At 35.6% G+C, this 557,145-nt stretch overlaps 22 protein-coding genes and 2 long non-coding RNA genes across 31 annotated transcripts; 12 read left to right on the plus strand and 12 right to left on the minus strand.

Annotated features, from left to right (window-relative positions):
- Nucleotides 1-1,492: 1,492 nt before the first annotated feature.
- On the minus strand, nucleotides 1,493-70,204 carry LOC100366814 (histone demethylase UTY-like). Of its 3 annotated transcripts, XM_085499045.1 has the most exons (26): nucleotides 69,902-70,204; nucleotides 69,739-69,805; nucleotides 40,661-40,775; nucleotides 38,879-38,928; nucleotides 35,293-35,351; nucleotides 19,211-19,386; nucleotides 18,822-18,856; nucleotides 18,077-18,170; nucleotides 17,666-17,891; nucleotides 16,369-16,500; nucleotides 16,155-16,277; nucleotides 15,132-15,225; nucleotides 14,346-14,540; nucleotides 13,260-14,115; nucleotides 12,307-12,893; nucleotides 11,688-11,963; nucleotides 9,274-9,450; nucleotides 8,471-8,605; nucleotides 8,074-8,183; nucleotides 7,523-7,606; nucleotides 6,761-7,024; nucleotides 6,203-6,347; nucleotides 5,684-5,868; nucleotides 4,810-4,936; nucleotides 4,403-4,573; nucleotides 1,493-4,003 (listed from the first exon to the last, which is right to left on the minus strand). In XM_085499045.1, exons 1-26 carry the CDS (start codon nucleotides 69,979-69,981, stop codon nucleotides 3,974-3,976), a joined length of 4,593 nt encoding a protein of 1,530 aa, XP_085355171.1. In that variant the 5' UTR covers nucleotides 69,982-70,204; the 3' UTR covers nucleotides 1,493-3,973. The 3 variants fall into 3 exon arrangements, with proteins under 3 accessions (XP_085355171.1, XP_077866338.2, XP_085355163.1); XM_078010212.2 differs by having other exon boundaries at nucleotides 12,307-14,115; XM_085499037.1 differs by lacking the exons at nucleotides 1,493-4,003; nucleotides 4,403-4,573; nucleotides 4,810-4,936 and having other exon boundaries at nucleotides 5,584-5,868; nucleotides 12,307-14,115.
- Nucleotides 70,205-70,578: 374 nt separating this feature from the next.
- Nucleotides 70,579-79,410, plus strand: LOC102800545 (FUN14 domain-containing protein 1-like). The gene is made up of 5 exons (XM_085499054.1): nucleotides 70,579-70,687; nucleotides 73,100-73,226; nucleotides 77,604-77,679; nucleotides 78,949-79,086; nucleotides 79,287-79,410. Exons 1-5 carry the CDS (start codon nucleotides 70,663-70,665, stop codon nucleotides 79,362-79,364), a joined length of 444 nt encoding a protein of 147 aa, XP_085355180.1. The 5' UTR covers nucleotides 70,579-70,662; the 3' UTR covers nucleotides 79,365-79,410.
- A 2,395-nt stretch (nucleotides 79,411-81,805) lies between these two features.
- LOC146750372 (cx9C motif-containing protein 4-like) lies at nucleotides 81,806-86,710 on the minus strand. The gene is made up of 2 exons (XM_085500895.1): nucleotides 86,525-86,710; nucleotides 81,806-83,184 (listed from the first exon to the last, which is right to left on the minus strand). Exons 1-2 carry the CDS (start codon nucleotides 86,595-86,597, stop codon nucleotides 83,045-83,047), a joined length of 213 nt encoding a protein of 70 aa, XP_085357021.1. The 5' UTR covers nucleotides 86,598-86,710; the 3' UTR covers nucleotides 81,806-83,044.
- Nucleotides 86,711-87,012: 302 nt separating this feature from the next.
- Nucleotides 87,013-93,884, plus strand: LOC100377378 (EF-hand domain-containing family member C2-like). The gene is made up of 11 exons (XM_002735816.4): nucleotides 87,013-87,191; nucleotides 87,894-88,233; nucleotides 88,749-88,972; nucleotides 89,086-89,445; nucleotides 89,681-89,819; nucleotides 90,041-90,206; nucleotides 90,323-90,465; nucleotides 90,688-90,884; nucleotides 91,003-91,136; nucleotides 91,420-91,710; nucleotides 93,192-93,884. Exons 1-11 carry the CDS (start codon nucleotides 87,150-87,152, stop codon nucleotides 93,397-93,399), a joined length of 2,244 nt encoding a protein of 747 aa, XP_002735862.1. The 5' UTR covers nucleotides 87,013-87,149; the 3' UTR covers nucleotides 93,400-93,884.
- Nucleotides 93,885-96,684: 2,800 nt separating this feature from the next.
- Nucleotides 96,685-107,197, plus strand: LOC100366664 (EF-hand domain-containing family member C2-like). The gene is made up of 10 exons (XM_085499073.1): nucleotides 96,685-96,924; nucleotides 101,441-101,777; nucleotides 101,984-102,207; nucleotides 102,486-102,842; nucleotides 103,216-103,354; nucleotides 103,933-104,232; nucleotides 105,118-105,314; nucleotides 105,504-105,637; nucleotides 106,085-106,375; nucleotides 106,886-107,197. The coding sequence occupies exons 1-10, from the start codon at nucleotides 96,823-96,825 to the stop codon at nucleotides 107,052-107,054; spliced, it is 2,250 nt and encodes a 749-aa protein (XP_085355199.1). The 5' UTR covers nucleotides 96,685-96,822; the 3' UTR covers nucleotides 107,055-107,197.
- Nucleotides 107,198-110,807: 3,610 nt separating this feature from the next.
- On the plus strand, nucleotides 110,808-136,941 carry LOC102802745 (myosin-VIIa-like). The gene is made up of 14 exons (XM_006817893.3): nucleotides 110,808-110,970; nucleotides 129,688-129,927; nucleotides 130,072-130,123; nucleotides 130,796-130,941; nucleotides 131,522-131,669; nucleotides 131,999-132,260; nucleotides 132,666-132,780; nucleotides 133,091-133,177; nucleotides 133,401-133,501; nucleotides 134,116-134,234; nucleotides 134,547-134,613; nucleotides 135,023-135,139; nucleotides 135,817-136,020; nucleotides 136,486-136,941. The coding sequence occupies exons 2-14, from the start codon at nucleotides 129,738-129,740 to the stop codon at nucleotides 136,567-136,569; spliced, it is 1,692 nt and encodes a 563-aa protein (XP_006817956.2). The 5' UTR covers nucleotides 110,808-110,970; nucleotides 129,688-129,737; the 3' UTR covers nucleotides 136,570-136,941.
- Nucleotides 136,942-137,038: 97 nt separating this feature from the next.
- LOC102802627 (uncharacterized) lies at nucleotides 137,039-172,377 on the minus strand. Its single transcript, XM_085499082.1, has 18 exons — nucleotides 172,295-172,377; nucleotides 168,938-169,071; nucleotides 164,276-164,358; nucleotides 163,982-164,142; nucleotides 162,964-163,141; nucleotides 161,422-161,576; nucleotides 158,245-158,341; nucleotides 156,498-156,672; nucleotides 152,835-152,964; nucleotides 151,934-152,006; nucleotides 149,286-149,356; nucleotides 148,254-148,383; nucleotides 147,355-147,455; nucleotides 146,828-146,992; nucleotides 140,744-140,925; nucleotides 139,514-139,714; nucleotides 138,599-138,845; nucleotides 137,039-138,071 (listed from the first exon to the last, which is right to left on the minus strand). Exons 2-18 carry the CDS (start codon nucleotides 169,031-169,033, stop codon nucleotides 137,998-138,000), a joined length of 2,319 nt encoding a protein of 772 aa, XP_085355208.1. The 5' UTR covers nucleotides 169,034-169,071; nucleotides 172,295-172,377; the 3' UTR covers nucleotides 137,039-137,997.
- A 256-nt stretch (nucleotides 172,378-172,633) lies between these two features.
- On the plus strand, nucleotides 172,634-217,749 carry LOC100366514 (myosin-VIIa-like). The gene is made up of 43 exons (XM_085499104.1): nucleotides 172,634-172,752; nucleotides 175,351-175,422; nucleotides 181,649-181,762; nucleotides 186,466-186,618; nucleotides 187,098-187,282; nucleotides 188,355-188,476; nucleotides 189,696-189,838; nucleotides 190,243-190,356; nucleotides 190,717-190,947; nucleotides 191,212-191,547; nucleotides 192,615-192,746; nucleotides 193,072-193,207; nucleotides 193,884-194,128; nucleotides 194,605-194,666; nucleotides 195,834-196,017; nucleotides 196,554-196,733; nucleotides 196,851-196,946; nucleotides 199,560-199,682; nucleotides 199,931-200,038; nucleotides 200,830-201,030; nucleotides 201,435-201,644; nucleotides 201,960-202,043; nucleotides 202,298-202,393; nucleotides 204,993-205,204; nucleotides 205,431-205,548; nucleotides 205,669-205,971; nucleotides 206,118-206,345; nucleotides 206,812-206,982; nucleotides 207,379-207,623; nucleotides 208,061-208,230; nucleotides 208,544-208,731; nucleotides 208,961-209,091; nucleotides 209,817-209,971; nucleotides 210,817-210,970; nucleotides 211,089-211,347; nucleotides 211,865-211,979; nucleotides 212,283-212,369; nucleotides 213,150-213,256; nucleotides 213,484-213,602; nucleotides 213,742-213,808; nucleotides 214,276-214,392; nucleotides 215,053-215,256; nucleotides 215,868-217,749. Exons 2-43 carry the CDS (start codon nucleotides 175,405-175,407, stop codon nucleotides 215,952-215,954), a joined length of 6,510 nt encoding a protein of 2,169 aa, XP_085355230.1. The 5' UTR covers nucleotides 172,634-172,752; nucleotides 175,351-175,404; the 3' UTR covers nucleotides 215,955-217,749.
- A 10,675-nt stretch (nucleotides 217,750-228,424) lies between these two features.
- On the minus strand, nucleotides 228,425-251,431 carry LOC102810313 (anosmin-1-like). Of its 3 annotated transcripts, none has more exons than XM_078010205.2 (15): nucleotides 251,202-251,431; nucleotides 246,982-247,029; nucleotides 243,828-243,887; nucleotides 242,433-242,646; nucleotides 241,747-241,931; nucleotides 240,748-240,877; nucleotides 240,267-240,472; nucleotides 239,773-239,917; nucleotides 239,459-239,596; nucleotides 238,383-238,477; nucleotides 237,088-237,135; nucleotides 235,248-235,419; nucleotides 234,195-234,427; nucleotides 232,675-232,816; nucleotides 228,425-232,358 (listed from the first exon to the last, which is right to left on the minus strand). In XM_078010205.2, the coding sequence occupies exons 1-15, from the start codon at nucleotides 251,400-251,402 to the stop codon at nucleotides 232,150-232,152; spliced, it is 2,226 nt and encodes a 741-aa protein (XP_077866331.2). In that variant the 5' UTR covers nucleotides 251,403-251,431; the 3' UTR covers nucleotides 228,425-232,149. The 3 variants fall into 3 exon arrangements, with proteins under 3 accessions (XP_077866331.2, XP_085355249.1, XP_085355243.1); XM_085499123.1 differs by lacking the exon at nucleotides 251,202-251,431 and adding an exon at nucleotides 247,820-247,929; XM_085499117.1 differs by lacking the exon at nucleotides 237,088-237,135.
- An 11,687-nt stretch (nucleotides 251,432-263,118) lies between these two features.
- On the plus strand, nucleotides 263,119-274,545 carry LOC102802274 (uncharacterized). The gene is made up of 13 exons (XM_085499130.1): nucleotides 263,119-263,226; nucleotides 264,526-264,568; nucleotides 264,783-264,836; nucleotides 265,317-265,426; nucleotides 265,761-265,928; nucleotides 266,525-266,708; nucleotides 268,291-268,374; nucleotides 269,720-269,757; nucleotides 270,006-270,237; nucleotides 270,616-270,688; nucleotides 272,317-272,365; nucleotides 272,713-272,803; nucleotides 273,348-274,545. The coding sequence occupies exons 2-13, from the start codon at nucleotides 264,536-264,538 to the stop codon at nucleotides 273,522-273,524; spliced, it is 1,293 nt and encodes a 430-aa protein (XP_085355256.1). The 5' UTR covers nucleotides 263,119-263,226; nucleotides 264,526-264,535; the 3' UTR covers nucleotides 273,525-274,545.
- A 505-nt stretch (nucleotides 274,546-275,050) lies between these two features.
- On the minus strand, nucleotides 275,051-301,492 carry LOC102802151 (protein O-mannosyl-transferase TMTC4-like). Its single transcript, XM_085499137.1, has 15 exons — nucleotides 301,433-301,492; nucleotides 299,693-300,102; nucleotides 298,955-299,168; nucleotides 294,593-294,680; nucleotides 293,610-293,695; nucleotides 292,954-293,199; nucleotides 291,970-292,169; nucleotides 283,235-283,409; nucleotides 282,913-283,044; nucleotides 282,565-282,644; nucleotides 279,959-280,066; nucleotides 278,922-279,096; nucleotides 276,701-276,815; nucleotides 275,853-275,971; nucleotides 275,051-275,706 (listed from the first exon to the last, which is right to left on the minus strand). The coding sequence occupies exons 2-15, from the start codon at nucleotides 300,025-300,027 to the stop codon at nucleotides 275,503-275,505; spliced, it is 2,277 nt and encodes a 758-aa protein (XP_085355263.1). The 5' UTR covers nucleotides 300,028-300,102; nucleotides 301,433-301,492; the 3' UTR covers nucleotides 275,051-275,502.
- A 3,988-nt stretch (nucleotides 301,493-305,480) lies between these two features.
- On the plus strand, nucleotides 305,481-310,661 carry LOC144356625 (uncharacterized). 2 transcript variants are annotated; one of them, XR_014929872.1, is made up of 3 exons: nucleotides 305,481-305,565; nucleotides 309,938-310,091; nucleotides 310,238-310,661. It is a non-coding gene; the product is annotated as an uncharacterized LOC144356625 (long non-coding RNA). The 2 variants fall into 2 exon arrangements; XR_013421473.2 differs by lacking the exon at nucleotides 305,481-305,565 and adding an exon at nucleotides 307,931-308,020.
- Nucleotides 310,662-351,348: 40,687 nt separating this feature from the next.
- On the plus strand, nucleotides 351,349-357,143 carry LOC100379019 (uncharacterized). The gene is made up of 6 exons (XM_002735828.4): nucleotides 351,349-351,477; nucleotides 353,305-353,400; nucleotides 353,774-353,947; nucleotides 354,559-354,715; nucleotides 356,732-356,773; nucleotides 356,964-357,143. Exons 1-6 carry the CDS (start codon nucleotides 351,436-351,438, stop codon nucleotides 356,999-357,001), a joined length of 549 nt encoding a protein of 182 aa, XP_002735874.1. The 5' UTR covers nucleotides 351,349-351,435; the 3' UTR covers nucleotides 357,002-357,143.
- A 7,253-nt stretch (nucleotides 357,144-364,396) lies between these two features.
- LOC144354088 (uncharacterized) lies at nucleotides 364,397-365,181 on the minus strand. Its single transcript, XR_013420942.2, has 2 exons — nucleotides 365,121-365,181; nucleotides 364,397-364,463 (listed from the first exon to the last, which is right to left on the minus strand). It is a non-coding gene; the product is annotated as an uncharacterized LOC144354088 (long non-coding RNA).
- A 15,372-nt stretch (nucleotides 365,182-380,553) lies between these two features.
- On the minus strand, nucleotides 380,554-390,798 carry LOC100378870 (6-pyruvoyl tetrahydrobiopterin synthase-like). Its single transcript, XM_085499153.1, has 5 exons — nucleotides 390,590-390,798; nucleotides 388,558-388,637; nucleotides 382,677-382,699; nucleotides 382,104-382,160; nucleotides 380,554-381,201 (listed from the first exon to the last, which is right to left on the minus strand). The coding sequence occupies exons 1-5, from the start codon at nucleotides 390,700-390,702 to the stop codon at nucleotides 381,007-381,009; spliced, it is 468 nt and encodes a 155-aa protein (XP_085355279.1). The 5' UTR covers nucleotides 390,703-390,798; the 3' UTR covers nucleotides 380,554-381,006.
- Nucleotides 390,799-398,820: 8,022 nt separating this feature from the next.
- LOC100378721 (programmed cell death protein 10-like) lies at nucleotides 398,821-416,359 on the minus strand. Of its 3 annotated transcripts, none has more exons than XM_078010209.2 (5): nucleotides 416,004-416,359; nucleotides 412,998-413,172; nucleotides 408,706-408,832; nucleotides 407,947-408,037; nucleotides 398,821-401,878 (listed from the first exon to the last, which is right to left on the minus strand). In XM_078010209.2, exons 1-5 carry the CDS (start codon nucleotides 416,082-416,084, stop codon nucleotides 401,711-401,713), a joined length of 642 nt encoding a protein of 213 aa, XP_077866335.1. In that variant the 5' UTR covers nucleotides 416,085-416,359; the 3' UTR covers nucleotides 398,821-401,710. The 3 variants fall into 3 exon arrangements, with proteins under 3 accessions (XP_077866335.1, XP_077866334.1, XP_077866336.1); XM_078010208.2 differs by having other exon boundaries at nucleotides 398,821-401,881; XM_078010210.2 differs by lacking the exon at nucleotides 398,821-401,878 and adding an exon at nucleotides 403,398-405,531.
- A 5,900-nt stretch (nucleotides 416,360-422,259) lies between these two features.
- Nucleotides 422,260-437,966, plus strand: LOC100378574 (tripartite motif-containing protein 2-like). The gene is made up of 2 exons (XM_085499184.1): nucleotides 422,260-422,460; nucleotides 432,229-437,966. Exon 2 carries the CDS (start codon nucleotides 432,239-432,241, stop codon nucleotides 434,561-434,563), a length of 2,325 nt encoding a protein of 774 aa, XP_085355310.1. The 5' UTR covers nucleotides 422,260-422,460; nucleotides 432,229-432,238; the 3' UTR covers nucleotides 434,564-437,966.
- A 38,290-nt stretch (nucleotides 437,967-476,256) lies between these two features.
- Nucleotides 476,257-479,030, plus strand: LOC100377195 (mesenchyme-specific cell surface glycoprotein-like). The gene is made up of 7 exons (XM_002739422.4): nucleotides 476,257-476,335; nucleotides 476,413-476,527; nucleotides 476,902-477,078; nucleotides 477,169-477,234; nucleotides 477,700-477,953; nucleotides 478,521-478,735; nucleotides 478,838-479,030. The coding sequence occupies exons 1-7, from the start codon at nucleotides 476,291-476,293 to the stop codon at nucleotides 478,935-478,937; spliced, it is 972 nt and encodes a 323-aa protein (XP_002739468.2). The 5' UTR covers nucleotides 476,257-476,290; the 3' UTR covers nucleotides 478,938-479,030.
- Nucleotides 479,031-483,550: 4,520 nt separating this feature from the next.
- On the minus strand, nucleotides 483,551-488,525 carry LOC100377343 (mesenchyme-specific cell surface glycoprotein-like). Its single transcript, XM_085496472.1, has 10 exons — nucleotides 488,324-488,525; nucleotides 487,960-488,181; nucleotides 487,521-487,728; nucleotides 486,777-486,918; nucleotides 486,576-486,690; nucleotides 485,856-486,032; nucleotides 485,697-485,762; nucleotides 484,239-484,492; nucleotides 483,753-483,967; nucleotides 483,551-483,650 (listed from the first exon to the last, which is right to left on the minus strand). Exons 1-10 carry the CDS (start codon nucleotides 488,523-488,525, stop codon nucleotides 483,551-483,553), a joined length of 1,701 nt encoding a protein of 566 aa, XP_085352598.1.
- Nucleotides 488,526-496,098: 7,573 nt separating this feature from the next.
- Nucleotides 496,099-500,592, minus strand: LOC144360559 (perlucin-like). The gene is made up of 5 exons (XM_078013233.2): nucleotides 500,502-500,592; nucleotides 498,467-498,530; nucleotides 497,726-498,065; nucleotides 497,295-497,365; nucleotides 496,099-496,435 (listed from the first exon to the last, which is right to left on the minus strand). Exons 1-5 carry the CDS (start codon nucleotides 500,568-500,570, stop codon nucleotides 496,389-496,391), a joined length of 591 nt encoding a protein of 196 aa, XP_077869359.1. The 5' UTR covers nucleotides 500,571-500,592; the 3' UTR covers nucleotides 496,099-496,388.
- Nucleotides 500,593-511,973: 11,381 nt separating this feature from the next.
- LOC102805781 (uncharacterized) lies at nucleotides 511,974-515,716 on the minus strand. The gene is made up of 3 exons (XM_006822330.2): nucleotides 515,579-515,716; nucleotides 515,120-515,210; nucleotides 511,974-514,050 (listed from the first exon to the last, which is right to left on the minus strand). Exon 3 carries the CDS (start codon nucleotides 514,027-514,029, stop codon nucleotides 512,134-512,136), a length of 1,896 nt encoding a protein of 631 aa, XP_006822393.2. The 5' UTR covers nucleotides 514,030-514,050; nucleotides 515,120-515,210; nucleotides 515,579-515,716; the 3' UTR covers nucleotides 511,974-512,133.
- A 6,024-nt stretch (nucleotides 515,717-521,740) lies between these two features.
- LOC102805906 (carbohydrate sulfotransferase 11-like) lies at nucleotides 521,741-524,874 on the minus strand. The gene is made up of 4 exons (XM_078013234.2): nucleotides 524,799-524,874; nucleotides 523,718-523,886; nucleotides 523,090-523,163; nucleotides 521,741-522,626 (listed from the first exon to the last, which is right to left on the minus strand). The coding sequence occupies exons 2-4, from the start codon at nucleotides 523,827-523,829 to the stop codon at nucleotides 521,814-521,816; spliced, it is 999 nt and encodes a 332-aa protein (XP_077869360.1). The 5' UTR covers nucleotides 523,830-523,886; nucleotides 524,799-524,874; the 3' UTR covers nucleotides 521,741-521,813.
- An 8,846-nt stretch (nucleotides 524,875-533,720) lies between these two features.
- LOC146750373 (carbohydrate sulfotransferase 11-like) lies at nucleotides 533,721-541,315 on the plus strand. Its single transcript, XM_085500943.1, has 4 exons — nucleotides 533,721-533,784; nucleotides 537,947-538,074; nucleotides 538,340-538,419; nucleotides 538,564-541,315. Exons 2-4 carry the CDS (start codon nucleotides 537,966-537,968, stop codon nucleotides 539,395-539,397), a joined length of 1,023 nt encoding a protein of 340 aa, XP_085357069.1. The 5' UTR covers nucleotides 533,721-533,784; nucleotides 537,947-537,965; the 3' UTR covers nucleotides 539,398-541,315.
- A 3,935-nt stretch (nucleotides 541,316-545,250) lies between these two features.
- LOC102806019 (uncharacterized) lies at nucleotides 545,251-546,411 on the plus strand. The gene has a single exon (XM_006822332.1). The coding sequence runs from the start codon at nucleotides 545,251-545,253 to the stop codon at nucleotides 546,409-546,411; it is 1,161 nt and encodes a 386-aa protein (XP_006822395.1).
- Nucleotides 546,412-557,145: the final 10,734 nt, after the last annotated feature.

The following is a 557,145-nucleotide window of genomic DNA, read 5'->3' on the forward strand; positions in this document are numbered from 1 at the left end:
TTCTGGAAGCTGATCTTGCAATTTGGTACATACAATCACAGTTAATTCTTCCAGTAACCATGATAGAATGAACATGGAAACTTTATGCAAACCATTTTCAGCACCTATCTGATTTCATTTCATGAACAGATTTTTTTTTTCTGTTTAGATACTAAATGGCCAACCCAATAATAGCCTAAAAACCTACATTTTATTTTGATAGAGCATTATTTCTAAGTTGTGCTGGGTGATTCTGTTTAAACCGAGAAAATGGGCAACACCTGTGAGGCACAACATTATTTTTCGAAATTGTTCATTTTTGCCTATAATTATTAGATTTGGTACAGATGCAATACTATTTTACAAAGAAGCCATTTTGTCCTTTTTCACACATTTTGGCTTTAGGTCCAAACTTTGTTCACAGAAAATTGTGTTGCAGCACATCAAACAAAAGTTGATTTGTGTTACAATCAAATCCAAGATAGTCAACTGTCGGCCATTTAGTTTGATGACATTTTTGCACAATTCTGCTTATATCAAATTCTTGCTGCACAGACAATTGTAATTCTAGCACATCAACGAAATTTGGTCTGCATCACAATCCAATTAGATTGTAGACTTTGCAGCCATTTAAAAAAAATGCACTAAAGCGCACATTTTTTTTTTTAAGACATGCTTAGGTTGAATTGTATTAAACTCGATATGTTGGATGCCTGATTTTTTTTTTTTTCATTTTGACTCAAATGGCCGACTGGTAGCCATTTTGTTTTGGTTTTGCATATCTAAAGTAATTTCTCAGACATGCTTTGACCAATTTGGTTCAAACTTTCTCAAAAAGGAGCATATAAATGCCGCTATTTCATTTGTTCTATATAAAAATAGACTTGCAACTACTTTGTGTGACAAATGCAGTTTCCAAGCCGAATCCCCGACAGATCTAATTAAACTCAAAAAAGCCCAAATAAAGTTGCTCCATATTGTATCATGTCTGTCGTAATAGGTAGTAAAGATGTCTTGTGAGGGCAGTCATACTACCAGCAAATACCAACACACCACTGACGTAACAGACCATAATACTAACCACACCAACTTCAATTGCTTTCTCCTGGAATTTCATGAAATTGTTTTTTGCACAATCAAGTCTTTTTTTAGGAATGTCTGGTGTTTAGCTCATAAGAGATTCTCTTTGAAAAAATACGGGGACTGTCTTTTTAATGACTTGTTTTCAAAAATATTAACATGCTTACATTCCAAACTACTTTTTATAGGTCACAACCACAAACTCTCACAAATTTGAGCGGCAATTTCTGTGAAAACCAATTATTTCTTAATCCGAAAAAGGGGGGGGGGGGCAGTTAAGGTTGCTCAGTCATGTTGTATATACAACACAGTTTATATAAAATAGTACACTTTTTAATGTATTATAGCAGTCAGAATATGAAGAGAGTTTCATTTGTACTGTGCGACCCATAAACACAAGCACATTGGTAAGATTGATAACAATGGCAGCAAGTTATTGTCATGGCAATAAATATTTATTTATAAATAAGATACAATATAGAATCCAGCAAGATAACGTTCTTCAGTATTAACTTTTTTAATAATGTTTTCCTGTATAATGTATACAACCAAAAGTATCATTTCAATAATTCACAGAAAAAAAAAAAGGAAAAAAAAAAGAAATAGCCCAATTGCTATTGACATGCCAAGGTTATTGGTTTTAATTCTGTACATAACACAAAGGATAGCTGGACTAATTCAAAATGCAGAAATTCTTCACTAGTCTAAATCTTGAAGGGAAAAAATCCAGACACCTTATGTGCAAGCAAAATGAAAAAGAAAAAAAATATTTCTCTGAAAACTTTTTATGCTGACATGAACTGAAAACATCTGACAAAACAAACTTAGTATAAAATTCAACTAATTTTCTTTCAAGTTGAAACTTGTAATGTAAAAATGTACAAAGTTTTTTTTTTTGTTTTTTTGTAAACCTTTTAATTTTTGTTATGGAAAAAAGTTCTCTAAATAATTAAATGATTTACAAGTTTTCAAGAAAATGTAAACTACAGACATTTTTGTTGTAACACAATATTTTTGTGCTGAATTCAAAGATTTTGTTTTTACACAAATTCAAGATATGCAAGAAAAGTGGCATTCACCGGTGGAATTTCCCATCATGCACTTGTTCAAGTACAAGAAAAGCAATATTCACTAGTAAAATATTCTATCACACACTTCTCCCTATTTATAAGCAGCAATTCATTTGCTCATGAACATGTAACTCAACTATATGAACCAGAAGAAACAGCAGCTGTACAAAAGCACGCACTATACAACGTAACCACAGTTAGCCAAGGCACAAATAATTCCAATATATTTTTCTCTGACAAATCTTACTTGGACTGGCACAGAAAAGAAATACAAATTTCCACGGAGACACACACAGATGACAGACAGAGCAAAATAAGAAATTTGTTTCAAGCCTCTTTTATGTAAGTACGCAGTACCTAAAGCTACAGCTAACTAACTCTGCACGAATGGTGGTCAGAAAATAACACTGGTGTATTCTTCTACCTTAACACCTGGGGTGAAGGATCGAAAATGCTCTCTTCAATACTGTAGTTCTCCACATTTTACAACATCACCAAATCGTTATTTGCATCATTATTTTGTTTTTTTCAGTTATTCAATCTACTTCTGAATAAGAGGTGCAATAATATCTCTCATTTGGGTTGAAGACGCAAATAGCACATGTTGCTAAGAGTCGAGCAACCAGCACCTGAATTTAAGACTCTGCTTAAAACGATTACAACACAAACAATATCTGCACACTCCATATTATAGTCAGATAGGTAGAAAAGGACGAGTTAGATTGAAAGCAGATTGATTGATAAATACATCATATCATTTTAACCAGTCCGGTATCTGTTACTGTGACAAAATAGTTTTCACTAATTAAACCAGCAATAGTCAGCTGATTAGCCAACGATACACAGCTGTATTGCAAGGAGTGCCTTTAAATTGACACACAATCTACTGGCTTCCTGAAAGCAACACTGCTTGCAACACTGCTGTATTGTCTGCCAGTTAGTTGATGATATTGTGAGCTTAGGTGTATGGAAACAAACTTGCAGCCACAATACATATTGTTTTCGTGTGATAACATTACAGATTATAGCAGGTGGTACAGCGAGAAACAAAAAACATGGCTAGAAAGGGCAGTGCCCATTTATGATGAATGTATCATAAAACACAAAGAAAGCTTACAGCACATCACCTAGCCAAATTTACACAGTGAGCACTATATATTTTATATGAAGGCCTTCTTTGAGATTTGTCTTTGACATTTTAAACAATTGACAAGCAGCACATTACAAAGAAATAAGGGTGAAAAGGGCCAGGGTACAACTTGTTATCAGACATACAGATGCATAGTATGTCTTGGAAGATTTCAGGTCACAAAGAATCGTCTTATTCCCTAAAGAAGGAAGCTGATCGATATCACACCAATATTCAAGTGGTGTATTCCAAATTGTTACTGTCTACCAAGATGTAAGTCTCACAAACCCAGCGTCTGTTGCCAAACATGCATCTTAGAGGTACATCACTGATGAAGTGTTGGATCGAATTTATGCAACAGCTTTATTGCATAATATGGACAACTGTTTGGCAGCTTTTTAGCATTCAATGTCGTCCCGGGAAATTAATAATTTACAGGTTAAAAATATATAGAACGTTCGTAACGACATGCCAAGTATAACGTATTACACTTATAGAAAGAAAAAAGTTTGAATGTACCAATGCAGCAGTGAGAGATGGATGCAGCAGCAGCAACAACAACAACAACAACAAGCTGGACCGATCAGTTCCTTTACTATATCTAAACTTGCACTGTGCAAATTACTCACGCTTACTAATAGAAACGTCAAACTAGGAAGTAAATATTTTGCAGGTTTTCTTGAATATAATTACTCTTCTGAGAGTAGCATCCATGTCATGATGAATTTTGGAGACTCTGAGAAGGCTGTGAAAAAAAGAATTTAATCTTGATGTTAGAAAGGACATTCCATACATAGTACAGGAGCATGCATACAACTTTAAAAATCACCACTGAGCATCATCTGTTAATGTTTATAACTTCACAGTTTACAAGCATTGCACATGTATGCAGATGTTGAAATATGCAACAGAAACAAGTTAATTCATTACCGTAAAATCTGTATTAGAAGCAGCATCACTAATAGAAGTCGCACCCATTTTTTTTGAGCAATTGAGAACCAAAAATTCACCATTTCTCATATGTGTAGATGCTCTAATAGAAGCCGCATCTCCTCTGTTGCGTTGTACCATTTTAATAGAAGCCGCTGCTTCTAATACAGATTTTACAGTCCTCCACGGAAGATGGCAGGAGCAATATACATACCTCTACTTGGAGGGTGAAGTTGTCGTAAATCGCACACAGGTCTTCTGTCTTGCACTGCTCTAAAATAACAAAACCCTCAAGGTTATAGCTAGCTTTACGAGCACACGACTCGCAGTGCACTTCGTATTTCTTGTCTTTCTCCGTTGTAAATAAGATATCAAACACTTCCACCTGCAAGTAAACATACAAATGGATCAGTTAAGACAAGTAACCATCACCAAACCCTTCTCCTTTGGTTGATTAGTGTTATCCAGGGACTGAAGAAGAGCAATCAAGTTTGAGAGACGTGCTAACAATTAATGATTATGTTTGGTTACATTACACAACTAAAATAGACCCTGCACAACAGAGGCAAGTTCTCAGTACAATACCGGTGCTTCTAACTAATGGCTATATTTAATACTTACTTCACAGTCTGCACAATAATGCGCTGCTTCATTCTTACTCCTTCCCTGCCAATGGATTTCAAGTCCCTGTTGTTTCAACCTTTCGCGTGTCAGTATTATTTGCTTTAATGTACGTAGTAGACAATACCTGCATGGACAAAGAGACGTTGTTGCATTATGTGTCACACAAATTTTGAAGATCGTGACAACAAATTAACGTGTCAAGCTTACACGGATTATATAACAGTGCAAAGCACGAGTGTCTGCAGGAATACAGTTGAAAAAGTTGATTAATAGTCACTTACACACACGAGTTGTGAAAAACATGGTGCAGTAAAGGCTCTCAAATACACCCACAGATTATTTCATTAAAAAAATGTTAAGAGAGTTTTACTGGTTTGTTATTAAGGTTGTACTCAGAGCATTCATGAGAGTAGTTATTATGGTCTTGCTACTATTATGCTATGAAATTACATTACATATTTTTTAAAGAAAAACAAGAGTATAGACTTTTTTGAATGGCCATCTTAAGTAACTTGGACTTCACAGCATTATTTTTTTTTTGATAGATTTGCATACTTTCTACAAAGCCCTATTGAAACGCCTCTGTTGTGTGATTAAAAATACAACTAAATCTGTCGATTCTACATAATATCATGAAAAATGAATGTATTTATTTTCACCCCCCCCAAAAAAAACTCATTTGTTGAAATTATTAATCTATTAATTCACATGCAAAAAAAACACGTAATTTCCATTTGTATCGTAATAATTAACACTCTTGAACAAGTATTTATTTTACTACTGAGAAATAATACACCTATATGGAAAGGGGTTTGATGTCCACAGCAATTACTATAACTGACTGTATGATACATTCTCTGAGACAACTTACTTGAGCATTTCATACAATTTGACATCAGATACTTTGATATTACGCGCCATATTCCATGAGAGGTGAATAACAGGTACAATTGACTTTACACTCTGTAGTTTATTCCATTCAAACCTTTCAATAGCCAGTCTGTAGGAATAGTTTGTCAGTGGTCCCACATTCCACGCTATATTATTGCACCAACCCTGCCAAAATAACACAAGAAATCAATCATTGAAAGCAGCCCTGGGAGAGATTTCCGCAAAATCAATGAGAAGTAGATTCGCGAGTAGCACAGGATATCTAAACTGCAGAAACTGCTAACTGACAACTATGAATACCATAGCACTGATCAGATGCTAAATATGTATGTGGATATTGTCAATGATTATTGGGAAACAGCGACATGGATTATAACATGGATCACCCTGACGTTATTGTATTCAAGTATACAAAACTACACCTCAGGGCCTAAGGTGGTGCCTAGCTTTGGGGCAAGAAGGAGATACACTCATGTACTGAGAGGAAAGTGTGACTCACCACTGCCTGTACCCAATGTACAGTCCCTGCATTTATCCAGACGAGGTCACCAGGCCTCTGTATAAATCTATACACTGGTATGTTTTCTTCATAAAGGTCTTCTAACACAGGCCACCACGATCCTATTAAGTAGTTCACCCCGTGCCTACAGAGTGATATGGATATTGATAAGTTAGCAGACAAAATTAGTTTCTATTTTCAATCTGTGTGACATATGACACTTTGGGTGAAAAGCATCTCTTCAATTACAACAATGTTGACAATGTCATGCTGACCTAGATATCATAAGAGATGCATGCACACCGTAAAACCTTTACTGTGACTTGAAAAATCTAATAAAAAATTATGCAGTGATCCTCCACTACAAAATTCACCTGCTTGAATATTTTATTTGAAAATATCTAGTCACATGTACTTTATCGCCAAGAAAAACCTTGATAAACATTGCCAGTGATTGTGTCACTGCTTGCATAGTCAGTCTAATTCATATGAAATATTTCCTAAATTATTGTGAATGTTTTTTTATCGTCGCCTATGTTTCAGGAAATAACTACTTACTTTACACAGAAATTATGAATAACTCCCCAGTATGGTTCAGGAACTGCAAACCATTCACAGTCTCCAGGTCCTATATTCATATTGACTGAACAAAAATTGTTGTTCTCTTGGTGCCCGGGCGTCCTACTTCCAGGGACCTTCATATACAGCTGAACTGAATTCATTCCAAGTATGACATGACCAACGTGACTCAGCATATTCCCAGCTGACACCACCCGCGTAAACGCTGGCAGTTTGGTCAACTCCTCAAGTTGGGGTTTCCATCTATCAAAAAACAAACAATTATTAAGTCTTTAAAACCGCTGCTGCACTCAGTGATGCTACAGAGTCACTAGGAAGTAACAATGCACCTTGTGTCCATTACCGATACCCCACCACCTGCACCACACAAACCATATCCACAAAACTTGACAACTTCTAATAACCATTTTCAATTGTGCCAATGGTTCAAAATATGGCTATTACATCAACTATAATCTTTTAAACCTATTCCAGTTTCAAAGCAAATGCTGAAGACTAGTGATATCCAAGACAGAAAATATTGCCTTCTATGTTTTTAGCCTTTAATTCAATCTCAATGCCAACTATCATTTTTTTCTCTCCAAAAGATATGATCACGAATATAGACAATAAGGTAAACTTTTAACACTCAAATTGTTGATAGAATTACTACAATATTAAAACTTTATTTTAAAAGCAAGACAATGTATTGGAAATTGAAAGAAATCTCCAACACAACTCGTTCAGACTGAAGTTACTTACTTCTTATCATCAGACAAATCCACATTGGTGCCAAACTTTAGCAGTTTAAATTGTCTGCCACTTGATGATTTCTTCTTTAAACCACTGTCAACAGAAAAGCAAAGGCACATGAGGGGGGATCATGGGATTATTAAGTAGGCTCACGACAAACAACTTTTGTTGCACCTTCAAGTCCCTTCCTTGTGAATGCAAGTTTGCAAGTGCAAACAAAATATGTAGAAATATGATTTCACTTAAACTTCAATAACATTTGATGGGGAAGTATGCCTGCAATGTTTCAGTGAGACTTATGTGACCATAATGAGATGCATTAGTCTCAATCAGCTTTCAGTTGTCATGTTTCAAACTAGGCATTTCAAAACTGATATTATTTTGCAAGACAGGCACTGCCTCCTTAAATCAACTTTGAACCCCCACCCCAAAAGATTATGTGCTTTTTTAATTATTATCAACCATCAATTATTGTGAAACGATAAACAATTTTCCCGGGAAAGCTACTTCATATATAAAATACAAATGGATGAAACAATAGAATAGAGAGTGATGCTTACCTTTTTGAAGTGGTTGAAGACCCTGAGTCGCTATCGTTTGGATCCATGTGCTGCTGTTGCATTTGCATTTGTTGTGCATGTTTACTCTTCGAACTCTTCTCAGCTTCTTCCTACAAGTAAGATATACACCGATAAGAAACCCTCCTTTTTTAATACTTCCTATGCACCACTACAACCCTAGCTGCTCATATGGGGTTAAGTGCGAAACATTGCATTGACCAGATTCTCATTCACTCCAGAAAAGAAAAAGGTAAAAGGCTAGTCAAACTCTCCGACAGTCAGTCTGTAGTGATAAACATTCTATTTCAAAACTTCCTCCATGACAGGAGAAAATAAGAAACAATGTTCAAGTACTTGTGCAGTTTAACTCGTATCAAATTTAAACGCCAATACTTACCCTAAGAGACTCTTGGAAAGATGATGCTTGATGCTGAGCGTATTTTGCTATCGTTGTGAATGATCTACTGCTTTCATACCTCCAGATCTTCTTCAAACCTTGTGCATCCCAATTCTCATCTGATGGTTGTTGTCTCTGTTTTTTTTTTAAAAAAAAAATGAATATGCATTTATGCCTAATCAAGTACATAGTTCTCATTTAATAGATGCCTGTTTAAAATTTATGTTGGAGAGAGCGCCCTCAAGTGTCAATAGGTAGTACATTAGCCCCTTTATAAAATATTACTGTAAAAAAACCAATAAAATTCATGTGGTATCCTGTAACAATAGGAAAAGGGTTGGGTATTCAGAATTGCACATTTTTTTTCATTTGATCCAATGTCTTTCAAATGGACTAAGCAGACCTAATCAGCATAACCACAACACTTCAACTCGCAGTCTGAACTAATTCTTGTACACACAAGTCAGATTCAGTTTCCAGCTGTAGACACAAGAAACCAATATCAGGTAGACATCAGAACATGTACAACAAGAAAATCAACTGAAAAATCAAGCTTTAAAGCAGGGTTCTGTCTGCCTGTTATTTTATGACCGACCATTTTTATTTCCTGCTTATAATTCTGCTGAAAAAATGTCTCAAAGTTGTCTTGATATTTTGTGCTGACTGATAATCATTAAATGGCATTTAAAATATAACTGCTTTATGTTTAGGGGCTTAGAGCAATAAACAGCAGCAACCTTTGTAAAGTCATAGTGTGAGACATGGGCACGCAAGTCAATCCCTGTACAACGTACTTGACCTACCTGTGTTCGAACTTCTACAGTGTGATCAGCGTTGGCTTCCACTAGAGTCTTTGTGGAAAATAAACCAAGATCTAGCCTCAGAGCAGCAGCTAGTCCACGAACCACGGTTATTGGCTGACTGGGTGAAATACAGTACTGTTGTAAAGCAGTAGAGAAGGCATCTTTTTTGCTTTCGACCTGAATGGAATAGAGTACATGTAGGTATCAGCGAAAGAATAGACACAATCTAACTGAGGTTATCTGCAAGCATCAAACTGATACTGAACTATGACATTCTACTCAAATTAATATACAAAAATATTTGACACAGCACTTTTTCGGATTTACAACAATATTAAAACAAAATCTTAACATTAGGTTGAGTCTGAACAGTGAAATAGTCTTCTTAAAGCAAATTAAATCCTTGAAATACACTTACACATAAAGTAGGCCAAGGTCATCAAACAGAGCAAAGAAACATTTCTTTTTTAAATATATATGCATATAATCTCGTTTTAAAAGCAGCTAATCTATCCAAATCTATTTCGTTAGTGTCTTAAAGCGCGGCTCCGCAATCCCAGGAATTGCACCAATGCATCATGGGAAATGTAATTTGCATGGTCCGCCCAGTTGTTTACTTGGTACACAGCTGTTATCATTTCAACTGAAGGCGTTAACTCCGTAAGCTAACATCATGCATTACGCTATTATCTGATTTGAAAGGACTTGCTGAATCCCGTTGTTCGACGTTCACTGGGCCTACGCACTCTTTTGAAAGCCGTTTTCTGTGTTTGTTTCGCTCGTGGTCGACTGTAAAGCACAATTTCTGTAAATGGCGTTACGGCATTGTAAGGTTCTCTCTGAATTGAGCTCATGCCTTTGCTTTCTTGATATTGTACTAATATGTTACAAGTGCGACCTTTTTATACAATGTATTTATTCATTCACTCGTACGTTACGAGTGCGACGTATTCATACTACGTACTGTGCTATGTTGCCCTTTTCAGGGCCAACAAATATTCCAAAAAGAGAACTACCGTATTGTCAAATACTTGCATCATGAAATAACTGTAGTTTATTTGAATGACCTACACAATGTAGTTGTCGTACAACGTTTGCCATAATATGTCTTGTCGGCTCGGCAATAATGACGTTATGCAACGTCAAAAAAACAAAAATAAAAAAAACTTTATTATACGTATACGGCTGTGCGGCACGGGTCCGACGCCAAATATACATAAATATATGCGCGGCTCATACTAATACGTGACAAAAAGGGCTAAATATTTCACTGCAGGGACATGTTTCAGGGAACATTATAATTTTTTGTGAGACCTTTCAATTTATTTATTTCGAGAACGAAGAGAAATTTGAGAAGCATACTCGACATATTGTAGGGGACGTATTTGGGACTCCCTCGACTCTTTTCATCGATATCAGCCCTGTAACCGCGAATGTCTTTCTTTGCACACACACACTACAGAAATTATTGGTATGTTTACGCAAAGTCCCTCCCCTCTCGCGCACACCCCAGCTCGTGCGATTCGCACTCGCTCGGATCGGACCGCTTCGTGGAGCGCCGACGATGTCCCCTGAGATGAACGGACGGACAAACAGCTCACAGCATATCATTTCTTATTAGCTCCACGATATCACTTACATGATCAACTCCATAATTACATAAGCATACCTAGAGATTGAACAAATAACTCGGGATTAACACCTTACATTTGCATAAACCCATGACTGACAGCCAGTTTGAGCAGTCAAAACGACTGTTTGAATCATGCTTTTCCGTCGCTTTTACGCGGAAATCGCACTGACATCGCACCAAACTCGTAAATTAACATCGCAGTTGTATCGCGGACATATTCATGTTTGTGTACAACATGAAAATAAAGCACCACAGGCGTTAAGATTGCCGAAAAGAGTGATTTTGCAGAGCACCCCAAAGAGATGTTTCACGCTTGAGTGTCATTTGCATACTGAAAAGTGGCGGCCATCTTTCCTTTTATACACCCAGACCCGCGGTTTAATGACAAGTCACTAAGATTTCTTGAACATTGGCATAGACATGTATACGAAAGCTAGACAAGTATACGATAGAAATCACATCACTTGAATGTTTCTGGCAGAGTTCTATCAACTGGAGTTGGTCTGAGAATCTCTCTGTTGGAAGCAATCTAAGAATATAGGGCCAATGTCTGGTGAAGGAGATAGCACAAAGCAGTGTGGTGTCATTGAAATATGACCACATCAATTACTTGCACATGTATATCAAGAAAGTAGGACACATCACTTGAGATTTCAAGAGGACATGGTACATGTATTGCAGTAAATGTGGCAGCCACATTAAAGATTTTTCCCAGTGAACCCTGACCATCAAAACATGATAAATAGAGCAATAACACATCAAATAGTAATCAATTACTTACATAAACAGTTGGAGTTGGTGGGTTGAGTTTATCTTTTGGTAGGGGTGGGTAGGGCGCCGGTGGGGGTGTTGGCGGCGGCATTTTATCCTGAAGAATACTGCTGCTGGTAAGTCCGTTTTTTCCCACTCGGCTGCACACAGCCAGAATTTCTTTTGAACACGAGTGAATAGAAAGTGATCCCGGCGAGGATGAAGGTGCCGACGATATCATGTCCATGTAACTGCTTCTCGCATTGCTATTCTTGGTGTTACTGTTATTTGTGTTCACTGACAATGCCTGCAGTTGTAATATTTTTTTTTGTATTAGTAATAAATATACATGTGTGATAATTCATCTGTATACAATCAGCCCCTAGTTTGAGGCCTCCTACGCTGTAAATACAAGTTGAGAATTTAAATCTTTACAAACACTACATAAATTATAGAAAATATATAAGCATTTTTACAAATGTAGAGAGAAGCAAGCATACAATCACATCAACACACTCGCATGCAGTATGAATAAGAATATGAAATCCCAAATTGAGAGCAACTACTGCAGTTACACATAAAACAATGTACAGAAATACACATAGTATGGAACAGATAAGTTCGCAAAAGAAATGAAACACAATACTCACCTTTTCACTTAGTTTTGCTTCCATAGTACTGATAAGTCCTGCAACTGAAGTTTCCTGATGCTGTGGTTTAGTGTCACACATGGACAACCTCTGTGATATTGTGCTCGACTGTGACCTTCCCGGCGATCCAATCACATTCAATGGAGAAGAATTGATAGTATTTACAGCAGTGTTAGATCCAGGAAGGAGGGTGTGAGACACTCCCAAGTCCTTTGTCACTGTACCATGCGACAGTGTACTGAGCAGAGTCCTAGAGCTCTCTTTCATACCTGCATGGCTAAGGAATGTTTCAAAACTTGGGGTGGAGAATGTACTTTGTTGCACGGACGTTGAAAACGTGCTAATTCCGGCAGATGCCGGTTGGGGTATATTGCCACTGGAGTTGATAGTCATAATACTGGGAATACATTTCCGTGTTAAGCCCTGATCCGTTGGACTCCGTAAGGCAGCATTCAGCATAGGGCTTTGCTTGTCCGTGTATTGACCTCCCTTGATAGCAGAACTCTGTTCTCCTTGAGCCAGCTGGGCCAGCATACTATCCGCTATCGCTTGTGGAGACATCAGGTTCCTGGATGGTAAGACTCCACCTGGAATTTGAGCATTCAGTTCAGCAACTTTCTGAGACATTTCTGAACTCTGAGGAGCAGTCACATTAGGTGCAACAAAGTCACCAGCCATTGCACTTTGAAAACCCATCCCACTGGGGAACACTTGGACGGGATTTGTGGCAACAGGGGGAGTAGGCATACTTCTTGGCACACCAACTATTGATGATGGTGGACTGCTCATGCCCTGAGTAACGTTTGTGTTTTGATTTATTAAATTCACCACTTGGTTATTAGAAACATTGGCCTGAGGTAGAGTGGTATTTGTTTTTCTTTGCTGGGCTTGGTAAGGCATGTTTGGTGCCTGCGAAGCCAATTGACTTACATCAACATTGGGTACACGCTCACCTTGCATAGAGGGTGCTCTCACAAAAGATGCGTTCATATTATTACACGGCTGCAAATTGCCAGCAGCTGACACCATCTGAGCATTAGATCCTTGTAACTGGGTCACAGACGCCAGACTGGAGTTCACATTTACAGCACTAGTCACAGGGTAGAGTAACCTGTTACCTGATGTAATCACAGACATATTTCCCGTCCTTGTACTCACCGCCACAGACGAGGAGGGTGAAAACGAAGGACTCAGCAATGGACTGGTTGTTGGAGTTGGAAAATTCTGCTGCGGAGACGGCATTGAATTCACAGAATTTGGAATCACGCTTAAGTTTGGCAGAGTTTGTTGTCCCGGCATTGATGCTTGAGACATTATTGCCGGTAGAGTTTGCATTATTGTTCCTGACAAAACATTTGATGGAATGTTTGCCTGCATATTGGATAAACTTGTACTTGTATTCACAGACATAACAGTACTTCCAGGCACACTCTGCTGCTGCATTATATTTCCTGGCAATCGCAGCATATTTGCAGTTTGCAAAGTTCCAGTCATACTATTTCCTATAATTGAATGCTGTTGTTGTTGCTGCTGCTGCTGCTGCTGCTGCTGCTGTTGTTGGGGAGATAATCCCTGCGTGGGTATACTTCCTTGCGGCGGTAATTTCATTTGGTTCTGCTGTATCCAGCAATGATGCTCCAACTGCTGTAGCACCATTTGTTGTCCCGCATCTAATTTTTGTCTATTTTGCTGCAGAGTTTTTAGAAGTTGTAGCTGCTGAGGCGTGAGGTAAAACGGTGTTGACATGGGTGTGAAGCCTTGAGGAGGCTGCATGTTCCAAGTTTGTGGCGGCGAAGTTGGCGTGGAAGACTGAAAGATAAAAAAAAATGTTGTTTGCTTATTAACAGATAGTATCTACTGGGGGAAAAAACTAATACACAAAAACAAAATCAGACGACATTTTAGAATACAAATCTGGCATTTAAATTAAATTACCATAACAACAAAATATCAAGTAACGTGTAGATTTCGACATTGCAGGTTCAATCAGTACAACAGCTACATCACCCACAAAGTATATCAAATGACAGTCCACTTACCCGTCTTTTAGTTGAGTTTCTTGGGCGTTTTGATGAGCTAGTCTCCTCTTCTTGCGTCTGTGCCGGCAGAGTTTGCACTGTCATGCAGTTAGGGGGACTTGGTCCCATAAACTGATTTTGAAGACTGTTCAAATTTTGCAGATTGTTTGCCATTGGACCAGGCAGCTGTCCTTTCATCTGGCCAATTGGCTTTTCCTATTTAATTAACAAAGCCAAAATGTTAATCATATTCAAGGTACAAGCATATACTGATGCAAAGATTATTACAGCATTTGAAAAACTACCGTATTACAGTTGTCATTAACTTTAAATGTGCGGTAAACGAACCACAAACTTTCACAAATTTGAAGGCCTTCAGTAGTACTCCACATAATAATAGGTAGATCTAAAATTCAGATCTTCAACACTGGTCAGGTTTCACAACTGCTACTGTAAAGTACTTTATTTACATTTAGAATTTATTTTTGCTACTATTGATAAAGTGCTGAAACAGTGAAAATAAAATACAGCAAAATATTTTACATTCAACTCATCAAGAAAGCTGTTACTGTAAAATAATTTATTTTAGCTGGAATTAATTTTTGCTGAAAAGACTTTTTGGGTGTTTTGTATGGAATATATTTTCACTGATTTTTGCCAAGTTGAATGTAATATAAAGGAAAAATGGTAAATAAAGTATTTTACAGTAAAGTAAAAGCCAAAACAAGTTTTACAGTATCAGACTAGAGACCTAGACACTGAGGGCACAGTCTCTGCAACTACAGTGATAATTGCTTGATTACAAACCTGAATATCCGTTCCAACAGTCCCTTGGCGCGATGTCAGTTCTGCTGGGATGGGAAGACTCCAGGCCTCCTCTATGCTCGGCAACATTTTGGGTCTAGAAAAAAGTGAAACATGGCTACAGGATATCCATACTACAAATGACTATTAAATTCTTGATTTGTAAACAGAACAGTAAAAAAAACACAAGGTCGGTATAATGACCATGAAGTAACTCGGTTGCCTGGCTAACTCTGTGAACTTTGGTTAAATCAATAACAGCTTATTTACATTTGAATTCACTACCACATCGTCAAAGAACTAACTTGTTTGAAACTAACACTACACTTAAATCCAATGTTAATCAGTATTCAGTTGTTAAACTCGGCAAGAATTAATTAGGATCCTGATAGGGTGAAATTCATTTACCATCGTAACTCGTAGCTAATCAGTTTCCAACTGTTTTTGACACCAGAGGTATGCACACATTAGTAAATAAGACATTGTGATCTCTCTTGAAGACTTAAATGATGATAGTCTTCACATTTGGTTGTAAAAACAATTAAATTATTGGCTCTATTTGCAGCTCATGCCCTTATGTAAATTACAGTGGTGTTACTGAGGTTAAAATATAAAAATATTTTAATAATTCACAACACAAAAGCCATTTTTGATTTCTGTGTGCTTCTATTAGATGTGCAGCATATACGATACTATACCAGTCATGCACAATGCATCTTATTTGCATAATAATGTGGCCCAAGTCAAGATTCTCTTTGAAAGAAACTTTATTTTTTTTTCTGTCATTGATTATTCATGACACAAGCGATTGAGTAGTAAAAACGGCAAATAACCGGGTTACACCTTCATGACTTACGTTGACATGTACGTTAGATCGTAAAACTTCAGTTTTAATTGCATTGTTGCTACTGATAAACATGTTGATTTTTTTCATGTGTCAATTAGCCAGGTCTACGTGGAATGAGCTGTTCCATCATGTTTTTTGCACCAGCACCACAAAATTCAAAGCCACTTATTCATACTTACTTGTTTTGTAGATTGGCTGGCGTTAAAGTATTCATTTGCGATTGTAATACTTTGATTCGTGACAAAAGAGAAACTGAACAATTTTTATTTTTTGAAGCGTTGATGTAGCAAGTTAAAGCGTCCCTGCAAAGAAAAAAAAAAATTTTTTTTAATCAGCCTGTAATTTTTTTAAACAATGAAACAAAGTATTTGTTAAGGTTGCAATAAAACTAACCTGGGCTGATTGCAAGCTTCGTATAAAATGCCTAAGTCAGTCCAAGCTGCAACATGTGACCTATCCAATTGTACTGCACATATATATGCTTGCAATGCATCCATAGGCTGGTTCTGCTGCTGATACAGCACACTAAGGGAAAACAAGAATCAGTATTCGTGTCATTCAAACAATATAAATCAATTAGTTCCCAGGTGCTGGTTTTAGTCCCCCCCCTTACTACCAATCACTTGGCAGGTAAACTCAGTGAGAAATACATGCATCAAAATACTTTCATTGTGATATTTAGTATTCTAAGACTCAAAGCAATGTTCAGCAACAAATCACACACTTAATTTGTAGAGAGATACAGAGCAAAAAGCCAGAGATTTTAAATTGCCTATAGCCAATCACGCACCCTATATAAAAATATTCACATCATATACATTAAAACTGCAAGCCATGTTTTAACAAATTCAATCGAATATTGTAATGGGTGTTTTTTCGTAACACGGTGAACCCCAAAAAATATCAGTGCCTAGATACTGTAAACTACTTAATGACATAAAAGCATACATTATCACACAGCGTACCCTTGCATAGCATGGATCATTTTTTTTTTTTACGTTTTGTGCAAATACCGATACCCGCGTAATGTGGATATCGCCTTGTAATGAATGATATAAAATAAATTTAATGGATAACATCACATCATGTGTGAAAAAAATTTCTTTTGGTCTTGAAAAATGTAGTTCTTGGCACATTGTTTCATAGTCTATAATTTGAAAGGCAATCTACTATTTTTCCTCCACGAGTTAGTGCAATAATTTTTATTTTATTTCACATATGACAATGTACGGGAAAAAAAAACAATGGCCAATCTTATGCCGAAATAAAAGAAAAACTTCTAAATACTGTTTAATACTACTCAAAGCAGCGATTGACAAACATCTTTTTTATTCATTTACTTGAAAATTAACGTGGAAACAAACAAATCTGAAACTTTCGCCCTGACATACCTTGTTTTTTATTGACCAAGTTTTATCATACAACACTCAGTTTATAGATCGCTCTATACCAAGTTTTAGTTAGTGGAACCAAAATTCCTGATTGCGATTCAATGGCAAAAAGTTGTTGAAAACTCAACCACAAACATACAACGGAAATGCTTGACAACATTCTGACACAGAAGTCTAGCAAATACACCAAATGTTGCATTTATTACACAATGCATATTACATCACCAGTCAAAGGACGACAAAGAAAATAATGCAACAACACAGATTTAACTAATATTTATTGAGATATTGTTACTTACCCTATAGAGCACCATGTGTCAGCGCTGGCCTCCGACTTATCAATGGAATGTCTATAAGATACAAAGGCATCATGTACCTTTCCAACACTAGAATAGCACCTTCCAAGAAAATACCACGACTGTCCGCTGTTAGGATCAGCTTCTATTGCCTTCAATAGACATTGGATTGCATACGTCTCTCGTATCGTTTTTTCACCTAACAGTTCCGAAGTGTGATGTAACCAACCTGGGGATGTAAAGGTTAAAGGCCATATGAGAATCCTACAAGGTCAAACAAGCTGTCTCTCTGAGACATGACAGTGATGAAAGACGTGCCATTTATAGACAAGATTATCGACAGACAATTAGATGTACTGCATTTGCGTAATTACTTTTTTTCTTTCTTAATTTAGAATATTACTTCAGACTTACCAAGTTGTCTCAAAGTATTTGCTTTTAAAACATCTGTAAGTGTACTGCTTTCTAACAACTGCTCGTACGACTCTTTTGCTGCAATATGCTTCCCCTGAAATCAAACCAGCAATGTCTTACGTGAATAACCCATTTTCAAACATTGTCAAATTTACTAAAGCTAAATCTTGTAATATTGTAACTGGAGGGAAGTGTGAGAGATGAGAAATCATCAATGTTTTATTCTCAGCCATCCATCCATCAATAAACACAATTTTTGTTGGTTTTGTAGCACTAATACCAAATTACCAGACATAGAATATAGTAAGAACCATCTGGAATATTGCTTGAAAGCTGATGTGTACAACTTGTAGTTGTTGATTAACATGCACTTTCAATGGAGTTGAGCTTCTAATAAAGCAAATACAGTACACGGGAGAGTCATGAAGACAGACACAATATTGTGAATGTCACTCCTATGTGATAAGCCTGTAACATTCATAGCATACTGTGGAATACTTTATTTTCACTGGAATTAATTTTCGCTGAAAAAGCTTTTGGGCCGTTTTGCTTGGAATTTATTTTCACTGATTTTTGACGAGTTTAATGTGAAATATAGGAAAAAAAGTTTATTCGCTGGATTTTATTTTCACGGAATCATCCCTTCAGCGAAAATAGCGAAAATAAAGTATTCTACAGTATTGAGAACTTGTTATAAAGTCAACATTAATGAGAAAATGGCGAGTTGAGAAACCATATTACTTGCCTGAATTTCATATAAATGTGCTATGTGGAATTTAACTGAAAACAAAAATACAGAGGCACAAATTATTCACAGGTAAATTAATGAAGACAGACAGACAGGCAGGCAGGCAGGCATACATTATCTAAAGTTACTGCATAAAGTATTAGCCATGCCCAAATAAAGAATCACAAGTTCCAAGCACAGCACGAGAGTATTACACTCCTACAAATAACGAAAGGTTCCCTTCCAATCGATAATATAATTCTCATTACATTAACACTTAATACTTGTTTCTGCATACTATGACCAACAAGATTTATCGATTTCACATTCATATCAAGAAACTTGTTTTTTTTACCACAGTTTGTTAATACTACTCCATAGACATAATGGCTAGCAACAATACTCACTCTCTAACTTAGACAAGGAACACGGACTTGAATCTATCAGAGCTAACTGGAAATGCTTTAAACTTGATTCATAATCGGAATTAACTTTGAACATCAACCCCAGCCGAAGATGAATTTCATTGGCACGACTGAAGCCGGGATCGGTGTAAAGAACTTGTTGAAAAACACGGATTGCCCTGAAAAAAAAAATAAAAAATATCAGTCGATGAACTTTACACCCATATATAATAAATAAACCATTTACAGCTTATACTTGCACAACTCTTCTACATACCTGGGCTGCTAGGTCTGAAAATTCAGACATTCCACACATTAAATAAATAATGTACACCCATGTAAATTCATTCAATGTGTAGTAGGTGAAGCCGAGATAGCTATTGTTTTCCTGGATGCCAAGCTTGGGTTTCATTGTTGTACAATTTTGCATAACAATGCATTCATGGAGACAACTGAGCATGCTCCATGACCTCTTGTATTATAATTGTTGTTCTTTTCTCTCCACCCACATTCAAGAGTGTGAATTGCATAGCATTCTTGAAGTTTAAAATTACACAATGAGAAATATCAAGCCCCTTTCATTTGAAACAGAATAACCCTTAGAGACAAGTTTTAAAAAAGAAGTAAAAAGCAAGCTTGGTACCCAACACCAATAATAATAGCAACAGAACAAATTCTGCTTTACCCAAGTACAACAAAGGCGCCCTATTCCCCTTGCACAGAAAATAATGCCACAGTGGAAATGGCCTAGGCAGTAACTTTCTATTAAGCAATCGTGGTGTAATTATTTACTAGGAAATATCTGACACTGGGGTATTTTTAAACTTATAATAAACTTTATCAAGGACAAAACCAAATGTCAGTCACGCCTTTTACAATGGATTGTTTTTATTCATGTGCCACATGTTTTAAATATATACATGAGGGAAGCATACAGTTGCATATAGGCACAATCAGTGACGAATCACCACTAGACATGGGTCAATTACATTTATGTACATTATGTGAAGGTGTGAGAATTTGAAATCAGGACTTTATATCACACATGGATTTTAAACTAACATCTCAAAGTAACAGTAATTAATATAATTCCTGATAATAATTTAGGAATGCTGTGTAAAACCAACCACCAATATCTTGAAATATTAGCCTATTTTGCAATAGTCAGCCATGATGTTAAAAAGGTCAATAAGGTCAATCATAAAAGTACAGTATTCAACTAGGGGTCTGAAGTATAATAAAAGAAGCAAAGAGTTTGATAAAAAAAAAAAAAAAAAAGGACACTACATGTTATCTGGAACTGAAACTAAAAAAATCACGGATATAAACATTAAATGCTATTTAGGAAATAAGTAAAACCAACAGAAAGATTACACAATAACTAATACCATATGTCAAAGAATGTAAAGTACAGGATTACATGTAAATCACAAAATGAATTATGAAATGAATCAATGGGAAGTACATGTACAAGTTCAGTACAGTGAATTACCAAAGAAGATGACACTCTTTACCTGTTTGTAAGAGTTGTAAAACAATCTTATAACCAAGCATCCATCATATACATAGCTAATGCACAACTGTTTAAACTACTACTAGTAGTAGTAGTAGCTGATTTGATTACCCACAGTTGAGTTGGGAGGTCAACCATGAAGTCCACACAACCCACTGAAGTAATCAGTTCAGTGTACTTGAATGCCAGGCTTTGTTCATCACTAACCCATTCATGCAGCCAGACAAAAGACAAGTTCACTCAGAATATACAGCTAGAATACATCAAATTAAAGACATCCATACATACAGTCACTCTGACTGAATGATTGTGATAAAACACTGACGAGAACATCATTTGATGAAAACTGAACTGTAAGGGATGACATATACTACACATCCGGTGAGTGAAATCACTGTACAAAGAAACACATGTGCACATGGCAAGGACACACAACTGCTAATGTTAAAACTTATTCAGGAATGTCAAAGAGTGAGCTAATTAAAAACACTGGAAATCAATTGAATCAGTAAATAGAAACACCGATACATACCTATTACTGGAAATCTACACAAAGACAGCACGCTGTATTACCAAGGGGGAATTAGAGTTAGAGACAAAGGCCAGTCCTTGATGGCTTGATGAGTGGGTGTTTGTATGCAAATTAGATACTACCACTTGGTAATGATCATCCACCCACCTACACATTCACACTGAAGCCACTTCACGCCGAATTTTACACCTTGTTGTTACCATGTACAAGGATGAGATACAAGATAGCCAGATTCAAGTGCAGCAGTGTGTACATGTACAAACCGCTGCCATATAAACAACAAGCACTTGTCACAAACAATGGGTGTTGTGAAACCCTAACAAATCCCAAGGATGCAAAGTAATGTGTATTTATAACGATATGATGTGCTATTTCTTGGAAACAGTACATACAGGTGTTCGGTGGAATTATTTGTTGTATAGCAGATTATTGCAATGAAAACCACAAGGATTTTGTCATCGACTCGATATTGCCATGAATGTTGTAAGATTACAACAACTGATTACCAACTTTCTCAATGACAAAATCTTGGTAGTTTTCATTGTAAAAATATTATACATAAATGCGTGCATCAACAATAGGGCAAATACACTAGTTCTACCAATGGTAATATCAATATAATCTCTACTGTTGCTCGATTTAACTAAAATTAAACAGCATAGAAATGTAGAAAGGATTGTCAAATTTTATTTTTCTATTTCATCACATTATTTTTCTAACTATATATATATATATATATATATATACAGTCAGTGTACACCTCAATGACACTATCCTAATGTAATTATATTACTACTATGAGAGATAAGCCTCGTTTCGCCCTCAATCTGTGAAGTCACAACAGCAAAAATGAAGTATTTTTACCTAATGTAATGAACCGCCCTGCTGCCAAAAACCAAACGCACAAAAAAAATATCTCTACATTTTTCACCGCACAGACCAAATGTACTACGGGCAAGTCCTAAACAGGATGTTGGTTTTATATCTAATCAAAGCTATAAATACCAAATCTTTGCACAAATATACTTAAAAAAAAGTTCGCCAGTAAAACATTTGCAAGCATAAAGCATGCCACATGCAAGCTGGTACTTTGTAACTTTATACAAGTCCTCTGTTGACCCTGATCTACATACCAGTTACCAAAGCAACACAAAGGAAACAAACAATAAATGTGAACAGACTTAATTCCCTCTCAACATGAACATGTGTTTCATGTTTAAAATTGCAGCAGGTTGTGCGGTAGAACAGCAGATAAGCTTTTGCAGAATGTTGAATATAATTTTCAACAGCTTGCAGAAATAGGATCTTGATGTCACATGTTACCCACAATGCAATACACTTCCTGGGGGTCTGATCAGATCATGATTGAGAAGGGAATATATCAACATTTGTGCAAGTGCTCCTATAATATTTTATTTCAAATCACAGTACAGTAATGATAATTTGATTTTTTTTTTCGTGTTAATTCAACAAAATAAGCCAAAAAAGTTGCAGACAAAGAACAAAATTATCAAGCTTGTACAGCATGCATCATAGATAAGGTAATCAGTTGTGTATGTAATAAGCTTTTAATAAACTCAAAAGTGGATATTTAGAACCATGATGAGAATTTAAAGTTGAAGGGGGGGGGGGGAACTCAACACATTGATCACACAACACTACAATATTATTTTGCACATATTTAGAATTAACAGGGTCAGGTTCATCACACGCATGGTTTTATGTAATCTGCTGATTTTGTATTGGTCAAATACAACATGTTGTATGCAAATTTTACACTAAGGTACAGTGAATGGAACAGAGCATTACTCCTAGGCAATGGTGGAGTGAAGTACAGCGAGTGGAAAAGAGGATCGTCCCTAGGCATTGATGGAGTGAAGTACAGCGAGTGGAACAGAGGATCGTCCCTAGGCATTGGTGGAGTGAAGTACAGCGAGTGGAACAGAGGACCGCCTTGTAGGTGTTGGTGGAGTGAGGTACAGTGAGTGAACAGAGGATCGCCCCTCGACATTGGTGGAGTGAGGTACAGCGAGTGGAACAGAGGATCGCCCTCAAGAAGTTAGTGGAACAGGGTACAGCGAGTGAACAGAGGATCGCCTCTCGACATTGGTGGAGTGAGGTACAGTGACTAGAACAGATCATCACCTCCAGGCATTGGTGGAGTGAGGTGGAGTGAGGTACAGCGAGTGGAACAGAGGATCACCTCTAGGCATTGGTGGAGTGAGGTACAGCGAGTGGAACAGAGGATCCTCTCTGCATGTTCAAACCAACCCTCTTGTCAACTAGCCTTGAATACGACACCATAATAAATATTTACGCATTCTACATTAAACTGACAATGCTACAGACAAACTGAAATTTTTCCATGTTTATAGTGCTTTATTCTAACTGACATTTAAGTTAGTGTTAAAATGTTAGTGAGTGTGTTGTACGTTTATTTTTTAAAGATCTGTGGTGAGTTATGTGCTAAATAACAAGCAGCCTGTTGGTTGAGATAGCTTCGCTGTTAGCAATGCACATTTCAATTAAGAACTGAAGATATCATCACAAAATGAACAAATCTGAGAGAGATACACATGTAGTATCTATATATGTAATATCAAAGCAATCAGACTTGTGGTTTTTAACAAGATGTCGAAAATATCACTTTTTACCAAAAACGAAAAAAATATTTACCAAAATTAGAGAATTTGACATGAAATGAACAAATCTGAGAAAGAACCATCCAAGGTAATTGCAAATTAAATTTGAAAACATTCTGATTTGCAGTTTTGAAGCAGAAGTTGAAATTGTAAAGTTGACAACAACGACTGACAACGTTTTACCAAAAATGACAAAAATATTCATCAAAATTAGAGAATTGAAGATATTAGAAATGAACACCAAGTATCAAAGTATCATTCAGGCTTGTAGTTTTCAAAAAGAAGTCAAAAAAGTAAAAACATTGACACAGACGACGACGAACAATCACTCCTATGATAAGCTCTGCTCGACAGCGGAGCTAAAACAAATTTTTTTCATTTTTCTTTAATCCATTTCACCAATGGAGATATCAAGTGAAGGTAAAGCACAATAAAATATATTATATAATTTATTTCTTTAATTTTAGTGGATTAAATGGTTATTTAAATTCACTGGTTTGTGAGAAGATAATACATTATCCTGCCAATTTGCATATTCACTATATTTAATTTAGCTATCAGAGAATTAAGCGAATAATTAAGCCCTGTGCAGTATATAGAATTAGGGAGACAGAATGTACGACATCCTATTCTACTGTACTGGTAATAAATTCACAAGACTTTTTTTCCCAGCATCCTTTACAAAAGACCAATCCACTATTTCCACAGGGGTCAATAATACTTAGGCAAAGTTTTCTTTTCATGAAGCCATAGTAAAATACTCAAAAAATCAGCAAAAATACCAGAAATTACATAATCTTCTAGCAATGCAATAGATTGGGATAACATGCCCACGAAGACATTAATAGCCTGTCACCCCTCTCCATATAATGGAATGGTCCATATTTGCTAGATGCAAGCAGTTGTCTATATGGCTGCAATACAAAAGGCAGGAACAACAATGCTATGAAAATGGTGGGTCAGCCATTGAAACGGGGAACCATTGCATGAAATGATAAAACTGAATATTAACAGACGGTAGTATTTACAGTTTTATCAACGAACCCTCCACACAACAATGGGATATCAGGGAAATCAGCAATAAGGAAATCAGGATTGTGAAAATAGGTAGTACAGAAATGAATGAAATTAAGAATATCATCTTGGGTGTGTTATATATATATATATATATTTGGAGTAAAGATTCAAATGACAAGATCAAGTCTTCCTGTACACAGACATGGCAGAACAAAAAGACGAGAGAATAAAAAGAAAAAAAAAAGAACAAAATACGACAAAAAACATAAAATAGAGAAGTAGAGGGGGAAAAAATATTTATAAAAACAGGTTGACCTCCGGTCTGATAATTGTATGAAAGAAAAGCCAGTGCCGAGGTCACATGCCAGCTATCAAGTGCAAACAATAGGGGTCAAGTTAGTTGACTAGATTACAGGAATTCCCCAAACAGTGAAACACTAGCATAGTAGGAGTGGGAAAGCCGGCATACAACACTGACATGCTAACACAGATTACAGCAACAAGAAAAACGGAGAAAAATGGGGGAAAATAAGCAGAGGAGAATCCTCTCCTCCAAGCTGAAGCTTGCATATAAATGTATTACTGTGCACAAGGGAAACACTGCCAAATGTATTCAAACAATTCACGCAATGCATTAGTCTAGCTACCGTGTAGTCTGACACTTACCTCCACAAGAGGAGACTGGATTCTTTTTTTTTATAGCTATCCGACTAGCTAGCTGGCTGGCTGGCTGGCTGGCAAGCAATGTTAATTATTATGAATGTACTTTTTTTTTTAATGGTATGTCCTGAATCCACATAGTGCTACAATCAAACTCTCTTCACATGCAAATAAGGTGACCCAATTTACAGATGCTGTAGCAGTTCTCCTGGAAAACAACACCAGCCTTGAACCAAAGAATTTTTTTTTTAAAAGGTCCACAGCCAAATGCGTCTCTAGTGTGTGTAATTCCACAGCCCCTGCCTGCCTGCCTGCCTTTGCCAGTACAATACATTGATACCAGTTTATGCATGCATAATTAGGTGGATGCCCACATTCGGCAAGAGGGGTGGGCATAGCAAACAGACAGGTCACATTCCCACAATTAGCGCCCATTATTCACTGCATGCCGCCAATCACCAAGCAACAAAGCAGTGGGTCAACACGTACCCATATTACATTGATTAGTGCCTGTAGTTCGCTACAAAAATGTGAAAAGATGACCTTCTCTGTGGCGAATGGGGGGAGGAGGTTGTAAAGTGATTGGCAATACTATTACTACATGGTAAATCTAAGCACGGCCTACTCGGGACATTCACATAAAACATTTTCAATGAACTCAAGTAACTGAGGAGAGTTGGCTGACGTGCAGCATGTGGCTACCAAACTTATTTGCATAATCTAGCCTTCACCTGGCTAGCCTTGTCCCATTTTTGAACAAGCCGGTCATGCTTGTGATTTTTATCTTGAACCATGGGAATGCAACAAACATTTACAATTTTAATAGAATAGTTAGGAAGAATTTTCAAATTGCATACAAGCAAATATTTTTTTTTTTTTTTTACTCAGTGAAATATCTCAATTTAGGGGCTAGTTCGCACTAAAATATAATATTGTAAGTGTTGCCGTTTCCAGATATAACGTGGATGTTTCAATTTTCAGTAGTTCACTGCTGCCTCGTCACCAGAGCAGTACATATTGCCATGGTGATAGACATCTTGAAGAGAAACAACCAATTTCCAACTTGTAATTCAGGACATAGTTGAATGTTATTTATTAAATTAAGCCCCTGATTGCAAGAACTGGGTGGGGCAGCGACAAGGTCAGATAAGTTATTTTTACTACAAAATACACAGGCCAGAAGTAGGTTTGCAAATGTCTTGTTTACACATGTGGGTTACCATGGCAGCATCTCCATCTCTTGTGTACAACTGCGAAAGTTCAATGTCCGTGACTAAAAAACCATCGAAGTAAAAATTGCAAGCGCAGACATGAGAAGTCACATTCATATTTCACATTCAGTGTAGGATGAAACGACAATTTTACACACATGACATTGTTACTTTGCGCTATAATTCATCTTGGCATGCCCACTAACAGAATGGAACAATCCATTGGAGGGGCCCAAAGCCTGCAGGGTCAAAGAAACATAAACACACATTATGGGATAGATTCCAGTAATAGTTTGGACTAGACGAAAGCTAGACAATTCACAGGCGATGCAACACTGTAGCATTATGAAATGAATCTAGGGCGTTTACGATATTGGCCAACTGCCAGATATGTTAGTTCCTTTAGCCTCGATTTCGCACAGAGGTATTCTCCCATACTCGAATCATCAGCGTCAATTGATAGTATCGCTATAAATATCAAAAGGCTGCAAATAACATCTTCGGCTATCATTCTCAGAAAACAAATTGGATAGTGCATGGAATACAATTTTTGACATAGACATTGGTACTTCATCTCCATAGTGGTGACAAAATCAAACGGAACATCGCTGTCAGAGCTACGTTAAAATGTTGCGTAGTAGTTATAGTGCATTTATATAACACCGTATCAAAACATGGTTATTCTTGTAAACTATCCACCTGAAATACACTTAAATACACTTTATTTTCCATGAAAACAGCTACAATTTCAATGTAATTTTCCCCTTGTCTAAAAATGAAACAAAAATCAACCAGTACACACAGATTTCACTTCAATGCTCTATCAGACCTTTCAATTCATGCCGTTTTTTTTATGTTTTTTTTTCAGCTTGAGATGCTAGTTACCTGCCAGTTTTATTTTATTTTCAGCAAGACTCAACTTTCGAATTTGTGTTACAAATATTTGTATTCTTAAAAGGCTCAAAAACAGTGAAATTACGACATAATTTACTGCTGTTATTAAAACAGCTGCATCAGATGACCTGTGTGACAATTTATTGTTGCTATGGGATACAACACGTAACTGTCAGAGCATTGACTAACTTAGGGGGTCCAAAACAAATGCCAGCCAAGCGCACAGGAGGTTTTAGTGGTAGCAACACATGCCAAAGAACAAAATGTATTGTTATGATATACTTGATCTGCTATGAGTGTGAACAATTTTTCTAGTTAGGAAAAAAAATTAATATATAAAATTGAGGGGCGGGGGATTTTTTACTAATTACTAACAGATGGAGATGTAGATAAAAAAAAAAAAGGTTTGAAAGCTATTTATTTTAAGCATGTGACAAAAGAAATTTAATTCATGCTGCAGTGGAAAACTTCATTCAACCACGATTGCAAAAATTAAATTTGACTTCTAGTATTGTCATATGTTGAGGGAAAAAAATTGCTAATGATATTTCCCAACAATATCTAATCTTGTTGCATACACCAGGACGAGTAGGCATCTAAAAATAGCAAGGGTCAGACCGCCGACCTTCTAATGACCTCGTGCCTGCAACAGTGCACGTACCATCTGCATGCAATGCACCAGGGCCAGTACAATGACGATTTACTACACGCATTATACGTACATACTGAAATATTGATACTCAGCTGTGATGTCATTTTTTCAAATTACACGAGACATGTATGTGTTCAATAAATTTTAAATCTCAAATTGACAAGCAGGCATTGAGATTTCAACAAAAGGCAAACAAACGGGTTAGCCACCGAATAAAATAAATTGGGCTCAGTGAAATCACTCCAACACGCACAAAAAAATGTTAATATGTTAGTATGAGCTGTGAACATGTAGCTAGCTGTGCATACAAAAAAATTATTCGGAAATGTCAATCATACACTGGCGACAGACAGATTTTCAATACCTAACCTAGACTAAGCCACTAAAGGAACAATGAAATTTACACACAGATATTACAACACAATTCTATAATTCTGGAAGCCATTCTGGACAGCTATCTACGCATACATGATAACAGTAACTAATTCACATCAAATTTTACAATATATCTTACAAATTTAAAAAAAAAGGAGGAGTAAGGATAAGTTGAGTTGCTTTAAAAAAAAAAAAAAAATAAAAAAAATAAAGGTAATGTTGAGAGACAAGGTCACTTGTGTCACAGGAATGGCTATTAATAGTATCTCTCTTGCCTTGACCCCTATGACTCATGAGGACAGACAGACACATAGTAAGGGAATTACAATTCAATTTGAAGGGGGTGATTTGAAAAATATTATCGAACAAAAAATGAAGGGAAAAAAAACGCAGGACACTATAGGTAAAGCTGCAAATAAGCCTAAAAAAAAAAACCTCAAACCTTGGTGCCTGTATGTTATACATGTGTATGGTGGCACCAACAAGTACAGACAAACCAAAATACAGAAGAGAATTGCACAGCTAACATCGATGTAACATACTGCTTTTAAAAAGGTGACAACCACATAAGGATAATATTTAACATGTGCAGAACACTTTTCAGAGGGTTTAAAAAAAAAAAAATTAAGACTCTGCTGTTAATTTCATACAATTTTCTCTTTCGCATTTAATTAAGAATACAAGAACACTGCAAATTGTTATTATTGCAAATTAGTGCACGCCTTTCAAAGGGTTGACAAATTGAGACAACAATTGAATATATATAACCATGCCAAAAAAAAAAAAAAATAGTTATCATAGAATGTATTTAAAAATATATACCAGTATATATATATCCCTAGATATATTTCTGTCAGTTATCTCTTTTCAAGAATTATTCACTTCGTTCATTCAGGTAGGTAAAATTGATGTGCACATGTTTTATTGTTCGTACTCGCTAGAGAATATTAAAACAACCACCTGATAGTCTGTGTTGAAAAGAAAGTAACAACAAAAATGGTATTTACCTTATCTGAAGGAAATAGTCAGATGTGCACCTAATGCCGTTATACAGGCGTGCTTATCAGGACATATAAACACATCACGAGTAGAACAAATGCGATTTCCCAGTAATATTTCCCATTTCTTATAAGACAGATTAAACCATTGCAAGGTCAAAACAAATGAATTATATATAGCCAGCCTGATTAAACGTCGGGTCAATATCACCAACTTTCATTCATTTAGACCTAGGGGGAAGGGGCATGATGAAAATCCTTGACACCTACAGATCTGAAACATGGTTTTTTTATTTCTTTCTTTCAAGGTCTCGTTATTCAAAAATTCTGGCTTAGATCCAAATCAGCATGGCAACACAACACTACTATACATTCATTGAAAGAAGCATGTCATTTAGCAAAGAAGTACAATTTGGACATGTTTTAAATATACTACGGTTGATGTTCAACCACGACAAAATGTAAGAATTAGGGGAGGGAGGGGGGGTCAGTACATTAGTCATTAAAGCAGTTAACAATATTCTAAATATTGGCATTTTGAAAACTAAACAAATTCCAATTCTGTCTGCACTGTATAATTTTACTTAGTTTTCAAAAACAAATCTAAAAATACTTAAATGAAATATTAAAAGTGGAATGATTAAGTTTCCAATTTTTTACATGTTTAAAGTCAAATGTATGGAGCCCTCTAGTGTTGAGTGATGCAAAGAGAAAAATATGCACGGTACACTTCTTTCTACAGAAACAATTTTAGAATTGTATGCATTCCATCCAGCACAAATACAACATTACACTTGAAGCAAAAAATCATCTGTATTTTGTGATGTTGGAACATACATGCCTATGGCCAATAGATGTCAACAGCTTTAAAAAAAGAGACAGTTCATAATTCTAGATAATCAAAGTAAATCAAAACAATCAGTATTTCTAGGCAAATGTTTTCGTTCTTTGTACCTGAATGTTATTAATTACTTCATTTTAGCTGATAATAAAAAATGAGTTGACACGTAATTCAGTTTCCATAACCCCAGTGAATTAATCTACAAGATTTTTTCTATATATTTTTTTTACATTTTTCAGAGAGCATTACGCTTGAAATACTCTTACTTCATTAAAATTGATCATCATCAAATTTATGAAGCACTTTTAATATTAAGTGTTGAATCCTAAAATGTTTTTGTACCACTACAACGCAATAACTTTTGTTTGTCCTGTTTTTACCTTCAATTTCACGCATAACGCAGGGTATCGGAATGAACAGAAAATGGTCCAGTGAGATCATTACCTCAACAAATTTTTGTATTTTGAATAATTTAACTATCTAAAATGAAATTGAAAAAATCTGGAAATTAGTACTGTTGAATTTTTAAAAGTCTTCAGTACAATCCATGGAGAACAGAAAAGTTAGAAAAGCAATGCACGTCCCGGCACAAGTGTGATAATAATTACCGGTACTAGGAATTCTCAGTAACTCGTCTATAGAAGGTTTTATATTATGAACATTGCATCACAGACATGTTTTATTAAATTCATTTTATTAGGTATCAACTTGCGTTTATAACTTAAAGATTCCCAGGAAAATAACAGTTTATATGAGAAAATATAGTTCCAATTTCAAATTCTCAGTCAAGGCCTGGGTAGTAAAAATTGTGTTCCTAAAATTACTGGTACCGGTATGTTTTTTAATTAAATATATTGTCAACCAATATTCCATACATTTTGATAAGTTAATGTGTTCCAGTGACGTGTAAAAGTAGACAACATAAGGTTGGACAGAGATAAAAATTTAACAAAAAAAAAAATTGAAATACCACATTTGTACAATGTCAGATTTGACTACTCCTGTGATGGCTGAACTGACAATTTATTACATTTTCTTTCGTCATTCTGTGCAAAACTGTACTGTGTGGTTTGTACTGTAAGACACAATGTGAGTTGACCCTGGAAGTTGGAAGTTGGAAAGTTTTGTGTTTAGTGCCGAATCTAACAGACATGCTGCATTCAAGTACCTGGAATTTTGTGACTGTAGCCATCAGTGAGACGGTGGATGGTGTTAAGACAGAAATTTTACATTAACATTTTTTACACATGTTGAATAATAGAGGGCAGGCTATTGATAGTTACATCAACAGAATGTATCTCATGTGAACCCACAAATAATATACAGTCAAACCTGTGTTAACAACCACCTGTGCAGAGCGGCCACCTGCTCATAGCGACCACCTTAGTACAGTCCCTTCGCAATTTACACGTTAAAGACACTGGATATAGCGACCACCTGTCTAACGCGACCAGCGACCACCCTATTGTAGACCTATTCACACTTTACCCTTTGTATAACGACCACCAACATTTCCATCAGACGGTCTCATCAAAAAGACAATAACTACTTGCGAATCGCTAACAGGAAAGTGGCCATATGTTATGTTCAGATTACCGAGTACGCAATCTTTCGGGCTAATAGACAGAGGTGACCTTCGCAACTTAGTTTGTGAAGTTGCGAAAAAGTAAAAAAAAAAGTTGAATATCATCTGAATGTAACGTCTGGAGACTGGAAAGATTTTGACAACAAATTAAAACAGTTTCATTCAAAGTTTGAAATGAAAAACTAGCTTGTTTCCGATCATTACTATACTATTGATTCCCAGCCGGCCAGAGGCACTTCTGTGGACTGTCTCACACATGAATAGCAAATTCCTCCCGTTTCGAAAACAAAGAAAAATTAACCATTTTTTTTAAATGAGGGATGTTTTATTTACCTTGTCGACATAAAATATCCAAACAAAATAATAAAACAACCGTTTATTTCGTTTTCATCGCGGGATTGCAAAATCTGACCTATTTTGTTGATCATTATAAATTATGCTAATGAAGCTGGCGCATGGGCAAACCGGGGGTCATCTCAGGGTTATTCTCAACGAAAGATGTTTTCTATTTTGATCTTTTTTTTTTTTTATAAAAGGTAATATCAATAATTCGCAATCGAGAAAATTCGTTTTGTTTGGGCAGTTTTGACACGTCGATGCTTGCAACAAATAACTGTAAAATTGCGTGTACGATCATAGTGTTTCTTTCCGGTTCGCTTGACTTTCTGATTCAACACCGAGAGTTAGAGCAATCGTTATGAATTTGGTAAATTTTGTTTATTACCAATGCTTCTTCATTATTAATGCTTGTTTGTTTGTTTTTTCAAACACGGCAACTTTGCCTGTGCATTTTGTCACAGTGTACAATCGACAATACTAACGAGACTGATTACCGCCTGTGATGGAATATGTGTAAGAGACTGGGGAATAAAACTGCATGGCGAGAGTGTGAGTGTGAGTGTGAAAGACCAAGCTGAGACGCTAATGCGGCCGATCGTTGACAATCGTTCTTATGCATTAAATACACCAATTAATCTGTGGGCAGAATCACTTGGTTTCAGTGAATTTACATGATATAATTTGTAGTAAAAAAGTAAAGCTGTGTAATTATCCAGATGAAAATGAGTGACTTTTATTAAAAAAGACCTATTCATTGTACAATGTGTAGGTTTGTTTTTATGTTTTGCTTATGATCTCCTTTAAAATTCCCGCCCTAATGATTCATGATTGAATGAATAAATTAGGCCACCTCCATATAAAGACCACCTGTCTATAAAGGACAGTTTGGCTCAGTCTACTGACTGTCCTTTATAGACAGGTTTGACTGTATACAAGCTGAGCCTCAGAGGATGAGACAGTTTTACTACTGTATGAAGATGCAATGCAAGGTTCTTCATGAGCCAGAGCATAGATTTGTTACAAGAAAAAAAAATAACTCAAAACCATATTATACCATACCATACCATATCATACAGACACATTCGTGTTATCTCAGATAAAGCTGTACCATACAGACACATCTATGTCATCTCAGATACCAAGCTATACCAAGTCCCTGAAACTTGTCTCTGATCTCAACAATAACCCCAATCTTGTCAGTCCCATGTACTTATAAGGGTTATAACAATCAACCATCAAAGTGGAAATTTTGACAATGAGATTTCCTTGTATGCAGACCCACTCTAGATACATACAAATATACTTGGATTCACACTTTGTATTATACCGTACCATACTTCCCCGAGTATAAGCCCAGGGGGATGAGCATGTAAAATCGAGAAAATACGTTGCACAGACGAAGTTTTCCTGATTATTGACTGAGTAATTTTTTCTATGCAATGTGGAAGTGAATTACTGCGATGTTAAAATAAGATCTGTTAACACTGATTTCTACAAAAAAAACTGATTTTTCCCCCATAAAAGCTGTTGATTTGCAATTTTCAAAAGCTAAACTGAGGGAAGAGGAAGTATTTAAACCTTTCACAGTCACCAACAAGTCGTGTCGAAGAATAGTTTACACGTTCACACCTCATTCATGATAGTCTCAATGGACACGATTATTTTCGGCAAAGTAAAACAATGTTCTCTGAACAGGTTTCACGACTTGACGATCATATTTTGGAGTTTCGAAAACTACTACTCAAAAGAAATATGGATTACTTCAATATTGCAACATCGGGGTTCACCCTATTCAACAGAATAGAAAAGGTGCGAACTATGTTCCGTACAATCACCCGCCATGCATTAATGCGAGTTTTCTCCTAAAAGCAGGAACCACTACTGTACTCATGATTATTATCCAATGAAATACACTTTTTACATGCATATTTTAATAAATGTCGTCGACACCCGGTAAAAACACTCTGGGCATATAATTTAAACCTGTTAAATGTCTAAAAACAGAGGGGGTGGGATTATACTCAGGGAGGGGCTTATGCTTGGGGAAGTACGGTATGTAAAAAACCTCAAACAAACTATCATGATGAACAATGATGAAATCAGTCGGTGTGACAACAAATCTGGAAATATTAGAGTACTCATCAACTAATTTAATAATTTGATTGCAGGATTCTGTTGCATAAGATTTCACATGAACTGCATAAAATCCAAAACCCTTATGAAGATTTCAGGTGTCTATGAGGTAGGTTTTCTGCAAATCAGAATCAGTAGGAATGCAATTTTACAAAACCACTGACTACATTGATGTGGCGAATACTGCTATTTTGTAATGCTACACAAAATTCATGATTGCATCATTATAGCCTCTCATGTAATTCTTGTTTATCGTAAAAGTGGAGGCTTGTGGAAATCAATAAATATGCAACTTGATTTGTTTTACTTCTCTGTATTTAAAACAATTCCCACCCTCCAAAAAAAATTGAGAAAATCTGTGGTTGGGGCTTGATTTAGCATAAGCCCCTTTAAGAATCAGGTTTTTTTTTTCAATAGATATCACTGTGCAATAAAAAACATTTCAAGATACACATTTGCAAGATATCATAGCAGGTAAGCAACAAGAGCTGGTGGGCTGCAGAAACAGTCACATTGGTTGTACATTCATTCATCATTTAAAATCCAGCGGAGCTCTCTCAAAAAAAGTGAAACATGAGTAGATGTTAAAACATTTTACAAGCTCTGCATTCAATGTAGGACAAGTAGAGTCTCCATCCAGCAATGATATGCTCATTCCATCAAACAAATAAAAAACAAACAAATGTTACTTACCATTGAAAGGCATTGTAGTGAAAGTAGACAATACCAAGACCATACAGAAATGGCGCGTCCTGCAGAGTGAATCAAACGACTTGAATATTATAACTGCATGATAACTAATCACTGGCAATAGCTGATATTTTCAAATACATGTGCTTGTCTACAACCTGCTTATCCTGAGTTCAGTAAGCATGGGGCTGTTCAATCGAACATGCAAGAATCAGATTGTATAGTATTGGTGATGTTCAATGAATGGTAAATACACACACATGGCGAAATTGGATGGGGCTTCTATTGAAGATGTGCTTCTGATAGAACAAATATGGTATTTATAATAATAACATGCAAATTGTTAGAAAACAAATTTATGTTTGAAGAACAGTTTACTTTTCACCAAGCCCCCGCCCACACACCTTCATTTCAACTCAAATATATTCAGTTCGTACGACAAATGTCATTTTTGCCCGAGTATTACAGAGATTGGCAAAAAGCATAGTAGGCCCTTTAAACCATGTTATAAAATAAATCAATCACGTTTTAAGACTAGCAGCGACAAATGGATCACTATGGTTACCCTTATGCAACGACTTAGCGAATGAAAATTCCCCCTCCTTTCTCAGGAAGCTCTGATGAAATGACATGTTCCATCCATTAGTGATTTTGACTTGATTTGAAATCACAAGACTTTGAAGGCGCAGATGTATCGGTAAAATTTACAGTGTGTGACAACTTTGATCAAAATCATTGGCTACTCATGTGTTTTTGACATTTTAGTGCAGTGACTACATTTTGCGTTAAAATCTGTCTCAATCATTTTCGTACAAGTCAACAGTATAGAGACTTTGTGTTCCCTTTCAATGTGTTTTATGAGAAAAATTTGCGTAATAAGCAAAAATTACATTTTAGTTGTGGTTCTCAAAATTCACAATGAAACAATCACGTTTCAGCATTAAAAACCCACTAAAATATCAATTGTTGAAAGCACCTTGAGATCAACAAGTCTTGACAATGCTGTGTCCTTGTGTTGTTTTTACTGTGAATTTGTGTTCTGTCACATGTCTACATAATCTGTATGTCAATTTCAAAGCAGTGGAAGTGCAAATGTAGTAGGTATAATCACACATAGAGAAACGAGCATGGACACCAAATAAAAAAAAAATGGTGTTTATCAATATTGGCAATGAACTGTGTATTACCTATATGTGATGAATGAAATTGAGCAAAACATTGTTGTTAACGATAAAAAAACATTATTTTCACCCTATATTTTGACATTTTTACCTAAAAAAAAATCCAAATGTGCATGATTCATGAAAACAAAAAAACCTGCTGTGCTGCTGCACATTACATGAAACAATTCGTCCAACAAATGTTGTTCAAATCAGCTAATGTGTTTTGGAGTTATGTGAAACGGATAAAACCAAATCCACGAAGTCTCGTAAGGAAACATTTGCAATGACTGCAATTGAGCAGCATTCCCACTTTGCAAATCTGTAAAGTACTAGTGTTCTCCACAAACAAAATTTGAAGAGGGATGCTAATTTAAGTATAATTAGCATATCTAATTTGCATATAATTAGCATACCAATAAAACACTTCAAAGAAAATTCTTAGCACTTTTATATTTACATCAACTTTGACAGATGAAGAATATCCATTTTATTCTCTGTAATGGAACAAGTTGTGAAATTTTAGCCTTTCATTAATTTCTTTTAAATTTCTCTCGAGTATTTTCATTTTCATAAGTTTTATAAATGCACTGACATATTGTAATAGTTGAAAAACTCAAGTAATAAGAAAAATATTTTCACATAACAAAATTACCATTTAAAAGAAAAAAATCGAATCCGATGACTGTAAATAAATTGATTATTATGTTGATTGCATTATGGGTACTGAGGACAAAGGTCAGATACCAGGTCATCCATGTTGTTTCTGTGTGTACCGTATGTTTTGTTTCTTTTGATGATTTTTTTTTACTTTTCGCCAATAAAAGGCAAGTAACAAGCAGTTGGACCAATAAATTGTTGTTGGTTATTCTGTTCTTAAGTATCTAAGCTAATTCAGGAATGATGAGGGAACTCTCCTATTGCGTAATTAACGCAATGCTTGTGACAATCACTTTACGTATTTAGCCATTGTTTTTTGTTTATTTATTCAGCCAGTTTTTCCCCAGACATTAAATTCGTTGTTACCTATGCCACTATCTGTCTCTTGGTTCTTTGTTTTATCGCCTGTCAATTAATAAGAGGTCTCTCAATAACATCATCGGGACATCTTCTGGGACTTGTGAAACAGCTGTTCACCGAAAACAAAGGAGGGCGCTGAAGATAAATAGAGGGGCGGTACAAATTGAAGAGGGGCGCTACAAATTGAAGAGGGGCGCAAATAAATTAAAGAGCGCTGCGCCCCTCTTAAACCTCTCGTGGAGAACACTGAGTACTATATCCTGACGAATATATACACGATCAAATATTGATATTGTTGGTGGTGAATCAGAAAATGTATATTTATGAATACATTTATATATGAATTTATTAAGCAGGCCTAAATTAGCAAGCATTTTGCAGTTCACAGTCCCTGTTGTGTACATAGGTTTAAAGACCGATGTAGAATATCCCAGCAGAGTGAAAACTTGCATATCATAGTAGGAAACGCATGTGATATGCATGTGACAACAAATGATATTACATTTACAGCAAGAAAAACAAATGTCAACAGCATTGCGCGATATTAATATAAAGATTCCTAGTCATAACCCCAAAAATGGCCAAAGCACATACTTTATTTGTGTTCAATCTCAAAACTATACACATTTAAAGAAGATTAGCTTCTAGTCCTTGGCATACATGTAGTGAGCATTTTTTACATTGCTATTTTATAGCTTATAGAATTGCACATAGGTGCAAAAACCATATGATGTTGTAGGACCTGAGTAACCTGATAGATGGATCAAGTCGGCCATCTTGAGTAGACTTTTACAAATCAATTTTAAAGTAATTTGGATAGATCTTATTCAGGACATGTCCAAATACCTTATTTTAGTGTTTTTTTAACAACTAAAATCATCAGCAGTTGGTTTGATGAAAAAACATTATCGTATATGTGCATGTATGCATGTTTATAAAGTTTGGAGCAATTGCTCAAAGCAAGTACAAGATATATGTCAAAAATGGCCACCAATCAACCATTTTGGGTTCAATTAACAAATCAAAGTGGCATGCATCAACTCGCCATAATGATTAATCCTTCCAGATAAATGAAAAATAATTGAATAAGTAATGAATAGTCGCCTACATGTATGTGCTAACAGTCAACACTGATTGCAACAATTAGGGAGCAGTTTTGAAGAAAAAAACAGCGCCACCACTGGTCAGTATTTTGATTTTGAAACAAATACACTGATTTATCAAGGATTTGTCAGCGAAATGAACAAGTTCCATTGTGAATATTTCAACAGCAAAGTTAAAACCTAGGAAATTATAGATATATTTAGCATAGTTATACAAGATTAGAATCTGAGCAAGTAGATATGCACACACAGATGGGAAACTAATACTTTTTAAAAGAAATGCAACAAAAAGGAATGAGGACTTACCTTCCAATGGTCTTCCTGTTTACTAAAAAATTTTTGATAGCCTGATAAGGCTGATATAAAGGGGGAAAAAAGAAATAACTGGTTAGAATAGACATGCATCCATGATGTGTTTTCAGAATGCATATGCAAAATAAAAAAAAGCTAGCTGTGAGTCTCGTCTTTGTAATTGTATTTTAGTTTTAGTAAGTTTATGGGTGGACCTAAAACTATTCTCTGTATTGATTGAATCCTACCGTTAAAGTCCTATTATAAACCGCGGTTTATATTACAATGTATCAATTTAAAAATTGGGATCAAAAGCTCAAGTTCGGGGTGCGGTTTCTATTACGTACATATTGCAATCACTAAATGGGCGTGGTCATTTTTTGTCCACAACACATGCACAAAACAAACAATACACCGTACAATCTCTTGAATAGGCGTCGGGGAAGAGTGAAAGGCCTTATTTTGGTTCTAAAATAGACATTACGAAATGTTGAAAAATTACAGTCAATCAAAAAAAAATTCCACATGATACAAAAAATACTCAGTATTTTTAATGTAATATGCATTTATTATTTAAATTTTCTTGGTAACGAAAAGTATATTCTAACAGAAGTTTCAAATAAAAACACGAATGCACTGCTTAGTAGCAAATGATCACATAACGGTAGCTCGATCCGGCCATGCTGCGGGTCACAAGTGAATAACTTACTTGTTTTCGAAGTGTTGATATTGGTGATTATTATTTAGTAGTGATTACAATAACGCACGAAAAATAAATTCGTTGAATTTTTATAAAATGCAAGTAAAATTCAACTTAGTTTCCCCGTAAGCGAATGATTTCAGTCACATGTGAACAGCCGATACGATATCCAGCATGTTTTTGAATGCTCACGTGACGTATTATTGACCGGATAGGTCAAGTCGCTAATTAACCAATCAAAATGCTGGATGGTGCCCCACGTGTCTAAATTACATAGCTCATTTGAATATGTTAATGACAGTTCAGCGACCTCATGGTGAACGCAACACGGAAGAGATTTACCGATAATGTAGCGCGATCTTTTGCCTTTGATTTCCATGGGAAAACGGCATGATTTTTTTTTTAAATCAAGAAATTATTTGTTTTCGAAAGATAAATTATTCTTCAATGCTCAGTTTAACACTTTTACGGTGATAAAAGCTCAGTGTCTAAAACTTACGAAACACAGACGTATTCAGAAAGAGTATTGACAGAGGTCGCCGCCAGAACAAAAGCAGTTTCATTGCCTGTCTGACCGCCTGTGGTCTGACATCTTATCACCGCTGAACAATAAATAGGTGTGAATATTTTTAGGCATGTTGTCGAAACAAATGAATAGGATTAGGAACAATGCCGTTTTGGAACAGCTGGTTGAAACAATGAAGTCAGTCACGGTCTTGTTGAATTGGGGGTGCGGTTAGTAATAGGTACTTTTCAAGTTTTCAATTTTTGTTAAGAACTCTTTAACCCCGAAGCCGGAATTGGGGGTGCGGTTACTATTACGTATGCGGTTTATATTAGGACTTTAACGGTAACATCTATAACAACAAATTTATCAGTAAATAAATGACTAAATTACCATCACAAAGACTAAAGAAGAGCTATGGACCCTCAGCTAGAATAGAGCACGAATGCTCTGGCACAGTGAGACTAAACATTACCACAGAACTACAACTGCAGTAGGAATAGCTGAACAAAATAACTTTTCTCCAAACTTGCTGCATCTACTGATAGTTAAATCTACGAACAAAGAGAAGAAGAATAGATATCATACTTACATTTTGCATAGTCTTCCAGTAAAAGATGAAGATGTCCCAAATGACAGTACACTCGTGCTTCAACATCTTCACAGTCTTTTTTCTCTTTCACCTGTTCTTCGTAGAAAGCGATTCCCTAATGAATAAGCATCATACAAATACTGAATAAATACACGCAAGCACACGTTGAAGGCAGCCCAGTAATCACAGGTGTACAACAATTTGCTTCATTGTCCTCCACAAAACGAGAATTAAATTAGTTTAAAAAATGTAATTGTCAAACCAATCAATGACTAAGAAAGTAGCCAGTGGTTGATACCAGAAAGAAGTTAGAAAGCATTTACTCATTTTAACCAGCTACAACTAAATACTACCGTAAAATCTGTATTAGAAGCCGCATCCCTAATAGAAGTCGCACCCATTCTTTTTGAATAATTTAGAATAAAAAATTCATCATTTCTCATATGTGTACATGCTCTAATAGAAGCCGCATCCCCTCTGTTGCATTGTACCATTTTAATAGAAGCCGCGGCTTCTAATACAGATTTTACAGTACTCAGGCGAGACAACTTTTCTTCAAATTTGTGAAATGATTATTGTAATGTTAGCAGCACTCAGGAAAAATAAAATGTACAATTGAGATGTTCACTCAGTTTGACAACCATTATAAGTAATTGACACCAGGAAAACGGAATAATTAGTGATGGCGACAAACGTCTGGAGCTACAGTACAAGAGTGATTTCACCCTCCTTACTTAATATTGTCATTTTCTGATCAATCAAAAATGTCCTCCACTCATAATTCTGGCTTTGCCCAGCATGACAGTCAAGCATGCAACGAAATTATTCAACATGCACTTTATCAAATCACAAAGCTGATTTGTTACAGTAACGTTTTTCTCTGCAGTTATTTGTTGATAAGTTTGAAAAGACGAACCACAACTACAGTTGCTGGCAGATTGGTTTTTGTTTTACTGTAAAAATAAGGGGCAATGGAAGTAATCACAAAATCAGCTTGCCATGTCCTTGATTGAAAAAGCAAAACAACACAAACAAGTTTCCTAATGGTAGTTTCAGAGACAATCAAAGAATGGCTGACAATGTTTGGTGTTGTTTCATGTGACTAACTACTCTTCAAGCTATCATCACTGCAGGCAACTTCATTTAAAAACTGGCCTAAAGGGCTAGAAGTGTACATTTTGAAGTTCAGAACCACGAAATACAGTTAAAACATACATCCTCGCCTTAATGCTTTGACCAATTCAAAACTGAAAGGCAGTTCATGACACGCTAACATTTTGTATTAGTGAATATACTACTTCACAATTTATTGTAGAAGACTTTATTTTGTATATATTTAGAATTCCTTAAAATAATAATATAAAACTTTTTCAATTAACCAGGCAAAATCATTTTTGATGACATTTTTTTGATATCCTAATGGTATGAACGTGTTAAGATGAAATAGATCTCTGAATTCAACTCAACCTTCAATATACATGACCTCATAAATATTTAATGCAATAGTTCTTCTGAAGACTGACAGGGGATTTTGTGTTGATCATCAGTACTTGAACCTTCAAAGCAGCCTTGTTTTTGTGCACTTCGAGGATACAGAGTGTCCCTGCACTATTTCAAGTAAGATGACAAGACAATTTTAATTAAATTATTCTTGATAACAGGTGTCTTATCAACTTCAAACTTCAAGCAGTAGATCACTACACCGATTCTCTCAAAACTACTAAGTAATTGGCCAAAATGGAACTGAGTTTACCCATGGATGGGTAGACATTACCACTGCCACATTTGTAATTTATTGGGAGAGAAATGATTTCAATGTAAGAATTTCATTTTCAGAGTCAATGAAAGGCATATTGTACTGGCTCAATTTGAAGTGCATGTCTAATTTAAACTTGTATAAACCAGCAAATACATTACAATAGGACTCATTTTGACCTAAGACATTCCATTCCTGTCATTTACTAAAGTACAAGAAAATACGGTATTCATTGCTCATTTCATGAGAAGATATGAAAACTGAATTTTTTTTATCTAGTTTTGATTGTCACAATAATTGTCTGCTTTAACGTAGCACCGTTTTATATATCTATTTATAGATGAATCATTTCACCATCAAATTTGTAAATCATCATTCAAAATTGCTATTTGGCTAAGAATAGCTACATAAATAGTTTTTTTTTGTTAGGAAAAAAACAGCGTCTGTTTTTGTAAATACACAGGTATGTGTATGCTGGTTTTCATAATGCATTGATATTACCCTTTGGAATAGCCATAATTTTTTAAAATTCATACATGGCATGCCCTAACCAACCAATTTTTTTATTTTACAATTTAAAACACTCTAAAACCAAACGAACATTGACCCAACATGCTTGGAAAATGGAAGGTGCAATGCACCAAACAAATACAAGCATGACGTTTTTACATTATTTTTTTTTGGAAGGTCTGTGGTACTCCTGTGATAATCACATCATATGTCTCTTATGCAGGTAGCATAAAATATGCAACTAGGGCCTCTGACTAATAAAAAAACAAGCAGCCTGTCGGCGAGATAGCTCTGCTGTTAGCAATGCACATTTCAAATAAAGAATGATATCATCTGAAAATGAATAATATGTACAGTATCAGAGCAATGGGACTTGCGGTTTTCAACAAGAAGTCAAAAATATAATTTTTTACCAAAAATGATAAAAATGTTCACTAAAATTAGAGAATTGAAGATATCATGATGAAATGAACAAATCTGAGAAAGGTCTACCCAAGGTACATATACACCATGTATCAAGGCATTCAGGCTTGTAGTTTTCAAGAAGAAGACGAAAAAGTAAAACATTGACACGGACGGCGACGGACAATCACTCATATGATAAGCTCCGCTCGACAAAGTCGACAGCGGAGCTAAAAAAAAGTCCAAATCTGTCTTACTACTTTAAAACCATCAACGAGGAATGCATCTTATATTTTCAATGAAAATATAATTCAGGAATGATCAACAAATATTTATAATTGATATCACAGTGAGTTAGACATCAAAGTGTTTAGATTTTCATTTTAGTTCAGCCAGGGGCTCTTGAGAACAAGATTTGACACTGACGAATGGATGGACAATGGACAGACAAACATCTACACCACATTATCTCTTGATGCACACACATGAGCCAAAAATAGAAAATACAATTATTCATGTCAAATGAACAATCTGCAAGCAACACATCCCAAGTACTTCTGGTAATACAATTTCAATGACAGTATGTCCCCCACAAAGATATGAAGTCGGGAGTTGAAAAGTTGATGGATGACAATAGCAAGAGTCTGAGTGGCTCCTCTGTCATCTTCAATGACAGAAGAGTAAAAAAAAAATATACAAATATATCAATTAATGAAGAAATCCTGATGCCGTTGAACCTGTCCCACGTCAAAAAACTAATTATATTTTTCAATTACATACATGTATAGTGAATCTTTTCATCATTGATGTTTCAAGTAATCTGTAATAAACTTTAATTGAACTCTCGTTTACAGTGACAGTCAGTCAGCGAGGAATTGAAGGTAAAACTAGCAATATGCATACTGGAAAATATTCTTATATCAGTTTGCATCACATTGCTTTATTTAGATAAAGAGATCAATTTCAATTCCATTCCATGCTTTCGAGTCGAAAGTATGCCTTTTTATAACCTCTGACTACATTTAGATATCACAACTTTGATTCCAGGCATATTAATTTTGATCTTGTGTTGGTTAAGTCGTATTGAACTTGATTGTAGCAATTACCGATGACGACAACTGTACCAGAAAATGGATGTAGAGAGCTCCAGTTTTGACTGCCAACATTGACATTGCGCCTTATATTTTGATTTTGATCTGTGCATGTAATATTGACTCATTCTTTGTTAATTTGGTATCAAATGGAAATAATTTCCAATTGGATGCAGCTCTTAATAAAATATATTACAGGTTTCTTCAGTGATAGGTAGGAAAAGTTTACGTTTATATGGGATTGCAACTGGTGTAAAATATGCAAGACTTTTTATTTCACAGCAAGTATAGTAAAAATGTATACGGAGGTTTATTTGATGAAAATTGACTTATCATTGACTTGGTATTTAATGTGCTACCAAGATAATAGCATCAGCCTCTCCCCCTCAACTGCAACAAATGTGCGAGGGCGCTGTGAAACAAAGAGAGGAGTCAACTTGTGGAAGGGCCATAGACCTTAGAAAAGTTTTTTTAAGGTCTATAGGATGTCCACCAACAAACTAACACCAAACATCGCTCTTCTGAAGACAGAATATGTGTTATTTATGGTTCTGAAATCAATTGATGGGGAAATGTGTCAATAGTCGATTGAATGAACACTGTAAAACCATTCACTCGCATCATTTGAAAGTAATTAGGAAATATGTTTACTTAGCATATAGAAAGACTTTAGGGATATGCCTTCCATTTGTTGTTCCATATGTCTTCCACTTTTCTGAAAATTGCAAAACACTATTTCTTGTCACTGGCAAATTGTAATAAAAATTGTGTGCACTGTGTGTGTGATTTTTGACCAATTCTCAATTCAATATGTCCACCACAGTATGGCTTGAAGTTGCACTCCTACTTCTATTTTCTAAATCTATGAGGTATAATCCACTGATCAATATAGAGACCATCAAATGTTGAGATTGTCAATAAGACATAAATGTACATTCAAGTGGGACTCTCACTGTCTATTGCGGTTATTTGAAGACACACTTTGTTTCACACTAAACTGGTCAACAAATTTAACAAGTGTTTCTGCTTTTTAAACTGATGTCGGCGTGAGCATTGGAAAGCCTAAATAGATTTTGATTGTATACGGTATACAGCGCCACCAGTGGCTGTTCCCGGCTTCTAGAATGCCAGAAATGCTTTATTTTGGTGAATTTTTAACATCAAATTGTCCACCATTTAACCAGCTTGAATCAGATCATGAAACAAAATAATATGCGTATATATCCCAAGATCCACGTTTTTGGACTATATTACAAAATCGATATTTGATGTGAACCATTTTCCATTAGAATGAGTCTGAGACACACATACACACAAATCTTGACTCCATATCGCTGTTAAGTCCATCAGCCATGAATTTATAGGATGATTATTTAAATTATTACATTTACAGCCATTTTGAACCAGATCTGAAAAACAAAATGATCTGCATCAAGGTTCCATAATGTCCTTTGTACATTTGTAATGAGTTTGCAGAATTTGTCCAAAAAACAAGATCTAGAATAGCACAAAAATAGCTTCCATTTGACCATGTTAACGTTTGAAAGTAATCATTCCAGGCATGTTTCAGCTGTTGAGACACGCACACTCATTTACCTTAGAACAAACAGGGAGTACTGTAAAATCTGTATTAGAAACCGCGGCTTCTATTAAAATGGTACAATCCAATAGAGGGGGTGCGGCTTCTATTAGAACATCTACACATATGAGAAATGATGATTTTTTGGCTCCCAATTGTTTAAAAAGAATGGGTGCGACTTCTATTAGGGATGCGGCTTCTAATACAGATTTTACGGTAATACTAACAATATTGAAGTTGAACTCAAAAACATTAATTATAATTTTGAGCTCAAAATTACATTCTCTGTTCCTATATTGCTTAGTGGAGGCAACACAATCTCTTGTAATTTCATTTCTATTAACAAATTTATTGTGCAATTAGGGTTATACACAATGTAGAATGGTCACAGCTTTTGTTTGCATTAACAAACAAATAATTGCATATTATTATTATTAATAACATTTATGTTTAATTAAAATCTAACATCTAATATTCGCAGAATACAGGACTCAAAATTAAAAAAAAATTAACTGGTTGTTTTGTGGGATAATTAGATTTGGAAAATGATTGCCCACTGATAAAAAAAAAGGTTGTCCATTCATTATGATGCAAAAAATCATAGCCAGAAAGCTAACAAGACAGGATCACAAATGATATGGCAAATAGTGCCATCACAGTTCAATAACACACTGAAATCTCACAGAGCACAATTTGAATAAGATAGCACGCTCTATGTTCAATCACTAACCCACTGAAATCTCACAAAAGGCGAGATTTGAATGAAGTTTCAATACGGCATTGTTATTTTTCAGAAGGAAATCATTATTACTGTACTGACATTCTCATGAAAAAACGTATCGTTATTTTTCAGCAAAAATAATAGGCGCTAATATTGAAACAGGAAAAATCAGTGTTCTCTCCAGGTCTTTTAGGAGTATAGGGTCCGATACAGTTTACCTCAAGCTGGGCCGTTCCCGATCCATTTCAATGAACATTTTGTCTTATGTGGGCTATTGTTTTGCAAGGATGAATAAGTAATTAGCGCCAGGCATTGCCTGTTTTAGCAGTACTGACGAACAATACGTTTGAAATGATCGATCCTAGACAGTTATCTGGATACTAGTATTCACCAGTGGGTTAGCCCTGCGTACAGTGCTGTGTGTACGGGACGCGTTCGGTTGATAGATGTCCCCCACCACAGGGATATCTATCAACCAAACACGTCCCTGTACAAACAGCACTGTACGCAGGGCTACTGGCGGGTCCGCCAATCCTTCGGCTTACTTTCAATATAGATGGAAAACCAATGACTTTTTTAGTATCGATCCAGACATTGTAAGTGATTCACGACTATTGGGTTAAAAAATTATTTACGATCATTCAAAATATGGTGGGCATGGCTATCCGTTCAACCCAGTACTGACCTTTATCGCTGTTGCGACACCAAGAGCAGGGAAACGGATGGCTGAATCCCCGCGTCTAGCGGTTTCGATTCAAAGTGGCTACACTTAATCCATGGATAAGGCAAACGCCCAACAGCAACGGCAAGGAAGTTTGTCAGTTTTATTCAAGATATAAATTTTACACATTAGAGCTACACAATGTGACAGAAAGCCTTCCATGTGACCTTATATTTGTAAACAATCTATTAGCATACGACTCCCAGTGTCCTCGAGCAGACAGTAATGTTTCACATTCATTTTTGCATGGTTCCCATCTTTCTCAAATAAAACAAAGCAGTTGATTTCTATTTTATTAATATCTAATCTTGTTTGCTATTTGAAAACAAAATATGCACTAATTTAAATAATTAGTAAATAGATTTTGATTTTTACTGAACGAGGACAAGGGAGACAAAATGGCGTCAGTTTCGTTTTGGGTCGATCACAATCTTCGGTTTGTATCAAAAGCACATCTCACAAATGAGGTATTTTTTTCGAACAATAATTTGATAGCAACTAAACAAATTTCAATTGTTGGCATGTGTAAGGGCTCGACCACTTACAGTACAGTTCAAAACTCGCTTACCAAAATGTTAGCCTGGCGTTAACGCAAGTCAACGTGATGTTAGCTTTGTGTTAACGCAGTTGTAACACACGCTAACGAGTGGGTAACATGCCACGGCGTTAACATATTCAGCGTTAATTGCCATGCAGTTGTTTCTATTGTTCGTATTCAAATTAGTTTTAAAGTGTTCTATAAAAACAGAACGGAGGCTTACAATTGTATCTCGACGGATTCCGGTGATTTTGTATGTCGCGTTTGTGTTGCCAAAGCCAGGAAAGTTTAATTCAAGATCCGTGAAAAATTTGAAAGATGTGTACTATACTGAACACATTCTACCAGTATTATTCTAAGCTGGAGCACCGCTTTAAAATAAACCCAGCACATATTTTTAGCATTCTTGAATCGATGTTGCGTCGTGTTGTTTTATCTAGACGATTCTCAGTATCAAGCTAAAACATGGGGCCCAGGGGCACCGGAGTCCTTTGGAATTAAGTAGAACTTTGGTCTGGTAATTGATACAAATTAGTTATGCATGGTTTGACCAAAATCTTATCAGAATTTGCATGTTCCATATTATCAGACTTGTTTCATCTGAATATGATGATCGCTTCTTGAGATATCATTTGAACAAGTTTCCCACACAGACAGACCGAGCGCTCATTCTGTGCACATTGCTGACATAAGCTCCCCTTTGTGCAGAGCACAACTGGAGCGAAAAATTACAACTGATTTAAACATTAAAATATTTATTAACCTTTCTTTTGTCCAAATTACAATACATTTATTCAACTCAACTTTTTTAACAAAGTACAAGGCAGGATGGCTACAGGTATTTTAACAAAAGTCTGTTTGTTTTTTTAAACAAGTCATTGAAAATGACACAGTCCCCGTTAAGTTCTCTTTGTGCTCGTCATATTAAAGCGGAGGGGTTGTTGCGAGCGTGTCCTTGAAACTTGAGTTCCAAGTGGCGTATACAACAGATTGTTTATTTACATCAAAACACGTGTTTCGTGTCATAGTAATATGGCCAAAATAAAAACAGCCGTTATTCAGCCATCTTTGATCTGATTATGAAACACACTGATATGTATGATGTATGTGCCAAATACGAATGAAAATGGTACATAAATTGTGGAAATATAGTAGTAAGGCCAAAAAGTCAGATGGCTGTCAATCGGCCATCCTTGACCAGATTTTGAAACAAATTGTCATGGATATGCATCCTAACATGTATAAAGTACATGTATGTGCCAAATTTGAATGAAAACTGACAGAGCACGTCCAAGATACCGCATAAAAAAACAAAAACAAGATGCCTGCCAGTCGACCATCTTTGATCCATCATGGACATGTATCCTAACATGTATAATCTATGTACCAAGTTTGAATGACAACTGACAAAGCATGTCCAAAATACAACATTTTCAAAAAACAAGATGGCTGCCAGTCGGCCATTTTGAATCGAATCGCTAAACCACTGCATGTGCATATGTCCCACATAAGGTACTAGGCACATGCAAAGAATGAACGGAATCGGTCCACAGGATTCTGAAATATGACGTTGGATAGACTGACGCAGGGACAGACGGACACACGAACGGACGGTCGGACAGACTCAGGAACTCATGGACGGTCGGGGACATGTATCCTAACATGTATGATCTATGTAGTAAATTTGAATGAAAACTGACTAAGCATGTCCAAAATACGACATTTTCAAAAAACAAGATGGCTGCCAGTCAGCCATCTTTGATCCAATTGTGAAATAAATCATCATGGACATGTATCCTAACATGTATAATCTATGTACCAAGTTTGAATGAAAACTGACAAAGCATGTCCAAAATACAACATTTTCAAAAAACAAGATGGCTGTCAGTCGGCTATTTTGAATCGAATCGCTAAACCACTGCATGTGCATATGTCCCACATAAGGTACTAGGCACATGCAAAGAATGAACGGAATCGGTCCACAGGGTTCTGAAATATGACGTTGGATAGACTGACGCACGGACGGACGGACGGACACACGGACGGACGGACACACGGACGGTCGAACGGACAGACTCAGGAACTCACGGACGGTCGGGGACATGTATCCTAACATGTATGATCTATGTACTAAATTTGAATGAAAACTGACAAAGCATGTCCAAAATACGACATTTTCAAAAAACAAGATGGCTGCCAGTCGGCCATCTTTGATCCAATTGTGAAATAAATCATCATGGACATGTATCCTAACATGTATAATCTATGTACCAAGTTTGAATGAAAACTGACAAAGCATGTCCAAAATACAACATTTTCAAAAAACAAGATGGCTGCCAGTCGGCCATTTTGAATCGAATCGCTAAACCACTGCATGTGCATATGTCCCACATAAAGTACTAGGCACATGCAAAGAATGAACGGAATCGGTCCAAGGGACTCTGAGATATGACTCCGGACGGACGGACGGACGGACGGACGGACGCACGGAGACCGAATTATAAGTCCCCGTTTTCGGACTTCGTCCGAACGGGGACTAATAACAGTTGACTTAACCTTTTTATAGCAATGCTTTATTTTTCTCTTAAAACATTTATTCAACTAAACTTTTTTAACAAAGTAGAAGGCAATGCAGCTAACATTTATTCAACTCAACTTTTTTAACAAAGTAGAAGGCAAGGCTGCTAACATTTATTCAACTAACTTTTTTTTGATAAAGTAGGTGGTAAGACGGCTACACACAAAATAGACTATTTTAACTTGTCGACAATCACGTTTCGTGTACTTCAAGAGTTCAGTGAGTAGTCTGTCATGACATCACATGCGATGAATGGTGGCTGGATGGAGCTGTTTTCCGAAAAGAAATGAAATTTCCCCCTCCCTGGCATTACAGCCAAAACAAGGTCAGCTTGGACGTTCAGTTGCGAGACGTATAAAAAAACGCAGCCAGTGATACATTTCGAAAATAAAAATACAAAATAAACGCAATCAGAGGGGCCGACCACGCGCGTTGCAAATAAATAGAACGCGTTGTGACAAAGTCTCCCCAGCCTCTTTCACTCACGCAATATACTTATGCTATTTCCCAACGCATTTATATTGACGAAAAACACCACCAAAAAAATGTAAATCAGGCTTGTAATTACTAGTAACTCAACTCGAACGCAATAGTCATCACTGTAAAAGTGGATAAATTCAAACCAGCCAGCTCATGACCAGAGACGTCCAGTCGTCTTCGTTGATAATTCGCCAATTCACCATAATCGTGGTGGTAAACTGTTTAGCTGATTTTTCAAAAGATGGATATTCAATTCATTTTTCGTCTTAGCCTTGTCTTTTCCTCTTAAACGTCGTAGTCCGCTTCATTGAATGTTTAGTTTGATAATTGATAAACATATATTCAGTGTGAGACTGTTGCTTTCAAGTTGTGTTAATGCAAAGATGATTTAAACTTGTCCTTTCCGTTGTCAACGTATTCAATATACGGAAATAGCATGTGTGTGCGTTTGCGTGAGTGAAAGATGCAGGTGAGATTTCTCGTCGAAACGCGTACTATTTATTTCCAACGCGCGTGGTCGGCGCCTTTGATTGCGTTTATTTTGTTCTTTCGTTCACGAAATCTATCGCTGGCACCGTTTATTTTGTGATGTCTCACAACTGAATGTCCAAGCTGACTTTGATTTGGCTGTATTTAATAAAGTACATTAGTCTTTACAACTTTTGGATATATATCAACATAATGCTATCGTCGACGCTCGAGTTCGTTTTTTTCTTCAAAATGTTTAATTTGAAAACGACAAGTTGACAACATCGAGTCGCGTTTCGATCGATTTTTAGGATTCACGGGGCCAAGGAAACAATGTCAGTACCTACCGATGATGTTGAATAATATTGTTGTGTTTACCCACTGACATGATTGACCGCATTAGGATTTCGTGTGCTTCGCACAGACCATGAAGCTAAAAAAAAACTCCAGGCACAGACCACCCACGCTCAGGTGAAGCGAACGGTACTCGTTGAAATATATGCCTAGCCATGTGTACGCTACCCTACAGTTTTTAGCGGCCGGAACATTTACACAGGGCTGTGAAATGTCATACTGTTAGTACCGGTTTAATATTCTCTCAGTGAAACCCCGTAAAACATGTCAGTACCTTCCGATGATGTTGAATAATAGGTTTGCGCTCAGACACGACTAACATGATTGACCGCGATTTCACACGATTTCATGTGCATTCGCACAGACCATCCACGCTCAAGCGATGCGACGGTAATCAGTGCAATGTCGCACTATCAGCACCGGTTTAATATTTTCTCAGTGACACGCGTTAAAACATACTTATCTTCTAAATGCACTCCATGATGCAAGACACCCGGGATACGCTAGGAGTTATTACTAGCATTGTATCGAGGTTAACCTTGAACACACGTTCCTGTACCTCGTGTATTTATTCCATCATGATTCGATGAATAGCCGTATGTGATTCATAGCTCTCTTGTCGCCGCCCGACTTTTTTATTGCTCGACGGTATTAGTCGGCCCCAGAGGCGACTGACAAGATACAAAACCATACTACGAATATAAATAATCAAAGAAAGCTTAGAAAGAACTCCCATGTGCTGAGAGTATTGGAGACACATTAAATATAATTCGAAATTACTTAGCTGAAAACTAATTATGCAAATCAGAAAATTAATATGACCAGATTTGAGTGTAAAACTAATGAGGTCTGCGCAATGTAACAGAAAATCTATGTCTCCAAGTTTAATTGAAATGTGATTAGAACCAAAAAATTATGAATTATTATGCTTATTAGGGAATTAATATGAACAGATTTTTACCCCAAACTAATTAGGTTTGTACATTGTCCTAGAGCATCTTTGTACTAAGTTTCAATGAAATGGAATAATTAGTACCGTGAAAACTCCAAAATTTCGACCCCTCTAAAAATTCGGCCGCCTATTTATTTGCCGGGTTTCGGTGTTTTATTTACCTCCAAATTTTCGACTCCACTAAAAATTGCCGACTCATTCTTATTCGAAAATTGCGACCAGTTTTAGTTTTCCCCCAAACGAAAAAAAACACGATGTGAGCGTTCAAACGGGACCTTCCTCGAAGGCATGAATCCGGGTTTCTGATTGACTGAGAGATTTTTATTTTATTGGTAACGAAAATATATTCTAAATAAACCAAGTTTCAAATAAAAACGAACACAAAAATCTCGGCATGCTGCGTTTCTGAATTGTTGATTATTACTGTACTCAGTAGTGATTATAATAATGTACACAAAATAAATTTGTTGAATGGTTATGAAATACAAATAAAAGTCAACTTAGTTTCATCGTAAGCGAATGATTCCGGTCTCGTATAAACGTTTGATGCTGTAGGATATCTGCCATGTTCTCTTAGGTCAAATAGGTCAAATCGCTAATTAACCAATCAAAAAGCTGGATGATGCCAACGTGTTCAAATTACCATAGCTTATTTAAATATGTTAATGTTATTGAACGCAATGCGAAAGAGATTGATGTTGTAGTACGATATTTTGGCTTGGATTTTGATGCGAAAACGGCATGATTTTTTTTAAATAAAAAAATTAGTTGTTTTTAAAAAATAAACTGGTCATCTGAAGAATAATTTAACATTGTTCACAGTGATAACAGCTCATTCTCGAAAGGAAGCTTACCCGCTCACGCTAGTCACGATAAAAATCATACACGTGTACTCTTGAATAGACAGACGTCAATGACTACGGTAAAACTTAGACTCTATTTTAGCCGGCAGGATTGATTGAAATGTCCGAAAAATGACGCCAAAATACACCTTAAAAGTCCCATTTTATTTTCTTAAATCCCATTTTATTTTTTAATCCAAGGGCGAATTTACGGCAGAATTTGGTCCCTCAAATAAGGGACACGTGAGCTTTGATTCTAACCGGATACATTGCACTGGGTCGGGGAGATAGTTTGCTAAACTTCCATGTATCTTTTGTCCAATGGGTACCTGTACTTCGAACATTCGCAAGTTTTCCTAGGTAGTGCGAGACAGCTTTGTCTTTTGACCTATTAGTTTTGTGCTGACCTCTTCTCCGCGTCTTGATGTTTTGTTTTGCTTGTCATAATACTCACTGATTGATGACTTTGTTTAGATTTTGAGTTACAACTCGGCCACGACCTTTGCTTTTACCGTGAAACATGAGGAAGTTTACGTCAATTGACGGACATTGCATTTTTTAAAAACTAATGAAGCACACTGTCTATCATCCCCATTTTTTTTTGCTGATTTCTATTCTGAAAAATTCGACCGTCCGAAAATGCACCTTAATTTTGACTCTAAAAACACGTCACATTTCTAACACCAATTATTTAAAACCGCTCGAAATTTTGGAGTTTTTACGGTACTTTAGATATCAGTGTGAAAGCTTAAAATTGGTTAATTATGCAAATTAGGTAATTAATATGTACAGATTTTAACCCACAATTATTCAGGTCTGTCTATTGTCCTACAGCATCCATGTACATTCATTGATATGTGATGTATAGTACCTGAGATATCAGTGTGAAAGTTGGTTAATTATGCAAATTAGGTGATTAATATGCACAAATATTTACCGGAAACTAATTGGGTCTGCATAATTCTAGATTCATTGAAATGTGATGATTAGTACTTTAGATATCAGTAGAAAAGCTGAAAATTAATTATGCAAATTAGGTAATTAATATGCACAATTATTTACCCTAAAACTAATCAGGTCTCTGCATAGTCCTAAAGGATCTATGTACCAAGTTTCATTGAAATGCGATGATTAGTACTTGAGATACCCGTGGAAAAGCTGAAAATTAATTAATTATGCAAATTAGGTGATTAATATGCACAAATATTTATCGAAAACAATTAATCTCTGCATAGTCCTTGAGTATGTAAGTACCAAGTTTCATTGAAATGTAATGCTAACTACTTATATCAAATGCTGAAAATTAATTAATTATGCAAATTAGGTAATTAATATGTACTGATATTACCATAAAAACTATCAGGTCTGTGCAGTGTCGTATGACATCTATGTACCAAGTTTCATTGAAATGTGATGATTAGTACTTGAGATATCAGTGGAAAAACCGAAAATTGACTAATCATTATGCAAATTAGGTAATTAGTATCCACGGATTATTACCAAAAACTAATCAAAACCTAGCATTAGTTCAGAGCATCTATGTACCAAGTTTCATCAAAATCCAATGAGTGGTTGTTTAGATATCAGTGGAACAGTCATGGAACCACTAAAAAATAGCTAATTATCATGCAAATTAGGTAATTAATATGCACGGATTTTTACCAAAAATTAATCAAATCTGCGCATATGTTCAGAGCATCTATGTACCAAGTTTCATCAAAATCCAATGAGTGGTTCTTTAGATATCAGTGGAACAGTCATAGAACAGCTAAAAATTAGCTAATTATCATGCAAATTAGGTAATTAACGAGCATGGATTTTTACCAAAACCTAATCAAATCTGCGCATTGGCCCAGAGCATCTATGCACCAAGTTTCATCAAAAACCGATGTATGGTTCTTGAGATAGCAGTGGAACAGTCGGACACACATACACACACACATACACACATACACACACACATACAGACACACTAACTGCAAAGACTCCCATTTTGTGCTTCGCACATGGGAGTCAAAAATGTAAAAATCAGTTGTCAGTCGTACAAAAGAGCTATGGAACCGCAGCTATGAATATAGCCACTGGTTGTTGCCTGTCAGTGCCTAGTTCGTGCAATAAAACAGCGCAGCAAGTGTTCAATTCGTCCAATAACACACACTACTTTATTAAGACAGCGCCCATGTAATCACAAATACACATCAGGCATTGTATTCTATCAAAACAATTGTTATACTGTAATTTTCAGTGCGAAATTTGAAACATCGAATCACACTGCCATATCGTCGAATGGTCGTTTTATGCGTAACTGCGCATGCGTAATAAATTCAAATTAGTACTATTTAATCTATCATTAAACGAATAATTTATGCGATAAACTATCACAACATACATGAACACATCAAATAATATACATTCTTTATTATGAAACTACAATTTGATAAGAGAAGTGTGTATCAGGAAAAATAACACAAAATGTTTACTATGCAAATTGTGCCACTCACCATGTATGGTAATTGGACAGAGATTACCTACACTAGAAAAGCCTGATTTTGGGGGGTTTTTGGGCCAAAAAGTAATTTTAAAATGATTCAAGCCAAATAAAAAAAAAATGCCCTGGAGATATTCACACAAGCTATCATGATGCCAAGTTTCAGAAAAATAGACTGAAGGGTTTTTGAGATATCTTTGTCTACAGCACACGGACTACGGACTACGGCTTACAGATTGTGATAGCATTAGTCCGTTGGACCGTTGGTCCAAAGGACTAAAAACTGTGTTTTACACATTGTAAGGCAACGAACGGGTGAATAAATTAGGCCATTGGACGCGCAATTGTGGCTTTCAAATAACACAAGCTTGGGTCAGTGAACTTTCAAAAGACGCAAATCTGAGCCAGGGACAAAGTCGAGAAGCTCTCCAGTCATATCCAACCACAAGATTAATTATGCCCGTTGTTTTGTAATTAATATGTACTATTAAGAACGTGCCATTTTTTGGCAAAATGTTATGTTGTGTATAAAATTAAGTTTACCGAAGGTCAATGCGACCAAGTTTTCACGTATTCAAGGCCATAAAAGTGCCGTAAAATACAACCATACAGGTAAGAATCATCTTCTAAACATTCGTTATGGAGCTCAGAGATGAGAACAAGAAATCTTAGACTAAGTTAAAACTGATACCCGCCCATGGCCAAAAAGGTGGAATACGCATCATAACAAGTTGGATGACAATGACACAAATTGCCAATATTTACACCAAGGTAACACAGAAACATTGCCCCTCACGTACATTTCCAACATTTGCCTACCAGTGTGCGTAAGTTGTATGTGGGCCACTGTCCGATGATCGTAAAACTGTGAATACCGTAAAAACCCGCAAATAAGCGCCACCCTCAATTAAGAGCCACTCAGTGAAAATTTGTTACATTTGACCCTCCATTAAGAGCCACCAAGAGTTGAGTGGTTTTGTCAATAAGAACCCTGAAATAAGCGCCAGCCGCCCGGTTGTTTACAATCAGGCAGACACAAGCTTGTTGTGCCTCACTTCCACCCTGCATTGTTTATTGCACCACAGAAGGTGTGAGACAAATAAAGATTATTCCCATAACTTGCCTGACGTCCTGTGTAATTGAGAACGGAAGAATGATAGACGAAAGAAATGCACTGAGAGCGTGAATGTGACTGTCAACTTGTCCATTTTATATTTCTGACCACACAATCAACCAATTCACAAACTATTCAGTAGTAACTACTAGTATGTTTTTTGCCGAAACACCGAAGGACACGTTGAGATATTCATTGTCAATGTTGTCTTTATAACCAAGTAAAGAACGTCACGATTTTAGAACGCCTTTATCGGAAAATCGGAGGTATCGAAAATACATTCTCACAGACGGACCGGAACAGGAAGTCAGCAGAAAACAAAAGATTTTTTCCTTAGCGTGGGGGAAAACAGAGATGTTAATCCGGTCCTGGCAACGTTTGAGGGATCGTGACGTAGCTCCGACTGTGAGAATGTAATGATTACGCAGCCCACTCTCGCTGATCGTGATTTTGGGTTATTTTTTGCATTTCATTTGAGACGTTCGTTTTGGGGTGATTCGAGACAAAATCTTCAGGGAAGTAACAAAATAACTGGCATTAGTTTGGAGAGGACTCTCTTGCCGAAAATAATCAAAATTGAAGTCGAATGGATTAGTTCCACAAACTTGCGCGATCAACTCGTCTTACAGCAAAGTGAAGTCTACGTGACCCGCCTGACCCAAATATTTAAATTAGCTATTTGTGAGAATTGAAAATAATCTGAACTTGTACCAATCAGAAAATGCCTTGTAACAGGCCTGGGCTTTCGTGAATGATTTCGTCTCTCCGATTGGTCACAGGAAATTATTTTTAATACATGTAATTGTTACTTTCTCGGTATCGTTTCGTATTTGGTTATATAGGGGTGGGGCTATAGTTTGACCCTGTTTGCGATGACTGTGAAGTACGTGAATATCATTAACATATCATTATAAGCTGGCTTGATTATGAAACAGGAAATATAAACCAAAGCTGTACTGTCAGACGTCTAGCACAATTAAAACAATGCCCAAGTACCCAAGCTGTAAAAATCTATAGAAAAACGTGTTTTTATTTATTGTTTTTGCCATAAATACAAGTGATTGGGCATCATTTTCTTCATTCGTTCCATGCTTGCTTTGCAAGTATGTCTTCTCCTGTCGCTGCTGGTCAGATCAATTCTATCCGAAACTATTTTATATCGTCACCAAATCAACCACCACGCCAGCCACAGCCACCCAAGTTATTCCCAGTTTTCAAGAAAAAAGTTTGCCGTACAAAACTTGGTAAACAATTGTACAACGGAAGTACAAGTGATTCGAGTGTAGGGTCAGACACTGAAAGTGCTACCAAATCCGACTTCAGGCATCGCTACGCATTGTCAGTAAAATGTGACTTCAGGCATCGCTACACATTATCGATGAAACGACGAATCGTCGTATTTATTTGACATTTGTTATTCCCATAACAGTATTTTTACAGAATAAATTAATTGCAATGATACATCATTAATAATTACTTGTCTGTTTTGGTTGTGTGTGTGTTTGCCTATCCCCTTCGCTATTTCACAATGAAAAAGTTTGATGACCCTGGTTTAAGAGCCACTGGCTACAAAGTTGTCAAAATGTTACCTCAAATAAGCACCACCCAGAAATGAAAGTGTTACAAAGTGGCTCTTATTTGAGGGTTTTTACGGTATTGGACACTATTGCCTCACAAAACTGAATAATCATTGCTGACCAACATGAATCGCATATATTTTCATAGACGATCATTTAGTATTCCACCGAAAACAACACACACATGTACACAAAAACAATAAAATTACAAATAGATTACGAGTTGTTTCAGGGGAGAGTAGGAAATCAAACGAGCGGTGGACCGCTCGCCGGTCTACTGCATTTTATGCAAATTTGTGCATAGATTCCACAACGCTGGCTGACCGCGGTCGTCTGCAGAATGCTCGCACAGCAATTCACACTTATTGTTAAGACCATTAATGAACACAAAAAACTGGGAAATTAAAAGGATCACAAAGTTCCAATGAAAAATTATCTATTTGCCTGCGCCTTAGAATTAAATCACAAAGCGATCCAGAAAGACGCTGTAGAGATCAACATAAAATAATAGTAAGTCTGAGGTTTGTGAAAGGCTTCTTTTACTGAACACAAATCAAAGGTGTTATTGTCAAACTGAATTGATATATCCAAGAAACTAATGATTACCGAATTTGTACAAAAATCGTACAATTTGTACATCTTCACGTTAGTCAGTATTTTACTGAATCGCGTATGAACTAAATGCACACATTTTTGGCAACGACGTAAGCAAAAAATGATACTTAGTATGTTGAACTGTATCATTCTAAACAACCATGTTGCAATGTGACTACGTCATTTTTTTATATAATTGAATCTAGATCAAAATGACATAAATACGTAGTTTTATTTGTTATTAAAACTGTAAAACGTTAGCGCAAATTCTAGTCTTTTCGACTAGCTTTGTTACACACGCAACACAGAACACTATTGTTCTCCTAATTTGCATGCAAACAAAGCTATCGAAGTTAATGAGCTGCTTGCGTTAACGCAAAGCTAACCTGCATGAACGAGGCTTTGGCATGGTCCTAACGTGATCTTAACATGGCGTTAACGTAATTCAACACGTTAGGTAAGCAAGTTTTGAGCTGTACTGTACTATCAAGGGCAATCAAACCGCAATGTTTTTATTTCCTTTTCTGGGTACTAGCATGTTGTACAGACTTTGTAGTTGTACGAAATTTAATTAATTTCACTATTTTGATGTTTTGGGCACAGGGTTCTCCCCAGAAAATATGCATAGCGCTGCGGCTAATTTGCATAATATTTTGCATATCATTTACATATCTTTCCTTCATTGATTAACAGAAATTATTTACAATTATGAATATTAGTGAGCTCAGTCACAGTGCAAATATTTTTTTTAATGGAATCAACACATTATGTTTCACAATTTAGAAGAGTTTGAAACATTCTCGAAATACAAATGCTGCAGATTAAAAACAAACACAAATAAATTATTGTTGCAATTTAATTGTATTGTAAAACGTTGAATGAAACGCATTCAAAACGTTAAGCCAGATTTATGCTCACGAATCTCATAATTTTATTCACTTCAAAAACATTCTCCTTCAAAAAATCGATCACGTAATTAATTGGCATTTATTATTCGTACCATCAACTTCTAAAACGTTTAATGAGCGAACAAATAAAGCTTCAAAACGATGATCAAAGTTACGACGTGACATAACTTACTTGACCATGTTATACACCAGTTATAGCAACAATTCTTCAAAAAATGTTACTTCTTTTTTTTTTGATATGAAATGCGAGTAAAATCCGACTTATTTTTATCAGGAGCGATTATTTTTGATCACTCGATCGCTTCAGTAAAAAACAGACAAGCCATGATGTTTGTGAAACATAAGCATGTGTCCTTTGACCAGGTGGGTCAAGAATGCCATTAACCAATAAAAATGCCGCATGGTAATGTCGGTAGAATCCGAAGTTTTCCGAATGGTAGTGATCATAAAAATTACATTGCGGAAGTGAAGCGATGTCGTAGCACGATGTGTTGGCATCGATTTCAATTGAAAACTGCATGATGGCTTTCGAAAGAGGTGATTTGCAATTTTTAAAAGGTAAAATAGGTCTTGAAAGAAGAGTTTTTACATGATTCGTGATAACAGTTCAAATGTATTTTACCAAATCACGCAATAAACACGTTTTTTTCTTGAGTAGCGTGAACTGATCGTGAACTCCGCTTTGACCATGTTATATCGAGGTGGAATTGACTTTGACAGAATTTTAGCCTTCAATCTAAAGACTGTGTATCGCAGAAAGTATTTACTTACAAACAAAGAGGTGCTAATTTCACAAATTTGACTAGCCGCTATGTATCGTGCGACTAGGTCTATTGTTTACAAATTATAATCCACGACTGGCAGGATGCGTGTCGGCCAGTACGTAATTATAATAACAATCAGACAACAGTCGTGGTCGGAAGCGTTTCCGTGGAGGTCACTAATTTTGAGTGACGGTCGAGGCCGACCGGCGTGGCGAACAAAGCCTTTGGACATCTGATATTGGCATGTCAAATATGAAATCAAGCGCCGAGGTGGGAACACATAGCTCCGAGGTCCCAAGTGAAACGCCGAGATTCACAAGTATAGCACCGCGGACCTCGGCGCTAAAAAGCCCTGGAAAGAACCCTGGGGCATATTCACTGTGTTTTATTTTCACGAATTTGTCAAGGAAACAATCTGTTTAATTGTTATTTTACATGTTCGCGAAGATTTAATTTAGCAAATTTTACTTGTCAGCGAAAATAGCCAAATAAAAACCCAGTGAATAATTACATTAACAATATTCAAGCATGCAATAATTTGGACGTATGGACGCATAATGTTCTTGATTAAACTATCGACTGTCAAATAAGCTATTGATTTAATGAATTTGTTTTTAAACATAATTCTATTTTGTTAATATATAATCATGATAACCATGATTTAATTAACCTGAAACTTCATTACAGTTGTCTTTATTACATAAATGTGATGTATATGTGAATTCATACCCTCGTCCCTGATTAGTATAATAGATATGGTAATTAAATTTGCATATTCTTGATTATGCTAATTCAATTGTTATGTAAATTATCCAAACTGTTAAAAATAATCCTGGGGAGAACACTGAAAATGTATTTTATTTTCATAGTCATACTTTATTTTCATGATGGACTTTTTACTTGAGGTTGTCTCATGCTAAATATGGTGAGCTGCAAGAATACAAAGTGTGAATTACACAAAAACTGTTACATTTAATTCCATAACATTCACTATGACCTGTATTGAGGTCAATGACATTTACAGTACTAGTATTACAGAGTCAGTTTGACCATAACAGCCCATGCTGCATCTACAGACATTTTTACAGTGGCGCAAGATAAAAGCCGGGGTTAGCGCTTTACGAGTTGGACAAGTGAACAGACTGTGACTGCAAAGAACCAAGCATGTGAGTCAGCCATGAATCATAACTTGTTTCAGAGACGTTCCTAGTATCATTAAATCAATATGTCCTTGAATGAATATTTCTCAAAAGCATGCCCAAGCATATTCTCATTTTTAGTTTCAAGACATCAAAGTTGTTCTCTTTTAGGAATATATAAATATTAAAATATTTTTACTACAGCTGTAGCAACTTGCTATTCAAACAGCTGATACAATATGATACAATTTAGCCTAACTTTTCAGACATGCAACCATTTCCCAAACACTGACCTTACTATTGTTATTATGTGTCAACGCTCCTCAGTGATGTGACAGGCGCAGAGCTGGTTCAATATTCAGGTCAGTATAATTGCACTAACGTGTGTGACATGTAAAATAGTTCAAATACGATAGTGGGAAATACATGTGGGAAATATTTTAATATTATCAAAGACAGAACAGGAAGTGGTCAAAAGAAGACAAAGAATTTTAGTATAGGGGAAAGTTTGTTAGCAGCAGGAAAGTAAAGACATTAATTCAAAAAAGCATTATGTTTTCAAAAGCATTAGGCTAGAGAGCCTAATAATCAATGTAGTGAAATTTGTTAAGCAATACACATTTTATTGTTATTGACTCTCTAGCCTCTTACCAAAGGAGTTTTAGTTAGAGGATTTGTGCTAAGTTCTGATGCTTGATTTAGAAAGCAGGAGACCAAAACGTTGCACTTATAAATACAAAGTATCCCACTGAGCAAACCAAGGAAACCCTGTCATGCAAGTAAATTGAGCACACTAGCAGGGCTTAAACTTGCAGTTTCAAGGTCAAGTACAACACAGTCAGTGATATAAGTTTGAATTTGAACGGTAAAGGCGTAAATTATGTTAATTATCACTTGGGACGATTCTCTGCATTTGGGCTTCCAACATATGACATCTATTGAGAAAATGCTAAATCTTTGCAGTGTTGCAGCGGAAAAATTGCGTACACTATTGGCCAATTTGCATAACAATATAGTACATCGATGACCTGTATTGTATTCATTGTTATGATGAATTGGTTCTATTGTTTATCCAAATTTAAACCCTACTCAATAATGCTCTGGAGAGAACCCTGCCTTCTACCCGGAAGTCAGTAGAAGACAAGGAATTTTTTGTTATTTTGTTGCATGGGGAAAAACAAAGGTGACAATAATAAAAAACATTGTTTGTTGTAGTGTATGATTGGTCAGGGCAACATTTGTGGGATCATGACATTGCTCAGTCTTTGAAAAATGACAGTTTCATTTTCTGAGCGAGTATATTTCTTGGTCATCAGTAGTTTGTTTCTCGCTTAAACCTGGGTCAAGTTTATATGTACATGCCTTAAACATCACAACACATGATGGGTTACTGATTTACTTTACAAAAGTAATTTGATTCAGAATGGCCAACTGGAATAACAAAGCTTATCTGTATTACGTCATTAAGCTTCAGCCCTCAAAACAAAAACATTCAACTTGTCCAAAATACAGAACAAAAGCATAAATATGTACGGATGAGAAAATACAAGGCCACATTTGCATGATAATATTGAATGGATCAATTCCTACAACCTACAAAATGGCTTAGATGACCCAAGAAATACATTTATTGATTTCTTGTTGTCACTGTCAGACAGCAATTATAGACTTAATGATAAACAAATCTGATAAGGTACAATCAACTATTCAGGGTTCTCCCCAGCAGACAGAGAGTGCTGGATGGTATGAATATTCATGAGCTAATTAATATGCATGAATAATTAATATTCAAACTACAGGGAATGAGTATTTGTTTTCAATAGGAGTCAAAATATGTAATGATATTTATTATACAGTATGGAAGATTACAACACAACACAGGATAAATAATACACAAACAAATCATCTTTGAAGACATGATGGATAATAAATTGAAGGCACAAAACAGTTGCAATATAAAATCATAATACTATTTGTCGATGTTAAATCGTTTTTTGAAAATTAATGCTTTAAAGTCAGCCAAAATAAAATAATGTTTCAAATAAAGTACTATAACTTATATTTGTATTTTTGTTTTGAGAAAAATCAATAGCTACTGGAAATTTAATGTTTGTATTTTTTGTTTATTTGAACGTGGCAATATAAAATTTATGTTGTCGTAATATACTGGTTCATTAAAAAACTTGCATGAATGTTTTTTTTTTTGGAAATTGAAATGTCCTCGAGTATACACAGTCATGTCTTGTCTTTGTTCCGAATTTGAACAAAAGCAATCAATCAACATGGCCACTGGTTGGCCATTTTGAATAAATTCACAAAATATGTGCGACGTTCAAACTGGAGTTGAATGAAATTGACCCAGGCATACCTGAGAACGGTTGACATATTCAAATGTTGATTTTAGTAGTGTGTTATAAAAAAGGCTGCCAGTGGTCAAATGTCCACAAAATGAGGTGCAAAGGTAAATTTTTAATTGTGAGATGTTTTTAGTGAGTGGAGCGAATACTGTCAAGTAAACACATTCTAGTTTTTTCAACAAGTTTGTACCAAATACCACTCCACTACCATTCACAGTAAGTTCTTACAAGACAATTGAGTGATAAATTTAAATTGTAAATTTTTGAAAATATTACAAGAATAACATGAGAAAAACACTTCAGGATCCCGGTTTATGAAAATCTTCGCAACCTTGGTGATAAGTTATTCTACACCCTCACAAGTTTACTATGTTTTGTTAACTCAATTTGGATCACTATTCATTATGAATATTATTATCACCATTGACAAACACGGTAGAGGACAAGGCTAGTACAATAACTTCAATAGAGAAAAGGCACAGGTCGGATGAGAAATGTCTCGATTATGCACAGCTCATATTCATCGACATTCGTAGTGGTGTTAAAAAGTGAATAAAGTAAAGGTAATTTCTGTATTAATGAACAATGGACAAAAAGCATCAACTACAAATCAGGTACATACTAGACCTCTGACCAACAGTTGCATCTAGGCTCGTCTCTAACAAACAGACAGCTATTGTTTACAGGCTGACCTCAGTAGAAACTAGGTCAAATGAAATTTCACCACTGAGACAGTCATTAGTTTCAAGGCTGTTCTGATATTCAGCATGGAGCTGACAATGACAATGGAGTTTTTAATATTACAAGTATGAAACAGTCTCTTAGTTTCAATAATCCACAATCTTTTGAAACAGAGTAAAAAACAATAATTAAAAAACATGTACCAAACAAGCCATTTAAAGATAACACTTCAGCAAGGAACACCATATATATTTCCTGATCTGGCGGGTTAAAAACCTAAGCAATTTAAATTGCCATTGAGCCAACACATTTATTACATCTCCAAAAACATAGCCATGATTGTGGCAACATGGCTGACATGCACACACAAGTGATGAATCACGGCTGAGGTCAATGACCTAGATCTCGACAAGCAGTGCCACTTGGGTGTAAATCTGTTGCAAACAGATAGCTTATACCCGCATTTGTATACACCTCAGGGCTTGAAATGAAACAAATCATCTGTGAAACCTGGCCGGGCTAACAGATTGGGAAGCTACAAATCCAGTCCATTGTTATATACTGAGTTTAGTTTAATAAAAGTGTGAACACAAATATTTTCCGTATCTGTAGCTTTGTGGTAGCTATCACCCATAGCTTTGAAGACAATCAGTTTATTTAAAAAAAAAATTTTTTTTTTAATTTGTAGTAGTCAAGTTGGGGTACAAATATAATGGCAGAGGATTATTGGTTGTCTATGAGGACATTGGGCTGTCAATGTTGAGCCCTGAATAGTAGGCTTAATTATGAGGGTTCAAAGAAAGGTCACAACTTTTCAGTGTAAATAATGTAATAACAGACCTGTTGTTTTATAATAAAACATATCTTATGGAGTTAAAACTCTAGACTTAAGGAGGAACAAGCTGAATTATATGTTACGTTCATTATACTTTCCCTATTATGAGTTCATATCATCAGAATAGCGAAAATGAAAACAAAAATAGGGACACCGGATGATTTTTTGAGATCCCAGAGAGTCCAAAATATCACGGAAAATGATCAAAATTATCATTTTTACACTTGTTTCTATGGCAAGATTATTGAGTCATATCGCAAAATTTTGCTTGATGACCTGAGTTGAAAAGTCATATACTTTTTGAAATCATTTAAAACAAGCCATGCATGGCACAGTCCCCGTTAGTTATAAAATTTAAGATATATAGTTTTATTTATAGTAATATAGCTGGAATATAACCATGTCAGGAATATGATTTTTTAACATTAAAATGTTATGCATAGCACAGTCCCCGTTAGTTATCAAATTTAAGATATATAGTTTTATTTATAGTTATATAGCTGGAATATAACCATGTCAGGAATATGATTTTTTAACATTAAAATGATTGACATTTGTATCTGATCGTCAAACAAGTACTTGTCCATATTGAGAGATATTGCTCTGGAACAGCATTCAAAATCAGCCATTTTGAATACATGTATATATATAACATGATGTATAACGAATATATAAAATTTGAATATATAATCAGTCAAAGCATTTAAGAGATGTGGCTCTAGAAGCTCATAAAAACAAAATGGCCACCAGTCAGCCATTTTGAATCCAATCTGAAAAATAAAATGACGTGCACAGGAACCCGTAATGTCTAATGTATGTACCAAGTTCGAACGAAATCCATCCATAAATGCCAGAAATGCTTGATATTTGATGATTTTTGAGCACAAAAATGACCACCATTTGGCCATTTTGAATAGGATCGTCAAACCAATATATCTGTTTATCTATGACATGATGTATGATGAATATTTACAATTTGAAGATAATCAGTCAAAACAAGTCGGAGATATGGGTCTAGAAGCCTATTCATTAAAACAAAATGACCGCCAGACAGCCAGTTTGAATCCGATCTGAAAAATAAATGATGTGCATCAGGAACCTGTAATGTCTAATATATGTACCAAGTTTGAACAAAATCCATCTGTAAACAGCTGAAAAATTATTTTTAGCACAAAAATGGCCGCCATTCGGCCATCTTGAATCTGATCGTGAAACAAATTGACGTGCATATGTATAATATCATGTATGATGTATGTGTGAAGTTTGATTGTGATTGGTCCAGGCATTTCTAAGATACAGGTCCAGACGCACGCACAGACGCACGGAGGTCAAAACATAAGTCCCCGTTTTCAGACTGCGTCTGAACGGGGACTAAAAATTGTCATAATTTAGCGATTTTACAGGGAGATACTAGTTCTCAATTATATACATTATCTCCCATAATACATTACATATTTGTGCAGTAACATGCTCGATAGTCCAAAATTTGAATTTGATTCAAACTGCACGACTTGAGTTGACCATAGATCAAAAGTTAGAGAACCAGAATATCTCAAGCGAAAAACTTAACGACAACTGCAACCGTTTATTAGCCGAATGGTACAGCGCTGATGTTCAATTTTACCAACTTGTTAGAGTAGTTAGTATTGATTGGATTTTGGTGAAGATATTGGAAAGCAAGAAAAAATAAATCTAAATGTTGACTCTTATGAAATTACTCATTCAGGAAACAAGACTATCCATCGTTTCCCCCACTATTTAAAAAAAAACAGCCTAGAATAATTGAATCGAGATGGTACTCTGTCCTCAGGACCTATTGTTACAGCAACACAATACAGGTAAACAACTATGGACTGACACTATAACAGTCAGAAGATTGGGTTAGAAAGTAGGTCATGTTTAGGTCATATCAGAAACTATGCCATTATTGGTTAAACAAAATGTATATCCTACACCTGCTCAAAATCAGGGAGATTTCTTTGAATCCATAGCCAAATTAGGGTCTCAATTGCCAGGTGTACCCTCGGTATAAAGAACTTTCCTTCGAACAGTCCAACAGTCTGTGCATTTTTAGGAGCCTAACAAATTCCATGCTCTAATATTCTGAGGGTGGGTTTTACCAATGTTTGAGAAGAAATCTCATCAATAATTTTTTTGCATACAGGATTTTTTTAAGCTAATTAGTACAAAATTCAAAACTTATGCAAATGTCTTTCAGTTGGTGATAATCACTACGTTGGAGAAGTAGTGCCTTTTTGTTATAACAGACTGTTTTCAAAACAAGATGTATAACTGAACTTTCTATGTAAATTTTAATCAAATAGGGTAAAGAAGTTCAATAACATTTTTGACTAACAATACAATATGGAAAACAAAACACATCAAAAGGTCTGAGTTAGTTTGCAGCAAAATACGACTTGAGGATTTGGAATTCAGTGGGAAAAACACGACAATCAAACAGAGCACCTGATAACAACAAAGCAGATCATCACAAACCGATGACATACAACAGGTCTTCAAACAGAAAAATTATATGAAAACCCACAAAAACCATCAGCCCCAGTGAGTGATGCCAATAGGGGGGGAGGTTGTGTTCAGTGTAAACCACTGTAATCTTACGAATGCTTTAGATAAAATATGTTTCATCTTATTTCTTCGAATTTCTGAACATTGTTACACTGATAAATCTATGGTAACTTGGGTAAGTCCATTACCAGAGCAATTATCTCAGATAATATTAGCATTTCTATGTCATATGTACACAACATGGGGGTTGGGACTCACAAACAAATACAAATCTTGGGGAGGGGGTTATACAAGGTTAGTTAGCAACAGCACTCCATGCACCTGTTCAACAAATTTTATTCTTGGTCAAGCAGAGTTTTCTATGGGACTTCGAAGGGCGTGACATGGCTAAAACATCAGTCTTTACAAATTACATGACATTCTTGTTGAGATCCGAGGCGACTCAACGTCAGTTCCGGGAAATGCAGTGTTTCATATGGGCATAAGATCGCCAGTTTGAAATTTGATTGACCTTACAAGGTCAATAACAACAATAACCAACGGTAAACAAAAACAATAGAGTTTTGCTAGTTAATCATGTTTCGCTCGTTGTGTGTGGTTTCGCCAGCACATCAATCACAAGCATTTGTAGATGATCATCGCGGCCCGTGATCGAAACAGTCTATATCTGCTTCTTTGTATACCGAATTATAACTATGTCATTAATCATAATGAGTGGAATTTACCACACAAATCAATAATTGTGGATGTAAACGGCCCTGTTTTATACAAAGACTGCTACCAATATTCGCGAGCGCAAGCCCGCCATCTTGGATTAATTTCACGTTCGGTCCGAGCATGGTGCTGTAACGTTTGGACCAAACAAACTTTCCCAACTCCCATTACAAACAAAAGTAGACCAAATTCCCAGCAAATGTAACCATTGCAAATATTGAATATAATAACACTAAATTTCAGTCCTACTGAAAATTGTAACCACTATCCATGTGAGACGGGAAATTTTGTTATTTGTGACAGAATTATTCTTTGTGTGTGTATTGAGAACCCCATTCACCGAGCCTGCGTACGTACTGCAGATCCACAATAATCAACCGAAAACCTACCTTCTCAATGAGCGCTCTTTTCTCTGTTCCATCATCGCCGTTCAGGTTAAGAAATCCAAACAGTCGACTGTAAAGGAAATGGAGATAATTACGGTGATGAAAGTACCGGCTAAGCAAAATCAATACAGATACAACGGTCAAAATTTTTGGAGACTGTTTTCACCTATCATACTCGGCTATCAAGTCTTTTTCCTGTGCGCTGAAGCTTGACTTCTCGTCTCCCTGCAACTGCCCGTTCGCCATTTTTGCAACGCATTTAGCCCAGGATAACGGAGATCAAAGAGTAAACTCCAAGCCTTGAGCTCATTGTGTAGAATTGCGTTAGATATTCTGTCGTAAATCCGCGTAAACTCGTGGGTCCACAAGAAAAGTTGGTAGGATGACACGAGCCACCTCACGCTGTACAACTCTATTGCCCTGAAATCCAACCAATCAGGGACCTCCTAGGCATTCACATGACCAACCCAACTTTCGCGCAGAAATTTCAGTTCCGAGTTGCGCAGATTACCAAAACATTCATTGTTTGGGCTTCCTTGTGTTCTAATGTGTGACCACCATACTTATCTTATGCATTGTTGCATAATAAACAAAGGGCAGACCCAGAGCACGTGTTTCCCAAACTCCAAGTCAAAGCAATACCCGAAATATGCATCGAAAAATGTCAGGGTCAAAGCTTGTGCTGTCCAATCATCAAACACAGAATTTATCACATGATTTCGTGTTTGTCTTTAGCTTGACAGTAAAATGTATACTTCAATCAATCTTTATTTGCCGCCAAATTGTGACATGTTTGTTGATCGTTATCTCAATCGCGTTTTTGCGCGTTCGTTTCGTTTTGAATGGGTAGACTACAAATCAAGACTTGAAGTTGTCGGGGGTTTACCTTGACCACGTAGCTTAGCAGAAAAAAAACGCGTTTCCAAAATGGCGGATGGTGATTCAGAACCAGGTTTGTTTCCGTTAAATTTGGCCTATGGGAAATGGAACGTTGCGTTTTCACACACGCAATACATTTTTTCTCGTTCTTGAAGAGTTGTCGTACTACCAACAAATTATGTACATGCACTAGCGTGAGCATCGATTAAAGTAACGGCTAATGTACGAAGTTCAACTACAGTCCATCTAGAGACTGTTGTTCAACGCCTTGCGGTCAGTGCGTGTGTGTTTCGGGGGGTGTATAGTTTTAAGTGAAATGAACTTTTAAAAAAATAGAAGTGGTTTATGGTAAATTCTTTTTATATTTTGAAATAGATTCAAGTACAAATGATATGCTGTAATTTGGTATATGCCATTTTGTAATGTCATTTATGAATTAAAGAGCTGTAGTCGTCGCGCCACGCATGCGCGAGTTATATGGGTCTCATATAAACAAAGATGGCGATTTTGACAGTTGTGCAGATCAACGAATACAAACTGAGACGTTTCCAAGCTTTAATTAGGTACTTTTTATGTGATTGAAAAGTATCAAAGAAGTCCTCTGCGATATTCAGTGCAAGTCATGCCCAAGTCAAACCTCATACTTGTGATTTCCATTTGAAGACCGTATTGGATCGTGGGAAAATCAATGTTTATGAACATAAATCTTGCACATGCACAGCACGACAACCACTGCGCTTTAAGGAGACTCAAGCCGAATTGAAGACCTTGCCCTCATCAAAAAAAAAAACAGCACATAAAACAGATTAAATTTTGATAGCATGCACAAATGATATAAAAACATTCTCAACCTTTACTGCGTTACTTCACTGTGACATTTGTTTCAATTATAAATGCATGCTGCTATTTTAGTTTATGCTCACTTTTGTCTAAATGGAACATTTTCATAAAGAATTAATAACATTACGTAATGCTTGGTCAGCACTATAGACAGTTGTGATTGCGATTTACACTCTGTATATGAATACATCCGTAGCAGTTTACAATCCACTCAAAAATGAAGATGTGTAGATTTCAGTAATAAATGGACGACCAGAACAATGGGTCACGTGACCAAGAGTGCTATTATTAGAAAGTAGTGACTTTTATTTGGTTTTCACCAAGACCACCCTACAAATATGCATTGCCGATTGCCATACAATATTCAAGCTCACCTCACAACAATGAACTGAGCTGTACTACACACAGCTTGATCTTAAGTTTATTTCCTCAAATACACAATAGTGTATATTTAGATATAATTAGATACAAAATCTCTCCACTTGAATAATCCAATTGTATGTATATGTATGTATATAGACAGGGTATGAAATCACACAATTTGGACATCGCCAAATTGGGATGAACGTTATTTGAACTTCCTTTCAACCATATTAAATATAATATAAAACATTTTATGGATTCAAGGATGCGAAATCTGTCAAATATTTGAAGACTGTTTGTCAATAAAGCCATTCTGGTAGTTGCAGTAAAAAGCTCTTGATTTCAATTTATACCAATTTATTGAATCAATAACAGATTTCAAGTAAAGAGAATACTGTAAACCACATTTCACGAGGTAGTAAAAATGTTGGTTGCAGTGAAAATTTCACTGTGTTACTAAAAGACGTGGTGACAGCAACTTTCACAAAATGTTTTATCTAGCATCACTAATTAAATGGTTTAAATCCATTTCATTCATTCGTTTGGTTACGTCATTTACATAATCATATGCGCTGCTAATTCAACAAATAACCAGCACAATTTGGTTCAATGTCACTGATGTCTAATTCTAAAAAAAAATATATTTTACTGTTTATATATGAGTTGTTGATTGAAGGGAAACTCAATGCTGCAATTATTTGTGTGTACATCATTTACATATATATGAATATTGTATATCATGCACATAAGTACAGTACCATACTCATCATAATTACCATATTTGCTCTACTGTAAAATACTTTATATTAGCCGGAATTAATTTTCACTGATTTTTGATGAGTTAAATGAAAAATATACGAAATATATACGCTGGATTTTATTTTCACTGAAGCATTCCTTCAGCAAAAATAACGAAAATGAATTCCAAGCAAAAAAAAATAAAGTATTTTGCAGTATTAGATGCTCATAGAACATAAAACAAAAAATCGCATTTGTTGTGTACTGAATCATTAAAATAATACGGTACTTAAATTGACCATAGAAACATCTCTGTAATTTACGGATAAATAATTTCAAAATTGTTACATACATAATTTGTATTTATTTTGATACTGTTTTTGGACAGCCAATTAGTGATCCTAATGGTGGACCTCCATCATGACCAGATGTTCAACTGTTTGTCAGGTTCTCGACAGCCAATCATTGATTATAATGGTAGACATCCATTATTACCTGTTTTAGAGACCTGGTGTGTTCACCATGTTTTTACTTTCCATTTCAGATGATGAACATTTTGAAATAATTGATTTAACCAGGGAAAGAAGAAATGAAATTATTGAAAAGGTCTTAGGAGATGTGACAACAAAGGGTGCCATGACACAGTTAGCAATTGGAGGTAGCACTGGATGGTATGTAAGGATAGTATTATGCTGTGGTGTTATTGCAGTGATTCCATTTGATTGTATGCACCATTTTACACTTTGGTTCACTAATATCACACTGGATGGTATGTAAGGATAGTATTATACTCTGGTGTCATTGCAGTGATTCCATTTGATTGTATGCACCATTTTACACTTTGGTTCACTAATATCACACTGGATGGTATGTAAGGATAGTATTATACTCTGGTGTCATTGCAGTGATTCCATTTGATTGTATGCACCATTTTACACTTTGGTTCACTAATATCACACTGGATGGTATGTAAGGATAGTACCGGTATTATACTCTGGTGTCATTGCAGTGATTCCATTTGATTGTATGCACCATTTTACACTTTGGTTCACTAATATCACACTGGATGGTATGTAGGGATAGTATTATACTCTGGTGTTATTGCAGTGATTCCATTTGATTGTATGTACCATTTTACACTTTGGTTCACTAATATCACACTGGATGGTATGTAGGGATAGTATTATACTCTGGTGTTATTGCAGTGATTCCATTTGATTGTATGTACCATTTTACACTTTGGTTCACTAATATCACACTGGATGGTATGTAGGGATAGTATTATACTCTGGTGTTATTGCAGTGATTCCATTTGATTGTATGCACCATTTTATACTTTGGTTCACTAATATCACACTGGATGGTATGTAAGGATAGTATTATACTCTGGTGTCATTGCAGTGATTCCATTTGATTGTATGCACCATTTTACACTTTGTTTCACTAATATCACACTGGATGGTATGTAGGGATAGTATTATACTCTGGTGTTATTGCAGTGATTCCATTTGATTGTATGTACCATTTTTAGTCCCCGTTCGGACGCAGTCCGAAAACGGGGACTTATGTTTTGCCCTGTGTGCGTCCGTCCGTCCGTGCGTCCGTGATCACCTTTATCTCGAACATGCATGGACCGATTAAGTTCAAACTTCACTCATACATCACACATTATATGGGACATATGCACATGCATTTTTTTCATGATCCGATTAACGATAGCCGAATAGCGGCCATTTTAAGGCCGAAAATGCATCAAAATCGCACATTTTCACCATTCCGGACCCGGATCTCAGTTATGCATGGACGGATTTTGTTCAAATTTGGTACATACATTAAACATAATAGGACCTTGATGCACGTCATTTTTTTTTTTGGATCGGGTTCGAAATGGCCGACTGGCGGCCATTTTGTTTTAAAGAATTCAGTTCTGGATCCGTATCTGAGACATGCTTGGATTGATCGAGTTCAAACTTCACACACACAAGGTACATCATGTCACAAATATGTATGTGCATTTGTTTCATGATCTCATTAACGATAGCCAAATGGCGGCCGCTTTAAGGCCGAAAATACATTGAAATCACACATTTTCACCATTCCGGACCCGGATCTCAGTTATGCATGGACGGATTTCATTCAAATTTGGTACATACATTAAACATAATAGGACCTTGATGCACGTCATTTTTTTTTTCGGATCAATTCGAAATAGCCGACTGGCGGCCATTTTGTTTTAAAGAATTCAGTTCTGGATCCGTATCCGAGACATGTCTGGATTGATCAAGTTCAAACTTCACACACACAAGGTACATCATGTCACAAATACGTATGTGCATTTGTTTCATGATCTCATTAACGATAGCCAAATGGGGGCCGCTTTAAGGCCAAAAATGCATTGAAATCGCACATTTTCACCATTCCGGACCCGTATCTCAGTTATGTATGGATGGATTTTGTTCAAATTTGGTACATACATTAAACATAATAGGACCTTGATGCACGTCTTTTTTTTTTTTCGGATCAAGTTCGAAATGGCCGACTGGCGGCCATTTTGTTAAAGAATTCAGTTCTGGATCCGTATCCAAGACATGTCTGGATTGATCAAGTTCAAACTTCACACACACATGGTACATCATGTCACAAATAGATATGTGCATTTGTTTCATGATCTGCTTAACAATAGCGGAATGATGGCCATTTTAAGGCCGAAAATGCATCAAAATCACGTATTTTCACAATTCCAGAACCGGATCTCAGTCATGCATGGATGGATTTTGTTCAGATTTAGCACAATGTGTTGTACATATGCAGGTGCATTTCGGTCATGATCTGCTTTGAATGTATCTGTCACTCAAATATGAACGGAACGGGGACGTGTCATTGACAATGACTTGTACACTTTGTTTCACTAATATCACACTGGATGGTATGTAAGGATAGTATTATACTCTGGTGTCATTGCAGTGATTCCATTCGATTGTATGACCCATTTTATACTTTGGTTCACTAATATCACACTGGATGGTATGTAAGGATAGTATTATACTCTGGTGTCATGGCAGTGATTCCATTTGCTGGTATGCACCATTTTACACTTTGTTTCACTAATATCACACTGGATGGTATGTAAGGATAGTATTATACTCTGGTGTTATTGCAGTGATTCCATTCGATTGTATGCACCATTTTACACTTTGGTTCACTAATATCACACTGGATGGTATGTAAGGATAGTATTATACTCTGGTGTCATTGCAGTGATTCCATTTGCTGGTATGCACCATTTTACACTTTGGTTCACTAATATCACACTGGATGGTATGTAAGGATAGTATTATACTCTGGTGTCATTGCAGTGATTCCATTTGCTGGTATGCACCATTTTACACTTTGGTTCACTAATATCACACTGGATGGTATGTAAGGATAGTATTATACTCTGGTGTCATTGCAGTGATTCCATTCGATTGTATGCACCATTTTACACTTTGGTTCACTAATATCACACTGGATGGTATGTAGGGATAGTATTATACTCTGGTGTTATTGCAGTGATTCCATTTGATTGTATGTACCATTTTACACTTTGGTTCACTAATATCACACTGGATGGTATGTAGGGATAGTATTATACTCTGGTGTTATTGCAGTGATTCCATTCGATTGTATGCACCATTTTACACTTTGGTTCACTAATATCACACTGGATGGTATGTAGGGATAGTATTATACTCTGGTGTTATTGCAGTGATTCCATTTGATTGTATGTACCATTTTACACTTTGGTTCACTAATATCACACTGGATGGTATGTAAGGATAGTATTATACTCTGGTGTTATTGCAGTGATTCCATTTGATTGTATGCACCATTTTACACTTTGGTTCACTAATATCACACTGGATGGTATGTAAGGATAGTATTATACTCTGGTGTTATTACAGTGATTCCATTTGATGGTATGCACCATTTTACACTTTGGTTCACTAATATCACACTGGATGGTATGTAAGGATAGTATTATACTCTGGTGTTATTGCAGTGATTCCATTCGATTGTATGCACCATTTTACACTTTGGTTCACTAATATCACACTGGATGGTATGTAAGGATAGTATTATACTCTGGTGTTATTGCAGTAATTCCATTTGCTGGTATGCACCATTTTACACTTTGGTTCACTAATATCACACTGGATGGTATGTAAGGATAGTATTATACTCTGGTGTCATTGCAGTGATTCCATTTGCTGGTATGCACCATTTTACACTTTGGTTCACTAATATCACACTGGATGGTATGTAAGGATAGTATTATACTCTGGTGTTATTGCAGTGATTCCATTCGATTGTATGCACCATTTTACACTTTGGTTCACTAATATCACACTGGATGGTATGTAGGGATAGTATTATACTCTGGTGTTATTGCAGTGATTCCATTCGATTGTATGCACCATTTTACACTTTGGTTCACTAATATCACACTGGATGGTATGTAGGGATAGTACCGGGGGTATTATACTCTGGTGTCATTGCAGTGATTCCATTCGATTGTATGCACCATTTTACACTTTGGTTTACTGATATCATCCTTGGTTGAACCAGGCAACTGTGATATGCTGATTAAAACAACCAAAATACCTCCAGACATTAGAGGCAGTGGTGAGACAACTTGACTTCTGGTCTGACCCTTGATTGACCATGTCCCAATCAGTATTGCCACACTGAAAAACAAATAAGGAAGATGTGTAATCACACTTATCTCTCAAAAAATTGCGGATATCTATTGTATATACCTATTTAATAAATGTAATATGACATTTTACATATTACCATTCAGACATCCATAAAAACAAATTGCTGCTATCTCATCATAAAAATATTATTATATTACTGTGCGAATAAGCTGATTTCATTTTACAATTTTCTGGGAGTAGGCACCATTTAGTACTTTCTATCGAATCTATATGGAATTGAGCATATCCTAACCCTGTGCATCAAATCCTTGAATGCGGTCTCTTAAGACTGTTTTACTACTATTTCAGGTTTGTTGGTTATGTATTTCAAAAGGTCGGTAGGGCAGCAGCAACTGCCGTTGGAGGAGGTCTAATTATAATGCGTGTAAGTAAACGTCACGAACGGCATTGCTTCTGCTTATGGATTGCAGTGCTCACATTTTTGAGCTGCAGGTTATTATTTTTTTGTGTGTAGTACACCCAACAAATCATGCCAAGATAGCGTACAATCAGCTTCTGGCAGTTGTAGAAGTCTATAACGTAATTGTACAAATATTATTAAAAAATGGGCACAAAAATGTGTATGGTGCAGATAAATAACCTGTCATATAAGCGTTTCTAAAGGTGATGTTAATGAAGGGGTTATACGGAAATTTCCTTTTTTAACCTAGCATTAAAAATAAATGTTATCGTTGTTTTTTGTCTATCTTAGTCAGCAATCTTTGATTGTCTGAATATGAGGAGAATATGTCAGTATTCGTCGTTAATCTAAATCTTATCTTTATGATTCTTTTATGGATCAGAACACAATTCTAGATCGGTAACCTAGGGGGTCTAACTATTTGAATATGGCAGAACATGGATGTGTAAAGTTGCTGTTTAAGTTTTCACAAATTTGATGGACACTTGAAAAAATATCCCATAATTCAACTGATTGCACATAAACAGATTATACACTTCTAAGTAGATCTTTAAAATGAGCAAGACCAACGATGCAATGGGACGACAGTGTAATAGTTTAATTGATACGACCTCACTATTTAATTCAAATCATTTCTTGAACCGAATGATCTTTATTTACAAGTAACACACAGGTTTTTACGAGGTCATTACTAACAGTTGAGTTGTGCGAACCAGCTCAAACTTAATTTACCAGTAATTCAGTGTTGTCACAATGAGTTAAATATGTGGGGCAGAATTGTTCCATCAATTCAGAAAATATGAGATGATTACCAACCAATGTGGGAGTTTTTTGTTCTCCTGATAGTGTCCTCAATGAATGTTCATGTCTGTTGTAAAATGACATGATATCGTAATAATGTCTAACATGAAAACAGGGTTGTTATATTCAATTTCAATTCTACATTAATAAATTTATACTTGTATTTTCATACATTTTTGTGAAACATTTTGTCTCTTGAGGGTAAAAACCTGGGGTAAAAATTTAAACCATGATGAAAATATTGATTAGTGCATTTCCTCATTTGAAATTGCTGCTACACTTAACAGTGTTAAACCAATTGGCATTTCAGTGATTGGAATTCTTCTGGTACTTTCCCTCTTCATCAAATTAAGTAAAGAACAGCCAAAATGTGCATACCCTCAATGTTTTCATGTTCATAGGTTTGTTTTCTTTTTTTCCATCATATATTAGGTTGCTCACTATGGAGGGTATATAAAAATTGATTGGAGGAAAGTAGAGAAAGATGTTGATAAAGCCCAGCGAAAGTTGACAAAGAACGCCAGGAAATTACAAAACGAGTATCCCGAGATGAATGGATACCTGCTGAAGGTAATGTAATGATTAGTGCATTCTTCATCACTGATATGAGTATTTGGTCTGTCAATTGCGCAAATAACCATGCACGTCAAATTTCATTGTATCCAGCAACAAATTGATGTACAATGGATTCACTTTTGGAGAATTTTGAAATTTGATGCAGCTGTTATTATTTATGGTATCCTATTATATTTTTTCATTTTTTTTTTCAGTTGAAGCAACTCTGTCAACAAAATGTGATGTTAACAAGCGGTTTTATTGGTGGTTTTTTATTGGGTATGGCATTTTAATATGCAATCATGGTGGCAAAAGCAGCTCTTCAGAAAAAATGAAAAACATTTTTATTTATTACACATAGATTCAGACAGTTTTCTTTTAATTATCACTTCCTTGCTTACAAGACATTCACAGTCGTCAGTCGTTCAGCTCTCGATATAATCCTAGCAGGATCAGCAAAGATGTTTGAGAAACACCAAATCAATAAGCAGATTGAGAATATCCATAACCAACCTAATGATGATTTGTTGTTAAATTATGATAATAATAATGATGATGATATCTCCTGATATCTATGTTTGATAGATGCATTCAAAGTATATATATTGTACATTTAACACAGTGAAAAGCACCACAGTTGTTTCGCCACGTCAAAGTTTCTGACTGGTTTGCTACGCATGTCACAAGATCATTACGTGACTTGTGAGATCGAGTCAGTACATACATTACTTTTTCATAATTAGTTGATAACTTTGCCTTTTGTTATACAGCAGTCTATATGATTGGTTAAAATAAATTGAATACACAATAAATGCATTTTCTATTAATACTGAAAGTACCCCTTAGAATTTATTTGGAGTCTCCTGTTGATTTCACCCAAAATGTAATGACCTATGAAATGTGCATATCAAACCAGTCAGCAACTTATGAATATGAATGAAATAATATGGCAGTTAAAGTAAATTGTGGCTTGTTTTACATTTAAAATCAGTAATGTGTGAAGTGTAGAATGCCTAGTAGCAATAGAACATGTGAGTGGTTTTATAGACAGTGTAAACTGGTTAAATTTTTTTATTTTAGTTCTTCCATATTGCATGTGTGTTCTCATGTGAAATCTTGCTTGTTTATTAATTAGCAAATTTTAACATTGCAACATTATGCATGTTTAGGGACGACGTCATAGGATGGATGTCGGATAAAAAACTTATTTACTTTAGTTTGGGGGTGGGGGGTTTTGACCTCAAAAAGTTTCCATCCTACAAAAACGATTTTATTTTTTAATGAAGTCAAAACAATCTTGGAGTATTTGTAGTTCGTTTTTTTTCTATCCAATCATGGACAGAAATAACCGAAAAAAGAAAAAAGGGTTTGGTTCAAGTGTAAATCTGTGCATCAAATGAGGTGCATTTGTAAAATCTTTTTACACCCACCCAACAACCAACTGCTATGCAATACTACTGTCCGATTATCAATTTGTTTTTAATGGTGTATGTAGTCTGACGCCATGACTAATATTTATCAATTAAGTTTCAGTGGGGGGTAGGGGGGTTTGGAAAAAAACTAAAGGAATTAGGTTTTTTATCCGACATCGATCTTTTGACGTCGTCCCTTAAGGGCCAATAATGAATGACAGTGAATGTCTGTTTTTCTTAAGAACAAATTTACAAACTTCATTAAAACAAGTTCCAGAAGAATACTAGTATAACTTGAATTGTTAGCAACTCATGCATAATGTTTAAACAATCTCTTTAAAAACAGAAGCCAAGATTTCCATTATTTTAGATTTACTCAGTGTGCAATACAACACTAATGTGCTGCTATTTCTGTTTGAGTTGAGCAGTGTTGGAGTATGTGGAAAAATAAAAATGATGAAGACGAAATAAAGAGTAGTCAAGATTTTTTGACCGCCCGCCCCCTCTATCCACCGACTGACCAATCTGGAAACTAAATTGATACTAACTAAAATGAACTTGATGATTACGGTATCTAATTTTCACACTTGGTGCTAATTTTCTGCCAATTTTGTTGAACATATATAGTTGTTATAGCTTGAAGAAAAGTGATTTATAACATACTTGTTTGTAATCAAATAAATCGTCCATCATATGTAACTACAGTTGTAGAATGTTCTTTTACATCACCCTCGTTGTACACGAGATAGAAGCTATGACAAATTGCAATATATTCATTGCATTCTCTGACAGAACAAATCAATAGGTGGTATATACAGGATAAACTTCATACTCTTTATTGGATTTGAGGGTTGCTCATTTGTTTGTGGATTTCAATTGCACCATTGGTCAGTTTTGGGGTTCATAATTTTGCTTAGTATCTTATAAAAATCACAAGGTATTGCATATACATGCATTTTTTACTGCATAGCAATTTCAATCGAGAATGGCACAGATGTTGGAGAGTATGTCTTTGTATGAAATTGCAGCTGTGAATAACTCTTGCTCTTCTCCAATTCCAAGGCTTGCAGTGAAAATTGCAAAGTGTGGTGAATTTACAATCTATGTGAAAAACAATAGCATTTAACAAGAAGTATAATCAGTTTACCAGCACATTCTTTATATGAATGAATACCAAGCATAGCAGTTTACAATCTGTACCTACCATATAAACCGAAATCTTGTCATAGAGGGCGCTGTTCCATTCTCATCACATGTATTACGGTACCAGTAGCATTCCCTTGTGTATAATATTGTTTGGTAAATGAATGGATATAACCATATAAGGAAAAAAAAACTTCTCAAAGCATATAATTTATTCACTCCAGTGTTTTGTTTCAATACAAACACATTTAGTTGGACTACAGGGTTATTCATTTCGACAGAAGATGGTACCTGGTAGTGAAAAAAAATCTGCTCAAGAAATATTTTGAATATTCTACGGAGAAAATTACAAAACAAATATGCTTATAAAAAAATCCTAAGACAGGAAAAAAATTATAGATCATGCAAAAAAAAAAGATAGCTCAAAATTAAGTAAAGAAATAAAAAATTGTGTTCTATCATCAATCATCCACACACACGCCCAGAGTTTTCCAACCCATGAATACAGAGAATTTTTTAATAACAAATCACTATAGGTTACATTGCCATGAACAAATTTCAAATTCTCATTATCAGTACTTGTAAACAAAATAAATCTATACAGGCTTAGTTTAGTTCATCTATTTTATGAATTTGTTTAATAATTTCAATGATGTGATCATGAAAAAATAACAGAGGAGTTCTTCTTGTCCATTTATGTTGTTGTTTACTTCTACATTTTCAAAATGTAGCAAAGTCAGATTGTTTTCACATTTACCAGACAAGTTAAATTCATGACACAGATCTTTGAAGTGATTATTTTGACTTACACTACCGGTACTGGTAGTACATGTATATATAATATCTTTTATTATTAACTTTACAAAAAAAAGAATTCTGATTTCTTCAATTTTTAACAGACAGATCCATTCAGGTGGTATATTTGACTGCTTTATAAATGAAAACAAACGCCACAACTGCAATGTATATCAGCCAATATATTGCTTGACATTAATTGTACATGACTGGTACATGATATTATCCCAGAGGTAGTGACCTATATTACACAAGTACAGACATCCAAGGCAACCTGTGGTAATTGTAGGCTACTCACGAGGAGTACATAATCAAAATTTTCACATTCTTCTGAGGTTCGATATTAAATCATTTTCATTGCTTGAGAATGCAGTATCATCTACATAAGCAGTCAGTGGAAAGACCAAGTGTTTCTAGTTCTACCACATCTTCTGACAACATTCTAAGCAAAAAAGTGATTAAAGATTGTACAATTTGAATGTGTCATTGATCTGATACTGGATGATTCCTTAAATCTAAAACTTTCTTCATTACAATGATTTTCACAGTACCAGTATATCACAAGAGATGGTCTCGGAGTTTAATCAAAGTGGACTTCTTAGTAGGAAAGTTTCCCCATGTCATCACGAATGTTTGGATATGAACTTTGGATCTGCTTTTAGAAACCCGGAACAACACACAGACTGCTCATTTGCATGCCGCTGACAGCACTTCATCAGTTGATCTATGAAGTCTTTACATGCTTCTTCATTGTAATTTTTGGCTAGAGGAATAAATGATAAAACAAGTTAGCATCTTATAAAGAAAAGAAAGTTGTTAAATTCTTGTGACAAACATAGAATAATAATCACTGGTTATGTCAGGATTATTAAAGATTTACATTCAAAGCCTACCGCAGAATTATGTTTATCATGTACATTGTACAATCATAGAGTTACAGACAATATGACTGTGCTACTATAAGTGTAATAAAGATTTCTTCTTCAAAAAAAAAACATTGCCAAAGATATTAAACGCAACCTTACTGGAAAGTTATTCTGAAGATAAAACAATTGTAAGGCAATCTATCTCTCTTGAAGCTACTCTCTCAATTGCACCAAATGACAGTGAAAATGCTAGCATGCTGAATGACTACTTTAATTAAGTGTTCACAAGTCATTACCCACCATCCCTGTATCAAAGATCTTACATTAGTCCTTTATACAATATGTACTCTAATGTGGAGTCCATTAAAATGAAGCTACCGGTAATCAAACGCTATATACATTCATATTTCCAGGCTCTGATAATATGCATCAAAGGGAAAACTGTACTGTTCTAGCACAATCTCTTTTTTTTTATATTCAGTAAATCATTTGAGGGTATTTTCATGGTCATGTATATTAGATGATGGGGGTACCTGGTGGATACGGATTTCATGAAAGCATTCAACATGGTTCCCCATGAATGGTACATTCTCATGTACCGCCCGCCCGCCTCCCAGTATTTCTAATAAACTGACATTTAATGGATTTTTATTGGATATTTCGGATCTTTTAGACATTTACGTTTTGGATACTACACCAATCGTCTACCTTGGAGATTTTAACATTCATTTTAATAAGCCAGACAATCGTGACACCTGCAGATTTCTGGAACTTTTAAAAATGCATGATTTAGTGCAGCTAGTAGACAAACCTACCCATCGTTCTGGTAACATTTTGGATTTAATTATTACCCGTGAGAATATTGTGTTATCATTGGAAGTGAACCAGGTCGCAGCAATCTCTGATCACTATCCCATTTTCTTCAGTTTGTCAAATCATTATGATAATACATCAAATCGTACCAAAATTACTTATCGCAGCATCAAGAACTTTGATAGGGATAATTTCGCATCTGATTTACACGAATCTGGGTGTACGAGAACAGTTGACCAGGTAGATTCTACAGCTAAGTTACGTATTTTCAACACTGCTGTATCGGAAACGCTTGACAAACATGCCCCCATGAAGGAGAAGACTGTTCACATTCGTGTGGCCGAGCCGTGGATAAATGCTGATATTTACCACACTCGCACTGAACGCCGTAAAGCTGAACGAACGTGGCAGCGAACTGGTTTAACTGTCCATCGCCAAATCTACAAATCTAAACGAAATAAAGTTAATGATCTTATTGAAGTATTACGTAGGAGTTATTTCGCTGATAAGATCGCGGATTGTAATGGTGACCAAAGGAAACTGTTTTCCATCGTAAATGGTCTTCTAGGCTCGACAAATAATTTGAATGCGTTGCCGATTCACGATAACAAAATAAATTTAGCGAATCGTTTTAGTATGTTTTTCGTGGATAAGATTAAGAAAATCAATAAATCTAAATTTATTGAATGGAAACCGTTTTAACGAACTGCACAAGTTCTCTGGTGATGAAATGGAATGTTTTGAACCAGCCACGGAGGATGAAATAATTAAAATTATTAAAAAAAACGTTGTTTTAGGGCCATTATTGTTCCCAATGTACATGCGTCCATTGGGCGAGTTATTGCGATGTCACGGCGAAAAATATCATTTTTACGCCGAAGACATACAGATTTATTTATCGGTTTCTGAAGATGATCAAATTCGCGCATGGGTGATACTTCAAACATGTATTCAAGATGTTAGCGATTGGATGTCTTGTATTTCCTACTTTTGAATGTGTCGAAAACTGAATTTGTCATCTCGGAGTTTCTCACAAGACTCGTGTCCTTTGTCTAGTATCACAATTGGTGAAGAATTGGTTAGTGCTTCATCAAGTGCTAGAAACTTAGGTGTCTTGTTTGATTCGCAGCTATCTATGGAAACACACATTTCTACTATTTGTAGATCTGGATATTCCCATCTAAGAAATATTAATCGTATTCGTAAATCATTATCCCAATCTGATACTGAAAAGTTGGTACATGCTTTCATATCTTCTCGCTTAGACAGCTGTAATTCATTATTGTCTGGTCTCCCTGTAACTAAGATAAAACCTCTTATTCGTGTACAAAATGCAGCAGCACGCCTTGTCACTCGTGCTCGAAAATATGACCACATTACAGACATTTTTCTTAAACTTCATTGGTTACTAGTTGTACAAATAATCAATTTCAAATTACTTTTACTAGTGTATAAATCTTTGGATGGTTTGCCCCAAATTATCTATGTGAATTAATCAAATTTTATGTACCGAGTCGTAGTTTAAGATCTGAATTGAAGTATCTTATTAAAACTCGCCAGATGCGTAGTAAAAAGTCCAAGGTGTTATACAAAGACCGTGCTTTTGAAAATTTAGGTCCTAAACTTTTTAATGAATTACCTCTGTCTGTTCGTTCTAGTCCTTCAGTAGACATTTTTAAATCCAGACTGAAAACGCACTTATTTAAATGTGCTTTTAATATTTGACTGATTGTTTATTGTATCAGCGCCTTTGATCTTCATATGTTGGAATTGTTACGCTTAATTAAATAAAGTTATTATTTTTATTATTATGAATCCCTTTTGGGTAAACTTATTATGGCATCAGAGGGAGGCTTCTCGAGAACAATGAATTACTGTGAATGGTGAAGCATCATAGTGGAGAAGGGTCAAAACTGGAATGCTTCAGGGGACCAATCTTATTGGTCCTACAGTCATCATAGCTTGAAAGGTGACATGATACATGTGTACAAGTGTATTAACAATTATATCAAAATCTCCAATTCATTAGGCAGAAGTGTTGCAAGGAGGAACAGTGGGAATAACCTTGCCAGAAGTGGTTGTGAAAGTGTATCAATGAAAGCCATTAAATTGCTACTATAGAAGTAGTCCTGGATTGTGTACGACTTGTACTATACATTAATATATTCTGCTTTGCACTTACAGTGTGATTTTGGAGTATTAATTTTTGGACTCATATTTTTGCAGACAATGACACACTACATGTGTAATTTAGAGTGGTGAAATGAGTGACGTGTTGACCAATGTTCCATTATTTCAAAATGTCAAGAATTATAAAACCATTATAATATCGCCTATTACTTCCATGCATGATGACGCAAGTATAAATTCAAAATAATACTTATTTTTATTTGTTCATTTTATTTTAGACACATGTACACTCACCTTTTAAGCACTTTTGAATTTCACAAGCGTATTTTTGACATGGTTCAACATTTTTTTTCTGCACTCTTGACATATTTATAAATTAAGAGAGGCTACAGAGCTCGTCAACACTGTCATCGTGCGTATGGCCAGACATTCACCGGCAACATGCCCACCTGATCAGCAGATGTCAGCTGACAGTCACGGAAATTATAAACATGTGGAGTAACGAAATAAAAAACAAACTAAGTTATTTACTTCCGGTGTTGCTACGTTATGGCAGTTTACGTAGAATGGTTAGAATTCTGAATACGCGTAGCGAAATAGTTCCAAGATGCTTGAATTTCTAATTTCACCAGAAATTAAATTACCGATCTTTACCACCTTATCAACATTCTGTAGTAAAAATACAATTTTCCGTGCGCATTGCTCATTTTGTGTTATGATTATTTCGTCGCACAATTCCTTTTTGCGGATGGATATTGACGTGATTTCTCTCTGCTAGCAACCGAGTCAACATCACCGTGAGTGCAGTTCGCATAACAACTGGTCAGTTGCGAACGTAGCTGTGTGGACTTTTCATATCATTCGTAACACAGCACAGTTTATTGTATATTTCATATATATAATAGCCAAGTCAGCAAAGATGTCTTTGCCATTTCTGCCAGGGAATTCATTCGATCGTACTGTAAGTATGAAAATTGTTTCTGATCTCTTCAAACTCTAGAAAATGCATGGTCAAAACATGTCCTTTATCATGAAACTTTAAAATACGTTACACACTGTATTATAATACGGCAATGAAATTATAGGTGTTCCTAATATAGTTATTAACGGCCTGTGACTCGTATCTCGATATTATATCTGGGAACAGTTTCTCAAATCCTGTTCAATTCCAACAACAGTATGACTATCTCCAAACGCATGAATAAAGCTCTAAGGCACGCATTAAACTCCACCTCATCCGGCCCCTGCACAACAAATGCAAACGCAGTATTAATATGCACAGTTAGTCAGAGATGAGAGCGAAAATATTACCTATTAAAACTGTTGTATCCTTAGCTTGATAAGGCCTCCTTAAATTTGCATTGGTGTTTTAATGTGTTATTAATTTATTTCTGAGGAACAACGAATCATGTAGATAACATGTCTCTTTTTACCCTCATCAAGTTCATGATTATATGATGAAAGGTAAACACTGGATTGGCTTTAATTTTGCTGTTAATTTGGTTATATAAAAATAGCAATTAAAAGCTGTAATAGTTCTTAAAACAGTAATTGTACATTAAATTTTATAGTAGAATTGCATTGGTAATGTACATGTAACGGTTCTGATGTCAGCTACATTGAAGTTACTCTTACAGTCAGAATATTTTTATTTATATTTCAGCTTGGAAAAGGAAAATTTCATAAATCCCACCACTTTGATCACTGTAACGATGTGTCGTTGTTGGTCGGCGAGCACAAACCTGGTATTGGCGGCAAAAGACTTTTAGGACAAAAGTCTAAGCCAAGACACAGCAATATCCCGAGAGGTGAAGGGAACGCAGCTCCAGCATGGGTAGCCTTTGACCGTCAAGTGCTCTGCTTTGATGCCTACTTCCAAGAAGCTGTCCATGAGAAGCGTGAGGAGCAGTTCCGAATCCGGAATTGTAAGATCTACTTTTATCTGGAGGATGATTCCGTTCAAGTTACTGAACCTCAAGTGAAGAATAGTGGTGTTCCACAAGGTGAGAGATTAGATCTCAGTAGTGTAACTAAAAAGAAGTTTGGAATTTAGTGGTTGCTACATCAGGGTATAGGAATAACATTTTGTAAACTTTCAAAGGGCAACCTGCATGTTTACAATACAAATTCACCATTTTTAGTATGAAACCGAATTCTCGGCATCAAATCGCATATTCACTATCATCTGTAATATACTGTAAACCGATTTAATTTAACAATAGACAAAAGTCATGATATTTGTAGCTGTGAAAATTTCACTCGTGCCTTACAAAACAGGTTGAGACTTTTGCAAAAACTTGGTCTTCACGAACGTCATGAAATAATCAAATCATGCAAATTTCTAGCAGCAAAATGTACAGGGTTTACATTAGAAAACACTCGCCCCTTCCTCTTCTATGCGAAACTGACACTATCACATGCATGCAGGTCGCCTAACAACAAATCGGCTGTTTTATTTTAATTAGGTCACATGTCATTGAATATTTATTGAAGTGATTATCTTATTGGATTGTTACAGGAACCCTGATTCGTCGCCATCGCATCCCACTGCCACCTCCTAATGATGATGAATTCTACACCATTGAGAACTTTAATGTTGGCAAAGAAATCACCTTGTATTCACGTACATTCAAAATTACCAACTGTGATCAATTCACATATAACTTCCTCCGTAAACTTGGAGTGCGGGTAAATCTTCCAGAAGATACTCCAAGTGATCCATATACTAATCACAGGAAAAATGTGAGTATATATAGACGTGTTCAGCTGAAATGGTGTATTCGTAATCCTAATTGATATCAGCATTTGTAGAGTTTTCATAATTACAACCAGATGTCTATTTTTCTGTTTTTCAGATGGATGAAACTCAACAACCGCTCCGTCCATATGAGAAAGTAGACACCCTGAAGCAGTTCTTGGACCATGATCGTCATGTTCTGCGTTTCTTCTGCTATTGGGATGACAGTGATAACATGTTTGGAGATTCACGCGAGATGGTCTTGCATTATTTTCTGGCTGACGACACTATCGAGATCCGTGAAGTCATTCCAGCAAACTCTGGACGTGATGCTGCACCTATGTTTCTACGACGAGCACGCTTACCTAAGACTGCACCCGAGTCTCTGCGACAACCCGGTGAAAACACTGGTCGCACCGTACTCAACGTATTTGGACCCATGGGCCATGGTGGACGCTACATCCTTGATAGTCTCAAGGTATTTACAATTCTAAAACTGCTGTCCAAATCGATACCATTTTTGTTGAGGTTTGAATGTATTCTACATTCTTTGTTTTGTGAAGTCATCAAAAGCAGTTACCTTGATGCCCAACCAGTTTGTCATTCCTTGCATTATTTCTATATGCTAAGCTCTCTCAGAAGTTTAACCCCTGCTGTATATATTGTTTGAGACAAATGTTATAATCAACATATTTTTTATTTCAACCTCTCAGACTGGCGCAGTAATCACCGATTACTACACTGACAGAGATCTTCAGATTGGTTCTATCGTTAATGTGTGGGGAAGGAAGTTTGTACTCTGTGATTGTGACAATTTCACAAAAGAATACTACAGAACAAAATTCGGACTAAGTGAGTGTTCAATCTGTTTCACTTTCAGTAAAATTGGTCTAAACCTTGGATCATCAGAGTCTAAGTTCTCAAATTATGTTTTCCATTTTTGACTGTAATGATTTATTTTATAGTTGGGTTATGCACATAATCTAGACATCAATTCACAGGTTACTATAGCGACTGTCACTCCCAGGAAGCTAGGCTAGACTTCTAATATTTAACATTCTCATTTTTTTTAGCCGACTTTTCTGCACTCCAATACAAAGGCGATAAGCCGGGCAGATACGAAAAGCAATGGCCACCTTACAATGGTTTTGGATCTGAGGAAGATTCACTGTGTTCATGTATGGGATTATTACCCAAGCCACCACGCAGAGATTTCATCAAATTTATGGAGAAAGACAGGTAAAAATTAACTCCAAATATGTATATTTAATCTCTTGTAGCAAGTAGCAGATTTTGAAATTCAGAATTTCCTGATGTTCAATTGACGTTGTTTTCTTGTCGCATCTTTTGTATAGACATGGATTAGATAGTAATGTTCTGCGGTTTGTTGCCCGTCTTGATACGACTAAACCAATTGATATAGACAGACGATTCATCATCTCCTACTTCCTGTCAGATGATAGTATTGCTGTCTTCGAACCACCGCAGAGAAACTCTGGTAAGACTGTCATAATTGTTGCTTAAGTCTTTCACTCAGAAAATACTGTCATACACAACCAGGCTTCTGGTCACAGGTGCACACCGACACACATATTGAAAATGACAATACCAGACTATACAGCTTACAGCCAAGTACATCCAATTCAGATACCAATCACTCAATTCTAGAGACTAAATCTACTAGCAACTAAGTGGTTTTCTTTATTTCCATCTCCTCCAGGTATAATTGGTGGTAAGTTCCTAGAGAGAGGGCGGATTAAGAAACCAAACCAGCCTCGGTTCAGTACCAAATTATCAGAGTATTTTATGGCTACTGATCTGTACGTTGGCAGCCGTGTTGATTTCAACTGTCACATTTTCATCTTGACTGACGCCGATGAGTATGCATACCGCTATATGGAGAAACACGCACAGGAGGTAATGACATGCATCTGTTTTATTCTGATCTTGAAACAAAGTAACTTGTCAGATATAGCTGAATCATGTGTTGTATGGTGAGCAATTCGTTTCTAATAATAACTTATTTTGATTTCAGTTCCAAGTGGCTGATATTAATGCTATTCTGAAGAGATTAAAGGATGTGGGACAGGCCAATGTGGAGCAAATTGCTGATTTCTTCAAGAGAAATGACCCAGACAGTTTGGGAAAAATACGCTATGAACAGTTCAGGTAATTAACAGGTCACTCTCTAATATTCTCAGTATGGAATTTAACAAGGATGAGTTTCTTGAAGGTCAATGCGTTGTTTTGGATTTGTTACATCATCTTCAGCTGAGGAAATTTACAATATTTCATCTTCAGACTTCGATGCAAGATGGTAGATCAAATTAATTGAAATTAGTTAACAAATTGAATTGAGAATTGATTTACTAATGCTTTTGGTAGCAAACAAAAACATCCCAAATTCATTGTGTACAAATAATAATGAATGTTTTTCCCCCCCCCCCCACAGAACCTTGCTACAACAAATAGCTTCTAGCAGACTAACAGAGCATTCGATCGTTACAATTGCCCGTTACTTTAGTGATCGTCAGGAGGATAGGATAGACATTACAGTGCTGGCTTCTATTGCCCAAGAACAACTACGTAAAAACAACTTTGAGAATTTTGCCAAGTTGATTGAGAGTTTTACACATCACGATACTGATGCCTCTGGTTACATTGACCCAGAGCAAGTGCGTAGTGTGTGCCATGCATTCCATGTGCCGCTACCTGATGACCTTCTAAGAACTATAATATCGAGGTAAGTGTGAGTTCTGAATGGGATATGATCATGTGGTTGACTTCAGTCTGCACAATGAGTATAGTACAAACATATGCACTTGCATGTGTGTATAATTTTCAAACTAAACCAAGTTTAGCACTGGCAATTCTGTAAACTGTTAAATTGTCACTAGAATTGTTTTGAAGTTAATAATTTGACAAGTTTCACAAGAACCTAATTTTACTATGACTCATTGTCTAAAAAAAGTCCTGTAGTGAACAAGAACTGAAAGGCCTGAAAAAAAAAGGTATTGCAACACTTAGAACTGTCATCATTTTGTTTGTTACAGGACGATGTTCTATGTAGGTCTCAATACTATATACATTTTTATACTAATATGTATTATATGTATACTTCAAATGCTCTATGTTTTAAATGTATTGTTTATACAAAATGTTACTGCTTTTGAATATACTCTGCCACAATGACCACTGTTCATATCAACATATGCTTCTGTCATGGGAAACATGGAAGTCCTGTTGAAAGATACTCTCTCCACATGTTATTTGATGTTGGTTTTGCGTTCTATTTTCAATTCTATGCATGTTAATTCACTGCATGGAAGGTACTAACGGAAGGAGCCACGACGCTATTGTTATAGCTTTACCCCATGATCGTTTGTCATTGTTTGTTCACAAACATTGGTTCTCGTTAGCTCTTAACACCTTCGTACAATGGGTTACGATAATCTCGAGCATTCAGGGCATGTTCGGAAGCGATAGACGAACCTCACATGTACAATACTGAAAATGGCATCTAGTTTGAATGCTGTTGTTTCCGGAGATTTTGGCGAACTTTAATTGGCAGATATAACATCGATTGAAGAAGAACTGATGAAATATCGTGAATCTTTTTGTATTTGTAATGGTGATGAGACTTAATCAATAATTGCCTGTGACAATAACCATTGCATTATTCAATGGTACCATTGTCATTGCGTTGGTTTGTTGCCCGAAACTACAGTTTACAGTTGCTAATAATTAAAACATGTGAAATACGTGAAGTCAAACGTTCATCTGTTGAAATGCCAGCTGCGAAATACGTATTTTGACCTTTCGCACCTAAACAAACAGAGTACGCATGTGTGATGACCATAGTTTCATAATGCGCATACATTTTATGGTCACATTTAAAAATCGGCAAGGTTATGTCATATTCCGCTAACTCGTTACTTGTGTAAACAATCGCAAACTAGCATCGACATCAAGGATAAGCTAGACAATGTCCTCATCAGGATTAACTTGGGTTGAAACAAAAGAAAATAAGCCTGTAAAGAAGCTTGAGTGGCCACCTGAGAGGCGTCGTGGCTCCTTCCGTTACTACCTTCCATGTTCACTGTGACAGAAACAGTCACTGAGTGATCTAAAAAATAACTGAAATACCACTTCACACTTCAGTGGATTTAATGTTTTAATTTAATGTTTAATAATCATATTGTTTTATTTTTGTTATGTTCACAGAGGGGAAATGAACGAACAAGGCCAGGTGAATTATTCTAGTTTCATAAAGATGTTGAACTGGCGAGAGAACCCAATCACGAACGTACAATACACCCAGCCACCTATGACCTTAGACCAAAGCTGGTCCGGAAACAGCCCTAGCGAAGGTGTCCAGTTTGTCAACTATGTTGCTTTAATGCAGGAACTGTTTGGAGCATCACGAGAATAGATAGAAAATATTAAGATAGAATATGTGGAATATTATACAACTATGAAACATGTTTTTGGAGTGATAGTAACAAGAACAACAACAACAACTTTTGTGGATATACTGTACAAACAAGTTATAATATTTTCTATGTATTAAAATTTGAAGACATTATTTAAAAAAAATAAAATTTTCCATTTATCAAGAAGGCCTCTTTTTATAATTAATTCTGTTGCATACATATCTAGCAGTGTTTAAAAGTCAGAACATTTAACTTTGAAAGTTGCTATTGTTTATTTTTGTGGGCCAGCTGTGTGCAACTTCACTGTTAATACTATTTTGTAGATGAGTATTTTTTTTACTGTAAATTGTTTTTAGAATGAGAATTGGAGCAAGATTGATTGTAAATATGTTGATTTTTTATCTTAAACCCTCAATCCATGTGTACTGTAACTGATATTGTTATTATGCAAATAAATAATTTGCTTATATAATATTTATAGCAACATTTGTTGTAATATTTTCAATTTACCTTGTCATGATTGGTTTGCCCCTATCGCTGAGTTTAACCGACTCTAATGTTTGTGACACTTGTGAGAGCCGGATTTGTCCGACATTGTTCAGTTGGCTGATCTTGATCAGTATAGTTGTTTCATTCATAGCCTAACATGTAGGCTTTAGTGGTGCCCTCACAGGCTGAACGGCATCAGATCCCCACAAAAGCCTGACAGAATAGTGTATGTCTCGTTGGCAAGATCAATACTGCAAATTCGCAAAGTTCACGCCTTCTTTGTGTTGGCTTTGGAGCACCATGGAAGGCGCATCTCGCATGACATTTTTCAGGCTCATAACATTCATTGCCTATTGAAATTGTGCATTAAAAATAAATAAAAGACTCTGACTTTTCACACAAGATCTGCTGATTTAAAATTCACTTCATACTTTACACATAAATAAGATTAACTGCTCAAAGAATGCATATTTGATGATCTGACCAGAGATGAATGAAAGATCTCATCCTTGGATATGTATTCTTATATTTGAGACTATTATGAGACCAATATGTACAAACCTAATTAAATATGCAGGGATTTTTTTAAACAAGGGAACAGGTCCTCTGGCAACCATAAAATTCTGATTGACCAGGGATCACATGTGGCCACAGTCTTCAAATGTGACCTATCTTATAGTAATTTTGGCCCAAGGGAAGCAATAGAATGCTCTATTTAGAATTATCAGAAACTCCACACCCTGGTAGGGAGAACCCTATCTTACCCACTTGGTGGCCCCGCTGAATTGCAGTGCTCCCTCTTGCAGTTTTTTTCTAGAAAAAACCCTGTATATATACATGTGCATCATTATGTTTCTATGATCAAAAAAAAAGATGACCAATGTACTGGAAAGCTTTTGACGTGGAAACCTTAAGGGCGACTCTTTGAAATTTGTTTCCCAAAATATTTTGTGTGGCGCCCTCTAGTGTTAAGTATCTAGTCGCAGAACGAGCGTGAGATTAAAGTAGATTTAAATCAAACACTCAGATCTACGGGAAGGATAAACTAAATCCTGTGAATTCCACCTAAGCGTTTGAAGTACATAAACAAAGTAAACAATTATTAATGTTGTTGACGAGTTATCCACTATGTATATTAGAGAAGATAATACACACACACAGGTTACTAATGTAAATCATGACTAAATTATGTACAGGTCTTCTATAAATTATGTCTGACTATAGTTTCAAAAAATGCATTCTGATGTAGCTGTGCTCTGAATTGTCATTTCCTTTGCCTGCCTGCCCATGGAATACGTTATATCTCCCTCTAGTGGTAACACCCGCTCCAAATTTTTCGATTTCGTTTAATACTTTCCCTGGTGACATCACATGAGCAGAAGTGTTTTACATATTTTTGGCCGAAATACATAAGTTAGAGTTAGCCATTATAAAATTGTGACCAATTGAACCATTTGAAACCCATACCCCAATCATAGGTGTCATTCGTAAACGAGAGTACTAACTAATTATTTACTAATTAATTAAGGCAATTATAATAAACGTTCTTTCTCATAACGGCGCGTATTGAAGTTTGTGTAGACTCGGTTACAGTCTCTTGCCGCTGACTGCCCTGGGCACCCTTCGAGCCCGGCGCTTGCTGTGTCCCGCAGTAATATGATATCATCCAGGGATAGACAGCGTAACTTATATACATGCATAACACTCGTGCTTTAGTAATACGTAAACGATACGAGTTAAACGTATTGCTGTCGCCGGGGGGTTTAAATATACCAGTCATAATATGCATACATATTATGAAGTAATTTGAATAGTGCGATTACTACCAGTCAGATCTGACTTACTGGAACCACTTGAGCGACTTACCGAACTCAAGTATACATATCCGTCTAACGATTATCTAAGATCCCGTATACGATTCGTCATAAAAAATGCAGAGTCGGTGTCCGAGGTTTAGGAAATAAACGAGTTCTACCATTGTCAAAAAATACATATTTAGTAATCATAATATTACACCCTAATCTATACTTAGTGTATGTTGGTTTATAATTAAAAACATTTCAGTATATTCGATAAATCAGATGTCAGGTTAAATGACGTTCGAAATTGTTGAAAGCAGCATGGTAACCAACTATCTTTATTAGCAAATAGTATAAGGTCATCGTTCTAAAAAATGTAACACCTTGACCTGACATTGACCAGAGCATGTGTAGTAAATTCTTCGTCTCTATGTCGTCCAACATACACTGCAATACGCTTATAACCATGGTTACTAGAAGAAATGTTTTCTGCACATTTATTTTCACTGAGATTTCAATCTTCATGAGCCGTATCTTCATCGCATTATATAGCATGCAACTCAATATAACCAGGGTCCTTCAAATGTGAGGGTTACACCGATTTGCAGTAGATTATCTCAGAACACATTCAGCGTAAATTCAAATATTCCCTGTATACGTGTTTCAATTTCACAGTATGTCGACCGTCTTCGGTGTGTGCCTGCCATCCATCGCGCTCACGAATAAAAAGAAAACTCACTTCAGAAAAGCGTTTAATAATGGAGACCCATAGGTCAGGTTACTGTGCACCAATCAAACAGCTCGTTACATGATGTCACAACAACGACGTCAATTCGTACATTGGTTATCATTGTGCAGTGCTGTACAGTGTAGTTAAAAAAAGACAGCACTGTTCAGTGTTTACAAAGGTGTAGCCAACCCCATTATGCTCACCTGTGATAAAACGCAGCGCCTTAAATTGACGCCGTTTCTATATATTTGAATATGAATGTTATATTGATCGCAGTGGTATCGTAGACGTCGTCGTACCGACAACAACAACCGCGACACTCTCCTCGGCAATACAGTAAGCGTATAAAACGGAAATATGAACATAATCGATAGGATTAACGGGATCTAAAATCGGCGGACAATATGCTCGGTCGTCTAGACGGAGAGGGTGACGAGGCAGAAGTGAGCAAGTCTTTGCCACCACCCTTTCTTCCCGGGTACCCCCACCCCTACATTACACCACGTGTAAGTATAGATATATATTAATGTTGATATTAATACTACATTATACTGAGCCGCGTTTGGGAACATACATAATGACATATGTAGAATCAGAGACACGATATTATATTATTGTATCGATCAAAAGCGTTCTGAAAACTGTTTTAAAATAGACAAACACCAGGGAGTTATTATACATATGACAGTACGCGTGATTACCGTCGTTAAGCTTTTTTTTTTATATATTTTCGCCGAATATTATGCGTTCCGTCGCTATGTTCGCTATACCATTATTTAGTCATAACAAACCTCTTACAATACTAAACACCGCTATGCAAACTATCGGGATTCACTGTGTCAATAGAACTCGCTCGGTAAAGCATATGGTGTCATTTAAATTGTCAGCAGGTATGAAAAAGATCGCCTTGGACATGAAACAGTTATGTCAGCGCAGTGAACAGTGTTTTTTTTAAATAGAGAGTGGATGCAGTGATATTATATACGCATGGCTTCCAATGGACAAAGTTACACATAGTACGTGTTTTGTACCAAGCAATAATGCCAAATAGAACGCTAGTCGGAGTGTACTAACCCCAGCACATACGCTAGTTGTACGCAATGCCATCGTGTTTTGTTGTGCTCCCATGTCAATTAAAACACTATATATTGTACGATGGCATCACGTGGATACGGGTATCTCTTGTGAAATATAAACGTCTGTAATCTCAAGTGTTTGTTTGATAATTTATATTGCCTCTAAAAACAAATACTCTTTTCTTACGTCGCATTCTACAGTAACTAATAACAACCTATCGTGTATAATTTAAAACTAATTATTTAAAATTAATTTTAAACAATAATTTAAATTGAAACAACTGAATAAATTGTAACAAAAAATAAAATTTCAGGTCGTGAAATTTAACACAGTTTGGTAATTCAACAATGAAATCTCTCGTTACACTATTAACAACGAAGGCAAGTATTGTACATTGTGCCGACCTATTTGGGGTACCACGGAACTCAGCTAACTAATCGCCCTGTACACTCTAGACTAACCTGTCGAATCATTTTTTTCAAAATACCGTGAAACGATGTTAAATTATCTGTCTAAATGGCACGGTAATGGTGTTTGTCATTGAATGCCCGTTGCTATGGAAATACTGCGGAGAAACATTGCACGGTGTGGTGGCGCGTGTTCATAGAATATGACCTCGATCAGAAAACAGTCACTGACCGTGTTTAATGTTAAGCGGAAAATTATCACCCCATTTCCCTTTCCGGTGAATGAACCGTGACGTTTCTTTCGTTTATTCAAAACGAGTATAATTTGACTTGTCTGGTAATGCGCAGTGGTACCGTGATTGTTGGATCGTTGAATAAACCACCAGGTAAATATTAGACGCACTTGATCGTCGACCCTCATAACTAAAAGTTATATTGTTGCCGCGGCAACGCAGTAGACTTTTAACCAAATTGCGTTGGGCACTTAGCATGATTCATTGCGTCGGTGGTAGTAGTTTCCATGGCAACAGGGAGGATATTGTGCAAGTATTCGGGAAATTGACAATAATGGACATGTGTGTTTCGCTGATATAATGGACGGGACTCCATGGCAACCATTCTTACAAATAAAGGTTCAGATTCAAAACGAAGGTCAGAATGTGGGTCCATTTATTGAATAGCACCCAAACTCAGTTGACTTCCCGTATTTCAGCATACGTTGGTACATAGCCATATCATTCATTTAATTCGTATTCATGGCAGCGAGTAGCTGCTTTCGGCGATGGAATTTAATACAACGAGAAGCAATACACGTGTCCGGTGTACCGTGTTTGCGTTATCGCCATGGTGACCGCACACATTTAATTTAAATATAGGGATTCCAGAATTACATTACTACAAGTTCATGATCGCCCACGGCATCGTGAAAAAGTCAAGATTATCATTCACTGTAAGCCTGAAATGAATCATGCCTACACCGACTGATCCACTCTCTCGCGCCGTGACACATATGCCCCAGGCCGAGCAGACTGAATAATTCTCGTCATTGTCACAGTGTACATCGCTATATGCCCTCTTCATGCATACAGTGTAGTGATTGGCAGTTCAACTATATTTTTCCACAATTCTACGTGTCCCTATTGAAATAAAAGCTTAATTAAAAGGCATGACAATATAATGTTTTATTTGTGACCAGTTCAACGCCACATTAATTGGCCAGTGTATGAAATATACACGATGGCTTCACGACATTGTGTGTTCATTTCATGGGTGTACTCCATAAATTATAGCACAGTGAAAATCAATATACAGCTGATAATAAAGTATGCCTAGTCCTCGAGGTGTCGCCATGGCTATTTGGATTAAGTTTGTCTAGAATGTTGTCATATTATCCAAAATCTTTTTATTAAATCGCCAAGCGTATAATCACTGACAGTATAACTTGTTAACATTCAACTTTGAATGAACGTGTTGGTATGCAACACCCGTCGCAGTACGTGTAGATAAACTTGAAAAATCCTTCCCGAGTGGATGTTCACATATACATGTATATCTTATTGTGGTTGTTATGGCAACTCTCATTTTGGTGAAACGCGCAGTTCGCGCAGATTATGATAGCTACAAACATACGGATAATATCCCAGGGCTTGAAAGATCGATTTCAAAATTCATTCTGAAAATATATGAAATATATTTTTGTTTTACTTCCTGTCTGTCAATTTACTCCGTCTATACTAAGTATGAGGTTAAAGCGCGGTGGTCGTCGCGGAGCGCGTGTTCGGAATTCATGTAAACAAACAATGTTGTGTACGTCGCTATGAGTCCCATATCGAACAGAACGCGACGAGACGACCACCACCCTTTAAAACGAGGCTGATCGTACAGTATTGTCGAACTTCGACTCTGATCAGGTGCTTTGTTCTAGCAAGCATTTTCATTTGTGTTTTCGACTGGATATGAATGTAAGCACGGGACAGAGAAAAAGGGATGGGAAAAGGGACAGCTAACGAAATGCAATCAAGATATTCGATGTACGAGATTATAGTAAATATAATTTATACCAGTAATTGGATAGAAATAGGGTAACAAATAGTACAGTGCTGTCTCAGTGAGTGTAACAATGACATCTTTGTGCACCGTTTTTGAAATAGGTTAGAAAACAATAATACTGCACTGTCAATATTGATCAGTGGTATTGCGTTCATAAATATTTCTTTTTTAGATATTCTGAATTCTAAATGGCGACGAACTACACATCAAAACAAAGCTGTGTAATTGAACTGCATTGCTGACATTCATATACTAATACCTAATGACACAGCGCTTCGTCGCACGAAGGCGCAAATTATTGGCAAGGTTGTAATGTTATTTCGTACTTTCTCTGGAGCAGTGAATGTTCCACGGCTTCAACACAATGGGAAAACAAATGTTCTGAAACAACCGGTTCAATGTATATTAGGAGTCGCTTATTTAAAAGTGAGTCGTTTTCTGAGCGACGGAGTCTTAAAAGCGTTTTTTTTCTGTCTGGAAAGGGGTCCACATCTCGCACATTCAGTCTGTACTAAGGGGTATCCTACCCCAGCTTCCTCCGTCCATTTCTCTGCTTCGCTACTGCTCATTATGTGCTATATCCAAGCGAACTATAGAACGGATTCGATTTTATACAGATAGGATTTGTGAGACTCGATTGGCGATGAAACCGATCGATATTTTGTTGAGAGTCGGCAAGGGGTATTTTCGTAAGCTGTAATCAATTGTTTGTTTGTTTTTCGTAATAACGTAATTTAAATAAATAAAAAAACGTAAATTCGTGGACATGGAGAAGGTGTAAAATGTAATCAATTATTTTATTTGTTCGTAATTTGTACAAAGATTTTATTTTTTGCAAGTGTATAAAGCATTTTCCACATTAAATGTCGTAATTCTTACGCAATTCCCAATTTTGTTTCTTAAACACAAATTTTGAAAAATGTAAAATGGAATTTGCTTTATTTGTAAAGTGTAAAAACCTATTTTTTACTGTAAATGGAACTTTTATTTTATTTCCTGTAAAAAAGTAAAATGCCTTTTTATTTCTCGTAACCTGTACCAGCTACCAGGTCTTTGTTAACTTCCGATAACTTATGCAAATAAGGGCGTTTGAATCACATGAATACATACTTTACTCATTAAAAATGTTACCAATCAACACGCTATGTCCAATCTCGAAGCGCAGACAAAATTGTATAGCAAAGGTACTGAAGTATATTTCAGTAGCGAAGCGAAGAAACAGGCGGAGGATACAGGGATAGGAGTATCCGTATTCGCATGTTGACCGTTTCGGAAGAAGTAGGGATCACACTGACAGGGTAGTGTAACCTGGAAAAAAATCGCAACTTTATGCATAATTTATAAACCTGCACTTTGGATTCATATATATTCTCTCAATGATAGGAGGACTGTGTCTCATTGTGTCCGTTCTTCGTAACACATCAAGTTGATACTTAACACGTGAATGTTGAGACGAAATTACCGGTTGTTTGTTTGTTTGTCTTTGTAGTTACTTGGCAGGGACAATTATCGACGATCTCAGCACTTCGATTACGTTCAGAGTGTTCCACAATGGGTGGGTTCAAGAAAGCCAGGAATCGGCGGCGATCACATTCCCGGCCAGCTACCGCGTTCGCGTCATTCCCGACTACCAATGACCAACCGCACTGGTCCAAGATGGGCGGCTTTTGATAAACAAGTATTGTGCTTTGATGCCTATTTCAAGGAAGCAGTGTTTCTTTCACACGAACAATACAGAATAAGAAAATGTAAAATAAAGTTTTTCCTGGCTGACGATTCCATAGTGGTCGTGGAACCAGAAACGCGCAACAGCGGCATGCCACAGGGTAAGAATTCACACTACCTCCTATCTCCACACATCTAAAAAAACAAAGTTATAATTTGAGTCTGTAATGTGATGGCGACCTTGCCTTTTCGAGAGTCCCGATGTTTTACATTAAATCTACAATCTACAGTCGTAAAGCTGTATAGCTTCCATCAAAATGACGTAATGATATGTTGACACATTGTTTCTATAATATGATTGTGACAGGTAAATTTTTGAAAAGACACCGTATACAGAAACCGCCCCCACACAACGATGAGTACTACATGGCAGAAGATTTCAATATCGGGATTGACATAACGTTGTATGACCGAACATTCCACATCACAGGATGTGACGCATTCACAAGACAATTTTTTGACAAAATGGAAAGAAAACTGAATTCACCAGAGGCGACACCCTATGACCCTTACCAGGAATGGAGAGATAACGTAAGTTTTGTTTCCCGTAGAGCTAGTATAGTTTACTTGTGGGTATTTTTAGAATTTGATTTTTACTCTGGGCTATGATTTATAGTATGCAAGAAGCGTTATTTTAATGGTGATTTTGAAAAAAAAAATCGCTTGACGAAATATAAACATTTGCATATGACTTGACTTACGTACTATTTTTTGAAAGCGCACGAATACTGTACTATGAAAAACGCGACTAGTTTTTCTATTGGTTGATTCTAAACCTTTCATTTTACGTGTCTGCTGTTTCTTTTTAGGAGATGGACTCTCCTCGTTCACGCCGTCCGTATGAGAGCACGGACAGTCTGAAGCAATTTTTGGATCACGACGGACAGGTTTTGCGGTTCTACTGCTATTGGGACGACAGAGAATCGTTGTACGGAGACAAACGTAACATGATAATGCACTACTATTTGGCCGACGATACAATAGAAATACGGGAAGTATTACCTCCTAACTCCGGCAGGGAGTTGATAGGACGTGTTTTCTTACACCGATCGAAGGTTTCGAAGCCAAGGGGTAGTTTCTTACCTCAGATCAGCAATAATAACAATCTTTTACTCAATGTGCTGGGAAGCGGGAAACAACAACGGCTGATGTTAGATAGATCTGACGTGAGTATACTAATGACACGTGTATATAGTAACTGATGCTATCGACACTAATGATAACATTGGCAATACTGCATTGTTTTTCTCATTAACAAGGAGTTGGGTAATATTATTAATGAACTCCATATTTATACATATGCCTATTGAACAATATGTTTGCCGAAATTTGATTTACTTTTATGTGGATGATGACACTAGAATTTATTTGTCCATTTATTTGTTATTGCTGACGTGCAGTAAGTCTCATTATCCGATGACGACGGAAATGACATATTATTTGCTGTGGTCAGAACTAAGAGTGCTTAGCGACTTGCGAAGGGATGATGAGATGCGTGAATAGTGAATGTTTTTTTCTCCCGGATCGTTATACTTTTAGCCTGGTCCACACTTCACGGATAAGTACACCGCCAAAGATTTGAAGATCGGGGAGACCATCAACGTCTGGGGAAGGAAGTTTACCATTTACGACTGTGACAAATTCACCAAGGAATATTTACAAACTCAGTTGGGAACCAGTGAGTCATTTGTGTTCTGTTTTGCTGTGATCCAATCTCTTACTTCATCCAACCTTGTTTTGGGTAGTTTTTAGTTGTCTGTTTTTAGTTTCGTTTGCAGTGCTGTTGATCGTACCATCATCACAATGCTTCCATTCCTTCATCTCAAACATCCATCACTCCCACGCCGTGTGCAGTCTCGTACTACTGTTATTTCTTTCTTTTAAAAATTAATAAAAAAATCCATTTCCGCCTAAATGTGTACATAACAATATTGAGATGTTTATACCACACAAACGTCATATGTGTAGCCGTAAAACAAATTGAAAATAAAAACGTACAGCAGAATCTATTTTTTTACTGATGTATGTGTCGCAGATACCTCGGTTGTATGTTACACACTTCCATGTGTTCTGTCATCACTACAGGCTCTCTTAGCCTTGTACCTGTGCGTGTACTTGTTTTCGTTGGGACTTTGTCGGTAATTCCCAATGAAAATATCACCTCTAAAACAGCCATGTACACAGGGCTAAGACTTCTCATATTTTACCTGTACAAATTCTGTCATGTGTGTTTCTGCTCTGTATCCATCCTTCTAGCTGATATCCAACCTATCAAAGCAGGCACACCGAAGACGCCCTCTGCGTCCAGCAGCTTCCCACCGTATAATGGTTATGGTTCGGAAGATGATTCTTTGGCAAATTGCTATCCATCTAAATTGGAGCCAAGGCGGCCAGTCAAAAGTTACGTAAAGTTTGTGGACAAGGAGAAAGATGTCTTGCGATTCAACGCCAAACTCATTTCTACCGAGCCGACCAACTTGGATAGAAAATTCATCGTCTCGTTTTATTTGAGTGACGATACACTGAGTGTGTTTGAACCGCCAAGTAGAAACTCGGGTAAGACTGATTCGGATTGGCCTTAGGTATTGTGCCCTCACCGATGAGATACTACAGTAAATTAGACCTAACCGGTGAGGGTGCAAAATTAATTGACATTGTCAGATGTGAGTTGCATGTACAAGACGACTACCCCTTCCGTGTGTTTTTTTCAGAATCTGCAAATTATTTACAATCTTTAAGTGAGAAAAAAATCCATAAATTTTAATTTTGTGAATGTGTTCATTGCCATCCCTTTGCAGTAGAATGATTACAATTCCTATATTTGGTTATAGCTTGTTTATATTTATCGTATATTTCATAAGGTGAAATCAACCTTATGAATTTTAGCAAAAAAAAAAACAACAACAAATTTACGTGATGAAATGACGAACTGATACATTTAGAAGTAGTACTGAGCTGGACTTCCTTTATGGGACATTCATCTCCTGATATGATACTGTTCAATATTTTTAATAATTGATTTTTTTTAATTATTTAATGTTGTTATGTGACATTTTCTTATATGGGAAGTTTAATATACCTGTAGGATATTTATTTATGTTATTTAAAGAGTGCAGTATGAGCTACATCAACTGTTAACGTTGCGTAATTCACAAGGTCCCCGAACACGTGATTTACATAATACATTATTCACAGAAGAAATCTATGTACGTTCACATTTGAACGGTCGGTGGTATTTATCATCAAGAAATTTACAATATTCATGATTGAGTGTGGATATCCACTGAACGACATGAAAAAGTCCCCCGATCGATGTTACATTTGAACTTGACCTATGTCACATTTGAACTTGACCGATTTCACATTTGAACTTGACCGATGTCACATTTGAACTTGAGGATATATAACATGCTTACAAATAGTGTCATACGTACATTGCAGGATTTATTACCGGGAGATTCTTAGAGAGAACTCGAGTGAAGAAACCCAACCAACCAATGTTTAACACCAAGAAAGAAGAATACTACGAACCACAAGACATGTTTGTAGGAAGTCACGTGAAATTCAACTTTCACGAATTCTACTTGAGCGACGCCGACGAATTTACCCTCAATTATATGGAAAAACATTCAGACGAGGTAAGATTCGAATTCATAAATTGGAGGACGCAAGACGCTTGGATATGTGCATTACAAAAATGAGCGGTAAGACTACGGTGTGTGACACCGGTCGGGGCTCTCCAACCTATTCCCGTTCACCGTCATTGGTCCGCTCCAATATTTTTCACCTAATAATCATTTGTCTTGTGCGTTCTTCTCTCCTAACAGTTCCCCTTCTCGAACATCAATAAGATCAAGACAAAACTGAAGCAGGTGGCATCAACTAACGTTGAAGAGGTCAAAAAGTTCTTTACAAAATATGATTATAAACAATCTGGCAAAGTGCCGTTTGAATTGTTTAGGTGAGGTACACAGTTTCGATCACACTCATTCGTGCATGCCCGTGCAAGCTGTCGTCATGTCTGTCATATTACAAAATAAATCAGAATTCAAAACATAAATGGATATTACAGGCAATAATATATATGTAATGTTTAATTTATATTTATATTTATATTTCATTACAATAGACCGTCGGATTTTATGTAAAGCAGTCGCTACGACATACTGTAGACACTTTGGCAACTTTCTGGCTAGCGAGGGCGCTAGCACAACCGGTGTATGATATCCGTGCGCTGCGTTTATTTCAGGCGCATACATGAAGAAGGCAAAACCTGCACATACAAATAATGTATTTTACACGCGTTGTAAACGTCGTATGGGACCCATATCGAACACGGCGCACTGCCAGTGTGACGACTTAATTTAATTGCTTTAAATTAATGGCAGAATTCTATTTCATTAAACAGGAGCTTACTAATCAAAGTTTCCGGCGACGAACTAACGGAACATGAGATTTTAACCGTGGCCCGGCATCATCGCATTCAAGAGAAGGTGGAAGTCAGTCTAGAAGCGATACAGTCAGAGGCTCATGACTTATTACGAAAGAACAACTTTGATGGCTTCAGAAAATTAGAAACACTTTGTTATCACCGAGACGTAGATCGGAAGGGTTGGCTGTATCCCGAGCAGGTTCGAAGTGTATGCCATTCGTTGAAGATGCCACTCACAGACGATACTTTAAATGAACTATGGGCAAGGTAAATTTACCGTTTGTATACAGTAGATAACGCCCCCAGCGACGGCAAGATTCTGTAACGTACATACTAGCAATTGCCCGCCTGAGTCGGATAAATGGGTGCATGAGACACCGTGGTTTGATTTGTAGATGTCTGTGTTATATTACAAATGACGAACGATTTCATAATCGAACAGGGCTGCCTATTACAACGACATTACTTACAGCCTTCTTGTAATTTCTACATCACAGAATGGTGCCGTCGCTAGAGGGCGCCTTCCATTGGAAAAATAATTGCGTCCCCGTAACTCCATTGTTTGGCCGATACTGTTAGCATTTGCCTTTCTAGATGTTTATTATATTTTGCCTCAAGTTCCTGGTTACTAGTATATTTCAGATACTTTACTACAATTTTTTGAGAGATATTAAAGGCATGAGTTCAGAGATGGTGGCATAATATACTAGTACATTGTACATCTATTTGGGAGGGTTCAAAGTTCAAAAGTTAACTCAATAATTTCATTTTTTACAGGTTGCAGAAAGATCAGTTCGGTAGGATTAATTACTACGATTTCAATAAACTGGTCAACTGGCGCGAGTTTCCTGTACCAGGCCCAACAAAGTTAGAACAGCAGCAGAAGAAACGCCAATTCACCTATGTCGATTACAAGGCCCTGATGCACGAGCTATACGGGCAATGATCAGTTCAATATTCACACTGGTTTGATGTACTCCGCTGTAACACGACATTCCAAAAATGAAAATAAATAAATAAAAATAAAAACGTTTTAAAAGAAATGGGTAAAATTGGGAAACGAAATTTATGCAGATTGGTGAAGCAAATTGTTGTTATTTTTTCATCCCAGTTACCCACATTTGAAAAAAAACCGTCTACCACTCTAAGAAACAAAGATTACAGAAAATCGCGACAAGATTCAAAATATAAAGTGACGGTTTTCTTTTAAATCCGTTGTTTAAGATTTTATATGTTGTAAATATTTCGGTTGGAGAATGTCACGTCAAACGATTAAGGAGTTCAATTATAATAACAAAATTTATACATTATCATTTACACATGCAGCATTTTGGATAATTAATACACACATAAACCACTTATATATATTTACTAAAACACTGTATAGCTTCTACGGCGTTGAATTAATAATATGTAAAAATCTGAAATAGACACTAGTAGTTTTTTATACTTCAAAAAGATGGAAAAATTCATTGACATTTTTGAAAATAAATGTTTTATTCATTTGTTTTACCGTACGAAGTTGTATATAGTGTATTATACTTTTTTTTATCAGAATGTAAATTTAGTAGATTTGCGTCCAAAATTAAAAGTCGAATTGTCGCAAATAACTTTAAATCTCCGCTCAATTAGAGTGTATTTTATAATTACGCTCACAATATTTCGTTGATACAAATTGTTACAATGTAATCTATACAATGCATATTATTTTTGTAAAATGTTGTATATATATATATATAGATTATTAAATTGTATACTTAATCGTTGGTTTAGTGAATGTGAAACAGCATGGTCTCCCAAAACATGTTTTAGAAGAAGAAATTAATGGAGTGAAGCCTATATATACATCCATGTATGTGTTGTATTGTATTGTATTTCATTAAGTTACAATTCACAAAGCTTCGACCTTAAACATTCCAAGTCCTCTGTGGCTTCTATTTGTCGCCAAACTGTTGATTCGATTTATATTATGTAGTTCAGCAACTTGAATTGTACAAGTACTGAATTGAGTTAATATTTCTTAAAGTTCCTTCGCGTTTGCCAAATTTCAGCTTATGTTATAGACATATTTTAGGAAAAACAGATTGTAATTTTGTATCAAATTAGAAACAACTCAATAACTTTAATAAAAAAAAAAGGTTGGGATTGTGAACATTATTGTTATTATATTGTGTCGAATAATATAACACCAACGTCTGTTGAGTAATGCATATATTCAGTAATTGGCAAACACGCCACTGTATATTGGAAAGCATGTTTTTTCAATAAGTTCTTTTTGATATATGTTCGACCAGCATGAAATAACAGAATATTATACCGCGAGACGATGCGAGAATAATATTTAAATTTTTTGTAAAGACATTGCTTTTTGGGGGAAATTATGTTATAACGCCATGTTCAGATTGAAGTGGCAATACAGTTTAACGAAAGTATATAGATCTTGTTTTATTTTGCGAAGAGATTGCTTATTGCTATACAGATACAGCCGTTTGTGTTAGATTCAAAATTTGTGTCGCTGCAAAATTTTGAAGTAACGTAAGGTAACAATGTGAAATAACTTGAGAAAACCTCCCAGCAATGCTGAACAACACAACTTTCTGGCTTGCTACTACGCGCCGATTCGCGTAGTACGCGTATAGAGGGCGCAAGTTCACACTTACGACTCTCAAGCGTCAATTATTTTTTTAAATCAACTTTTACAAGAGGGTCGTATCCCTATCAATGGGCATGGGGACTGATTGATTCGTTTTACAAAACAATGTCTAAAGGTATAAATCAAAGTTGAAACATTCAGACGGGAGTTGACACCATTGAATTGCAGGGGCATTAATTAACCCTTTGTCAACTATATATATACCATTGATTGAATTGACTTGTGTTGCATTGCATTGCCTTCTGATGGAATGACAAGCTGGTTTTAGAAAGAAATACGCCACAGTTGATATTTTTTTTATTTTCGTAACAATTATTTGCTTCTCCTTCAAAGACAGGCTTGAAAGACAGACACAAAACCACGTATTCGATCACATGTTATTAGAATCACAGATTTTTTTCAGATGCGAATTATGTGTTCAACAGGGTAGTATACTATCACCACTTCTCTTCACTTTGTTTATGCAGGGGTTCACATAGAGCGATGTGGGGTTGTTTTATCTGATTTTTGCTGACAATCTGGTACTCTTCAACTCAGCCGTGGTGGGTTTACGCGCGATGTTTTCCAAACAATCTGAGCAATCATGCTAAGGTTAAAAGTTAACCCTGGCAAACCTAAAATTGTCGTATTTAGGCATGGCGACAGACTCAAGTTATATTAAAATTGTTTGCTTAGTGAAAAAAAAAAATGCTGTTTTATTTTACAAGTATCTCAGTATAATACTGTCTAGTTAAGGTTTATGGACTAAGTCAATCATGCAACCAAGACTTCATTTGTATTAAACATGTAACACAGCAACATTTTGTAGCTGCATGCTTAGTAACATTTAGTAACTTTGCATGGTAGTGAGATTTGAGGATTTCACAAAGAAGAACACATAAATGAAACCGTAGGCATGAAATTTCGTCGCTTTGTTATTAAAGGTATACGTACCTTTACCTGAAATATACATCAATGTACAGCAATATGCCAATACCTGCCAATTATCGTTTGAATCTTGAATTTAATATTATGTCAAAATATTACTATTTCCTATATACCTCCATGGTTCATCCAAGAAGTGGGTTGTTCTATATTGCTCTTAAACCAGTTTAAGCAACGCTGTTTATTGACCAAGAAAACTAAATTTAACTTGGCAGGCAAATCTAAATTTATTTCTAAAACTTATCTCTAACATGAACATCACCTTGAGCTGAACTAGTATTACAATAAATGCTAAAAATTAAGACAAGCTCTGTGTCATCTAAGAATTTCAGCACATACTTCAGCTTATCGAATCTGATACACGCCGAAATTATAGAACTACTAGTATTTTCCTCCGTAGCCCCAATAGGACGAATTCCGCCTTTTTTATTATTTGACCAATATGCGGAAATCTTAGAATACATTGCTACATTGCCAGATACTGTTAAAATCCGTCTTACGTCAAATTTATCATGTTATTGCACGTTCACTGGTATTGGTCTACTTATCCAAATTCATTTTCTTTGACATTAAATAAAGTTTATAGGAGGAAAAACAGTTACTGCACTGTAACCAGGCACGGACTGGGACCAAAAACGGCCCTTGACTTTGTTGCTAATAGGCCCAGGCAAAAAACGGGGGATGGGAAGATGGTAATAGTGCTATAGTAGTATATTGTCTTTTATAACATAACCCACACACATGAACTATTTATGATTGCTTATTCACGAACTCAAGAACACTAATATTCAAGAACGACTAAACATCGCTTGTATCTCCTAAACAAAAATGAACATCTAGACATTGTCTTTATACAATTATTGTCTCTATAGAGGGACTGTGCTTTATACAGCCATATTACAGACACTTCTATGCTTGCATTTTAAAGAGGAAAAAAATCAATACCACTGTTATTTGTAACTGACTTTGCCAACAATAATTACACTGAGCAGTCATTCTGAATGTTGGCTATTAAAATTTGGAACAATTAGTGCTGTGGCCCGACGGCCGTAAACCGGACGGCCGTTCTGGACGTTTTAGAGGGCGTTGTTATATCCAAATCGAGGTCGAAGAATTTATGCGCGAAATTTGCATGTGCAGCTGACCTCAACATTTCTGTTGTTGTTTTTGGTGGCCTTGATTCTGTGACGACCGAAAACAGTGACAACAAAACACCAAACTTTTTTCATGTCTTGTTTTTTGACACTGGCATCTACGTATCGTGTCTAACAATCTTGTATTGCAGGTAAGTTTTGTAAAATTACCTTCCACGGCATGGTAACATAGTACGTGTCCGGGGACAGTCCCACTCCATGAAACTTTTAGCTGACGATCGTTTCAGCCTCTACCTGGTCTCGGTGTTGCATTGATGCCAATAATGCTTATGTCACTTACACATTTAAATTCATATTTAAATCTTATCAAAAAACAAGATATGTGTAATTGAAATCAATTTGACGTTATTAGAATCAGCTAATACTGTGAAAATACTTGTCATGTTTTTATAATTGATTTAATTAATGGAAAAGTTAATGATACATTTTAGTTTTTTTAAATTGTATCCTACAAATAATGGAAATATTCTCCATTCTCTTTCCAATGACACAGAAATAGTTTTATGCATAGCAAACTTATTTATAATATATTATTTGGTATATTGCTGTGCAGTGCCCATTATTCAAATGTGACGGCAAACAATTTTGTATGGGGGGCGAGATCTGCTCACCATCCCTCCCACCGAAAATTTTGAAATCTAGACCCTCTGAAATGCTATTTCCTGCATTTTGAGGGGCAAGACAGGCATTTCTCTCCAACTGTGTCGCATCAACACAAATACATAAAGGCTTTCAGTTTGATTTGGGGGGGGGCGACGCCCCCAACATTTTTTTGAGGTTGTGAACATCCCTATGCCCCGATGCCGCCGCCAATGTTATTGAAATGTTATGTTCTCATTGGTTGATCGATACCATGTGCTGACCTGTTATCAGACTTATTAACTTGGCCATTCCAACATTTTTATAAATCATTTAAACAACATACAACAACAAGCGTCATCCAGTTTATTCATTCTCAAGATACATATTGAAAATTATAATTACCTGTGTATTTGAAGTACTGTAAAATACTTTATTTTCGCTTGTAATTAATTTTCGCTGTTTTCGCTGAAGGGATGATTCAGTGAAAATAAAATCCAGCGAATATACGATTTTTCCTATATTTTACATTGAACTCATCAAAAATCAGTGAAAATAAATTCCATACAAAACACCCAAAAAGTCTTTCAGCGAAAATTAATTCCAGCTAAAATAGAGTATTTTACAATAAATTGGCTCCACACTGCCTATTATTGTTTGACAACGGGACTCAACTGGGATGTTCAATCAAAATAACAGATGCTTTATTCCGCACTTCGCCGTCCTTTCGTGTTACCATAATGCAATGATGAGAAGCGTGCTGTACTTTATTCCATAATTAATATTTTCCTTAGAGTTCCTTAATATCTTCAGTAGTTTATCACTACCCCACTGTTATATATTATTAATAAAATCCTATAAAGTCTGGCATTTATAACTACTATAAGATTGGCAGTAGTAGACTTCAATCCAAAAGGAGTCTACTTAGAGATAGTGAATAAAACAAGACATCAGATCACATGCGTGACTTTGCAATTTAAAAACCAGTAGCCCCACTACCTATTTTCTAAAGCTTTATACAGTCAAACAATTGTTTGTTTAGATTGTGCTGTAGCCTGCAGTTAAAGACAAATTTATACTGTCATTACAATTGTAAAAGACTGGCAACAAATAATAAATTGTTACAGATGCAATTATTAGACAGTTGCCAAGTACTGATCACTTTATTGTAATGTTTGATGTTTCAGTGAATAAATGTAATGACCACAATAACACTTGACAAACAAAATACCTTGGCGTACTGAGGTAAAGAGAAGGTAAAACTGAATGGTTGTTTGCTTTCAAGCTACAAAATACGGCATTGTGAAATGTACACCTTTCAACCTTTGACCTCAATGCAATGAATGTTTCTGACACTGAATGGCTTATTACCAAACGCTTCAGCGTGGTATTGAGAATTTGTTTTCAGGGTTGGGTGATACCAAGGTGGAAATGGATGCACATATGGGGTTAATTCCTGGAATTGCAATAGAGAGGGCTCAGGCCAAAGTACAATATTTAGTGTTTTCATGTTTCGTCTGATATTTCTATGGTATTCTGCTGCTGTAACTAATACAAGATTTGTTCTGAAATTCAGTGTATTGTGTGCACTCAAGGGTTATTCGTTTTTTGCTGAAAACACCCCTATTTTTTAATGGCAGATTCGAACTAGGTTCACTCCCACTGGGAAATATGCATTGTCGCTTGAATGAGAGCTAATTAAACACATTTATCAGACCGGCGAAAGAGTATGTAACAGCCAATTGTAACAGCCTATCACGTGATTTTACTCAGAATGTCAACATGGAAAGAGGCTATTCCATTTTACGCAGGAATAATTGGGAGTAGAATATGTGAGGGATTATATAAACAGATGTGTATACTGAAAAGTAACATCTATCCTTCTTTTGCATCGCTGAGCATTTCTTTTTTAGTATACTGGTTTAAAAATGCTAAATTTGCATGATTTGCGATGTTTTTTTTTATTGAAACGCCCCTAATAGTTGAATTCCGGGTTCGAAGGATAATGTAACAGCACACTACGTGGTTCGTTTGAATACAATGGTGAAGGTTTGGCGCGATAGGGCACCGTCCGATCTCGATGGAATGTTTCGAATCAGTCATATGTAGTTTAAATTAAGTTAAAAATTTTCCTCCACAGAATTGTGCATTGGCAAACATGCCGTCACAACTGCGGTACTCCACTGACGGAGTGACTTTCGTCTACAGCGGTCGTTGATGAGCTGCACTCTACAACTTCGCTTGTGATGTTGCTTGTGGATTAAATGAATCTTGATTTCCGGTAAAAATGTCGCTCATTTGGCGTTGGTAATCTTTATTTGGAACTGGGTAACGTCGCCAGCAGAAACCTCCTGGTACTTTGATGTTGATGTTGATGGTCTATGATAAAGCTCAGTCAACATACATCAAGTTCTCTCAATCGTAGTATTCCATGTGGTGTACAGCTAATATGCCAAAAATGTTGCTGAACGATATCTTACCAGTGCGCAACGTAGCTAAAATAAAAGGCATGATCATTTGAACACTGTTATTACAAGACTGGTAGGAGGTAATAAATTCGGGGCGAAAGTATTCAAAAAACAGATTTTGGCTGTTGCCATGGTAGTGGTGGGTCAGGATTGTTTTTCCAATTAGTGATGGTACGACCTACCTGTCAAGTATGAACAAAATCAACCAAGCCAAAAAAAAAAATCACAGAAGAGTTAGTTAAAAAGCCATACCTGGTGAGAAGTTACTCTAAATTTGGGGTCAACTTTCTCAATGATGAAAAAAGATATCGAAAATTCAAATAGTAACTTTGTGCCCAGACTCAAGCCGAGTACAATGAGCTATGTCTGAGGTGTTGTATCCTAAATTTGTAGGAGATACATTTAGCTTGAAGCTATCAAAAAATCAGTTTTTTTACTGTTGCTATGGCAACGGTGGACCAACATTTTTTTCCTAATGACTAGGGTGAAGGTGTGACCTACCTGCCATGTTTGAGTGAAATTGGCCAAGCCAAAAAATCACAGAGCTAATGCGTGAAAACACTGGAAATCACACACACAAATGATTTGAGGGGCAATCTTAGTGGAGCGGATCGCCAATACCATGTTCATTAGCATATTGACTGTGAAAATACCGAAAACATTATTGCATGGGTGATATGCAAATTAGTTTTAGTCAAAATAAGTGACTGCCTAGAAGTACCATTACTGTTGTTCAAATTTTATTTCACTCGGCAAGTATATTCATGTACCCCAAGGGTAAAATATCGCACTTCTAAACATTGTTTATTTCTGCGATGTTTTGAAAACGCTACTCTTGAAAGGACTACATATGGGGTGTGGAAATACCGATTTCATAGACAAATCAAAATAAACTGCAGTACATATGTAATAATGTGGTATACTTCATTTTTACTGAAAACATTTTTCTCCTGAAATAAATTCCAGTGAAAATGCCATTTACCTCATACTCTATTGAGACACAGCACAGGGAAAAATCGGATTCACATGTAATGCTTGAAAACGTTTCAGCGAAAATAAATTAAGTGAAATTCTATGTGACTTCATAAGAGTTGGAAATGAACAAATTATATGACACCCGACCCTACCACTCCATACACAATGTAAACTACATTGTATACCCCCGAAAACATCCTTTCACTCACGCTTATTATCGTGTTTCACCAGTGCATTCTATTTGACTTCAGAAGAAATTGAAATAAACAAATTATATGACAACGAACTTAATTATAATTTCAGCCTCTAGTTCAGCACTGATTAAATAAACAACCTCGTCTTTATTCCTCAGCTCCTGAAAGCAAGGTTATTTGTAGTTATGTTGGCGATCGCCGCTGTGTCTGCGGAAGTACTGTGGGAGATTGCATGATAGGAGTGAAAGGTCTTTTGATCAATAAAATAATTTTAGAAAAGTGAAATAAAGGTTGGTTTTAAATATTAAATTTCATGGAATCTGGATGAAATAAAAGAAATTGAACTGGTATGAAAAGGAGGTAAATGTAGCCAGAATGCAAGGTCAGATTCCGGGGGCCAAAATACGTCACAATGCAACCATCATTGCGGCTGCAAAGTGTCAACAACTATGGATGCGGAAAAGTCTTGTTTTTCAGTTTGCTTGAATAGCCGGGGAAAAAATGTATGCCAATTCTGTGTTTCAGTAACAGTATTTGCTGCTTTTTTGTGCAATGAAAATTAATACACGAAATGCTGTCAAAGAACATTTCCTTCTAGTAAACAAAATAACCCTGGGACGTTTATTAGTCTAGTAGGAAATAGGGGTCCCCATGCACCCCAATGATATATTTTTTTAACTTATATTTTTTGAATCCTCAGGATGTCTAGTACAGGAATTTTGATGTTCCCATTGCCAAATTTTGTCCCATGACGTCACTAGGTGGCCATTTTGACGGCCATCTTGGATTTTTACAGAAAACAATAATCGGTACAACTATTGAACTAGTCATCCTACAGAAACAAACAAATACATTTTTCCATTTAATTTGGACATGGGGAATTCAATGAGAATGTTATTTGTATGATTTAAAAAATAAATAAAATCATTTAAACCTGCAATAACTATTTCAAACTGTGTATAATTTTCAATAAAATGTCCGCATATATTCAACCTGACCAGTAACAATGATAAACATGTCATTTAAATATATGCATATCTGATTCACACATTTCACTGTCACGCAATCTAATGCGATCCACGTGTAGAGTGCACGTATGTGCATGCATCGATGTACACAAGTATTATCGCGCAGGCATCGATGCACACATGAATTATCGCACACCCAGGCTGTGAAATGACGATTTTGTGCGTCCAAAGTTCAGTGAGTTTTTGTTGAAATAAGGCATGTTTGTGTTCTTAGTACATTAGTTTTCCAATTTTGGCGTAATAAACCTTTCCATTTATTTAAAGTGGTATAATTTTGCATTGTCAACCAAGGCGATCATAGCCTCTTTCATTGGGTCAACAAAACTGAATAGTCACCTCTATTGCAGTAACCATGTGTATATCCAATTTGTTTCTGTAATACAGAGGATATTTTTTTAGGATTCACACTACCTATTAATCCACAGGCACACAACAAGTCTGGTGCTGGTTGTGATAAAATCAGGTAATAGATTGGACTGTATTACCAAATTAGTAACATTTATACCAAATTGCATGGTATTTCAAAGCAATATTTTTTTCTGTCTTCAGAGTTTGGTGTGGTGTAAAACATATAGTAATCGGTGGTGGTGCTTGTGAACTAAACAATCTTAGCTAGTATAGAACAATAGTGTAGTGGTAGACAAACATGCCTAAATCAAGTAAGCGTAAGAGAGATAATGGTAGTGTGTTTAAAGATGTACACAAGCGTCCTCATGTAAGATGCATTTTGCATTTCATCATGGATATTTCACACCATTTAGTAAAATTAAAGGATCTGCAACAGACAAGCTAGCTCAGCTGCATGATATTCGTGACAAACGACTTTGTGAACCCAGAGATTCAAGAAATAGAATGGATGATATATGCAGTAACATCACAGAGGCGGCTACCAAAACTTCACTAAAAACAAAGATCGTCTGAAGAGTTCTAATATGCCATCACGTTCTCCCCGAAAACCATCTTCTGTCATGTACATGTTCCCTCCAGAATGTATCTTTTGTGGAAAGCAGGAAGTTAAAGTATCAGGAAAAACTGAGCGGTGTAGTAAATTCCCTGTATTTAAGGACAAGAGTGGAACCCTCTTTGAACCAACCTGGAAACAGATAGAGTCTAGAGCACTAGAAGTGGGGAATATCCATCTCCATCGGATGGTACAAGACGAAGACCTGTTTACACGAGAGGCAAATTTCCACCAGTCATGTTGCAAGTCTTCAATTTGCAGTTTGTTAATCACATGCGTGATAAATCCCAATCCTCTAGCTATGTGTACAACGCAGAGCAAGGTCTCATCGCTGATGCTCATCTTAAGGCTTTCAATACTGTACTTGTGCAGCTAACATCACTGTGTCTTCTTTACATACAAGAGTTTGAAAAACATGGGTTTGCTAATCCAGCTTATAGTAGTGAGAAGCTAAAGGCTTGTCTTGAGAACCATGACATTCATACATCAATCGCCTTTGCAAAGGTCAATCCAGGTGACAAAGGCTATATCACCTATAACCTGGTGTACAGTACCAACATGTCTGTTGCAGATGCAGTGACATATGCATATAAGCTTGGATCAAAAGACAAGTACCATGTAGTGGCCGGGCTTCTTTGTACTAAAATCAATCAAGCATTCAATCAGTCACAACCACTTCCTTGGCCTCCTACAGCAGATGATCTTGAGTTGCACTAACCAGACGCACTTCTTCCCGCTGAGTTAGTCAAGTTTCTTAATATCTCTGGTGATGCTGACATGGGTATATGTGAGAAGACTAGACGTATAGTGCTTTCAATTGGCCAGGTATGTAATATTAAATCTGACACGTCTTAGTAATAATGTTCTCCATAATTTTATAATAGTTTTGTGTCATTCCAGTTTCTCTTATTTTTTTTTGCAGGATATCTGTCGAGCTGTAACAAAAGGAGAGTGGAATTATCAAAACACTTCCTTCTTCATACGACACATGTACCGCAGTAGACAGCTCACTACTATTCTCAACAGACTAGGTCACTGTGAGACATATGACTTCAGCTTGGAACTTGAGACTGCACTAACTCATGCTATTGATGAGGTTTCCAGTTCGCTCACTCCAAAAATAATCACTGGTGAAGGGAGTGATATGTTTCATCTTGAGTGGAACAACATGAACAAAATAACAACAAACATGCATGGCCCTAATGTCGTAAACAGTGCTGGTGGAATCATGATACAGGAGGTGAAACCAGGATTAGATGTAACCAGCCAAGATCGAATACTTCCTCTACTTCAATGAAGCAAGATACGCTCATAGAAGGTTGACACTCCTGAAACACTGATACCAATCCACATCTATAGTCGAGTGAGACCAAAATTTCCTGATGGAGCTGTGTTTACTCAACCCATGGTAAATAAAGAAGTGTACTTGAAGTGTATTCAAGAGTATCGAACCTGGTTATTTGCATGGGTTGTTGGAAGCAGTGGAGAAAAACAACTCATTCCAGAATTTGGTGGTTTTATATCAGCAACTGGGTCAAGCCTTCCAAAAAGTCAACCATCGATTACTTCACCCCAATTAATCAACCCTTCACCGAGTACTCTGTCATTAAGGAGCTGCTAAAGAGGTCTGAGGAGGCTACCATGGAGGTGGGGCAGGAGTATGTCCTCAACACATTCGACCTTAGAGGTTGCATGAAGGCACTACCACTAATTTGGAAGTTTCCAGATAAATACAAGATACACATTGTCACAATAGGGCCGTTCCACACTGGGATGAATTACATGGGCATGGTAACTGGTCGCAAGTGTAGACGCTCAGGATACTTTGAAATACTAATTGGAGCTGAACTCATCACAAGTGGCTGCCTGGTTAGTGTGTTGAAAGGGAAGGCATACGCTTAAGCTCTCTTTTGTCTGAAAACTGTCAGTGAAGTCATGGAACGATTGTTGATTGAGCAATTCATTGAAGAAGAAGAAATTGAGATAACCAATCCTGCAGTTCTACTCAATCTTGTCCAGTCATGTAGTCGTGAGACCCTCAACCTTGCTTTGCAGGACCCCTCTACTCTCACCGTCCTTGAGAAGTATGTTGCCTATGAAGACAAAGTACGTACAGGCCACCTTGGCAAGACAGCAATCTTTTGGCTTAGTGTGATAGACCATGCACGTCTTATTCTAATGCTGCAGTATTCTGTGAAAACTAACAACTTGGCTCTCTCTGCTAGGGGAGGATGAAAAGCTGACAAATAAATCAAAAGTGGATCTTTCCAGTAGGGACGATCTTGTTCCACATGTTGCATGTGTAAATTATCGGCTTGCCATCTTCAAGTGAGCTGACAAGTCTTTCTACTGGTCCCCCAAACCATATGATCCAGGACAGGGCTGGGCGAAGAATGAGAAAGATATCTTGGAGCCATTGTGGTCATGTGGTCCGATCCTCCCTTCTTCTCTAATTGACTTGCTGGTGAAAACTGTAGATGACGATCAGGAAGAAGAAGAAGAGGAGCAAGAGATTGATTATGAAGATTTTTTAAGTGATGACGACTAAATGATGACATTACCAAAACCTGTAGCGAAAAAAAATATATCATTTTTCTGTCAACTTTTATGTCAACTGAACTACGCTTTTGTACTTTTCACTAACTTTAGTTTACAGATATACTGGTGAATAAATATTGTTTTGTATGCATAATATTGTGTACTTATTTTTACTACTTATGCTAATTGACCAAAAAAGATATCTTGGCTTTTGGGCATTTATACTGCTTCAATATTAAAAATAATATTCTCCTTGTCCCCATGTCCAAATTATATGGATAAATGCATTTGTTTGTCTCTCTGGGATGTTTGGTTCAAAAGTTCTACCGATCATTGATTTCTGTAAAACAAATCCAAGATGGCTTCCAAAATGGCCGCCTAGTGACGTCATGGGACAAAATTTTGCAATGGGAACGTAAAAATTCGTATACTAGACAACCTGACGATTCCAAAAATATAAGTTAAAAAAATATATCATTCGGGTGCATGGGGACCCATATTTCCTACTCGACTATATCTTGAGAAATTGAGAAGACGAAAATCTCTTGGGACAGTCGTTGTTGTGAAACAATGGACATACTTCTCCAGGGTATCAATGGTAGTTTTGATTATTAGAAGAGGGAAACTGCTGCTTTATGGAAGAGCAAATTTCAATGTCATTGGCCACAGTAATTCTAAATCGATGTTGGTTTTAATTGGTGTTACCTGGTGTAGAAGTAATAACATTACGATGTTTTCGAGTTTAATAGTAAATTATTAATATTAAGAAATTAATAGTAAATGGTAGACTCCCTTATGAATAACATCAACCAGTCTAACCTGGTTGACAACAATGAAATTCTAACAGCAAGGCAAATAGGACAAATTAATAAAAATATACAAACATCATTTATATCAACTTGGAAAAGTGAATTACAAAACGACAATCAATCAAAACAAAATGAAACATACAAAGAATTTTAAAAAACAATTTTGCTTTTGAAACCTACCTTGTTACCCTGCAAAATATTGAGATGCGCGAAAATTTAAATAACTCCGCCTCAGTGACCATAACTTGAAAACTGAGACTGACAGACACAACGGAATACCCCTTGCTAATAGATTATGTAATCTTTGTGATCAGAATCAAGTAGAAGATGAGTATCACCTAATGATGTCATGCAAAAGTTATACCCCCGATAGAAATGTCTTATTTGAAATGGCAAAAACCAAAATTTGTCATCAAAGACACAATTCATAGCCTTGCTAAACAACAGTGGTCTAACACTCCCTGTAGCAAGGTGCCTAACGAAGTGTTTTGAAATAAGACAACAGTTTTCTTTCCCAGTTAAGTTTTGCATTTTTTCTATCATTGTATAATAATTTAGTCTTAATATTTTCTTTCTCTGTTACAGTAATGTATTAGCTTAGTTTTTTGTATGTTTTTATTTTTATTTATTTTATGTATTTAATTTTTTTAACCTTTTATTCTTTCTTAAACATTTGTAGCCATTGCCGATCCCTCCCGGGAATGCGTTAGTGTTAATAAATAAATTAATATTATTTAATTAATGACCCCGCACATTAATGATTGGCCTTGGATAGTTGAAGAGATTTTTAAATGGGCGACTCGATAGAAGTATTCGCCGTGACTCAAGACTTTTCATTCGGGTTTTATAACGCTTACATGTTACTGTCAGGAAGGTTTAATGTCTTGTTTGTATTTGCACAAATGTGAAAGAGGGGTTTATTGTCAAAATGTACTAGTATATGGGTGGTTGTATGCATATTGAACTATACAAAATTTGAATTATGTCACCAAACTGTACGTTTTGACGACTCGTATGCAATTGTAAGAGTATTTCTGATATACTCGAAGTGAATCTCACTTATAAATGTTATGGTTTGGTTAATAATTTCCTGGAAACTGTACAGAAAATCACAGACTTTCATTATTTTTTGTTCGTAGTTTTTCTAAATTTAAGTTTTTATTGTTCATAATTATTTACAGCAATAACACTTTTTTGTTGTTGTGAAACCATTTCCAGTTATTATGATTGTGTACATGACAGCTTTACCCCCACACAATAAGACAGGATGATATGTACGAATATGTGCGAGTATGTTTCATGGGTTAATAGGCCACTTTCTTATATCCCACAATGTTTGGTAATTCTTACTAACTACTATTTCGCAAAATTTGCGTAGCCTTGCTTCTACTTCCATATTGTCCTTAATAGTGAAGGTTAATGCAGATATATTGTAAATTACACAGAGGTAACACTACAACACATTTCCCTTTACATTCCCTGGTATTACACAACAGCCTTTGTGCTGAGGCAGTTATGGTTCATAGCCATCACCAGTTCTCTTGTATAAGTTGTGTTCATGTTACACGAAGTACAGGCTAAGATTTAGGCTTATCTGGCATATTTGCATTTCGGCTAGACTCAATTGCGTCCACACACAGGGAGGGCCAGTCATTAGCACGGGTTAAGGGGCACCATCAGTCGGTGATCTTTGTCAAGCCGCTATTTACGAACGAAAAATGGATGACACACGCGAGGTTCTATTTCTGCTGCTGACATGTTTCGTTCAAATTTTGAAGCGACGTGCACAGGAACGCGAGAAAAGATGGACCCAACTTATTTGGATGCACAGAAACAGTATACAATGGCATAACAGAATACAGAGTTTTATTAATGTATGTCGTAGACAGCGAACCAAATTTATTTTGTCTACGATTGGAGCTGCTGTACGCTCTACTACAGCGACCCGATCAGTGTAGAAGCGTGTACACTGAGCTCGGTTGCCATTTTGGGAATGAGAAAGTTGGATATATTTGATCACACCCAAAGGTCGCTGCAGAGGGCGCTTAGCCCTGGGCTAAGCATTCGCGCACACTTTGTTAGCCCATGCTAAGGGTCTAGACCGCGTCTAAAATTCGGATCAGATTTAACCTGTACTTAGTATTCCTTAGCCTGTGCTAAGCGTTCATGCACGTTCGCTTAGCACAGGCTAAGGAATTTGACCTCTTAGCCCGTGCTAAGGAGCTGTGTGTGAACACAACTATAATTTTTTTATAAGGACCTTTTATAAGTAGAATAGCATGTGTCACATATTTCACCAATCTGAGTTGCATCTTATTTTAGAACAGTATATAATAGTTTTTAAATTATAAAGTCAAAATGTCAAACACATGTTACAGGATCTGACTGTATTTATTTATATTTTTCTCACAGTTGGTTTTTGTTCATTTCAACATTGCTATAATGTTATTTGAGAAATGGCACTGCAATGGTGAACAACTTCCGGTTGTGCCTCATTTTTGTTATCTGGGTATTACTTTTTCGAATAATGGTCACTGGTTTATATCCCAAAAAGTGATTGCCGAGCAGGCGAGTAAAGCAATATTTGCTTTAAATAAGATACTAGCAAAATACAGTGATATTGATGTACAAATGTATTTAAAGATTTTTGACTGTAAAATTTTACCAATATTGATGCATGGCAGTGAAGTTTGGGATTTTGACAAAGGGGTAAATATTGAGGAAACACATCGCAAGTTTTGTAAATTTATTTCAAATTTGCTTACAACCACAGCAAATCCTGTAATTTATGGAGAATTAGGTAGACTACCACTAATCCATTTGCGTTACATACGTATTATTAAATTTTGGTTGAAAATTTTAAAAATGCAAACACAGCGTTATGTTTACCAATGTTACCTTTTCCAGTATAAAGAAGCGGAAAACAACCGTAAATGTTGGGCTTTCCAAATCAAAGAACTACTATTTTCGCACGGTTTGGTTAAACCAAGGCGTGGAAGATAACTGTTCATTTTTGTCTCTATTCACCAAAGAGTTCATGATATGTATAAACAAACTTGGTTTACAGATCTCAACAATTATCCTAAACTTGATAAATACAGAGATTTTAAGATTGATTTTAAGATTGATTTTGGACATCATCCCACAACCTTCGGGTTGAATCTGATCGTAAACTAAACATACCGAGAAATATGAGAATCTGTAAATTATGTAATTTAGGGTTGGTTGAGGATGAATACCATTTTTGCCTTGTATGTCCACGTTATGTAAATCTTAGAAAAAAATATTTACCTATATTTTATCTGTCAAATCAGACTTACGAAAAATTTCTTTGTTTAATGCAGTTTGACAACTTATCTGTACTTCAGATTTTGAAATGTGTATTCTACGCTTCTAAACACAGAGTCAATCTACTTAACCAGTTGTGACTAGTAGATTTAAAAATTATTTAAAGGAATCCCTCTGTATGTATTTTTCTATTTTTGACTCCCATGTGCGAAGCACAAAATGGGAGTCTTTGCAGTTAGTGTGTCTGTATGTGTGTGTGTATGTGTGTATGTGTGTATGTGTGTATGTGTGTATGTGTGTATGTGTGTATGTGTGTGTGTGTGTATGTGTGTCCGACTGTTCCACTGCTATCTCAAGAACCATACATCGGTTTTTGATGAAACTTGGTGCATAGATGCTCTGGGCCAATGCGCAGATTTGATTAGGTTTTGGTAAAAATCCATGCTCGTTAATTACCTAATTTGCATGATAATTAGTTAATTTTTAGCTGTTCTATGACTGTTCCACTGATATCTAAAGAACCACTCATTGGATTTTGATGAAACTTGGTACATAGATGCTCTGAACATATGCGCAGATTTGATTAATTTTTGGTAAAAATCCGTGCATATTAATTACCTAATTTGCATGATAATTAGCTATTTTTTAGTGGTTCCATGACTGTTCCACTGATATCTAAACAACCACTCATTGGATTTTGATGAAACTTGGTACATAGATGCTCTGAACTAATGCTAGGTTTTGATTAGTTTTTGGTAATAATCCGTGGATACTAATTACCTAATTTGCATAATGATTAGTCAATTTTTGGTTTTTCCACTGATATCTCAAGTACTAATCATCACATTTCAATGAAACTTGGTACATAGATGTCATACGACACTGCACAGACCTGATAGTTTTTATGGTAATATCAGTACATATTAATTACCTAATTTGCATAATTAATTAATTTTCAGCATTTGATATAAGTAGTTAGCATTACATTTCAATGAAACTTGGTACTTACATACTCAAGGACTATGCAGAGATTGATTGTTTTCGATAAATATTTGTGCATATTAATCACCTAATTTGCATAATTAGTTAATTTTCAGCTTTTCCACAGGTATCTCAAGTACTAATCATCGCATTTCAATGAAACTTGGTACATAGATCCTTTAGGACTATGCAAAGACCTGATTAGTTTTAGGGTAAATAATTGTGCATATTAATTACCTAATTTGCATAATTAATTTTCAGCTTTTCTACTGATATCTAAAGTACTAATCATCACATTTCAATGAATCTAGAATTATGCAGACCCAATTAGTTTCCGGTAAATATTTGTGCATATTAATCACCTAATTTGCATAATTAACCAACTTTCACACTGATATCTCAGGTACTATACATCACATATCAATGAATGTACATGGATGCTGTAGGACAATAGACAGACCTGAATAATTGTGGGTTAAAATCTGTACATATTAATTACCTAATTTGCATAATTAACCAATTTTAAGCTTTCACACTGATATCTAAAGTACCGTAAAAACTCCAAAATTTCGACCGGTTTTAAATAATTGGTGTTCGATATGTGACGTGTTTTTATAGTCAAAATTAAGGTGCATTTTCGGACGGTCGAATTTTTCAGAATAGAAATCAGCAAATGAAAAAATGGGGATGATAGACAGTGTGCTTCATTAGTTTTTAAAAAATGCAATGTCCGTCAATTGATGTAAACTTCCTCATGTTTCACGGTAAAAGCAAAGGTCGTGGCCGAGTTGTAACTCAAAATCTAAACAAAGTCATCAATCAGTGAGTATTATGACAAGCAAAACAAAACATCAAGACGCGGAGAAGAGGTCAGCACAAAACTAATAGGTCAAAAGACAAAGCTGTCTCGCACTACCTAGAAAAACTTGCGAATGTTCGAAGTACAGGTACCCATTGGACAAAAGATGCATGGAAGTTTAGCAAACTATCTCCCCGACCCAGTGCAATGTATCCGGTTAGAATCAAAGCTCACGTGTCCCTTATTTGAGGGACCAAATTCTGCTGTAAATTCGCCCTTGGATTAAAAAATAAAATGGGATTTAAGAAAATAAAATGGGACTTTTAAGGTGTATTTTGGCGTCATTTTTCGGACATTTCAATCAATCCTGCCGGCTAAAATAGAGTCTAAGTTTTACCGTAGTCATTGACGTTTGTCTATTCAAGAGTACACGTGTATGATTTTTATCGTGACTAGCGTGAGCGGGTAAGCTTCCTTTCGAGAATGAGCTGTTATCACTGTGAACAATGTTAAATTATTCTTCAGATGACCAGTTTATTTTTTAAAAACAACTAATTTTTTTATTTAAAAAAAATCATGCCATTTTCGCATCAAAATCCAAGCCAAAATATCGTACTACAACACCAATCTCTTCCGCATTGCGTTCAATAACATTAACATATTTAAATAAGCTATGGTAATTTGAACACGTTGGCATCATCCAGCTTTTTGATTGGTTAATTGGCGATTTGACCTATTTGACCTAAGAGAACATGGCGGATATCCTACAGCATCAAACGTTTATACGAGACCGGAATCATTCGCTTACGATGAAACTAAGTTGACTTTTATTTGTATTTCATAACCATTCAACAAATTTATTTTGTGTACATTATTATAATCACTACTGAGTACAGTAATAATCAACAATTCAGAAACGCAGCATGCCGAGATTTTTGTGTTCGTTTTTATTTCAAACTTCGTTTATTTAGAATATATTTTCGTTACCAATAAAATAAAAATCTCTCAGTCAATCAGAAACCCGGATTCATGCCTTCGAGGAAGGTCCCGTTTGAACGCTCACATCGTGTTTTTTTTTCGTTTGGGGGAAAACTAAAACTGGTCGCAATTTTCGAATAAGAATGAGTCGGCAATTTTTAGTGGAGTCGAAAATTTGTAGGTAAATAAAACACAGAAACCGGCAAATAAATAGGCGGCCGAATTTTTAGAGGGGTCGAAATTTTGGAGTTTTCACGGTACTAATTATTCCATTTCAATGAAACTTAGTATAAAGATGCTCTAGGACAATGTACAAACCTAATTAGTTTGGGGTAAAAATCTGTTCATATTAATTCCCTAATAAGCATAATAATTCATAATTTTTTGGTTCTAATCACATTTCAATTAAACTTGGAGACATAGATTTTCTGTTACATTGCGCAGACCTCATTAGTTTTACACTCAAATCTGGTCATATTAATTTTCTGATTTGCATAATTAGTTTTCAGCTAAGTAATTTCGAATTATATTTAATGTGTCTCCAATACTCTCAGCACATGGGAGTTCTTTCTAAGCTTTCTTTGATTTGATTTATTGTACCATAGGCCTGAGGCCATTGTACTGAATAAAATTCATATCATATAATGTTATTATATACATGTTGCATACAGTCTAGTATTCTGAATATTCAACTTTATTGAACTGCAGAAAATTGATCAAATTATTTTGAAATGCTGAACTGTCTATTCACAGCAATAAATCACAGCAAACAGTCTTCTCAAAATATGGATGTGATCTTTCAAGTCCTTTATCAATTTGTATAAATATACCTATAGCATTAGGCTGTTTTAATACACCTTAGGTTAAAGGGTCATTCATTTTATAAATATTTATTGATATATTAGATGTGTCTTGTATATGTGTAATTTGTAGTTTCTTTAACTTTAAAAAGTATTTGGGATATATTCCAATCAATTCATTTGTCTTGAGAACAAGTTCTCATTTACAGATTATAATAACATAACTATAATATAAGCTCTACGTTCACCACAAAAAGTATTTGATAATGATAAATATTCTGTGTCAGAAATAAACCTAGAACAACATTTCCCTCACCAGATACGTACAATTATTTTACCAGACTCATTGAATCAAGTGGTTGTAAGATTACCAGCAGTTCTGTTATCACTCATCATCAGCATCACGTTCAGACAATATTGTTAGCAGGGTTTTTTCTAAACTGGGGAACAGGGGTGCGGCGCCCTGATACTCTCAGCTGCCCTCTTACCGAATTGCCAATTGCACTTTCAAGTCATAAATGTATTTCTTGAGCCGTGTACTTCCGTGCTGCCGTACAACATGAAATCTTTCTCAAATTTATTTTTCTCCGTAAAAACTTCCCAGCAACACCAGCTGACAATGTGTCTGGACACCAAATACACTAAAATTACTCCAAAAATATTTCAATGGCAATAGATACATCGTTAAAACAGTGCAGAAACTTTCCAATATGGCGTTTCGAGATCGATCACCTGTGTTTGCTCCCTCTTGTTCATTTTTTTTAGAAAAACCCTTGAATGGAATTATTACAACCATTTTACAAAATTGCTCTATTTATCCGTTATTAGTTGTATTTAACCAAGTATCAGACACTGTTATACCTTAGCTATATGCAGATCCACTCAAAATATACAGGGCAAGTCGTGTTTAGTTTAACTATGTTTTTGTTCAGATGCTTGAACTTCTCTAACACTGTGCCATGAATTTGTAGAATATTTGCAATTACTTACAATGAAGTTGAGCAAAATAAGGAAAATGTGTTCACTGGTGGTTTTGCTCTGACGTATTACCTGCTAAAAATTTCCACTGATAGCCAAAGTGAATGAGGAAAACAGCATCAGGATATGTGTTAAGAATTACAAATATTAATGCTAATAACATCTGTTTGTCAGTGGTTGCTTATCTCCAGTCAGCCAGAGGGAAGGAGAGTGTTGATGATTATTGTGTAAACTATTCTTGGCAATTAGCCCAGAGTAACTATTAAATAACAACACATAGATCACCAGGTATGTCCTCAAGCCATGATACTAAAAGGAGACAGTTCTGCAAGGTTTTTAGTCTTTTGTGTGTACTGTTTTTAGAAATGCATCTCTAATATTAATCTGTAATAATTTTATTGTATACTAGATCATAAAAAAACGCATCTTATTGTGATGCACATCTGTCGAGTACATGTACCACTACAAATTTAACAAAACATGATGTAAGTGATTGTATCATGTAAAAAAATAAGAAAATTAAAATTATGTTCAAATGTGTAATTCCTGCAAATTGTATTCAAAATAAGCTCTCTATATTCATCACAAGTTTGATGACTCACTTGTTGAAAAATGGATAATATGTGGTTATTCGAGGATACCATAAAGTATGCACGAAGACAGTACTGCAGAAGTATCGGCGTACTGTCTAAGTGCATACTTTACGGTATCCTTGTAATAACCTTATATTATACATCTTTTGCTCTCAATGATACATCATGGGAATGACGCAAATCAAAACGTTTAGAACAAAATCAGCGAACTTCTTTGTGTGGAGTCTGGTCAAACCCTGGTGGCAGCCATGTTTGTTTTTATTATTAGATCATTCCATCATTCCATATTTGGAATTCTTATTTCCTAATATGGTAGGATGAAAATACCCTGTAAAATACCGCAAAATTACGGCACGCTGTAACTTATGGTGTTGATAATGCATAGTATTTTACCCTTAGAAGTTGTGTATATATCTTGCAAGCAGTTATACCTCCCAGTGTAACATGGAAATAACACAGATCCTATAAAGGCACCAACTTGAATATAACCTATTGTGAACCCTGTAATGTGATTTAGTTGGAATGTACTCTACCTGAGGTGAAACATGGAGCTACATTGTGTTTATATAACTCGTTGACCTTATCTATTGTTATACTACTGTGCTTGGATGAACACGTTTATACGAGGATCATTCAGTTGTCTCTTAACTCACTTTTATGTCATTGGAAACATAAGCGTAAAAAGTTACTACTGAATCAGATCTTAAAATATATATGTGAGCAATACGCAAGGTTTGAGAAAAACAAAAGTAGCATTGTTTATGCCCTCCTTGGAATTTACTTTCTGTTGTGTATATTTGTGTGGAATGCACTTTTCAAATGTTTCTATCAGCAACCAGAAATAAGATTATAGACACTGGGGATCTCTTATTTTCGCAGCCGCCCTTGACAAACAGACATCATTGAGGTGAATACAATAGGGTCAGCCGATGATGGCTGCTACTATTAATGAAGATATGGCGGCCACAATAGAAAAGAATGTGGCAACAATGGATGAACTTGGTATTGATAGCGACGAAGAACACAGCCAGGATGCTAACTGGAATAGTGGCAAGAAAATGGACCAATGGGAAGACATCGATTTAACTCAGAAAGAAGTCTCGATGGATAGAAAGCCATGTAAAATATAACTTTTGATATTTGCTAACTTTAAATTTCCTGCTTTAATTATTATTGAAAAATAATATTTTTTAAGATATTACAGATAATGTTTATGTTCACATCTATTAATTTTTTTTTTATTATTGTGGTATTATGACACAGTTCAGCTTGGAGAGCTGCACACATTGAAAGACTTTGCCAGGAAGCAATTCAGGTGAGCTTGGAGCATATATGTTTTACACTTTTCGTCATGAGAATATTTTTTTAATGTGATACCATGTAAGCTTGACATCTACCACTAATCTCTCGTTATGATGTTTTACAAATTTTATCAACAAATTAACTATTCATTTCATAAGGCCCAGAAAAAAAATTTGGTCATCCTTATATTTATACTTGCAGATATTTATTTTATGATTGTCTCAATAGTCTGTGCTTTTATTTTTCCTTTTTCAACCAAAACCAAAAATTCTGTGACACATACATTTTTAACTGACATGCATAATGACCAGAAACACAAACATATCTTTTCAAGAACTTGATGGTTGTATTTTAGTGGAAAGTCGCCATTTTGATACTATTATATTAAACACTTTCCCCATAGGTTTCTATGGCAGAGATATTATGCAATATCTCAAAATCTAGCCTGGTGACATAGGCTGAAACAATCATATATTTTTAATGATGGAGTACTGGGTTTTAAAAAGTTTCAAAAATGCATATTTTTCTTCAACATTGTGTTGTATGGAATTCTAAAAATAGCAATTTTCAAAAAATATCAGGACATGTTTCTCAAAAACACACAAAATAATGCTATTTCATGGTATTTGATAATGAACGACAATGTTTGCAGTTTATGTATCTTCTATTGGTTGGTTATTTACAGACCCCTGGGTAAGAAAGGCAAGTTATGGAAACAGCAGGACGAAGAAAATTTATGGAGTTTTAGCCAAGAGAATTTAAAAGAACCCTTGTTGAAGAAATCACTGATCAATCAAGACCTGGCAAAACTGGCTGTTACTAGTTTCACCAATATCCTTTCTTGTTGTGGGACACATTATACAATGGAATCAACACAGACTTATCAACAAATTTAAGAAATGATTTTTTTAAGGTAGAATGCTACACATAAACAAAAAATGTTGTCATTTTTACATAATTGATATTTCATCTCATGAGGATGAAGAAAATGGAATAGAAATATGGGGTCACTGTATTCAGTTCATAAAAAAAACGATGTACAAAATGAAGTGAAATAGCATGTTTTTTCTGTTATATATCTCTAAATATCGCAAAGTTTGCTCAGTGATATATGGTGAAAACAAAATATATAGAAGTGTTTTACAAGGTACTTTTTAAAGTCTAAAGTATTCAAAAATTGACAATATTTTTAGCTGGTTTTTATCGAGGAAATTCGCTTTCATTGTGGTCTATGGCATGATAATTCACATAAGGAATTAATTAATATTCATATAAAAAATTCTTATTAGAAATTTTAATTTTCTTAAGATAGAAAGGTAAATATACTATCATCAGTTAAAATTGTCAATCTCACTTTCAATTCAACTCACAATGCTCACATTTGCAAGTAAATATTTCCTTATAATTTCACTGATATTAAAATATATGAATGAAGTGAGAAAGACTAAAGCCTGTACAGATGTGACAGATCAGATATTTAGACCAGCTATTGTATATGAACCACTGCGGGATGAAACTTATTGTCAAATTATCAAACAACTCACCAATAACCAGGACAGGTAAATAAAAATCACAGTATAATTCAGATTAATGTTTTTCATATTTTTTTTCCAAAACTCTTTAATCAAGAATTTGCAAGATGTAAAAGTTCAGTAAAATTTGCAAAAATATTAACATATTAAATCAAATTTGAACAGTATAGGCACAGAATATGAACATATTAATTTTTATTTAAAGTGTCCACATTGCATTTAATGTGTTTACAAGTGTTCATGTGTATTTAATTTATTCACATTTGATTAACATGTTCAAATCATGTGTCACATGTCCCTGTTATAACGTGTACAAAGCAGTGTTATAATTATCCTTATTGTGATATTGTTCACAGAGCGTATGAGGAAAGATGCTGGGAGCTAATGTGGTTAGTGACAGGGCTCTTTGTCTGCAGCCAAGGACTACTGCCGGAAGTTATAAAGTTCCTACAATCAAGACATAAAATTGATGCCGCTTCACAGAGTTATCGTCGATTGCAGATGACATTACAAAATGGAAACCGCAAACAGCCACCACATATCTATGAGATTGAAGCAGTGCAAAATAAAAGAGACGAAATTTTACACGAGGTGCTCTTCCCAAATGGCCATATTGAGGTATGAACAAACCTGCCTATCTGATTAATCTGTGTAGTCAATATCTGGGACTATGTTATGTCATATGTGGAAGGACACATTAAGATACCTTCTAGTTAATGTGATTAGGCCTTTGCCTACGTGGGTGTACTGATACTATGTAATGCTGTTAATTTATGTTAATTTATGTTAATTTATGCTGTTAGTTTTAAAAGTGAAGTTCATTGGTTAGGTTTCACAGTTTATAGTGTGTTATTTTTTGTGTGTGAAATAAACAATTATATGAAATAAATAAACTTGCACAATGATTAAAAATCAACTGGACCCATAATAATGCCTTTTGCGGATGAACATCGTCAGTATTGTGTTCCATGGTCACCTTTGACCTATCATTGATCAAAACTCAAATTTTGTTTTATGTTACAGTTTTTCACTGTCAGTTCTTGTACAAAAGTTATTGATATGCATCAGAACATCGTGGGCAAGTTGAAACTGGTCTGTAAAGAGGGACTAAGTCTATTTATAAAATTTTCTGACAAAGGTATAATTATATTTTTTGCGAATTATTGGTAAAACATAACAGATCTTTAATTTTGTGTATTGTAGTCTTGGATAGTAATTGGCTGGCTTGATGGCAAATTAACTCACTGGTTTGCAAATCTTTCTCTTAATCTTTGTAATTTTTCATGAATTCTTGGTCCCAGATAGTTGGAATACTTATTTTATATGCATTGATTTGAGTGATGAGAAGATGTTTATAAAAATTATTATAAAAACTGATAAAAGTTTAAAAAGTATTTTCTATTCACTTTATTCCCTGATTGATTCGAGTGATCTACTTTTTCTCGCAGTGCTCAGTTGTCCCGACAATGAGTTCTTTTTCGACTTTATACGGACCGCTATGGATTGGAACAGAGCCATGAATCCCAAAGATGCAGGTTTGTGAAATAAACTGTAAATCCAATCCAATTTGGCGACACACTGATGAAAATATTCTGCATTCACTCATGGAATAATGTTTAGGTCGTTGAATTGTAGATTATATATTATTTTCAAATTCTTTCATTTTGATTTTGTATATATTTTTTATTTAAAAAAGATGAAAGTACATTTAAAACACCATTATAAGATAAGTACAAATACTTTGTTTCTGTTTAATAGGCAAATTTGGCAGTTATCAGATCTATTTTATGAGAAAGTTGTGGCTGAATGTTGTCCCTGGTAAAGATGTAAATGCGGACTACATCTTTCATTATCATCAGGTAAGTAGCTACAGGGTTTGCACCACAATTAGAATCTGAGGCGATACATCACATACCCAAGGCCAAAATAAAAGTTGGCATAAATTATATTTTTTTTTATTAGTTACCTGTGTCATCATAGTATCCAATCACTTTAAATGTCATCAAACTGGCACTGAATTAACCAAAATTGTGTTGGCAGTATTTACGCAGATAGTATGGGTTAAATTCTGACGCAGAATCAACGACGATTGTATTGGCAGTATTTATACAGATTGTATGGGTCTAAATTCTATGTGACATCGCATAAATGTATTTGACTATGTTGAACCTTAATTACCTTACATCCAATCAATAGAGATATATTGATTGCTACTCCTGGACATTACTTAACGTTTGTCTCAATTATCAATTAATGTCCATGAGTTTCAATCAATCAATCTCTATCAATTATATGGTATGGCTTCACTGTGTAAAATGTCAAATTATCACCACAGTAAATTTCTAAAATATACCAATAATATTGCTAGAATTTTTATCAATAAATCTGCATCAGTTTTTTGAAATATGGGATACTCTTATTTATTAATTCATGATTTCTTCAATTTTGCCAATGGTTTTTAACTTTCCATCAGGAACTACCCAAATTACTTAAAGGCTACCATAAATGCACAAAGAAAGAAGCAAGTGATTTGGCAGCTTTACAGTACAGAGTTAGATATGGTGATAATAAAGCAGCATTTCAAAGTTTGCAGTAAGTATTTTTTCAATTACATTTTAAATGTCTTGTCTTTCAGCCTTTCGCAGTTTTATAATTCTAATAGTTCAAAATATCTTTTTTGTAATGCAGATTGGATGAAAAGTTGCATGTCTGTCATGATTGTTGTTTGTCTGCATCTTGCTAAATTTTCTTATCGCCATGATGTGAACATAAAGTTTTTTTCATTTCAAACTTGCATATATTTTAAATTCTTTTTCATGTGTTTAGTGACAGCTGATGATTGGAAATAATTGACACCTTGATGTACATTTTCAAAAAATGTCCCACCGTTTTATTTGTTCATAGTAACAATGTGAATGAATACATACCACAAGATATCATTGCACAACAGAATGCAGAATGCTGGAGAAAGGTAATTATAGCTAATGCTAAACCAAACATTTTACTGTATTCATCCACAGTCCCTGTCAATCAGTCATTTAAAAGGTTGGAGCTGTCACCTGCGCATGCGTCGGATGGCCATAGCTGTCATTGTTTACAAACAAGCTTCTACCCATGAGCCTTTGCGTTATTAGCATGTGTTGTTATCGTCGCTTGGGACTCAATTCCCGCATGTGCGCAGGTGCTACCCTCTAATATATGTGTATATACAGCTCTATGCTTCGATCATGTATACAGTGCCATAACCAAGTCACGGTATATAACCATGACAATTTTTTGACCACTCACTGCTGAATTGAAATCGATTTTCTGTTTGCACTATTAATTGTCATAACTATATTACGAGGCATATTTCCTTCGATTGACCAAATATTTTACAGGATATTGAGTCTGCTTACGATGGTCAGAAGACAATGACGCGAGTACAAGCCAAGGTTGCTTTCATGAAAATTATTTATAAATGGCCAACTTATGGATCAGTCTTCTTCGAAGTCAAAGTAAATATTTGAATATTGAGCAATTTCTGATTTTCTTTGTGGTCGAAATGTTATTTAGTTTGTTTTTAAAATCACAACTTGACAGAACTAGTGAAGTTAGATAGTTAATAGCAATACCGGGTAAATGCAGAAAATGATACAAATATGTAGGAAGGCAAGTGTATGGTTAAATCATCATGCCAGTATTGATTTTATAGTCTAAAATAGGGTTTACCAAATTTTGTTATCCTTTACTTGGGGGTTACAGATTCAAGCTAGTGTTCCAGTCTTTCTTTGAAAAGGTTCCTATAGTTTCATTCACTGTATCCTCCAATTTGTTAATACAGGGGAGAACAACACTCTATGTAGTAATTTACAGTCTTGGATTTGTGATGCGTACAGTACCTGACTACTGGGGGTGGGGTGGGGGGTTACGGTATACAGTTTCAGAGCTGCAACTTGGCCAAAACAAAATTGAATTACCGGGGTACAACATAAAATACATGACATACCTTGCGACAACCATTATGATTACTGTAAATGCATAGTACTCGTTGTTTCCCCGTTTTACAGTACGAACAAGGTAGATGGTTCTCTCAATACACATTATGAACCAAATAACGCAATTTATTGACATATTGGTTAAATAATTATTTGTGTTCATTTAATATCTCATTTTACTCTTTATTCCCCTTCAGCAAACTTCACAGTCACAGCTGCCGGAAGTGTTGCTAGTAGCCATCAACAAACGTGGAGTTATTCTTTACAATATCAAGACCAAAGCAATGCTGTCCAGTTATCCCTTCTCCCGAATATCAACTTGGAGTAGTGGTCATAATTTCTTTCACATTACGTTTGGAAATCTTGTGAAAGGGATGAAAATGTCTTGCAGTACGCCACTGGTAAGTTTCTCGAAAAAATAATGTGTAAAATCATGTGTGCATTTTCTTGTATGTAAGCTCTATAATGTAGTGTTATCAGTTTGGTTCAAAACAAAAAATTAACCTTTTCACTTTCTCGCCCAAATTTTTCTGCACTTTTTTTTCCATGTTCTTCAATATTTCTGGAAATGAACCCTAATTTTGAAGCCAACAGACAAAATTTGAGCCAGTTTTCATTTTTTACTCAACAAATTTTGCTATTTTTGTCCCAATCTTCTGAAGGAAAGTGCGGACTATAAATGAGAATATTTTGTGATGAAAAGAGGAAATCAGAGGTGAAAAGGTTCAGCAAAAGAATTCTGCTGTCAGACGTTTTGACAAGTTTATATTTGATTCCCTGAACTTGGATCTTTAATTGTAACATACACTTGGTTTTAATTGGCGGTCGGCAATTGTAATATACCTTCCAATCATTTTGTATTGCAGGGTTACAGAATGGATGATCTGATTACATCATATATAAGTCATCAAATGAAGAAAGATGGAAGAGCATGGCCTCATCGTAGATAAAAATGGTTGATTGTTACAAATTGATGACTCATGATTGTACAAATGTCACTTGTGAGTTCTGAGTGCTTTTAATAAATAATATTTTTTTATTACATTGTACCCTATAAACATATGATACAACCACTATACTACCTTTGTGCATTCTAATCATATTATTTAACTATATCAATTGAGGTCTGAGTGTATACAAAATGGTGATGTATCTGGTCAGAGTGCTCCACAAAATGGCTTTTTTATTATTTGCAATTATAAATAAAAACAATACAATGCATTCAATATGATCCGGTTTTAGAATATGTACTTATTGTTTGTATGACAAATTTTTAACCAAAGAACACTCATTTATTTTTGAATAAACAACCTATATTCGGAGTATGTTTGATTTCATTGTGACATACAATTGGATGTGACATGTATCAACCTGTGTACACCATAGTGCTAGTGTAATAATCACACATACTCAACTGACTTGATTATAAACAATTTATTATATTGCTTGTACCAATGGCAATCACTGCGAGATATACATTCTAAATGGAAGCAAGGTTGGTAAATATATCTATTATAGCATTGTTGGGAAAAAGGAAGAATTCTCAATAAGTGGAGTTTATATTCATAAGATTTTAAATTCGCCAAAGCTTAGAGCTCCAGTGTGCTGAAGGGTATTGGAGGCACGAGATACAGTAAATATTTACGAGAAACCGATCAGTTGACCCCTACCACTCAGAAAGCAATCTGACCTACGATATTAAAGTCCATAATAGCAGAAGGTATAATACTATATCAAGAGCTAAAAATTTACTATTATGCACAAATTTCAGCTAAGAACTATGGATTATCCTTGGGTAACTACCGATAGTAACATTGAGATACATGATTGCCTAATTACAAAATTTATAAAGATTCAATATTATATATACAGATAATCTCAGAGCACCAATGAAATTGAAATCTGTTAAGCAGTTATCGAGATATCAGGAATAGCTTACAATTTAAGCTTTGTAAATCTCAAAAACAATCAAGCTGCACTACATAATAAATGATTTTAAAATAGAATACATCCCCAGAAATATTTTGATCATCATTGTTTTCAGCATATGCATTAGAACATTAGAAAAATGTACTAATTAAATATAAATTATTACAATAGTAGGCATACTGAAATTGATGGGTTCCTCAATGTGAGCAACACGTTATCCACTGGTATATAAGTAGCCAATTACACAGCAACCATTTGCCTGGGTAAATATTTTTGGTAGACATTCTGACACATGTATGAACCTGACATTCAGTCATTACACAAAATATTATTGATAAAGGATTTCTATTATATAAAATTAGTTTATCATTAAACTAATCTGAGATTAAAAAAAAAAAATTACAATTTTTGGTGGGAGTTTCTTAGTACCTAGAAGTACTACATCAAGGTCAGCTTGTTTTTCTGTTTAGTGCTGTCTCCAATAGAGGCAAATAATGTGGATGCAGGTGAGTTTCATCAAGATCTACAGATAAATGATAAAAACAATACAATAGTATGAAGGAATTGCATTCTGGGTACAATGTAAACTATATGTACAAGGTAATTCAAATTATCACAATTTGATGATTGGCTTCCGTTAAAACTATATGGCTTTAATTTATGCCATTTCTTACAAAATCTAGATGCAAAAATGACAGGGCTCTGTGACTGTTTCTGTCATAATACTGTAAAATAATTTATTTTAACTCAAAATAATTTTCACTGAAAGTACTTTTGGGTGTTTTGTATGGAATTTATTTTCACTGATTTGATGAGGTTGAATGTAAAATATAGGAAAAAATGTATATTCGCTGAATTTTATTTTCACTGAATCATTCCTTCAGCGAAAATTAATCCCAAGCGAAAATAAAGTATTCTACAGTAGCCATAGAAACTAATAGGCTGGTTAACCCAAGCTGGTCCTCCACAGTGACTTGAGAAATATGGGTGTGTGATATGAATTAACAGAAATGCTATGGTAATAACCATCCCAACTCCCAATATACTCACAATATTGCGGATCTAAGCATCTATCGCTGCCAACCAACAAGTCATCTACAAAATCCAACCAAGTCATCCCATCAGTTTGCTCGACAGCTTCTTTTAACATTGCATTGAACTTGATCACAATTTGTCTGGTGATATCCATCACTGGATTGACGGGATGTATAAACACCTTCAGGCGCTTCAGGCTTTTTAGTTTCTTAACCACAGTCAGGTAGATCTCAATAACTTTATTGATGCCTTCCTCAAGACTCTGAATTATCAGAAGAAATAACATCAATTTAAAGGTTTAAGTGTCGCATGATACTTTGGTCTGGGTAAGTCATCAAATCTGCCATATTTCTCATCCTAAAGCAGTTTACAAACTCAATATCTTTTACTGTTTCCTCTAACGATTCAACTCTAAATGTCCTCATCACTGATGAGTACATGCTTCTAACCACATCAATTATTATTACCAATGCTGATGATAAAACCAAACATCCATGCGAATACAAATAGGTGGTATTATCCCTCATAAATTCCAGTTACATTGACTGGTTAATAACTGTTCATGTGATGCATCTCATTTATCAAAAACATCCATGGACGAGGAAATCAGCCGACGACGACAACAACATCATGTATGACAAAGCAAACAGTTTGCTATGGATGTAAATTTAATAATATTATTTTAACAAATTGCCCTGAAAAAGCTTCTTTATATAGTGCGCGTGGAATAGAAACTCAGCATACATGTGAAGAAAGGAAGGTAACAAAGAATAGAACAAACCAAACTGAGTGACTTTATTTTTGTACCTATTAATGTACAAGTATTACAGTGAGATTACAGTAGTACATCCAACGAACTGTCTGGATTTACTGGTCGATATTTGTCTCAGCCTAGGCCAATGAGAGGTCATACCTATGTCGTTTACTTACATCGTATTTGCATTTATCAACAGCATATATAATGCCCTCCCTGCAGTCTATCTCTCCCAGGTTGAATATCACGGTAGACTTCTTGGGAACACGTTTCATTATGGTGAAGAAGTTTTCTTTTGGATAGAACATGCCTTCCGGTCTTAGATGCCATATTTTACATCCCGTGGCAAGCATTGGATGGATAAAATGAGTAGAACCCTGTAATATATTAACGGTTATTATTACACATCTAGCACCAAAAACAACATAATTTACTATTCCGTAAAAAGATGTAACTTCATTCTTTCTTTCCAATGAACATTTTTTTCCTGTTATATAGGGTAAACCATGACAACAACATGGAATGTGTTTGGGACTATTGATGTTGTATTCGAACACTGTCTATTGTTTACATTTCACACAGAAGCATGTGATAGAGTCCCGCCACTGAGTGCAATTGTTCCCATAATGCAAATCGTTTGTCATTTTTTGGATGTTCTCTCTTCTTAAATTATTAATACAAGTAGAGAAAGGATGTATAAAAAAGTATGCACTCTGGCAGTGCGGGAATGCATTGACATTCATGACAAAACAGTCGATATGATCACCCATACTGCCTTCATGCATACTTTGCAGTACTCTCCCAACAAGAACTAGGCATACATCCCTTGTGAAAGCACCAACCACACATCATTGGCGGTATATATAAAGTCCTGACTACATCTGTCTAGACATACAATGTACACACATATGAATGAAAATGGTCCAAAAGCCTTGGAGATATAGTTGTATGGTCAATTAGAATGGGGACTAATAACTTTATTGCTTACTTGTATTTGGTTATAGCAAAAAGTGATATTTTATGAAATGTGATAGAATTTACGTGAGTAAATAAATGATATTAGTTCAAGAACCTCTCTGTTATACATATGTATTCAGCTCAATTTAAAATAATGTTAAAGTAAATTAAATATATGATTAGATTTTTACCGTCTTTCATCTTTGATGAAATTTTGAATTTATTAAAGAATGTTTTTCTTTCAGGATCATATTTCTAACAAGATAATAGAAAATCACATCTTCAATTAAATTTGTCATTACATCTTTGGCATATTCGTCTTTTTGGTTGTGTGTGTCTACCTTTTTCTTTCCACATTGTGATAGCTAATTCAAAATTTTGTATACCATTTTTGTATTTAATTCAAATATGTCTAACTTGTATTCTGTTTTAAATCTTACCTATCTTACCTTATATTGTATGCTTCGCCACGCCGGGGTTAAACAATGACTATCTGATGCGAAATAGATGAATTTTGGTGACGCTGGCACAGGATTGATATCGATAGTCATCAGTCGACTTATTGTCACATAATAAGCTGCTTCATTACGTATCAATGTCTTGTGTAAATCTCTATCTTTGTAACAAGGATCTGTCAAGTTAAAATAAAAACATTTTTTTACATGTAACACATAATTTGGTTGACATTTGTAGATTTTTGTGTTTTATTTTCTGATTATTTGTTTACAGGGATTTTACAGTAAAATGGTTTCGTTGAAGGAAATACAGCACCTTCGATTTAATCAAAGAAAGCCTAGAAAGAACTCTCGGCTGCTGATGGTATTGGAGGCATTTAAAAATATAACTGCAAGCAATGATCTGGGGGGTTCCAAGTACCTATGGTTTAACAATTATAAATATTTAATGAAATGATGACTTGATATTTTGGTCATACATGTATATCTTGACAAAAGTATAGCAGCAGTTGTATGTCCCTATCAGCAACAGTATTTATGTCATATTGATTTCAACTCAAACTAATCAGATTTGCTCATTATCCCAAGGCATTTATGTACCACATTTCATCAAAATCCTTTGAATGGTACTTGAAAAACAAGTGAAAATGCTTAAAATGTGCTAACCAATATGCAAATTAGATTATTAATATGCATGGATTTTAATCCAATACTTATCAGATTTGTGCATTGTCCTATGACATCTTTGTACCAAGTTTCATTGTAAAGTGATGATTACTACTGGAGATATCAGTGGAAAAGCTGAAAATTGACTAAGGGGTGATCTCATATTCAAACATTTGGGTCAAACCTACGAAAACCCAAACCGCCCGAACAAAACCTAGTTTTGCAGTTTGGAAGTTTGAACAATAGATAGTGCGGTTCAGGACGACCGCACGAATTTGCATAAAAACTGCAGTTCGAACCGATCTCATTCACACCTCATTCAAGCTGTTGTTTATTTTTAGGATTGACAGAGTTTACATTGCTTTTTGAAGACTAGATAGTTGTCTTTAAAATGTGTCAATTTATTGGTGTACAGTAGTCATTTTACCATGTGCCTTGCCTAAAAAAACACTCTTTTATATATCGGTGAACAGCGTGCTGAATAAATTGTTTTGTTTTGATAAACTGTTATGTTCAAGTCGCAAATTGAGCAGAGGACGTAAATCAGACTTTTCATTGGGCTGGACAATTGATATGTGTCTCTGACAGCTAATAAGTATCAAAAGACGAACATTTGTTGATACAAAGTTGCACTTGAGACTTACGCTACTGTGTTCAAGCATGGACGTACGTCCATGGTTCAAGCCTTTACTACTGTTGTGCGGCATCGCAAAATCCGGAAAAACAAATGCAGCGTACGCCATGAAAATTTATTTCGATTTGCTGCACATTGGTTATTTGCAGTTTTTCTTATTCAATTTCCAGTGACATGAAGTATCAAAACAGAAAATTAAATTAACGGGATTCACGCTGATTATTTACGGCTATTCATCTGCAGACGAGACTGCTTATAAAAAACGAACACTGACCTCTGAAAATACCTTATTCAGAGAGTGCCTTGTACCTAAGACCGTCGCCCAAGGTGACACAGTGCACGTTGCGATATCGCAGGGGAATTTCTGATTGAGGTAACCAAGATGGCTGCGTTGAGTGCATGACTTTCTGCGGTGTTTAAAACAACACCTTGCTGCCTACTTTGCCAACAGTCCCTCAAGGCACTGTGCTTCGATGTATTTTCTAAAATAATCATTTATTTTTAACTAACAGGGGGTTCGAAATGTGTGCATTTTGTCACAGAAAAGTAAGATATCGGCAGCGGTAAATACCCGTAATTTCCCCGCAATGCTGTCAGCTAACAATGCTACGGTGATCATAGCGCCGGAGTCGTAGCATTAGCCCCAACTTTAGTTTTGACACAGTGATAGAGGGACTGTGGTTTTCAGATGCCTTCATAGAAAACAATGTTGCCATTATCGATTTAAAACTTTCATCATATTTTGATAACTCGCAGTCTCACAGACTTTACAAACTTAACCAAAAAATGTGTTCTATGAATTTATGAACTGACATGGACACAAAACTGACCGTACTTGTTGCAGACAAAATGTACCAGTTCGCTCCATGGATAAACATATTTTACTGACTATGCCAAATATATAACGTAAGTAATTTATCCTAAGAAGCTGCTCATTCAAATTCTAGTGCATCTTTTCCCTGTTCTGTTTCAAACATTAATTTACCATATATATCACAATAGAGAGGGTTTATGGTATCACTTGATTCACATTTAATGACAAAATATAACAAACCATCACGTCTGTAATTAATTCCAGATAAATTGAATAACAATAACAATTGTATTGACTTGTACCAAAATGTAAGTTGTTGTCGCTCCAGACTCATGATCAGTAGACCCAAGTAAAAATCCTACCTTAGGCTGAACATCAAAAGGTCAACCCCTACCCTGGGTGAGTGTGCCACAGACTCAATGGGAAGGCCAATTCCACTGGCCGAGATTCATTCACTAACGAATGCGACTTTGGGGGAACCTTTGTTAAGGTCCGCAGGTGCTTGTGTTCGACCGAGCCTGGTTGACGCCAGGATAGCGCATTAAAATTGCCATTTGACAGAGAGATGGCCACACAGCCCTGTCATGTAGTCCCAAACATGAATATGACTTCTGTGGCAAAATGCACTATGTGTCAGCACTAGCACATGCAATTTGCACATACAAAAAAAAAAAGTCAGGAGAGACAACGGTGACATTCAATGTCCAGAACTGTCACCTGGCACAAAAATATTTTTAAAAAAAAAAAAAAAAAAAGTTGTGGGAAACTGATTATTATTACCAATCACAGAAATAAATGAATATAATTTTCATCACACTTATAAATGACATGATGTAAATAGATTTGTGAAACAAATGCAAGTTTGTTTTTATTAGCATTTACATGTACAAGACTTGCAAAGAAAAAAAAAATCGCTGCTGTAATTCTTAACACTTCAAAATATAACACTCAGTATGAACATGGAGCTTCATAGTATACATCTTATTTTTTTTCCTACTGAAACCAGGCTGAAACAGTATTGTAAGAAAAACCTAGGTTTACCCTAGGTCTGTCTTCTTTGTTCTCTGTTGTTTGTTTTCAGTGGGGGCGTTAATGGGCAGTTAATCCGGTGGTTAGGTTCAAACCTACTACTAATTTGCATATTGTAGGTCTAGTAGGTCTGAATAGGGCAGGCCGGGTTAACCCAGGTTTGACCCAGGTGTTTGAATATGAGATCACCCCTAATCATTATGCAAATTAGGTAATTATTATGAATAGTTTTTACCCAAAACTATGTACCAAGTTTCATTGAAATGTAATGATTAGTACTTGAAATATTAGATGAAAAGCCGAAAATTTACTAATTATGTAAATTAGGTAATTAATATGCATGGACATTAATCCAAAACTTATCTGGTCTGTGCATTGTCCTATGACATCTATGTACCAAGTTTCATTGTAATGTGATGATGAGAACTTATGCAAATTTGGTAACTAATATCATTGGATTTTTACCCCAAAATCATCTATGCACCAAGATTCATCAGAATGCAATGAGTGGTTCTTTAGATATCAGTGGAACAGTCATGGTAAACAGCTAAAAATCAGCTAACTATCATGCAAAATAGGTGATTAATATGCACGGATTTTAACAACAACCTAATCAAATCTGCACATTAGCCCAGAGCATCTATGCATCAAGTTTCCAACTAACAGATGGTTCTTGAGATATCAGCGGAACAGACTGACACACACACATACATACAGACACACTAACTGCAAAGACTCCGATTATGTGTTTCGCACACGGGAGTCAACAATAAAATCAAGTAAAATCTTGACAATAATTGTTTGAATCAAATACTACCGGGGTATCAGTCATTATCCATGATATACACTTGAGACGAGATCCATAATAATGACCAATGTGTACAAGGCTGTCAGCCAGCAATTTTGGATTTGGTGGTGACAAATATGAATGTGAGCTTGTCGGATATGATGTCTGATGAAGTTTGAACTTGATTGGTTCAGGCACGTGGGAGATGCATTATTTAAACATAGTTGAACTCTGGTGACCTTGCCCTTTGTTATATAATATAATTCCCTTTAACATAGTTTGTTTCAATATAAATATACATTGTCATAATTAATTTTGAATACAAAAAAGTTTTGGGGTTGAACTAACAGATGTAAATATCTTACAAAAACATTGGTGCCTTATTTGTTTAATTATTTTAAGGGGCATAATTTCCAGCTTTATTCAAAGTAATTCAGATATTTTAGTATAAAAACATGCCTCATTGCAAAAAAAAAGTGCTGCATTTAGACGTGAATAGATTCATAAAACGTGCAAGATAACAGAAAATCTTAGCTGGCTTTTGTCCAAGTATTTTGTACAGGTGTCTGTCAAAAATTAATGATTCACTGAGACAAATATGAACTGCCTCATTGTGTGACTACTGTATTATATGAAAAGTAAAAAAAAAAAACACCCTTTATGAATAGCTATCATGTTGCAAGCTCTGCTTTAAATAGTTAGTTGGTGTCCAGTGGAGGGAGAAGTCAACAGTACTGTTGCCTCCTGAGAACCTACATCTTCAAACACTGCAATCTTTGTTTGAAGTGAGTTTTTAAACTAGTATTATAAAAACTATCATTCTGTTCTAATAGCTGAAACATATTCCTGTGAGTTTTCATTTGTCGAATGAACTGTTTGTCAAATACAGAATACATATATTTTAGAACAATTTTCTTTTTAAAATGTGGATGAAATGTTTTGTTTTTTATGTATTTTTTATGTATTGTTTTTGATTTGATAACTTTGAACTAAACAGATTTTCTATTAGCTTCAGATCTTGATCAAAGTTTGGCACCCAGTTCATAGGAGTGCCTATATTGATTTTCTGACATCTTGTTTTCTGTAAAGATTTATTGGTAGGTTTGCAAATGTGTATCAGACTGTGCAATCTCTCCATGAGTTGGTTTTGAAACCCAGTAAGGGATTCTGAGATACATTACCAAGGATATTATTACAAGATAAATCATTTGCTTCATTGAACACATACAACAATGCATATTTCCACTGAGATCAGTGACCTTTGATGTGTATCACCAGTGATCAGTCAAGTAGAAACAGTCGAAATATTTTATCAGTTTTTCTCAATTTTTGCATGATATTTTCATACAGGACATCTGTTGTTCAAACTCAGGGAAAACTTTATACTGATGAACAAGGTGACCAAGTTTGATGAAGTTTGGAATAGAATTAGTAAAGTTATCATGCACACAATAACAATTATTAACGACAACGACGACGACGACGACAACGCCGGACAAAATCTTTCCCTTAATATACCTTTCCCTTCCATCTTTGATGGTACGGGCAAGGTAAAAACATGTAATTGTATTACAGAGTCCCCATTAATTATCAAGTTTAAGGAATATAGTTTGGACATTAATGGTCATGATATGTCGAAGATATAGATTCACAACTGCATTGGTTAAAGCAAAATGGCTGCCAGTCAGCCACTTGGAATCTTTTCTGAAAAACAGAATATGTGCATCAAGGTTCCATAATGTCCAATGCATGTACAAAGTTTGAACAAAATCCACCCATACATGATCAAGAGTGGCAGAAATGCTGGTGTACGTGTAAAGTTTGAACTTGATAGTCAAAGCATGTGTAAGAGATGTCTGGATACGAATGGAAGTCAATCCATAAGTCCCTATTATGAACACAGTACTAATGTAGGACTAAATTATTCATGGTTTTCTGGACGTATCGTATACAAGTAATATTTTGAGAAAACACACAATACCTTTTTCTGACTAATTTTATATATGCGTATATTTATGCAATAACCCCCTGCCGAAGGCGGGTATACCACAAGATATTGCACAATTTACGACATATATGCACGAGTCACAGGTAAGTGCATATATGGAGTGAATTGTGCAAAAATAAGTGGTATACCACTTAACTTACCTAATAATCTCGTCATACCACGTAAAACAGAGAGCGATCCTTTCATAAATAATACTTTGACAACTGTGAATAATATTGCTAGATAATAGAGTTCATCGTTTGTGTACGGTCTATCTTTTGGATGCTGTATGGTAATGACAATACCTGCCATCCCTGGAGAGGTGTCTGTAAAGAGGACAGGAGACCGGGTTTAGAATTTGACATTTTGTCCAATACATAGGCCTGAACACTCTAAAACAATATTTTATAAGTATGCTCTCAGTAACGAACCAATTAATAAAAGATATAAGGCAAGATAGTTCAGTGTCATATGCTGTACATTAATTCTCATGTAACGTCCTGTTCATTGTGGAGTTCATTTTGGCGAGACCAAAATGGAAGAATTCAGTTTTCTCAACTTGAAAATTAGTGCTTCAGGTGTAATGCAAATCCAAATATATATATGGCCAGTCACTGAAAACGTCAGTACATGAAAGACTCCACCCACAGCAATAGACAGGCCAGCCTCGTCAATATTTTTTACTTACCATTTAGATAAATATTTGACTCTACGCACTCCATCAACGGGATGAACCTGAAACAGTCTACTCCAGCAATGCTGATTTCACGGTTATTTTTTAAAAAATTCCTGCAAGTGAATTTACATTGAAATTGTTATTTCTTTATTGCCGAAGTACATTATTATTATTATATAAATTCAAAAATAAATAAATACACGTTATGCACTTCAATACAGAAATAAAATGTACGGGTAAATGTTAATACAATGAAAAATACGATGAAAATTAATACACTTTATATACTTCATATGAAAGAAAATGCAAATGTAAGTGTACAATGCAAATGTAAGTGTACAATGCAAATGTAAAATGACAGGAAAGTAGGAATTAACACAAATAGTGCTAGTCAAATCTACTGTCCAATATAGAAATGAATAATATACATATTAATACAAATGTAAGTAAAAGCAGGCTGCATTTCCAGATACAAGAAAACTCTCATGAGCAATGGGAGAAAAAGTTTGCCTGAAAAATATTCATAATTCTTTAAGCAGAAAAAAGCAGTTTGGCTGAACACGGTTATTTTAAAAGTTTGGTTATTATCTGAAACAACTATTGTGTGAATTCTGAACTGCAGAAAGCTCCTTGTTTTTGAGAAGACAAAAATAAATAGCAATTCACCACTGTAAGTTTTTACCATTCCATGCATTGCATTTCAGCTGTTGAAATGTGACACAAATTACATTTGCCATGTTTGTTTAGTGCAAATCAATATTTTCCAGTACTACAATTTCAAAGTTGTACATTCATTTTGCATATTCCTATTTTTTTTTCAACAATAAATCATAATCTATAACTTGTCTTTAACAATAAATAATGTTCTAGGAAATAGTATGGAGGTTTAGAGAAGTTCAAGTTCAACTCACAGGGCCAAATCAAAGGCCTCTTGATGCTTGCTCTGGATTTCATACAAGTGCATTAAGTTCAATAATGGTTTTGGACTGTCTCCTTTCAGCTTCACAGCTCTCTCCATCACCACGGCAGATTCTGCAATAGCTGAAAAAGTATACTGTTTGTCATATCGTTTTGTACGTCTAAACATCAACATTGCCAGCTGACTCATTTGCTGTGAACGTCTGGCGTGTATGGTCAAGACCCCGGTAGTTTAGATCAAATGTCCTGAGAGACATCGTTTTGTTAAATGAGGGCAGAGTTACATACATTCATTCTGAGAGAGGATTTTCTGTAGTCTAGAAACAGGTAACTTTCAAATATCCTCGGAATGAATTAGGCGATCATATTATGTTTTATGATCACAGCAACAACTCTTTTTTTGGACAGAATAAGTTCCAATCAGATAACGATCCAGACACACAACAAATCACTAGCTGAGCTGGCAATATTACTACATGTATTTTGGTATAAAAAAAAACAAGTTGGCAATGACAATAACACTATATAATAATAAACACCAATGTATCTTACCGGTAATTGCAGTGTCATACATTTTTTTTTTCATCTCAGTATCCTTCTACAGTTTTGAAGAATGGTTTTGATTCAGGCCGGTTTGGTTTCAAATACAAGAAATGTCAGAGTAAAAACAGGAAGGATTTATTTAAGTTATCAAAGAACTGGTTGATAAGAGCTAGCTTTCATATTCAGAAGTGAAAGCATTCCATTATTGGTTTCTGCTGACATTAAATAATACGTGCATGTGTAATCAGTAATTAAATAAACGACATGCGGGCAAGGTAAACTTAGTAAATGACCAGCTGGTTGTGATTCAGCCATGTATAACACTTCTTTTCAAACATGCACAGTCTAGCTAAAATGCTACCAATTTAACATCACAGTGCGCTGGCATTTAATAATGACCACTATTTGAGTACGCAACACCCACTGATGTAAATGATTTAATAATGCCAAGTGAGTCATTATAGGTCTTTGATGGAACCTACCTCCATTGTCTCTCAACAAGTTTGCTAAAAAAGTCTGCGCTGCTACTGAATCCCAAGTTTCCTGTAACTCACTGTGAAGTAAATGTACAATACAATGTTTTATATATCATAACAAATGGAATTAATACAATGATATCATTATTTAGTGATTAATTACCATGGAGTTAGTATAGCACATACTGTATTTTCTTTTCTATGTAGCGTAGACCCTCACATATTACTGTGAAAAACATTATTTTAGCTGGAATTAATTTTCGTGTTTTGGGTGTTTTGTATGGAATTTATTTTCACTGATTTTTGGTGAGTTGAATGTAAAATATAGGGAAAAAAGTATATTCACTGGATTTAATTTTCTCTGAATCATTACTTCAGCGAAAATAGCGAAAATTAATTACAAGCAAAAATAAAGTATTTTACAGTAAGACAGAATTCTATCATTAAAATATGCCATATTTTTAATGTTATTGCAGACAATACATGCAACTGTTGAATTACATACGCTTCTAATATAGCAAATGAAGTATGGTGAATACATTGTTCTTAGAAGTTGCACCCTCGAATCAGAATCACTTCTGTAATGTAAATGGGTATAAGGCAGAAGATTTGCTATATTCAAAACGATTATGTCTATTTGATTGATACATGTATTGTTTACAACTATCTATGTCATTTTGACCTCATAGCTGTACACTTTTGATGGAGGGGCAAATTATACTAATATGAGGCAAGATTTACGCAATCAATGACTCTCAATGTATTTAAAACCATCATAGACTCTTATAAGTGGCTATCTAAACAAGGCCTGGTGATTGAGTAGACTTAAAATCCCACAACCAGTAGCGGTAAAATTCCAAGGCTTGAATTAAAATGCATTTTTTTAATGGGCGACTTCATGGGCGTGAAGTCTTGGTGCTGCTTTAATTAGGGCATTCACTTCGGTAACAGTGGGAAATTTGGTTAGAAAACAAAGGGCTGAAGGGATAATGATATGCTAATGAGATGCATGACACTCGATTGCAACTTTGTTGCAATTCTAAGCGCACTTTCGGATTTTTACACACAGACAAACTTGTTCACAAACAAAAATTCACACTGTACAACATACTACACAATAAATATATGTAATATCGCCAAATAAATTTGTACGCATTTGCAGATTACAGTACCATATAATCTCTTGAATAGACGTCACTCTAATTCCTTAGTACAGGTACCTTCCATGTTCTAATTTAGACAACGGGGGAGAGTTCAAAGCCTTAATTTCGAAATAGGAGTACGTCACGAAATATTGAAAAATTACAGTCAATCAAAAAAAAAAAAACTGTTCACGTGATAACAAAAAAATTCTCTTAATTTTCTTAATTTTGTTGATAATGAAATGTATATTCAAAAAGAATTTTCAAATAAAAACAAACAAGAATGCATTGCTTAGTAGCAAATGATCATGGTAACGGCATTGCAATCCGGCCAGTCATGCTGCGTTTCACAAGTGAATTACTTACTTGTTTTCGAAGTGTTACAATTGATGATTATTACTCAGTAGTGATTACAATAACGTACAAAAAATTAATTTCTTGAATTGTTATAAAATGCATGTAAAATTCAACTTAGTTTCACCGCAAGCAAAAGATTTCGATCACATGTAAACACTCGATCCGATACGATATCCGCCATGTTTGTTCAAGCACATTTGTGACTTGAAACTGTTCTTTGACTCGATACTAGTAGGTCAAGTCGCTAATTAACCAATCAAAATGCTGGATGGTGCCATTTAAATACTGGTATATTAATGACAGTTCAGCGACTTCATGGTGAAAGCAACATGGAAGAGATTTACCGTTGTTGTAGTGCGATCATTTGGCTTTGATTTTGATGGGAAAACGACTTGAATTTTTTTTTATATCAAGAAATTATAGTTGTTTTCAAAAAAAAAAGCTGAGCATTGAAGAAGAATTAAACACTTTTTACAATGATAACAGCTCATTGTTGAAATGCAGTTTATCCATTCAGGCTGCCCACAATAAACATTGTACCCTTGAATAGGCATCAATGACAATGGAAAACCTAAATTAGACTCAAATCTAGGCATCAGGAAAGATTGAAATGTTCGAAAACTGATGCCTTAATTCAAAATTAAATGGTACATCTTTTTCTGAACTATTTGGTTGCTGTTTAGTTTGTGAAAGTTTGGTGTGCGTCTTGTATTGCAGGGTTTTCCTGGGATCAAAACTTGTCAATTTTGACAAGAAACAATGTCTCAAAACGAATACGATACGAATACGATTTTTACGGTAGTGTTAAAATTTGAGGAGGAAACACACATACAGTTTTTCAATCTGATATATTTCCTATACAGTAATAAAAGGCACAATCAGTGAGTAAAATGAGAACGAAACATACAATAACAATATTAAAATCAACAGACAGACAGACAGACAGACAGACAGACAGACAGATAGACAGATAGATAGACAGATAGACAGATAGATAGACACGCATACAGACAGACAGACAGACAGACACGCATACAGACATACAGACAGACACGCATACAGACAGACAGACAGACAGACAGACAGACAGACAGACAGACAGACAGACAGACAGACAGACAGACAGACAGACAGACAGTGCTTAGGCATGCTCACCTCTGTAAGTGTTTTATACCATTTGGTGGTTGTAAGATTTTGACTAAATTTATGACTGCATCTTTATCTTTACCTATAGAATGAGAGAATTCAAACCACCATCTACATTTACCATATTACACTATATAAACATGTATGGATTACATTGAGATTAGATTGGATTAGATAAGATTAGATGCTGAGATTATTATATTGTACATTAGAAAAAAAGAATATACAAAAAAAACACTAATAAAAACAAACCAAGGTGCACCAATCAACTCCACCATGTTTTCATATACGCAGACTGAGTGAATGTCACAACCACTGACGTCAAATACGTCTGTGAAATGTATGGTATTTGCAACTACAAAGTACTAGTAGAATTAGTAGAAATGGTGTTTGAAAGTCCCGAAGTATCACTTTAGGTTTGTGATCTAGTAGCCACTTTCTATTCCTCTATTTGACATACAAGTGAAGAAAAAATATGTTATTACTCACAAATTGTAAGTACTAGCTGGTACTACTTCTCTAAACTTCGACCGTTTTGAATAAAAATACTTGTACTTTCTAGTCACAAACCACCACCTTTCACTTGTACAAACTTCTACACACTGAAAGCATGCACTTTTCTCCACACGCTCACTATCAAATATAATAACCTCCCTAAAGAGACTAGAAAACATAGACGCCACATTTACTGTGCTACAGAGTGAAATATGTGGACAAACACTCCCCTGCATTTAGATACACACAAAGAACATGAACAAACATATATTGTTTGCAATCTCTAAACCAACAGTTGTAGCGAAAAGTGTTTTTTTGCACACAGTTACACCACATGATCATGTGACTGAGTCAAATATATAATACAGAATCTACCCCCTAATGAACGTGATAGTGAGATGACACCAAAGCATACCTCTTGTCTGTGCGAGTACCTTCAACACCATAGTGACGGCTTCCTTGTGGTCAGCTTGCGATTTACGATGGATCATCAAGGCATACTCTAATAAGGCTTTGTGATGTTCACAACTTGTTTTCACCACAGCCTACATGATGCAAAAAAAAAGCAAAAAAAAAACAATGATATTTTCTGCCCTGTATGTAATTCTGTTTTACTGTAGTTTTATTTATCGTTGGTAAGATTATTCAACACATCATGGGGTACTCATGAAACCATACATCTACAGTACATGCAGGTACCAATCACGATACATGCCAAAGTAATAACAATTCAAAATCAAAGAAAGCTTAGAAAGAACTCCCATGTGCTGAGAGTATTGGAGACACATTAAATATAATTCAAAATTACTTAGCTGAAAACTAATTATGCAAATCAGAAAATTAATATGACCAGATTTGAGTGTAAAACTAATGAGGTCTGCGCAATGTAACAGAAAATCTATGTCTCCAAGTTTAATTGAAATGTGATTAGAACCAAAAAATTATGAATTATTATGCTTATTAGGGAATTAATATGAACAGATTTTTACCCCAAACTAATTAGGTTTGTACATTGTCCTAGAGCATCTTTGTACTAAGTTTCATTGAAATGGAATAATTAGTACCGTGAAAACTCCAAAACTTCGACCCCTCTAAAAATTCGACCGCCTATTTATTTGCCGGGTTTCGGTGTTTTATTTACCTCCAAATTTTCGACTCCACTAAAAATTGCCGACTCATTCTTATTCGAAAATTGCGACCAGTTTTAGTTTTCCCTCAAACGAAAAAAAACACGATGTGAGCGTTCAAACGGGACCTTCCTCGAAGGCATGAATCCGGGTTTCTGATTGACTGAGAGATTTTTATTTTATTGGTAACGAAAATATATTCTAAATAAACGAAGTTTCAAATAAAAACGAACACAAAAATCTCGGCATGCTGCGTTTCTGAATTGTTGATTATTACTGTACTCAGTAGTGATTATAATAATATACACAAAATAAATTTGTTGAATGGTTATGAAATACAAATAAAAGTCAACTTAGTTTCATCGTAAGCGAATGATTCCGGTCTCGTATAAACGTTTGATGCTGTAGGATATCCGCCATGTTCTCTTAGGTCAAATAGGTCAAATCGCTAATTAACCAATCAAAAAGCTGGATGACGCCAACGTGTTCAAATTACCATAGCTTATTTAAATATGTTAATGTTAAAGAACGCAATGCGGAAGAGATTGATGTTGTAGTACGATATTTTGGCTTGGATTTTGATGCGAAAACGGCATGATTTTTTTTAAATAAAAAAATTAGTTGTTTTTAAAAAATAAACTGGTCATCTGAAGAATAATTTAACATTGTTCACAGTGATAACAGCTCATTCTCGAAAGGAAGCTTACCCGCTCATGCTAGTCACGATAAAAATCATACACGTGTACTCTTGAATAGACAGACGTCAATGACTACGGTAAAACTTAGACTCTATTTTAGCCGGCAGGATTGATTGAAATGTCCGAAAAATGACGCCAAAATACACCTTAAAAGTCCCATTTTATTTTCTTAAATCCCATTTTATTTTTTAATCCAGGGGCGAATTTACGGCAGAATTTGGTCCCTCAAATAAGGGACACGTGAGCTTTGATTCTAACCGGATACATTGCACTGGGTCGGGGAGATCGTTTGCTAAACTTCCATGTATCTTTGTCCAATGGGTACCTGTACTTCGAACATTCGCAAGTTTTCCTAGGTCGTGCGAGACAGCTTTGTCTTTTGACCTATTAGTTTTGTGCTGACCTCTTCTCGCGTCTTGATGTTTTGTTTTGCTTGTCATAATACTGATTGATGACTTTGTTTAGATTTTGAGTTACAACTCGGCCACGACCTTTGCTTTTACCGTGAAACATGAGGAAGTTTACGTCAATTGACGGACATTGCATTTTTTAAAAACTAATGAAGCACACTGTCTATCATCCCCATTTTTTCATTTGCTGATTTCTATTCTGAAAAATTCGACCGTCCGAAAATGCACCTTAATTTTGACTCTAAAAACACGTCACATTTCTAACACCAATTATTTAAAACCGGTCGAAATTTTGGAGTTTTTACGGTACTTTTAGATATCAGTGTGAAAGCTTAAAATTGGTTAATTATGCAAATTAGGTAATTAATATGTACAGATTTTAACCCACAATTATTCAGGTCTGTCTATTGTCCTACAGCATCCATGTACATTCATTGATATGTGATGTATAGTACCTGAGATATCAGTGTGAAAGTTGGTTAATTATGCAAATTAGGTGATTAATATGCACAAATATTTACCGGAAACTAATTGGGTCTGCATAATTCTAGATTCATTGAAATGTGATGATTAGTACTTTAGATATCAGTAGAAAAGCTGAAAATTAATTATGCAAATTAGGTAATTAATATGCACAATTATTTACCCTAAAACTAATCAGGTCTCTGCATAGTCCTAAAGAATCTATGTACCAAGTTTCATTGAAATGCGATGATTAGTACTTGAGATACCCATGGAAAAGCTGAAAATTAACTAATTATGCAAATTAGGTGATTAATATGCACAAATATTTATCGAAAACAATCAATCTCTGCATAGTCCTTGAGTATGTAAGTACCAAGTTTCATTGAAATGTAATGCTAACTACTTATATCAAATGCTGAAAATTAATTATGCAAATTAGGTAATTAATATGTACTGATATTACCATAAAAACTATCAGTACTGTGCAGTGTCGTATGACATCTATGTACCAAGTTTCATTGAAATGTGATGATTAGTACTTGAGATATCAGTGGAAAAACCGAAAATTGACTAATCATTATGCAAATTAGGTAATTAGTATCCACGGATTATTACCAAAAACTAATCAAAACCTAGCATTAGTTCAGAGCATCTATGTACCAAGTTTCATCAAAATCCAATGAGTGGTTGTTTAGATATCAGTGGAACAGTCATGGAACCACTAAAAAATAGCTAATTATCATGCAAATTAGGTAATTAATATGCACGAATTTTTACCAAAAATTAATCAAATCTGCGCATATGTTCAGAGCATCTATGTACCAAGTTTCATCAAAATCCAATGAGTGGTTCTTTAGATATCAGTGGAACAGTCATAGAACAGCTAAAAATTAGCTAATTATCATGCAAATTAGGTAATTAACGAGCATGGATTTTTACCAAAACCTAATCAAATCTGCGCATATGTTCAGAGCATCTATGCACCAAGTTTCATCAAAATCCAATGAGTGGTTCTTTAGATATCAGTGGAACAGTCATAGAACAGCTAAAAATTAGCTAATTATCATACAAATTAGGTAATTAACAAGCATGGATTTTTACCAAAACCTAATCAAATCTGCGCATTGGCCCAGAGCATCTATGCACCAAGTTTCATCAAAAACCGATGTATGGTTCTTGAGATAGCAGTGGAACAGTCGGACACACACACACACATACACACACACATACACACATACATACACACATACACACATACAGACACACTAACTGCAAAGACTCCCATTTTGTGCTTCGCACATGGGAGTCAAAAAGTGATGCCCACACGAACCATGAAGACTATTGCCATAAATTAATGCAATCACATCTTAGTACCTACTTTTAATAATTGCTGAGCTTCTAGATTTTCACCAAGCACGAAATAACATTTGACCATGTACACTTGGATGTTTAGAAATGTCACTTTCTTCAAAGACCCTTTTTGGCGAATACAGGTATCAAACAAACCCAACGCTTCCTTAGCCTCTTTCAGCTTCAGTAAACAGATGGCCAGCCTGCAAACAATGGGACAATTTTTTTTTTTTGAGCATTTTTTTATTTCATGCATTTCACATGTCACAAAATCTTTTATTTTTCGCCAACAATATTTTGTATAAAATGTCATATGGTATATGGATCTATTGCAACATCACATGAGTAATTGAATAATTCCTGATAATTTATTCATTGGATCTTATATGGGCATGACACCGTAAAGAGCCTATATTTTGTGGTACTCTCATGAAAACCTTATTATTATACGGTATCATTTCCAGTGTGTAGAAATATTTTAGTGATATACCGGTATAACAACTCGAAATCCACTAAAATCATGCCTGTGCAACACTTTGCAATCAGTGATTCTATTTCAGTCATGCGCTACGTTATTGATATACCCGATGTATACTGGAGAGAGTGTTTTAATGTGATGCAAATTTGACACATATTTTTCAAACTAAGGAAGACGCTTGAATACATCCGTAGCACTTTCAAAAATGTGCGTAGTGTTTCACTGATGTAGGAATTTTATTATCTCTGGTGTTCAAAATAATACAATGAGGTGATTCACAAAATACCAGTATTTACCCGGTATGTCCGAATGCACCACACAGCGAAGGTATTGTTTGAGGTGCAAAAAGTCAAGGACAATAAATAATCAAGAACGTAAATTCTATTACTGTGTGTTGAACATTTTCTGGTCGTTGCTTCATTCAATTCAACTGCACAAATACGTACAAGTTTTTATAGCGTTAATGAATGCATAAGAGAGCAGTTACAGCTCTGATCGAGTAAGAAACGAGCGCTCAGAATTTGCGTCAGAGGAGTATGTGCATGAGTATTGGGTGCATTCGATTAAGCAAATATGGCACTGACAATGCCTGGAGGTAAACTAGGTAGTGCTATTTTAGCCGACTTTTATTTCCAGTGTCTTAATGTATAATAATAAGGCTGTTAACAAAATACCAGAATTTAGGTTCTCGTACATCGTACCCTTCAGCATCAAAGCTCTGCGATTATTTACTTTGTATTTTCAAAGATCAGGCAGAGAGGTCAAACAGAGGACGATAACACAAGTACATGTACAAATTTTTTTAGTGATCAGGGCCATAGGTTACAGAGCTAGGCATATATAATAATATGAGGTTATTACGAGGATACCTCAAAGTATGCACAAAGACAGTACAGCAGCAGTATCGTCCGACGCGCAGTGCAGTTCCATGCAATGGCGTACTGTCTGATTATACATCTTTTCCTTCAAAGAATACATCATGGGAATGCCGAAATCCAAAAAAGAATCTGCAAACTTCTTTGTGTGAAGTTGGATCAAACCCTGGTGGCAGCCATGTTTGTTTTTATTATTAGAGGATGCTCACAGGCGTAATCATTCCATATTTGAAATTTGCATTTCCTTATATGGTAGGATGAAAATACCGTGTAAAATACTGCAAAATTATGGCACACTGTAATCTATGCCATTACGGTGACAGATGTATAATAATATTCAATATGCGATTATTATAACTTTATCACTGAAAATCCTAAACAACAATCACGATTCATACTTCCGGAGATGCATGGAAACTTACAGTTTACTAATTTTGTAGTCGGTGGGATAATACTTCTTGGCTTCCCTTATGTAAATCAATGCTTTTTCAGGACGGTCTCCTCTAGTATACACACGATCTGTAAGAATCACATGTATTAATCTATGCGATATATATAAAATGAAGATCTTAATTGCAAGAATTGAAGTAATCACTTTAATTACGAGATGTTTACAAAATCACAAGATAAACCTACATTCTTAGAAATACTAATACAAATGAGTGATTTTGAGAAAGATCTGGTTATAGTGATTGTCTCAGGCTGTATTACGAATGTCGTTGCTTATTTACATTTATCTTATGTATTATGTGCATCACATGTTTTTTGAATACGACGAGAATCTATTCGCACAATCAAAACATTTCCTAGTGTCCGCAGTGTTCTGTGATACCATTGGTTAGAAATGTACTTGATTGACATGCACACGGATTAAGATTCTCACCTCATATCGCAATACATAGATATCAAAGTTGTATATTTTTTTTTTTACAGCACTCATGGTAATGTGACTTATTGTTCCTAACGCACGTTTATTCCCACACAAATCCAAAATTCTTGGTTTCTTTTAAGCAGATTGTAACCCACTACATACACCGCTATTGTAAAACAGACCATGCACTTTAGCTATGACGGTGCAGCTGTAGTTGACAAGTAGATAAATTTTTTTCTAAAATATTGTCTTTGAGTATATGGAGTCAGAAAATTTTAACTTTTTCCTATATTAGTAAAAATAAACCAAAGTGATGATTCAGCAACAAGCATAATATTTGCCAGTCTTCTCACGCAACATGAATTCTATCACCTATCACCTAATTTATATATCACCTGATCTCACTGTATGCCATGATTTTTCTTTTACACAAACACTATAATTTACCTGTCTCTCTTCAATAGACACTGAACATTTTCTGTAACTTTCTGTAATCTTGGATGTGCACATTGGCAAACTAACTGTGACAGAATACAACTCTGACTCACTCCAACAGTTGACTTGCTTCAATGTCAACAAATAAGAAAACAGTGATCCAAACTATTTTCACAAGGTACAACAGAGTACAACTCGTATATGAATGAATACATGATAAAGCCCACACTCCTGAAGCTTTGGGGTATGGCAAAAGTTTGCAACAACATGGTAGTGGTGTACAGAATCACAAAAACTTGAACAATACAATAAACAAAATCATGAAAGCATAGTCACTCTTTGACAGTCTTAACACTAATATTGTTATAACCATCCAAGTTGTACAGTGAATATTAGAAACTTGAATACCTTAAACTGATAATTGAATATTCATATAATACTGGTTCCCTGCATTCGATTATGTTATATTATTGAGCCTGTCCTGTTCATGAGATTGTAAACATACTACATGTATAATAGGATCAACAACTCATATTTTTAATGATTTATGGAAATCAACTGCAAATGAAAATAAGAGTTGGCAGAGCCATCTCGATGCTGGGAAAATAAGAGTTTTAAAGGTGTGTTGGTGTGTTTTGGAGCCATGAATTGGCGAACAGACAGAAAAGCAATGTCAAAGACTTTGACTTTGTTTTAATGAAAACTTGAAGTATACATGAGGTTATGTATTATTTATTTATTTTGGAAACTCAATTTTTAACTGAAGGAATTAAACTAAATTAAATAATCATGTTAGAAATGACTACTGTTCCACTCCGAACGTTTAATTGTACTTAGCATATGTTACTATGACAATCAACCAATTCGAGAAAAACAGTCAACAATGACTAAACGCATGGTCACAGCCAAATCGCTGTTTAATTGAAATAAAAAAAAAATCAAAGAAAACAGAAACTCTAAAACAGAAAGTGAAACACGAGCGATGTAGTTGAACAGGCATTACAGCAACCATGTTTGTTTCACCTCAATCAATACAGTATTACCCACGATGCACTATTCCCATAAGCGTGGGTATGTGGAAGTTCATAGTCAAGCGTACTGCGGTCAAGAACAAGGTAAGATATTACGTGACGAGACCATCCCGATTTGCCGATGATTTCCAGGTTCAGGTGCGTTTCATACAAGAAGATTGATACGAACTACCCCGCCGAGTGTAGTACCGGTAGATATAACCCTGATGGCAATAGGAAGTTCGAAGGAAGCTAATACAGTTGATTTACAACAGACGAAGTAAATGGAAATCACTTTTCAGTCCTGTTGAGGCACAAACGTATTTAAATGAGAGACGATGGCAACTCCACGTTGTGGCAGATTTAATACACACTACTACAGTTCGACTAAAGTTTACAAACACCACGGTCAGTCATACAAAGTCCCCCAAATTCAAAAGGGTTTTTTAACTGCACCGGGGAACACGAGACGAACAATTGTGCATACTTAGATGACGACTCCCCGCTAAACGCAGCGTGAAAATGGCAATTTAAAATTTCCGGGGCAGATTTACATAATACTACAGTTCGATAACATGGCCAGTCACATAAAATCCATCAAAAGGGAGCTGCAAGTCGTATAATGCCAAAACAGTACCATGATTTCACAACTTTCGAAATACGTTCGCTTTTATCGATGTCCACTGCACACCAGTAAATGTCTTCTCGTTTGCAAGAACACAAAGAATAAACTATTACAAATTTGAGTGATGGTATAACAAAATAACTCATCATTTGTAAATTCAATCCATCGAAAAAGTATAAAAAACATTTTTATAAACAATTTTTAATTATATAAATACATTTTGAAAAGAAACAAGATTCATAAATATAAATCTATTTGAATACATTCTCACTACAAATTACACAATACTTATTTTCTAATGAAGTTTCTTCACAGCACAAACTATTGGAATCATGCACACGTGTGAGTACTTCGGTGACACATTTTATAGCTACGCCCAAAATATTCCATCTTTTATTATGCAACTGTGACCACATGACATCATTCTGTTAACATCCACACATTTTCATAAAATCTCCATGCACTTTTTGACCTTTCATAAGTACAATACACTACAATTTACTCCAGAAAAACAATTTTCTTGGTACATTCCTACATTCTTGCATATTAAATGACGGGTTCAGACACATTCCAAGCTGAACAATTTTCTTGGACTAATAACAAAGCTGGTCAATCCTTTCCCAGCAATAAACAGTGCATCACACTCTTCCATACTTACACATGCCAAGGAGTGCCTCTCTGTGTTTTTTATTGTCCTGGAGAATGATCTCAAAGATTTCCTTGGCTTTTCTACAATTACTTTCAGCAAGAAACCTTGTGGCTTTTTTCATAGGTTCACAGCCACAATCTGGCTCAATCTGTTTAGTTTCAATACTGGAATATAAAACAAAGCAAAATTAGTAGAACTCAGGAGAAACACAATAGACAATATGGTGACAGTACTGGTCAGTAGGTCTGGCTTCAATCAGGATGATTAGTTTTGGTTTTACTGTATGTAAGTATATTGATCAAATTGGTGATGTTTTTGTCGAAATGATGGATTTTACAAATAAAATCTCCAAAAATCATGTTGATTTTAGACATACGAATATATGGTAACAAATTTCGTGAATGACTTTTTACTGGAATAAGGAATGACCATTGGCAATTCATCCATTTTAACTCCTCTACTTGTAAGTTATGACAAAAATACCTGCTCGACTAGAAATGCAATCTACATTACAACACCATTTTGAACATTAAAAGTGAACAACCAACACAATTTACATCATTATCTCACTTCCACCTAATTATGAAATGCATTCTCATGAATATTTATAAGCAATGGTTGTCCCAATAGAATTATACCAGTCACTGCTGCATGATTCCAGTAGGAACACCACCATTGTATGTACCATATGTAGCAGATACCCTCACGTAAATTACACAGATTTGTCAATGGTTAAAATACAGCCATTATTACATAATGGGTTTTATATTGGCTTCTATTGGAGATACGCTTCTGAAAGCGCAAATACGGTATTACCGGTACACTATCATACCAATAATTCACAAAATGATGACTGTCAAGATGTTGAATGAAAGAATAAATGAAGCAGATTTGAATAACAAACAGTCTGCAGTTATAAACTGATTTAAAATATTGTTTTTGGTTTTTTTAAAAGATGACTAGCATGTGATGGTAACAGAATGAAAGGTAATATTCAAAATGTACGTCATCTGTTTTAGTCAAAACCAAAGGGATTTGGTGAAAAAGTTAACTACTGTAGAATACTTTATTTCAGCTAGGATTAATTTTCGCTAAAAAGACTTTTTGAGTGTTTTGTATGGAATTTATTTTTCCTGATTTTTGACAAGTTGAATGTAAAATATAGGAAAAAGGTATATTCCTGGATTTTATTCACTGAATTATTCCTTCATTGAAAATTAATTCCAATCGAAATTAAAGTATTTTACAGTATGTTGCTGTAGAACATACTGGTACATAACTTGTGCTGTTGGATAAACAAACCAGTGCATCAATAAACTTTCAATCTCATCATTTTTAGTGCAACCTATAGCACATTTCTAAACATTTTTTTTTTTAATTTTGACCAAATAGACATAGTTTTCCATTTTTTATATGTTTTACTTGATAAAAATGTTGACATGTTGATAAAATATTTAAAAAAAAAGGTAAAAAAAAAATAATTTTAGGAAAAAGTACAAAAGTTGACTTTTGAAATTCTGTGGGTTACAATAAAGGTAAATCTGAACTCACCAGAATGCTTTCAATTCAGGTTTATATATGATCTCTATTTTAAACTCTGGTTCTTCTTTATCACACTTCAAATATTCTTCTTCGTCACTATTATAACTGGAAACAAATGTTTCAATACCACGATGAATTCCTCCTTTCTTCTTTTTCTTTTTATTGTTAACTTCCTGGTTAGTTTTTGCTGTATATAAATTAGAATAAATTACAACATCGCTAAATACGAGTTGTATTTGATAGTTATTAGGGGAATTAAAAACTAAAGCTGACCCTCCATCCCATCTAAAATATTTATAAGACTCAAACAAACCTATGCAAAGCAACTAACGATGACATGTGTTAACGAAAATGGCCTCATAAAAAGTGTTAAACGGGAGTAGAAATTCTGGCTAAGTGATGTATTGTCACACTTTGTATTAATCCAGTGACAATTTAATAGCGTATTTATCTAGTAGCCAAAATTCTGGCTAAGTGATGTATTGTCACTTTGTATTAATCCAGTGACAATTTAATAGCGTATTTATCTAGTAGCCAAAATTCTGGCTAAGTGATGTATTGTCACTTTGTATTAATCCAGTGACAATTTAATAGCGTATTTATCTAGTAGCGAAATGAACAAATTTAAAATCCAATGAATAGTTAAGCCTTCTATCATATCACGTTATTCAAATAGTGCCGCTGATTTGGCGTAAGCTACAAAAACATGCAAACCTGAAGAAAAAAATTATTGATCTAATTTTCCCTAATTACCTCATCAATTACCTTTATCAGTGAAAATATAGTATATATTCTACAGTAATAGTAATAATAACAACTACTAGTTATTGCTGATGATTTGGTATCAAAGCAGTTACTACTGTTTCAGTTTTATTAATCAGAATAAATTGACGCTTTTTTCATAAACAGCGCCCTGTAGAAGCAACAGTCAACGCTTTGTTTCATAAACCTGTGGCCATTGAGACTGAAAAAAAATTTCCAAAAAATTTTTGTAGGTCTTTCATTAAACAAGTAACACAGTACTTACGAGCAGCAACAGATGTTGGCTTCTCTTTCGGTTTCACAATTGGTGTCTTCTCTGTTGCCTTCTTCTCAAGAAGCTGTTCTTCATTTTCATCATTGACGTGAACAAATACATCTGATTTGTCTTTGAGTATATGAATGGAGTCAGAAAATTTTAACTTTTTTCTATATTTGTGAAAATAAACCAAAGTGATGATTCAGCAACAAGCAAAATATTTACCTGTCTTCTCACGCAACATAAATTCTATCACCGTATACCATGATTTTTTCTTTCACACAAATACTTTGAATAATTTACCTGTCTCTCGTTGCAAGAAATACATCTTCCTGTAACAGTAATCTGACATCACCATGTCTCTTGTTGTAAGAACCACAGAATAGCTTTAAATAAAATATAGTAGAACAACAGTGTCATTGTTAACATTCATATTAATGTGAGGGAAGAAAGGAAGGGCTGAGCTCCTGAGACGATGAAAATGAACTTACAAACCAGGATTAACCTAAGATAGTAACCTCATGATACAGTTTTGACCAAATAAGGACATTAACTGACAAGGTTTTATAGCAATATATAGTTTTCAGTGACAGATGCGGATGGGCAATAATATATAAATCGTTTGATAAATTCAAAACCTGGCCCATTTGCAGCTTGGTGAAGCATTGGTAAAAAAAACACTTTCAAGTTATTTATCAATGTTTCAAAAATGTAGTATGATAATTTAGGAGTCATTTTTAGAACATTTCAATCTTTTTGGACACGAGTTTAAGTCAAGCTTTTCATAGTAGCTGACGATTATGTTTGATCTAAATTTGTGTTTAGCCTGAATGGGCAATCTCCAGTGACAATGAGCTGTTATGAAACAAACATGGCGGATATCATTTTGCATTTTTGCCAAAATATTTTTTATATCTTGCAACCTCCCTGTGATGACTATTGTGAGTAGGCAATAATATACCGGTATATGCATTCATATCTGCGTTATGTTCGATAAGGACCTTATGCAACATTTGTAAACCACATTTTCTGCTTATGTGAAATTATGTGCTGAACAATGAATGTACGGTAACATCCAGCGACCAATACTGTGAAGACATTAAAGGGGAACTAAATAGAGCCTATTTATCAAGTCATGTATATTAATTATAAATTTGAAAAAAATAATAAAAACAAGCAGCCTATCGGCTGAGATAGCTCCGCTGTTAGCAATGCACATTTCAATTAAAGAACTGAAGACATCATTAGAAAATGAACAATATGAATAGTATCAAAGCAATCGGACTTACAGATTTTAACAAGAAGTCGAAAATATCACTTTTTACCAAAAATTACAAAAATATTCACCAAAATAAATTAATTAGAGAATTGAAGACATCATCACAAAACAAACAAATCTGAGAGAGATCCACATGTAGTACCTATATATGTAATATCAAAGCAATCGGACTTACAGTTTTCAACAAGAAGTCGAAAATATCACTTTTTACCAAAAATGACAAAAATATTCACCAAAATTAGAGAATTGAAGATATCATCACAAAATGAACAAATCTGAGAGAGGTCCACATGTAGTACCTATAAATGTAATATCAAAGCAATCGGACTTGCGGTTTTTAACAAGAAGTCAAAAATATCACTTTTTACCAAAAATGACAAAAATATTCACCAAAATTAGAGAATTGAAGATATCACAAAATACACAAATCTGAGAGAGGTCCACATGTAGTACCTATATATGTAGTATCAAAGCAATTGGACTTGCGGTTTTTAACAAGAAGTCGAAAATATCACTTTTCACCAAAAAATGACAAAAATATTCACCAAAAATAGAGAATTAAAGATATCATTACAAAATGAACAAATCTGAGAGAGGTCCACATGTAGTACCTATATTTGTAATATCAAAGCATTTGCACTTGCGGTTTTTTACAAGAAGTCGAAAATATCAGTTTTTACCAAAAATGACAAAAATATTCACCAAAATTAGAGAATTAAAGATATCATTACAAAATGAACAAATCTGAGAGAGGTCCACATGTAGTACCTATATATGTAATATCAAAGCAATTGCACTTGCGGTTTTTAACAAGAAGTCGAAAATATCAGTTTTTGCCAAAAATGACAAAAATATTCACCAAAATTAGAGAATTGAAGATATCATCACGAAATGAACAAATCTGAGAGAGGTCCACATGTAGTACCTATATATGTAATATCAAAGCAATTGCACTTGCGGTTTTTAACAAGAAGTCGAAAATATCAGTTTTTACCAAAAATGACAAAAATATTCACCAAAATTAGAGAATTAAAGATATCAACATGAAATGAACAAACCTAAGAGAGGTCTACCCAAGGTACATATACACCAAGTATCAAAGCATTTAGGCTTGTAGTTTTCCAGAAGAAGTCGAAAAAGTAAAACATTGACACGGACGACAACGACGGACGACGACGACGGACAATCACTCATATGATAAGCTCCGCTCGACAAAGTCGACAGCGGAGCTAAAAAATGATTATATTCAGAGTTATGATGATTTAAATATGAGAAATCATAAACCTGCAAAGGACTTCTGTTTGCGCCATCTTGCCATAAAAAACGCCCTCATGAGGTATAAACAGGAAAGGTATTACAAAGCATGTGACGAAATAGTATCTGATTAAATATAAGCAAATTAGGGAGCCATAGTTGGCTGGACTGGTGAATTGACTTCTAGTCTAGGTTGTTTCGACATTTACATTAATGTTTAATATTTACAGGCATATCAACATACAAACATTATGGATGTGCGATTGATCGAGACAGGCATTTTGTTTTGTTTTTTGTCTAACTGTCTAACAAATGCTGTTTCCAGTACTGCACTGTGCGGCGTGCAAATTATTTAAAGTATGGATGCTGGAGTATGCAATCTTGAGTTCGTAGGGTGGTGGTGGTGGAAACATTTTCGTCCATGTATTCACAGGGCTGCACTGGCAAATCATGGGAAAATTGTCACAGGAACACCAAGCAGATTGTTCACAGACTTCCGTTGAATTTGAAATAAAACTATCATCCGAACGAGGGGCATCATCAACGATATACTCTCATTACTCACACTGGACTGATCTGAATCTTCACAGTATACCGTACTTCCCTGATCATAAGCCCGGAGGCATGAACACGTAAGGGAAAAGTAAGGGATGAGCAACTCAGAAAGGATGATTTTGTTTTGGGGTTAAACACTGTAACCATCTTGCAAACAACGAAAAATTGTCCAAAAAAATTATTCGTTCACCACGTCGGGCTCGGGAGAATAATACTTATTTTTGAAAAAAAAATGCGTCACTGATTTGAATGACACTTACAATGAAGAAACAAACATGTTCATAAAAAACACACACATTTTATTACAATACGATTTACATACCGTCTGAATTTACGGTGAAATAATGGGTAGGGTCTGTGAGGAAACAGTGGACGAAGACATTTATCATTATCTTCGTTTTGGTATGTTTTTGATCGTACGCAAACTCTCGACGCATAGCAATTTTCCACCATGAGGTTTTTCAGCACGATCTGACCTGGAACAACTTCCTTCGACCTAACAGGTCATGTCTTTCATTAACCAAACAAAATGATGTGTCGTAATGATGAAATTTTCTGATTTTTAACGCAATGCGGAAGTGAATTATTGCAATGTTAAAATGCGATCTGTAGCACTGATTGCAACGAAAAAATGATGATTTTTTCCTTAAAAACTGGCGATTCGCAATTTCCGAAATATAAATGACGGTTAAAGGTAACCGTGGGTAAACTGAGTGTGGAGGAAGAATTTAAACACCCTTTCTCGGTCGTCAACATGTCTCATCGTTCAAACCCTAGGCCTTTCATGATAGTCTCAAAGTAAACCATGCCCAATAACCAGGTACACGACTTAACGATCACATTTTTGGCTTTTCGAAAGCTACTACTCAAAGAAATATGGAAATACTCCAGTATTGCAACATCGGGGTTCATCCTGAGTAAATGACAGAATAGAAAGGATGCGAACCACGTTGTGTACGTTCGCCATGCACTCTGAAATTAATGCGAGTTTTCTCATAAAAGCACGAACCAAACTACCATGCCAATCACGATTATTATGAAATGAAACACACCTTTTACACGCATATTTTAAAGAATATCGTCGACGCCCAGTAAAAACACTCTGAGCTTATAATCGTGAATGCTCTCAACTCGATAAATACCAAGTAAAAATATAGGGATGGGCTTCATACTCGGGAGGGGCTTACGATCGGGGAAGTACGGTACTTTAACGCAATTGGGCTTTCACTCTCAGAATAATGTGATTCAAACTCATAAGGCTCTAACTCAAGTTTTAAAAAGCACATTGTGCATATAAAAGTTGAGTTTATACTAGTAGTACACAATGCTTGGCAGCATGAACGGCTATGTACAATGGAGAATACGAATGCGATCAGATACTAAAACGTCATTGCTTTGAAAAACACCCGGCTGTTAAATATGTCCGTTCGTTATTTATTCCCCTCCATAAATGGCCTCCATGGTGTTTAATTGCAAGCACTTCAAATGCCCTATCCAAGCTACAGTTATAATTAAAACAAAATTAAACCACTGCAATATTATTTTGAATACAGTTTAGAATATACACAACTATAAATTAGGGCCGCATTTAGGTTCGCTTTAACCTCTTCACCACCTGTTCTCTTTTTTCATCACAAATTCACAAAATAGTCTCGTTTATAGTCTGCACATTCTTTCAGAAGATTGGAACAAAAAGAGCCAAATTTTTTTAGTAAAAACTAAAAATTGACTCAGATTTTGTCTGTTGGGTCCAAAATTAGAAATATTTTTAGAAATATTGGAGAATATAAAAAAAGAAAAGCAGAAAAATGTGGGCGTGAAAGTCTGGTGCTGAAAAGGTTAATAATGTTTCAGTTTAATATTTCAAACTCACTGACCCGTATCATATCTTGTACTTTACCCTCTTGATCGTCTTCCCACTTCACAACCATGGTGAACTCAGGTACTGATTCAAAGTGTAAATAAAACTTCATTCTGCTGTCATGTAAGAGCAGGTACCTTCTCTATGTTCCTAAAAGATAAAATGTCAAAGTTGAAGAATCTGAAAAATATAATGATGAGATGAACAGAACGGGCACCAAAATAAACTCCTCATTGCAACATTCCTTGGAATATTATTAGTTGTAATTGACAGGGGCAGTTTAAATTTGAAATGAAATTGTATGCTTGTTATCAAGTAATAATTCACTGTATTTTAACCTATTTAACCTTTTCACCACTGGACTTTCTTGCCCAAATTTGTCTGCACTTTTTTTTAATATTCTTCAATATTTCTGGAAAAGAACCACAATTTTAGAGCCAACAGACGAAATTTAAGTAAATTTTTAGTTTTTACTCAAACAAATTTGGCTATTTTTGTCCCAATCTTTGAAGGAGAGTGCAGACTATAAACAGGAATATTTTGTGAATTTGTGATGAAAAGAGAGAACCGGTGGTGGTGTAATATTTTAATTTCAATATAAATAGTATTGTTTGTGAAACACGTAGAAATAGCTGCATGCAATTTTAGCGAATTTGACTCAATGTACGGTAAAAATTAGCAGAATCTTAATTTAGCTAAAGTGCCAATAATCTCAATGTGAGAATATACTTTCTGTTAAATTAGCGACATTTTGAATTAGCTAAATTATAAAATTAACATGCTAGCTGAAAAGATATTTGAATTTGTGTAGTTTTTATTGCAGTCTACTTACATATTGTTTACAATTACTGGCAGTTCTGAAAGTGTATACAGCATAAGATTTCATTATTTAATACTGTGGAATACTTTATTTTTGCTGGTATTAATTTTCGCTGAAAAGGCTTTTTGGGCGTTTTGCTTTGAATTTATTTTCACTGATTTTTCATGAGTTTAATGTGAAATATAGGGAAAAAAGTATATTCGCTGGATTTTATTTTCACGGAATCATCCCTTCAGCGAAAATAGCGAAAATAAATTCCAAGCGAAAATAAAGTATTCTACAGTAGTATTTTTACCACCCAACACCCCTCACAAAAATGGTTGTGTCCAGGAGTGATATAGCTAACTTGTTAGGTTGAAAGTGATTTGATAAAATCAAAACAAACATCGCTAGAAAAGAATGTTCCAAGGTACATTGCAATGTTGCAAGGAAAATTAATGGGGTGTGGTTTTCATGATGAATGTATTAATTATTTTTGTTGACACCCATTGTAACAATATACTGTGGAATACTTTATTTTCGCTGGAATTAATTTTCGCTGAAAAGGCTTTTTGGGCGTTCTTTATGGAATTTATTTTCACTGATTTTTGATGAGTTGAATGTGAAATATAGGAAAAAAAGTATATTCGCTGGATTTTATTTTCACTGAATCATCCCTTCAGCGAAAATAGCGAAAATAAATTCCAAACGAAAATAAAGTATTCTACAGTACTATCGGTACTTAATGGAGTTACATCCGAGAGACAATGACGAAATTCTACCGTAGAACAGCCATATTGTTTAAACAAGTGTGGAACTCTGGTGGTAATATGAATTGTTGAAAAATATGAAAGTTTGCATGAAATCTTCATTTCATTATAGATTGTGAAAAATGAAACTCTCCATCATACACGGATCAGCAAAATTCAGTTAAGAAGTCTCATTAGCATTGCTGACAACATATCCTAAAGTTCATGTAATTCTAGGTTCTAGGTTTTATCTACACAGATGTGTAAATGTGATTCTGTGAACATTTTTATGATGCAATTACATATATTTCAGCATTATTGCAAAAATTCTTTCAACGAGGATACATATTTAATGCGATATCTGTCAGTTTTCAACACATCTAACATATGAAACATGTATTAAAGCGCGGTAGTCGTCGTGCTGCGCATGTTCGACATTTGTGTTGATAAACATTGATTTTCCCACAATCCAATGCGCTCTTCAAATGGAAATCACAAGTATGAGGTTTGACCTGGGCGCGACTTGCACTGATTACCGCCGGTGACTCCTACGATATCTTCCAATCACATGAAAATACCTAATTAAAGCTTGGAAACGTGTCAGTTCGTACTCGTTGATCTGGCAACAGTCAAAGTCGCCATCTTTGTATATATGAGACCCATATATCTTGCACATGCGCAGCGCAACGACTACCGCGCTTTAATAAGTGAAAATAACACAACACATCAAAAATACATTTTTCAAGAAGATACGAAATAACTGCTTTTGCTGTTGAAGTAATGATCAAGTAAAGCATTTAGAACTTGATAAAGAAATTGGCGGTTTCACACAAGAGCGAGACATAGATTTTAATCCAGCACCACCACAGTCAGCCGGCATCGGTGTCGCTGGGTGTATATGGTAGAGGGAAGTTGTGCAACCAAATTTGCCGAGTTCGCAGTTTTTGGACAATAAAAAAATAACTAAGGCAAAACTCACGGTTTTTCAGCATTTTTGTAATAAAGACATTATTCTCTATCAATATTCCGCCCAAAACAGGAACATTTCTACTAATTTTTGTGTTTTTTGGACGTTTTTCGAAAAACCTGCGATTAGGCTGCGAAAGTAGAACATTCCGGAGGGGGTGAAAGGAAAGAGCATTGCCAGGCGATGGACGCGGGGCTCTATGGCAACGACCGCAAACGTATCGTGTCCAGCCATTGGATGGCCACATAGAGGTCAAAATACGCGTTCTATTTTTGCGCGTTAAATTTGGCTCTTCCGTTTCACCCCCTCTGGAATGTTCTACTTTCGCAGCCTAATCGCAGGTTTTTTGAAAAACGTCGAAAAAACACAAGAATTAGTCCAAATGTTCCTGTTTTTGCCTTAGTTATTTTTTTATTGGTGAAAAACTGCGAACTCGGCAAATTTGGTTGCACAACTTCCCTTTATCATATACACCCAGCGACACCGATGCCAGCTGACTGTGAGCACCACATAGTGAAATTGTCATGATATTGACTTAGAGGGAGTGTGACAATATTTACTTTCAATTTGTATTCTGTTTATTGTTGGTACTGTATCTCAAACGATGTACGATTTTCTTGTTTGTCGTTCATACACATAAGTCAAAGTACTTCTGCGATTTGGTAACCCTAAAGTTGACTGTCCCTTCCCCCTCCCCCCTCCCCATTTAATATTGTGGGCACTGGTCGTCATGTCCCGTCTAGCACCGATATCGAATCGATGGTGAGTTGATAATCAACCAGCAAAGTAACAATAACACGCACGAAAAAAACGACATATGTTTTCAACCAATGAAGTTTACTTTCGAAAAACACGCACCTGTAATTATTGACTGGTCGACTTGAACTTGTTTCCTAACTTTCTTTCACATTCGGCCATCATTACTAAGACTTATGGGTAATGCTGGTTTTCATGATATTCCATTATTTTTAGGGTGACATATTTTGCTCTTTTTGCGGTTTCAAATAATGGAAGCTTGTCAATACAGACTGTGAGCTCCAAATGACTTGCCCCGATATTAAAATTGAATATTCCCATTTATGGTACCATTTCACTGTGATTTGTTTTATAACGTACGTAGTCGATTAAACAATACTGTACTCATCTTCCCGCGACTTTTCTCAGATAATGGTTAGGTCCAAAATGACATCATCATGACCCTCAACAGCGTTCACCATTTTGGGTGTGCCGGTCGAAATTGAATGCCTTCGTCACTGGCATAACTCATGAATTTCCGCTTAAGTCCTACACGGATGATATTTGCTTCCCCACATACGGTAAGTATCGAATTGTACTAATATCTGTTGACGTGTTAATGGAGGAAAACAACAACGCGATGGTCCCACTACAGGACTGCCTTGCTAAACGCAAATAACTTAGATCGGATCACGCACATGCATATATCCGGCAGGTGTTGGCTTGGTATTGCAAAATTGTTTGTACTGCCATCCAGTCACATTTTAGACCAGTTTCTCGATTTTCGAGATATAGTGGATCGAAAAGTAGCATATCATTAAATGAATCTAGGTCAGACGATAGCATTTCGAGACCGATAATTAAATAGTAGTTTATTTTAAAAAAATATTCATATATGGTATGTGTATATGATACATTAAATTCCTTTCTTTTTGTGTACGAGTATACCGTTTCCGCTCACCTGAGACTACCGTTGGCTGACAATTGAAATATTACGATATGATCACGCCGCACTCGTTAAAGCTTCATCGTCCCTTCCAAATATTGTTAGCACCACCCCCCCCCCCCAAAAAAAAACACAAGATACACAGTTTCACAAAGTATTTTTTTTGGCTTTCCCTTTCTATGTATGATAAGAAAACAACTTTTCCCACACTTAGTTCGAACATTTTCTTGTCCTAGTCTGCGAAAGCTTTTCTTCCAGTTTTCAACCACCTGTTTACAGAAAGTTTAGACTTAAAGCGCGATGGTCGTCGCGCAGCGTGTGTTAGAATTTCATGTAAATAAACAATGTTATTTTACACGTGTCGCTATGAGTCCAATATCGAACAGGACGCGGCGCGACGACTGTCACCCTTCAATATTCCTGCACGTTTAACGTATTTAACATAGTAATTTGTAAACTATACAAACTGATAGAATTGAAGTTAATCATTATGAAAATCTAAATTTATCCACTGTGGAACTTAACCCCCAGGTGCTTAATTAATGAATGCCTTGGAAGAGTATGAGTATATGAGGCTACCCACAATTAATACAGTCTAACAATATTACCTGTGACTACAACTGATGTTATGTTTTGATTTGTGCCCATTTTCTTTTCTGATCTTGTTCGTTATCTACGTTTTAATTTATGATAACTTATTAATATATTGGCAAATATATTGTAAAACATCACACTATGGAGGGCGATTGTTATTATACCAGTATGATTTCTGTAAAGCCCTCCTCATTTTAATTGTACATGTCCTTCTACAGAGCTTGTCAATAAGAATATTCTTATAGCCCGGAACAAGAAAAATTGCCATTTAGACAGCTGAATAGTAACAGACCATAGAAAATATATTGGCAACAATTTTGGACAAGCGAGTTTAAAACTAATGTCAAGCTCTGCTTCCAGATAACTATAAATGTTCTGAAGAGGGGCATAAACAATTAAATTGGAAAGGGGCTGGAGGGTAAGTGGTGAGGGCCTCAAGGAGCTCCTTTATTTTTTATTCTCAGTTACTGATAGGTGGAGGCATTACAGTTGATTCAAATCGATAATATTGATAAAACCCATGAGGCTTATCTTTCATGACACCGCCCCTTTGTTTATCATACTGATCAGGAAAAATGTATAGGACAGCAGACAGCTATCAGCTGTTTACTAAAGACAAGACATGTTGATATATTATTTCTAGGGCGTCTACTTTCTTTTTAGTTGACAAGGAAGGTCATCAGAAATCATAGATAATCTGGTGCTGTTCTGTCTTCTAATCTATGATATTCAATTGTATTGAAGAATTAATTATCAGGGGTGAGGGTGTTAAATAAAGTTTCATTGCTAGAAAATCAGCTGTCAACTCTTCAGATATGGCTGCTTTAAGTTGTTACCGATACATATTTTGACAAAGCTAGAGTTCAAATTATATTTGGGTTCCCTATCGGCTAATTGGAGTATTGAACATCTTAGTTATAAGAGTTCCCAAAAATGAACATCCAAATAGTCTACAAAACTGTCCAAGTACCTTCAATACCGTACACAATTATGCTTATATCCAAACTTTAATGCAACTCATATTTTTAGAATGTAGAAGAATAGTAGTATTAGTACCAGTAGTTTATTAAATTGTACCTTTTATAAAACTATTTTGAAACTGTAAAATAAAGAGTTTTTCAACATTATGATTATATTTTCATCTACAACTTATTTGGGGGGGGGGGCTAATATATTGACCCTGACCTGAAAAATGCTGGTATGTAGGGTCCATACCTGACTTGCATGAAGTACCGGGGTAATGTAATTTAAGTTGCCATAGTGCCTACAGGTGATGTTTATATGGATACTCTGTTGGCAGTTGTGTTAACCGGGGTATAATTTCCTCTATATCTTCTTTCAAGTTATATACCATGTATTGTTTGTTTCGGTGAATGAACTGAAATAAGTGCATACATGCGATGCAGTTTTATTCATGAAAAGATTATGGGTTATTAAAAACCTATTTGAAGTACTGATACATTTTAAAATGGTGATTTTTTGGGGGAATTGAAATTAAGGTTGACAATTAACTGGGTGTTGCCACAACTCAGTCGTACATACACACACCTTTTAAGTAATTCCACTTATGTTAGTCATGTGTGTGTGCGTGAAGCATGACATTTGACCTGAATCTTGTGACATTTTTTTTTTCTTGCAGAATTGCGTGTAAGAACGCCAAGATCTGTGGTACGAACTCTTCACAAATACAACCATGGTTATCCTAACAAAGGTAATGTTAATACAAACCTATTTTTTGTTATAATAGAATTGTAGAATTTTAGTGACAACCATCAAGCTAAACGAACTTTGTCTGTTACACCTTTTTTGTGTATGAATGAAATATGGACGTCCACATGCTCAACAATTTATTTGCGTTCTCCAACTAAACTCCAAAATAAAATAAGTAAGGCTGCGGGTCCCAGCTTTTGAATTTGAAGATGTTTCTTGGATAATTTGTAGAAATGCTTATTTTTTTTTTTTTTGACACTCCTCTGGATGTGCACTTTGTATCTATTAGCTTGATAGTTGTTTATCTTGCATGACCCACTGTGTCCTTTACCTGGCACGGTATCCCTGCTGTGTAGTTACTACGAGTTCCTTCCACCGAGTACGTGGTTTAACACGCTGCATACTGTAAACGCCTTCTCAAATAGCCTTAAATAAAAGGTGACATCATCTGGCGATATGGTTAATACAATATATATACTGTAGAATACTTTATTTTCACTTGGAATTAATTTTGCTGAAGGGATGATTCTGTGAAAATAAAATCCAGCGAATATACTTTTTTCCTATATTTCACATTCAACTCGTCAAAAATCAGTGAAAATATTTTCCATACAAAACGCGCAAAAAGCCTTTTAAGGAAAAATATATTTCAGCTAAAATAAAGTATTTCACAGTACTTGTAGAAAACCTTTTAATGGGTCAAAACAAATTTATGAATAACGTACAGTACTGTCTGCAAGCAACTTAACATTTAAGCTGGCTTGAATCTAGCTTAGTGTGTTTTCAAAATTGCTATATATCTAAGTTATAATTTGCCTAAATATGTCTCATTAGTAATGTAGGTAAAATACGACAAAGAATAAGTTGAAATTATTGTTATTGACATTAATACTCACTTTTAAAAAGTAAAGCCACCAGCTCTACTTGAACTTGTCACTCTGAAAGTGCCTAATTTCAAGGTCAAATCTGCTGAACTTCTGAACTTTATTTGAAATTCTGAAGACAGTATTGAATGTTGAAAGCCACCAATTGTATTCAGTAGGCTCAGAAGCAATGGCCTTCATGCCCTACACAAATTCCTGCATATACATGTATGACAGCACGAGATCAAATTCCTATAATCTTTAAATAATCAAAATGTACTGGACCAGATGTGACATGCTTACCAATATTTCACACAAGGTTATAAAATTTTATTAGTTTTAAACCATTGCTCAATTTTTAGGGGTTAAATGCAAGGATGATGTCATTCATAATGTTAGTATTGAGCCATGCAGGTATACCAGCAGGCTGGACTGGTGGTGGTATTCATACACCTGTATTTGTAAGACACAGCAACATTTTAGTGTCAGCCACCGGGGCAACAAAGCATGACGAGATCTTGTGTACTGTGGAATACTTCATTTTCGCTGGAATTAACTTTCACTGAAAAGGCTTTTTGGGCGTTTTGTGTGGAATTTATTTTCACTGATTTTTGATGAGTTTAATGTGAAGTATAGGAAAAAAAGTATATTCGCTGGATTTTATTTTCACGGAAACATCCCTTCAGCGAAAATAGCGAAAATAAATTCCAAGCGAAAATAAAGTATTCTACAGTATTTTAAATTCTCACGATGTAGGACAGTTGTGTGTATAGTGTCTTGGCTTTGTAATTTACTTCTGAGCGAGTTATGTGACTAATTCTGCTTTGTTTCCCTATGATTCATTTGGGTCAATTATTGTTATGCAAATGAAGCAAACAATGAGGCAGCCATGTTTGAATTTGAGAAAGGCCGTACCGGGTTGTAGTACAGGCGGGGCAGTATCAATGTTTTGAGATCTTCTGTATCAGTAGTCTGACAATTGTGTACCCTTTGCCAGTCTGATAAAACAAGATTTGGAATGAATATATTCTTTCAAGCTTGCTGATAATTGTGTGAAGCCCTGACTTTACAAGTGTTGAGCAGAGCCCGGCAACACCCTCCAAAGCATACATGAACCAATCATTAGTTTCCCTTTTGTACTTGCTCACTTATAATGTGAACATTTACATGTTGGTTCAACTCTATATATTACAATGTCTTGGTTGTAATTTATCTACGCTTTGTTTATTCATAAGTAAGTGAGTTGTGCCTGTTTAACAAGTACCATAATACTGTAAATGCGTTAATTATTCACTGGGTTTTAATTTCGCTATTTTCGCTGATAAGTAAAACCTGCTAAATTAAATCAATGTGAACATGTAAATAACAATAAAACTCATTGTTTCCTTGACAAATTTGTGAAATTAAAACACAGTGAATATGCTCGAAAAATAAAAATAGTGAAATTATATGTCAGTGAAAATAAATGGTTTCACAGTATTGCCTTCTGATACAGTAACACATGTGTTTAAAATGTCAGTCTTTATGCAATTAACACAATGCTAGGTGACGACTTTAGTACTTTATCATAGTAATGCCCTGTTTAAACCATTTACTTTATTCGAACACTTTTAATGTGGAGCCAAAAGTTATTTCAGTTGTCTTCCATATTTCTTTGTCCTACTGCCTAACCTAAGAGATTTCTGCTAGTATACAGTGTAGCTGCTCTTGTGTTTTTGTGTCTTAACTTTAATGTACTGTGTTCTCATTTAAAGGGGTCCTTGAAAATCGAATAAATTGTCACAATAAAACTATTATTAGTATTCAACAGAGCAGCTGAACTGAACACAACGTTCAATCCTTTCCACAGGTTGTTTGATAAAAAAAATAGTTAAACATGTATAAAAGTTTTTAATTTACAAAAAAATAAAACTGACTTTCAACTCCTATTACTGGATGTAATGAAATTCTTATTTTTTGGCATGACTACCATACATTGCATAACAGTTTTTTCCTATAGATTGGCACTAGACCGGCACTCTAATTTACAAATCAACAAGTTAGCATTTTTTTTTACTGTAATTTGATTTATACTTCATAGAATTAATGGGAAAATAAAACTGACTTTCAACTCCTATTACTGGATGTAATGAAATTCTTATTTTTTGGCATGACTACCATACATCGCATAACAGTTTTTTCCTATAGATTGGCACTAGACCGGCACTCTAATTTACAAATCAACAAGTTAGCAATTTTTTTTACTGTAATTTGATTTATACTTCATAGAATTAATGGGAAAATAAAACTGACTTTCAACTTCTATTACTGGATGTAATAAAATTCTTATTTTTTGGCATGACTACCAGTTTTTTCCTCTTAAAAGTATCTATGCAAATTGCAAATAATAATCTAGTGCTTCAGTTTTGTTCATTTCGTGATAATTTCTGCAGTAGTATATTTTTGTGCGAATTTTTTTTCTGGTAAAAACTGCCCATTAGGCCAGACCTTGTTTCTAGAGTTTTTATAAGGAAATTTTTTTGAGGAGGGCGAAAAAAAAAAAAAATTTTAATTCTTTTTTTCCATTAGATTTGTGTGATTCTCAAAGAATTGTGAGTGAGATCATTGATCAGAGAAGAAATGAAATAAAATGTTATTCCATGTATAACCTTGTTTCTCATCTGCGCGAGACTTCAGTACTTTGATCATGATACTCCCACGAAAATGTAACTTGGATTTGTTATGCGGCGGGCGGAAAAAAATGAAGATAAAAATATTTTTTTTCTCGCAATTTTTTGCACTTGTAAGTCGGTGGGCGCTAGAAATTACACTGAAATAAAATTTTATTTTTATTTCGTTTTCGACTACTGTTCATTCGGCGAGTTCGCGAAACAAGGGATAATGAAAGTCTGGCCTTATGACTAATTAATGAGAACTATTATCAAGATGGCTTTGATTTGACCTGTGTTGCTGCCTTGTAGTGAAAATATCTACAATATTTATTTTATCTTTTTTAGAATTTTTTTTCTAATTTTCAGTCAGAAATGCTATTTTTGTTTTTAAACTGTTTCAGTTCTGACCATTCTATAGTGTGCCTTGAAAAACTGTAATTTACTTTAATTCTTCCTCTATTTGAAATTTGAATGAACGATTCAGAATGTGGTCATTTCCTGTTAGGTGGTTAATTATTAAATTGCAATCCATGTTCTTTGTGTAATTAAAAAAAAAAAAGGTATTTTTGTTCAGTTAAAACAAGATTCTACCATGCTGTCCTAGGAGGTTGTGTGTTTGGCCAAAATGATTTAGCATCTATAGTCAAACATGAAAGAAATTGACAGTAGAATTTATCCTCGCTATACTCTAAAAGATCGTAAATCATTGAGAGTCGACAGCATTGAACATTAATGTTGACATGTCAACGTGCAATAATAGGTCATTAATACATAAATTTTACATATTTATGTGTCCCTTGAATGGTGGTAAATGTTAGTTTTGTGGATGATTGTTGTCATGACAACCATAATATACATGGACATGCATAAGTTCATTTTCTAAAATAAAAACATTTTAAAAATAGATGTTAAATACTCGTGTGTTTTTTTGTCGAGATCTCAATTAATAACTTACTGCCAATTCTGATGATTTAATGTACTCTATTTTATCAGTAATGGAGATCATATTAGAGTACTGTAATATTTTGTGTGTGCGTCACAAATTACAAAGTAAAGTATTGTATGCTCTGTGATTACGTCATTGTACTGTAAAAAGGTGATCCATTATGCATGCATTGGTCTCAGGCTTAATGGTTTCAAAAATATGTTTGATCGACTGTCAATGGATTTTGTGGTATTCAGTTTTCCGTGGATCAGAAACTGGTTGCTTGATGCGTTATATGACGTTTTATAGATTGGCACTAAACTGGCACTCTAATTTAGAAATTAACAAGTTAGCAATTTTTTTTAATGTAATTTTCACTATTTTTTTTATTTAATGTCATTTAAGAAAACGAAAACCCAGTAAACTGTTCATTCTTGGCAATGAAATTTTATAATTTTCATCTTGAATTTGACTTGCAAAATTAAAGCTGTTTCTTCTATAGTATTCCGTTGTTATAAAAATGAAACTTATTCATCTACGATACCGGTACCAGTATTAAAGCAGCAGTCGTCATGTGCATAATGTAAATCTTTGATTAGGAATATTTCTTGTATTTTCCAAGGTTGTATATACTGTATTTTTTGATTCATTCTAAGACAAAGACAAATTTTGGTTTATCTGTGCTTCTAATAGAACAAATATGGTATATAAAATGTGTATTAGGTAAATTTATTATTAGTGCAAAAAATGTGATTATGCACATTATTGTGATGATTTCCTTAGCTTTATCCCTGCTCCATGATTATTAATAAGTGACAGCAGAGCTGGTAACAATATTTTATTGTTCTATGAATTAGCCGAGGCTATGCTATTCCTGGAAAAACAGTGCATTGTCAACCCTTGCTATTAAAATTTGAAATAAAAGTATGCACTAAGGCTATTTACAGGTTGTGTATGTCATGTAATTTTGTTTTGAATCTTATTATGATTGTTTGCGTAATGGCCCTACTTTGTGTGCTAAATTTAGATCATGTCTTATCGGTTACGAGATGTTATGCAAAGTTTATGTGAATGTGGTGCCAACTCACAATTTGACACATGTGATAATGTGAATCAAGAAAATTGAGGTCGATTCGAAAGATGGAATTTGTTGGAAAAGCCTCAGTGACGACAACGAATTGCTATTTTCTCCAATTGTAAGCAGTGATTTTGTTCATGAAATTATTGCAATAGGTTGGAAAGTTTTCAAGAGTTGAGTACCAGCAATTATTTGTTTTGGGATGTTTAGATCTAGGTTGTTACAGCACTGGCCAACATGATGTGGTTAATGTATGCATCATTCTGGTATGATGATTTGTTAGAAAAAAGTGTGCATTCAGAACTTAGAATAAATGCCTGTCTCATTTTTAAACTGCACACAAACATTGTAAATCTATCAAGATACTCGTAATAAAAACAAGGTGTAGACAAAAACTGTGATTTTATGTTGTGACATCACAAGACGTGCACCATGTTTATCTCAACTGTACAGAGATGATAATTTGTCGGCAACTTCCTGTCTCTATTTTAGGATCGGTTTCCAACCAATAAATCAAAATAAAATTATGCAAAAATAAATTTGCATTAATTATGGCACAATTTTAACCAGTAACCTTTATTTTAAATCTGGCCACTTATTTTTTTTTTTTTTTTTATGGCAACCTCTGAAAAAAATATATATATTGGCTTCTACTTCAACCTTTGTAGAATTGTAAGTTTTACATTGTCTTAATTTTTTAATATTTACAGGGAGACTATGTGTGGTTGAATGATCCAAGAAGTGGGTCTGATCATGTTCCCATTGGTGCTAAAGTGAAAATTGCTGACTCTGGGCAGTTGCAACTACAAGATGATGAAGGAAAGGTAACTATTATGGATGTTGTCTTTTTTTAGCTCCGCTGTCGACTTTGTCGAGCGGAGCTTATCATATGAGTGATTGTCCGTCGTCGTCGTCCGTTGTCCGTGTCAATGTTTTACTTTTTCGACTTCTTCTTGAAAACTACAAGCCTGAATGCTTTGATACTTGGTGTATATGTACCTTGGGTAGACCTCTCTCAGATTTGTTCATTTCATGATGATATCTTCAATTTTCTAATTTTGGTGAATATTTTTGTCATTTTTAGTAAAAAGTGATATTTTCGACTTCTTGTTGAAAACCGCAAGTGCAATTGCTTTGATATTACATATATAGGTACTACATGTGGACCTCTCTCAGATTTGTTCATTTTGTAATGATATCTTTAATTCTCTAATTTTGGTGAATATTTTTGTCATTTTTGGTAAAAAGTGATATTTTCGACTTCTTGTTGAAAACCGCAAGTCCAATTGCTTTGATATTACATATATAGGTACTACATGTCGACCTCTCTCAGATTTGTTCATTTTGTAATGATATCTTCAATTCTCTAATTTTGGTGAATATTTTTGTAATTTTTGGTAAAAAGTGATATTTTCGACTTCTTGTTGAAAACCGCAAGTCCAATTGCTTTGATATTACATATATAGGTACTACATGTGGACCTCTCTCAGATTTGTTCATTTTGTAATGATATCTTTAATTCTCTAATTTTGGTGAATATTTTTGTAATTTTTGGTAAAAAGTGATATTTTCGACTTCTTGTTGAAAACCGCAAGTCCAATTGCTTTGATATTACATATATAGGTACTACATGTCGACCTCTCTCAGATTTGTTCATTTTGTAATGATATCTTTAATTCTCTAATTTTGGTGAATATTTTTGTCATTTTTGGTAAAAAGTGATATTTTCGACTTCTTGTTAAAAACCGCAAGTCCAATTGCTTTGATATTACATATATAGGTACTACATGTGGACCTCTCTCAGATTTGTTCATTTTGTAATGATATCTTTAATTCTCTAATTTTGGTGAATATTTTTGTAATTTTTGGTAAAAAGTGATATTTTCGACTTCTTGTTGAAAACCGCAAGTCCAATTGCTTTGATATTACATATATAGGTACTACATGTCGACCTCTCTCAGATTTGTTCATTTTGTAATGATATCTTCAATTCTCTAATTTTGGTGAATATTTTTGTAATTTTTGGTAAAAAGTGATATTTTCGACTTCTTGTTGAAAACCGCAAGTCCAATTGCTTTGATATTACATATATAGGTACTACATGTGGACCTCTCTCAGATTTGTTCATTTTGTAATGATATCTTTAATTCTCTAATTTTGGTGAATATTTTTGTAATTTTTGGTAAAAAGTGATATTTTCGACTTCTTGTTGAAAACCGCAAGTCCAATTGCTTTGATATTACATATATAGGTACTACATGTGGACCTCTCTCAGATTTGTTCATTTTGTAATGATATCTTTAATTCTCTAATTTTGGTGAATATTTTTGTAATTTTTGGTAAAAAGTGATATTTTCGACTTCTTGTTGAAAACCGCAAGTCCAATTGCTTTGATATTACATATATAGGTACTACATGTGAACCTCTCTCAGATTTGTTCATTTTGTAATGATATCTTTAATTCTCTAATTTTGGTGAATATTTTTGTCATTTTTGGTAAAAAGTGATATTTTCGACTTCTTGTTGAAAACCGCAAGTCCAATTGCTTTGATATTACATATATAGGTACTACATGTCGACCTCTCTCAGATTTGTTCATTTTGTAATGATATCTTCAATTCTCTAATTTTGGTGAATATTTTTGTAATTTTTGGTAAAAAGTGATATTTTCGACTTCTTGTTGAAAACCGCAAGTCCAATTGCTTTGATATTACATATATAGGTACTACATGTGGACCTCTCTCAGATTTGTTCATTTTGTAATGATATCTTTAATTCTCTAATTTTGGTGAATATTTTTGTAATTTTTGGTAAAAAGTGATATTTTCGACTTCTTGTTGAAAACCGCAAGTCCAATTGCTTTGATATTACATATATAGGTACTAGATGTGGACCTCTCTCAGATTTGTTCATTTTGTAATGATATCTTTAATTCTCTAATTTTGGTGAATATTTTTGTAATTTTTGGTAAAAAGTGATATTTTCGACTTCTTGTTGAAAACCGCAAGTCCAATTGCTTTGATATTACATATATAGGTACTACATGTGGACCTCTCTCAGATTTGTTCATATTGTAATGATATCTTTAATTCTCTAATTTTGGTGAATATTTTTGTAATTTTTGGTAAAAAGTGATATTTTCGACTTCTTGTTGAAAACCGCAAGTCCAATTGCTTTGATATTACATATATAGGTACTACATGTCGACCTCTCTCAGATTTGTTCATTTTGTAATGATATCTTCAATTCTCTAATTTTGGTGAATATTTTTGTAATTTTTGGTAAAAAGTGATATTTTCGACTTCTTGTTGAAAACCGCAAGTCCAATTGCTTTGATATTACATATATAGGTACTACATGTGGACCTCTCTCAGATTTGTTCATTTTGTAATGATATCTTTAATTCTCTAATTTCGGTGAATATTTTTGTAATTTTTGGTAAAAAGTGATATTTTCGACTTCTTGTTGAAAACCGCAAGTCCAATTGCTTTGATATATTATACATATAGGTACTACATGTGGACCTCTCTCAGATTTGTTCATTTTCTAATGATATCTTCTGTTCTTTAATTGCCATGTGCATTGCTAACAGCGGAGCTATCTCAGCCGACAGGCTGCTTGTTTTGGATTGCGAGTACCATTGAGAAGGATCTTTACAAATCTGTGTATTGTATTGTGTAGTCTCTATTTGTGACTGTCTTCCTATGGTAATTGCAACACTGTTCAAAAGTTAATACAAGTAAAAGGAATTAACTACAATATTTGTAGTGGGGGGGGTTAACTAAAATTTTTGAATAAATTATTACATGTATAACAATATTTTCATATCGAGAATACTGGACTAGATGTACTTTTTGTAACCATGATTATCTCCTTACTGGCCAACACTGTTTGTAAGATTCAGAGAGGTTTCAAGGACGTAATAATGAAGTTTTATTACACCGTAATGGAATAACAAATTAATTTTTGGTTGAAATTAATAAAAGAAAAGTAACAAGTAAAATAACATACGATCACACAGTACAAATTAATGCAGTTTGTATTTTTTCAAAACACACTTTCAAATACCATACCACATGTTTAATTAGTTAAGAATGGTTAGTAATAATACTGTTAATAAACTTATTAGTCCCCGTTCGGACGCAGTCCGAAAAACGGGGACTTATGTTTTGACCTCTGTGTGTCCGTGCGTGCGTCTGTACGTGCGTCCGGACCTGTATCTTAGAAATGCCTGGACCAATCACAATCAAACTTCACACATGCATCATACATGATATTATACATATGCACGTCAATTTGTTTCACGATCTGATTCAAAATGGCCGAATGGCGGCCATTTTGGTGTTAAAAATCATAAAAATCAAGCATTTCTCCGCTGTTTTCAGATGGATTTTGTTCAAACTTGGTATATACATTAGACATTATGGGACCTTGATGCAAATAATTTTGTTTTTCAGATTAGATTCCAAATGGCCGACTGGCTGCCATTTTGTTTTAATGAATGTGGTTCTTGTGTCATATGTCTGACTTGTTTTGACTGATTATGTTCAAATTTTTAATATTCATTATACATCATGTCATAGATATACAGATATATTGGTTTGACGATCCTTTTCAAAGTGGCCAAATGGTGGCTATTTTTGTGCTAAAAAAATCATCAAATATCAAGCATTTCTGGCATTTATGGATGGATTTTGTTCAAACTTATAACATACATTGGACATTACAAGTTCCTGATGCACGTCATTTTATTTTTCAGATTGGATTCAAAATGGCTGACTGGCGGCCATTTTGTTTTAATGATTGGGCTTCTAGAGCCATATCTTTTAAATGCTTTGACTGATTATATTCAAATTTTATATATTCGTCATACATCATGTTATATATATATACATGTATTCAAAATGGCTGATTCTTAATGTTGTTCCAGAGCAATATCTCTCAATATGGACAAGTACTTGTTTGACGATCAGATACAAATGTCAATCATTTTAATGTTAAAAAATCATATTCCTGACATGGTTATATTCCAGCTATATTACTATAAACAAAACTATATATCTTAAATTTGATAACTAACGGGGACTGTGCCATGCATGGCTTGTTGATAATAAACTTAGTGGAATTTCTTTGGTAAATTCAACGTACATACATGTAGTATCCCTTTCATCCGTGTAATACTATTGTCTGTCTGCATCAATGAGATAGTGGTTCATGTAGATTCAAGATAACAATCCCTGTATGGTTATTTATAACTATTAATATCGTTTTGGTAATTAATTAAATTTGTCATGCTCTGATTGAGGATCAGGGTCCCGTAAATGGATGTACTGGAAATAAATAAATTATGTATAACCATTTATTTTCACTGGAATTTAATTTCAATATTTTGATGTTTTAAGCTTATTTCACAGGGTTTTTTTAGTTCACAAACTATACAGAAAAAACAAAAAGTTCTTTGTTATTTCACATGTTCATGTGGATTTAATTTACTACTTGGATATTAATTGCATCTTTATTACTTAAGGATCATTGGTTGTCCAGCGGCAATGCTCGTAACTTAAAGACTATGCATTTAACGTCCATAGAGGGCGTAGAAGACATGATTCGACTGGGAGATCTTCATGAAGCTGGTATTCTGAGGAATCTACTTGTCAGATATAACGAAAATTTTATATATGTGAGTATTTTCTGATTTTGCACCATTTGTGATATTGTTCGGTACATCAGTTTTTTTTGTCTTGTTTAATTATATGGGGTTGAATTGGTTCAAGTGGTGCCATTAAGCTTTGTTTAAAATGCCAGTAATGATCACTTCTTGTTAACTGGTTGTTGAATTACAGAAATCAGTATTTTGCTGTATTAGTAGCGCATGCATTTGCATAAATTACAGAAGTGCTTCTATGTTCGTATTCGGCCATATTTGAATGAACCTGTATGGAGTAAATGCATTTCTTTATGAACATGTGCTTTTTTTGGAGATGCACTTTTACGAATGAAAACGTCATTGTCTCGATATCAAATAACAGAATCAAATGCATGTCTTTTAATTTATTCATTCAAAAGCTTGTAATATAGGAACAAATTGTTTCATTTCGTAGAATTTAATCGCATGTGTGCCCACTGGTTTTGAACTCATCGTTTCATTTTTTATTGCAGACATACACCGGTGCCATCTTAGTTGCCGTCAATCCATATCAAATACTTCCCATCTATACAAGAGAACAAATCACTCAGTATCGAGATAAAAAGATTGGAGAACTACCTCCGCATATATTTGCAATTGCTGACAATTCTTACAATCGTATGTTGAGGGAGAAACAAGATCAGTGTGTTATAATCAGGTATGTTCTTTTAATCTAGGGTTAAAGAGCCACAGTCTGCATTTAATCCTTGTCATACTGACCTTTGTAGTATACCAATGGGGTTAAAGTTTCATGCTATGTGTATGCATATGTGAACAGTGCTTGACCTACAGCTGGTTTCTTGCTTGATTTTTTTTACATGCTATTTGCATGATATTGACATTCTATATACATCCTACATCTTACTTACATCCTATCTGCTTGTTTATTTGCATGCTATTTATATTCTATTAACATTCTATATACATTTTACTTGCATGTTTATTTGCATGCTATTTGCATGCAATTTACATTCTATATACATTCTATGCATATATACATCTATATACATTGCATGCTTATTTGCATGCTTATTTGCGTGCTATTTACATGCTATTTACATTCTATATACATTCTACTTGCATGCTAATTTGCATGCTATTTACATTCTATTTACATTCTATTTACATTTTATATACATTCTACTTGCATGCTTATTTGCATGCTATTTATATTCTATTTACATTCTATATACATTCTACTTGCATGCTAATTTGCATGCTATTTATATTCTATTTACATTCTATATACATTCTACTTGCATGCTATTTACATTCTTGTATGCTATTCACATACAATTTACATCTCCATACCACATGACATATTGTTTGTTTATTCCTTTGGTACTACAATGGTAATTTTAGCTGAGTATTACATGGATTTAAAATAAGAAAAATAACAACATATTTAACCTTATGGAATATGTAAAACTTAACAAGTCTATACTATGGTGTAAATGTTGACAATTTATTTCCACTAGTATCCAAATCAACCAAAAATGATTTGGAATTTATGATGTAAAAGTAGACTGGAGTTCAATAAATTTAATACTAATCTGTCAATCACTTGTAATTATACATTCAACGAAAAAGCATTAAATCTAAAAAAAAAAAATAATAACCGTGAAAAAAGTTCTTTATAAAATGCAATATATACCAATATATACCAACCACATTCATACAGTAACACATGTCGGTTCCAGTGTTCTAAGTGAACTGTTGTTGTATTTCAGTGGTGAAAGTGGGGCTGGGAAAACAGAGAGCACAAAACTAATTTTACAGTTCCTAGCAGCAGTCAGCGGCCAGCATTCTTGGATTGAACAGCAAATATTGGAAGCTAATCCAATCATGGAGGGTAAGAGTCACTAAAAACTGTTTACTTCATGTGTATCTGTACATGCTGTGAATGAATACCTGTATGTTTTACCTTTGTTAAAGCTGTTCTGCCTAAACGTAACAGTGCCCTCTAGCAAATACTTGGGTGCTCTGTGCATGTTGTTTTTCAGCCTGTGTATGTAAATCTAAAACCTAGGGTGTATCCTGATTGATGTATTATCATCGTATTTCTGTTTTGATGAAATATAAAGAATTTTTACAAGATCATATGATCCCAGAACATCACAACCGTAAACTGATGATACTCTTGAACAAAATTTTATTACAATATTTGAGCTTGGTGAAGGAAAATTTTCTATTTCAATCTCTGGGACATAACAGCACCCTCTAGCAAATTTGAGAACATTATGCCCTCTTAACAATTTAATTTGGCAAATACCACCATATCATTTTCTCACTATCAGAACACAAAACAGGTCACAAGAACCTGTAATGCAAAAATGTGATGTAAATAAATATCAAATTGAAATCATCACCTTTAATCATGGCCATCTTGTTTTACATTGTCTGCCATCTTGTTTTACATTGTCGGCCATCTTGTTTTACATTGTCGGCCATCTTGTTTTACATTGTCGGCCATCTTGTTTTACATTGTCGGCCATCTTGTTTTACATTGTCGGCCATCTTGTTTTACATTGTCGGCCATCTTGTTTTACATTGTCGGCCATCTTCATTTGCACTGTCGGCCATCTTCATTTGCACTGTCGGCCATCTTCATTTGCACTGTCGGCCATCTTCATTTGCACTGTCGGCCATCTTCATTTGCACTGTCGGCCATCTTCATTTGCACTGTCGGCCATCTTCATTTGCACTGTCGGCCATCTTCATTTGCACTGTCGGCCATCTTCATTTGCACTGTCGGCCATCTTCATTTGCATTGTCGGCCATCTTCATTTGCATTGTCGGCCATCTTCATTTACATTGTCGGCGATCTTCATTTACATTGTCGGCCATCTTGATTTACATTGTTGGCCATCTTGATTTACATTGTCGGCCATCTTGATTTACATTGTCGGCCATCTTGATTTACATTGTCAGCCATCTTGATTTACATTGTCGGCCATCTTGATTTACATTGTCAGCCATCTTGTTTTACATTGTCAGTCATCTTCATTAACATAGTCAGTCATCTTGCTTACACGGTTGGCCATCTTGGTTTTTTTTTTTCACTTCTGCAGCATTTGGTAATGCAAAAACACTTCGTAATGATAACTCAAGTCGTTTTGGTAAATACATTGATATCCACTTTAGTGACAGAGGCATTATTGAAGGAGCTAAGATTGAGCAATATCTCTTGGAAAAATCCCGCATAGTGGGTCCGGTAAGTTCAGAAATTTCCAGTACTGATTATCAATAAAATCAAGTGTTAAAGATGTGCAACATTGGGATTCACAGAGACCATGGAGGCAATTAAATGTTCTACCTGAATGCCCTGGAAAGTAATCAAATGATTCACTCAATCTAAGACATTTAGAAATTTTGTTTTTGAAATTAGGTGCCTTCAAAATATGCCTTTGATTATCTATTTTGAACATTTTCTCCCATTAAATTTTGTTCAGCATTTGTATTTCTTTGTTACTTTCAGACCAAATAGACATAATTTCATTTTTTTTAAATGAATACTGAAATAATTATTCTGTTATTTTTTGTGCTCAAAAGATTAATGACCGTAACAAATTGCCATTTTACATGCTGTGATCCTTTATTGTTAATTTTCTGCTTCAGGCAAAGGATGAAAGAAATTACCATATATTCTACTGTATGTTGATCGGTCTGACAGCGGCTGAAATGAAAGAGTTGAACCTAAAGGATGCCTCATATTATAATTACCTCACTTGTGTAAGTATGCATCCCAGAATGCATTGCATAATTTTTCTGGGAAGGTTTGTATAGATATTTAATTTCTATGCAAACAATGGGACCCACATTGCATCTGTCACATGGAACCCACATTGCATTTGTTGCATGGACCCACATGCAACCCACATTGCATTTGTTGCATGGGACCCACATTTCTCCACCTGTAATTTCTCAGTGCTCATTGGACATCATTATGGTTGTAAACTAATTAGTAATTCCTGGATCCAAATAGACAATTCCAGTTAGAGCTTTTAAATAACTATGATAACCCCAATGATAAAATTGCTCAAGTAAGCGATGTTTCCATGACAACTGATTGATTTAATTGATTCTCTGTAGGGAAATTGTTTGACGTGTGAAGGACGAGACGACAAGAAGGAGTTTGCAGATATCAGATCAGCTATGAAAGTCTTGACATTCTCGGAGCAGGAACAATGGAATATTTTCAAGTTGCTGTCCAGCGTTTTACATCTCGGCAACATAGACTACGAGGCATATGAAGCCAAAAATTTGGACTCCACCCATATTACAAATGTCAACACTGTCCACAGCATAGCAAAGCTTCTTGAGGTATTGGCATTGTTTTTTTCAAAGTCATTGAATGTTAATGTATAGAATGACCAACTGAAACAACATGTACGTTAACGCTGATGACATGAGCGACAAAAGTACAATAACTAAAAACATGTGTTGATAAATACTGTTTACCCAATGCTAGGAGATGAAGCTTGATCTATATTTAATTTGCATGAAACCAAGACTAAACCAAGTATCTTGTTGTGTTATATACAAATAAAACGTATGTTTTTAATAAAATATTTCTGTTCATTGCAGGTGAATTCAAAAGCATTATCAGATGCCCTGACATCACGGTCCACATTCGCCCAGGGAGAGACCATCGTGTCGCCAATGAATGTACAGCAGTCAACAGATGTGCGAGACGCTTTTGTTAAAGGAATTTACGGCCGTATGTTTGTTTGGATTGTTAAGAAGATAAACGATGCGATTTTCAAGCCGTGTGATAACAAACATAACCGACTTAACATAGGTGTACTGGATATATTCGGTTTTGAAAACTTTGGCCAGAATAGCTTTGAGCAGTTGTGCATAAACTATGCCAACGAAAACCTCCAGCAGTTTTTTGTCAGACATATTTTTAAATTAGAACAGGTAAGCTTTTGCTTTTTCTAATTATGTGACTTTCTTTTTAAGAAATGAAATTTAATCATAATTCATATAAGGTTGACATGCCCCAGAAAATATAGAAAAAATAAATCATGTTTTGCATTAAAATCAAAAGATGTAATACTGTAAAATGACTAATTTGGATCTAAATTTCACTGATTTACCATTTCAGGCATATTCAGTGGGTTTTAAATTCATGGTTTTATCATTTAGGTAATGTGTTCTATGCTAAATTTTACATAATCACTGGGTTTTAATTTAGTGCATTTTCCAGTCAGCGAAATAAGCAAAATTAAAACCCAGTGAATAATTAATCCTTTTACAGTATCCAGTTTGTCAGGACCAATCCTCATCTGTTAACCTTTAACCTCCCTGAACAGTCAATTTCTGTCACCTGTCGGGAAAATAAATCCACACAATTTTGTTTTTCAAAAATGTTATTCTTAGACTGCGTTGGCAACGACAGCCAATGCTAACTGAAATCTAACGTGGCTAATGTTTATATTTTTATAGCCACATTAACCTTTTAAAATTAGGGATTACAACCATAATGCAGTATATAGCACAATGCATGATGTATAAAGTAATAACTACTATAAAGCAGGATGTATAGTAAAGGATTTTTAACATGCATAACAAAACTGTGCAAAATGATAACTTTGTGTGGCAAATAACATTAAAAAAAAACTCGTTTTTACAGTGGCTAATGATTGTCATAACCCCAGGGTTAACATTTTTATCACCAGTTTCCTTTTTTCATCACTGTTTATAGTCTGTTTATACCTGCAGAAGATTTGGACAAAAATAGCAAAATAAATTTTGAGTAAAACTGAAAGTTGTTTCAAATTTTGTCTTTTGGCTCCAAAATTAGGGTTTATTTCCAGAAATATTGAAGAATATTAGAAAAAAGTGTCGAAAAATTGGGGCAAGAAAGTCCGGTGGTGAAAAGGTTAAATCGGCTTGACCCAGTAGCCAATCACAACAAAAACATTCTTAAATGTAATTTCCAGACTTGCATAGAAATTTAAATAATGTTGTGTTTCTGTTGACAGCAAGAGTACGACCGTGAAGGCATCAAATGGCAGCATATCAAATTTGTTGATAATCAAGAAACTTTAGACTTATTGGCATCAAAACCAATGAATATTATAGCATTAATTGATGAAGAAAGTAAATTCCCAAAGGTGAGAATCAAGAAAGTACTTTGTCGGCATTGCCATCTTTATACGACATTGCAGTCTTTGTACGACATTGCAGTCTTTGTACGACATTGCCGTCTTTGTACGACATTGTCGTCTTTGTACAACATTGCCGTCTTTGTGCGGCATTGCCGTCTTTGTGTGGCATTGTCGTCTTTGTACAACGTTGCCATCTTTGTACAACATTGCTGTCTTAATGTAATAGTGGGGTTGTTCATTTTTACCTGGCTAGGTGGCTTTACTGACAATTCCAACCACTCTAGGTGGTATTGTCATATTTTTTCTCACAGAGTTTTGATTCTATCTCCAGGGTACTGACAAAACAATGTTGAGTAAACTGATAAATCAACATGGCAGACATCCACATTTTATCAAAGCAAAATCTGCTGTAAGTAGCACCTTTGGGATCAATCATTTTGCTGGACCAGTGTCATATGAATCAAGAGGTGGGTATACATGTATTGTAAAGAGTCATAAACTAACAAGTTTGTTCGGGATCTGTGGCTTGATAGGTGATTTTTTTTTTTTTTACTGCAAGACATTGTGTAATACATGGAAGCTAGCGCAGACCAACCGCCAAACTAAAATTAATTGATTTGATTTTCAACTTGAATTTCTTTTTTCCCATAGTTCAATGTTGAAAGTCAATCTAGCAATATGTCATTGAGATGCCCTTACTTCATTAAATTTGACCCTTATCAAATGCATATAGCATATTATTAAGCGTGGAAATAAATCCCAAAATGTCTTCGCATTTGATGAATTCTTTGGCTTGGTACTTCATATCAGAAATTATAAATAGTATTCAATTTCTTGTACATACATATATGCCTGTTCTGCAGTGTCTTACATGTTAACGTGGAAGGGTCGTCACCTGCGCATGCGTGGGAATTGAGTCCCAAGCGACGATAACATGCGCTAAAAACGCAAATGCTCATGCATAGGTGCTTGTTTGTAAACAGTGACACGCTATGGCCATCTGACGCATGCGCAGGTGATGACTCCCCTGCTTTAAGTGACAATGGGCTAAATTTGCTCAGTTTATTAACTTCACCAAAATTATTTAAAAATATTGGTTATTTGAGAATGCATTAAACATTACATGTCCACTCATCTTAACAGGCTTCTTGGAGAAGAATAGGGATACATTCAACACAGACTTGCTACATTTGGTAGCTACGAGTAAAAGTCAATTTCTACTTAAACTGTTTGAATATGAAATCACTATGAGTGCCGACACAAGGAAGAAGTCCCCCACGCTGGGAGCACAGTTTAAAAAGTCTCTGGATAAACTCATGACTACTCTCAGTACATGTCAGCCATTTTTTGTCCGGTGTATTAAACCAAATGAGTTCAAGAGGCCAAACGTAAGTAAAACTTGCTAGCCGTCATCAAAAGTATCTTCTTACAGTTGCAGCTATATCTCATGGTGAACGTTATCGAATATATACGATTTCTTTTAATTATAGTGCAAGTGATGGAGTGTAGTGTAGTGTATCATCAGAAATGAATACAAAAATTCGCTTCCAAATTATGGAGACCTTTCATGTATGTGAAGATCGGGTTTAGTTTGTGCTTTTGTTGTCACTGTGTACATAAATTTTCACCATAGCTACTTGTGAAATATCTATTATATTCCATTAATAACCAACTTTAAAACTGTTTAATATATAATTAGGATATTAAAATTCTTATAAATTATTATGCATTTAAAAATAAGTTTGCTGCTGTTTTCATGTGTAAAAGGGATAGACATTCCCTAATATCCTTTATCGATATTCCACTGTTTACATGTTGTGTTGAGTTGTGTTCACTCGTTGTTTATTGCTATTTGTTTATATAGATGTTTGAACGAGAGTTGGTAGCTCGTCAGTTACGCTACTCTGGTATGATGGAGACGATCAAGTGAGTCTCTCTCAAATATGAATTTCAAAAACACTAACAGTTTTTCTACTTCATGCTGAGATCACTCATCTTGGCACTCACTCATGTTGCCATGACACCATTTTGTGGAGTTATCTAATCAGTAACCAGCATTTGAATTACCCGATGTATCTGAACACAAGTAATTTATTCTGGTAACCTGGGTAACGCACAATTTGATGTCCCATTTCTTTGTTACGCCCTAACCCTCTTGTCGCAGTGTCACTTGTAAATTACATGACTAAATATTAAAAATACTAAATAAAAAAGGGATCTGAACTAACATGCTCAATTTCAAGGGTTGATTAAACTAAGGGCAAGCAACTTGAAAATCAATGCCGATTAAACTTCAACTTTCTCTTCTACTTTATAATTACTGTAGATATTCTTTTCAATTCGGCACATAATTATAGAAATTTCTCGCCTCTAATTTAGTTAATCATGTAATAACTGTTATAAATCCAAGTTGTTATGCATGACTGAATTACCCAGGGTGAACTAAGAACATTCTCCCTCTCATCACTATCCCATCATGCTCTTCATTGCATGCATACATGACTGCTATCATTGACGGGGGATATGTTGTACAAAGTTTGAAACGGATATAAATCTCCAATTGAAGTGAATAAACAAAGATGGTGACATGGTAAAAGACAAAATTTTCAAGATTTTTATGCTCTTCAAATTATAAACATGGAAAAAAGAAATGTACACATGGCTACATACGTACGTCAGATAACCTTGTCCACAGTGTCATATTGGATGAGAAGGTTCTATGGCAAGATAATGTGAACGATGCAAAGCCAAATACATTATCGTGTCTAAAACTTTCTTCAAATCCAATATGACGCCTTTGAGGAGATTCATTATTATTGCTATAAATCACCACCATCAGAATTTTGTTTTTAATTAAATTTGGGGGCTTTTTTCATCAAAATCAGTGTATACTTGCAAATAGAGGTCTTGAATGTACATTATCATGTACATGTAATAACGTAAAACTATGATGTTAAAAAATATTCACATCCATCATCTCAAAGCTAAACTCTGTCAGTGTGGTCAGTTTGAGTGCACTCGTCTCCAAATAGTTGGTAGACAAACTGTTCTGGTGATGGAGTGTTCAGGGTTTGGAGTTTCTCTGCCTTGTAGGATTCGACGCGCTGGTTACCCAATCAGACATGCCTTCCGAGACTTTGTTGATCGCTACAGGATGTTAGTTCCTGGAATAATGCCATCACAGAAAGAGGACTGTAAACAGGCTTCTGCCAAAATATGTAAAGCTGTACTAACTACACAGGATTGGCAGATCGGTTTTCACAAAGTATTTCTCAAGGTAAGGTGTCTGGCAACTTTTCATACTTTCATAAATTGAGTTTCGTATTACATTATACTTATTTTCATTATACTGATATTTTGTAGAACTTTATATGGAGTTGTTGTTTCCCATGTGTAAATCTGTTACTATGTCCTTTAGATAATGTAATTATCTGCTCCACATGATTGGTGCTTATATCTGCACATTGCCACATGCAAATCATTTAAATATTCACATGCATGGCATAATTCCCTCATATAAATACCCCATGTAAATCTCATTCCACATGATTGCTGTTTACATCCACATTGCCACATGCAAATCATTTAAATATTCACATGCATGGCATAATTCTTCATATAAATACCACATGCAAGTCTCACTCCACATGATTGCAGCTTACATCCACACACCACCACATGTAAGTCACTCTTATCAACAGGAGCATATGTAAATCACATTCAATCCAAAAGCAAGTCTAACAAAAAACCATCATTGTATCAAGCTATTGTAGTATTTATTTCCTGTGAACATTTGCGTTGAATTATTTTCAGGATGCACATGATTTGATTTTGGAAACTGTGAGGGATAAAGCGTTGTCTGCCAAGATCATCATCATTCAGAAAGTTGTCAGGGGATGGCATTATAGAAGGAAATTCTTGAAAATGAAGAGAGACTCGGTCACAATACAGAAATTCTGGCGTGGATATGCCCAGAAAAAGAGATACCTTGCGGTGAGTAGAACTGGGATATTACTCTAATGGTTGCGTTCACTGTCACCTCTATGCAACTGACCTTGTAGTTCCATACTGTGTATTTTATTGTAATTCGCTTCTTTTTTCTATTCTTAGATGAGACGTGGATACTTGAGATTTCAGGCTTTGGTTAGAGCAAGGAAATTATCCTATCAGTATCAGTTTGTGAGAACAAGAGTTATAAATCTGCAGGTGAGGATCTTTGCATTGGATTTTTAGTTCTGGCTTTGACGCAGTGCAACAACTCCTTGGAAGTTAAGTCACCATCCGTGGCCATTTTGTTTTATTATTAGTGACCTCGACTATTTCTTGAACACTCAATTGGTATATTGATAAAGCATGGCAGGATGTATTTGCACATCAATTTGTCTTTGGACTTGTTGAAACTTGCTTGACTTGATTCTCAAAAAAGACTATCTGTCAATACCGCTTTCTGCGGTGTACGTGAAATGAAGATTGTGCATTTGATTGATCAACTGAGCTATGATGATTTTCATGTCATAATGATAATGTTGAAATATTGTATTTTGATCTGAGGTTCTGAGCTCAGGATGTGATTTTGTAGAAGTTTTTTATTTTAGTCTTATTTTATGTAGTGTCTCTAATTTCATGCCTCAAATGAATCCTACTGTAAACCTCTGTAATTTCACAAGAGTCAGTAAAAATCGCAAAATTTTGTGAAGTTTGGCTTCAGGAATGCCAGATTTTTACAGTGCTGAGTATTGCACCAGGTCCTTACAGTGCCAGATACTGTAACAGATCTTCACAGTGCCAGATACTGTAACAGATCTTCACAGTGCCAGATACTGTACCAGATAGTGTAACAGATCCTCATAGTGCCAGATACTGTTGCAGATTTTTACTGTGCCGGGTATTGTACCAGATCTTTACTGTGCCGGGTATTGTACCAGATCTTTACTGTGCCGGGTATTGTACCAGATCTTGAATGTGCTAGGTATTGTGCCAGATCTTGACTGTGCTGGATACCACACCAGGTCATTATTGTACTAGACAGGGTGTTAGCCAGCCACCAGTCCACCCACCAAACGTTTTTCTGTTTTTGACTCCTATGTGCGAAGCACAAAATGGGAGTATTTGCAGTTAGTGTGTCTGTATGTATGTGTGTATGTGTGTCCGACTGTTCCACTGCTATCTCAAGAACCATACATCGGTTTTTGATGAAACTTGGTGCATAGATGCTCTGGGCCAATGCACAGATTTGATTAGGTTTTGGTAAAAATCCATGCTCGTTAATTACCTAATTTGCATGATAATTAGCTAATTTTTAGCTGTTCCACTGATATCTAAAGAACCACTCATTGGATTTTGATGAAACTTGGTACATAGATCTGCTCTGAACATATGCGCAGATTTGATTAGTCTTTGGTAAAAATCCGTGCATATTAATTACCTAATTTGCATGATAATTAGCTGATTTTTAGCTGTTCCATGATTGTTCCACTGATATCTAAACAACCACTCATTGGATTTTGATGAAACTTGGTACATAGATTTTCTGAACTAATGCTAGGTTTTGATTAGTTTTTGGTAATAATCTGTGGATACTAATTACCTAATTTGCATAATGATTAGTCAATTTTCGGTTTTTCCACTGATATCTCAAGTACTAATCATCACATTTCAATGAAACTTGATACATAGATGTCATATGACACTGCACAGACCTGATAGTTTTTATGGTAATATCAGTACATATAATTACCTAATTTGCATAATTAATTAATTTTCGGCTTTTGATATAAGTAGTGAGCATTACATTTCAATGAAACTTGGTACTTATTTGTGCATATTAATCACCTAATTTGCATAATTAGTTAATTTTCAGCTTTTCCACGGGTATCTCAAGTACTAATCAGCGCATTTCAATGAAACTTGGTACATAGATCCTGTAGGACTATGCAGAGACCTGATTAGTTTCAGGGTAAATAATTGTGCATATTAATTACCTAATTTGCATAATTAATTTTCAGCTTTTCTACTGATATCTAAAGTACTAATCATCACATTTCAATGAATCTAGAATTATGCAGAGACCCAATTAGTTTTTGGTAAATATTTGTGCATATTAATCACCTAATTTGCATAATTAAACAATTTCCAACTTTCACACTGATGTCTCAGGTACTAATCATCACATATCAATGAATGTTTATACATGGATGCTGTAGGACAATAGACAGACCTGGATAATTGTGGGTTAAAATCTGTACATATTAATTACCCAATTTGCATAAATAACCAATTTTAAGCTTTCACACTGATATCTAAAGTACTAATTTCCATTTTAATGAAACTTAGTACAAAGATGCTCTAGGACAATGTACAAACCTAATTAGTTTGGGGTAAAACTCTGTTCATATTATTTCCCTAATTAGCATAATAATTCATAATTTTTGGGTTCTAATCACATTTCAATTAAACTTGGTACATAGAGTTTTTGTTACATTGCGCAGACCTCATTAGTTTTACAATCAAATCTGTTCATGTTAATTTTCTGATTTGCATAATTAGTTTTCAGCTAAGTAATTTCAAATTATATTTAATGTGTCTCCAATACTCTCAGCACATGGGAGTTCTTTCTAAGCTTTCTTTGATTCCCTGTTGTTCTTTTATAATTTTACCAAAATATATCCAAAACCATCTACATTTTCATGAAGTTGAATTGTTTTGGACTGGTAGTTGCAAATTCCTGACTAATAGCCTGGTACTAGATCAGATTCATTTGTTCATTTACTTGCACTCATCAATTTAAAAAAACAATAAAATACTTTTTTATTACGTCAGAGATGTTGCCGTGGTTTCCTATCACGCCGAGATGTAGCACGTAAGAAGTGGGCAATTGTAAGCATCCAGGCTGGTTTTCGTATGGTTTTAGCTCGTAAGAAGTACAGGAAACTTCGCATTGAGGTTTGTGATATTTACTGCATTATATTAAATTTTGTTTTACTTATATCCAAATATCATGCAACTTCCGTAATTAAAGTAACAAGAATATCTTTTAAAACTTATCGAATGACCACCTTCATGAACAATTTACTATAAATATGAAGTTTTAAGTTCCATAAAAATTAAACAAAAGATTATTATTTTGTTTATCTCAGATAGTAAACGATTCAAAAGGATATCATGTATTTTCAATATCTTTTTTTTTTCAGCATCGCAGACGTATGGAGGCTGAGAGAATCCGTAAAGAAGAGGAGGCTCGACTGAAGAAGGCACTTGGGGTCAAAAAAGCAAAAGTAGAAGCAGAAAGAATTATGCAGGTGTGGTACATTTTTATTCAAGACGTGATCTTATTTGTACTGGTGCCGGATTCGGCTGATAGATCGCCTTGGCGATCACATAGAGGATTTGATTTTTTTTTTAGAAAAGTGTGGACTTTAAGATCGCCTGGGCGATGTTATTACAAAGCCCATCTTGTCTGGAAAATTAACCCTGTGCTTATAAAATTGGATAAAAAACAATGGCGACGATCAGACCACCCATAATGTTTTATTCTTTGTCTGTATCGCAAGAAATGGACGAACTAAAATGTCTCCTGTGTTTGAAGTGCAACATGATTATTAAAAAAACAGAGTTAAGCGGTCATCTATAAAAATAATCTTGCACACATACTCTTGTATTGAGATGTTTTTTGTCAAAAAAAAGACGTTGCCTTTCAGTTAACTCTTCGTGTCCTTGGTATTTGTGACACTGAAGATTTTTTTAACAAATGATAAGTAACTATATCGATTTGCATCAAGCTAGGTAGCCCGAATTTAAATATCAGTGCGTGAACTCTTGAGGTCATTGCCCATTACCGCACGTAGTTCAAAAATGTGGTTATTAGACTTGAATATTGGTGACATGAATAATGCGTTCAAAGTGCGCTACCCATGGGGAGGGGGGGTATCGGTCGAATCCGGTATTTACTTTTCGCCCATAAGGGAACATTGGGTTTCATTCTAAAGTTGATCTTTCAGTTGAAAAAAAAAATTGAACTTAAGAACTATCCCTCAGTTGGTGTGCATTATGACATTAACTGACCTATTTTTTACTCATTTTTTAATTATAGCAAAAAATTCTGGAAATGAAACGGGAAGAGGCTGATGTAGAGGCACGAGAGAAACAGGAAAGACAAGCTAAAGTGGCCGCCATTGCTGCGATTGAAGAAAGGCGCGATAAAGTGGTTGACGACTCACAAGTTGTAGAGGAAGTCTTTGGATTCCTACCAGATCAAGGACTTCAAGATGGGCCGGGACCTAGAGGTTTTGAAGTGAGTTGTTTTGTTTTCGATTAGACATAAAAATTACCATTTTTCTGTGGGTTGTGAATTTCATTAAGATGACTTCAGACAAATTACCTATATGTGTAAGGGTATCTCAGTTTGTCTTTATTTGGATAAAATTAATGAACTCTGTGACGAGTAGATAACTGCCAAAAATTAGACCCCAATAATTTGTGCAGACAAATTGTCGGTGCTTCCATATGTAGTAACTTTGATTTGGAATAAATACTTCTGAAATGTGACAATACAGATTGTCATCATGGGAATATATATCATGAATGCCAAGGAAGCTAAACTAGTTTTAACAAAAGCCTAGTAATTTATGGTCAGTTTACATGTGTAATTCCTTAATAAAGGGCCAAACAGTAATAATAATAATAATCTTCTTCAAGGATTTTGAGGTTTCTCGTGCCGAGGCTATCAGGAGGGGACTTGATGATCCAACCATGAGACTGCCTGTACCGGCCGCCGAAGAAGACATCTCTGATTATAAATTTGCAAAGTTTGCTGCCACATACTTTCAAGGAAATGCAACTGCATCCTATATCAGGCGCCCGCTGAAGCAGCCTTTGTTGGATTGGAAGACTGAACAGGATAAAATGGTAGGTAATGCAGAGCACCATCTCTGTGTACAATGGTATATTGATGCTTTGTTTGTTTGATTGATTGATCAACTGAGCTATGATGATTTTCATGTCATAATGATAATGTTGAAATCTTGTATTTTGATCTGAGGTTCTGAGCTCAGGATGTGATCTAAATAATGCCACTGAACCCATACCGTAAATAATCTTGCTCTTTACCCCCACTCCCAAGGCTATACAATTTAAGTACATTTGAAAAGTAGAAAAATATTCCTTGAATTGATTTCAATCACCTAATCTAAAAATCTTTTTTTTTTATCTGTATATCTCCAGGCCTCCCTTGCTGTTTGGATTATGATTTTAAGATTCATGGGAGATCTCCCTGAACCTAAGTACCTCACAAACATGGGTGAGAGGGTAAGTAAACATTTCTTTACTTTTTCAATTTGACAACAAATAGTATATATCGTTTTGTCTCAATCACATACAACATTTCCATGATGCTTGCGAGGGGAAAATTCAAAAGTCAATGCGATGTGACGCTCCTATTTTAAATTGACGTTGATAAAATATTTACTGCTGCAATTTTTTTATTTTATTAAAATTCTGGAAAATTTGTTTGGTATCGTAATTTTTGTCAGTAACTATAATCATTAATGCTTTCATTTCAGGGTGGAAGGTCGGTTATGTCAAAAATATACGACACATTCGGAAGAACCCGAGGCAAGAAAGAATTGGAAAGCTTGAACTTAGGTGACGATGAGATTGTGAGTATTATAGCTATTTTCCTCCACTGAAATATCTTTGCATCGAATGAAATCTGCCATTTTGTATGCTTTTTGACTCCCATGTGCGAAGCACAAAATGGGAGTCTTTGCAGTTAGTGTGTCTGTATGTGTGTGTGTGTCCGACTGTTTCACTGCTATCTCAAGAACCATACATCGGTTTTTGATGAAACTTGGTGCATAGATGCTCTGGGCCAATGCACAGATTTGATTAGGTTTTGGTAAAAATCCATGCTCGTTAATTACCTAATTTGCATGATAATTAGCTAATTTTTAGCTGTTCTATGACTGTTCCACTGATATCTAAAGAACCACTCATTGGATTTTGATGAAACTTGGTACATAGATCTGCTCTGAACATATGCGCAGATTTGATTAGTTTTTGGTAAAAATCTGTGCATATTAATTACCTCATTTTCATGATAATTAGCTAATTTTTAGCTGTTCTATGACTGTTCCACTGATATCTAAAGAACCACTCATTGGATTTTGATGAAACTTGGTACATAGATGCTCTGAACTAATGCTAGGTTTTGATTAGTTTTTGGTAATAATCCGTGGATACTAATTACCTAATTTGCATAATGATTCGTCAATTTTCGGTTTTTCCACTATCTCAAGTACTAATCATCACATTTCATTGAAACTTGGTACATAGATGTCATATGACACTGCACAGACCTGATAGTTTTTATGGTAATATCAGTACATATAATTACCTAATTTGCATAATTAATTAATTTTCAGCTTTTGATACAAGTAGTGAGCATTACATTTCAATGAAACTTGGTACTTACATCCTCAAGGACTATGCAGAGATTGATTGTTTGGGATAAATATTTGTGCATATTAATCACCTAATTTGCATAATTAGTTAATTTTCAGCTTTTCCGCGGGTATCTCAAGTACTAATCATCGCATTTCAATGAAACTTGGTACATAGATCTTTTAGGACTATGCAGAGACCCGATTAGTTTCAGGGTAAATAATTGTGCATATTAATTACCTAATTTGCATAATTAATTTTCAGCTTTTCTACTGATATCTAAAGTACTAATCATCACATTTCAATGAATCTAGAATTATGCAGAGACCCAATTAGTTTTTTGGTAAATATTTGTGCATATTAATCACCTAATTTGCATAATTAACCAATTTCCAACTTTCACACTGATATCTCAGGTACTAATCATCACATATCAATGAATGTTTATACATGGGTGCTGTAGGACAATAGACAAACCTGGATAATTGTGGGTTAAAATCTGTACATATTAATTACCCAATTTGCATAATTAACCAATTTTAAGCTTTCACACTGATATCTAAAGTACTAATTTCCATTTTAATGAAACTTAGTACAAAGATGCTCAAGGACAATGTACAAACCTAATTAGTTTGGGGTAAAACTCTGTTCATATTATTTCCCTAATTAGCATAATAATTCATAATTTTTTGGTTCTAATCACATTTCAATTAAACTTGGTACATAGAGTTTTTGTTACATTGCGCAGACCTCATTAGTTTTACAATCAAATCTGTTCATGTTAATTTTCTAATTTGCATAATTAGTTTTCAGCTAAGTAATTTCAAATTATATTTAATGTGTCTCCAATACTCTCAGCACATGGTAGTTCTTTCTAAGTTTTCTTTGATTTTAAAAGCATGTTATGACTAAATGATGCTAGACTTTGTCCGAATTAATGATGATTTACAGTTTTTTTTCTAAACCGGGGAACAGTGGCACAGCGCATTGCAGATTGAACTTTTTTTAAGTCATAAATATATTTTTTTGAGTCGTGCACTGTGTTGCCGTACAACATGAAATCTTTCTCAAATTATTTTTCTTCGTGAAAACTTCCCAGTAACACCAGCTGACAATGTGTCTGGACATCAAATACACTAAAATTACAATGGTGATAGATACACTGTTAAAACGGCACCTTCTGATATGGCGTTTCCAGGTCGATCCGCTTGTGTGTGCTTCCTACTTGTTCATTTTTTCTAGAAAACCCCCTGATATGCTTACATTTAATTAAGAGATAAGCTGTGTATTATGGGATATATTTTGTTTGTGTCATTTGTCGTATAAGTAGTATATGCCTTATATCAAATGTAACCATATTTGATAAGAAGCAAGTCAGGGGATTTGTTTGTCAAAAACACCCACCCAATTCTCCACCAATTATCCTGTCCTTTTTTAACCGTTATATAAGATTTCAGAGCATTCGTTGTGACTGCGTCCAAATGAATATGGAATATTGTGTTAAGCATGTTTCAAAGTGGGATTCTGAGCAATGCTGTGTGTTGTGATTATTAGGTATTCCGGAAAAAAAAAAGACGCAACTCCTGAACACTGTAATTGCTGGTTCTAATTTCACTACATATGATGAAAACTTCAAATAAGTTTTAACAGATAATACAGCTTTAGCAGCAGATAATCCTAAAATACAAAAATATCAAGTTGAAGAGTTATGTGCCTTTAAATTTGGTCAGTTCATCGATGTTGTAAATTTAATCTGTATTTCTGTTTACAGAGTTAATTCCTCATACTGTCTTATATAATCATTCTTTTTCTCAGATGAATGCAAAAGGAAAGAATAGCGTCAGAAAGAAGCTGATATCTTTGACTCTGAAGAAGAAATCCAAACTAACGGAGGAAGTTTATCAAAAGTTACAAGATGGGGAACCAAACGAGTACGGTGGTAACTCCATGTTAATGGACAGGCCGACATCAAATTTAGAAAAATTGCATTTTATCATTGGGCATGGAATCCTTCGACAAGAGTTAAGGTATTAAAAACTGTATAAAAAACTTCAAAATAATTATAATGGATATGATGATTGACAGTAGTGGTATTTATGAACTACAGCAATGCTGTATACCATGATAGTAATTGTACTTCACTGATCCATGCTTTTTACTGTAAGGTGACTACTGGTACCTATGTGGGTAGGGTTGGACATACTTTTAAGGTATGACTTGCCACTGTAATAAATGTTTTTTGTTGTATTTTAGGGATGAGATTTACTGCCAGATATGCAAACAGTTGACCCAGAATCCTTCAAAGAGCAGTCATGCGAGAGGCTGGATATTATTGTCACTGTGTGTTGGGTGCTTTGCACCATCTGATATGGTAAGTCCTATTTATACTTAAAACACACAGAGGAAAATTGGAAAATTATGCAGTGGTAAAAACTCTACTCTGTTTAAGTTAACTTTTAATTCAGTATCTATTGTGATTGTTTTTTGTTAGTTTGTGAAATACCTGAGGTGTTTCATCAGTGAGGGACCACCTGGTTACGCTCCTTATTGTGAGGAGAGATTACGGAGAACGTTTGCGAATGGTACTCGTAACCAGCCGCCAAGCTGGTTGGAATTACAGGCAACCAAGTCCAAGAAACCTTTAATGCTTCCCATAACATTCATGGATGGAACCACAAAGACGCTGTTGGCGGATTCAGCTACGACAGCACGTGAACTTTGCAGTCAGCTTGCTGATAAGATTGGACTCAAAGATCAGTTTGGATTCTCCCTTTATGTTGCTCTCTTTGATAAGGTAATATGCTTCACTGTTTCTTTATTTTGTTGAATTATTGTCTTATTTCACAGAATATGCAAACTGAATTTCAGCTTCTTGTCTTTTCAACATTGAAAAAATTCACCACCCACCGGGATTCATTGAACTTATCTGTTGTCTCTTAGGTATCATCTCTCGGTAGCGGTAGTGACCATGTGATGGACGCCATCTCACAGTGCGAACAGTACGCTAAAGAACAAGGGGCTCAAGAACGCAATGCTCCCTGGCGTTTGTTCTTCCGTAAAGAAATCTTTGCACCCTGGCATGATCCGAGCGAGGACCCTGTCGGTACTAATCTAATCTACCAGCAAGTTGTGAGAGGAATAAAGTTTGGAGAGTACAGATGTGAAAAGGTAAGAGGAACATGCGAGTAGCATGCACTAATTTTACCATGGATTCAGAGTGTGTCATCTTGTTTATTTTGGAGATATCAAAATATGTGTTAACCACATTGGCAATGATTTTCATTAATTGAATGTCAGTAATTCAATCTTTATCTTTTACAAGATATTAGCAAGCAATACTTTGGGAAAATAATTTCTTTGTGCTGCTTAGTTAATGTTTAGAGAATTAGAAATATAAAGCGACTTGATAAAAACTCACTTTGGTAACTTTCTAGCAGTGAAGTTCCAGATTTACAATATTGCTAACGGTTATTTTAAACTGTTTTGGCATCTTGGGAAATTGTGAGCAGATGAAGGCGCAACTTCAAAATGAAATGCAAGGACCAATCAAAGTACCAGTAGTATGTATGATATCGTGAATTACTCTTTGCTACATGTGAGAAAATAAATATATCCATATTACCTTGTTATACAGGATACTGATTTGGCAGCTATCGCTGCACAGCAGTACTATGTTGAGTACGGAAGTGATATGGTTTACGATCGAGTCATTGGATTATTGCCGTCGTACATACCTGACAGCTCTATGACTGGTTCAAAAACTATAGAACGTTGGGCTCAAATGGTGGTCGCTGAACATAACAGGGTAGGTTTTGAGAGTAGGGTTAAAACTTGCCTCTAACATAGTCAATCATGAAAATATAGAGAAGAATTGCACACTTTGAATGAAAATTCAACAAAAACATTATTTTGATGATAAAAATAATGTGTTTGTGGGAGGGACCAATCATATTTTTCTACCATTACCATTGATGTTGTGGTATACTTGAAATGAAATGAAATGATACTCGTCTTTTCGTTGATTTCTTATTATGTATTAAAATTCAGGTTGGTTTTAATGATTTTAAATTGTCGATAAGAGTGAGAACAGGGGACTTTTTATGACGCTAATGATATTATGATCATCACTGACCGTCACTGAGACTTTCCTATATATAGTCCATAGGTCCATTATAAATGTACATATTTTTCTTGTTCTTAGAGTTACTATGTAAAAGAACGTGTTGACAAACTGAAAGTGAAGGAAGATGTCGTCAACTATGCACGTTTTAAATGGCCACTGCTCTTCTCAAGATTCTACGAAGCATATAAATTCTCAGGACCCAGTCTACCTAAAAACGATGTCATTATCGCAGTCAATTGGACCGGTGTTTATGTCGTGGATGACCAAGAGCAAGTTTTGTTAGAACTCTCGTTTCCGGAAATCACCCAAGTGTCCAGCAGCAGGTAGGGAATTCAGTAGAATCTTGTTAAATTTTGCAGTGACAACTTTCACAATGTATGTTGGATTTGTCGAGTCCAGATTTATCTGCAGCACAGTTCTTAACTGATATTAATTTTGGTTTTATACTTAAAAACACAAATTTGTTGACTGCCTCCAGCAACACCAATATTAATACATTGGCAGCTGTTAGATGTTCTCAGCATCATTCACTTCTGTATAAAGACTGATGAACTTGTTCAAGTTTCTTAACATGCTAGCTTGTGGAGAAACAAGTTTACTACAGTAACTCTGCCCTGCGTAAAATTTGGCATACTGGGAATCTTCTGACTGGTTTAATGGGGGCCGTATTGTACTGATTGAGTGCATGAAACAGACTTGGCTACCGTTGCCATGTACAATCAGTGATCAAAAGCTTATTTCACCTGGTCTTATTTTATAGGACCGGAAAGTTACATGGACAGAGCTTTACTTTACTTACTGTTAAAGGCGATGAGTACACTTTTACTTCTTCCAACGCAGAGGATATTAGAGATTTAGTCGTTGGCTTTCTTGAAGGGCTGAAAAGAAAATCGCGGTTTGTTGTGGCTTTGCAGGATAACCCTAGTCAAGGTAAAAATATTGCATGTTGTTTTTCTGTATGCAGCTTTAATTTTGTAAAAGGATGCATTTTCATCAGTTTGGCAAGTTTAAAAATCGGCGCACATTTTACTAGGATCCTTAAAACAGGGAGTTGTTATATTCCGTGAAGTTACGAATACTCTTTAGTTTGTCCATACACAATGTAACCTACAATATACAAATCTTGCAGCTTTTTATCTGGATATAAATATATCTTGCGTATTTCAACAATTAATGATTGAATCACATGAGGATGACATACAGGGATTATTTGCACCAAACAAGTATATGTTTATCTCTGTAGGTGACGGGTCATCGTTTTTGAGTTTCAAAAAGGGTGATTTGATTGTATTGGAACAAGAGAATGGGGATGCGGTTATGAACAGTGGATGGTGTTACGGTGAGAACGAGAGGACTAAACAGAAGGGAGACTTCCCCGCAGAGTGTGTGTATGTGTTGCCGTCGATTACGAAGCCACCTCCAGAAATTGTGGTAAGATGAAACAGTCAATTTTGTGTATTTGGGTAGATTGCGTATGATTCAGTGAGCCGCTCTCTAGTCGTATTTGATACAAAAATAAATCGGTGAACTCCAAACTCCGAAGAAAGTTCATTTTCTATGGTAGTCAGATTTACCTATGGTGATTGGCCATCACAATTGATGGCAGATTTGTACATGTACATTCTTCTTCAATCATTTAAAACGTCTGTTCTCGTTTCAGGCATTGTTCACCCTTCAACCCAATGAAATGACAGATCGAATGATGAGTGCGACAGAGGTCGCAATGCAGCAAGACACTCAGCCGCTCGAAAAACCGCACACTCTGGAACAATATTCAATTGACCATTTCAGGTAATGGCCTGTAGATGGCGCTTTATCTCGTCAGAACTCACAGCAGTTTAATGCATAATGGATATGATGATTGACAGTAGTGGTATTTATGAACTGCAGCTATGCTGTATACCATGATAGTAATTGTACTTTACTGATCCATGCTTTTCACTGTAAGGGGGAAACGTGTGTCTTATATATGGTTGGCCACCAGTAAAGGGGGGGGGGTGAGCCATAATGTTATTTTAACTTTTCTTTAAATTGATCTAAATAGTTAGGTAAGTAATGACAAATTAAGCAGTCACTGTGTTAACACTCGTTTGTAGTTTATAACCATTTGAGTGTCATTATTTTTTCCACAAACAAAATTTTGCAAATTTTGTTTTTGTTTTTTCGATCATTGTTTTTAATCATTGTGAACCAAATGAACATAAAATTCTGTTTGCTACAGATTTTGATAAAAAAAAATTGGAAACAAATCTCTCAAAATCATGTGACTTTATTTTGTGAGAAGTGATAAAAGTCTGAATGTTTGATTTGTATTATTCTCACAAAATAAACCTCTACTTGTCTCACTTGTATTTGGTGATTCGGACAGTCTTGTTGTATATTGGCAATATTGTTAAAGTCAATATTATGAATAGTTTACATTCATATGCAAGACAAGTCTGAATAGGAAATTACATTGAATATTAGGAACAAATATTGTCAACAGAACTGAAATGTTTAATTATTTTTGCCTTCAGAACCCCTCCTAAAAAGACATTGACAGCGACGTTGTCCAAGAAAAGAGGAAAGGATACACTCTGGAGCTACACGAAAGAACCAATCAGGCAGCCGTTATTGAAAAAATTAACGAGCAATGATGAATTGTCGCAAGAGGCCATCTTGGCGTTCTTAGATATCCTTTATAGAATTATGTGAAGCAATGGTGTTTAGAGGGAAACATTGACAGGTTACTGCAATAGACTTTTTATCTTCTCATAAGCTGGGAAGAAGGGACGCTTTATTCGAGTTAGAAAGCAATGGATATGATGGTTGACAGTAGTGGTATTTATGAACTGCAGCAATGCTGTATATCATGATAGTAATTGTACTTTACTGATCCATGTGCTTTGAGTTCCCGGATTGTCAAATCTCTGTTATAGAAAGACCGCAGGCAGGCATATGAGCAACCTGTGTATAAAAACCGCCTTGGTAATGTGACCAACCTTTTCAGCAATATTTTTGCAGTTTTGTCTTTGTTTAGGGACAAAAACAATAATTAGCTATTTGTTTATAAAACAATTTCCAATTTACCGGTAATCAAGTCAAACTCAATTGATTTTGATCAACTCAAATGTGTATTTGGTACAACATAATTGTCATTTTCTGAACAAAACATGTGTGTTGCTGATTCATCAAAAAAAATAATTTAACATCCATATGAAGACCAACTGTTTATTAATACCATTTTAATGAATTCTCATGGGTGATTCAATACACAGGTTTGACCGTATTACTGAGACAGTGTCAATTCTGCACGTTAATCATGAGACTTTTTACCTCAATATATTCCTAACTGTCTTTTTTGCAATGTACATTTTGTTCTGCTACATCTGTGCATGAATGAAATACGGTAATACATTACAAATGATTTGTAAACTTTGATGATGACAATACCATGCTGAATCTTGTATAGTAACATTTCTTTCATTACCAGAAGTTTATTATCACAATGTGTCTTCTCTTTAACTCGTTTCTTACCTATCATGAAGTATATGGGTGATTATCCATCAAAAAGAAGTCGTCATGGTAACGATTTGTCGGATCAGATTTTTGAGGCCGCACTCAAGCATGAGCCATTGCGTGATGAGATATACTGTCAAATCGTCAAACAGCTTACCGGAAACAGGATAAGGTAACATTAAAAATATCACCATTCATTTGATTCATTTCGTCAGTTAAAATTGAAAGCAAAAAAAGACAGCATGGTAAAATGTCTAAAATAAAAATCTGTTGTTTTTTTTCTTAATTAGGTTAAGTGAAGAGAAAGGCTGGGATTTAATGTGGTTGGTGACTGGTATTTTTGCATGCAGTCAGTCATTGCTTCCAGAAATCACTAAATTTCTCCGATCAAAGCGGCATCATCTGGCTCCAGACTGTTTCCATAGATTACAGAAAACAATCAGGAATGGACAAAGAAAGTATCCCCCGCATCTAGTGGAAGTGGAAGCTATCCAGCATAAAACAACGCAGATATTCCACAAAGTCTATTTCCCAGATGACACAGACGAGGTAATGTTAAAAACAAAAAACTGTTTCATTAAAAAGTTTGTTTGAGCAATGGATATGATGATTGACAGTAGTGGTATTTATGAACTACAGCAATGCCTGTATACCATGATAGTAATTGTACTTTACTGATCCATGCTTTTATCAGAACGCTGGCACTGAGTAATTATTTATCATGTCATGATAAAGATAAAATTAACATGTCGAGTTTAATGAATACAGTACTATGTTTGTGTTGATCTTAAATTTTTTTTTTCAGTTCTTCCTATACATGAGAGGAATTTTGATTCTTTGAAAAATGCGAAATCAGTTTTCAATGTCTCTCTACTTTCTTGTGGCCACAATGTCTGCATCTTTGTGAATGACACTCGCCCAATCCATCACCACCTTCCCCGAAACCAACGCCCTCCCTCTGTTGGGTTTAATAGTCCAAGCATTTCATTAGAGAGAATTCATCAGACTCGGTAGAATATTTGAATCAGATGATAAAATAAAAGTTTCTATCTTTCGTCATTGTTAGGCTTTTGAAGTGGATTCAGGTACTAGAGCTAAAGACTTCTGTATGAACATTGCACAGAGATTACGACTCAAATCATCAGAAGGTTTCAGTCTGTTTGTGAAGATAGCTGACAAAGGTAAGAATGTTTTCCACATTGATGGTCGTCAGTTTCAGTGGAATGTGGTAATTTGGGGTTTCTCCAATGTTTAAACATGTGGTCGATAAATTCCATTGCAGAGGCAGCTTTTTAACATACAGGTGTTTAAGAATTTTGTAACGTGTAATTTACAAGTCCTTTATGTAGTATGTTCATATTTGATCCAGTGTGTGTACTGCAAAACTACAATATGGTAACACCCATTTCTGTGTGTCATTTCTGTGTTTAAACTCGTTGTTGTGAAATATAAATACGCCATTATTTTGATTGCTTGCCTTACAGTTATAAGTGTACCTGAGGGTGACTTCTTCTTTGATTTTGTGAGGCATTTGACTGACTGGATCAGGAAAGCAAGGCCAAGTAGAGAAGGTAGGTAGTTTTGTAATCATTATGTGAAGCAAGTGTAAGTGATGTTATTTCAATAATAATCTATTTGACTAATATATCAACATGTTCACAATGGTGATTTCATTGATTTATGTATGGCCTTTTACCTTTGTACATGTTATGAATATCTTTTGTGTTTTAATATTCAATGATTATTTTCAATTCCATACTTTTGGCTAATAATGGAAATATCCCATATACATGAACAGTTCTTAATGACATGCTAGGGCCGATCACTTTAAAAAATAACACACAAATCATACACCTTGGGAGGCGTGTTCATTTGTTTCACAATCTGATTCAGGATGGCTTAAAATTCATCGAAATCAAGCATTTCTGCCATTCCGGAAACCGATCTCAGTTGTGCATTGACAGATTTTTTTAAAAATTGGTATACACATTGAACATTATGTCATTCTGTTTTTCAGATCAAATTCAAAATGTCTGACTAGCGGGCAGTTGGTTTTTATTATATTATATCTGACATGACCATTCATGTTCAAACTTTATAGATTTCTCAAACTTTATAACTCACGAGGACTATGTAATGCAATTATTTCTGTCTTATGAAACAGGAAGTTTGATCCATGCTGGGAGTTTTAAAACCTGGACTTCATTTTAATAAAAGAAAGTGTTCAAGAACTAAAATAAAATGTTACATTTGTTTTGCAATTACCGTAGTTTGAATATCCAAGTTACCTATGCATACTAAATTAAAGTACAATGTTTTGAGTATGATTGTTATGATAATTGTTTTGTTAGGTACGATACCCGTGTTAACATACCAAGTATTCTTTATGAAGAAACTCTGGAGCAATACTGTCCCCGGCAAGGATCCTAACGCTGATTGTATATTCCACTACCATCAGGTAAGCCTTCAGTTTCTATAAACGACAGCCCTATGGCCGTACGTTGACATTATGATTATGACTTATGTGTGTATTATGTTTGCCCACTCACAAATTTTGAGACACTGAGCAATGGTCAATTGTACATAATGCTGAAAAACTAAAATCTATCCTTTCGGAGGAAATTCACTCAGGAGTGTTAGTTTAGGCTTAACAATGTTGATTTCTCATTTCTTACATTATTGCAGGAGCTTCCAAAGTTATTGAGAGGTTACCATAAATGCAGCAAAGAAGAAGCGTGTCAGATAGCTGCGTTACAGTATCGTGTCAGATTCGGCGATGATAAATCAGAATTTCAAAACATACCGTATGTTAACTTTGTTATATTATTATATTTGCATGAGTACTGTCATTATGACATGGAAGCATATCTTGCTACTTCACTGTCAAGCATGTTAAAAAAAAAAATTCTGTCATTTTCTAATTTTGATATCGTAACATTACAGGAAAATGTTACGTGAACTGCTTCCCGCAGATCTCGTCAAAGCGCAGTCACCAGATGATTGGAAGCGGGTAAGTTAATTTTAAGAATATCTTGCGATGGTTTTGACAGAAATGATAATATTGGGGGGGGGTGGAGGCCTTTATTTAAACATACATTGGTTTGACTGTACGTTTACATGAAGGCTTGTATATTGAGGGAACAGTGTTAGTTTATGTCGATGTCAGTCAGATTGACCCTGTCTTACACAAGAACCTCAAATTATATTGCCCTAGATTTGTAACCCAAAATAGTATATCGTTCATTTCTGTCATAGTGAAGCAGAATTTATTCAGCTTTTGATTTCTTACCCACCAAGATGGAACATCAGCTTGTGTTAGAACATCATTAGAACGTTAGATTGAGTAGGGAAAACTTGTATTCCCTATTTGAGTTTAACATCACCTGACCTGACTTGATCTGACCTGTAGCCTTGACCTATAAATCGATTTGGCTATTTGTTCACTTACGATAATCTCCATCTGTATATACATTTCAGAACATCATAGCAGCGTACAACAAACATTCCGGCAAAACGCGAGACGAAGCGAAGATAGCCTTCCTGAAAATCCTCTACAGATGGCCAACCTTTGGATCAGCTTTCTTTGAAGTCCGAGTAAGTCTTCTATTATTCTTTGACTGCCTCTCACTTTGCCTTATGAATAATTTGCTCTCGTTTTTTTTCTCACATCGATTAAATTTCTGTTCTGATGATTTTCTTTTCTAATTTGCTTCTCTGGCATCTGCCGCGCCATGTCTTGGTGTTGCGCAGGCTGTAAGTATGATTTCACGTCTTTGCTTGCAGCCCACTGCAGGATTCAATCTTCGACTACTATTGCATTCCTTCCTTTGTGTTCTTCTCGGTACACCCTCTTTCCTACTTTGCTTTATAAACTTGTATATGTCAAGGTAAATGACGTATCTGCCGGTTAATACCTTAATGTCTTCCTGAAACTCTGAATGGGTGTGGAGTTTAAGATTTTGAAAGCCTCTGGCTGCAACTTTCAATGATAGTCGCGTAACCATGTCAATGTTATTAACCCAGCTTGAGCAGAAGTCTCTAAAATTATATTTAAATGATGTATGCTGACGTGCACATATCAACGTTGAAACATCCCGAGAATTTTTACAACCCGATCGGCATTCACCTGAACTAAATTTAGTCTGTATGTTCAGAGCAAATTCCATTATAAAAAGTTACAAATGATTGTTCTATCTGATTTCCAGTTAAGGTTTTTGACCTCTTGCTTATTTACTTCTATAATATCATTCACAGCAAACTACGGAACCAAACTTCCCGGAAATCTTACTGATTGCCATTAATAAACTCGGTGTCAACTTGATTGATCCAAGATCAAAGGACACACTGGCAACTTATCCTTTCACTAAGATATCAAACTGGAGCAGTGGAAACACTTATTTCCATATGACAATAGGAAATCTGGTCCGTGGTAGCAAACTTCTCTGTGAAACCTCACTGGTAAGTACCTAAGGCTGGTATCAGCTGATCTTCTTTAGTTAGCCCACTGCTTTCTTTGATATCCACGTTGTGCCATATGTTTGAAAGTAGTGAAACACCTGGTCAAATTACTCATGTTCATGATTTTTAACTCCGCTGTTGACTTCATCGAGCGAGTTAATTATATTACTTATTGTCCGACTTAATCATCTTCAGTGTCTACGTATTAATTTTTCGACTTCTTCTTGAAAATCGCAACTCTTTGCAAATTACATGGCTTTGATACTAATGTTGATACTAATGTTCCTACAGTGTTTGATACAGGGGGACACCGATAGGGTACCTTGTCATTTGCAATCATATAGCTGCAGTTGTTGAAATTTATCAACACTGTAATCCCACAGAATAATTTACAATGCCTATTTCTGAATAAAAAAAAAAATAGAATATTTGAACATGTTACCTGCTGTTGCTGGGTTTTTTTCTCTATTTATTCTGGCTTTCCGTGGAGTCTCTCAGAAGACAATGTATTATGAATACATACATTGGAGAAGTGTACTTCATAAATGGTAATTCCCGATAACCCTGTGTAACCATAGTGATGATTTGTATCCGTCTTGTCTTTTCCTTAGGGTTACAAAATGGATGACTTATTAACATCGTACATCAGTCTGATGCTGACTACAATGAATAAACAGCGGACATTGCGTCAGAAATAAGCACTTTCTTTTTTAAGGAATGGAATGATATTTTTTTTTACGTAAAAAGTACAACATACCAAAAATGGCATTTGTCTGAGAGGTTGTACTGGTGATAAATGATAACAACAACCAGTATTGTATTTGTAAATTCTCAGTTTTGTTTCTCACATAGAGCTAAATATTTATCTATTATTGTGTATACAATTTTTAATCTTTTTTGGCTTTCTGAATCCAGTTTTGTCGTGTCACTTGCTGGATACACCTTTACAAGTCTGGTAATGAGAAGTTGTCTGGCACCTTGTCTGGACCAAATTATTGGCCTCTTCATTCTACGATAGATCTATATTCTGCCTATCAATCATTCATTAATCACTAATTAGAGTTCATATCAATCATAAACAAGAGGATTTATTTTTCTTTAGTAAGATTAGGTCTGTTTCATGTGTGCTCATTGGGGGCAACTGTTTTGGCTGAAATGATAAAATTGGAACAAGGACTTGACAAGAAAATGTACGAAAAATAATAATGAATGTTAAATCATGTTTGTCCTTTTTCTTCAGAGTAACAGTAAGATAAAAAAAATAATAAGTTCAATGGGGCCCGCCAGGTCAGAAGTCATGCCAGTCATTTTTCACATGACACAGATTTATGCTTTTTAAAAATAATTACTTCATTTTCTTGTGATCAGTATTTGTATATTTGGTATGATAAAATATAAATTGACTTTTATAAACATTGAAAAAAAATATTTAGTTAAGCAGGTATTAATTTATTCAAAGCTTTGTATATCTATTTTGCAAATATATTCAAGATTATGTTAATATATTTAGCGGGTTGAGGGTGCCTGTCATTGGTGTGGTGTGTATTCATCTAGCAATAATTTTAGCCCACTTAAGTATGAGTAGATTTTACCTTGTTCCAGTAATATTTTTATCGGCATTCATATTACATTGCAAATGGGGGTTTTATTGTTTGTGTTTAATTCCGCAACATTCCGTACAAAGCATTGAACTTGAACCTCAAGCTTCGCTGCACCATTGCTGATAGCTTGTGTGGTGTAGTGATCTCAACTCATAGATTGTATTTATGTGTGTTTTGCATATTCTTTATTCAATGTTTTACCCTCCTCCCCATCTTCACTGTATCTTCTTCCTTCCCGACACTGTCTTCATAATGCCAGTACCAAACTATTGTATACTATGGTGTCACTGCCACTGATCATGCACGTCTCCATGGTTACAGTGTCTTACACAATTACATGTATCATTAGAATATTAATTATTTTTGTATCTAAACTTTAAAAAAAAGAAAATTAAAAACTGTACATTTCATAACATGTTATATAATCATGAATTGTGTGACAAGTGGTGTTAGCAAATCATAAACCGCCAATTCATTAGAATTTGTCTCCCTAAGTAAGTAAATAAATGTGACCAATCATTTGTAAGCTGATGGGAAGGTATAATTTTTGTTTCCATATTCTCATTTTTTTGGCAGTTGATTATTGTATCACTTGAAAATTACAAAATTCAATAACATTCCTTGCCTCAGTGCTGTGTTCCTGGTGTAATTAGGAAATGAATATTTAAATAATGTAACATTTCAACGTTGCAGTCTCCAGGGAATCTATGACTGTGATTACCCTCCCTGTTGGTATGTCCTTCTGTTTATTTCTCTTGTCAGGAAAATATTGGGGTGAAAATAACTGTATTTACAATTTAGCTTTCCATTTGATAACATTTTGGTTTCATGTTTTCTTTTTTGCTAGACAAAACTTATATTTGCGAAATAATAAACCATTTTACCACAGAAACTGCTCTTTTGTTTCTATCTCTTGTATTGCTCTGTTTCAATGATTGTTTTTTATAGTCCAAGTGAAGTAAAAAAAAAATTATCTTTTTGATATTTATGGTTTGGTAGTGAGACCTTAAAATGGCCACCTGTAGCTCTATTCTGTTTTGTATGACATTCATTGCCAATAAGATTCAAACTTTATCAACAACATTTTTTCATTTACAGCCATGGACCAAATTTATGTTCCTATAGTGTGTTGTACAAGGCCTGCAAATAGCGTAGAATCATTTTTTTTCCCTGGATCTCCAATAACAAATTGGACAAATTTATTGTGTGCAAAGATAAATGTTGAGGGGTGGGGGTGAGTTACTGATTGTAAATTGATTCGGCTTGGGGTTTTTCCAAGGCAACTTAGGGTAGCTTGTTAATTTGACTTCTCGTTCTTGCATTCTTTTAGTTTACAAGATGTCTGTCTGGAATTCAGCCAACTTGCTGCACCTACTGCCTGAGATGAAAATCCTCTTTCTTCGAAAATCTGCTCAACACACTCTATGGTGTGAATCGTAAAGCACATGCTGAAACAAGGCCAGTGCTTGTCCGAGAGTTTAGCACCTTCATAAAGCAATGCTTCTGTACTTAGCTGATCTTAAATTGTGTTAAAGGGCGGTTGTCGTTGCGGCCACGTATGTGCGAGATATGGGTCTCATATAAACAAAGATGGCGATTTTGAATGTCGCGCACAACTAGTACAAACTGAGATGTTACCAAGCTTTAATTAAATATATTGTTTTGGTGTTTAGAAAGTATCAATGGAGTCACTGGCTGTCATTACTGCAAGTGGCGCCCAGGGCAAAATTTGTACATCATTAGAAAAGTGCATTGGATTGTCGGAAAATCAATGTTTACACAATTGTCACACATGCACCCTTTAAATGCGGATCCAATATTTGCCACCATAGAGGGTGCTTTCTTGCACATATTTGCCACCATAGAGGGCTTTTTTATGCACATGTTTTCCACCATCCTTGGGGGCGGTCATCCGGGCATTTTCACCGCCTGGCAACCCGCGGCGGTGAAAACAAAGGCCCAAAACTCGAAGAAAACTGTACTTTGGGATGATTGTTGAGACTCCTCTGAACAGTGTAACAAGATTAGCCCTACGTGTGTAACATATATAAATTTGGTTGTTTGGGATTACTTCAAAGTTGAGTTTGTGTTGTTTTCTCGAATTTTCACCGGCGTTCCACAGCAGCGCGCACAGAGCCTGTAGAAATGCATGTACAGTGGTGCGCGTCGTAGCAAGTGGAACGTCTTGCTTGTGACGTAGCACCGCCCCCGAGGATAAGGGGTTTTTCTCGCACATGTTTTCCACCACAGAAGGCGCTATCTTACACATATTTGCCACCATAGAGGGAGTTTTCTTACACATGTTTGCCACCATACAGGGTGTTTTCCACAGTCAGCTGGCGCACCGTGATAATAAAATAAATACGAGATTTACTATATGGGGGCCGCCATCTTGAATGACGCATAAAACTAAACAAGAGACAAGTTGTGAAACGCGTTTTTCGGATTCCTACAAATCAGGTGTTTTCTTACACATGTGTTCTCACCATAAGAGGGTCTTTGAAATACGATGTTAAGTACTTGAGATATTGATGGAAAGCTGAGAATTTACTTTTTATTATGCAAACTCGGTAATTATTATGCACAGATTGTATTCTAAACTCAACAGGTCTGTGCATTGTCTTAGAGCATCCGTGTAAGTTTCACTGAAATGTGATGATTAGTACTTGAGATATTAGTGGGAAAACTGAAAATCATTGTGCATATTAGTTGATTAATATGCACAGATTTTTTATTCAAAACTAATCACGTTTATGCATAGCCTGAGAGCATCTATGTTTCATTGAAATGTAAAAAGTATTTGAAATATCAGCGGAAAATCCAAAAATGTATTAAATATGCAAGTTAGGTAATTAATATGCATGGTTTTTAACGATACTATGCATGATTTTTTAGTGATCGGAAGTGCGCATTGTTCATGAGCATCTATATACCAAGTTTCATAAAAACGAACATATCAGTGGAACAAGTTTGTATATACATGTATCCAGTCTCTTTTTGTTCTCGTAACATCACAGGGAGCCCAGGAACTATAATCAACTGTAGTACGCAGTCTCAATGAGCGGGGGGGGGGGGTATCGGCTGGTATCTAGTGTAAGAAATAGACAAGGGATGAAGGCTCCAGCCAGCTAACATTTTTTAAACTCGAGAAAACAGACGAACAAAACTGAATGAAAAATAAAATCTAAAAAAAATACCAAGTTGAAGAATATTAGTTGCTCCTTCAAATTTCGCCAAAGCCTTGCCTACATTTTACATACAACTGTGCCGTGCGTTCGGGCAAACCGTTCGGAATTCCTAAATGGAGTCAATTTGTGTAGTTTTCTTGATTTATTCCGCAGATATCAGTAAAATGTAGGTAAGGCTTTGGCGAAATTTGAAGGAGCAACTATTATTCTTCAACCTGGTATTTTTTTTAGATTTAATTTTTCATTCTTTTCGTCTGTTTTTTCGAGTTTAAAAAATGTGAGCTGGCTGGAGCCTTCATCCCTTGTCTATTTCTTACACTAGATACCAGCCGATACCCCCCCCCCCTCCCCCGCTCATAGAGACTGCGTACTACAGTTGATTATAGTTCCTGGGCTCCCTGTGGTAACATTAGCAATGCAAATACACACACAGACGCAGTAACTGCAAAAACTTCCATTGTGTCTCAGTCTCTCAACTGTGATTGTGTGATTCGCACATGAGAGTCAATAAAACAGGATCTACATAGCGCGTTAGGTCTATATAACTCGGCCATAGGCGATAAGAAGCGAAGTACATGTGCTCGGTATTAGCCTAACCCCACCTGGTCGGTAGAGGGCTCTGTCGTCGGTACCATCGGGCTAAAGAGGATTTATTTTGAGCAGGATATATGTCTGGCGAATAAAACCCATTTGTATAGATAATCTATTATATATTTACAACAGTATTCTAGGGGACTGATATACACTAAACTTGTTAGTATGCCATTATTTTCAATTTGATTTCCATTACAGGTTTCTGTAAATGCGTAGCTCGTGGCTAGACGCTCTGCAAATACCGCCCTTGTGCAGATAACATTTTGTTCTGCTTTTAAAGAAAACATTTTCCCGGTACTGCTACCTTGCGCTGATTAGTGCCGTTCGGTCTGAATCCGAAAGGGGGACTTATGTTTTGGGTTTCGTCGGTCCGTGCATCCATCCGCCTGTCATCATTTCTCGGACATGCCCGGTGCCGATGTTGTTCATCACCGATGAAATGCATTAGATGCAGACAAAATTACGACATCTCCAAACATCATATTGACTCGCACTAAAATTGATCGTTCATACCAGTGCTGTGTCATGCAATGCGATATTGAAGGCTGAAAGATGCCCCACAAAAATGAATGCTGCCACAGTCCTTCTATATAATGCGGGCTCAGAATGGCGTCTTCTAATTCGATACAAATGAAACAAAATGTGAATTCGCTACGCAATTTCAGACTTGTTGACGTCATTGACACGGTTCAGTTAATGGTTTACTTCTTCGCTGCTCCGTCAAAACTTATAAATATTATTGCACTGAGTGTTACATGTATCGGTTTTGTAACATTGTAGACGCACCTCAGACTGTGTGACGCCAAAATGGACAAACATCGGAGACATCTAGGTCGTTGCCTCGCCATGTTACAAAAGAGCGCAAGAGCATTCTGAAAACGTTTTCAAACGGAAAAACATATGCAAAGATTCGTCAAAAGAAAAATATAATTGTCCACAAAAAATGACAAAAATTGCTACATATTGAGTTTCAAGACAATGGCTTGTAGCTGATACAAAAAGAGCAAGTAATTATAATAAAAATAACCTAAACTAAAGTATTCCTGTTATTGTCATGAGGTCCACCCGAGGTTGCTGATATGTATTCTATGAACGCCATCATTGTTCAAACATTATAATGTATGGTTGTTTTTTATATTTTGTTTTGACAAGTTTTGACCAAATGTACGTAACTTAGCAAGATCTTCATCAACAAGTGGGTTTTTAATTTGAGAAGGGTGACTAAAGGTGACTTTCGGCGCTCAAGGTGTTAATTATGTAAGTACTAATAATGAATAAATGTCGGTGATTTAAATGACACCTGCTTTTTATTAAAGTTGTAATGTTTATCAATCTGTTGACATTATTAGAGTCTAGCATTTCCCGAAAGTTTTGATGATTTATTACACAGACAGTGACGTTCATCTGCTCTGACAGTAAAGAATATACAACTAAAATTCCAAGATTTGAAGCTCAATTGTGTCAATATCTCATGGTATTTTCACGCTAGACGCATGACAATCGAACTTTGTATGAATCTTATACCCATGAACGATATAACTAAGTCTGACATTATTTGGATACAAAATACTCAAGTTATTAACACCGCGAACAACAACAACAGCAAAACTGCCGACAGACATTTTCCAAAGACCTTTGCTCTTCATATTAATAACACGGGCGAGGGTGGAAATGGCAGGAATGGGTTTGTTGTGTCGAGGGTAAAGTAGTGTTGTGTATATGTCTGTTGTTTCTTTCTTGACTGTATTGTCGATTGCTGTCGGTCGTTTGTTCTGTTTTTTGGGCTTGTAAGTTTCCACACATGCCACGTGACTGTATTTCATAATATTGTGTAGATCATTTCTACTTTGTGTGCTGTTTTCCTTTATGTTCTTTGGTCGTGGATGATGTAATGCCAATGTATGATTATTGTGATTCAAATGCAATGTTCTATAAACACAAATGTTATAATCACTTCCCACCCAAGGTATAACAATCTCGCCCATTTCTTGAGAATGTCTAGCATGGTTATTACATTTCTCTATCGCGACATTATAGCCGTAACTGTGTACTTCGCCCTCACCGACCGACTAGAACGAAAACTACGCCCATTGGCGAAGGCGCTGTAACATACCCGGCACATGTAAGTACGGTTACATGTAATGGAGAGAACCGTGCACCTACGGTTTCAGGCGACCGAAACTCGTACATAAGATCTATGTGAAACCCAGGAATCGTTTAAGGGTATTTAAATGCACTCATTTAGTGGTTTGGTGTTTTATTTTGAGTCTTGTATTTAAATATGCAATTTAAAGAAGCGTGTCATTTAGGGCACAGTCACGGTATTCAAAGGAAAGGTCTCATTTAGACACATACTATGGTTTAGGGTATCCAGCGGGTTACATTTGGGCGTTTTCTTTGTAGGGTGTTAACACTGAGAGTACCAGACCATGTTTTGTGTGATTTATTCATACTCACACACCGGGAGAAATACAGGAAAAACATGTGTACCTGTATTCGCCAATCTGTCGCCTCATAAATTGTGGAAACGCATTGCGTGAATTAACTTGAAACAGATAAGGGTGCACATGATATTAAATGTGGAAGGGGGTAGAAGAATCAGCTTCAATTTAGTATATTTAAAAAAAGTTGGCGAATCCTTTAAAACGTGTCATTGAAATACGTATATAACTTTATATTGAAAAAGATAATGTAAACGAAAATATCTGGGTACATGTGTACGTGAAACATTTCCCCACGATTTTTAATTGTCACGAACCCTGTTTCAAATGAAAATTCCTTATCCAAAAACGCACACCATTGACAAAACCACCAGAACCTTAATAGAAAGTACTATTTTTTCTTTTGGTTATTCAGTGGTTGAAAAATGATATCACCGCAATCCAATATATACACGTCGGCAAAACCCACTACGCTGTCATAAGGTGACGCACATAACGATAAATCAGCCCTTTGCTCAAATGCTTGTCCTGTTTCTATGAGACAATGTGTATTCAGGTGGCATTCGTGACGTCACATTAACGCACCCATGAAAATAGGGACGGGCCAATGTTAATGTTAAGCGGAATATAAGTTTTAAAATTAGACAAACAACTCAAGGAATATGACTCGATTTTCACAATACGAGATTTGGATCTAATAATTTAGTGTTTTCACTTGTGATTACATCCCTGGGTGATATTTTTGATCTGAAAAACCTAAAACTGAGTACATGTACACGACGATCGTTTAGGAATGTCGTCAACTGTTCAACACTCACGGAATTTGCGTAGTTGGCTGTTTGGTAGTTTGTCGCATTGTTCTGCCATTATCGGAAGAACATTTTAACGGAAAGCTTCAGCGAGAAAATCATACATAAAAACTTCCACGTGGAATGCTCGTGGCAATAGAATAGACTGAGACATTTCTGAAATGTACCACGTCACATTTTGTCACGAAATAGTTGTCATTTTTGGGGCGTCGTGGGGGTCACGGTGTACAATATATCAGATCGTACGCGACACCCCATTCCCACCTAACCCGCCGCCTAAAAGTACACGTATACGAAAGATTCGTTATCGAATATTATTGATAAATTGTATAATGGTCTGGTTACATACCACCATGTACAAATGGGAAAACAAACAACTTGATACGATGGAATTCGTATACTGTATTGATATATAACAAATGCATGTTATTTAGTAGGCTACTTGGGTGGGCTGTCCATTTATAACGTGTTTGCACAGAGAGCGCTTCAGTCCAATCATACAGACTGATCACCGGTAAATCACGTAATCACGCAAGAACAAGACAAAATCTGACAGCGCAACAAAGACGTAAACTGTTTGTTCAGCGATAATCACCGTAATCATGTCACTGTATCAAAGCCAGGTTGTGCGACTGCGCAGTGTAGAAGTTCGTGATCGTACGCTAGGCAACAATGTAATTCCTAAAACCAATCCTCACGGACACCGTGTTTTGTATTTCAAGGATGAGTGTGACTAGTTTAATAATAACTAGTAGTGAAACCTGATCAAGTGTGCACGACAGCGGAATAAAATAATTACGAAATCGGAAAATAATAATACACATATTGACACTAGTCCAAGAACAACAACTAGTACATTTTCAAACAAGGAAAGCTGCTTTTGTTTCGAGCGTGCTATGTAATTTGCATGGCTGTACATAAATAATGAAAAAGGTAATTTGGCTTTGGCGGGTAAAATCTTCATCTGATGTACTATAAATAACATTTTACTGTTTATTATTTTCTTTATTGAAGCATGCTTTCAAAGTTGACATAGCATATACATACGTCTGGTAATTGCTACTGAATAAATGGACAACTTTACAACTTTCTTGAGGGGATTTACATGATACATTTCAACAATTCACGCCACTTCTTGATGTGAGAGTTCAGCTTGTTCCTCCCTGCATGGAGGCACTATTATATTCTGTTGGAAGTATTCAGCAACCCTTTTATAAGATAAGCAATGAAGTTTAATTTTACTTCTATATCTACACTGATATATATATACTTCTTTGCCACCATGTTAAGAAGTTTAGCAGGCACGAGCAGTATTCGCCAAAAACAAATTCAGGATCGGGAAATATATGTACTAGATTTAATTTATTTCCCTATAGCATGAAGAATAATTCTCAAAGGAAAGCTTTCTTGAACAAATGGGTTTTTGGCGCTAGTTTTATATCATTTTGCAGCACATGTAAGTCGCTCGATAAACGCACGTGGACCAGCAACTGAGAACGACCTATCACCGAAAGTTGTTTAAGGATGTAGTAGAGGTTATTGCTATTGCAATTGCATAGCACATTTCTGAAGTAACATATTCACTGTGCAAATAGAGAGGTGTTATTTTCGAAGAAACCAAAATAAGGCCACAAAAATGATGTTCGCGGAATTCAGAGATACTATAAAAGGTTTGAATTTAGTTTCCAGTTCGTCTACTGTTGCGTGACCTAGATTTTTACCTCATAACACTTTTTAAAAACATCGTCAACGTTGTTTTGAAATATGGTACCCTGTTTCAGAGTTCACATAGGGGAGAGTTGTGTCATATTTTCTAAAGTCAAAGTGGTAGACAAACTATTTTTGCCAGATTTCATTAGCAGCTATCAGAGAATACCTATGCCAAAAATCACCATCGTGGAGCAGCTGGGAGTCGAGATCAACTCTCTAGACTAACCCCACATACCGATGTTTACTTAAGCATGAAAAATCACAAAAAATATAAAACATACTGTATCTCAGATTTATTCAGAATGTATTACCCTCCTAAACCATCTCTACAATTGTTTTTTCTAGTTAAATGCATGCTTCATATATTCGTATAAGAGAATATGGAAAAAAGTAAATTTGATATTTTCAAAGAAAAAAAACTCTACTACATCCTTAAATTAGATTTGCGTATGATCAAAGTTAGCTGGAAATCACGAAATCATTGTTTTTTTCATGATTTATTCTGTTTATTTATTTCCTCAGTAATTAATATCAAGAAATTGTGGCGCTTTTATATCTTTGCATTTGTTGACATAGTGCGGTGAAGTAAATTACACCATGTTGTCCAGAAGGACTTGTCGCTGGAGTTACAAGAATTTGCACGAAAACAGTAATAAAACATTACAAGTATCTCAGAAAAAATGATTTCATTATTGCACAATCTTTGCAAACTTATTTTTTAGTCTGAACAATTTCCTTTTTTGTTGTCGATACTGTAATACTTAAAAAACACTCGGGGGAACAGCACACGGCACGGGGCCGACAGTTTTGTTATCGTTCTCATAGGTTATCGTAGGATAGGTCGTCATTCTCTCCTAATATCGCGTGTTTGGTGGTCTGGCGGGAATGTACTCTAAGTTCTACTGCTGAGCACCGTCCCTCGGTGTTGAGGGACGGTGTACTGAGTGAGCAGTCTGCATCGAACCACAGTGTGGAGAGACTGTGATCGAACTAACAGCGGGTTCCATGATGCGAGGTAAAAAAACACATGATTCACGAACTTGAACCTGGGTATGTCCTCGACCTCGAATAATTGTCGTCGTCAAAGATTAGGCTCCCTTTCAGATAACATTGTAATTTCATTATTTTATCACTGTGCCAGTGAGCTTGTCGCGATTGTCTACTAGTAGAGGAATTAATAAGAAAAAAATGCTTTTCTTTCATTAAATATTTTTTTTTTATTTTGAAATACCTGTTAAACAAAATTTCCACCAACTTTTCGAATTACCGGTACATTCGTACAGTGAACTTGGCACCTTCGAATATTGTGTGCTGCCCTCAACCAAGATGCCGGGTTATATATATAAAATCGATACTGCAACAGTTTTACTTCTTGCGCTAGTGTTATTACCTCCGCTAAACAGTTCATGTTTTTATACCGGCGTTAGAGCGTATGCTTGAGTAAGATCACTCAAATAGTTGAGAACCAATTCTCTTGCCCTTGCAACCAGAAATAATTCGATTACATTATAGAGAGATCTGACTCCGTAAGTTGTCTTGATATGATGAGGAATCTGTCGAAATATCACTGTTTCCCATACCAAATTTGTAGAGTGCATTTGCCAATTTTTCGTACCGAGTACTCCCAGTGTGATTACATGTGCTAGATACCCCCTCCACGTCAAATGGTCCATCCCTTAAGATAAAGATTGCTTATTCAGAACAGTGTGATTCGAGACATTTTTAGATTTTAATGATGCAATGCTTTTTACGTTTTGAAAGCTAAATAGATAAAATGAAGACATACAAACATGTTTATAGACACTGCGCAGATTTGAATGCGCATCCGGCATCAGCTGGCATTTCAGTGATTGGACGTGCCGCAGATAACAATGCATCAGAAAACGTCAGAGTAAGAGAGAGCTAAGTTTACGTTTCACAAAAGAACCGAGACGACAATAAAAATCAAATCAAATATATGGATTTATTGCTTTCACTGCTTCTCCACCAATCAGATTTATTGTTTTCACAGCCTCTCCACCAATCAGATAGCTTCATTGCATAAAATACTAAATGTCCCGCGGTTCCGATTCCGACTAGTGCCCTTTCATATGGCCAAGTTACCCCCCCCCCCCCGCCAATGATTTCTTCCAAAAAAATTTTATGTAGAAAACTGTAATATTACGATAAAACCCTGGGCAAGTTTTGCTGTACTTAAAGAAACCACCATGGCCCATTTGAACTCTGACCTCGTATACATACATTCTTTAGAGCTACTATAAACCATAGACCCTCTACTGGAGGGGTCTATGTATAAACGAAATGAATCGTGATCATCGTGATACTCCCAAAATAGCATCCACCTGCTACAATTTCAATATGCAAATATTTCTTTTATAGCATAGTTCATTTGAAAATAGGGGTGTACCAAACTCGTATAGGATTGTTGAGAAGATTTTTTGAATGCCTTTAAAATTGAAACTTTCCCCAAAATGTACATTTATAGATAGGTCAGGAGATTTTACACCAGATAAAACCCTTTACCTGGACTTTTCAAAGATGTAAAGTCCTCCGACTGCATTCTCAACATTTTATTTTGGGCTGAACTTCATATACTATGAGAGTACTTGGATTTTTCCTATAATCAAGAAATTATCCCACAGTACTTATATATAAATGAATCACAAGATGTACATTCACAAATTTGCAGTCAGTCCCCCACTCTGCCTCTTTTTTTATTTGCTAATCTGGTTAGCAAGTTTGCAACACTGAAAATATAAATAGAGAAATGCAATTCAGAATCACACAACTATTTGAGCTAATGAACAAAACACAAGATGACAACATTTATCCAAAACAACTTAAATTTGTTTTAATATTCAGAACAAGTTTACAAGCATTGGGGACAAAAAAATACAGGGCAATAGATTTTTATAATAAATGATAAATGTGTGTAAAATAAATATGAAATATAGAAAGATAGAATTATTTGTTTATTTAGAGACACTGACAGGTATGTACTCAACGCAATGAAGTTCATTATATGCAATTTGCATCAATATATTCAAACGTGCAAGTGCCATAATCTAACCAGTATTTTCAGAAATCTTCCTACAAATTATATTTCTACGCAGAACTACTATTCACCACCAATATTCTTTAGCCGTGCGAGGACGTGGTTCATGAAATCAAATATGGAACAGCTGGTTTTGTTCAATTGACGCAATTCATATAGAATTTCACAAATCGTGTTGAGTACACAACTAGAAATTATACCCACGGCTTTATTAAGTATAGCTAGAATTAGGACTTGGCTACAGACGCCTATTAATTAAATTCACCTAGTCGTATCATCAATGGCTATTTCAGATTGACCTGCGCGACTTCGCCACATACAATGATTACGAAAAGGAGAGGCAGATTATACCAACTACAATTGAACATACTAAACAAAACCGAGTCATAAATTGTATACAAAACAAACTAAAACAGACAAAAAAGGAATAAGGGTCTGTATAGATATGTCTACAATGTATTTACACGACTGGTGATAGTCTTTCTAATTTACAGGTGGTTTTATACACATACATGGTTTTAATTTACAAATTCTTTTAACAAATATTGCTGGCCTAGATACAAATTTAAGAAAGAAAAAAAGTTTTTCATGATGTACTAAAATAAATAGTTTCAAAAGACAGGAATGTGCCTGTGAAAATCTAAGTTGTATATGTACACAAGCGAGGAGTTTCATCTCCTAGCAACTGTGGATTATTTTCCTCAAGATGATTGTCAAGATGTTTTAGTTTTGGCACGGAAATATATCAAGCATAGAATTTAAATAATTCTAATATTTCTGCTTTATAAGGAACACCATCTGTAACTTCAAGATCATAAGATGGTATTCTTGTGATGATTTACAAAGCCACATAGAGATACAGTATTCAGTTCTATATACATGCAAGTTGTGCATCTTACACAGACATAGTCATGAGTTGTATATTGTCCTCCTGACAAACATTTTTCCTAATAATTCAAAATGGCAAAATTAAATCATAACCAGGCTAATATTAAATGATGCACAATATTTCAAGCAGTTTTACGAGATCAAGATCTGTTATTTCAGAAAAGAAATACATCAAAACAGGATCGTTAAAACCTGGCAATAAAAATCTGCATTTGTTATTAGAAGTTAATTATAATATTGGTTGGAGCACGGTATGTTCTCAATATCTCTTCAAGACAGTTACTGATAACACCTCATTGAGCTGCTAGGAGATACAAGGTTGGAAATGTTTTTTAAAAAAATTGTTTTTAAAAAAAGGCAGTGAAATAGTAAAAAAAAAAAAAAAATTCACACCCAACCTTCAGAAAATTTAATTAAATGTTAGGACGTTCAAATTCTAATTTGACAACTGGTACTTCAAGCGAGAGACGAGGTGTGAATACCAATGGAAAAAGATATAAATGCTTGGTGGGAAATGGTAATATGAAACCAAATTTTAAGGGCCTGCTATCCTCAGTCTGTACGGTAAATACAAACTTGAGGAGAATGAGCAGAATTGTCAAGCGAGTTGGACCCCCCCTTTACTAAAGTAAGTTGTATAAAATACCTGAGTTGTAGGGTTAGATGGATAAATGATGGGAAAACTTATGAAACCATTGACACTCACAACAGATTACAGTAAACAAGCCAATATAGAAATCAATACACAATATATGAACTTTGATTATAGCATAAAACAATCCATTATAGCGTTATTGATTTATATACAAACTGGGAGTTTAATCAACCATTTCACCACCAGTTCCCTCTTTTTTCATCACAAATTCACAAAATAGTCCCGTTTATAGTCAGTACTTTCCTTCAGAAAATTTGGACAAAAATAACCAACTTTTTGGAGTAAAAACTGATGCAAATTAGTGTTCATTTCAAGAAAAATTGAGGAGATATAAGCAAAAAGTGCAGAAAAAAATTTGGGTGAGAAAGTCTGGTGGTGAAAGGGTTAAGACAGGGCCTTTGATAACAATAGTTTCTAATTTCAAGTTTCCTGGTTGCTAGGTGGTGGTGTTGTTGGTGAGGGGAGTGGGGGGTTGCAAGTGGTGATTTTACAACTGGTTGTGTAAGAGCCAGTTTGCGTCAGTTTTTAGACAAGTTGAATATACATGCTTGTTAATGTCCCCCCAGAAATACCTTACAAAAGGTACAGATACCAAGATGATATAAATTATATTCTGACCAACTTAGTTGTGTGTGTATGAATGTAAAACACATTTTCTATATTTTATGACAAGTTTGTAAACTTTCAAAGCTAATTTGGATGACACCAATAAGGAACCAACATGTCCCAAACAATAAAGATGGTATAGTGAAAGTAAAGATGCGTTGAAAACAACACCCCCCTCTTCATACACATGGTAACTAAGCAACCAGGGCATCCAAAACTCATCGTTTGCTTATCCAAGGAGGTATACTTCCAGGTATAACATTTTAGCCAGATATTAATGTACATAATTATACATGTTGAAAAACAGGTTATGCGAACTAGCTCACTACCATGCAAGATTCATGCAAATAATGTAATTGACTTTAAGATAAAGTGGTTGTGACGCACCAAAATATTAGAGAAAATCAGTTATACTTCTTTTACATTTTGAAGCAGTAATTTACGTACTACCGGTACTTCTGTGAAAGTTCTCCCCAGACAAGACAGCTACAAATACAAAGTGTTGATTTGCGTAGCTGTTTTTCGTGGATGACAAAATGATTATAGTTTAAATTAACAAGTCAACAAATGAGCATGCTGTCTACAAACAATGTATGCATAAATAAATACCTATTTAGTGGTTACTTTCCACAGAATGTCATAGCAACAAAAATTGCAAAAATACAGTTTAAATTCTGTTCTTTAATTGACATCTGACTATACTGTATTTGCTCAATTAGAAACACATCTAAAGTGCCTTTATTGTATATTAAATTATTAATACACATGTGCTTTTAAAAGAGCAAATACTGTACATGACCATCATCACGAGTTTTTTTTCATTTACTTTTGATAATATAACAATATAGTGTAATATGAAATGGATAAGATTCATCATGCGCAGAAATTGTGAAATTCACTAGAAATCAGATCTGTCGACACGCACAGACAGACGACAGACAGACAGACAGACAGACAGACAGACAGACAGACAGACAGACAGAATGAGACTGACAAGACAAAGTGACAGTAACTCCAGGAAAATGTCTCTGCATCTTTGGCACACAAGAAAAGTAAAAAGTTAAAAATTTAGCTTACTTACAAAAAATATAATACTGATATAACAGTTATACAGAAAACAACAATTGAAAAAAAAAAAAAAAAAACTAAATAACAATGCATTGTTTTTTCATATTTAAATAAAAAGTATCAAAATTGTAAATGCATGACTCCACCATGAATTCTTCCGAAACATCTTATGGATGTCCCATCTGAAGTTGAGCAGATTGTTTCTCCCACTGAAATAGTCAATAGCTGTTGATTTTGGAGGACACGGAACAGGGGAGATCCAGGCAGTAGGTAACGTTTCACGAAACTCGTAAAAAGCAAATACACAGAAGAAGCAGAGTCCCAAGGAGATATGGCACGGATATGGACACACCGCCACTACTGGCTCTGAAGTTTTTAGTGGATGGAATAGTAATTGTCTCCATTTGGACCTCTGAACCATCGTCATTGCTGTTTACAATAGTTGACGTTACAATTTCAGTCCACGGCGGCCGTGAATGGTGAATACCTATTGATATACAAATATCAAATGGTTGGTTAGTCAGTTCTGGGTAAGTCAAGAGTGTGAACGAAAGATGGCTACCTACAAATAGTACGAATTTTAAATGAAGTCATCATCATCATCATCAGTTGACCTATACATTTAACAAGTGTTTTATAGGTCATAGATTCTACATAAATTATCTTTTATCTACAAAAACAAATTGCATGGTACTGTCATCAACAAAAAGCAGACAGCATTCAGAGAATTAGCCATGCTACAAGAATTTAGTGACATTTTATATTTTTCACTTTGGCATTAAAATTAGAGCAAAACAACTCACCAGTAAAAATTTCTTTATGAACAGAAGGTGTTCTGAACTCTCTTAGCATTATGGCTCCAGTGCCATTTTCTGAAATAGCTTGAACTTGGAAAACATACTCACAGTTGCTTTTTAAATTTCTCACACTGTACGACAGCTTATCCTGCAAAAGTAAGATGTAAATACCATTGAAATACAAAGAACAAAAATATAGAGGTCACGTGTGACTGCCCACCTTTGAAGACATTCATTTTTCCCATCAAAATTTGTGTGCAAACATTTTAAACTTTTTTTAAACAAGCAGCCTATCGGCTGAAATAGCTCCGCTGTTTAGCAATGCACATTTCAATTAAAGAACTGAAGACATCATTAGAAAATGAACAATATGAATAGTATCAAAGCAATCGGACTTACAGTTTTTAACAAGAAGTCGAAAAATATCACTTTTTACCAAAAATTACAAAAATATTCACCAAAATAAATTAATTAGAGAATTGAAGATATCATCACAAAATGAACAAATCTGAGAGAGTTCCATATGTAGTACCTATATATGTAATATCAAAGCAATCGGACTTGCGGTTTTTAACAAGAAGTCGAAAATATCACTTTTTACCAAAAATGGCAAAAATATTCACCAAAATTAGAGAACTGAAGATATCATCACAAAATGAACAAATCTGAGAAAGGTCTACATGTAGTATCTATATATGTAATATCGAAGCAATTGAACTATTGATTTTTAACAAGAAGTCGAAAATATCACTTTTTACCAAAAATGACAAAAATATTCACCAAAATTAGAGAATTGAAGATATCATCACGAAATGAACAAATCTGAGAAGGTCCACATGTAGTACCTATATATGTAATATCAAAGTAATTGCACTTGCGGTTTTTAACAAGAAGTCGAAAATATCACTTTTTACCAAAAATGATAAAAATATTCACCAAAATTAGAGAATTGAAGATATCAACATGAAATGAACAAACCTAAGAGAGGTCTACCCAAGGGTACATATACACCAAGTATCAAAGCATTCAGGCTTGTAGTTTTCAAGAAGAAGTCGAAAAAGTAAAACATTGACACGGACGACGACGACGGACAATCACTCATATGATAAGCCCCGCTCGACAAAGTCGACAGCGGAGCTAAAAATATATATTTGATTTCAAATTTTTTTAAATATATATAGAAATTTTTTTTAACATAAGTATAACAGGTTTATTTTGTGAAAGTTGACATAAACTTCTTTTACAATTTAACTGGTTAAAGACAAGACTTTCAACATTTTCAATATACTGGTGAGTTTACTCAAACACCAGCTGACGTCAATTTCGTTTCCTGGCATGAGGTCAAATTCTCATTTAAGCATTAAAATAATCATACAATAATTCATTATTCTCACTAATTCAGAAGTAGAAAATTCAATCTTCTACTCGGCGCAGAATTGAACACATATGTGACTGAAAAGCTTGCAGCGTTCGATTACACAAGTTATATTTAGCTCAAAAAGAAGGAAAAAAGTGTTAATACTAACCGGTGGAAGTGTTTTTGTATTTTCTGTTCGTCGATCTACAACTGGAAAACCTTCCTGTCCTTGTAAACCCTCAGGCGAAGGCATCTTCTCTGCCCATGTGATTTTGTACCCCAACACAGTATCTGCTCTGTTTTTAGGTGCTTTCCAGTGAAACTGCCCAGTCATATTGGCTGCATTGTCAGCGACCACAAATATATACGACAGATTTTGTGGTTTTAGAAAAATATTAACATCTGAAAAAAATAGAGACAAAAATGTGAAACAAGGAATATTGTGAATATTTTTGCTATTTCCAAAGAGTAGTTTTCCCCGAAATTGCATTCCACATTTACTGGGGTAATTAAATATTTATGAATATTAATGAACTTCACAGCAACTTTCATGAACAATAGAGTAGACGTAAAACAAACTACAAAACACCCATACACAATTCTTGCATGAAATTGGATTAAATATTAAAATATAACGCTTGGACACTCGTAATTCGGCTTTTAGCAACAACAGCGTGGCCTTTGAGAGGATAACATTATAAACATATATAAAATATATAAATTTGGTTGTTCAGGGTTACTTCAAAGTTGCAGTTTCCTCGACTTTAGCCTTTTTCACCGGCTCTTCGACCAGCTTTCCACAGCAGCTTGCGCAGAGCCCATAGAAATAGATGGTACAGTGGTGCATGTATTAGCAACGTAGAATGTTCAGTGACGTCGCTCCTCCCGAGGAAATTGCGACGAAAAAACTTGGTACATACATTGGACATTATCGAACCTTGATGCATGTCATTTTGTTTTTCAGATCAAATTTGAAATGGCTGACTGGCAGCCACTTTGTTTTAACAAATACAGTTATAGTACCATATCTCTGCCATGCTTTGACTGATTATGCTAAAATTTTATGTATTCATTATAAGTCATATCATAGATAAACAGATATATTGGTAGTGAAAAGGATAAACATTAAATTTAGAAATATTCTGGCACAAAAAAAGTCTTGTATGATATTGCATGATATTTAGTAAAACACAATTTTTATGGAATTGCTGTGGGAACCTACCTGGCTCTGTACAGTTTGGAAGACTTCTTCCTTTCACTTCTACTTCAGAGCACAATGGGGTGAAAAAATGAACTACAGATTCGGGACCAAGTCCCCCATCAATCGCTACAGGTTGAATTTTAACTTCGTACTGGCAGTGAAATAACAGATTGTAAATATCAAAGAACTTATCCTGAAAAAAAAAAAAAAAATATGTTTTTATTCTACAGGATATAATGTACCGTATTTGCTCTATTAGTATTTCATGCACTTATGTGAATTCCTGAGATTCAGTACAAGGCCAATGCAATTTATATTTCTTGTATAGGAATCAGACAAGCCTTAAGAAAATAAAACGATCATGGGAACAGCGCTGATTACTGCAATATGAAGGTGCGACAGACGTTCTGCAACACAAGCAAAGGAAGGAAAGCAATACAGAGCAACTTGATTTGAAAATAGTAATGATAGATAAAATTCTGAATTTAAATTCTGAAAAGACACACTGGGAACAAATTTAAATAGCAGGATTGTTTCAACATTTATGATACACACAGAGGAGACGTGAATTTAAAGTACAAAAAAATTGACAGCACAGACCACATGCAGATGCTGAACTACCGTATTTGTCTTCAATTAGGCGCCACTTTGTTACACTTTCATGTCATGGTGGCGCTTATTTGTGGTTAAATTTGAGCAACTTTGTTTCAAATGGCGCTTATTTCAAGCACTTCAAGTTCTAGTACCGGTAACTGTGTTACAAGCCATTGTTTTTGCTCCATTCTGGTGATAGATTATTGACAATATTTTACATTACAGTCTGACGCTTAGTCACTGTAGCCTTTATTTTAAATACTGAGTAAATGACCCGTTTTCAGACAGTTTAGAAAGTTATACAAAAAATATCATTCTTTAGAAAACATTCACAGTTTGCCGTACAATCAACAGAAAAATAAAACAAACACAAATTCAACGCTTAGTAGTCAATGATCACGGTAGCAAAATCCGGTCATGCTGCATTCCACGGTTACGATTATTACTCAGTAGTAGTTATAATAACGTACAAAAAATAAAATGCAAGTAAAATTCAACTTAATTTCATCGTAAGCGAATGATTCTGGTCGCATGTAAACGCTCGGCGCGATTCGATGTCTGCCATGCTTCCTGTCTAGGACTTGACCTGGAACGCGTTTTTTGACCTGATAGGTCAAGTCGTTAATTAACCAATCAAAATGCTGGATGATGCCAACGTGATCAAATTACCATAGCTCATTTAAATAATGTATGAACGCAATGCGGAAGTGATTTGCCGATGTTTGCGATATTTTGGCTTTGATTTTGGTGGGAAAAACGGCATGATTTTTTTTTCAAATCAAGAAATTAGTTATTTTTGGAAAGTAAACTGAGCATTTAAAGAATAATTTAACACTGTTTACTGTGACAACAGCGCATTTGAAACAGAACATTTTCGCGTTGTTTTAATTTCGTTTTTATGGACTTACTGCGAAATTAAAAACCACGCTGATATTTTCTACAGTAGACTAAAAAGACATGTTTCAAGAGATTATAGACCGATTTCTTAAAAATTTTTAGAAACAAAACCAATTTTTTTTTACATAAAAGCCATTCGTACAGTAACAGCGAGGGACTTCCGCGATCGCGTCCATCGCTACGAACCGGTAACCGGTAGTCGATCCGCCGGCGCCCAATTCGCGATCATTACGTGCCAAAATTTCAACTTTGTCTGGCGCTTAATTGAGGTGTAAAATACAAAGTTTTTGTGGCACTGGCGCCTAATTGAAGGTGGCGCTTAACTGAAGACAAATACGGTAAGCAGAAACACTTTGATAGTGTAACTTACAAAGCTTGTCGCCCCTTTGACTGGTGGAGGTAGGTTGTTGTCTTGGCTCTGAACATCAGAAAGAAGAAGGCAGAAAAGGCCATGAAAGCCATCAGAGTGACGAGACAAGAGGTAAGAGGAAGAACAGAAAAAGCGAGTATATGAGGGAAAGAAATCAGCAAGGACAACACTGACATAGGTATAACAACGATAGCAGGCATCTGTAAGTCTTCATATTGTCTCTGTATGTATTGTGATTTAATACATGATCAACTGTAGGGAAACTCCCCTAACAATTAAAGAGATCTGCCCTATGTCTATTTAACTTTTTCACCACCAGTTAATTCCCTCATCACAAATCCACAAAATGGTCCTTTTATAGTCTGCACATGCTTTCAGAAGATTGGGGCAAACTGAAAATTGACTCAAATTTTGTCTGTTGGCTCCAAAATTAGGCTTCATTTCCAGAAGAAAAAAAGTGCAGAAAAATGTGGGCGAGAAAGTCTGGTGGTGAATAGGTTAATGTTGTCAAGGCATAAACGATCATAGATCAATGCAGAGATTTGTCAAAAATGCTGAATTTAGTTGCCTTGTCTTATTTGAAGCAATTACGAGTTATTGGAATGTCTTTTTGACATATCAGAGATGGCTTTTTATCAGCAGAAGCAACAAATTAGAAACCATTAAGCCATTACTGTACTACATCAGTTCGGCTTTTCAGTTTTACATTTATGACGTACACGCGAACAGATCTGCTATACCTCAGACAGGGTCCATAGCACCAAGAGCTATGATTTCAAAGACTTTTCCAGACTTTTTTCCAAACTTTCTTGCACCCCCCAGACATTTTGACCCTTAATTCAGTTCTGAGGATATGGTAGTTACCTGGAGAAAACGGGCCTTTCTAAAAATGAATTAAAGATTTTTCTATTTTTCCTGTAATTTAAAGACAACTCAAAGACCTTCCACACCTCAAAAAATCCAAAGACTTTCAAAGGATTTTCCCAACGCTATGGACCCTGTCAGATTATACTACTTAGGTCAGTCGTTACACAGAGTAACATAAGTATAAAAGATCCATTAACTTACTGTGGAATACTTTATTTTCGCTGGAATAAATTTTCGCTGAAAAGGCTTTTTGGGCGTTTTGCTTGGAATTTATTTTCACTAATTTTTGATGACTTTAATGTGAAATATAGGAAAAAAAGTATATTCGCTGGATTTTATTTTCACGGAATCATCCCTTCAGCGAAAATAGCGAAAATAAATTCCAAGCGAAAATTAAGTATTCTACAGTATTCCAACTCTATACTTACATGTGATGTAGCACCTTCCATAGGTGAAAAACTCTTTAAACCCAAACATGTACTAGTACCCCAGTAAATTAAAAACTTGTTTGTTTTTCCACCAGCTATTTAAAAAAGAAAAGAAAAAAAAGTTTATAATTGCATAGTATAATCATAGACTCTCCAGTAGAAAATGTTACAGGATTTAAAACCATCTAACATCAAAGAAAATACTGCAGTTTCGTATCCCTCTACTGGAAGGTCTATGGTATAATCAATATGCAGGAGAAAAAAAAAAAATTCTCAGATGCAGGTTTCAATATCACGGTAGTTATGATAGCAATTCTGTTTCTTTAGTGATAAACTAATAAGTAGTTGTCAAGTCTTTATCGTTTGTAGCGTTAGTCCTCTTTAAATTAACTGCGAATTGACTGCAAAGTGTTATACGTGTACACTCCATCACTGATAGAACAAATTCCTGCTACATGCATGATTGATAACAAAATTCTGACAGAGCAAGACAGTCTGTGATACAAAAGGCAGTTCACTCCTTGTACATACATGTACCATATTTTTTCTATTAGTAAAGCATATGTTTACGTAAATTACAGAGATTTTTCTACGGTCAAAATACGTTAACTTTGGTTTATATGAACTTCTATTTGAGATGTGCTTCTGGTAGAGATAAAACTGTAGACTTCACAAAAACAATTTCAACATTGTTGTCGTTTCATGCAAACCTGAGAGTGTTGCCGTATGTCCAAATCTCACATTTTGACATTTTGTAAACTTGTCGCGAAATCTCATCATTTTGGACCATACAGACAGTTTCAGATAATGCTTTAATTTTCGATCAAAAGTTTGTTCATTTTTTATCAACATTTCATGTGAGCAGAAGAAAACTGTACACAATTATTTTGTAGGTGCCAAAAGTTGAAAATGGCGCTCAAATGGTTTAACGCACATTTCATAAATTTGGAACATATAAACAACCATAAAAAAAAATACTAGTAAACTGAAGATAAACCATCATGTAGAGAGATTAACCTTCTTTTCTTCCACTACAGGATTAAGATACTAGTATTGCAATTTAGAGAGATACATACTTTGTGGCTGGCCCCAGTGGACTCTTGCCTTGAGGTCACCGTGATGCCAGAATGGCACTTCCACAGTGACGCCTTCTAAAGGACCAGGAGGAACAGAATGAATCTTTTTGTGGCCTCTATATGCATTTGGTGGCTCATCTTAAACATTAAACGAAGATACGACAAATCAGTCACATGTGATTAACAATATGTAATCAAAATAAGAGTAAAATAATAGATATAATAAGAATAAAAAAATAATTTTATTGCAGCCATTGAATAAACTGATGAAAAAAATGAATAACACACAGCCTAATCTACGTTAGGCGACTTACCAGCTTGTGCAATATCCCGCGTAGTGAGCATCAAGGAAGTTCTGTTACTTCTTAGTTTTTGTTTTCCCCACTGCGAGAATGCCTGCACTTCAACATAATACGTTGAGTCGGCGTATAAATTTTCTAGTTTAACATAGTGCTGATCCTGAAAAAAACACATATTGATATTTGTCAACAATAAAAACAACGAAGATAATAAAAACAACAACATACTTTGCGAGCTTCAATATAGTACGAGCATGTTAAAAATACTTTTATAACGCCAGCTGTGATTTTTGTTATCCTGAAGTACAGTTGTGTGTTTATGTTAATTGAAACATAAAATATGTTGTTTAAATAATAATAACGAGTCATAAAAATATTTATGTGAGCAGCACAGTAGAAGGTTGCTTTTTTTTTGTTCAGTAAGTCACAAATGTTTCATCAACGTTTATTTATTTATATATAGCAGGTTTTCTTCACATAAACATACAGTGGACAACGTATCAACTTACCCCAGGCACGCTTCTACGATGTTCATGTAAATCCATGTAAACAGCATGCACGTCATCAAGTCTTCTACTGTAATACACTCGATACCTCCTAATAGGTAAGTCAGAGTGCTTAGGTGCCTCCCACATTACATAGCAATTAATTCGTGTGCTGGACGCTTCCATTTTGCCTTGGGTTAAGTTCATAGGTGGAAACGGAGGAGATGGATCTAAGCACACACAAAAAAAAAAAAAAAAAATCACAATTTCCTTCCCGATTATCTTGAAAAACTGAACTGGGCATTCATTGTGACAAGTATTACTATAATGTTACTAAAATTCCACACTTGAAATTATTTTGAGAAAGGATTTCCACAACGCAAACCCTTTAAAACACAGGTTTAAACAACTAATACGCCGAATATGCAACATTGTAATGAACATTGGAACTTCATTTAATTTATTCAAACTAAACGATAAACATGTAACAGTGAAGCATAACAACCTCTTCCAAGCGTACATGGTACACTAGGCTCTGTGAATCCACGGCTACCATTACTATTGACAGCCGCTACGCTGAACTCGTACCACCTTCCTGGCCACACATTGTTCACATTTACAACCATATCAGTCGTCTGTAATGTAAGAAATAGGAAATAGTTATTGTACGTTTTACATACATATGTATATGTATTGCAAAGCCAAATTGTTAAAACTAAAATTTTAAACTTCATCTTTTACATCATTTTCACCAGCTAGGGTTCATTAATTCAGTCTTCGCTTCACTGTTATGCCTTGGTGGAATTCCCCTATAAATCTGTATGCACTGTTAAAATCAAACTATGGCACGTAGTAAATGGAACACAGAGTTACGTGGTGTGACGTGTTTCCACAGGCAATCAAAGGTGACGTCGATATAAAATGAAAAGATCTATTGGCTTAAAATTGAAATTGATGTGAAATGTTGTTACAGTGATTGATAGATCCAGGTTCTTGCACACCCAATCAAATCATTCCTTATAGGATTCATAGGAATGGATGAAGCAATTACGTTTGGTACTCAAAATAGGCAAACATGAAATCATGTACAATATCAGGGAAACATGAAATGAGGTTAGAGGGGATTGCAAAGTATGAATGCAAGAAGGCATTGCAATAAACTGCAAAATCAATTTGGTTAATTTTATGTTTTTCTGACATTCTGTCAAAGTCATATAAAACCAAACATTTTTGTTTGTAATCTTTTTACTAATAATCATTTGAAACAGTACATTTGAAACTTTTGTCACCTTCCAAAGCAACAACATGCATAATGATTTCCATATTTTTTTCAAAAAATAAACCTCTAGTACATTTCATTATTACTTAAAGCCAATAGGGAATAAGAATTTTAATGCAAAATGAATGAAGAAATTATTGAAAATAATATTTTGTTGAGAATATTTATAGCGCCGAAAAACATTTGACACTGTACTTTGTTCTTTTGACAAATGGCATGTATTACCTGTTTTATTGCTATCCAATCGGCTATTGAGTGACGAGAAGGCTCACCAAGTCTTTCCCGCATTCCTAGCACATAAACAACAGAACTATCATTCTGTTTACCATGTGGAAGCCAAGTCACCATAAATGACTTTGTATTGGTTGTTTCTATTACATATGGAACAATAGATGGCTTATATGGCGTACCTTTAAAAAAAAAAAAAAAAAATCAATCATACAAAATTCAGCAATCTAAGTAAATAATATCTACCATGCATACAAGGACATGCAAGACAAATACAGTATTTCCTCTATTAGAAGTGCACGCAAATACATAAATGCCCTACAAACAAATTTGTTTGGCTTACATATGAGCTGTTATTGGAGATAAGTTACTAACTCGCCAAATATGGTATACATATGATGAACGAATAGAATTACTAGATGAAATTATTCACTCCAATGATGAGTTTGCATAAATTAAATGACAATTATTAGACAAAACTAATTTCTACATAACAACACATCACATAATGAAATTATTATATTGTAAATTGTAAGGTTTTCAAAATAACAATGAGAATAACAACGAAGACGACACAGACATAGACAGACATGTGTGCCAAATAAAACATTGTGGGTTATTTTTCAAAATAAGCAACTTAATGGGTTACAAGTGCATATGTGGCAATGAACTCATTATTGTACCTTGGTACAACTTTTCTGGATCCTGACAGGTTTGTCCACAACCATTTGGACAACACTTCAAGTTGCCACTGCATTCAGTATCAAAGGAACATTCCTCGACGCAAGCTGCTGCAAATCCTGTTGCCGTTTCTGGCAGAGGGCATTCACCAATTTTATACCTATGTATAGATTTCAGAAACTCGCAGCTCATAATACATTCGTCATCGTCAATGTCCTATGAAAGTAAATTGTACGATAATTAATGCATGTGATAACGCTACTGCAGTCTGGCTAGACGCCTGTCGAGCTGGTATGCAGAGAAATGTACCGAGGAAGACTGATACCATACATTGCCGTTCTTACGAAGACATTCATGGGTATGAACCAATGATAAATACATAACCTGGGAGGGTGTAAAAATTTATTAATTTGGCCAGCTGATGTTAACATATACAAAAGGAGCAAGAATGATAAATGCCTTCAAAGACGACACAAAGCATCAACACAAAAGAATAATGAACTGATTGTCTAGTGCATGATACCCCTAAGATTTTGTTAACCTAAACAATTCCCTCTTCTCCAAAAATTAAAGTTTTGTTGTTCTTAATTTTTTCAGGCACTAAATTTGTGATTATCTTATTAGCTCAATTAGAAGCATTTCCAATAGACGTGTGGATAAAAGCAAAGATTGCCTGGTATACTGGATTATTTGAGATACACCTGTCATTTACTGAATTTCAAACCGCAAATACTACCATAATTTTTGGCAAGGAGATTTTAGTGCAAATTTTTCGCAAATTTTTTGGGGTTAATTTTGGATTAAATGGAAATAATTTTTCAGTTTTTGATCCAAATTATGTGAAATAATATAAGAAAAAGGGCTATTTTTTGGAAGGTGATGAAAGTGGACTTTCAAGATGTAACTGACGCCATAAACACAATTCATGTCACAAATGTAACGTAACTAACAGCACATCTGTTGCAAACATGATACATTTCAGCTGACACATACAAAACTATGTCAATTATGATTAATTAATTAAGCTTAAACGACCATGGCGAGAATCAAACGACTGTCTCCGACACTGTCATTACATGCAAAGACATAAATAGCACTGATGCATAATGCTGGTTCGGGGTTTTTCCAAACAGTCTATTTCCCAGAGCGTGGGGTGGAATGAGGGACATATGCACTGACTGGAAAGTACAAATGACCAAAGAGGTTACAGTTCACATTTTTTGGTCGAAATTAGATTTACTACAAAGTTGGGTAGAGCCATTATACAAATGCATCGTAAGAAACGGTTCGCTTCCTAAACCCTCTGGACATACAAAAGATTAAACCTCCTCGGGACAAACGTAAGTGATAAAATCAATCCAGGGTGACTCAATTCAACTGTACATGTAGAAACTCACCTCGCACTTGGACATGCATGTAGAAAGGTTCTTGTATAAACCCTGGCACGGTTTCATGCACTGTAAATAAAATACAATATAGAATCAGAATATGTTCGCTTCAGTAGGTACTTGGTCCCTAAAGTCGTCATCTTTTACGAAAAGCACACGCCACTCATGAAGGCAAATAGTAAACATATGCTACTCATTGGCCTTTGTGACTATTCATTTAAACTGGTGGCCATTATTTAATTTCTCTGTACTCACTTTGTTTCAAAATTAACAACATATGAATATATCTAAACTAAAGTGAATGAAAACTGTAGTTTTCAGAAATCAAATAGTAAATAGTAGTGAATTTGCCATGATTACCAGTACAAAATTTCTATGAAAAATAAAACTGACGTAATCATAAAACAACTATAATATCATGTGAAACATATTTAATGTGGGCAATACGTGCAGAGACTTCAACTTGCTGTTGGTTTTGAGTGATGTGTTGTGAAACACAGGAAAGTTCATTGCCAGTGATAAATACTAAATACGGCTGTCGTTATTCTAGTTTTTGTTTACTCGTTTGTTTGTCTGAATCACATATTCATGAATAATTATATTACGTAATGACGTAAATCAAAACATTTATTGGAAAGCATCAAAGCATTGGAAATATTGGCCTCACTGGGTACTATTTTGATTTATTTAAATAAAGTTTGAAATATACCGGGGTACTAGCACATGATATCCCTTGTAAAAGGTCTTTTAAAAATAAAAGGGAATTATATTTATGGATGTCTGAAGCCCTTTGTGCTTTGAAATTACGGTCGTTGTAGTGTTGAAACCCATAAGCTTCTAACAGTAAATAGCCAAGTGGTGCAGTTTTTAGAAAAGCACATAAACCAAAAATTAGATTTATTATTAGCCTCATCATTAATTAATACAACACTAATTTTTTTTACCATAGACCACTGTCATGTGCTTCTAATAGAGAAAATGCAGTAATCTTTTTAATTATTTCAACAGATTGGGAAAAGTGTCTCTACCAGCAGATATTGGAGATGTACAGTGCAAATCTATATATAGTATGCACTTAAGGTCAGTCGTGGGCTCACAAAAAAAAAAGAAAAGAAAAAAAAATTATCACATTTTTTTTTGTTTTAAAAATGTTACATAATTTTATTTTATTTTGACTTGTTGGAACTATTTTTATAGGAATTCATGTTAAAACATTATTTCTGAAAAAATGAAAACTATTTTTTAGAATTTCCCAATAATTACCGATAGGTTCAATCATGAGTGCCCATCTTATAAATACTTATATTTTTTTTTTCATCATACACGTATGCACCCAACCTAACTTTTTATTAGTTATGATAAAACAATTTTACCATAGAAACCATTGGTCAATATTCAATGGTGCTTGACAATTTTTTGTATGCAAAAAGTAGTATGACTATACTTTTCTTATCTGGAATTTTTAACAGCATAAAAAAAAAAAAAAAACTGGCGATAAGTTCTAATGGTAGCTAACTACCTTAATACCATGCAACATGAAATTAATTTTCACACAGTCAGTATGTGAATAGTGGCGTGTACAACTCGCTATAGTGCTTATAACCACTACTATAGATGCAGTCCCCTGGTACATGCATTTTCTGTGCAATTTTAATCTAAGTACAATACATAAACAAAACTAGACAGACCGGATTCAGAAATAAAAAAAAAAAAAAAATATTTTAAACTTCTGTATTACCCCTAGAGACCTGGAGTGGACCCGTTGACAACAACAGTTCTGATGCTATCACAGATCAATGTAGTTCATATTGTCAGCATGTTTAGCTGCATGCATTTTAGCCGGATCTACTGTTGTTTTTGAGATGACCCCCTTGGTCTAGATTGATTACACAAGGGTGTCACCAAGCATGGTGTAATTAACATGTTAGGATTCAGTGGAACATTTAAAAAATAAACAACTGCCTTGCATTTTATGAAGTGACTCACATTTAAAAAAAAAAATCCAACCTTGTCAGGGGAAGGATTTACCACATAGCTGCAAGTCAAGCCCTAAGAGACTGTTAGAATAGCCGGAAAGCAAGAAATATCAGATAAACACGCAGTTTGCCCGGTGGAGCCAAGTAAGTGCAAATGTACACAACTGAATACATTTCACTTTACAGCCGAGAGGTAATTGAACACAGATGTGTTTATTAACTGTATTTTCAACTGTGTCTTACTTGGAAAATAGCTCTGAGGCTCAAGAAACCGTAGATAGCAGTAACAAAAAAAAAAAAAAAAAGAGTGTGGGAAAAAGCTACTATTATATGACCCAATAAAAATGAACCTATCTTAACTTAGACCACAGTCCCTGGTGTTGAGGGACTGTGCTTAGACCCTGCACACATGGACATCTGTTATTTACAATGCAATTCGGTTATTAGACGACAGTTTTTTTTCTCACATTTGTCTGTCTGCTGCTGGCCAATAATGTAAATTTAAATAGTGTATTTACAATTTTTATCACACAAAGAAAATAAATAAATAAAAGATTTCTCCTACTATATGCATCGTACATCGTTTGTAACTTTGAATCGTAACTGTACGCGGCACCCTTTTGTGTGTAATACTGTATCGAGCGAGTATTCTACACATTATTACACTTGAACTTTTAAGAATAATTCAAGGTGAAACAATTTGATTTTCAATCTGACGCATTTTATTTACTTTTCAGGAATAGAAAGTGACATTTTTACTTTTCCATTAAGGAAGCTCATTTTGTGATGAGCTCATACCAAAAAAGTAAATTGTGTAAGTTTGACTACAAAAATCTGATCCGTTTCTTTAAATATTTACAGTTTTTCAAGTTGCTTAAAAATCACTTTTTCACAGTGTCATCTCCTCCCTTTTTTTGTTCAAATGGCTAAACTAGGTGGCAATTACCCGACGGTAAAACGGTAGTTCTAGACACCATTTTACCCTAAGTAGAAAGCCATTATAACATTTACATTTATTTTCTTTGTACCAAATAAAACAGAACGAAACAAGATATTTTTTTCTGATTGCACTTCCATTAAAATCAGCACACTTTTTATCAGTGAACAATGGCTATTGTTGTAGTGGTCACTCATTGGTCATTCTTCCGAATATCCCAAGATAGCCAGGTATGCAAATGTGGACTTACCGAAGCACACTTTGAATCATTGTCACATACTGAACCACCGAGTAATCTCTGTAATTAAGAGAGAAAAAAAAAAATGGGTCAGTCGAGTCAGAGGTGGCTTGAGGAACAGCTTCATCACATATATTGAAGCACACAGACAGTTAAACAAATCTAAATTAAAAGTATGCAGTAGACCACGGAACCGTTACCACGGAAACCATGATCAATTTTATTCAAGACTACTTCAAAATACCTAGGTTGTCGGAGAAGAACGCCTACGTCAAATGGGTCCTACTTGAAAGACACTCACATTTACGTATACGAACTTCAACACAGCAGAATTGTGCTAATAATTTACGCACAAGGGTTTATGAATATAAAGGGCTGGAAACTGCCATAGACATGTCAGGTGGATGCAATGTAATGATCGTCTAATTTGAAATCATGCGACAAAAATTTGCATACAAATAATCATGAAGTGGTTTTTGGCACAAAGATCAGTCCGCTATTCACACAACTAGTGGCCAATGTTGATGGCACAGATTTGTGAATAAACAAAAAATATCTCAACTTGAAATGCACTTCGAAAAATCATTGTCAGCAGTCCAATATAATACAGTAGACATGTGCGTGTGTATATACCAAACTAATTTGCATATTTACACATTGGCTTTATAATAAAACCATTTAGGAGAATAAACACTTCAATCAAATGAAAAAAAAAATGTGGACAAGATACAAAACGGTTTTAACAAGGTGCATATCTTATGACAAATGTGCCATTGTCTCTCGGTATGGGAGTTCATTGCGTGATTTCAAGAGGCGGCTCTACAAGTTGTACACACTTATCCGTACCCACCTTTTATATGCACAGTGGAAAGAAACTCGATCATATACAAAAGTTATCACCATCCTCATGTTAATAGGGTATACTACTCCATATAAATTTTCTTTATTTGTTCAAATAAACGATACTTGGATGACTACAACATGGATGAAGATTTACATTAAAAATATCTTACATAAGTGTAACTAAAATAAAGTGTTTTGAAAGCTAAATCCTGTCATTTTTAAAGCATTTATCTTAAAATTTAATGGTTGAAACTGAAAATCAAAATGTGCTACCCTGATGTCTGATGGCACAGTGAAAGTTTTGAATAGTATACAAAAAAGAGAAAACGAATGTTTAAGTGTGAAAATTAAAATTGATTTTCAAAATAGGCAACTTTCAGCGAAACTTCAAAAAAAAAAAATGTTGTCTCAATGTTGAGACCCTTTTTTCTAATTGGTTTCTAAATTTACTAGTGAATTTTTAAACATGTCCCCATTGTTATCAGTTCTGCAACATTGTAGACAAACGCTAGACTGTCACCGAAATAGTGACATCACGTACGGTGACGTACCACATGATTACTTCGTGAGTGATCAAAGTTTCAGTCGACTGCCGACATGTACACTGTCAGTGTCACAAAATACTTGAATCATCAAGAAATACTGGGGAATATTTTTTCAACGTTGAATTTCATAAACTATTCAGAAATAAGAAATGTCCTCGTGTACATATTAAAAGCTGATTTATGTCTTATGACCAATGGGAGGCTGATCTGCAACATTTCAAGAGTTGGTCTATTGGTTGCATCATCTAGTGACACTCGAATAAAAAGATTTTCATTTATCTACAAGTTTGAATTTCTTTCAAATGCATGTTTTAGTTTTTATGTACAATTAAATGTGCTGTATGACATTATGACTCAACTATTGACACTGAAACCACCAGTTCAATATTTGGAAGTACATCACCTTCTTGAAAATTGCATGCACAGTGAATTTTGCATGCAAATTCTGCCATCCCTTGACGACATTGTAAAGATGGTGACAGAAGTAAACTCTGTCAGTGGAGCTGTCTATTTCGGTGGTGACACCAAGTCTACGGTTTGTCTACAATGTTGCAAAACTAACAACAAACCTGACAACTGTTTATAAATTCACTACACAGATATTGGAGACACCAATTTTATTTAAGGTCCCGTTGTGTCATAACGATCTGACACTGAATGAAAAGTTGTCCAATACCATGCGGGTATACAGGCATTATTTCAAGTCATTATAAATGGACATAATTTATTCAAATAAATCATTCAGTCTAAGAACTAGAATGCAGACAAGTCATCAATCTACATATCAATTGCAGGCATCGCCCATCATTGTAAGCTTTGGTACAGATAACCGAGTTTATGCAAGCCTATTACAGTACTTTACATTGCATGATGGGAACACGCGACGAAAATAGTTTTTTTTTTTAAATACACGACAGATGATGCAGTCATGCCACGACATTCCTTTTTCACATGGATGCAATCAAAAATTCACAAATCTACCGTAATTGAAATAAGATTTATTGTTTTGACTTTTGAGTATGATTATTCACTTTTCTTAATTAATGGTTTTGTAATTTTTTTGTATAGTGAAAGCCACACATAGATAGATCCGATTCAGAATGCGCGTTTCAAACAATGCATCGTTGCACTGTATGTACGCAATAAGATGCCGGTACATTCTGGAAGTAAAACGTTCTCTAATTGGATGAGCAATTTCCTCTGATGCAATCTTTGCGAAGGTGATCTTATATTGAAAACGATCAGCAACAATTTTTATGACACAAAATATCAAAAATAAAAAGCTTAATTTAGTTAATACATCTAAAAATACTATGCTAAAGGCATTAGGAAGAGGTAGCAAAAAAATAAAATTTTAAATTGACAGCAATTGAAAAATTGCAAAAAAAATTTTTATTTCAAATTAAATGAAATACTTTTGTTTTTCAGATCAGTAAATAAACACAGGTTAGAAATACAAGTTAAAAGTTAATAGTGAAATGGATTGTGTGAGCACAAGCTTCCAATATAACTTTCCAAGGAGACAGAAAGTTTCCATGCAATGTTTGGATTGGTTGCTGCACAGTGGAATACAAGATTGGGTATTTTTATTCCTATATACTCGAGGGTCAGTTAAATACATGACATGAATCACAAGACAGACACTGATGCTGCTTTAAATCCTGACTATATCAACTGGTTTTGATATGCCCTGGTTGCCACCACGCAGTGTGGAGAGAGACAGTACTGTGGGTCTTCTCGAAAGCGGTCTTGTTAATTTACTTTTTCTGCCTCAAGATAGTGCAAAGTTGGATTTTTATAACTCAAATTCTCTGACGTGTACGTCTTGACCGGGGCATGCAATAAAAGTGCCGAAAGGGCCGACAAGACGTTTCCGGTCGCTGCACTCAATAAAAGCTTGAATGAAAATGGACGTTTTGTTAAGCAAGCATTGTGACAGTACGTGCCGTGGTTGTCTAGATTGGAAGAAGCGCTCTCGTAGTTTCTCCGCCTAATATTGCGAAGACTCGTTTGGTTCAAAATGTAGATAATATGCGCGTACATGCTGGTACATCGAAACTGAAAACAGTTTGAACATTTTTAGGAAAGTACCGACTATCGGAATTTTCCATACGGCACTACACTGCGGGAGTTTCGCAATAAAAGGGGAGATTACCCAAGAATAGCGAAAGGCAGACAAGTGAATGAATGCAGTCACCAATAAAAATAGCGTTCCTAAAACATCGCCGTAAAACGCCTTTCGTGGTCGAAAATTCTCGTTACAATAGTAAATTTGATCATTAAGACCGACATGCTCAACCCTCGGTCAGTCAATGTAATTTAATCTCGTCAACATTTTGGTCGGTGAAGCATGGGATTTTAAAGTTGTCAAACTTGTGCTACGTTCGACCTCATTTAGGTCATGTTTAGCGATAGTGCCTGAAACGACAGGCATTTCATGTGCCATATATATATTTCATTTTAATGACGAATTTAGAAAGATATGATGTCTAATCCCTTATTTTAAAACACTAACATACGTCCCGGTGTGTTCGACGGTTGTTTTGAGCTATAACCCCACAGCGATAGGGACGGAAATGATAAAACAATGTCGGTGTGAATGCGGACAGTTATAACGGACTGGAGCAGCCCACCGTGCAACCAGGCCAAACATGGCCGCCGTTTTTAAAAGCCCATTCTTTGTCTCGCCGTTTTCGACAAATCCGGGTCGACCACAACAAGTAGAAGCAAATAGTTAATACAAACCAGGAGCTGACATGGTTCCAGAAACATGCCAATGTGTTTTATACATAATCTAGACAAGAAACGAATGGCTACATCATGACAAGTCCATGCTATACTCACATGTGAGTGTAGGCTCAGGCATCGCGATTTGCAGCGGGCTTGTAATATCGCATCGTCCAGGGAAAACTGTGCCAGTGATATCGGCAAAACCATTACTATAGCGAAGAATAGTAAGCAATCGACCATCCTGGCAGGAATTAGCTCTCTAAATGGCACGGAACAGAGTAAATTGTCAGGGAGAATGATGGCGAAATCTCCCATCGACGATCGGCGCCGTACGGAAAGCTGAATCAGCTGTATGGACGAGACGCTTTATTCGTTTTGCAGGGGTGGTCGACACCACTCTGTCGCCATTAGGCATTGAGGGGCGCACAGAAAGGGTTGGTCAACTCTAAACTTTTTTTAACCCTTTGTCGGTTCTACGATGTATCTCAAGTCAAAAGAACCCTTTCGTACAAGCATTGGATTGCCTTCTTGTAGTGGACAAGGGGGCGAAATAGTCGCACGGACAAAAGAAAGACTTTTGAACATCAAGTCGGATATATACCATTGTATTCTGCTTGCATAAATTAGCATGACAAAACACCCAGTTTCTGAAACCCGAGTACTTTTACTAGCTGTTCCCATTGTAACCACTCTTCCCCCACGCTTTGTTGAAATCTCCCGGGCAACACTCGGAAAGACGGGCCAAGCCTTTCTGCTGATGTGGAACTGGCAGTAAACAGACCACACAGCTACGACTTTTTATCAATTTAATCATGGAACTTAACTTAGTTTTATATTTTTACATTAGTGTCACCAATATGCGGTTACCACGCACAACTGTGCACAGGGAAGTTCTTTCGCATCCCAGACACGCGGGACAAGGGCAAGACACTATTATGCAAGAGTACACATCATCGGGTCCCTGGGAACATCCAATCAATTATCCCGAGATGGCTGGTGACGTTGCAAGAGTCAGCAACCTGGAAATTACAAATTTGGCTATTTCAATGTTCCACAATTCGATTGAAAATTCACCATTTTACCGGGACTGCCGACGAAACATACTATATATAGTTCGTTACACACGACTGCCCAAATGACAGAGCACATATCCCGTGTTGTAATCATTATTGTATATTTTTGTCGGAAAACGGTAAATGATCGGACACACATGGATAGACAGGCAGAAAAAGTCGATACGCACTAACTAGGCTGAGCGGTATACACACACACTTCCCAAGTAGGAATTAAAATGGTCACATAACAAAAATTAAGACAAAATACAGTAGAATGTTTAAACAAAAAAAACGAAGATACAAATTGAGGCGTTGCTGTTAATTTTGATAATTTTTGCAATATTCATATTAATATGTTCGGCCACACACACAACATAAAGTTTGTCATTCGTCGAGAGGATCGCGATACATGTATTTGTAAAAAAATTGTCACGCAAACGTCATGTAGTGATTTTCTTTTATCATTGTATTAAAAAGAACACATCACGATAAAGTAATGGGTAGACGGAACGCGTGTGTACTGGAAGTATATACAGTGGGTCGCCAACGACACACTAACACAGACACATCATCCGACTTGTATCATCTAGCAACGCCATGCAATTCTGTGCAGTCATCCAGTCTCAACCAGTTACCCAGCCGACTTCACTCACTCAGAAGTTTAAATGCATGCGTGGGCGAGACGTATGACCAGCAGTGTCATAAGGCCCTGGAAGTTCAGTCGTTAATAAATTCTAGTGCCAACACATTCCCGTATTCTCATAATCAAAGGTTCATATGTATATTAGTCTGGGCTGGATAACTATAGAGAAATTTATTCACGTCTGAGATATTACTATGGTTATCCGAGTCCACGCGACCAACAGAGTTCGTCTATCGCACCTCTTTAACTATAAACAACAATTTACCCGTAAAACTCAGCGCTTTTACGAGAAAGGGTCATCTTGTTCCACTTTTTGTACCTTTCATTGTTTCGTACAGAAATATAAAACAAGCTGTGACGAGAATAATGGCAACGCTCCACGAGACAAAAAAAAAACATGTTTACAGATGTGTTCAAATCATAGAAACATTCCAAACCAAGACAAACTATACAATATATATATACATAGAATATTATATTATTTATCGCCGATGGAACTTAAATACAAACACAATAAATTCGTAATCCGGTCCTCTTGTAATTAATCAAAAATCATTTACATTGGTGGGCGGTCCAGGACTGTAGGCCAACGACAGGCTCCGCGTTAAACACATCCAGAGAATGCTACACAGACGGTGCCAGATCGTGCATAAAGACCTCACACTAGTCTAAATGTAATCGTGCAATATCGACCCCCCCCCCCCACATATAGCCATCTGGGTAAGGTGGAATAATATTCGTGTCTACAGTGTTTGCTTGGTACTACCAGTACATTTTCTAATTAATATTGAATAATATCAGCGATCACACCGGTGTACAATTAACATTTATAATGATGATACGAGTACCTGGTTTCATTTCCACATTAAACACTCGGACGTTCTTTTTAGACATACAAGTACATTTTGCACTTAGTTTGAAATGTGTTAAATCAAATCGCCGCTAGAAATAGTTCAAGACAGAACTGATTTGTGGAGACAGACAGAAAATGGAAGTTGGTCGACTAAAAAAAATTTGTAAAGGAGCACAATTGAAATAGGAGGGCCCTGATCAAACGTTCCGTCCGAATGGAAAAGAAATACACCGGAGGGGGTCGTGACATTTATCATATCTTCCGTTTCTTTTGTGCACGTTTCACCAATGGAAATTGGGGCAATACAAACAAGTCCGAACATGTTGTCATGTATGATATATTCAGACTGTAACACTGCACGAAATCCGAACGTGGTGGTTTAGTTTCTTTTTCAATCAACGAACAAAGCGCTCTCTTGTACTGATAAGTCCCACACGGCACCAATACCTATCCGATCTACTGCAGCCATTCTACGCGGACCCGGTCCCCTGGACGTGATACAATGGCGTGTGCGGCAATACAGGACCGTTTCCTTTGTGACGTTTGATAGGAGTGAACAAATAAAAAGTGCTGACACTTTTATTTCAAAGGGAATTGGAATCAAAAGGGTTTCATGAAAAAAAGAGCGGCGTTCATGCCTGGGTTGGTATTTGCATATGTAATTGGCTGGTTGGTTGGTTGGTAGGAGCACATTGCCTCAGTTCTGGCACGTTCGGGACCAGGTCACGTATATTATAGTGGAAGTGTGAAGAGACTCTTGGAAATGCACTACGATTGCCGTTGAAATTTTTCGAGGTGTATAGCGATATACCGAATTTACACAATCCACATGCATGGCATCAGCCCATAGTACAAAAATAACGAAATATAAACCTATTTTAAAACTGAAGCAATTATAGACTTGTTTCTAAATTTAGACGCTAAAGCCGTGACACCGAAACGCACCAATTAACACTAATACCTTCCAGGTGATATATGATGACCTATGTTACATTCACATTTAATCCAGTAAACCGTAACCAGTTTATGAAGAAGAGAAAAATCTTATACCAAAAAAAAAACATGAATTGCCAATTTATTAACACATACATATTACACAGCTTACTCAGAGCAGGGAGCTGTAATGACATTACAGCTCCCTGCTCTGAGAGACTGTGTTTATACCTAGGGGATAGAGTTATGGTATATAAAGCTGAGGTTCGCCAGATAAACGCCGGGGATAAAGGTATGGTTTGACGTCACTTTATGTCACCAATCAGTCCCATAGTAATGTCACATTTCAAGCACGTGCCATGTAAAACCCCTCCCTTGTCTAGACACATTCCAAGTATTCAGCACACACTGGCTCGGAGTGACAAAGAAAGTCAATTTCTTAAATGTCACGTTGGTCCACCCCCTCTCTCCAACTGTGGCATACGAAAGGGTGCTCACTGCTTCTAAATAAAATTGAAAAAAAAATAAAAAAAATCACAAACTTAATGCACTGACCTGTATAAGACATGTGCTAATTTTGTGCACGCTTTCATGACATTTAACATGTAAAATCATTGTTTAGTTAATCGTTCCAATATTCGTTCCAGTATCCTGTAAGATTTTTTTTATAAGGACAACACATTTGTATATACACATTTCACAGGCTCCTCTTTGCACTCAATTCAAAAGTGTAAACGTGACGATAACAAGGGGAGTTTAGGATACCACGGGCCTTAGGTCTATGAGCACACTACACAGTGACATACCATAGGCTTCGCCTAAACGGGATTATATTATTATTATTATTATTATTATTATTATTATTATTATTATTATTATTATTATTATTATTATTATTATTATTATTATTATTATTATATGGGCACAGGGTTACTGACAAATGAGTTAATTGAATTGAATTGAATTGACTTATTAATGTATTGTCATCGACTTGTCAAAAAAATATGTTCACTGAATTTTGCCTTATCAAAATAACAGAATTTCATGTGAAATGAAGTAAACGTATTTTACTACACAAACTGATTAAAATCACATTTGAATTAGTTACGCGCTCGCAAAAATGAGATTTGTGAGTTTTAATGTATTTTTGAAACCAAAATATTAAAATTCCAAGTGGGAAGCGAATTCAATTCGTTATGTTGAACTTATTTTGTTTACTCTCCAACGTATTGAGTACTATACGCTTACAGGCATGACTCCGGTAATTTGAGTATTTGTGTGGCAATACATTTCATTTATCCATTTACTCGCTAATTCGATAGTTTCTGAACGAGAACAGGGGTAGTTAACCCTGTCCAGATTTTGGTTCATCATTGTGTCACATCTTCTTGCATGTATTGAGAAGTTTTTTTGTTTTTTTTCAAATCGTTGCATTATGATATATGTAAATTAACAGTATTTAATTTTCTGGCCATAAATCAAAGCTAGTTCAATTAACGTGACAGGAAAAAGGCTCTAGGATATTCGGGATATGTGAGGCATGCGTATAGAAATGAAACCGTTAATTTCATCTGATAAGACACTAGGAAGTAAGGCGAATATATAAGAACGAATACACGGCAAGATAAATACTATGTTGAACAAAAGTAAACATACATTGCGTGCGTGACTCGAACCAACACCCACGTACGGCTCAAAGTCGCCTAGCTACGTATGCAGTACCATGGCGTGTCTTCCTCTTCGTGCATCGTACCAGGGAAAGGACATTGGTTTCTTTGCGGAAGTTTTCCAATTTATATTCGAGCTGCCGTTTCTCGGTTCTAACAATATGAAATATTTTATATATCCACGGAGTATTTGCGTTGGCTGTACGTACATACAAGGGGTTTATAGTTCCATGGTACATATAACACAGGTTGCATAAGAATGCGTACCAAGACACGAGTGTCTGTAATCCCCTATTCTGAAAACAAACTTTTCGCAACAAAAAAATGGCAAGCGTGTATGTTTCAAATAACAATAAGATTTTGTATCAAGGCACGCATGTTTATGTAATCCCCTATTCTGAACGCAGGCACAGACTTTAAAATTAATAAGCGTCGCTTCAGTAAAAGCCAACCAGGCTTCACCGCGTATGCAGAAGAGCTCCTCAACTGAGTGAATATTGTCGGTACCAGAGGTGGTTGGATCGGCCTCATTTTTAAGACTTTCAACATTTGCGAGTATATGCTTACTGTTTGGTTTTAAAAATAGACAAATCACTCTAGATTTATTTAAAAAAAATCACTTGTCTCAATGAGTATAATAACTCTGCTGTATACGTGTTTACAGTTGTTCATAGGATATACTCACGACCTCCTGTCACGGATTTGATAACCGCAGAAGTTAAACAGTTGGAAGACGGCTTATAATATACAATCTGATATTGCTAGACAACATAATGTAGTGTGAAAATCATTTTATGTCTGAATCATCGTCGTATGAGTTTGCACCACGTAGGGCGGAAAAATGAATGATATTTTTTTATTTATTTGCTGCAACCCTTTTAATTCAGGGGGTCGCCAATAGAAGTATACATTACATGAATAAAACAATTAGGAAGTGAAAACACATGTCAGAAAATATCAATGATGAACTGTTTAAAGATGCCATCTACTTTTTTATATTGTAGCCCTGGCTAGTGTCCCTCAAAAGAGAATTTTTTTATTAACATTTTATTGCCAGTTTATACATCTTATCACTTGTTAAATTCATGTGTTTACTCAGCATAGTTTCTCTCTGGCTGGAAAAACATTTCAAGATGCCATGTTTCATTGTTCCAATGCCGTTTTCACAAAAGGGACACGTGCAATCCTGTCCATTTCCGTTTTTCGTATGCCAATCCTACAGGGTATACGATCTTGCCTTTTAACTTAAACTGCGCTCTTTTATAAAATCCGAACATTGTCTGCGTGAACTCTCTACCCCGACACCATAGTCACTGTCGCCCGTTTGTTAGTATAAATAAAACGGGATAATATTAATCCACGAGTCCCTGACCCCTCCCCCGCACGCCTCTTCCATGAGTTCCTGACCCCACACTATGACACTCCTGTACCCATCTTGTAATTTTATATTGTTCCAGCCTATTGTTCATTTCCCGGGTTTGCATAGAATGGAATATCTGGACGAATTCGAAACTGAGACAATAAGTTCTTTGTACAGGGGACTCGAGTCAAGACGGATGAGCCCCCTGGGTTTATGTAACGGCAAGCGAGACTTCCATGAGCGGCCGGCGTGTACACTAATTCAGGCTGGTAATATACTACCGGAGTTGTAAATGTCTTTACATGCTGTCATGTCGTGTTCTTTTAGTGGTTGACCGTGTTTCTCCTTGACCGGGTCACGGGCACGTTTGACAGTTTGTCGACCCCCTTCGATCTCAGGTGCACCCAAATACATCGATCAATCCATGTATCTGACCCATTGCAGCGCCGCGTTAGTCCGCTCCAGAGGGCGCGTGTCCGTTGTGAAAAAAGATGATGAAATACTGTAAATATTAAATTATATTATTTCTAAATACTGTAAATAATAAATTATATTATTTCTCTTCCATATTGTCCTGTTGAAAAAATTAAAAATTAGCGGTGAATTATAACTTTTTGTTGAAATGCTGATTGCTGACTTGGTTATTTCGGCGCCGTTTTGAAGGTGGTTATTATATTTGGGATGGGATGATACATGAAATTATTTTGCCCAGGTAAAACCAGTAACACGACTTAAAGACATATATATACCAGTAACAAAGCGTACCAGCACAAGATGATATGTACATTTTACATTCAATAGAATTTCGCGAACCCTCTGAAACAAATGAAATTGCTAAACAAGACTAGCAACCTGGTTTTGAAACATCATTACCAAATTCAGCGTTGTCTAAAAATGATCAATGCTCCCTATCATCAGTATCAGTGCCGAGTGTTATCACAATATATACAATACAATCACATTTCGCTTGAAAAGACGACTCTAGAGATTGACAACTATCTATTAGTACATGTATTACATATTTACATATAATTTACATAATTAGGGAAACCTTGGACAGAAATCCTCCAAAAGATGATAATTTTCATAAAAATAAAATTAACTCAAACGTGTTTCGCCAAACTATATACCTTACGTGTTTCGTGCAATCAACATTCGAAACGGTAATAAACAACATAAATATATGAACAACAAAATAAAACAACTCTTCGGCTCATTGCACTCAATATTATTCTCTGTAGAGTTATTTAACAAATGTGTGAGGAATAACGTAATTATCCAATTGTATGTGTAGTGCGTGTAAAAATTACCTGACCCGACCCCCTAAGTCGGCCCCTGATATCCATCATTTACTTTACGTATGACATATATCCTTGGCTATAAGTTATACGCAGAAAAAAATGACTAATGACAGAAACGTCCAAGGATCTTAATTTACATATCCATGTGAACTATAGGATCCAGACCGTCTTTAAGATAATACCATTCACCGAGTCTCAGACTCGATCTTGCTTAGTTGATAAGAAACATATGACATCTTTGATCGCCGTGAGATAGTGTATCATTTACACCTGATATCCAGAGATTGTAGAAACTGTTGGACTTTAAATTTCCGTAGATGTCAGAGGAGTTCGTGAAACTGCAAGAAATCAAAGTAAGATAAATGTATTATCTCGCTACCAGATGGCCAGTTATCACTAATCACGCAAAGTAATCGGTATTCAGAAATTGAAACTATTATCTAAAGTTTCAGCTTTTCCACGAAAGTTACTAAATGCTCGTGTGGCAGAGGAACGGGTCATTATTTCAGCTATGGTGCCCAGGTCTTCGGTTCATTGATTTGTTTTATCTCACCATAGTTCATTCACCCGCAGCGCAATGATTTACCCCATCATAATATACAGAGCTAAACTTTCAAAAAATCTCAAGTCATAGTCTTGCTATCTGAAAGAAGACATGCGAAGAGCTGATTAAAAACTCAGAGCATATCAGCTTTTCAAAAAAATTTATAAAACAAGAAGTCTACAAAGATCAGCTTAATGATAGACAGGCAATCAGAATTCTAAGCAAATTCAGACTGGGCAGCCACAAATTAAATGTAAAAACAGGTAGACATACACGACCAAAAACAAATATTGAGGACACAAAATGCATCAAGTGCCAAGTCATAGAGGATGAAGTACATATACGATAAGAGAGCAATTAATATTAACACAGTAGTTTACTTTTTCTTGTTTGTTGTTTTTTTGTCGCATTTTGTGTTTTCATTTTAGCTTTATTCTCTTCTACATGTGTAGAAACCAAAAAAGAATTTCCAAATATACCGTACCTCTGACAAATAATGGGCCATTTAATTATTCTATTCTATTCTATTCTATTCTATTCTATTCTATTCTATTCTATTCTATTCTATTCTATTCTATTCTATTCTATTCTATTCTATTCTATTCTATTCTATTCTATTCTAATATACCGTACCTCTGACAAATAATGGGCCATCTCTGACTTAATCATTCCTATTCGACATGATTGATAACAGACACATTCATAGTAGACTATCGTATCTATGACCGCCTTGAAGTTCACCTGTTATCATACTCATGTTTACTTTCGTCTGTGATGTTCTAAACTCGACTACAGTTACAAATGACGGAAAATCTCAGCGGCGCGCCCAATTATACGTGGTTCGATGTCCTGTACGCATTTTCATTAGTTGTACATAAGACTAGTGTATCCTAATGGGATATCTGCACAACCTTATGCTATACGTTCTCGATTTCTGCATCTGATTCAATAAATGTAGACCAATATTGACCAATAATGACGTCATTTTCATTGGAAAGTAACTTAACGTTCATCGGACCAAAATCGTTAAATTATCAGAAAATAAAAGTAGTGGGATTCGAGTTCAGTTCACATACCAATTGGTGTTCACACGCTCCCGAATTGCAGTGGACAGATTACTGGCAACATTGAGATACGGTCTGTCCATTAAAATGTCAACTACATAGTCAGCCTTGACATAAAACACAAATATAGAAGCATAATCTAAAAACAATTCACTTCATTTTAATCTTCACATTGTTTCCATGACTACCAGACAAATATCACGTGTTTTAGATGAATACATTGGTATCAACAGAATGATATACGAAGCACTTCAAACTGATGTATTAATTTAATAGTTATTAGTCTGTTTATTTTAATTTCATTGACCTAAGTCTCACGGATAATCGTTGCTATGGCGATGGACAATACAGAAAAATACAAACGCAGTACGCTGCGGTTATAACTTCGTATAACGTGCAGATTTGACAATCAGACAAAAAACAAAATCAGTGATCAATTAACAATTATCTGACGAAATTAATGGTATAAACGCATTCAGCAGTATGCCAACACAGTCGTCGTTATGAACAGAATTAATTAATTAAGATGAATACCAAACCAATAATTTATTCAATATGACCTGTCTAGTGTATTTAAGCGCAGATGGGAAAAGGAGATAACACGAACGATAGTCGATATCTGAACATTTTAATTACACTCAGTTACAATGGTGAGAGAAAGTCGGTGAAAATGTAATGCAGATAATTTAATAAATATTCATACTTTTAGTAGATGTTTATTTCAGCCATGCTATTAGACGCGGGACCAGAGGGACGTAACTTGTCGCCTTCTCGGTGCCAGCCCTTTACAGCTGAGTATCTTGTACGGGCGAGATATGGACATGATGTATAGAAAAGATCAAAGTATCTTGTTGTAAATTGCATTGAGTGCACGTATACGAGATTATATTTATACTATATCTGTACACAAGATAATATTTGACAATGGCGTTTGATATTGTCTAGACATAAACTACGCGTGTATCAGTCTGCACACTTTCATCACCGTCATGGTGTTCCTCTTGTTTATATCCTGTCACTTCCGTAGTTGACGCCGTGACGTCACGAAATGTAAGAGGAAACTGTTTATTACGTCTTTCGAAACATTCCTTCATCACTGTAATACTGGCATTTTTTTCCAATCATAAACAAAAATAATTTTTGTAATGATATACTTTGATGGTTGATTTTTGAATTAGCATTGTCTTCATTTACTTACTTGTGGCATTCAATTTTTAAATATTCATTTAAATAATTAATTCAGTTGTCTGGGTATATATGACATGTCCACTACACTCACCGATTGGATTGGTGGGCATGTCTTCCATTTTATGTGAGGTTTGTATATACAAATTACACAACCGTATTCACGTTTAATCTGCTTGCTTCTATTCCAACAACCATTGTCGTTTTACCATGATTCCAGCGATAGGTCCGGCATCTGGTCCAGCAACTTGAAAAAATATTTATGAAATATGCTTAAATCTGAATATGTTCTCAAGTAACATCATGATGTTCGTGACGATCTCAGGTCCCACATGAAGTTCGTTCGATTTTAATAAATTTATTTATTAACAGTTTATTAGTTTTGGCAAATTTCTTCAGAAGGCTTACAAGATGACATACCCTTATAGGTGAATCGATGTTTTGTGATTGTTTCCATCCAAACAGTGCGAAATCGTGCATGCGCTTTGGGTTACTGGTACGTACATGTATTAGTAATTTGAAGTACGTGTATATTTGTGTAAATTGAACTAATACCATTACATCTGAGTGTGTTGCACATTGTATATTAAATATACGATCTAGCTCAAAGAATTAAATCTTTTTATATTCCATTCATGTTGCGCATGGTAACAAACTATGATGAGGAATTACGTTCCATGTTTTGAATTAAAATTACACGTGACAATTCTTGATTTTAGAAGAACATCACATTGTTTCATGGTTAATGTGGGGAGAAACAACAAATCATGCGAAATTATGAACGAACAATGATCTAAAATTACAAAAATTATGAGATTATACATAAATTGACGTCAATTATTAATAAGACAACAAATTTAGTGAACGACGCACTTGTCATGCAATGACAATTTCCAGTCGCAATCCTTTTACCCCGACAGTTATGATGTACTGCGCCCTCACCAATTGAATGTGCGTTTGTGTCCATCCATCGGTGAGGGCGACAATTCATCATCAATGGCGATATAAGTATGTCGCTTGGCGCATTTTGAATGGTAATACTTTAGACAATTGATCACATATCCTCGTATTATATATTTTCTAAAACGCATCTTTCCTTTAAACCACATAAAGTCTGTCAGTGTGAACGATAATCATTATTATGCAACGTATAGTTACATTCAAGAAAATTCTATTGTAATATAGATTTTTTCCATAACCACTCGTATCATACGATACCGCTATTTTGTCAAATTTCATATCATTTTCTTAACTCTTTACGTAATTGCATGTATGAAATGTAAGTTTTTCCCGAATTTGCACTTGCCAATATTTGAAAGGTACTATTTTCAAATCTAAGCTGGACATTTAATCAATATCACGTCATCTCGATCATTGATCACCCCTGATTAACTAATGGTTCGTCCCAATGTATGACCTCTTTCGAGCGCATTAGTAATTTTTCCCAAGATGCAAGTTTGTTTGGTATTACGACACGTCAGGGCAATTCGCTTTCGCTTTATTAGGCGAGCTCGCTAGGCTAGTGTACTAACATGTAAGTCATACGTTATTATTTGATTTACTAGTAATGTGTTCACCAGCAGTAAACGAACATTTATTTAGAGACTTGTTTCAACGTGTAAAAGTTATAATGCATGCGATCTATTATTATACTAACTAATTGCAAATTGAATTTTAATCGCTCCGGATATCATAAGTTAATTAGTTTTGAGATTTTTAATGTGCTATGCAAAAAAATAATCGAAATCCGAAAAATGCAATTCGTTACTCAAAGTAAATTTTAAAAAGCATGATCTCAGAGAATAATTTTATAATAATCATATACCGAAATAGACCATGACTCACTGTATCCATTGTTGTTATTGACAATATTGTGAAAAACAGCTTCGCGTACATGGAACTGTGGGGTCCGGAGTACCATAGGGAGAGGCGATTCCTCCGCCGCACTATGTATAATCAGAAGTTCGTCGGCAACAACACAATATTATATGTAGGGGCCCATGATTTATAAGATTAGGGTCAATCTCCGACGCAGAGTTCTATTTCTAGGGGTGTATCTCTGCCACTACGCGATCTAATGCTCATCGTTGATTGGTTGATGCGTCACAGTGGTACTTTTAAAGATGTCCACCAAAATATTGCCGTGATCAACCCGGTGTGTGAAACCACAGTCCCTCTATCACGTGATAGAGGGACTGTGGTGAAACCTATATTTTTGAATTGTGCAATACCAAGTGGTTAACCCGACTGTGGCTGTGGTTTATTGCTATGATAGTATCTTAAATTCAACTTAATTCTGAGATATGAAAATAATTTTAAAACACCAAAAAGCATGTAAATCTGTGATACAGCATCTAAAAAATTTTACCTGAGCCCTTGAACTAACAGTGATTATAGATCGATGCAAATTCACATATATTTCAACATTGTAAGGTTTATTTGCATAGGTCCTTGTTAGTGTGAACGTTGATATATGTAAAATCATCTCAATCAACATCCATTAGTGGCACAAGTCCAATTACTTTCTGATGATCGACAAAACTTCTGGGTTGATGAGCAAGCCATGATCACTTTCAAATAATTCTGAGCAAAATTGTTAATAGCACAAATTAATATTTTGGCCAATTCTAGTTGACAGCAGGATTTACCCCTGAGGTGTGTTATTTGCATTTGGGGTCTACTTCAAAACATGAATAAAACATAGTATATTGATTATTTAACCATGGAGAACGACATAGTCCAGAAAATTAAAATGCTGATATAATAGAATTATTATTATATGAATGATATAAGTTTGAACATTCAATTAAGATTACGTGTTTTGTTTTGACAGACAACGTAAAATGGGATGGAAGACATTGGATGTTGGGCAGCAGGTAATACAACATATTATATATACATGTATATTAAAGGATGTATAAGATAAGGGTATGCAACATAAGTAATATGCGATGAAATCTCATTTGAAGTCACATGAACTGTGAGATGATTAGTTTATTATAATACCCTGATTATTAATTACCTAATCACCACGGAGTGCCATTATCTCACAGAGTAAAAATAATGGTCAATACTTTCATTTTTTTCTAGGCTATTATTTACAAGAGAAAAGGCCAGGCCACTGTTATAGATGGACCACAACGAGTGAGTACAGCAGGTTTACCATATTTATTACTTTAAGCTGTGCTTCTAATAGAGCAAAGATGTACTGTATTATATTTACTAAGGTTCTATTGTTGTAGATATAGTAAACAAACACTGCACTCAGGTAGTTTCCCTAAACTTCTGGATTGATAACTCCGACCAATGTTTGGAACTGGCCCACATTTTGTGAGTATGGTAGTATGAAACTCAGTTTATACAGGTACTGTGTACTATGAAATCTTGAAAAACTATCAGTATTATACAACAGTTATACCCTTCTGATTCTAGCGAATTAACTTCATTTTAAGTGGGATTTAGTTGCGCTAACAACTACAAGATTTGTTATGTGACCTATAGGTAAATTATTAGGGAAAGAAAATTGTACATTTCATTGATTTAAATTGTCTTTGCTCTAATGTGACAAACTGAAGTATTATACACTTCTCTGTGAATAACCATACTTTCTGTAATTCCTTATAGCTGTACATTTGGCCTGGACAGAAGTATTTGCCTCTAACAAGATACACGGCCAACCAGAGTGAATATCTCGTAGTCACTCACAAAAATGGAACATTGGAACATATCCCTGGGTAAGGCTTATTAAATTCGGATCAGTGTGCTTAAAAGGTTGATATACTAACATAAGATATTATTCAAAAAAAAAGTATTTGAAATAAATTATAAAGTTGGACTCTGTGTTTTTAGAAGTGAATATAAATTTAGAGTAATTCTTTTATAATGGAAAACAGATTTCTGGCTTGAATTTTGAATAATTTTCAGAATTTAAATTTTTTTTATTGATATTATTTTACAGATCATTGAAATGTTCTTCGTCTTGAATCTGTAAGACCAACAATCATGATTGGTGTAATTATTTTGTTTGCGTAATAAGTAAAAAAAAATGTATTTTTTGTTTTCATACAGGCCATGTGCAATGTTTCTAAATCAGCTTGAACATGAGCATATTCATGTTGAGAAAGGACTGCCGCTAGATGCGAATGAAGTGTTGGTCGTTTATCGCAGAGAAGATGACAAGGTGGTGCGATATCTCCAGCATGGACCAACTATGTTCATGCTACAATCTAATGAATGGTCAGTACAAGATTTAATAGCACTAGTGTTAATTGCATCTTATCGCTAACGACAGCAGTTAAGTCTTGAGCTATATGTATCCATCTCCTCTGACAACCATTTTGGTTTTACTTGATAATCCATTAATTTTATATATATATATATATATATATATATATATATATATATATATATATATATATATATATATATATATATATATATATAAATATATATATATATATATAGGTGAGAATGCTTTTAGTGATGTTTATACGGTAGTTATGAAAACATGAAAATGACGAAAGTTCCGAAAACGCAAAAATTAGACAATTTTAATAAATTATATTTAATCATTGAAGAGTTGTGGTCATTATGACTCGTTATGTCCGATATGGGACCCATATGACGTAAACAGTGTATATAATAAAAAAATGAACAGCCAGTGCATTTTTAAATATGACAGCTTTAAGAGTGAGCTAAATTTTTGGGGTTCATGAATAATCTTATGGCATACTGCTTCAAGGTTAAAAATTTTAAATATTTTGTCCATATAGCTCAGGCTGAATTGATCCTAATAATACGACTCATACTTAATGTTTTTTTCTTCTGATAAGGATACATAATTTTAGTTGGCATGGCAGCGAAGGACCCGATGTTGTCAATTTGACGGATCAGTATACAAAAGAAGAAATTGGAAAACGAAACCATCCCGATGACCCTGATAATAAATTTCGTAAAGTGCCAGGTGCCCGGAACTTCACAAAATTGAGAATAATTCCGGATCAGTTTTATTACAACGTATGTATAAGTGGATTCTGTTTGATGAATATTGTAATTTGTATTTTTTGATTATCTCTGAAACTTGTGATTTTGTAAAATTTGATCTTTCTTCAATTTGTCAATGCACATGTGTTAAGGGGGTTTCATCATCATTACCCAGAATGCACTCCAAGTATTTTCTAAATGGTGGTGACACAGTTTTTTATCTGCATATACACACTAAGTATAGACAATTAAAATGTCAACAAAACTGGAAATTATCATGGTCTAGGCTATGTTAATGGTTTCAAATCAGATTTCAATGAAACTAAATGGTACATAGATGCTCTGGGATAACCCATATACTTGTCTAGTTTAGGGTTAAATTTGTGGTTATTAATTACTTTTTTTAAAGATTTTTGGGGTGTTTTGTATAGATAGTATACCAAGAGATACATCTGCATCAACATGATTTTTGTGATTCAATTCAATATGGCTGGTCGATGCCCAATTTTCATGTAAAAGCGCTAAATCGTCATTTTTACATGTCCAGAGTTGTTTCTCAGAAATGACTGGGCCGATTTGGATCAAACTTGGTATGAAGATTATACATATCTGGTTATAGGTGCACGTCATACTTTTTCCGTGATTCAAACAAATATGGTCGACTGGCGGCCATTTTGTTTTTCATGGTACCCATGCTACTTTCTCTTGAATGTCATGAATGTTTGTTTAAATTTTGTACAAAGATAGTATACCAAGAGATACAACTACACCATCATTATTTTTGTGATTCGATTCAATATGGCTGACTGACGCCCAAATTTCATGTAAAAGTGCTAAATCGTCATTTTTACATGTCTGGAGCTGTTTCACAGAGATGACTAGGTTGATTTGGATCAAAGTTGGTATGATGATCATACATATTTGGTTATAGGTGCATGTCATATTTTTTCCATGATTCGAACAAATATGGCCAACTGGCGACCATTTTGTTTTTTATGGTACCCATGCTACTTTCTCTTGAATGCAATGAACGTTTCTCTTTAATTTTTGTACAAAGATAGAATACCAAGGGATACATTAGTACCAACATTATTTTTGTGATTCGATTCAATATGGCTGACCGACACCCAAATTGCCTGTAAAAGCGTTAAATCATCTTTTTTTTACATGTTCGAGGCTGTTTCTCAGAGATGACTAGGCCAATTTGGATCAAAGTTGGTATGATGATCATACATATTAGGTTATAGTTGCATGTCATATTTTTTCTGTGATTCAAACTAATATGGTGGACTGGTGGCCATTTTGTTTTTCATGGTACCCATGCCTACTTTCCCATGAATGCAATGAACATTTCTGTTTAAATTTTGTACAAAGACAGTATACCAATAGATACATCAACATGAACATTATTTTTGTAATTTGATTCAAAATGACTGCCCAATGTCCAATTCTCATGTAAAAGCACTAAATCATAATTTTTTACAAATCCATCTCCTATTAATGGTTTCAATCTAATCTCAGTGACTTCATCAGCATCAAATTGATATGTCAGATCACAAAATTTTGGGCGGGGTCTGTGTCATTAACAATGACAATTTATTTTATATTCCGATAGGTAGAAGATGTTCGAACTAAAGATGAAGCTTTGATTCGCGTCAAACTGATGTTATTTTATGAATTAAAAGACATTGAAAAAATGGTAAGAATTCAGCAGTGTTTATAGCCATTTATTAGTCCTCATTTGGACGCAGTCCGAAAACGGGGACTTATGTTTTGACCTCTATGCGTGTGTGCGTGCGTCCGGACCTGTATCTTAGAAATGTCTTGACCAATCACAATCAAACTCCACACATACATCATACATGATATTATACATATGCACATCAATTTGCTTGACGATCCTATTTAAAATAGCCGAATGGTGGCCATTTTTGTGCTAAGAAATCATCAAAATCAAGCATTTCTGGATGGATTTTGTTCAAACTTGGTACATACATTAGACATTGTGGGTTCCTGATGCACGTTATTTTATTTTTTAGATCAGATTCAGAATGGCTGACTCGTGGCCATTTTGTTTTAATGAATGGGCTTCTAGAGCCATATCTCTGACATGCTTTGACTGACTATGTTCAAATTTTAATTTTATTTTATTCATTATACATGTATTCAAAATGGCTGATTTTGTTTTAATCTAGAGCAATATCTCTCAATACTCGTTTGATGATCAGATACAAATGTCAATTATTTAAATGTTAAACAATCATCATAATCATATTCCTGACATGTTTATATTCCAACTATATTACTATAAACAATAAACTACCGGTATACTATAAACAGGTACTGTGCCATGCATGGCTTGTTCATTATTATTTTTGAAAATATTTACCGTGTTTGTATACATGTACTCAATTTCAAACACAAATTTTAGAATAGAATTTACATAGAACCTTATAATAAATAAACTAATAAATAATTGACATAAATTTGTGCTGCTGTTTTCAGAAATTGTGTTAGATTAAGTCCTCAAGGAGAACATGCTGGATTTTGTTTTACTGGAGTTTCTCTATTAAAAGTGCATCTCCAATAGAAACTTAAAGGGGAACCGCTCAATCCCATGGATTGCACCAAAGAATCATGGGACACTATTGTTTATGTTGTTTACAATGTTAATCTATCTTTTGTTACCCATTGTTATTTTAATCCAGAAAGTAAATTTGTTGTGAGATTAGGCTTAACTGGGAGGTGCCCCTTTAAGCCAAAAATCCCATTTATTGTATATTGGATTATTAAATTTTGTTATAAATTGTGCAGTTTGTTGCTAGTCCTTTCCATTATGTTGGTCATTCATTACTGTACTGTAGCGATCACACAAAATTTGTTTTGTTTTAGTTGGCTAATACACAAGACCCTATTGCTGATTTCATTACTGTACTGTAGCGATCACACAACATTTGTTTTGTTTTAGTTGGCTAATACACAAGACCCTATTGCTGATTTCATTACTGTACTGTAGCGATCACACAACATTTGTTTTGTTTTAGTTGGCTAATACACAAGACCCTATTGCTGATTTCATTAAGTAAGTGTACATGTATTCAGCATATCAATTAATCATATAATTAAGTGTATCATTGTGATTGTGATATATCTAGGATTTTAAGGTAAAGCAATACTCAAAAGTAAGACTAATAAATAAATAAATGAAATGAAATGCACGGTGACAATTTTCCTTAGTAACATTATTATGTGTATAATAATAATAATAATAATAATCAATCAGTCCATCTTCATAATATTGGTTCTATTTTGACCTACCTGTGTATTTAGCGGGTTGTGTGCCGATGTAGTATCGTTTGCATCGCAATTAAGTTATGAAGAATTCATGGACCAAGCCGAGAAGTTAAATGACTGTGACAGCACCTACCCACACCTCATGGATATTGCTAAGAAAATTGGTTACAATGTGTCAAAGGTAGTATTTCGGGGTTATCATGCCAGCAGTCAGCTGACTAAAATGCACGAGTTGGCGATAAAGACCCGAACAAAACTTAGAATTGAGGTGAGTTATTTGTTTTACAATATATAAACTTTTACACTTTGTGTTGCCGTATTTGGTCCATTAAAAGGACATCTGCAGTAGATCTAGCCTGACAAGTTGGCCTAGGTGGTGTCGTGGACTGCTACTGGGATTCGCAGCAGTCAAGGGCGCCACCTACGCCAACTTGTCAGGCTACAGTAGATCAAGGCACATAAAATGTCCAGTTAATGTTTACGTATTTATTATTACACCTTTTTACATAAGTGCATGCACTAGGGCAAGTATGGTATTGTTATTGTGTTCTATAATATTTCTCACACCTGTTCATTTTACAAATTATATATCATATACTCTTGTATATTTCCAATATAACCGTGTATATTTTTTTTATACCGGTAGATGGAGGAAGAAGAGCAGAAACAAGGTTTGATTGACATGAAACTGAAAAGTGAACTAGAGAGAAGTGAGCTTGGTGAGTTAATTTTCTATTATCAGATATATGTTATTACATTACGGTATAAATTTATACATTGAGCAATAAGGAATAAGAATAATTTTTCAATTTTTATCATCACATGATGGAATCCAGGTATGCAGGCACAAGGATTATAAAGTCACAAATACACCTTTCAGCAAATTCTGTATTAAATTCCTGTCAGAATCCCATACAGCCTAATAAAGGCGACCTTTCTGTGAAGCACACAATGGGAGTCTTCACAGTTACCCTGTCAGTATGTGTGCGTGTCTGTCCGTCCGTTCCACTAGTATCTCAAGAACTGTATGTTGGTTTTTAATGAAACTTGGTGCATAGATGCTCTGGGCTAATGCGCAGATTCGATTAGATTTTGTTTGAAATCCATGCATATTATGCATCCACCTAATTTTCATGATAATTCGCTAATTTTTATCTGTTCCATGACTGTTCCACTGATATCTGAAGAGCTATTCATTGGATTTTGATGAAACTTGTTACATATATGCTCTAGATTAATGCACAGATTTGATTAGTTTTAGTTAAAAATCCATGCATATAATTAACATAATTTGCATGATTTGTCAATATTTTTCCACTGATATCACAGGTACTAATCATCACATTTTAATGAAATCTAAATAGATACTTACGACAATGCACAGACATATATGTGAACTATTAATTACCTAATTTGCATAATTAATCAATTTTTAGCTTTTGATATTTAAAGATGTATTACTTCATTACTTTTCAATGAAACTTGGTACATAGATGCTCTAGGACAATTCAGAGACGTGATTAATTTTGGGTACTAATGTGTGCATATTAATCAACTAATTTTGTATTTTGTATTTTGATACTGTGAATCACATTGTTTTGCAAGATGTGCATCTCAAATTGCAGACAAATATTAGTTGCCAAGCTTCTCATTTGAAAAGCAAATCTTAAATTAATTTCAATGTGTCTCCAATACTTTCAGCACACAGGAGTTCTTTCTAAGCTTTCTTTGATTTATATTTTTGCAAAATAGCTAGTGAAAATATGTTAACAAATGTTGCTCATTGGTCAATTTCGCCCGTAAGTTGTTTTCAAACAAGACAGTGCAGCAGTCTATACTGTAACTGTAAAATACCTTGACATGAGTGCACTGACAAGAACAAAATACAGAATTTCACAATTGCCCTTGGCTCAAGAAAATGTATCTCTCATGGTATAAGTTTACACGATATTTTGTAATCAGAACAGATAATTGCATATAGTTGTTGTGCGTTCTCATGTTTAAGAAATATTTAAATTTTGAACAGATTGGACTCAAAATGGCAGACTAGTTGCCATTTGTTTTAGTGAATGCAGTTTTGTCATTGATAAACAGATGTATTCAAAATGGCTGACCGGTGGTCATTTTTGTAGAAATTATATGCTGTTCCAGAGCAATACCTCTAAATTGAACAAGTACTCGTTTGATGATCAGATACAAGATAACTGAATGTCAATCATTTTAATGTCTGGATCCATATCTCTGTCATGTTTATGTACCAACTACAGTGTATATTACTATAAACAAATATATATCTTAAATTTGATAACTAACGAGGACTGTGCCATGAATGGCTTCTTCCTTTTAGAACAAAGCCTTCATATTGAACAAGAACAACATCGCCTGCAGTTAAGAAAGTATGTATATAATATATTATATTATTATCAATATAGCTCTGGTCTAGTGTCTTGTATTACATGCAATGATTGCAGTGGCTTGAAGCGACATATGTAAACTATGTCAGGCAACAGTCATGGTCATAAGGATGGTCACTATTTGCTATCATTTTGCCATTGGAATTTTCTGAAATTTTGCTGAATAATTTCCTTTTTGAATTTCTGGAGAAAAAAATTGGGTTAACTGTTTTTACCATACTAATAAGTTTGGATTGCACTCGCAAGCACTTCCTCTCAAGGTAAAACTGTGAGACATATTTCACCGACAATAGATTGCATATGATGATGATTTCTATATTTGTTACTAGGCAACAAGAAGAACATGAACTAACAATGAAGAGTAAAGAAAAAGTAGAAAAGATAAGGCATATGCGGAGAGACAAAGAAGCTGTATTGATGGTGAGCATTGTGTTTTCTGTTGGTAAACAGTTTCCTTAATGCACACAACCAACCTGTTGTCTCTTTCAATGCACACTTCAATAAGTTGAACATGATGTTGTTGTACAATCTTTTGGCTTAGATTTTGATGGAAAATCGGCATGATTTTTTTTAAATCAAAAAATTAGTTGTTTGCAAATGATAAACTGAGCACATTGTTTACAGTGATAACAGCTCATTGTCGAAATGAAGCTTACCCATTCACACTAGTCACAACAAACATCATACTCTTGAATAGGCGTCAATGACTATGATAAAACTTAGACTATATTTTAGGAATTTTAGGCAGGAATTATTGAAATGTTCGAAAAATTATGCCAAAATATAAAAAAAAAAAAACACCTTAAAAATTGTTGAAAAACTCCCTGATTGATTTCTTTGTCCCACTTCATTTTTTTAAGAACCCAAACTGTCGTTTACGACAGAATTCGGTACTTGCACCATTATCTGAATTTATCAGATCACATACTTACATTGTAATACAATGTACTATTTATTTGTTTAGAATAAGAAGAAAGATGATGAACAGATGTTGAACTACTTGGAGAAACTTCACACCATGAACGTAGATTTGACAGACTACCTCGTCAGCCAGAATCCACAACCAAATAACGTTGTAAGAGTGATTTCTACAGACAGAAATGCTGGGACTGTACACATACATCAAAATACGACCCAGTGAAAAATGTTTTTTTTTTTTTTTTTTTTTTAAATTTAGATTTTAACAAAGACACTTTTTCCAGTGTCTTTGATTTTAACAAGTATCGTTGTACATAACATTAACCTTTTCACCACCAGACTTTCTCACCCAAATTGTTCTGCCCTTTGTTCTTATATTTTTGGAAATGAATTCTAAACAGACAAAATTTGGTAAATTTTCAGTTTTTACTCAAAAAATTTGGCTATTTTTGTTCCAATCTCCTGAAAGAAAGTGCCGAATATAAACGGGAATAATTTTGCGAATTTGTGATGAAAAGAAAGAAGTGGTAGTGAAAAACTTAAAGCATTGCAGTCATCATACTGCAAGTTTTTAAACTTTTAAATAATGACCCCAAATTTAGTGGGTAAGTTTTTATCCTGAACACAGTAAATGGTCCAGCATAAATTATTATCTGAACTTTGAAGCGACTGTGACGGAACATGGCTGTGGACAGTGTGTGCGACAGACTGCAAATACAATTAAAGATATTCTTCAGTCATTGCATGTCCTACTGTACTGATAATTTTTGCAATTTCCAAAGTTGGGAAAACATTCTGCTTCATTCACTTTACAGTCAAATCCAAACATAGATTTACACTACAGAGATGTTCAATGTTTCAGAATAATTTATAAAAACATTTTCTCTCACCATTTACATATTTAATTTTTAGGAACTTGACCTATTTTTTTTTAATATACATATGCTATGCTTATACCGGTACAAGCAGCACAACTTAGACAGCAGGAAAATCTATTTTTTATGCTATCATTACATATCAGTATATACACAGTTTCACATGACAGTGTTACACTTTTATACCCCAAAGGTAATTTAGGCTCTGTATTACATACATAAATTATAAAATAAAATTGGAAAAAAATGGTATCCACAATGCATAAATGTACAAGGTATTTTAAAATGTGGCACATATTTATTGTGGCACTTTTTATTGTAATGATGTTTATAACATGATTTAATAAAAAAATAAATCAGTTGAATGTGCACTTGTCTCAATTGTCATTGATGCACACAAAAATATGGAATGAATGTAACAGACATCTGATGATACATCTCTGCTGAACATATCTGAAAGAAGAACATCTCCTTGGTAAATAATGAAAGCAATATCAAGGACATAGTAAAAATATTGTCAAATATAATTTCAAACAAACGTGAATAGCAGTTTTTCAAAAAGTCAAAAAGGAAAGTTTTTACCAAAGATCACAATTAGTTTTCCGTAAAAATAGAATTGCATATTGTCACAAAATCAAATTTTATAGGAGTCTTCCAATAGTAGAGTTTTAGTTATATCTCCATCAGTTGGTTTCCGTGGAGAGTGGGGGGGGGGGGGTAATTTCTAACCTGTGCTGCTTTCCATGGTTCTCAGTGTTCTGATGGGCTATTGAAAGTTTACACGACAAAATCAACCCCAACAAATTTGGAACAAAACTGATCAAGTTTTAAGGTAACTGGGAAACTTGTCTATTATGAATGACACAAATGTCAATTTGTTGTCAAGAACAAGTTTATTACATAAAGTTATTCTGAATATTTTGATAGATATAATAAAAAAACGGGATTAAAAGATACTAAAATTGCCATGAACATCCAAAGTCAGATACTTGATCTTCAAAGTTAAAAAAAAATTGTGTTTTAATTTTATTAATTATTTTTATCAAGTAAATCTCTTGCATTATTAGTTTATGTTAAGCATAACAATCAAAAATCTTGAATAATGTGTTTGATGAAATATATAATGAAATATATTATCTGATTATGAAACCAATCATACTGCTAGTTTCTAGTTAGAACAATATGTATAAAATAGCTTTTATCTACAAATACAGAAATTGTTATATAAAAATACCCCCTAGGGTGCTAAATAGTTTTACTGGTGGACAGATGCAATACAGTGTATATAACAATCCATTGCATGACAAACCTGTGTAAAAAACAAGTTTAATTCTTCAGTTTGCTTTGAATATTCTTTAAAGCTGTTAAACTGTTTTCAGAATTTGGTTTAATTTGTAGACTTTTCTTTATCGCTTCAATGGCATCTGTTTCTCGCTTCACCAGGCTATAAATAATCCCCAAATTGTAATAATCCTCCGCTTCTGTTTTCGGGTCCAAACCAATCACAGACTCGAAATAATTAACAGCAATCTGAAATGCAACAGATAATTATATGTAATTACATAGTAACTTTGAGAACATTAACTTAACGATGAGTTGTATTACACACGATACACAGAAATTTGGGAATCAGTACTCTACACTGTAAATAAAAAACAGAACATGATTATACTCACCTCTAACTTGTTTTGTAAAGCCGCTACTTTTCCTAATATTGCACGTACTGATCTTGACTTTGTATGCGGTATTTCTTTCAATGCCAGTTTCCCGATGTGTTCAACTTCAGCATAGTCCCCTGTTGGAAGACGATACTAAGCGTATTAATTATGTTTTTAAGATAGCAACATTGAAAAAACAAATTAGAATTTTCTAAAAGTTAATAAGCATACTATATAACAACCTAAACATCATCTGAAAGCTTAAATATAGGTGAATAGGGTAGTGTAGGCGCTGCACCAAAGTATCTGATGGCCAATTTTGCTATTGTGCTTTTTTGGAAAAATTAAAGTCTCAGGACCTGTGAATTGCACAGGACGTTATTAACACTGTACACTAGACGATCATGTCTTGGTTTTCAAAGTTTGTCATTCTTCTATCACTGAACCATTAGACTCTGCGTTATGTTAGCCTTTTCACCACCAGTTTTGTCTTTTCATTACTAATTCACATAATATACACCTTTTTCTGTTGGCTCCAAAATTAGAATTCATTTCCAGAAATATTGAAGAATATAAGACAAAATGCTGAAAAATTTGGGCAAGAAAATCTGAAATCTGGTGATAAAAGGTTAACACATTGCCAGCTGAAAGCTACCACAGCCTGAAATAATTAAAAAATGTCAAAAAATAAATGTGTCGCAGAAATTTTGTAAAATGAACATCAGGTTAGTGAAATTTCATTCTCGAAAATAGTAAATCTCAAACATGACTTAGCAGCAAAACTTGAACAATTTACAGTAATTCTAAAAAAAAATATCTGTGAATGTAAATTACCGTAATGACTGAGAGATGGGTTTTTATCTCACCTTTCTTAGTCAAAGTATCAAGTAATAAAAACCAGGCAGCATCGTAATCCCGTTCTAAATAACAAGTTTTCTTTAAAAGATCAATTGCATCATCAGTATCACCCATCTCAAGTTTCTAAAAAAACAACACAGACAAGATACACATGTGATGGTGGTGGTGATTTCGCAATAACCAAAGCATATTTAATTATCCTCACTAAGAGATGTCAACAATTTTTTCAATGAAAAAGTTGTCTTGTGCAGGGGTTGTTCTTAAAAGGCTTTGTAATAGCAGTCTTGATGGCATCACTGAAGTTCTCTAGTAGTCTGCTGGTCATTACATCGAGTCATGTATTTACAAGGTCAACCTGAAAGTCTACATTGGCCTATGAGGTCAACCTTGAAGTTTATATTTGTCTATGAGGTCAACCTTGAAGTTTATATCAGCCTATGAGGTCAATCTGAAAGTTTATATTGGTCTACGGGGTCAACCTGAAAGTCTATATTGGCCTATGAGGTCAACCTGTCAGTTTATATTGGCCTATGAGGTCAACCTGGCAGTTTATATTGGCCCATGAGGTCAACCTAGAAGTTTATATTGGCCTATGAGGTCAACCTAGAAGTTTATATTTGTCCATGAGGTCAACCTGGAAGCTAATATCTGCCATATGAGGTCAACCTGGAAATTTTTATTGGCCTATGAGGTCAACCTGGAAGTTTATATTGGTCTATGAGGTCAACCTGGAAATTTATATTTATATTTATATAAACCAGGCAGCATCGTAATCCCGTTCTAAATAACAAGTTTTCTTTAAAAGATCAATTGCATCATCAGTATCACCCATCTCAAGTTTCTAAAAAACAACACAGACAAGATACACATGTGATGGTGGTGGTGATTTCGCAATAACCAAAGCATATTTAATTATCCTCACTAAGAGATGTCAACAATTTTTTCAATGAAAAAGCTGTCTTGTGCAGGGGTTGTTCTTAAAAGGCTTTGTAATAGCAGTCTTGATGGCATCACTGAAGTTCTCTAGTAGTCTGCTGGTCATTACATTGAGTCATGTATTTACAAGGTCAACCTCAAAGTCTACATTGGCCTATGAGGTCAACCTTGAAGTTTATATTTGTCTATGAGGTCAACCTTGAAGTTTATATCAGCCTATGAGGTCAATCTGAAAGTTTATATTGGTCTACGAGGTCAACCTGAAAGTCTATATTGGCCTATGAGGTCAACCTGTCAGTTTATAATGGCATATGAGGTCAACCTGGCAGTTTATATTGGCCCATGAGGTCAACCTAGAAGTTTATATTTGTCCATGAGGTCAACCTGCAAGCTAATATCTGCCATATGAGGTCAACCTGGAAATTTATATTGGCCCATGAGGTCAACCTGGAAGTTTATATTGGTCTATGAGGTCAACCTGGAAATTTATATTGGCCTATGAAGTCAACCTGGAAGTTTATATTGGTCTATGAGGTCAACCTGGAAATTTATATTGGCCTATGAGGTCAACCTGGGAGTTTATATTGGTCTATGAGGTCAACCTGGAAGTTCATATTGGTCTATAAGGTCAACCTGGAAGTTTATATTAGTCTATGAGGTCAACCTGGAAGTTTATATTGGTCTATGAGGTCAACCTGGAAGTTTATATCAGCCTATGACATCAACCTGGACACCAACATTGGTCTATGAGGTCAAGCTAGAAGTTTATATTGGTCTATTTGGTCAACCTGAAAGTCTATATTGGTCTATGAGGTCAACCTGGACGTTTATATTGCTCTATGAGGTCAACCTGGACGTTAATATTGCTTTATGAGGTCAACCTGGACGTTTATATTGCTTTATGAGGTCAACCTGGACGTTTATATTGCTCTATGAGGTCAACCTTGATGTTTATATTGGTCTATGAGGTCAACCTGGATGTTTATATTGCTTTATGAGGTCAACCTGGAAGTTTATATTGCTCTATGAGGTCAACCTGGATGTTTATATTGGTCTATGAAGTCAACCTGGATGTTTATATTGGTCTATGAGGTCAATCTGAAAGTCTATATTGGTCCATGAGGTCAACCTGGATGTTTATATTGCTCTATGAGGTCAACCTGGATGTTTATATTGGCATATTTTAAGTGTTACATGGCATTTCGAGAGAGGGTCTATATTGTTACAATGGAATTTCTCGGATCAACAGAGAAAGAATATAGGAATTAACATATATTTTTATGGCTTACTTACCAAAAGCGCTTGGTTATTATAAATTCCTGACAATGTGACACGAGAATCAGTGTGAAAGTAATTTTTGACAATTTCTTCAGCTTTCATATAATTATCCATTGCACGTTGCAGGTCGTGTATTTCTGGGTGTTTATATAGATTGCCAAGGTTTACATATATAGATGCCTTATTTGGTCTACAGTGTGGAAAAATCATTAGTGATAGTTGACTTTGCAATTCATATATAACTTGGAAAATTCAAAACTGTCTGTGTATTGTCGGAAAGCACATCTAAACAAAACTATAACATAGCAAAACCTAATGCCATATAAGGAGTTTTGCATAATGATGTGCATAGTACTGTTGGAAAAACTTCCATTTATGGTGTATAATTGTAAAACAATTTACAAAGAATCATGGGAGATCACTTCCATATAAGGTGTTTTGTGTAACAATATTCAAATGATCATGTTAGATGACTTCCATAGAAGGTGTTTTGTGTAACAATATTTAAATGATCATGTTAGATGACTTCCATATAAGGTGTTTTGTGTAACATTATTCAAATGATCATGTTAGATGACTTCCATATAAGGTGTTTTGTGTAACAATATTCAAATGATCATGTTAGATGACTTCCATATAAGGTGTTTTGTGCAACAATATTCAAATGATCATGTTAGATGACTTCCATATAAGGTGTTTTGTGTAACAATATTCAAATCATGTTAGATGACTTCCATATAAGGTGTTTTGTGTAACAATATTCAAATGATCATGTTAGATGATGTCCATATAAGGTGTTTTGTGCAACAATATTCAAATGATCATGTTAGATGACTTCCACATAAGGTGTTTTGTGTAACAATATTCAAATGATCATGTCAGATGACTTCCATATAAGGTGTTTTGTGTAAAAATATTCAAATGATCATGTAAGACGACTTCCATATCAGGTGTCTCAATCACCAATATAATAACTCATGATGGATTCAGACAAATCACTTCCAAACAGAAAGAACAGAACAATATTAGAAAATGTAATCATTAATTCTTACTGAATTTCCCGGCTTCTTTCTAAGAGCTGTTTTGCTGTTTGTACGTCACCTTTTTCTAACATGATTTTCCCGTAATTCAACATAGCACCATAATTTTTTGGATTCAGTCTGTGACAAAACAAAATTATTTTAAATTCATTATTTTAGATATCAGTAATAGAAATTACCAATTAGTTTATTAATTCTTGTAATTAAATAATAATGGATGAAAGTGCACTTTGTGAGACAGTGTGTGTGAGGTGTCAGCCAATGCCATATATGGAGCCCAAAACTTGCTTATCATGTATTGGAATACATTGTATCCTCGAGGGCGGAGCTACGTCACAAGACGTTCCCCACGTTGCTACGACGAGCACCACTGTACATGCATTTCTATGGGCTCTGTGCGCGCTGCTGTGGAACGCAGGTCGAGCCGGTGAAAATTCGAGAAAACAACACAAACTCAACTTTGAAGTAATCCTGAACAACCAAATTTATATATGTTACACACATAGGGATAATCTTGTTACACTGTTCAGGGGAGTCTCAACAACCATCCCAAAGTACCATTTTCTGTGAGTTTTGGCCTTTGTTTTCACCACAAGGGTTGCCAGGCGGTGAAAATGCCCAGATGTCCGGCCCCGAGGATTGTATTGAGGGCTCATACCACTAATTGAATAGACGACAATGTTAACATATGACGAGATTGCTATATGAAAATGATGAAGAAAGTTGAAAACATGGCCCAAAAATGGGAAATCAACATGCCAGTAATCAACCATATGAAAAAAAACTAACATGTTGGCCAGCTCAAACTCTTGCAAATCTCAGGTAAACAAGACACACCTACTGTATTTGGATTGCACCTAGAGAAATCACTGGAAAAACACCAAGATTAGAACATCCAAATACACACAGAATAAACCCACAGGTACACAGCCGCTAAGTAGTAAACAAAAGACCACAAGTTGGTCTCACCTCTGACCCAGGTGATTACGCCCTCAAACAGGGAGCACCTGAGAAAAAAAAATATTTAAACAATTTCATTGGTTCTTGCTGGGCATTTAAATTGAGGGCAACTAGCAGCCATTGGTTAATTAGTGGCATGAGACCTTAAGAGAAATAAGAAGGTTTAATAAAGTTCTTGTTGATCTTATATATGATGGAATATCATTAGATGAGTAATTTCCCATGCAAAAAAAATTCCCCCAAATTTAAACCCTGGGAGTTATTTATCCAAATCTACCACTTGGTGGCGCCCTATACCAAGACAATTAGTTGTAGAAAGAGGCAACATACACACTCAGCATAACACCAAAATAGATGGTAGGCAATGAATATAAGCCTGATTATTAGATGCAGTACTGTAAAGTATAATGTTCTCATTCACCACAAATAAGTACAGACCAACGTTTGGCATGATTAGTAATTGTAATTAATTTCTAGAAATAATACATAGAATTATGACAATTAAAGGTAGTTTATCACTATAATTTAAAAAAAAAAAAAATTCTACTGAATCAAAAGTCTCAATTCATCAGCTCATTATTTCTCCAATAAATTAAAAACAAAAAAACAATTCCACGGTATCTGCATTTAGGCAGGAGACCTGTGACGGGCAACCTTGGATATACCAAAACACAACAGTGGTTTGATTTACCATGGCCACACATGGAATTTGCTCAACATAAAAAGCTTAATCAAATCTTATGTGAAAAAAAGTAGTTCAAAGAAACAATTTTATGATTTAAAAAGAAATAAAAATAAAAATATAAAAACCAGAAAAGGGTCTAAATATAAAATACTCGTATTACACATCCCTGATCAAATTAAATTCAAATCAACAGGATTTCTGATTAATTTTTTTTTTTGGGGGGGGGGGGGGTTACATGCACTGTTCAATAATAAACTCAAGATGGGATTAATTAGCTAACTATTCACAACAATTCTGAGAAAAGAGCAATAATTGTGAAATTGAAAGAGTTGTAATACTTGGCTAATATACTGATATACTGGTATAGTCTGTATAGCACCCTCAGTGGCAAGGTCATTGATTTACCCAGAAGTACATGTACGATAATAAATTAATGGCTGGCTGAGTGTAAACAGTAACATAGTTTGAATGAGTGTTTTAGTGAAATTTAGAACTGTCCGTTGATCATCGGATGTGACAGTGCTTGAGTTCATTATGAATTGGCAGGGAGATTATAATATGGGGTTATTACGAGGATACTGAAAAGTTTGTACGAAGAGAGTACAGCAGGAGTATCGATGCAACGGCGTACTGTCTGAGTGCATACTTTGTGGTATCTTCGTAATAACCTTATTATTATACACATTTTCCTCCCAATGATACATCATGGGAATGCAAAATCCAAAAAGTTTAGAACAGAATCAGCGAACTTCTTTGTGTAGAGTCCGGTCAAACCCTCGTGGAAGCCATGTTTGTTTTTAATATTAGAGGACGCTTACGTGCGTAATCATTCCATATTTGGAATTCACATTTCCTTATATTTATATGGTAGGATGAAAAAAAACGTAAATTATCACAAAATTTCGGCATGCTGTAACTTATGGCTTTACGGTGACAGATGTATAATAATATCAATTAACTTCAAGGTTCTTACCTCAAGGTCTTGTTGTACCATTTGATGGCTTCTTCAGGATTTCCAGCAGATTCAAGATCTTTACCAATGTTGAACAAAACCTATAAATTAAAACCAGTAAATGAAAGCTAAAGAATATTACAGATAGACGACTTGTAGTATTTACTCAGCAAAGGCCTGGGCACTATTGACCAATCACAAACAAGCATGCAACTATGATGTTTACAGATGATATCAAATAGAGGGCGCTGTATTAAAGTGTAAATATGGTTCAGAAAACGATGCTAGTTACATTAACCAAACTAATTCTGGAATCCTATCACTTTGTTACTTCATCAATTGCTAAATAAAAACAAGAGATCAGCATACCTTGGAATTCAGAGGGCAGACTTTTATTGCAGATCTGTGGAGTGCAGGATCGTCCATCCAATCAGCTGTGCGACGAATACTCCTTATCACATACATAACCACTAGCAATACTAGGACTGCCTTAATAAAAACCTAAAGACATAAAACAGATTTATATGCATCAAACCTTGGTTAAAGTAGCATTCTGAGATTTAACTAAGTGCCGATCTCTTTGTTTTACGACTTAATATGATCCTGCGATATTCATCAAAGGCCTCCAAAAAAAAAAAAAAATGTGTCTTTATCTATTAATAAAAAAAAAATTAAAAAAAGCACAACTTACATTGTATTCATACCATTTCTGAGATATTTTATTGATGCCTAATACTAATAATATAGCATAACCAAATACAGAGATGTACAACGCCCGCTCTGCTATCACAAAGCCAACATAGAAGAAGATATTGGATGCCGGTAAAAATGGTATGATTACCAACAGGAGTGATATCAGAACAAATCTGAAGGAAAATGGAGAGCCAGGAAATTACATTATTATTATTACAAATAATAATATGATAACGGTCAGTTTGGATAATTGAAACTTTAGATAGATGACAGATTGAATAATAGTTTAGATAATTGGTGGATAGGATAATTGGTAGGTTGGATAATTGGTAATGGTTTAAATAACTGGTAGATTGGATTATTGGTTATAGTTTAGATAATTATTAGATTAGATAAATGGTAGATGAGATAATTGGTAATAGTTTAGATAATTGGTAGATTGGATAATTGATAGGTTGGATAACTGGTATTAGTGTAGATAATTGATAGATTGAATAATTATAATAGTTTAGATAATTGGTAGATTAGATAATTGGTAGATGAGTAAATTGGTAATAGTTTAGATAATTGGTAGATTGGATAATTGATAGGTTGGATAACTGGTATTAGTTTAGATAATTGATAGATTGAATAACAAGTCATTGAAAATGACACAGTCCCCGTTAAGTTCTCTTTGTGCTCGTCATATTAAAGCGGAGGGGTTATCGCGAGCGTGTCCTTGAAACTTGAGTTCCAAGTGGCGTATACAACAGATTGTTTATTTACATCAAAACACGTGTTTCGTGTCATAGTAATATGGCCAAAATAAAAACAGCCGTTATTCAGCCATCTTTGATCTGATTATGAAACACACTGATATGTATGATGTATGTGCCAAAGACGTATGAAAATGGTACATAAATTGTGGAAATATAGTAGTAAGGCCAAAAAGTCAGATGGCTGTCAATCGGCCATCCTTGACCAGATTTTGAAACAAATTGACATGGACATGCATCCTAACATGTATAAAGTACATGTATGTGCCAAATTTGAATGAAAACTGACAGAGCACATCCAAGATAATGCATAAAAAAACAAAAACAAGATGCCTGCCAGTCGACCATCTTTGATCCAATTGCGAAATAAATCGTCATGGACATGTATTCTAACATGTATAATCTATGTACCAAGTTTGAATGACAACTGACAAAGCATGTCCAAAATACAACATTTTCAAAAAACAAGATGGCTGCCAGTCGGCCATTTTGAATCGAATCGCTAAACCACTGCATGTGCATATGTCCCACATAAAGTACTAGGCACATGCAAAGAATGAACGGAATCGATCCAAGGGATTCTGAGATACGACTCCGGACGGACGCACGGATTAAATAATTGGTAACAGTTTAGATAACTGGTGGAATAGATAATTGGTAATAGTCTGGATAATTGGTAGATTAGATAATTGGTAATACCTGTATTTCAAATAATTGGTAGATAGAATAATTGGTAATAGTTTAGATAATTGGTAGATTAGATAATTGGTAATAGTTTAGATCATTAGTAATAGTTAGATAATTGGTAACAGTTTAGATAATTGGTAGATTAGATAATTGGCAATAGTTTAGATTATTGGTAGCTTGGATAATTGATAATAGTTTAGATAATTGGTAATAGTTTAGATAATTGGTAGGTTGGATAATTGTTATTAGTTTAGATAATTGGTAGATTAAATATTTGATAATAGTTTAGATAATTGATAGATTGGATAATTGGTAGTAGTTAGATAATTGGTAACAGTTTAGATAATTGGTAACAGTTTAGATAATTGGTAGGTTGGATAATTAGTATTAGTATAGATAATTGGTAGATTGGATGTAATTGGTATTAGTTTAGATAATTGGTAGATTGAATAATTGGTAGTAGTTTAGATAATAGGACCTTGAATTATTATATTAAATATTAAACTTTTGATTGTTCTACGTGGGTATGATGCATTGAAATTGAAAATACAAACCAAATTGAAAGCTTCTCAACCAAGCACAAATGATGACATTGGGCATTTCCTATTGGTTCATGGGTTAATTATTCATGAAGTCATTGAGCAATTCCAATTGGTTCATTGATTAATTATTCATGAAGTCATTGAGCAATTCCTATTGGTTCATTGGTTAATTATTCATGAAGTCATTGAGCAATTCCTATTGACTTATGGGTTAATTATTCATGAAGCCATTGAGCAATCCCTAATGGTTCATGGGTTAATTATTCATGAAGTCATTGAGCATTTCCTATTGGTTCATTGGTTAATTATTCATGAATTCATTGAGCAATTCTTTATGGTTCATGGGTTAAAGATAGACAGTATCTGTATAATGCTGTTTTAATGGTTACGTAATAATTTTTGACTTAATCTCCGGCTGAGCAACATCCTGTTATACGCGTCTCCCGTACACTGTAAACATGAAGATACTTCATTTCCCGTTTTGTGAGCGCGTCGACAAGTCCCTGTTTCAACACGGTGAGTAATATTTTTTTGCTTAACGAAACATTTTTGGCGAATCTTATACTGGCATTAATTTCGTGTATGACAACATAGAAACTATCATTAAAGCTGAAAAAAAAATATCTGTTTCTCGTTTCTGCGCGCATTATTTTGAACTATGCGCCTTGAACATTTTTTTTCGCTTGTACTAGCACTTGTCTCAAATTTCCCCCATTTAGCTAAGTATTCTTAAAAAAAAATCGGCTTGCCGCCTCATTTTAAAATTTCCATGAAACGGAGAAGTTTTTTTCCTGGCCTATCCCAGTGTGGTGTTATTAGATTCTTCAATTTTAAGTCTTTAAACCAATCCCATCTATTACAGAATGTTCTTCTTAATATGGACCCAGAAACTCTCAGAGGATTGTCAATAAAGATGTCAGCATTGTCACCTCAGATGTGGCTGGCAGCAATTGAGCCGACCCATAACAAAGGCCAACGCAGCAGTGGAAAACCACATTGGTGTAGATGCTGCAACTGCCTCGAAATGGAAAATCCAATTGAGAACGTTTGCTGCAAACAAACCGAATGTCTTACTAGGGAGGAGTTATTTGCACTCCATTGTCTCAACCAGAACAGTTTGGACATGGCAATTTTAAATACGGCCGAGTGGCGAGCCAGTCCTGCAAGATATGAAAACGCGAGCTACAGGAAGACTGCATATCGTAATTTCATTCTTTGGCAACATGTTTATTTGGGGAAAGGAAATAGAAGAGTTATTCCATCTTGTGTAGTTTTACAAATACGGGCCCTTTACCCATCACAAGATGGGCGTTATATGGGTTACAAGGAATACTAGTATTAGAAGTGAATCTTTTATACACATAGTGCTCCCGTGTGCGTTTTTAATAACTCATGACATGGTAAATATTTTTCAATAAAGCACTGGTTCAATATCCATCTGCAATAGAGCTGATTTTTTGTTTTTTACTGTAAAATCTGTCTGTATTGGAAGCCGCAGTGAATTTTTTTGAATGTGACTTTCAATACAGATTTTACTGTAATTCCTACATTTGGTGGGAGTTACTAATACGCCAAATTTTATTATGGCTTGTAGTGTTCTCCCAGGCCAACATTTCTTGGTGAAAGCAATTTTTTACACACAGCACATTTACACTTTTGTAACAAGCTGCAACAATTTTTATTAAAAATATACAGATTTATTACAGAGGGTACAGAAAAAATTGATCAAAAAAACTGTATATCCATAAGGACATTAACACTCATTTGCCAAACATTATGTGGTTTAAAGAGATTTTATATAGCAAAAAAATGTTGTGGCCCAAGAGTATTCATGTGTCTTGGTAAAAAAAAAAAACAGCTCTGGCGATATCACAGACCATGAATTGAGCTGGCCAAAGTAATGAAGTAATCATAGTTACTATATTTTTAAATAAATGCAAAATAAACCCAGGCAGTAAATGAAGTTTGTCACATTTCAAAAATCCTGCGTGACATAGGAAAAATCATAAAAATTTGCAATCCTGCAACCAGTTGTTTTTAACGACTGGCACAAAAAAAGAATTCAAGCTTTACACACAAATTCAAAATCTTAATATATTTACATCATAATTAAAGACAATAAAAGATGTAGCAGTAAGAAAATATACATTGTTGACCCGAAAAAAAAAAAAAAAAAAAAAAAAAAAAAAAAAAATTTGGCTTGCTGTATTCAGAGAAAAAAAAACTGTTCTGGACGGATACTCGTACTACAAAAGCCGACTTGGAGGGGAAAAAACTGTAAATAAAATTGAGCAAGTGCACATGGTTACAGTTCATGACAGACAAATCGTCAATTATGAAGGAAATGATATGAAGGTTTACAAGCTCTTCCTCTCTGGTAGATAACGCGTCATTCGTGATTTCTTCTGTTGATGAAGATACCATCCGGGTAATTCGGGTCCACTTAGTCTTCGTGAATAAGGGCCATGTTTACGTTTGAGTCTTTGTGCTGTTAGACTTAGTCTGCTTCCTCGTGTACGACACTGGTACCATCGAGCTAAACACTTTGCTATCAAATCTGGACAAAAAGAAAACAACGAAAAAGGAAAGTAATCAAAATGGGTTTTTGACGCTTAATTGAACCTCCATTCTTGGGTCAAAATAGAGGGGAAAAAATAAGTGAGCGAAAGCCACCTTCTTATAGAAGGCATCAAACTATTTGTGCAATTAGTCAAAAAAAAAATGCAATAGTGACCAATCTGTTTGTATTTCAAAAAATTGTACCATGTTTCAATTAAATTAAAAAGAGAATAGTAAATAACTTAGTGTGTATTGCATTTTATGACATAAATGCTAGAAAGATGTATGTAAATGACATGCAAATTAATATGCAAATTTATGCTAATTAGGCCGCCCACCAGCTATTTTGGATTGTGGAGAACACTGAGTAACTAAAAAAATGTTTGCAAAAATTGTGTGTATGAAAGATACTTTCACAGAATGAGAACACAGTGTTCTCCCCAGACTTCATGTCAAGCATCACGGCCAATTTGCATAACAATGCATCTAATTTGCATAATTTTTATTTGCATAATAATCAGTTTTTCCCAACAAATATTGTCAATCTACAATTAATTAAAGACAAGATATTTTTATATCTGATAAATTTTATATCATTTTACTGAATTGTATTTTTTGTTTTTGTATCAAGTCAAATAAAGTTTGAAATGGAACATCATAAAAAGGAAAAAAAAATTGAAAAACTTGTGTTATAGCCAGTCAGTGAATATACTGTTATCCATGGATGTAACTGATTCATCATTGTGTATAAGTTTTAGTGCCCATGTCACTGTCGGTTCATATAAACGTCGGGGAAAACATTTTTTGGTTAAATATATAAAGTCGGCAAGATATCGAAATATGTTGAAATTAATAAATCAATAATTAAAAAAAAATTCTACAATGGCAGTTCGGCGATTTTTCATTGCAATATACCTTGTGAGTACAACGCTACGATCACCGTAACATTGTCAGCTGACGGCATTGCGTTGGACGGGTATTCACCGCTGCTATTGCAATCATCGGTATCTGACATTTTGGTGTGAAATACACAAATTGTTTATTAAAACGATTCATTGATGAATATCATAAGCATTACATCTAAATTGCCAACGAGATGTTGTTTTTAAACATCGCGGAAAATCATGCATTCTGCGCCGCCATCTTTGTTACCTCAATCAGAACCCCTGATAGCCCAGCATGCATCGGTTGCAACGTGCATTATGTCGCCTTAGGGCGGCGTTTTTCTGTACTAAGGTACCCTATGAATGGGGTATTTCCAGAGGTCAGAGTTTGTTTTGTCTCATCCCGTCTCGTCTGCTGTTGAATTATTCATACTTTTCTTTCCAATGCGACTTAATTTCACTTGTTCTTTTTTTTAATTTTGGAGTAAATAATGTCACCAGCGATTGAGTGATAACAAATCAGAGTGCAGCAAATCGGGGTTGATCTTCCCGACGTACGCCGTGACTTGTTTTGTCACATTGTTGCCGTTGCGTGCAATGGGCAAATTATTGCTACTCTAGTTATTTTTTTTTTGATTTGGAGGGTCTGCACCTTTGAAAGACTTCGCAACATATTGCAGACTTCCGTTTTTATCACTGTCTTTGTATGGCTAACAAAAACGGGATTACCTAAATCGATCAATACATGTTATTGTTTTAAATACATGCAAGACGAGACTGACACTTGTAAAAAAAAATATAAGCATCATCACGGCTGAGTGACCAAGCGTCACGGACAAAGGGCAAGCATCACGACCGAGTGTCCAAGCGTCACGGTACCGTGTCGCTTCAGAGGCCTGGGGAGAACACTGGAACATCTGCAATACACTTAAAACTTAATTTGAATTCGAGTTCAAAATTCAACAGCAGAGATGCTTTCACACATTTTTGCACTAAAATAGTGTAATGTTAGAATATGAAAGCACAATCTCTGTGACTTGTGTTTAAAAAAAACAAAAAAACTTCTAAAATAATGAGCGCCTTTAGCAACTTTACACAGTCTAACAATTACTCACCTCTTTATACTCATGCAATGTACACCATGCAATGCCAAAACATGTTGAAGAAAATATTTGTTTGTAACATATTTACACTGTGCTTTGGCAGACTGCCATAGCTTGAAGCTAATTTCATCAACTTCAATGCGGTATCTACCATTACCCATGACAGCAAATGATATCTGAAACAAAATTATGAATACTCAAGTCAAAAATATTTGGTTATAAGACATTCCAGCCATTGTGTTAGCAATTGTTTAGCATGGACAACACAACGTTGATGTCATGTGGGAAATAAATAGCTAGATAAAAGGCATCATTATAAAGTCTAGGGATGGTGGAATTTAAAAAAAAATCTCCATTAGACAATGTTAAAAAAAAAATTGTACAAAAAAATTACAGAAAAAAAAATATTTATAAAAAACATACTTCAGTGGACCAAAAAGAATGACATCATGAAAAAAATGTGCCTTACGTTTGGACAATTTTTTTAACAGTAGTTCTACACCCCCCGAGTTTTAAAGGTCAGTCCCTTATTTAATCATGGCGAAACACAGAGTAAGGTTCCAACACAAAATAAAGCTCAGAGTCGAAACAAAATTGCTAACGTAACGGTGAAAATATAGAAAAAAAAGTTACATCTAGGCGATAAAAGGGAATATTTTTATTTTTTTATTATTTCATTACTTTCATTGTTGTTTCTCCCTGGTAGACGACTGTCCGATAATATAATACAAATCCGTTCACAAAATGTGGCGAAACAAGAACATTTTTAAATCAATGTTGCGAAATGCATGGCGATTAATTTCATAATAATCATCACAAAAGTAGTTTACGTGGTAGAAGGAATAGAAAATCCCGACTACCGGTAACAACCCCCAGTGTCTAAAGCTTGAACCCATTATGCGGACATCTTGGAACAAAGAGTTCGCAATGAGCTCAGTGTCACTTAAAAAAATGTAGTCAGTGCACAAGTAATATTTCGAATTCGAACATATATTACAGCCACAAGGACTCTCGTCCCTATACTGTGAGCCAAAACTAAAATACTAGCACTTCACTGCGATAAACTAAATAGACAGACCGAGGGCAAGGGCCTAGAACAATGTGCCCCGACAATGGCTCGCAAAAGAGCCAAAATACTGTCATTGTATGGAATGAAATTGGTATCAAGGGATGCAGAAACATACCACCTACCTAAAATCGCATTCCTTGTAGTTGATTTCTTCGAACAGTGGTGGATGGCGTACGATTTTCCAGAGTGACAAAACACGTACCGAGATTTCAATATGGCGCCGTTGATAAAATTACCCACAACCCCCTGCGGTTCGCGTTCTTTTCCAATATTGCGTCCAATAGAGCACGCGTTCGCGGTTTTGTTCAACAACAATGTTTTCATGAATGTTGATCCTTGCTTGAGCACGTTTAGGCATTTAACAAAGACGAACCATTTTCATTTTAAGTTGACCTTTTCAGTGAGGTGCTGGCTCACCAAATGACTAAGTATGTAAACAAGTCCATTGTTTATACGGATACTGTCTATCTTTAATTATTCATGAAGTCATTGAGCATTTCCTATTCATGGTTCATTGGTTAATTATTCATGAAATCATTGAGCAATTCCTATTGGTTCATGTGTTATGCATTCATGAAGTCATTGAGAAATTCTTATTGGTTCATGGGTTAATTATTCATGAAGTCATTGAGCGATTCCTATTGGTTCATGGGTTAATTATTCATGAAGTCATTGAGCATTTCCTATTGGTTCATTGGTTAATTATTCATGAAGTCATTGAGCAATTCTTATTGGTTCATGGGTTAATTATTCATGAAGTCATTGAGCAATTCCTATTGGTTCATGGGTTAATTATTTATGAAGTCATTCAGACAAACAAATTTATAAAGTAAACCAGAACTGGAATAATGACAGATATTGAAATAACGTTGCAAATCTTTGCTCAGGTAGTTGTGCTTGAAAAGATTGTTATTTTCTGTTCATGTTGTCTGCATTTGATCTGTATGCAATAAACAGCTTTTTATGGTTATGTCAATTCCACTTTGGGTAAGATTTTGTAATTGCTATAAGATGAAGACAATTTAATTTATGTTATATATCTGGTTTTTCATCCAATAATAAAAAGCTTCAACGTAAATGTTTAATAATTGTAATAATTCAATTTAAGGAAATTTAACAAAATTCAAAAACTACCTGCTTTCAATATGGCCGCCAAATATGCCATAATATGATAATAATAATAATAAGACAAGAAAGATTACAGTGGCAAGATTCCTTGGATCATCTAGAGATGATATGAGTGGAATGCACCCTTCACCCCAGTCATGACACAACCACCACGGATTCAGTAGTAACCAACTACTTAGTGCATAAAGATAGGGAAAAGTTAGCATCTGAAAAACAAAAATAAAAAAGAGATTACCACACAATTAGGGTACAATCTCATTCCAAGGCTTTAATTCTGGGCGGGTGGGGTGGGGCGGGGTGTGGTGTGGGGCTCCATACCATCCACATTACGTAGATGTGTTCCCATGTGGAGTGTCACTCAGGTCCAAAATGTGTGAAATTACAATCAATTCTCAAATGACGGTAGACCAATATTTGGGGATGCATGTTTCTAGAAGCATCAGTGTTTTAAGGTAGCAATAAACAAGTTAAACAAGGGTAAACAAGTTAAAAAATAATTTGTGATTCAGACATTCTCTAAAAGTCACTAATGCATACTCCCATAGCAACCTATACAATATGCAAACGCCATACCAAAACTCAGTTTTCAACACTTCAGTCTAGTGAATTGTCTGTGAATGGACGTTTGTTATGTTGTTGTCTATTGTTTTTGAATGTAGTTTTGTCAGCAATGCAATGGAAATAGTGAATCTATGTCAAATTTTTGAATCAAATTAGGAGATATACAGGTATATCCTTTTCTAAATAAAAAAAAAAATATCCTATGCTATCGTGTATTAATCTTTTCACCCCCAGTTCCCTCTTTTTATCACAAATTCACAAAATAGTTTTGTTTATAGTCTGCATTTTTCTTCAGAAGATTAGAACAAAAATAGCAAAATTTTTCAACTAAAAACTGAAAATTGAAGAAATATAATATGGTGAAAAGGTTAATATGTGCAGTGCAGAAACACTGATAAATAAGGTATGAATAAATAATTAATTACCTACCCTTGTGAGCGGCGCTGCATGTGACGCAGGATTGATATCTGGTCCAAAACGCGGTACACCGGTACCCATGATGATATAACGAGTAAACAGTAATAACACCGTTGATGATACTAAGATAGACTGACGTACCAGGAAAGCTTTTAACCAGTGTGCATTGTCATGGCGATATCTTCTTTGATAGACTTTGAAAACCTCAAATGGTGTGTTTCGGTAAGATATAATGTAATCGTAGATACTTACAACAGCCTTTGTAAAAAGATAATTTCATATTTTATGACGTTATACTTGTGAGTTACCTTACAAAACTTACACATTATTTGTTCTACTACATGTATATTTTTTGAGCACATGTTTATTTCGATTGAATTGGAAGCAGTACGTCAAGCGAACCTTGTCATTTAAATTTAAAATTGTTTGTACGGTATATGTTAAAGGGGACAGTAAAGAGTTGCACTATTGTGTGTACGCTTTTTAACAAAAACAAGTTTGAGAATTCAAACCATCTTTAGACAATATAATAATGAGATACATGTAATGCTTTGACATTATATAGCTGTGAAGAGATCTCAAAATTTATTGTCTCAAAATATTAAATTTTAGACCAGAATTATTTTGCAGTATAGAGGTATAGTAAGAATTTTTATAAGAATATTTACCAGTACAGTTATTCCATGTTCCTTTCCCATCATTGACAAAGCAGCACATATCACGGCCAGTAGAACATGGAGTGGATTCTTACTGTCTGTAAAGAGTAAATATACAGTGCTCAACACAAACTGATGAGGATCAAGATGTAATCTCAACTTACGTAACATGTTTTGTCATTCTCATTCCAATGCAATGACTATAAGTAACATGTGACATGCCAATATAAAAGATTATATAAAACATGTTTTTATAGTAGCATTTCAGACTTACATTTAGGGTCAATACCTATTTATAAATGAATATACCCAATATTTATTCACGTTGCAATAAAATGTACTCCAGGACAATATACCGGTAAGAATATTGACTCAAAAAAAGTTGGGGTTCAACAGCCTAATTTTTGAGTAAATGTATTTTACCGTAGTTGATAGTTGTCATTTTGGTGCGTGTATTAAAGTGCGTTGCCATGGCAGGGATATTATGCTATATGTCAAATTTTAGTCTGGTGACATATAGGCTGAAAAAAATCATATATTGGTAATGATGGGGTACTCATTGTTGTTCTGAATAGATTTTAAAAAGTGTTGAAAAATGCTATTTTTCTTTAACATATGGAATTGTTCAAAAACAAAATTTTTTGAAAAGTATTATTTCAAATTTCTCAAAAAATGTCATCGTAATCATGAAAAAATGCTATTTTGATGGGTCATGGAAAAATTGCTCCATGATTCTACATAATAAATCAATGAACATTGTCATGCAATTTATGACTACGTTTCCCAAAACTTATGAGTATGTTTCTACCTTAAGTAGCAAAAGATGTACAAAGAATTAGATTATCATGAGAATATCAAAAAACATGCACTCAGGCGGTACAGGATCACATTAACAGGTGTATTCTCATGACTGTACCATACAACACAATGTTGAATTCAACTGCATGATTAAGTTTACACACACATACACAGATATTTGAAGTTCATTGACTTACTTCTACTACAAAGCTTTATGTAAACCAACATTGCAAGGAAAAAAAACAATGCACATATAAGATCTGCTCTTCCAACGTTTGCAACCACCTGCAAAACATAAAACATCACATCAATTAACTGAAATGAGAAAATAAATTGTTGTCACTGCTTGTTCACAAAATAATAATGTTTTCCATCCGTTTTTGACTCCCATGTGCGAAGCACAAAATGGGAGTCTTTGCAGTTAGTGTGTGTGTATGTGTGTGTGTATGTGTGTATGTGTGTATGTGTGTGTGTGTGTATGTGTGTATGTGTGTGTGTGTGTATGTGTGTCCGACTGTTCCACTGCTATCTCAAGAACCATACATCGGTTTTTGATGAAACTTGGTGCATAGATGCTCTGGGCCAATGCGCAGATTTGATTAGGTTTTGGTAAAAATCCATGCTCGTTAATTACCTAATTTGCATGATAATTAGCTAATTTTTAGCTGTTCTATGACTGTTCCACTGATATCTAAAGAACCACTCATTGGATTTTGATGAAACTTGGTACATAGATGCTCTGAACATATGCGCAGATTTGATTAATTTTTGATAAAAATCCGTGCATATTAATTACCTAATTTGCATGATAATTAGCTATTTTTTAGTGGTTCCATGACTGTTCCACTGATATCTAAACAACCACTCATTGGATTTTGATGAAACTTGGTACATAGATGCTCTGAACTAATGCTAGGTTTTGATTAGTTTTTGGTAATAATCCGTGGATACTAATTACCTAATTTGCATAATGATTAGTCAATTTTCGGTTTTTCCACTGATATCTCAAGTACTAATCATCACATTTCAATGAAACTTGGTACATAGATGTCATACGACACTGCACAGACCTGATAGTTTTTATGGTAATATCAGTACATATTAATTACCTAATTTGCATAATTAATTAATTTTCAGCATTTGATATAAGTAGTTAGCATTACATTTCAATGAAACTTGGTACTTACATACTCAAGGACTATGCAGAGATTGATTGTTTTCGATAAATATTTGTGCATATTAATCACCTAATTTGCATAATTAGTTAATTTTCAGCTTTTCCACAGGTATCTCAAGTACTAATCATCGCATTTCAATGAAACTTGGTACATAGATCCTTTAGGACTATGCAGAGACCTGATTAGTTTTAGGGTAAATAATTGTGCATATTAATTACCTAATTTGCATAATTAATTTTCAGCTTTTCTACTGATATCTAAAGTACTAATCATCACATTTCAATGAATCTAGAATTATGCAGACCCAATTAGTTTCCGGTAAATATTTGTGCATATTAATCACCTAATTTGCATAATTAACCAACTTTCACACTGATATCTCAGGTACTATACATCACATATCAATGAATGTACATGGATGCTGTAGGACAATAGACAGACCTGAATAATTGTGGGTTAAAATCGGTACATATTAATTACCTAATTTGCATAATTAACCAATTTTAAGCTTTCACACTGATATCTAAAGTACCGTAAAAACTCCAAAATTTCGACCGGTTTTAAATAATTTGTGTTCGATATGTGACGTGTTTTTATAGTCAAAATTAAGGTGCATTTTCGGACGGTCGAATTTTTCAGAATAGAAATCAGCAAATGAAAAAATGGGGATGATAGACAGTGTGCTTCATTAGTTTTTAAAAAATGCAATGTCCGTCAATTGACGTAAACTTCCTCATGTTTCACGGTAAAAGCAAAGGTCGTGGCCGAGTTGTAACTCAAAATCTAAACAAAGTCATCAATCAGTGAGTATTATGACAAGCAAAACAAAACATCAAGACGCGGAGAAGAGGTCAGCACAAATCTAACAGGTCAAAAGACAAAGCTGTCTCGCACTACCTAGAAAAACTTGCGAATGTTCGAAGTACAGGTACCCATTGGACAAAAGATGCATGGAAGTTTAGCAAACTATCTCCCCGACCCAGTGCAATGTATCCGGTTAGAATCAAAGCTCACGTGTCCCTTATTTGAGGGACCAAATTCTGCCGTAAATTCGCCCTTGGATTAAAAAATAAAATGGGATTTAAGAAAATAAAATGGGACTTTTAAGGTGTATTTTGGCGTCATTTTTCGGACATTTCAATCAATCCTGCCGGCTAAAATAGAGTCTAAGTTTTACCGTAGTCATTGACGTTTGTCTATTCAAGAGTACACGTGTATGATTTTTATCGTGACTAGCGTGAGCGGGTAAGCTTCCTTTCGAGAATGAGCTGTTATCACTGTGAACAATGTTAAATTATTCTTCAGATGACCAGTTTATTTTTTAAAAACAACTAATTTTTTTATTTAAAAAAAATCATGCCGTTTTCGCATCAAAATCCAAGCCAAAATATCGTACTACAACACCAATCTCTTCCGCATTGCGTTCAATAACATTAACATATTTAAATAAGCTATGGTAATTTGAACACGTTGGCATCATCCAGCTTTTTGATTGGTTAATTAGCGATTTGACCTATTTGACCTAAGAGAACATGGCGGATATCCTACAGCATCAAACGTTTATACGAGACCGGAATCATTCGCTTACGATGAAACTAAGTTGACTTTTATTTGTATTTCATAACCATTCAACAAATTTATTTTGTGTACATTATTATAATCACTACTGAGTACAGTAATAATCAACAATTCAGAAACGCAGCATGCCGAGATTTTTGTGTTCGTTTTTATTTGAAACTTCGTTTATTTAGAATATATTTTCGTTACCAATAAAATAAAAATCTCTCAGTCAGTCAGAAACCCGGATTCATGCCTTCGAGGAAGGTCCCGTTTGAACGCTCACATCGTTTTTTTTTTTCGTTTGGGGGAAAACTAAAACTGGTCGCAATTTTCGAATAAGAATGAGTCGGCAATTTTTAGTGGAGTCGAAAATTTGTAGGTAAATAAAACACAGAAACCGGCAAATAAATAAGCGGTCGAATTTTTAGAGGGGTCGAAGTTTTGGAGTTTTCACGGTACTAATTATTCCATTTCAATGAAACTTAGTATAAAGATGCTCTAGGACAATGTACAAACCTAATTAGTTTGGGGTAAAAATCTGTTCATATTAATTCCCTAATAAGCATAATAATTCATAATTTTTTGGTTCTAATCACATTTCAATTAAACTTGGAGACATAGATTTTCTGTTACATTGCGCAGACCTCATTAGTTTTACACTCAAATCTGGTCATATTAATTTTCTGATTTGCATAATTAGTTTTCAGCTAAGTAATTTCGAATTATATTTAATGTGTCTCCAATACTCTCAGCACATGGGAGTTCTTTCTAAGCTTTCTTTGATTAATCAAGACCTGTAGTCAATGGAAAATGATGTCCATTTCCGTCAAAAATTAACAAATATATGAAAAATTCTAATACTTGTGGGGAAAAAATGATGTTGAAAAATAAAATAAAGTTCAGATTATGGAGAGGTATTTACAAGTCTTTACAGTCATTTATACAGGCTTCATCATTTCCAATACTGTAAAATAATTACTTTTTGCTGAAGGAATGATTCAGTGAAAAATATAAAATCCAGCGAATATACCTTTTTTCCTATATTTTACATTCAACTTGTCAAAAATCAGTGAAAATAAATTCCATACAAAACACCCAAATAGTCAACAAAGATTAATACCATTCCTATAAGTCCAGTGATGGAACAATTCTTTGACGTCAAAACATGGGAGAAGGCAATGTCATTAAAATAAAATGAGTTGTTCGTCATTTATGATATAGTATAAAATCTCTCAAAAACATAATTATTGATAGACGGCTACAGATCTAAATGATATCCATGTTTTGAATGGACTTTTTTCACCCATTTACGTCATAAAGGCACAAGAAGGCGGGTTTTTTAGCAAAGTTGACTTACCCAAACCTTAAAAATATGTGCCCCCCCACTGTACTGATTTGTCATGTCATGTGTAAAAATCAAGGAAAAAAACAATTAATTACTAAACCAGAGAAATGGTTATCAAACCATCTCTGAAAATACAAATATATTGATATCTTTCCCAAAACTAAACAGAGTTAAACATTTGGTAAACAGTGTTAATAACATTCCATCCCTCCCTCAATTACCCCCTCCTCCCTGGATTCGAGATACAAGCTTGATTAGCTGGTATCTGTTTTATAGTATAATGCTAACTGCATGCATGGATGGAAGACAAATAGAGGGACTGTCAACATATGTATACATTGCAATGATACATTTTTTACTGGATTTAATCACCAAAAGTAAATCCCAATGAATGTAAATTTTCTGTATTTGACAATTTAAGATAAATGATTGTTATTCACCTAAATTCTGCAAAAAACAAAACAAAAAAAACTTACACTTTCGGTATGTACTGGATGCACAGCAAAGAGCACACCGCTAAGAAGGCTGGCACGTGGATATGGAAATGAGGAACGTGAATCTTGCAAACTGGTGGCGGCGAACATGAGGGAGACAACTTTAAGAACAAGTACACTGACAACTGAGTGTAGTATAATATTCACTAAATGCATGGAATATGGGGAGAGTCCACCGGATAATGCGTAGTTCCACCTACAAAAATAGAACACACCACAGTGCCAATGTAAATACTTTTTGAGATATGAAATGGGACACACTAGAAGTTATTATTATTATTTGCTAATTAACTAAACAATACCATCTACAAATAAAATAATCACACCTTGCAATTGTCCCATTATTATATGTGAATAGTGAGATTGGACTGACTATTCTATACTCAGACAGACAGACAGACAGACAGACAGACAGACAGACAGACAGACAGACAGACAGACAGACAGACAGACAGACAGACAGACAGACAGACAGACAGACAGGCTGTAAGAATCATAAGAATCATGCCCTTTGCTAAGCAAATAAATAATAGTGAGACAAACCAATTTCAAAAATTTAGTGAAAGAGAAACCCCAAAATCAGATAGCTTATGTCATCGAACATCTGAACAATTATACTTTCAATTCAAATCCTGTGACTCTTTACAATCTGATTGGTTGACAGATACCCTAAGAGAGCGGCCTAAATATGATTGGTCAGATGTAGTTAATATGCTGTACCTGAGTGTAAGAATGGCGAGTGGACGATAAGACTTGTGACTTCCATTAATAGAGATATTATAACCCCAGAAATCATGGAGCATCAATTGATGAACTGGTATCTCCGGCGTCAAATCTTTATTGTGGATAATAGCTTCAACATCATCCAAGGCAAAGTCCGCCCACCAACTTTGAAAGAAACAGAGCAGCGATGCGGATGCAACAGTCAGTGCAGCCCCCAGAAAGGAGAGTTGGGGCACGGGCAGAAAAGCATCCCAATTTGTACTTTCTTTGTCAAGCTTGGACAGGAACGTTCTAACAACTGGAGGATTCCTGTCTTTCAATTTTGGAGGCATGACTGGTCATGCTGGAGTAAAACTGAGAAACTGTACAAGTACATGTATGTTTCACTGTGGAGTATGAATTTCCCACTGTAGTAGAATAAATGGAAATGTATTAATATTAATATTATTCATGGTCATTAACAAATAAATAATTCTACACTCTATATAATGGCGTGAATTTGTCTTATGTAAAAGTTTATAAATCTCTTATATATTTTAAATGGTGATTGTGGATAAATTCTTGCCCATATAGAACCCCAGTGTGGTCAATCAACCTTTAAATTCCCATTTTACACATATTTGCTTCCTAAAGCATATAGATACAATTTGAACTATGACGATTTGTGTACTGCTTGTACTTACAATCTTTTAAATTTATTTCCTCAAAGAAATCACTGTAACGGGATCTATCTTTTGTGTTAATGATAGTAACTCAGCCAATAATTGAAGAGACCTCTGCGAAAGGGCGTTACCAAATGTTTCAATAGCCAATAAAAGCATAATTTTGTACTGTAAATGCATTAATTATTCACTTGGTTTTAATTTTGCTATTATTAAATTAAATCTATGTGACTATGTAAAACAAAATTAAAACAAATTCGTGAAATTAAAACACAGTGAATATGCTCAAAACAGTGAATGGATTTAAATAAAGCGCAATTCATGTATCATGAAAACCAGTGTATTGATTTTATCTTACATTAAAAATTCTCTCTGAAAATGTTACAAAATACAACATTTTTTCTTCTACATGTCAGTTTTTGACACCATCAGTCACTAAAATACACTGAAGATGTGCTAGACAAGAGTCTAAAGGACCTACTTAAAGACGGTAGTCGTCGTGCCGCGTATGTGCGAGATATACAAGTCTCATATAAACAAAGAAGGCGATTTTGACCGTTGCGCAGATCAACAAGTACAATCTGTGATGTTACCAAGCTTAAATTAGATATTTTTTAGGTGATTGGAAGGTATCCAAAGAGACACAGGCGGTAATTAGTGCTAGTCATGCCCAGGTCAAACCTCATATTTGTGATTTCCATTTGAAGAGCGCATTGGATTGTGGGAAAATCGATGTTTATCAACACAAATGTCGTACATGCGCAGTACGACGACCACGCCCTTTAACTGCAAACACACCAAAACTCCAGGGGGCAGGGTGGTAATTCAGTTATCACAATTTCTCTTATTCTGAGTATCAGATTAAAATTACGGAAAATATAAGTATTTGATTAACTACGTAATGACAATGGGTACCCAGTGTACCCACCAGTTTGAACGATTTGTTCTAAGCCCAAGTTATTTCGCTTCCGGTTATTAATGGTCAATACCACTTGGGTGATCACCGTCCCTTCATCAACTCTCGCCAATAAGTTCAAATCACATGTTCATTGTAAAACACATGGCTAGATTATACCTTTTCAGTGGCTGCTGTACCACGGCGACATCTCGCTGGCAATACCGAAGGGCGCCGCCTGTGGTGACACGGTACGATCTGCAAGTACGTCAACACAGGCGGCGCTTTTCGGTATTGCCAGCGAGATGTCTCCACGGATGTTCAGTCAGTCAGTAACTTGTGTACAGGTATAAAGAATTAAAAAAAAATCAAAAGAAATTGTTTTATATTAAAATTTACAAATATTATATAAATTTCAAATGAAAATATATTGTATTAACGATAGTAGTACTACTCGTGCTTGTACTCTTTACAAATATTACACCGAACGAATCAATTTCTTGCGTTTTAAACAAATTTGGCTGAATCTAAGTTTTGCGTCCATAGCCAAGGCATCTCAAGTCTAGGGGCAATTTCTTCAATGCTTTTTTTATTTCTGCCACTAACCTTCAAAGCATGAGCCATGATAATTTTAACCGTAGGCCAGTCTTTTGTCTTTGTAATAATGTTTCTGGAGCATTTTATCCTATTTTATGTTGAAAACGTGTGATGATATTACAAATAAAAAGCGATACGATCAGTTCGAACGAAAACAATATGACGTCACTTGAGTAGGCATTTCTGACTGTGCTTATGGACATGTAGAACACTTCTTAGAAACGAACATGTTTTTTGTCACAGTTCTCGCTATGGCGAGTGTTTAGACATATTATCGATTGGTGATAGTTTCGATACTGTGATATGATACAATAGTGTACTTTTATGGTGGTCATTCGTTTATTCTATTGTATCATGCGATAACGAACATTTCAATTTTGCAAAGGTTATTAAAAACACCAACATTTTGCTGTTTTAGTTATTGCAACAAAACAAACATTTACACTTTTGAAATTAATGCCCCACTTAGGTGCATCCGGTGGCCAATCGTTTTTCGATTTCCATCACAATAGTCTTATAATAATTGACATAAATTAATTCTGTTCTAAAAAATGTTTCTACGTATATTTTTACCATGTCAATGGTTCATAATGGTGTATCGAGAGTTCTTCTTGAAGTAATAACTGATATGTGAAAAATGGTGCCGATCATTTATTAAAATTATTTCAAACATATTAACAGGTACCACGTGTTATAGACATAAAACAGATTATATTCCCGTTTAATGTTAATGTTCAATACACCTTGGCAGATCTAGACACCATATAACAAGGCCGTAGGAACCGTACCGGCCATACCGGCTATGGCCGGACCACTTCTGCACGTCCCCCCTAGCAGACGTGGTTTTTCGGCCCACGTCATCATACGCCTCGGGCCTACAGCCCTCGATGGATGGCCGGACCAACTAATTTTTGCTTCCTACGGCCTTGTATAAAGATATCTATGATGACCCCTTAAAATAAACACCCCTTTTACAGTTTCCAGTGGAAATGTATGGTCCGTAAAAACTCAAAATCAAACTCCTCGCTGAGTGATGAAATACAATGGGTTAATTTTAATGAAATGACTGCAGCACTCACTTTTCTTCAAATACATAGCAATTTAATTTGTGAAGACTACCTTCCAACGACATACTAGGGTAAGTGCACATGTTATGTCAATTAACTAACTAGGTTTGGTAATGAGACAAATTAGTACAGCCGTTCATGGTAACTGTTGTTAGATGTGAACTCAATATTTAAACAATAATGAGTATAATGTTGCGTGGGGGTAGCACTGTAATGAACCGCCCAACAACCCGGTGCCAGTAACCGACCACGACCTCGCACTATGCTATCCTGATCCCATACATATTAAAACAAAATACTTGCCGTTTATAAACTACAAACCAATACAAAAAGTTTTCGAAATTTCTCAGACATATTTTTTGTACCCTGCAGAGATTGCCCATGACACAATGACGAACCCATTAAAATTTGGCACAGATATGGGTAGGCTTACCATGCAAACAACAATTCTGGAAAAGATTCGTCATTAATAACTCACCAAGTTACAGGCGGATTATCATGAAATTTAAAAGAACGGTTTGTATTTTGATGCAAAGATCAGTCTATTAATCATTGGTCATTCCGGCAATGAACAAATATTTATAACTCAAAGTTATTCACATGGCATATTCAGAAAGGGGTACTAATCAGTAAAATACCGTTTTTAGTTATTAAGTTAGGTTTGTCTTCCAAACTTAAACCAAGCGATTATATCATTGTGAAACTCAAAATGATAATAAAATCATTGACCCAAATTAATAAAAAGCAGTGAAATATATTAGCTTTTTCAACACCAAACTTTTCCGCATATATTTTTCTGCACTTGTTTCTTATATTCATCAATATTTCTGGAAATGAACCCTAATTTTGGAGGCAATAGACATTTACTAAATTTTCAGTTTTTACTCAAAACGTTTGGCTATTTTTGTCCAAATCGTCTGATAGAATGTGCAGACTATAGATCTGTGAATTTTGTGAATTTCTGATGAAAAGACTGCATGATTTTATACAAAAAATCAGCTATGACACACTTTCCATGAATGTTAATATATTGTGACGTAATGCAATTTCCAAATGTACTAATTTGTGTAGTCATTATTTACGAGAATGATAAAAAAGTATTTTTTATTGCCTGAAACTTATTATTTTCTGATACATGAGTAGCTGAAAGAATGACATCACTTATTTATATAGTTATATGTTTATATTCATAGACTAGAGACATTTAATATAACAAGACATTTACAGCAATGGCTAAAACTGATCTATATTCATACTTTAAGTTCCAGTCCTTTGAACAATTAATAAATAACAAATATTGACGAAATGTGTTTACATTGATTATATACAAAAGGTCAGACACATCCGGGCATTTTCTGTGGTTTAACATTTCGAATATTCACATTACCTGATTTATGCTGATATATACAATAAATATTCAGGGATTATTTTGTGGCAGCACACACCAGACTTCCACATCACAGTCCAGTCCAGTTAGCTATATTTACTTTCTCACTGTTATTTATTGCAATGTCATGAAGCTGATTTATGTAGTTAGCCTCGAAAATGAGTTCCGGTCAACATTACATACCAGGTCTGACACGACAGTGTGTTGAGAGATACCATATAAGAAAGATATCTAAAATGGTCAGACTCATCCGGGCATTTTCCGTGGTTTGCCATTTCCAATACCCACAATTCCAGATTCAATTTAGTATTAATTTTATCCAATTTCCAAAATATACTAATTTGTGTTGTCATTATTATGAGAAAGATATGAAGTGTTTTCTAAAACTCATTATAGTATATGGTAATATATATTTTACAATTACGCGTTTTTGAGACACGGATGTATATATTTAAAATGTTCAGTCACTTTATCTTGCATTTTTTTACACAACGAAATGGTCAAAATGGCATCTGCAAAAACCGCAATAGGCAATTCAAGTATTTTGTAACACACTTTTTGTGATCTAGCGCCCTGTCAAGAACTGAGAGAATACGAACGCTTATACATCTTTCTTAAAATTGCAGAGAACAAAGTTCTGCTGACTCACAATGGGTAATCTTCTTCACATATCTATGTGAGGACGTAAGCGGATTACTTGGGATCAATTCAGTCATCTGGGTTTCCATGGGAAATAATTCAGCACAAGATAAGACTCTCAGCATTATGTTCAAACAGTCCTTAAAGAAGCTAGTACGAGAAAGCAACCACCTTCCAGGTCACTATCAACAGTGCTAGTCTCTTTTTGGAAAAAAACAAATCACATGAACTGTTTTGTGATATGCCTTTCCGTGTGTGTGCCCCGTATGATAGTGTGTTATCTGGCGTGGTTTGTTTCTTATAGGTGCATTTACCGTTTAACTTGATATTTTGTATTCAGTATGTGTGAAAATAAAATGAAATGATTTTCAACAGTAACATGGATTCGCAGCTATTTTGGATTTTGTGAAAACCTATGGTGTATTGGCCTAATTAATGTGTTTCCATTGATTATAGAGCACAGGTCAGACACATCCGGGCATTTTGAGTATTTTACATTTTGAATACTGACATTTTCCGATTTCTGCTGGTACATAAAATAAGGATTATTTAGTAGCACACCCTCACTCTAAATGCTACGGAACTGATAAAACAAGAAGCAGTCTTTAAATCCAGATTCATCAGTAAGTGATTTATTTTTTTATTTTCACCTAGTTTATGTTCGAACAGTTACACGTTGTGGCGATCTTCCCTTTACATGTGGACAGCTTATCAAGTTTCTCACACAGAGCTGTCTCCCCGTTGTTTCACTCGTCGCTTTCCATTTATATACAGTTTGTCATTTGCAAAGTTGTGTCGCTTTTATATTAATTATATAAACAGAGTCAGAAACAGTCAGGAATTCTCATTTACCATTCCTAATACCACACTTTCTGATTTTCACTGGTGTATTCAATAAAAATATAGGAATTATTTAGTGACGTGAAACACAAGACTCTAATTTCACAGCCTATAATATCAATAATCTAGATCCAGATTCATCTGTAAGTTAGCTATTTGTTTTACTTTCGCACGGCTATCTAGAGCAATGTTTTAGTAATGGAGTTGATTTGTCTAGAAAATTAGTTTCATTCAACATTACACCACAGTCTGTTTGAGAGAAGACCCTGTGATATTTTAGTTACCATGGACAGTAGCTAAGCAACGACTTTATGCAATTTCCAAAATACTAATTTGTGTTGTCATTATTATGAGAAAGATCTGAAGTGTTTTTTAAAAAAATAATTGTAATTAATATATAACTAATTGTTGTAATCCATGATGTGAAATGTATTATTTGGATGGAAGTATGTTAGCATTCAACTGGAATTTTATGCTGAACAAATTACTTTACTGTATTTGTATAAGTAGAGTGGAAAAGTCACTTACATTAGACAATGCAGATGAACCAGTTAGCAGTGAAATTGTTGGTGGTTAGAGGATAATGTTTATAAGTTACTCTTTAGATATTTTTTTGCATAGGCTTTTTGAAATAAGGGAAAGTAAAACTGAAAATTACCAACTTGTTCAGTAAGGGTTTCGAAACTATGACGTTAAGTATGCAAGCCAGACATGTTAACCTCTAGAACACACAGTCTATGTTACTACCTGCTCAGGAAAACACTGATTATGTTCTAACTAACACACATTAATACAGAACTACTAGTCTCACTAATCTAAAATGTGACATTCACTACGTGTACGGCCAAGCGCATTAAAGTTTGGGAATTCTTATGATGAAAATCACTGCAATCACCGTAGATCACTTTCACGATACTGGATTATCCCTTCCTGTCCAGTGTCGATGTGTGAGAAACACATCATCCATAGCTGTACACTGCTTCCGTGAATTGGAACCAATCCACATAATTATAAAAGACAAATATATTGCTCATATATATATATATATATATATATATATATATATATATATATATATATATATATATATATATATATATATATATATATATATATATATATATATATAGTTGATATTATGTGTAATCCTGAGTCTTAAGTTACGGTACGTGTATATGCTTACCACTCTTTTAGCAACTGCATTTTAAACATTTTTTTTCATGTGTATATTTTTCTGGATATATAATCCGGAGTAGTAAAACATTATAATTTGTCTATTGCTGATTACAAACTCATTTATTCAAACGATTCATGTAGAAAACTATTTACACACATCTATTTTATTTGCCAATTGCACACTTAACAATTGGTTACATTACAGTTAGCAATGATATTTTGGTCTTAAATCACAGCTTTTTGACTCTGAAAACTTGTATTAATTTGGTGATAGTGTTATCCCTAGAATATTGTGTATACAAAGTTCTGCAATGGAGCTTTTCGTAGTCGAAAAGCATTAGGCGGAAGTTAATATTTCTGGAAATTTAACCCCAATTTTGCAGCCAACAGACAAAAATTGAGTAAATTTTCACTCAAATAGTTTGGCTGTTTTCGTCAAAATCTTCGGATAGATATTACAAACCATAATTAAGATGTCCATTTTGTGAATTTATGATAAAAAAAGGAAACTGGTTTTGAGAAGGTTAGGTAGCTTGACTAATACGAAAAGCTATGACGCACTATCTATATACATATATATTGACCAAATGCAATTTCCGAATATACTAATTTGGGTAGCCCTTATTTTCGAGACTGATAAAAAAAGTAAATTTTAAAACTTATTGTCAATCAGTTTTCTGAGACATGACTAGCTTAAAGAATGACATATTTATATAGTTATATATCTATATTCATAGACTAGAGATTGTTCATATGATCAGAGGTTTCCAGTGATGGCTCAAACTGATCTATATTCATACTCTGTACTATAAGTTCCAGTGCTTGGAACATTTAATAAACATCACATATTGACGAAATGTTTTTACATTGGTCATATACAAAAGGTCAGACTCATCCGGGCATTTTTTGTAGTTTACCATTTCGAATACCCACAATTCCAGATGTATGCTGGTACACATAATAAAAATAAAGGGATTATTTAGTGGCACCACACACCAGACTCTTATATTACAGCCTAGGAGATCTCTAAACAAGAAGCACTCTCTGAATCCAGATTTATCTGTAAGTGAGCTATTGTTTACTTTCCCACTGTTATTCAGTGCAATGTCACAAAGCTGATTTATGTAGTTAGATTAGAAAATGAGTTTTGTTCAACATCACATACTGGTCTGACTCGACAGTGTGTTAGAGACATGTCTCTGTGACAGGTGTTTGTATCATAGTGGGGTTAAATCATCGTCATGTCAAACTACTCAATTATTCAGGATTAATGACTGCACTGTGCCACTGTTGAGTTTTGAACGAAGGAATACCATGTTCGAAAATACAGTTAAACGTTTCTCAAACAAGTGGCGATCTTCCCTTTACATTTGGGCAGCTCATCAAGTTCCTCGCGCAGAGCTGTTTCCCCGTCATTTCACTGTAGTAAAGTTCGGTCCTGTATAATCATTACTTAGGTTATTTTTTGTAGAGCTTTCCATTGATAACCAGTTTGCCATTTGCAAAGCAGGGTCGCTTTTTCTATTAATTATATAAAAAGAGTCAGGAACAGTGAGGAATTATCTGTTATTTAGCATTCCTAATTTCTGATTTTCACTGGTGTATTCAATAAAAATATAGGGATTATTTAGTGACGTGAAACATAAGACTCTCATTTCACAGCCTAAAATATCAATAAAACAGACAATCTTCAGATCCAGCTTAATCTATAAGTTAACCATTTTGTTTACTTTCGCACGGCCATCTGGAACAATGTAAGTAATGAAGTTGATTGTCTGGACAATTAATTTCGTTCAACATTACACCACAGTCTGTTACAGAGAAGATCCTGTGATATTTTTAGTTACCATGGACAGTAGCTAAGCAACGACATTTTCAAATACATGTATACTAATTTTGTAGTCATTATTATAAGAAAGATATGAAGTGTTGTCGAAAATAAAATTAATTGCAATTAATATATAACTAATTGTTTTAATCCAAGGTATGAAATGTTATACTTGCATGGAGATATGTCAGCAATCAACTAGAATGTTATGCTGAACTAATTACTTTCCTGTTTTTGCATGTGAATGTTAAAGTAGAGTGGAAAAATCACTGATATTGCCTGGTTTATAATGCCGACGATTCAGGCGGCAGTAACTTTGTGGTGTCGGTGGGGGGGGGGGATGTAATGTTTATCAGTTACTGTGTAGGTATTTATTTCAACAGGCCTTTTTAAATAATGGTAAAATAAAAAAAAAATACTCACACAACTGTTTGAGGTGAAAATTGCAATTTGTTCTCACAAACACGTATTAATACATAACTACTAATCTCACTAATCTAAAATTTGACATTCAGTACGTATACGGCCAAGTGCATTAAAGTTTGGGAATTCTTGAGATGGTGTACACTGCATTTAACGTAGATTACTACAAGAACCTTGATCACTGTCATGATGCTGGATTTCCTCGGCTGTCCTGTTTCGTTCTTTCACATAGTTTTTCAGATGTCTGAGAAACACAACATTCATAACTGTACACTGCTCATGAATAGGAACTAATCTACGTCATTATAAATGACACATATATTGTTCAAAGTTGGTATAATGTGAACTCCCGAGTATTAAGTACATGTATATGCTTATCACTGTTTTAGCCACCGTCTACGCATTTTCAACGTTTTTTCTTTATATTTTTCTCTGTATATAATAACCCAGTAAGTACAAATTGTAATTTGTCTATTACCTAACCGAAATATGTTAAAAAAACTATTTACATACATCTATTTATTTGCCAATTGTACACTTAACAATGATATTTGGTTATGTAACAGATATTTTGGTCTTGAATCACAGCCTTTCAATTCTGAAAACTCGTATTAATTTGATGATAGTGATATCCCTGGTATACAAGCATAACACAGTTCTGCAATGCAACATTTTCTTGACTGAAAAGCATTAAATAGAATTTAATTTTGGTTATATTTCTATTTCAGTGTGTTATCAACATTTGTAAAAAATGAGAAAGTTTCTGATTCTGTTGATTATTTGTTCACTTCTTGTTGATGTGGCGGTTGGTGACAAAGAGAAGCGTAGAAACAAAAGAACTCCGTGGATATCATGTCGTGCTCGAGATTTTCCCAACAGAGAGTGAGTAACCAAGTGTTGAATCCATCTATTCCGATTTATACCTCACTCTTGATGATTATATAATGTTTTTTGAAAGTATTAATTATTTAAATTTCTAATATGCATGGTGCCTTTACTAAATTTACCCGATTATATATTTGCTACAGAGAAATTGGAGTCGACGAGATGGCTGAAGACAAATCTCGCGAGATGCGTTACATGAAATGGTCAAACAAAGAGTAACATCAACACCGGACCCGAGTAACATCAACACCGGACGCGAACCCTTGACCGATATTACTGCATTGCAGAAATAATATTCATTCACCTTCAAATTGAGTTTGTTCTAGATTGTACTAGTAATGTAGCTACGTATTATTCTTTGGGTTTATCCAAACCAAGCGTAGTTTTGTGACTTCATACAACGTTGCACTATTCATGTAGCGACGTCTATAATATATCGTACCTGTGTATATTAATAGTACCGATCCGAACAGCTTGGTACATTGAACTACAGCGTTATTTTGTGTAACCAGATATGTATATCCTATAGTCGTTGTCGAATCTTATTCAAATAAACTGTTGAATGTGCATCCGTATTTTATTTAGTGTAGCGGGAATGTATATCACATATTATTCAATTCACGATAATGTTATATTATGAATAATTCCATTGCTAGACTACACCATTTCTGTATGAAAATCCGGGTTTGGGTTCAAGTATACCCCCTCCAGTAGATGTTTGTACTTAAACCATGGAGGGTCTATGGTTTAAGCACAATCATCGAATGATTATCCACAAGGATAAATTATTGAATGCACAAAAAATACCTCTTGTGCTGATATATCCACCGTTTAGGGTGAAACAGTCAGAATAGTCAGTGATAATTTAATTGTTACAATAATATTACAATAATTGTTGTGTCATACGACCTAGTCTTTACATTGTACATTTATTCCGGGTTCAGAAAATGATTTCAGGTAAAACCAGTCAGATTTACTAGTAACAGTTTCACGGTCTTGTGTGAGCGTACAATGGACATTTCGTTCACGAAGACAGTTATTTCTACATGTTTTACTTTTTTTTTATAGACAGACCCGTTTCGCGGAGAGACCCAATCTCTGCCAAATCAGATACTTGCGAGTTCGAATTGTGAGGTAATTGTGTAACTGTAACTATAGTTTTGTTTATGTTGACAACGTAGGCGGCGCTATCCTATAAACTATGTTTGAGTTTCCTTATAATTGCCCTCTGGCGGCGGAAGTAGACACCAGATAGGTGCCAAGTGTATTTCGGTCGGAACGATCCGCTGTTCAAAACTGTTATACAAATCACTGAAACAAGGAACATGTTCAAATGGCGGTAGTTGTCGCGCTGCGCATGTGCGACATTTGTGTTGATCAACATTGATTTTTCCACAATCCAGTGCTCTCTTCTAATGGAAATAACAAGTATGAGGTTTGGCCTGGGCGCGACTTGCTCTTATTACCGCCAGTGACTCCTTCGATACCTTTCAATCACCTAAAGATATTCCATTAACATCTCAGTTTATACTCGTTGTTATTCACAACAGTCAAAGTCGCCATCTTTGTTTATATGAGACCCATATATCTCGCGCATAAACTAGAGCGAGTATTGGAATCGGCAATTCTACGCCATGTGCACTGCTTCAAATTTGGGTGAAAATTTGTGCCATAACTGTACTCACACTCCATTGAATAGAATTAAAGTTACCGAATTCATTCAATAATAATGGAAGCGCCAGATATTATAACTATTACAGTATCAATGTGAGTTAATTGCGTTTCCTAATATTATATCAATTATTCCCAATAGATATAAATCGCTAGTCATGTACGCTGTCTTAGCTCGGCTTCAACGAACCGAATCGACATTCAGACCACGTTCCACCACAGACGTACCAGCGCCCATGAGATAATTTCCTGTTAATGGTGGAATGATCATTAGAAAAACCTGAACTTGAAAATCTGCGTCTTACGCATTGTTTGTTGCTTCAATTTTCCGGATCGGTAAAGTGCGCCGCATACGGTAGAATATGAAAATATTTGTTTTCTGATTCATCATCGTCCTATAGCACAATTTGCGATTAAAGCGGGGGAGTCGTCACCTGCGCATGCGTCAGATGGCCATAGCGTGTCATTGTTTACAAACAAGCGTATACCTCGTGAGCCTTTGCGTTTTTAGCGCGTGTTGATATCGTTACTTGGGACTCAATTCCCGCGCGTGCGCAGGTGACGACCCTCCCGCTTTAACTATACACAATTCAAGTTGTGTATCAGAGGATGATTTGTTTATTCTAATCAACCTTTGAATCATGTATTTGATAGCATTTCACAAATAATGTAAAACGTTGATGATGTATCTTATTGTTATAGTATTAAAGAAACTCACCACCAAAAAATAAAAAAATAATAAAACCGCGTCACCCTACCAATATTCGTTTTTGCTAGGTCGTGGAGTAAAAACGGCTTTTCGGGAACAAATCTTTATTTGACGACATAGATCATGATATTGGTGAGCAAACTAACTTCACACATATCTACATGTGTTGAATTACTAACTTAATACTAAGAGGTGACAGGCTACGTGCGTCGCGGTATAAACTGTTTATGTCTGAAAAGTTAGAATGTGTGCGTATCATCATTTGACCTTTGAACCTTGGCAGAACACCGAGCTTGGAACGTATGTCATCGTATCACGTGAACCAGCTTCTGATGCCGCCTGGCATTCTGACGTACAATTAGTACATACTCGATACCGCTTACTGGTGGCATTTAGCAACCCTGTAGACTTTGGTACGTAACATTTATTTATAATACATACGTAATGACACTCTGCAATTAGTTGCCTTGACAACATTCGCGAATCCATTATTCAATTATTATTACTATATGTATATACATTGGTGTATGCCATGTGACAATCGCTTCGAACGAGTCTAGCGTTCAATCACTTGCACTTGGTGTACGTCAGAGACTATTGGCCTATTTACGTCTGAAGACTAGTTTACATTACTGGTATGATAGTTATGAAGAAATGCGAAAGCCATTCGAAATGAAATTACAGTTGGCCGAAAACATCAAGCTTTATGACTTGTTAAATTCACTGGCAATTTTATTGATTAACATTTATATAATTTTCGTTATCATTCTGATATCAAATAAATGTATAATTTAGCCCATGTGCAGGGTGGAGTATGGGGGTATTACAGGGTTTAGTGGTTTATCTAGGCAACTTATTATACGTATCGGTATGTATGCTTTATTGTCCAAACTAACGTGTAAACTAACATGAGAACATATATTTTTTTTCAGCAAGGAATACTAGTACACGCCTTCAATGAGACTGTTTTGTAGTTTATTTATTATATTAGCATATGGCGTCATCCGATGTATTGACAGGACGAAACAAGGATAGCATTATTTCCGACAACTTAGGGTTTCCTATGACGTATGAGCAACTTAACGGGATTATAAAAACGCTCAAAAATTTAATGGACGAAGAATCTATGACCGATGTTATTTTGAGAACACACGACAGAGATATTCCGTGTCATGGTGTAATTTTGGCTGCTGTGTCGAGCGTTTTTTACGCGTCATTAAAAACTGGTGGCAATGACAGACAGAGAGATGAAAAGGGAGTGAGCGTTGTAATTTCAGTCGACATCAATTCTAAAATGGCCAGACTACTTCTAGATTGTATTTACGGCATTTGCGACTATCGTCCATCTAAGACTGAACGCGACGTATTAGTACAGCTGTGTCGGAAATTCGCAATACAGCTCAACGATGATGACATGTTATTTGAAGACGAAACACTCACACAAAAACGAGCCAACGCCACTGATATTGTGGGCATGTTTGGATGGTTTCGTTTAGATGGCATTTTTGTAGACGTGCGTATTTTGGTGGGAGGTAACTCCATTCCCTGTCACAAAGTGGTTTTAGCTGCATCTAGTGATTACTTCAAAGCAATGTTCACGCATACTGAACTTGTTGAATATCAGCAATCGGAGATTGAGGTAAAGGAAGTGTCTTATAATATTATGCTAATTCTGGTAGATGGTTGTTATGGCAAACAGTTCATTCCAGATGAAGAAAATGTTCAGACAGTTCTCATGGCAGCCGCCAGGTTTCAGTGTCACGCAATAATACAAGTTTGCTGTGACTTCCTCGAGCATCAGATCGATCCTTCAAATTGCATCGGAATGTTGCATTTTGCCCAGAGTTGTGGATGCTATGGTTTGGCTGAAAACGCATCCAGGGTAGCAGCCTATAACTTCAGAGAAGTGGCTCAAAACGAGGAGTTTCGTGAACTTCCTTTTCAGATATTACAACAATACCTCAAACGAACGGATATCGTTGTTTGCAAAGAAGAAGATATCTACGAGGCAGCCAAGTTATGGTTAAGATGCGATCCGGAAAGATCAGAATTAATACCAGATGTAATGGATTGTATTAAGTGGAATTTTATACTACCGACCAAAGCATGCGATGTAATATCCGGGGAATCGCAAAACCTCCAAAGACCTGCGCAGTCGACGAAGAAGGAGGAATACTTGCTTCATTGCAGCCAAGTCGTACCACGTCACTATGACAAGGTTATTGCGTCATTTAATCACGAACAATCCACACATACCCTGGCAATCCGATTATTCGACCCTGCGTCGGGAATGTGGACTGAAAATGCTATATTCGGAACAGCGCCACGTATCACAAATCAACATGTGTGCATTGCGGCTGCCTCGCAATACCTACACTTGTTTGTATTTATATTTACAACTGATGGAAAGACTTTTATGTATGAACTGAATTCAAATAACTGGTCGGAGAGGGCGCCGCACGGGTTCATATACGACTCCGATGTGAGGTACCGAGACATTTGGGCATGCGCAGTGTTCAATGATTCACCGTTTGATAGCATATACCTTATTTGGTGCGACGCCCGCAAAAGTATTAAACGGTATAATATATTTCTAGACAAGTGGGAGGACATGCCTCAGCTGATCTACAGATATTCCTATGAAACTCCGCTTGTAGCAACGCAGTGTATGGGTAAAATATACGTAACGTCATACCGCGGTGTTCGCAGCACGGATGGCCATGTAAGTTGGAGGAAAGGGATTCCAGTCCAAGTGTACGATCCAGAAGTTGATATGTGGTCTTTCGCTTCTCCTCGGCCATTTTGTCGATGGTGTCTGTTCGTAAGCACAAAACACAACGTGTATATGATACCTGGTCGTCGGTTTGCGCTCTTGGATGAACATATACCAGAGATGCACCATCTTGGACATGGCTACATGCACGTGCATAGATACGACCCGGAAGCAGATACTTGGGAGTACGCACATGGCAAGATTGACATTCAAGACGATTCTAATGATAAACCAGAGGCAATCGTATTTGATGATCGCATTTACGTTATGAAGGCATCGGAACTGTGCAGTCAAGGGAAGTCTTTCCCTGTTTTGGTTCTCTACAAGTTTCTGTTTGAACAATTTCAATTGCCAGGAATGGAACCTGAAATAAACATAAAAGCATAATGTACGATATCACAGTGAAATACTTGAGATACACACGTTGACACTAGCCTGATACGTAGGCGTGAGTATTTTGATATGACTGAACATATATATTGTGATGAATACATTGTTTACGCTGACCTTAAAGAACGGTGGTCGTCGCGCTGCGCATGTGCGACATTTGTGTTGATAAACATTGATTTTCCCACAATCCAGTGCACTCTTCTAATGGAAATCACAATTATGAGGTTTGACCACAGGGGGCAACAGGCATTATATAACATCTCTGTACATGCATTGGTTTATTTGTTTTGTCAATGTTTATTTATCTGATGTACAACTTTGCATGTGTTTGATTATGCAAATTAAAAACAACAGCTTAAATGCAATATTATTAAGTAATTTTTATTTATTTTGATCGATTCTCATGATTTTCAGGAAAGGTACTCTTGATACAAAACAATGGGTCGCAGTTTGTTCAGACCCTGATTCGATTGCCAGCAGTTCAGCAAATGATTTTCATTTATAACTTAAAATTTATTCATTGATTTTCAGTCATTTGTAAGAGATATGATTCTAGTTGCCTGGGAAACAGCAATTTCGTGGATGTTATAAATGGACTCTCGTGACATTTTCGCAAGGGGTAACAATCGGTAATGGGTTGGTTTACATCTGAAACTCGTTGCCATGGAAACAATTTTCCCCAATGAATAATCCTTGCTCAAAACTAAAAAAAACATATCTTAACCCTTTACAGCACACACGTGAGTAACTAGACCATAAACGTGGTACAGACGTCGTGTCCCGTTTTTCACGATATGAGGCATACGCTACGTATTACTGTGCATATAAAATACGGTTTTTGTTCTTGGAGCATATATTCAAATGTTAGGGATAAGTTTTTTTTCATCACTGAAGTTACTCAGGCACTAATTATAGCCGTGTTAATTGCTATGTGTTCTGAACATATACATATGTATGTTCAACATTGCTTGACAACGAGAATATGTCAAACTATCTACATAATTCGAATATGGAATCACAATATTTATTTATTTTGTTATTGTTTCACGCTGGCTAAAAATAACAGCATACCTTGAGGTTATTTCGATTAACTTCCAGTTCCTCACTTTTCTCCGAAATTCTAAATGGTTCAAGTTGTTTCTGCTTATGTGACATAATACAATGACGCAGGTTATCATAGTTGCTTGAACATAGTTACTTGAATACAAAACATGTTATATTATTTATCGTGTGCATCATCGTTTAGGAAAGGTAAAAATCTAAACTACATTTTAAAATGTTAATTGTATAATGGGTATTTCCAAATAATATTGAAATGTGAAGGCATTATTAGAAATTTGCACAGGTGTGTGGTAATCTCCATTTTAGCTGGAACATTGAATTCCGTCACTAAAATAAGTTTTGAAGGGAATTCATTTGTTTGTAATGCTGTTTTATGTAGTTTACAAATTAGAGCATTGATAATAACAGCGTGTATGTTCACGTTAACCTGTTACTGAAATTATGACAGGTACAGGGTTCGCACACACCAAATATGTTCCACCAATATGAATATATGTGTATTAAAACTGCAGAGCAGTAATGTCAGGTTCAATTTTAGAGGCTGACAGTAGAATATGCCTGACTATTTGACACTGATTCATGAACTTGGTAGCCTATATGTCAGTGTGACTATGATAGTCATTTCAGACTTAACCCTCATCGCCTAGACTTAATCCACGAGGGCTGTCAAACTAGTCCACCAATCAAAGTTTTGAAAGTTATATTTCACTAGTTACAAATGTGCTTGGAAAAATTCAGAAGTCTACGGGCAACGGTGGCATGGGCAACTAGGGCCCTTTTGGAAGCATTGCTTTAGGATATTTCCTCAACAGTTTTCGTTATCGAATTCCCGTTTGTTTTTACAATTTTTTCTGTCAATATTTTCAAATTTTATGATAAAACAATCACATATTGTGTATGTTGCATGACGTCTCATTTTGTCGCTCGGAAATGTGTTACTAACACATGTCTAGGAATGTAGAACGTCCATTATTTTCAAACAGCTTTAAGAATTACAATTGTGACACTTGTTCAAATTATCCAGTTTTGGGAAACACGGACTTTTGCATTACTGGAATTTACACAGGTATTTTGTAAGATACTTACTTGACAAATCAAACCTCGATACACTCAATCGTATTTTGAATGTGTTGTTGATACACTCAATCGTGTCTCGAATGTGTTGTTGATACACTTAATCGTATTTCGAATGTGTTGTTGATACACTTAATCGTATTTCGAATGTGTTGTTGATACACTTAATCGTATTTCTAATGTGTTGTTGATACACTCAATCGTATCTCGAATGTGTTGTTGATACACTCAATCGTATCTCGAATGTGTTGTTGATACACTCAATCGTATTTCGAATGTGTTGTTGATACACTCAATCGTATCTCGAATGTGTTGTTGATACACTCAATCGTATCTCGAATGTGTTGTTGATACACTCAATCGTATTTCGAATGTGTTGTTGATACACTCAATCGTATCTCGAATGTGTTGTTGATACACTCAATCGTATTTCGAATGTGTTGTTGATACACTCAATCGTATCTCGAATGTGTTGTTGATACACTCAATCGTATCTCGAATGTGTTGTTGATACACTCAATCGTATTTCGAATGTGTTGTTGATACACTCAATCGTATCTCGAATGTGTTGTTGATACACTCAATCGTATCTCGAATGTGTTGTTGATACACTCAATCGTATTTCGAATGTGTTGTTGATACACTCAATCGTATCTCGAATGTGTTGTTGATACACTCAATCGTATTTCGAATGTGTTGTTGATACACTCAATCGTGTCTCGAATGTGTTGTTGATACACTCAATCGTATTTTGAATGTGTTGTTGATACCCTCAATCGTGTCTCGAATGTGTTGTTGATACCCCCAATCGTGTCTCGAATGTGTTGTTGATACACTCAATCGTATTTTGAATGTGTTTTTGATACACTCAATCGTATTTCTAATGTGTCAGATTCGCTGTTGACCCACTAAATCGTAACTAGTAGGCGTTGATGCTGACAGACTCAATCCTAACTCGGACTTGACGTTAACACATACTCAATCATAACCCTGCTTTGAAGTTGACCTACTCAATCATAGCTCGGATTTGTTGTTGGTACACTCAATCATGCATAAATGCATAAATTGTTCCTCTGAATGGATAAATTAATCATTTATAAATTATGATTATTCCCCACTATCCACATAATTGACGTTTCGGCCATGGAGTAACCCGTTATTCATAAATTACTGGAGTTACTATTTACCGACAAAGGCTACATTCAACACATTGCCATTATAACGCAAGTACTATTACACTACCCGAATACAAATATATGTATCACTCCAAAACATTTATTGATTTCGGTAGATGTAGTATTTTCCATTAATATAATCTTTTGAAGTCGATATTGCCAGTCAATATATTTTATTTATTTATTTATTTATTTATTTATTTATTTATTTATTTATTTATTTATTTATTTATTTATTTATTTATTTATTTATTTATTTATTTATTTATTTATTTATTTATTACTTCGAAATTAAATTATTTGCTGATGACTCAAATCTTTTTCATTCATTTTCCAGTAACAGTATACCCAACGCTGAAGTTGATTTACATTTAGATATAGTGAACACATGGTGCAACACTAATAAACTTACAATCAATACCAACAAAACTAATTACACGCTGTTTTCCATCTCTAAGAAACAGCTGGTAAACAAACAAAACATACAATTAAACAGTGCAGTTCTCCAGAAAGTCGATACTACTACTTATCTTGGTGTGTTGATAGATAAACATCTCACATGGAAGCCGCATATTAATCGAGTTTTAGCAAAGATAACTCCTTTAATTGGTTTAATTGCTAAGCTCAGACATACACTTCCCAAATACGTTCTTATCCTTCTGTATAATTCTCATATCTCATATGGTTTAGAAGTGTGGGGTAGTACTTAACGCACATTTCTAGACCCTTTATATAAACAAAAAAAAAAGCTTGTTCGTATCATACTATTTAAAGATTACTGTGCACATAGTAAACCTGTTTCAGTCACTACGTATTCTCAATATCTATGCCCAATTTAAATATCAGCTATGTACATTTATACATGACCTACAATTTCACAGTTTGCCACGTGACCTTAATTACTATTTCACTTTCCATACTCACAATTATCACACTAGGTCAAAGGATAATTCACACTTTCTTCAACCAATGAAAAAGAGAAATCTGGGTCAGTTTTCAGTCGATTACCAGGGAACTAAAATTTGGAACAGCTTACCTCCGGATATCCAATTGATTCGTATTCGAGCAAATTTTAAAAAAGAAGTGAAAGACTATTTAATCCACTGTAATCATCCTTAGTTATATTCCAATATGTATATATAGAGGTATACAAATATGTATCTTTGTGTAAGCAAACCATTGTAAATAAGTTTTTTCTGTCTGCTTGATTGCCCTTTTTAATAAATAGCTATTTAAAAATATATTTTGATGGGAAACAGACTAGACTAGCTCTGCATGAGCTAATTTCTGTTTCCCAGCCATAGATTAATATTATTATTATTTATCAATATTTATTAGTCATTATTTATTGTTGTATTGTTATTCTTTTATGTAATCTATGGCAAATAAACATTATTATTATTATTATTATTATTATTATTATTATTATTATTATTATTATTATTATTATTATTATTATTATTATTGTAACATACCGGCATCGTCTGCGTATGTACAGCTCATTTGGGGGGGGGGGGCAGAATTAATCGGTATCTTAACCCGGACTTACATAAATTTCTCAACCCGGGAGAGAAACATGTGTTGGTATGTGATCCTAACTTCTTGTTTGAGAGCTTGAGAGTGAGGCTGGTGTGACATCGCGTAAAATTGGCTCTTCAAGATTCCTTCAGACAAACTTCACAATAGATTTCTAAGCATTTAAAAATAAACGTACTCTTGCACGACGAATTGTGAAAGCGCTTATTTACTTAATGGGTCTCAAAGAGCCTTCAAGAAATATCGCAACTGAGCTTTCGCAAGCTATTATACAGTCACTTGATATTGCGAATCGTTAAATGTGTGTTTAATGGTTTTACAATGTTGGGATTTACTAAATACAAGATACCTTTATCTAAAATATATTGGATTATGGTCTTATCGAATGGATTGTCATACGAATTAAGAGCTATTTTTTTGTAAAAACAATGGTGGAAAATTGGCTGAAAGGTAATTGGTACTGATTGCGAAAAATTAGCTCCAGCTGTTATCACTAACCGATACATTTGCCACGTGTCAAATACTTACATTTTTGTCACATATTCGTTCATGTTTTTGTAAATTTCCTTGTAGGTATGTAATTGTCTTTGAACATCGACCTCAATAAAATCGGTCCTGCTTATGTTAAATTATAAACTTTTTTTCGTGATTCACATATCTGGATATGCAAATACGTATGTAAAAAGCAACAACAACAACAACAACAAAAAACACGTAAATGAAATACTAATAATTTCTTACCATTTTATAGCACATTTAATTGCTAAATAGAATCCCCCCAAAACGTCATTGTTGGTCTTTAAATATTTTGTTGTCTAGACTCCGCAATACATACAGCGATATACAGTGATTGTTTACTTTATAAACTTAAATATGTTCCATGCCGTGCACTTATGTACGTCACAATAGTGGTCTTAGTGTGTGTACAACACGAACCTCTAAAAACCCATTTGTGACTTATGAAGAAGTCCCCATGCTAAATTACATAGCCTCGTGTGCAAGATTGTTCATGCCTTTCTCCAAATCATGTAATATGAAATATCCTCGCATTGGAACCACAAACTCACACTCCGCTGGCAAATAATAGCTTAACAGTGGCAGGAATTATGTCAGTTATTATTGGTCAACATTTTTTTGTAGAAGCTACCAATCTGGTGCAGTGGCTATTCGCAAAGGACGCCGGGAACCAGCGAAGTGCAGTGGCTATTTGCAATGAAATTGACATTTAGTACTTGTGGAAACGGGGACTAAGCTTGTTTGAAGAAATAAATACTCATTCAGGGATCATCGCCTGGCCTTCTCATAATATGTAATCGAATATACGCATGCGCAATTATCAGTGGAGTTCACTGAAACGCCACCATAGACTTGTCACATATATATTCAGAGTTCTCTGTGTTCCACCTATTTATTGGATACAAATTTGACGCACCGCATTCCTTATTAATCCATGCAATTGTCAAAGTTTCTGTAATTTTGTTTGTTGTTATACACGTGATATTAAAACAGTATTTTAAATCGCCAGTATTTTAATTATACATTGTAATGAACATGTCAATGTTGACGACTTGCTCACTATTGCCCCAGTATTCCGTCAAATATTATGCATGATGTTTGTGACATATTGTCTGGTGTTTTAATCGTAGTTTCAGATCATTTTATTCGCTATAGGTAACGTGTTCTATTTGGACCCCCCAAAAAAGATTAGACTGAAAGTGTAAATACATATAGTACTTGCACAGTCCAAAAGAAAATACATTTACAAATAAAAAAACGTCACTATAGCGATTTGAATCATAATAGATATTTACACTGAACTGAATGGATGTAAAACGCGTTTACGTACACAAAAAAAGCTAACATAAACAATAGACAGAATACTACACAATTAACTTAAATCCAACGATTATCGTCGCTAGAGTTCACGCCAATTAGCATATGCAGAGAGACACAATTGTACGCATTCTTAATGTGTTAATATACCATACAAAAATATACCGAGTTATGGAATAATAAAATTGAGTTATATACAAGTTTCGTTGTCAACCATTGTTTGGGCACGAGTGTTGGGGATGCGCCCGTTACGTAGCGCAAGTTCTACTGGATTAGTTAAAGGAGTTTCATTGTGGCCACACGTGCAAAATGTTACAAAGTCGCTTCGTATTTCACTGGCCTTCTTTAACATCAATGTGTAAAAGAACGGATTGGCGCACCCGTTGGCATACACAAGACATATCACCACTAAATTTATATATGGTAGAGTGGCAGCTGAGACTCCCGAAGAAGAATACAGATGAAAAAGTGTAAAACCCCAAAACGGCGTATAACACAACCAAAAAACAATAATTATCCTAAAAAGGGATTTTGCGATTTTGCGCTTGGATGTATTAACGTGGCTCTTTTCGGATTCACTCGGCACAACTCGTAGCCAGTATGACTTTATCAACTTGTAGTAAAATATAGATATAATGATTGAAGGCAAGGCATAATCCAAAACAAACAAGACAGTTATAAAAGTTCGATAGTTGTTTTCCATTGGCCATTCTTGATAGCAGAAATATGTTCTGGAATCATTATTAAATTGCTCATGCATTTGTTTCGTATATAAGAGCATGGGGAGTGCACTGCAGGCCGCGAAAAACCAGATGAGAAAACACAGCAGTCTGGCGTATTTAGCTGTACTGTATTGCATTGCGCGTAGTGGATGCACCACGGCAGTATAACGTTCTATACTCATCAAGACCAGCGTGTAAATACTGCTATGCATTGTCAGCAAATCTAAGCAGTAAATAAGTCGACACCCAGCATCGCCAAATAACCAGTTTCGTTCATATGCAGATATTGCAAGAAATGGCGTTCCACTGATGTACAGGATATCGGCCATCGCTAAATTGATAATATATACAGCTATAGTCTTGTGTTCAGTCTTTGGTCTTAGGTTGATTATAACGACGTACACATTGCCGGACATACCGACCACGAATATAATAATGAACAGCACGATTATGACTATCTGCATATGGGTAAGTTCCATGTTGTGATCATCCGTATATACTCCACTGAACCAATCATTTGGTCACGGTTATAATTTATGTAAATACATTTCCTGTTCAGTCGTAGAATGCTTCTGCGTGAAAGAGAAAAAAAAGAAACACTTTAATTCGTTGCCAATACTTCACAGTAAATCTACTAACACCGTTATGGCGACGCATGACATTATGGAAATTAAAGCATATCAGTTGGCAATCGAATTTCGCAACATAGCATGAGTCCCTTACATGAACAAGACCATGACGCCTCAGACCAACATATTCATAGAATATTTATTCTGATATAATATTTTACTGTGGACACGGACAGTTGTTATTAATTTACAATACACCACAACTTTATATCCAAAATGCCGGTAAATAAAGTATTTCGTTTGTCTGATGCAGACTTCAGATTTCTTAGAGCAACTAATTGATTATAAATGATATATGACGGTTAAACGTGCACTGAAGTATATTGTGGTCACTCTTTTTGAATTAACTAAGATCTCTTCATGTGTGCTGTAAAGTCCATATATATATATATATATATATATAGGTGTCTTACCGATGTGACTATGTAGTGTAGTGACAGTTGTTGTCGATGGTCGTCACTTCACATCACGTCACATTGTCGTTTATTCTGTGTGCATGTAAATTTCTTGTTGATATAAAACACGCGGACCCAGGTGAGCTGTAAGTTTCGCACTTTCAATGCACATAATCGCAGAATATTGAGCGCAGAACAGACAGAATTGTTTCCGGGGCAATCGTTACTCGGTACACCATGATTTTATCAGGCTTTATTTGTGTGTATGATGTTTGTGACGTCAGGTATTCGAATTGCGCATGTCCATCTAGTCATTATAAGTAATCGCCCATTCATTCACATACATCTCATGTTTTCATATCTATATGTGTGTATATATGCTTGTAATTTCGATATGGCATTAGTGATTTGTGAAGATGCGAGTCAATCCAAATTTAGAATATTTGTTCTGTCGGAGACATAGCAAACTAATATTATTTTTTATAATATACTAAATTAATCTTTTTTATAAATAAATACAACGGAGAATATATTATATATAAAGGAGAGGGATTATTTATTTCTAAATAGTTTAAATAAGCTGTAAACTGTCAGGATGTCTCATTAGGAGTCAAGCTGTTGTATAGAAAATCTGGCTGCAGGTGCTTCAGAAGGCCATGCAACAGTTATAGTCATGTATTCATCGTGAAATGCCGGGCGAATCTAGATATACTAGTTGTTTGTCTTTTTACTTACCTACCTATCTATGTATTGTATCGAAGTAATTCTGCTGTGATTGCCAAAACAATGGTTACATATTTATCCAGATGTATTATCAGTAGCTATCTGACACACAATGAGTGTTTCCAAACATTCGAGTGGTTTGTCTCCGCCCCTGTTTGTTTCACAGATTAGTCATTTGCATATGAATGTGTCAGACACAAGGTCACACAGCCACTGAAAAAAAATCATTGATTTTGGTGTTTTCATATGCCGAATTTATCCAATTATAGCTATCCCATTCCTTTATTTTTTTGGTTTCTAATAGCCTTACACATTTGGATGCCCCTACACATGGTAAAACAGACCTTGATGGGAAAACAAATTGATTGTGCCGATAAACAAGCTTGAAAATCTTTGCTGTTACTTCATGGACGTTTTCTAGGAGTTTATGTTTTTCAAAATACAAGGTCTTTAACAAAAAATAACGTATACTTATTGCCGTCGGATTAACACAAAATTTTCACAGCTTTAAGGTGACAATGAGAGGAACTTGAATGTGTCCAGACAAACTATTTCATCGATTATTTACCAACGAGTTGTGGTTTGAGTTGGGGGCAATGTGACTAAAACAGTAATTGAAATTCAGCACACTATTTTTTAAAACGCGTTGCTTGAATAAAACTGACCAGACACATTCAATTTACCAGACTATTGAACAACTAGGAAAAGTGAAAAAAATACTTCTTATCGCCAGCGTAAATGCGTAATTATTTTTTTTACAGAAAAAGTAATTTTTCACCTTTGATTGAGTAACGCGTCGTAGAATGCAGATACGGGCATGCAAAATACACTTGTGAAAAGCTTGAAGTCTGGCGATTCTAAAAATATGTACTTTCCCGGGTCTATTTGTAGTCATTTAGTCACAATTAGAAGATGAAAACAAGTATGCAAATAATAGTCTCGCTACCTTAACAAAGGGTAATTTATTTAATACCTGACTGACGTACTAGGAAATACCTCTGAGATACGATTGACTTTTAAAGAAGATTGCCAGTAATACTGGAATCCTGTATTACGAGGAACGCTGGCAAATCTAGATTATCGCAGTATATCTAGAGGCATCGACAAACACTTCAATGATAGTCCTTAGCTTGTCAATGCAGTACGTGGAAACCCATTATGTATGATGAATAATAGGTTTTAACTGATTGTAGCGTTATTAATGACTGTCAAGAGAGAGAGAAACTGGAGTCTGCCACAATAAGGTTGCAACTGGTTTTACGAATACTTACTGTTGAATATATTTGTTATTATAACTATGTTTCAAGCAGAAATATAATATTCAGTAAACAATCGACCATCCCTGTGTTTACCATTCCCGTGTACCAAACGTTTGGTGGCCCCGGAGAAGAGTGACAACTGAGCTAGAGTCATGGTAAGATATTTAGACCATACGACGTATAGCCAAGAGGGGTAAGTAAAAGTTTGCATCCTAAGCCATTTTGAGATATTTGCCCGTTTACTGACGAAAAGGGATTTCAAATGTCACAACCAGTGATTTTGATACGACATTGACGTTCAGTTGCTATTTCAATATTTGAACAGAGAAAACTCATCTTAGGTATTACTTAGAACTGATATAACTTTCGGGGTTATATATAGCATAAATACCTGACGACATACAACAAAGAGGGCAAACATTATCGCTTTTGAATGCTTAGCAAGATTTAGCAAGGCTGTACATAAATAATAAGAAAGAAACATGGTGAAAAAAGTAATGACCGGATCTCTATATTATGCACTATATTTAACGTTTAACAAAACGATAATACATTTAAATTTGGAACTGTTACAGCCATTTTAATTATGAGCATTAGCAACCTTCTTAAGAGTGAATTGTTATGCAAATTAGCAATTATCTCAGCTTCTTTTTAGTTCACATCCCAGAACTTGAAAAATAGCTCCTAGACGCTTTGACCTTTTGTTTTGAAATTTTCACAAATGCTTGACAATGTGTTTATTTTCAAAACGCCATCGGGGCATTGTTTTTGGTTGACCAGTGTTACAACAATCGTACAGACACTAGCATGGGTGTTAATTTATGCATAAACTTGAAGTAGTGAAGTTTGAGCTGCCGCCCTGCAAAATTGACAACCGGTAAACCAATTTTGACAGGAAACAGAAGCATGGTTTAGAAGCTAATTTTTTAAAATCACCTTTGACCAAAAAAGCACATTTTTGTGCATTTCAAACTACAGTGTCCATAAAAAAATACTAAAAAAATGACGGAGTAAAGACAAAGATTTGTTTTGCATATGTTGTGAGCGATTTTTTGAATAATAGTTAGCTTTAGGGGAGAAAAAATTCGCGCTTGTTGAATAGAACAAGCGTCACAACATAGTTCGAAGCGCTATTTTACCAACGTCAGTCGGAGTACATATATTATTATTATTACCAATTTATATATCAACTTATTAATCGATATATAAGTTTATATCATCGACTATATTATCGATGTTTAATTGTTCCAAAAGAAAGCTCTGTGTAGCGGAAAAAAGTAAAAGAAATCTTGCTTAGGCATTACTCACACTATCAGTGCAATTTACAACAGTACAGATCACAGTGTAACTCTGTTGTTTTATGCTTTGTGCTGTGAGATGGAAGTCGTTATGACCAATACATCGTAATATCTCTATCGTTAAAAGATCATTGAACATTAATATGCTATAAAATCAGCTATTACTTACCTATCTGTGTCTTGACTATGCGTGCTCCTACAATCGCACACGTTGTACACCTGCACTTAATGGTTGGGTAATGAGCAAGGTGATATGCTAATTAGCCGCTGCGATCTAATGAAATCAAGGACCCAGGAAGTTCACATCAATAAATTAGATTTATAGTCGCAGACACATTGTCCCAGTTCAAAGATGCAACATTTTAATCGAAAGTGAAACTCGGCATTTGTATCCACGGTTGCGAATGTTATTCGACAAATATATCTTAGTCACGTGACGACATATTCTACTTAGCAACAAAATACTGAATAACGTTACGTGTTGGTTGATAACACATTAACATATTCAAATTGTATGTTATGCAAATAGGGTATGAACTATCACAACGTTTTCAATATTAACATTAATATTGTTTCATTAGAGGGCATCATAGGCGACCTAATGTACTCACGTTGCTGGGATTTGAGGCGATATACGATGACATCATTTTAGAAACTGAACTTCAATATACCAAAACATAGTTATATAAACAAATATAAATAATAATAAATAAATTATTTTGTTGTAATTTAAATTCATTAAACAAGTAAATATGTAAGAGAAACACCACGACAAAAGTGTGAGTTTACAGATACAAACCTCAGTTTTTGGTCAGAGTCTTGTAAATTGCACGAAGGTCTATAAAAGAGGATTTGCAAACTCACAACTTCGAGTGAGTACTATCGACTTATACCACATATTATTAAACGTGGAAAAGTCAAAAGCTATAGTCGTTAAGATCCTACATTACGTGCAGTTGCAGTCGCGTGGGAATTGGTGATATTATATCCCAAAACTAATTAAGTTTTCAAAAATGAAACTTAATAAACTGATCAAATTCCCTGACCGTAAAACACCTGTAACAACACTGTTCTGGAACAACACTTTTCCGCATATAATTTCCCTCAAAGACAAACTTACTCGAAAGAGGTCGCCCTTTGCTCACCTGGACCTAAACGTGTCAGCGGTTTTGACATCAATGTTCATTGACGCTAGTCAGATAACCACTTCTTTGTTTCCGAGGGCTTTACTATATCCCTATGTGATTTATAGTACCATGAACTATTAGTAATAGAGTGATTTTTTAATTCAGATGAAATTATCGTTTATTATTGCTTATTTACACACAGATCGACAATTTTTCTTTTTATATAATAACCTTTCACTGTCGTTTTTGTTCGCAGCACCCTTTCAATATTCGATAGAGGGCGCCGTTTCAAAGGCAGTAAAATTATGCCGGGTTGCAATTCCAGATAGCCAATCAGTCATCGTTGAATAACATTAACAACATTATTTTTGCATTTATTTGAGAAATAACGAAGAATGACTTTAGGTTGGTTATGTCTCAGAAGTTTGTCGTGCAACTTCTTAAATTTGATGCCCCCTTTCCATATTGCCAACATAGATAACAGCCTAGCTAAAAGATTTGGAGTTATGATCATGAAAGTACGCGATAATTAATATGTAACCTACGCCCGCATAAACTAAGGGCATGTTTCGAAATGTCATTTTGATATAATTACGAATACACATATAATCAATTCACTACAATATTGCAAATAATTTTGTTATCAATAGTAATGCCACCGTCCCAATGGTAAGTGAATTGTACATTATTAAACACTTAAATCGTCTGCTGGTGAAATAAGTTAAAATAAAACTAATTTGGTTATCCAACATTGTTTCGCATATGTACGTTACCCTACAAATATTATGTTCACAAAAAAGAAAATTCATGACGTATGTATTGATATAGATAACGGGGGAACACGAGCATAATTATAATATATCAGATTTTGTTGGCTGTTGGACGCAACATAGGTTAATTAAAAACATACGTTGCTGAAATGTGCGTTACCGTAATAGCGAACTGTGAACAAAATGACAAAATTACCTTCATTTTAGGCTTACTACGAAATTCACGTCGTCTGTCATTTAAAGGAAGAAAAATATGAAGCCATTTTATTGTAAATGTCGTCTTTAATTGCGATAGTTTGATTCGACTCTTGGGGGTATAATGTTACATTATTAATGTGTGCCAAGTAATTATTATTTTCTGTGAATGGTTATATCATTCAGTAGAAACGAAACGAAGCGAAAAAGACGATTTTTTTTACATCCTTTCTTCAGACATTCAGTCGGTCAATCGAAAGAAATGAACATATTGGAAGACAATACAGTATATGCGCTTGTCAGATGCACGATACATATTCAGAGGTTAAACGTTGAATTCCTGAATGAACATTGTGATTTCTGCCAGAATAATTAAAATAACGCAGCGTAACACGAAATGACACTCATCCGCACTTAATAGTAAAAACCGGTTCCGAAAATGGCACGATTTTTTTTTATGTCACGATCATTATATGATGTTTATGAAGCGAATACGCTAGCGGGCAACTGCATTCCTGTTGTTCAACAAACGATCCAGTTTTATTTTTTCTGCGTTTTTGTTATTTTTTATTATAAAATAATTTTTCACAGACAGTTTTTACCCCGTTTAAGTTAAATGTTGGTGCCGACAATGTTGACAGTATCTCACTGTGTAGTTTAAAGGAATACCATGTTTTGCTATACTGAAAATATAATCAACTGTTTCGTGAAAAGCGGTATTTACATTCCTTCGAAATGTATCTGTACACGTTCAAAAAATATTTAACTTTTTTTTTATTTAGCGTAAACTTCGACCACAACATTGAACGCGTCCTAGTTTATTGACATCACCGAGCGCTAACGTTCGTACAGCGAAACACGCTTTTCGTTGACATTTTTGGCTTAGATTAAATGATTACTACAAGCAGGATCAGATTTAGAAGATTATCGCGACATTACAGAAATATGTTCACTCAGCCAGTACGTGATTATTCCGCTAATCTATGGCTTGTAAGTTTCGCACTGTTGCACGTCGGGAAAGATGATGCGTATGCGGGAATAGTCACCGATAAATCAATAATCTGACGTACTGAACCATAACGTCTCAGGGACATTACCCGGCATACTCATTTATATCATGACCCTTGTCTCAACATGACATCGTTCTTCAAAGAATTTTACTGACAGTGAATAACAGTGTGTTGTGGCGTAACACTTACAGTGACAAGGCGCAATCGTCGTTTCGAAAGTTTGAATTTGTGTTGCCTGTAAATAATATTTTAAATGCACACTCTTTGTAATCTGAATAGTGTTGCGTATATGTATGTTTCATGATTTCGTCGAAAACACAACTAACGTAGTAGTTATGAACCTCCCATGGATCACCCAGTACATTCGAGGCTCTATCATTCGACGTAGCCATGGAGATAATATGACCTAGCCCAACTAAGTGACCGATTACATTAACCGAATACAGCAAGTCAGTGTCCAATTATCCAAACTATATTGTACAACATTATTACATTGTATTCGAGGAGGAGTTCTGATGTATTAAGAATATGTAAGTGAAAAAATACAAACCGATATTTCAAATTCCTTTGCCATTATCAAACAGACAAGGTGTTCGTAGACTGCATTCACTACTACATTCTCCCATCAAATGAGATTCACAGATGACGTAGACACATGCTCCAATTGAAAAAAAATACATTAAAATAAGTCACATGGGATATGATTTAAGATCATATCCCATGTGATACGAACACATCTACTACTCTAACTTGAAATCTACAGTGTTTCTCCATCAATCGAAATTCAAGACCATATATGTCAACGCATACCATACGTCTGGGATTTATATATATATATATTACTTATTGTGACCCCAAGAAAAATAATTTGGAATTTGACATCATTGTACTACTTTTCCAACTGAGGACAATGTAATTGTATTTCGAAATTGATCTTTGTATGTTGCTACCTTGTGCGTACCTTTTCCACTGAGAACATTATGGTCGTATTTTGCCATTTTTCATTGTATATTCATTGCTACCTTCTAAGTAGAGAGAATTGTTATTAACTCAATCGAAAAAGCCCTGGAATTGACAATGAGTTTGAACTATGCCCGATTCATGACAGAGTAAAATTAGGAACTACGCAATTTGCTTGTTTATAAAGGTTTATAGAAGTAAGAACCGTTTACGAGTAGGGAGGAACATTAGAGCAACGACGAAAGAGTCAATAATAAGATGAGCTCGATTGGTAACGAGGGGAGCTGATGATTTGATGCGGCCTTATGATTTCTGGTAGTAAGATATCAGATACATTTCGAGAGGTGCGATTTATAGATGGGAAGGCATCGGATAAATAGATTAGATAGGCAGAATTATACCCTTGAAAGTGCTTGGAACTATACCACATTTAGATATCGAAAAAAGAACGTCCCGAACCTTTATCATGCCTCGCTATTTTTTGCCAATTCAATTGCCAGCCAATGTGATGGCGACCCAGGACGGTGAAAGGTATTGTGTTATGAGTTAAGTAATGTAAATATATTGTTGGGAATTATTTGATTCATTTCTGATGAACATGAACAGGTTTTATACCATATATTATATGCTGTGAACGGTGATCAGAGAATTCCAGTGGAAACATATAAACGTTTCTGTACGCAGTGACAATTGACATATTATTGTTAAATGGACATACAAGTCAGTTGAGCTAAAACCGGGAAAATAAACTAAAGGGCATTTATCGGTGTCAACTTGAATTTTCATCCAAAAAAGGTTTTGTACTACCCTGATCAGTTAGTGAACCTTCGAGTAATGCTTGGTCGATATTTACTTTTTGTCTCGGGGAGGTTATATACAAACTATCCAATTAGCAAATTTAGCCACCTGAACGTCGTTTATTGAAGTAGAGTAAGTCAATATATAATGTTGCTTTCAATTGTGCTTTTGTAGTTTCCCATCTGCCAAATAGCTGCTATCCAGACATTGGTGTATTACTTTATATGTGTTAAATAGTTTATATCCATACTTTTAATACTACAGTGATGACGTCCATCTCTTAATATATAAGCTATTTCAAATAGAGGGAAATCAAACGAGTGCAAGTAAGTAATGCAACATATAAAAACTAATATGTATCTTGCATGTTTTCAATCAAGAATTCACTTGATATTTTCATTGATTATTCATTTGATTTTTGTGTTTTGTCATACAAATATGGGGAATGAAAAAGTATAGGTATGAATACTGGTAGTCCACCTTACCTTAGCGATATATAGGTAACATACTTCTACAGCTATCTGTGAAGACTCGGGTAAATTGATCAAAAGTCGAACGATTCTACAAACACATTCACGCTTTTTAGTTCGTTTCCCATTAAGGATACGATGGTGGATACTGTGACTGAGTTGTACGACTTCGTAGGAGTAGTAGTAGTTGTAGTGGAGGAAGGGAAATCTGACGTATTTCACGTGAGACGTGTACTGCTTCGTAACAACGCATAACGTTGTCCGGAGTCTATGTTTATCAGAAGGCATGTACTGAATCGGAATGAGGAGGAGTGACGCAAGATGTGTTATTAAATTTTCAAATTAGCCCAAACGAGAACTCAGGTGGATGTTTGTGAGGCAATTTAAAATTGAAATATTTGAATTGATTAATTCGCATCTATGAAATTTAGTCTAGGTCCCCAGTCGTATTGGCGAGACATTGACCTCGTGGGAGTATTCTTCTATTAAAGTTAACATTAGAAGTCCATTATTGTGAAGTTAAGGTGAATCTTCTGAAAGGCGTGTATCGCAACTAAATAAATAGCGCTATGTCGTATTATTATTACTATCATTTTATAAAAAAAACATTCATATATACTCTTGTTAATCAGATCAAAGTGCCCCCTCCCCCCGAATGTCAAGTCTGGCATGAATAGAGAAGAAGGGAACAACTATTTTGTAATATAATGCATTCTGTGATGCTTTTAATCTATGGTGTATATCGAGTTAGGATATATAAAAAATAATCTTGTGTGTTCTCGCTAATTTGTTTCATTAGATAACATTCCCGTTCCCACTTCACATTGGCCTAATTCACACTATGACATCGAATCAGTTTAATAAACAGCGATTACACAAATCTGGGTTATAGAAGTGTTGATAAGCACTGTAATGAGATTCTGCATTCCTTATATTGAGGAAACATCAAGCTATCGAATCAAATTAGTATGAAAACCAATTATTTAAACAATATTTCTTCGGCTTACCCCAGCACCGTATTGAATTTGCTCACAGTAACGCATATCTTCGATTTCCCCCTATGTCGTGATTACATTATAACGAACAACTGATATACTTCAATAATATAGAAGAGACAAGTGTGGCATTTGCTTTCGAGGAGCGTCTCCATAAGGCTTCGAACTATGACGACATAAGAGATACGATATACACGAGAAACAGTAAAAATAATTAATTGTGAAAATCTCAGCCACACTTAAGCAAGACTGTACGTGACAAGCAGTTACGTCGTGAACCATTCTCGACGGAGTTGGTAAACTTCAGTAAACAATTAGTCTAAACTATTTATAAACGATGTTCAACTGTTATAAATATTATTTCTTTGGTCTGTCCCTTTCCATACCACCAGCACCACTCAAATGACCTTGACTTTTTAAAAGAAATACATATTCAAACAAACGGAATTGTTGTCGTTAATAAGTTACAAGATGTTACAAGAGTTACTGCAATGACTGTACACTGCTTTTAAATAATGCTAATGTTTTATTACACTTCCTAATGAATCTGACACAACATTTTATATCTTCAAAAGGGAGATTTTGAAATGATTTGATACTATTTTGTAAAAATAAGTCTTTCTGAATGATTCTTCATAGTATATAATCTATGCGTCAAAGGTCGCAATCACTTACTCTAGCACTTGCAGATGTTTTTGCATATCGGCGATTGTGCAATCTTTGCACATGTAAATCATATCTTATATTCGATTGATTTACATAATTAAATTCTCAAATTAGGTATTCAGTGATATCAACAACTACATAGCATGTTTGAGTGTATCACATGTTGTGGCATTTGTCATGTGTATACGTGCCTTCACGGAAATCTAATTTGACGATTGTGGCTATATGACAGGGATGTTTGACTGTTGTCAAACAATATTGTTTAAGCTAAAAAAATGTTTAAACTGAAAAAATATTTATATTATTTGACACTCAAATATTATGAATATCGCTTTACAGTAGTAGAATCAGTGGGACTTCATGATGTCAGGCATCTGGCAAAAGACCATAACAATGCCTCAGCAGCTTGACACCCACCTTGGCATTTAACGACGACTTAAAAGTACACGCGCTCATACATACATTAGAGATGAATGAAAATTGATATGTTGTAAAATCACATTATTATAAATCTGAAAATAACCAGCTTTGTTAGACATTATCTGTAAAAAAAAATATACTGTTTCCTCGTGGTCTTGGGGAGGCATGGTTAACATAATAAGCATAGTTAGTAAGTACCTTTGCAAATTTAGAATTTCAGAAGACGTTACATAGCTATGGAAACTAGTAGACAGCATACATACAGAGATGAACGCTGATGTAAAATTTGTTCAAAGTGTGGTGAAAGAAGAGTTTAACCCTGTTGTCCACAATATGATAACATCAGATGAACATATATATACAATACTCAGACCGTACTCAAATCCATTTATTTAAAGAAAAATAAAAGAAACGCAACTCTACCTTTCAAAAAAGAGGCAATCTCAAAATATTTAGCCACCAAAAAGGAGATTAAATGTAAATGTCACTGTCGTCGAATAAGTGTATGTTTTACAAATGTATTCAACAGTTGGAGTTCCATTTGCAATATATATCAATGTTGTGGACTTTACGATTCGTTGATTGTAATGTCGATGTGCGGCAAGGCTCGGTACGTTCTCTGATTGTAATTACAAGGCGGTTATGTGTATTTGCCGCTGTATACTAGTATTCGTTTTTTATATCTGTAAGCAGGATAACTAAAAGAAAGTTATAGGTGGATTTTCAAAAAATGTGCAGGAGGGGCTGTACTTGACAAAAGATGAACCCATTAAAGGTTATTGGTATCTCGCATGAAATTTTTCGAAAGGGCTGCTCGGGATACGAGGAGAGATTTCAAGGACCAATCCATTAAATGCTAGTAGAGATGTGGATCCAGTTGCCATGGGTACAGTAATTTTGAGAATTTCATTTATAACTTCATGACATTTTCAGGAGTTTTTTTTCTCGGTTTAGAAGTTGGTGAGGATTTGAATACGGTTGCCATTAGAGCAACAATTTTGAGAATGACTTTCTCATAGATCGAATCTCATTACTCTTTTAGAAGGAATTGCATATAACAACAAGTACCAATCGGTTGTAGGTTAGCCGAGATCTGGATCTTATTGTCATGGCAACAAAAAGGTTTTCCATGATTATTCGACAACTCAAACGTTAATGACACATTTTCAGATAAAAAAACAGATAAGGAATTTAGTATATATAAATACATAAATATACACAAATACAATGTTCCTATACATTACGTGAAATTTTGAATACAAAAACGCATTCGATTAATCAAACTATTGTCATCACTGTGTATAATTACAGACATATTTCAGTTCTTCAAATTTTAGGCAAAATCGTTGAAATTATAATTAATAAACCATTAATCAATTATCTTGACAAGAACAAATATACTTCTAGACACACTACTTGGTTTTCGGAAACACTATAGCAAATAACTTGCCCTAGCTTATCTTGTGTCTGACACAGCTGATAACATAGACAGAGGCCATGTCATTTTTGGAGTATCCATAGACCTTCAAAAAGCATTTGATATCATAAATCATAACACCCTTCTCCATAAACTAAAACACTGTGGTATGACGGGATTGCATTTACTACTCTTTAAAAACTATCTAAGTTAGTAACTGCCTACAATCGGTTACTATTGGTAACAGCTCATCCTACAAATGCATTTGATTTTCACCGACGATACCAATTTATTTCAATTCATCGAAAATAGTACTATTAACCTCTCCAAATTACTAATGACCTACAGAGAGTATGTGAATGGTGCAGCGCAAACAAACTCACTATTAATATTCAAAAAAACAATTACATGGTATTAAAAACCTCAGAAGTCTGTGAACATTGTTGGCGGATGGAGTATCAACGGGACTTCTATTGAGGGCGTTTCGTCATCTTCATTTTTAGGGTGTCAATTGATCAAAACTTAAATTGTAAAATTCATATTGAAAACATGGTAAACAATCATTGCCCCTAAAACTGGAATAATTTTTCGTATACGCCATTATGGTCCAAGATCAATACTATTATACAATTCTTTTTTTTAACCCCATCTGACATATTGTCTAGAAGTATGGGGAAATGCCTATATCACAACTTTGAACCCGATTGCTCGATTAATAACTTTCTCAGATTTCCGAGCTCACACCACACCTCTCTTTCGCAAACGTTTCGCTCAAAACATAAGCCATTATTTCACTCAATTACCACACAACTATTCAACACGGCAGGCATCAAATAAATACTTCTACTTGCCCCAAGTCAATCTTTCTTTCAACTAAAATAATTTTAAATATCCAGCAGCTACAAAATAAAACCAGAACAATGAAAAATAGACATAATTTAAACAATATATTTTAACCAATTAACAGTCTGAATTATACTATATTTTAAATGTAAGCCCTATTTTAAAACGATAAACATCTTAAAATTATTTACAATGTATTGCATTAATTATTATTGTTACAACTCATGTGCTGTTTATAAACTTTTTATACTTTACAAACAATTGTAATTTTTAAGCTCATGGCCCTCTAGTAAAGGCTTTCACTGGATACATCTTATTAGAATTGGGGCGCAGACTCGACTAGTTTTAAGCAAACTATATCTGCGTTCCACGCCAGATAACAACTTGTACATTATTATTATTATCTTATGTACATATTTTAGTTTTTTCTGGTGAAAATATACATAGTTATAGAAACTAGTAGACAGCATACATACAGAGATGAACGCTGATGTAAAATTTGTTCAAAGTGTGGTGAAAGAAGAGTTTAACCCTGTTGTCCACAATATGATAACATCAGATGAACATATATATACAATACTCAGACCGTACTCAAATCCATTTATTTAAAGAAAAATAAAAGAAACGCAACTCTACCTTTCAAAAAAGAGGCAATCTCAAAATATTTAGCCACCAAAAAGGAGATTAAATGTAAATGTCACTGTCGTCGAATAAGTGTATGTTTTACAAATGTATTCAACAGTTGGAGTTCCATTTGCAATATATATCAATGTTGTGGACTTTACGATTCGTTGATTGTAATGTCGATGTGCGGCAAGGCTCGGTACGTTCTCTTATTGTAATTACAAGGAGGTTATGTGTATTTGCCGCTGTATACTAGTACTCGTTATTTTATATCTGTAAGCAGGATAACTAAAAGAAAGTTATAGGTGGATTTTCAAAAAATGTGCAGGAGGGGCTGTACTTGACAAAAGATGAACCCATTAAAGGTTATTGGTATCTCGCATGAAATTTTTCGAAAGGGCTGCTCGGGATACGAGGAGAGATTTCAAGGACCAATCCATTAAATGCTAGTAGAGATGTGGATCCAGTTGCCATGGGTACAGTAATTTTGAGAATTTCATTTATAACTTCATGACATTTTCAGGAGTTTTTTTTCTCGGTTTAGAAGTTGGTGAGAATTTGAATACGGTTGCCATTAGAGCAACAATTTTGAGAATGACTTTCTCATAGATCGAATCTCATTACTCTTTTAGAAGGAGTTGCATATAACAACAAGTACCAATCGGTTGGAGGTTAGCCGAGATCTGGATCTTATTGTCATGGCAACAAAAAGGTTTTCCATGATTATTCGACAACTCAAACGTTAATGACACATTTTCAGATAAAACAAAAACAGATAAGAAATTTAGTACATATAAATACATAAATATACATAAATACAATGTTTCTATACATTGCGTGAAATTTTGAATACAAAAACGCATTCGATTAATCAAACTATTGTCATCACTGTGTGTAATTACAGACATATTTCAGTTCTTCAAATTTTAGGCAAAATCGTTGAAATTATAATTAATAAACCATTAATCAATTATCTTGACAAGAACAAATATACTTCTAGACACACTATTTGGTTTTCGGAAACACTATAGCAAATAACTTGCCCTAGCTTATCTTGTGTCTGACACAGCTGATAACATAGACAGAGGCCATGTCATTTTTGGAGTATTCATAGACCTTCAAAAAGCATTTGATATCATAAATCATAACACCCTTCTCCATAAACTAAAACACTGTGGTATGAAGGGATTGTATTTACTACTCTTTAAAAACTATCTAAGTTAGTAACTGCCTACAATCGGTTACTATTGGTAACAGCTCATCCTACAAATGCATTTGATTTTCACCGACGATACCAATTTATTTCAATTCATCGAAAATAGTACTATTAACCTCTCCAAATTACTAATGACCTACAAAGAGTATGTGAATGGTGTAGCGCAAACAAACTCACTATTAATATTCAAAAACCCAATTACATGGTATTAAAAACCTCAGAAGTCTATGAACATTGTTGGCGGATGGAGTATCAACGGGACTTCTATTGAGGGCGTTTCGTCATCTTCATTTTTAGGGTGTCAATTGATCAAAACTTAAATTGTAAAATTCATATTGAAAACATGGTAAACAATCATTGCCCCTAAAACTGGAATAATTTTTCGTATACGCCATTATGATCCAAGATCAATACTATTATACAATTCTTTTTTTTAACCCCATCTGACATATTGTCTAGAAGTATGGGGAAATGCCTATATCACAACTTTGAACTTGATTGCTCGATTAATAACTTTCTCAGATTTCCGAGCTCACACCACACCTCTCTTTCGCAAACGTTTCGCTCAAAACATAAGCCATTATTTCACTCAATTACCACACAACTATTCAACACGGCAAGCATCAAATAAATACTTCTACTTGCCCCAAGTCAATCTTTCTTTCAACTAAAATAATTTAAAATATCCATCAGCTACAAAATAAAACCAGAACAATGAATAATAGACAGAATTTAAACAATATATTTTAACCAATTAACAGTCTGAATTATACTATATTTTAAATGTAAGCCCTATTTTAAAACGATAAACATCTTAAAATTATTTACAATGTATTGCATTAATTATTATTGTTACAACTCATGTGCTGTTTATAAACTTTTTATACTTTTCAAACAATTGTAATTTTTAAGCTCATGGCCCTCTAGTAAATGCTTTCACTGGATACATCTTATTAGAATTGGGGCGCAGACTCGACTAGTTTTAAGCAAGCAAACTATGTCTGCGTTCCACGCCAGATAACAACTTGTACATTATTATTATTATCTTATGTACATATTTTAGTTATTTCTGGTGAAAATATACTTATACAATTTATACAACTAGTGAACAATGATTGACTCTGTACTGCGTGCCTTGGTAGCGTCTGGAAAACAAGCATATAGACGGTTGGTCTATTGACACTAAAAAAGTTAATATGTTTTTCATAACATACATGCTTGAAAGTCTTCAGTACATGAATAATTCTTATACAACCTACAAAAAATCATAATTGTCTTTGTTTGTTAGTCTCCAGTTTCATTTTTTCAACCAACGATACTATAAACGTTCACCATGGGATGTCTGGCAAATACCCATGTGTTAGCATCGCAGACATCGGTAATAATCGAATACACGGTGTGTAACTTTACACCCGTATATTTAAAGGGCGGTGGTCGTCACGGAACAATGTATTTTACACGCGTTGTGTGCGTAGCTGTGAGTCACATATCGACCAGAACGCGGCGCGATGACTGCCGCTCTTTAACAACAGTTCAGATAGAGGATGTTATACAAATGTTATGATCGTAGGCTTCCAGAGAGGCCGCAAATCGAGCCATGTCCGCGTGACGTCTACCTGTCTTAACTTTTGCAGTGGGTATGATTTGTGTCTAAATATTGGTCTGTTTCTCGTTTTCCTGACATTATTCCACAAAAGAAGATCATTCAATGAAACTGTGGTCGATATAAAGACAGTAGATGATCTGAGGTAACATAGTCCGTTACCCCTTAAACTAGTTGTATAGAGTTGTGAGCTGATTGCGATGCCACGCAGTGGTCTAACCATGACGTGACACAGTGTCATAGTGTATATATTTACTGTAAACACATTAAGTATTCACTCGTTTTATAATTGCGTTATTTTCTCCAATAAATATTTGCTGTATTATGTAAAATACGTATTTTCTTTGTCAATTTGTCAGTTGACTGGTTTACTTGTCTCCGTACAATCATAGTTTGGTGCCGTTTAAATATTATTTGGAAAACGTTCTTTTGAATGGATAAAAATATGTGAATGGTGATCAAACAGCAAATTTTATACCCAGTTGTCACCTTAATATACTAACTCAGAATATGGAGTGAAGGGCCATACTGTTTCTACTAATCTTAGAACTGTAAAATGTGTGGTTTTGTTAAAATGACCAGATTTATGTGATTACCTGAAGATTCTGAATAAACATTAGTAATGTTCACACTACAAGAAGTATAGGATTTAAGCTAATCTTATATTTTTGTATATCCGATAGAACAAATTGCGTTCACACACGGGAGTAAACAGTGATTAGCAAGGGCTAAAGAACGCCTAAACTAATATGCAAATACATGTATATTCAGTCATTTTAACTATGATTAATAGTACTGTAACTGGGAAGGTAGACTTATTAGTTATACGGTCATAAAACGATACCAAAGCAAACTCAGAAAGTGTAGATTGCAGAATAACAGGAAGTAGCACACAATCTCATCGCGCAGCGGAGGTCGATGCGACGGCGTATTGTCTGAGTGTACACTTTGCGGTATCCTCCGCGATAGCCTTATTATTATACATCTTTCCCTCCCAAGGATACATATGAAAACCGAAAAACAAAAAGTTTAAAACAAATTTAGCGAAGTTCTTTGTGCGGAGTCCGGTTGAACCCTGGGGGCTGCCATGTTTGTTTTTATTATTAGAGGAAGCTCGCGCGCGTAATCGCTTCATATTTGGAATTCGCATTTCCTAATATGGTAAGATGAAAATACCCCGTAACTGATGATGTTACAGTGACAGATGTATAATAATAGTAATTATTCCAAACGAACATTGAAATCAATGGCGTTTTGAATGCTTTTCCCGAGCTAAGCGTTCACGCACACTTCGTTAGGCCGTGCTAAGAATCTTGACCGGGTCTTAAAACGGGCCAGATTTAATCCGTACTTAGCATTTCTTAGCCGGTGCTAAGCGTTCACGTGAGTTTTCTTAGCACGGGCTAATTATTTGACCTCTTAGACCGTGCTAAGTAGATCTGCGCATAGACCTTAAAATGTCTTTTAGGTCTATAGTTCAATTCAGTTCGATCAGAGCCAAACGGAGCAGCGACCTCAATTACTTAGTATGAAATAATATGGATCAAAATGATGATTTTGGTGTCATGCTTGTGTTGTTTCTTTACATGGCATGATGCTGCTGAGCTGGGAGAAAAAAACCGTCATAAGTTTGAGACACTGCACTGGTGTTATGATTCGGCAGCTAAACTACGCTAATTATGTTACAGCCTATTTATTATTTATTTATTATTAGTTATTGTCATGCAAAGTTACCATCTTGTAACTGTTCAACTGTTTTGATATGCGTAACACTTGCCAACCTAAACCTAGTAGGAACATGTTGATGTGCCGTAACCGCTTCTACCATTTTTAGCTTCGGTGTCTTTAAAAAGTTTCTTCATTATCCATTGGATCTGTTCAGTCGGCTTTTTAAGTTTTTGTCGCATAATTCCGTACGCAATTTTTCTGTTTCCCATTGAGCTATCAACCTATCGCAGTATTTCTTTACTCTGCCTAATAGGCGCGTACCTCTTTGTCAAGCCAAAAATCACGCGAAATTACAAATGTTATCTCCGCCGTAATTGAAATCGGAGGTTACTAGAAGAAGACGTGATTTCGGCTCCGATAGTTTGCCCCGACGTTCGGAGCCATTTGGGGCTCAGCCCTATCGGAGTTTAACTCCGATGGTTTATTGGAGCCAAACTTGTCTCGAGCCATAGGGCTCCGATGAAATGCTGTCGATTAAACGTAGCATATAGAATCTATAGACATATCCACTCGGGGTGGCTTGTGCGCAACAACGCACGAAACCCTGTCAGGGTCGGATTCGTGAAATTATAAATAGTATAGTAGTACCAATATATTGTTTCCACAGTATTTTATCTCCCCAACCACAAAAGTATAGATGTTGCTTTTGCTTTTGTTTTTATTATTGCAGATTGTCTATCCACACAATCACAGTCCCTCAACACCATCAGGGGGGGAGTTGCATGACACGATTGGTTGAAATAATCGTCTCATTTGCATAAATTAATATTCATGAGCAATGAAAAACTCGTTTTTTCAGTAATATTGTGCCAAAATGTTTCCGATAGCATACATGTTAGTTCTAAATTGACCGATTCTATCGTTACGAGCTGAAAAAATAATCGGAAAAATGATGTAAAGGTATTTTTGAGACACGTTTTCGATCAGCTAACTGTTGAAAGTAAGCATAGGTTTTCTCTTTACCATGATCATAGCAAGTTACGAAATTCATGGAGAATGCAGAGGCACGTTTAAATTTCACTCTAGTACTATTGCTCAAAATTGCTCAAAATGTTTTCGGTGACTTTTATCAGTGACAAGTTACCTAATTAGTATGCATTTCGAGAAACCACAGTGTGTGTGCAGTTTGAAATGGAACAGTTTTGAACGCAATAAAATCACGCGTAGAACTCGGGCTCCAGCAAGAAATTGTGGCGTCAAACTGGTTGTCGGTTGAATTGTTTTGCAATAGACAATAATTTTGGAGCCTGTAGTTGTCTATGAAATGTTTCTAAGTTTTGTTGAGGATTATTCTGTAAAGAAATTGCTGAAATTATTTCATCTGTTCGTAAACGGGACGTTGTTGCTTTGACGATGGCTACGGACGACTGACGTCGAAACATTTCATTCAGATCGGATGGCGCCCTCTTGTGATAATCCCCCTGCAATACATTGTATTTTTAAAAAAGGTAAAAACAAAGTATTCGAACACCTTCCCCATTGATGAAGATGTTTCGTGTCTTCTATATCGAGTTGTGTTGTTGACAAAAATGGTGTTTGAAGAAGTTGCTTGAATCAGCGAAACAAAGGAAAATTTCAAACTGAAACGATAGGTTTCTATTGATCGATTGGAACGTTTTCAAATGACGTCGTTGCGCACTGTGTCCATTGATTGGCTGGTTGGATTCAACTGCCATTGAAATTTATAAATATTTATAAAGATGAAGGAAGTGTCCCAGTCGCCTCTAACGAGTTTCTAAGAACTGATTAACGGGAAGTAAAACTAAAAAATCGACATATTCAAACAAAATTACAAATAAATATTTTATAAAGGGCCATGACAAAATTGGAGCCTCATACCTACATCGGATTTTAATCAGATTGGTAAGTGAAGTTCAACACCGTCAATGAGGTTTGTCAGACCCGTAGCCAGCACTTTTGAATAGGGGGTTCGAAAACAACAATTATATATTTGATGTGAAATGTGTGAATTTTATAATATTCAAAAAGTGTATTTGAGCTCTTTTACAGACATTTTCATATTATCGGTTTTAAATTCAATTGATTTACTTTGTGTTACGTTGGTAAGATATTTCACATAACATCTTTGAACTATTTTACCATTTTAGAGAAGAGGTTCTGAGCCATTTCCCACCTACAGACAAACACACCCACACCATTGATCCACTACGGCAAAATGTTGTACACAAAAAAGACAAGACTGTACTTATCTTAGCATTATTGTCTAAGTATTTTAAGGTAGAAGGCTACTTACGAGTTTTTTCGCTCTTCGCAGATGTTAGCGCACATAAAAGTGACACGATTTTATGTCGAAATCTGTCTACAATTATTCATTTTAGTATTAGTCAATTTTGTATTATGTAATTTTATTTCTGTACAGGGCATCAGCCTATCGTACAAAATGTAATGGGTAGAAAAGTGCATAGCACGTTTTAAACACAATACAACATCCATGTAAACATATGGTACTAAGTTAAGCTGAATTCATATTCGTATCAGGGGGAAATTCTTCTCCACAGGGTTCTCCACACTTGTCAGGGGGGAAACTCGTCTCGTTTCTATATCTCGTCCCCTTGAGGTACGGGATCGGGAAAGTCACTTATACTTTACAGTCAAATAAGACACGCACAACGAAATACGTTTCAGCTCTCGTCTTAGTCGGTCTTTTGGAGCACTCTATAAGACACAGCGCCCTGGGGAAAAGTCCCCAAGACTCTCACAAGGCTGAACCAAGACTCGCACAAGACTGGACTGCCTCAAGGCTCGCCCCAGGACTCGACTCTCGACTGGCCTCGACTCTCGACTGGCCTCGACTCTCGACTGCGTCTATTGTGCTGTGCTCCCTAAGACCAACTCAAACTCTCTTTATTCATTTTCAAAACTCTAACCAATTACAAAACAGTAAAAAGACTCTAGGGCGTAACCTTCAATCATAAAGCCAATCACACTAAGTACTGAATACGTCATATCTTTTGATTAATCGATCACTACATTAATAACTATGGATATAAACTGTCAGAATCGCGACGGATATCTGGTAGTTAGTTCCAAATCACTGAGCCAAGTTCCGTCCAAAACTTCAAATAGGCCTAAACGATGACAGACATAACACAGCAATTCAGCTAATAATCAGCTAATTAAGTCGGTCAACAGATACGCGAAAACAAATTCATGACACATCCCTTCACCCAAACTGAGATTGTGCCTCCGGGCATAACACGTTCACAAATCAAAGATACCGTCAGCCACTCATCGTCATACAGGTTAAATACAATACTAATAAAAGGATATAAATCAAAAAGAGTAAAACACACTAATTAAGTACAATGATTATAAAGTCTAAATACAATGGTTATAAAGTCACAAATATCAACGGTTATAAATCAAAAACGAGGGAACCAATCGACTCACTTTTCTCAAACAGTCCGCCGAGGGTAACCCGTCGCTGCACTGTCCCCGTTACTAAGGTTACAAACTCTATATCAAAAGGTCAAAAAAACTAAGGCGTGGCGGTGTAACCAAGCGATCAGCTAATCGCTGCAGTCGACAGCTTGATCACGTGATTACCAGGGATGCGTCTCTCGGTTAAAGCATTGCAAAGCGGTAACTAATAAACAATGAATAAAAAAGACTAATAATCAAACTCCTGTCATATACGCTTATAAACTTCAACTGAACTCAAAAGTCGTTAATCTAATTACAAGTCATACGGTGTGGAAACGGAATGCAAAGACAATGTCGCTTTCGTAACACATTACTCCTCTGGCAATTAAAGACGGGAAAGGCAAAACGATAGAAACTACTGAGTTACATAAACCTGTCAATCATGAACAAAAGCTTTCGGTATCAAACAATACGTATATAAGCGCACCAACCTCTCATTCCAAAAAGACATTAAAAAACGTTACAAATGTGCTATCAACTCAAAAAGCGTCAGAAGTATTCCGGAAACAACACATAAACAAAAACAACTCTTAAAACGTCGGTATCTCTGTACTCGACAAATCTCAAAACTCTTAAAAAACACGTGGGGGCATCATTCCTCCCATCATATTCCGTACTCATAAACTCATTAAAACACTATAAACTTCACAAAACTCAAAACACTGTGTTGCAAATACTTGTCCACTGAGGCGCGCTTAAATCGTTATAAAGGACCTCGCACGTCACTAAATATCAGTTCGAAACAAAGATCTGGGCGTTCACGTACATACAATTCAACATCACAAAAAAAAAAAGGAAGGAAAAACGATAGGAAAAGCAAGCAATACATTACATTACTGAGCAATAGGGTTAGGGTTCTGGAAAAGAGTTCAACGTCCTTGAGTTACACAGTGTCAGTTACAGTGTTCAACCAGCGGTTCTCTAAGCAATACACAGATAGCTAAAGTCAAAGTCTATAAGCGTCTCTTCTCTTGTCGCGTTATTCCGGGTCGTTCTTTGTCATCTTCTTGTCTTTAATGTCGCTCAATTCTTAATTATACAGTCCTATACGATACTCATCCTTCCGTAGGGGCTTCGAAGTCTTCATCTCTTCAGCGTCGTTCATCGGTGCCATACTGTTAACGGTGTTAGTCGTCAAGCGCGGTTTCGTCTCTGCCATCGAGCCAGTTAGTTCGGTTCGCAAGAAAGACACCTCTTCGCCATTTCACTTTTCTTCACAGGATGTCAATGTGTGTTAAACACCTGCCCGGGATCTCACACCACGTATCAGGGGTAAATTCTTCTCCACAGGGTTCTCCACACTTGTCAGGGGGAAACTCGTCTCGTCTCTATATCTCGTCCCCTTGAGGTACGGGATCGGGAAAGTCACTTATACTTTACAGTCAAATAAGACACGCACAACAAAATACGTTTCAGCTCTCGTCTTAGTCGGTCTTTTGGAGCACTCTATAAGACACAGCGCCCTGGGGAAAAGTCCGCAAGACTCTCACAAGGCTGAACCAAGACTCGCACAAGACTGGACTGCCTCAAGGCTCGCCCCAGGACTCGACTCTCGACTGGCCTCGACTCTCGACTGCGTCTATCATGCTGTGCTCCCCAAGACCAACTCAAACTCTCTTTATTCATTTTCAAAACTCTAACCAATTACAAAACAGTAAAAAGACTCTAGGGCGTAACCTTCAATCATAAAGCCAATCACACTAAGTACTGAATACGTCATATCTTTTGATTAATCGTTCACTACATTAATAACTATGGATATAAACTGTCAGAATCGCCGAGGGTAACCCGTCGCTGCACTGTCTCCGTTACTAAGGTTACAAACTCTATATCAAAAGGTCAAAAAAACTAAGGCGTGGCGGTGTAACCAAGCGATCAGCCAATCGCAGCAGTCGACAGCTTGATCACGTGATTACCAGGGATGCGTCTCTCGGTTAAAGCATTGCAAAGCGGTAACTAATAAACAATGAATAAAAAAGACTAATAATCAAACTCCTGTCATATACGCTTATAAACTTCAACTGAACTCAAAAGTCGTTAATCTAATTACAAGTCATACGGTGTGGAAACGGAATGCAAAGACAATGTCGCTTTCGTAACACATTACTCCTCTGGCAATTAAAGACGGGAAAGGCAAAACGATAGAAACTACTGAGTTACATAAACCTGTCAATCATGAACAAAAGCTTGCGATATCAAACAATACGTATATAAGCGCACCAAACTCTCATTCCAAAAAGACATTAAAAAACGTTACAAATGTGCTATCAACTCAAAAAGCGTCAGAAGTATTCCGGAAACAACACATAAACAAAAACAACTCTTAAAACGTCGGTATCTCTGTACTCGACAAATCTCAAAACTCTTAAAAAACATGTGGGGGCATCATTCCTCCCATCATATTCCGTACTCATAAACTCATTAAAACACTATAAACTTCACAAAACTCAAAACACTGTGTTGCAAATACTTGTCCACTGAGGCGCGCTTAAATTGTTATAAAGGACCTCGCACGTCACTAAATATCAGTTCGAAACAAAGATCTGGGCGCTCACGTACATACAATTCAACATCACAAAAAAAAAAACGGTAAGAAAAAACGATAGGAAAAGCAAGCAATACATTACATTACTGAGCAATAGGGTTAGGGTTCTGGAAAAGAGTTCAACGTCCTTGAGTTACACAATGTCAGTTACAGTGTCCAACCAGCGGTTCTCTAAGCAATACACAGATAGCTAAAGTCAAAGTCTATAAGCGTCTCTTCTCTTGTCGCGTTAATCCGGGTCGTTCTTTGTCATCTTCTTGTCTTTAATGTCGCCCAATTCTTAATTATACAGTCCTATACGATACTCATCCTTCCGTAGGGGCTTCGAAGTCTTCATCTCTTCAGCGTCGTTCATCGGTGCCATACTGTTAACGGTGTTAGTCGTCAAGCGCGGTTTCGTCTCTGCCATCGAGCCAGTTAGTTCGGTTCGCAAGAAAGACACCTCTTCGCCATTTCACTTTTCTTCACAGGATGTCAATGTGTGTTAAACACCTGCCCGGGATCTCACACCACGTATCAGGGGTAAATTCTTCTCCACAGGGTTCTCCACACTTGTCAGGGGGGAAACTCGTCTCGTCTCTATATCTCGTCCCCTTGAGGTACGGGATCGGGAAAGTCACTTATACTTTACAGTCAAATAAGACACGCACAATGAAATACGTTTCAGCTCTCGTCTTAGTCGGTCTTTTGGAGCACTCTATAAGACACAGCGCCCTGGGGAAAAGTCCCCAAGACTCTCACAAGGCTGAACCAAGACTCGCACAAGACTGGACTGCCTCAAGGCTCGCCCCAGGACTCGACTCTCGACTGGCCTCGACTCTCGACTGCGTCTATCGTGCTGTGCTCCCCAAGACCAACTCAAACTCTCTTTATTCATTTTCAAAACTCTAACCAATTACAAAACAGTAAAAAGACTCTAGGGCGTAACCTTCAATCATAAAGCCAATCACACTAAGTACTGAATACGTCATATCTTTTGATTAATCATTCACTACATTAATAACTATGGATATAAACTGTCAGAATCGCGACGGATATCTGGTAGTTAGTTCCAAATCACTGAGCCAAGTTCCGTCCAAAACTTCAAATAGGCCTAAACGATGACAGACATAACACAGCAATTCAGCTAATAATCAGCTAATTAAGTCGGTTAACAGATACGCAAAAACAAATTCATGACATTCGTCTCGTCGCTTGAACACTTTTAAAAGTTATAGAGCTGTATGATTTGATATATGATGTGGCAGTTTGTGTAGCGACAAAGTAAGTCCAGACTGTCAGTATTTGCATAATTGCATAGGGTTATTAGATCATTATAAAATGGACATATAAAAACAAAGTGAATTTCATTTTCTACCATGCTAAATTCGAACGTATCACTGCAAAAACTAAATAAATATTGATCTAACTGTTTTGTTGTGTGTCTGCCTAACTCAACATTATGTTTATGGCCAAAAACAGCAAATACTCGTCAGTATATATTTTAGTCTATAATTGCTTACCAATAAAACTCCCAGGTTATAATACTACTTTGATTTTTCCAAAGGTACACAGCCTGGATGATTGTGAAATTCTCCAACTTGTTTTTCAAACCAGACAATGCCGAAACCATATTTTTATGTGGGTTTCCCAAGCAAGTCTGCCGGTCTTGTCTAATCGTTTAAGCATGATATAACATGTTTTGGGGTTTCAGTAATTTTAACCATTATGAGATACAACGCTTGAAATAACTACAGCACAATAGCAGCCTTCCACATTGTCTAACATCGCTACATTGTTTGTACAACTATTAATGCTTAGTACCGGGTAGATATCTGCAAAATGTTATCTGTACCCTCTCGATTTCCGAATTTACGTACCCCCATATCGCTACCATAAGAAATAGTTGGCACAATGATTGCATCAAACACATTAAATGCACTAACCAATGGCATACTACCAAGTTTCTTACAGTGTGTAAATATATTTGGTTCACTGTAAATCTGTTCTTAGAGGGCGGTAAAATAGTATGCATACAGTGGCAGTTTAGCAGCGGTCTCATTAGACTTCAATGACTACAACTCCTTTTATGAACCCACTAAAAATATAGTAAATTTTCTGAGACATAAAAAAACGTGTAAAAAAATATGTTTGCAATTTATGATTCATCGCATAGTTTCAGTGCTGAAGCAACACTGTGGGGTAAATTGTTGGCTGCAAGAAGCTCTTCGGCCATACAACTCGTGATGATAAATCTTCGGCATTTTTTTAATGATATGTTCAACCCGTAGCTGTACACTATTGTTCAATAACAGAGGCTACACGTACTAATACAATAAGTTAACTACATTTGGCTGATACACTTGGAACAAAACAGTGATATATGCCATCATTAACTTGAAGAATGCAAAACTAATGAACCAAACTAGGAAAGTACAGTGTGGTGTTGTCGTGTCAATCCCGTTCGATCCCCACACTTTACTAACTGAGCGAAAATTAGCACAAGACAAACTGCCTATTCAGGACCACCACATCATTCAGAGAGTGACTACCATTACATTATTGTTTCAATATTTAACATCAGGTGCTTGAACGCGATCTTCATTACACCATCGCGGAAAAACCGAATAAAAGCCTGTCTATTTATAACAACCTGTTTTGGTTGGCTGCTGTTGAGCCGAGACGGCATAACTTCACGATTGACATTTAAAGCTTGTTGCCACCTAAATGCATCTTACTATGCATTACTCATTACGGAGTCGAGTGATTTAAACAATGATAATTATTTTAATTAATGCTGTTTGTTTTATTATGTTCTAATGTACGATCATAAATCTATTCCCTTCCAAAATTTAGGGGGTTCGACCGAACCCCCCGAACCCCCCCCCCCCCAACTACGGGCCTGTTAGTCGTTGATGGTGCGAAACGTTGTGTTAGTATTCGAAGCCCACACATAAGCGACGCTATCAGATTTACACACGCCAGCCCAACCCAGCGACTGCATGCTCAGCAAAAGATTTGTACATACTCCTACCGTGTCATACTTTGTAATACACAATTACAATTCAGGTTCCCCAATAACTCTGAGTTTGGATTGGAACAGCGCCATCCTGCGTCGAGAGTGCAAGGTTAGGCTCACCTTTACATTACATGTTGGCGTGTGAAAATAGACCTGGTGTCATGATCACGTGGGTATAGACATATGTTACGTAGCCTGTCCCGTGACTCTTAGTTAAAGAATTATTCAGTTATCTGACGGTCATATTGAGCACTGTACTGAATATGGACAGATATCACGTACGTCAGGAAAGGCAGGCCGAGAGGGTAAGTCCCTAGAGCTAGGAATATATTTAGCCACAATTCCTCCAGCTTAAGACAAAATGATAGCTAATTTTTAAAGTGACATATAACATTTCCGGGTTCAAGCGACAGTGAGATCCGGGTTTACTCGCTCAGGCCACTAAAACAGCATAGTCTGAGGTGGTAGTTACGTAATGTTGGGACAGCTTCATCTGAAATCTAAAATCTAAAAGGGGCGGTGGTCGTCACTCGATCCGCGCGTCATGGTCGCTATCCACCCTGTGCAAAACGTAAACAAGTACCTATATACTCACACGTTCCCGGCCAGGTTTCGAAACTGTCATGATTTCACTAGTATTATATTTTTTTAAATGTGGTACCCACCGTATTCTTTCATTATCTAGAGTTTTAAAAATACAGGGAAGAACTTTTCATATTGAACATGTTGTTTGTCCCCCCCCCCACGTTAGTGTCCTGTGTGATAAAAATGCAAAATGGATGAAAACATGTAAATTGTGATACTGTTGTTGAGTGCTGTATGCTGATGAATACAATGGATTTTAATTTTTCATGAACCAAAAACGCTATTTTTATACCAACCAGATGATTATTCATTTGATGGAGCATTTTCTTTTACCTCCCTGGAGGGAGCAATGAATTTATCAGACTTGTGTAAATTCTGATTGTTTTGGTACCACTGAACATTTGTGAAAGTGTTTTCCATATTTCAAAAAACGAATACTAAACAGTCTGATGTTAAATCTGCATTATTAGTATTCAATACATGATAATTTATTCAGATTGGTCTCAATATTCCATATCAAATAAAGAAATTATAAAGAATACACATTTTGACCCATACACTTTATATTGTATAGACATAAATTTGTACGACTGGTACGCCCATTATTTTTAAATTGTTTCAGTGAAGGAATTATTGGGATTTCAAGAGTTTTAAACAAACTTAATGGAATATAATGTTTTGCGTTCATGACAGTGAATCAGCCAATGATTGAGGAACCCTGCAAAGATTCATGGGTAAAGGGTGTTACTAAATGGTTTCTACAGCCAATGAAAACATCTACTTTGGATTTATACCAAGCGTAAAGATGTTTCGGAACGAATGTTTTATAAATATATATAAACGTCCATAAAACAAAGACATGCCTTCATGAAACCCAGTGCATTGAATCATAAACAGCATGAATAACACATTTATCTGAAAAAAATTGCTGAATATAAGCAATTTTCCAAAATTTTTATGAAATTGTATTTAGCCACTTTAATATTGAAACCCAATACATCTTTTTTTATGACACACCAAGTAGCTGGTACGTATATCAGGTATGTAATAATTAATAATAACTGCAGTGTTTCCAGGAAATTGTAAAAATAGAATAATATGAATATATTTGTCTTCAAAGAAAAATCACAGCGGCAAAGGATTTTTAGTTTGGTTTTTAATTACCTTGGAATATAATAGATAATTAAAAAAATTACTATCATAACCACAAACATGTTCTTTTGATTTTTTATAAATATTTACAAATGATTGCAATTGAATCCAATCAGCCAATCAACAAGTGTTGCGCGCAATGACGTCAACCCTTTAGTAAATGAATATTTTTCTAAATCTAGTGTGTCACATTCATGGGCATGAATGAAAGATTTGAAACAGCTTTAATGTTATTTTCAATTTTTCAATTAATAGAAACCTCACATTTCAGTTTAAATTGAGATTCATAAAAACAAGAGAACTGGTTTGTAGTTGTGATAGACTCTTGGCATGTTGATTACATGGAGAGGTAGGAATTGTTTTTTAAAATATTGATGTTATTATTTCCTGTGCAGCAAGAAGCACGCTTAAATAGAAAGGAAGCCAGACTACATGTCAAAGCAGCCAAAGCTGCCATGCGTGGTAACATTGTGAAAGCTGGTTGCATTGAGGTGAGTTGATTACCCATAGTATGTTACATTCTAATCAATCATAACAGAAACAAACAATGATTTAATTAGTATGCAAACTAAATTTTATATTTCTTGGTAAATCGAATATTAACGCATTCGTTAGTACACAACTGAATTGTTACACAACTATCGTGTTAGCTCTATTAGTAGTCCACACGCTTACGTATATAAAACTGGGTTTTTCTATGAATACTGTGACCACATGTGATTAGAATTAGAATTTTATGGTTGCCAGAGAATCTGCTCCCCAGGGTAAGGAGGCGCATGGCCATGTCATGAGGGCGCTGCGCCCCTGTTCCCTTGTTCAATAAAATTATAACTTTGTCTTTTGTATATATATTCTGATTCCCAGGCCAAAGCTTATGATGTTCACCAGCGAGCTGACGCTGCTCACATGCGAGCAGATGCCCATCATTATTCGGCTCACAATCCAAGTCATCATCACTGTCACCCAGCAGGTTGCAAGTCTCATTGTGATAGAGTTGGGTACACTCAGCCTCACTGTCATGGAGTAACTGTAGTACATGTAAGTATACTAAGTATATATTACATCAGACTGTTATAATGATGAATTGTAATTATACATCTAGCTTTGAAAAATAATTAAATTTAACCTTCTGTAAATAGCTTTTAATGTACCAAAACGTATCTGCATTTGTTTCGACATTCAAAGATTTTCTTATATTTTGTCATGTGCCTCACTCATCTATGCACAACTTAGAGCACATTTTAGCACTGAAATTTGAATACAAAAAAAAAACGAGCACTACATTGTGGGTAAATAGGAACTCCTGAAAAAGTATTAGAATATCACCTTCAATCTATGTGGAAAATCAGTTGACAAATTTACTTTGGTTATGGTTATTTCTTCCCATAAAAAAATAAAAATAAAAATTTTTGAAAAAACTTTGACCGGGCATATGACATCCTTATTCTCCCCTGAAAAGAAAGTTATGTTCAGGGCAGGTCCAGGTCAACCTATTTCACCTATATTGACACTGCACAGTGCCCTCTGTAGATGATTTTTTTTCCACCAAAAAAACTATTAAAAAACAATTTGACTAGAAACATGTTTTTTTTTTGCAAGGCCTAAGCATATATTACTATTATAATTAACTCTTTTCCTTCTTATCTTAGCATTACAGTAATTCATCTCCTGAGAGATATCCAACTGGAACCATACCACCACCCAGTTATCCCATGGGTGCTGTTCCACCACCTCAACAGCAACCGGTCGCATATCCACCATACCCACCACAAACCAGTTACCCAAGTCAACCACCTAATGCACCTGGTGAGTATATCAACACACATTATTGTAATTCAAAGTTGATGCCAGACAGCATTTCGTGGAGTGTGTGGTCTTAAGATGCAGAGATATTGAATTCAAATAAAACCGTTGAATGCAAGGGAACATTTTAGACGAGTTAGGAAACCTTTCTTACTCTCCAGTGTGGCCTATATACCATAACTTCATAAACGATTGACTGAACTGAGTCGGTGTTGTTATCGGTCGCCATGTTTCTCTAAAATACTTAGTAAGATACAGAGCAAGGCTGACACTGAGGGCATGCTTTTATGGTGGTGTTATTATTCACACATGCTAAAACCATTTCTGTAAGTACGAGGTGTTGGTTGAGACTTGCCATTTTAGGATGCCTTAAACTAAATCGGTACGGCGCCGGCTTATCTTGTTCTTACATGTTTCAACGCTGGCTTAACTATAAAGCTGATCTCCAAACCGGGTGTTTTACACATGTGTGAAGTATTAGCCAGCCACCTGTCTACTTTCATTTTTAGAAACTCCTCAATTTAGACAGGTACATAACAAACCTGTCCACAATTGATTGAAAATTTTCCATAATTTATAAATTAACAATGGATAATCACCAAAAATAACCTAAAATTAGACAATCACTTTTCATTTTCTGTCTATAACCCTTACAGGACTGGTTTTATAGGATTCCTGATAAGACAAAATGAAACCCCTAAAAATAAAGTTCAATTTTAATTCACTGAGATTGGTGACTGCTGAGAAGAGCAGTGTCCAAAAAAAAAATTATATCACTTATTTGAGACACAAACAATGTTTCTCAAGATCACTGTATGAATATACTATTTTCTGTCAATGATGCGCTGGTGAATTAGCATAACTCGTTACATCACAGCAAATCTGTGTATGTGTCAGTAGCATATCATATCAGCTTAGAGAACACACTGCTTAATTACTGTCCATAGAAGTTTACATTTTATTAGCCATGGTTGACCAGATCACACATTAAAGCGGGAGGGTGTCACCTGTGCATGCGCAGGAATTGAGTCCCAAGCAACGATAACAACACACGCTAAAACGCAAAGGCTCATGGTTAGACGCTTGTTTGTAAACAATGACACGCTATGACCAAATGACGCATGCACAGGTGAATACTCCCTCACTTTAACATGTAATACACATTAATTGCACCATGACATGATAATTAATGTGTGACACTATGGTCTCAAACATGCAATTTCTGGTGAATTTCTGGTGGTACAGTTCTCTTTGCAATTGGCGCAGGGAGAGGAAATATTATAAAATGGTTACAATATCTCAACCTTTGGTTGCAAAAATCTGTTGAACACATTCTTCTCTGAATAGAATTACATGTCATATTGGTAATTAGTTAGTCAGCTGTCATTCCATGATTTCAGGGCATGCACAATTGTCTTTGTCTCTTAAAAAGTGTGTGTTAATATATTTGCACCCTCACTCCTAATGTGTGTGTTGGTTTGGTTATAAAAAAAATTAATAATTCTTTCATCATAAGCAAAAATAGGGAGTATAACATTCACTAAAATAGTGAATTTTATTTGAATTTTTAGGGTTGGACCATTTAGAGTTATGGGGAGAGCTTGAAGACAAGAACTTCAAACTGACATTATTGAAAAAATATTTACCCCACTGTTTAAAACTCCAAGCCCCCCTGATTTCAAATTGTCAACCCCTTAATTCCAATGTGTTTGAGCCATAAATGCTATATGACTGATAGTTTTTTCATTGCATCAAATGCATTAAAGCGGGAGGGTCGTCACCTGTGCATGCACGAGAATTGAGTACAAAACGACGATAACACTACATGCTAAACGCAAAGGCTCATGGGTAAACATTTGTTTGTAAACAATGACGCGCTATGGCCTTCTGACGTATGCACAGGTGACGACTTCCCCGCTTTAAATAATAGCGAGAGTCCTAGAACTTATTGATGAATTATGATATAAGGTTTTATAAAAAAAAAACAGTGTTTGATATAAAATATTTATTTTATTGCAGCATATACTCCATACCCCAATAACCCTCCACCAGCGTATTCAGGTATGCCAAGTTGATTTATTTATCTGTCTCCTAAGTATTACTATTGAAATTAAAGGCTTATATTCAATTAAACTGGTATATATACCTTTGACTTTCCATACAAATTTGATGATATTGTGTTATACTTTGTTACAGTTACATATACCCCTGGTACCATATATGGATTAATTTAAAATTCTATTTTTTTTAGGATACCCAGCTGAGACCAAATACCCTTATCCGAATTAGATATAATGTAATCTAAGCATCAACACTTAAGCATGGAGTGTAATTTACAATATACAACGCTGAAGACAGACTAGAGCAATATGGGCTGACAAATTTTACTATGTGACATCATTTAACTTTTTTTAGACATTTTCATAGCCATCATTAGGATAAGTAATTGAACATGTTATATTTTTATCCGCACAGGTTAATGAACATTTATGAAAATTTTCCTGTGGTTTCATATAATGCTTTTAGCACCGGAACTATTTCTAAGGTTTTAACGATTATATGGTTTATCATATCTTATTTCTGATTACTTACTGGAAATAAAAAAAAAGTCTATTTAAAAGTATACTGGTAATTAAAAGATTAATTAGCTGACTAATTTATTGTAAGCTTATTTTGATAATACATAAACACAAGTGAAGTCCATTTATTATGAATGATGCCAATTCAGTGAATAACATTATATTATATATATGACATATATCTATATTGTAATTTGACCGAATAAATTACTTAATGTATTAAATGTGTTTGTACAATGATATATATATATATTATAATACACATTAATTAATATACATTAATCAAAAGAGGTTTTGGTAGGTTATTAAGGGTTGTACATTATTTCTATATTACCGGTAATTGAAAATATTTAATATTTTCTGGAATTGAAAAGGTATGATTTGCATATTTATATTGTACATAAGGTTGTTGACTTATTAACATTTCCACTAGGTTAATAAAGGTCATAATATTTAAGTTTGAAGATGCAACATTTGTTGAGAAATTAGTTTGAAGTGTGTTTGTATTAGTGCTATATAAAAAATTTAGTGGTATGTACCAATTAAATATTTGCCAAATTTTTTAAACAAACATCACATTTTTGGTTATCTTGGAAAACATGCTGGGAAAACTATACAGGGTATTTATGGCACTTTGATCTGAATTCAAAGTTTTTATTACTGAGCATGTTAATGTTTCGATAATATTAGGATTTCAATTTGTATCTAAAAAATATTTTTGTTATCCCATGTAACCGAGTTTTTTTAGATATGAAGAAATAATATCACCATAGTAACCAGTGTAAACATATCAATTTTGACTATTCACCATGACATTTAGCACTCTATCTGTTGGCAGGAATTTTTGTTTATTTTTGGTATCTGGATAACATTGAACCTATGTTAGTGAAAGTATTCCAACATGACATATCTTCAATTTAACTTCAATAAAGTAACCTTAAAAAATGGATTAAATATATAAGATTACACTGTATTTTTTTACAAGTGACCAGCACATTTTTTAGGAGACCAGCACAAGAAGGTCCATTTTTGGAGGAGTATTTGCTACTTAAACCTATGTGGTATTGTACACTTTTTAGAATGAGAACTTGAGAATAACAGAGAGCAGCATTACAGAACCTCGGACCAAATGCACCACCATCTACTGTTAAATACTTTATTTTCGCTTGGAATTAATTTTCGCTATTTTCGCTGAAGGAATAATTCAGTGAAAATAAAATCCAGCGAATATATCTTTTTTTCTATATTTCACATTCAACTCGTCTAAAATCAGTGAAAATAAATTCTATACAAGACACTCAAAAAGTCTTTTCAGCGAAAATTAATTCCAGCTAAAATAAAGTATTTTACAGTACTACTTTCTAAAAAAATTATCCAATTTTACTTAAGCATTTTCAATGCAATGAAATTGCCAAAATAGATGTAAAATCTGACTACTCTTGTAATGTAAAGTATGTAACACAATAAAATGCCAGGGTAAGTTGTTAGGACTAAATGGTCGAGCGACAATCCCGAGTTGCTGTCAAGTACATAATTCTTAGCCTTTACTGTAATACCAGGGGACTGACTGAGCTGTTAAAGTCAAGTTTTACAGTGTGATAATCACAGGTGAAAGAGCTCCTCAAATGTAAGAAAATGCAATTCACGCCTTTTCTATATAACTTTTCGTTCTACTTTTTATGTTCACTTTTTGTCCACTTGTTATCTTGTATTGTTAATCTTTTTTTTTATTATTATCTTGTAGTTTTTAGTGACCTTACTACTGTACTTTTCCAAAGTCAGTGTTTTGTCAATAAACAAATAAACTATATATTCGTATACGTTGTCCACCATTTTGATTTTCCTTCAAGGAGTCATGGGTAAGAAAATGACTTCACAACCTGTGTTGCAAAAAGAATTTTATCCATAACTTAAGAAATACTGACACGAATTAATGCAAATTTAATAACAGTTCAACAACACAACATTGCAAAGACATAAAAGTTAAAAAATGAAATAAATAAAAACATTTTGGTTATTTAAAACAGAATAACTCCTTTTTCCTAATACTAGTATGTATGTTGCAGCCAACGACTACTCTGTATAAACTACTATTATCAATCAATTGTATAAATATAAAAAAAATACAAATTTGATATTTAGAGAATGAAAAGTGATATAAAACAAATGTGAATTGTATTTTCCTTCATTTGTGCATCTGAAAACCAAGATTAGCCAAGACTTCTTCTTAAAAGCGGGGGAGTCGTCTCCTGCGCATGCGTCTGGTGGCCATAGCGTATCATTGTTTACAGACAAGCGTCTATCCATGAGCCATGAGCGTGTGTTATCGTCGCTTGGGACTCGATTCCCGCGTGTGCGCAGGTGCCGATCCTCCCGCTTTAATTAAAGCTAGTAACAATATAGTTCAAGTCAGAACCAACCATCACCAAATACCAACCATTGATGCTTATAATGCGTATGTTTTAATAGATTTCCTCACGGCAGAATGAGTACATCGTTTTTCTGGGTAAGACTGCGTGCCTTTATGTAAGGTCTCGCTTTGAATTCATACTTTCCATAATTTCCCGGAAAGATTCAATTAATTGAAAAAAAAAATTGGCCTATATACATACGATATTAAATTGGCTGTTACTAATGTGTTACGTAATACTATTGTTGCATGATGTCTTCCACAATAAGTTAGACCATGGAAGAAATACTAGCAATACTAACATATTCAGGCCCGTATTTTGTTTTTTTTTTTTTTTTTTTTTTTGGGGGGGGGGGGGGGTTCGGTCGAACCCCCTAAATTTTGGAAGTGAATAGATTTATGATCGTAGATTAGAACATAATAAAACAAACAGTATTAATTAAAATAATTATAATCGTTTAAATCACTTGATTCGGTGAGATAACTATCAGACTCAGCCGAAATTGCATAGTAATGAGCATTTTGGTGGAAACGAGCTTTAAATGTTAATCGTAAAGTTACGCCGTCTCAGCTCAACAGCAGCAAATAAAAACAGGTTGTTATAAATGGGCAAGCTTTTATTCGGTGTAATGAAGATCGCGTTCAAGCAGCTGATCATTACATTGAAACAATAATGTAATGGTAGTCACTCAGTGAAAGATGTGGTGGTCCTGATTAGGGTCGTTTGTCTTGTGCTAGTGTTCGCTCAGTTAGTAAAGTGTGGGGGTCGAACGGGATTGACACGACAACACGACACTGTACTTTCCTGGTTTGGTTGTATTCTTCAAGTTAATGATGGCATATATACTGCTTTGTTCCAAGTGTATCAGCCAAATGTAGTTAACTTATTGTATTAGTACGTGTAGCCTGTGTTATTGGACAATAGTGTATAGCTACGGGTACCCCAGACCATTCGTCCCGGTGTTATCGCTATCGCCACACGAGACTCCAGCTTGTCTCCTATACAATTTTCCTTCCGCCCACTTAATTTTAATATTCATATGACCTTTACACTGACATCGATAGCCAATCGCATTCGACCGCGGACGTCACTCTAAATAAACAACTGAATAAATTAATATACCATATTTGGAAGATAGCGGGTAAATTCAACGTTGTTGGTGTGTTCCTTCGGGTTCCAAAGTCGCACGAAACGAGTTCATGTTCCGTTATCTTTCGCAAGTAAAACAGGTCGATATGTATTAAACATGGCATTTGTTTTCTTGTTTTAACCCCCTTATTACGCAAGCTTCCGTCGAAGTGGTGTTTTTTTCGACGATTTGTGGCATGTTGCAAAACGAACGAAACATTGCGGCATTCTTAGCGGTGGATAAGGGATCGACTATGTCGTCACATTTATGTCTCGTTTGAAAGAGAATAAACAACCGCTCAGAAAAATATGTTGCTAATATATTTAAGTGCGGTGCCTTGAAATCGCCTGCCCGACGTCCAAATTTCAAAAGGATGTTCGATTTGCAATGACGACCGTTCATATGTACTAGGCGACGTTATTAATTACTACTAGGGTCGGTGTTTGCATTAAGAATTATAGAACAAAAGATCAGCAAAGCGGTGCTTTTGTCGGCGATTTTGTCAAAGGGAATATTGATAAAATGTTGCAAAACAGAATCGCGAGTTGGGTGAAAAATTGCGCCGGCGGCATTCTCAGAGATGTCAGTGTACTGGAACTAACTCCAAGTTTCGTTGCCGCATTCACCTGATCCTCAAGTAGCGCAACTAGTGGTGAAATTACCAGTATACCGACACTCCGATCCGATGAACCATGGAACTATAAAGGGGTTTATAGTTCCATGGATGAACTAACCAAAACTAAAATGGCGCGTGTCACGTGACTTTGTTTACTAAAGATAGCGTGGGCGTTTGATTGACACTCAACTCATTAGTATTCCACCAATCACAGCTACATCTACTTTCTGGATGTGCGCAGTCAAATTGTATAGGAGACAAGCTGGAGTCTCGTGTGGCGATAGCGATAACACCGGGACGAATGGTCTGGGGTAAGCTACGGGTTGAACATATCATTAAAAAAATGCCGAAGATTTATCACCATGTATAGGTCGAAGAGCTTCTTGCAGCCAACAATTTACCCCACAGTGTTGCTTCAGCACTGAAACTATGCGATGAATCATATTTTTCAAACATATTTTTTACACGTTTTTTTATGTCTCAGAAAATTTACTATATTTTTAGTGGGTTCATAAAAAGGAGATGTAGTCATTGCAGTCTATTGAGACCGCTGATAAACTGCCACTATATGCATATTATTTTACCGCCCTCTAAAAACAGATTTACAGTGAACCAACAAATTTACATACTGTAAGAAACTTGGTAGTATGCCATTGTTTAGTGCATTTAATTTGTTTGATGCAATCATTGTGCCAGCTATTTCTTATGGTAGCGATATGGGGGTACAAAAATTCGGAAATCGAGAGGGTACAGACAACATTTTGCAGATATCTACTTAGCGTGAATAGTTGTACTAACAATGTAGCGATGTTGAATGAATGTGGAAGGCTGCCAATATGCTGTGGCGTTGTATCTCATATTGGTTAAAATTACTTGAAGTAAAAAATAGCTGGAACCCAAAAACATATTATATAATGCTTAAACGATTAGACAAGACTGGCAGACTTACTTGAGAAACCCACATAAAAATCTCCTGTTCAAATGTGTTTTTGGCATTGTCTGGTTTGAAAAACAAGTTGGAGATACCGCACATTTCTTAGAGATATTTACTCAAAGAATAAAAAAAATGTTGTCAGCAAGAATGGCATGCCTCAATTTCACAATCATCCAGGCTGTGTGTACTTTCGGAAAAATCAAAGTAGTATTATTACCTGGGAGATTCATTGGCAAGCAATTATAGACTAAACTATATACTGACGAGTTTTCGTTGTTTTGGCCATAAACATAATGTTGAATTAGGCAGATACACAAAAATACAGTTAGATCTATAAATTTTTAGTTTTTGCATTGATACGTTTGAATTTAGCAGGTAAAAAATGAAATTCACTTTGTTTTTATATGTCCATTTTATAATGATCTAAAGGCTGATCTTTTATCAATAACACTATGCAATTATGCAAATACTGACAGCCATTCGCTACACAAACTGCCACACGATATATCATTTAGCTTTGTATCTTTTAAACGTTTTCAGGCGACGAGATGAATATGAATCCAGCTTAACCTAGTACCATATGTTTACATGGATGTTGTATTGTTTTTAAAACGTGTTATGCTCTTTTCTATCCATTACATTTTGTGCGATGGGCTGAGGCTCTGTACAGAAATACAATCCAAAATTGAGCTTCAAATGGTTGCCATACTTCAAGTTATTATCCTCGAAACGTGCCACAATAATTGTTCTGCCGACTAACAAAAATCTATATACTACCCGAATGAAATGATAAGTCACATAAGGTGATGCAACAGCCCATGACTCTCCGGAAGTGGCGGCACGAAATTTTACGGGGGAGGGGTCTGCTCACCATCCCTCGGGCCGAAGGCGCGACCTTACTGGGGGGGTCCAGGGGCATGCTCCCCTTGAAAATTTTGAAATCTAAATCCTCCGAAACGCTATTTCCTTCATTTTGAGGGACAAATTTCGTAGACATAAAGGGTTTCAGCTTGATTTTTGGGGGGGGGGCCTGCCGCCGCCACTGCGCTCAGTCACGGTGATACTACGTTATATGTAAGTGTATAAACTGAATAACAATGGCACTAACTTACGAGGAACACCAGATTGCTCAAAATACATGTAAATGTATAACGTACCAACCAGTAATAATAGTGGTTAGGAAGGCATTTAGTGAAAACAACTTAACAATTAAATTCTTTAAAAAATGTCTGGAAAGTGTAGAATACTACCCACCAGCCTTGGGAATAATTAAATCGATTCTCAGTGTTAGATTCAGATGGAAACGGGTGTCCCGTTATTTATAAGTTGAGCAAAGGAAACGGCGTACGCGTATTAAAATGACAATTTTATCGCAAGAACAAACAAGGACTAAATCGTGACCGCCAAACGAGAGTGAACATACAAATGCATACAATTTTATTTATGTTTTTACCAAATCACAAATCGCGATTACAATAAAACGCCATATAAATAATTTCTCTCATAAATACCAAGCGTCATTCACGATTACATGTATTCCAATGAAAAGACTATATATCGAACGGTGTCAGATATATTTTGTAAATAACTCGTTTAAGTTTATAATCTCAAAAAAATACCCAGGGTGGAAAAATAATCCATGTAGTACTAGACATTAGTACACATACTTGTTAAACCAACAAACTTATCTTAGATCAGCAACATCGAAAAACATCTCCGTTGGCAGAGTCCTCTTCTTTCATCCCTCCCAATCTTCCGCTATGTAAGTTGGAGGAGATTCTGGTTTTAATTCATCCGTGCTTCTACCATCGGCAACGGCGACTTCATACAGAGGAGGAGGTGGGACATTGTCATATTTCCTCGGTGGAGTATACGATGGCGGGGATATGGGTAACCCGATTGGCGCTGAAGCAATGTCGGTTGCTGTGAACTGTGCATGTATTGAATTGCGCCCACTATCGACACGTGTTGACGTCCCACAAAAATTGTGTACTCTCCTTTCTTCTATTTGTCCATTTCGAATGATAAATAGCGTTAGCTCGTGTTCTTCAGCGCCCTCTATGTTATCAGGATCACTTCTCACTGCGACATCATCATTCAAGTAAAATAATAATACCACGTGTTATTTGCATAACATTTACTACCTTATAAAATATGCATATTTTGGTTTGATGATACACTGTCAAGTGATCAACAAGATAATTATGGATTTTAGTTCAATCTATAATACAATCAGTTTCTAAATACATGTATGTATATTATCGATAAGAAGGCAATTCATAATATATATCTAGTGACTCCTACATTGAATAAAAACAATTACTCAAGGGTTCCATGTTGTATTTGCAGTTACGGCCAAACCATTTTGATTATAGGGGTTTCAGGTGATATCACTTGATATACACTATTTGGGAGAATTCACAAATATTATCAAAATCAGAATGAAACAACTGTACATAACATACGTCTTCTAATAATAGCCTAACCTTAGTTGGTTAGATATGAATCGACAGATTACAATACAAGCGTAAATTTTATCCAACCACGTACAATGTTTCGGAAACAACTATTGTCTCACATTCACCACAAATTGTCACTAGAGGGCGTATGTCAAACAAGTCAACCGAATGCAGGGACTTTTTTCAATGCAAGATTGTATTTATAAGAGCAATTGAAAAGGAAATTGTCCTCCTCCTTGCTATCTCATAAAACCAATGAAATAAACTGCGATATACTTACAATCTCGTCTCTGTCGTTTCGCAATATAACAGTGCACAGCAGAAACACAAGATGCCACGAAGATTATTAGAATGAATATTTTGAATGACAGAAGCGTAAGGGTACGTGTTATGTCGGCGTCTGACTTGATTGACTTGAATAAATGTTCTGCAAATATATTGTATTGTTTTGCTGAGTTGTATTGTAAAGAACTATATAATATTATGCTAAATTGTATTGCATTTTTTTTTTTACTAAAGTCTAAATTACGCCTCTATCCATAGTGGAATAATTTCAAGAGACATCATTACCGATTGTTCATATTCATCAGTCGCCATCGGTTACATAAGGAATGTGCATGCTGTCATGAATCTTATAAGAAAATATAAATACGCTTACACGTAATCTAACATCGTACAAATACGTCATGATGACGTAACTTTGTTACGTGTTACATCTTGACAGCCAACAATGATTTCTAAGAAACTCAAATATTCCCGTTCGAAGTTTGAGCATTTCCGCTTCGCAGCTCTTATCTGCATTATGACATAACACGTTTTAGACTTACCTTCGGTCTTATCGGAAGTGGAGTTTGTATTCCTATGTGAGTCAGCATGATAGCACTTGGTGACGTCACATACACAAATAAGAATAACACATGTTAAAATATCTTGTCGCATGGTGAATACGGGACTGACGTGATAGAAATAATGTCGGTATCTGTAGTATCGAATAAAACACAAGAGTAAGAGAACTTGGAAAGATTTTTCAGTGTACATCACCCCTTACCCTAACTCTAAGCCTAACTCTCCAGCCCCCAATTCAGTTACATATGTGCCTCTAGATAACTATATTGTGTCCTCAAGAGGGGCATATACAATTAACTTGAGGGGCGATAGAGGGTAGTGGTCGAGTTAGGAATAGAGGTTAGGTACATTGGAAAGTCTTTCAAGATTTTAAGCAACGTCACTTTCATAACACGGGCATTATCTTCGTTCGTGTTTTCTGGTTGGTCAGGGAATGGATTGAAAATTAATTAGCTCCCACAGTTTTTCTTGAAGTTTTCACATTATTTTCACGACGTCTCTACGAACAAAGGGACTTCTGGGCTTATTTTTAAAGCTTTTCATTCTCGGACACTGACATTCGAAGTGTGAAATACTGACGGCACACATCCTGCTTGACAACTTCGTAATATGAAAACAAAACATACTATATATACGCTTGGACGCCCATTTGTTAATAAATAACTGATACACGTTGTGTGAAAGTTTCACTTGAAATAAACAAGAATTGCGAGAGTTATTTAGATTTGAACTTCCCGGGTAAACCATGGAACTATAAACCCAGGTTTATAGTTCCATGGGTAAACTGAAAAACACAAGTGGAGATACTAGTAATGGATAATTTGCATAACCATTCACTCAGTAAGAAGTTTGCTAATACTCATAATTAAAATGGCTGTAACAGTTCCAAATCGAAACCTGCTATCGTTTTGTAAACAACTGCAGTGCATAATATGGAGATCCCGTCATTACTTTTTTTCACCATGTTTCTTTTTGACCAATTACATTCTTGCTAAATCTTGCTAAGCATTCAAAAGAGAGAATGTTTGTACCTGTTTTCTATATTTTAAAATCATCTTTTGAGTATGTTCCACTATTCACAATGCTGCGAAATTTTAACAGTATATATCCAAGACTGTTTGGATAATAAAAAGCAAAAAAGGAAAAAAATATCACTCCTAAGTGCCCACGGACCTGCATCTATATCTTAAGCCACTACAGGGCAATAGTGAAGTTAAGCCACTATAGTCAATATTGAAGTAGTGCCACAAACCTGCATCTATACCTAAAAGCGGAAGATTCATCACCTGCGCACGCGTGGGAATTGAGTCCCAAGCGACGATAACAACACACGCTAAAAACGCAAAGATTCATGGGTAGACGCTTGTTTGTAAACAATGACACGCCATTGTCATCTGACGCATGCGCAAGTGACGACTCCCCCGCTTTAAAGCGCGGTGGTCGTCGCGCAGCGAGTGTTCGAATTTCATGAAAATAAACAACGTAGTTTACTCGCGTTGTATACGTCGCTATGAGTCCCATATCGAACAGAACGCGGCGCGACGACTACCGCCCTTTAAAGTTTTAAAAATAAACATAAAACATCTGATTCATAGACTTACAATGATCAACATGCAGTATTCAGATGCAATATATGGACAAAAACACGTGATTTGGGTCGATACTCTACACTGTAGACCAAATCATATTATGATTTATCTGCTTTTGGAAGTCGATTGGTATCAGTGCAATGCAGTCATGTTATCAAAAGATAACAGGACAGTGCTTGAGGTCAATGTACGAGCACATACATACACGTCTTACCATAATAATTTTACCATACCTACCCCTTTACTAAAATTTCTATGTTAAGTAACAGGATACTTTTATTTAATTCAACTTCAATTAAACTCAATTACAATGCAATTCAACATATAATCGCGTTTTAATTCAAGTTTAATTACAATTATTTTAATACAAATTGAATCTCCCCCCTTTACTAAGCTAAGCTACGCAAACTTTTAAATTCGATTAAATATTAATATAAATTATAAAAATAGTGAGGGTCGTCACTTGATAGGTGTAAAGTTACGTACACTCACGTGTGTGTGTGCGTGTGTTTTTTGTGTGGTGTATGTCTTCGTTTAAAGCGGGGAAGTCGTTACCTACGCATGCGTCAGGTGGCCATAGCGTGTAATTGTTTATTAACAAACGTCCACCCACGAACCTTTGCGTGTAATGTTATCATTGTTTAAATAATAAACTCCACTATTATTGTGCACATCTCCGGCCTTGCCCTGTTATTTAAACAATAACGAACAGCGCGTCGTTCTCATTGCCCTATAGATAAGGCTGATTGAGTATGGAATGGGGGATGCCTGGCATTCATGTTTAAGCCAGTCGGCATTATTATAAAGCAAAAAATGGTGTGGACAGTTCATCGCAAAGTATATTTTTGAAATGGCTTGCCAAAACTTGTCTAGTGAAATGTTCAGGGCGTGGGCACGCACCCTTCGCGTTCACAATTCAATTATGAGTAAACTGTAGAGTTCGTAAGTTTGAACAGATATGGACTAAAAGGTGGAAACAGTGATATTCAGTAACATTTGGGAAATTGGTCGCGTATTTGTGTGTGAGAGAGTACACGCCCATAGCTTTCCAAATTAGTTGTACACACATTTGTAATAAGGTCAATTAGTGTAATCGTTACGGAGACCGTAGTGAAGTACAATGAAGTATTTTTCGTAACTTGGAGAAATAAAACAAAATATGAAGACAACAACGATATATTGACACTACGTGCATATCACGTGATAAAAACATAACATATACCAACCATTTAAGCCGAAGCAACCGCATGGGAACCATATGTCAGAATGACGCAGATTCTGCTAACGTAGCATCAACTCTTATAAACTTCTCGGTGTACAAGCACACTGTCTACATTACATTGGTCGATTGAACACCGCAATATATGGCCTACATCATAAATAGGCAATTGGCACATGACAGTAGGACACATATTATTATATACAATCCAACTTTATACATACTCCAGTTTGATAAGACACGGAGATAACATGGTTTATTTTTGTATTATCTGAAGTACGCGTCCTAGTGTCATTCCGAGTCTGTGTTCATGCATTCTCATCTAAGCTGATTGACAAGTCCGATTTTGCTTATAGATTCGGACAAACACGTTAAACATTGCGAATCGTGACATAAATACGCTATATTCAGTTTAATTTGCATTGAACATGATTTATAACCGATGCGTGACAAAACATATACCGAACTGCGTGTACCTTGCGCCTATTTTAAAGGTCATTGAATATATAGGATAAAACCCTCCTACTCGGACTTTTCTCGGATGTAAAGTCCGATCCCAAAATGGCCAGCAGCCAGAACCAAGGGGGATTCGCACAGAGTTCTGGGTAAATCAAGTGCGCATACTCATTTTCAGCCAATCAGGCGTGCCATAACAGCGAGTATTTCCTTGATTTACCCAGAACTCTGTGCGAATCCCCCTTGATTCTGGCTGCTGGCCATTTTCGTTCATGAAATCGTCGGATATCATCAGAAAACGCAGGATTTGTGCAGTTTTGAATAAAACCGAGTTAGCGATTATGAACAATGGTTATAAACGTAACACCTGACCCCCTCTGCACTTTTTGTTTCGCATTTTAAGGTAAGAAATCGACATTTGAAACCGACAGGGTGTCGATTTACTAGGTGCCGTGTTTCACAACTTGTTTATTTATATACGTATAGCGGATGATTTAAAAAAAAAAAAATAGTATTTATTGATTTTCAGCCCCCAAGTGACTGTGGCGTGAATGCAGTAAACGTTCATGTGAGCGTTCGGTATTTGTGGTTATTAATTTGCATAATACATTAAGGAAGGTGGGTCGTATACCACGATCTGCATAATGATTAACTTTGCGAATATTCATGATCTGACATGAACAATCATAGATGAAACAGCTGAAAGGTATCGAGTTCCAGATAGCTCAATCCAGGAGGGAGGGGGGTGGGGGGTCACTGGCCTTTAAGTAGAGATGTGCTGCGGCCGGAAAGTAAAACCCCAGACCTCATCATAGACCATTTTCACCTCAAAAACCATACCCCATTATAGTGATTTTGTATATCCCATTAGATCCCAAAGGGCGGCACGTCCCCATAATGTGATTTGCGTTAAGTGACCCCCCCCCCGGGAGCTCAATGAACAGGTGTCTGTCAGATCTATCTAAGATATATGTTTAACATTTATTGAATAATATTTTCGAATACATGTATTGTAGGTTATCTGTTATCAACACAACATCCTCTGAAGCAGAACGTAAAATTGCAAAAATCAGACGCGAGCTACAGTGAGAAGCAACTCCCACTTTTTTGTTAGGCCTTAATCACATAACCTGCAGCTAACAATTTTGTCCACTGATCCAAGATCTTAGACGCGATATGATATCTAGAACCCACAAGAGCTGCGAATTGTGAAAAGGCAAGGAACAGGTAGAACGAATTGCGCATGCTCCATGCATGTGACACGATTACCAGTAAACTACTACTAGTTTTGACTCCACAAGCCGGCTTAAACAACAAAACACACGAGTATTAATTATGTGGTGACGTTACCGTGCACAGAAATTTATTCGCACGAAATATATTAAAATATAAGCATAAGCTATGTATGGAATTAAATCCACAACACAAAATTAACATACGTGAAAGAAAACAAGGCCTTCTTGCATCTTATTTTACTTAACGTGCCGAGGTAGTTACAATGTGACCACGCGTAAAATGGCAACCACTTGTACAATTATTGAACAACATCCTTCTGTGTGCCCTCCATGAAGCTACGCCCTCTATGGACTGTTAAAACAGCAAAACAAAACAGCTACACTGCGTGTGAGATCAGTGCCAAAAACATTTCTCTTAGCATTTTACCATTATGTTCACATTTTTATTTTATTTTACCATTTTTTTTCATTGTGTTAGCATTTTTACATTATTTCATCATTATGGTCACATTTTTATATTATTTTATCACTAGTTCACATTATTTTTTAAATTTGTTAGCATTTTTACATTATTTCATCATTTTGTTCACATTTATATATTATTTTGTTATTATGTTTTCAATATGTTAGCATTATTTGACATGTTTATTTAAATTTGGGAACAAGATTGTCATTGTCTTTGTTGAATCCGCTATGTGATAATGAGAAACGCATTAGGAACTGTGTAAATGTTTGTGGAGATAAGATGACGCATCCTGTTTCAGGGGCCCAGCGTCACGTGACTTTGATTGACAGCAGTTAATTATTCAATCTTAGAAGCGCGTCCCTTTCCCCGTTTCGTGTTTTTGAATTTTATCCGCCAAAATCTCAACTCTTACACTATTTATTGTCACATAAATCCACTTTGGCACGACATAATCGACCTGTAAGTTTGAGAAAACACGTTTTTACCGGAGCTGTTTACTACAGCGTGATAAGCGGGGAAATAATCCCTATTGTTTAGAAGCGTATTTTTAATATACCAAGTCCTTTAACTATGATAATTTATGCATGGTGAACAAACTCCCTAGATGAGCGTAGGCGAGAGTACATGCGTGTAGTTGTCATGAGTTTGAAACTACGCGTTTGTGGCCTAAATATATCTTGTATTTATAGCATAAACATAAGCTTTATTTTATCTGCTGACAATTATTTATAGCAAGTTTACAAAACAAGTCGAAGCTTATTATAATAGATAGATTAGGTGGTATTATACACACACGTGGCGGGGAAAATGTCGTCTGCGCCAGGTATTGTGTTGTCTCCGTCGGCAAAAGTGACCACATATGGGAAGCATGTCAAGCTTTGTGCGATACACGTTGTCACAGCAAGGTGTTTCAGCGACCGATGCTGAAACAGTGTCACGATCGCCGCTGCCGGTTGAAACCAATACCGGTCAGAATGTTCAAGTTGGTTCAAATGGGAGCTCCTCGTCGCGTCCGGTTCATACACTCTCCGCACGGCGTTCTCATTCAAGACAACAGACATTCAAGACTACTACACAGCTTAGAACTTTTCTACTTCAACCAGTTAGCCAAGCTCTCATTGAGAAGAGAACAATGTATGATACTGTGTATGTAACACATTAGGGTGATATATGATTCAAAACTAATAAACCTATAAAAATGCACACGATACCACGATGATAGTTTTGGGCAATCAGGGACTGCCAGCTTTATTAGTCCCCGCTCGAAGTCCGTCCATCCGTCCGTCCAGAGTCATACTTCAGAACCTCGTGGACCAAATCTGCTCATTCTTTGCATGTGCCTAGTACTTTATCTGGGACATATGCACATGCAGTGGTTTACTGATTCAATCCAATAGTTCTGACTGGCAGCCATTTTGTTTTTCGAAAATGTGGTATCTTACATGCTTTGTCATTTTTTGTTCGAATTTGGTACATACATTATACATCTTAGGATACTGTCATACATGTTTATAATGATTCGTTTTGTGATCTGATCAAAGATGGCTGACTGGCAGCCATCGTGTTTTTTGAAAATATGATATGCATGCTTTGTCAGTTTTTGTTCAAATTTGGTACGTACATTATACATATTAGGAAATATGTCTATGACAATTTGTTTTATGATCGGATCAAAGATGGACGACTGGCAGCCATTATGTTTTTTGAAGATGTGATATGTTATGCAAGCTTTGTCAGTTTTTGTTAAAATTTGGTTCATGCATTGTACCTTTTAGATTAAATGTCCACAAAATTGTTTTTTCACAATCGGATTAAAGATAGCTGACTGGTGGCCATCTTGATTTTTGGCCATACAACTATATCACCAAAGCTTTTAGACCATTTTCATTCATGTTTGGCACATACATCATAAATATATAGGAATACATGTTCATATCAGTTTGTTCAATAATCGGACCAAAGATGGCCGACTGGCACCCATCTTGTTTTTTGAAAAATGTGATTTCTTCGATAGGATTTGCCGTTTTTTGTTCAAATTTGATACAAACATTGTTTAAACATTGTTTATGTTTGGATACATGACCTTGGTGATTTATTTCGTGATCAAATCCAAAATGACCAACTGGCAGCCATCTTGTTTTTTTCAAAATGTATTGTTGACATGTTTTTTATCTCTTCAAGTTATGCATTTTATGATACATGTCCATGACAATTAGTTTCACAATCGGATCAAAGATGGTTGACTGCCTGTAATCTTGCTTTTTGGCCATACTACTATATATCTGTATTGAGCCCAGACAAATTCAGTTTGGATACAAAAAATGCATAATAGCTTATCCTGTTTAATTTCTGACCATTGTGACGTTATTTCAATATTTGATCTTGTAGAAATGTATTTTTGCATTGATACAATTTACAAATTTAGTCACCAGTCATTGTTCTTTCTTAAGTTCATCTGATTTGCATATGCAATGACAGTTTGAGCCATATTATGATATTTGCTACACTTAGGGAATTCTTTGAGTATAAATAGAGCAGTCATGTGGTTTGAAGTTCAGTACTGTGGTAGATTTTGCTTTGAACAGCAGCTGGATGGTTCGGGTGTTGTTTGACGGTTACACGTGGTCGTGTACTTCGTGGTGATTGATTGCACCTGTTTCAAGATACTTTTACGGCTTTGCCTTCTGCCTGTCCGAAAGTCAACTGGCTTTGTGCACCAGCATCTATGAACGCACCAATGGAAAAGCTTGTGAATTGGTCTGAGAATTACAGCCACCTTGACTAGTGTGCGCCGCCTCTACGATACCAAGTCTACGCTAACGCTAAGAAGTTCTACAGCCTACTTCGTTTCCAGTGTGAACAATGGACTGACTGTAGTTAAGTAATTTACATATAGCAAATGACATTTATGCCCACCATTTTACGTTAACTACCACAGTGCTCAGCATATTTGTATTTGTGTATTTAGCGCTTATCATGTAATTAACTTTTGAGTACATTATTATAGTTGATCGATGTTCTGTAGATGCGAACCATACGACCCTCTGGTATTACATATATTTATATTCTATCGAACTTCAATAATCGAGTGTGTTCTATTCACGCGTATACGTAACTCTGGTTTGTTTTGTCGATTGTTTGCCTCGCTCTGATTGACTGGGGGCTCGTCGAGCTACACTTGCCTCTTCCCCACGTGACGGTAGCACGTGACACCATATATTTTGATTTTGGAAAAGTAATTTAATACATCTAATTTCTGTTGATACTAGACCATTCACTACTAGCTAACTATATTTTTGGCATGAATAACATTTCCCCTAATTCCAACGGTGACTATGTCATTCACAATGACTTGTTGAATAGGTAGGCTTGAGGCTGCATGCCAGCATAGTCACCATACCGACAACAGTTTCCCTAGCTTGGGGAAACTACATCCCTGTGATGAAAATTCTACAATCACACTAAAACCTACACTACGAAGATACAAATTATAACAAAGAAAGCCAAATATACTTTGACGGGCAGGGTGGACGGAGAAGAAAGTTCTGCCTTGTAGCCAAACATTGCAGTGGAATGAGAAAGGAGAACCATAGGTAACTTGTACTTTTATAGTAGAAAAGTTGTAGCCACACCACTGCTAGATCAAATATTATTCATAATCATGGATTAAGACAATCACATTTTAAAGATCACACAAAATATATCTAAACAAACAGTGGCTATTGATATTTTACACATATCATAATATTATACTACAATAAATCTGTGTGCTTTAATCCAGCAGTACTCGTACATAAATATTATTTTCCCCAGTGGTAAATTGCTAGTTGCCAAAGAACTTTCTGTTCCAGCAACTTGTTTTTCTCTCCCAGATCTGGTGTATAGTACTGGCTGGAAAATTTAACTTCCGCTGTCTGATGATTCATTATTAGAATCATCAGACAGTGGGTCAAAATATTGCAACCCTCCCCCTTATGCATGCACAGATTACTGTAACTCTCCCCTCAACTCTTGCACGAAAATCAGCGACCCCCCCCCAAAAAAAAAACAAAACAAAACAAAACAAAAACAAAACACACATTGACCTACCCCTCCTGTACTTTCTGTCCACTCCCTAATACTATAGTCTGGGCAGTATAGCTATTATAATACAACAGTCTGGGCAATATAGCTGTTATAATACTATAGTCTGGGCAATATAGCTGTTATAATGCTATAGTCTGGGAAATGTAGCTATTATAATACGAAGGTCTGGGCAGTATAGCTATTATAATGCTATAGTCTGGGCAATATAGCTGTTATAATGCTATAGTCTGGGCAATATAGCTGTTATAATACTATAGTCTGGGCAATATAGCTGTTATAATACTATAGTCTGGGCAATATAGCTGTTATAATGCTATAGTCTGGGCAATATAGCTGTTATAATACTATAGTCTGGGCAATATAGCTGTTATAATACTATAGTCTGGGCAATATAGCTATTATAATACAATGGTCTGGGCAGTATAGCTATTATAATACTATAGTCTGGGCAATATAGCTATTATAGTACGATGGTCTGGACAGTCTAGCTATTATAATACTATAGTCTGGACAGTCTAGCTATTATAATACTATAGCCTGGGCAATATAGCTATTATAATACTATAGCCTGGGCAATATAGCTATTATAATACGATGGTCTGGGTAATATAGCTATTATAATACTATAGTCTGGGCAATATAGCTGTTATAATACTATAGTCTGGGCAGTATAGCTATTATAATACGATGGTCTGGACAGTCTTGTTTTTCTCTCCCAGATCTGGTGTATAGTACTGGCTGGAAAATTTAACTTCCGCTGTCTGATGATTCATTATTAGAATCATCAGACAGTGGGTCAAAATATTGCAACCCTCCCCCTTATGCATGCACAGATTACCGTACTGTAACTCTCCCCTCAACACTTGCACGAAAATCAGCGACCCCCCCCCCCCAAAAAAACAAACAAACAAAACAAAACAAAAACAAAACACACATTGACCTACCCCTCCTGTACTTTCTGTCCACTCCCTAATACTATAGTCTGGGCAGTATAGCTATTATAATACAACAGTCTGGGCAATATAGCTGTTATAATACTATAGTCTGGGCAATATAGCTGTTATAATGCTATAGTCTGGGAAGTCTGTGAACATACTAGAGGAGTGAAGCCCTGTCAAGGTGACATTATGTTGTGTAAGCAATTCAATACAAAACAATTTTCGGCAAACAGAAGGTAGTACTACTGAAGATCCACTATATGCCCTACCACATCCACTGCAATCGTCATTTAACAACATGGATCAGTTAACAGAGATCAATGCCAGATTACGCAATCTTGAGAGATTGCAAAGTAATTTTCAGCAACTCGACTGAACAACAGGTCAGTAAAATGCACTATGTGACCTGGAAGGACATAAACTTGACCAGTATATTCGTCGCAATACATCCACGGTAGAAGCCAAAAATGAAAGCATCGATGACATTGCATTTAAAGTTTTCGAGGTTTTTGGCGTCAGTGCGAACATGAGATGTATAAATTTTGAGAAACTCCTAATATTTTTCAAAAATAGCTATTTTTAGAACAACTCCATACAGCGCAATGTTTAACAAAAATTGCATTTTTCAACACTTTTAAAAACCAGATTTTTGAAAAAGTTCAGGAAAACAAAAAGTATCCCATCAGTAACAATATACAATATTTTCAGTGTATGTCACCAGCCTACAATTTGAGATATGGCATAATATCTCTAACATAGGAACCTGTGGTAAAAGCACTATAATTCTGCCAAAATGGCTGCTTTCCACTAAAATAAACCATGTATTTCTCTAAAATTAACCTGGTGGACCCCCAACTTTTTTTAATTCAATATTTTTATATTGCCCAGAAGTACAATTTATTAAAAAATTAATAAATTCTGGATATTTGAAATCATGAGTAGGCTAGGCAGTACTGTGTTTCTCACCCCAAATGTAGGGTTCTTTTTGGTGGGTAATAAATGTGCCCAACTGTGTCATGATTTACTTTTAAATATTGTTTGAGCTGTGATGCTATAGCTTTTTTATTTTAGGCCAGACTTTTATTATCTCTTGTTTTGCGAACCCGCCGAATGAACAATAGCTGAAAATGAAATAAAAATAAAATTTTGTTTCAGTGTAATTTCTCGCGCCAGCCGACTTGTAAGTGCAAAAGTTGCTAAAAAAAATTTATTTTTATCTTCAATTTGCATTTTCGTGGGAGTATTATGATCAAAGAACCGAAGTCTCGTGCAGATGAGAAACAAGGTTATACATGGAATAACATATTATTTCATTTCTTCTCTCCGGTCAATGATCTCACTGACAATTCTTTGAGAATCACACAAATCTAATGGGGGAAAAAAAAGGATTATTTTTTTTTTTTCGCCATCCTCAAAAAAATTGCTTTATAAAAACGGAGAAACAAGGAATAAAAAAAATTCTGGCCTAAACAATGAATAAATTCTGGGTATTTGAAATTATGAGTAGGCTAGACAGTACTGTGTTTCTCACCACAAATGTAGGGTTCTTTTTGGTGGGTAATAAATGTGCCCAACTGTGTCATGATTTACATTTTAATATTGCTTGAGCAGTGATGCTATAGCTTTTTTATTTTATAAACATCTGATTTAATCGTACAAGTTTTTAATAAACATTAATGTTCTATAGATTACCAAAGAATTTCATTAACATTCTGTAGAATTCCACAAAATCCTATCAATATTCTATAGAATTACATAAAACATTTTTCAATATTCAAAAAAATTACACAAAATTCCATTAATATTTTATAAGATTCAATAGATAGATATTATGGGCCGATGGCCTTCTATTATAAATAAAGACAATAAAAAAAAAATCATAATTTATAGAATTCTCTAAAAATCAAGTAAATTTAATAGAATTACACTGGATTCAAATCTTCTGGAATTCCATACAAATCAATAAAAATCCTGTGAAATAGGGGGGCTAAATTTCCATAAAATTCTATGTGATTCAATTATAAATTCTATAGATTTCTATGAGTTTCTATAGAAAAAATAAATACGACAGAAAAAAAATTTCAATATTGATCAGTTATTTTTTCTATTTTATTCTACATACATGTTTGACTAATCGCATATAATATTCAATTAACATTTCTAGTTATATCTATTAATATAATAAATATATACCTGTACTAAGAGCTGTATTTAGATGGTTTGAAAGATTATATGTAGCACAACATTGTGTTTGTAAATTCCATAAATTATTCACTTATTCACAAAAATCAACATTTAAAACTTGCTCATATACATCTTTTAACCCTTGGGCACTAAAGTCACCATCCACAAAATAGTTTCTTTTATAGTCTGCCCTTTTCCACATTAAATGTTGCAAAAATTTCAAATTTGTTGATCCAAAAACTAGAAGCAATGTCATATTTTGTAAAGTCAGTGGAAAAGTACAGAAAATTTATATAAATTTAAGCAGGAAAAAAATGTGAAGGGTTGAAGGGGCATGAAATGTATTTTTCAGTAAACTGGTTCATGCTGTTCGAAAAAAGCCAAAATGATAACCATGAAAGGAAAAAAACTCCCACTGGATTTACTGTAGCAGACATTCTAAGGTTAACTTCACATAATCACAGTATAGATTAAGCATATCGTAATTAAGTAAAATAAACAACAAACAACCAATTTATAATATCTCCCATCATTCAGCACCAGTGCATATTTTGGGACCCCTTACAATCTGGCAATATTTTTTATTTTATTTATTAGTAGAATCAGAAATCGACCAACTTCATAGACGAGGGTTTTATGTTGACATAAAATCAGGAGATCAGAATCCTGTATATACAAGTGACACTACTTGTAATATGTGTACTGAAGGCGAAGTAAATTGCTGCAATGATCCCATATGTATGTAGGTGGTTGCACAACAAAAAATTTAATTTATAGAAAAATTGAGTACAAGTACAATATGCTGGTATATGTTTTACATTTATTTTGTGTATATATTCAGAGAAATATGGCTGACACAAGCTAACAAAATTAAATTGAATTATGAACAAAAAAAAATAGAAATTAACATACGGTAAAAGAATCTAGACTTGGTTTTAGCAGTGCTATTTACTGATAGTTATACTACCCCTACGAGTAGATTAACGGGAAATAGCGGCTCCTTTTGGAGCCTCGGTCTGGTAAAAGTCCGAGGCGCGCAGCGCCAAGGACTTTTACCTGACCGAGGCTCAAAAAGGAGCCGCTATTTCCCGTTAATCTATGAGGAGGGGTAGTATAACAAAGTTATACTGCAAATTTGACGAGTTTTGCACGGCTTATTTTAAATCCTGTGGTCATGGCGGATGTTTACAGCGTTATTGTGTAAATCGCAATTCTGAACCAGGTGTAGTCAACCGCAATTATCAGCCGTGCTCATTGGCTATAACAGATGTGTTGAAAAGCTCTAGCCAATCGGCATTTACTCAGCAGAGTTTGTTTTGTTTAACAATAGAATCCACCAACAGTGGACTTTATTGTATTACCATAACCAACACTGATTGGACCACGTAGAATTGCATATAAAACATTCGATCACGTGAATTTGGTGCTTATTTGTGAGAACAGTGTAGCACGTTGTTGGGTGAACTCCGGAGATCCGCCAGAATCATGTCCGCTCAAGAATTTGCTGCTCCGGAAATTGACTGGGATTTGGAAAACTGGTTGTTCCAAATTGATGTGGACGACGCCGAGGACTTTAAACTGAGCGATATTCAGAAAGAATTCCGTTTTTTGCCTCCAGTTGACAGCAAACAAGTCACCGAATACCAGCAGTCACGCAGACAACCAGACAACTCGCAGCGCTACAAAATTGGGCGTCAAAACATGGAATGAGTGGAAAGAGCAAAGCAGATGACTGATATCGCTGGGATAAAAGGTTATCATACTGGGCATTCAGGAAAGGTACGTATTAGAATTTGCACTTTAGTAATGCAATGTTCGATTTCCCCGCTGACGAGAAATAGTCATAACTTTATGTCAAAAATAATCACTACTCGTTAACTCAATTTTTTCATGCAAACTGTTTGGTGGAATACCATTTAAATATTATATTCACTGGCACGATATGTCTGATTCATTTCACGCGATAAAGATTTAATGCAAACGGCTTTGGCGTGTTTTAAAAAAGCTGAACGATTGAACGTACTATAACAATATATTGATATTTTACATTGCTAGGAGGTGGACTGTTACAAGCTATTGCACTTTCATATTGATACATTTTATTTTATTTTAATTAAACAGGTTACACAGGCAACCACGCTGTTCCGTCAAAATTTCGACGAGCAGCTAATAGCAGAAAGAACGGGTCACTCCAGTCTAGCAATTAGAAGCTACAAGCGGATGAGTGACGAGCAGACGAAAGCGGTGTCAGACGCATTGCAGCCACCCAAACCGAAAACTACGAAAGAAGCGAAAACGCATGACATATCCACCACCCCAACAGACGAGGACAAATCTAATACCACTGTCATAACCGATTCTTCCCAAGTGTCCGTGAATTTTGTAAAAGGAAATATGAAACTTGAAATACGTTTTTAAAATGTATCGTATAATCGTCAATTCGTATTTAAATAGTTAAATGAAAATTCCACCTTGTTCTTTGTTTTCATTCAGTGGCCACCTGTTATGTTAATCAGCTTTTCACTCCTGTTGTGCTCATGAATATTTAAATTAACCCATTCATTATTAACAGTCCCGGCTTGTTAATCTATTGATAAAACAGTACTGTTAACAAGAATGCATAATTAATTAGGTTGAAACTGTCCGCTAACGAAAGTAAGAAACATAGTTAGAACAATGGGGACGAGACAAAAAGTGGTATAACAGCCGTTATTCACAGTAAAAGATACTATTTATAAAAAGAAAGTACGAACACATTACCTAAAACATTTTTGAGTTTCCCCTTCAATCATTTAGGTTTCACACCACAATTGCAGTTTATACAAAGTCATATTGGAGGCAAGTACCTACATTGTACAAATGTAACTGTCTCTACTTTGAAAACAAGTTTTTGCAAGGGATAGTAGGTTTGTATTTTAATTTAAATACTTTAATATGATATCAGAATTACTGAGCCTTAGGTTTATGAGTGGAAATTTAGGAGGAAAACAAACTTTTATGTGTTTTTTTTAAATTTGGCTTTACTACATGTGAAGATCTGCTTTTCAAATTTTACTTAATTATAATCAATCTATTAATTGTAGTACGAGACGTATATAATTTAATACTCCTCTGTGAAATACTAACTATATAATTGAACTGGTTCTTTCACTCCCCTCGATAGAAAGCCACATTTTTATCTGTTTCATGAACTTTGACTTCATACAGCAGCCCCTCTGGCAAACAGTTCTTCAGTTGATCCCATATAAAGATAGCAATGTTTTCAGCAGTACTCGGGGTATTCTTGAAATGGGCGACATCGAGGTCAAGGTGCTTGTGGTCCATTTCATCTAGCACATGTTTCTGCAAAAAAAAGCTAGAATCAAGAATAGTGCAGAGTGTGTAAATGTATTATAAAAATAAGAAGCTCTGCAGCTGCCCAGGAGCGGCACCTGGTCGACAATCCGGGCTGCAGATGTACAATTTTGCATGAGTAAATTTTACACACATTGTATACATATACATACATACATGTATATAGAAGTGCAGAGTATAAAATAAATTACCCATAAAACAAATGGCCACCAGTCTGCCATATAACAAAATGAAATGATAAAAAATATAAATTAGATAGACCTATTTTCTTTTTTTAATATTATTCTGACCAGTTACTTGTTCGTGTAGGCCCAGTTTGTGTAAATGTATTATAACAATAAGAAGCAATTTCCGCGCTGATTGGCAAAGGGAGCAGCTCTGCAGCTACCCAGGAGTGGCACTGCTGAATCAAAGAAAGCTTAGAAAAAACTCCTGTATGCTGAGAGTATTGGAGATGCATTAAAAATTACAAAACAAGATGTCTGCCTTAACTGTACATATTGTTGTATGCACTTCTGCTGCCCTGATCATAAAAGCTTTTCTTGCTCTGCTCCTGATCCAATTTTCAGGGTGACAGCAGTGCAAGGATAGGTGCTCCCAGTGACCCTGGGCCATAGAAGAACCACAGCCTTGTCGCTCCAGAGCCGGCCGGGAAATAGGAGCCACCTATATATATATATATATATATAGAATGTATCAATACTGAATGTGATTTGGCTCTTTAAATTCACAAAAAAAACAACAACCAGGCAGTTGACAATAAGCACCAATACAAAATTTGTATCATGCAACAAGCACACATTACTGTCAAAAATCAGTCAATATACAAATTGCAAACCCTTATTTGGTTCACATTACCTTTGTAAATATGAAACAATTCTGTCCTTTACCTTAATGTACTTCTTTAAATCACTTATATTCATTACCATACCCGTGACAGGATCCACCTTTCAAGATATACAAATAATCTTCAATGAGTTAAGTGATGTTTGATATTGGATTTATTAAACTTGTATGTACCAATGCTTGGAACATAAGAAACTTAATGTAAAAATTACTTTGTTCACACAAGAGCATTATATCAAGGCGTATCGGCTCCTGCCAGCAAAATGATGAGATTATAAACACATTCTGATACACAACATGGCCTTGAACTTAAAAAGGCATTTATTTGAAATCATGCCTTGTATCATCACTTTCAATACAATAACATTTCTCAGCAGTCAATTTCAATTTTTTTTTTTACACGATTCCTTACCCGTTGAAAATAATGATTTGACATGATGAAAAAATATTGTGACCAATTAAAAATGGTACAGTTCCAGCTCAAATCTAAACAAACGGGGCCGAAATTTTGCTCTTCTTTGGCCACAATCGTATAAATCTACTAGAGATAATTGGTGGGAAGGGCATTAGTTCAACTCTGCTAAAATGCTGCTGCATAAACGTAGTAATTACTTTACCTCTCCTTTGACGATTACTTCAACTGAAACATAAACAAATAGAATGGTGTTAGTTATCTTATTGACCATTTAGTGAAGAAACTTGAGGGAAAGAACAAGTATATGCAGATTTTTTTTTTATCTAGTGATCAACCACCTCGAAGTCAACAATCTGATTCTATCAACCTTGCCTAATATTTCTTACTATTGACATTGAAATAAAATTAGTTAACGCCTTTAGTTTTCCACTTTTTCTGTTTGAAATAAGCTCTATCAACAGCTTTAATTCTACAATCTGGTAACTACCACCATAATCCAAGTGTTGCCAATTAAAGATTATGATAACATGAGAGAATGCAGTTAAATGTAGACATGGTTAATTAAGGACGTTAGGCATAGAAATGATTTAGGCAGAGGGTTCTCCGAACCTGCCTATTCACATAGTTCATACCCACCATAGACTCCGGTCAGTCAAAATGACTATTTTGAACTGTAGGCATTAATCAGCGATTCTGCCTGTGACGGAGAGATAGAATCTAGGTCAGGGGAAGCCCCATGACCCCAAGATTGTCTTTCCCTTACGTCTTGAACCACGTGACCGAGCCCATATGGCGGCGCCATTAGGGCTTTATATCCACTCTGATTCCTTTCTCCTCGCATCGTGTCCTGAGATTTGGTTCTAGGCGAGAAACCCGATTCGTGTCTTTAGCACAACTTGATTGTCCATAACAGCAGAACAGCATCCGAGAAGGACAATGTCCCCAGCTCTGACCGACGCCTACTTGAGGCGAGGGCCAGTAGGAAGACTATTTTCCATGTCAAAAATTTGAGTGGTGCTGATCAGAGAGGCTCAAAGGGCGGTCTGCTTAGAGCAGACAACACAGCCAACAAGTCTCAGTTGGGCGGTTTCCTTGTATGGGGTCTCAGCGTCTGGAAAGCAGTAAATAGTCTCCTAATAATAGGACAATCGGCTAGTCTTGTTCCCATACATTCTCAATGGTGGGGGACAAGGCTGACCTGTAGCCAACGATAGCTGCGTAGGACAAACTAACTTCGTCAGGAGCCTGCTACCTGGCTAATAGAGGGATGGTATGGATCAATCTCCCTTCTGCTACACCAAGCAGTGTATGCTCGCAGCCTAGAAATGTAGGCGGCATTGGTGGAATCCCAGTTCGCCTTGGCCAGGACGTTGGCAGCCCGCTCAGATAAAGCTTTCGTATGTGCGGGTCTAATGATAGCCTCTATTCGTGTAAGTGATACCCGCTGGGCTTGTTGGTAGTGCGCCGTCTGGTTGGGACAGCAGGTCCGGTAAGTCGGGAAGCACTACTGGTGTTTAGACTAGCATTTTCGACAGAAGTGGAAACTAGGCCTTGTTTGGCCAATTGGGTGCGACCAATGATAATATGCAGGTGTGCACCTGTCGAAGTTTTCTCCAGTGCCCGGTGAGCTAGAGGGAAGGAAGGAAAGGCGTACACAACTAAGTGGGTTCACAGGGTTAGCAAGGCGACCCTGGCCCGGGCTCCTGGAGTCGACAGGAGTGTTACGTACGTCGGAAGCTTGGCGTTTCGGGGTGCGGCAAACCAGTCTAACCTTGGACCGTCCCACAGCCGAAACAGCCTGGAGGCTTGTATCAGCCACCTCGTGTTCTGGAGATGGAGCCACCTTGAATGGGCGTCTGCCAGACTGTTCCTCACCCCTGGAAGGTGGTATGCGTTTAGCTCCACATTGTTTTCCAGGCACCAAAGGAGGATTTGCTCCGCTAGGACTGACAACGATGAGGAACGCGTCCCCTCCTTCTTGAAGGAGACCACCGCTGCGTTGCCTGTGCGAAGCAGGACTCTGTGGTCTCGAACCACGGGTAGAAAGCGTGGTAGTGCTAAGTATACTGCTTTCAGTTCGAGCCGGTTGATATGGTAGTCTCGAAACTAATGCGGGGGCCATAGCCTTGGACTTGTTCGTCCAATAGATGCGCTCCCCAACCTTGGGAGGAGGCATCAGTTACCAGAGTCATACCTGCGGCGAGCGGGTCCAAGGGGGCCCCTGTCCGAGATTGGCCAGTGACGGCCACCAGGGCAGGGCTTCCTTCACTTGGTCCCAGATCAAAACTTGCCTATCTAGTTTCCATAGGAGAACTTAGCATTATAACAAGCGTTATACTGGGCGGCTGCGTAGTGCGGCCTTGGGAACGACCCTTCAAACCGCGGTCATCATTCCGATGATCCGCATTAGTTCTCGGAGGGACACTGAGGAAACGCTGACTAGTCATTCGGCTAGGCTGCTTAGCGCTAAGCAACATGCTTGAAATAGCTAAACCAAGCTTACCTCTGTGTCAAAACTCCATGCCCAGGGACACCAACTGCGCGTTGGGTTGAGGTGGGACTTGTCAATTTACTGACGAGCCCAACTGGTAAATCCTGTGTTAGCCTGACGTGTTTGGCTATTAATCCCTTGTCCGGGTTGTGTAGTAACCAGTAGTCTGGGTATGGATCGTGGTGTACCGACATTTGGTGAAGCAGCAGCACTACCTGTTTCATCACTCTGGTGAACACGTAGGGCGCTGTGCACCTGAAATTCGAATACTTTGCCCAGCTTGGTGATTCGAAGGAGATGGCAACTCGCTGGGTGCATCGGTATGTGCAGGTAGACCCCGCTTAAGTCTAGTGGGGCTAGCTAGTCAAAACGTTGGATGGAGAGAAGAACCCTGAATGGTGTCTCCATGTGGAACCGATCAAGAAGCACGTACTGATTCAGTCTGCCTAGGTCCAGAACTGGACGTCCACCACTTGTAGATTGGTACTACGAACACATTCGGGTAGAAGCCTGGAGTTGGTTCCGGCTGATGTACCCTGTGTATGGCGCCTTTTCCCTGCAAATTGCTACTTCCTGTCTGGTTGCTTCGCCTTGCGGGAGTCCCCTGGCAGTGCCCAACAGGGGAGACACTGACAGGGGAGATGGAGATTTCAGCAGTATCCCATAACAGGATGTCACCACCTGGAAAGGTCCAGGGATCGGTAACCCGCTGTCTCCAAACCGGACTACACCAGTGCAATCTGTGTACGACAGGGATATGTGGCCATGGGTTCGGCAGTTGCGAGGGCGGTGCTCTCTTCTCCTCTGAGGTGAGTTCCCCAAGGCCTGAAGTAGTCACTAAGTTGTGACCTGGCCAATCGCCGAATGCATGCCTGTCCCCCCGGTTGGTACGAGCGCTTGCCTCCTGGCTGACTCTGGCTAGCGGACGACACCCTAGGGTGTGTGCTTGGGGTGCCCTCCGCTTGCCCTTGGCAGGGTCAACTGGCTAGCGGATTCGATCTGAACCCTCTGGTTCATTGCACTCCGAAGCTCCGCGACTGTACCCACCATTCCCTGAACAAATAGAGTGGAAGATGTCCAGTCTGCATCACTGCGGTGGGGACGTACCCCTTAACTCAGCTTGTCGGCGAAAACATGTGCGTCTAAGGCCGCGTCTCGTAACCCAGTAGTGGCCCCGGCCTGGTCTAGGAGAGGCTGGTGAGTTCTGCCTCTGAGGTCTACAGAGTCCGGGGCGTGCACAATAATGCGCTCAAGCAACTCTGCCCTCAGGGCTGGATAGGTCGTCTCCGATTGAGCTGGCGAGAATGCCCATGGAACGCGGCTGTCCCCCTTTTCCCGGTTTGCCAAACGGAAATTCATGGTACCGGGGTCTGGGGAAGGAGCCTTGGGATGCGGTTGGGGGTGTTTTGGTCTTATCCCACGCTATGGGGTCTGATCCCGAAACAACACCAACCGGGTAGCGTTTGGTCCAGCGAGAAGTGTTGCCTAAGGTTTTCCCCACCCGGGGGCTCTAAGCGTCACGTCCTCCGCCACTAACCAACATCTGCCCATCAACACCGTTTGCGTGCCCTGCGCTCCACTCCACACTTGGATGGACAGGGGGAGACATGCTGACAGGGTTGCTTTGGATCCTGACGCCCATGATCCCATAAGTGTTGAAGCAACTTTAGGTGGTCGCCTTAGGATCAAGGGTGGGGATATTTACATCGTATCACTGGGATCGTGGATACTCCGCATCACCCCAAAGCGAACTATGTCTCCTTTCACTTTAAATATGTGAGAGGGAGCGTGTTTGACTGTGCGTCTCATGACAGGGTCAGTTCCCTCTGGGGACGCCCGTGGGTCGGTAAGAAGGGAGTCAAAACCCACAGCGGAGACTGGACACAAGAATAAATTTGTTACCGTTGTACCGTTACCGCGTGACGAACCCTTGCTGGCTGAAACTAGGGGGGGTCAACGTGTGTCCTGCCCTGAAAGCCCTGCCCCGAGATCGGAGGCTTGGCTGCCAGCACCCCGTTGGCATTCAGTGCCCGAGGCTCCAGAGGAGGCCTGGTGCAATTAGCCTGAGCCTCGGCCTCACCCAAATTTGTGGGAGAGCAGTGGTGACAGCTCGCTCCGACTGCATCTGATCTACCCGCCCTGCCAGGGATGCAATTGCCCCGACAGTCCTTCGACCAAAGCCCTCAACTCGGAGGCAAACCCGGCGCTGTGCGAGGAAGGGTCCACAAAGGGGCCTGCAACAAGCCCCATAGGAGGAAAGCCTCCAGGGGAACAGCCACGCTGCAGCCGGTAAAATCGGATAAACCACCACCTGAAAAAAACAGACTGTGAGGATGCCCTCCGATCAGCGAGGGGAGACCAAGAGAAAATATCGGTACCTCCACCATCGGGCCTCCTACTCGATGTCCCGGTACACGAAGCACCGGTAGTCGAGCGTTAGGACTTTCCACTAATGCTAAACATGCAACTCACTTTAACCGATTTGTTTACTGGACGCACGACCTTGCTGTGAAGAAACGAGTGACACGGTCAGTCTCAGCGATTTTGATGGCTCTGAAAAAAAAATCTCAGGCCTCACAACTCCAGCGAAAAACACACGCCTTCATGGCAAAAACCCAGAACCCCGCACGTAGCTACGACAAAAGTATTTGGATGCAGGTTCTATGCTTGTAAATTCTGAATATAACCACTGCACAGTCGACTCGAAACACAAGGAGACCAACAACAACAAAAACGGCAGCGAGCCCTGGTGCTGTCATTACTTCTATTCATTTCTAAATACATAGATCGAGCATAAAATGAAGACGACATGCATGAGGGAAGCAAATAACAGGGGAAACGGAGACGTAACGAAACCAACATGTGATTATAAAGCTACGTCGCCCGGGTTTTATTTCTTTGAAAAATACTACACACAAAGGGGAAAACAACACGAGGGTAAAAATGACAAAGAAAACTTATCCTACCAGCTACAATGTCGGATGCCGTGCAGCGGCAACAACCCAAGCTAGAAACCCGAACAGGAAAAAAAGCAAGTGATCCAGGCAGAGCGGCTAAAACTTCATCCTGTCGATGCGGAGATAAAGAAAGAGTGGATATCCAGCCCTGATGGCACCGCCATATAGGCTTGGTCACGTGGTTTGTGACGTAAGGGAAAGAAAATCTTGGGGTCATGGGGCTTCCTTGACCTAGATTCTATCGCTCTGTCACGGCAGAATCTTAATGCTTGCAGTTCAAAATAGTCATTTTGACTAACCGGAGTCTATGGTGGGTAATTGAACGTAGTGAATTTTATATTATCACTCAATCTGTGGGCCCACTCACTTTCAATATATGGCTCTCAGTTTATCACATTGTAACTACACTTGACGAACTACTGTGAAATACTTTATTTTTGCTGGAATTTATTTTCACTGATTTTTAATGAGTTTAATGTGAAATATAGGAAAAAAAGTATATTCACTGGATTTTATTTTCACGAATTCATCCCTTCAGTGAAAATAGCGAAAATAAATTATTCTACAGTATATTAAAATCAGGTTTGACTGTACACCTACACCAGATAGTTCAAGACTTGAATTGTTATCAACACCTTTATAGTTATGTCCATGTCCATTTGGATTATTGCAAAGACCATACAGTTCACGGTTTTCTTCGTCATTCAGATATTCACTGGAAATAAAAATAAAAAATATTGACTAAACATAATTAAAATTTGACCAATATTGATGTTTATAACTATAACTAAAATTATAATGAGTTCAGTGATTATGTGATGTTTGAAATTTCTCAAAATTGTGTTCCAGACACAAGGACAGGTAATTTTCAAATTTAATTTTACCAGCCTGACTTAAAAATTACTGCAATATACATGTACTTGTGTTCCAATTTCAAGTAATCATCACAAAACTCAACATTCAGCCGACAAACACAATGAATAATTTAATTTTTCCATTTTAAATTGTTGCATTAATTTTATTTCATGATCTTTGTTCCAGCAACTAAAGGAGAATGGCGTTAACTTTATTCGGTATTATTTAGTAAAATTGAATTTTCAAAATTGTTATTGAAGCAGACCATGCATAAAACTGACATCTGACAGAGCAAATTTTAATTTTTACCAGCCAGACCAAGGCATAAGTGTTTGGGTTAGTATACTAGAGATAAAAAATAATACACAAATACTATCCTTCTTGATTAAAATAAGTTATTAATAACATTGCAGTCAGAGATGCATTACATGCATTTCTGTGGTGACGTAATGTTTTGATTCAAACTGGTGTTGGTTTTGCATTTTGCTCAGAGTTTTAGAATACGCATGTCTAGCCAATACAAAACATAGCCGTGCACTATTTGAAAATGTTTGAATATGGGACACTTTCAACCCGCTCTTCGTTATAAATAGATGGGGTATTACACGTCTCAAGCTGACCAATTGGAGTTCGCCATATAAAACATGTGACCAGCAGTTTTTTTGTCCAATGCTCAAACCATTGTTTACATGTACCATGCAATTCTTTGCATTGTAGTGCATGATTGCACTTTATAAAATAAGGTACATACTTTGTTAAATTATTTAAAAGCAAAATCTACTCATTTTGGCTCAATATCAAATTTTTGCTGTAAAACCCAGAAACTTTATTAATCGCTGCTGTGCAATCACTCTTTAGGAAGCATCAATGTTGTTAGTTCTGAGTACTGCAGTAAATGATGCTCCATGGGTAACTCAAATGTTTGTTTTAATGTTTGTACTGCCGACGCCAGGGTCTGACCCCCTGGTAAATAAGCTCAATTAATCAAAGTTTTCAGTATTTTCATGGAAAATTTGGTTTATTCCTGAATGCCATAAAGATTTCTCAAAACCAGCACATGAGAATTATATTACCATTTTACACTAAAATAATGAGAATTAGATTATTTGGTATTCAATTGACCGCTACGAATACCATACATAATGTTCCTTGTACGCAGTGTGTCATATCCCATATATTTTATAGACATTTAGCAGAATTTCTCCCTTATAGCGGAACACAAAGGTGCAGTTTGTGAAGTGCAATCATACTTCATTGGTGAGAGTACTGTAAAATATTTCATAAGTAATAAATCGGTGATGAAATTAAGTACTGTAAAATAGCTGGAATTAATTCTCGCTGAAAAGACTTTTTCTGCGTTTTGTATGGAATTTATTTTGACTGACTTTTGACGAGTTGAATGTAAAATATAGGAAGAGGCCCGAGCATGCGCAGTTTCAAACATGCGCAATTCTAAACATATGCTCATGCTCGGGCCTCTGCTTCAAAATATCCGCGTAGATGGGTTGATTCATATTGCTCGGGTGTTTCGATTTTCACAGGATTTAACCCGTTTTAGTTCGAATAAAGGTAATGCAAGTCGATCGATAGTTTCTACCGATATCATGCTTGAGTTATGTGAAGCGGATCGAAATATAATTTGGAAAATCGTGTTATTTTCGGGAAGTTTCGATGTCATGGTGTCAACGCTTTCCTACCTTGTGTCATTATATGAGTAGTAGGGGAATTTACCGGCGACTGACTAACTATGCCGATCCCACTTTAGGTCATTTTTTATTAGCCAAGAAACGTTCCGAGCGCCTGTGGTCTTACCTGTGTAATCGGTGTGCTGAGCTGAATGACTCGGTTCGAGAGATGTACGCCGTACGGCCACGGCGGTCACTCAAATCACCGCCACAATTTTCATCAGGACGTATGTTCGCCATCAGTTGATGTTGCTTTACCCAACAAGTAGTTCAGTGATCAAAGCATTACGTGTAATGTCCCTCACATGCCATCAACTGTGCGTGATTCTGTGCCGTGGTTGTATATACTGCCAATAGATATGAAGCTAGGTGTTCTCTTTTTCCCGGACCCCTTAGCTGCTGCTACAAATGGGCACATACTATTACTGGGTGAAAATAAACCATATGAATGAAAAAAACACTCTCTAATCACTCTGATCTCAACATCAGTAATTGGACCACATGCATTAAATAAAAGCTGAACCTTTTAGAAATTAGTAATGTTTGCGAAAAAAAAGTCATAATATTTTCTCATTAGCTACAACAAAATTAAAAATATGTTTGAAAAATAGTGCACAGAAACAATGCATAACAAGAGAACTGGTGATGGTTGTAGAACCATAACTGCCTCAGCTCAAAGACTGTTATGTAATATAAGGTGTGTAAAGGGAAGTATTGTAGTGTTACCTCTGTGTAATTTGCAATATATCTGCATTAACCTTCACTGTTAAGGACAATGTGGAGTTCACTTAAATGACTGGTAGAAGCAAGGCTGGGCAAATTTTGCAAAAAAAGTAGTTAGTTAGAATTACCAGGCACGCAATCGACACATTGATATCGAAATATGGATGATAAACGGCAAATGATATTTCTAGAGATATAGTTGGAATTGAAGCAAGGAAGTGGCCTATTATCCCATGAAACATACTCGCGCATATCCGTACATATCACCCTGTCTTAACGTGTATATGTGGGGGGGGGCATGTACCCAATCATAATAACTGGAAATGGTTTCAGAACGGAAAAGTGTTTTATTACTGTAAATAATTATGCACAATAAAACCTGAAATTTAGAAAAACTATAGACAATAAATAATGAAAATCTGTGATTTGCTGTACAGTTTCTAGAAAATTATTACAAGTCTCAGAAGTATTTGGTCAGTTCGCTAGCGAATTGGCAAACTGCTTGAGATGCTGAATTGTTCGAGTTACTGACATCGAGTTACGAAAACATCAAGTTACAGAAATGACCACGCCCATATTTTTGAAACCACGCCCAAATTGTAACTCGACATTCAATCATTATTAACAGTTAAAAGAACTTCGAGTTACGGGCAACATACATTTTGGTTTGTGTTGCACGTCCACATTCAGTAACTTTCAAATTTTGTAACTTTAATTAGCAGTTATTCAAATTCGAGTTGGTAACTCATGTGCGTGTCTGTAATGTCAGAACAATGTTACTGTTATTATTGCAACAAAACGCGCCAAAATCGAGTAATGTGAAGATTTGAAAATATGTTTGCCTGATTTCACACGTTGAACTAGTGACATGGAAGACATTCGTGGGTTTTTTTAATTTACAATTAATCGTTATATAATAAAAGAGAGAGAGTCTGAGATGATGAAAATATGGAATGACGCCGATGAGGAGGTATCTCGACTCTGGCCTCTGTAAAGTTGTGAAGATGTACAGGGACTAAGCCCAAAAGTTGAAACAAACAATCTCATTGCGTGGTAAAAAATGAAAGACAGTATCTGGATGAACAATAACTACAATCTACATTGCTTACTGTTAATCACAATTCGAGTTAAAAAATTAGAAAGTTAAACAAAACAAAAAATATATGTTGCCCGTTACTCGAAGTTTGATTAACTGTTATTTAAAGTTCGAAATGTATGGTGCCCGTAACTCGAAGTTCTGTTAACTGAAAGCGTGGTGGTCGTATTTTACACGCGTTGTATACGTCGCTATGAGTCCCATATCGAATAGGACGCAACACGACGACTGTCACACTTGTTACAATTACCTGTTACAATTTGGATGTGGTTTCACCAAAGTGGGCGTGGTTTCAAAAACATGGGCGTGGTCATTTCTGTAACTCAATGTTTTCGTAACTCGCTGTTCGTAATCGATGTCCTGATGGCTACCTCCAAAACGACGAATGAGGTTGAATATTATTGGCGGTTGGATGTGAAAATTTATTTTCTCCTTCTTTGTTGGGAATTGTTTCTCAACTTTTCTCTTTATTCAAGCCGCGTAAAAGCATTTTATATCACCTAAGCAATATGGACTCGCCCCGAGTAGACGCGACCACAAATCGGCGCCAGCGAGATTCGAAGCGAGTTTGCAAATTGGATGCCCCAATACTTCTGAGATTTGCTGTAACAGAACCATAACATTTACAAGATAAACGTTTTGTTTACTAGAAGGAAATGTCTTTTGGCAGCATTTCTTGTATTAATTTTCATTGCACAAAAAAAGCAGCAAATACTGTTACTGAAGCACAGAATTTGCATGTTTTTTCCCCGGCCATTCACGCAAACTGCAAATCAAGTCTTTTACTGCATCCATAGTTGTTGTCACTTTGCAGCCGCAATGATATGAATGCATTGTGGCGTATTTTGACCCCCGGAATTTGACCTTGCATTCTAGCTACATTTACCCCCCTTTCATACAAGTTCAATTTCCTTTCATTATTTCATTCAGATTCCATGACCAACCTTTATTTCACAGTCACTCTAGTTTTCACTTTTCTAAAATTATTTTATTGATCAAAAGAATTTTCACTCCCATCATGCAATCTCCCATAGTACTTCCGCAGACACAGATGCGATCGCCAACATAACTACAAATAACCTCGCTCTCAAGAGCTGAGGAATGACAATAAAGGTACTAATCACAGAAATAAGCTTCGTTGCAGACAGCTGAAAACTGATTTTACCCCTGAAAAATACTAGTATCTTGAAATTATTAAAAACCCCTGTTTTCCTACAACTAGCATGTAATATAATCGATATATTATTTTAGTGTATTTTCGAATATTCAACTAATGGTCAAAATAAATTGCTTCAGATACATACCCGTATACTTTATAGGAGTGCATGGCTTTACGTGTGTGTGAGTAGTCGTGTGAGTACATTAGTTTATTAAAGGGCGCCACCGCGCGATCACTGACAGTTACAATCACTTTTATTTTCAAGTTACACGCTGCCTAAGCTAATAGCCACCAATTCTGAAATAATTAAATGTCGGACCATTATCTAATTTATTTAAATCTCAAAAGTTCAACAAATTTTCTATATTATAGCATTAATTTTAGCATTGATTAATTCGGCCTCTATTTACAACTGATTGAAGCGGCAAGCAGGGGCGAACTAGTTTGTTTATATGTCATGCGTACTGCCTCATCCCTATAACACTATACCACTTTCTATGTATGAATCCACGGCAGATTGCTCTCAACGAACCCCAACCGCCTAACAATGCTAATCCCAACCCAACTTTACACACTTGTGCCAAATGAAAACACAGTCACTCAAAAGCTGACAATCAGAAACATTAGTTAGTACAAACAGTATATAACTATTTTTATCCACCACAGTGCACCAGTGATGAATATGAATGATTTTTTTACTAATACTGAACTTCATCATTTTAGCTTGATCACTCAAAACATTGTGGCTGAAATTCGTGACTCTGTTATTGCTATCAGTATAGCCGTATATTTATTTTATTTGCTGATTTCGGTAGTAAGTGTGTATTGTTAGACCTTGGTGATACATTCAATAAATACAGGGAAGTGATTTGCTGTTTTACATGGTAAATATCTAGATATATTATATAACAAACAACTAAGAGTATTAAATATGTATTCATTATCTAATCATATAACAACACAACCTTTCTTTTTTTGTAATTGACATTTTTTTATTTTTTTTTTTAATTTTCTTTATTTGTACTTGTTCTTTGTGGTTTTATTTGCCTTGTTTAGTTTTTTCGTAACTATTTCTAAGGTCTATGATCAGATTGGCTCAAATCCTTGCGTCATCACAATAGTACGTGACGTCATACAGTTCGCATATATTTCGATACTCTCTAGCCGCCCGACAACTGCATAAGCACGTGTAGTCACAAATGTGAAATGAAAGTGATCATACCTCCTAGTTGAAATCGTACGTAATGTGTTTCAATTAAACGTCATGACCACCTATCACTCAGATAGACAACAAGTCGTGATATTGCCCTCACACACATGTGTTATTATTTAACTGGCGTCCGCCCTAATGTGACGTAAACGGGCTAATCTTAGACCTTTCAAAGAACTATTTCGTTTGTTCCAGATAGTTGTTTTGGGATACAAAAATACGCATCGGTGGCCATCTTTAACAAAGCAGTTGACGTATGGTCACACATACGTATATTCAATCATGGGTATTAAAAGTATGAAGACAAATACCAATACAGTATACGTTTCCCGAACTTGGGAAGACCGTACATTTAATTCTCTGAATATAAATGTTCTTTTGGAACGCACACGATGCCATGGAATCAAATGCCGTCTTCCAGGAACTTTAAGAAGTCATCCAATAATAATTCAGAAATGTAAACAACTTCGACACGATATGTGGATAAGCAACGATGGTCATAAACAATCTCAAAAATTAGATAACTATAACGAACTAAGTCACAATATTTGATGGCGTTTCAAGACCATAACGAATTTATAAACAAAATAGCATTCTCAGTAGCACATATTCTTCTACCCCTGGACTTAGCGGACACGCTTGCCGGTTGATATGGTAACGTGACATCTATCCAGCTAACCCTACATCTAAGTAACCAGACATAATTAATGACAAATTATTTAATTTGAGTCCATCATTCATAAAAAAATGGCAATCCTCTCCCCAAATAAAAACAAAACAATACTACATATTCATATAAATGTTTACTCATACAATGACTAAGTTAAAGCGGGGAGTCGTCACCTGCGCATGCGTAAGATGGCCATAGCGTGTCATTGTTTACAAACAAGCCTCTACCCATGAGCCTTTTTGTTTTAGCGTGTGTTGTTATCGTCGCTTGGGACTGAATTCCCGCGCGTGCGCAGGTGACGACCCTCTCGCTTTAATACTACTGATGTGAATGATCACCCATATGATGTGCATGTGAACAAAGCTGAACAATGTTCGACTGGGAGAAATTACATGATCACACAATGTGTCTACGCTTATAAATGCAATCAGGATCTTGTCATTTCCCAGACATTGTCACAGCGGCGGTGGAATCACATGTCATCTAACCATCGCTACTCAATCCAGATGGCTCAACGTCACTTTCGTTTTTTTCTCTCAGTAGGATATGATATTGACACGACTTTCATTATACATATCACATAAAAGACATTGCAAACAAATTCTATACGAACATGGTGCGCACAATGTGTATAATGAATTTAAAGGGCAGTGGTCGTCGCGCTGTGCATGTGCGACATTTGTGTTGATAAACATTGATTTTCCCACAATCCAGTGCGCTATTCTAATGGAAATCACAAGTACGAAATTTGCCCTGGGCATGATTTGCACCAATTCCCGCCTGTGACTCCTTCAATAACTTCCAATCACCTAAAAATACCCCATTAAAGCTTGGTAACGTCTCAGTTTGTACTCATTAATCTCCGCAACAGTCAAAGTCGCCATCTTTGTCTATACGAGACTCATATATCTCGTGCATGCGTGGCGCTACGACTACCGCGCTTTAATATGAAAACATAACAATGATGTTTCTATTTAAATAATGACACATGCTTGTGAGGGTAATATCACGATTTGTTGCCTGCCCAAGGGATGGTGGTCATGACCATAATATTGATGATGCCAGAGCCGAAGGCTCGTGATATAGCCCGAATAACCATGTGTTATTTATTTTATCACATCGAACAGACATCCACCATGACAACTACAGCTACCATACATCACTCACATCCGCTCTCTCACAAAATAACAACACTTATATTTGAAGTATGCAATATTTTATTTTATCTATTACCGGTATACAAGTTTCACATTTTTACACAGGGAGTCTTGTGATTGGTTGTTGACAAATGCTGAACAGGCCACGCCTCCAACTGTGCCTTGCGTTCGGGCAAACCATTAGGAATTCCTAAATGGAATAAATTTGTGTAGTTTTCTTGATTTATTCTGCAGATATCGGTAAAATGTAGGTAGGGCTTTGGCGAAATTTGAAGAAGCAACTAATATTCTTCAACCTGGTATTTTTTTTATATTTTATTTTTCATTCTTTTCGTCTGTTTTTTCGAGTTTAAAAAATGTGAGCTGGCTGGAGCCTTCATCCCTTGTCTATTTCTTACACCAGATACCAGCCGATACCCCCCCCCCCCCTGCTCATAGAGACTGCGTATTACAGTTGATTATAGTTCCTGGGCTCCCTGTGATTTTTACTCAATAACATACATACATTATTTGCTAAAAAATACACTCAGTCAATGTTATTTTCAGCCACGGATACTCTTTTTTAGTAACCGTGTTTCAGCAGTGTGAGTCACTCAAATTATCGAGAATAACATTTTTGAACTTGAATTGAGAAATTCTCAAACGCAAGTTATTTGATCACTCTACAGATAAAAATGTCAGAGCGCCGTGGAAGTGACTGAAATTACTTTCTCACGAACGTACCACACCTATCCACAAACCAACTCACAGCGTAGAATGCGCTGCAGCGACCCCGGCTGCGACGTTTCAGTGGCGGCTTTGCCGTACATTTTTGCTTCATATAATGGATGACAATTTATTTGCAGAAATGTTTTCAAGTATCGATAAATTTATCTATTCAGGCTTAGCCAAATTTGCTTTTTTAGTTTAGTTTATTTTAGTTTAGTAGTTATGTAATTTTTTTCTCTCTTGTTCTTGGTCATGACATTTTATATGTTCCCGTACCAAATAAAATTTATCTTATCTTATAAAAAATACCATGACCATCAAAACAGAGTATCTTACTCAATATTCATTCTGGCACATTCACTGTCTATTTCGGATGGCTAAAGTTCCTTCAAAACCTTGAAAGCAACCCCGAAAACAGCGGCCGGGGCAGCACCAGTCTAGCGAACGACAATTTGCTATGCGCAGTAGTTTCAGTGACGTCATCCATGTGATATACCCATGTAATATCCACTTGGCGGGCAATATACCATGTAATATTTATTCAATGTCATGTGACCGAATCTCAACCAATCACAGCATGCGTAACAAAAGTGAGATGTGATAAATTTCAATATTCAACAAAACTGTTTACATAACACGTGAATCAGAGTGTCTGTAATTGTTATTAACAATCAAGCAGTGTTATTGTTAGTGCATGTATGCCCAAGTTTGACATATTTAGTTGTACAAGATTGTTTCAAATTCAGCCTAGACGCAAATACCTACAAGTCTTGACGTATCACCATTCGGATACGACTCACTAGTCGCAAAGATTCTAGAAAACAGAAATACTTGACTTCAGACAATTCTTAGCACTAATTTTTATTTGGATAACATTTGAAATTTCAACATGCATGTAATTGGTCAGAATAGATTAAACCAAAATGACCACCACTTGGCCATTTTGCATTCGATCGGGAGAAAATGTTGTGCGTCAATTAATATTACGCTCAATGTATCGACCATATTTAAATGAAATTTGTGCATGCACAACTGCGATTTGGTTCCAGAATGGCAGAAATGCTTGATTTTGATGCATTTTAAACATTAAAATGGCAACCATTCAAACATCATGAATTGGATCATGAAACGAACGGATATTGCACCACAAGTATTGTGTATCCATTTTGTTCTCTATAAAATGTATACTATCAGTTTTCAACTACATCCATGTTTATTTGTTGTTCGCAAGTCGTACAGATTGCAGCGTAACTCGAAGTTTGGTTAATTGTTAATTGAACATAGTTACAATTCAGACAAGGTCTGGCACAAGTGGGCGTGGTCATTTTTGTAACTTTGATGTCTGTAACTCAACAATTCAAAATCTCCATTACATGCCACTATATATATGCAGACATAATTTAGACATTTAACTATAATGAATCCGAAAATTGATATGTTGAATTGAGTGAATAGGACTGCTCTAGAATATGAATGGTCAAAGAGTAAAGCAGTCACGACATTGATATTGGAGCATGGTTATCTTTTGCAAGTACCGACAACCTCCAGCTCACTACGTGCCCATTAATACTGAATGAGGGAGTTTATTATGGCGAATCTACTGAATTCTCAATAAACAACGTCAACTCTCAAGAATGGATTTCAGAAAATATTTATTATTGTCTGTTAACACTAAAAGTATAACATTTTTAAATCACGGAAATATATTTGAAATAAATTTTTTTTTTTTTCAAATTTGAGACAGAAAGTTTTGTACACAAGAAAAATAGGAAACCGGGTTTTCTTTTGAATGTTAGAGAAAACAAGATTGAACATATGTACATTGTGTTAAAAGGGTGTCCCATTACCACAAGATGACCACATCGCCCCCTTAAACTAAATAGTTTATCTCAAATGATTGTGGAGCAACCACTATTGTATATAAAAACAGAGTACTGAACAAGCAGGAAAAATGAGTCTGTACAATTATGGCAAGAAACAATCAAACCAGAATTGCATTTTTTGAATCTTTATCACCAGTCACATGAAATGAACAGCAAAAAAAAAAAAACAATTGAAAAATTTGACACACTGAAATCCAAAGATGAATAAAATAAAATCAGAGTACAAATTGGTACAATATTATTGTAATACTTGATAACCCCATAAAGTTTTTGCCTGCAAGAGATTTTAGTATGGAATGGTTCAGCACCTCTCTCTCTCTCATAAAAGCAGCTGCACAGGTTAAATGCATCAGAGAGGGGTGAATGGCAAAGTGGGACGTCTTTCATTTTTTGTCAACCAAAAATGATTTATTTAAAAAAAATTTTTTTTGTGTGCATTCAGCAACATGATTTTACTACGTGACATCCCTAAGCAGTAAAAAAGAACTATGGTAGATTTAGAGGGGCAAGGTCACTCACGCCTTCTAAACTTGTGGTTATATCCCACAATGCAATGCATCAATGAAGTCATTGTCTCTAACTGAACATCCTGTATTCACAGGATGCAGCAAAATAAATTTTTGCACGAGACTTGCATCCTGACATCACATCCTGTTTACTGCAGAGTATTATGGGTATCCATTCACTGTGACCACTGCCTCGAAGACGATTAATTTCAATCCCATTTCAACAGTATCAAAGTTATATCGCACCCATAATGCACTGCTGTACACAGGATATGACATCGTTACAACTGAGCAAGGTGGCAAAGTTTTATAAATGTACAACTTGACATTATTAGAAATATAATTTGTGACAGTGACAGAGACAAATGGGAATGTTAGAAAAGGGAATTGAAGGTAAATTCCACAGTATGGTGAATTTGTTCCTGGTTTGATGTGGTCAGTGCCAGTGAATTCAAACGCAGGATATATTGACAGTGACGAACTTGATTGAATTGGGTTGAAGGCAGCAGGCAAGTCAACACCTGATATAGGACAAAGTTTTAATAGTATCATGGACAATACACATGAACCGAGTCACAACCATTAAAAATCTAAACTTCGGCATTGATTATACACCCAATATTTTTCTATTTAAAAAAAAAAAGCCCCAAAAATTACAACACTCAAATAATATTATAATTGTAACATATGAAATTTAGGCCATAAAATTGGCAATACCCACTGCAGATAAAAGATATATTAAAATATTGAAGACAAGGCAACATTTGCTCTATTAGTAGTGCACAACTTGTTTAAGTGATAGAGGTGTGTCTATGGTCAAAATATATCATCCAACGTACAATAAATGCAATTTTTGGTTTACATGTGCTTCTATTAGAGCAAATACAGCATTGATTTTACCCAGATTGTACATCTCATTGTTTTGCGCGAAACTCATGGGTGGCACTAACTGGTGGCAATAACTCGGATTAGTTAACGAACTGACTAAATAAATAAATTGGGTAGCGAATTCTTTTTTGTTGTGAAAAATAAATAACATGTAAAATGGTAATGTTAATCATTCTTCAACAACCCATTGCAGCTTGAAATTTTGGATTATAATCTATGAGCAATACTCTGGTTTGAAATTAATTTGGAATGAAATGAAAACAAGGAATTATATTGAAAGTCAACAACCACTTAAATCACTTAAAGCGGGGGAGTCGTTACCGATACCTGCGCATGCGTCAGATGGCCATAGCCTGTCAATGTTTACAAACAAGCATCTACTCATGAGCCTTTGCGCTTTTAGGGTGTGTTTATTATCGTTTGGGACTAAATTCCCACGCATGTGCAGGTGACCACCCTCCTGCTTTAATTACTAGGATCCTAATTGAGAATTTAAACAATACAGTCGTGGTGTAAAATGTATTCCACATACACTGTATACGCTTGTGTGGGATGTCATTCCAAATCAGGAATTGTGATGACTGTCAAGCTTTGCATCATGACATCAAAATTTCTTAGAAAATAAATGTAATGAAACCAAGACAACTCCAATTCAGTAAAACAGTCCAGTTCAATGCATATATTGTTAAAGCTGAACTCTGAGAATTATCAGTTCATAAAAATCCTTCAAATGAAATCACATACCAAACCAAGAGTTGGCCGAGGTCTGGAACAAATGACTAATTTTCACAGTGAACATGCAGCACTGACATCAAGCAAGTCTTCAGACCCATTTACATTCATTTGTCATTTTCATGTTAAAGTATTATCCCCTACGAGTTAACAATTCTCACATGTAGGAACAATTTTCTGTTTTCTCAAGATATTAAGGGATTACAAAGGGATTACAAAGCAAGGAATAACTAGGTCGGTCTAGTTTTTTTCTATTTAAAAAAAAGGTGCAGAATAACATTAAAATGGTCTAATTATAATAACACTGAACAATATAATGTTACTTAAATATTTTATCAATATACCCGCACACACAACTATGCGTATCAGAACTACTTGATTTAACTACATTTATATATACTGCCAGTTTCAAGTGTTGCTGTGTGTTCTAACGATCCATCTGAGATGCAAAATCTGGGTAAAAATACATTTTTTTTTTATAATAAATTTGTTTACAAGATATTATACAAGTAGAGATTATTGCCCAATAGTCTTTGATGTTTTTAGGATTGTGTTAGTTTGATTAATGAGTCGGTTGGCACTCATGTATACATATTCAGCTTTGCTATCTTTGAAGTAAACTTTGAGTGTGTCACTGAAGCTCTTTGAATACTTGACAAACTCCTTCTTCTGGTATTCCAACATCTGCTGAAACAGAACAAAATGCAATTTTCAAAAGGATTAGACTTGTAGAACTGTGATGGGGAGGGGAGGGGGGGGGCACATACTGGCAATGTTCAGACATATACATGTACATACCGGTATATACACATGGTGATTATAATGTAATGGCTTGTATTTAGGTGTGAGAAACGTAGGAACCTACAAACTAATGATGACCCTGGAAGCGTGTGAGGTGGGAAGTGGCAGGGGGTTTGGGTTACTAGTAAATTTTAATCCAAAATTTTTTTTTTAACCCTACCAAAATAATGTTTTTTTTTTTTTGTTCTCTGACAAATCATACTGCATTCAAATTTAGCTTAAGGTAGAAGCCTAATGATAAATTATGCAAATACCCAGCATTAATTTATTTATTTTGCAATAAATTATACTCCTGGGCAATATAAGGATATTGACTTAAAAATTAAGCTGGTGACCCCCAACTTTTTTTGAGAAAAAGATGTATTTTGTATTTTAGTAGATAGATGGCAGGGATATTATGCCATATCTCAATTTGTAAGCTGTTGAAATAGGCTGAAAAAATCATATATTGTGACTTTTTGTTGTCCTAAATTATTTCGATAATTGGGGTTTTGAAAAATATTAGAACGTGCTTCTCAAAATGTTACTGCAACACACAAAAAAAAAATGTTATTATATGGTGCCATGGGACAACAGCTCCATGATGATTTTACATAATAAACCAATGAACATTGTCATGCGATTTATAACAACTTTCCCCAAAATTATGAGTATGCTTCTACCTTAACTGTAGCAGGTGTATGGAAGTACTGACACAGTGCATTTTGCCACAGAAGTCATATTCATGTTTGGGACTACACGGCAGGGCCGTGTGGCCATATCTCTATCAAATGGCAATTTTAATGTGCTATCCTGGCATCAACCAGGGCTGGTCGAACACAAGCGCCTGTGGACCTTAACCAAGGTTCTTCCAAACTCTAGCTCTAGCATCACTACCATGAATTTCCATCCTTCCCCCCATACATGAAAACATAGTAGTTTCTTGATGATGTACAAGCATTACACGGAGTGCGATATTCCCCTCGAGTCAAGTTTGAATAGGCCCTGCCCACTAGTCTTGATCAATATCTATGGTACTGGACAATACATGTATGGGTGACAATTGACGACATATTACTAAAAAATAAAAGTAAATATTTTAAAAAGACACTTCACACAAATAAAAGATTTCTAAAACGCATAAATGATGCTACATTTGAGAAAATAATTTAATTATCACTACATGTATATTATAATTACATTAATATTCATACAAATTTCAAAGGAATCTAATAAATCAGAGATCAGTCATTTGAGTAGAAGGGGTATATAGTGCAGGTGAAAATATGACTGCAATACTGTAAATGGTACAAGTACATTGGGACATCTTAAAAATATTACACAAAATATTTGATGCTTTTGAACAAATTGCAGCAAATATGAAATATATATTGATTTTCAGTGTGTCCAAAATGGTTGGTGATTATTTGTGCATGCCATTTTATCCAATTTCATTTGCAACGATTTGGATTCACAACGATTCATCTTCATTCAAAAAATCTGATGTCAGAGTGTACCTTAAATATAACAATGTTTGTATAAACATTGATTTAGGTCTGTCACTATTTGCCTAAAAGATTAAATTAACAAAGAATGAAGCAAATGATATACCATGGTTTGCAGTCACACTAAGATAAACATTTTTGGATGTTTTGCAAAATAAGTCTGAAACAGGAGTCTCACAGCTGTTTATTTTGTGTTTTAATATTAAGATGCGAGACATGACTGCTTGCACCATGAATTTTTTTTCTTTGTTTTTTCCAACTAAATAAACTAAATACCTAGTTGCTTTCTCAGCTATTGAAGGCTTCAGATCAAATCAATAGAGCTTCCATTGTATATGAAAGTTAGACTACTTTTAATATGAATCACTATGCAACTCACACGTTTGACATCTGTCATGAAAATAATGAGATAGTATTGTTGAAACAAAAAACATATTTATGTGAGTAAATCAAAACTAAATATGTTTGACTTGAGGAAATTTAAAATTATTTTTAATTATAAACAAAATGTTAATTATCAAACAAAGGTGAATCTGCAGAAGTATTGCTGAAAGGGTGGTCGCACAAGACAGGTGGTCTTCATACACAGGTTGCTCATAGGTTATGCCTGGGGCGACCTAAAAGTGTTCATTATAGGTAGGTGGTCTTTATATACAGGTGTATACAGGTTTGACTGTAACTGAATTGATTATTGAATGTATTAGGGACACTCACTCAGAAATATTTATTGATTAGTAACAATTTAGGATGAAAACTGCACGCAGGATTTAGTATGAAAAATACAAAAAAAGAGAACTATTTATCTCTGCACACCACCTTGTTTTATTACTGTCAAATGACTGATCTCACATTTATCATTAGTTACAACATGAACATACATTTTGTATTAATCACACATATGCTATATACATGCATGGAATACTGAATTAAAAATGAAATATTTAAAAACATGAGATGATTAGGTTTAGTATAATCCTAAGCTTATAATACACATATTATACACACAGAATACTAGTTATGTAGGCCCCACAGACAAAGTGCTGCTAATATGTACAAATCTTGTTAGAAACAGCTGCTCAACTAAGAGAACTATTTCACTCATGTCATTCAGAGTATGTACGTCATATAAATGAGATTATTCAACGCAACACATCAACCCCTTGAGTGCCATACATTTTGTTGTAACATTTTACCTGTTTCTATGTAGTTTCCATTTTTTTTTTTATTGATTCTGCACCAAATGGACAAGTGGCACCAAATAGCTACAAGTCTTAATCCAAATTTTGAAAAAAATTATATAAAAATCAGTTGGTTTAGTAACATTTGTGATGGTTAAAAAAAAAGAAGACTTTTTACACTCAAAGTGTTAAAGGGCGGCAGTCGTTGTGTCGCGTCCTGTTCAATATGGGACTCATAGCGATGTATACAACGTATGTAAAATACATCGTTTATTTACATGAAATTCGAACACACGCGCTGTGCGACGACTACCACGCTTTAAATAAACAGAAAGTTTTTCAAATCTAATTTTATAGATTTGGTGCTGTGTTTTTGATTACCGGGTAATCAGGTTTGTAAGGGAAACACGTGATGTGATGTGCGTGAGCAGACTTATATACATAAATGTATATATAGCAGATATACAAACACTGGATGGTTGCCAACAGATCCCACAGCGACCTCAAACAGGGGCTATATATGCGCAATTGCAGCAGCATACAGTTATGTATTCATTTTTTTCTCACATGTATACGTATTGCAAGAAGAAAGACTAAAGATAAAACACGATGTGAAAACGCAGCCAGAAACCCACTTACCAGCTGAACATGTGAAGCCACACAGTAGCAGTAGACAGTGAGTGAATTAAACAGGAAAAGGAAAGGAAAGCATTAGTCACAAATAAAGCGTATTTTTTTTTTTTCTTTTTCCATTTGTAGTTCAGTATTGGTTATAGAGTTAGTGAAATTATGCAGGTCAATCAACATTCACGGATGATAAAGCAAGCAAAGCAGGTATAATTATCTCCAGCTGGCTTACAAACTGAGTTATGCACTGAAAAAAAGAAGCATTTTTTATTATTATTAAAATGCGATGCTACAATTTGCAGTCAAACATTCACTGACCCACGCCAGCATCAGTTTGCAAGCAGTTTAACTAGTCTGTCTCATTCCCCCAGTGATAAAAAGATGGGGGAGGTTGTCAAACTGACTGACTGTCTGTCTGTGGGTATTATGTCACAAGTGTGGTCATACATACTGGTGTCAATCACAAACAGATATATTAATACTGGACGACAGTTATGTTCATACACACTGTATACACATTGTACACAAGAGTCATCGTATCATTTTGGAGAAATTCTGACATTAACAATGAGATATGCACCTTTATAATGACAATTATTAAATGGGCTTATAGAATATAAATAATATACATGATACTCAAGACATGTAATTTTATATTCAGAAAGCTGGATATGACTAAACCATTTTAATTAAAGAATAATTTGGTTGGACTAAATCTCCCACACACATCTTAGTACGCATACCAATCAGATCTTGATAAGATTACAACTGTTCGTGCCAAATACATAACATCTACAAGCACATGCCAATGTGCAATAAAACATAGACAGGATCATATTTTAAGTTATTTTAATTAAAGAATAATTTGGTTGGAATAAGGTTGTATTGGTTATCTAAAAACAACAAACAATCAATGAATCAATTCAAAATTGAAGATGCCGTTCAGAGTAACATAAATTCAGGAGTATATGTAGTTGAAAAGTTGCATTGAAGCCATTTCAAATTGAATTTCTTGTTGAGTGCCGAGAAATAAAACAGAAATCACCCCGTCAGTACAAAAACCACCATACTATTTTCAAATGGAATTAACACCTAAGAAATTCATATTTTTAATTTTTAGTCAAAATTTATGTATCAAAAACTGTGTGGAGAAATTCCTTGTATAGATGGATGTTTGTTTGCAGACCTTATGAATTAAGCGTGACCTGTACAGTTATATAAATAAGTCCTAAAAATTGACATCTTTTAAAAAAAGAATAGCATTCTTGACCAGTTTGTGCATGTTCTACTGAAAATAGAAATTCAAAATTTCACAGCAAAATAGCATGGATGTGTGTACATGTATATAAGTAAATCAAGTTTTAATCAAAAAGTGCATCTCATTCTTAACATGCTACATTGTATATGTGTTATACATATTGATATGTACATCATAAAGTGTGCATCACATTTCATGTACATTACAACAAGTAGTTCTACATACATTATACACAGACTCAACATTACATGCCCATTATCTCAAAGTCTGAATTGTATGAGTGGCACTGCAATGGACAGCTCTTTTAATCAATGCCACGAGATACGATGGAAATCTTTCAAAGACTTACAGAATAAAAATCTATTCCCCTGATATGAAGTGTGTGGGAATGTTCATATTCTTAGAAGTCCTACAAATACCAATCTCTTTATCACGACACATACAAAAGACATTCTGTATAACTGACATCCTGTTACAGAAAAAGAGATCGAAATCTACCACAATTTTTTTCCCCAAACTTCAAAGAAATTGACATAATTTGAGAGAATAGTACAGACTGTAAACAAAATTTGCATGGTAAGAGCCACTGATAATACAGCACACACATACATGACACATTACATGTACATTCATAACCTTGCCACACCCAATGAGCAAAGCGATAAAATACACAGACCCAACACATTTGTCAGTTGACTGACAGTTCTAAAACCATGCATCCCAGAATACATGCATTACACATGTATTTAATACAAGCAATGCGTCATACAGGTGCTGGCAATCAACTAACACGTATTCATACTAAAAGTGACCCCCCTCGCCCTATATTGCTGATATTACTTCCCTTATCTTCAATACCATCCGTATCTACAAACAATCATGACACGTCTCCAAACAAAACGCACTTAAAATGCCACAGTCTCTAACGCAGATGGTTAGTCAATATAGCCCTAACATTACGTATTAACACATCGACTGCTGATGCCGATTTTTCCGATTTTTTTAGAATATCGATGGAGGCTTTCAGCAGGTGTTGGTGTTAACCATCAATTGACGATGACTTTGGGAAGTCAGTTACGGAGCTGGTCAACAAAGATACTGCTACATGTAACAATTTTATCATCTCAAAATATAGTTCTTTCAATATCTTTTCTCAGTGTGAGGCTTGATAGTTAATTTCTACACAAATTGATAGCAAGTTCTCTAGAAACACAAGGGGAAAATCTCCCACACACATCTAGTATATACGCATACCAATCAGATCTTGGTAAGATTACAACTGTTCGTGCCAAATACATAACATCTACAAGCACATGCCAATGTGCAATAAAACATAGACAGGATCATATTTTAAGTCAAATTAAAAGCATTAACAGTAGGCAGTTCAGAAGAAAAAACACCTACCTTCTTATGTTCATTGAGCTGAAATGCATGGTGTTTTTTAAAAACTTCATTTACTGAATCAAGAAGATCCTTAATAGCACTGGCAATATCTCTGCAGAGGTAAAATATGTAATAATGAAGTTCATGGAAAAACAACTCAGCTACATGTATATGTGATACGACTAAGGTGTATGGCCCACCATGAGGTTGTGTATATCCAATAGTGCCACTGTGAAATTATTATTCAAACCAATCTGCGTTGAATGCATTTTAATATAACCCTTTGCCATAACAGCCAGACAGCTGACAAAACACTGCCTGACATAACAGAGTATGCATCAGGATTATTTTTTGCAGTTATTCAAGTCCCTAACAACATAGTGGGATGTGATCTGTGAAATTCTGGTGAGTTTCATATGTCAGCTTCACTAGTTCAGATGAATGCCAAACATTCTCACTATTCTTACACTGCAGTGTATTTTCACCACCAGACTTTCATGCACAAATTTGTCTGCACTTTTTCTTTCAGACTAAACCAAACTATTTTGTGAGTTTGTGATGAAAAATGAGTGGTGAAAAGATCAATGTTCGCTGAGAAAATACAACTACACATCCATGGAATGACCAATAAATTTCATTAAAGTAATTGGCAGTAATTGTGCTACGAATAAATCAACCTGCAGTATAAAGGTTTATGATGAAATAAATACTTTTAAGACTGGATGCTAATAAGGATAAAGATATTTTATTTTATAATGTAAATATTTCACCCATACTTACTTTATGGTTTGTAGAAATTTGGACCTGTCATTTATTTCATCAGGTATTTTACTCAAAATCATTTTGAGAGATCGGGCTCTTTGGTTGAGTTTCTTGAATTCTGGTTCTGGTCTTGTGAGAGTGTATTCTGTGGGAAAGTAAAGAAAGAAAGTTTATCTGATTGAATTAATTGCAGGACACATCACCATAATCAAATATGGCAAAGAGGAGTATTCTCACTGGGGTAGGATCTCAGAAAATTGTCTCAGTAATTTGGAAATTTAGATTAAGTGAAATCGATGGCTGTATAATTAATAAAAAAAGAGATTTTTGATGCATACTGAGCTTTGAGTCCAGTACAAAATGTAAAAACTATAATCCACTTTCAGAGAAAATTTGCAGCAGTGACCAAAAGATTCAGAACTCTGGAGAATGTTCGTAATCATCATGAAGTGCTTACCATGCAAGCATGTCACATCGTTACATAAGGATAAATGTGTATGTACTGCCAGGGTCACTATTAATTCATGCTTCAGATTCATTAAAAAATAAAATACTAGTAGGGTAAAATGTAAAATAATGAAAATAATTTAAATTTGTATCCTTATAATTCATGCTCTAACTTTTTATGCAAAAAACATAGCAAGGAAGTCATTAACAAGCATTTGCTTTAAAGCAAAGATTAAAGATCAAATAATTTTTCTCTGTCAACATGGATAGAATTAGTATCGCTTGGATGACTCCGGCTTCATGTTTTTCGAAAGGTTGAAAGTTCATTGCCGCAATATACATGTACGGATAGCTGCCTCGACTCTTTCAGTAACAAGCTTGCACGATCGATGAAGCTCTTGGTTACATATTTTTAATTTCTAATTGCATGTAAATTAATCTAACAATGAACTTGCAATTTTTTATTTTTTGGGAGTACATAGCTATTTGAATATCCAACATCGGCACAACTTGAGTGTCAGTGTTATTTTTTTGGCAGATTTCTACAAAGCTCCATTGGAATGACACGGCTGTGTGTGTGAAATTCTCATCAAACCTGGCATCATCCATGGGCAATCTTTTGTGATGAATGATGTTTCAGCTATTAAAATACAGTTATAATACACTAGACCAGTGCTACTACCAGTAACATTGCAATTACACATGAACAGGATATGATTTATAGTTTCATATTTCGGAGTACAGTCATCGATATCACCATTGAGAAAAACAGATATGCTTATTTTAAATATTGTTACTGAACCAATGCTGAATCCTATTATCAAACATACATAGTGCTTGCTGGCCCTCTAGATTGCATCCATTTTGGTAGATTGCATTCATTTTGGTCACCATGGCGATTAAATTTAGCGTATGGCAATTAACTCTTATCTGGCCAAGTCAAAGTACATGGGGCTGACAGAATAAGGGTTAAATAAAATATCTAGGTCACCATTATAAATGCCACGAATAACTCCAGTGTTGTGGTTATTCGCAGAACCCACAATCAAGTCAATGTGAAGCTAATTCATACAAGGTGGTTTGTAATGAAAAATGACTCAGTATTTGGTTGTAAATGGGGGTGAGGTGGTAGTGGTTTCGTAATCGATACAATGTACATGGGGGGTCTGTTAGTGCTATGTGTATAATTTTCATTACAAGCGGTGACTGTTGTCATAGTAATGATGTACTGTTCAACAAAGTTACTTGTACTGTACTTTATACTTATAGCATTTAACCCTTACACGTATATATGTTTGTGTTTTGAAGGTCTTTCAAAAGAAACATAGCTCTTCTGTGTCAATAAAAATCCTAATATTTGAAAATAACAAATTTAATAACACAAAATATACCAGAAATGACTAAAATACCACAACAGAGACTAAAGACCGAAACAAAAGAAGAGCAATGGACCCACAGCTAGTGTAGAGTGTAAAACCGACAGTTGTTGCTCCATTTGATAAATATCAGTCGTGAAGCTGCTGATTCCTTTGAATGCACATCTGACTGCTTTTGTTTTGACGTGTACTGGTAGTCGCATACCATGTGCTGTGTTTTGAAAAAAAGAGTCAGATATGCAAGAGCAGATTTTGAGGAATGGGAGAATCATTCTTACAGCTTTACCAAAAATATGTTTTTCAGAGAGTATATTTTGTCAATACAATTCATTGCAATGATCTAGCAGATGATGCAGTATGAATTACTGTTTGACAAATTACATTGCTGCAATATAATTTTCAATGCATCTACATTGTAACACAACATACAGATATGTAAAATGGTATAACTGAATCATGATATATTTGAACAAGCAGCCTCTCGGCTGAGATAGCTCTGCTGTTAGCAATGCACATTTTAATTAAAGAACTGAAGAAAATGAACAAATATGAGAGAGGTCTATCTGAAATACCTACATGTATAACATCAAAGCAATCAGACAGGTTTTTAACAAGAATTCAAATATATTCATTAAAATTAGATAATTGAAGATATCATCATAAAATGAACAAATCTAAGAGGTCTGCCCAAGGTACATATACACCAATTATCCATGCAATAAAGGCTTGTAGTTTTCAAGGAGTCAAAAAAGAAAAAAGTTGACACGGATAACGACGGGCAATCACTCATATGACAGCGGAGCTAATAAAAGGTTAACCCTGAATTTTGGCCTGCCACGTAACAGTACTATCAACATACTGGCAATATTGACAGTTGTCAAAAATGACAAAATTGCATTTGCTATATTTTTAAAACACAAAGCAGATTATTTGTGATTTGAACACATTATCTGTGCGTCAGCTATGGTAAAAGTTAATGAGAAGAGATGCCAGAATTATATTCTATTTATTGTTGCAATTTCACAGAATTATGTATACAATTTACACAGGATCTCCAATTGTATTTCCAAGTGAACTAAACACAAGAAGTAGGTGATGTGAAAACTAATTACATGTGTATTTGTAAACCATGAATAAAAATGCAATTGCATGGAAGCCAAAAAAATATTGCCTTTGATGACCCACCTGACTGCCTTGTCAGTATAGGTCTTTATTATCGCATTACACATCAATTTTCATGAAATACGACTTCCTATCTTAATGATTTCAATTAAATGTTCACTGATATAAAATTTCCCCTGAGTTACACCTTTATAGTTTCTTTTAATCTCAGCAGTTTCAACTGGGAAATTATGTGTACCGTAGTATACCAGTGTAATATAAGAATGTTACATGTACTACTACAGACAATTGTTAAAGTGCGGTAGTCGTTGCGCTGCGCATGTGCGAGATATATGGGTCTCATATAAACAAAGATGGCCACTTTGACTGTTGCAAAGATCAACGAGTATGAAATGAAACGTTTCCAAGCTTTAATTAGGCAATTTTCATGTTATTGGAAGGCATCGAAGGAGTCACCGGCAGTAATCAGTACAAGTCGCGCCCAGGTCAAACCTCATACTTGTGATTTCCATTTGAAGAGCGCATTAGATTGTGGGAAAATCAATGTTTATCAACACAAATGTCGCACATGCGCAGTGCGACGACTACCAAGCTTTAAGGTTAAAACATTTTTTTTATTAATATTTTTTGTGCCAAACATGTTTCCAGCATCGAATGTTACATTGTCTTAATGTTTTTATTAAAGGTACAAGAGCTGAGGGTACATATAGTGCATTTTATTACAGCAATTACATTATTGTAATTTAATGCCCTATTGCAGAGTCAACCAGGTCCGGTCGAACACAAGCACCTGTAGACTATTATAACAAAGGTTACCGCAAGTCATATCCATCAGTAAATGAATTACGGTTAAGTCGCTGGCACACACTCACCCAGGGTAGGGGTTAACGCTTAGAAGAATTTGGACTACATTTGATAACGAGATCAATGCAGAAACCACTATGTACTGTAGCAGTACTGACTGCCTTCAGAATACCCAAGTCAAAACAGATTACTGTACTGTAAACCGTTTTAATATCACAAGAGACAAATTTAAAAAAAAAAGTTTGCAAGTCTGTGAAAAGTGTGAAATTTTGTTGCAGTGGAAATGGAATGTGAGCGACTTTTGCAAAACTTTGTCTACATGAATTCCATAAAATCGTCAAATAGCAGTGCAAATTAAACGGTTTACATTAGGGTAATATACAGCACTTCTCTAATAAAATTCAACCACAAATTGATTTATTTTATTCTGGAAAATGTTACATAGTTTGACCGCAGACACTGCTCAGTTATTAATATAATTACATGCACTACAAATAGATAAAAACAAAAGTACAAATAACTACTGCAATGAATAGAAAATAATAATGAAAAAAAAATTACCTTCACAATCATATGCAGCTAATCTAAGTAGGCTTTCAGATAAATTAATATCTTTTGTATCTGTAGACTGTATAATGCCAGCAATCAAGTCCTGAGTTAATCCGGGGTTGCCCTTTTCTGCTTTATTGAATGCAGCCCTCAATGTTTGAGCTGCAGATAGATCAGTCTTCTGAAGCTACAAAACACAAAGATTATTATGAAGCACATTGGCAAAGGTAGATAAATCAAAAGTTATTTTGTTTTATTTTATTTTCCAATAATTGTAAATATAATACTGAGCCAAATTCACCATTGAGATATCGAATAAGTGCACACAATACATGCATGTCATCGCATATTGCATAATACGCAAACTGGTGCTGTGTGTATGTGTAGCATGGATATTTTACTCCATGTGTCTTAATTTTGGTTCAGCATTATCATATTCGCCAGCCAAGGTTCATTCATTTGGTCGTTGTCTCATTATGCCAGAAGTTCCACAATAAACCTGTATTCCTTGTCGACATGCTCTGATACATGTTGTACATGCTCTGATACATGGTAAATGGAACACAAAGATGCATATTTCATCAGTTAATCTGATAGGATCTGATAAGATGTTTAAATCTATTGGTTTCAACACAGTCACTCTACTAGGACGGTTAGGAAGCGCCGCGTCATTCTATTGTAACTACCCTCGTCTCTATAAACATTGAAACAAAAGAGGTGTTAACGAGCTAAGAAGTCATTAATATAGCATTAGCGACGGAAAACGTGCAATAAATCATGAGACAGTGCGAGAGTTGCGTCATTTTCCCCCACAAAGCATTGCAATACATGGCACTTTACCCTTTCATCGAAGAGCAGTCTCAAACGCGGAAATAAACATGCTTTGTATATACACGTTTTTCCTCTGAGAAAATCTTGCTGTCTTGTGTGGCATTCTGAAATTATTAATAGTTAATAGAATACTACATTAGTAAATCTCCCAAAAAATTCCCACACAAAAATTAACGTCCGGGTATTTTACCCTGTCTCGACCCTGTCTTGACTGAATCAAAAAGCAGTGCGAACATGCTGAAATAAACCGTTCACAAAAAAATGTTCAAACGAAACTAAATATGACTAGTAGCACCGATACAGCTGAACGGGTTTTGTATCAGTCGTCAAATAAAGCGAATGGAGGGATATGAAAACACAACAATCAACAATTTTCTTTCGTCCGATTACTTCCATTGAAAACCACGCAATAAAGCAACATGACGACCACCTCCATAGACGACGTAAACATGCAAAATTTCGCAGTCTCTATAAGTGACTATAAAAAACACACAAAAATAGCGAGAATGGACAAAGGAATATTGTAAAGGTATGCAGACATCAATGTTTTTAGCAATAAAATTGTTTCTAAACTGAGCGAGGGGTTTATTTTACGGACCGAAAGACTGTTAGAGATCGAGACAAAGAGACTGTCGACAAAACACCGTTTTTCTCAAGTAAAGCATCTTCAAGATTGCAAAAGAACGCTCATCTGTAAAATACAACATCACTCCTAGTCATAGTTCAGTTGAGATTGTAGTTTGATGTAAAAATAAAGCACAATTTCAAAAATTCACAGTCGTCTCGAGCAACATCGAACGCAATGAATAGAAAAATAGCGCCCTCCGATGACAATTACGTCATAGTTTTGAGACCAGCGCAAGTTCTCAGAAGCTGCTCAGTCACACCTTTTAACAATAGCGCAGCTTCCTAACCCTCCTAGTAGAGTGACTGTGGTTTCAAGTTGGAATTGATTTGAGATGTTTTTACATGAATGCCGACTGAGGAATCTGACTCCTTGGCATACACAATCAAATCATTCAATTTAACTGAGGTCAAATACAGCATTTCCTAACACGATCACACACAGGTTTATGGGGACGGTCATAGATGGTCTTCTTCAGCAAAGCTAAACAACATTCAATACACTCTTTTTTATTTTTATCTTGAGTTTTTACTATTAAGTTCTAGCAACAAATTAGAAACTTCAATGGTTACAGTATTGTGTAAGTGTAAGGAGCAAAATATAATGTTATGAGGACAGTGACATGTTTATGGTTGGATAGTATTCAGCCAGGAATTATAGGACACCTGCTAGTGATCAGAACTGTGTGACTGTTTTGACTATATCCATAATGCAACCAACAAAGATATTATGCTATGTTTGGTTAAATCATGCTAAAAGGTTAAATTATACACCAGTCTAGCAATACATGTACCCCCAGAATGCCATCCAAAGAATTGGAGAATTAGAATTTTTATTTACAGTTTTCATAAAATTTATGATAAATCAGCGAAAATTTAATTACTTGCATCAACTTAATTTGTGGTTTTCAGATTCAAGGGAGTTCGGACTTGAATTTAATTTTTCAAACTACTGTGCTGAGAGCACTAGTATACAATTGCATTGGGGTTAAATTCATACTGAATATACATGTAGAAAAAATATTATTATATTAATGTAAATTTTTAAAAGTCAAATATATATACATTTTTTTAGAGGGAAATTTCACAAAACAAACCCAGAATGCAAAAAAAAAAAAAAAAAAAAACGAACAAAAAATACAAGAGGGTTTTTCAAAACGGTTACTTTTAGACTTTCATGCAGCCATAATATCTTATGTTCTGCAAACGTTATTTCAAGTCTGTCCAGCAACGACACCAGTAAAAAATAATTGTTTTAATGCTCTCTAACATTGTAGAACTGTCGCGCCGATAGGTCTAGGTCGCTACCCTGCCATGTACAAACCTCCACAGCTGTCAAGCTGTCAACACGGGAGCATTAATGTAGCTAATAGTTCTGAGAACAAAACAGCCAAATGGTTATCACCAGTCTTAGCATAGTCGATACGCAGCGCATTATCAACGCACAAGGAAGTAAACCGCCGGTCTATGTGTTGACAAGATTTGTTGCCTACGCATACCACTAACACCACATAATATGCAGTGACCCAGAAAGTGAACGATACTCGCTATGGAAACTCTTACCTCGTCTAAAACTGGGAAAATTACTACATGTAGAGGTAGTGATACCACCGATGAAGCGTCGTTGTCGTCCTCCATGGTCATATTTTAAGTTAAAAGTCCGTGGAATATCGCAGATACAGAAATCCCAAAAGTCAGGTGCAAGCTGGGTTTCAAAATAATTAAAAACAAATAAAAATATCCCTCGTCGCCCAATTAATACCCAAACTAATGGACAAGATTAATTATCTAGTCCACTGGGCATTAATCATGTGACAGTTCTTCGGCACAAGTTATTGGTCCGGAGAGTATATTAGCCACAAACTGAACAAACCCCACCAGCCATCGTCGTCGTTCTCGGTTTATCAAAACAAGATGGCGGACAGGGTGGGGCGTAATGGGGTCGAAGGGCAAGGCCTCGTTTTAAAATGACCGCATTCAGTAGTGTGGTATTGAGATTGAGTTTCAGTTGAACCGACGTACTTTCATAGCAACGCATCAAACCTACCAAAATTACACGACTGAACCGGTACAAAATATACAGTTGTTTTAACGGAGAAGCCTGGAGTGACATTGAAAATTTCATAAATTGTCCAATATAATTATAAGTATGTAACAACGCAAAGAATACATTTTGAAAATGGTATGTATTACATTGTAGTTATAATATATGTACCTTTTTATTGTCTAAAATTTTAAATTAGGGTTAATATTTAAACTGTTTCTGTGCATACTATTTTGTCCTTGGGTTAGAAGTTTTGGAGGAGATTATTATAGGCGTGATTTGCGAAGTTCCTGGAGGCTTTTTATTCACGCGGAAAAGATTAGAGGAATTAACTGTTATCTGAGTGGGTGGGCGGTTGCGTTAGACATTTTTGGAGCAGATTATCATAGGCAATGTCACATGATTTGTGAAGTACTTGGGGGACGGACTGTTTTTGTGTGTGTGCTCATGCGTACATAGAGTGGGGTATTAATCAAAGAGCACTCAAGATTATTTAGGCAATTCATAATCCACAAGAAATTTGAACGGGCCAAAACAGTACAGAAATACCCAAACTGGTCCATAAAATCCTCAACCAATTAACCCAAAGCAATACACAGCCCAGCAAAATACATGTATTACATCCATTGACAAAGAAAACTGATAAATAAGAAAACCTGTAATATAGGAAATAATAAAAAAAAATCAAGTATTCGCTACAGGAAGGGGAATTAAAGTTTGCCTTACATAGTCAAACTGTCAATTTAAAGTGACTGTAAATATATTAACATATAGTGAACGCCTGCAAGAGAAATCAGTCACGCGGTCAAGTTGGCAACGCACACACTGTAGTGCCACAGGGATCGGACCACATTCTAGGTATGACATTTTTTGTTCGCTTGAAAAATAATTATATTTGTAAATGATCGGTCTTCATCTTGCTGTGCGTCATTCTCAACGGAGACATGCTTTTACACAACTTTTTAATATCACATACATATCGTCTATTTCACAATGTCGTAGAATATTAAACTAATTGATTCCGTTAGTTGTACTAACAACGTACTATCGGATGTTACAAATCCTGTCACATCGAACTTGGACAACCGCTGAAAACAGATTTGAACTGGCATAACATGCCGAAATCTCGCTTGATATTTTAATTACTACATTCCAAGTATAATTTAGAATTACGTCAAAGTGAGATTCCCAACAACAGTAAACTTGAAAATAAATAAAACAAACAGTGGCATTCTCGACATTGGTAAAATAGAGTCTTCAACTCTTGTACCCGGGCACTTGTATCGGATATCATATAAATGTGCAATGTCTCACCAGGTCCTGGAGGGAAAACCGTTAGCGGCGCATTGATCTTATCAGTCGCTTCAGGTATGATCGCTCCAGGTAATTTCTAATACACTCGGAATGAAATAAAACATATTTCCAACAGAAATGATAATACCGAAAATAATAATAACTGAGAAATAACCCAAAGACAATCAATTAATTAATTATATTTTTTTATGGGAATCACAGAAAATCTTGTTTTCCAAACTAGTCTAGTCTGGGATCCTGCCACAATTTTTTATTACAAAAAAGGTGAAGTCTCAGTCTAAACTGGTTCCATGTCACCAATCCGTACAAAAAGGGTAATCCTTGAGGTCGGAGACAAAAAAGGTAAAGCTGAAATTTATAAGGCCTGTAAGTATTCTTAGTTAGTTTTTTTTATCAGTCGATCAATTAGAGAAGGATTGAAAACAAAGAAGTATAATCAACAATCAAAACTGCTCTACAATATCTTATTTTGGGCAAAATTAATGTGTTATAGATTTGAAGACATAGTGACGCTTAGCGGAAATGATGCCTATTTTTGGGGTTACTGTTTTTCAAACTTCAGTATCTCTATATTGGTTTTGGGCGACACCGCTCCACGAAAATATATGCAATTGGCGCCCTCAATCGATGAACCAACTTTGAAACCCACCAATAATCCCCTCCGTTTTCACATTCCTCTGCGGGGATTTTTATAATATCGCCAAGTAGTGGGATTTCGTGATATTTAACACTGCACCATTTCCAGATTCTTTTAAATTGTTATTAATTACGACTAGGTTAATTATATCGTCATATATACGTACATTGTTGTAAACTTAGAGTCGATCCTTGAAATGATATTTTGCTTATGTAAAGATTTTTGGCGCAGACGCGATGATGGATGTTAACTGTTCACAAACTGGGGCGTATTTTTTACAGACTAGATTTTTGTCATTTGTTAATATTCCAATGGAAGTAGATTGACGATGTTTTTGTTCAAGGTTTCATTTTCAGCAGTCGGCCCGACAAATAGATAGGCTGAATGAAGACCTGCTGCCAAGTCCTTAGGCGAAGGCTGAACAGGCAGACTTCTCTCCAAATTCTTTGATTCGAAAAAGAAACCATTATGGCGACACATGCATATATACATTTCCAATAGAAATACGAAGAGTAATTGTTAGAGCCGTTCCTGCCATCATTCGTGTCAGCTTTTTCAACAGTTACCGTTGAGGGCGACATACACTAACACTAACTGGTATCAGAGACTGGAAATCGTTTTTATACCGTCTATGATACCCCTGCTATAGCTCACTATAAACACCAATACTTCTGGATGTCACGTGACGCTTAGTGTTTCTAGTGAACGAACAGCGATAGCTCCCACCCCGAGTGTTGTGTTTCTCTTTTAGAAGATATCTGGGGGGGGGGGCACTAAGAAGAAACTTACCAACTTGAACGGGTATGCGAGGCACCCCAGGGTTCTAGAAATTATGTTTCACAATTGGCAAGGGTTTTGACATTTTCAATTCCATTTTCAAAGGTCAATTCCACTAATCAAATGGGTCATATTTTTGCGTGTTGATCTAAATATGTAATATGTGCTGGCAATGATAGGTCTATTTTACCATTTTGAACTAGACTATATGTTATAAGGGGTGGGGTTTTAAGGAAATTGGACTCCCGGACCGTGATTTTCATCAAAAGTTACTAGTGCCTTGGTATACCCGTATATAAATAATACGAGTGACCCCTTCCAGCAGACGATATACCAACTCTGGAACCATATGAACCCAGTTTGTGTGACTGTATATATGGGCATTGTCAATTTCCACCTTCTGGCTTTCTTTACTTCGCACTTTACATGTGTTTGGTCTATTTATGGCAATATTATATCCGGCGCGTGACGACGGAGTATTTTCGAAAACATTCGAAATGTTCACGTGACGAGACGATTGGATATACAAGCTTGTACTGATTGTGAAATTGAAAATTAATGAGCTGGCACATAAAATCACCTCTCCTGATCATTATCGCTTGTTTGATAGCATTATGGGATATACTAGTATAAGACCGAAAAATATGAAAAACCTTGCCTTTGAATGAAGAGGCTGGAAACATAGATAATTAGACATCGCAATATAATAAAAAAAATACCCATATGTGCTTGCCAAGCGTTGTATTTGGCGGGAGTAAGAGATCTATTTCCGTTTTTGACAAACAAAGGAATTATACTTTTGAAATTCTTCATGATGCTTGTGATGGCCATTTCGTTACTTTAACGGCGTGCAAACTCCACTAAATTAAACACGTTTAGGGGAATAATTTTCGGGAGTATATCTAAGTTGTTTCGAACTTAGTCTCTACGTGAATATTTATTATTAGGACAGTTTTACTATCCCTCTGCGGGGATTTTATCGCCAAGTAGTGGGATTTCGTGATATTTATTGTGAATTAACACTGCACCATTTCCAGATTCTTTTAAATTGTTATTAATTACGACTAGGTTAATTATATCGTCATATATACGTACATTGTTGTAAACTTAGAGTAGATCCTTGAAATGATTTTTTGCTTATGTAAAGATTTTTGGCGCAGACGCGATGATGGATGTTAACTGTTCACAAACTGGGGCGTATATTTTACAGACTAGATTTTTGTCATTTGTTAATATTCCAATGGAAGTAGATTGACGATGTTTTTGTTCAAGGTTTCATTTTCAGCAGTCGGCCCGACAAATAGATAGGCTGAATGAAGACCTGCTGCCAAGTCCTTAGGCGAAGGCTGAACAGGCAGACTTCTCTCCAAATTCTTTGATTCGAAAAAGAAACCATTATGGCGACACATGCATATATACATTTCCAATAGAAATACGAAGAGTAATTGTTAGAGCCGTTCCTGCCATCATTCGTGTCAGCTTTTTCAACAGTTACCGTTGAGGGCGACATACACTAACACTAACAGGTATCTGAGACTGGAAATCGTTTTTATACCGTCTATGATACCCCTGCTATAGCCCACTATAAACACCAATACTTCTGGATGTCACGTGACGCTTAGTGTTTCTAGTGAACGAACAGCGATAGCTCCCACCCCGAGTGTTGTGTTTCTCTTTTAGAAGATATCGGGGGGGGGGGGGGGCTAAGACTGAAAAATCTTACCAACTTGAACGGGTATGCGAGGCACCCCAGGGTTCTAGAAATTATGTTTCACAATTGGCAAGGGTTTTGACATTTTCAATTCCATTTTCAAAGGTCAATTCCACTCATCAAATGGGTCATATTTTTGCGTGTTGATCTAAATATGTAATATGTGCTGGCAATGATAGGTCTATTTTACCATTTTGAACTAGACTATATGTTATAAGGGGGTGGGTTTTTAAGGAAATTGGACTCCCGGACCGTGATTTTCATCAAAAGTTGGTGCCTTGGTATACCCGTATATAAATAATACGAGTGACCCCCTCCAGCAGACGATATACCAACTCTGGAACCATATGAACCCAGTTTGTGTGACTGTATATATGGGCATTGTCAATTTCCACCATCTGGCTTTCTTTACTTCGCACTTTACATGTGTTCGGTCTATTTATGGCAATATTATATCCGGCGCGTGACGACGGAGTATTTTCGAAAACTTTCGAAATGTTCACGTGACGAGACGATTGGATATACAAGCTTGTACTGATTGTGAAATTGAAAATTAATGAGCTGGCACATAAAATCACCTCTCCTGATCATTATCGCTTGTTTGATAGCATTATGGGACATACTAGTATAAGACCGAAAGATGTGAAAAACCTTGCCTTTGAATGAAGAGGCTGGAAACATAGATAATTAGACATCGCAATATAATAAAAAAATACCCATATGTGCTTGCCAAGCGTTGTATTTGGCGGGAGTAAGAGATCTATTTCCGTTTTTGACAAACAAAGGAATTATACTTTTGAAATTCTCCATGATGCTTGTGGTGGCCATTTCGTTACTTTAACGGCGTGCAAACTCCACTAAATTAAACACGTTTAGGGGAATAATTTTCGGGAGTATATCTAAGTTGTTTCGAACTTAGTCTCTACGTGAATATTTATTATTAGGACAGTTTTACTATACTTGTATATTACTCATAACTATCAGTCGATTCAGCACAACCCCGCTGCGTAGTCGCATCAGAGTCCATGCCGGGTCAGCAAAGGTCGCTGGGGTTAACTTTCCCATGGTTGGTATGCCAACCATGTACGCAATCAGTTGCTATACGCCGAAGACTAAAAGGGCGATCAGCGTAAGCCTCGCCTCTTGATAGGCTGTCGATGGCTTCTGCGTTGCCATTTCTGACATACCATACGTATTTTAAGAAACAAACCAGCACGCTATGTAGCTGAACAGATTCATGCCGATCAAATACCACGTAGTAAAATTACAATGGAGCATGCGCAGATCAAACCCAGTGTCATATTTGAATGATATATCAATACAAGCACGTATCTAGCCACTGCGATGATGGTACTTCTGATCAATTATTTGTATCGTAGATTAGTTATACAGTCACGGACATAGCACGAAAGTGTCTAAATTACCCGTCTCCTGAATCGTTTGGGTCTGGTAACATCAACAGAAATATACCCCGAATGGTTGTTGTGACACGCTGACGAAACGTACCACACTGCGTGGAGCAATACTACATCACACGGTATGTATGTACAAACAAATTAGTATCGGACACATCAAATCTTGATGCTTCTATTTGTTTATTTATAATGTTATTTATTAATAACACAAGGCCATTGACCCAAAATATTCACATAATTTGACTATAAATGCAATGTACACATCAAAGCACCGAAAGTGAAAACCTAAACATCGGCTTCGTTTGTGGATAAATATCGTCCAAGACGGCGGATCATATATAATCGAAAGATGGAATAAATTTATATCACCGGGTATAGAAAAACAAACAGAATAAAACAAAATGGTATTCATTTTCCACAGAAGCTTCGCCACAAAGTAAACACTTCGTATTTACATTTATTCTTTCAACGGAACTCACGCATCAGCCGAACTGGGGAATACGCGAGATTGCGTCCTAACCAGATAACAAGTAGGGTAATGTTGGTATGGACGTCAATAGGCACCGTGCTTGTCATTGTACGGTATATTGCCGTTCACTGTGGATAACATATCGTTTCCTGTCATGAAAAGTAAAATCATCGTCGTTACATTTAACAAGGACGGAAATACTTTGAAAAGATTCATTTTATTTTGCGGCACTAGTTTACACTGAAAAGATCAAGCTACCCAGTGTATGTGAATATATTCAACAACCAGAGCAAACTTGATTTGACTCGAGTTAGAAATGTAAAACCCGATCTGCCCCATATTAAAATGGCAGTTTATGTAAATATTACGGCATATTGCATAAATAGACGTTACAAATTACGTTCACCGTTTACACAACTATCGTTTGTTGACGTATTTTCAGAATATAATCGTTTCTCGGAGACAAAATAATCTGACTTCTTTGACTACTGACCTTCAAATAACACCGCACTCGTGATGGAATCTACTAAAACAATCCGGCAATTATCACATGTATGTCAATCAGTTTACTTGTTTATTTGAAATGAATTATGTTGACAATTGTTTATGTACGCAGTATAAACATTCTCAGACTCCGTGTGGTACTTGCGTGGTTGAAAATGTGTTTGTATGTGATGAATCGTGATGAATAACATTATATATTTTCAAACACGCATTGTACGACGACTTTTTGACTTTAATGGTGTTTAACAGTAATTGTACATTTCTAAGTCATAAAATGTAGGTTCATATATGTCATGCTTTGCAAGCGATTCGCTCTAAAATTGTCGGCGAACAAAGTCCGACACGTGGATTTTTCATAATTTTCATTTGCGTAATTAGTAAATTAAAGATGAAATGCACCTTTTATGCATTATTTTTATTGAATTTCACAATTTTGAGAATTACTACTCTGTTTTCCGTTGAATATGCTTAAAACAGATCGTGAATAATTCTTTTACTGAAAAATGTTAATTTTTAGAACTTTATTTACGTAACTGTATTTCTTTTACATAATGCAGAATGTTCTCATCCAAACAGTTTTTCCATACGTAACTTATGACTTGAAATCGAAACAAATCAAAGTTTATGACAAGTTTGACGCAACGTGGGCGACTAAGCAAATTAACCGTTTATTTTTGGGTAACAAGAAATTACATTTTTATAAAAAGCTTCTTCGATTGTTTTGACATGTTCATCACAGTGTGTTTCTCCTCAGAGCGGCATCTGTATTGTTGATATCTTAAGCAGCATAAAAAATATCAATTTATGCAAATCCTCGGAATACTATGTATTAATCGTTTTGTAAAAATGAAGGCCAATGTAAACCTATCCCGACACCGTTATCATTCAGTGATACAAGTTAAATGCATTCGGGCTAATTTGTTATTTCAGACAAAAATCAAATCCATTTCTAATCATGCAACATAAAAATAACCACATTTTTATTGGATTTCTTATCAAGCTTGCTGAAAACACATATAAGTATATTCACCATTTATTAGGTTATATAAAACGCGTTTTTGTGTTTTATCATGGTATCTAGAAATGTTGGTTGCTTACACGCGGACTCCGTAAATTGACATGATCATTAATTTGCACGATATTAGCCTACATTTTACCACACCTAAAATCTGTCGACTGAAGCCACTCAAGTGATCAAGTATTGTTATTCACTGTTAGTTGCAAATGTAACCAATGGTTATTGTACTGATACATTTCATCAAAATAATGGATGTTTCATTTCCGTTATAATTGCAATCTTGCTGACGGCGATACGTGCGTGTGTTAACGCATTGTCATGTTTCAAGCAGTTATGAACTTCTGTCTTTCTCACAGATTTGAATATTATATGATAATACACCTGATGGATTAACGCATAGAATCAACCATTTAACATTTTTTGGGTCAGTTTCAGAGTAAATTTTGATTACGAAATTTCAACAAAATCGGTGTGAGTGACCCCCCCCCCCCAAAAAAAAAATCGGCCGAACTAAAATTAAATACCAGCGGGATTTGAATACTGGCTGCCGTTCAAAAAATAATCGCTGGTAAATTATATGTACATGTTGACAATTGCAAAGTCCTAAGCTTCCGTGTCGCAGAGCAAAATAATGTGTTGTAAATGTTACCCCCCATTAATGGGATCGTTGCGTTTCACTGACGTCATGTTGTGACACCTTGCGATACCCATGTAAAAACACGTCAGTTACATTGATGACCTTGTGAATTAGGTCTAGTAAGACAGTAGTTTCAGTATTTTTAACGTGTTATTATAGCTCCTGTGCACGTGTAGAAACGAACCAACGTGAGTAATCCGAGAAAATCCTTGAAAGAAGGAATGCCTTTACAATTATTATAGTAGTGACTAATAAGAAACGTGCAACTCGTGTATAACAAATGATTAACAGAGGACAGATATAGTATTAGTTGTTCCGGAACTGAATTTCTCCAAAACCATCGACTCGGTTTTTAAGGGATATGGTGTTTACGCCGCGTCGTGTCCGACATAGGTTCCATGCGACATACGCGACGCGTGTGCAAACACTTTGTTTAAAGCGCTTCCTTATTTCTATCAATTCCTCGCCCGTATGTAAACCCGTTTTACGAAAAAAGTTCAGCTGATTGGGTAATATACCACACGGATTTGAACTTTCTGAATAGATTGTCTGGAACCACAATTCGCGAAAGGTTGATTACTAACACTTTAACCTACGCAATCAATGTACATACACAACCATTACGATCTAAATGCAAATGAAACCATCTATCAACATTTATTAGCCAGAGGCTATGTGATAACATGGCCACCAAGGGATATAAAAGCCACTCATTTGTGAGCGGCAGTGCAATTATTTTTTACATTTTGTATATAATAAAAAACAGCAGTATTCATAAGATCATGATAAGATGAACTAATGACCACGCCAGTACGCATGCGCTCTGTATATACAGTACCTAATCCGCAGCTCACGCACACTCGTATTTTCACTGTCGCATCTAATGAACCCTGCCATGTTAACTTCCAAAAACGAAAACTCATACCCTGCTGTTTTTATTAGGATGTACATACTGTCAAAACAAAATTATTTGAAGTCACCGTCGTTACCTGTTTAATGAAAGAATTAACAAAATTATCACGTTCATTTTTTCGACATCATCATTTTATTGGTAAAACACAATTAACACTTTAGATTGTACATATTTACACCACATCTTATTCAATACTACTCCTACTGTGATCTGTTGACACAGACGACCATTATGAGGACGACAAACGCAGTTGCAAGACACAAAGACACAATTATAGTGCATAAGTCCGACTTTAACAATTTGCGCAATTTTGCATGTTACTAATGGATACGTGCACACGAAAAACTATTAACTCACTGGAATACACTAAAATTAACTATACTAATATGCCTTCATTTCACGCAGCACAATTTAGAGTTATAAAGAAATAATTGCACCATAGAAATAAAATTGCCTTTTTCACTTATCCCAATGGCATCCATAATTATAATAAAAACATGAAAAAGAAGATATAATCTTCAATTCAGCCCGAATCGACTTAAACATTCCTATACCGTGTAATAATTATGGTAAGAAGGGATATATTTATTCAATTTTACACTATCATTTGACTCATTCTATTGCCTTAGGCCAGCTACTTCCTCATACGACGATTCTTACAATGTTAGAATGTTTAGATTAACACTACCTCGATGGTTTGAATATATAGATTAATGTTATATTAATTTTGTGCACTAGCGAATAATCTCATGTAAACCGATACGACTACCGAGCTACAGCCCCTGCTGGGCTTTCAATGTGACATGATCTCCCAACAGCTGTGTTTCGGAATTATAACCGGATGCCGAGTCAGCAAAATTGTGTCACGAACACAACATATGTGATATGTGATGCTACATGATATCCAATCAATAACATTACAGACAGACAGACATGACTTGTATCTAGCACATTGCGCAACGTACAATTAGATTACCTTGAACCCCAACGCTATTAACATACTATTCCAATTTGCTCTTTGAAAACAAGAGAAAGTCACAAGAAAAAAAAACTCGCAAAAAAGACTCGTTCAAACTAGAGAAAAGAAGCTCGCCACATCGTAAAATTAATTAAAAAATGTGAAAAAATGATGTTTGCACATTTGAATTCGAAAATAATAATGTATTTCATAAATTAACTACGAGGAAAAATATACCGTAATAAGTACAATCAAGTTTCGAACCCCAAATCACTGTAAAACTGAACCAAAGGCCGAGTTATATGTGATTCCAAACTTTAACTTTAATTACTCCCCTAAATGGAAGTTTAGAGCGTTCCTGTCTTATGTAATTAAAAATAGCGTTCCTATGACAACACAATTAAACCTAGTAACTATCTATCTGTTTTCATTCAACACTTACAAAAAACACACCATCCACTGTCTTTTTCAAGCGACGTCATTTATGCATGGCTCACGACCGCGGGTAACACTGTTCCATATCACTACGTTCTATATCACTACTTGAAAACACTCGTTGGCCAAACGAGTGTTGGTTACCCTCTGGTTATTACCAGGATATTCACGAGAAATCAATCACCCTTTCGTGATGTTACAATGTAAAAGAAATGGATTGTCACACTCGAAACGGAACGGAACGGAGTTATATGACAATGAGCAGCGGACAATGCTAACCGAAAACACTCATATAATATCAAATAAAAAACACCAGTTGGCGAGCGTACGAAGCCTGATGACATTTACTAGGTTTACACAGCAGCATTTTAGCGGAGCTAATACTGTTCCTTCTGCCTATTAAAACCGTGCGTGTACACAGTTGGGCCGTATTATAATTACAAATTATATCGACTCCTCATGTGCTATGATTTGAATGGAACGTAATTTGATGAAGTCGATGGAGGGCGTGATTTCGGCCCCTGTCCGTTTATACAGTCATGGCTATCCATATCGGAGCCAAGCTCCGAGAATTTATCGAAGCCGAATTCGGCTTGAGCTGGTCTTTTCCCACAGGATACTGTTAATTATATTTGAACATACAAGAATCTGTGTTGTCTCCGTGTTGTCGCTTCCGGTGAAGGGTTTTTGCTTGGGAAATACAACGGTTTTATATCGACTAATTACTATGTTTGATTGACAACAACACATAAATAAAGCCAAACAAAACAAGCAATCTTATTTATAATTTACATGCACTCACTACTTTGTATCATTTGCATAAATTTCAAATTTTGCACGAAATTGATTATTTGAAAACGAATGCGCATTTGTGAATTGCAACATTGCGCGCTGCCAAAACAATAAATCATATGCAAATGGACTATGCGCATTGAATATCCATTACAGACACGAAAGCACATTTAAAATGGAATTCGGACATCAATGAAATATATAAAACTTCAGTCACAATAATTTATTGCTTGTGATGTCACGTTATTATAGTGACCCAATAATGATTTATATCGTTGTTAGAGGTCGTCGTCTACTCTCCGACATATTCCTAACAACGGCCGACATCTGACTCACAGTCAATCCTTACTCGGTTGGACATTAATCATGATCGCAGTTACTGGAAAGAAGACACAAACTAATCCATTTAATATGTCTTTGAATATATCAGATAGAATTGAAATTAATTCAATTTAAGTCGATCAGCAGTAATGTGTTCCATAACACATGTCATCATTACGAAAAAAATAATTCACATGAGTATATCAAAATTTCAGTTATTTGTGGATTTGCATTTTTCTGATATATTAATGACGTGTCTATGCATAATGTCAGTTGTCAGATAATACCACGATACAGACTTCCCATTTTGCCAATGTGAAAATCTTTCTTTTTTATTCAGAAAAATACAGTATTTTCACCAAGTATAATCATATTTGTTAAAGTTATTGTTCAATATGAGTTGTTGAACACACTACATAGTTTGTAATTTCATTCAGCTTCTTTCAGTCTTAATTCAAGACAAATAAAATGCTAAAATATAGAGAATATAAAAAATAACAAACCGTTTGTATTATTCTTGTGTAGTCGGTAAGCATGACAACAATTTAGTTATTCTTAATATATTTCTGAATTTTCTCAAAAAAACTTGTTTCCATTTTTTTCGAAAAAAACGAAAGACTTTCACAATGTTGAAAACGGAAAGTCTTTATCGTAGTATAGTGTTAGATGTTATCACATCATAACCACGGCTTTGTTAGGTGACCATTTAGAATTACGAATATTTAATTTTCTCAAAATGGCGATAACGTCTATGCAATAGACTGTTGCATCATGTCGTCTTTGTTTACATATTTACCAACCAAGCCTTATACAAAATATCGATCACTGATCAGCACTAGCTAACGATTTTTTGGGATAATGTTGTCGATAAATAGATTTAAAAGGAAAACATACATATATATTTAATAACAACGACAACGAACAACAGCGTCTAATTGGCAAATGTATTTACTTTCAGAAACATGAATTGAAAGTTTCGAAAGAGTTTCAGTATTTTACGTTTTTATGCTAATTTTGGAATCTATGTATTTGAGAAATTTGGTTATATTTGTGTTTTCATATTAAAATCACCCAATCACTGAATTTTTCAAGTTTATCAGAACTATTGAACTATCAAATTTCTACAGCCAAGCAAAGTGAATTCATAAATGATAAACATAAACTTGATATAAATAAATAAGATTGTAACCGCGGCGATTACAATACGCATATGTAACGCCGAAAAAAAAAACACACGAAAAAATACAACATCGTTTGTTTACAGCTAATTCGATTGTGACTCTTTATAGAATCAGGAGTAAACACTGGATAAATATAATGAATATAATACCACGCTTTTCCTACTCAACTATTAAGTGTTCTGTGAATCGTCGACCGATAGTGCAAACTTACAAACTGTCGTCTTCACGTTTCGTTATCAGTAGATTACACATTCCGCGACGAAAAATGTAGCGAAATAAGCATTTTGGCTCATAACACTATCAAATCGGTGCATATATCGACTGTGTGCTTGTTTAGTTTACAAAAAAAACATAGTTGATGCCGTGCCGATTAACTCGTCAAAAATAGACCTTTCGCATGTCACCAAGGAAGCTCCGCCAGACCGAGAGAGTCTACTTGTTAGTTCAACGGGGAACGTTTGTCTAGGTTGCAACATGGCTGCCAATATCTATTCAACGATGCTCTCCAAAGGTACATTGTTTGTATTTTGTTTAAATCCTTTGACATATCGGGTAATACTTGCACTGCAATAAATGCAAATAATTTCCACATCAGAAGTTTGTTGCGATAGCCGAACATCATCAAACAGTTCAGAACAGATTCGGTTGCAATTAACTTATTATCTCATAGTGTCAGCAAAATACACACAGGAATTTCTGTAGTAGTTGTAGCTTCCAGAATTGAGTTTTTTAAGTTACTAAAAATTGAAGTACTTAAAAAAAAATACGACGCGTTATCACATGATGTGTTGTGTAACTACGCGGTTATAATGTCTTCCCTGATAAAATATTTCACTCTCGACAGTAATTTAATCAAGCAAGCAATATAACGGGGAAAGTTCGCACGCATTTTAATGTTCCAACGATAATCCGGATGGTGTTTATTAAACACACTGACGAACTTTCGTTTTCATCAGACCAGTCCAGACGTGACATTCCAACGGATTTGCCACAATCTATTTAGTTATAATGATCTAATTTTACGACTCGCGTAATATTATCACTTGTAAGTCTAATCAGTAGGACATTGTTTTATTCATGCAGCAAGTGACCGCTTTGTCGATTAAAAGTGACGTGATTGAAAGTATTCAACAAATTACGAGTCAACGTCGTATATATTATATGATCAAAGTTAACCACCCCATGAATGCATTAAATATGCAGAGCGCGCCCGGGATCTCAAAATACCGGAACTGTCCAACTGATATTTGACATATCACCCCGCTTCAAATGAAATTAACTAAAAAACGATCACCAAAAATCCAACAGGCTACTTAAGATCAGGATTTCAAACTATTTTACGGATCAATACCACAGTAACATTATCTTCGTTTCAGTATACTGAATGACATACAGGTCGGCTTAAACATGTTTTAGTTCCAGACAAATATCGCTATTTGGCGGAAGTCGGGTATTAATTCGTTATCTCAGAATGTCTACTATGTAGAATTTTAAGAGACTCGTGTCTGGCATATCATTCTTACTGTAAAATCATAACGAGTACAACTAAATATAAGTATAACACGATATAAATACACATTAATTAAGATGTTGTTAGTTTGGCGTAATTCTCTCGAACCCCTATCTCACTGTCATGATGTAACAGACATAAACTACTAGACTGTTGCTATTGACGCGCACACTGTTTTTCAATCGCACACGAAATAGGTCTAACGTATAGCGCATATTACATGACAAATGTCATATTGTAAACTAATCATGCAATCAAAGAATCAGACTGATCGCGACAAAGGACGCCGTGACGGTATATAAATAACCGTACCAGATATCGTGTGACTGACTTGGTATTTAATATCGTTGTAATTATATTAAAATGATGGAATTTATACTGGTGATGGAACTTTTCACAACTGCTGTTGTCGCCCGGAGCAATTCTCTACATCTCACATTATACCTGACTATAATGCTACCGTAAACACAAAGTGCGTATTGCGAGACTCGAGGGATTAAGCAACACATGCAACACATTGTACATCCACACAATGCATATATCTACAAATAAAGGCACATGTATACTTGTGTATTCTATGTTAAACCATGATATCGTATGTACGTTTTATCGTGGGAGATTCATTGTTTTGACCCATAGTTGCGATGTTATAGTTACAAGTCGGTGATGCGGATGTGAATAAAAAAACGACACGTGTGTTCATCTATTTCTGTGCACATCTCACTATGAGGCGTTTATCAAAATAATTACTGTCAGTATGTAATTTCGAGTTAGTAGAAATATCTCGACAACTAAAATAAAACCAGACTTGAATAGATCACAATACGCTGTATTTCATGTCTTCACGTGCGTCTTAAAAAAGACCAATCATTGAGAACAGATGTTTTTTTTCAAAATGTGCAACGCATTCGGTCAGCAGAGCATACTTTATCACTAGTGTCTAAGTAGTTACATGCTGTAAAATATTCAACTTAAGTATCTTCATTTTTTCCCTAATGTGTGTTTATGTATTCAGTACATATTGTAGATAACCGTGATCACATGGATATCCTGTGTGTAAGGTACGAATGTATTTACAACCAAGAGAGAAATGTAATCATATGCGTTGAAATGCAACTATTTATTATTATATATTACTTATTTCTTTTATAGATGAAACAAGATGGCTTGCTGTAGCACCGTGAAAACCGAAGACCTTGACCAGAATTTCCTACAGTGTGCTTTCTGCATAGAGCGACTGAGAAAACCCAAAATCCTGCCCTGCCTTCACACCTTTTGCGAGGTGTGCCTGGGGCAATGGGTGAGAAAAAATGTCGGCAAACTGATATGCCCAGTATGCCGAAATGAGTACCCGCTTCCCGAAAAGGGTATAATGGGACTCCCAGACAATTTCTTCATAAACAACATGATAGATTTTCTGGAGGCCAGAAAAAACGGGAAGGCAGCCAGTTCAGTTCCATGTCATGGCTGCGAAAAAGGAGCCGTAACATACTGTTCTGACTGTACCGAGTTTCTGTGTTCTGACTGCTCGCATGCACACCGTAGATTAAAAGTAACGCGACTGCACCGGCAACTGTCTATGGAAGAGTACCAGGCTTCACCTCATGAGCCACCAGTTGAAATGTTGCGCCCAGTATACTGCTCTATTCATAAATGCAACGAGATAGAATTCTACTGTGAGACATGCGATGTTCCAATATGTCTTAAATGCACCGTGATCGAGCACAGGGTACCAGAGCACAAACACCAATATTGCAGAGACGCCGTTGAAAAGCAGAGACCCATATTGGAAAAGCTACTTCATCATGCTCAAGAAAAAATTCCAACACTTGAGGGTGCACTGGACAATGTTAAATTCGTCCTTCAACAGCTCGACAGTGAAAAAGAGGCAGCCGAAGAAAGAATACGTGAGCAGAAAAGAAGCCTTGTATCCACGATTGAACAGAAAGAACAGACTCTTCTACAAGACTTAGAAGATACCTATAATGGTAAAAAGAAAATATTGGAAGCCCAGCAAGATGGGTTGATGCTCGGTTTGGGAAATGTTAATAGTGGATGCGAGTTTACAGAAAACTTGCTAAAATATGGCAATGAGTTAGCACTGCTTGCCGTTAAGAAACAAGCGCTGCAAAGGATGCAAGACCTAATTAAGATGGAACTCAATCCACGACCAGAAGAAAATGCCTGCATACAATTCACCCCAAACGATGCCCTCATATATGGCGTACGTACACAAGAGTTCGGAACCTTGCTTAGAGGCAACGCAGTCGCTGGAATCTCAACAGTCAATGCTGAAATCCCCCAGATAGCAACTGTTGATCAACAACAAACGCTGGTGTTGACTACAAAAGATCGCAATGGTAAAGATGTTAACCAGGGTGGAGCTATTGTCACCTCTAAGATCAGATCACCAGATGGAGGCGTTGCTATGACGAAGGTCACAGATAATAAAGACGGCACCTATAGTATCACATACCGCACAAACAAAGAAGGCACTTACAACCTATTTGTCTCGGTTTTTGGTCAACAAGTTAAGGGAAGCCCATTTTCTATTGAAGCCAGTCACCCTAAGAAGGTATGCTTAGAGTTCGGGGTGCGGGGAAAGGGTATTGGGCATGTCAAAGAGCCATGGGGAGTATCAGTGTCATCAAAATCTGGTGATATAGTAGTTGCCGATTCTGGAAACAGCCGAATCCAAGTATTTGATAAGTTAGGCCATTTTAAAAGAGATTTCAGGTTCTGCGGATTTGATAAGAAATTTGATCCACTCGATGTTGCTGTTACTGATAATGACCAGGTAGTCATCTCCGACTATGCCAACAAGCAGATAATAATAAGTGATATTAGTGGGCGAATGATTCGTACATTTGGTAGTGAACGACTAAAGTGGCCTTGGGGAGTTGCAGTCAACAGTTATGGTGACATCCATGTGGTTGACTACGAAGAACACTGTCTGACGATATTCGACTGTGATGGCGTTCATCTCAATACTATTGGATGCAAAGGTCATGCACAAGGGCAGTTTCGTAACCCAATCTGTGTTGCTATCAATAGCAAAGATGACATCATCATATCTGATCGTGAGAATTCTAGGATCCAGATCTTTGATGAAGAAGGCAACTTTCTACACCTATTCCAAGCACCAGGCGAAGAGGAAGGCCAGTTCAAATACCCAACTGGCGTCGCTGTTGATTCCCATGACAACATCATTGTTTGTGATGACTGGAATAACCGAGTCCAGATGTTCCGACCAGATGGTGTCTTTATTCGCCGCATTGACAGTGATAATGATGGCCTCAGATACCCTGACGGAGTTACAGTCACACCAGATGAAAAAGTGGTGGTCTGTGATTATGGAAACGACTGCCTGAAAGTCTTTGACTGCAACAGCCTCATGAAACCTCGCTCTCAAGTCTTTGTGATGTTGAATGAAGGTGGTGCTTCAAAAAGAGTCACAACATCTATGCCAAGATTATTTGTGAATTAGGACTATTACCAAATCAATCAATGTTGAATACACGTAATACAATTTACAATTTTCTGGACTATGTGTGAAACTTTCGATTGTAACCAAAGACTATTTGCCAATTTGATGATAACAGATAACAAATCTCAGTGGGAAATGACATTGGAATATATGGCACATAGTGAGAGATATATTTAAATAGGAAGTTGGAATAATATAGCCAAGTTATGATAGTTATAGTGAAATAGTAAACTAATTAATTATGGATCTTGTGTAGTTCTGGGATATTTTTCCAACTGAAAAAAAGTAACGTATTTTATAATTATTTAGATTTTTTGAAAATATGTTCTACATTTGGCAGTGTGCATCTAACGATGCCTAAATCAAAAATATAATTTTCGGATCCCACAAACTTTGCTTGTATCGCAGGTTTTATATAACTGCAAACCCGTCTTTGAATGATAACATAATGGTGTTGCGGTTATTTGAAAATCAGATGCTCTCAATGGTTGAATAGAGTAGCTATTGACCAGTTACAGATGTTACACCGCCAACGTTTATAGTATCGTTCAATACTACGTCAATATATAACAAATCTCGGCGGTAGTGATTTAATAATAATATAATTATATATTTTTTAAGGTTGAACAAATTCTATTTATTTGCCCGTGTATCGAGTGATGGATAACTAGATAGAGCATGTGTTTATTTGTGACGCACTGACGTTTTTGACAAAACAGAAAAAAGTTAATCAACCTGTTTTTCTGTCGTTCTCCCTTGAAATATTAAAAGAATGTACACGGAATCTCAAACTGACGTATTTCGTTATCAATACGTACATATCTAGTGACGTAATATCGAATTTGCATAAGCATATATTCTGGATAGAAAAAAGGAACAGTTAAACAACATAAATCAGCATATTTTATCTGGATAATAACACTTCTAACCATCTGACGCTTTAGTCTCAGATACTCTAACATGTGCGATCACATATACCAATTAAAAGTATACAATTGTATTACTGTCAACATAGCACACACATTTCATTAATTTTTATAAGTATTTATAGATTTTACAAGCAGTTGAATCTTACCAGTCAATACCAAAGCGCAGCAATCTACAATGTCTTTTCGAAATGTTTCAATGTTATTTCATCAGCCAACATAAACCTATTCAGTTTGAATTATGAAATTTATAAATATTCATAAAACAAAAAAATACGTTAAAATACATCTGAAAAAACATGAGGCGATAAAACGTTTGTGAATGACAGTAACACAATGCACTTTGTATCAGCGTGTTATGGACAATGGTATAATTTACCTGCTCTGATATTATATCTCTTCGAAAATCTTATTGCTTTGTACTGTAAGTTATATCACTTTGTTGCACGTCCCAAACGTGCAGCCACATTATTAGAAAATGACTTATTAAAACAATTCCTTAAGATCGATGCACAAACAAAAGAACTATTCATGGTTAACGATCCTTATTTAGACAACATCTCCACTACAATTATTTTACGTTAAGAAATACTGGTCATTCTAATTTCCAAATTTACAGATGAGCGTGTTTTAGCATTGGACGTAATGCGCATTACTTAAATGAAAACGACTGTGATACGATAACCAAGATGTTCTTTTCCAGTGCACGCATGCGCATATATTCTACATTTTCCGAATTTCACGATATTATAAATGGATAAAGAACCCGGATGACGATGCTGGTTAACATAATAAGTTCCATTCCGTCTCGCCAATTATTAGGCATATCGTCGTCCTTATCCTGTTTTCACATAATAATGGGCTCTGTGTTAGTTCGTTATTTGGCTAACACATAACATTACAAAAAAGTAACGTCTTCTTAAAAAAACAAAACATATACACTTAGTAGGAAATAAATGTAAGTTGAAACCTCAAATAAGTAATGACATTATGTAATCCATTCCGGCATGATGTAATTATATTTATTTTTATCCACGCAGCTGTACATACACGCCAATGAAATATGTCCAACAGGAATTCCATGTGTACGAAATAACAAAACTACAGTCTACTAAACGACTATCTTGGATTGTGAAAACATGTGCCCCGTTTGAATGACAGACATATTGAAACTCTGACTTTTAGTTAGATGCATCAACTAGCAGTAACATATGCTTTTCTATGCGCTTAAGAATTTTAAACTATACACTAGTATCTACTATAGAAGATGAATGATTCCGTAGGCAGAAATTATTGGTTCCTGCGATTTGAGTATTTGTACAATTTCAACAATAACTCTTTGATATGATTGTACTATGTTTGTTACTCATTTTCTACTTTGTAACTAAACTGTCACTTGGTGTGCTCACATAGTTCAACTCATTCAATTGATTGTACAGTTATACCGTAGTAATTGCATTTCTTGTATAGAAAAGTCTCCGAAGATGATTCACTCGTCCACAGTACCCCGGTAAATGCACATAGTTTACGGCGAGACCGAAGATGTGTGTAGTAAAATATTCGTCCCAGATATTACTGACTGGCCAAAATCATGTATATTACAGAAATTAAAAGCAAAATATGTGAAAAAAGATATCTAATCACCTCTGGAAACGTTTTTTGGTAGTTTATCATTTATTTTTAGAATTGATATTCAAACTACAATGCTATGTAATAAATGGTTAGGTTATATCGCCGAATACACGGCATCGTAAATGCTATGGAAACATGTACAGCGTGCGTGGTTCGAACCGATGTTCGCATACAGCACCAACTAGCCTACCACTCAGCCACGGGCATAATGCTGCACCATTACCCCCGCGAGGTTCATTATCTGTACAGCCAGATCATTTCCTATTTTTGTTAATTATCTAGACACTGTAAGCAGTTATGTATATTTTATTTTCTGAATCTTGTAGTTTTGTGAGAAAGGATAGCACCTGGCTAAGATATAAAGCTTATCTTTACTTATTTGTTTGCTTGTGCACTTACACCACATGAAAAGATGAACTTGAACGTGGTGAGTTTAAACCCATCGCACACTGCCCGACTTGAGCCACCTAAACTTTCTTATTACATCTCAACACACCATGAATAATTGTAGCAGTGTACTCAGTGACCCTAAAACTATGAATATAAAGATTTAACCGGGATCGAGTCAGATCGGTTAAGATTTGAATATGTTGAAACGTCCAGAGTCGTTGACGGTGCGATATCGATTTAGTCCACCTGGTTGCGCCACTTTTTTTTCAAGAAGGCGGAATTCTGAACGTAAACAAATACGCAATTTTTGCACCTTAGCAAGTTGTTTTATTATTCTCTCCAACCATCTCTTCATTCATTATTTTGCTTTGTTCTGCAGCCGTATGTTGGTTTTGTAATAGAATGAACAGTTTGTCCACCGCATTTTGAAATAAAGATGTCCACACGAAGTGTGATATTCGTGTTTTGTAATATGTATAGTTTACACATATCTTTCAAATACGTCACTCAACTCATATGCACATACGTTATTTCCAATACAAAAATAATGATTTGTTTTGATTGTTAATCGTATTATTATTTTATAACTCTAGCACAAGTGGAATTACTAAAATAATCGGATTTACAAAGATTATTCACATAATTTAGATATAAAAAGCGATGACACAATTTCGATTGATATTTTTTCAATCATTTTGTTATATTCTGTTATTATTTATGCATTTATTTCATCTACATGTACCACCCGCTCTCCAGTGAGGCATGTTATAACTATAGCAATGAAACGCCAAGATCGGCTCGCGGTTTAAGTCACACCATATTGGGTTGTTATATGATTAGATTATATACAGATCATTACTAGAATACGGAAGAATCGGATTATTTGGCATGTATAGTAAAAATAACTCGGAGTTTGGTGAACTCTCGGGGAACAAAACAAAATTAAGGTGACAATTAATAACCTTATTTACACGACCCGCGCCATGTTCATTCGGGTATTTTTGTTACAATTAAATATAGTTGTCAACTTATTACTCTTTCCCAGACTTTAGTGTTGTGCGGATGTAGTAACCAGTGACGTGTCATCTGCGAAACTTGAGCATCCAGTATGTACACTCAAAACACAGCGCCCCCAAACAACCTATCTTATTTTATACAGATCGTTGTTGTAGCGTTACGTTGAGAATGGTATAGCCCCAGCTTCAAATACATGTCACACTACTGTATTGTACAGTTTTAAAACACATTCTTGTGTCAAGTCGAATGTCACTGTCGTTTATCCTGGCTTTCTTTTATGTTCAAATTGCAATGCAGGTGTTAGATTTTGTATCATATTCATGTTCGGGGTTACATGATCGGTTTGAGCGACCACCTCTCTCGGCCATGTAAAATGGCGATTTGATGTCCCATCCTGGCGTCGACCAGGCCCAGTCACAAGCACAATCACCTGCGAACGTAAATCAAGGTTACGCCAAAGTCGCATCCAATAGTGAATTAATTTTTGCCAGTCAGTTTAGCCATTTTAATCAGTCTGTTGCACACTCATTTGGGATAGGAGTTAACTATTTTAAGTGTTCAACCCTCGTTAGCATTTAACACGTCTTATACTGGCAGTTAGTCCGTTATAACAACCACTAAGGTACCAGTGATCGATTGTATTATGTGGTTAATATGTGGAGGAACAACTATCAATTGAGTCGGGTACACGAGCAGGTGGTTCTAGAACCACCAGCATAATTCACCTGAACATTACCCATAATTAGTAGGTTTTTTCATTGGCAATTCCCGGGACCCAAATCTTGTTTTCTTTAGAACAACCAATACAAAAGTGTATTTTTATAATTATTTTACGATATTATTCTAATGATATTGCACTGGTAAATATACCGCTGTTAAGTTGAATAGTTGAACTTACATGTATCATCTCTATTCAACTTTGACACCACCTTAACATTTTCTACGTAAAGAGTTTGTACAGAGGGTTGTTGTCTTGAATATTATAGTAGATAGTCAATATTCAAGTTGTCAAAGACCCCAAACAGCGGAGCCACCAATTGAAGCCACGTTTTACATTTCCCATGCATGCTATAATTTATAAACGTTTTTTTTTTGTATAATGACAAGAACAAAATATGAGCAAAGCGTTTTTTCAGAATAATATACATTGTTATAATAAACCCCCACCCAAATTGCATTCAGTTGTTTGTGTGATTGTACGCAGTGTTTTGATTTAATGCTCTGGTATACAGAGTTTCAGTCCAATCAATAAGATTGCATGTCGCACCTGCTCATAGGTACCATCCAACGAGTGATCTCAACTGATTTATACACACGTGTACGTTTAATTGGGCCGCATGGTTAATGCTGCGCCGCTCGTACCATCCAATTACCATCCAAGTTATATACACATGTCCGTTCAATCAGGTCGTATCGCCCAGATACGTTAACCTTCAAAAGCAAAACCTTTCATAGGTTAATTGCGAATAACATCAAGTGGGTAGCATGGGCGAAATATAACATATCTGTTTCGAAATTCGAAAGTACTCAACCAGTTGAAAACGGTTTGTGCAGAAGAGATAATTTTGTCGATGTCGCATTTCTATTTGGATGTTAGAAAGCGAAATGAAGATATATTTTAAGGCATTTATTGACTGTGTCAGTTACCTCAATATTTTGATGAGCACAATCCTAACCTTGTTTTTTGTTGGGAAGATATGGATGGAATTATGGAAAACAAATCATACTGCAATCCAAAACAAAAACAAGTTTCTTCTGAGCACAAGTTATTGTGGAGCAGAGATAGCAAAAACCTTGTGACAGTGCTTGGACTTTTCTATGCAGTGTTCTTCTTACAAGGTGAGGAATTACGATCAATATAATGGTAGAGAAAGCAAAATTAGAAATTCAATATGGAAATACTGTCTATAGCAGCCGATGTAATGTCATAGTTTTCACAAAAATACCTTGCCTGTCAACCAACCGACAGAGTTTTATAGGCAATCCCTAACCAGCTCAACCGGCGAAATTAAATATGTCCTCACTTATTGTGAGCAACTATAAAATCAAGCAATTCTAAAATTGCTCTTTGAGGATTGGCCACCAGGAAATCTTGATTGAATGTGATAAATAAAAAATGTACACCAACAGGATTAAACAAATCGAGCTGTAAACTGCAGAAAAAACAGGTTTAATAATGGTTCTATACCATCTCCCGTCGCAGAGTTTATAATATTTAATACAAGAAAGCAATGAACATCAGGCTGTAACGAGAAGACAATGAAACAACATCTTACAACGAGGGATTCCAAACCCGAATTTCCACACCCTTCCCAATATTCCTATACTTTTAACTTCTATACTATATAAGCTTATCCAATAGCTGCAAGCGACTCATCAAACTTTCCCCCAACCACTCATTCTACTTATTGTTGAGTGAGGGCGCAATCACGAAAAGAATCCTTTAAAGAAATTAAACAGGTATGTAGTATATATATTTAGTATATATGTAGTTTATATATGTAGTTTATTTTATTTTATTTTATTTTATTTCTCTTAATTGTATATTCTAATCGACAACCACTCCCCAATTCTCTATCGATTTCAACTTAGGAAAAATTGCCAACTTTGTTGAAATTAAAGCAGGGAACAATGTGAACTGGCGTTACTATATGCCCCCCCTCAACATTGTGTACATTAACCGATTTCAATGCGTTGCCTTACAATGAGTGTATCAAAAGACCTGTTTTGTGCGTTCCTTGCAGACTCTTTGTGTGAATCGAGTGGTTCCGGTGTTATAATTGGGAATAGTTATAAATAATCCACTTATTGTAAGCAATTCAGAACTTTTGTCATTACTTTGGAAAAAAGTATATTTATAGCATTGGGTTCGAATATACCATACATAATTACGCTTTAGCCAAGAGTTCAAACGATATCAGGAATTTCTATTCCCTTCTTTTCAATGAAAGATTAAACGATTATTAGATATTTTATACACACGAGCTGGGTTGTCTTTTTTGCTTATTTGAATCAGAGAAAAAACAAAAACATTGAATACAAATTTTTCATTCGAAGGGAAACGTGGATTGTAAGATTGCTGCAAAATATATTGCTTTGTGCATGGTAAAAGTTCTACAGAGCTTTAATGCCCAGTTTGAATTCGCGCACGTTTCTTATTTCAACTGTATAAATGATAAGTTGCACGTAATTTGTCGCCGTTTTACGAAAACGTGCTGAATGCTTGGTTAGCAGTTGTTGATTAAAATACTGAAATTAAAGATAATACAAATATTACCGGCGAAAAAATCTGGCATAACCAATATGTTACCATTCAACTCAGAACAAAATTTTCTAAAAACTGTACAATATTGGTATTGTATACATTTACCATCTGTATGGATGTTATTTGTTACACACATGAAACACATTGGTAAAGCACAACAAATGGAATATTAAAAAAACTATATATTATTAGACCAGATCTCCCAGTTGATGTCAAAGATAATACAATAATTAGTATGGACAAATGTTCGACTAAATTAATATTACAAATCATTGAAATTTCATAATTTTGTTGAACAGGAAATCATATTATTATATACTTCCTTTTTAACAACTATTGATTCAATGTGACGATCTTTTTATTGTCGTGTTTCAAAGAATCTTGGTCACACTAATTTGACTATATATAATTTTATTACCTTTATGTATTTTTAGTAAAATGACAGATGAAACATACTAGATATACTCTTGTTTATACATTTTCAATTCACAACCGACATTTAGGCACACGTATTGAATAATTTTGGCCAATATTTGATTTTTAACTGAAAGCAAGTTGTTTTTGGGCGACGCTGGTTTCAGCAAAATTGCATACTTAACAGAACAATGTACTAGTATATCGTTGGGACGATTTCCAATTAATTAAATTTGTTTAATTAAACAAATGTATTAAAGAATGTTTTTAATCACGAATAATTTTGATAACTCATGACTGCGAATTTAGTGTGATTATGTGTGAACTGGTTATGGCTTAGTTGTAACATCGAAAGCTAAGTGATTTAAAATTAAGCCATATTATATTCATTTCGCCGATCCCTCTGGCACATTGTTAGTAATAAATGAACAAGTCACTTCTAACAAAATTATAGGAGTTCTAAGCAGCTCACTAACCTATCCTTTGATCCCTTTTTTTTTTTTTTTCGAAACATTGCAGACACAGGTACTTGATCCAAATTTCGTGCACATACAACATACGTGATCGACATATTGCATGTTCCACCCAACTGGAGGCTATTCTCGCAATTATGAACTCCGTCAGCCTGGCGAGTGGACTGTGAATAATCATTTCCTTGAAGTTGGGTGGGCATGCTAAACACTATATTGTCGTCTGCTTCACAGTTATTAAACTTGTCATCATTATATAAGGAGATGTTATCATGTACGATTACAGAAAAAGATACAGATTATCCTAGTTGTGTTTTTTTTCCATTCTAGTTGGCAGTATCGAAGTGCAGCAAATTAAACAATGAACAATCGAATTCACATGGAGTTTACCTTTCAGTCAGGTCTCATTTTGTCGTATTTCACAATAATTAAAGTGGGTTTTAGCAAACATCGTGGTACTATGTAATGTGGGAATATTGATTTGCCATATAAACAGAAAACATTGCGCAGTGCTTATCGACGAAACAATCATAATCATTTGAGTGCCCAATAGTCACTCAAATGGAATGCGTGAATGTATTTTTACAATTATTCCGGAATAATGTTAGACACGGACAATCGACCTACGACCATAAAGATAAGTCTTCAAAACCAACTTTATTTAAAACATACACCATTTGACAAACAAACAACAGGTAGTCAGAGGCGACGGCGCTAAATTTTGCATTGGAAAAGGGGGATTTGTTCAACATTCACTAGGGCGTCTGAGGTCATGCTCCCCTTACAAATTCTGAAATCTAGACCCCCTGAAACGCTATTTTCTGCATTTTGAGGAGCGGCCGCCCACCTCCCCTCTTGTATCGCCGACACTGGGTACTATAATATAAAACAAGAACTGCAAAATCACCCGAATTAATTTAAATAGACGTATCTCTAATTAAATTTATTATGAAATAGAATTAGTAACACAATTTAATATTCTTCAATTTGATATATATGGAAATTATCATCGGGTTGAAAGAATATATAGTAGGTATATAGTGCCAACGCACTGATATATGGATTAAAATAACACTTTCCGGATATACAAACACAAATACAAGAATATTACTGATGATTAAATACAAACTACTATATCCTATCAATTTGTTGTGTCAAGAACACATATTAGGGCGATATTTTGCAATTTCATTTCATTATGTTGAATCAATTAGATTTTAAAATTATCAGCACTAAACATCATTCACATTTGAACTGCAGAAGACCTTAGTATGTTACGAACTGTTTATATATCATATACAATTATGATAATGAGTGATCTCATTCGTTTTCATTACAATGTCTCTCATTTCACTGCTTAGTTTTATGAAATCGCATTCGAACCGATCTGAATACATTTACATGCCCAAAAATCTAATACAAATAGCCATGCTTATTAATTTGTATTTACTACTTGACTCCCCATCGATCTCAACACAACAAAGAATCCGCTTTTGTAGATTACATTGTATTATATCGCCCACAATAATCCCGATGGCATTCAAAGCACAGACATCTTCGCTTCTACTTTTTCTGCTCCCCTTATCTAGCGACGATATTTTATTGGCATCGTCAGTGGGTGTGGCATCTCTTTCGCGTCGTTGATTAGGCTGTGCACAATGTTGAAGAAATTTCTCTTCGGTGCTGTAGTATGAAGGCCAACACATCTCAGAGTATATTGTCGGTGTGACTTTACATTCAGCATCAGCCATGTTGGATTCTTTATATTTTTCAACAAATGTGTCTAGAACTTGCACAACATCACCCCTTTCAATCTTTTCAAATATCTGACGAAGCTGTGCAATATGATCCAATGAAAACCCATAGCGTTTCAACTGCCATATGTTCAGTAACGTCATGGTAGGACTTTTAAATGCTTTAATATCGTCCATGTGCATAATATCCCATGATATTAAGTGTTGTTCGCTGATACTGATGTGATCTGTGAGGCATCTCCAATCATGACCTGCGGGATGTTTAGGGTCCATAAGCTGACATATAGCTAGACAGAGACCATAAGGCAAGGCAGCCATCCTACGGGGCGTTGTGATTTTTGTGTGATAATCATCATTCAGCTTTAGCTCATGCTAGATTTGGATGAGAATAAATAAATTATTTTTAAATGATGTCCAAATCATTGTATCAAATATAAATACGCACTCTGTAAATATACATTCTGTCGTATGTTACAAATAGTGAAAATGTTGTACAAACCTTTGGAATACGTTCCGAAACTTCAAATTCAATGTGGTCAGACATTTCCAATGTTGGCTGTGAAACTTGTATTTTAGACCTAAGTCGTGTGACTGTGCGGTCTTTTCTTGCGAAACAAACTTGCTTGTTTGTCATCCGATTACGCATAAAACGGTCTTTTGTAAAAATCTGCAAAATACAAGTGTATTCATTATTAAGACATGAAAGAACAATTCACATACCAAAAGTGAATTGATATAATGATACACTTACTACGCTAGTATTTAGGGGAGTCCATTCACCTGTTCCTTCCATTTGAACTTCAATATCCGAGCTTTCTAACACATGAAATGTGTTTCCCCCGAGATAAGTACTACATCTGTCTTGCTCCTCTTTAATAACTTCCTGTCAACCAATTCATAGATATCAATGCAAGAAATATAAATGCTATAATAATAAATGAAAGTGCATTACAATTATAGAGCTGTTAGGGCTTTGCAACAGAATTTGACAGTAAGTATAATCTATTCAAAAAGAAAGAATAAATATGGGCACCTTTCCAGTATCTTCATAGTCATCAATAATCCACATGCGTAATTTCACTTCTTCTTCATCTCCGAGATCTGCATAAATTAACACTTGCAATTTCTTTCCGTCCCTGCATTTTCCCTTTATTGCGCATTGTATGAGGTGGTCAAGTAGCATAACACACTTACGTTCCTCAACAATCATTGGCAATGTTCCTTCACGGGACATCAATGAATTCACTGATGATTCATGCGTTATTGTTGACAACAATGGATTTATTTCTGAGGAATGACTTAACGCTGAGTGTGTAAGTGTAAGCATGACATGCTGAAGGAATGTTGTGCCTTGCGGGGAACAAATAACACTTGGGCTAAGAATTGATTCTTCGGGATTCAGTTCTGAACTACTATAATTCAATTCTATCATAATGTTTTGTTTTTTCCCATATTCTATGCTGCCAGATGGAATAAAAAGGCTAATTCCACTGTTTTCAATACACAGATGACCACCCCTATGGTCAAATATACCAGTTGCGAATCTCCCTGCACTACAGTCTGCAGGCCAGTCATACAGCAACGTCATAGACTGCAATGTCGTATCTTTATTATATGTAACATCAGGGTACGGATTCATTGTTGTCGACGGCTGTTGAAGTATACGTATGTTTTCCGGTATGCGTATGTTTTCCGGGCTCGGTGTGTCATTGCATGATTCTGCCTCCTATGAGGTAATAAAATATTTTGAATAATCCAAATAAATAGGTAGCAAAAACAAGACACGAAAAAAAGTATTACTGTTGAAAGACATTTGCGTAAAACATATGTTCCACCATTAAATCGAACGTGTGACAGAAATGGAATGAATCATGTCATCAAACTGTACTCGGTAAAGTTAACCTCTTCGTGTTAGTTATGGCACATTTTTCATGAGTAATCTTCAGTTTTTTTAAGATCACATTTCACTGATTTTTTTTTTTAGTAGAAACTTTCTTTAACCATACAGCCTACCTCCGATTCCGACTTCTCGGCCACCTGAAGTTCCTCTGTGAAATCTATAATCAAATTATAGAGAGGTGATTAAAATCAATCCAGCGGTTTCCGGTCCGGTATCAGCGGGACTCCGCAAATTTACGCAAGAATATTCATGAGATGAAAATTCATTGCGGCGAATTGTTTTCGCCAGCAGACTGGCACAAATTGAAAACCTATTGATTAACTCTAAAAGACACACCAATTTCTGCATATAAAAACGTAACTACATTTGAACGTTTGTACATTTTAGGGCATTGCAGCAAGGTTTCTGCTGACCAATTTCTTAGCTTCGCGTAAATAGTGTGTTGGCTTATTTATCGAAGCGTCGATTACACATCATCATCATCATCATCATCTCAGCCTTTCACGCCACTGCTGGCATCCACAACAGCTTCATTATGTTGTGGGGTTGAACCGTAACTCACGACGCGGGTTGGTGAGTTGGCTATTGCTCAATCTCTTGGACAACAGGGCTATGAGGCAGGTAGTACGAGGTTACATTATACCCGTAATACGTCAGTTCGACCTAACCTAACTGATAACGTCGCATTCGTTAGTGAATGAATCGCGGCCAGTGGAATTGGCCTTCCCGTTGAGTCTGTGGCACACTCATCCAGAGTAGGGGTCGACCCTATCGATGTTCAGCCTGAGGAAGGATTGGAACTTGGGTCTACCGATCATGAGTCTGATGCGACAACCACTATGCTACCAGTGAACGTGATTACACAAAATAGCTGGCCGTAAATATTTGTGCAACGTTGCTGTAAACACAGGACGACTTGCGTTGCAGCTATTACTGATTTTAATATAAACAATTTTTTCCCAATAATTAAAAAGAATTATTATAGAGGATCGTACTGAAATAAAAACTCGTGCTTTACCAATCGTGACTACCTAACTTTACTAAAACGCTTGATCAGCGTATACAGTTTTCAAAGTAAAATACCATTACGTCAAACCTTCGAAATCAAAACTGCGTGAATATAATTAAGACGATTTCGTTGACTTGGAAGCACTGGCACTAAACGCGAATTGGAAATCTCCAACAGGACAGAAATCTCGACTCCCTGAACTGTGAACCAATTTCTAGCTACGTTTTCTATTTCTAGTTGACTAGTTGAACTTGTTTGTATTCGGACAGAAAAAGACAGTTTCTGGGTAACTTCATTAAAAGCTAATTAGTGAAATCGGAGGAGCTCATCGGAGCTACCCTCAGGTTAGCCGAGATCCTCGTGGGGAATGGCAGCTCCCCGGAGGCCCCCCCCGATACGAGACAGGCAACCGCTGGCTAGATTGTAATGACGTCTCTCCCTGACAACATGCAGTGGCGAGACGACTGCTGTTATGTTTGTTTGCATGTATATTTTATATAATAGCTCCATAACACAGAATCTTACATAGATATTTAATGAGGAGTGACATCGACACACTTTACCAGTGTTAGTGCGATCTTCCTCTTCTTGTCCATTTGTTGATATGACTTGCTCGCTTGGTGTTGAAAAAAACCGGCCTGGAATGCATATGAAATAATGAATATGGATAATCATCACAGACAGATAAGATGCAGGGCAATGAATTCGGTACGTTTCATACATAATGTATTGCTAAAACACAGTGATATTATTTAATTTTTTGCCATGTGACGTTATTCCTTTCATTGTCTTTGTTTTTTGCAAACTGTCAGTGTTTACTAACAGTTTCAGATCGAATGTGTTCCCTTACGACGAACGTATGTGAGATTGCAACTTAGTACAACTAATGAGCTGCTTATTTATTTATTTAAGACATTTTTACAGTAATTATAAGCACTCCTGCATAAACAAGTTTAATGATCCCCCAAGTCATTAATAAATATAGTAAACAAAAGGGGAAAAAGATGCTACCCTGTTGCACACACATTTTTTCACATCACAGTGAATAGTTTCTGACCACTTTAGCAGTAAATGTATGTAAATAATACCACAAATTAAATTATTGTATATCAATAGCAGTGTAATTTCTTGATAATTGTTAGCATGGTCGAGGTCAACAAATTAAAATGACACAAAATAAGTTCGGTCGATTTATTTTTAATTTGTATGGTAATGCCTCCAGTGCAACTAGGGCGGTTTTCTGTTCGAACCTTTAGGCTGGTGAGAATTAACGAGTATTGGCTGCGTATTTTAGCTATGCCTCAGCAACGACTGCCACCTTTATGTTATAACTTTCAGTACGAGGAGTAAGGGGTAAGCCAAACTGGGCGTTCAATATTAAAAAGTGTGGATGAATCTAGGAGGTTATGGAGAAAAAAATGTTCCTTCCAAAGTACGACGTGAAGATATACCCATTGACGAGTCAAAAATTACAAATATTTGAAACATATAGACAAATAAATTCAGTGTTTGGCTATGAAAAATTTCTTTCTATTCTAGGCAGTTCGTATTTGTTTTAGGAAGGGGGAAATATTAATTACTCTCTGAGAATCTGTAAATTCATTACACTAAATGAATTAGTTCTACATGATATGGCCCTTATAACGAAAAATTCACAAATTGCTGGTATCATACATAATCTTGCTAGATTTATATATCTTTTTTAAATTAACGTTTAACAGCTTTTAGCACAATAACTCACAACGGGTGAATAAATATAACTCTATCAAATAACTATGTAATTTATGAAATATATATATGTATATAGGCCTGAATAATAAATAAATCAGAACTCGTAAATTAGGTAAGATCGTGTAGCTTCAGTCAAGGTGTAACATTTGGAGTTACATACATTAGATATACAAATATATAGCATACCGTTGAACCAGTGAATATAGCCACAATTTTCTCTGATGTCTGTGGTTTTCCTCCATGCAATGCACAAGGCAATACTGCAAAATAAAATATCAATACTGGATAAAGCACGGTGGATACATACAAAAACACATGGTCAACATAAAGCGATAGTCGAAATATATCAATTGTGAAATATGTATTCATTTCAGTACAATATACGTGTCTACATACCAAATGACAATTACAAGGATAAATAAGACTACACCAACTGTGACACCAACGGTAAGCGAACTGTCATTTTCAATGGACGGGCGACTTGTAATAAGCGGCTCTGTTGGTATGTAGTTTCTTGATGATGATAAAGAAATTTCCATCGCGTGCAGTTATACAATGTGTCTACTGTCCAAAGTGAGTCTTGCCTGGTTTCGATGCTGGAATAAATATTATTATTATCCCTTGTCATATTACATTTGCTGTGTTTCACACATGAATTTATTTATAACCATATAAAAGATTGGCAGTTCATGTTCATCTTTACGTCTCACATATAAGTGTTTTTGTTATGCCGAGACGGGTCTGTTGTATGCACGTAGACTGAATGATGCTGTAATTCATCATAAATGTACTATAGGAAACGCCACAAGTAGATTAACTAAGTCTTGTATACGCATGCGCATACAACGCACTGTTGGGATTGTTTACTGTATTCCATTCTCTTGCAACATTTTACTATTCTGTGACATCACTGCTGGGGTACGTTTTATAAGCCCCTTCATACTTTATCTAGGAACTTTGAGGTTAATATGATACATGGCGAATTTCATCGCGATAAAGTTTATTAATCGTTTAATAATGGAGTGAAACAGCATAATTTAACATATACACATAAATATAGCCTTGAGAAAGGAGCAAAATCCATCCATAAACACTACAGGAAAGTCGTATGGGGAAATTGACTCTTTAACTATATTTTCAAATTCGAATGCTAATTGACAATCCCGTCTAGCAGTAACCCCATTTGCGTTGTACCCTTTTATTTTACGTAGTTAAACTAATTTTTACGGATGCTGTTCATAAATAGTTTAATATACTAGTAGTTCATCATACACAAATAGAAAAGACGCCATGAGTTGTTCTACGAATAATGTATTGCGAACGGCAAAACTCCTGTGGTAATACTATTATCTCCCAGTGATTTTATTATCTGCTCAAAGGCAACACGTGGCAACGTAGGCATCCCTGCTCAATTTTATCAGCATGTGACCTTATAGCATGGTATACTTTTTACAGCCACCTTGAAGTAAATCATAGAGGCGGGTCGTGAATACAATCACAAACAAAGTCATTTACTCAAAGGGGTTAAACTACCATAAGTTATTTGTAAAATTGACAACTAATAATTAAGGACTGGAGCACATTTGAAAATCCAAAAATTCCTTCGTTACAGAATCCAACCTGATATCACTTCGTTAATGTCATTTAATGCTTTGATTTTAATCAATAATGTCCCATTGATGTTGTTTTTGTCCTTGTACATGAACACAACAGTCTACAGGATACATATATATCCAATGCAATACACACAGCCCACCACTTATTATGATTGTTCCATAACTACGCAAATATACGAGTTATACGAGTTCGTTTATAAGCACTTCTCCCATGATAGAGTAAATGAAACCACCACCTGTTAGCAATCGACTACAACTTTCTCTAAGTATACACTGAATATTTAATTAAATATTAAATATAATTTGTCCTACAGAACGCAACAGCATCTTTCCTAACATATTACCCCTATGTTCAGCGTATTAAACTGGGGAAAATCGACAAATTTATTATTCTGCCACGCCCATGTGTACAAACCCGTGTGTGTGTGTATTCGGTATACATAAACCTCATCACAGAATTGCCGCTACAAAATGATTCATTTCGATTAGTCCTCTAATCACACATAAACCAATAAGTTATAGATTGTGGCTCAAACCGATCATTAACAGCAAATTGTGGAAACCACAATCAGAACGCTAGCTGGAACGTTATGAGCGATACTGACATATATTGAAATATATTGACAGATAAACGTACCTGTGTTCTACCAAAGTTTACGTTATTATGCCAAAAGTTATTAAATGGATATGGTCTGTTCAATTCAATGACATCGAATGGACCTATTTATAGTGATGTGGAAGACCTGTTGTGTAATGTTGGGAGGCGACTAAGATTGTGTTCAAAAGTCGTATATCACCACCTGATATACCAAAGAAAATCGTGTACGGACAGATGGGCAAAAAGTTGGCTATGAGTTATAGTCATGTTAATGTGGTCGTTATAAGATCTCACTAATAAATCAATAAATAATGCTTTAGACCTAAACTATGTAGCGTCAACCAGGCCCACTAACCACTACACTAATTTTGATCGGTAGAGTTTCCTATCTGATCATAAATATGGCCATTATTCATCATTGTATAGAAATGCAACTGTATGCGATTCAGTGCTGAGAGTAACACTTTCTAGTTGTTTATAGTCAGAGTCAGAGATTGCGTCTAAAATATATATATTGATTGAATCCCTCACAGGCAAACCCAATTGCGATAGACTCGTTCGCAATTTGTGCATAACGCTGCTCTGTTTGTGTTTGTGAATGTGAGGCGAGTGCGACAGGAGTACCGTACGAGTACTGCGCCTTAACTGAATTCATTTTCGTCACACTGTAAGGTGTTGTCTTTATTTACATCATAATATATTAATAATGTGTTATTAGCAACAAGTTCCTTTATTTTCTCTATTAGATTATCACGGTGTGGTTGCTATTTACATATAGAATCTTTATCTGTAAGACAACGCAGTGGTTCACACATTTCAGAGATGTTCGGCAGAAAACAAGGTGATTTAAATTGGTCCCCTTGGGCATCGTAGGCTATATGTTATCAACTGTCCCATATATTACACAGCATTCAGTCGTAACTGCAGCTCTCTGGCATGTTCTAGTATTAACACAATTGGAACTATTTCGGGATAATTGGATTCGCTTAAAATGTGCTACTGTAATCGTTTGTTTTATTTGTTTGTTTTATTTGTTCGTTTTAGATATTTTCTGATAATTTCTTTTATTGATATCAGAAATGAGGAAATTAAGAACAATACTACCCCACAGTAGCACATATTAAGCGTATCCAATTATCCCGAAATAGTTCCAATCGTGTTTATTGTAAGTATATTCTGTTACGCCTGTGTTTGCAATCCAGAAGTAGGTAGGTCAAACTGGTAAATGGCCGGGTCAATTATGGTAGAATGGATAGTGTGATATATAAGAGGAATAATATAGTTTGGGACGGTTGTGGCTTTATAGCTTTATATCGACTATACGCGGGATATTTCTAATCAGGCCTTAATTATCCTATTATATGAATAACTTTGGATTTGGAGTGTGAAAGGATAGCGACAGTGGCTTTTCAGTCATGATGGACGGACTCACTTGAGAAATGACCATGAATTTGTATGTTTATATGCCTAGCTATCGACAACTATACAACTGTATTAACTATTAGAGACGAGCACCAAAAAGTAGAAAATGAACTGATCCAGGTGTTAGACAGTACATGTATCATACGATAAACTGCTGGTTAGAAGTACAAGTGTACACGAACTTAGCACTGTTATGTTGACGTCACACACAGAAGGCTGATGAACCACCCCGTTATACCAGGTTGGCATGGCTTGGAGACATCTTTATTCTCCCCCAAGAAAGCGTAGCTTTCTCGCAATTAAAACATTTCTAACCAGCATAAAATGTCATCTGATTGTTGCTGATACTAGTCAATGGATTAGTCTATTATTCACTCAAACACTGGCCATACAGTACAAATCATTCAGTCAGAAACGATTTACCTGGTCACATGATCTGTTATTTACATGTTTAATTAGGTTCAACATAATATGCATGTATCAATACATGTCTATAACAATTTACGACAGATTTACTTACAATTTACTTGAAGCCATCTTGCTTTTTTGCCATATCACATTATCTTAGGCACGATTAACATAATATCAGCGGGGACTGTTCATCAACAATGACAATAAAGTCTTAGTGGTGCGATTACCCACATCATAATACTTAGTACTAGTATACAAAACTTAATACACATTCCAACCAACAGCGTAACTTTCATGATTCAAAAATAAAACATGCAGCATGTTACATGGGTTCGTTCATCGGCAGTTCACTAGCTCGTGGCAGTGAGATGAAACCAGCAGTCTACTCGATATGAGCTAGTATCCTAACGTTAATACCATGAGTTCGGTGTTCTAGGCTAAACTTACTCTAGTAAATTCCTAAGTGAACAGCCGGTTTTATTAATAAGGGGCAAGGGTACTGTGCCAGGCATACGTGTGCTGGCCCTTGTACTGCTTCTGTACTCCGACTTTGCTGGATGTCTTATCTAATCTCAACACAAGCAATAATATATTTTGCGCTGTAAAGCAGTACTTTGTGCGCTGCCCACTGATCATGCATGAAACAATGTAGTCAACGATGGCTTATACCTTACAGCATATGTGAAGACCATTGGCTTGCAGCAGTTCGGATGTGTGGTGATAGTGCTACATGAATATATATCAATGTAATGAAATTTACACATACTCGTTTCTAGTCACTATATGTGTTTGTACACCGACAAGTTATGAAATGAATACAACTAAGTGATTTACATTGAGTCTGGCGAGACTTGCTTTTTACTGCGTTTTACAACGCGTCCGCACGTGAGATTAATGCTAGACGGGTATTATGCTTTCATTCAAAAGTTCATTCATTGACCCCAGCCAGTCATGTACGCGCATGTAGCTAATTTGCTCGACATCGTAACTCATCTGTAAGTTATAGTCATTTTTAGTTTAGTCTCGATGAGAACTCACCAATAAATCAATAAATAAATACTTTAGACTAAAAAGTCATATTTTCACTTAGGTAAAAAAACGACGATGGCAACCACAGCGTATTTGGAATTGTACTAGTACTGTACCACGAGTTAGTACCAACGGAACTTGCCCCACTTGATTCAAAACGGTCATGGTATTTTGAGACAACGCCCAAGGTATGTATTTTTAAGTTTTAGTGCAATTGATTGTATGTCGAACGCAGTGTATCTTGGGAACATAAAATAGTACAGAACCCATTTGAAATGAGTTAACAACAAATATTAGTATAGCGCACAAACATTTCGAACCATATATACTTTTCTGCCGTGGTTTTGAGTCGTATTCTAATTTCATTATTAAATTGTTTTATATTAAAAATGATTACAAAATAACATCAGACATATATACGTATGATATTAATCATAGACACACTGAGAACATTCTAAGCTAGAAAGCATTAGACTCAAGGTGATATTCTTTTATTTTCAGTTGGTTATTCCTAAAGATTGTTTTGAATATAGAATGTTCGTTCACAATCTGATTAAAATCCGATGTAGGTATGAGGCTCCAATATTTGTTTTCCATATATAACCTTTTATATTATATTTATTTGTATTTTAGTTTGAATATGTCGATTTTTTTGGTTTTTCTTGCCGTTAATCAGTTCTTAGAAAATTGTGTCCCACTCGCCTCCAACTACATCTGACTCAATGCCTATACAAATCTCGTACAAATCTCGCACAGGGACCAGCCAATCAGATCACGGGTTACAAACGCGCCTGAGCATGACTCAAAACATGGCCGTTGAGTGGAAACCCCGGAAAACACTAAACCAGTTGAAAAACACTAAACCTGTCGAAAAACACTAAACCTGACAATAAAAACACTAAACCCGAGGTAAAGGGTGTATTATGGGTGTACCATAATCGTCCAGTGAATATTTGATTAAAAGAAAGCGAAAACATGAAACAGAACCCACGACGGTTTGGTCTTTTTCAACAGGTTTAGTCTTTTCCAATAGGTTTAGTGTTTTTCAACTGGTTTAGTGTTTTCCGGGGTTTCCACTCAACGAAACATGGCGGCGTACTGCTGCTACTTTTGCGTGAGCTGGACCTCATACAACTTATTAACAACGCAGTGTTTTCGATGATGGATCGTTGTATAAAATAACAAGTAAGTAGCATTCATTAACTCTTTTGGCCTTGATTGTATTTTATTTCTGTTTGGTGGCAGATGAATTACATGTGCCAGTAATGTTGTTTTTTACCTCTGGATCGGCGTCGGTGATCCGGTATCAACTAAAGGTCGTTTTATCCCAATCACGATCTTTACTTGAAAATTCATTTTAGTCGATCGTTTCTAAACTGACAATTCACGAAAAATGGATGTTTTTTCTACTGCTCCCGGTTGACAGATTGGTCACCGTCAACACGCATGTTTACGATCGGGGGGGGGGGGGGGACAGCGCTCGCTATCAATTCACCATGTTCCATGTTTTTTTCTTCAGGAAGAACGTGACACCCCAGAAACAATTATCTCCCAGGGCAGATGAATGTGTTGTTTGTGGATTCAGTTTTAGAAACCAACTACTAGTATTCGCGTGTCGATAGTATATATTTATATAATTTACATAATATTTATGTTAATCACCTATATTGTATTTATTGATGTGCATTGCTAACAGCACAGCTATCTCAGGTGAGAGGCTGCAAGCTCAGTGTACTTTTTTCGCTAACTGTTGTAATGCAAATTTCATACAACTTACGTTATGAGATTAATGCAGCACATGGATTAATTTAACATGCTGTACTATAATTTTTTTCCATACCAGTTTTTTTTTTGTAATTATTGTCTATGTTTGATCAGAATTGATTTCATCTATTTTTTAGTCAGTGTTTTTGATGCAAAATGTCTTAGTCGTTGGTCACACAAAGAAAAGATCCACCAGGTATCTTTAGTATCCACCAACTTGTTATTTAACTAAGATTCTCAACAGGCAATTTGGAATAGTTGTGATATTTTGATAAACAGTACCATCACAATTAACTAATAGTAGGTAGCCACATATCCCTGTTGAATTCTAAAACTGTGATGAATAGCTGCCAAATACTTTTATTATTTTTATAAGAGTATTTTCAGTAAATTAGTGATTGACAAACATATTTGAGATACATATTTAGTGATACTTAAATAAACCTTGTTCTGTTAATTGTTTTTTTTATGCAGATGAACATGTTATGCTTAAAAAAACAGCTGGAAAATAAACTAATGGCTTAAGGATGTAAATATATGCTATTTTTCATGAAATAAACCAAGATGTCACTTATTTAGGTGATGTGGTTTATTGTTCTTCATGTCACTGATGTCTTCCATTTATATAATTATATAATTTATTAATTTACATGATAAAACAAGATTACTGAGATGGTTCATCATCTCTACCAACTCAACCCGACCCCTGTATTATATCTATAACTTTCAATATCGAAAGAGGGATCTAAATGGAGTAAATATTTGATAAAATTGCCCATACCAAAGGCTGTGTGGCAGAATATTAATCTCAAACTTTAGTTGGACACTTCAGCTATTTCTTTTGGATGCAATTCTTGTACAATACTGTCAGTTTCCCTATAGTAATGGTACATTCGCATATAAAAAACTGACTGGGAATACTCCTCTTTGAAATAACGATATTTTAGAGCTAATGAAAAGTAAATAATTGTCTGTGGGAAAATATCTTTTTCTTCTCTTAGTTTGTCAACCATCCAATAAAATATGGATACACTGTTCCTAGGAGTCTTGAATAATAGGCTGTCTTTCAACTGGGACTGTAGAGATTTTGAGGCAGTTGTGGTCAGTGCAAGGACTGTAACATCAGGCAAAACAGCATAGTTCACCAACATGCTAGATAAATTCCTTGAATGCACTTTGTTGTGTCTTGCGCATGCTTTTTTGGCTGTCATCTGGTTTTTCACCCCTACAAAAAAAAACACAAATTATCATTTGAAGGTAAACATGTACAAGTTAGGACTTCAAATCTAACCATTTCCTGATTTTTAAGAAAAAAATTCTCTAGTAAAACATGTACACTGAAATTTTGGTAGAATGAGCACTTTTATAATGTTGGCAGGATGGCTTGGACATTGTTTAATATATCGCAATAACGAAATTGACTCGGCAAATACATTATTCACGTTACTGGTTCATGCATATAGGTCACAATCACGGCGTCACGTGAAGACAAAACTATTACTGTTGCTCACAGGACCTGGACCGTTTAACGGTTAAGACGGGAGTAGGGGGATGTCGTTGAAAGGATAAATACAAATACGAAAATTACTGACATGAAAGCCATAGGTTTATCAGAGACTCGCAAAAACATTGCCTGACCGTAATATATTAACTCATAATGCAATAGTTAGATCGTTCTGACTGTATCAGTATAAAGTCGAAACAACATGCACGTAAACTGATGGTTTATATTGCGTCGAATGCGACTCGTTAACATGATCGGTGACTGCCGCCTCACTTGCGGTAAATACAAGGTCATCAAAGTTGAAATCCAAACTATCTCAAATGAATTACATACATCAATCGTGCTCACAAATAATAATTAAGTTTTTGTAAAAGTGACTAAAACTCACCTCAAATTCGGAATCCTCGATTGATTTCACATCGGTTCTAACATTACTTGCAGCCATCTTGAAATAGCCTGGAACGATGAGTCTGGCGCATGTGCAAAGTCATATTCAAACTAAAATACAAATAAATATAATATAAAGGGTTATATAAACAAAAATATTAAAAAAAAAAAATTGGAGCCTCATACCTACATCGGATTTTAATCAGATTGGTTCGTTCATTATATTGTGTTTGACCAAACGAAGTGTCGATACTACCCGGATACCAAGCGCCAATATTAGAATGTTCGCTGAGAAATTAAACTGTAGGAATGGGGACATGTTTGAGATTACGTAAATTTGATTTCAATAATTATTTTAGAAGACATCTTTGATGTATGAAGATTCCTCACCACCTTTCAAAAATATGCCACCCCCTCTTCTGAGGTCCTAATTCCATGTTTCTTCTAACTGAAGCATTGAATCCCAGTAAAAGGATGTAATCCGACATTACATTCATACATTAACAGGCTGGTCTTTTAATTCAACTCAACTCAAGCATAAATTGTGATGTCCTCAATTGTTTTAATTCTGTCACACACTTGAAATGCCTTTTAAAACTGATTTAATTTAAACAGTGAGGGTGAAGTAATGATATTATGATTGTTTCCTCCATATACACTGTGCGATGTTCACAACGGGGCAACAATGTTTTTGTTTGTATGGCAACTAGTGTTTCAATGGTTATTATACAGAACTGTGAGATTACGGGTGAAAACGCACACCCGCTGGTAAGTACCAACTAGTGAACCCCACCCTACCCCGGAATCAGTAAAAACAGAGAAGAACAGGTCCAGTGATTATATTACTAGGAAAGTGACGAAGCGCATCGTTCAATGTAATACAATGTAATAAAATATCTCAGAATAAAATAAGAGAATGTATAGCACATGTGTCAGGGAAATGACGTGCGTACTATTTTTTTTGTTCTATATTTTGTTATTTTACTTTGAAATATTTTGAAGTAGCGTTGCATAAGTATTATCCCTGAATAAGAGTGCAGTTATTAGAGTGCAGTTTGGTGCATTAACTTGGCAAATTTCATCAATGTGGAATTTTCCCGTCATACTCTGGTCAAGGTAACTGACAGCACATAAAGATCAAAAGTAAGTTTATTAGCTCTGTACCGTTTACTCTTTGCAGTTATTGTTGATTTATCACTCTATAAACGATAATTGCATCTCAATGAATAATAACATGATTCTTAAACAGCCCTAAGTATCAAACACTATATTCAGATCGAAACCCCTAAAATGTATATGTTATTTGCCCTCGACAACTATTATATAGCTAGAATAACACTCATTCGATTAAACTATTTATGTTCATATATATTTACAATTTTCAATGCGTGCACATCAGTTATATGCTATTATGAATTCAAAATATAATTATGTCATATGTCATTTTATATGTCGACACATTTTAGGAAGAAACACGAGATTTAGACGTATCTTAGTAAAACTCCGTTACAGGAAAATATAATCAATGGTGTTCCCGTGCGAGTTAGAACGTTTTGTGAAAAGTCCGTTATCAGAGGGTGTTCGATTATCAGTTCGCCGTAACATAACAGGAACGAAAGACTGATTTCCAACCTCCACTTGCTGAGAAGCACGGAGTAAAGATGCTGAATCTATGGGTGGAGGAATATTAACCATTAATTAAAATTTAAAACGCAAACAATTGTAATTGAAGTTTTAAATCCGTTTATAGCTTGCTATAAATTGGGACTCAACAACAATAACTATCATCGTACATAATGCATGGAAGAAGAACGCCCATACATAAAGAGCTAATGTCTTCTAATTTTTTAATCTACCACTAGAGGGCAGAGTTTATCAGATCTTACAACTTACAGCAGTGGACTTCAGAGCAAGGGGCGCCTATAGTGTTCAGTATCAAAACCTTGCTCAAATATATGTCAATCTCTGTATATATAGAAGTATGTATAGCATTTTACTAAGAAAATGCACATTTTGTAACTCTCAACATCAATACGTGCGTGGGGTTTTTTTAAAAAAAAATCTGTTACATAATATATACCCAAAAACGTTCGTAGTTTCAAACAAACTCCCGGCACTCCTTGCGCGATATGCGTCAGATCGGTGTAGAAAACGCCGACCTGCAGCGTAAATGCAGGTGGGTGTTTTAACTACTGAACTATATATACCGACCCTCAAACGTCGGCTCGAATGATATGGCCTGTAGCGAATATGCCCCGCGATGAGTAAATGAAAATACACAAGCGGGATCAAGGACTATGCACATGGAAAACCTAAAATTCACTGTTCTCCATAACAAAATCTAAATTGGAGTAACAAAAGTAGTAAATAATATTTATCATATTTGCTTTTATTGACAGCATATGCTACGAAATACGACTACAAAACCATAAACATTACAGTACTAAAATGTACGAAACTGTTTATAAGTTACCAAGTTATTATTTTAATTGCACGAAAACAGTTTCTGAACACGTTTGACCGTCATTTACCGTATATGAAAAGCCAATTCTAATATCTTTATATTAGTACAGTGAGTTAAGATACTAATTTTCGGTACTGGCTACTAGCTATTGGGTAATAAAGTGTTTCGTGAGTTTTCCGCAAAGTCTGTCATGTGAGTGATCTAATAATCTCATAAAGATATACGATTACAAATATGAATGTTATATCATATATTCTCTGTTTCGAATCAACATTAACATCTTTTTTGTTCGCAAGAGGACTTTATTCATACGAATATATGAAGCTCGATCCGTTCGTTAAAATGCACCATGCCTCTATTTCAAGTTTGTCCTTGAAGAATGTATGACGGCAACATACGAGAATACAGTGCAAGTGTACTCTAGGTACTCGATCGAGTCGTTGACGTTTCTGAATATTGATCTATACAGTTGTTGACTTCTATATATAATATTCATTTCTGCTGTTGCAGCATGTCATACATTCAATGATTTAAGGAGCTTATACGAGTTTTTCTAGTGCCTAATAAAATGGAATATTCACCAAAAACAAATGTAAATATAAACTGCTAACCCATTTTGTTGTTAATTGTCTACGAAATTTATTTAATTAGTAATACGCTTTTTTGAGAAGAGATAGCACCTGGCTAAAATATAAAAAAAATAAATTATTACTTTGTGTGTTTGCTTGTGTGCCTACACTTTGCACCACTATTCCAGTACTTTGGACTGCAGATTCGAACTATGCATCACTTTTCCATTATTTTGCACTCAAGTTCGGACTTTGCACCACTTTTCCACTAGTTTGCTCTCTAGTTCCACACTTTGCAGCACTTTTCCACTACTTTGCACTCTAGTTTCACACTTTGCATCACTTTTTCACTACTTTGCACTCTATTTTGACACTCTGCCCGCAATCCTAGTACGTCGCATTGCAGTTTCACACTTTGCACCACTTTCTCACTGCTTTGCACTATAATTTCACACTTCACACCACTTTTCAACTACTTTTCACTATAGTGTCACACTATGCACCACTTTTCCACTACTATACACTCACGTTTCGCACTTTGCACCATTATTACACTACTTTGCACTTTAGATTCGCTCTTTTCACCACTTTTCCACTACTTTGCACTATAGTTTCACACTTTGCATCACTTTCCCACTGCTTTGCATTCTAGTTTCACGCTTTGCACCACTTTTCCACTACTTTTCACTCTAGTTTAATCTTTTGCACCACTATTCCACTACTTGGCTCTCTAGTTTTACACTATGCACCACATTTCCACTACTTTGCACTCTGGCTTCACACTTCGCATCACTTTTCCCACTACTTTGCACTTTAGTTTCACCCTTACCACTTTTCACTACTTACCACTATAGTTTCACAATTTTTACCACTTTTCCACTACTTTGCACTGTAGTTTCACACTTTGCATCACTTTTCCACTACTTTGCACTCTAGTTTCACACTTTGCACCACTCTTCCACTACTTTTCATGTCGTGTCACATCATGCACTACTTTAATTTCCCACTACTATACACTCACGTTTCGCCCTTTGCACTATTATTACACTACTTTTCACTCTAGTTTAACCTTTTGCACCACTATTCCACTACTTTGTTCTCTAGTTTTACACTATGCACAACTTTGCCACTACTTTGCACTTTAGTTTCACACTTTGCACCACTTTTCAACTACTTTGCACTCCAGATACCTAATTTGTACCACTTTTCCACTACTTTGCACTCTAGTTTCAGACTTTTCACTATTTCCCGGCTTAGCACTCTAGTTTCACACATTCCATCACTGTTCCAATACTTTGCACTCAAGTTTCACTTTTTGCACTAATGTTTCACTACTTTGCTTTCTAGTGTGTCACTTTTTATCACTTTACTACAACTATGCACTTTAGATTCGCATTTTGTTTCACACTTTGCATCCCTTTCCCATTACTTTGCACTCTAGTTTTACTCTTTGTACCACTTTTCACTACTTACCACTATAGTTTCACACTTTGTACCACTTTTCGACTAATTTGCACTGTAGTTTCACACTTTGCACCACTTTCCCACTGCTTTGCACTCTAGTTTCACACTTTGCACCACTTTTCTACTACTTTTCACTCTAGTTTAACTTTTTGCATCACTATTCCACTACTTTGCTCTAAAGTTTTACTCTTTGTACCAACATTCCACTACTTTGCACTCTAGTTTCGCGCTTTATACCATCATTCCACATGCACTTTTTTGCTCACCAGGTTCTCATTTTGCACAACTGTTCCACTACTTTACATTTTAGTTCCACACTTTGCACCACCTTCGCACGACTTAGCACTCTAGTTTCACACCTTGCCCTTTTCCACTTCTTTGCACTCTATTTTCACAATATGCACCACTATTCCAGTACTTTGCACTGTAGTTTTATACTTTTACCACCTTTGTACTACTTAGCACTCTAGTTTCACAATTTGCACTTCTTTTCCACTAGTTTGCTCTCTACTTTCACACTCTACCCGAAATTCTAGTACTTTGCACTGCAGTTTTACACTTTGCACCACTTTCTCACTGCTTTGCACTATAATTTCACACTTTGCATCACTTTTCCACTACTTTTCACTCTAGTGTCACACCATGCACTACTTTTCACTACTATACACTTACGTTTCGCACTTTGCACCATTATTACACTACTTTGCACTCTAGATTCGCTCTTTGCACAACTTTTCACTATTTTGCACTGTAGTTTCACACTTTGCATCACTTTCTGGCTACTTTGCACTCTAGTTTCACACTTTGCACCACTTTTCTACTACTTTTCACTCTAGTTTAAACTTTTGCACCACTATTCCACTACTTTGCTCTTTAGTTTCACACTTTGCACCACTTTTCAACTACTTTACACTCCAGATACCTAATTTGTACCACTTTTCCACTACTTTGCACTCTAGTTTCAGACTTTTCACTATTTCCCGGCTTAGCACTCTAGTTTCACACATTCCATTCCATTACCATTCCAATACTTTGCACTCAAGTTTCACTTTTTGCTCTCTAGTATGTCACTTTTCATCACTTTTCAACAACTATGCACATTAGATTCGCATTTTGTTTTACACTTTGCATTACTTTCCCACTACCTTGCACTCTAGTTTCACACTTTGCACCACTTTTCCACTACTTTGCACTATAGATTCGCACCTTGTACCACTTTTCCACTACTCAGCACTCTAGTTTTACTCTTTGTACCACTATTCCACTACTGGCTTCACTATTTCACGGCTTGGCACTGTAGTTTCACACTTTGCATCACTTGTCCACTACTTTGCATCACTTGTCCACCACTTTGCACTCTAGATTCGCATTTTGCACCACTTTTGCACTATATTGCAATAAAGTCTCATTTTTTGCACCAACGTTCCACTACTTTGCACTCTAGTGTCTCACTTTGCACCACGTTTCTACTACTTTGTACTCTATTTTCACAATATGCACCACTATTCCAGAACTTTGCACTGTATTTTTATACTTTCACCACCTTTGCACTACTTAGCACTATAGTTTCACACTTTGCATCACTATTCCACTACTTTGCTCTAAAGTTTCACACTTTGCACCACTTTTCCACTACTATGCACTATAGATTCGCACCTTGTACCAATTTTCCACTACTCAGCACTCTAGTTTTACTCTTTGTACCACTATTCCACTACATTGCACTCTAGTTTCGCGCTTTGTACCACTATTCCACTACTTTGCACTCTAGTTTCGCACTTTGCTGCACCACTATTCCACTACTTTGCTTTCTAGTTTGACACTTAGCACCGTTATTTCACGGATTGGCACTGCAGTTTCACACTTTGCATCACTTGTCCACTACTTTGCATCACTTGTCCACTACTTTGCACTCTAGATTCGCATTTTGCACCACTTTTGCACTATATTGCAATAAAGTTTCATTTTTTGCACCAACGTTCCACTACTTTGCAGTCTAGTGTCTCACTTTGCACAACGTTTCTACTACTTTGTACTCTATTTTCACAATATGCACAAATATTCCAGAACTTTGCACTGTAGTTTTATACTTTCACCACCTTTGCACGACTTAGCACTATAGTTTCACACTTTGCATCACTATTCCACTATTTTGCTCTAAAGTTTCACACTTTGCACCACTTTTCCACTACTATGCACTATAGATTCGCATCTTGTACCACTTTTCCACTACTCAGCACTCTAGTTTTACTCTTTGTACCACTATTCCACTACTTTGCACTCTAGTTTCGCGCTTTGCACCACTCTTCCACTACTTTGCACTCTAGTTTCGCACTTTGCTGCACCACTATTCCACTACTTTGCTTTCTAGTTTGACACTTAGCACCGTTATTTCACGGCTTGGCACTGTAGTTTCACACTTTGCATCACTTGTCCACTACTTTGCATCACTTGTCCACCACTTTGCACTCTAGATTCGCATTTTGCACCACTTTTGCACTATATTGCAATAAAGTTTCATTTTTTGCACCAACGTTCCACTACTTTGCAGTCTAGTGTCTCACTTTGCACCACGTTTCTACTACTTTGTACTCTATTTTCACAACATGCACCACTATTCCAGAACTTTGCACTGTAATTTTATACTTTCACCACCTTTGCACTACTTAGCACTTTAGTTTCACACTTTGCACCTCTTTTCCTATACTTTGCTCTCCAGATTCGAAGTTTGTACCACTTTCACAACTTACTACACTAATTTCGCACTTTGCACACTTTTCCACTACTTAGCACTCTAGTTTCACAGTTCGCACCTCTTTTCCACTGCTTTGCACTCTTTCACTTTGTGCACCTATATCCCACTGCTTTGCACTATAGTTTCACACTTTGTACCACTTTTCACAACTTAACACTCTAGTTCATCACTTTGCACCGCTTGTCCATGACTTTTCACTCAAGTTTCACAATTTGCCCTACATTTCCACTACTTTGCCATCTCGATTCAAACTTTGCGCCAGTGTTCCACTACTTTGCACTCTATTTTCACAATATGCACCACTATTCCAGTACTTTGCACTGTAGTTTTATACTTTTACCACCTTTGCACTACTGAGCACTCTAGTTTCCAATTTGCACTTCTTTTCCACTACTCTGCCCTCTAGATTCACTTTTTGCACCACTTTCCAACAATTTGTACTCTAGTTTCACATTTTTCACCACTTTTCCACTACTTTGCCATCTAATTTTGAACTTTGCACACTTTCCCACTACTTTGCACTCTAGTTTCACACTTTGCACCAATATTCCACTACTTTACACTCTAGTTTCGCACTTTGAACTACTATATATTCCACTTCTTTGCTTTCTAGTTTGACACTTTGCACTACTATATCACGGCTTGGCACTGTAGTTTCATAATTTGCATCACTTGTCCACTACTTTGCATCACTTGTCCACCACTTTGCACTCTAGATTCGCATTTTGCACCGCTTTTCCACGATTTTGCTCTCTTTTTTCAAAATTTGCACCACTATTGCAATACCTTGCACTGTAGTTTTACACTTTGCACAACCTTTGCGCTACTTAGCACTCTAGTTTCCCACTTTGCACTTCTTTTCTTATACTTTGCGCTCTAGATCCGAACTTTGCACCACTTTTTCACTATTTAGCACTCTAGTTCGACACTTTGCACCACTATTCCATTTCTTTGCTTTCGAGTTTGACTCTTAGCGCCACTTTCCACTACTTTGCATTCTAGTTGCACACTTTCAGCACTTTAGTTTCACACTTTGCATCACTCTTCCACTACTTTGCACGCTAGATTCGCCCTTTGCACCACTTTTCCACTAATGTGCACTCCAGTTTCACATTTTTCACCACTTTCCTCTACTTTGCACTCTAGTTTCACACTTTCCACAACGTTTCCACTACTTAGCTCTTTATTGTCACACTTTGCACCACTTTTCCACTACCTAGCAGTCTAGTTTCAATGTTTACACCACTACATTGTACTCAAGTTTCACACTATGCACTAAATTCATTCTACTTTAGTTCATAGTTCATAACTTTGCACCTCTAGCCCTCTAGTTTCACACTTTGCATTACTTTTCCATTACTATGCACTCTAATTTCACACTTTTCACCGCGTTGCCACTACTTAGCTCTCTAGTTTCCCACTTTGCACCCCTTTTCCACTACCTTGCACTGTAGTTTCAAACTTTGCACCACTACATTGCACTCAAGTTTCACACTTTTCACTAAATTCCACTCCAGTTCATAATTTTGCACCACTTTCCCACTAGTTTTCACCCTAGATTCGCACTTTGCACCACTATTCCTGTACTTTGCTCTGTAGTTGTACACTTTACACCACCTTTGCACTACTTGGCACTCTAGTTTCACACTTTTCACCACTATGTCACGGCTTAGCACTCTAGTTTCACACTTTGCACACTTTTCACTAAATTGTACTCTAGTTCATAAATTTGTTCCACTGTTCCACTACTTTGTATCACTATTCCACTTTTTTGCGTTCGAGTTTGACACTTACCGCCACTTTTCCACTACTGCATTCTAGTTGCACACTTTCAGCACTCTGGTTTCACACTTTGCATCATATTTCCACAACTTTGCACTCTAGATTCGCTCTTTGCACCACTTTTCCACTAATTTGCACTCTAGTTTCACATTTTCACCACGTTCCCCTACTTTGCACTCACGTTTCACACTTTTCACACCGCTTCCTCTACTTTGCACTCTAGTTTCGCACATTTCACAACGTTTACACTACCTAGCTCTATATTTTCACACTTTGCATCACTTTTCCACTAATTTGCACTCTAGTTTCACATTTTTCACCACGTTCCCCTACTTTGCACTCACGTTTCACACTGTTCACACCGTTTCCTTTACTTTGCACTCTAGTTTCGCACTTTTCAAAACGTTTCCACTACTTAGCTCTTTATTTTCACACTTTGCACCACTACATTGCACTCACGTTTCACACTTTTCACTAAATTCTACTCTAGTTCATAACTTTGCACCACCATTCCACCAATTTTCCAGTACGTTGCCCTCTAGGTTCGTACTTTGCACCAACATTCCACTACTTTGCACTATAGTTTACACTTTGCACCATTTTTTCACTACTATGCACTAAAGTTTCGCACTTTGCACCATTATTACACTACTTTGTACTCTAGATTCGCATCTTTCACCACTTTTTCATTACTTAGCTCTCTAGTTTCACACTTTGCATCACTTTTCCACTACTTTTCATTTTAGTGTAACACTATGCACCACTTTAATTTTCCACTACCATGCACCGAAGTTTCGCACTTGTGCCACTATTTCACGGCTTAGCCCTCTAGTTTCACACTTTGCATTACTTTTCCACTACTTTGCACTATTGTTTCACACTTTTCACCACGTTTCCACTACTTAGCTCTCTAGTTTCCCACTTTGCTCCACTTTCCAACTACCATGCGCTCTAGTTTTAAAGTTTGCACCACTACATTGCACTCAAGTTTTACACTTTTCACTAAATTGTACTGTAGTTCCACACTTTGCTCCACTATTCCACTACTTTGCACGCTTTTTTCGCTTTCTGCGTCACTAATCCACTAATTTGCACGCTAGATTCGCACCTTGCACACATTTTCAAGTACTTTGCACTCTAGTTTAACATTCTGCGCCACTCTTTCAATACTTTCACTATAGTTTATACTCTGTACCGCTTTCCACTACTTTGCACTCTAGTTACACATTTTGCACCAGTTTTCCACTACTTGTCACTCTAGTGTTACACTATGCACAACTGTTCCACTACTATGCAATCAAATTTCGCACTTAGCACCATTATTACACCACTTAGTACTTTGCTCTCTAGTTTCTCCGTTTGCACCACTTTTCCACTTTGCACCATTATTACACTACTTAGTACTCTAGATTCGCACCTTTCACTACTTTTCCGCGACTTAGCTCTCTAGTTTCAAACTTTGCACCACTACTTTGCACTCAAGTTTCACACTTTTCACACTTTTCACTAAATTGTACTCTAGTTTCACATTTTACCCCACTATTTCACTACTGTGCTCTCAAGTTTCACACTTTGCACACTTTTCTACTACTTTGCACTCTAGTTTCACATTTTGTACCACTTTTCACAACTTACCACTATAGTTTCTCCATTTGCACCTCTTTTCCAATACTTTGCTCTCTATTTTTACATTTTGTACAACTTTTCTCCTACTCAGCACTCTAGTTTAACTTTTTGCACCACTATTCCAATACTTTGCTCTCTATTTTCACATTTTGTACCACTTTTCCCCTACTCAGCACTCAAGTTTCACATTTTACAACAATATTCCACTACTTCGTACTCTAGTTTCTCATTTTTCAGCATCATTCAACTAATTTGAACTCTAGTTTCAAACTTTGCACTACTACTTTGCACTCAAGTTTCACACTTTGAACACTTTTCTATCACTTTGCACTTTAGATTCGCTCTTTGCACCACTTTCCTACGAATTTGAACTCTAGTTCCACACTTTGCACCTCTTTTCCAATACTTTGCTCTCTATTTTCACATGTTGTACCACTTTTCCGCTACTCAGCACTCAAGTTTCACATTTTGCACACTTTTCCACTACTTTGCACTTTAGATTCGCTCTTTGCACCACTTTCCTACGAATTTGAACTCTAGTTCAACACTTTGCACCTCTTTTCCAATACTTTGCTCTCTATTTTCACATGTTGTACCTCTTTTCCGCTACTCAGCACTCAAGTTTCACATTTTGCACACTTTTCCACTACTTTGCACTTAGTGTCACACTTTCTACCACTTCTTGCTACTTGCCACTCTATTTTCACACTTTGCAACACTTTTCCACTACGTTGCACTGTAGTTTCATACTTTGGACCACTTTCCTACTAATTTGCACTCTAGTTTCACACTTTGGACAACTTTCCCACTACTTTGCTCTCTAGGTTCACGCTTTGCATCACTTTCTACTACTTTCCACACAAGTTTCACACTTGAACCATTATTACACTTTTTTGCTCTCTCGTTTCACACTTTGCCCACTTTTCTACAACTTTATACTTTAGATTCGCACTTTGTTCCACTTTTCCACTACTTTTCACTCTACTTTCACACTTATCACCACTTAGCTCTGTAGGTTAACAATTTGCACCACTTTTCCACTATCTCGCCCTCTAGTTTCTAGTTTCGCACCACTACTTTGCACTCTAGTTTCTAATTTTGCACCAATATTCTACTACTTTGCACTCTAGATTTACCTGAAACTTTCAGGGTGAAATGTAGCACAGTGTCATTACTCACTGCACATATCATCAGCATACTGCCCCATTAGTAAATTGCCCCATTAAATAACATGTTTATTGCCTTCAATGTAGATACCTTATAGTCAGTATTAAGGAACACAAGGGAGTTATTATTTGTATCTTATTTTGGAGATCTAACTAATAATAACACGACTTTATATGCAAAAGAATAATTTTTAGAACATAAATGCATTCCAAAAACATATATATATATATACAGTCGTTTGTCTTGCAAACTTATTTATTTAATCTGTTGTCAGTCTTTTTCTAGTCAAGCATTCAACCAACGAATCCACGTGATCACTGCATGACCAGGGTGCAGCAATACACTTATTCATCCATGTCAACGAAAACAAGTCAACGAATTTCGCAATTATAAATGTTTCCATACAGTGAGTGATATCCCCGATTGTCACACAATGTCAACTATGACGTCATTGAGGTGAATAGTTACATATTATCCAAGGTTGAATGACCCTCTTTATAATCACGATAACTCATCTTCACATATACCTTGAATGGCACGTTCGTATGAAAACATTTACACTTATTACAAGACGTTTGTCTTGAATATTACTTATTCATGAATCTCGATTTATTTTGGGAATATTCAGTGTAGCACGTCACTCAGCTTAACATTGGAATGACACACGCCTATCAATACCTCGCTCAAACAACATATGACATTTTATACATCATTATCGTGATGTACTAATTTTGATAATGTCAGTTTATTTGCATTATCCCAAATTAAGTAGGTGATATGAGATGTATCAATGATTAAATTAGTACTGACATCTAGGCTCATGGGCTCCGTGAAAAGAAAATGTTCATAACATGTTTTTAAAAGTTGTTCATGTTAAAATTTAATGACCGTTGAACTATTTCACGTATAACACCCAAAACATTCATGCAAATGTGTTGTAAGGGGACTACAAAATGTGTTGGCTGCTTGTTTATTCATTACTTTCAAAATCACCTATTTTTCACTATGACATTTTTGAACAGTGATGGTTTCATAACACTACTGATATCTTGTTGCAAAATTAATATGATTTGACATCTCTTATGAATATATTAATGTTTGCACCCATTACATTTGATTATTTCTATAATAGTAAACAGTCCTAATTAAGGAACACGAATACAATTGAAGATAAATAGATTTTTCTAAACATTTCAAGCGGGGGGGGGGGGTCGTCAACTGAGCACGCGTGTGATTTGAGTCCCAAGCGACGATATCAACACACGCTAAAAACTCAAAGGTTCTTGGGTAGATGCATGTTTGTAAACAATGACACGCTATGACCATCTGACGCAAGCGCAGGTAGCGACTCCCCCACTTTCATAATAATGTTTTAATGTGTCTGACTTTATATTATTTTACCATGAATATTACTATAATAATCACGAGTAAAAGAAGACGCACTGTCTAATAATCTGTGACAACAGGGAAAGGACAAAGATTTGCACAATAATGGGCGACACGCAGTAAACTAGTTGTAATGAACACACACCGTGTTACATGCTCTTGGTGTCTGTTGTTAATGTCTTTCCTAGTCGGGCGTTCAACTAACGAATATATTTGGTGTCCACATGATCACTGCGTGATCAGGATATGGCAATAATGTTGCTACACTCGTTCGATCACAAATTGCTTCCATGCTATATTCAATTAAAACACAATGTGCGCTATGTCATCATGGCACCAAATATTACATACTACCCAGAGCTGAATAATCTCTCTTATTTTCACGAGAACATATCGTTATACGAATCGCGAATGGCACGTTCAGCTATAACGTCATAAAGGGGGATATATGACCTACTTTATAATCACGTCTACCTCGAACGGCGCGATCATGTGAAAACATTTACATTTCTTATAATACGGTTGTCTTGAAAATTACTTGTTCATGAATCTCGATTTATTTTTTCGAATTATTTAGTGTAGCACGTCACTTAGCTTAACGTTGGAATGACACCAGCCTGTCAATCACCTTGCTCAAACAACATGTGACATTTTATACACTATTATGATATTTTTTTGATAACGATAATTTATTTGCATCATCCTAAACAGCTGTTAATTGATATGAGATGTATCAACGATTAAGTTAAAACTGACGTCTAGGCTCATGGGCTCTGTCAAAAGATTATGTTTTTAAAAGTTGTTCATGTTTACATCAAAAGGGTGTTTATGCATAGTATTCAATGCATCCGTGTAAAATATTAATGTTTTGAATGTGTCTCACGTTATATTATTTTAGCATGAATATCACTGTCCAATAGTCTGTGACAACAGGGAATGGAGGGGATTTGAGACTCAGTCAACTAGTTGTGATGTACATCGCCAAGCAGTAATTGAATACTACGCTCTAGGTAAATTAAGCCTGTTGTTTGTTTTTTCAGTCGGGCTTCAAACCAACAATGTTTGTTGATGTCCACATGATCACTGCGTGATCAGGCTGTGGCAATATGGTTGCTGCAGTCGTTCGATCACAGGTTATAATAGATTGGAATCACAATGTCAGCTATTACGTTACGAAGGTCAATGATAACATATTTCCCAGGGTTGTACGATTACTCTTATTCTCTCGAATGGCACGTTCAAGTGAAAAGTTTATCACATTTACCGTAAAAAAGTAATAACAATATTTATGAATCTCGATTTATATTTGAAAACTTCAGCTTCACGTGGACTCCCACAAGCACATCAATAATCTCACTCAAACAACATGTGGAGTTATATACATCATTATTATGATGACATTGTTTTGATAACGCTCGTGTCATCCCATGCAACTGTTAAGGGGGAATGAGGTGTGTTTTTGATTGGTCTAACTTCATGGGTCTCTGTCAAAATAAAATGTTCGTTATAGGTTTTAAACATCTCCGCGTTTAAAGAAAGTTGAATTATTGTATGAGTGGTGTTTAATGCAATCATGCAATGTGAACGAACACAGTTTTCCAACGGGAATTAACTTCAAACTCGAATTTGTGAAATAATCAGCAGTTCCGCTCATTTTACTGCATTCCAATACGTCTTGTGTAACCTATCATGATACACAATTTATTATTTTGTAGTGATGCAATAGTGGAATGTCCGTTTGTGTACCTCGTTGCCATGAAAATCAGATAAACATATTTTTCAATATGACAACCTTTCCAAATACTGGTGGTTCTATTAAAATAATAATAAATTGCCTCATATGATGACATAAATCACTTAAATTAGTAGTTTGAAATTAAGTTTATCTGAAGTTTTATCTACACTCATTGATTAAAAAATACATCAAATAACAGCTGTTCCTGATGTATTATTAGCGTAGAATCGCAGTGTATGGTATAAATAACAGCACATGCTGCTAAGATATTGAAGTTATCTACTACTACTCTTGAAGAACTACTACAGCAAGATAGGTTTTGCCAATTAATTCCCGAACCAAGTAGATGTATGTATATTTTCGTAATATATATGTTTTTCGACATTAATAAGAATCGTTTGTATTTGCTCCAGTTAAATTTGTTTTAATCTTTTGGAAAAAATGAAATCCACATATCTGACCCTCGGAAAGCTTCCATTTAAATCGTCGGTGTATGTTCGTGTTGGGAGTTTAAGCTTATTTTAAATACAACCTGATGTGAAACCTGGCAAGACTACGACGTCGTAGTTTCCCAAACTATTACCAGCGAAAGTTGTGTCATAGCCGCAGCAATTGGTTCTAGGAGATACGACAGATGGGAATTCATCCCAACAAATAATGATCACACTGTTCATATGTTTTTAATTAGTAAAAGTTTTCCTCGACTACATTTCATTCTAATTCTATTCACTGCTGTATTCCAAGATGAAACTCCTGTTGATTGTTGCTGCGGTCCTATTGTTACAACGCAGTCATCTAACCGAATGTACAATCAATCTTTTGTCGCTTGGAACAATTTATCTCCCATATGGATTCGACGATAACGGTGAACCGATGTTTGAGATGGGTAGGGGAGCAGCTGAACAAAGCGCCTTCGATGATCTTAACAACATTATATATGTAATAGGTGGGTTAAAGTTCATTGTTAATTAGATCCATCATGATTCTATCTGTTCTCGATAAAACGTAAAATTATTTCGTTGACTCACTTCATCACAAGTATGGATGATTCTAATATATTACTTGAACAATACTATAAATTTCTTGTTTGTTTTAGGCGAGACTGGTTTGATTCACGTTGTCGATGTCAGCGACCCAAAGAGCATGAAATTAGTTCACACAGTCACTCAAAACAACGTTTTGTCGGATGTAGAAGTATGTGGTAGTTACGTTGCCATAACAATGTTGGACGACTTCGTCCCGGGTAATGGTAATTTGCTCCTCTATAGTTTGTATGATCCGCTCAAAGAAAGTATGGAACTGATGTATATGTTACAAGGTGAGTATATAACTAAACTGGTGAACGTCAAATATGGGGATCATTGTTGTCGTTGATGCACAGTAAATGAATGTGATTTATTCCTGTTCTCGGAATGATGTGGTACAGTTTATGCGGGGAGTTTATGATTTCAATTTGCAGTAATAGAGTACAGCGCTATCAGAAAAAAACACTGCTAAATAATATAAATCCAAATTCATATGGTATACCTCAAAATACTATCACAAGTGATCACAAAAAATCTAATATATAGGTGTTGTAACAATGGTTTGATTTTTCCTTCAGTTGGTCCTAATCCAGACAGTCTTAAATGTACCTCAGACGGCAAGACAATTATAGTGGCGAACGAGGGTGAGGCTGGTACCAACGAATTCGGAAATTTTGAGGACCCCGAGGGCAGTGTTTCCATCATCAAATTAAGCAGTGGTGATTTAAGTGTAGATCCGTTAATTATCACCCAGGATACAGCTTGGCTGAATGTATTTAATGACAAGTAAGTTATCTCTAGCGTGATCCATGGACAGGATGGCGGAATTCTGTATTTAATATTGTCAACTAATCTTTATGTTTCTATATTTTACCCAAGAGCTTCAATATATTGTAGTGTCCAAAGCGGCAATATAACCACATAAAGTTGTCCTAATCTTACCCAAATATTGTTTTAGGCGCAATTGAATGGGCGCAATGTCCTACACATGTGACAAAAAATGACAGTGAAACCTAGGAAGGAGTAGTCGCCATTTTGTTGAAATCGGTCACGTACGATGCACAATTTCATGGGAAATAACACAAGTAATACATTTATCAGTGAAAGACCGTTTGGCAGAGGCTTAGCCTTTCAGGATGGCGACTTTTTGCCTAGTGCCCATGATAAGTTGATATATTATGCCTTAATCCCCGTGGTTCGCGGTATGCGGTCTGCAGTCATCTTTTTAACCTTTGTCATACTTTTCACCTGCAAGAGATTTGTTGTTTAATATTGGGCATATAGGATATATATATTATGTTTTTAGTGTTCACATGTTGTCGATGGCCATTAAAACTTGGCACTGATGAAACAGGAAATGTTTTATTACAAATACAAAAATCAAAGAAAGAAAGATGGTGACAGGTATTGCCGCTCTAATTACGAGTGGTTGAGTTATACAAATGCTTGAAACCGAACTAATCGAGATGCATTTTCGTAAATGTCGATCACTTCTTCTACTTGTGGTGTTTAATATCAATGTATTTAAATGTGGTACGTATTCCTTCGTTTTCGGCAGCGTCAGTCGAATTTAAAAAAAAAGAATCAAAATATGAGTAAATATTTGACCCAAAGTTCAACATTATCTTTCACAAATTGAGCTGGAAAAATTAATTAATAAGGTGCATGCTGATTACTAATTTAACATTATATCTTACATTTGCTGAACCTCAAATTTCGCATGTTACTATATTGTGTTAGAGAGCTAGATCTATAGATGAGTAGCTGCTTCGAGTTCAACTCGGAATTGCACCTTTGCTGTCCACCATTATTTGGTATTTTCGCAAGTCATTAGCTTTATCCATGAAGGAACTTGTCTTGAGGTGATAGGTGACAGTATGATGATAATTTAGATCCAAATTAGCTAATTGAGAGCAATAAATGAGGAAATGTGTTTGAAAGCAAATTTGACCGTTGCAAATGTGCAAGTAACGACATTTTTAAAATAAATCGTTAAATGTCAACATAAGAAAGACAACCATAACTCTTAATAGATCAATACAACACATTTACCTAGTGCGGGAGTTACTCGAAAGTGACTGACTGATTATTTTTACTGAAAAACATTTCTACACGTTTATGTGATATTTCTTTTGTATAGGAAGTTATTGTAACTGATAATGCCTTTTAGGTTCATATGTATTTCATTATACATATTTTTATTTTTATTCAGAACTCCCATATAGTATAAACATTCGAGACATTCCCAGATTGATATGCACATGTGTTTAATTCGTTATACCTCGATTCAATAGTATGACTATGTTGATGTGGACATAATGGTCAATATCTCCATGACGCATATATTGTCGGTATCAAGTTATGTCTCGACATACTGTGTTTTAACAATCGAACAATCGAATCGAACTCTGTTCATAGGGCGGACGAGTATGTTGCCAATGGTGTCCGATGGATATATCATGGCGAGGGAAGTGGACAGATGACCACATTCTCCCAAGACCTGGAACCGGAATCAATGACACTGTCTGAAGACGAAACGACGGCCTACGTCGTACTACAGGTAACATATATCATGTATATTACACCTACGTACTGTATGTATATGCAAACAATACTGACAATTATACTATATTGCAGGAGAACAATGCGATTGCTGTTTTAGATATGATTACTGGTGAATTCAAAGAACTTTATGCGCTGGGATTTAAGAAATGGGATACGACTCTGATAGATGCTAGCGATAAAGATGGGGGTAAGACGAAAGATCTGTTTTGTTTATGGTATTGATTATAACAATCGTATATCTGACCCACTTTGTGTGATGTTTTATATGAATGATGTCTGATGTTTTGATGTCTCAATTTTTACTATGAAAGTGCATATAATTTTAATGTTTTTTTCTACTTTTCACCAGAAATAACGAATTTACTTTATTTTCGTACTGATAGATTACAAGTAGAATAATATATGCTTTACAAACACATTACGAACATGTTTAACACATGCGCAGTAACACAACACAGGATTCGAGCTCATGCCACTGTTCATTTCACTAAGCCCAATAAATAACTAAAATACCACTGAATGCTGTCCCGTGGTTACTACGTATTGTTGCGTCATTTGCAGGCATTAATCTACACTACTGGCCAATTTATGGGATGTATCAACCAGACACCATTAAATACTTCACAATAGCCGGACAGGAATATATTGCGACGGCCAATGAGGGCGCTGATAAGGAATTTTACGTAACGGCCGACTATACATTTGCTGAAGGACTCCGTGGTGAAGACTTCGTGTTAGGTATAGCTGTAGTTCAGTTTTATGCCTCTCGTATACATTATGTTCATTTGTTGTTCCTTGTCGTATTATAATTCCACGTTCGTTTCACAGGGAACATGGTGTCTGAAACAGTGTCCGATGCAATGTTTCTTGCTTTAAGTGATGAAACCTTATTGGGTAAGTTGGCATAATTAGAACTATTCATTATTGTTATTGCTTGAATTACACATGAAATAGAAACAGAGTCATGTTCAAATCATTTCCAAAGTCATGCTCCTTGAATTTAAAAAAACTAAAACAATAGAAACCACTGATAAGCATTTGCAATACATTTTCAAATAAGTTACGTAAACATACAAGGATCCCAAGGTTTGCAGTAGAGAGGTCAGATCATGTTCATATCAGAGAAGCAACACTCTCTCTCCAACAAAACTATTTCCACGATAGCTGAAAAAAAGTTATCGAAACTAATATATTTTAGTTAAAAAATACAACCTCCAGATTGCGAAACTCTTTATCATAACAACGATGACGTGGTTCTTCATATCGTGAAAAACGCGTCATATATTATTTTGAAACAAATGTTTACGTTTACACATCGAAAACACTGATTGATACGTGTTAATCTTCATACTACTATAGGACGTTTACAATTCAGCACTGTGGATGGGCAAAGTATGGATGATCCTACCAAATATGAGGAATTCTATTCCTATGGATCTCGCAGTTTCTCAGTGTTCCGGGTGTCTGACATGTCATTGGTCTTCGACAGTGGGGATGAAGTTGAAAGAATGCACGCAGTCGTATATCCGACTATTTTCAACACTAAATTCGAACAAGCAGACATGGATGTGAATGGCCCCGAGGACGAGATGGATAAATCATCTGACAAAAAGGTGAAAAAACAAATGAGAAGAATTCTTTATTAAAACAAAACAACTATAATCAAAATAATACACTACTATTACCCTTTGCTTCGTGTAATTTGCTCCAATTATGACCCTTGCTGCTAGTTAGAATACGACAACCACTATCGTCAATTGTGTAATCTCTGTTAACACACAGGAAAGGTTATACCACAAACCTATAGAGAAAACCTCAAATACTTACAGTTTGTGTGGATGGCCATTTTACTGACTAATTTAAACAGAAGATTTGTGAGAAAATGAAACAAGTGGTCTACCATAATAAATTTCCCTAACAGACTCTTCTTTACAAGTGATGTCGGGCGAGCCGGCGTGTCGGAGTCAGTATTCGACAGTGTCCAGTACAAAGTCGTTCATTTCAATCTGGCATACCGTATCCAGTCATTTAATTCAAATTTATTGCCGTTTTATATATAGGAATTATCAAGAAGTATGTATGAGAACTGAAAAATGAGCGAAACGATCCAGAGCTAATTCGTATCGTGTCAATATTCAGTATTACCTCTTAATTCAATATATATGTATATATATTCACAGGGACCACAGCCGGAATCCATGGCTATTGGCCATGTGGGCTCGAAGACTGTCTTTTTTTTCGGATGTGAAAAACCATCAACCATCGTTATGTATAGTGTCATTGAAGGTTATGATCCCATTTTTGAAAGTATTTATCGAGCTGGTGAGCTTGATGGAACATACGAAGAACTTTACCAGAGTAGACAAGTAGGTGATACTGATCCCGAAGATGTCAGGTAAGATATGGTTGCCTCGGTTCAGTTAAATGATAAGGAAGCCGCCTCCTCCTACACACAGTGAAATACTTAAGTAATTGCATCTTTCTTTGTGTCACCTAGATTTGTGGATGTTGCAAAGAGTCCGATTGGTCGAGCAATGTTAATCGTCACTGGAAGTTTAAGTGGAACATTGTCCACCTATGAAGTTCTTGATGATTAGATTAATATGGACAGGGCGATGTAAAACCTAAGAATGCATCACATGTCAAATGCCGTGTACCCCCCCAAAGCTAATAAAATGTTATAATTAGAAGTGTTTTCTGAATTTATAAATATGAAGCCGAATACAATATGAAGCGAACATCACAGCATATTAGACAATTATTGGAAAAAAAGCACATGTTTTCAAGTTTTGTTTCCCACTGCAGGGTTTCGGACATGATCGATATACGAAAAAACAAAAAAGACGAAAAAAAAATAATCAGGAAATTTACTGATTATATAATTTTCAGACGCATTAAGGAGTCACATAAAGAGGAATACTACATTCTTAATTCAATCTGTTTATGGACCATCACTTATAGTCCCACCACAATTGACACAGGAACGCGGAATAAAACTGAGTTAGCAGCCCAAGTGAACATATGAAATTAACGTACAAGAATAATACCCTTGCACCAAAAGTTGTCGACATTGTCTGCCAATGTGTGCATCATCTTAGTAACTTAGCTATATAGTTCAGGTTCTACCCCTTTATTACAAAACCCCGATATTTTCATCAGAAACAAGGTGATTACTCAACGGAGAATAACAAAGATAACTTATATAATTTTATATAATGTACTTATATAATGTCGTATGTTTCTTAGAACACATTCTTGTTGATAAATATTTTACCATGAAAGGCGATGAGAATACATCTTGTCCAGTTATTACGTACATACAACCACAGTCAGTTGGCGCACAAATGATAATAACTTAAATGCTATATTTACTATATGGGGGCCGCCATCTTGAATACGGCATGAAACTAAATAAATAGACAAGTTGTGAAACCCGATTTTACACAATTTGGAGAATTTGCTTCCTACGAATGCTTCAACTGAGCAGCTGCATATTATGTGTGTATAATGTATGGTCAAGCTTCTTACGAGGAAAAATCGATCAATCAATATTTGCTGTCATTTTAATTTACGGAGTACCGATCAACTCAATATTTTATATATAATATGTATGGCTAAATGTTATAATAAGAAAAATAAAATAATGCTGATCAGTCACATGGTTATACGCCATCTTGGATTTTCAACTAAAATGGTCAAAAACTTGGCACTTGATTCTTATGAATACTTGAAATTTGCTTTTAGAATGTATGACTCAAGCTTCTTATGATAACAAATTATACAATGTAGATTATGTGTTTTGGCTGCCGTCATGGACGTCCAGCAAAAAATATTCAACATTGCAAGCATTCGCTTCACACGAGTGCTTCAATGGCCAATGGTTTTTATGAGAAAAATTGAATAAATGTAATTCGTCACGCGGTTTCGCTGTCATCTTGATTTTTTAAAAAAGATTGTAGGATTTGCTTAAATGTAATAACTTCTTAAAACAATGCAGATAATAGATCGCTTGACCTTAAATGCATACCTCCCACATAATATCAGATCATACAATTTTATTCCGAAAATTTAACGGCTCGGGTAAAATAATACTGCATGTACGCATGATGTCCATAAGTGCAATATAACATGTTGTTGGCTGTCCAAGCAATGGCGGTTGTGACTAAATATCGGTGATACCAGGGCCGGGACAGTAGCAGTGCAGTGAACGATCGTTATTGTGCTCAGTAGATTCAGTGTCATCTTCCATGTGATATACCATGTAATATTTACTTGGCAGAACATATACCATGCCATATCGATTTGTGTAACCAGTCACAAGGTGCGTAATGACAGCGATGTGTGATAACCCCTATTAACTAAAACGATAGGCTATCGTATGACAATTTACTCAAAATGCATGGCTGTACATAGTTTTGAATGGCAAGGTTATGGGGATAAATCTGTCGTAGTCGGATGAATATTTCAGCACAGAACCTCAACAAACAAACAAACATGTTTCATAATTGGCTACTGTTAACAAATGTTGAATAGATGCCAACTATATGAATTTTACAATCAACACTGACAAATAAGCTTATAAAGCAATTTATGATGAAGGCGAGAAATCGACAAGAAGCACAATATCCACACGATACAGTCTGAACTATGCACCTGTAATAGTGACCAACCTAAGATTAATCCAGTTCGTAACCAGTATGACACTCTGGAACAGAGTAAAATAAATGTAAGCCATCGGTATATGTGTTACACTTCAAGATGAGAAAATATTGACAAAAACTCAATGTTATGAACACGGAGACGCCATGAAGTATATGTAGTACCAGCAATTTAAGTATCAGGGGGGAAATTCTTCTCCACGGGGTTCTCCACACTTGCCAGGGGGGAATCTCGTCTCGTCTCTATATCTCGTTCCCTTGAGGTGCGGGATCGGGAAAGCCACTTATACTTTACAGTCAAATAAGACACACACAGCGAAATACGTTTCAGCTCTCGTCTTAGTCGGTCAATCGAGCACTCTATCAGACACAGCGCCCTGGGGAAAATCCCCAAGACTATCGCAAGGCTGACCCAAGACTCATTTAGAGTGCGTCAAGGCTCGCCCCAAGACTCTCTAGGACTGGACTCTCGACTGCGTCTCTCGTGGAGTATTCGCCAAGACCAACTCAAACTCTCTTTATTCAATTTAAAAACTCTAACCAATTACAAAACAGTAAAAGACTCTAGGGCGTAACCTTCAATCATAAAACCAATCACACTAAGTACTGAATACGTCATATCTTTGATTAATCGTTCACTACATTAATAACTACGAATACCAACTGTCAGAATTAATAGTCAGAATAGCGACGGTTATCTCGTAATTAGTTCCAAATCACTGAGCCAAGTTCCGTCCAAAACTTCAAATAGGCCTAAACGATGACAGACATAATACAGCAATTCGCTAATAATCAGCTAATTAAGTCGGTCAACAGATACGCGTAAACAAATCCATGACATAAGTTTGGAATCAATGACTGCGGTCGCTATACAACAAATGTAAGAGGTTGTGTAGAACAGAGAGGATTAAAGCCAAACTTGATAAAATATATAAGAGATGCTTCAAATATTATATATTCTGGAGTTGTGTCTCTAGCATGCACCCGGTTAATGATTTATACCGACAGTTTTGAGTTAAGAAAGATGAAAAGCCGTCATTGCAAGGCAAAGAAATATCAGTTATATCAGAAGGACGATAATCGAAGGTGGTTACGATGGATTTTGAAAGTCATCACTACAAGGAAACTGTCTGTACCTTCATGGAGCGGGGGCACAATAAGACGGACTAGTCATATATCTGAAGACGTTAGTGTTTAAAATAACACTACCATGAACCATTAACTAAATCACTATATCCACCAAAGAACGCAAGGAAATCTGAAGGCCAAATAGTGATAGTTTGACAAGCAAACTAATTTGAAGTTGCAAATTACCTCATTATATGGCTAGACTTTATTTGCATAGTAACTATACTCTATGCTAAACACAATTTAATGATTCAGTTCAATCACAATAACGACGACATATTAATCTATTACACGGTTACTATCTGAGAGAATAACCACTAACTAAAGCTAGACCACCCCAAGGTACTCAAGTACGTCTAGAATTATCTACTGGAGTTTCAAACCGAAGTGGCTAAAGCAAGAATCAGGACTGGTAAGTCTGTTTTTTGTAGATCGTCTAAATCATGGAGTAGTCATTCTTCCAACTGAGCTATGCAGGTTAGTGGTTGGTGACTGTAACACGTGCCATGTGATTACACATGCTATCGTTTATTTAAAAGAAAAAGTAACACAAAACACTTATACACTAATGCTCATTTACTGAAATGGGTTAGTTGAATTCTAGAAATACCTATATTGTGCCATCAACGACAGGTTTAAAAATAAACACTAGTAAGCCAGAATGAAATGTTAATATATAATAACTAGTAGCAGCAGGACATGTATTCCTCATTTATTGTTAACCCCACTATATTTTGTTTTCTGACGAAGATACCACTGTCACCATCTAACCAAATAATGTATTATCCAGAAACACCAAGCCAATTTATCGATAAACTGCTGATAAATAGCAATATACCCCATAGTCTGAAACCTGCTACAATCACAATGATGGCACTGCCATTGTTGTAGATTTACCTACCATATCGCCTAAGCAACTATTAAGACTGGTAGACGCTATTCCTGGTATCAACCGGATATGGCTGAAAAACATCTGACTTTAAATAAATAAAGTAAATAAAGTAAATAAAGTAAAAAAGTAAATTGATATACTACATTCTACATTGAAAGTTAAGAAATACAGAATAAGGTATAATTTGGAGAAAACCATGATCATATTAAAACTTTCCGTGACTTAGATTTTGTTTTTGGGGAATATTTTCTAACTGGTGTCAAGAAAAATTGTCTGTTGCAATCGTGGTAGATTAAAATGCAAATTGATTAATCCACAGATACCGCATGCTTAGCATGCATTAGCGATGTATGTTACGTGCGCAACGTATTGTAATTGGCTTTGCATTATGTGTAAAAATTGCTAAAACATATGTTTTTAAAAAGAGCATTTTATTCCTTTTTAATAAATCTTTTACTGAATTGAACAACAAATTAGTTACCATTTGACATGGAGTGCGTTTAAGATTTTCACGTCGCCATGTGCAAATTATCTAATCATCAATAACTGCATACGTAGACAAGGTCCCACTTAGACTTCCACTGACAATAAGCATTGGTCGACCAATCGGACTTTCTGCTGCATCTATAAATCTAGGTGAAGTATAGAAATACATGAATATATGAATATCTCACAGTATGTAGGAGAAGGCAGCTTTCTTATTATTTTTCTGAACCTAGGTAACCATATCTTACCTGATATCCTCGGGATCAGTATCACCTACTTGTCTACTCTGGTAAAGTTCTGCGTATGTGCCATCGAGTTCACCAGCTCGATAAATACTTTCAAAGATGGGATCACGACCTTCAGTGACACTATAAATGACAATGGTTGATGGTTTTTCACATCCGAAAAAGAAGACAGTCTTTGAGCCAATATTGCCAATTGCTATGGATTCCGGCTGTGTTCCCTGCAGATATAAATATATTGCATTGGGCGTTGCAAACGTCACACTTGCCAATTAGTTCTTCTCGCTAATATTATAAATTGTTTACCAACCTAAAAATTGTCTGACATGCTTTGCAATACGAAATATAGTACATGTTTCAAAGCGGTTTATAACTCAATATAAGTGACATAGACAGTGTAGAACACAATACAAATTAAACGAACAGGAACGCAATCAGTTCATTTATTCATCCATTCAGTTCGTAGTTCAGAAAGAAAAAGCAAATAGTTACTTTATAATCAGACGATGCATCCATTTCGTCTTCAGGGCCATTCACGTCCATGGTCTTTGATTCGAATTGAGTGTTGAAAATAGTTGGGTAAAATTCTGCATGAAGTCTTTCCACCTCATCTCTACTGTCGAAGACCAAGGACATGTCAGAAACCCGGAATACTGAGAAACTGCGCGCTCCATAGGCATAGAATTCCTCGTATTTGGTAGGATCGTCTTTACTTCTTCCATTCACAGTGCTAAATTCTAAACGTCCTATAATAGTATGGAAATCGCATAATATTTATAACACTTTATTAAAAATAATTTTTAAATGGGCCTTTTAAAAAGTTTATTTACTGATGGGCGCGCCAAGGAGCTGGATTCATCACTCAGTTTTTCTGTAACAGCAATTCACATCAATGTCATAGCATAACTGACAAAAACACGGAACTTCGCGTTCGATTTCCCAATTCGGTTTCATATACTCCAAGAATATGTTCTTCGTGTAATTAAGTTTTCGTAATCATTAAATTAATCGCATTTATTTTCTTATAACTTGTACGTCAGGATTGATCGGTAAGAAATAGTTCCTTTTGCATCCCACCCAATCCCTAACATTAACCCTACCACTCCAGCGCCTCCAATTTAATTAAATTTGCCTCTCCTAAGGAAACCTATAGATGTCTATGAATTGGGGGATTTGGGTGGGGGTTAGAATAAAGATTAGGTGTGCAGTGCAAAGGAACTCTTTCCTCGGTGTAAAACATCGTTCCACAAGGATTCGTTTACTGGGTCATTTCCTTTTGTTTGGCAAAACACCCAATGCGAATTGGCCCTTGCAGTCATGTAGGCCTCTACGGGTTGAATCCACGCGGAGGTTTAATCGAACTAAATAACGAAGAGTGCGACTTGCGCCCACTTGTCGCATATGCAGACGATTCTACGAACACAAATGGAAGTTTTACAATTACGAGAATATATTTCAGCCATCGGTGCGGTCTTTTAAATTAATAGTTGTAGATCCGAAGCTGAGACAATGACGGCAGCCATGGGTGCGACGCTTTTACTAAGAACACTATATCTACTCTGATTACATGATGTTCACAGTTGATAACCAACTTTACTCAACAAAAATAGCCTCATATTCATAGTGATTACACTTTATTTAAAAGGCAAAACATCGTGCAGCACCCGCAACATACATCTTGAAGTCACAGTAAGTTATACAGTCACAGTATCGCGGTATCGAGTGAATAATTTGAGAACTAATAATATCTCATAAGCTTCTTCAACTAAAGTATTCTTGTTATCTTTAGACACGTTTAGTAGAACATTTTCTAGTCCGCTAAGTTGACAACTATGTTTGTTTGTCTTAGAAATATCGTGAAGTAAGTTTTGTAACCGGTAACACAAAAATGAACACAACCGATGAATCTAACTCGCCCGATAAGGTGAAGTGACTCAGAGAAAAACTTACCCAATAAAGAGTCGTCACTTAGAGCAAGCCACATCTCATCTGACACCTTTGTAGATACCTTGTCCTCTGTGAATCGAAGGTGAAAATGATAACAATGTAACGGGTAACAAATTAACATTGAGTGATGGTCATTTCATAAAACTGCATTATAGCAAATACCTATCACGAAGTCTTCACCACGGATTACTTCAGAAAACGCATAATCGTCTGTAACGTAAAACTCTTTATTAGCGCCCTCATTGGCCGTTGCAATATATCCTTCCCCGTCTATTGCAAAATATTGGATGATATCAGGCTGATATATTCCATAAATTGGCCAGTAGTGCAGGTTAATGCCTGCAAATGAGGGAATAAATTAGTAGTAACCATGAAATAGTATTCCCCCATATGCGTTGGTCTTATTTATTTTTTCTCTACTACGTTTGATCGTACATCAAAAATCAACTCATCTGTTTTGCAATATTATACGTTTTATAATAGACGAATAACTTCATTTTTTAAAGTAAACAAAGTGTATCGTGTCAGTTGTGGCCGTGGTATATGATGAGAAATAATGTTATTATATATATTTGACACTGAACGACCTGCGCTTATCACATGTAAAGCGCTCACATGTACTTTGCTTATTGTCACCTTCTGTATGCGTCACACGTTAATATGATAAGCAGGGCAAAGTGAAGTTCATTCTATCACCCTGTGAGAATTCTATTTCAAACGAACACGCGCACGCGGCGTGTGCCACATGACCCAACCAGGCTTGCGTGTGTAGTGTTATCCAAATAAAATAAGTAGGTTATATATATAGCTTTGAAATCGTGCGTCATCGGCGATGCTGATAATTAAATTATGACTATAAACAAAACATAGCATCCATCTTACCTCCATCTTCATCGCTGGCATCCATTACAGATGTATTCCAATTTTTATACCCCAGAGCAAAAAGTTCTTTGAATTTACCATGTTTAATATCTAGAACAGCAACTGCGTTGTTCTCCTGCAATTATATTATTTTTGTTTTTGTTTCAAGTGTGTAGGCATCTACATACAGTAGGTAGCTGTAATATACACGATCTGAGTTACCTGTAGTACGACGTAGGCCGTCTTTTCGTCTTCAGATATAGTCAATGATTCCGGTTCCAGGTCCTGGGAGAATGTGGTCATCTGTCCACTTCCCTCGCCATGATATATCCATCGCACACCATTGGCAACATACTCGTCAGCCCTATAAACACAATTCAAATTGTTACATCTGTTGGTTTGTTGGACCCGAATTTGGAAACACAGTTGCGTCTAATTTAATTGTTTTGTTTGCAATTTATGCAAAACACCAAAATATTCACTGTTTTGATTAGATTTGTTGATGACAATGTAGTAGAAAATAGGACAAAAGTGGCCAGGTTCATTTACTTTAGCCGAAAACAAGTCCATTTTATAAAATAACCACAACAAAGAACGCATTTTTGATAAACTGTTATGTCTTGTATGTTATTTCCATAGCCATTAACTAATCAATAAGGCAATTAATGAATAATGTCAAGCTTATGTTAGCCTGGAATCCAGTCATTCGGAATCCCCTTTCAAGTGCACTCAAGAATTCCCTAGTGAATCGCTACGTAACGCACAGATATATGTGTCATCATTGATTGGATGTTTCCTAACTTCAGCACATTGCCATGGAAACTTACACCCTCAGACTGACCCGTACGCAAGACCCGCCCATAGCCCTCTAACCAATTCACTAGTCTATTATTCGTGAAATTTTCAAAATTATCGTAAAACCACATCCGCGAAACCCGTCCAAATATTGAGCCAGGAATAACTTACTTGTCATTAAATACATTAAGCCAAGCTGTATCCTGGTTGATAATTAACGGATCTACACTTAAGTCACCACTGCTTAATTTTATGATGGAAACACTGCCCTCAGGGTCATGAAAATTGCCATATTCGTCGATTCCGGCTTCTCCCTCGTTCGCCACTAAAATTGTTTTACCGTCAGCGGTACATTGAAGATTGTCCGGATTAGGACCAACTTAAACGGAAATAAAACAGTATTTACAACACCAATACATTAGAAGATTTGATATTATTATGTTATTTTTCTAATATGTTATATAAATTTGGTTTTAAAATATGTAGCAGTTTTCATCTGACACTCAAGAAATGTGTGTATGTATCGCATCAGCATTTCTTAATGCATATTCGCATGAATTATGATCCAATATAATATATCCATTGTATATCAGTGTAGGTTTATACTCACCCGGTAGCATATACATCAATTTCATATTCCCTCTGAGCGGATTATACAAACTATAGAGGAGCAATTTACCGTTACCCGGTACAAAGTCGTCCAGCATTGTTATGGCAACGTAACTACCACATACTTCTACATCCGTCATCACGTTAGTTTGTATGGTAGTGTGAACTAATTTCAGGTTCATCGGGTCGCTGGCGTCGACGACGTGAATCAAGCCAGTTTCCCCTAAATTACAAACAAAATAGTATTGTTCAAAACAACATTTAATGATGTGTGTCACTTATTGTACTTTCCATACGTGTAACAGTTAGAACAGATTGAACTATGATGAATACAATGAATTTGTTAGTACTGAATTATGACCCACCTATGACGTATATAATGTTGTAAAGATCATCGAAGGCGCTTTGTTCAGCTGCTCCCCTGCCCATCTCAAACATCGGTTCACCGTTATCGTCGAATTCATATGGGAGATAAATTGTTCCCAGTGACGAAAGCCTGATTATACATTCGGCTAGGGGTTTGGGTTGCAGCAGCACGACTGTAGCAAGAACCAACAGTATTCTCATCTTGGAATCCAGCAAAAAAAAATCAATAAAAAGTGTGACTTCAAGTATTTCTTGTATTGCATCGGAAACATGAAATCATATATCTTACCCACAGCGTTCTGTATTGATTTAATATATGTTCTTACCAAGAGACTGATAAACTGAAATTTTATTTAATTAAATGTTAAATAAGTGGGACATTTTACAAACAATTCGATAAACGTAAAGTTTAATTAATTGAACGTGATGATAATTTTGATGGTCATATACAATATGTGTTAAACGTGAATTGCTTTGCAGTATTTAGCATATGCGCTGTCATCAAATTGTATTTAAACGTAGTTAGAGTTAGTTCAGTACTGAGAAATGCCTTTCCATGCGTATAGTTAATTACAGTTGGTATCTCAATACCAAGCCCATATAGTGGGGGGGGGGTGTTCGAAAACCGTCACTTAAGTACAGGCACAACCAGTTAAGTAAAAAGTGCAACGGCGTTTATTACGTGCATAAGACAAAATAATGAAAATCATTATTAATATGGAGGAAATGGTCTACAGATAATGGCAAGAAAACTCAAACCTAATTACGATTGGATAGTTAAAGTCATTGTTGATTGGTGTATTCGACGACCTACCGAATAGAAAAATTCATAAGACGCAGTTTTAGTTTCTAATAGTTCATAGATTATTTAGAATGGCAATCCCAAAGATGTCGGCATATGTTATCAAAAATGTCAATGTTCGAATATGATGAGTCATTGCAACGTGATTGGCTAGCGCAACTTTAATTTAGAGGGCGGTGTTTATAGCTGAATCTTCTAAAATGTGTAAAGATATATAGTTTTGCTGAATAAATATTACGGTTTCCGTCAGCCACCACCCTGCTCGCAGACGACATTACACTGAAACTATCGTGTAATATATAGTTATTGAAATGAACGAGTTATATCGAAGAGAAATAATCCCAGAAATAGGGTCATGAAAATCAGATCTCGAGTGTCGTAGATGACAAAAGAAATGACATTTCACCATCATATCTGTGTCAAGTAGGTGGAAGTATTTCACCAACGATATGTCACCAAATTCTCTTCAACATAAGTTTGTCACAATTGTCGTGGTTGTATACACCTTCATTGCAGTATAATGTTTACCAAAGGGATAGTGACATAATATATTGTAATGTATTGCTTGAGGTGACTATGGCATCTGTGTGAATTTGAAGTATGACCATCCGATTATTAGAAAAAAACGACACTTGTGTCAGTACGATGGTATTGAGAATTTAGTAGTATCAATTAGTGTTTTAACTTTGAATGGAAGATTCGAACTGACACTCACACACTTGATTATCGTTGATATTTGCGACAGCCATGGCGTCAAGTTGGGAAAAGTCGTGTTAATATCATTTTTAGTTAGACACGCGAAGAATCACCAACAACTAATACTGTAATTATTACAGTAATAAATGCCATTTTATTAGTTGTTTATATTTAGAGGCGTAATCAATAAATAGAATACTTAGCGTGTATAACTGTAGACTGGCAAAGTCGGAACTTATAATTAATTGTCAATTTAGTCTTTTTAACATGATCGCGAAAACTATCTTGACTGCGAAAGAAATCCCGACTGGACGCATCTGCAGACGAACCCCTGCGTTGGAGTGAAAACCGGAGCGGAATCACTCCGGTGGTTATGCTAGTTCAAAGTTGTTGGCTAGCATTGACAACGAATCAGAATGTAGCTGTGTACGTCATATCTTATCTATGTTAATGGTTAATGTACGTGACCTTTCACATCTGAAGTCCCGGCGATTCTGAAAGACTACTTATATACATTGGATATTTAAATCCAGTTGTTTTCAGAAAATATGGATGAAAGTATGGCCTTGCACACTTAGAAAGTTGAAGTATCCATCTCTGCGATGGAATCGAATCAACCTTTAAAAGGTCATGTTTACTTTCACACACCAACTCATGAATAATCATTGCACCCTGAATAATTAATAGCGTGAGGCGACTGTACCTGACAATATAAGGTATAACTGAATTTATGTGGTGCGTGAATTTATTGTGCAAAAAACGAACGACTCGATTCCACCATGCTCTAATAATCTTAATAACATTTAGATGGGGAAGAAATTGACAATGATCAGTAAATAAAAGATTTACGACAAGACAGACGAGGATGGGACTAATTATCCAGCAATTCTTAATACTGACGAATTCCGCTGAATTTATTTGCGAAGTAAACGCGTGATCAACAGTAGAACGACAATATATATAACAACACCAAGTCACGCAATCGAAGGCAAAAAAATCTCTTCTACAAAAGAAAACGTTACGCAGAGAGGGCCAGCCAAATATTCAGCACTACCGAAAACAATGAGATGTGGGCATTTATTCCATCACATAAAAAGAATAAATAACGAACAAAAAACTTTCGAATACTCACGAAAATATGTGACACCGGAAAGTATGACATTGAAAGCTAAGGCAAAATGCAGAAAACCCAAACTTTTAGTTGCGACAATTTTCTCATGAAATTCATCAACAACGTCAAATTTAAGATATAGGAAGGGAATGTAAACACATATATAATTGATTTGGATTTGAACAAGAGTTTAGAACTGATACGCGAGTAAACAATCGCAAACATGTCAAGTTGACGAAAGCTGTGTTGATACATTTTACGACTAGGTACGCGAAAACTCACAAGTGCAATAATTGACTTTGATAAACATAAGTTTATAAGAGTTGTAATTGATGTGGAGTTTAGAGAAGCTAAGATAATGACTACCTCATCGCTGGGTTCATATTTAGAGGCGTAATCACTACGTAGAATCCCTAGCGTGTATAAATGCAACTTGTATCGTTGTCCAACTGGAATAGAGGGAGAGTCGTAGAGTTGCACGATTCTAATTTCTCTATAAAATAATAATTATAATAATGACGCATAGATGGAGAACAGAGCGACTGTTTGTCACATACAATGTAACAAACCGAAATTACGCATTTGAAAAATATATCAACTATAACCATCTAGTCGTCTGTCAGCAATTACTTACAATCTTATATATAACGACAAGATATAGAATATATGTATATACTAGTATAGTGGTTTGGACATTTATTGGCAAAACTTACCTCGCTGTAGTCGTTCTTCGTTTTCAAGATAGCAATATTGCCTTAGCAGAATTTACATCTATTTATACTATACGGTGTGAATGATACAGTTTACACCATCTGTTCTAGGCTAACGTCACATTCAGTCGTTATTTGATGTTTGTTCATCGATGCAAATAGATAAACTTCTAGATAAACCAAATTCAAATCTACCTACTGAATTGAATATTTGGTCCACCAGACAGTGTCGAATAGCAAATCATAATATATGTGCTAGAACATTGTATTTCATATAATGAAGTTAATTGTTATTGTTTCTGAAGCAAAAATTGTGTGTTATTTTCACGTTCGCACCGTACATTGATCGCTATAGGATAACGCATTGATCGCATCTGGGTCGCACATTTATCTTCATCGTATCGCCTATTGATCTTTCTGGTTGCGCATTTTTTTGCCTTTCCATCATGGTTGAATCGCATATTTGCATCACAAAATGTAGCAAACATAGTATGAGGTTATTACGAGGATACCTCAAAATATGTACGATGACAGTACAGCGGCAGCATCGACCGACGCGCAGCGACGGTGCATACTTATGTATGTCATACTTCTGTGTATGTCTGAGTGAATACTTTGATGTATCCTCGTAATAACATTATTATACATCTTTTACTTCCAAGGATACAACATTGGAATGCCTGAATCCAAAATGTTTAGAACAGAATCAGCGAACTTCTTTGTGTGGAGTCCAGTCAAACCCTGGTGGAAGCCATGTTTGTTTTTATTATTAGAGGACGATTACGCGTGTACTCAACATTCCATATTTGGAATTCGCATTTTCTAATATGGTAAAATTAAAATACCCCGTAATATACCGCTAAATTACGGCACGCTGTAACTTAGGGCGTTACGGAGACAGATGTATAATAATGGTATTTATGAACGGACTCGTAATGTAGCTCTTCATTCTATGGCTTTGTTTGGGAGCACCACTTTAGTTATGGGTTAATATATACATAAAATATTGCATTCATTTATTTTGGTCTGTGTACCGACGCTTATCCAGACACCTATCTAGTATACAATCGTTATCTTTACAAACATGCGAGAGATGAACATCTACTGTGATGTAAATCCGTTGAAATCGCCATTTATATCGCGCGTAGACCCATTTATTTTTATACCTTTGGTATATAATATTCAATAAATGAAACAGCTACGATAAACCTAAATAAATCCGCGTTGCAAATAATCGAACGTAGAGTCGGTTGTGACTGAGTTTCCAGCATCTTAGATTATCAAGTCGGAATTCGATGATCGACTATGTTACACAATGATTGGCCGATGTGAAGTGCTTTCTGTTGACATTTCATTGAGTTGTACACCTAGACTATTGAGTTGTTTCTTGCATAGCCATTAAGTCCCGCCCTTTATATGACGACAATTTTACTGCAACAGAGCGGGCGCCAGTTTAATTATTAGAAAACATTTTCTGAGTGAGTGGTTATGCAAATTATCTATTATCTACACTTATGTTTTTCAGTTTGCCAGGGAAGTTCAAATCTAAATAGCTTGTTGTTTATTTCAAGTGAAACTTTCACATTATGTTTGTCAGTTTGTTTTCATAATACAATGTAGTCCAGCAGGATGTTTGCCGTATATTCAATCGCGTCAGTATTTCACACTTTGGTTGTCATTGTCCAGACGTCCTTTTGCTCGTAAAGACGTGGTCGAAATAGTGTGAAAATTTCAAGTCAAGCTGTCGAAAAGTGTGAAAGCTAATAAGTTTCAATCTCTCTAACCAACCAGAAAATACGAACGGAGATAATGCTCATTTTATGAAAGTGACGTTTATCGTCCACAAAAATAGCTATCACATCACGACTGGATGCCAAATAATACACCGACACTTTCCAATGTTCAATCGTCACGTAAAAAAATAAAGTGAAAAAAATAGTTACAATTCGAGGAACACTGGCGAAAAAAACGTCTGCGAAGTCACAACCTTGCGTGAAAACTGTCATGGCGTTGTGTTATCAATTCCACCGAGGGAGGACAGTGGCGGTGGGGGCATTAGGTCGCCCCCTCGTAACATTTTTTGGGGGCGTCACGCCTCCAAAATCAATCTCAAACCACTTGTGTCAGCAAAATTTGCCCTTCAAAATGCAGGAAATAGCGTTTCATCGGGTCTAGATTTCAACATTTTTAAAGCGACATTTGTGTTGATAAACATTGATTTTCCCCAAATCCAATGCGCTCTTCCAATAGAAATCACAAGTATGAGGTTTCACCAGGGCGCGACTTGCACTAATTATCCCCGGCGACTCCTTAGATACATTCCTACCACCTAAAAGTACGTTTCAGTTTGACATCGTTTATTTGCGCAACAGTCAGAGCCGACATCATTGTTTATATTGGACCCATATATCTCGTCTCGCGCCTGTGTGGCGCGACGACTACCGCCCTTTAAAGGCATGCGCACCTAGTAAGGTGGCGCCCACGGCGCGAGGTTGGTGAGCAGAACTCGCAGAACTGGAGGGGCACAGTGAATTACGTAAAGCCAATGAGATATTCATACATTTATATAAAGATAGCGATCGCCATTGGTGGGTTGAGTCTATATTTACCTTTCCTCAAACCTTAAAAAAATACTTTGTATAACGCAGTTTTTTGCGATCACCTGTGAAATGAACCGTGTGAAGTTCAACACTATTCCAGTTTCAGTTAGACCGTCATATTTTGCTACACAACGGCTTTTGACAGTTTTTGCACTCAATCGCTCAAACGCCGTTGGAAGGAAAACTATTGTAAATCGAGGTAGGTTTCATTCAACTACAGACAAGACGAGCCGATAAAAATATATGAGACGAAATCTGACCCCTGGAAATACTTCATTCACAGAGTGCCTTAGTACCAGAGGTCGCTGAGCACAGCCATACAATGTACTTTGTGACATCGCTACCGGTGCATACTAGGTGACAACGGGACTTCCGATTTAAGTAACCACGATGGCATCACAGAGTGCTTGATATTTCCGCGGTGTTTAAAAAGAGCATCTTATTGCCGATTTTTCTGTAATTTACTTTTATTTTTAATTAACCGAGCATTTTACGTTTGTGTATTTTGACACTGAGAAGTTTAATAGTTTTCGATGACACCAACAGCAGTGGTATTTGTCCATTGCATCGCAATGCTATCAGCACGGTGATCGTTACAGCGAAACGAAAATTGTTTACTTCAGTGTTAAAATGCGTTTTGAGAAAAAAATGCGTGAAAACGTTTTTTAGTTTCGCCCACAATACAAAATAGCTTGAAATATATGAACTAAGAGAACAAAAAAGCCTTCAGGTTGTGTCAATCTGCGCATGTCTGCGCGCCCTCTAACGCCAAGACTGCATTTCCTTTCTTTGCTGCCAGAGTTTGAAATTATCAACTATGCATAATCATTTATACACAATTCAATATTGTCTTACCTGATTTTCTCGATTTAGTTGAAATTTCAAACAAGATGCTTCAGATTTATCTCGAATGATTATGCATAGTTGAGAATTTCAAACTCTGGCAGCAAAGAAAATAAATGCAGTACTGGCGTTTGAGGGAGCGCACGCATGCGCAGATTGACACAACAAAGGCTGGTATCACAGAGAATAGAAATTGTCAAATTTCGTCATAAATGCGTAAAAACTTGAAAAATATATGATTTATATGTAATCGGACAACATTTTGCAATAGTCCAGTGTCTTATAAACACTAGTAACTGGTTTGGACAATGTTATTTGTATTTTAAGGTATCATGTTCGGCAGCTAGACAAATGTGTGCACATTTTGTTTCCTCCCTTGTCTTATATATAGTGCAAGCTGATCGGCCGGAAACTAGTATTAGTGATATTTGTGGTTTCGGAGCGTGATGATTAAATTTAATAACATATGCTTGCTTTAAATTACCAAACTGTTTTAATTCTATAATTTCTAGTATTTTGAGCAAGGGCAAGGTCCTGTACCGGGACATAGTCGCTCGGTCCCATAGACGTCCATGCATTGAGGCGAATAGATCGTCAGGCCTCTGTGAGTTGGTCGCCCTTGATGTAAGTAAACAGCGGGAAACAAGAACAGAATGTCACACATCGCCGCACCGTACTAAGGCAAGCAAGCATTTGCACATGTCACCAACAGTGACTTGTCAATCAAAGAGCAAAGTAAACAAACTTTTGAGACTTTTAATCACATACGCGTGCCTCGGTTTCCTATATTTCTATATTTCCTATATATATTTTTTTGAGTATGTTCAAACAATGACAAAGCTCCGAAATGTTAAGACTATCTGGGTGAAAAAAAATCACTCCAAGTGCCAACGAACCTGCATCTATACCTAAATTAAAAAATGTCGAACTGCAATGATTTTTGCATTATTTCTGATTCTAATATAACATATTACTCGACACAACATTCATATAAACACTCAGTGACTATTCATTGGATTGCAATATTATACACTGCCAGATATGTTTCCGATTAATATTTGCCAATAAACATTTGCCAATAAACATTTTTTTCGTCATATGTTCTATGTACTAAGATGTTACCAAAGACCTTACATTTTCTATTGCGTAACTACAGCTAAACATAAATAACTTGGAATCTGATAATCGATGCTTTACAGCTATATTTAGAATATGCTAATGAGGTTGCGCTCAGAATGTGGTTAGCAGATGTGTCCATCTGCGTAGTGTAAAGACGAAACACAACTGAATTATCCGATCATATCATATCCCCATGCACGCCGAGCAATTCTCTTGGTTTTCCGAGCATACTGAAAAGAAGAAAAAAAAAGTTAGAATAACTCCGATATTCCGAGATAGTTATAACGTTACATTTATTGTCTTAGTAATTAGTAAATCGGTGTCACTATCCGCGCTAATATTGTCAATGTTGTGTTATAAAGGAACAGTGAGTTATTGACGGGCATACTATTGTGAAGCTAAATTCATTTAAATATTCTCTTGTTATCAGACAGTTTATCAGTTACTTTCTGAAGTTAACAAGTTTTGGTGTTTAAGATTGAATAGTACTACTGGCTATGCCAAAATATATGGGGTAATAACTTAACAATCTATGTTCCATTTCCGAGTCGGCTAATTGTAATAGCACTTGATGTCAGATATACAGGGAGCAGTAGCAAACAATTTCCAAATAATAATATTGAACACTGGTCTTGATCCGTGATTACCAAGTAGGGATTGCAATATTTCCAAAAAAATTACGGCATATCATATCAATTGATTCAATGACATATAGGAATATATTATTCCATGGTCATGCCATGATTCTTTTTCTAATAATTTATACACTGGAGTGGTGAATAGTTATCGCGTGATTTGAAGATTGCTTAGTATATCCTTATATTGTTTAAATAACTGATAATGTAAAAAGCAGCATTCGAAATCTTAAATTTAAATGACACTTTACGTGGTGCAAAATCAAGTATATTAAAGTGACTACATGATGGCATTGCAGTGGAAAACGTCTGTTCTATTACATGAGCAATAATATCATACGTAATACCATATGTTGTTATTACTCGGTCAATATTATTACTGTACGAACAAAATTTGTAAATCTATCGTAACATAGTTATAGATGAAACATGCGGAATGTTTGATGATACTCACCGTTGAACATACAAACGTAGGGCTTCTTCGCGTGACAATAATCATCGTCCCATTTATAGCCGTCGCCTGGTCTAAAATATCAAAATAATACAATATAATATCTATATATATCTCTATCAGCTGAATAAATCCGCGCATTCAAGTGTCAATGTGTTTATGTATTAACCTCCTGAGCGGCGACGAAAGTATGACAGCTTTTGCGCATACACAGGTTTAACTAATGGTATCTATCGTGCTTCGGTTATCACGGCTGCGTCATGTTATGTTTACCAAGACGAAGATGATGATGATGATGGTCGCCGATCGATCCCTTGTAGTGTGTACCTAATGTTATGTGCTACAATTCATGTCTTATTTCTATCCGAATCCGTAAAATAATATAAAGTGGGTGTTTACAAATTGGTCATGAAATAATCTTGATATATACTTACCTTATCTGAACACACGATTGTATTGCACCAGTTTTTGACGTCTTATGATTTGGGGCACCACGTCCCCAATTCGTAAAATCACATCCTTTTACTAATTTGTCTCCGGTTTCCCAAAGATATTGAAATTTCACGTCGATGTCATTCAATCCAATCCAGTACCCCTTCGATATTTCAGCAGCCGTGCCTCTGATATTGGAATTGATAACATTATGAGTGGCATTATCGGGTATATAAGCTAAAACTCCTCCGTCATCGGCACAGTTGTATCTAGCAGTAGAATATCGTACTTTTTTAGTGTAAATTTTGTAGTCGACGCAATTACAGAGAACTGTACCCCAGCCTGTGAATAAACCGAATGCACATTTGTCAGAAAATTTGCAATGTTAAGATATATATGCCGTATTTGCATTTTTTGACTAGTATCTGTATATTAAGTTGTGGACTCTCTGCAGCAAATATATTGATTATTTCTAAATATAATATTCACAGATATTAATTACAAATAATATAATAGTTTTATTAAACGTATATATTTGCGGGATTAGCGATCATTAGTACATACTATACGATGTAAGGAATAATCAAGCTGAGGACGAATGGGAATAAATGTGCCACTGATATATAAACGTAACTGTAACTGTTTTACAAAGTAATTTGCCACACATGAGAGACCTTTAGTTAGTAGAGTTGCATTTTAACGACACAGTAAAGTATGATAAATGTAAATAAATTCTATCCAACCTTTGGATCGTTTTACAGTTGGGTTATTCAATGTCTCGATCGAATGAAATACCGATGCATCTACCTGTAAACAAGAAATTATTTGTTTAATATAAAGATGCATTAGAAAATAAATCATCTGCACACACAACATAATAATTAGCATGCTGTAAATCTTCCTATACTAAGTGCGATGTTCTTACCATATAAGTGGGATTGGCAAAAATATTTTGCAAATCCTACCTGCTTCCACAAGTGTATCAAACATCTGTACACAGTACAGCCATAGTATTTGTCTCCAGTTTGCCAAAACGAAACGAACAAAATAAATAACGGAAGTTTGCTTTAATAACGGGTTTGTTCACAGTGTAATGGTGTTAATAATGTTATAGGGCGAAGTTGTTAATTTAGAGTAGTTTAAAGTTTGAAGTAGTTTTTATTACTTAGTTCTTTATGATTGCAGATCAACACTACTGTGTTTTGTGTGCAAAACTCGTGTTCGATGGTCGACTGAAAACGACTGATCAAAGCCAGGAATGTTCGAACCGAATCTATAGCGTACAAACAAGAACGTTTTGACTGCCGAATTCATCAGTGGCTTCACTTCGCGTGTAGAGCCTCGGCGAGGATGAAATCATAGGAGCTGCGCGCCTCGGATTGTTATCAGATCGAGGTCCCCAAACTGTTCTCAAATCAACGATAGTGGCCGAATAGGAATACTCTAACAGAGTTATATTGCGTATTCGGTAGGATGTGTGTTGTCAAAGCGTACGTAAACTTTTTGTATAATAAAAGGACAACAAATTAAATTTGAAAATTCACGATGATCGTGCCTGATATATGTACTTATTATAGTGAACTAGATGTTGCATTCATTCAACAATCACCTACATAGAGTGACCATCCATCCACCAAGTTCATCGATCAAAGAAAGACTGATTTCTTCGTAAATGCAGTCTGTTCATAACAGGGCAAGTTTACTTTCCTTGTGAAAACTAACAAAGCATGTAGTTTTCCAGTCAATGCGGACAACTGCGCAAAGAGTAGTAGATCTAGAACTACATGTATACCACATGTAAACTTCAGTAACAATATATGTATATACAGTAACTGATCCGTTGTGATGGAATGACCTTTTAGTGGTATTAAAAAAATAAATCATTATATTTTTTATAATTTAAAACACTCCTAGTTATTATGATTTGGAGTAATTTCCTTTTTTTTACAATTTTTGACACCGCCCCCATCAACGCAATTGGGTCTACATCTTGGAAATGTGAGCACGCTTTCAAAACACAACAATTTGAGTGTCAGTCTCGAGTAATATACATATTTGATCATTACAGACTGAGATAAAGATGCTACACAAACTGTGAATTTATCTTCTTCCTCCGCTTAGTTTTGAGTTCGATTCACTTGTTTTATAATATAGAAATCGTACAACCTTAACATTATTGAGGAATTCATTGTCCTGGTCGTGACTCAGGCTGGAGATATTCAAATTCAATGTAATAGGGGTAGGTTTCAGCACTATTGGAAATAAACTCGCAATTATGTACAGTGTGAAACACTTTAATCATAGTCAATGGCCCCTCCATATTAAGTTGCAAAACGTCGTGGATTACAAAATGAAATGACTTTCAATTCAATTCATACCGCATAAAAATACATCATTACGCGAGCATTATTGCGACGTGGGAATACATTGACAGCAATGCACATGTTAAATATATCTTATTATATGTTAATGGAGTATTGTCCATGAGTGACGATGTCTATATATTTCGCGTCGAAACAGTCAACGACACTTATAATATTTGTTAGTTGGTCGATGCGTTGAAATTTACGCCACTGAGTTTGAAAAATCAATATTTGGGTAGCGTCGGTTGTAACAATCGCGGGAGTTCGAAAACATAACATAATACAAGAAGTCACTCGGAGGGCGCATACCTCCGCCTCCGCTGCTATTTTGTTATCCTACTTGTAACATTCTGAAACAAAAAATAGAATAAGATAACAACGAACATATACATAAATGACACAATTAAACACTTACCATGAAATGTATCAATACGGACAATAATATGACCCACACCTTGGACCTATTTGCATTTATCCGTATCATCTCCTGTTCGGATGAATCGTAATTTGTTACTGATTCAACTTACTAGGCTCGGTATCACATTTATACACTGCTATACCTATTACGCCGCCATCCGCGCACCGTTGCCATGATACGTGTCCTAGATAGTATGAGTTGAAACTTTTCTAATTAGTAAGGCAGCTGACGCCATAAATATTCATTGAATTTGCCTGGTAGAAGTGAAAGGAATACCCGGGAAGGGGGAGGGGGTAGTTGCAATTTGAAAACGTTATTTATTGAAGGTAGACTGTAAGTTACCGTCAGGTTCTCTGTGTAGAATATAACAAGTAACGCATAAGTAATCATCTATTGGAAAGGAGGTACACGTGAAGATCTCCGACATTTGGAGGGCAAATGTGAAACACAGACGACAAATCATCACTAATGCATTAACACAAACTATTGCGTCACTGACATGCCTGTCAACAGAATCGCGTGTAGGCAAAAAACACACGGCCGTACAGTCACTGGATGTGTTCAACAAATACGTTAACAATTATCCATCAAAAACTCACTTTACATCATATGTCACGATCCTGTCTAAATGTATTCATTTGTCCCCAAAACAATTTTTAATTACAGTCCAATATTGCCTTGTCGTAATTCCCATATGTCCAAAAATAGGGGTTATAGATAGTATCCCGATGAATTGTTATATCAAGTATTACATTTAATTAAAACGCTAAAATGGATGTAATGAGTACTTTAGTAAGACATATTGTGATGCGATACACAGTACATTGTCTGATACCGTAGTTAAACCTTATGTTTTGTATCGTGTCTGATTGGAATATGAGAAGCACGAGTAATGCGAAGTACGTGTCATCATGAGTGATGATTATCAAATTACTAAATTTTCATCTGCTATGATACAATGTCCCATTTCATAATAATTTTATAGTAATAATTAGAAACATATTAATAAAATGGACATATGTATATATTATCAGGGGGAAATCTTCTCTCTGGGGTTCTCCACACTTGCCAGGGGGGAATCTCGTCTCGTCTCTATATCTCGTCCCCTTGAGGTACGGGATCGGGAAAGTCACTTAAGCTTTACGGTCAAATAGACACACACAGCGAAATACGTTTCAACTCTCGTCTTAGTCGGACTATCGAGCACTCTATAAGACACAGCGCCCTGGGGAAAAGTCCCCAAGACTATCACAAGGCTGACTCAAGACTCGCCCAAGACTCTCCAGGACTCTCCAAGAGTGCGTCGCTCGTGGTGTACTCGCCAAGACCAACTCAAAACTCTCTTTATTCATTTTCAAAACTCTAACTGTCACACGCAACGTAATATTACCGTAATTGGTATAGTACAGGTGTGATGGTTCAAATACCAAAATGGCAACAGCAACATAAAGACTTCCCTGGCGGCGATGATAACATACGAACACGGAGTCAACAGATGAGGTTTCAACTGGTACTGGTATTATTATACTCTGCAAACATCAAGTACAATAACTCGGTAAAACTCCAAACCTCCAATAACTAGATACTTAAACTCCAACACAATTCAACGAAATCTCCGATCTGAACTCAGTGCTGAACAACTCCCCTATATATACCCACACTGTCTATAAATAGACCATTACATCAGCATACATAATGAGTCTGGAACTTACTACAAATTTCTAGAATGTTCCATTACCTATTCAACCAGTTTCTAAAAATTCCACCCAGACACAGTATGGTTCTAGAACATTCTCAGTCACACGGAAGTGGTAAACAAGTCGTATGCGACACTAACCAATTACAAAACAGTAAAAAGACTCTAGGGCGTAACCTTCAATCATAAAGCCAATCACACTAAGTACTGAATACGTCATATCTTTTGATTAATCGTTCACTACATTAATAACTACGGATACTAACTGTCAGAAATAGTAGTCCGAATAGCGACGGTTATCTCGTAATTAGTTCCAAATCACTGAGCCAAGTTCCGTTCAGAACTTCACATGGCCTAAACGATGACAGACATAACACAGCAATTCGCTAGTAATCAACTAAATAAGTCGGTTAACAGATACGCAAAAACAAATTCATCACAATATATTCGTATACCAAATTATTTAGATGCGAACTACCTTTTAGTGGATTAGTATTTCCCAAAGATACTGCCGCCTAAAGGAATGCGTCATATGCTTTGGCGAAAAGGTAATGTGAGGATTCAGTATGTGAAGAACTACAAATCCATCGCTTGGGATGATTATATTGTGTGACATCGTGGCTGAAGTCAGTATGTAGAACATTACCACACATAATATATGTAACAGTATTAACATTGATTGAACGACGTTCCTCTTATTTTACTTGAAATAAGTGCATTTCAGGTCCAATTAAAATTATTTTGATTTCTTGCGGTGTGTTTAGGCTTTTAAAATGTCAATTTAAAAGTTGTTAGTTTCACGCATAGAGCCATAAACAGCCACTGATGGCGCTGTATAGTTTTGAAAAGATTAATGGCTCGCACAGGCACACTTTTAATACAAGTAGCAGCGGTAATTGTTAACTCTGGTGATCTGATTAGTAAGTTAGAAAGCGTGTAAATTCTTCTAATAACCTCAGTAGACAGGGTGGAGGTCAAGGCTGAAAAATGTGCGTTGCGGCGTTTCAAAATACATTTTTTCTATTTATAATTGCACTTTAAAATGATACGTCATAACCTTATTAAACTTACTAGCATATTGTGTACGCAGTGTGCATGCTTCAGGTCGTTCTTATGTATTCTACAACGCATGCGTGGCACTGCCGTGATATAGTTAGTACAAATTGTTCGCCAATCCGGAAAGGTTATTGCCACATACCCGCTGTAAACCGTGGGCCACTTTTCCTAGTGTTGTTGACATTGACGCATTTTGGCCAAGTCTATGGATCTACATATACACACACTTCCACCTAGGGAGGGAATCCTACATGTTTAAGGATTCTTTCATAAATCTCTTCAAGGCATCTACATTTTTTCTTCCTGAACACCAATTCACAATCCTTCCCTTAAGAACAATCAACAGGAATTAAATAATCCATGTCCACTTCAGTGAAGTTTGCCAATTTTTAGTTCTGGTTCTTATAACTCTGGGTTTCTAGTCTTTGTTAATCGCACATATACTTGTAGTCACGGTTGTTGATCATGTTTGATATACTGCCCTCAACGGTGTCAGTTGATAAATAAAGGGACATAGACTTAAAAAACCTGGCAATTATGACTTGTACTGACCCATATTACAGTCTGGTAATTAACCAAATTTTGTATCTTTCTACGTTTCATTTTTAAGTAGGGATCGATTTTTCTGTCAATAAAACACTAAACCCCGCAGTCAAATCCGTTGTTCACTTACGTAACGTTTGGTGGTTCGCCCCAGTCTTTTCGGAGCTCTGGTAATGGCAACTACACGATTATTAGTGCCTCTAAATATATAGTAGTCTTATGTTATAAACGTTCCCGACAGACGAGATGTGATTAGAATCGGTTAGTCGTTAGACGTGTGAGTCATGGAAGCCAAATAGTTCCGATGGTACAAAACGCTATACTTGGATACAACCACATTCACTGAGATTACACCCAGAAAATGTTGTCTTTAACTGGTGTGCAAAAGTTCACTGATAAATAAATTTACGAAGATTTGGCGGATTTACTAACTATTCATGCGCACTGTCTCAGCGACAGTGTTAATATAGTGATAATTGTCATTAATTGACCACATGTTAACACTTCGTCTACGTTATTTGTCACGTGAATTCAATGAGTTATGTTAACGTGAATGATAACTATATAATTAATGCCATGGAACTAGTGGTTTGTTAGTTTCAATGTGATACAAAATTCTCATTTAGTATTATATTATTTGTTTTTGTTTTTGAATCCTAGCATACACAACGAAATTCGTAAGTTAAAAAGCAGTATGTACAAAATGTCTTAGACCAAAGAGAACGTAAGAACGTCCTAATCTTAATTTTGTCATCAATCGTATAACAAAACTCATTGGTTTATTATACACAATTATCCAATGAATCCATAAAGTAGAATTCTTCTGTGTGTTAGTTTGTACAATGACGTATTTTTCAAATACCGTCATTTTTAGAACTATTCCATAGAACAAAATGTTAAAGAAAAAATGCATTTTTTAACACTTTTGAAATTGTCCAGGAAAGAAAAAGTATCTATTGTTAACATTATATTTTTTTTCAGTCTAGTCTTATATTTCCCGGGAGTAGAATTTATTGCAATAAAAATAAATTCTTAGTAATTGCATGCATGCGCAGGATTCTACCTTAAAGGGCAAAACTCGTACTCGTGATTTTTATTGGAAATTGGATTGTGGGAAAATCATTGTTTATCAACACAAATATCGCACCTGCGATGCGCGACGACCACAATCCTTTAAAGCATGTATTCAAAATCATTGTTTAATGAATGTTGAATGTTCATCATATATATGTTGTTGACATGGCATTGAAATGTCCCCATACACCACATTATTTAAAGCGCGATAGTCGTCGCGCCACGCATGTGCGAAATATATGGGTCTCATATAAATAAAGATTGCGACTTTGACTGTTGCGCAGTTCAACGAGTACAAAATAAGATGTTACCAAGCTTTAACTAGGTATTTTTGGGGTGATTGTAAGGTATCAAAGGAGTCACCGGCGGTAATTAGTGTAAGTCGATCCCAGGTCAAACCTCATACTTTCCATTAGAAGAGCGCATTGGATTGTGGGAAAATCAATATTTATCAACACAAATGTTGCACATGCGCAGCACGACATCCTCCGCCATATAAAAATTTGTCTTAGAACGAAGAGCACATTTGTTTAATTTTTGGTCTTACACTGTTAGGAATTAGTGGATAGAATTGTTGTTTACATTGATTATTTGTCTTTGGTACATTGTTAACATTTCCATCGCGATTCCAATCCAGTAGGTACAATTGCTGTAATATTAAACTTAACGCGAGATGTCACCTTTAAAAAATATTTCGCTCGAAATGAAAGTGCTAACGCAGAGGGCGCTCATCACGACAAATTTAATTCATTCAACGATGATTGCGCATGTACTTTGCCATCAGATTTTCATGACGCACTGAAAAAAATAATCGACTTAGTTTATACATTTTATATCACGCACAGCAAGGTGATCCCGTAGATAACAAGACCTGACCCGTGATTGCGTGTCACGTGGTGTGACTTACCACTATCAATGTCATCAAGACTGAACTATATGTACCACGATGACAGCTTCACTGAGTTAACAGGATAATGTCGTATTGAGACACAAGTAGAGAAATCCTACTTTTGTGGTTGCAAAAATGCATATGTGTGCTAGTAAAATCACATTCATTGTCTCAGTGAAATGCCAATTTTGTCAAACAGAATAGTAATACAAACTTGAATGAGAAGAACACAGTGAGCTTGACCGTACATATATAAGTAATATATAACATCATACAAATGTACACCCCACACTAACCCCAACAGAGGTGCACATACAGTCTTAGCGAGTCGAGAGGCTAAATGTCGACCGAGGCTGACAATGGGCTCTGAGGGTCTCACGACTGTGGTACAGATAAGAGAATGCAAATCCACAAGAGGGATAATACACATACAGCATAGCTTGTAATCACTAATGCGTACTTACTTTCTGTTTTATTTATTCAAGTCATAGTCATTGTCTTGCATATCGAGAAGATCCTCACATAAATTGTTATTATCATGGATAATTGATTGTAATGACAGGGATTATGGATCAACTAATCTGATGATGAAACATGATCTATAAATTGCTGCCTTGCATACATTTTTGTTTTCTGAAGATCATCTTATTACACGATTTTGCTCATAAATTATTATGCCTATAACACCGGTAATGTAATATTAAGACAAGTGAATGATAGATTACGACCAATGTTTTCTAACCTATGTCAAAATCGGAACTATAAGCTTTTATTGTCACATCCTCTGTGTCAGCACTGCACAAGATGTTTATTCAGTTGAACCCAAGTTAACCCAATTAAATATAACTTGCAAGAATCACAACCTTGATGGTACAGCAGGCATCATGATTTATTTTGTTGGTTGTTTGCCTGTGTCTCCAATCCCTTTTCTATGGCATAAAAAACGGGATAAAATTAGTTTTTTTTCATAGAAGTGAAATGAATTCATTCCAAATAAAGTAGGTAAGGATTGTTCTACTCAATAGACGGAACTCTACGGTTCATCTCATGACAAATGGAATAGTCGGCGTCTATATTTGTCCACAGCGTATGATTAATGTTGTAATTTGAACTGGTTCAGTGTCAGGCGTCAGTTTCTGATACAGGGATGCATGAATATAACGTGTTAGTAATTTAACGTGGCGTTTTCCAAAAATCGACAAATATTTTTTTTATAATAATTCGTATTATATAAAGATGTGACAGTCTATGGTGCTTTTGCATTATCATGGTTTCTTTTTGTTCACTGTGGTTGCCCAAATCAGTAGAAAACTTTAATTAATTAGAACTCATTGACAAGCGATATATAGCATATAAATACCACATCTGCATTATTTAGCAAATATCATATTTTTATGTTCGATGAAAAGTAGATGATCAGTGCCTAAATATGTTTTACTAGTATTTCAGACTTGACTTACTGTCATTTATTGACTACTTAAAATACATAAAAATATGAAAAATGTAACACTTTCGGTTTTTCACTTTGACTGTTATTTTATGTATGTTCCATTTAATATGATAAAGATGTCGCATTTCCGAATAATTCGATATAGCTATGGATTACATATAATATAGTACATATAATATAAATTGTCCGTTTTAATCAATTTTTGCCAAAAAAAACCTAATGCGTCTTTAATTAATTAAAATCAACTGAAATTTCAAGTTCAGTAAAAATACAAAGGCATTTCTATTGCAAAGCTGAAAGCATTTGGTTTTTCATTAGTTCTTTTTGTTGACACACATTCTATTCAAATGCGTATTAGCCCATTAAATGTGGTATTGCCAGTACAGGGCCGATTCAAGTGATCTCACTGCCAACGTGTTTTGTCCACGTTTTCATTTCACGTCAATAGGTTCGCTGTAAGCATTTTATGATGACCAGCTGCGTTATTGAATGAGTACGTATTCACTTCGATCTGAAAATTAATATTCGATCCGTCGAATCGCTGAAAGCGCCAGCGTGTCACTTTTAATACTACAGTGATCAATCTGTTTGCGGAGTGTAATTAAATGTTTGCTTCATTCTGTAAAGCTGCATCACGACCTGTCGCAAAAGCTGAAATAAAAAAGACGATGTTTTGATCTGAATGACAGCGCTGAATTCAGACAAATGCAATCAATTGACGTCATCGCTGAACTTTCAACTTTCTGCATGTAATCGTAGACAGGAATTGTTCAATTACATACACGCGTTGTATGTCGTTGTCTTTAAAGCAGACATGCCACCAAAACAGCTGTTACTAACGAGTAGAGAATAGTAATATATGTACTCATACGTCATCGTACACTTAAATTATTCAGGTCGTAAATATATTTCAATATATCCACACACACATACAAACACACCTACGCCAACGTCCCCGACTTTGTTTGTTCCAATATAATAAGAACTCTGCTGCACCTTGGGGGTTATATGAATTCGTAATAACAGTGCACCATGAATGTCACATGATATAACTCTTCAATAATATATAAGCCCACCCGCATGCCCACAGCTGTAAACAATATAACACATTACAAGAAAGGTACATGCTGCTACATGCGTACGTGTAAATAAAATAAAATAAAATAATAGCTATCCGTTCATTTCGTGCATATACACATATAGACAATGCTTATCTCTCCGTCTCATTAATCCTAAGAGAACATCAACTGACATATATATATAAACGTCCTTTCAATGAAAAAAACAGCGACGCTCATTTAAATACAACTACCAATGAAACAAACGAATTGTAAACCAGGTACACTTTGCTCTACCGTTTGCATCAAACGAGACGGTTTCAGACATAGTTCTAAAAGAAATTTTACGGAGACAGATTATTTTTCTATTTAGTATGCCAAAACAATATGTAAACCTATATCTTACAGGCAAGCAGACAAAGTGATTGGAAATTAATGCAAGACTAACGAGCTACCCGATCCATGGACAGATCGCCAGTGTCACATTTCTATTCGTTGTCTGAGCTATTGATAATTGCGTAAGCTCAACCGATAAACGTGGTTTTCAAGGGTGTCAATTATTACAGTGTATGGCATGTTTAGGATGTAACCGCTAACTTAATTAGTAATCCGAGATGTAACATACAGAGAAAATGGCAATAATTAGCACTGACATAACACCAAAAACCGGATCCGTCATTTCTTTTAACAAAGAACTGGCCTATGTAATATAAAAGCCTGGCTCAAAAACGTGTATTGGCATATCCTGTAAGGTTTGCGTAGCTTTATCAATTCTCGTTATATACAGGCTTTAGAGCAAGGTGAAATATACATCGTCGTATTTATGGGCATACGTGAAATGTTACATGTTTACAGAGAATAATTAACACTGCAAAACGTCAACCATCGAGCTCTATACTCGGCTTTCACTGATTTTTTAGTCATTAGCAGTCACGTAATTATAATATAATGTGTACTAATTACTCAAATGAACGATGGTGACTGGCATGACATTTATTTGTAGATTTCAGACTTATATAATTACATTCTACATCAACAATACTAGACACCAATGTTGCCTCTTTCACTGAAGTCATGTGGGTCATCGTCCGAATCGCACAGTTTCGCTAAAGCCGGTCATTCATAACCGGTCCATGAACCCGTGCGTGATCGTGTTAGGAAAAGCTGTATTTCACAGCAGCTAAATTGAGTCATTTGATTGGGCGCACCAAGGAGCTGTCGCCACCAATCAAAGTTGCTGTATTATAAATGTGAAGATCGGGAAACTCATCACAGATTAAAACAATGGCGGCGTGTAAGTTTTGCTCTGATTCGCATGGAGTCAAGAACGGAAGTTCTATATTATTATTATTATTATTATTATTATTATTATTATTATTATTATTATTATTATTATTTCTCTTTATTTCAGACTGTCAAGCATTTGAAAGTCCATATAAAACTAGTATGAAAAATAAATAAATAAATGAACAAAAAATATATGTATATAGGTCAGTATAGTTAGTTGACACGTTTCCAAAATTTCTTATTTCAATTTTTAAAATTGTTTGAGGGCAAGTGAATGAGGGCGATGGAATGTCAAAATATTTGAGCAAACTGTGTTTTAGTAAACTGACTACTTTGCAACAAAAACGTAATTTTCCTCAGATACAGCACTAAGCGCTTAAATTTAATTTGGTGATCAGTAAGCTCGTTCAGAGAAAAAGCTAACAACACGTTTATTTGTTCCGCCATTTTAATTTCACCAAGTAATGTGCAGTTCCCTTCGTGAGTTCTGATTGAGTGATGCAAATGAGCCAAAGTGAATTTTATAATCGTTTGAGGGCGTGCGACATACAATACACCGTGGTGAAAATATGCCAAGAGTTAATGTTGAGGCTTCGGCCGAATAAATGGTTCTTGGCTGGCGAAGATGCATATGGGTAAAAGACAACATATCTATTAGTACGTTTGGTGCATTATTTGAGATATGCGCGAGTTGTTTCCCGGTTTTTATTCATCAAAATAATAAATAAAAGAAAGCATATTCTTAGTCTGGCAACTTATAAAGATTTGGTTCGAATGGAGCAAAAATGAATGACTCTGATTTCGAATTGATAGCGTAATAATAATTGGCGAATTCCCATGCATTTCAAAAGTTATTGCTTTTGAAACAAGAGTCAATAGATAAGATATTTGAAGATATGGCGGTCCGGTTTGATGAAAACAGCATTTTTTAGAATTGACTCAAAATGACTCAAAAATATGATGGATGCATTTTCAGTATTGCAGCCACAGCGATAAGAGCAAATTGGTTGGATTTCGGAAGATATCTTTATCTTGTTACCATGAAAAAGAGATTGTCATCATTGCAAGATGACTCAAAATGTTGTGGACGGTTTTTCAGGTACTTTTTTTTGGGGGGGGGGTCCCAATTCAGACAAACAACCATAACTATTTTTCGAAAGATTCGATCTCGCTGCTATAAAAATATTATCCACTTTTCACTATTTTTTTTAATGATTTATGAATGATTTTCGTTACATATTACGAATGTTATGCAAATCACGGGTTTTACTGGTAACACACTTGAAGGAATGAAACACTTCGATATTTTATATAGTTTTAATAAATATATCAATATAATAAATTTTGATTGCAAAAAACAACAACTTAACACTTGTACTGATAAGTATACACTGACTATGTACTGTCATTTGCATACGATAATGTGACGATAACAGTGACGTGCGAACAAACATGGTGACGTCACGATGCAAATATCAGGTAGTTATTATGCATACATGAATCCATTACATACATTACAAGATCATTTCTTAAATAATATTAAACGTGTCTTTGTAATCTATCTACATCACTATATATTAAATGTATTTTCATGGTATGTTCATCTGATTAAATTAAATGTCTGTCACTAAGAAATTCTGCCAAACAATCCTTGTGTGCTGATCAATATGTATGCCATGTGTGATTAAACACGTTTAGAAGTAACAGTTCATCATTTGGTAACAAATACCAACCAACCATGTACTTTAATACTCATCTATCAATAAACCTGTGTATTGCAATAAATTTATAATCGCCATGCACGCAAATTGATTATCTATGCATGAGTTGAACTACGTTTGCTATATTTTTTTTGAACAGATGAAAGGCTGAAATACTAAAATAAACATTTGCCGTTATCAGTAATGACACCCAGCATGCATTGCAATATACAACGTAAAATATACAACGTAAAATATACAACGTAAAATGGTCCAAACACAGCAGAACAAGAACGCGTGTTTAGAAACAGTGCCACGAGGCTTTGACCTGTTCTTTTCCACTCCAACTATTCAATTCCAAAGATGATGATGCATTAATAAATAGGTAATAAATATTTAATAACTGTGACAAAGCTCGTCGTAATGTAGTGTTAGATAATTGTCTTATCATTCTGTAACCTAAACATGTTGTTCCACGGCAATATCGTTGTTTGAACTTTGCTACCTAGTGTTTGAACACGTGAGAATTAGGCATCTGTTCACACGTTTCACATTGAATTGTAATGAAGAAACTCACGTTTGCTTTGTTTTAAAATATAGGTATTTTGTATCCCGAATTGCGATATCAAGCTAATTATATATATATATATATATATATATATATATATATATATATATATATATTACAAATAAAAATGAAAATGTGTTGTGTTATTATCAAGCCTGATCTCGCGTGTAAGTCTTCATGTTAAAACCATGTCGAATATAGTAATGGCCAGTGAACCATTTACTTTGTTAGTATATGCCCGGGTGTATGTTGCCATACAATTTGTCACTGGTTCTTCCAAATGAGATGTGACATAGTTAGGCACTCCATTAGTGTGTGTTTGTCTGTTCAAACACTTTCACCTGTCCGGCGTTGTTATCGGCCACGACAACTCGCAGTTTCCCGTTGACTACCACCGTGTCAATTCCACGTGGATCCTGGATGGTCTCTCCTTCAGCTCCATCCACTCTTCCAAGGAATGTACCGTCCGGGCCCAGTATGAGAACACGACGGTAACTCGATACTATAATATTGTTTTGCTGGTCGCAGGTTATTCCACGTGGGGCAAGAATGTGCCCGTCATCCATGCTGCTTTGCCCGAATTCGTAGATGAATTCGCCTCTGGAATCAAATACACAGATTCTATTCTTAGAAGTGTCATTTGTGTCAGTCACAATCACGTGATTCCAACTGTTAACGGCCACGTATTGTGGATTCTTCAATCTTCCAGGCCCGCTGTCGTGGTGTCCAATGTAGTACAGGCATTTTCCACTTAGAGCAAATACGACAACTCGGCAGGCTTTGTTATCGACGACGTAAATTTTACCATCTTTTCCATAGGCAATGCCGACCGGACTACGCAGCGGTGACCCTCCGCACCGCCTCTTAATTCGTCCCTCCAAGGAGCAGATGAAGACCCGTTTACTTGTCAAATCAGTTATGGCCAACTCGTCTTCATTTACTGCAGTAATGTCGAATGTGTTCACGGGCCAGGGCTTGTTGGACGTGAAGCTTGGCCGAAAGTGGCGGATAAACTCACCCTTGGCGCTAAACACGTTAATGTGTTCCTTACTATCAACCACAAACATTGTGCCATTAGGTGATATCGCAAGAGCGTGCGGATATTCCAGACTTCTAGTTGTCCAATTGTAAGAGCACCAGAATTTATCAATAGTAAGGAAAACACGAAAATTGGGGGTACATACCGTAGTTCTGGTGCTTTCTCCATGCGTAACTGGCACGACAACTTCATGTATTTTCTCCAAACAAATTGTACCTAAATTTGAGGCATCGAATTTGTTTAAAAAATCATCGTTGCTGTGGAATTTCAGGGAATACGAGAGTTCCGACGTCGGGATATCATGGTTCATTTTCATCTCTAAACGATCAAAATTCTGACGAATTGTTTTTTCCCGCCTTAGAAAATCTAAATCATTCGAACAGCTTATAGTACCATCAACAAACTCGGACCATGCCATCCAACCGGGCAACTCTGCTTGTTTCTCCTCTTCCCGAAGTCCATTTAGCTGTCTTTGAAACTTGTCTTCGAGTTCATCCAACAGTTTGGCTTCGTACTTTGCAATCATGTCAATTGAAAGATCACAGTGTCCTTTTATCTGGCTCTCTGCTATATCGTTATCTTTATCAAGCTGTTCGACCATTACTCCGAGAGTTGAAACCTTCTGTTGAACACGCCAAACATTAGCGTCAAGTTTGTCTCGAACATTTTGTAGATGCTTACGCCGCTCTCGACAGGCGTCTGCTAGATTAAGAAGGTCATGTTCATTGTGATCAGTAGTCTTTGCGCACTGCTGGCAGATCGGTCTGGAACACGTCTCACACAGTATGTCAAGGTCATTATCTGGGTGATCAGGGCAAAATGGCGAAAGTAGTGAGGTTTCCGATTGCTCATGCACGTCAAACGGTTCATCCGTTGAAACGCAGTTCTCTTGGATTTCTTGGTGAGCACAGACTAATTCCAGCAGGTTGTTTGTCAGTAAGCTATCGGGTAGCCCATCAACACCCTCGCTTGACAGTTTGTGTTCTGTCCTGCAAATAGGACAATGCAGTTTTCCCGACTTTTTCGAAATCCATTGTTCTAAACATTGAACGCAGAAGACGTGCTGGCACGTCAACAACTTCGGGGACGAAAATCTCTCTCGACACGTCGGACACCGAAGAAATTCGTCATCCAATTCATCTAAAGGTATCGAACAGGACGCCATCGGAAATTGACAACGTAAACCCTGTAACGTAGGACAATGAATATTTCAAATTGAATCATATAATAATGAAAATCAGTACTGATCGTTAATTTATTCAGTTGTATTAGTACTTTTGTTGTAAGTCTTTAATTGACAATATATTGTTGGAAATCAGCAGATTTCACAAAAATCGATAGTTACATTTCAATTTTGAATATACCCTGACTAATACGTTCAGCAAATTTAAAGCCACTATTATACGCCAAATTGAATACAACTGATAACTGTATTGATTTTAATCATTAGCGACATAATGACCTCCGTATACACGGCACGTAAATCCCGGAGTTATTAACTGAGCATTGACATACATACACATACTGGCTATAAATGAGCCTTATATATATATAGATTATATAGTATTTTCTGCCAAGTGGTTATATTTCCGTATTGACTGATTAGGAATATATCTCATTCAAATTCTATTAACGACCCCGCAGACGTCGGCAAGTGGAGACACGAGCCTAGCATGCAATTGAATATTTCATGAAGTGTGGAAGCATCCGTGTTGGGAGTCACGAATTAGCATTGTGTCTAAAGATATCTTAATAGATTGAAGTACGGTAATAGTAATGGTTATTTTGAGCTCCGCTCGCACGCTGATAATCTTAAAGCATGATAAGATTTTTTGAATCTTTAATATGTGACGTACATTATATTTGGGAGTAAATCCGATATCAGTATATATTCAGGACGATAAGACTAATAAATAACACATGCATAGCAATGATGAATTCGCATATTATATTTTGCCTGTTTTATCATGGTAAATAAATATTTATAAGGAAGCAACACTTTTTATTGCAATTTCTGGATATTAATTGCAATAAATATTACTACACAATTAGAATAACTATGATAGAAATATAGTGAAATAATTAATTTATATATTACACACATATCTATCCCCAGCCCATATGTAAAATCAGCGCGCACAATGGCCATTAATACATTGTGACTAAGAACGTAACTGACTTTACATGCGTCTGTTGTAAATTCACAAGACTTTTAAAAACACAAGTTCTGGATGGACGAACATATACGTGCTTACCGATATAATCAGACGACTTTAGAACTGGTAAGTAATATGAAGGCAAAGAAGAGCAATATTACAGCTTGTCGCTAGGTGGGTTGCTTAATACCTGAAAACAAGAGGGAATAACAATGCAGTGCACAACAGGAACTACGTCACAATACATAAATAAACCACACTAGTAGTTTAACACGTATACGAGGCCCTTCTACGCACAGGGAAATCATAAGAGATAGACGGCGGTGTGTTTTTATTATATATAATTATTTTAGTATAATGTAATATAATTATTATAGAATAATATAATATATTTATTTATACTTCTAATTGTTTTTCTATTTAAAAACATTGAAAACTAGATAAACTATCAATGACTAATGGCTTATGTGGATATTTCCGATAACCCAGTAGTATGTCGGGAAGGTAGTTCGTTGGCTCGGAAGGAAACACGCTGTTTCCAGATGAAGAAGCACTCACCTGTACTGCGCTCTGTCGCCGTTATCCATGCGAGAACAATTTAATTAAAACCGTTACACGAGTAAAAGCTACACACCCAGGTTCTGGGGAGGTATGATATTACGAGGTTAACCCACGATCGCTGATACGATGCCCATGGAATTCAGTCTTGATGGTATTAATAATACCTGGTCAGTTCACGTCATTGCCAACGACTGGACACGCCCTGTTGTCAACAAGATCACTTACGTTGTACGTGATATGAATGTATAAACTCCATAAATCGATTATTTCGTTCAGTGCGTCATGGCATTCTGACGGCGACTGATGCAAACTACACGAGTAATCCTCGGGGGCGGACATCCGGGCATTTTCACCGCCTGGCAACCCGCGGCGGTGAAAACAAAGGCCCAAAACTCGCAGAAAACAGTACTTTGGGGTGATTGTTGAGATTCCTCTGAACAGTGCAACAAGATTAGCCCTACGTGTGTAACATATATAAATTTGATTGTTCGGGATTACTTCAAAGTTGAGTTTGTATTGTTTTCTCGAATTTTCACCGGCTCGACCGGCGTTCCACAGCAGCGTGCACAGAGCCCATAGAAATACATGGTACAGTGGTGCGCGTCTTAGCAAAGTGGAACGTCTGTGACGTAGCTCCGCCCCCGAGGATAGAATACTGTTTGCAGTAATCCTCATTAATATATTTAATGGGAGCACGGTCGTACTGAGCGCCCTCTGCGTTGACTATATTACGGCTAAACGGGCTAAATATTGATTCGTTGAGCTCCAGCTGCGTTCTATAAAACAACATAAGTAGAGTAAATCCAAAAAATCAATACGTTTTACGAAAAAATAAAAAGAACACGTGTGTTTTACAATCGACTATGACGTTCGCTCATTCAGTAATTCATTATTAAAGAACTGTGTATGTAGAACAACGTATTGCTTTTAAAAACAACATATGCCTCAACAAATTAATTCCCAGAAAAAAAAAAACGCTAAATAAATATATTGTTTCCGTTTCCCATTAATTTATAATTGCCATGTTTTTTATTACCACACAGTTTAAAGCGGAGAGATTTATATATTTTGCAGCAGTTGAGCATATTTGACAATATATTACATACAGCAACGAGGTCGTTTTTTACATTAGTTTATCTTGGCACCCGGATTATTAATACAGAATGATACAACACGAAAATAGACACATATCTATCCTGATAGTTCATCAAATATGAAATCTTGCGAAATTATATCTCATTTGATGAACACCTGGTGTAGTCTTGTGTTTATTTACTGTGTTTTACTACTTTTATTACCGAGGCTAGCTAGCCACAATTCACTCTTCACTTTACTCTCGAAATAAAATCAATATGCTGGCCAAATGCATTTTAATAAACTTCAATATAACATCGAATGTTGTAAACATATTGGTAACGCGCAGCAGGGTGGGGTTGGGTTGCATTCCGATAAATTGTACTCAACTTTCACTTGGGAAATTATGAAATTAATACAATTTTATTTGTAATATTATAACGGACATAATGTACATTATGTTAAGTGGGAGTATTCATTTTCCAATCATGTCTGAGAACCATCAAACTGTTGTTAACCAACAAACGGCGAAAGCAATGCACACTCATGTCATTTGAAATAATTGTATATAATCCCCCAGTACTCCGAGCGAATGTGACGTCATCGCAGGCGAGTCACTCCGCAGACAGCGTCCATATCCATATCCCGAGCCCTTACCAACATGTGATCGAAACGAGGGCAGACGTCGCGTACTGTGTATATGCGCAATCGAACGCCCTTGTCGCGAATTTCGTTTAACAGAGCAGGATTTGCCGTATTCATTGACAAATTATTATTATAATAAACATAATTCAGCGGAAATATGCCGCCTCAGAACTTCACATTTTACCTTTATGACATTTTATGACACTTTAAAATTTCGCCGTTTAAACACATTGGTATAATATTTTGCTTTTAATGTATGGCAAGTGATTTCGGCGTCATAGGTTCAAAGTTCATTGTCAAAAACTCCCATATTTCACGATGTGCAACAAGGTGAAATTTTCAAATTTTGGGAACAACATATAGCCTGTAAATTTCTAGATATGCTTACATTACGAGCGCAGCATGAACTACGTAAATGCTCATATAACACATGTTTTTGTCTACATTGATACATCTGCCCACGGTGCACGTGTGTTGTATGGATTAAGAAAATGAAACATTGCATCACAACACGTAACATGCAAATGATGTGATCTTTCTAAAAACAAAATAAACATTTTCACAAACAAATTTATAATGAGACCTATCTTTGACAGTTTTACATGCCGGATACTTGCAAACAATTTCACTGGGCAATTCAGGTGATTTTACTGTCAATATTTGTTAGACGTCTCCATCTCGGTCGTTTGTGACGTTTGTTTGTGTATAATTATACAGTCTGTAACTAGTGTAGGATACAGCCAGTCTAAATGGATTATAGTGACACTGTCAAATTATCTTTTTATCTTACCGAAACATATGTATAAACATATACATTTGTAATGATTTTACTATTCATGTATACACAGACAATTTCTCTGTCATTATGGGCCAATATAATATTATTCTGTCTAGACAAAAACCACCCTTGATACAACAATTGTTATCAAATAACGCTATAATGAAATGAATCGGTTATGTGATAGTTATGTAAATGTCATTGTACAATGTACGATTGTTTAAACATGTGCGTCAACAAATATGCAATATTTACATCCGCTATATAATAAAAGGATGTAGTAATAACTGATTTTGTATAATACCCAATGACTTGTACATATACAGAATACAGTTTTAAATCTATATCAATATTTGCAGAAATACAACTTATATTCTATAGTTGTAAATTGTATTCTGTTCACACACTCCAATGGTATGTGTTGACGTGTCTGTTACAAACACCTGCTGATCACATGTTCAATACAATAACATTATACATTATCAACATGTTCTATATACGGAACTTTGGAATAGTTATATTCTACTGTAAATGCACACGTCAGTATTGTGATTACAGACACGATGTAATCTAGCATTACATATAATATTACATACACAGGTTGTTGAGTTGATTGGACCTTTATTCTGATTTTGCGTGTACATGCCCATACGTATCCACACATCTTCATGTACGTACTCCAAGTTCTATGATTGTAAACACATCGAGTTGAGATGTAACGAAGAGATTGAGTTTACGTATATCGCCGCCAGACGATTCCCAGTTGCGAAAGTTTCTAGACTGCGTCAGGAAAAACGTCATCCATGAAGTACTGTAATGTTGGTTTAGTGATTGTGTTTGTACACATTACATCGCTCATGGCGCAATTTAATATCAGCACACTAACTGTAACATAATTATTGATTCACGTACATTAGTGGATCGTCCTAATGTTATTTTTTATCTACAAATCAACGTATAAATGCATATATACAAGCCAAGGAAGACGAGCTATCGCCACACACGCAAAAAACAATAGCGTTATCCTAGTCATTTGCATAAATACAATGTTGACATCATTCTGATTAAAATTAGATTCTATTTATTTTATTTTATTTTATTTTATTTTATTTTATTTTATTTTATTTTATTTTATTTTTATTTTTATTAATTATTTGTTGATAGATTTTAAAAGTGTTGATAATTGCGAATGCAAAAACAATGATCTGACCCAATGTCTATATAAATTTCGAACGTTTCGAAGTCAATCGTCGATTGGCACGTATTTTACGGATATATCAAATCGTTTAAGGGGCATTTTTACTAATAATGATAAATAAAACTTAGAAAACATGTAAGAACAAACTGGGCCCAAATTAGCAATAAGTTTACGCTGCTAGTGTCTGTTTCGGAAGGCGTTCTACGCGTGATTTTATCGCGTTCAAGGACGTTCTATTTTCGAACTAGTTGAAACCGGAAATTACGCAAGTACTTTCGAACTACAAACACAAATTTGATTATCGTTATTATGTGTTAGTTGTTAGTTGTTTCGTAGATTGAATTATTTATGACATTAATATTTCACTCACTAAACAATATTTCACAAAAATATGTGATTGAAAAGCAACTTAAATTGGAAAAAAATATCAAGTTCCGTGTATAAACACTAGTGTAAAGAGGCGGCGGAGCGCTATTTTAGCCCAAATCGGCTAGTAAGGCGTCATATGACACAGGTTTGTGCTGGGACAGCGCTTCCGGTGACGACACAATGGCGTCGCATTAGTTTCATTTTGAAGACACTCGAGCTAATTTTTCAAGTGCCTTTCAAGGCTAAAAAAATATTTTCTGTCGTGTACTGCGACGGACAATTTATTTAATTTTCTCTTTTACTGACTTGTTCTTGCCCATATTTTCTTGTAAGTTGCACAAAACAGAAGTTATCCGCTGAATTCTATTGTTATAGGAATGAACATATCACGCGTTACTCCGGTCGTCCAAATGATAATATGATAATACAAGTCACGTGATTGGTGTTATTTTTGACCTTCAAGTAATATAATTCAAATATTATCATACATGCAAGTGAGTTATCCACTGATTTGTATTGTTATAGGAGTGAAAATATCACGCGTTACTGCAGTGTTTCAAATGATAAATTCGTAAAAGAAAATTTAAAGTTCTTGATGTTATTTTATATTTTCACTCTGTAACCGGTACTACTTTTACGATTGTCATGAAAACGGAACAGCTGGGAGTGTAAATAACCGCAATTCACCCAAGACAAAGCATATTGGTGACCATTCTCACTCACTTAGGGCAGCAATGTACTTCCCGAGACATCCACGTTTCTAGCGGCATTGCTTTATCACCCCCGGGTCCGATACAAGTTTCTACATTTCCTCCTTCAAATTCTATCGCTATTTCCACTACAACGGTACCATATGATACCGAATCCCCGTTTTCTGGATTGACAATTGGAGGCGCGGCATTTGATGTCAATATTTTTATTAATTTATGTTATTCATGGCAGTCATTCCTATCGGATGCCGAGAGATTGGTTTGTGCTTAGTAGTCTAATTTTGAAATAAAAAACCTTAAAACAATCGATTGTTTATATGAGAAGATGATATATCATGCTCTACATGTCTATAACTTTAGTTGAAAACTGTTCCTTATAAACCTCGTCATTACCTATACTGACGTTGTCGAGTGAGTTCGATATTATATCATGGAACACAGGGAGGGTATCTCTAGTAGTAAATACAGACGTAAAGTAAGAAGATTAAACACCTCTACGATATACCGTGTAACAGGGAGGTCAGATTTTAGCGTGGCGCAACTTCAGATGCGTTTTTGCTTAGATGTCATATCTGACTCAAAAAAATCGAGTTAAAAAACAGACAGCACGCAATTTAAGAAATTCTTGACGTTTAGATTCCCCTCTCTTATTTTGTCTCTTAGAGTGGAATTACACGTTTGCCTACATTAACTTTTGTTTCACTTTCATCAATAGCGGCAAATAACACATCATAAAAGATGTTCACACTCTCGCCAAGTATTATAGACAAGTAATTAACCATGGACATGTATAAAGGAATTGATAAAAGTAGTTTCACTTTCATACCTGCACACCTGCAATCCCATTACTTAATCCATGCAATTTCCTCATTTCCTCCAGGCAAATGTAACATCATTTTCTAGGTTCAGACGTCGGAGTGCACATTCTTTACAGCATTGTAAAGAGTATATACAGTATTATCTCGGACCTCACTTTGTGTGGTTGATATAATATACTGCCGGTGATTTGTAGTACATACCATGGTATGGGATGAAATTACCTAACTGAGGCTCTTTAATAGAATATGCACACGGTACCAGGGTATAATATTTATTTGATGACCCATCGTTCTGCAATCATACGATGAGCATAATAAAAAAAGAAGCCTCTAATCAGGAATTAAAAATCTAGTCCATTACAGTGGCTATATGTGCATGATCAACTGTCGGTATCATTGACAACAACACTTCTGCATCCCTTGGCGTAATTCAAACATAATTTACAGTATATTTATCTATTCAAATTCACTCAATCCAACTGTACTTTATACACAAAATACATTTAGTAATGTATATTTATCTATTCAAATTCACTCAACCCAACTGTACTTTATACACAAAATACATTTTTTTACTGATTCATCAGATATGACGTCATTGTTTATTCACCATTTCAATGATTACATTTAGAAATAATTATCAATGAAAATTAGGTATTTGGTAACCTAAGAGTTCATAATCTAAGCGATAGACTTCTATAAGCTTTTTAAGAATGTCTGGAGGCAAGTTACTCAACGTTTCTGTATATCTCGTTTTGCCTTTCTGTTTGTGAATTCGTGGAAAACTGTAGAGTTTATCCAGACCTGTCAGTTGTAGGAAACACGTGGCATCTTCTCCAAGATGTTCTAAGTGGCCAATGAAATCGTAATTGACTGAACACATTCGCGATATATCATTTTGTTTCTCAAGGTGTCCACTGAGAGGAAGATAATGCTTTTTTTTTGAATCGTGATATATAATCAATTGCGCAAACTCCAAAAATGTAATATTATATATAAGTCCTTTTCGACCCACTTGTATCACGCTGTGATTGCGCAGCCCAATTTTTTTAATGGCGTCATCGAACTGTTTGTTATTTTGTGACACGCTTGTTGTATAGTATAAGTTGTTAAAATAAAATGAAACAAGTCTTTCTAAGGGTTCTCGAACAAAAACCACTTTGGTGTAATGCTCCAAATCGGCTTCCGTTATATTCAATAATTCTAAGCTTCGGGGACCCTGTTGACACTCAGGGTCAATTTCGAATAGGTATCGCTTCCAAGTTGTGGATGATACTTTAGGTATTAATTCAAACATGAACTTGTATTTTTTTGAAATGACAAAGTAGGTGAGTCGTACTCGTTTATATGTAATGTTATTTTTCTCGCACGCGCATTTGGCGGTTGCTAGTCTTTCTTGACTAGCTTGTAGACATTCATAGGAATTGTTGGTACTTGTCGGTTCTGCCAAAGCCTGCAAAACAGAGACAACACTTGAGAAGATTGAGGTATAATTCATTTTCATATATATATATGTATATGTATATGTATATGTATATGTATATGTATATGTATATGTATATGTATGTATGTGTATGTGTGTATGTGTATGTGTATGTGTGTATGTGTGTGTGTGTGTATGTGTATGTGTATGTATATGTATGTGTATGTGTATGTGTATATGTATATGTATATGTATATAGAGTAAACGTAAAGTTCCAATACTCAATGCAGGTAAACTGGTGTGTTAATTTAACGTGTTGACTTGAATGACAACCGTAATGTCAAAGACCGACCTCATATGATTGTGGTTATGCATAGAATGGTAAGAAACAGATACATAACACTTTGATAACAAATTACCAATCACATATGTCCGCGTATAGTTCAATGTATTGTATTAAATTATTAGTATTGAAAATATCTATTGAATGTACCTCAATGTGATTTCCTGTTGTATTCTTCCAATGCACATTAACTATAGGGTGTTCATCTTTGTCGATTATGAACTCTGCGATAACAACACAAAATCTGAGTAACTTCATTTGTGAAACTCTGTACTATTTATGGTACATATCGCTAACTAATAATCAATGTCGTTAATTGAAGTAGTTATGATATAGAAATGCGTAGTGGGTAATGAACCCAGTTGTCAACCAATCGTATTTTTCAATGACTCCGATCAACAAGCCACATTCGCATTCAACAATTAGCCACCGCGTATGTGGAATCAATAATGCTATGTTGTAACTAGCAAACAGCTGACATTTTACTTATCTAACCTAGACACTGAATGTGAACAATGTGTGATTGTAGTAAATTGAAATTACCATACCGAGCCAAAACAAATGACTGATACACATATACATAATGCATTATCACACATATCGGATCTGTAATAATTAGCAGATTAATAATCATTACTACAAACTGGTAATAATATAGTAGGTAGATTTAAATGTGTGTATCAAGTACTGGTATTGCTGGTTTACTCGTAACTATTTGGAGGTCGTAGTCAGTCAAGTCAATATACAGGCACAATAGTTACAAAACAATATCACTTACTAGTTGTGAAAACCGTCGTCAACAACTCCTGGTACATGGCCACCAATGATAAGAATATCATGATACAAATAGTGATTGCTGCAAGGCGTTGGAAATTAGTGTATATTGCCATATTGATGTTACATCCACGTGCGTTTAGTGAATACAATAATCTGACTAGCCCGAAAACCTGTGTATAAAAAGTGTAAACGTTGCAGATATACATTCAATGTGAAGATATATTGGATTATAGTGTAAGATTATTTTTTTTATTCAAAGTTGTATCTGATTTAGTTATTTATTAAAATTGGCTTTGTCCCGCATTGATTTCCACTGCCATGCTATCATGTGATTTAAACTTACTATCCACATTTTGTTTCTGTATTGTCATCCATTCGTTACAACTCGTTTGTATGTTTGTGTGTGTCTGGGTAATATCTGTCATAGTAGAACAAATAGTATTTCCACATGCGATATAATTTACATCTGCATATAAGTGGAAAGTGTTATATATATAATAACTAATCAGTTATTTAGAATGAAATACATCTTTTAGACACTTTTAGATTAAAGCTGTTTTTACTTTTTTAAAAGTACACATTAATATTAATATGCGTTGAAAAATTGCGTTCTCTATTTTCGCTCGGAAATACTTCTATTGAAATATGTTAATTTTGATACTTTATTCATATAGCTGCATGTGATATACATATGTAAATAGAGTTTGCAAATAAGTATCCACCTACACGACAACTCTCTCAATATACTTTACTAGAAATAACTAGACGTTGAAAATATTCGATTAATGAGGTCCTACTATAAATGGAACATGGCATCTCTGGTTCAAAGAGGATAAATGGGTGAATCTGGGTTTTTTCCGGGTACTAAGTTACAATTTTGTCAAAAAAGTTTATTATTATACTAACAACAAGAACCAGAACTATATATCACATATATCATAACAAATCCGCTACAGTCAAACACTATAATTAACGAACGTTGAAGTAAGGTTTTGTCAAAAGCTCATGCAAAATTTAAAATGGTGATATAGGAGTCCATGTGATAAATTCATATTAATACAGACATACAAATTTATACTAACCTGATATATGGATGCTGTGTGTCGATGTAGATAATCCTCTGCTAGCCCATAAGCAATGAAAGACTAGTACGGCGTGTGAAAAATAATAAACTAAAACCGTTACACAATCTGCAGCTGCTATTTTAATATAAAAATTGACTGGTTGACACCATTATTTTAATCCATTTAAGTTTATTATACTATATGTTTGACAAACATTTCTCAAAATTGTAAAACTAATATGAGCAGTACTACTTGCATACATTGAACTCTAAACAAACTTACTTGTGACTGTAGCGTTTATTTTTCTCTTTTCATTTGTCCCTCAAAATGACATTTCATCATATATAAACCTTTAAGATAAGTACTAGATTGTTTTCGCTTTAATCTGCGATATGTTATAGCTACGGACATGAATGATATAAATCCACAGTCACATTTGCACTTATATCCGTAACAGACGTGACAAATGTTCGCGACTATTCGTAATCTCTCGCAACATTATGCACAACATTTTATGACATGGGAATGTTGCTGACTTTGGTCGTCGGTGAAAATCTTAAATTGTTATTAATTTTAGATCGATCCCTACGAACCAATATATTCTTGTCTGAATACTGAAATTTTAATGTACTATAGTATATGTCCGATTTTATGTTGGAAAACGTGATTCCACGCAAAAGGAGACAAATACTGCAAGGAAACTGTTTAATATTTGATAGAGAATATCGAATGTACGTACTATCAATTTACGGAGGATTTGTATCCTTCACAATATGAGGCTTGTATACATGCATATTTGATGGCGAGTGGAAATTATTATTATATAGAGTAAAATGCAGTACGCTGATGAGGTTATACACGAATATCAAGCAATCGGGATGATTATGATTATTATTGTTTTACCTAAGCTAATAAATGGCAATACCAATTTGTTTAGCGTTAACCCAATATTTCAATTCAATGACAACATATGTGGCCTAATAAAATATAGGTCGGACGTTGATCCCTTGCATCCATATGTACACTGCGCAAGAATGTGCATGCGATAACCAAACTTTGATTTCCTGAATACACAAATTTGACACAATTGCACTAAATCAGAAGTATATATTTTTGCCAGACAAAGCGTGTTTCAGAAACATTTCTAGGTTCAATCATTCACGTGGTGAAAAACAGAGCATATCAATTTGCCACGCATCAAAAATGCTTTTTCTATACCACGATCTAGGACGGTATGTGAGTGGGCATTCCTCAATAGAATGTGAATATCGCTCGCAGATAATTATACTATCACATTCGATTTGCGTTATTTTTATCTGATTTTAGGATTGTATCTGGATAACAATTAGCTGAAATATTCAAAAACAAATTTTAAATTCACGCATCAATATGCTGATATGACCTATCATATTTAGTTAGCATATGCTCATCTTCAGTAGAAACGTCACATCTAAACCATACTATCCTCAAAGTCACATCTTGGCTATTGATTATGTGACACATTCGCCTTATACATATTTGAAGATTGATGTAACACCCTTAAAATGACGTAATGACCTCATTGCATTATGAGATGCATGTTAGTAAGTGACGACGGTTTTGTTCTGCGAGAACTGGGGTCTACCGATCACGAGTACGGATACAACAACCACTATGTTGCAATCACGTTTGGTTGTGATATATTGGACATAATTACGGGTAAAGTCTAAACCGTGATTACACAAAATAGAAAGCAAAAACTTACATTTTGTCAACAGTCATGTAATATATCTGATCAAAACCAGAAGACATTACATTTTAAGGGTCCCTATTTTGGCCTACTTCCCTATTTACATACATGACATACTCTTCTTCACAAGCCAATAAGAACACCGTTTGCTTACTGTGGCAATAGGATCTGTTTTGTCATTGGTCAATCACTCCACTGTCAATACAGGTTGCGTTTTTAGATCATACGCAGTGTGATGATTACGTCTGATAATTACGTTTATGTGCGCCAAACAGTTTTGATGACTTAAAACAATTGTTTTCATAACATGTACTGATATTCTGTGTGCATTTACTGTATATACTGTATACGTGTCGGATGCAACGTTCAGGTTTCATATTATCAACTCCATTATTATATCATATGTATTAAACTGATAGTAAATAATACTAGTAAAAATGTAAATCACTTTTCTTAATATGGTCGTAAATAGCTATTCGAATCATACTAGAATGAAGAAAATGTGATGCATTTAAAACTAGTGATATCATGAGACAGTTTTATCATAATCATAATATACCTGTTTGCATTGCGACAAATCTGATTCAGTTATATTGAATACAATTCAGGCCAAGAATTAATGTCTCTCGTTAACGTGCGTTACATTTCCGGTGTGATATACTTCCCGGTGTTCTACTATAAACAATGCTTGCCGAGGAGACTTGCACACCGCATTAAATAAAGTGTAGATAATATTGCGTACAGTATTGTTAACTTTGAACGTAAATGGCGCATTACTGTAGCAAGTAAGCATGCAAATTAAATATGCACATACAATATGCACATATAATAATAATAATAATAATAATAATAATAATAATAATAATAATAATAATAATAATATTTATCCATCACTAAAACAAACTAGAGTGACATGTTCTATAGTCGTATAAAATCATGATGATGAGATGATCATGACATGTATAATCTGCACAGATACAGAAGATAAGAAATGGATCTTTCGACAACTGATTTGTCTAGACTAGTTTTTTTATTTATTTAAATTACATTACTACGAAAATAAGAACAATTGATTACAGCATACGAAAATACCCCTTGCCGACGCTCATATCACAGAATTCGCAACATTTCGCTACGGGTTGTAAATTGGGCACACTAATGTTTATGACTTATTTGAAAAAATCGGTATGATTGTCAAAGCTGAGGCGATAGAACGATCAACCAAACTAATGCACAAACAAACAATATCTTGTCTAAAATAATTGAAATATTTTTGGCACGACACAAAGCTCATCTACACGCTATGAGGACATGCTGCAATTCGTGTGTCTTTTTTCAACAATTTTATCTAGCATGGGGTGAACATCACATACACACATGATTTCTAAAATATAAAAGAAAGCAAAATCTTCAAGAAAAAAAATGTGCCCATGAAGCCCATGCACATATCATGGCCGATGTTTGGTCTTTATTGCGGTACATTCAATCATAATATGATCTAAAATGCAATATACCTTTAATTTTAATTAGTCTATGACGAAGTATGGTATTGGGAGTTTGATTAAAACAGCCTTATCATTGCAGCTAAGAAATATGTCCTATCAAGTAGCTCGGTGTCCCAGGACAACTCGTCCAATTAGGACGAGTCGTAGCAGCGTGTGTTTCTATAACCATGAGTGCACAGTTTTCAGTCAGATATTTCCACATTGAAATATTCTGGTAGTCACCGACTCAACTAGTTGTGAAACTTATAACCGATGAGAAGACAGAATTCAGATACATGATGCATTATTTAAGCAATAACCCACCGCCTGGGTTATTGCTATTATATTATACCAACTTCATTTCTGTAGCATTTTCGACACTCTCGTCCTTTTACAAAATAAGAAAGAGTCGTTTTCGAACGACGTGTAATGTGCATTGGCTGGTCGACACGGTGATCAGATGAAATGGGCCCTGGAACCAGTATTTAATTTTTTATCACACACTCGCGCTCAGTACACAGAAACGCACAGAACACAAGTTTAGATATCATCACAATCAAAGGAAGTTTATTTCCACGACGCAAGAAACTAGCAAATAATTAGAAATTGAATGAACTGAACAAGCTCAACGCTTAATTTACATATGAATAGCCGTGAATATATTATCATCAGCAGAACATTGTGCGCCATTTTTGAAAACACGTGTTGTGGACTTATTATTGTTGTCGAATTTTTTATTTTTATGTTATGCTGACATTAATTGGTCCACTAAAGGTGCAGTTATGGAACAAAGCAGATGCTGCATGTGTACTTTGATTGTGGGTATTAGAAATAGAAGCGGTGCCAGATTCTGCGGGAGTTGGTCTAGACGCTACTATGCCGGTGTTTTCTGGGGTACGGATAACGTTGTCGGAAACACCCGCTTCGATCGCCACGGTCACTTCTCTATCAGATGATTTGTTTTTATACCCAAAACTGCGAGACAGGATACTCGACATTCCTTGATTATTTGTGAGTTTGTTGGTGTAAGACCGAACACTAGCTTCGTTTTTTATGTGCCGTAAAATACATAATGTGTCTGAGTTCAACTCCTGCCGAATCTAACACAGCGCACGCAGTTGCCCTAACATAATGATTTGTATGAATTGTTAACAAATTTGCTGCTATCGAAATCTCTTTCATCATAGATCTCAAATTATTTTCACGAATACCAGACTGTGTCAGTGGGTGTTACATTTACACGGGGCCTCTGAAACAACGCATTTTGCAATTTGGACAAATACATTTTGAAATGCTGCAACGTGACAATTTTTGCCGCCGGTAGCATACATTTTAGCCTGTGTTTCGAAATCGTCAAGGTCAATTTCATTAAAATTGGCAAAGCGTTTCTTTCTCTCCGTCTGGACGGTTTCTGCAAGAAAATCTTGCTCTGACAGCTCCCGAACACGATACTCGGCCATGTCTGTTGCAGACAACGAAAGTATGTCGCACAGAATAGGATGCAAAAATTGTAGATTGTACAATTTTTTTTATTTAACCACTGCAAAAATAAAATATGTATATAGTATCTTCATGCTATCAATATTACCCCAAAATTTCCCTAAAATTTAAATGCCCTTCCCTTTATTTATTTACGAAGTGAACTTCATTCATATTCTGCGGCCTTATTTGGAACACCATAACTGTGCATTATGCTCTATTTAACCATGGCTTATAATTGCAAAACAATATGGATATCTATACCATTTTAACTCCTAAACAACAACAAAATGTTAATTACAACAACAGAGAAAAATGTATACAAGTATGCACGTTATCGCAAAACAACAATAGTGTTTATTAAAATAATAGCGAAAAATATACACTAGTACGCATGTTCAAGTTATCGCAAAACAGGTCTAAATTATCACACGTAGTACTTCTTCGCAACGTTAGGCTCTGTGATTATGTCAAGTTATTGCCCTCGCTCGATTTAAATTTAAACTCTTCATTGTACGTGTGGCAAGCTTTTAGTAAATATAAATACGAGTTTCAGACCATGCCGTTATATAGTTTTAAAAGTGCATCATAACAAATACGCAACACGAATGCATCATCTTCAGCTCACTGGAGTGCATATAGTTTCCCATTTGTTTTCTTTAAAAATTAAATTATTTGTGTTATCGTGATTTTCAAGTAACCGATCGATTTTTATGAAGCCGACTATTTTTTTCTCAAGTAGCTGACCGATTTTCTTGTAGCCAACCGATTTCCATGTAACGAAGTTATTTTCAAGTATCCGATTGATTTTCATGTATCAGACCGACTTTTTCCAAGTAGCGGAGCGATTTTCAAGTAGCGGAGCAATTTTTAAGTAGCCGATCAATTTTCATGTAGCGGACCAATTGTATATACCCACCGTCACCGTATTTATGCAAATTAATTTGGGTTATTGATCTGTATCTTATGTTTTATTCTACATTTTTCCAGAAATAAATGTGTTATCCCTACACGTTGTGGAATACATAAAAAGACCAACATGTGCACTGTGTACACAATATGTCAATAGATTTAATGCGGTTATGACATAGACATATCTTATGAATATTATTTTATTTTTTGGTTAAATTATTCAAACAAAACATTTATTTGTGAAACGCACATATTTTTGGCCTAGACCTCCATCCTGCTATTGTGGTTATTAGAAGAATGTACACGATTTCTACAATACTAAATTGGTCATCAAATTTAACAAGCGCGGCTGCTCCTTATCAGAGACGACGGCACAACATTTTTCAGGAGGGCGAGATCTGCTCACCAACCTCGCGCCGAAGGCGTGACCTTATTAGGGGGTTCAGGGCATGCTCCCCTTAAAAATTTAACCCTCTGAAACGCTATTTCCTGCACTTTGAGGGACAAATTTTGCTGACACAAAGGGTTTCAGCTTGATTTTGGAGGGGCGACGCCCCCAACATTTGCGTTTGCAACCTTAGCGAGCCACCAAATACTTCTAAATTATACAGCGCCATCAGTGGCAGCTCCCAGCCCTATGCGTCAAGGGATTAAGATGAATAAAGTAATGTTTTAACACAAAGATACAAAAGATGCACTGGTATATCATCATTTAGTTAACATCAAGCATTTTGAAGACAACATATGTGACGTAATAAAATAAAATGTACGTTGGATGTTGGGGTGCAGATGCTAAAAAAAGCAGTGCGTACCAATTTGCCGCATCACTACTGTAGCAGGATCAATGGTGATGTTTGCATGGAAAGCGTAAAGGCAGAATGTAAATAATAGCCACGCCGTGGAATCAGGGCTACCCAAGTGCTAAATTTTGTCACGCAAATAGTTACACTATACTGAAACATTTACTAAAACTGAAAATCATGTGTAATTGATCACGATGCTATTTGGATATAGAGAAACAATATATACTAGGCCCACAAATTCAATATGGAGTTTTTCCATTTTATCTTCCGTTTTGTGAGGTGAATCATATTAGTATGATATGATAAAACAACAAGAGATGGTATTCTTGGGTTTATGAAACAGATCTAACAAATTATTTACTCCATTATACATGTCAGCATATTTTTGTCATATTACCTCAAACCCTGCAAATATAAGTGTGCATGGAATTATGGGATGAAACGGTGTGCATTGCCGTGTGATAACTGCCGTAAAGGTGAGTGACAGGTCAATTCTGGAAGGACAGGTGTGCTTGTGATTTACATATTTTAACAAAGGGTATTTATAACATTGCACATGATCTGAGATTTCAGATTGGTCGAACTTCGTTTTTACCACAAATATCCAGTATCATCAGTAACACGATACAGCACCATAGTCACCGTATGCTAATTACCTGTGTTATGCGGGGTTAAACAAATGTATATTTGTTTTGAAAATTTAATAAACAAAATAACCACCCATAACCACTAGGATATAATTAAAGACATTTTAAGGTCAATGAATAATTTAAACCAATAACAAATAGTAGTACAAACTGTATAGTAATTGTAAATTTCGATGTGACATTGACTTTATTTTATTTTACGTGGATAATCAAGTATCGGTATCAACAACATAAACAAACGAGATTATGATATTTTACACGTGAGATCAATGTTGATGTGTACGATGTGGAAGACAACAATTCTGTTGCCCTCGCGCATTGCATTTCGAATAAAATAGGAGCGTTATTAGATTCACCGACCAAATAACAAGCGGGCCCGTATATACAATAATTATGTTGTCCAACAATGCAACTGCAATATTATCATAATAATAACGTGCACTAACGCATTTTGCCACACATGTCAAATTAAAAATGATTACTCGTGTATGCATCACAATTTTCATTTGTTCACTTGATCCCTGATCGAGAATACAATGTGTGGTCCGTGGTTCTTGGTAAGACAGTTTTTACCTTGTTATTGGTGTGATTAAGATTAATTGCCTCAAGGCAGTTTTTGTTCAGAGAAAGCACTTCGTTTTGTGTAGTTTCCTTGCACTTGTTGGACGGGGCACATGCGTTAAACTCGTTTTTTATCCATTAAATATGGTTAATCAGAGTAAAAACCCACCGTGTTCACTGCTACAGCTGCAATTGTTTTAATTGTTTTGACATATTACATATTACATGTTTTACATATTAATGCATTAATCGGTAATTATCTTTAAAATAACCGCCAACTAAGGCTAGAACATTTTTAAAATCACCTCATAGAGTTTTATAATTCATCCAGACAGAATACTCATTCAGTTTATTTAAGCTTAGATTTAATTTAATATATTTTTGCGTCAGAGTTTGACTTCCTGTCCAGGTATCCTGCGATCAACTATCCTCGCAGACATAAACCTGACTTGCCACCCAGCATGCATCGGTTCGCGATGTCACAAAGTGCGTTGTGAAAAATACCCTGGAAATTGCATCAAACTCGACAACGAGATGTTTTGAAAAAATCGCGGATAAATCATGCGCTTTGCGATGCCATCTTGGTTACCTTAATCGGAAACCTCTTTGTCACCAAGCATGCATCGGTCGCGGAGTCACAAAGTGCGTTGTTTGACCGTGCTCAACGACTTTCGATACTAAGTACTCCAGAATAAGTTATTCCCCGGGGAATCGCGAATAAACAATAATAAACAACTGTGAACAATTCCCTTGAAAAAACACTTTTGAACGTACTGGGCAAACTGAAAAACAGAGATAATGGATAATTTGCATAATCCTATTGCTGATGCCCATAATTGAAATGGCTGTAAAAGTGACAAATCCAAACCTATTATCGTTTTGTAAAATGTTATATACAGTGCATGATATGGAGATTCCGCTATCACTTTTATTTCACCATGTTTTACAATGTGAGAAAAAAACACTCACAAGTGCCCACGAACCTGCAACTATACCTTTAAAAAAGTAATATCATTTGCAATGATGGGAATATAATTTATTGTACGCCTGTCGGGGAATATTCAAGAACAATAATTTAAGATTACAATGGGAAATTTAATCATTATTAAAGCAATATTTGACGTTCAGATCTTTATTAACGTGTTAAGAATTCCCACATATGACATCAGCTGTTGAATAAATCACGACTGAAACTACCACGACGTAATCTTGATTAGTTGCCTTACACTCTCAAAAAAAAATCGTTAATACCTCAAATTATTGTTGTATCACATGCAATAATATTAAGCTAGCAAACATGATGTCACAGCACTGTCATCTTTCACAATCCGGTACCTCATTACTGACAGTACTGTTAGCAAGTTATATTGTCAACGCCAAACATACAAAGTGAGTACATTGATTATATAACTGTTAATTTTTGAGTAATTAAGTTAGTTTGTTTCGAGTAAATCCTATTTTTTTTACTTGTATTCACATTTACTCTTTGAACATTTTCAATATTTGTAGTCCCTCCCACTTCTTGATGTTTACAATGTTACAGTAATATTTGAAATTAGATTGCATATGGCATTGTGGATGGACGACGAGAGGTCGATTTTTGGAAAGAGGTTCGAGTCACTCTAATATTGGTGACAATGACCGAACCTTTTGTACCGAGTATTTTACGGGATATTTTCATCCTACCATATTAGAAAATGCGAACTCCAAATATGGAATGACTACGCACGTAAGCGTGCTATAATAATAAAAACATACATGGCTGCCACCACGGTTTGACATAACTCCACACGAAGAAGTTCTCTGATTCCGTTCTGAAAATTTTGGATTTCGGCATTCCCATGATGTAGCCTTGGGAGGAAAAGATGTATAAAAATAAGGTTATACATCAAAGTATGTATTCACTTGATTGCCTGATAAGAAAAAAATTTCACCTATTATTGACATGATTGAGATACTTAAATGCCTCAATTTGAAAGCACTTCATTTTCTGTGTTTTCCCTGCACTTTTTGAACAAAGTTAAGTTACATTCCACAGCCGTAAAACTAGTTAAAGGTAAACTCACTACAACAGAAATCGTTTTAATAACAGCCACAACTGAAACGCAATGGGATTAAGGTAGAGATTATAATATTGACATAGTAAATATTTTAGCTGCATGTTTATATTTCAAAATTCAAATTAGTGTCTGTGATATAGCACGAAGAATTTACAAACCTATTGCAATAGAACAATTTAAAATGAATTCATCATGTTACTTCAACGCCTAAATCGTGATTGGCTATCTGCATGTATATTAATATACGCAATTGCAATTACAATATATGCGCAGTTTTGCTCGGATATAATTAACACTTTCTCCAATCAAGTAAAATAATATATCGCCATAGTAATAATGTAGTTGCAATTAATTGCATATAAAACCACGACCATAAGGTCACACTATTTCATTATTCGGTAATTAATTTTAAAATACCCGCCAACTAAGGTTAGAACATTTCTAAAATTACCTGATAAAGATTTATAATTCACACCGAGACAGAATCTCAGACAAGTATGCAATTAATTGTGTTTATTAAAGCTTAGATTTAGCTTGTTCGGAACAAATTTCTTTTTCGACGTGGATTCAATACAGACATTATTATCACCATGGCCTGACCCTGAGCATTTTATTAGGTGGTGACTCAGACCCAATAATATATCAACAAATATGACAGATTTGCACGATAGATCAGCAAATATATTGAATAAATAAAACATGTTTATGTTGGCGGGTATCTGTAACAGACACCGTACCTGAGCCACACTAAATGCTTTAAAAAATAAATGAGACATGAGTTAAAAGTACTCAGACTTGATGACTGTCCAACTTTCAGTGGCAGAGTTGTGACGCAGGATGAGCGAGTACACGCCCTCTATACATCATTTGTTTGTACTTCGTAGTTCTTGAAAGCTTTTTGTCTAAATGACATAAGATACTAAAATTGTACACAATATTAAAAACGTAGATTAGGTAAATAAATTTGGTGTCATGAGTTTCAATCATAAAAGCTGCATAACAATACAATAATACAAAAGAGGAAACATAATTTTGCTGTGAATTTGAACAGCTATTAGTAGAATGGGTTCCTCCAATATTGATCTTCGCATCGCCCGTCTCTTGTACAAGGGGTTTAAAAATAGAACATACACCGAAAAGCAGGAACAAATCTTTAATCTACTACAGCTTGTAGCTTATTGCAACGTATTCGCTGTATTCTCTATGCAAGGTTGTAATTTCGCGGACGATTTGTCGTCATTTTTTTTTCAAATTGTAAACATTTTTATTTTATTTTTTACGTGACGATTGAACATCAGCAGGTGTCGGAGTGTTATAGTTGAATTATTGCATTTTTCGTGATGCTATAGACATTTTTGTAGAAGATAAGCGGCACAGATGTGAACCGAGTGACCTCACAAATGAACACTGTTAACAGCAACACCGCTATTTGACTTTTATATAAAATGTTCTGCAACTTCTGAGACAAATCAAAATAATAAGAATTCTACTATAAATTTGCTCATTATGTATTCATAAATAACGCAGACGAAAGCAGAAAGTATTAAAAATGCTGTAGTTCGCCTAGAAATTGAGCAAACAGAAACGACGACAATCGAAAGATCAAACGAAAACAAACAAATGCAAGTGCGTTCGGAAATCTTCGGGTTAACCTCAGACTCTGAGGACAAACGTGTCTCAATAAACCACCAGCAAGGTCTGACGAGGCACTCATCAGGCGTAATCCCAAATTTACACCTACAACAATAGACCTTGCGAGTCTTTTTTATAGTAGTCTAAGCCAGAATTAAAATATACAGCAATATCCTGCTTTGATGATGCTCATAACAAAAATGGTTGTAAAATCCCAAATTTAAACCTATTACCGTCATCAATTTTTATTGCACTATGTTTCATCATGTAAAAAAAAGCAAAAAAAAGTGCCCACAAACCTGCAACTATACCTTTAAAAAAGAATATCATTTTGCAACGATAGGAATATAATGTATTGTAAGAACAACTGTTGGAGAACATTCATGCAGCACAATTTAAATTTACCATGGAAATTGAAAAATTTTAAAAACAATATTTGACATTTGAATCTTTATTAACGTGTTACATATGACATCAGCTGTTGAATAAATCAGGACTGAAATTAGCACGGTGTAATCTTTAATATCTCAAATTATTGTTGTATCACATGCAATAAATTTAAACCAGCAAACATGATGTCACAGCACTGTAATCTTTCATAACCCGATATTAAAAGTATTACAGTAATATTTGAAATTAGATTGAATATGGCATTGTAGATTGACGGCGATGATCGATTTTTGGAAAGAGATAGGAGTCACTATAATATTGGTGACAATGGCCTCACCTTTGGTACTATTAAAACAATAAATAAGTGTTTAGACAAGGAAACAATTTCTACATAACAAATCGTTTTTCCAATCTTAAAAAGGCCGAATTAATTATTATAATTAAATCACCAGACCCGAATGAATCAACCAGAGTATATGTAATTCTTTCACCTGTTATTATTCCATTTGCTCATGTTTTCAATTGTTCAATAAACTAGAGAATCCCCGATAAATTGCAATAATAGTTTTAATAGTTTTTAATAAACAACTTGTATATATTCTTATCGCTTAGTAGATGCTGGGAACAATCATAAACTCATTAGTGTTTATGTAAATGATATCATGTTGAAGAAATGTGATACAAATATGCTTAACACAGTTTAAAGATTACATACACGGACTACCAGATTTGATTTATATTTATCCTATCCCAAATTGAACCTAGCTTTGATGAATTTCCTAGACCAAAAACAATCTAAAAAGCAAAATATGTGAAAGGTGTTTTGACAGACATAATTTAATTAGTCACAGAAATTATATAAAAAACACGCATCACGGGTCTTACAAGAGCGTTTTATTAATGCATAACGGTATAAATCATCAGCCCCACAGTAAGGTAAGATTTTTAGCTCACAGTTAGACAGAATTTAACACTACACATACAATTGTTCGAACGTGCTACGTGCCCCAGATTTCGCCCCTAATGAATAATTGACCCCGAGTAAAAGTACAGGGCATTCGTAGACACAGACTAGTTAGTTCTAGTTATTGTACCTTGCTTGGTAATTTATAAGGAATATTATTTCCCTGGCCAGTTTATTTCTGTGATAGTTTACAAATATTCACGTGAAGAGCATTAATGTTCTCTCGTTGTATCATCACTGTGGTATATGCAGTTTATGTTCATCCCACCCTAATTGTGTGTTTATATTGATGATTGATGTAGGCTGCGTTAAGAATTTAAATGTTGCAGGACACCAATTGCCGGAGACGAGTAACCACATCAGGCATAATTTATTTTGTACCTATTAAGTAGTTCGTGTGTGGCGTCGCGTGTGTAAGATTAACCACTGTAGGAGCCCATTCAGTGTAAAGCATAATTAAATATAATGTGTTGGTTTTGTTTTGCTCATATTGGCATTCTATCAGAGAGAGACGCTACAGCAACATGGCAATCCCAACCTGGTCCAAAAAGATAGTATCTATTGTTTTAATCATAACGAGTATTCTCTTTGTGGTTGAATATAACAAATCTGTAACAAGAAAATTGATTATAGGTAAGTTGAAGGTATTATTTGTTTCAGTTATATGTGACGTTCTATAATTCGATGTCTTCATTGCCACTAGAATAATTAAAATTCTACGCCATGCTCCATGGTTGAAGTGGGCATCACAATATTATTTGCATATAAATTAAACTTTATAGGCGATAACTAGTTTGTGATTTAGACGTGGTCAGTTATATGGGTAGTTATATCGTCATTATAACAATTGACACATTGCTACTGTGAAAACAATTATTGTCTCGAAATATAATTGCAGAGTCTTTAGACAAGGAATATCGCCATGACAGTGTTGTACACCATGAGAAGAAAAATGTAGAACCAGACAAACACCCTATGGTGAGTTTTATTTAAGATTGATGTATTCGCATGCGCCATATGTCGTGTTGGTAACTTTGTTACCTATTTGTCTCATTGAAATGAAATTAATGTTGCTGTGTGGCACCTGTTTTAACTAACGCTGTTCTGCACCATGCCTTGCAGAATTCATCAGACACAGAGAAAAAGGATGTTTATAACTGTTGGAAAGCGAGTGTAAAACGAGTGAAACTAGCTGAGAACGCATGCCGAGATAATAATGTTACATATGTTGAACCACGCATGGTTTACTTTGTCGTATCGGAAAAATACAAGTTCATGTTCAAATTAATGCCCAAAGTGTCATCCACAACTTGGAAAAACTTTCTACCGACTATTGATTCTGACTGTTTGAAGAGTGCAAATATGATGGAAATGTTGAACCTCACTAAAACAGATGTGGAAAAATATACCAAAATAATCTTCTTTCGAGAACCACTGGAAAGACTGGTGTCATTTTACTTTAATAACATACATTACACGGTAAACCAATCCAGCCAAAATAAGCAATTCGATGATCTCATCAAGAAAATTGGATTACGGAATCACAGCGTGATGGCACGTAATCCAAAGGGAAATGAAATATATAATATAACATTTATAGAATTTGTAAAGATGGTCATTCACCACCATTCCTATGGGGAATATATGCCACTCGGTGGACATTTAGTCAAACAATATCGAAGATCATATGTATGTTCATTTAAGTACGATTTTATCGGTCATTTTGAACATTTAGGCGACGATGCTGCGTGCGTTCTTAAAATTATTGGCCTTGATGGTATTTATCGTTTCCCAGACATCCATGCTCAGAAAGGGAATTTGAGATACACAGAAGCACTGGGAAGTTTATCCAAAGATGTTCTTGAAAGTCTTATTGAAGTGTATCGGTTAGATTATGAAATTTTTGGGTATAGAATTCCTACATTTGAAGAGTTTAAGGTTAATCAGGGAATGTAATACGTTAAGCTGTCGTATTGTATTTTTTAACGACTGAGGCATTTAAAGACAAAAAAGAAAACATATATGTAAGATGGGCATTTATAGCCTTTTCCTGTTACGACATGTGATCGAACTTTGATTCACGACCTGATAAAGTTTGTAATTATTTCATCCTATAATCAGAATAAGTTGTGTGAAAAGCAAGCTGTTGGCGGTGATTAAATGATGTTGTGAAACAGTTGCTCTGGGTTCAATGATTGTTTTTGGTTGTTTAATAGGTTAATACAATGGCGTTTGACTCTAATTATTGAATTTGGTATGTTGGCAGGTTTCTATCTCAACCCATATTAGTATTATAAATTGATGACAAATGGTTTTTTGAAGGTTATTAGGTTTTTCTTCTCTTTTTTTACTGAAATGTCAGTACCATTGTTATTGACGTTCATTACTATTAAGGAAGTTTTTTTTATATATTTTCATTTCCCTATTTTTCAGTTTCATTTTCATTCTTTGTGGTAAATGCATGTTTTACTTCTAGTTTATTTCTAGTTCATGTTTTACTTTAAGTTTATACGCATTAAAATGCTTGAAATGTGCCACACAAACGTCACTTCAGTTCTCATACCAAGATAAGTCATGCTGTAACTTTATAATAATCTATCTTGACTTTAAAAAAGTAGCTGTTTGTCAGTTGTCGGCTCTAAATAACATTGAAGCCCAAACACAATTATCTGTATTTATTGCCTAACTACTGTACAACATATAATATTTTCTACCATTGTGAAGTAATTGTTACTTGTTGCGGTGTTTATTTATTGTTGTATGAATCAACGAGTCTTGTAAATTTGAAGCAATTTACATTTGAGTCGAATAATAAAATAATTTTTGGGCGCCACAAACAACACAGCATGGCATGACTATTAACACGAGATAGACACAGAAGAACCGACATACAATTACATAATCTATGATTCTATATTCTGCAACAACGAAAGACTATAATTACTCAAGGCCAGAACTGAGTGTCTACAGCATAAGATATTACGATACACATGTCGTCGACTTGTTTTTTCGGAGCTAGACTGCCTAAGTAATTGTAAATAAATAAATAATAAAGTTAAAACATTATTTCGTATAAATGAACAATAATAATCAAAATGTCTTTATAGTTCTTAATTATCAAAAATACTTATCAAACTACATATGTCTCAACTTCGGAAGCAATATATGGTAAATGGCCCGAAAATGGGCATTTTGCAACAACAGTTTGGCGACCATATAATTTTGTATCCCCATTTAGTTAACTGAGCATAAAATAAAAACATAGTTGTTAACATCTAGGAAATCTGATCATTTGTTTTAATGGCAGCCAATTACACTATAAATTATCGGAGCACTTTCATGGATTTCATTGAAACACACTTTTTCAATTGAAAGCACGCTCCTCAAATTTGAAACATGAGCATTATATTATATTATATTATATTACATGTGTGTTTTCTATTAAACAACATTATTAGGCATAATGTAACACACACAAATACAGTTTTCACAATAATAAATAATTTACGGATACATAAATGTGGGTGAAAGGTATTGGGAACACTTTATTCCTATAAATTATTCGTTATTGATTCGTTGTATTTTCGCTTTGAGTCACATTATTGTTGTATTCTTTTGAAATTACATGTAATCCCATGATAAACTCACACAACCTTGACTGCTTCAAGCCATTTAACTATTCGAGGGTATTAGTACAACATGTACTAACGTAAGGATGAACACACTTCGAAAGTAAATACAGTCAGAGTTTATTTACATGGTGTGAATCCTTGACTGTCTATATAAACTGTGACTCAATGTAATTCTTCAGTTTTTTCTACCTAACGCTCTATGACGTCGTATTCCTGAATAAAGAGTATTCTTTGCTGTAGAATACTGTCTCATTGTCACTCTGTCTCGTAACTGTGTAGTGTATATACACTAACAGACTCGTTATAATACGAATCATGCCTTCTATTGTGATATCCAACCACAACTATAATCTGGGACTCAAATTGCCGATTCGTACATAAACATTATGGTATATGCCATTGACCTAATTAGACGACTACCTGAGGTGACTTAATTCAATCCATAATGAGATAGTCATGACATTACCTGAAGGAAATGGTTTTACGGCTTATTATTTCACTGCTTTATTAAGTTCATACTTCATTAGTTAGAAACATGTCAGTACCAATCCCAAGCACCAGCTCATGGGAGAATTAATTGTTTGTACTCTTATATCGCTCTATTAAGTACAACTGGAAATCGAGGTATGTGGCGACGTACCTCGTGATGGAGTTTGATTTCCCGCAGTTGGTGAACGGAAGTCGAATCTTGACATTCTATCATGGAGAGACTCTCTAGCTACATGGCTAACGCAACATGATCCACAAAATAACAGCTATTGTGTTAATTATAATGAATATACGGTTTGTGGTTGAATATAACAAATCTATAACAAGACAATTTAATATAGGTAAGTCGGAAGTTGGAAGGTATTATTTTTTTTAGTTATTTGTGACGTTCTATAATTTGATGTCTCTTTTGTCACTAGACTAATTCAAATTCTACGTTGTTCTCTATGGTTGAAATGAACACTTAAACTTTATTGATGATAACTACAAAATGTGATAATTCCAGAATCCAGAATGACAGATATATAATGATAGTATTTTTGAGAAAACAAACATAATCCTAAACTGTTATGAACATATAAGTCGCCCTTGCCATTTTCGTTCCCTCGTTTTGTTTCAAAGTATAAATTGTGTATGGGCCGAAGAACGGTTTCATACTGCGTTATTTATATGGAATGACTTACCACTCATTAGAAAGAGCAGTGATGCATAACGAATACATGCTCCTAACATTCATGAAGTATTCACACGTGTAACACCGATCACACCTTAAGCTGAACCAAGTAGCTAAACACCCTGTAGTTATTTTATTGTCTAAGCAATATAATGTTCTCTCACTGTTCCATATGTTCTATCTTTGATTCAAAAAATTAACACTCAAGTTCGCCAGTTAAAGTACATCAGCACGACTTCCGGTATAGTAGTAGCTCGTATTCTTGGTAAACATGGACCGAGGTGCGTGGTCTTGGTAAAGCTGGTTGTACAGTATCCCTGGAGAAATGTCACTCGTTCTTAACACGTTTAGACTCCAATAAATGTCAACAGTAAATCCAATATAGGCGTGACGTCACAAAAGTTATTATTGTCAACAATTATGAGAACCAAACGTATATTATCATGACTTCGGATTAAAAATTCGAAAATTATGCCTTTAATGTTAAATGTGTTTTAATGTCGGGAATAATCGTAGTGACACACAACATAAATCCGAAACCATTAGAAATTTTTTTGGCAATTCAGGCTAAACTGCACATAGTCATTATGTAGCTCCATGGTGATTTCTGAAACGGACAGTAAAATAGTCGAATATCTGTCGAATTTGAATTAGTAAAGTTCCGACCACTACGATACATGGAGTTGATCGGTATTATCCACGGCTAGAGTCAACTTTGCTCCACGGATTAGCTCGCTTTGACCTGAAGAGCATCGTGAAGATGATGATAGATCGCCATCTTAGATGTTTTCCATTCCTTCTTCATAGAGTGGCCCTAGCATGTTTTGTGTCACTTGGTTCGTAGTTCAGCTCGGCACTAACAAAATCACAAAGGTCACATCTAGCATTTACATATACATGACGGACTGAAGGTCTAAAATAAGATACTTCATACCCAAATTGTTGATGTTGATAAAAACCGCATCAGGACAACAATTCCACGATAAGGATAGAACAATAAAAACCTATAAAAACCTCACAATTATACATCACAAACAACCTCATTCAATTTTCACGTTCACCATTTATCTATCACACTTAATGATCTATCCTATTGGAAAGTTGGCTCAGGCCATTCTGATCAGAAACGTACATATCCCAATGTATTACCTAATTTCGTTAACTAGACATTCTAACCCAGTATCAGAGTCTCAGGTAAATCGTTCATGTTTCAATAGAAATAGTAGAAATAATGATTGTCCTTCCAGGAACATCCTAAAGATTGCAATGGGGCTCAATACAGCATAAAGACTGACAACACACTGGTAATGAACGTAATACTACGGACAAACTTACTGTATTGACAGTATTCTGAAATGACATGCAACATGCAACATGACATGCAACTTAACTACTATATGCTGCTACATCAGAATCAGAATAATTATTCACAAGTCGTCACGCTCATTTCCCTCATGTCATGAAACACGACAATTAGTCACACTTCCTTAGAACCTAAATAGGGGCTATATCTGGCTAAATTCCTGATGTTGATCCACCAGTAGTCATAACCCTCCCATCTATCGGTGATCTTAACTTTTTCTTGGAGATTCACATCATAACACAGTCACCCTCCTCAAACATTACTTCTTGAACATTCTTGTCATACTGAGACTCGTCGTACTGAGTCAGATTGTTTTTCATTGCAAGCTTTTGAGAATACTCAACGCATTCCTTCAGATCTTGAACATTTTTCGTTATAGATCCACCAGGTATATTGTCTTAGGGTTTTAGTCAAAAAATCAGTTCTTCGATGATGTTTGATCCAAAACTTTTGTCCTTGGTCTTAGTGTATTCTCGCTGGACATCTATAAAACCTTCATACAGATGTTATAGTGTTGTTATTGTGGTCTGGATTAGTATCATCATGGCGAATTTGGTTGAATAATTGATGCTAACCAATATGTCATTAACACCTCCCCTTGCTTCTTCAAGTGATAGAAAATCCATTGCCGCCAATTCCAGCTGTTGCGATATCATAATTGATACCACTTAAACTTTGCTCTTTGCGCCAACTGGATCATTTCTCCGGTAACATCTGGGGCACATATTCATATGATGATTTACATCATCAACTATTTTCAGTATGGGATTGTGGTATATTTGAAAAATACAAGCAACCATGCTAGTGAAAATAACTGGTTTTACCGTACTATTGGGACTTACCTTCATTAATGTGTTTGTATAAACTGCTTCCTGGATAACATAACTAAATGCCGGGTATACATTAGACGATGAATTAAGTTAAAGAAAACCCCATAATTTGAACACTGCATGAGATGTATCTTATTAGACAACACGTGTTTGCAAGAGGTAAAATACAATTGAATAGCAATGGATCAGAATTATGTAATATGACTCGTGTTTTCAATTAAATACGTCATATTACATTGTTAACGTAATCCCTATTTGTATATCGGCATTAATATTGTTTATACTTCGACTTAGAATAGTTGGTCACATGCTGGTGGCATATGGAGGTAAGCAAATAAATAAATGCATTTGGAGTATTCACCAATATAACATCATCTTTACCAATGCCGCGATACGGGTAAGAAATGTTATAATATATTAATTCCACAACAGAGGAACAAATTTAAATTTTTTTTTAGATTACATTGAATGTAGGATATACTTTTTTATTGCCTTTCCTCATTTCTACGTCTATTTGCAGGTGAATTTGAATGCTAGGATAAGCTTTAGAACTCAGAATTAACCTTTCACAGAATTAACGTTCCTGCTTGTGAGCAAATAATGGCAAGGACGCTGCAGCACGTTATTACTGTCATGGTAACCACTTCCTGCTTAGTTATATTCATCACATCATATTCAAATTTAGTTCAATTTAACCTCAAAGAATTTCAACAAAACACGACGATAAATATATACTCGCGTAAGTCTCTGCACCCAAAGGGCATCTTGAAAAGATTGGACAAGTTATCGGTGAGGCTGAACCAACTCTGTGGCACGTTGAACATGACAAGCGACATGGTGTCGGCAGGATTTGCACATAATGGATCAATGCGTAGACTACATAATATATTAAATGACGTATTATCGCAAAATCGGTCTCTTAAAATTGGTATAATAGGAGGATCTATTTCGGCAGGTGGCGGTCTCGGGGGAGAAGAGTTTATTTATTCCAGTATACTGGAAGATTTGCTGTGTCCTGTATTGAATGGCCGTATTGAAATACATAACGCAGCAATAGGTGCAGCAGATAGCAGTTACTATAGATATTGTTTAAAAGCACACCTCAACGCATCAGATATGGATATTATTGTATGGGAATTAGCTCTCAATGATTACCTTGTAAACATTGGGCCTGATTTCCAAGAAGATTTGACAAGGCAAATCTTAGAATTACCACAGCAACCGCAGCTATTTTATGTTAATTTTGTCCATCGAATACTATTTACCACACCACGTCCATGCAGGGTCCTTGAAAAAGCTGGAAGCGATCCACTGTCTGTCCATTATGAAATACCGTCTGTAAGTTTGCCCAATGCGTTGTGCACATTGCTGAGACAAGGCCGAAAGGATGTACTATTAGGCAATGACAACAATCATCCAGGTCGCATGCCACACAAAATAGCTGCGATATTACTTATTCATTTAATAGAAAGTGGTTTTCAAAGTATTTTATCATCAGAACAAATCTATGGTATTGAAAAACTTCCTCTTCCACTCTTCAATGAATCACACACACTATTCCCACAATGCTGGTCGTCACTAAAAACAAAAGAAGGCAATTATCATCCTTTGACACCACTTCGATATGATAAAGGTTGGGCGGTGATGGAACCAATAACTGAGGGTGAGGAAAGCAGAATAGACAGCAAAACATTCTGGGGGTGTAAGAGTGAACGGGAAACCATAGTATTTCCTATAAACATTGAACCAATTATAAATGTAACAGTATTCAATGTGCATGTCGCGATGCTAGGCTGCATAGAATGTGGTCGTGCTAGAATTTCCGTTGATGCTATGAAATACACCGAAATCAATGCTTACTGGGAATGGAACGTTCCAAGAATTTTCCATATTACAGCTAACGTGGGGCCAGGGATGCATAATGTGACAATAACCAGTGTTTCGAATCAACTTATACGACTGATTGCTGTTATGGCTGGATAGATATGATTTTGGGAAGAGGATATGTTTAATATACAATATCGTGAGTTTTTTGTTAAACAAAAACTGGATTAAAATAATCATACAACGAATATAATAATGGATTAGTGCTCCGATTAGGAATTTCGTCTCGAGAATGGATAAGGTCCCTAACACCTATTGTTGACTTGATGTTTGGTGAAAAACAATGATTTATATTGAGTATTCAATTGTAGAGACTCATCAGACACGGAGAAAGGGGTTTATAACTGCCGGAAAGCAAGTGTATAACGAGAGATACAAGCTGAGAACAATAATGTGACAAATATAAAACTACACACGGTTTACTTTGTCGTATCGGAAAAATACAAGTTCATGTTCAAGTTGGTGCCCAAAGTGACATCCACAACTTGGACATACTTTTTGCCGATTATGAAGTGCATGGAGAATACAAATATGATGGAATTGTTGAACCTCACTAAAACAGATATGGAGAAATATACAAAAATAATGTTCTTCCGAGAACCACTGGAAAGACTGGTGTCATTTTACTATAATAACATACATTACGCGGTAAACCAATCGATCCAAAATAAGCAATTTGTGGATCTCATCAAAAACATTGGATTACGCAATCACAAAGTGATAGCATATAACCCTTAGGGCCATGAAATATATTACATAACATTTATAGAATTTGTAAAGATGGTCATTCACCATCATTCATATGGACAATATATGGCCCCTGGTGGGCAGTTATATAATATCATAGATCATATGTATGTTTATTTATTTAAGTAAAATTTTATCAGTCAATTTGAACATCTAGGCGAGAATGTGGTTCACTTTAACCTATTGTCACCCGGAACAAGTTGTGTGGAAAACAAGATGTTGGTGATGGTGGTTATTAATAAATTGTGTTGTACAACAGCTGCTCCGAGTTCAATGGTTGTTTCAACACAACACTATAAGAGTAGGTGGTACATTAATTACTTAATAGATTCATACAGTTGTGTTTGGCCCTAATTATTGAAATTGATAACAGAGGATGGTAAGCATGTACTATTTTAAGTTAATTTGTGAAGTTGTTTTGTGAACTTTTATTTTGCTGTGTTTTATGTTTCATTTTCATTCTGGCTTTGTGGTAAATACATGTTTTACTTCTATAGTTTATACGCATTAAATGCTTGAATCGTGCCATACGAATATCGCCCTCATTCTCAAACTAATTGTCATGCCGTAACCTTAAGTTTACAGTAATCTATATTGACTTAATTCGAACAGTAACATAATTTTCGAACAATACAGCATGTCAAGACATGGCATGACACAGACGGGATAGACACAGAAGAGATGGCATATAATTGTATGATCTATGATTCTATATCCTGTAATAACGATAATAACATTATGTGTTACTAGTTTGATAAATTCATAATTCATTAGTTAGTAACACTTATCAGTATCCATCCCAAGCACCGCTCGTGGACGAAATAATTGTATGTACTATTATAAACGCTCTAAAAACTAAGTACAACTTGACATCGAGAAATGTAGCGTACCTCGTGGGCTTGTGGAGTTTGATTTTCTGCATTCGTTGAACGGTGGTGGTGTCTTGAATCACATCAGAGCATTCTGATAAACATCTTTCGCGACATAATGATCACTAGAATTTAAATTCGTTGTGCTTCATAGTTGGAATGAGCATCAAAATAATATTTGCATGTAAATTACTCTGTATTGGCGATAATGACAAGCTGCAATTTAGACCGGATCAGTTATAGGGGCAATATAATGATTGTAATAATTGATACATCAAAGTTGTGATATTGCAAAAACAATTATTGTTTCGTAATATAATTCAAGAATTCACGAAAAGAGTATCACCATGTCAGCCAATGGTGACGATGTTTGCTTACTATGGCAATAAGATCTTTTGTGTGTTGTTATTAACCAATCTCTCCACTGCTAATCAACGCAGCTAACGCTATTTAGATCAGAGGTAGTGTGGTGATTGTTCAGGATCATTTCTATGAGTGATAAATACGTTTAAATGCGTTTTAAACAGTTTTAATTACTTGTTTTAAAGATTCATTTTCAAATCAGTGACTGCTATTCTGTATGCGCTTACTGTTTATGAGTGTCGACCAACCCTCACCAACTCCTATTATATGGCATATGCATTAAATCCAATGAATAATATATAAATAATAACAGAGAAAATTGAAATCACTTTCGTAATATGGTCGTAAATAACTATTAGAACCATAATAGCATAATAGACAAGCTGATGTATTTGAAATGAAAATAGTGATATCATAAAACATTTTTATCACAATTTACATTTTTAATATTTAACAAAATGCTGCAGATAACACTTAATCATGTGTATTAATTGAGCGTAGTTATATTACTGTAGTTTGTACAACATTCAACGCACGTCAAAATGCGATATTGTATATTGTACGAATAAATTCAATTGAGTCGAATGATTTAAATATATGAAACAAATTATATATGATAGTTTGTATCATGTACTAAGCGGATATTCCTGCATGCATAAAATTAAATTTATTGAATTTATTAAAGTTGATACTATTAAGCTTTGAATGTTTTAGTATTGTCTTTGAGGTTACAATACAAAATTCAAGTTACTGCATGTGTAAAGTTTGATGCGATTCATCGTAAACTTTGCAAACTAATAATAACTGTAGTACATCCTGTATATTAAAGTGCCTGTGAAATGGCTGCTATTATCACGCCTAAAATTATCCATTGATACATAAATATTATTAATTTTTGTTTCTAAGCATGAATTATTTTTTAAGTGAAAAAATGTGTTTTAAACTCAGTCTACGGCAACTTTATTTTTGTGTATTTTAGAACGAGGCTCCTCATTAGCTTCTCATGTGCATAGAGAAATTCCTCTTGTGACGTCAGAAGGGGAAGTCGCATGGCAGCTTGCATTGCCGATACGTGTAAATAAGGCAAATTTCTTGTGCAGTTTTCTCGTCTTTGACTAAATTGTCACTTATGTACTTGTTCGTCGAGGGAGAATGGACCACAATGAACGCATAGTATTAATTTTTGTTGCATGGGGTTGAGTTAGATGCGAAATATGTCCGTTCTGGTGTAGCTGGTCACCGTGATCGTCACCGACACCGGCTTACGTTTGTACACTGTTGCTGAACAAAATAGAATTTGACGTCGGTATTATCTCGTTATTTAGCAGGTTACTAGGCACGTCGCTACACTGTTTTATTTCATCGATCGTCTGAGTAAAACTTTCAAAATTAAAATAAAAGAGAACATATTTTGACATCCTAAACATTAGACTATAGTGATCACTATAAAATAATTAAAAAAACGACAAATCACTGTTTCTAAATAAATGACAGTTGTGTGGAAATAAATTGACATTTTGTTGAAATAGGTGAACGCATCGGGTCACGACGAGGGCAAGTGCGTTAAAAGCGGCGTTTAATTGGATAACAAAAATAATCGAGATCGATACACATACAGATAAATTCAGAGTGGATTCGAGTTAGCGTGATCCATGGCGTGATTGTCATAATTATAACATCATATTAAAACTTTGGTGGAAACACATTGACCAAGCCCGGATTCGTATTTCATAAATTATTACGCAGATCAAGCTGCAAGCATGGAGGTGAAACAAGAACAGAATTCGACATTCAACACCAATCACCAAGCAATTCAGAAACTTTTAGCCTTCGAAAATGAAAACAATTAGCAGTGTGTAAGGGCTGTGTAATTTCCTGTTTGTCCGACGCTTCGTTTTCGTGTCACTGTCAAAATTATTGCTACCTTTTACTTAACAGGAACTAAATGGTTTCTATAAAACGATAATCACGATCGCAAAAAAAAGTCAACTCATTTGAAACACTTGCCGGACGTCTCTCTCTCTTCTAAAATCTGCCTCGGTGATCATGGGCTGGTCCGAAATCTATTTCTTTCAAACGTGTTGCGCCAGGTTTACGTTGTCGGCGTTTCTCTTTAAACCTTGTTGTTTTTGTTTTTTTCATGGACGAGGATAGTTTTTCCGCACACAAAAAAGAATCTGAGGTTAAGTGGCTTTCGTCCACTGATGTCGCACCTTCGGATCGATTAGAAACGTGTGAATACATACACTATGACTATACGTTTCACTGCAACTGCCCACAACACAACATCTAAAAACTCTCTCAACAAAAATAGACAAAAAAAAAAAGAAAAACGCCGAACGAAAAATGTATATCGTTTAAAACTATACCGAATGACCAGTGTTATTACGGCTCGGGGGTATGACTTCCTCTCACATTTTTGTCATTTGGTGGCGCACTTTCGGCGAGAATCGGAAACAGTCGACCGTTTCAGGATAGGTGGGCGTGGCTACAACACGAGAAATATCCCAAATTTACTTGGATACAAGTAATCATTTTCAAAAAAACAAACAATAACTGCCCATTTCAGTGGGACACAGATCTGAAATGGGAAACGTGGAGGTGGGCATTGCACAGGCATTTTAAGTTACATCATACATGATATATAAAAGTGTATTTGGTAATCGCACCAGTTTGTAATCAATCGTATCGTTCAAGGATCCCAACCAAGACACATTAAATCACAATCTATTTAATTCCTTATGCCTTTTTTCGTGGAAAAACCAGACGAAAATTTGTACAAGCTGACAGTCACTCAATGCTTTCGTAATCGGATGCACGCACAGGGGTACACAGTTCTAGAAAAAACGAACCGTGGTATATAATATGTTCACCCATACAGTCTTCATATACATAGTTCGTATTATTACATTGTTTGAGTCTTCCCAGCGTCACCTAGCTATAATAGGTTCAACAATGTATGCAATATATATTTTGAACGTCTGACGCAATTTCACGGTATATATCTCAGAATATATCGACCAAAAACAACACAAATAAACATTCATGTACACTAAAACACTTGTACACACCAGTAAAGGGAATCGGTCATTTTTAAAAGATTCCAATTTCATTAACAAAAATGAACTCCACACACACTTCATGGTGACATCAGAATATTAAACTACTTCTCGCCGTACATCACCACATCAAACACATTCGTCACAGTTACATTTATCGTTTTTTGATTTAAAGCCCGAACCAATTTACGTTAAAACAAATTGAAAATTCCTGACATTCTTCTTGCACATTGAAGTACATGATAGTATGATACGTAATATTATAAATTGACGTAGGATTCATTGTATTCGGATGCATGTATGTTTATTGGATGGGAACTGGGAATTAATATCATATAAAATGTGATGATGTAAAATGCATTGCATTGAAAATGTTATAAACGAATATCCATAGTTAAGGAACCAGCACTATAAATTTGTGAAGTTCACTTTCGTAGTCACGGATTATTCATTGCCTATTGTTTGTTTTCAAGGACAATAGGGTTGTGTCTTGGTGTTGAAGGAGAGAGAATGTAGATAGTTGTGGAGGGAGTTATTAGACAATGGGTGGTGATGCCAGAAAGCACGAATTGGGTGAGTGGCATTACACTCTCCAGATCGACAACACTTTGTACTATATGACAACATTGTCATGCGTTGTGGAATAGCGATCTGAAGCATGCATGCTGCATACACAACATGCTCATAATTATAATGCGGTTATTTCGTAGATATATCTTATGAACATTATTTAAAGGTACAACTATTAAAAGAAAACATTTATTATCGAACGCAACAGGCACATATTTTTGGCCTAGACCCCCACTATGTATATCGTGGCTCTTAGATGACTGTACATGCTTTCTACCACACTAAACCTTTGCGAGTCACTAAACATATTGAAATTATACAGCGACACCAGCGGCTTATTTACTTATTTATTATTCGTTTACATTATATGTGACGTAATGAAATAAAATATGCGTTGGATGTAGAAGACGTATTTATAGACAAATTAGGTTGCGTTTAGTTGATAATTCATTGGTCAAAAACAGTGCGTATCAATTTGCCGCGTCTCTATTGCAGCAGGATCGATGGTGATGTTTGCGTGGAAATCCTAAGGCAGAACGTAAATATCATCCACGAATCAGGGCTATCTAAATTCTAGATTTCATTATGCAGATAACTATACTAAACTAAGATATTTACTGAAAATCTTCGATGAAAATTATATGTGATTTACCACCATGCTACTAGGATATTAAAAAAAATCCATTTTCTCTTCTGCTTCTTTAAGCTTTTCTTATATTGTATACTAAATGAGGTGTATCATTATCATTTTATATTATCGATGTAATAAAATAAATTAATAAGCTATAGCGCTTTTAAAGTGGATTCATGAAACAAGCGATTATAATGATTACTCGACTATGCATCATGGATTTCTTGTTTTTTTGTCTCTTTGTTCACTTGATTGCCAGATAGAGAATACAGTGTGTCATCCCTGAGAAGAATAACATCTTATTATTGATATAGTTGAGATACTTAAATGCTTCAATTAGAAAGCACTTTGTTTTGTGTAGTTTCCCTGCATTTTTGGACGGAGGGTTAGTTACATTCCGTTAGTTACATTATTCATCCATTAAATAAGGTATACCCGCAGTGTTCACTGCAACAGCTGCGATCATTTTAATAATAGTCAAAAATGTAAATGGGGTTATGGTAGAGATTACAATATTTACAGAGTAAGCTTCTTAGCTGCTTGACTAGACTTCAATCAATCAAATTAAAAAATCAAAAGAAATAATGTAGTTGCAATTCATTACATATATCAAAAAATCACGGGTCAGATTTGCATGAAAGATCAGCAAATATAATGAATAAATTAAACATGTTTATGTAACGCAGGTATCTGTAACAGTGTTGCACTTAAAACGCACTGTAACTGAGCCACACTAATGATTTCAAAAATAAATGAAACATGAGTTGTTTTTTTCCCAGACTTGATGACTGTCTAACTTCCAGTGTCAGAGTTTCTGAGTTGGGACGTAGGATGAGCGAGTACACGCCCTCTATACAACATTTGTTTGTACTTCGTTGTTCTTGAAGGCTTTTTGCCTATAAGACATAAGATTTTAAAATGGTACATAATATTAGAAACTACGAAGATTAAGTAAATATATATAAACGTTGATGTCACAAGTTTCATTTTTGAAAGCTGCATAACAATGCAGTAAATCAAAAAGGAAAACTTAATTATGCTGTGAATTTGAACAGCTGGTAGTAGAACGGGTTCTTCCAATTTTGACCTTCGCATCGCCAATTTCTTGTAAAAGAGGTTTAAAAATAAAACACACACTAAAAACCAGGAATAAAGCTTCAATCTACTATAAACTGCAACTTAAATTGTATTTTATCGTGCTCGCTGATTTCTCTACGCAAAGTTATAATTTCGAGGACGGCTTTTCGTCCGTTGCCCTCAAATTGTAAAAAGTTCTACAAATTCGGAGAAAAATCAACATAATAAAAATACTACTATTATTATTCATATAATATTATGTATTCATAAGTATCGTAGACGAAAACAGGAAATATTAAAAATTCTGTAACTTGCCTCAAAAACGAAAGCAAACGAAAGGTCAAAATACACAAAAAACACACGAAACATATGTACACGAAACGTGTTAATGCGGGAGCGGTCGGAAATCTTCAGGTTAACCTTAGACTCTGACGACAAACGAGTGTCAATAAACTGGACGCCCATTTGTTAATAAACAACTGACGAACATAATATGAAAGTTTCACGTGAAATAAACAATAATTGTGAGAGCTATTTAGATTTGAACTTTCCTGGTAAACTGAAAAACACAAGTGGAGATAATGGATAATTTGCATAACAATTCATTCAGAAAAATTGTGCTGATGCTCAAAATAAAAATATCTGTAAAATCCCAAATTTAAACTTATTATCGTTTTGTAAAAAACTTATATATACAGTGCATAATATGGGGACTCCGTCATCATTTTTATTTCACCATTTTTCACCATGTTAAAAAAAGCAAAAAACAAACACTCACAAGTGCCCACGAATCTACATCTAACCTTTAGAATACCATTTTGCAATGATGGGAATATATTTTATTGGAAGAACGCCTGAATATTCATGCAGCATAATTTTAAATTACCATGGGAAATTGAATCATTTTAAAAGCAATATTTTACATTCGAATCGTAATATATGTGTTAACAATTTATATATGACAACAGCTGTTGAATAAATCAGGACTGAAATTACCACGGCGTAATATTTAAAACCTCAAATTATTGGTGTATCATATGCAATACATTTAAACAAGCAAACAGATGTCACGGCACCGTAAACTTTTCAATACGGTAGGCATTATTGACAGCACCGTTAGCAAGTAATATTGGACGCTAGACATACAAGGTGAGTACATTGATTATATAACTATTAAATTTGAAGTAATTTAAACTGTGCGTTTTCGTTCACAATCCCTGAAAACATATTCCTGTGCTCAGATACAGAACTGCTGAAACATTGTTATAATACGGTCACAGGCATATGGATACACAGAAATGATTTATTGTACTTACCTTAGCATCTGTTTCGAGTGAATCGTCATTTTTCATTGTGACTTGAATTTAGAAAGACCGTTTAAACATTTATTTACTCTCACGTCTCCGAGGGGTTCATATATCTTTTCCTATAATTGTTCTGATTATGTTATGCAAGGTCGCGCTTTCGGCGCAAGGTTGGTGAGCAGATTTCTCTCCCCATGCAAAATCTTGGGCCGCCGCCCCTGTTCTTGCAGATTGGTTTTTCGATTGTTGTCAGGCATATTTTGACGTGTACATTTTGTTAAGTGGAATGATATATGGCTGGAAATGCCATAAATGTGACACCGATATCAGTCATTAATTACTGCGAAACTACTAGCATAACGCAATGTTGTCAGATTCACGTATACAACTATTCAAAATAAGGCCAAAAACAAGGTCAACAATAACATCCTTGTAAGTGTTTAGTCCCATAAGACCAACGTTTGAAATTGTAAAATTATATTATATTTTTAACAAGTTGTCTGCTGGTTATTGGTAAAAAATTTGTCATGCTTGGTGAAGTGAATATTGACACGAAACTTATTATAGCTCGCGGCCTGTTTCAAATTATCACATCTTCCTCAATGAATATCGATATCATTGACACTACTACCGGTATAACAATACAGAGACAACATCAAAGAGTATATTTTTGAAAAAAGGTACGTGTCACTCTAATAATGGTGAAACAGACCCCATATTTATTACTATTGAAAACAAGCGATATGTTTTCAGACAAAGAAGCAACATCTAGAAACTCTCAAGTTAGAATGTCGACAGTCCTCGGGCCTAATAAGTGTGTTTCCCAGACATTCGAACGCCGAAGGGAAATGCGAACCATTTCACGCGAGGGACTTTAGTCCCGAGAGACTGTCCCCGTCTGCAGGTTTCTTGTTGATATGAATAATTCATAGTTGATGCAGACGTCAAGAAATAAATTATATTAACATAATGTATGTAAATCTATTCTAAATGACCCGCTGAATGCGTTGGTTGTTCACATTATAAAGACAATGAATACAGTCACTTCAACTAAAATAGCAAAGAAAACTATTAAATCGTCCAAAACCAAGGAATCAACGTGCATTGTTTACGGCAGTCAAAAAGAAAATATAGAAAACTGGAAGTGGCTGTTTAGCGACATGCGAAGAAATCGAATTTGTTTTGACAGAGATGATTGATCTACATCTTGTCAGTTCGTATGCGTGCAGAAAATGTGGACTGAGAGCGTCTCAGCAAAACATGGATGAGTTCAGAAAGAAATTTCAACAAACTAAGCGAGAGTCATTGGAGAGGCTCAGAGAATGGCTGAAAGTGGGGGATCCCTGGTTTCGAAACGAGTTCTTATTGACAAGACGAATGCCAACAAGGTACGCTGACGAACACATCTCTTCCCTCTGTGTAGTTTGCGATAGTGTCTCGCTGGTATTCTTTGCAAGAAATATCATGGTAGTCTAAACGTTCCACCACTTTTATAATGCATTCGTCAAGGTTTGTTTGTGTCATGATATCAAAAACTGATGTCGAAAGTGTCGCGATCGCGTATAGTACAGTCAAAACAAACTTCGCGTAAGCCACTGTCGTGGGCGATCCTAGTAGCCCCTAGCCGGCCCCTGACCCTTTTCACGATTGGAAACGATAAATTGACAGACATCTGCGAGACTATCATTTGCATATGAAAGTAACTGGATCTGGTGAGAAATCATACCAGTGAATTGCAGCACAGAGCAGTCGGTCGTGCATAACGGCACTCCATACATCCTGACCCGGCGTTCGCAATTTATTCACGCCTATTACGTTAATACACAATATTTATTAATAATAACAGATTAATATTATGTACGACCGACTGTCGACAGTCTACTCTAAAGTAGACACAATTCTACTCAAATCACTGGATATAAAAAAGTACAATACAATATAAACTATACAGTAACGCATTAACCAAACTGAAATACCCTAGACGAGTATATATAAGATATTGGGGAGAATTATTATGATTATTTAACAATTATAATTGACTTCAATTTTGACGCTTGATTTTTTTTAACTTAATAGACCAAATTATATATTATAATTAAATCACCAGACTGAATATATTAACCAGACTATATGTAATTCTCGTAGCTGAAATAATTGTTCAATAAAGCAGAAAGTTTCACGATAAATTACAAAATCGTTAAAATTCTTTTAAT

The sequence above is a fragment of the Saccoglossus kowalevskii genome, chromosome 1 (genome assembly GCF_978046115.1).
Source record: "Saccoglossus kowalevskii chromosome 1, keSacKowa6.1, whole genome shotgun sequence".
Taxonomy (NCBI): domain Eukaryota; kingdom Metazoa; phylum Hemichordata; class Enteropneusta; family Harrimaniidae; genus Saccoglossus; species Saccoglossus kowalevskii.

Bases quoted from the DNA above. Each gene is read 5' to 3' on its own strand.
- LOC102810313 (XM_078010205.2), bottom strand. From the start codon at position 251,402: ATGGGAGATTTCGCCATCATTCTCCCTGACAATTTACTCTGTTCCGTG. The intron at 239,597-239,772 runs GTAAGTCGCCTA...TTAATGTTTAAG, and splicing joins GCGGGATATTGCACAAGCTG to ATGAGCCACCAAATGCATAT. The intron at 234,428-235,247 runs GTAGGTTCCCAC...TATTTTTTTCAG, and splicing joins TCCAAACTGTACAGAGCCAG to ATGTTAATATTTTTCTAAAA.
- LOC100379019 (XM_002735828.4), top strand. From the start codon at position 351,436: ATGGACAGATATCACGTACGTCAGGAAAGGCAGGCCGAGAGG. The intron at 353,401-353,773 runs GTGAGTTGATTA...TCTGATTCCCAG, and splicing joins TGAAAGCTGGTTGCATTGAG to GCCAAAGCTTATGATGTTCA. The intron at 353,948-354,558 runs GTAAGTATACTA...TTCTTATCTTAG, and splicing joins ATGGAGTAACTGTAGTACAT to CATTACAGTAATTCATCTCC.
- LOC146750372 (XM_085500895.1), bottom strand. From the start codon at position 86,597: ATGTCAAGAGTGCAGAAAAAAAATGTTGAACCATGTCAAAAATACGCT. The intron at 83,185-86,524 runs GTGAGTGTACAT...TTATTCCTCTAG, and splicing joins AATTCAAAAGTGCTTAAAAG to CCAAAAATTACAATGAAGAA.
- LOC144360559 (XM_078013233.2), bottom strand. From the start codon at position 500,570: ATGATACGGATAAATGCAAATAGGTCCAAGGTGTGGGTCATATTATTG. The intron at 497,366-497,725 runs GTAAGTATATAT...TTGATATTTTAG, and splicing joins CAATCGTGTGTTCAGATAAG to ACCAGGCGACGGCTATAAAT. The intron at 496,436-497,294 runs GTGAGTATCATC...TCTTCTTTTCAG, and splicing joins CTACGTTTGTATGTTCAACG to TATGCTCGGAAAACCAAGAG.
- LOC102806019 (XM_006822332.1), top strand. From the start codon at position 545,251: ATGACAAGCGACATGGTGTCGGCAGGATTTGCACATAATGGATCAATG.
- LOC100377378 (XM_002735816.4), top strand. From the start codon at position 87,150: ATGTCTTTGCCATTTCTGCCAGGGAATTCATTCGATCGTACT. The intron at 88,234-88,748 runs GTGAGAGATTAG...GGATTGTTACAG, and splicing joins GAATAGTGGTGTTCCACAAG to GAACCCTGATTCGTCGCCAT. The intron at 89,820-90,040 runs GTGAGTGTTCAA...CATTTTTTTTAG, and splicing joins CAGAACAAAATTCGGACTAA to CCGACTTTTCTGCACTCCAA.
- LOC102800545 (XM_085499054.1), top strand. From the start codon at position 70,663: ATGGCGGATGGTGATTCAGAACCAG. The intron at 70,688-73,099 runs GTTTGTTTCCGT...TTTCCATTTCAG, and splicing joins GGATGGTGATTCAGAACCAG to ATGATGAACATTTTGAAATA. The intron at 77,680-78,948 runs GTAAGTAAACGT...ATCATATATTAG, and splicing joins GAGGTCTAATTATAATGCGT to GTTGCTCACTATGGAGGGTA.
- LOC102805906 (XM_078013234.2), bottom strand. From the start codon at position 523,829: ATGGCAATATACACTAATTTCCAACGCCTTGCAGCAATCACTATTTGT. The intron at 523,164-523,717 runs GTAAGTGATATT...TTGTTATCGCAG, and splicing joins GACGACGGTTTTCACAACTA to AGTTCATAATCGACAAAGAT. The intron at 522,627-523,089 runs GTACATTCAATA...TCTGTTTTGCAG, and splicing joins CAACAGGAAATCACATTGAG to GCTTTGGCAGAACCGACAAG.
- LOC100377195 (XM_002739422.4), top strand. From the start codon at position 476,291: ATGACACTGTCTGAAGACGAAACGACGGCCTACGTCGTACTACAG. The intron at 477,079-477,168 runs GTATAGCTGTAG...TTCGTTTCACAG, and splicing joins TGGTGAAGACTTCGTGTTAG to GGAACATGGTGTCTGAAACA. The intron at 477,235-477,699 runs GTAAGTTGGCAT...ATACTACTATAG, and splicing joins AAGTGATGAAACCTTATTGG to GACGTTTACAATTCAGCACT.
- LOC102802627 (XM_085499082.1), bottom strand. From the start codon at position 169,033: ATGAAGTTTTATTTACACTTTGAATCAGTACCTGAGTTCACCATGGTT. The intron at 148,384-149,285 runs GTAGGTTCCATC...ATACTTTTTCAG, and splicing joins CTTGTTGAGAGACAATGGAG to CTATTGCAGAATCTGCCGTG. The intron at 138,846-139,513 runs GTAAGTAAACGA...CTGATAATTCAG, and splicing joins TTGATAAATGCAAATACGAT to AGTCTTGAGGAAGGCATCAA.
- LOC100378574 (XM_085499184.1), top strand. From the start codon at position 432,239: ATGGCTTGCTGTAGCACCGTGAAAACCGAAGACCTTGACCAGAATTTC.
- LOC100377343 (XM_085496472.1), bottom strand. From the start codon at position 488,525: ATGAGAATACTGTTGGTTCTTGCTACAGTCGTGCTGCTGCAACCCAAA. The intron at 488,182-488,323 runs GTGGGTCATAAT...TTTGTAATTTAG, and splicing joins CAACATTATATACGTCATAG to GGGAAACTGGCTTGATTCAC. The intron at 487,729-487,959 runs GTGAGTATAAAC...TTTCCGTTTAAG, and splicing joins ATTGATGTATATGCTACCGG to TTGGTCCTAATCCGGACAAT.
- LOC146750373 (XM_085500943.1), top strand. From the start codon at position 537,966: ATGGCAATCCCAACCTGGTCCAAAAAGATAGTATCTATTGTTTTAATC. The intron at 538,075-538,339 runs GTAAGTTGAAGG...ATATAATTGCAG, and splicing joins AACAAGAAAATTGATTATAG to AGTCTTTAGACAAGGAATAT. The intron at 538,420-538,563 runs GTGAGTTTTATT...CATGCCTTGCAG, and splicing joins AACCAGACAAACACCCTATG to AATTCATCAGACACAGAGAA.
- LOC100378721 (XM_078010208.2), bottom strand. From the start codon at position 416,084: ATGACCATGGAGGACGACAACGACGCTTCATCGGTGGTATCACTACCT. The intron at 413,173-416,003 runs GTAAGAGTTTCC...TGTGTTTTGTAG, and splicing joins TTTTCCCAGTTTTAGACGAG to CTTCAGAAGACTGATCTATC. The intron at 401,882-407,946 runs GTAGGTGTTTTT...GTTCTGTTTCAG, and splicing joins AGCTCAATGAACATAAGAAG to CAGATGTTGGAATACCAGAA.
- LOC100366514 (XM_085499104.1), top strand. The intron at 190,948-191,211 runs GTATTGGCATTG...TGTTCATTGCAG, and splicing joins GCATAGCAAAGCTTCTTGAG to GTGAATTCAAAAGCATTATC. The intron at 199,683-199,930 runs GTTTGTGATATT...TTTTTTTTTCAG, and splicing joins ACAGGAAACTTCGCATTGAG to CATCGCAGACGTATGGAGGC.
- LOC100378870 (XM_085499153.1), bottom strand. From the start codon at position 390,702: ATGGCGAACATACGTCCTGATGAAAATTGTGGCGGTGATTTGAGTGAC. The intron at 382,161-382,676 runs GTAAAGTAATTA...ATATCTTGAAAG, and splicing joins AAGTAATCGTCAAAGGAGAG to GTGGATCCTGTCACGGGTAT. The intron at 381,202-382,103 runs GTAAAGGACAGA...TTTTTTTTGCAG, and splicing joins ATTTAAAGAAGTACATTAAG to AAACATGTGCTAGATGAAAT.
- LOC100366814 (XM_078010212.2), bottom strand. From the start codon at position 69,981: ATGGCGAACGGGCAGTTGCAGGGAGACGAGAAGTCAAGCTTCAGCGCA. The intron at 19,387-35,292 runs GTAAGTAACATT...TTTTTTTTTCAG, and splicing joins CACTACAATGCCTTTCAATG to GGCAATCCGTGTTTTTCAAC. The intron at 14,116-14,345 runs GTAAGTGGACTG...TTTATCTTTCAG, and splicing joins GAAACTCAACTAAAAGACGG to TCTTCCACGCCAACTTCGCC.
- LOC100366664 (XM_085499073.1), top strand. From the start codon at position 96,823: ATGCTCGGTCGTCTAGACGGAGAGGGTGACGAGGCAGAAGTGAGCAAG. The intron at 101,778-101,983 runs GTAAGAATTCAC...TGATTGTGACAG, and splicing joins CAACAGCGGCATGCCACAGG to GTAAATTTTTGAAAAGACAC. The intron at 105,315-105,503 runs GTAAGATTCGAA...CTCTCCTAACAG, and splicing joins TGGAAAAACATTCAGACGAG to TTCCCCTTCTCGAACATCAA.
- LOC102802151 (XM_085499137.1), bottom strand. From the start codon at position 300,027: ATGCCTCCAAAATTGAAAGACAGGAATCCTCCAGTTGTTAGAACGTTC. The intron at 292,170-292,953 runs GTAGGTAATTAA...TTTGTTTTTCAG, and splicing joins ATGCAGCGCCGCTCACAAGG to ATGCTAACTTTTCCCTATCT. The intron at 275,707-275,852 runs GTGAGTATAATC...GTTGCATTTCAG, and splicing joins CTTTACAAAACAAGTTAGAG to ATTGCTGTTAATTATTTCGA.
- LOC102802745 (XM_006817893.3), top strand. From the start codon at position 129,738: ATGATGGCTGCTACTATTAATGAAGATATGGCGGCCACAATAGAAAAG. The intron at 130,942-131,521 runs ATATCCTTTCTT...TTATAATTTCAC, and splicing joins GGCTGTTACTAGTTTCACCA to TGATATTAAAATATATGAAT. The intron at 134,235-134,546 runs GTAAGTATTTTT...ATTTGTTCATAG, and splicing joins GCAGCATTTCAAAGTTTGCA to TAACAATGTGAATGAATACA.
- LOC102802274 (XM_085499130.1), top strand. From the start codon at position 264,536: ATGGGATGGAAGACATTGGATGTTGGGCAGCAG. The intron at 270,689-272,316 runs GTGAGTTAATTT...TCTTCCTTTTAG, and splicing joins ACTAGAGAGAAGTGAGCTTG to AACAAAGCCTTCATATTGAA. The intron at 272,804-273,347 runs GTGAGCATTGTG...TTATTTGTTTAG, and splicing joins ACAAAGAAGCTGTATTGATG to AATAAGAAGAAAGATGATGA.
- LOC102805781 (XM_006822330.2), bottom strand. From the start codon at position 514,029: ATGGCGTCCTGTTCGATACCTTTAGATGAATTGGATGACGAATTTCTT.